Source organism: Vipera ursinii, assembly GCF_947247035.1.
Source record: "Vipera ursinii genome assembly, chromosome: 2".
In the NCBI taxonomy this organism is placed as follows: domain Eukaryota; kingdom Metazoa; phylum Chordata; class Lepidosauria; order Squamata; family Viperidae; genus Vipera; species Vipera ursinii.
The window spans coordinates 140,367,951-140,944,666 of NC_139513.1; the positions used below are offsets into that span (position 1 = coordinate 140,367,951).

At 40.0% G+C, this 576,716-nt stretch overlaps 1 protein-coding gene across 1 annotated transcript; it reads right to left on the minus strand.

The window, feature by feature from the left end:
* Positions 1-33,819: 33,819 nt before the first annotated feature.
* CA10 (carbonic anhydrase 10) lies at positions 33,820-422,220 on the minus strand (the record flags this gene model as incomplete). Its single annotated transcript, XM_083353641.1, has 9 exons — positions 33,820-33,842; positions 36,098-36,272; positions 39,697-39,851; positions 57,090-57,162; positions 61,769-61,864; positions 117,784-117,969; positions 257,124-257,266; positions 348,846-348,920; positions 422,160-422,220. The coding sequence occupies 9 exons, from the start codon at positions 422,218-422,220 to the stop codon at positions 33,820-33,822; spliced, it is 987 nt and encodes a 328-aa protein (XP_083209767.1).
* Between the last annotated feature and the right edge of the window lie 154,496 nt (positions 422,221-576,716).

A 576,716-nucleotide genomic window follows, 5' to 3' on the forward strand; every position in this document is an offset into this window, starting at 1 on the left:
TAAGACTTAGTTTCAGTCCCCTTTTCTTCCTTTTTTTTGGGCTCTGTTTTCTTTATACAGTTTACCTGGAGATTAGTTTGAGATTCTTTCTTCGTAGTGCTCAAAAATATTTCTGCAGTCAGCAATTGACTGGTACAAAGTAATAAATGTTGCATATTGCTATGCAGGTTCGCATCCCACCAGGCTCAAGGTTGACTCAGCCTTCCATCCTTCCGAGGTAGGTAAAATGAGGACCCAGATTGTTGGGGACAATTAATCTGACTTTGTAATAATGCCGCTTGGGGTGTGTATGAAAGCCCTAATAAGCAGGCATATACATAGAATGAAGGCTACTGCTAAGCTTGTAAGCCGCCCTGAGTCTTCGGAGAAGGGCGGGATATAAATGGAATTAAAATAAAATAAATAAAAATAAAATAAAATAATCCAAAGCTCAACATCCTTATAAGTAGGCATTATAAGTAGGCATTATAAGTAGGCATAAGTAGGGCCTTCTCTGTGGGTGCCCCGGCACTATGGAACCAACTGCCGGTTGAGCTCCGGATGGCATCGGACCTCCGATCCTTCCGTCGCGGGTTGAAGACCCACTTGTTCGAGTTAGCTGGTCTGGCCTGAAGGGGAATATGGGTTTTTTAATTGGTTTTATTATTTTACTATTGCTGTATTTTAATTGGGCATGGTTTAATTCTCTTCTAATTTTTGTATACCTATTTATATATGCCCTGTGAACCGCCCTGAGTCCCTAGGGAGAAGGGCGGTATAGAAATCCAATAAATGAAATGAATGAATGAATGAATACATATGTACTACATCTCAACAGATAATATTAGCATGCACTTCTTCTTCAGATCCTGTTAATTGTGGCACAAGATGCCTCACTATTTTTATAGGACACATCTTCATGACATCATCTTTAAATCCCATTTAAAGGATACTGCCAAAAGTTAGGTAAGGAAACAAACATACAAAGCTTCTCTTTCTCCATCACTGATACTCAGAAAAGCAGAAAACAGCAAACAATGTTACCATTCTTTGCTAATCTCCGTTCTTTCTTGACACCATTTCTAAAGTTCTTTTATTGTGATTCATCTCTTCTTCTTCTTATAGGCCTCCTATTTGATTTTTAATTTTTCGTTATGATTTTTGCATAGCCACACTAATTTTGGGTATTTTCTTTCTTTATTCTTTTCTTATTGGAATTGCTTGTAATTGTGCTTTTAGCACCTCTTGTTCTGAGTTTGTTAAAATCCGTTTTCCTAAACATTAGTATAGCTTTAGTCGCCATTGAAACTCAAAACTTCCAGCATTATATAATCAATTTTCTTCAAACCTATTACTATTTCCACTGTCTGCTACCTTTGGGCTTGGATCAAGTCAAGAATAACTGATCCCTGTGCCTTCCTTTGTCAGCTGAAGGAAATAAATGTCAGTAAGACAGTAAAAAGGATCCTGCATGGTATAACATAGAACATAGAATAAAAGAGTTGGAAACGATCTCAGAGGTCTTCTAGTCCAATCCCTGCTTGAATGGGAGACATTATACCATTTCAGACAAAGGGTTGTCCAGTCTCTTCTTAAAAGCCTCCAATGATGGAGCACCCACAACTCCTGAAGGCAAGAAGGTTAATTGCTCTCACCATTACAAAATTTCTCCTTAGTTCTAGATTGCTTCTCTCCTTGATTAATTTCTATCCATTGTTTCTTGTCTTGTCTTTTGTTCTTTTGGAAAATAGTTTGACCCCCTCATCTTTGTAGGAGCCCCTCAAATATCGGAAAACTGCTATCATGTTATCCATACTCCTTCTTTTCATTAGACTAAAAGGTAAACATAAAGGTTCCCCCGCACATGCGTGCTAGTCGTTTCCAACTCTAGGGGCTGGTGCTCATCTCTGTTTCAAAGCCGAAGAGCCAGCGCTTGTCCGAGGACGTCTCTGTGGTCATGTGGCCGGCATGACTAGATGCCAAAGGCGCACGGAACACTGTTACCTTCCCACCGTAGTGGTCCCTATTTTTCTACTTTTATTTTTACGTGCTTTCGAACTGCTAGGTTAGCAGAAGCTGGGATGAGTAACAGGCACTCACTCTGTTATGCGGCACTCTGGATTCGACCCGCCAAACTGCCAACCATCTGATCGACAAGCTCAGCATCCTAACCCACTGAGCCACTGCGTCCCTTTTCATTAGACTAGACATACCCAATTTCTGTAATCGTTCTTTGTATGTTTTATCTTCCAATCCTCTAATCATTTTTGTATTTCTTCTCTGCACTCTTTCAACATCTTTTTTATATTGTGGTGACCAGAACTGGATGCAGTATTCCAAGTGTGGTTCTTCTAAAGGTTTGTAGCCAAAAACCTTCCTTTGCCATTGCAATATTTTATGCCACTTGAAGGAATTGTAGTTTACTTTTGGGAAGCTTCATCCAGCACTTCTTTTTTAATTAGGTGATTAATAGTAGATACCAAAATGATATTGCTTTTATTCCATTTATATATTGTAACTCTGAGGCTCTTGATAGTGGCACCAAATTAATTCCTTTCTATTTCTGCCTTGATGTGAATATTTTCAATAACAAAGCAATTTTCTTCATCTTTTTCTGCCATTTCGGTAGAACAAATTTTGAACAGGTTGGATCCTTAAGTTTCTGCATTCCAATGACAAGAACTGCTCTGTAGGATCTTAATTATACAAATTAAATCATATATGTAATAAGAGATCAAGCTTATTTTTAATACTCTATGCATTAGTAAATAAGCAACAATACTCTGAAGTATATGAGTTTCTTCTGATGCTTCCCCAAAGATTCAGTAGGATAGTTTCTCTGTCATATTACTCTTGAGAATAAGATGCAGAAGTTTCCCCCCCCCCCCTTGAACTTCTTACCTCTGGGTTTTTATCCATAGTCTGTGAAGGATTTATTTTAAAGCTCTTTTAATCAAGTTTGCCATGCTTTGTCCAAACAGGTTTTTCTCAATCCTGGTGATGCATAGTCTAATCTGTGCCAAGAGTTCATCAGGTAATGCAGCTTATATTCCTAGGAACCAAACATTTTTCACTAATATAATTTCTATAGCTAGTAATTATTTCCTCTCCAAGTCTTGCTTTTTCCAGTCTTCAGCCTTGGACAGGAAGGATGGTGGAGGCTACCACCTGAATTTTTCCAGAATTCTGATATCTAAGGGGACAAGGCTGCACTGTAATCTTTCCTAGCAATATTAATTGTCCTCAAATTATTTATTTATTTATTTATTTATTTATTTATTTATTTATTTATTTATTTATTTATTTATTTAATTTGTATACCGCCCTTCTCCCGAAGGACTCAGGGCGGTGAACAGGGCAATACATATTAAAAGACAGAATACAAAAATTAAAAAAGATTAAACAAGGTGCCCACAAATAAGTTAAAATGCATTAAAAGCAGGTTAAAACACATTACGTAATAAAACCCAACCCCATCCCATCAGGCCAGGCCAGCTTGTTCGAAAAGGTAAGTTTTTAGATCGCGCCAGAAGGAGCGGAGGTCAGGCGCCGTCCGGAGCTCGACCGGAAGATGGTTCCATAAATCCGGCATGCCCACAGAGAACACCCTCCCCCTGGGGGTCACCAGTCGGCATTCTTTGACCGGTGGCACCCTGAGGAGGCCCTCTCTGTGGGAGCGTACTGGGCGGAGGGAAGTCGACGCCGGCCGCAGGTGCTCCCCAAGGTATTCTGGACCCATGCCATGTAGGGCTTTGTAGGTCATTACCAACACCTTGAATCTCACCTGGAAGACAACTGGAAGCCAATGCAGCTCACGGAGCAGAGGTGTAACATGGGAGTGTCGGGAAACTCCCAACACAACTCTCGCGGCTGTATTCTGTACCAGTTGGAGCCTCCGAGTAATGGGTAAGTGGGGAAGTGGGAAGTGGGAAGAAATACAGGTAGTCCTCAACTTACAACAGTTCATTTAGTGACTGCTCAAAGTGGCAACGGCACTGAAAAAAGTCACATGACCATTTTCTGCCTTTACGGCCATTGCAGCATCCCCATAGTCATGTGACCAAAAATTCAGACTTTTGTCAACTGACTCATATGGCTGGTTGGGGAATTCAGGGTGGGTGAGTGGGTGAGTATTGAAGCCCATGCAACTTAAAAGTTGCCAAGGTTGAGAAACACTGAAATAAAGAAATACATTTTGTTGGACACTAGGTTCTTTGCTTCAATGACGAGACGAGGCGAGTGAGTTCAGCAAAGATCATTGTTTATTGCTTGCAGGATCTGAACTGAGAAACAGGGCTGCGAATTCAGCAATTTATACCCTGGCCTCTAGGTGGCAGCCAATAGGTTTAAAGCAACCTATTGCTGCCCTAGAGGCAGCCAATGGTGGTGCTGGAGACGGGTTGTCTGAGGAGCTGGGAGCTGTTAGCCAGCTTCCCTGCTTAAGCAACCTTCCAGCGATTAACCCACATGGTGTTCCCTTAACAAGACAAAGCCCAATACATTACACTTTTTGTACTGCTGATTTTTCTGAGTCTACTTTCACTTCTGCAAAACCACCCAGAAGAGAACGGCCTGCCAAAGAGGGATGAACTTGTAGCAGTGTAGCATTTTCTATTCAGTAGCAGGAGGCAGGGATAGTAGAAGAATCATCCTGAGCGGGAGGATAAACAATCTGCTTCTTGCCTTCCATAAAGTCTTCTCATTTTCCCTTTGGGGACTGATATTTCTTACTTTCTATTGCTGGGAAAAATTGAGCTGCCAGCAAATGCTTTCAACAAAGGGAAGGCAGCCATACAGTGATACTACCACACAACGTAAATGTGCTTCTAAGTTATGAACGCAGATGTGTTCATTATAAAAAAAAGGCTCCTAAGAGTGATACGAGGCTGGGAAAAGATGCAAGCTTTCTTTTGTGTCGTTTTGCTAGGATTCTAGTTTGTGAAAGTGCGGTATAATAGAATAATCAGCCAAACATTGGAAACTAAGGTGACAGGGGGAAGTAACAAGGAGAGGCAGCTAAGTGACTACAGTGTAAAGCTGCAAACCAATGCATTCACCAATGTGCAATCATTTTAAAAGAACCTTAAAAAGCATCTGGAGCCTGTGATCAGGTTTGAACTTCCTTTGGTGTTTTTACATTGCTTGTCCAGCTTCTGAAACTATGATAAAGTCCATGCAACTTAACTCAGAGTTCTCGAAATTTCAGAGGCTACTTTATTGCATGCTCCATCACTGGAGATTTTTAAGAAGAGATTGGGGTAAGTAATCTCCCCAGAGTAGAGTTAACCTAACCAAAAATGGGAGAGAAGGGGAGAGGAAGGCTTTCTGCCAGCGCATACTACACTGTGCACTATTTGCAAAAAGATGTGGGGGGAATTGTTCTAGTCTTAACAAATGCTAGGTTTTTGAAAGATACTGTACCTTTAACCCAAAGATGCTTTTCACGAGGCAACAGGTTCCGAGAGGTTTCCACACCCATTTGAACCACTCAGGTGACCATGAGGACACAGGTAAGCTTCCAGTTAGCTTTAACGACTCACTAAAAGAATGCAAATGAGTAGGAGTAGTCTGCAGGAGGATAAATCTTTCCATTTCCCACCATGCAGTCAGAGCTGAAGAAGCTTCTTGGATGAGAAGCAAAACATCTTCAAGGAAAAACAAGGAAGTTCAGTTGCATCGTGAAAAAGCATCTTTGGGATAACTATGACCTGGGTGACTGAGAATCTCCATAGACCAGGCATATCAAACTAGCGATGTCACATGATGTTGCGTGACGTATTGCAACTTTTTCCCCATTGCTGGGGAAAAAGACTGCACCTTTAAGGAGACTGTTCATTCAATAGCTTGCTGTTGTTTAACATCTCTAGTGTACTTCTTCATTTTTTAAATAACATTTTATTAAGTTGCAAAGTAAAATACAAATACAAAGGAAAGAGTAGGACACAGTGGGTAGGAAAAAGGGAGAAGAAAGGGAGGGAAATGAAGGGAAAAGAAAAGTGTTTGACTTCTGACTTCCCCTCTTGCAGTAGAATAAAGCATTAACTTCGAGCCTCAACTTTTTACTTTTTCACAATAGTACAAACTAGCCATTTCTGTAACAACAAATCAATCTAATCTAGTGTATTTGTTCATGACTTGCTTTTAGTTTGCTCTTCCTTAATAAAAAAAGCTGTGAGGAGTTCATAATTAGAAGTACAATGTTCTTTTTTCTTAAGGTAAAGGTAAAGGTTCCCCTGCACATGCGTGCTAGTCATTTCCGACTCTAGGGGCCGGTGCTCATCTCTGTTTCAAAGCCGAAGAGCCAGCACTTGTCCGAGGATGTCTCCATGGTCATGTGGCCGGCATGACTAGATGCCAAAGGCGCACGGAACGCTGTTACCTTCCCACCGTAGGGGTCCCTATTTTTCTACTTGCATTTTTAGGTGCTTTCGAACTGCTAGGTTGGCAGAAGCTGGGACAAGTAACAGGCACTCACTCTGTTATGCGGCACTTGGGATTCGACCCGCCAAACTGCCGACCTTCTGATCTACAAGCTCAGCGTCCTAACCCACTGAATCACCGTGTCCCTTTTTTCTTATTGGATGCTTTCTCGTGGGAGAGGGCTTGATGCAAGGGTTTGTAAGAATAAATTCTATAAGAGCAGAAAGAGATGCCCCTTGGAAAATTCCTTGGGGAGAACAGTTCTTGAGTCGAAGTCCTGGGTTAGAACAAAAGCCACCCAATGCAGTGGAAACTGAGCTTTACTTGTGCATCAGAAATTGTTCCTGGGGAACAATGATGTTAGGTGTTAGGAGATAAGTTTAATGGTGTTAGGTGATAAGTTAAAGTCTGATATTTTTGTCACATTTATAGAGAGTAGATATTGTTTCTATAGCCACAAGATGAACCATGTGTTCATTTTGAAGAATCAGGTTGCTAAAGAACCCACTTGCTATGGTATCCACAGCAAACTTCAAAGGCCATTGATTGGCTCTGTGGTTTCAGGTGAATCACTTCTTTCAAATTTGTTTGCATCTTAGAAAGAACTGGAGTTAAACTACTACAGTACTCACTTTGGTTCCCTAATGGAAGATTTTAGCTATTATAGATAGATGAAAAATAAATAAACAAACAAACAAACAAACAAACAAACAAATAAATAAATAAATAAAGGAGGGAGGGAGGGAGGGAGGGAGGGAGGAAGGAAGGAAGGAAGGAAGGAAGGAAGGAAGGTTTTCAAAGTGCAGGAATGCTAGTAGGAAAAAGAAATACATACCATGAGATCCTCAGGGGTGATAAGTTTCCTTAATTGTTTTCTATCAATTATCTTGCAAAAAATAGCTCTCTCCAACTTCCCCTTGACCATATATTTATTCTAAGTTCATCTTCTTAGCTCCAGGCATCTCAGTTTTTATGTGATACTTTACATCATCCCTAGATAGTAGCTAAGAAAACCTGGACTACTTCCCAAACCTTAAAATGAATTTTAAAATATCTTTAAATATCCATATTTGCCTTTTACCTAAAAGTAAAAGATGGCAAATTAAATGAAGATTTAATGTCCTGATTTTGTACTTAAAAGAGAGAGAAAGAAAGAGAGAGACTGCACAGTAAGTAGGAATGATCCTGCTTTTCCAATAGCTCTTGCATTTTTAATTATGCTTTTATTTGTTGGTATCTTTCTAAAGGAGTAGACCAAAGAACAGAAAATAAACCTTAAGTACTTCAGCTTCCTTCTAAAACCTCTATTATTCTTGGGACTTCCAAGAAAAAAAAATGTTTACCTGAAGACAGCTTTGCTAAAAACAGAGCCTATAACCATGGTGGAATTTATTCAGATTGACAAATTTTAACCATGATGAAATGAAGAGCCAGTGAACTGACTGGAAAAAGAGAGGACTTGGGATCTCCAAAAGTGAGCCAGACAGTTGCTACTTGCAGGGAGATTTCAAGACAATGGTCTCCAGTGGGTTTAAAGCTCTGGGAGATAATGGAATAACCATCTTGCTGAAATCTTGGTCAGCACCCTTCAAAAAGGACATGGAGCTTGCATAATTCATTTTCTAATAAACTTTGGATATTGCTTGTTAACTGCAATTTTCAACTATTATTGGATTCAGATTGACAAATTTTAAGCACTGTGAATTTCCTTCAGTTCTTAGTGAAAGATCTTTTCAATAGAAGTTTAAGGACTTAAAAAAATCTTTTGAAATAAACAGCAAAAGGGTAATTAGAACTTTGATTTTGAAAGTTTCAAACAGACTAAGGGTTGAGATTGATTTGAAATAACATTGGAATTAATCATAAGAATCCTCTCCCATGGGAAAATGATTTTGTTTTCGTTTTTTTTAAAAGATAGTATTAGACTTTGAAGGTTAGACTGTAGAAGGAACTAGAAGAAACTAAAAATTACAACTACAGAACACTTAAATTTGAGTTACCAATACAGAATTAAACAAAATATTTCAACATTGGACATATTGAAGGATATTTTTGAAAAAATAACAGTGGAAATTAATTTGAAGAGTGTCTGCCTTTTTAGATTGTTTTTAAAAGATGTTATGGAAGAGGAACATATTTTACATGACAAGATTGAGACCGATTTAAAAGTGGATTTCAAAATGACAGGGTACAAAGATGATACGAAAAAAGATGCTACACTGGATATACACAAGAAACTTGTGGATGTCTTATTAAATAAAAGTGGCATGCAAATAATAAACCAAGAGAGTCACCATGATAGTTTCATATATATTGAATTTACAAAGGAGTTTTGTTAAAACTTTGAAGAATTTTGTGAGAAGGGACAAAGTATATGAAGTTGGCTTATTTGATCAAGGTCAGAATAAATATGTTGTTATCTCTAGTAAACCTGTATAGACTTTTTCTGACATCAGGACTGAAATGACAAGGCTTTATGGATTTGTTTGTAGACAAGAGATGGGATATATGAAGAACACATCATTTGTTGTATTTTAAGAGAAGGTAGTAAGTTACTAAAATTGTTTATACTTGTGATGAAGGGGGAAGTCATTTCCTTATATATTTCTCCTCTTTTTCTTTATCATATTCTTTTACTTTTAGATTGTATTTTTAACTGTAATTGTGATGCCCCCCAGCATATAATTTGTGTAAATACTATTGTTGTTCTCTGACCTCATCTAGTGGCTGGGCCCAAATACCAATCTTTATTGTTTGGAAGCTGAGCCGGCCCTTTAAGGGTCATCTATCCATCAACCCTCATTCCAAAAACCAGTGCATCCTGGGAAACCAGACTCCATTTCCTTTAGCATTTGGAGGAAACAGAAGCACCAGGAAGGATCCAGCCTAATCTGTGACACACATTCAACAGGACAAAAATCCACATTCCATACACACAACATTGTTGGTGAGATTTAGATTTATCTGTATTTGTTAATTTTATTTTGTATTTGGGTTTCTACTGTATGTGTTTCTAGTTTTCCCAATTTCACCACCCTGTTCCTTTAATACAGATCTACTGAAACAGTCTGGTTTATTGGAGGATAAGTGGGTCTAGCTGCACATCAACCTGCACATAGGGTAACATATAGAAAGGACAGAACAGTAATTGTTAGTAAAATTACTATAGACCTCTGTTATTCTCTCTCTCTCTCTTCTCAAGTTATGTTACCTGGTAATGAGCAAATTGCAGCAGGTCAAAGATGGGGAAGATGGTTTCACTTATGAAATGATTCATGAAAATCTAGCTGCTAAGATTAAGGGCTGTGAGAAGTTATTAACAAGATTGTCTGACAGCATGTCATTTTACAAAACAAATGGGTTGTCTGCACCTCTAGTTTTACTACTGAATCCTTTCTGCAGTTTTATAGGAAGCTGTCTATATTGATTATAGTCTCATGCTCTAGATTTTGAGGGTGAGGCCTGTGAGGCTGTATGGAATACGCTTCTGAGTTTTGCAAAAACTAGCAATTGAAGAGTTATTGGGCTTGCGTAGCCAATTATGAATGTGAACATCCTATTGTTTATCATTAAAATGAAGAGACGTGGTTGCTGGAGTCACAGTTTCAATTTCAGAATGAATTTCAGATATCATCAAAAGCATAAATATATCTGACAAGTCTCAAATTATGATGGTCATATAAGTGTAACAATGCTTGTTAGTGCTGGGTTCCAGTTCTGAACAGACTCTTTGAAGAGATGGTCTAACTTGCCTTTTCAGAAATGAATCTCCCCTGCATGCTAAAATTTCTGGATCCAATTTTTAATGGCATACTGCAAATGGGAAAGCCATGTCATTTGGGTCAAAATGATTTTAATCATGTGATTCTAGGGAGTTTATATGGAAGAGATCCCATAAGATAATTGGCCAAAAACAGTTGCAAGAAATATTTAAATTATCTGGATACCAGTATGTATAAACAACTCTATAGCATTTTCTTAACTAATTAAAAAGTCTTCTGAAAGAATTCTATTTTAATTTGCATGTGAATGTCTAATCAGGTCAAAGCAAGTCTAATCACTAGTGGTAAACTATTCCACAAGCAGAAGAGTATAATGAAAATTCATCTTCTTCTTTCCGTGCCTCTAGATAGTGAAGAATTACTATTTACAATATTGATGTAAAATGATATGATGAAGAGTTCTTCTCACCTTTGTCTTCAAAGCACTTCAAATCACTGTTCACTTCTTTTGCAGGAACTTGGATGGGAGTGAAATCTTCTGAACAGACTCTCTCAGGAAACCCTGTACCATTTCAGACGAATGGTTGTCCAGTCTCTTCTTAAAAACTTCCAGTGTTGGAGCATTCACAACTTCTGGAGGCAGGCTGTTCCCCTGATTAAATTGTTCTCACTGTCAGGAAGTTTCTCCTTAATTCTAGGTTGCTTCTCTCCTTGATTAGTTTCTATCTATTGCTTCTTGTCCTGCCTTCAGGTGCTTTGGAGAATAGCTTGACTCCCTCTTCCTTGTGGCAGCCCCTGAGATATTGGAACACTGCTATCATGTTCCCCCCTCATTCTTCTCTTCATTAAACTAGACATACCCAATTCCAGCAACTGTTCCTTATATGTTTTAGCCTCCAGTCCCCCAGTCATCTTTGTTGCTCTTCTCTGTACTTTTTCTAGAGTCTCAACGTCTTTTTTACGTCATGGTGACCAAAACTGGATGCAGTATTCCAAGTGTGGCCTTACCAAGGTGTTGTAAAGTGGTATTAATACTTCATGTGATCTTGATTCTATCCCTCTGTTAATGCAGCCTAGCACTTTGTTGGCTTTTTTGGCAGCTGCAGCACACTGCTGGCTCATATTTAAGTGATTGTCCACTAGGAGTCTGAGTGTGACACCTTCACAGTAATAGTAACTGTGAGGGGGTCACACTCAGAGTCCTAGTGGACAATCACTGAGCAAGATACCACCTATACTGTCCCTTTGCATTTGGTTTTTCTTGCCTAAATGTAGAACCTTACTTTTTTCACCTTTGAATTTCATTTTTCACCTTTGAATTTCATTTTTATAAATCAAATGGCAATCAGAAAGGACTGTTGACATTTAGGGAATGTTTTGTGAAACATTTGAATGAGTGATTGCTAAGATCCAGAGACAAAATTCCAAAATATGGGATGAAAAAGCAATGCTAGATTGATAAAATCGGAAAGGTTGGCAGGAAAGAATCAAAGGTGTATTTTGGGAGGGAAATGTTACCATTCCTTCTTTTGTTTCCAGTCTCTTTTGGGAGATGTGATTTCACTGCCTCCTCACCATCTCATGACTACTGACTGCAGGGGGCAGTAGGATGTTATTAGAGAGCTGAGGGTTTATTCTCTCCCTTCTTTGTCAATCATTCTGTTTTCTTCTTGTATAAAGAAGGTGCTAATCTCAGGTTATTTCCCGAGCAAATTCTTTTGAACTCTCCCAATAGGATGAATTAGCAAGTGCTAGGCTTTGCATACCATATAATAATGTATTTCTTATAAGTAAACTTTTTTCTTTGAGTGTTTCACTAACACATACACACAAACATAATTTATAATATTATTCACTGTAATTTATAAAGTATATAATTTATAATATAAGGACAAGACAAGAAGTAACGGATGGAAAGAGAGACAGAGAACCAACCTAGAACTAAGGAGAAATTTCCTGTCAGTGAGAACAATTAATCAGTGGAACAGCTTGCCTCCAGAAGTTGTGGGTGCTCCATCATGGGAGGTTTTAAAGAAGAGATTGGGCAAGCCATTTGTCTGAAATGGTATAGGTCTCCTGCTTGAGCAGGGGGTTGGACTAGAAGACCTCCAAGATCTCTTCCAACTCCATTATTCTGTATTTTGTGTTCTAATTTGCTTTACTATTTGTTGCTGATGTCACATTCTCAATGCTTTACCTCCAATTTCCCTGACAAACTTGCTCAGTCCTATGGTGGAGAAGGGATGTAACCTTAGCCTGAAAAGATAATTCCTGTCTAAAGAAATTGAACTCAGAAGGCCTGGAGTGAGGAAAAGGTCTTCAAAAAAGATCACAGTTGCATTGTAGGAACTGTGTTCAAATCTCGTTCTAGTAGTTTATTTTATTTTATTTTCCCACCTTTATTGTTTTTATAAACAAATCAAAGTGGTGAGCATATCCACCAATATTCCTTCCTCCTCTTATTTTCCGAACAACAATCATCCTGGTAGTTTGGGCTAAATTACATCCAAGAAAACAGAATTCTGAATGAAGTAGCGTTCCTGATTCCCGAATGAAATGGAGCTCCCTTTTCTGAATCATGCTCCAGAAGTGGAAATAAGTTGAAACAAACTACTCTTGACCAATCTGGAGCAAGGGTTATTTTAGCATTCTTGAATCCCTCCCTTGAATAGTTTTTTCAAAGTCCTAATTATTGGTATTTTATATCTATTGCTGTAAAATTACATTATTGTTTTATTTCAATTCAATTCCATTTTTTGCAGTCAAAGACTGGTACAGATGTTGATTTTATTTTTAATTACCATTTTTTATATTTTCAATTAACATATTTCTGTATTTTCAAATTGGAGCCACTTAAGCATCACTAAATTTGATTGAAGTGAGTAGAATACTAATTCCACAAACAAATGAGTTAATGATGTTTTAATGACCAACCATTCATATATAGATATGAAACTTCACAATTCTTATACAATTTTACCATTCAGTGACTGCCTGTTTAAGAACTAGGGATAAAGCAATGTGTCAGACTCAAAAATCATAACAAATACCTATCAGTTCCAGCTACACGCATGATAATCTATATTTTGATAATGTTTGTAAGTCACCCAGAGTTGCCTCTAGATGAAATGATCAGCACACCAATCAATCTATCAATCAAATCTGTTTCTCAGTCTTATGGGTTGGCCAATGAAAGAGCTTCATTAATTGAGAACTGGGGACTTTTAAACATGTGGGGCAAGAAACTGATGGTCCTGTAGTAATTGCAAACCAGTATTGTCAATTTTGAGGGATGTTGTGATTGTAATTCATCAACATTCTGGTTAGCTATGTTCTTTAACCCTCTATGTTCTTTATCCCTCCGTCACTTGAGAGATTCTATTCCCAAGATTTCATCTTCCACCCAACATCCTGGGACTGGAGAAACTGATAATGTCCACTTGCCTGAGGATATATCTCTCAAGTGATTCAGCCTGTTTGCACCGGTTCAGTAGAACTGGTAGCTAATTTTTTGTTGCTCAGACCCAGAATGCACTTCCAAAAGCAGCATCCACACAGAGAACCGGTTGTTCACATATTTGAATCCCACCACTGCCTACATCTCACCATCAGCCCACTGCTACGGAAATGGCATCTTCCATATTATGCTGGCACGCAATGTTTCATGCAGACAGATCGGGTAAGCAGGGGAAGTGGCTTGAGATAGGCAATTGCGGGTCAACAATCTGTTTTGCTCCGCCTGTTTTGGCGGGGCTGTTCTTGATTTGATCACTGAGCTCTGCACCTGTTCTTTAAACCACTGTGGGTTGTGAGTGAAACTAAAGCCCCTGGTTTCTTTATGCTTTGTTTTGTTTTAGTGGGTAGGGGGACCAACCAAAAGAATAGTCACCACCTTGTCCCTTGCCTCCTTGTCTTGTATATACTTGTGCTGTGCTGTGGAGGAGATTGTCAGGAAGATTGTGTTTGGAATGTAGTGTGGATAGGGGAACTTCCTCCATGTTTACCTCTGCTCCAGTTGTGAGGGAACTGGAACATGAACTTCTGAAGCCACTTTATTTGCTTATTTTTGAAGGGTATAGGGTCAGACATACATAACAAAAACCCTTTCTCAAACTCCAGCTCTTCAACATTTACCTGGTGACTGTGTCTCAGCTGCAAAAATCTGCATGATCAGAGTTTCCAAAACTCTGACGCTTTATTGCCACCTAGTAACTGATAGGTCAACCAATTTACTAGTTGTTAATTGCATTATTTGAGAAACGTTCTAGAGTAAAACAAGCCTCCTCATCATGCACCAACTTACTTATGCAGTTGTAGTAGTTGGTCAGCACAAATCCAGGTTACCACTGTATTGCAGGCTGGATGTGTGTGTATGTGTTGGTTTTAATTCTTTACGTTCTCTGGATGATTCCTCAATTTCTGCATTTAGGTGCCTGAGAAAAGTATCTTCCATGCAGTCACTCTTGTTCACTGATTCAGTGTGGGGTCACATTACCACATGGGTTGGAGGGGATCAAGCAATTTTCAGTCTTTGCATAAGTTTTCTGTTTAGTTGTCTCTTTTGAAAGTGGTCATTGTGTTTCCAAACTCTTTATGCTTACAGAAAGGAAGTGTTTGCTCTAGCAATCTGAAAACAGCAACTACTCATTGAATAAAACACTGGCTTTAATTAAATTTTGCATGATTAACATTGGTCCAAAAATATATCACTGAGATTCCAAGTGCCTGCTCTGTGGAGTAGCTCTCAGGTTGCATGAACCTGGAACCAGAAGTTTAGTATTAACTGAACTATAATGAGCCATTAAAAGCAAGCTTCTCCCAGAAAAATCTTTTACTAATTATGCTATTAGAAAAACTGAAGTGCATTCTCAGCTATGGATTTATGTGCATTTTCAAGGATAAATCATCTTTCTCATTCTTTTTACAGGAAAGAAAATAAATGCATGCAAGGCAATTTCTTGACATTTTTGTCAATATGCATGTTTGAGGGTGACAGCATGAAAAATCGCTGTAACACCTTAAAAACCGAAAATCCTCAGGGCTTGGAGAAACCACAAAACAAGGAGACAGTGGCATCTGTGTCACAGGCGCTCTGATATCTAAATTCCTCTCTCTGTTGTGTAAAGAGCAGGGATTGCAGCACATATTGTTCTCTTCAACCATTACCAGTCAGAGTAATTATCACATAATGAAAAGTGTTTGAATAAATTGGGATGTGGGAATGTGAATGTGAAGAAAACTGGAGGGGGAAACACACACCCCCCAGCTTCTCTCTAGTACTAGATTCCCTGCAAACTAACGAGCATTTGTGTGAGAGCAAGCTGTAACACAAGTTTCAGGAAAACCTGAGGTCAGCTGGATAGGAAATTGGCATAATGGTGTAAAGTGTAATATAATAATTTAATGAGGTTATTACCAGCCTGCTCTTTTCCTTTCCTCCCCCCCCTTTTTGGCACCTGTTATATGCAAAGTCATGGCAGAAAACGTTATCTGCACACTCATTAATTGGGATCCAGATCTGCATATAGAAGAAGCTTCTTGTTAGAGATAGGCATGAATATTATTTGTGGCCAGCAAATTGAATGTTAACTGTCAGTGATTCCTTTAAGTAGAATTTTATTTAAGTCAGTCTTCCAGGACAATATTTCTGGGGCTTTTGTTTGGTCTACATTTTGCAACACTAGTGGTGACCATTTTCAAATCTGCGTGGGGATGATTTGCTGTTTTAATTCTTATTCTTTAAAAGGAGAATTTTATTGGGAACCCCCCATTTTGAACAAAAAGGAAAACTTCCATTCATTTCTTCTTCAGCCAATTATCTGTCCGTCCTTACTTTTTAAAATCTCTTTCTCTGGTAAACAGCATAGTAAAAGGAACTGATTATTATTCTACTGATTTTGCTTTTAATATTGTTACTGGCTTTGGGAATTAATGAAAAGGTGTACTGTAATACCCATGATTGATAAACAAGGAAATATATGATTTTTACATCTCTTGACCTACACAGGTCTAGATCCAATTGGTAAACAGAACTCACTGACAACCTTGTCATCCATTAAGCTTCCCCCATTTCCTTTTCTTCTCTAGAACAATATATCGTATCTTTCATATACAAAATCTTCAATGTTAACTTTCGCAGGTCACTAAAAGTTCCTCTATGTAACTGGATTTATCCTTCAGGGTTACAAACTGTTTCACAGTTACTGAGCTGCGCTGCAATTACTTTAATATAATTTTAACCATCACCTTTTCCTGTCTTTTTTTGTACTTTTTGCCTTTGTATTTCACTAGCTTTGTGAGATACCTTTTACCTTATCCTTCTGCTTCTGAGAACTTGGTTTGGAGGTTTTCAAGGTAATATTATGGCACACCGATTCATTTCTTGCCCGAAGTTTTCTCCTGTTGTATCTCCCCCTCCACCTCCAATATATTGGGTTGACTTCTATATTCTTCAGATAATTCTGCTACAGATTATGCGTGATGAAGACTTGTATACTTAGAAAATTCCATGTTGGTGAAGTTTCCCTAGCCATCATGGCTATTGAATTTTGGGAGCCATTAGGCCATGCTGACTGAAATTATCTATTGTATATATTACTGATTATGTCCATGGGTGTGTCCATGTGTGCAAGAAAACACCAGCAGGGTTATTGTCACAGCATTGCAAGGAAACATTCTCCTCTATGTTCACATGTGCATTGTCAATGGATATACAAAAGGAACAAGGCTTAGATAATGATGAACTGACCACATTTTGCTGGGATGTTGTTGGCAACCACAGCAGCACTATTCATTTATATGAATGATGAACCATGGCTTAGAGCCTGAATAATTGAGGGATTCTCCATCTGCCATAGTATCTGCCTGGCCAATCTGATCTGATCTGGCAGGATTGGTACATTTTGATTCCTTTGATGAAAGAATATCAACTACTAGGATCTTAGAAGCACACCTTCTCTGTAGCAGGGCCTGCCCTGTGCAATGAATTTCCCCCTGAGATTCGAATGCATTCCTCTACTGGGGTTTGAAGGACCCTGAAGAGCTGGTTCTTCATGTGATTGAAACTTTTTCTTTTTTCTTTGACCCCACATGGGTTTGTTATCTCTGCAATTTTTGTTTCATGTTGTTTTCTTGTTTTGAAATGTTTTTAACAATCTCCCAAGAACCCAGAGTTATTGGGAGTTGGGTGGCAAATAAATTTTGGAACTGTAAAAAAATAATAATAATCCAATGGGTACTGAGCATGCTCAGTGGCAAAGGGATACTGAATGACAACATGGAAGAAATGTGAGGATAAGACAATTATAGAGGAATGAAATAGAATATTCTTGGCAAGAAAATTCTACTATTCTACTACAACCTCCAGTTGCATTCTCAATTCTTGTTTTGCTTATCATGTACTGTAAGTGTTCCTTATATATGCAAGACAATTCACATTACATACAGCTTTAATGAGTCTTAAGTAGGACCTTAGTTGCCCTTAGGGAATATTCACCGAATTGTGTAAAACAAAGATATTAAGGGCAAAATAAAAAACCTGGTAAAGTTCTACCAACAATTGCAACACTATAATATATCTGTACTATTACAAATGCCAGAATAAATTACATAATTATATTTTTTTAAAAAAAACTTTATTGTTGATTATATAATTCTGTGTAAAATGTTGATTATATATGTTGTTGTTGTTGTTGTTAGCTGCGAAGTCGTGTCCGACCCATCGCGACCCTATGGACAACATTCCTCCAGGCCTTCCTGTCCTCTACCATCTTCTGGAGTCCATTTAAGCTCACGCCTACTGCTTCAGTGACTACATCCAGCCACCTCATTCTCTGTCGTCCCCTTCAGTGTCAAATATAACTGAGGAGAAATTGAATCTATTTTTAGATAATACAGCACTTCCAAAAATTCAAGCTGATCAAGCTGTCTATCTAGATATTTCACTATTTCTTAATTATTTCTCCAAGAAATTATACATACAATTAAATCCATGGATTCACGGAAAGCTCCCAGTTTACAGGTTTATTCAAATGAATGGCATAAGGCAGATTCTGAATTATTGTCCCCATACAATTGAAGGTCTACACTGTATATTGATGCCTTTTTATATATACTTTTTTCTAGTTTACTTTAGTAAGGATAATACAAGTGTGATTTTAAAGTCTGGAAAAGATACTGCTATGGAAGTATCTTCAATGTTCTTGTTAAATGTTGATGGAATAATATTGACTTGATCTATCGATTACAGACAATGTTGCCTTTGAACATTCAATCTGCTAATTTATTTTTTAAAAAAGCATGAGAAAAAGGCCTTTATCTCCAGGCAAATATTTTGACTTCAGTTTCCCTATGGATTATGAGTAAGCAAGTTAAAAAAGAAAGAATCCTGCAATGGGCATGGTTAGTACATGGTCTATCACAATAAGAAAAACGTATGGATTTTTTGAGCCTGGGGGGGTAGGTAGAGATGTACAAAATGATTATTCTTTAATTTTTAAAAGACGGTTTAGCCTCTTGTAATCTTGAATCACCTATTCAGGTTTGCTTTCTGTTTATAAATTGTTTCCCTGTTGATAGTACAGAAAGATTGGTTGGAATTAATCAACGCAGTCAAGGTTTAATGTATTTGAATATCAAAAAGAATGTTGTCTTAAATGTAAACATATAGTTATTCCTATTTCTCTCTCTCTCTCTCTCTCTCTCTCTCTCTCTCTCTCTGTCTTACTTTTTTCTCTGCTTTTGGAATAATATTATAAAATGATGTTAAAATATATCAAATATATTTTCCATTTTTATATCTAATGTATATCTTATGCCATGTTTGGTGCACTGGTCAAGGTGGGGGTGTCAAAGGGGGCCAGTTGCGCCCCTTTTTGGACCGAGATGCCCTATGCACGGTCACCCATGCCCTTGTCACTTCTCGCCTGGATTACTGCAATGCTTTATACATGGGGTTGCCCTTGAAGTGCACCCGGAGGCTTCAGCTGGTGCAAAATGCGGCCGTGCGGGGCTTATGGGAGTATCTCAATACTCCCATGTTACACCTCTCCTGCGTGAGCTGCATTGGCTTCTGGTTGCCCTCCGGGTGCAATTCAAGGTGCTGGTAATTACCTTTAAAGCCCTACATGGCTTAGGCCCAGGGTACTTGCGAGACCACCTGCTACCAATGTCAACCTCCCATCGCCCGGTTTGCTCCCACAGAGTCGGCCTCCTCAGGGTTCTGTCGGCCAGGCAATGCCGGCTGCGACCCCCAGGGGGAGAGCCTTCTCTGTGGGCGCGCCGACCCTCTGGAATGAACTGCCTCCGGAGCTGCGGATGGCCCCTGACCTTCGATTCTTCCGCTGTGACCTGAAGACATGGTTGTTCCAACAAGCGGGCCTGGACTGACCATCGTTTTTAATTTGGTTTTTATTGTGTTAAATTGTCCCGTATTTCTTATATTCATTATTTAATTCTTTTTTAATTTTTGTATTTTATGTCTCTTAATTTTTATTGTTGTGAGCCGCCCTGAGTCCTTAGGGAGAAGGGCGGCATATAAATTTAATAAAAACAAAAAACAAAAACAACCCTGCAGGCCTACGGGCCACACACGTCATTCAGAAGCCATACCCACCCCATTGCCGGCAATGGCAAAACAGTCCCAATACGTCTTGCGATGTCACGTGATGTCGTGAGCTTGACATGTCTGGGTTAAGGCATCAGGCTAGAAAGGTCGTGAGTTTTATTCTTGCATTGGCACAAAGCCAGCTGGGTGACCTTGGGCCAGTCACACACTGTCAGTCCTAGAAATGAGGTAATGGCAAATCATTTCTGAAAAAAAAATGCCAAGAAAATGGTAGACTTTTGTCCAGGCAGGAGTCAAATTTGATTCAAGGGCACATTCACACCTACACATATTTCTCATGCCAAATATGCCAAAGACAAAGGAAAAACAAAGGAAAGGGAAGAGAGAATTAATTTAAGACAGAGCATTGGAGGAAGGATAAGCTTTGGAAAATGCTAATTTGACTGTATGTATCAAAGAACAACACAAAAAGCTAAAATATGCTTCCCTCCCCCCAAGGCAAATTATTATTGATACCAAGTTCCTTGAAATGATAATTAAAAAAAACTATACTGTGATTCAGCAAGATTCAAAAAATCTTGCTGAAGCATCGTTATGAGCCATGGTGGTGCAGTGGTTAGAATGCAGTACTGCAGGCTACTTCTGCTGACTCCTGGCTGCCAGCAGTTCGGCAGTTTGATTCTCACCGGCTCAAGGTTGACTCAGCTTCCATCCTTCCAAGGTCAGTAAAGTGAGGAGCCAGATTGTTGGGGGCAATAGGCTGACTCTGTACATAGCTTAGAGAGGGCTGTAAAGCACTGTGAAGTGGTGTATAACTCTACAGCACTTGGAAAAGAAGAAACAGGGGTGACATGATGGCAGTATTGCAGCATTTGAGGGGCTGCCACAAAGAAGAGGGGGGTCAAACTATTCTCCAAAGCACCAGAGGGCAGGACAAGAAACAATGGTGGGAAACTGACCAAAGAGAGAAGCAACCTGGAATTAAGGAGAAAGTTCCTAACAGTGAGGACAATTAACCAGTGGAATAGCTTGCCTTCAGAAATTGTGGGTGCTCCATCACTGGAAGTTTTAAAGAAGAAACAAGGCCACGAGTGTCAAACTTGCCACATCATGTGATGTGTCGCAACGTATTGTGACTCTTTGCATTGCCGGCAATGAGTTGGGTGCGGCTTCGGTATGATGAAACTGGCCCGTGGGCTGGCAGTTACTTGTCTAAAATAGTATAGACTCTCCTGCTCTAGCAGGGGGCTGGACTAGAAGACCTCTAAGGTCCCTTCCTATTCTATTCTATTCTATTCTATTCTATTCTATTCTATTCTATTCTATTCTATTCTATTCTATTCTATTCTATTCCATTCCATTCCATTCCATTCCATTCATAAGTGCTTTTGCTATTGCTAAGTGCTATTCTATTTCACATACTAAAGTATATTTCCAGAGTAATCCCTCTTGGCCAATGACCGTTTGTGATGTCAGTGTGAGGTGGGGTCAGGTCTAGCAGAACAAATCGCCTTCTGAAGAAGATGAACAGACCTACTTGTGAAGCAGGACCCTGAAGCACCGAACCCCACTACCAGCAGAGAAAGAACACATGCAGTCCTTGCTGTTCCCACCCTTGATACAGAGAATTCTAATATTGAAACTGGAGGCGCACCCCCCCCCCCTCCGCCTTCATTCCAGTCCTTGGGAACGCTGGCAGTTCTGCCTGGAAAGCCAGACACTAGCCAGGTGAAAATGTCCACTTGCAGGGAAAGAACCCTGATGGAAGCAGAAGCTTAGTAGAATCAGGTCCCACCAATCTCAGCATTCCCTAGGCCTGGCTGGGAAGTGAAAAGGGCTTCCCTTTGCATATTTAAGACATTCTGCTAGAACAAAAGCCTAACTTCAGACTGATTGTGACAATTACAATACACTCCTCCTTGGATTTTACCTTTGTACTAGGGCCTAGTTGGCTGGGGTTTTGACTCTCACTCAGTGCTACTGCCTGATCCTTTATAAGACAGATGAAAAGCTGAAGCCTGATTTATGGCTTTTTGAGCAAGTACATCTGTAGTTAGAATGCCTGACTTATGGCTGCTCTGTTACTTCCTGCTGGAGCGTGCTTAGGCTGTAAAAGGTGTTGGGGTACAGCTATATCTTTTGTAAAAAACAAAACCCAGCTTATACTATAAAAGAATTGGATTTGGATTTCAGTGCTTCTGTGATGATGAGTACATCCACATCATAATCAATCAACCACTAAGACAACCATTAAGATGAATCAATCTGTCTGGTTTCTGATTCATTTTAATGTTTTTCTGTATCTGTGTTTATGGCTCTCCTTCTCTTTCCTCTTTATATTTGCTTTTGATATTTGGGAAAAAATACACGAATGATGTCTTTTTCACATTTTATTTCAATTAATAAACAAAATCATGCTTAGCCTCCCTTAATCCTGCTCATTCACATGGTAGCTATAAAAATCCACGTGCAATTAATTAAAATACATCAAACTATTTTTTTTTTTTTGCTAACAGATACAAAAGAACTTCACCTCAGAATTTGCTATGAGTGGATTTGGGTTTTTCACTCTCTGACAAGAGGGGATGCTGGTATGAATAGCAATAGCACTTAGACTTATATATCACTTCACAGTGCTTTACAGCCTTCTCTAAGCGGTTTATAGCCTATTGCACACAACAATCTGGGTCCTCATTTTACTGACCTCAGAAGGATGGAAGGCTGAGTCAACCCTGAACTGGTGAGAATTGAACTACTGAACTGCAGGCAGCTGGCAGTCAACAGAAGTCGCCTGCAGTACTGCATTCTAACCACTGCGCCACCAGGGCTCATGAATGAATGAAACCCAGTTGGTATCTGTCCTTCTCTAATATTCCCAATTTAATTACCATTCTGCATTTTAGATGCTTTCCCTTTCCAGCTTTGCAATACTATGTCCTTTCCAACTCTGTTATTCTGCTAACCAAATTTCTTCAATGTCATGTTTTGCTGTTATTTAAAGTATTGATAAGCATCTATAGGCAACAATATTCACATGAAGAATGCTGCATGGCATTCATCAAGTTTCCTGCCTGTTGCAGCTTGAAAAGGATTATTGAAAGGTTGCAATAATTTAAAAACTGTAAAGAGACTGTTGGAATTGGCTGCCACAAATTTGGCTACCTCTCCTGATGCCTCCTTAATTCTTCTACCGTACTTCACTCTTCCATTGTTGGAAGACTTGAAGGGTCAAGCTGGAGTCAGATCACTCCAGAGAAGGTCATTCTGCTAGAGCAGGGGTGTCAAACTGCTGGCCTCGGGCCGGATGAGTCATGCCTAAACCGCGCCCACCCCAGCTCCGGCAATGGGGAAAAAGTCATGCGATGTGCCGAGTTTGACATCCCTGTGCTAGAGAGAAGAGAGTTACTATATATATGTCTGCATAAATTCAGCAGCATACTTCTTCATTTTAATTTGTTTGAAAATGTATAAGGAAATTAAGTGATCTTTTGTGACTTTGTTTCTTCTCAGATTGAGAACTGCGTGGACAGACCCTTTGATGAAAGAAATACGTAACGTCAGTCTCCACCTTCTACCACCTACTATCACAGATACTTTTGCTATTTATACACATACAAGACCTCCAAAAAATGATCTGACAAATTATTTGGCATAGCCTTCTCAATTTCTGAATAAAGAGCAATGGGTTTTTAAAACTCTGCTAACTGGGAATGTTTACACAGAAAAATAGTTACCGTACAGCCACCTGCTCTGTCTTTCATATAATTATTAGCAAGAGAATCATGAAGTCTTTGCATTGGTGAACTTAGAGATTGGGTGCCAGAGGAAAAGAATTCAGTTGCTAAGATTTCTGAAAATGAAGCCCTTTTCCCTTTCAATAAACGAATGAAAGATGATGCTGTAATCCTTTCTCCCCCCCCCCTTGCATACAGCTTGAAACTATGCAATCACTTTGGAGAATCCACATACTGTATGTTCTAATCCTAAAATGAAGAAATATGGTTAACTATGGGTCTTAATTCATTTATTTATTGATTTGATTTTTAGCCCATCTTTTATTACTTTATAAGTAACTCAAAGTAGCGAACATCCATAATACTCTTTCCTTCTCCTATTTTCCCCACAAAGAGGGAGAGAGAGAGAGAGAGAGAGAGAGAGAGAGAGAGAGAGAGAGAGAGAGAGAGAGAGAGAGAGAGAGAGAGAGAGAGAGAGAGAGAGAGAGATGCAGAACCTGACTTTGCCCCTCGGGTAGCCTTTTGAGAAATCCATAAAAGCAGCCTTAGAGACTTTCCAGAAGCAATTTTTAATTTTACTTTATTTTTTAAAAAGTATCTGGTCCCTGATAAAAAAAGTAATCATATGAATATTATCTATTGCATTTAAAAGTAAAGTAAATGAAATCTAATGTAATTTTGAAACTTAACATTAAGAAAACCAAGATCATGGCATCTGGCCCTCTCAATTCCTGGCAAATAGATGGGGAAGAAATGGAGGTAGTGACAGATTTTATTTTCCTGGGCTCCAAGATCACTGCAGATGGGGACTGTAGCCAAGAAATTAAAAGACGCTTGCTCCTGGGGAGGAAAGCCATGGCAAATCTAGACAGCACACTAAAAAGCAGAGACATCACCCTGTCAACAAAAGTGCGTATAGTCAAGGCTATGGTCTTTCCAGTTGCAATGTATGGTAGTGAAAGTTGGACCATAAGAAAGGCTGAGCGCCAAAGAATTGAGGCCTTTGAACTGTGGTGCTGGAGAAGACTCCTGCGAGTCCCTTGGACTGCAAGGCGATCAAACCGGTCAGTCCTAGAGGAGATCAATCCTGACTGCTCTTTAGAAGGCCAGATCCTGAAGCTAAAACTCAAGTACTTTGGCCACCTAATGAGAAGGAAGGACTCCCTGGAGAAGAGCCTAATGCTGGGGAAGATCGAGGGCAATAGAAGAAGGGGACGACAGAGAATGAGGTGGCTGGATGGAGTCACTGAAGCAGTAGGCGTGAGCTTAAATGGACTCCAGAAGATGGTAGAGGACAGGAAGGCCTGGAGGAATGTTGTCCATAGGGTCGCGATGGGTCGGACACGACTTCGCAGCTAACAACAAAAATGTAATTTTAGTCCATTTAAATCCACAAACTAGGTTTTGCTATGTCACTCAGATGTCAAGCATGGTCCTCAGTTGAGAAAAAATTGTGTAATTATGGTATTAAACACAGCAGTTTACAATATGAAAAGTATGTCCAATAGTATGAAGTTTATCTCTGTTAGCCAGACTTACCTGAAATGGAAAATATTATATAAACATCAAGCCATATCAATATGCTTCTAAATCTTATTTATAGCCACCCCATTAGTATAGCTCTATGATACACAAAGAATTAAAATCATTCTAGATTAGGCTAAACAGACACAGTCCATGTATTATGTCCTACAAGGAGACATAATCCATCTCGGCTCTCTGCTACTGGCCTAGACTGGAAATAAACAAGAAAGTTGGCAGACTCTTAACAGGCATAGCAGGAGAACTTGCTTTTGAAGTTGTGTTGGCCTGATCCAGTTTTGGTATTTTCTATGACCCTTAAAAACAGTAGTGGCAGCAAAGCAACTGAGCTGGGCCTTTAATGTTAGGATTCTGCAAAGCACTATCCAAGCTCTTGTCTGTAAGAGATCTGGCTTGCTTGCTTCCATAAAGTACAACTATAAATGTCCTTGTGTTATGCTTGACTCCTGCTGGCTCCAAGAACATGTCCATACAGTTTTGGGAGAGCCACAGCAACTTAAAGCAGCAGGCTGGAAATAGTCACGGTGGAATGGATTGCCCATAAAATGATATAAGATCCTGTTAGTAGACTGCTATTTATTAATTTAAAATTAGTAAAAATAATTTTATTTAATTTTAACAATTTTCCCCAAGCACATCACAAAACATTATTTGGGGGTGGGGGGGTGGGGTGGGGTGGAAGACTTTGCTAGGTTTGGCTGCATTACTTTTTCAGAATCTCCAAAGTAATTCACCAAGGAGCCTTGGTGGAGCAGTGGGCTAATGCCTCCTTAAGTAACACCAGCTGCCTGCAATTAGTGCAGGTTGGCATCCCACCAGGCTCAAGGTTGACTCAGCCTTCCATCCTTCCGAGGTAGGTAAAATGAGGACCCAGATTGTTGGGGGCAGTTAAGCTGACTTTGTAATAATGCCGCTTGGGGGTGTGTGTGAAAGCCCTAATAAGCAGGCTTATACATAGAATGAAGGCTACTGCTAAGCTTGTAAGCCGCCCTGAGTCTTTGGAGAAGGGCGGGATATAAATGGAATTAAAATAAATAAAAAAAATAAATTCCCCCAAAGGATCATTAGCCAATGATAGATGAATCAGATCCTTTAATTAGGATCCTTTTCCTGTCCTGTTCTCTAAGCAGACCAAGTAATGCTGAAGATACCTGAGGGCCTCTTTCTCAGAAATTCCTCAGTTTCTTCCAAATCAAAATATGTGTCAGACGATGACAGTGAATGCCTTATGAAACCTCAAAACGTCTCTTCACTCTTTTTGTTTTTGCTAGTGCTGCTTCTCTGAGCCAGTTTTCTTTTCTTTTTTTCTTTTGGTCCAAACTGGATTTTTTCCCCCTCATGTATTTTAACTTCCAATGGGATTGATAGTAAGAGCCTTGGTGGAGCAGTGGGCTAATGCCTCCTTAAGTAACACCAGCTGCCTACAATTAGTGCAGGTTTGAGTCCCACCAGGCTCAAGGTTGACTCAGCCTTCCATCCTTCCGAGGTAGGTAAAATGAGGACCCAGATTGTTGGGGGCAATAAGCTGACTTTGTTGGGGGGGGGGGGCGAAAGCCCTAATAAGCAGGCATATACATAGAATGAAGGCTATTGCTAAGCACATTGATTTGTGCTTTAGATTGTAAACCGCCCTGAGTCTTCGGAGAAGGGCGGGATATAAATGGGATTTTTAAAAAAATTTAAAAAATTTGGTGATAGAGATCAAGAAAGATCAAGAAATACCAATATAACCATGTTGGTTGCCTTTAGTCCTTTAAAAAATAGTGAAGGCAAATTAGACAGTTAAGGTGATGGATCAGATCTGTGATACAAAGATGAAGTAGTGAGCATTCTACTACATCCAAGCACTAGAGTTTTAGTGGATTAAGACTCCAAGAAAAAATAGGCTCTCTCTGAAGTACAGAGAACCAAAACAATATTAGAAATGCTTCCCCTCAGGGCCCCTTTAAGTTTTGATGGATTGCTGTTTAACTATCAGAGAGGAGTAGAATTATAGATATGGCCACCCCCAACACAGCAGTTTCTTAAGAACAGAACAAGGAGGAAGGTTGACTTTTCAGAGAGTTAAAAAAAAAGGTTATGCAGATAGCCTTGTGCAAGTCCAAGAAGTTACAGTATCTGAAAGTTATCATGTCCTCTGAGAATTATGCACGATATAATTTATATGAAGAAGTCTCAGATCTGGGCAGTTTATGATCTTTTATATTGAAAATAACCTTCCAGACTTGGATTCTTTTTTTTCTTTACTCCTATTTCAATATGACAGGGGATAATAAAGACCCAGTAGGCCACAAAATATTATGCTTAGATTGCTTTTAGCTTGGATGGTCACAAGCTCTGTAACCCAGTGGGGGAACCACTTTCAGTGCATTGTAAAGCAACTTTCCCTTTTTCAAAATGGCCTTTCAAAATGGCTCTCATAATCAAAACAGTCCCTTTTGTGTGGGGGGGAGGGGCAAAATAAAGAGGCTGCGTTGAAAGAGAATTTTGTATTTGTGAAAGCACGAACCGTTGCCCTTTTTCTTGGCCATGTTTCTCTGTATGTCAAATGAGGGGTGAATTAACCCAGAAGAAAAAATGGCTGGCTCATTTGAACACTTCCTCGAGTGTAGATGGAAGAATGGCATTTGGATGAAATGTCATCAAGTTTCATTATAACTTTTGACACAAGTTCTCACAGGCAAAGCAGATAAATGTTTAATGACTGGAGCCCTTGGTCTGGGGAAATGTTGGCATCCCAAGTCTGAAAATGTTTATTAGTCATTATTGTCACATTTCAAATTAAAACTAAAAGAAAGCAGAGAGCTGAAGTTGGACTCTCTGGGTGAAGTAAGATTGTATTCTTAAATGAGAAGCAGTGAAGAAATGTTTGGAGTGGAGGGAGGAAAGAGCAGTACATTAATATCTCTAGCTTTGTCAGTATGCTGCAAGCTTTTATCTTTCCTTTTGCTCCTGTGTCTTTTGGTCTTTATCTCTTTTCACACATGCACTTTCCCATTGCGCCACTTTCTCTCCTAATTATTTAATATTTTGATTGAGTGCTGATTAGTAATATTAGCAAACTTTGCTTGTCAACAAGCCTGGAAGTGAACAGACTTTCGGATTTAGTTCAGCTACCTTGGCATTTGTATTGTAAACAAACAGTTGGTCTCATGCATATATAAAAACCACTTAAAAAGAGCTGGAATCTTAGGATGTGAAAGCCAAGATCTGGAGCTGTCAGAGTCAGGATAGGCAACATAGAGCTTTTCAAACTTGTCAGCTTTAAGATGCGTGGACTTCCATTCCCAGAATTCTCCACCCAACGTACTTTTTGGGGAATTCTGGGAGTTGAAGTCCACACATTTTAAAATTGACAAATTTGTAAAACACTACTCTAGAGCCAATGAATGTTGTGACAACATTTACATTTGCCATGTAAAAAGGCAACTTAGACATCTTTAATTCTAATGCTTATCTGGTTGAGTGGAAGTCACAGCAATGAATCTAAGTAAGCCATGTAATAAACCATTTTTGAGCATGTTTTAAAATTACAAGGGAAAGGCTGAGACATGTTTTGCTTAGAGTCAATATTTTTATCACAAAGAAAGTAACAATAGAGTCAGAGAAGCAGGGTATGTGTCAGCACGTCAGAACTGAACTACATACAGTATGTGGTTGTCGGGCAGAGAATGAGAAATAAGAATAAGCTGAGGATCACAGTTTCAGTCTTAGGGATATACTGCAGAGAGAGGTTGTTGGTTCCTGGTATAACTCTTGATAATATATATTCTAAGATTTAATGTCAGCCACATGTTGCTCCTTGTCATACTTTCTCTCTCTAATCTATTGGATTGGATAATCAAGGGACAAAATAGAAATAATAATAATAATAATAATAATAATAATAATAATAATAATAATAATAATGATGATGATGATGATGATGATGATGATGATAATAATATTGGTGATGGTTTGAATATATGAAAATGTTTAAAGGTTTTGAAATATTCCGTAATACCTCTTCTTGTTACAAGAACAAGAAGACAAATGGAAATGTATGTCCATTGGCCAGCAAATATTTTTGTTTTTTGATTTTTAACTATAATATAGAATAGATTTGGAAGGGGCCTTGGAGGTATTCTAGTCCAGCTCCCTGCTCAAGCAGGATAACCTATACCATTTCAGACAACTGACCATCCAGTCTCTTTTTAAAAACCTTCAGTGAAGGAGGGCCCACGATTTCTGAAGGCAAGCTATTCCACTGGTTAATTGTCCTCACTGTTAGGAAGTTTCTTTTTAGTTCCAGGTTGATTCTCTCTTTGGTCAATTTCCAACCATTGTTTCTTGTCCTGCCCTCTGGTGCTTTGGGGAATAATTTGACCCCCTCTTCTTTGTGGCAGCCCCTCAAATACTGGAATACTGCTATCATGTCACTCCTGTTTCTTCTTTTTTCTAGACTAGCCAAACCCAAGTCCTGCAGCTATTCTTCATATGTTTTAGTCTTCAGGCCCTTGATCATTTTCGTTGCTCTTCTCTGAACGTTTTCCAAAGTCTCAACATCTTTTTTGTAGTATGGTGACCAAAATTGTTTGCAGTATTCCAGGTGTGGTCTTCCTAGGGTTTTATAAACAGAGGCATAAAATCAAGATCACGTGAAGTATTAGTACCACTTTATAAAACCCTAGGAAGACCACACCTGGAATACTGCAACCAAGTGATCGTCCACTAGGACTCCAAGATCCCTCTCATAGTTGCTGTTTTTGAGTCAGGTGTCACCTAATCTGTTCTGCTTACATGTTAACTTTGCTTTTCTCCACAGTAAAATTCATTTTGTTGGTTAGGGCCCATTGTTCGTCAAGATCTTTTTGGATCCTGAGCTTGTCTTCTGGGGTGTTGGCTATCCTGCCAGTTTAGTGTCATCTGCAAATTTGATGAGTTCCCCTTCTATTCCCTCATCTAAGTCATTTATGAAGATATTAAAGAATACTGGGCCTAAGACAGAACCTTGTGGTACCCCACTCTTACTTCTTTCCATTGAGGACTACTCGCTGAGTAGTTTGTCAGCCAGCTACAGATTCATCTGATGGTGATGTCTATCCCACCTTTTTCTAGCTTACTAAGCAGCAGGTTGTGGTCTACATTGTCAAATGCCTTACTGAAATCTAAGTATATGTCCACAGCATTTTGCTGGTCTACTAATTTAGTCACTTTATCAAAGAATGAAATAAGATTGGTTTGGCATGATCTGTTTTTAACAAACCCGAGCTGGCTACTAGTTACAACTATGTTTGCTTCTAGTTGTTTGCAGATTTGTTTTTTGATTATCTTTTCTAGGATCTTCCCAGGTATTAATGTTAAACTGATTGGTCTGTAGTTTCCTGGGTCTGTTTTTTTTTTACTTTCTTGAAGATGGGAACCACATCAGCCCTTTTCCAATCCTCAGGTACTTCCCCGGTACTCCAGGATTTTTGAAAGTTATATGAACACGTGAATTCCAGATCTGTGAAAAATGTTCTAATTCTTACTCTTGATGACTGCTAGATATTTCTTAAAAAGTAATTTATATGATCAACAGTCTCATTTTGGTTGCATCTATTATTCAGAAAACACTATACAAATCGGTGTAATATTTCTTTCCTATTTATCCAATACAGAGAACATGATCTTCTGTGATGAAAAACTCAGTTATTTCATTTGTAACCAGACCTTTAATATTTCTGCTGAATCCAGTAATCCAAGATGAAAGGAAAAGAGAGGCATGTGTCTGTGTAGAAAATTAGATTTGATCTATGGGAGGAATAGGAACTATTTTTTTTGGAAAACAGTTCAAGAGGTTCTAGTTGAATAAAGGTAAAAGTTTCCCCTGTCCAATTGTGTCTGACATTAGGGGGCAGTGCTCATCTCTAGCCAAGCCAGTGTTGTGCGAAGACATTTGTGTGATCATGTGGCTAGCCAAAGCACGCGGAGTACTGTTACCTTCCCACTGAAGTGGTACCTACTTATCTACTTGCATTTGAATGCTTTAGAACTGCTTGGTGGGCAGGAGCTGGAGAAAGTAACAAGAGATCACCCTGTGGTGCAGCACTTGGGTCTTAAACCCAGACTGTCAGTTTTCCAGCTGACAAGCTCAGTGTCTTTAACCACTGAACCATCATGCTCCCTTCTACTTGAATACATTTTGTCAGAACCCACATCAATAGGTTCCCCTATCCTTTCTCCCCCCTCCTCCAATTCCTTCTCTTTCCCTTTCATCCTGTCCCAAATCTCACTCTCTCCTTATCCTGGGTTCTGCCATACTCCTAGGGGGGAGGGGGAGTGCTTGAGGGTTATTGCCTTGATTATCACTACAATGTAAAGCTTTGCTTTCCTGCATTATTCTTCTGTGAACTTTCCCATCCCTTAATGTCAGCTAGGAAAGGGAGGGGAAGAATGGAATGCAACCTCCAGCAACTGGTTTATCTCTGTGCTCCCAGGAGAATGTGCAAAGAGCCACCAAAACATCGCAGCTACAACTGGAGATGGCCTGATGTTATCTCCCTTTTCCCACGAAGAACTTAACACCTGGGGATGGGGCCATTTGAACTGACCAGATGTCAAATGTCAAATATTGGGGTGGAGTTTTGCTTGGGACACTTTTACCTATCGATTTGAGTGGGAAACCCTCAGATACTGTATAGTATGCCTGCTATCAACTTCTCCTAATAAAAGATCCTTTTGGAAGAAACTGTTTCCACGAGTTCTACGAGGTTTTGAAGCGGGCCCTGACACATTTACTCCAAACTTCAATATAGTAAATGATAATTAAATATGAAACAAAATTAAAACAAAAACATCAAAGAAATCTGCTTTTGGCTTGGTGAAATCTTGTTTATATCCATTCAGAAAAGCAGGTATTTCCTCATCAGATATATTGGTTACATTGTTTTGCTTCAACAATACAAGTAGATGAGACAAAGACAATTGTCTTTTCCAGATGTCCACTTTACCTGACCATAAATAAAATTATGTGTGATCCAGATGCCTTCTTTAAGGAAACATTTCTCTTTCAGCAATATCACTTACTTTTCCAGTAACAAAATCTGTGTATTGTTATGGAGATATACTTACCCAGATATTTTATGGGGAGATGGAAGAAAATGTGTTTTTTAATGTGTCTGTTAAAAATTGCAGCAGCCTAATTTTGCTGCAAATAGATGTCACAAACATAAAAGTCCCATTCAAACCTTCTTCCAATTTTCCATTTGGTATATATATGTGCCTGCAATGGACATCTTCAGGTTCTCCTGAACACAGAGAGAAGCCTCCATACAGCAGCAAACTTGCATTAGGAACTCCAACTGTGCAAAGGGGTGTAGTCTTATCCAAGGAAATAAATAAATAATTTAGACCAGCCCAGTCATTAAGTCTGGGTGGTTCAACTGGCACTGTAAACTTTCATTCTGAAAAGTCAGGGATTTAAAGGAAGGCCACTGCATCTGAGGACCTTCAGATTTATGTACAGATGTAGGTATGCATATATGTATGTAATTCCTGCCTTTATTATTTTTACAAATAATTCCAAGGCAGTGAACACACACACGTTGTGAGGTGGATTGGACTGAAAGAGAGTGACGGCCCAAGGCCACTCAGCTGGCTTTCACGGCTAAAGTGGGACTTGGACTCATGGTCTCATGCTTTCTAACCTGATGCCTTACCAAACAGTGTAAGTTTCAAGAAGAAAGTATCAAAGGTTACAAGTTATTTCTGTATGATTGACTCGGCTTTCCCATTCTGGGAATTTGAGCTATATATGAGTAGGGAAATCTACCCAAACCTGTGTTGATGTTGATAGGAGGCAAAAGTCTAAGAAATGTATGGGATGACTTCCTGTATTTCTGTGGTCCAATGAAAATCAATTTTTGTTTTAGACGCCAGAGATGTTTTCCAAATAAATGCTTACCAAGGTACTTTAAAATGATGTGTGTGTGCTTCTGCTATTTAAATCTTAATTTGTGATTATTCCTATAGTAACCTTTAACTACATATTGACATATAAATAATAAACATTTAAAAATACAATTCTGATAATTGGTGCCGGCAGAATTCAAGATCCTTTTCATTATTTTTTCTTTTTTGAGAGAGAGAAGAAATAAAATAAACCGAAGTAAGTGTAGCAAATTAATTTGTTAAACACATTTATTGAATTGTTAACAATAACCAAACACAGTGTATGACCTTTGTAAAACAAGAAACAGAAAAATGGATTAATTCCAGTCTTGGCAGTTCCTACTACAGGTATGTGATGGGGGAAAATATTTCAATTTCCTTTATATTCTTCAGTGATCTATTTACAATACTTATCTTGGCATCTGTCCATTATTAAGCAAATGGAAAGATTATGATCCAGAAATAACTCTCCCTTACTATCTCCCTAGTTCTGCGTTGCCAGTAACCAATAATGAGGGGGATATGACAGCTTTCCAAGGATTACTTGGCACACAGAACACAAATCCACTTGGATGGCAGCAGCAAACCACCTTTTTAATGGAGTTATGATGGGAAAGCGAAGAAGGGAGAAGGGGAACAGAGGAAGAATTCATATATATACAAAGTCTGAACAGTCTTTTTCATTGTGGGCGATAGTAGTTTCAGGAAAACAGTATCAAAATTGTAATCATGGTAATGGCAGATATTGTCTTTTTTCCCCTTATGACTGATCCATATGAATACATTTCATTGAGCTGAATTTCCAACTTGGCATCCTTTTCTTTTGACTGTGGCTCCATGAAGTACAAAGACCGAGGACTGAATGGGGTTGGGGCATTCTGTAGTATATCAATTCACAGTAGTAGCATTCCATTGAGGTTAAAACTTCTTCCCATTTGTGTCTTAATTACTTCAGGAGCCATTCATTTACTGAAAGGGGGGAAAAACAAACAAACAATAACCATGGAAAAAATTCCACAATGACACCCTCCCTCCTCTATTTTTTTCTTTCTACAACCACAAATTTAAAGATCACTCAAATAACTGAAAGATAGATTGTGGGACCAGTTACTTAGGATAAACCAAATAAATAATGTGTAAATAAATAAATAAATCTTAAATGGAGAATATTAAACAATTTCTAGTGCTTTTTCCAGCATTTGAAATGTCTCTCTGTGGATGGGAGAGTGGGGACAATGAGATAATGAGGTTATTAGAGATTCTGATTTTCTGCTGGTAGGAGAAATCAAGCCTTGGCTTGAAATCAAGGTTTGGAGCCAGAACTTGCCAGAAGTGGATATATTTAAAAAAGAAAAAAGAAAAAAGAAGTTAAACATTGGTTCTTTAAGAGGGGAGAAAGTTTTCAGGTTTAGTGAACGAGAATGGATATTTCATAATTGTTCACAATATCTCAAAATGTGTCACTTGCTTTACATTCAATCAGATTATTAATCCATCTAACTCAAATGATGATGAATCTATGATACATGTGTCACAGGTGACACAATATGGCATTTTGGGTGACATATCAGTATTTACATGCAAGCAGTCAAATTAGGTATTTTTTTTTAATTTTTGACATGCCAAGCCCAAAAGATTTGCCATCATTGATTTAACTTGATATTGGTTAAACTAGTGTAAGCCGCCTGGGAAAGCCAAGGGAAATCATCAAAACAATTTAAAAATCTAAAGTTAGAATATTTCGGACATGTGATGCGACACCCAGAAAAATACGGCATACTCCATTTAATCCTCCAGGAAAGATTGAAGGCAAATGAGGTCCAGGCAGAAGAAGAACATCATGGCGTCAAAATCTAAGGGGCTGGTTTGGACAAAATTCAGCAGCACTTTTTTGTGTGGCTGCTGATAAAAATAGGATCACCAGCATGATCGCCAATGTCCGATAGCGGATATGGCACAACAACAGGAAGAAGAGTGTCTGGACAGTGGCTAAATCTGGGATTTTCTACATGAAAAGCATGGCCTCTTCTACTGAGCTGCAGCCCCTTGTAAGCACTTCTTGTTAGGAAAGTGGCTTCCCTGAAAACAGATGTATTCATGTTTGTCTTCCCATACACCACGCTGTATACTTTTGCAAGATATAATCATTATTATTTTATCCTAATAAGCCTTTCTTGATGCATGTATCATGGACTTAGCTCCTGCTGGGTATGGGAGCTCAGGTCTAACACTCCTGGAAGATACCGTACAGGGAAGACTGTTTAATCTAGAACAGTGTTTTTCAAACTTGGCAACTTTAAGAAGTGTGGACTTCAACTCCCAGAATTCCCCAGCCGGCATGGAGAATTCTGGGACCTGAAGTCCTACACATCTTAAAGAAACCAGATTTGAAAAACACTGAAAGGTCATCAGGGAAGGTAGTGTTATTGGCATTCCAAAATAAAACAGAAGCAGTTGTTCCAGAATGAATTGTGCTTCAAATTTCCTGGCTTCCAGTGTTTTTCTTTTAAACAGTAATCTCTTACTAAAAAAGCAAAACCAAACAAAACTACACCTTCTTTCTCCTCCTTGATCACCAAATAAGTTATGCAAACCTGGGAAAGGTAACAATTAAAGGTGTGAACTCTTGCTTGCATTTGTTCTTTAACCTTAAAACCAGCCACCCTGGGTTTTGTTGCCTATAAATGATTCCACTGTTTTGAAACAGAATCAATCTGGTTATCTCAGTGCATGTTATGCAGTATCCTTCAGCAGGGTAATTGTCTCTATGGTGTCTTTAGATTTTTCATGCATATTTATTTTCAGCTCCAAACTCTGGTTCAGCTCCTTTCCTTCATACTCAGTAGCCAGAACTCCAGCTATCACTATGTCAGACATGTATTTTGCCCCTTCTGTAAGCCTTATTTTTCTGAATGTTCATAGAAGCCTCCTTAGAAGACTGAAAGAGCTGTCTTTTGTAATGGCAAAACATATATTTTGTACATAAAAAAATCTGTATTTTAATCCTAGCATTTCCACTTACTCACCAGAAAGCAGATGACTGAAAGATCCTTCTCTGAGTCTCTGAAGACAGATTATCAAAGTAGAAAATATTGGGCCTGACAAAGAAACAATTTAACCTGGAATACGGAAGATCAAACCTTCCTAATCTGACACTGTAAAACAAAGGGGATTCCAAAACAGAAAACATTACCTTGAAATGAATGTAATGTTTGGAGCATTACCTCTATACTGTAGTTTCTGTGCTCTATTGTTCGGGCAATCTTTCCCTTGTAAACTAAAGTTGATGTTTGTTCGGATACATCGATTGTTGAGAGGCTGCACTGGTCTGAAGTTATCACTCATACTCAGAAAAATCTGTGAAGGCTGATTCTGGCTTAGTAACCGTAATGAATGCATCTGCATAAATATAAAAAGTGAAGACAGATATAAATCTTAATATCTGAGAGGAAAACATGGGTTGCTAATTTGGGTAATGTTTAATAGCTTTTTGTTGACTAGGACTGCATGATGATGTTATAAAGGTTTTGGTTATTTGACAAGAGACGATAGGGATATTTGTTTAAATAGAAAAGATAAGAGGGAGGGTTCAGACTGGGTTTATTAGATATTTGCAATACAGGTAGTCTTTGACTTACAACGGTTTATTTAGTGACTGTTCAAAGTTACAACAGCAGTGAAAAAAGTGACTTATGACCATTTTTCACACTTATGACTGTTGCAGCATCCCTGTGATCACATGATCTAAAGTCAGATGCTTGGCAACTGACTCATATGTATGAGGGTGGCAGTGTCCCTGGGTCATGTGATCACCTTTTGCGACCTTCTGACAAGTAAAGCCAATGGGGAAACCAGATTCACGTAACAATTCTGTTACTAACCACACAACTGCAGTGATTCACTTAACAACTGTGGCAATAAAAAGAGACAGGATCAAAAAAAGGAAAGGAGGAAAGTTGTCGTGCAGGAATACAAGCTAATTTGAGAGATAATCCATATGGACCGCCATTTCCATCTTGCCATGTTTGCTCCCTAGAGACTGAAATGGACGTTCTGAAACTTGAGCTGGCCACGAACAAGGTGTGTATATCGGAGGTGGTGTATGCAATGAAATTTCATTTTGATGTATGCCGACTGGTGCACATTCAAAGTGATAATAAAGTTGTTTATTATTATTATTGATCATTGCACAGTCAGCCAGATGTCCAGACTGGATTTGGCATTTTTGTCTACCTATCGAGTCCTTACCAAGGACCTAGGATAGGCAGATGTGGATGTTTGAGGGTATTACAGATATCATCACAGGATGGAAGCAGTAAGGCCACCTTTTGCAATTGACTAATGGCGAATTTGTCAATGCCAATGGTGTTCAAGTGGTGCTCCAGTTCTTTTGGGATTGCACCCAAGGCTATTATTATTATTATTGTTATTATTATTATTATTAAAAGAAAGGTCGTAAAATGGGGGCAAAACTCACTTAACAAATGTCTGATTTGGCAACAGAAATTTTGGGCTCAATTGTCATACGTTGAGGACTACCTGTAATTACGTTATTTCTGATAACTCTTAATGGACTTTTGCTGATTAAGATGGTTTGATGAGGCTTTAGAAATTGTTGTACAGCAGAGGGGGGATGTCTTAAGCCATGAAAGGATGGTTGGTTTTGTTTTAAAAGGTGATGATAAAATATTAATGTTGATTATTTGCTAGAGATGAAGGGAGAGATTTCTTCTTTTTTTACTTTCTCTGCCCTTTTTAGATTTAATTTTTTAAATTAAAAAAAAATAATTTATTTTTTTTCTTTTATGTGTTTGGTACAGTGTAGACTACAGTAGTTTCATATGCATCATATAATCTTTAAAAAAATTATTCAGAAAAAAGAGCAAAGCACCAAGCTAATTATAATCTGGGACAATTGGTGAAGAGGAGTTTGGCCAATTATTGTGAGGGTGGCAGTAAATCAACACTGTAAGAACAGTCCAGAGCTATTCAGTATCTCTTGAGAGTGAATTCTGCAGCCTTTGAATGTTATGGGAATGGTAGATGGCTTACTTTGTACAGCTTCCCCCCCCAGTTTCTGGAGATATGAGTAAAGGGCACAGAGTTCCAGCAGAAACTGTTTATCAGTATCATTCTGAAGTTGTTTAAGATAAACTCTCCTTGGAGCTGAGAGTTCATTCGCATAGTTTTCTTTCCACCTATGGAAGTGATCTGCTACTGTCTTTTTCAGAATGTATTTTTTAAAAATACCCCAGTCTGTGCTTGTTATGTATCCTGATGCAGGCAGCCGCATAGCAACAGCCACCAGGGGGCGTTGGCCTGGACGGTTTTGGCGGGAAACCTAGTTTCGGTGGGAAACCTACGGCCAACCCCATTGGCTGGTTGCCTACCTGGCTAGATATTTAAGGAGGCCAGGTAGCCCTTGTTTTTCAGTACGTTCCCCCCCAATAAAGAGCTGAACACATACTCCGGCTGGCGTCTCTTCCTTGCGTCGGACCCACTACATTACAGTGCTATGGCCTTATTTTCTTGTGGTCTCTCATAAAAAATTTAAACAGGTCTGATCTTGCTTAGCTTGTCCAGATCAATGAAGGAAAGGTAAATGTCGTCACGAGCTGAACTATTTTATGGTAAATGGAATTATTTTCAATACGCTTTACCTCAGAATTAGTGAATATAGGATTGCAACTCAAATCAATATAAGGCATAGTAGTATTATTTCAGTGTAATTCATTAGTAGGAAGGGACAAAATAGTGACTCATTTCCCTTGTTTTCAGATATAATGACCTTGAATACATGATAAAAGACTCATTTTTATAAAAGGAAGAGTGAAGCTGCTGGTGGAATACTGTTGCACTTGAATTAGAGGAGAGATGGAGAAGCTCTTCTCCTAAGTAGGACTGTAATTTTTAAGGCTGAGATAAACTGAAATGGTTTGTCTCATTTTATAGGCAGTGGTGGGAGAAGTTGAAATAATCTCACTATGATGGAAAAGCAAGTATTTTCCTTCTGCCAACTTTTCAAAGTTCCATTTGTAACCTTTTTTTTTCTTTTCACATTCTTTTCTTACTACTAAATATAATAATTGTGTTCAAACTGCCAATACTTCTTTTGCCTCTTAGAAGGCTTTTGACTTCATTGTAGCAGTTTGAAAAGGTATTTAAAAGAAAAACAAAAAACATTAGTACTTAAGTGGGGAACCTTTCACTGCACATTTAGCCCTCTAAGGCTAACATTTTGCCTTCTCCTTGAAAATGGTTAAACCCTTTACATCAGGGGTGTCAAACTCAATTTCATTGAGGGCCGCATCCGCATTGCGGTTGCCTTCAGGGGGGCGGGTGGGTGTGGCCTGGGTGGGCGTGGCTAAAGTGTGTATGGCCTACTGGGTGGGTGTGGCCAGCTCTACATCTTTCACATCAAGGGTGCCTATGGGACCCTGGGCAGGAGTGGGACAGATCTGAGGGTCTCTGGCAGGAGGAGGGTCTCTGGGCCAGGGCCAAGGCAGTGGGGACCATTCCCTCACTGTTTCCAGGATGGCTTCGCAGGCCGCATGAAACCACTTCGCGGACCGGATCTGGCCCCAGGGCCTTGTGTTTGACATGTCTGCTCTATATCCATTCTTTCCCTTCATATTACGTGAAGAAAAGTGATAATAACCTTTGAAAATGGGAAGATTCTTTTTAACTTTTCTATTGGAGGCTGCTTAATTTAGTGTGGTTTTCCAGAAAAATAAATACACATTTCTGAAGGCACAGCAATTATAAGAAGAATTCATTATTTCCAAAGGTAATGTATCATAGCCAATAAAGATATTCATTTTACCTGCATTCTTGATATGTAGACAGGTTTGTTCATTAGTATCCAACTTGCTGTTTCATAGCAAGGTGGAATTGTCATGGACCCATCATATGTAATGAAACTAGAGGTTTCAGGATAAAGTTCTTCAATATTAAGTCCCTGCAGTAAGTATGCATCATCTAGGGAATAAATTATGGTAAAATAATGAGAACAGAGCATTCATATTTGATTCATATCATCAACTATCAGAGTTTAACTGGTAATTAAATGGACCTAAATCAGGAAAATGTTTGAATTGCTATTCTGCCAACATTTATATATTGGAATAGGTTAAGCTGTCTCTATGAGTGGGCAATCTGCAGCTGCAAATCCTGGTTTGTTTCCCACATCCCAGAGAGCTCTTCTACACATGACCAAAAAATGATATTGTGATTTCCTTGCCATTTCAAGGTGTGCCATGCAGTGAGATGCAGTGGACCATAGTTTACAAAACAAGAAAAGTCCAAAGTCCTTTCCTAAAACTTGGGGGGGGGGGGAGAAATCCCGGTATGGTCCAGTTGCATAATGAGCTTAGTACAGTACTTTATGGTCTGTATTGTATGTTCTACACTGGTTCCTAGTTCAGTTCCAAGTACAATTTAAAGTGCATCAAGGGTACCGTTTCCATTTGTATACAGATCCCACCATTTTTGCCAGCATTGTAGGAAGAGGATTCCTTGGCCATCCTTAGGGAGGCACAGCAGGCGTTAGCTTGAGCAGACTCTAACAGGGCAGCTTGAAGCTGGAAACTGCTGAAGCATGTTGATGCTAGGCCTTCCCTCTAGCATTTGCTTATGTCTCCCTCAATGTATTTCGGTTCAGCTGTAGTTCCCATCAAGAGACATGCTGGGCTAGAAACCAGGAGACTGTGAGTTCTAGTTCTGCCTGGGACACAAAGCCAACTTGGGCCAGTCCCTCTCTGACAGCCCAAGGAAGGATGCAAGAAGAAACCACTTATGAAAACAATGCCAAGAAGAGTTCAGGGACCTATCCAGGCAGTCACCAGGAGTCAACATTGTCACAAAGGCACACATTAAAAGAAAAAGAAAAAAAGTTCACATTGATCCATGTTTCTATCAGCATGACCTCTTTGAGGGAGTTAGAGTTTTATCTAGACAGCATCAGCTTTGAGAAGATGCTGTAAACTAAATCAAATGCCCAAACAAACCCTGGGATTATTTTAATTTCCAATGCAAGGTATAATTTGGGATTGAGTTTACACTGTAATTCAGTTGCATTTTGCAGTAATTGCATGTAACATCCTACTTTGGAAATGGATACTATCCTCTGGCAGGAGGGGAGATGGAGGGCTTAATTAACCATTATAATTTTTGACCATTCTGTCTTGGAAAGGTCAAGACTGTTGAGGTTTAATTAACCTTGCATTCCAGAAAAAGAAGGTTCTACATTGTTAAGGTTAATGTATGATAATAAAGCTACTCAGTGAAGCCCAATGCCCTTCGTGCACACAGTGGGGTGTGTGCATAGAAATCACTGAGCATTCCCTTGGCTCAGGCCAATGGGAAAATATGCTTTTAAAGGAACGACTGGGTTTCCAGCTCCTCCTCTTTAAACCAGACATTTCCTTCCTTGCTAATTAATGAGCCATCCCCTTTGTAGAAGATGTCAGGATGCAAATGTTATGTACTCAGTTTGTAATTAGAAAGAGATTGAATTCTTAAAAATCTGCTGGCCCATTTCAAAGAGCTTTGCAGCCTATTCTTGCGGCACTGTGCATCACACCAATCTTAAGAAGACAGGTTTTTTTTTTCTCTCCTAGAGATCTTATTCACATCTCTTCATGACATTGGCTTTAAGATGCCTTGCTACCCATTCTTGAAAGAGGTATTTTGATGACACAAAGGATCACTCCCTGGCCATTTGGGCTTGGGTAGGTGAGCGATCTGAAAGCAGGCACACAGTATGATGTCTGACTGGTACTTGGTAAAAGTCTGTTTGGGCATTACACACACTCCTTATCTACATGGGCCTATGGTCTGGGGTGACATTGTAAGATATAGGGGGGGGGAAGTGTCCCAACTAATAGGCAGCACATGTGATAGAATGATGTTGGATTGATAAAGTGTGAGAGAGATGTACAAGTGTGCAAGAAAGCTGAGTGAGAAGGTAAGCAATTGACTGACACAGGTGAGTGAGAACAAGTGAAGAGAGATAATGTGTGGATGATCTGAATGGTGGACAGGGGCTTCCCAGTAAGCAGGAAGACAATGAGGGGTCACTCACACTACAAATTTAGATCTGATATCTAGCTAAAAGTATGGGTATAGTCATTTGTTAAACAGTTGCATTGCTCTCGGCCTTCTCAGAAGGGAAGACTTGCTCTGTACATAGCATAAGCAGTATATTATGTACAAAAAAAATCAAATCGGAATGAAAGTTCTGCTAAAAAAACAAAGAAATTACAGGAAAGGGGGTGGGGAGTAATTACATTAGCAATAATCAGGTTAGCTCCTATCTGCATTCCCTCTAATTTTATTCTCATTCTTTAGTAGGACTTTCATTCTAACATGATTTTTTTACAATATATTCTACCCATGCTATATAGCAGGGGTCTTCAAACTTGGCCCTTTAATGACTTATGGATGTCAACTCCCAGAATTCCTCAGCCAGGCATGCTGGCTGAGGAATTCTGGAAGTTGAAGTCCACAAGTCATAAAAGGGCCAAGTTTGAAGACCCCTGCTATATAGAAAGGATTTTGTTTGTCAAAAGGATCTCTGTCATGTCGCTTTTCCTTCATGATGTACTCTATTGTAATGTAGTGTTTATATACAGGCAGCCATAACAAGATGTATGGAAATCAGAAGGCGTAACAATTTTGCATTATTATGCTGTTGCGGGAAAAGTCTTTGGGCCTCCTCAAACCTGTTGCTAATCATCTTCCAGAATGCCAGTAGTATTCTGATTTTGCAATAATCCTTAAGACTAAAAGCTAATAAATAAGAGGACAAGAAAATGTGATCAGAAGGAATGACATGAGGATCTTTCTGCCTTTAATCTAATATAATAAACATTTACTAATATTCATATGTTTATCACACACAGCTTAAAACAGGCTATGCTTTCTTTATGTCTAGCAAGTACAGCTTGCTTCACCACATACAACCACTACTTGGTTATGAGAACAGAAGAGATTACTTAATTTTTCTGAGGAAAGGCAGGACAGGTTAGAACAGGTTAAAAGAATGAACATTTCTTATATTGCTTAAGAGCAGCATTGTGGGAGGCAGACGGAAGGCTCACCCAGGAGCTAAATTTATGTGATAATCTAAGAACAAGACCCAATCAGGGCCAAACATATAATGGACTGATCCCAAATGCAACAGGAAATCTTCATACACTTCCTTGTCCTGAAGAGCCAATTGCCATCCTGAACAAAGTAAGAAACACTAATTTACCATTCTGCTCAGCCACAAACAGTGAGACAGTGGGCGGTAGTGCCTAACATACATGTACATGTAACATACATGTACATGTACATGTAACATACATGTACATGTAACATACATGTACATGTAACATAAACTCATCCTGCAGTTTCCTTCAGGGTAAACAGTGTGATACAAAGTGTAAAAGAAAGTAAGAAATAGGAAGCCAAGGAAATTAAAGATAGGAAATAAGAGAAGGAAATATACTGTAGCTAAATCTCCATTCATTACCTTCCCATATCTTTCAAACCCTGTAAATGTTTGTGATGAAGTAGTGACTCTTACAGTCACTATCTTTTATGCCATGGTGTCACTAGATAGCTCATAGACATAGGCTTCTGCTCCCCATCATGGCCTTGCTTGTCTGAAGCTCTTTAGTAAAGTTGAAGGTGCAGGGCCATTTATCAACTTCAGTTGCACTCCTACTACATGTGGTGGGTATTTCTGCCAATACTAAGGATAATACTGGCCTACTTTACCTAATATTTTGAAGAAAAGTAAAAGCTCTTCAAATTTTCACTATTGGCCATATGGAGGAACGAGAGTAGGAATCCATGGTTCAGTGTGATAGTCAGATTATTCAGTGCTAGGAGGTTTAATGTCACACAATTCAGTCCCTGCATTGGGAAGTGCTCCATAGGTGCTGAAAGCCTTTTTATCCCAACAGAGATCTGGCAGCCCGGAATGGGGCACTTGAGAAATGGAGCACTCTTTTCTGTGCAGTCACACAGGGTGCTTCAAAACACAGGGAATCCCTGCATTTTGAATAGCCCCACCAGAGCACAATCCACAACGCCAAATCCTAACCCCACACCACAGCCCAGGGCACCCACAATGCCAAATCCTAACCCCCTCCCCAGGGCAACCACATTCCTTCACTAACCTCCTTTCCAGCTCCATTCTCCGTGTGCAGGGCAACCAAAGAAGTTTGTGGGACTAAAAAAAAGATCTTCTTGCGAAAAAAAAAAAGATCTTGCAAAGTTGGTGGAGCAGCCTTGGTGGAGCAGTGGGCTAATGCCTCCTTAAGTAACACCAGCTGCCTGCAATTAGTGTAGGTTCGAGTCCCACCAGGCTCAAGGTTGACTCAGCCTTCCATCCTTCCGAGGTAGGTAAAATGAGGACCCAGATTGTTGGGGGCAATAAGCTGACTTTGTAAAAATGCCGCTTGGGGGGGGGGATAAAGCCCTAATAAGCAGGCATATACATAGAATGAAGGCTATTGCTAAGCACATTGACTTGTGCTTTAAATTGTAAGCCGCCCTGAGTCTTCGGAGAAGGGCGGGATATAAATGGGATTAAAAAAAAAAGTTGGAAGGCCTGATTGAACCTTTCTTTTACAGGTAGACCCATAGGCTTCTTTTGTTGCCTTGCACACAGTGGTGGAGAACGGAGATGGAAAGGAGGTTACTGAAGCTTTGGGGAAGTGAGGGGATACAGGGAAGGGTCTGCTCTGGCCACTGCTGCCTCACTCCGCCAGCATCACGGCTCCGTGTGCTGGGAAACAAAAGAGGGATTTTTTGGGGGGGAAAAAGGTCAATCAATCAATTCCAACTTCCCGCCCCCCCCCAAAAAAAATCTCATGAAGTTGGAATTGATTGATTGACCTCCCCCCCCAAACAAAACAAAACTTCTTTGGTTTCCCTGCACATGGTGGCAATGGATCGTGAAGGAGAAACGGCATGGGGCTGGAAGGCAAGTAAGGAAAGAAATGCAATTCCTGGGGGGAGCGAGGGCATCTCGGTGGGGGTGTGTGTGCCAAACTCTCCATCTACACAGGGAAGGGGTATCCGGCATGAGTGCTGATGGCAGGATGCCTGCCTGCTTCGCCACCCTGCCTCCCCGAGCCTCTGGCACTCCACCTGCCACTTTGGTGGCTCTGTAGGCAGAGCTACCAAGTTCTCTTCTCTGACAGAGAAGAGAATTTGTAGGTGAAGGGAGAACCTGTCCCATTTGTTCCGCAGCTGCCTTTGGCTGAGTGGCGTTGCGCTCGCCAATGGCGTGGCCATGAGGCCTGGTGGATTCCCCCCATCTGACCCATGCAAGGCCGTAGCCAGGCCTACTGTATGTTAACTCTAACCCCCACTGCTCACCAACCCTAATGGGAGATGGGAAGCCCTGGGGGGGGAAATGGAAAAACTTGGGTGGGGGAAAAAATGGTTGTTCTTGTTTGTTTCCAAACTGTTTTGGAATACCGATACCGTGGGTCAGATCCCCCTCTCCCATCGGCTTTGCCTCATCACAGAGGCAGGCCATCTGTGCAGGCTCTTAAGTAGGCTTACTTTCAGGGGGAGGGCTCATATTAGGCCCACCCCTGAAAATCAGCTGGGGCTTACTTCCTGGGGCGGGTTTACTTTTGGGGAAACATGGTATCTGCATGTGGTGACTCTGATGTATCCCCTGGTCAAAAAGGTCCAGTTCCTGAAAACCTCAGAGAATTAGGTTTTCCATTCTGAGGTGACTCAAGGATGGCTGAAAGTGTGTTGACGTATTATTGCTTGTCATGACAATTCACAGAGAGGGAAACGAGAGGAGCAGTTGCAATGTAGAGGCTCCTTTTCTCCCTCAAAAAGTGTGGTGAATTCCCCACTTGTCCAGGGCAGGGGAAGCTCTTTTTGAGACAGATCTTGGCACCCTGGCAGTGTCATTTTGAAGGTGAGACCGATGCAGAGGAATGGTGCTGTGTCATTATGATGGATTAGGGAAAACTTAGAGAACAGCACAATTTTTTCCAGACAACAGTCACAGTACCAAACTGTTACAGATTAAGTGAATTAGGTACCTGTTATGTAGATTAGTACTGCATTCATTAGAAAGTAATTCACCTTTTATGACCCTCGTCTTTTCTCGTCATCTCAAATGATTCCACCACTTCCCAGCTCTGCCCTGAAACTTTTCCCCCAGAGCTAAATTTAAACAAGCCACCAATATTAAAAAGGCTCTAAAACAAACACCTGAGAACTCAATTGGGGTGTATCAGCAGGAAAATTTCTTCCATTGATCACTGGGTCTTTGTTCACCTCTGCCTAATGCCGGCTAGTATTGACCATTCCTCCTGTTCTGCTGCTCGGCAACAATATTGTTTTATCTTACAGACCAATTCACAGTTTACTAAAGCTGCCACTACTTTACAGATGCTAAAGATTGCTCCTGTCTCCCTTCCCTCTCTTGTCTTTGCAGGTAGTTTTGGATCTGAAGGGAAGAAGTCTTGGCTCAGATCTCGGTGACTTGCAACTCCCATTTTTGAGCAACTCACCCTGCTCATTCTTGAGCCTGACATGATGTCGAAAACTTTTTCAGGCAAAATGATTGATGGGACATTTATTTCATTTTGAAGGAATGACAATATTAACGTTTCTGCACTAATGAGGAGACTGAAAAATGACAAGGGAAAAATGGGCAGGCAAACCATGCCAAAGGTGGCATATCTCCCACTGTTCAGGATGCATGGTGACAGCAGTAAGTTCCTGGCCTGAAGACTCAGCATGATACTTTTATTTCCAAGCTTAATAAGTGAGTAAAACCATTTCTGTAGCACTGCAGAGTGCTGGAACTAACCAAATGCATTTCAACTGTCTTGGCAACTCAGATCAGTAAAGGCAGATTTATACTACAGTTTTTGATGGGTTTCTGTTTCATCCTAGTTCCTTCTCTCTTTCCGTTTCCTACCTGTTCATTATTTATGAAGCACAGAGAGTGATGCTCAGCATCAAAGTGTTTAGTTAAATTTTAAAGGGTAAGTTCTCCTGGCTGCCTCCCATTGAGGTCTTTAGTGAAGCTACTTAAAATGGAGGCAGCAACCACTTAACAAATGAAACTATAAACAGGGATTCTGGGAACACAGTCATGCAAAGATGTGACTGGTCCATCTCCTCGTCCATAAGACTGTACTTTAGTATAAAGAGTTGCAGTCAGTAAAGCAATTAAGTCCGATCTTAGAAATTAGGAGAGAGAAAAAAATCTCATAGGTAGTTTTGATGTTTAGGAAGTCTTCCCCTAGAACAGGGGTGTCAAACTCAATTTCATTGAGGGCCGCATCAGCATTGCGGTTGCCCTCAGGGGGCCGGGTGGGTGTGGCCTGAGTGGGCATGGCCCACTGGGTGGGCGTGTCTAGAGTGCGTATGGCCTACTGGGTGGGCGTGGCCAGCTCTACATTGTTCGCATCAAGGGTGCCTATGGGGCCTCGGGCAGGAGTGGGACAGATCTGAGGGTCTCTGGCAGAAGGAGGGTCTCTGGGCCAGGGCCAAGGCAGTGGGGGCCATTCCCTCACTGTTTCCAGGATGGCTTCGCGGGCCACATGAAACCACTTTGCGGGCCGGATCCGGCCCCCGGGCCTTGTGTTTGACATGTCTGCCCTAGAATGCAGGAAAGCATTTTCTTTTGGGTCAGATCACTGCTTTAAAAGCTCTTATTTCTCTCAACTAACCGGTAGCAGCTTCGCAAAATCTTAGGGATTTTCTTCTCCTGCCCTGTTGTTTTAGTTTTAAATTAGAAATATAGGAAACTCAATTGGCCTTTTAAATGTAAAGCATTTATCTATGATATTATTTTTATGTATTATTTTTTAAAAAGATATTTCATTGAGGTACTTTAGCATTTTTATTTGTGATTATTTTTGGCAATTGTTAAAAATAATATTGCACTTTAAACATGCTACAATTAAAATATCCTAAAGGGCATTACATATTGAAGTGTAATGTTATATATGCATTATATAGATGTGTCAATGATATGATTACTGTATCTTATAATCATAATGCAATATACTTTAGAAGAAAAAAGTGAATAAGATTTTTTTAAAAAAAGAAAACCCCTACAGTATGTTAAAGCACCTAAAATAAAAACATAAAGAGGACAAAAACCACATAAAACATAAAAAGGGAGAGAAAACAATTTTTTAAAAATCCTGGAAAACAATAAAAAATGACAACATGCACACATCTTGCATATTGCAGTAATGAAAACTCTGAGTGGCAAAACACCTGGCTTTCCCAATTTTCTTTTCACTTTTGAGAGTTGGTTTACAAGTTACAATCAGTAACTGTTTTTATTGGACTAACCACACAGAAAGCACTGATAACACATTAGGATCATTTTGCAATTATCTATATTGTTCATATTTACCTTTTCCTCTCCTATAATTGCACTATTACATTTGCCAAGTCATTAGTGTTGTGATTCAGGGTCAGCCTGTGGGTTCGGCAGTTGGGTCGGACGACTCAGAGGAGGAGGAGGGGGGTGTTGAAGAGCTTGCTGATGATGGCCTTGAGGCTCCGCAGAGCCCTCAGCCAGGCCCCTCCCACCTGGTCACGATGGAGACCCAGCTGTGTGAGCCTGACAGCGTGGATGAAGATGACCCACAGCTGGCCCTGTTCAAGGACGCCCGACGCAGGAGGCAGTCAATCAGGAGTAAACAGAGGAAGGCAATGGCGCATCTCGGAAGGAGGCAGAGAGAGGCCACGCCCTGAACTGTATTTAAGGGGAATGTGTGGGAGGGCTGGTTTGCTGAAGGCAACTGCTTGGATAGTTCCTGTTTCATAGCTCCTGTTTCATGGTTGGTGTCTTGTCTTGCTCTGTTTTATGTTAATAAATTTGGCAGGCTTTATTCCAGCCTCTTGCCGTTTGTAAAGGGGTTGTCCCTGCTTTTGTTGTAGGGCCGGTAGCAGGCTGGTACAGAACAATTAGATGGGATTTGCACAGAAACTTATTGTCTATCAAAATAATACACACTAATTCTTCCTCTGTTTTCACAATTCCTATATCCTTCTTGATGGCCCATGTTTCTATAAAAAACAGCAAGCACCATCTTGCATTAAGTCATCAACTCTTTATTTTGGGCACTACCTATAACTGGTATCGGAAAGATTTATTTCCTTCAGTGGGTACATGCATTACGGTATATGTATTAAGTATTATGGACTAATTATGGTCAATGACCAGTAAGGGGGAAAAAATCCAATTACAGAAACAATAACCGAATACTACAAAGACAGTGTGACTTGTAAAAGCTAAACTCAAAAAAACAAACAGGGGAAAATTGAATAAAGTACAGTAAAGGATATAAACATAAAACAGAAATGCAATAGCAATGCAATAAAATAAAAGAAAACCACTGCTGTGCAATCTTAGGGAAATTGCGGTAGGAAATAGGAGAGCAAGTAGGAAACGGACTGCTCTCCCTTATACAAGACTGGGGATTTTTTAGGAGGGGGCTAAAGGAATGGCTGCCAGTAAATTGATATAGAAAAGGTAGTGGAAAAAGGCACACAATAAAGTGTCTGCTTTTTTCTGACAAGTGGGACAACCTCTCTCTCCAAATGGGATCCTGCTGTATCTCCCATATAGTTCTACTCAGACAAAAGCATTCAGACAAGCCAAAAAATGGTTCTACAGCCTGCTGGGCAAACAAGGTTGGATAAGTAAAGGTAAAGGTTCCCCCGCACATGCGTGCTAGTCGTTTCCAACTCTAGGGGCCGGTGCTCATCTCTGTTTCAAAGCCGAAGAGCCAGCGCTTGTCCGAGGACATCTCCATGGTCATGTGGCCGGCATGACTAGACGCCAAAGGCACACGGAACGCTGTTACCTTCCCACCGTAGTGGTCCCTATTTTTCTACTTGCATTTTTTACGTGCTTTCGAACTGCTAGGTTGGCAGAAGCTGGGACGAGTAACAGGCGCTCACTCTGTTACGCGGCACTCGGGATTCGACCCGCCAAACTGCCAACCTTCTGATCGACAAGCTCAGCGTCCTAACCCACTGACCTACCGCATCCCTTTGGATAAGTAGTTTATAGCTATAATAAAAGGTTTCTAGTTCAGATCTCCTGAAAGTTAGCATCCATATCTGTCTGGGGTGTGATGTCAAAGACACTTGAAGGATTGTGCTTAAGCTATCTCTAAAGCAAAGCGTAAGTAGAAAGGCTGCAAATAATTTGCAGTAATGCAAATTAGTAAAGATTTTTTTAGAAAACAAGGTAATAAGATAATTGCATTTGAAGTTGAACTTTGGCCTTCTTTGATTTATATCACCACCCATCTCACTCTGATGTATGGTGTATGACATCCTGGCATCCAAAGATAAAAGAGTAACCTCGCTTAAAAAGAAACCCATCAAGAGCAGCAGAGCTTATCTAACCTCTTGACACGAATACTTGAGGAAGCAGTCAGGTCTTTATCTTCTGCAGGCCTCCAGCCCTTAGTTCACTTCCCTTGGTCAATGCCAAGAGCAACGAGGCCATTGCTAGAGGTAGAATAGATTATACACAGGCAGTACAACCATCACTAACCTCACCACAATTCTCTTGCCATTTGGAATGGTTTCCTTTAGTGTAGTCTAAGGGTTTTCAACTTTGGCAATTTTAAGACTTGTGGACTTCAACTCCCAGAATTCCCCAGCCAGCATAGCTTTATAGATTCATAGATGGCTGGGGAATTTTGAAAGTTGGGAGAGAAAGTCCACAGGTCTTAAAGTTGTCAAGGTTGGACACCCTGGAGTAGTTGGTGGTTATTACTGTTCAGTCTATCAGTAAGACTAATTATAATTATACTCAGTACATTTTCCTCCCAAAAGGAAGGATATGACTTCCAAGAGTCATAACATCAGAGCTTAAAAACTACTGGAATGGAGGGTTCATATTTTCAAAGCAAATATTCAGAATATGGAAATGCTCATACGAGGTGCAACTATGTCACAATCTGGTGACGAACATGAAATTTAAGACAGCTGAAACTGCAGATGCAATAACCAACATTATTTAGGAAACTGTTGGGAAATGCAAACTGGGTGATTGCAACTCTTCCTGTATATACAGTAGATTGGGATAATCAAAAATGTCAGTCTAGGAGGCAGAGAAAGCACTATAGGCTTCAAGACTCCTACCTTCACAGCCTGTCATATTGTTCTGAACAAGATAGCTCATATTACAAAAAGAGGGGAGGGGGAAATAGTTCTTCAGATACTTCCTAGAAACAAAACAACTTTTTTTAGGCAGACATTAATCAATTACATCATCATCAATGACACATCAAATCACAACATTCTACTCCCTTCCAACACAAAAAGGTCCATTCTTCCCGTGTAATAATAATATAGTATTATATAAGGGACAGAGAGGAAGCAGATAGCACGTGAGCAAGATAATGTTTTGCTGTATCTCATCTTATTTGCTCTTTGTCAGAATAAGAGAGACAGCATTTTGCTTTAGAGATTCCATGACAGGTTTTTCGGTTTTGGTTCACCGTGGGTTTTTTTTCCTTTACAGAGTTTTTACATCATTTTAATTCCATACATTCCATTTTAGTGTTTTAAGTAAAGGCATTAGCATGTGGATGGGAATCATGAACAAAAAAAAAACACAAGGGAGGATTGTAAGACCAAAATTAAAACAAGGAAATGGTGGAGGAAGTTTTGACTTGCAGAGAAAGATGCAGAGCTTAAAATAGACAACCTGCTACAGTGCAGCAAATAGATGAGTGAGTTGCTCTCCTGTTTAATTAAATCATAATGAATTATGCAGAGGTTTGTAACCTACTGTTCCCTGTCAACAAAGTAGCAAAGGATTCCAGTCTTCTCGCACAATGATATAGTCATGTACTGTAGAAGCCTTATTAATCATTACTAATGTGCAGTGCAGTGGTTAATGTGTTAGATTAGGGCTCAAGAAATCTAGGCTCAAGTCCATCCTCAGCTACAGAAACCCCATGGGTTATAATCTCTCTCTGTTCATGCTATCTATATATAAAAAAGGATCTTACTTAAGCTGCCTTGAATTCCTGGCATCAAATGTGGAGTATAAATCTAATAGAAAAATAAATAAACTTAATTGAATTTTTTTAAAAAGAAATCCACTCTTCTGAATTGTAGTGACAATGATGATGGAAAATGAAATCCCCTGTTGGAATTAACCAACTTGAGACAGCTTGGTGGCAAGTAAACTAACTAAATCAAAACATGCACATCTCCCTAAGAATACAAATGGTGGTCCCTTCAGAAAAAGAAGCTGGTCTAATTTGCAATTGGCAAGATACATATAAGGATGCATCAGTTTCTGTAATGATATGCAGGAATAACCTGGGGAAACCGGAAGGAGACCTGCAGACTGGACAACCAGCATGTAAGAGATGTCTCAGCCCTTAGAAGGTGGGAAGATGTGGCACATTTTTCAGAAGGGACTCTTCTGAAATATTTTCAGTCTTGCAAGTTTGGGGAGTTGAAATCCATAGTTGCCAGGTACCCTTGGTGTAGTCAGTGGTCATTACTATTTGGTAATAACCACTGATCTTATTACCTTGCAATGTACAGCTAATATTTCTGACTGCCATATGGCTTGTTGGCCATATCTTATGTATGCCTAAAGACCAGCATCCCAAAATTGCTCTACTTCCTGGATACCTCCAGAAGGGAAGAGGAAATGATGCTGGCCTCAGAAATCCTGGTGCCAAACACTTAAGGAAGATTTTAAGATTATTAATGTCCCTTGGGATGATGCCAAAGATGCTGCAAATGACTGAAACTGCTAGAAGTCACTTGCTGCCCAATGTGCTTTGCACAGGACCTAATGATGATGATGATGATTCCTGATGGTATTTCTGGCCTGGACTGCCTTGCAGAGCTAATGGACAGAAACATCTGGCAGCAAGATAACAGCTTCAGAGAGAGCTTTCAGGAATTTGGTCTCAGGACCAAGGCCTCAGAATTGTAGCAAGTTTGCAAGGACCACAGAGCAGTTTAAAGGTAAAGGTAAAGGTTCCCCCGCACATGTGTGCTAGTCATTTCCGACTCTAGGGGCCGGTGCTCATCTCCGTTTCAAAGCCGAAGAGCCAGTGCTTGTCCGAGGACGTCTCCGTGGTCATGTGGCCGGCATGACTAGACGCCAAAGGCGCACGGAACGCTGTTACCTTCCCACCGTAGTGGTCCCTATTTTTCTACTTGCATTTTTAGGTGCTTTCGAACTGCTAGGTTGGCAGAAGCTGGGACGAGTAACAGGTGCTCACTCTGTTACGCGGCACTCGGGATTTGACCCACCAAACTGCCGACCTTCAGATCGACAACCTCAGTGTCCTAACCCACTAAGCCACCGCGTCCCTATACAGAGCAGTTTACATTCGTTTAATTAGACAGGTTCATGTACAGACAAAAACATCCTTGATAGCCAGCTGTTATCAGGACTCCAGGGGGTGCCTTTGTCACCCTTCTTCATTGCATCTCTAGTTAATAACTTACTGCAAGTCACTTAGTACCATGAATATATCTTCTCAATGTGTCCTATAGTTCACAATTCATCTTCCTTATAAATGTAACAGTGCTGGGCTCCAAGCACAATGCCCAATGGCAGATTGCGCTGTTGATTTGAACCACTTCTGCCTTAGGAGAATTTCTGAGTTTGTGAGCATTTGTAATATACATAGTTTATTGGTTTTATATAGCTTCCTGTAGACTTTAGTGGAACAGGACAGGAAAGAATTGCATGGAAGTTCAGAAAGGATGAGAATCATATTTACCTATTGTATATTCTTAAATAAGTCATAAAGTTGCCACCTATAATATTCCTCATGTATCTTCTCTTGTCATTTCTATGCACAGTCTTCCATATATAATGGCACAATTCAGCTTATTCCATTATCAAAATAAAGATTTTAAAAACTGGAGACACGTGTGTGTGTGCATATGTGTGTGTGTGTTTGGACAAATCCAGTACTTCTGGTAAGAAATATGTTCTAGCCAAGTTCTACATCATTCTATAATATTTCTAAGGTTCTGCATGAAAATTGTATACCTCTCTTAGTAAATATTTTAAATGTGCTTTATCTCCAAATGTCCATTTCTGAACATTTGTTTTTGAAGTACAAGGTTTAAAATATATTTGAGCTACTAATTTTGAGCTTAAAAGTTGATGAATCGGACATTAATGCAGAAGGTACAGATAAGATCAATTTACATGCCTAAAATAATGTAGTAATTTAGTTCACATCAATGCATATCCAATTAAACTTTTTTACTTTAAGCCAAAATATCTGGATCACTGTGTGAGATTCCTCCCCGGAATGATAAACTTCGATTCATAAAGTTAAAAGATATATGGAAATACAAGAAATTCTATTACACAGTAATTAGAACCATTGAATTTACTGAAACTAGAATATGCATTCATATTTATATCAAGGCTGTAAACTAAAGACTGTAAATTAAAGACACATACAGAAGAATACTTGGGTTTGGGTTTTTTCTAGAAACGCAACTCAGGTGCTTAAACAAGATGTTTATGTTTATGTTTATTGGACTTATATACCGCCCTTCTCCCGTAGGACTCAGGGCGGTTCACAAGGTATTTAAAATAACAATACAAATTACAAAAGTTAAGAACAATTAAAATAATTAAATTTAGTCCTTGAATAAAATAAAACCCCTGTTAAACTCCAATTAAAACCCAATTAAAATAAAATTACAATTAAAATTCTCAGTCCTGGCCGGAAAGCTCAAAGAGGCAGGTCTTCAGGTCCCGGCGGAATGAACGAAGGTCAGGGGCAGTCCTGAGCTCTACGGGCAGCTGGTTCCAAAGGGCAGGCGCATAGATAGTAATTAGTCTCTCAATTCTTCAGTTTTAAAAAGTCAAATATAAAACTAAAAATTCTTTAAAACTGTTGATGGAGTTCCAATGACTTGTAGTTATTTCAATACCTTGATATAATTGCGAATACCTTTGTGCATGTCTGTATGTGTCCAGGGAATTGTTTGAATTGCAATCTTTATTTAAACAATGAAAACTCAATTTAAAAATGCATCTTGAAATTCCACAACGCTGTCTGACTTTTAGAATTTTCTGATTCATACTCTTGTGAATGTGATGCTTTTAGAACTGTTCTTCAATTAGTGTACAACTCTTATTGTATCACCCGATTTATTCTAAAAGCAAGTAAGTAAATGATAGTTGTTGATTTTCTCAGAGCTGAAGCTAAGCAATAGCTGTATAAATGAGGTTCCTAAGTATGAGTTTTTGAAAGACAGCTGCTTAAGAGCAATATAGAATTCCTCTTGATACATGAAGCAAAACTAAATTTCCCCTGCAATGAAGCTATAATCTATCATCCATGACAGCTGCAGAATTATTTTCCGCAACTCTTTTTGCATTGCTTTTTTTTTTGCCTTGAAAATGCTTACACAGGTAGTCCTCAACTTACGACCACAATTTGAACCAGAACTCCAAGGTATTGTGGTCATGTGATTGGGTGTGTCGATCATTAAACAAATCACACAGTCATTAAGTAGATGGCCACTATCCTTTGTAGTTTTATACATTTGTGCATTTTATGCATTCTTTTAAATTAGATGGAAGATGAGATTTATATTTCTTCTATACGCCTCTGATACACAGAAAAGTGATCCTAAGAGCTTTTCTGTACCATGGTCTTATGCTATTTGACTCCTGTTCATAAACCAGCCAAAACCAAAGCTGGCTTAAAAAATTAATTTCCACATTCCCTACTTGATCATGAAGATGTGTTCTGTCCAGATTGGTGGATTCACCTGCTGCTTTACTCCCCCCACCCCGCACTCCCACCCCCTCGCACTTTTAGGAAAGCAAGCTCCAATTTCACTTTTCCCTCAATGAATTTGTTTAAAAAATAGGTTCTGCTAGTCAACTTGGTAACTTCCCTGCCTCCCTTGGTAAGCTTTTTTGTGTAATAAACATTTCCAGGGAAGATGACAATATTTTTCTTTTTGGTAATCTGTACTATTTCTCTAAGTAGCCCTTTCACAAAAAATCTTGTGATTTGGTCACTAAATTTCAACAATTTAATTTAGGGGAGCTCTTAAACAGAATGTGGGAGCCCATGCTTGATTTAAACCCCCGCTATTTCCCTTTTCCGATGGCATACCTTTTTTCTTATTTTGCTTCTAACTACCGTCTATTTCTTCTACCAGGAAAAGAATAAATCCCTTGTTCATAATGATTAGATTTGTGCTATTTAACCATGGACTGACTTTACATGCTTTTATTAAATCCTGACATTAAACTCCACAGCATCAGCTAGCAGGTAATCTGTCAGTTGTGTGTTGTATAAAGATACAACTCTTTTTGCCCTTCTGGGTAAGCTCAGTAAGATAAGCCCCAGCATCACAGCCAGAGGTAAAATAGGTTCCCCCCCCACCATATCATGGTCAATAGTGTCCAACTTGAACTAAGGATAAGCTAAACTACAAACAATGGCTGAAGAAGGAATGGGCTCAATTGCAGCATCCTACAAACTTGATATGAAAAAATGGCACAAAGAAAAACAACAGCCATAAATAGCCAATTTGGGTATTATGATGAACTATAGCTAGCAAATCCCAGTAGAAGAAGGAATTAATGCAGCTAATGGAACATGGAATGCAGGAGTCCATGGTCCTGACTTACAAAGGATAATAGTGACATTTACATCTCAGGAAATGTCAGTGGTTGCATTTGGCATCTCAGTCTACATGAACTATATACAGTAATACAGAATGGTTGAAAACACTCAGAGCAATTATGAGTTTGCCACAAGTTATAGCCTAAATAAGAACTGAGTAAATGGATTACTTGTGTTTTATGTATCTTAGAGATTTTTAAAAATACCTCAGTGATTATTTTTCCATTATGGCACATTTTAGTACGCTTTAATCATGTTTTAACTATTACTGCTTCCAAAAGCTTTGACGGAAAATCCTTATAAATATTCAGATATTTAAGAAAAATATGCGTTTCATTAATTCCACTCCACCAGCACCAAACAATTGGAAATGCTTGAATTTCTCGTTAAAAACTTGTGATAAATTGCCTCGTAGAATAAAGCACATATAGCAATTTTGAGTTGCTTTTATCAACTTTTGCTTTTGAAATTCATCTCAATCTGAGATGTCCATAATGAAAGATTGACCCATTATCCACTGACGTGGAGTCGAAAAGAAACTTACTTTTATAGGTTATTCTTGTTATGGTGTCTCTGTTAAGCATACGATTTAAAAATGGATTTGATGATTCAGATACCTGCGGTGGAAAGAATTGATTGTCAAAACAAAAGTAATAATCACAAACTTCTTATTTTTTTTGGAAAGTATCTATTTATCTGGAGGGGGTGGGGACAGGAGCAAGAGCATCAAGGGACAAGTACAGAATTAGTAAAAATGTGGATGTACTGCAGTCAGATGAAATGACTAATGGCGGTTCAGTTTTCTATTAGTGCAGTGTAATGGAAAACAGAAGGGAAAGAGAGCTGTAATCCGAATCCTCTGAGCACAAATTGCATCAGCTTCTTGCCATCCTAGTTTTTGTTTTTAAATGGAAAACCTAGTAATGTTGGAAAACAGGCATAATCTGACATGGTTAAGCAGGAGATTAAAAAAAAATCCTTTCAATTCATTCAGGCAAGACTGATCGTGAACCACCACAGCTCTTGGCTTCAATTTTCTGGGGAAAAGAGAAAGAGTGGGCCTGTATAGATTCATTAAAAGGCTCTCATTTAGGCAAAAATCCAGAGCAAAACCTGGTCTGCTCTGGTGACCACCACAGCTTGAGGTAACATTTTCTACCTCAAATCACAGCATGCTGCATTCTCATCTATGCTGCAGTTATAGTGGGATGCAAAACCATTTGTAGCTGGAGCATTCAGTAAGGAGAAGGAGGTCCGGGCATCAACCTGCACTCCAGTCAAGAGCAGCAAATTCTTCCACATCCAATATGCAGGAAAGATCAACATGGCCTTAAAATACTACTCAAGAAAGGTAATTAAGCCCTGGTCGTTTTTGCGTTGAGCTTAGGTATGAATCTGATGGGAATCTGCTTTTTTGTGGTTTCTTCTGCAAAATTTTGAAATACTTCATCCTTTGCTCTCCGCTTTCATTTAGAAGAAGGCTTGGTTACATTTATACATGGCAAGGGATGGCTCAAGGCAAAACAGTGTGAAGGTTACAGATTGCAATCTGACTACGAATTAATTAGCCTGCACTTGCCAGGTTAACTCTTGGAGTTGGACTACATGACAACAAAATACAAGATGTAGTCTGCAATTAATTCAGAACAAAAATGCACCAAGGAAGTCTTCAGAATGCAATTCCCACTTACATTGTCTTTTTTCTATTCTTCCCCCCCCTCTTTATTTTTATTATCTGAAGAGCAGGATACAGGGGGAGGATTTGGAATAAACTCTCAAGCATTCTACAGTATGAAAAGACCTTTTTTATTAGACTAGTTTCACTTGTAAACCAGGGGAACTTAATTATTGTGATACAAAGTTTTTGTAATTCAAAGAAACATCCTCCTGAGATATTCAAGAAAAAGGGCAAATACAGATTTGGTTTTTTTTTGTGTGTTCTGCCTATTCTGAGCATATCAGATCATCCCTTGGACATATACCCGTGTTCCCCTGAAAATAAGACTGGTCCTTATATTAATTTTTGCTCCAAAAGATGCATTAGGGCTTATTTTCCGATTAGGTCTTATTTTTCGGGGAAATACGGTACTAAATGTGTCCATCTGGCTGACAATCTTAACTGGGGCTTATTTTTTGGGTAGGGCTTATATTACGAGCGTCCTGAATAATCATGCTAGGGCTTATTTTCCAGTTGGGTATTATTTTCGGGAAAACATGGTGATACCGGTTGAAGAAAAGATTGTGTTCTGCATTTTTAACCCCATACTATCAGTTAAACATTGTAATCCAGGTTGGAGCATGGAGACATGTGTGCCACCCTTGCTATCCCCAGCCGCTGAATGTGGTTCAGTGGTTATAGCAAACAGTGATCGCCCTGTGCAATGAGGATTTATGATCATACAAAATGCAACAACTACCTTCAGCCAAGTGCACTATCTTCTTCCTACCATGCCTGTCATTTTGGGAAGTCAAAGGCCTGTTTATCCTTCTATTCTCTCCCCAGTTACATGTTGTTGTTTTTTTTAAATCAGCTAACTGATGTGAAAGCCGAACTACCTTTTAGTTCCATTACTGTATTAGGTTTGAAATTTTAACAGCCTCTAATAGATAACAATGGTAGCAGCTCAGGGGCGAATCAGCTTAGATTTTCCTCTATCTGTCAGTTTTGCAATGTATCTCTCCCTATGTCTCTCCTTTGTCTGGTTTTAGCAGTACCATTCTAAGATTCCACACCAGAAGCAAAATGGCCAGTTAGTGAAAAATGCAGTTGGAGAGAAAGGATTAAGCTCTTCGCATGCAACAAGTTGTTCAGATACATGTCTGCTACAAAAAGAATAGGGTTGTACAAATTTTTGAAGGGCATGACACTTGAATGGAAATTTGCACAAAAAGCCTGTTTGAAGCATCTCCTGGACTGGAGTGGAGAAGCTGTGTCATTTGACCCAGCAGTGGTGGCCTCTGTGTGTCTACCACATGTGTATAGAAGCGATAATATAGATCAGCCCCAACTCTTCTTCATTGGGATGGAGTGACAGGCCTCCTTGAAGGAGATTGTTCTGAGATGCACCCCTATTAAATAATATAACAGGTGACATATTGCCACCTGCATGACCATGATTTTGAAAATATGAGGTAGCCCTCTATATGCTGGGCAACCTACATTAGTGGCCAAAATTGTGGAAACATTTTGGGAAAAGTGTATTTTTGAGGTTTGATGGCTAATAACACCACTTTTTTTGGAGCAAGTACCATAAAATTATATATCAATGGAAAGATAATTGAATCAAGAATGTAATGCAATATAGTTTGTTCAATTATCTGTACTGTATTCTATGAAAAGTTATAGCCAAATAACCAGAAAAAGGAAGCACAACTTGCTTAGGTTGATATCAGGTAGTTTTCCTTCATCTGATTGAGCTTGAGTGTTTAGAGAGCCAATCAGGTGTCATCTTCTTTTGGCAATGAGCCAATCAGATCACAGTAGGATTCAGTTATTGATGTCATGTATTGAAGCTGAGAGGAGGACCTTTGTCAAGTGTGTTATGTGATCGCTATCAACTTGGTTGGGTTTTTTTCCTGTCCTTTCATTTAGTGAGCTTGCAAAAGGTAATAAAATTAAAGTAATGGTGCAAAGAGTTGACTGGTTGCCCAGAAAGCTATGTAAAATAGTATTATTAAGTAAACAAGGCTACAGTTATAAAGAAATTAGAAGAAAAATTGGTGGAAACTTAGCCAAAGGTGGCATTTCTACATGGGGCTGCCCTTGAAGACCACTCGGAGGCTTCAACTGGTGCAGAATGCGGCCGCGCGAGTTGTAATGGGGGTCTCCCGATACTCCCATGTAACACCTCTACTCCGCGAGCTGCATTGGCTTCCGGTTGCCCTCTGGGTGAAATTCAAGGTGCTGGTTATCACCTATAAAGCCCTACATGGCCTGGGTCCGGGGTATTTGAGGGAACACCTGCTGCCGGCATCAAATGCCCTTCGCCCAGTGCGCTCCCACAGGGAGGGTCTGCTCAGGGTCCCGCCGGTAAGAGATTGCCGGCGGGTGACACCCAGGGATAGGGCCTTCTCAGTGGGGGCGCCTGCCCTCTGGAACCAGCTGCCGGTGGAGCTGAGGACTGCTCCCGACCTCCAATCATTCCGCCGGGGCCTGAAGACCTGGCTCTTTGAGCTCTTGGGCCCAGGCTGAGGAGACATTCATTTTAATTGGGGTTTTTAATAGTACAGGGTCGATTTAATATTTTTTAAATTGGGTTTTAACTTTATATGGTTGATTTTAACTCCCTGTAAACCGCCCTGAGTCCTCAGGGAAAGGGCGGTATATAAATGCAATAAATAAATAAATAAATTTCTACTGTACACTTTTCCCAAAGGGTTTCCACAATTTTGGCCACTACTGTAGTCTGAGGACTGCTAATATTGGACTCCATCAATTTTTCAGGCTGAAGTTCTGCTTCTGCTTCTCCCTTCATGTCTCTGACTATCCTGACTATCCCCGACTATTTCTCTAGTGCAAAGTGAACAGTACTCCAAATCTACAACTCTTGTTTTTCAGAGCTCATCCAAGGATACAGAAAGGTAGATGCATAAGGAAATGCTTTCCAAATATTATGTCTGCCTTTTCTCTCAATGTATGTAAATCATTTAGTAGAATGGCCAGTGGTTAGCAAACTGGGGAGTAATATCCCTCTCCTTTGTGCAAAAACCAAACTAGGTACAATTTATTCTAGAAGTATGTATGGAGGGAGGGAAAGCAAAAGCATGAGAATGGGATAAGAAAAAAGGCTCTAAAAAGAACTGCGGTGTTTTCTGAGCATCTGCCGAAGAGTTTTTTTTATTAATAACACAATTACAGTAATATAAAATATTACTGTATTATTTGCAGGAAGACAGAAATGGATTTGTATAATGTTTGTCTCTCCCTCCAAAGTGGTATAATTGCTTTGCATCCTAAAGTATGACTGTGTTATCCCCCCAAAACTGGCAGTTTTAAAATGTAGACTGTCTTCAAAGTTGTCTTCCCCATCCTGTAAATAGTCCTCAGAATTACAATTTGTTTGCTGGATGGGGATTTTGGAAGTGGTAATATCAACACATTTGGAGTACCAGGTAGAAAACGGCTGTAGTTAGAATGACTGGACTTACGCACCAATGCTCTTAATTTCTTAAAATCACCCAGCAGAACGTAATTAAACATTTATGAAATTTTACTATACTTACTTTCATAAATATAGAAACTACCACCAAGCCATTGGGACTTTTTGCAGCTTCTGTGACATTTGTATATAACTCGTGGTTATAGTGGATTAGTTGAACCTAAGGACAGAGGGGAAAATGAAGAGTAAATAGTGGAGAATCAAACCCTCTCTTCACTTATAAAGCAACAAACACCCCCTTTATAATGGAAGATCTGTTTGCAATATGATTTCCATCAAGTTTGTACATTTTGTGGTAAATAATAATAATAATAATAATAATAATAATAATAATAATAATAATAATAATAATAATAAAATAATTTTTTGCTGCCCACATAATTTTTATAATCACTGTGGTCATCTGGCTTGTATAGGAGTGCATCAGTTATTCCTTTTCTCACTTGTCAGTGAGTGGACTGAACACATTAAGATGCTGAATTCACTACAGAGGTTAGGGGTCCTTTGCCACAAAAGCACTCCTATAATTCAGCCATATGTCTTTCCTTTCTCATAACTTTTTTCTCTAGCATCCCAAACTCTGCACAGGGATAGTTGGAGGTGGATCCTTGCACGCATGTGAGAGAAAGGAAATGGCAATGCCAGCCGTACTGTAGGTATTTTCAATCGCACACTGTGAAGGTTCACACAAGGTAACTCATGAGAAAACCTCCAAATCCATATTCAAAACTCCTCTGGGTATATGAACCTGAGTGTCACAATATTATGTGCCAAAGTAATCCACTAGGTGCTATGATATATATTCTTTAATTTCTCAGGCCCCATAGGCAGTCCTCTACTTACAAACGTTTGAGTTACAAACTTCCGCTGGTACCAACAAACCTGTCCACAACTCCAACCTAGAAGGTGCCAGAAGGCTGGAAAAGGTTAGTTTATGGCATACTGCAAATGTATACTTGGCAGCACTGTCACACATTGGAAGGATGATTTACATCATATTGGACATTACCCAGTCCTGTCTGTTTCCTGATCTCATTATGTTTACTTTGCAATGTTTACCCTTTGTGTAGTGACTGTGAATTACAGTATGTTTGGGATTAGACATGTATCATTTACATAAGGTAAGAGCTGTACTGTGCATATTTTTTAAACTTAGTTGGATTTACAATGAAATGGATTCATGATCAGCCTCTTGGAATATACGTAATCTGATAATAAGTAGAGGACTATCTATACTAGGGCTTTCCAACCTTTTCACCCATTGTACCACCTTTAGGATATGGCAACATCCGAGTACCACCAGTCGCCTAGCAAGGTGTCAAAAACTTGATGACAAAAAAAGGAAAAAAAGTGATGAAGTACAGGTAGTCCTTGACTTTCAACAGTTCACTTAGTGACTGTTCGAAGTTACAATGGCACTGAAAAAAGTGCCCCCAAGCCATATTGTTGTGAGCATTTCTGTTGAGGATTGGCAGTGGGGATGGAGTGGGGGGTGTTTGGTTTTTATTCCCTCCCCATCTGCTGGGTGGTTGCAGCAGGTTTTGGTCACTTCACATGACCCTGGGACACTGTGACCATCATAAATATGAATCAGTTGCCAAGCATCTGAATGTAAATCACAAGACCCTCGGGATGATGCAACATTCCAGCTGATTGGCGCTTCTTCTCGGCTCAGCAGACGTGCCGGGCTCAGCGCCAAGTTTCAGCTGGAGCCTAGTGCTGATCCTGGCGCTTCCACTGAGCCCTGACAGCTCCGAAGAAGCGCCAATCAGCTGGAAAGCGATGCTGATCCTGGCGCTTCCGCTGAGCCCTGACAGCCCTGCAGCTCCAGCCATCTCTCGCTCAGGCTTGTGCGGTACTGCTGCCACCAGTTCAGCTCATTCCTCTCCCCCGCTACCACTTTTCTAGGATGGTCGCGTACTACCTGCCAGGTGCCAATGTACCACAGGTGGTACCCGTACCACTGGTTGAAAAGCCCTGATCTATACAAATTATAATCTGTTCCATATACTCTCCAAAGCAAGACCTGAATAAATGTCCAAATGATATTTTGACTCTGGGTTTGCAAGTGTTGCAAGCTTTATTCAAATTCAGCTATTATTAGGGGATCCATGATTAACTGATTATATTTTGTCTACACACATACTGTATCCTTCCTTCCTTCCTTCCTTCCTTCCTTCCTTCCTTCCTTCCTTCCTCACTCACATTTGTGATCCCCTTACCAAAAAAACCCTATCTGTGCATAAACCTGTATTTGTATCACTCCCTTCCAAATATCCTAATTAAGACTTGCCTTCCCACCTTGCAATTTTATAACACTGGTAAGTTTTGCTCTGGAAGATAATGTTGCTGTTCTAATAATGAAAAAAAATTACAGAAGCTGTTCTATCCTGTGTTCCTGGATATTGTTGGAAATATTTCTCTCTCCTCTTCTGCAGTAATGGTTTTAAATCTAGGCTATGCAAATTAAATTCTCATGATAACCACTGCATTTCAGACAATTTTTTTTAAAAAAATATATGCTGCTAAAAGTGTGGATGATGTAGGAGAAAAATACCAATCTTCTTGCAGGAATTATAATCCATTTATTCTCGCTGTTAGCATTTCTCACACGGCCTCTGCCTTATATTTCTTTAACAACATATTTTTAGATTTTTAAAACCATTGCTTATTTTGTAGATGAAGTTCCTCACCGTTAGCTCCTTTAGGGAAAGGATTTAGTCCAGCATAATAATATCCTCAAAATGGGCACAGGAATGGGGTTCTATTGAAAAATCTCATGGATTATCTGTCCATTAAATAAAATAGGAATAATGCTAGTTTTTATTCTTTCTGGAGTTCAAAGTCAGGAAGGGAGGGAGGGGGCTTCAGATCTCTTTCAAACCAAAGGTTCTTGCTTTTTCATTAGCTGGGACTGTGGGTTTTCTATGAGCTCAGACCCAGCTTCCTTTGTCTGGTTCAGGAGTCATTTTTCCTTTGTTTCTTAACAACTTCTTTTCTTCTTATCTACCACCCGCAAGGAATCTTTTGGACAAGATTCCTCAATCCCAGCTAACGAGAAAGCAAGAACCTTTGGGTTGAAAGAGATCTGAAGCCCATTTACTCCTTGAGTCTCCGCCCTCCCCTTTGGATCCAATTTACCTCAGAAATAGGCATTTTATTTGCGTGGTACTTACTAAGCTGTTCTATCCAAGAACCTTCCTTACTTCCCTTCTCCCTCCCTCCCTCCCTCCCTGACTCTGAACTCTAGAAAGAATAAAGGAATCTTTTGGACAACATTCCTGGCTTTGACTCGTCACTGCTTACATGCCTGCTTCATATTTAGGTTATGGCAACCTCAGCTTAGTTTCACATACCTTAATCACTGTGCTATGTAAGGTTGTTTGAAATTTGTCTGAAATGGTAAAGGGTTTCCTGCCTGAGCAGGGGGTTGGACTAGATGACCTCTAAGGTCCCTTCCAACTTTATTATTATTATTATTATTATTATTATTATTATTATTATTATTATTATTATTATTATTATTATTATTATTATTATTATTATTTTGACATTCAATCTGATTGTCCCCTTTCAGAAAGTACAAGAAAGAGATAACTCTGGAGTCATTGGTGTTCTCTGAGCTTAGTTATTTGCTAGCAGACATTTTGTTACATGGCTAGGTAACATCTTTAGTGCTAGAAAGCAGCAGGGTTTGCTCTCTGTTTATATATAGTAGCTTGCCTGTCAATGTTGGTGGGGATGTTATTTTACATCAGCATACGACAAACATGACACAAAGTAAATTTATACACTAGTAAGAGATTGAGACATTAAAAGCACTCAGAAACTCCTCTGAATTCTATTTGTTTTATTTTCACATTTATATAGCCGCCATCTCACAATTAGGCTACTAAATGGTGGAGATTTCAAGTCCTCTACTATGTTTGTTTGTAGCTACTGAGTCTAGAGCTAAATCTCCCAAGATGAAATGGCAAGGAAATGTGTGTGAGTCACTCATCCCCTATACTTTTGTGTACAAAATCCATTTGAGTGGCCATTTCCCCTGCAAAAAGAAAGGGAAGGTGCAAGTTTAATATTTCAGCAAGAGTGAAACATAGCTCTCACTTGCTTTCAAGAATTCAGTGCCGAAGGCTATCTACAATGTTTGTAAAAGGAAGACATAAAATTAGGAAGGTGTTATCTCCTACTGGCCTTGAACTACAACAGGGAAGTCTGTTTCTTCAAGATGTTTGCATAAGTACAGATAAATGTGCAAAAGAGACACAGCCGTACAGCAGAACCTACGTTGTTTAGGTTCTTAAGTGGAACCATGAAAACAGCAAGGATGTTTTTTCCTTGATTTTGATGTACAAAGTCACACAGGTACACATCTTATTAGTCATGGACATCACTGTGTTTTTCATATAATAACCCTAAGAAATAATTTTCACTAATAAAACAATCATGGGGAATAGGAGGGATGCAGAAATGGATCTGAAAAATGTAGTCTGTCCACTGTTGACAGATTCACTATCAAAAGATCTGGTCAACTTCACATCTAAGCACCTGAACCAGCTGTTTTGCATGAGCATATTTTTACTATGACATAAAACAGCAGATTGGTCACAGACCAGGCAATCTTGAGAGATGCATTTTAGCTGCTTGGAAAGCAAAATGCCTCGCTACTGATTCCTCAGCTGGAGAAATACGTTGGAATAAGGAAAACTGACTTAAATAGGAAGAGCAAAATGGCTGTCATGATAACATCTTCAATTTGCTTTATTTTTCTTCTCTCAGTATTTAAGCAATTACTTAAATCTTTTTACTTTTTGCCACAGTGAACCTAAAGCCAACAACTACAACAACAAAACCCTAAAAGTCCTCTACTGTGTGTGACGCATGATGGAACGAAAACTTATAACTGTCCAAAATTATAATCACTTGCCTTCTCCTTTCTGAGCTTTCATACAAATTTCTCATTGCTGTCTCTCTTAAAACTAGATATCCTTGCTGAACTGATAATCAATTAACCAAAGCAGTGAGTCTAGGTTACATTTCTTTTAAACCAGAGTTCCCCAATGTTTCTGGCTTTGCAGACCAGCAGGAAGTGGAGAGGGAATGATTCCGTGTGAGTTGGCCGGTAAGTGGATGCAGTTCCATTTGTCCGAGCAGTGTGCATGTGCACCTGCTGCTCACACAAATGGAGTGCACATACATGCGCTCGCCTGCTGCTTGCCCACTGCTTGTGTGAGTGAGGACGTGCATGTGTGTCTTTGCCGGCCATATCCGCTGCCCAGTTGCAATCCTCTTACAGCTCACTATTGGGCCGTGGCCCACAGGTTGGGGACCCCTGTTTTAAACAGTTTCTTGTTGAATTAAGGGATTTATTATCGATGGGAGAGAAATAAAAAAGAGGAAAAGATGCATTATGGAAGCATATAAAAAGACAAATGCATTGCATTGGGCAAAGTTGTTTGTGAATATGAATATATTAGCAAGCTCATATCCAAAAATACCTATATTGGGGAATATGTACAAAATCATAAAAACATTTTTATCAAGTGTCAGTTTTTTTCTTTAACCTAGGAAAATAATGCTGTATCTCAAAGCTGGTGTCATCCATTTGTGTTGGACCTTAATACCCATAATTTTCAACCATCTAGCACAGTACAGTGAAAGCTGAGGTCAAACATAACTGAAAAACACCACTTTGGAGCAGGATGGTTTGGTGAAATAATTCTTTTCTGGAAAAAAATGTACATATATTTTGCAATGCATTTTGATACCAACACATTTCAAAGCTCTCCTGATTTATTTTGAGGCAATTGACTCAGTTGATTAAGTCCATAAAGCCAGTTTCTTAAACAGCCAGTTATATTGTGAGAATATTTGTGTCCTTCATAAATTCACTGTTTAAAGCTGCAATCTTTATTACTTGATTTAGCTTGTTCGAGAAGGGATAAAATTCTTCGGATTACAAAGTTACAGTAAATGTGCTAATTTGTTCTGATTTTTTTAAAAAAATAGTATTTTGGTATTTGAAATTGGGAGACTGGCCCATTTTGGTGGCAGTTAACGCAATAAGCTTCATATATTCTGCAGAATAAAGATTTTTTTTTCTCGGCTTATGTCCTGTTCTGTTTGGTGCTGCTGCTATTATCAGCTTTTGAGTTGGGGAGGTTTTTTTTCTATCCCCTTACCATTTCAGATTGCACCTGGGCCTCGGAAATGGGAAACAGATTCAGTTGGTTGTCTCCCAAGTCCAAATATTACCCTATCAAATAAAATGCCATCTTTTCCCAATTCCAAATGAAGTTTAAATAAAGAAATTTCTAGATCTATATGATGGATAAGTTGTTCTCAGATCTTTTCTCACCTTTTTTTTAACAGTTTAAAACAACTTGAACTAAAGCCGACACAAAGAGTGCTTGTATGAGGATACAAGAAGACATTATATACACAGATACACAATGACTGATCCAAAGATACACATGGGTAACAATTATTATTAATATTTTACCTAAAACCAAAAACACAGTATAAGGTTTGGGGGCATATGAGAAAGAATGATTATCCTGCTTAGCTTATGCCATATTGTGTAGCTGCCACAATCTGCTTTAAAATGAAAGCAAGCAAACACAAATGAATCCACAAACCTCTTAGATCTCATAAACACACTGCCTCTGGTGCAAAATAGGAATTAAAATAGGATGCAAAATAGATGGCAGAAATACAGACTATTCATCTGCATATAGAGGCTCCCTCTGAAGACAGCCAGAGGCAAAAGAATTTTTAAAAATGATTATATCCCAAAGTCAAACACATTAAATTTCTCCATCTGAAACTCAGAAGTCTCACAATTTTGACTGGACAATCTTAAAAGATCCCTAACATTTCTCAGCACTCATTCACTTCCTTCTGAATGTGACTTACTCCACATAAAATCTGGCAAATTGCGATGAACCTGTTCCTATTTAACATTTCAACACATAAGCATTGACTGGCCAGAAAAACCAAACCAAGTTAAGCAAAAATACTAGCAAAAAAATCCTGCCCAATCCAGAACACACCAGGTAGAAGGCACGAAACAAATGGCAAAAATTGCACTTGCTAGTATAATAAACAAGTATTTAAAAAAAATTGCTTGTCCTAAATGCAACCAAGAAGAAAAATGACTCTGTAAAGCCAGGAAATTCCTAGTGAAGTGTGGAGAGGCTCAAAGAGCAAAGGAGCAAGCTTAAATAGGAAATGTGAATTGTCCCCAAGTCAATGAAATAAAATCTGTTTCTGTATATGTATGTATGTATATGTATGTGTGTATGTATGTATGTGTGTGTATATATATGTGTGTGTGTGTGTGTGTATGTATATGTGTGTGTGTGTGTGTGTGTGTTTGTATAGGTGGGTGGGTGTGAGGGTATGTGTATAATATCTACAGACAAATGATGATGAATACCTCATGCCCCCTTAGCTCTAGATTTAAATATCTTTTATAAACTATTTGTTCTGTTTGGAAGATTCATTTTATAAGATTAATTTGGTAGAAAGCAAATGAGCCTCTTTTGTTTCCATTAAAGGGGTTTTTTGAGTGGGGGAGAGTTGGGGTTTTTTTTTAAGGAAGGTTAGTATTAAGTTTAATTACTCTTATTTTGACTGGAGGGCAGGGGTGGGAAAGAGACCCAAAACATTTGCTTGTCAATTCTTACAAGCTGAAATGTTTAAAACCTGGCAGTTAAACAAGCCAAAGTTAATTCATCAACTGTACACCATATTATAGTTTTTTTGTTTATTCCCACAAAGCTATTTAGGTCTGATTGAAATTATAAACTGAATTTGGGGATAAGAGTTATTTTCTAGAGCTAGAGATAAGAAATATCTTTCAAAGAAGTATGACATGACAGCTGTGTGATAGATTTTTGTATCACAGACCTAGAGGTGTCCTGATGGAGGACAAAAAAATCAAGATGGTGAATATACCCACATGATTGTGGTTCTTCTCTTTTTAAAGGTTCATTGCATGTAAAAAAAGATGTGTTTTTGAAGGTGTGGTTGCATTCACCATCTTGGATTCATTGATTCTCCTGTGGATACTTTTGCCTAGAACTTTGTCCAGTTACTGTAACTGGTGTAAAAAGAATGTGTAGGTTTTTCAAGCACTGAAAAATATACAAACAAAATCACCAGCAAACCCCCAAAACACATTTTCCACAAATTAGATTTCTTGTCTCTGAACTGTACAGTTTAGTGAATAATTTTATCCTCTATCATAGAGGGATATCCTCTATCATGGCTCAGTGGTAAAGCCACATCAGATCACAGCAATGTATTATTTCTTGACAAAAATATAAATTACTTACATGTTTAAAAATTGATCAAGCAGATTGCATAATCAAAGACACTTATCTCTTCCTCATACACACATGCATGCACAGATACATTAAGTTGGCAAAAAAGCATTATTTTTTATTCATTAGTATCAGCAGTTCTACGGATGTTTGCTAATTAACCTATATATCTGTCATTTGTTCATTTTTAATGATTAAATTTCCAGCAGTTATTTCCTCTTAGAATAAATTGGTGAAATAAATTTTGTATGATGACTGACTAGATTGCTTAGTGCCTAGAGAAAAGAGGGAACACCAATTTTAATCTCCACCTGAAAATCCATAGAGGTTTGACTTTTGTCTTAGCCAAAATCTCAAAGAAAGCTATTTATATATCCACAGAGCTAGTTCACACATACAAGTAAATGTGTATAAGAAGGTAGGATTTACTCTAATGATTTTTCTTCCCATCTCCCATATTCAGCCAATTAAGACTGGTGTAGGTGACAAATGCAACACAACTCATTAGAATACAGACAGGAAATTGTAGCAGATGGAGTATTAATTAAAATATTAACAGCCTTTATTTCTTCCACCTGCTCTCCAGCTACCTATCTTAAGTGGCAATTGAAAGTGCAGAAAAATTTAATGTAGTTTACTACAATTCGGATGGTGACATAATTTAGAACTTTACCAGCTCTTTAAAATATGCAGTGGTTACCATTTTGATATTGTAGTCGGTCTTGATATGAGTAGAACTAAATTATCTCATGAGACATACCTTATAGAAGAGAATATATGTAGCTCAGGGTTGAAGAATATATGTAGCTCTTGGTTGTTTGCCTGCAGTTGTCTCATTACCCAAAACATAAGTGAAAGTGAGTGTGGGATTTTTATATACAGTAGTTTGCCCTGCCAATGTTGGTGTGTATGTGTATTTTTTTTCTCCTTGGTAATTCCTTGATTAGGCATTGTTTTCTGCTTGATTGTTGGCCCAATATTAATCTTTGCTTATCTAGATGTTGGCTACTGAGGAGAGGGTATTCTGGTCTTTTTGTTCCCTTCTTAGCTTTTTAATTGACTCTTTTGAATCATTTAGCTCTGTTATGTTTATTGATAACTGATTTGTCTAAGTGACAAGCTTTCAAGAATTCCCTAGTATTTTTGGATCTAGCTTGGTGAAAGATGCTTACGGTTTCTCAGCTGAAACTATGGTTGAGTCTGTCCATGCATTCCCTATCATGGAAAGGGAATTGCATGGACAGACTTTGGACAGACAGAAAGGGAATTACCAGATATCCAAGCCAGCTTCTGAAGGAACCATGGCACCTGTGACCATATTGCAAACCAGGAAAAAAAGACCCAATGGATTGCATTAGGTCACTCAGTAATGATGATCATAAGCCAAATATGGAAAAGGAAGGACATCAGCCTGACAAACAAATGAAAGTTAGTTCATTCTATTGTGTTTCCTGGAGCTATCTATGGTTATGAAAGTTAGACCTTTAAAAAGCAAGACAGGAATCAACTGTGGTGCTGGAAAAGACTCCTGCATGTTCCATGGACAGCAAAGAACTGGAGCGCATGACACCAGACATGTCGCTAGAAGGCAAAATCAGAAAACTGTGTTTCACTTACTTTGGCCATGTCATGTAATTCACTGGAGAAAGCAATTATGTTTGGAAGAATTAGCGGTAAAAGGAAACCAGACCATCAAAGAATACAGTGACTGGACACTTTCAAAGTTGACACCAGCCAGAGCATAGAAATAGTGCAAGATCAGATGTGGAAAGATCTGGCCCATAGAATCACCAAGAATTGAACTTGACTGAACGGATAACATCATCATCATCATCATCATCCATGCATTGTGAGATTAATGAGTTTTCATTGTGAATTCTGACTACTAGTGGTGTTCATGAATACATTATGCTAGTCTTCAGCCATGATTGGTCATTTATTTGTATGGCTGAGGATGGAATATATAATCCTTGTGCCTCTTATTTTCCCTACAATGACTACTCTGTGAGTAGTGGTCTGAGAGGGAATGACTAATTGGCTCAAAATAAAGCTTACTGTTATGTATTGAGATAAGTTGTTTGTAAACTGTGTGCAACAGTTAGCCATTATGGTTAAACTCCAGACAGCATGTCTCTGGAGTTGTTACTTTGCATTTTAAGGTGGGAAGTTACCGTATGATCTCATTGGCTGCCAACTAGCGGCAGACCGGATAAATAGAAACTGAGCAGCGTTTGGGGTGCTTCTGTTGTTAAAGAATAAACGTGTTGCTGTTTTACCGTTCTGCCTCGTCAATGTCTCTCCGAACTGAGAACTTAACACTTACCATACTCAGTCCCTTCAAGATCAGGGATCCTTTATAGGATTGCAGACACCTAAAATTCCAAAAAAAAATGTAGCTTTCCCTTTGCATGTACATGCATTCTGTTCACCTATTCGTAACTTCTGGTGTATTGCTGATACATGCATTTAGTATGTGTATGTAACAGATGGCTGTTTTTTTTTAAAAAGTACATCTGTTAGGTGGTGGTAAAGCTGGAAATAAAATTTAAAAAATTCTGCTTTGATCCCATGATCCCACAGATGTTTCTTTTCTCTCCTGCAGTTTCCAGATGCCTTAGGAAATCTTTGTCTATCTCAGTATGAATCCTCTTAGACCAGACATGTCAAACACAAGGCCCGGGGGCCGGATCCGGCCCGCGAAGTGGTTTCATGTGGCCCGCGAAGCCATCCTGGAAACAGGGAGGGAACGGCCCCCACTGCCTTGGCCCTGGCCCAGAGACCCTCCTTCTGCCAGAGACCCTCAGATCTGTCCCACTCCAGCCCAGGCCCCCATAGGCACCCTTGATGCGAACAATGTAGAGCTGGCCACGCCCACCCAGTAGGCCATACGCACTCTAGCCACGCCCACCCAGTAGGCCACGCCCACCCTGGCCACACCCACCCGGCCCCTTGAGGGCAACCGCAATACTGATGCGGCCCTCAATGAAATTGAGTTTGACACCCCTGTCTTAGACCAATCCAACAAATATTGGCAACATGGCAGTTTTTTAAGAGATGAAAAGGAACAAAGTTAGTCTTAGGGGACCTAGGTTCCTAATTTTAATATGTAGCTCAACACAGCCAGAAATAATATTTAAGATATATATTTTTGCCTTCTTTCAACCTTGAAGATGAAAAAGAGAAACATACCAGGAAATTTAAAGCATAAAGCAATCAGATAGTTTGCAATTCATTTTCTGTCCCAGCATTTCAATTTAATATGTTGATCTATATGAGCCAGCAGTGTGCTGCAGCTGTCAAAAAAGCCAACACAGTGTTAGGCTGCATTAACAGAGGGATAGAATCAAGATCACGTGAAGTATTAATACCACTTTACAATGCCTTGGTAAGGCCACACTTGAATACTACATCCAGTTTTGATCACCATGATGTGAAAAAGATGTTGAGACTCTAGAAAGAGTGCAAAGAAGAACAACAAAGATGATTAGAGGTCTGGAGGCTAAAACATATGAGGAACGGTTGCTGGAATTGGGTATGTCTAGTTTCACAAAGAGAAGGATGAGGTGGGACATGATAGCAGTGTTCTAATATCTCAGGGGCTGCCACAAGGAAGAGGGAGTCAAGCTATTCTCCAAAGCACCCGAAGGCCGGACAAGAAGCAACGGATAGAAACTATCAAGGAGAGAAGCAACCTAGAACTAAGGACAAACTTCCTGACAGTTAGAACAATTAATCAGTGGAACACCTCTGCCTCCAGAAGAGGTGAATGTTCCAACACTGGAAGTTTTTAAGAAGAGACCAGACAGCCATTTGTCTAAAATGGTATAGGGCAGTGATGGTGAAACTTTTAGAGGCTGAGTGCCCAAACTGCAACTCAAAACCCACTTATGTATCATCGGGTGCTGAGTGGGCGTGGCCAATTGGGTGGGTGTGGCCAATTGGGTGGGCATGGCCCATTGGGTGGGCGTGGCTGCAGTGGTAACGGCGGACTGGGTGGGACTAAAATGTTCAATCAATCAATTCCAACTTTGTGAGAACTTATTTTTCCCCGCGAGAAGTTGAAATTGATTGATCGATTGAACCTTTTTTTTTTGCACATGGCAGCGGAGGCCTAAAGAGAAAAGGTTTTATAAAACCCAGCTGAAGCCCTAGCACTGGGGTGATGGCGCGCGTGCCCACACAGAGGACTCTGCATCCACCTGTGGCACCTGTAGCATAGATTTGCCACCACGGGTATAGGGTTTCCTGCCTGAGCAGAGGGTTGGACTAGATGACTCCAAGGTCCCTTCCAACTTTAATAACAATAATAATAGCAACAACAACAACAATGCCAACAATGGATAAAAGTAAGCACACTGAATCTGTGAGGCATCCGATTTTCACCAAGATGAATAATGATAATGAGGTTTCAAAACTACTGGAAATAAACACACAGGGTGATATTAGCATAATGTTTAGGGCACTGGGCTCAAGGGAGAGCTTGTTTGAAGAAGCATAGCGCGACTGAAAGTAGCCCTCAGCATTCTGACACGAATGTTTTATTTAAGTGCTGAAATCCTGTAGGATATTATTATTCGGTTTCAAACACAAAGCAAGAAAAAAATTCTGATTTCTTTTCTTTTCTCCCATAAGTGGGAGACTTAAAGACCATGATCACCAATAAGAGAGTGAACAGTTTATGCCCACAGGGCAAAAAACAACAAGCGTAGCTCTAAATGAGCAGCTTGGTGAGCGATTAAATAATAATTGAAAAACAGCAGCTTTTCCAGGTGCAGCCTGCTCATGTTGTTTTATGTAAATGACCCAAATGTAAAGAGTGATTTTGTGGACTGGCAGAATAGCAATAATTTTAACAAGTTAAAAAAATAATGGGCATGGACGTCAACATTAAAAACCCACTTCCTATCAAACTGTTGGGGACACGGTAGCTCAGTGGGTTAGAACGCTGAGCTTGTCGATCAGAAGGTCCGGCAGTTTGGCGGGTCAAATCCCGAGTGCCGTGTAACAGAGTGAGCGCCTGTTACTTGTCCCAGCTTCTGCCAACCTAGCAGTTCGAAAGCACGTAAAAAATCCAAGTAGAAAAATTAGGGACCACTACGGTGGGAAGGTAACAGAGTTCCATGCGCCTTTGGCATCTAGTCATGCTGGCCACATGACCACGGAGACGTCCTCGGACAAGCGCTGGCTCTTCAGCTTTGAAACAGAGATGAGCACCGGCCCCTAGAGTTGGAAACGACTAGCATGCATGTGCGGGGGAACCTTTACCTTTACCTTTACTTATCCAATCTTGTTTGCCCAGCAGGCTGTAGAACCATTTTTTGCCTTGTCTGAATGCTTTTGTCTGAGTAGAACTATATGGGAGATACAGCAGGATCCCCCCCTAGAGTTGGAAACGACTAGCACGTATGTGCAGGGGAGCCTTTACCTTTTATCAAGCTGTTGCATACTGAGAGACAGAACATATACACAGAAATGGATGGAAGTAAACAGCCTCTAAAACCTGACACTAAAACAGCATTCCCCCCGTGCCCCAAATTAATTTGGACCACCAAAAATTGTAGAAATTATGTATCAGCCTCTGGGTGATGAGGAGACCTTGGCAGAAGAGACTCAGAGTCCAGCTTCAATGATGTTAATGGAGGTGATAGTAAAAGGCTTAACAAACCAATTAAGAAAGCAAAAACAAAAACTGGTAGCTTTCCCTCAGAAAAGGCCGTTGCTGATTCATTCTGAACTCTCCCTTTTGGAGAAAATGTCATCTCTCTTTGAATGTAGAAAAGCCTTGATAGTTGGATTTTTCACATCATTCTTAACCTAAGTGCACACCAAAGAGAGCAGGTGTTCCTCCAAGGGATTCAGAGGGTCTGCTGGGGACCTGGCTAATGTGGGAAGCAGTCACCCAGCTGAAAGACTTTTCAACCTGGTGTGCTGTGGTTTCTGAAAAAAACTATTGTCCTCAAAAGGCATTTTACCTGCAAGAAAAAATTTACTGGCACCAATAGCAGCTTCTCTCCCGTGAGAAATCTCAGTTTGAAGACATGTGATTTTTACAGAGATAAAAAATATATGCAATGGGGGGGGGATTAAATTGATTGCCAATTACAATCCAAAGCTACTTCCACATGCTCTTTAAGGAAGGACTACAAAAATCTGGATGACCACTGAATGACATCAAAGAGGGAGAAAACGCTAGCTCTTCATTGTCCTCTAATGGTTATCTGGATTTTTACAGCCCAAATAAAGTAGCCTTATTCTGTGGTGTACAACTCGCTTAGGCCTAAGCTGATGATTATATGACTATCTATTTCCACCTGATCCATCCCAAAGGGGTACCTTCTGAAGATCCTATTAACCGTAAACAATCTACTTTACTTTTTCTGTGGCAAGGCCTATATTATGCAGCGAAGCACTGCTTATTATAATTTAGAACGGGGCTCACAATAAATATTTTTACCAGAAATTTTAGAGATTTCTGCATTTTATAATATTGAATTTTATAATTATTTTTCTATATTTTCATAAGCAACCAGAATGGGCCAATATATATATAGATATGCCAAATAAGTACAAGGTCCTCACCTACCAACCACTTGTTCAGCGACCATTCAAAATTACAGTAGTGCTGAAAAAGGAAATTTACAACTGGTCATTGAAGTTGCAGAGTGCCCAGAGTCAGGTGATTGTGATTTTGTTCTTGGAAACTGACACACATTTACGACAGTTGCACTATTCTGCAGTCACATGACTGCCATTTGTGGCCTTCACTGCTGACTTCCAACAAGCAAAATCAACAAGGACGCTGGCTAGAAATTGCAAGTCATGGTCATGTGACATTGTGCTTAACAAACCATGGTGATTCACTCAATGACTGCAGCTGGGATTGACATCAGTTGCAACAGTCATGTGATATTTAACTTTATGACTGCACTAATTAGTAACAGTGTTGCTGATCCCAATTGTAATCAGTAAGTGAGGACTATTTGTAAAATGAATAAATTATTGTCACTTTGTGGTTCTGATATTCTATTATAACTGTAGTTCAAAAAGACAACATTCAGTGATAAAGACTTGACTCCTGTAATAGATAGTTAGATTCTAGAGAGGTGTGATTCAATCATAATTCAACTGCATCTTCAAATCAAATTGGATTTTCAAATTAAATCAGCAAATACAATGCTTTTCAATTGAGCTGAATTTCTGCACGTGCAAAGAAACTATTTTTTTCCAGATTAAGTCAAATATTCAAATCTAATCAATTTGATGTTGTTTGAATTTCTACGTTGAACTAAATCACATTTCCAACCTGAATTACATCATAGATGAAAATCAAATAAATGATCTGAATCAAATTGTGCCTTATTCATGCATGCTTGGTACTGTCATCCTATTCAACAAGAACAGACAACATTTTTGCAGCTGTGGACCACGATATTTTTAATGGGATCTTTGGAGGTTGACATGATATGACTGGAGAAGTTGGAGATGAAATTGTTTGTTCTTTATGTGTGAAAGTGAGAATTGGTGGTTGTTGAATCAACTTACTCAAAATAATTACACTATGGCTAACCAAATACTTAATCTGCTTTTAAAATTGTTTCTTTTTTTTTAAGAAACAAAACAAAACAAAAGGCACTAAAATCTTGGTGGTCTCTAAGATCCATACAAATGAGGCTGGGAACTGCATGTGATCCATGAGCTATCCATCATTGGTATAAACAGAAGCCAAGAGGGATAGATGAATCTTATATTGGGAATCAATCAATGCGTAAAAAATGAAAATGAAAGTCTTTATCATTTTCTTTTTAGCAACACTCAGAGGGGAAAAAGCTAACATCTTTTAATTATTGATGTAGAACTTATGGCTGGAATCAGTCAACATCTCTGGAAAGTTTGAACTTCATCAAATTAATTACATAGTCCAATACACTTGTAGTTTCAACAAAATTACAAAATATTTAAGGGATGCTTAGAGATATTTTAGGTAATTACTCTAATAGCATTCCACAAATATTAGAAATACATTGTGCACGCTCCAGTGAAATTAATATTAATGCTTCAAGTAAATATATTAGGAATCTTTTAAAGGGTTATTAAAACTTATGTGACCCAGGAAGTACACTCCAAGTGATAACAGTTCACAAGTGTCATTAAGATTTGTATTTCTGGACTTAGAAATGGAACTCATAATAATAGCTGTCTTGCTTAGAAATTGTATGATTCGCTTTAATTCCAGAATCAAATTAGATGAACAGAAACGTTATAACTCTGAATATGACTCAGTATTTGATTGAGTTCCCTTTAGTTTTTCCCAGCATGGAAGCTTCACCACTGGAAAATGAAAAATTAAAAGATAACTGGAAGAAGGCTTCTAAGGTAGAACTTGATCAAACTCTCTGTGTTCTTGGAGGGTAAATTCAAGTTATCTTCTGGCCCCCAGTAAACCATTTCAGGGGTAAAATTTGCAGCTTTACTTATCAGAAAATATATTCAGAAACATCAATTCAATGTACAGATCATTTGTGTTGGGGTGATAAATTCTAGCTCTTTTAATTTTTAAAGTACTAGAATTCTTAACATTTATGTTTTAATATTTATTGTTGGCATCTGCAATCATACACAATTGCATAATGATATACATTATCTGTGAAGATTGCCTGCTATTACTGTGGTCAACTTTGAACTTCTAAAAGAGAGAATGGTTTATTTTTACTTTCTTCTCCATCATCATTTTCTTCCATCATGTTCTTTAGCTTCAAGGCAAGTACTTCTAATTATTATATTCCTCCCTGGGGATGGGAGTGGAGTGTGGCCTAAGAATGTTTTGAATGAATGAGTGTTTTGAATGAGTGGATGCCCTAATGTTTATGCAGTTTACACAGCCATTAATTCAGGTAATTGTGAATTGCTGACAGAGAAGAAAGGACCAGAAATTGTGCTGTTTCTGCTTTTACAAATGATGACAAGCCTTGTTGATTTTATGGCCTTCCCACCAACCACTCAAATTCTGTGAGGGATCTGTGGTGGAAATGAGATCCAATAACAAATAACCTGAAGATCAACTTCAATTAGCACTTCACATGATCTGGATTCTATCCCCGATTAATAGAGGGATAGAATCAAGATCACGTGAAGTGTTAATATCACATTACAATGCTTTGGTAAGGCCACACTTGGAATACTGCATCCAGGTTTGGTCACCACAATGTAAAAAAGATGTTGAGACTCTAGAAAGAGTACAGAGAAGAGCAACAAAGATGATTAGGGGACTGGAGGCTAAAACATATAAGGAAAGGCTGCTGGAATTGGGCATGTCTAGTCTAATGAAGAGAAGGACGAAGGGGGATATGATAGCAGTGTTCCAATATCTCAGGGGCTGCCACAAAGAAGAGGGAGTCAAGCTATTTTCCAAAGCACCTGAAGGCAGGACAAGAAGCAATGGATGGAAACTAATCAAGGAGAGAAGCAACCTAGAACTAAGGAGAAACTTCCTGACCATTAGAACAACTACCCAGTGTAACAACCTGCCTCTAGAAGCAGTGAATACTCCAATACTGGAAGGTTTTAAGAAGAGGCTGGACAGCCATTTTGTCTGAAATGGTATAGGGTTTCCTGCCTGAGCAGGGGGCTGGACTAGATAACCTCCAAAGTCCCTTCCAATGTTGTTGTTGTTGTTGATAATAATGATGATGATGATGATGATGATGATTTAAGAAGACATGAATATTCATATCTCCTTGAAGTTGATTTGCGGGTTATTCATATACCAGTATATAGGCAAACTGTGATTTGCTCCAGTGATGGATATATTCTGAAGTTTCCAAGTGCACTACTGGCAAAAAGCTGGAAGAAATTGGAAGGAATTATATTCTTTGTTTTCTTTTTCTTTTTTTATTTTCTGGATGAACAAGAATCTCTCCCATTGCTTATAAGCAGAACGGCACTGTAATATTCAGAGAAATGCAAAACATAAGGATAATATTCTTTTTTTGTTATTAATTCAAGATTAATTAAGCTGATTCATACTAAAATGCAAACCATCAACACTTTATCCTACTCTTAGTTTCTGGCCTTCTTCTTTTATATTGCATAATAGTGGCTGATGGATTTTCATAAGCACAATTTAAAGGGCATTCTAATTATAATTACATGAAATTGAGTCTCCTTGAAATCAAAGGCAGTTACCTCTAACAGGTTCAGATTAAGCTGTGATTTTCCTTGTAAAATGTTGCTGTACAATCTGTCTTCGGTGCCCCATTTTTCTTTTGGCAATGCAAACACATTAAAGACCTGTACTTTGCTGAAACAGAGTGACAAAGTGTAAGTGTTTTTTTTTAAATATAGATTTTCCCCAAGGGCCCCTTTATCACTTCTGAAAATATTTTACAGGGTCTTGTAACCCTTGAAAGAGCAGTTTCTCAGCCAAGGTGAAGGAGCATTCTAAAAATTGCCTTCCCTTTCCTTCAACCTAACACTTTAGATCAGGGGTCTTCAAACTTGGCCCTTTTATGACTTGTGGACTTCAACTCCCAGAATTCCTCAGCCAGCTTGGCTGAAGAATTCTGGGAGTTGAAGTCCACAAGTCATAAAAGGGCCAAGTTTGAAGACCCCTGCTTTAGATGAAGTTCTCTTAGCAGGAATTTAGTGCCAAGCCTGCGTTTTCTTACATATTAAACCTCTGCAGAGAGAGATAATTTCAATATCGCCATATGCCTTTTTCTAGCCCAACTCATTCTTAAAAGTATTCCAACATAGCCCCCCAAAATTCAACCCATGAACTCCAAAAATTTCCCTCAACTGATCTCTAAACACCCTAACCCTTCAACCTAAAACACAGGTTATCAGTTGTATTAACACTAAACTAGGTTTGGTTTTGCTTCTTTTTAAGAGCATCAGATATCTTGAGGGATGGTTGCTGTAAATTCAATAATTTGGGAAGAAAAGTAAATTTCCTTTGCTCGTCCTAAAATATTTTAAACACTAATTCATAGCCTTATATTGTGATCATTATCACAGGGCTTTCTTGAAAAGAAATGCACTGCCTTTTCAAAGCACACAGTTTTACTCATTTTATACTGTAGAACGTTATCCAAGAAGCTAGTTATAAAATGCTTTCCAATCAAAGCTTTATTGATTTTTTTGAGGAAATGGATGTATTATTAATCTGAATGGCTTTAGTAAAAGATAAAATAGCGATACCTGAATATATAACTTGCTGGGGCAATAAACCAGCGATCCCTCTGAAAAGAATACAACTTTTTACAAATTTCATTTTGTGTGTGCCACATAATTTAAGAAAAATAAGATAAACTTTTAGGGATTACTGCATTGCAGTTTCCAAGTACTCTATTGCATTTGCCTCCCTTCTTTGAAGATGATCTGGAAATGACAATTAGTCAAAAACATGGAGATTTGAACATTCATTTAGCTGGTGATATATTTACTGCCCCAGTTGATTTATTCCAGACTGAATTTTAAGCACTGGTACAAATCTACTGTCTTTCATTATTTGTAACATGCAGAAGCAGAATTTTGGGCAAACGATCTTCTAGTTCTCAGGTATGGGAAGTGGCCTTGTGAGTGACTGTCTTGTTTTAGTACTTTTAGTGCCCAGCAAAATCCTTTTTGTTTTCATTTTTTTAATGGAGTCTTAATTTTCTGCCCCAGTGCTGCCATGTGATCTACTAATCAATTTGCTATCTGGTATTTTAATCTCCCCTGTTTACTAGCTAGCAACTAATTACTATAATCTATTTTAATACCCATACCCACAGGGAGAGAAACTGTAAGGTAATCCCTGCTGACCTGAAATGTATAATGAAAACTGAATAAAAGAAGAGAGGGGGATCTCTCCAAGCTCTAGCCAGAGTTATTGAATGCTCGAATGGATCAGCCCAGGTTGGAGGGTGGAAACTGGTCTGTCCAAAGTCTACAGCAGGGGTGTCAAACTCAATTTCATTGAGGGCCTCATCTGCATTGCAGTTGCCCTCAGGGGGCCGGGTGGTGTGGCCTACTGGGTGGGCGTGGCTAGAGTGCGTATGGCCTACTGGGTGGGGATGGCCAGCTCTACATTGTTCGCATCAAGGGTGCCTACGGGGGCCTGGGCAGGAGTGGGACAGATCTGAGGGTCTCTGGCAGGAGGAGGGTCTCTGGGCCAGGGCCAAGGCAGTGGGGCCATTCCCTCACTGTTTCCAGGATGGCTTCATGGGCCACATGAAACCACTTCGTGGGCTGGATCTGGCCCCGGGCCTTGTGTTTGACATGTCTGGTCTACAGGAACACCATCTCCATGGCCAGAAGCTCTGTCTGATAATCTGTCATTTTTGGATGTTTGCTGCTAAGCCTAAAGGGCCAGGAAGTGTGGAGATGCTGTTAATATAATGCCCAGCATATTGCTCAACATCTTCTCTTCCAAATTTAGAGTTCCTGGCTTGGGGGATTTCAATGTTCAGACTGAGATTTCTCAGGCTGTCACATCTATGACAATTATGGACTTACCTGGTTGGTCTCTGGCTAACACATGTAACAGGGCACCTGTTAGATTTGATATTTAGCTAGAGCCAAAACAGGAACAGCTCTCTGTGATTCCACTGTCATGGACAGATCACTTTTAGTTCAATTGTGGACTGTGTCTACTATAAATGGAGGATGACTTAAAATAGTCTGATCCAGGCACTTAATTTATTTTTTTGTCAACTTGAAGATAGAACATGATAAATAGTACAATCAGACTACTTTTCAATATTCCTAGGTTCTATCTCATCCATGGTGCTGTTTAACATCTACTGTATATAAGGCTGCTGGGAGTGTCATCCAGAACTTTAGAGTAAGAGACCAAGAATATTCTGATCTGCTTTCTCCCCCCCCCCCCGAATATTGTTTTTCTCTAGTTTTGAAAAAAAAATCCTAAGGAGAGTAAATTATTAAGTAGCAAATAAAGAAAGTAGAAATTCAGAAATTTCAATGTCCTTTCCTTGGCAATTTTACAGAAAACATATAATAAATACTCTGACTTCCTAAAAATTATGCCCATGAGAAATAGTAATGGTTGAGTTAACTGACATATTCTCTCATGGCATAATAGGGAAGCATTATTCTCATGTTTGGCTACAATTAATTCATTCTTCATTAAAATAAATGATCAAATCCTCCTGATGAAATTTATATAAACTACTTACTGGTGGGCAGAATCCTTACAGTGATACACATATTGCTAGATGTTCAGTTGGAGGCTGTAGCAAGGAGTGCATTCACACAATTATGGCTAGTTCTCTCATTCACACCCTTTCTCAGTTGATTGAAATTAACAACAGGGACCTTATATACAATCCCTTTACTAATCCAGCAGGTTCGATGGGCTCAAAAAATGTTTTAAAATGTCTGTTGAACAAGTTATAGGAAACACAATACCTGTACTGAAAGATCTGCACTGATTGTGGATTTCCTATCAGGGACAATTGAAAGTGCCAGTGTTTACCAATAAAACCCTAAACATCTTTGAAGATGATTATTTAAGAGATCACATCTCTCACTTCAATCTGGCCCCTGGTCAGCGAATCAGTTTCAGGCCTGATAAATGGATCTGAACCTGTCTTATGGTCTCTGGTTTTCATATCTCTGGAGGGCTCGGGACAGGGGACATTCCTCTGTCCTAGTCCTATTAGACTTCTCAGCGGCTTTCGATACCATCGACCATGGTATCTTGCTGCGGCGTCTCAGGGGATTGGGAGTGGGAGGCACGGTTTTGCAGTGGTTCTCCTCCTATCTCCTGGGACGTTCACAGTCGGTGTTGACAGGGGGGCAGAGGTCGACCCCTAGGGCTCTTGTTTGTGGAGTTCCTCAGGGGTCGGTCCTCTCGCCTCTCCTGTTCAACATCTATATGAAACCGCTGGGTGAGATCATTCGTGGCTTTGGAGTTGGGTATCATCAGTACGCTGATGAAACCCAGCTTTTTATTTCGACCCCAAACCACCCCAGTGATGCCCTCAACGTGATGTCCCGTTGCCTGGAGGCGGTTCGGGTCTGGATGGGGAGGAACAGACTTCAACTCAACCCCGACAAGACTGAGTGGCTTTGCATAGCTGCATCCCGGGTTAATTCGGATATTCCATCTCTCTCTATGGGGGGTGAATTATTAGCCCCCGAAGATAGGGCTCGCAACTTGGGAGTCCTCCTAGATTCACGGCTCACTCTGGAAGATCACATAGTGGCTGTGACTAGGGGGGCTTTCGCCCAGGTTCGCCTGGTGCGCCAGTTGCGGCCCTATCTAGGCCGGGATGACTTATGCACGGTCACTCACGCGCTCGTGACCTCTCATCTGGACTACTGCAACGCTCTCTACATGGGGCTGCCCTTGAGGACCACCCGGAGGCTCCAACTGGTACAGAATGCAGCCGCGAGAGTTGTGTTGGGAGTCTCCCGATACTCCCATGTTACACCTCTGCTCCGTGAGCTGCATTGGTTGCCAGTTGTCTTCTGGGTGAGATTCAAGGTACTAGTAATGGTGTTTAAGGCCCTACATGGCAGGGGTCCGAAGTACCTTAGGGAACACCTGCTGCCGGCATCAACTTCCCTTCGCCCTGTGCGTTCCCACAGAGAGGGCCTCCTCAGGGTGCCACCGGTCAGAGAATGTCGATTGGTGGCCCCCAGGGGGAGATCCTTCTCTGTGGGCGCCCCGGAGCTATGGAATCAATTACCGGTTGAGCTCCAGATGGCGCCCGATCTTCGCTCCTTTCGTCGCGATCTAAAAACATTCTTATTCGAACAAGCCGGCCTGGCCTGATGGGGGATTGGTGGGGTTTTTTATTGTTGTTTTATTGGGGTTTTAATATTGTATTTACTGTTTTTAGTGGGCATATATTTAATCCTTTTTTAACTTTTGTAACTTTGTATTTTTATTCTTGCCCTGTTCACCGCCCTGAGTCCTTCGGGAGAAGGGCGGTATATAAATATTATTAAATAAATAAAATAAATAAATATGAATTTCACAAATATCTCAGTATATGGATATTCCTGGACTATCCCATATAATTGTCAAATATTTTTGAATCCTACTCTGATGCTACTTTGTTAGAACTGGTGGTCTTGGTCCTTACTCCTGCAAGCAATTTGCTTTTGTCAATGCCTTTTGTCCTTATGGTTCTTTAGTTGCTGGCAGGGCAAATTTGGGCCTTGGAAGCCAAACACAACAAAAATAAAGTGTAATGATGGATTCAAGAAATTACTTAAAAAATATTGTGATACTTGAAGGTTTTTGCCTGTGGAGGTAACGTACTATTTAATTAAAGACATATCATCCCTTAAGCAAGTGAAAGCAATCCTTTGGTGGCTGCAAACAATTCAGGGAAATTCATTTTTAAAAAAATGCAAACAGGGAATGGAAGAAGAAAATCCCCTCCAAACTTTTTTAATTTTCTGCTGGCAAGTTTAAAATTCTGATCCCTAAAGAGAATTTCAGTCTGTGACAGTCTGCTATTGAATATTTCAAATAAACAGAGCAGTTGGTAGCTGAACAAATAAATGAACTAAAATAGCAAATTATCCAACTGGTTTAATTTAGCTAGCATTTAAAGGAACACTGCATCTAGCAGGGGCAGCCTATATGTTTACCCAGTGTAAATATCAAATGATTACTCATAATAGTTACATATTATGTCTGAGAACAGAGACATTATACCCCTGAATGCTGCTTTCTGAAGAACATAAGCAGGCAGGAGGTTTTGAACCCATTCCCTGCTTCCCAGTTAGACTTTTAATCTAACTTTAAAAATCATAAGACCATCAAAATGGTATGGTACCTGGCATGAGATCACAATTCTCAAGAATTATACCAGAGGTCTTCAAACTTGGTCCTTTTATGACTTGTGGACTTCAACTCCCAGAATTCCTCAGCCAGGCACGCTGGCTGAGGAATTCTGGGAATTTAAATCCACAACTCATAAAAAGGACCAAGTTTGAAGACCCCTGAACTATACTGTGCTTCCATAGCTTCTTTTCCTTTCCTATTATTTCACATGTATGCTTTGGAAGAGCATGGGGAAAAAGGCTCATGAAGTGGGTAACATCAACCGGTGAGGAAATGGTTCATCATCTCCCCACCACTCTCTTTTGTTCCTTACTGCTCTTCAAGAAAAATCATTATGTATGTCTCTCTTTATTTACATGCAACTTTAGGTCTGCTGCCCCTTTATTTTGATTATTTATAGGTTCTCTTTCAGTGATTCAGAATCCTTCATGTTTCCTTATGTAGAAGATCCAAATGCATTAATAAAACCATAATAACTAATAATATCAGGTCCTCAAGTTCCTTTTCATGAAAAAAGCCAGCGATAGTTTTTGAAGGGTTGGAGATTTTTCCAAAATGATTTAAAAAGATATTCCATCTCAGGGAAATTTGGAAGCTTCAAAGTTATACTGTATGTCAGGAGGGAAGGAGGAGGAGGAGGAGGAGGAGGAGGAGGAGGAGGAGGATGTTCACAAGAGAAACAGGGATTTCATACCTCTTCCTTCCTCATCTCCAGTAAAAATACTTGTATAGACTATGTATATAGAGATGAATCAATTAATTGGAATTGTATTCATTGGCATAGGTTTTTTTTCTATTCAGAGTTTTCCAGAAAATCTAAATTCTAGGCGGATCTCTGTGTGATGGTGGGGTTGGGGAGTGAGGGGATGCCTCTGCTTGCCTTCTATCTTCTCTTTCAATATTATCTGAACAGTAATTCTAGAATAATTTACTTCACAGAGCATCATCATCATTATCTTTATTTATGGTATTTTTTTCATTATCATTGTAGAATTTCTATTAATGATTCTTCAAGTTTTCACTTTAGGGAGGCTTGTATGTGTCAGTCTTCTGAGATACTTTAAGGTCAAGAAACAGACAAAGCAGGGGTTCCAGGAATTCTCTTTATTGTAATAAGATAGAACAACAGAACCTGACCATGTTTCTCTTTGTCCCATCTTATACTTAACAGAATCAAGGTAGGGTTATTTTGAGCTTCTTCATCGTGCTTCCCTCTTTTTCAGACGGTGTAATCTTTTCCTTCCCAATTTTCAAGTCCACTCTAAATTCCTTTATAATACGAGGCATTCTTTGAATGCATGCAGTGACTTCTTGATATGTAAAATTGGTTTTGCTCAACTCTGTAAATATGTACCGTTTTCCCCTGAAAATAAGCCCCTCCTGTAAACTAAGACCTACCCTGATTTTTTGGGGGGGGGCACTAATATAAGCCCTATCCAAAAATAAGCCCTAGTTAGGACCCTGCCCACTCTATCCCACCTCGCTGCTGCAATGGGGTAGGAGGCTGCGTGGCACATCGTGCCGCTGCCACAACAAGGGGAGACAGGTGGGGGAGGGGGTGGAGCTGCCCCACACGCCCCTCACTTGCTTACCGATACTTCAGCCCCCCACTACAAGGCCATTCCTTGTTCAGCGACCTTTCACTCCCCTCCCAAGCCAGATCGCCATGCTACGGTGGATGGGATGGGTGGGGTAGGCCCGGTCCCCCTCCGCTGTTTTGGGGGAGTGATGGCGAATGGCTCCCCTGCTGCTGTGTGCCGGTGGAGGGGCTTTCTTTAAGCTTTGCCCTGCAGATCACCTGCCCAGGCATAGCAGCTGCTACCTCTTTGCCGTCCACCAACTCTCCTAGCCACCTGCCTCCACTAGGCGAGGCAGGTATCACGAAAAATATAAGTCACCCACAAAATTAAGACCTAAAGCCTCTTTTGGAGGCAAAAAATAATATAAGACAGTGTCTTACTTTTGGGGAAACATGGTACTACTTTCCCCCTTAAACTGTGCCCTGCTATTTTTGTTAACAATTGTTGGACTTAATCTAAACTGGGTTTGGATGATCTTACTGTCTTGACTTTTTCAAGGCATGCTATGACTGCAAGAAAAAAAATCACTGTAGCATTTACAATATCATTGATTTCTTTTACAATATTTACAATCCTCCCCAGTCCAAATGGACACTGAATGGGATACAAATAGACAAAACCAAGATATTTTAAAAAATAGTATCATGATCAGAGAGCAAGACTCGGAGATTCAGTTTCAAGTCTTCAAGCTTTGCTTTTAAATCTCAAAGGTGTTTTTTTCAAAAGGCAACTGGATTTTTTTCCCTTGAGGATGAAGACATTTTGCTTCTCATCTAAGAAACAGTCCAGTTGCCTTTTGAAAAAAAAGCACAACTATGACCTGGGTGACTTCGCTTTAAAAACTCACAGGATGACTCAGAGGAGAGATGTCAAACTCACATGACGTATCAGAACTATGCAATGGCGTAGGCGCAGTTTCCTTGTGATGCATCCGGCCTGTGAGCTGGCAGTTTGACACCCCTGACTTAGAGCAATTAATTTTTCAGCCTGGCCAACCTCACAGGATTGTTATAGGATTAAATAGGGAGAGATCCCCATATACACAACAATGCCAATAATATGTCAGCCCTTTGAGATCATGTCAAGAAACAGATGTCACAAGACATACCGATGCTTACTTTATTGCTATAGCACTAACAATAGAACCTTGGTAGTGTGACAGTAATTTTCCTCCGTTTCTTTTATATATAAGACAAGCCTGATCAATTCTGAGCTTTTTCCCTCACCATACCTGTTTTCCTTGCCAGAGTGCATGTTTTTTTTCTACTAGCTGCCACATATCTGGTTCAAGGCTATCTTAGCATTCCTCTACACCTTAAATATAATAACAATAAAAAAAGGAAACCTCATACAAGAAAATGTTTCTGGCCAAGCTTTGAAGATTATGAACCCAGAAGTCCAAAATCAAAATTCTCCAAAAGTTTCTTGACTCATAAGTAGAAACAACTTGATACTCATTTCAAATCTTGCACCTAAGCTAAAGCAATCTCACATAATTTACGATAAATTTGCAAAAAAAAGAAAGAAAGAAAGAAAGGAAAGAAAGAAAGAAAGAAAGAAAGAAAGAAAGAAAGAAAGAAAGAAAGAAAGAAAGAAAGAAAGAAAGAAAGATATGGACTACTGCCTTGAAGGATTACTAAATTTATGCACCGAGAACTCTTTGAGAGCTCAGGAACATTTTGCCTAAATGCTATAATCATTGGCTTGTTCAGAATTCTAATTTCAAGGTGCTGCACGATGCTTCCTCCTGGCTTCTGTCGAATTAAATCAGCTTCTAATTCCTGGCCATGTCAGCCTTTAACTGTTGTCTTTTTCCCAGAGACAACTGAGAGATACATGAGCCAAGTCAAGGTAGCAAGTCTTAAAATCTCCCTGGAGACACTTCTGAATCTCATTTCTCTTGATTAAGATTTTTACTATGAAGATTTGCTTTGATGTGCGGTATTAAGCTCTGAAATGCTAGGCTATGATTCTTCCAGATCCCTTTTTGTGGTCCTTAGGAAGTCCTCCAAACTTGTCACTGCATTGTAATTTTAATGTGATGGAAGGAGAAAGTTAGTACAGTATATACATTGAGAACTAGCATAGAAATATATCTAATTACTTAAGGTATAGGTCACAGGTCTGCAACCTGCGGCTCCAGAGCCGCATGCGGCTCTTTCAGCCGTCTCCTGCGGCTCCCAGTCCTCTGCTATGTGCAGTCCAAAAAAAAAAAGTGGGACTAAAAAAGTTCAACCAATCAATTCAAATATGCAGGGTAGGTGCATATCTCACTTTGGCTCCACTCTTCAGTCAAACCCTGTTCTGCGCATGCGCGCATGTATGCGCATGTGCACACATTTTTTTGCGGCTCCCAGTTTTTTCTTTTTTGAGGGAACCGGTTCCGAGTGGCTCTTTCACTGTTTCAGGTTGCTGATCCCTGGTATAGGTAAATGGGCAAGTTATGTAAAGGTTATGGTCGTCAGATTTATCTAACGCCCCCAACAGTAAGGTGTCCCCCCAGGAGCCCCCCAGGGATGTCAATGGACCCCTGGGGTGGGGCCAGAATTTCAGGCAGATGAGCTGGGCAATTATGCCGCCCGCTGCCTCCCGAAACAGCTGCAGGGGTGCCGGGACATCCCCGCCCCGCCGCCTGGGCCGTTGGCAACCGTTATAAACGGGGACAGCACCTCCGCCCTGCCTCTACCGCTTGTCAAACTGCCGGGCAAGGGCGGCGCCTCCACGGATCAGCTGTGCGGCGGAGGCCCCGGCGGCAAGGATGGCAGCGGCTGCGGCGATGACTTTCAAGCCCCCAGGCTGGTCGTTGATCCAGGGAGCCTGGCAACGGCGGTGGCGGTGGCGGCGGGGCGTCTGCAGGCCCGCCCCTGGCCATCCAGGAGGGGCCGGAGGCTCTGCTCTGCCCCGGCCCCCTGACCGGCTCCCGGGTGACGGCGGCGTCTCCGGGCTATCAGCGGAGACGCCGCGGACCAGCTGGACCAGCTGGGTGGCGGAGGCGGAGGCATCTTCAGTGGCGCCAGAGGTGAGAGACCCGCCCCTGGACCACGACAGCCATCGCAGCCATCCAGGAGGGGCCGGAGGCTCTGCTCTGCCCCGGCCCCCTGACCGGCTCCCGGGGACGGCGGCGTCTCCGGGCTATCGACGGAGACGCCGCGGACCAGCTGGACCAGCTGGGGTGGCGGAGGCGGCGGCATCTTCGGCGGCGGCGGCGGCGAGAGGCCCGCCCCTGGACCACGACAGCCCTGGTCCACGACAGCCGTCGCAGCCATCCAGGAGGGGCCGGAGGCTCTGCTCTGCCCCTGACCGGCTCCCGGGTGGCGGCGGCATCTTCGGCGGTGAGAGCCCAGCGAGCCCTGGTCTGCGGTCTCCTCCGATGCCGATCACCGGGCAAGGGCGGCGTCTCCGCAGATCAGCTGTGCGGCGGAGGCGCCGGCAACGAAACCAACAGCAGCAGCAGCGGGCAGCGGCGGCGTCTCCGAGGATCAGAGGAGGCGCCGCGGATCAGCTGGGCGGTGGAAGAGGCGGCAGCGAAGACGACGGCGGCCGGGACTGCTTCTCCAGGCCTAGTCGTTCGCCACCCAGGGGCATTGACAGCGGCGGTAGCACTGACGGCGTGGCATCTCCGGCCCACCCCCTGTACCGCTACGGCCGTTGCAACAATCCTGAGCGGGGCCGGAGCTGCTGTTTTTGCCTCGGCTGCCTAATCTGCTCCCGGATAGCGGCGGCGTCTCCGAGTGATCAAGGAGACGCTGCAGACCAGCTTTACAACGGTAGCGGCAGCAACGAAGACACGGGCGGTGAGGCAGCTGCTCTGGGCCCCGGTCGACCGTCCTCCGAGGGGCCTTGACAGAGGCCCTGACAGAGACGCTAGCAACAGCGGTGCGGCGTCTCGACCACCGTGGGCTGCTCCTGGACGGCGGTGCCTCCGAAAGATTCACACCAAAGGAGACGCTGGGCAATGGAGGCGACGGCAACGTGGGCCACGGCAGCAGCGAAAGCTTCTCCAGGCCCCGGCCGACCACCCTCACCAGGATCCCTCGACGCCGGCAAAAATGGACACGGCGTAGCGTCTCCGGCCTGCACTCTGAGCCGTTTCCAGCCGCCCCGAATGGGTGCCAACGACTCCTCTATGCCCTGTATGACGGAAGCGGCGGCAACGAAGGCGAAGACGGCGGTGACAGCCTCTCTGGGCCTTAGACCGTTTTTGCCCAGGGGCCTCAGACAGCGGCGGTAGCGGCGGCGAGGCATCTGCGGCCTACACCCCGAGCCACCTCCTCGAGACACCTTGATCGGAGACGGCAACAGCAGGGGCATGACACCAGGGACTCCCATACCTCTGGGAGGCCACGCTCCGGACGGTCCCCAACCAATAGGGGCCATGGAGCTGCGGCCGGGAACAACGCCCAGAGGATCAGGGAGGGAACTGTTTGGGCGGCTGAACCACCAGAGCTGACGCCAATTAATGGATCCCTCCATCCTGCCTTCTGCCCACTCTCAACCATCCTTGCCCATTCTCTCCCCACAGGACATAACGGGCCTGGGTGCTAGCCACGGTGGCAGAGTGGCTGGGCCTTACACCTGCAACCCCATAGAGGTGAGAGCTCTATGGGGTATGCTTCACCCAGAGTACGTTCTGGACCACCTCCGGAAGCAGAGACACAACCCATCGTGAGAGGATGAGGAGTGGCCTGCTTCTGGGGGTTCGCCCGGCCAAGTGGCAGTGGCAGGGCGACGATCCAGAAATGCACCTACCTGACTCGACCCTCCTGCAAATTCACCATCCAGGGGACAGCCTTCCCGGAACCACCTGTGACTATGCTCGTTCAATACTCTAGCACAGTACTGCACGCCCTCAGGGGTTCCCCACTCTCCTGGGTGCGACCCGCCTGCATCACATCCAATCTTGATGACGGGCCCAACCACTGGGCCTCTGAGAGATGGCCGGGCAGGGTCAGGGGCCTCCAGCATAAGCCCAACAAGAGGCCCCTGATTAAGTTCTTAGTTAAGTTTTTTGTGGGGTTAGGGAGGGGGGAGGGAGAAGACTATGGTTGCGCGGGAAAGGCACGCCTTCCAGCCACCATAACGCATGCCAGGCCCACGGCCGTTCGCGACGGCGTACAACGAGGACCAGTCGCCGATAACACCCAGTGGCGTACTGACAAACGTCCCATCCCTAGGATGGTGGGGAATGGCAGAAGGTGCACAGACAGAGGGCCGTATCGTCACCGGGAGTGTCATCTCCGCTCTGTACAAGCGGTGAGACGCTCCGACCCTCTGTTCTCCCCCGGAGGACCCGGGAGCAAAGGTGCGCACCCTCCCATGCTAAGGCTGGTCTACCTGAATGCAAGGTCCGTAGCTAACAAAGCTCACCTCATTCGTGACCTAGTGGAGAGTGAGCATGCGGACCTGGCCTGCATCACGGAAACCTGGCTGGGCCCAAAGGGGGGTGTTCCTCTGGTTGACCTCTGCCCGCCAGGTTTCCAGGTACTGCACCAGCCCCGGGCTCATGGGAGGGGTGGGGGAGTGGCAGTTATCATCAGGGAATCCCTTAGCCCGCGAGAGACCACCGTCCCTCAGATGGTCGGGTGTGAGTCTCTCCTACTGAGATACGGCCCAGGGGCGCAGTTGGGCCTGCTGCTGGCGTACCTACCACCTAATCGTGCAGCGGCGGCCCTACCCGAGCTACTCGATGTCCTCTCAGGGTTGGTGGTTGAATTCCCAAGACTCATGGTCTTGGGCGACTTTAATCTACCGTCCCTGGGAGGATCGTCCGAACTGGCTCGGGAGTTCATGGCTTCCATGGCGGCCATGGACCTGTTGCAAATAATTTCTGGGCCGACTCATGAGAGAGGCCACAACCCAGACTTGGTGTTCTTGTCTGGACGGTGGCGTGATGATATCGGTGGGGGTGCCACAACTGTTACGCCCCTGTCATGGACCGATCACCACCTCCTGCGGCTAGACTTCCCCCTTGCCACCCCCCACCGTGGGTGCACGGTGCCAGTCAGATGGTACCGCCCTAGGCGCCTAATGGACCCTGATAAGTTCCAGGCAGCGCTTAGGGACACGCATGCACCCCCTGCTCACAGCTCGGCGGATGCCTTAGTGGAAGCCTGGGAAAAGGCAGCCACGGAGGCTCTGGACCGAGTTGTACCCTTGCGGCCTCTGACCCGGCGCAGATCCCAGCGAGCCCCATGGTTCACCGAGGAGCTCCGGGAGATGAAGCGTCGGAGACGGGGCCTAGAGAGCCGTTGGAGATCCAGTCGATCCGAATCCGACCGATTGCGACTAAGAATCCTCACCAGGTCTTATCTCGCTGCGATAAGGGTGGCAAAATCCAACTACTTTTCCACCCTCATCGCGTCCGCAGATAATTGCCCGGCTGCCTTGTTCAGGGTGACTCGCTCCCTATTAAACCAAGAGGTGAGGGAGGAACCCTTGCAGGGTCGAGCCGAGGAATTTGGTCAATATCTGCTGGATAAAATTGCTCGGATTCGAACTGGCCTGGACTCCAACTGGGCTGAGATGGAAGAACAAGACATGGACAGTCTTGTCGACGTCATCTGGGAAGCATTTGATCCTGTAACTCCTAAGGAAGTGGACAGGATTATGAGAAGGTTGAGCTCCTCCACATGCTTACTGGACCCGTGCCCTTCCTGGCTGGCCTATGCAGCTCGAGAGGGGACACGAGGCTGGTTCCTAGCGGTCATCTCTGCTTCTCTGAGTGAGGGTCACTTCCCCACCGCCTTGAAGGAGGCGGTGGTGAGACCTCTCCTCAAGAAGCCCACCTTGGACCCATCCTCTTTGAATAACTTTCGTCCAGTCTCCAATCTTCGCTTCCTTGCGAAGGTTGTTGAGAGCGTGGTGGCGCACCAACTTCCTCAGATCCTGGATGAAGCGGTTTATCTAGACCCGTACCAATCGGGTTTCAGGCCGGGCTACAGCACGGAGACGGCATTGGTCGCTCTGATGAATGATCTCTGGAGAGCCCGGGACAGGGGCCATTCCTCTGTCCTAGTCTTATTAGACCTCTCGGCGGCTTTCGATACCATCGACCATGGTATCTTGCTGCGACGCCTCAGGGGACTGGGAGTGGGAGGCACGGTTCTGCGTTGGTTCTCCTCCTTTCTCCAGGGTCGCTCGCAGTCGGTGCTGACAGGGGGACAGAGGTCGACCCTGAGGCCTCTCGCTTGCGGAGTCCCTCAGGGGTCGGTCCTCTCGCCTCTCCTGTTCAACATCTACATGAAACCGCTGGGTGAGATCATTCGCAGTTTTGGAGTAGGGTACCATCAGTATGCTGATGACACCCAGCTTTTTATCTCAACTCCAAACAATATCAGTGATGCCCTAGACGTGATGTCCCGCTGCCTGAAAGCGGTCCGGGAATGGATGGGGAGAAACAGGCTTCAACTGAACCCGGACAAGACTGAATGGCTGTACGTACCGGCAAGCCAGGATATTCAGAACGTCCCACTGCTTAACATTGGGGACAAGTTACTTCCCCCTGTTGATAGGGCCCGCAACCTGGGTGTCCTCCTAGACTCGCAGCTCTCCCTGGAAGACCACATAGGAGCTGTGACCAAGGGGGCCTTCTCCCGCCTAGACTATTGTAACGCTCTCTACATGGGGCTGCCCTTGAGATCCACTCGGAAGCTTCAACTGGTGCAAAGTGCGGCGGCACGGACACTCTTGGGAGCCTCCCGATACTCCCATATCACACCTCTCCTCCGTGCGCTGCACTGGCTTCCGGTTGCCTTCCGTGTGAAGTTCAAGGTGCTAACAATGACATACAAAGCCCTACATGGCATGGGTCCGGACTACCTACGGGAGCACCTTCTGCCAATGTCAGCACCCCACCGTCCTGTGCGCTCCCACAGAGAGGGCCTCCTCAGGGTGCCACCGCTCAAGGAATGTCGGCTGGTGGCCCCCAGGGGGAGGGCATTCTCAGTGGGTGCGCCAGCCCTCTGGAACAGCTTACCAACCGAAATCCGGATGGCCCCTGACCTCCGTACCTTCCGTCGCGACTTAAAAACTTTCCTGTTCCAGCAGTCCGGCCTGGCATGATAGCGTTAATTGGGGTCCCAGTTTGTTTTCATTAGTGTTTCTTATTATTTTTATTGTTCAATCTGTATACATTCCTTCCTCTGTACACCGCCCCGAGTCCCTCGGGAGAAGGGTGGTTTATAAAAACTAATAAATAAATAAATAAATAAAAGTCATCCAGCTTATCCTAAACCTAACTCTAGAAGGGCATTCTGGAAATGTGCTCCAATATATCCAGGAAGGGCCACAACAATTCAATTCATAAATCAGAATCTTCTCACTCTATTACATTAGCAAACTTGTAACCAGGGAGAGATTACACAGATGTATGAACTAGTATTTTTAAGGGGAAAAGCTGGGGCTGCAATATGCATTGACAACGTCCAATAGATAATGATAGTTTCAGTGGTGGGATTCACACGGTTCACACCACTTCGGCAGAACCGGTAGCTAATTTTTTGTTGCCCAGGCCCAGAATGGACTTCCGGAAGCAGCATCCACACAGAGAACTGGTTGTTCACATATTTGAATCCAACCACTGGATAGTTTGCATGGGAAGGAGTTGAATATTCACCAGCCACACTGTCTTTCTGATTTAATTTCTTTCAGGAAATCAGATAAATAAAATGAATTGCAAACTTGTTCCTGGATCTTTAGCAAAGTCATTGGGATTACTATTCAGATCAGATTCAGTAGTACTGAAAATAATAATAATAATAATAATAATAATAATAATAATAATAATAATAATAATAATAATAATAATAATAAAGTTTCAGACATTGAGCATGTACAGTTATTCCTAAAATCAATTTAACTTTTTTTCAATTTTCCATGCAAATATGAAACATTGGAGCTGTTTTAAGAATTAACTAATCAGTTATTTACAGATAATTTTCCAGCTCATGTGGAAGCACTTCTGAATCATTTTGCAAGTGTGCAAAGCATAAAATTTACAACATCCACAGCATGAAGACCTAAACTTCAGTAATTTGAAATAAACAATGTTTTAATAGTATTATTTAATCCGAATGAAAATATAGTCTACTGCCTACCTTTGAAACAAATGTTACTAATAAATCTACAATTATCTTAGTAGTGTTGCTCTGCACGATTGTGTCTCAAGAGTTTTACACTTCAATCATCACCCCTAACAGAACAGGTTGATAATCTGCACCTTGCCATTATTCTAAACATATATTTCTGCTCTATACTTCTCTCAAAGCTATGATGTTGCTTCTTGGCAACTGATTTTTTTTCAGGCTTGAAAAATCTAATCACAAAGATGTTTACATGGAGAAACAAGCAAAACATATCTCACCAATTTGCTGCAACTGAAACTACAAGACTTTTTCAATTTCATTTGCTCTCCCATAAAAGGAACATTTAGTTTTTCAACATGAAATATTAATGTTTCCCTGAAAGATACTAATTTGTATTTTTATGTCTCAAATAAGATACTAATTTGGCTCTTTCCTTACACGCTATGAATAGACCTGAATGTACATGACACGATTTCGCTTAGCTGTCTGCAGGCGCTCAGACACCATGTAACTGTCTTTGTATAATGAAATCTATAGACAAAATCTAATTTTTCTTCTCAAGCAGCTTGGCGACAAAAGTAGCACTGCATATAAGACCTTAGGCTCTTATCCTGTTATTGGATTTGTAAAACCAAGGTTAAAAAGAAGAAATATACCTGTACTCTACCCAAACAAGAAACACGAACAAGAAAATAGTCAGTGACATAGCAAAGAATCTGTTCTATAGTTAAAAAGACTTAGAACTTCTTCTTTTTTAAATAGTGCTTAGATCACCCAGCAAACCAATGATCTGCTATATAAATGGTGAAAGGGATGCGACTTCAAAAAAAAAAAGGCAACAAAATATAAAACCTAGTGAACTGGAACAAGCTCTTTCCAGGGCATTTGCCACAATGACAAATCTTCATGTAAAATGAAAGCAGACAATCTGGATCAAGCAGAGTTATTATACTCCTTTTCTTTTTAAGAAAAACATGCTTGACATATTAAGAATTCTCACTGCATACAATATGGACCAACACAATATTTTGTTCAAAGCAATGGTTCAATTAATTATTTAATCAACAGGCATCCTTGGGTGAGATAAGTATGTGTCAGTGGTGGAAATTGACAAAACAATCTTTGCAACATGAAGAGGTAAGTCCTGCCCCTTTTGTACTCTCATTGACATGCAAAAGAGGTAGAGCTTGTCTTATGGGACTTGCTTTGCTGTTTGATGAAACCACTAGATTCTAGAGCAGACATGTCAAACACAAGGCCCGGGGGCCAGATCCGGCCCGCAAAGTGGTTTCATGCGGCCCCAGAAGCCATCCTGGAAACAGTGAGGGAACGGCTCCCACTGCCTTGGCCCTGGCCCGGAGACCCTCCTTCTGCCAGAGACCTTCACATCTGTCCCACTCCTGCCCAGGCCCTCATAGGCACCCTTGATGTGAACGATGTAGAGCTGGCCATGCCCACCCAGTAGGCCATACGCACTGTAGCCACGCCCACCCAGTAGGCCACGCCCACCCAGGCCACACCCACCCGGCCCCCCGAGGGCAACCGCAATGCTGATGTGGCCCTCAATAAAATTGAGTTTGACACCCCTGTTCTAGAGACTCCTTTGTTGGATTCTCTCATATTGCAACACTGCAAAATATGGCTTATAAACTATATTGGGCCATGCATTAAACCAGGGGTGTCAAACTCGCAATGTCACGTGACGTGTCATGACATAGCGCGACTTTTTTTCCATTGCCGGCCATGGGGTAGGCACGGTTTTGGCATGACGCCTCCAGCCCGCGGGCTGGCAGTTTGACACCACTGCATTAAACTAAACCAAAAGCAAGCGACCTCCCCATCCACATTATGGTTGAGATTAAACCATAGCAAGAAGTAAAATTAAACCAGTTTAAAGAAATAAGAAGTCAAAGGGTCCAGGGGAACCATTAATTCCCTCTTCGTAAGCTTTGTTTATATTTCTGTCTCTCATATTGATTTCTCTCTCCTGTTTCAAATCTTCTCCCAATCCATTATGTCACTACAGCTATTCTAAAACTAGTTTAAACTTCACCTTCCAACAACTTTAATTCTGCCTAATCACTTTTATGACTACAACTGATATCAGTATTTAACTGATCTTGGCTGATCCCTTCTGCCCCCAAACTTAAGCAGAGTTGAACCTAAGTAGGAAGCCTCATGGCTGTATTTTTTTTTTACTTAAAAAAAGGTCACAATGGCAAATCACTTCTTCATTATTGCCACCAAGACTACATAGATATGTTCACAAATTCCTGGTAACTTCATGATTTGAGGGCATCTTTATTTTTTAAGCATTTTTGCATTACCTGCAAATTGATCCCTGATTTTACCTTCAGGTTATTAATTTTGGAAGGTTTGGAAGTTTGATGTCACCTGAAGTACATTCCTTCAAATTGCTAAGAAGAATTTCAGTTATTCACTTGCTTAACTGCTTCAGGCAATTGGAAATCACTTTATGTACAGAGATATCCTGCAATGTAACACATGTAATAATCTATCAACCACTCAAAAATTCTGGCTGAGTTTTCCCCCCCAAGTTTCTGTTTTATATAATTCTGTGTTCTATCTTGCTGATTCAAAAGATGTTCAACAATTTTATCATATGCAGTACAAACTTCATTTGATTCCATATTATTCCATATATCACCACATGCTAATATAGGTAGTCCTTAACTTATGTTCATTCAAAGTTATGAGCTGTCTAAAAAGGGGGAATTATGACCTGTGTCTAAAGTTCTGATGGTCAGCCCATCACAGTCATGTGGCCGCATTACGGGTACTCAGCAAAAGCCGTGTGATGGTTTTGCTACACAATACTGAACAATGGGTTTGCTTAACAGCCATGGCACTTGATAATGATAATGATGATGATAACTTTATTGTCACTTTGAATGTACACCAATCGGCATACATCAAAATGAAATTTCGTTGCATACAGCTCTCAAAGGGTCACCACCTCCGATATATACTTCTTGTTCGTGGCCCACTCAAATTTCACATTGTCCATTTTAGTCTCTAGGGAGTGAACGATGGCACACAGGACAGATGGAAATGGGGCTCCATGTGGATTAGCCCTCAAATTCGCTTGTATTCTGACAACCTCGCCTTCTTTCCTTTTTCTGATCCTGACTCTTCCACCTTTTCCTTAAAGAGGCCTTGCTTCTTTTCGCCCCTGGAGCACGCTGCTGCCGCCGCCACCAACTCCTCCAAAAGCCTCTCTCTCTTCCTCTGGGCCTGCTGACAGCCTCATCCAGTTCCTTCGCTCCATAAACTCCAGGTCCTCTCCTCCTCTGTCTCCTCTGGAAACAGCCCTGATTTGCAATACAATCCATCACTGGGCAGATCTTGCTGCTGGTAGAACAAATTGCAGCAGCAAGTCAGATCTTGCTGCTGGTAGAACAAATTCAAATAGTGCCAACAACTTTTAACGGTCTCACCAACAGTTCCAAAACAACTAGAAACTTGCCATGCCAGCAAAGATTGTTGGTCGTATGTCGTATGTTACCTTAGTTCCACCATGTTGCTCAAACACATTAAAATCTTCCTGACCATGTGGCCTATAGCCCTTACTATCCCTCCCAAAACTATTTGCCTTCAAGAGCCAATGCAGCCGCAGCCATTCCAGGCGCTGCCATCTTAGATCTTAATGACTATCACAAAAAACATCATAAAATCAGGTTGGTCATGTTTTATGATCATCATGACATGCCATAAGAGGCAGTCTCCTATTAGGTATGAAGAATCAGGACCACAAGTTAAGTTCTAGTTAAGCTGATTTATTGCTCATGCCCATACACAAGAATCTAGTCAACTAACAGTCAGTACTAAATGGAATTGAAGAGGGACTTGGGCCACTTGTGGGAATGTAATGACTCCAGGCTGATTCCTCTCTTGACTCCACTCCCAGGCTCTACCTCTCCTTCTCCTACAGCTCCGTTACAATTTTAACTTGAGACTACCTGTAATCAGGTTAGGATTGCTGCCTAAAATGGTATATATATCAAACACCATACAAATCAGCTGATTTTGCTATTTCTTGGATTAGACTATTCTCATTTACAGCTCTTCTTAAATGAGGATATTTTCAGAAAGGGAAAAAAATCTGCTCTAGAAGGCCTATTATGATTTTAAATGTGCAATTAAGATTTAATCAATTGCTCACATTAATCGATCAGCGTACAACTTACATAAAAATGTGCTTATATTTATTATACATAAATTCATTATGCACAGAGATGATCTAAATCGATAAAAATATGTATCATTGCTTGATGCTGAGGCAAGACATCAAATGAAAGCCATAGATGATAATAATTTAGGAATCAATTATTTAAGAACGGGTTTCTCATAATTTATTGTCATAATATCCTACTATACTGACTTCTCAAATGTTAAAAATGCAGTTTAATTATACATACTGGAAAAAATAACATTATCTTTAGAAATCTTTTTGGAGAAAGCAGGAGTGATGCATTGGAAATTATTGTCTGCATAGTATGAATCAACCAGGATCCTTCTGTGGCTGAGGGGGATGTGGCCAAAAGGAGACAGTTTGCCACTGTCTTTACCTGACATGTTTTTGAAATAAGTCTGCAACATGTCACCATCTTGGAAACTCCATCATAATCTTTTCTACGATTAGTATAAAACATAAAGCAGTTCTTTGTCAACACATATGGAATGAGACTGTCAACCTAGAAACTCCACACTGGAGAAGAGAGAGGGAAGACTGTACAGACTGTGAACACATTGATTCTTCTCAAAAGTTTTGCTCAAAACCCTATGCAGACGAATAAATCCATATGTAAAAAAAGAAATGCCAGATGGACAGAAACGTTTTTAAAAAAGCAGACACACAAAAATCAGCTAATAAAATAGTGGACAGAATTAAAGAATATAAGAAGGAGGTCTACTTTTGCTTTATTGTTGTGTAGATCATGCCAAAATGTGGAATATATTAAAGGAATGGATGCATGGATGGGTAAGCTGAACATCTGATTACTTTTATGAAGACTGTTTATGATGAACAAAATGCTACTGCAAAACTGCATTCTGCAAACAAACCCTGCTATCTTGAGAAAGATAGGTTTGCAATAGGGAAAGGAGTGAGATAAAGATCCCCCCCCATCTGCTTCACTTTTACAAAGAATATATTATAAAAAAAAGGGAAGCCTGGAAGAGATGACAGCTAAAATCAAATCAGGAAGTTTAAAAACTCAGCATAAGATATGTAGATTGTTAGCTGAAAGTGAAGAAGAGAAGAGCTAATTATAAAAATAGAAATGAGTATGAAAAATCTGGGTTATGTTAAATATCAAATAGACAAAGATAATGTCAAGTATTTTAGTGAACTTACAAGTGAGGGGAGAGAAATGAAAGTGAATGTTTTGCTTTTTTGGGCTCAAGAAAGTATGCTAGAAAACTAAAGAGATCTACTCAAGAGATCTATTCTCTATTCAAAATATGACAGAATTATAAAAACCAAAGAGCATAACGATGCTTTTATGACAAAATGATCAGATGACCTATAAATGGTTGTGAAAATGGGACATTGAGAAAGAAGATGGTTGCCTTTGAATTAGTAGTCTGAAAAAGGTTATTAAAAGAATCGTGCAGTATGAGGAATCAATCAATTGGTTCTGGCTCATATAAAGAATAATTACTCCCTTGAGGTAAAGATTAGCGGGCAAATATCCACATTCCTTAGACAGCTTATATGAGTGATATATTATTTATTTCTTTATTTACTAGTGTTTATATGCCAGTCAAGCAGGGCACTGAGTGATGAACTAGAAAAAGCTATTATGATTATTTATTTATGGAATTTCTCACCAATACAGTGATTCTGGGTGGCTTACAATGTAATAAAAAGTTGAAAAGTGCTAAAAAAAACCCAATTAAAATTAGAAAATAGAATAAAAAAGTTTAAAGTACAAAACCAAGATTATGGGCAGCCTTCTCTACTCCCTCAGCCACTCCCAATGTAGTGGTCTGCTGTTGGGACCCCAAGCCAAGCAGCAGAGCCAAGTTTTTAGGCCTTTCTGAAAGGCCATGAGTGTGAAGGCAGACTTCACTTTTGACAGGAGACTATACCAGAGGGCACGGGCTACCGCAGAACAAGGTTCTTCTCCTGGACCCTGCCAGTATTCTTTGGCTGACCTAAGGATCCAAACTAGGTCCCTTCCACTGGAATGAGTGGGCCAGGTTAATCCCATTGGGGTGAGATGGTTAGCAAGGTCAGGAGAAATAGAAAAGGAAAGCAGCAATTAAGGTGGGATGAATTGGATCGTGTCCTTGAAGGAGTTAAAAGTTACCAACGAAGAAAAATTGAGATGGTGGGCATTTGTTCATACAGTCACCAGAGGTCAGGCCTGACTCAGTAGCACCTAACTAACTTAATGTTCCATAAAACTACCTAAAATTGGCAATCCTGCTTGCTTGGCTAACCCCACTTGCTTCCTAAAATATCACCAATATATTTTGATTTGGTATTTAGTAAATTGCCACGTTGATCTTTGTGCTGAAGCTGAAGATTAGTCTGCAATCCTCTGAAGTTTTACTAAACTGCTCTTACATGAGACATATGTTCCTTCTTTTGACTCTTTCCTCTGAGGCGTAATGTTCTGTTAAATTTACCGCACTTCAGTGCTTATTATCTTTGTGCTGACATGCTTAAAATTGACCTGTGCTATTTTCCAGTAAAAATCACTAGCGTGTATTGCACATACTGTACCTGTAGAGTTTTACAGACAGGAATTTCAGCTGAAAGAATGCTAGAATTCAGTTATTCACGTTTCATGAATGAAAAATGCAAACTACCCATAGGGAATAAAACAGACACCAATATATATTTTTTGTCTTGATTATGGTAATTAGCTTTAATTACTGCATGGATATGTATGCAGTTAGAAGCCCATCTCTAAGCATTAAGCAAGAGGCTATTTACATATGAATTTCTTGATAAACTTAAGTACTTTTCTTCCATCTCCCTTCATAAAAGCCTTGTGACGGTTTTTATTTGAAAATCCACAATAGCACACTTCTAACGCTGTCATGCCTGTAGAATTTTTTATACCACTTATCTCTCCAGGAAGAGACTAGACTAATTTGATAAATCAAAGCATTTGGGCAGATGATTATAAATGGCATATGCCAAATCATAGCTAACCTGAGTCAGTATCCCAGTTTTTATATAGCAATAGGTGGATACTCAGGAATAGTGCCAGTAATCTGTTTTGGAGGGTCATGTAAATCCATCCTCTTACTCCCAAATAAATTATCAAAACCATCATTCATCATTTGCCCTGGGATAAGCCAATATTAATTGATATACATTCTTTTTTTTTGGCAAAATAGGTCTCTGTTTGAAGGTATTATACTCCGTATGAGTAACCTGGAGAAACTGGACTTCCATGCAGTCTGTTCCTGAATCCCCTATTTGCAGCCAAATCACATACAGCACACTTAATTGGGGTAGAAGGATGGAGAACTTACTAAATATATCAGAATTCCAGGAGACAGTCTACTTTGTTTTGAAAACATGCCTTACTTTAAGTTTTCTCTAAACTGTGGATAGAACACATGAATATAATGTCAGATGCCTGTGCCCTGTTCTTTCTATGTACTAATTGTGCTCAGTACAGAAGCCTCAACAGGATGAAGAATATGGACCCAGCAATCTCTAGCAAGATCAGGGAAGAAAGACAAAGCTATACACAGAGGCTCTTTTTCATTTTTTGTTTATGATTCGATTTGGCCATGGTTATGATTCAATCTGATTTGTGATACTTATTCTGATATTTACCACCGTATGTATGTCCTGTAGTGGTGGCACAGTGTTAGAATTCAGTATTGAAGGCTAATTCTGCCAACTGCCGGCAGTTCAATCCTCATCGGCTAAAGGTTGACTCAGCCTTCCATTCTTGCGAGGTTGGTAAAATGAGGACTCAGATTGTTGGGGGCCATAGGCTGACTCTGTAAACTGCTTAGAGAGGGCTGTAAAGCACTATGAAGCAGTATGTAAGTCTAAGTGCTACTGCTATTGCTGCAGGGTTAGTTTTAGCTCTGTTAATGGCAGTAGCTGAATGCATTCCAAATGATAATGTTATTTCTTTGGCATTGTCTATCAAGCACGTGGCATGTCATTTGAGAAGATGGAGGATAAGAGAAAGTTATGGACCTGCAACAAGCAAGAACTTACTGATAAATACCAATGACTGGAAGATTGCAGCTTGTATTCATTTTTTATGCATTCTGTCAACTGTGTGATTACCGGTATTTTACATATGAGTATCTCCCACATGGGATACCCTATAAATGAAACCATCCATATAAAAGAGTTTGAATATCACAATCTTTAGCAGTTCACTGCTAAAGCTTACAACTCATAATCATCATTCTTTAAGAGATCATTGGTGTATTTATATGCATTCTAATGCTGTGTCATAACTCAAGCAGGAAAGTTCTAGAGCTTGAGATTTGGAGTGGATGCTCCATTCACCCATAGTATCCAACAAAACTACTTATTTATTTATTTGTAAAAGATTTGTATGGCCATCTGTCAGAGCACAAGTCCGGAATCTCACAGCAACTATAAAAAAACCACAGAACTGTAAAGCAGAAAATAAAAATCATCCTCCCAGAAGGCCTCAATAGTGAAGCTTCTGCTAACCAATATAATTCTGATGACTCCATAGTGTCATCTTGATAGAGGAGCAGAATCTCCACAGGGAGATGATGCCTTCATATTGTAGAACAGTGATTCTTACCTTGGCAGCCTGAGAACATTGGCTGGGAAATTCTGGGAACTGAGGTCCATATATCTTCAGGTTGCCAAGAATGAAAAACACTGCTCCAGTGTTCCCTCCAAGGCACTATTCTGAAATTCCAGAGAAGATGGGCAGATTGTGTGAATTCACACATGAAGAACTATAGCTGCAGAAATGTAATCTCTCTATTTACACATATGGACTCTTTAGCTGAAGGCTGAAGGATCTAAACAGTGCATCCCGCCAGGTTTGGTGTTGAGGAGGTAAAATTTGGTAATCACTGATGATCTGGTCATGTCTCCAGAAGGGAAAGATGATGACCAACAAGAATGCTGTTTTCCAGATAGGAAAAGGGGTAAATATGTATGGATAATAGTTGAAGGAGAATGCAGACAATCAGGAAAGTACCAGTGGTAAGTTTCAAGGTGCAGCCACAAAGATAAAGAGCTCTAAACATCTTTCAAAAATGTCCTTTGTATAACAGGTATACAAATTTTTCAAAGTATAAGAAGAATCTAAAATCTGGGGGAAGAGGGCAGATAGAGGCTGGAATGCTGTAAGCTATTTATCAGCAAAGCTTTATGTCTTGATGACAGGCAGGCAACTAGTTTGACTGAGATGACTACTCTAGGGTGTGATGGATAGGATTTTACAGGTTTGAAATTCTATACATCTGGTCTCCAGTTATTGGTCTGTGACAATGGTAAAAAGGTCCTGCTGGGATGGGGGTTGGATCAGTTCTGAAAAATCTACCCAGTAATCTGAGCTTTCTTGTAACCAAACTATTTTGTTAAATGTAAGGTAAAGGTAAAGGTTCCCCTGCTAGTCGTTTCCAACTCTAGGGGCCGGTGCTCATCTCCGTTTCAAAGCCGAAGAGCCAGCGTTTGTCCGAGGACGTCTCTGTGGTCATGTGGCTGGCATGACTAGACGCCAAAGGCGCACGGAACGCTGTTACCTTCCCACCGTAGTGGTCCCTATTTTTCTACTTGCATTTTTATGTGCTTTCGAACTGCTAGGTTGGCAGAAGCTGGGATGAGTAACAGGCACTCACTCTGTTACGTGGCATTCGGGAGTCGACCCGCCAAACTGCCGACCATCTGATCAACAAGCTCAGCGTCCTAACCCACTGAGCCACTGCGTCCCTTGTTAAATGTAGTTATGCCCATATCTTTTCTTCAAAACATTCATTATGTTCTCTAAAATTACAAATTCTATAGCAATAACTGTAGTTGTGATCTCTAATTACATCCACGTAAAATGAAATATGGTATTGTTTTACTGCAGATTCTTGTTTTTTTCTAGGCTAATACTGGTTTTCTAATTATTGTCAATTATTGGTTATTTTATAAAATTCATTCAAATGTTTTTTTCTCTCTCTCACTTTTAAAAAGAAAAATGCACAGATCTGTCCACTTATCACAATATTAAAAGCTGGTACATCAGTGTCAGGAGTCCAAGACATGAATAATGCCATTAAAAAACCACTCCTCACTTTATTATATCAGCTACTGAACTTTGGAATGTAAGGAAAACAATCACCATCAATTATAATAACATCCTTTGACAAGGCTGCAATTATTATTTTTTCTTTTTTTAAAAAGTGTAAGTTTTGTTCTATGATGGCAAAAGAAATGGCAGGCATTAATTGACTTATCACCAGGCAGTGATAAATGGAACTGAATGTAAAGTAGTTATTCATCTTTAGTTGAATAAACTGTTTTGTTGCTACAATCTCTCCTATGTTATGGAAGGAATAACAATAGGATATTCCAGGAACCTTTTATAAATATTTGCAATAGGATGTGTTATAGAGTAATACATCATGATGCAGCATTTACATAAAAGAAATGTCAATCTAAAGTTCTACAAAATATATTTATACTGAGAAATATGAAAAGTGAAATATAAAGTATAAAAAGTGAAAAAGTGGGACTGAGTCTTAACATCAGGAAAATAAAGATAATGACAACAGCTGCAGATGGATGTGAGATGTTTATAATTAACAAGGACAAAATTGAATTAGTTCGAGAATGTAACTTCCTTGGATCAAAAATTGTTCACGATGGCAGTTTTACTCCTGCAATCGAACAGAGGATAACCTTACAATGGTTAACATGAAAAAGATCTGGAAAAACAAAGATACTGATATAAATACAAAAAGCAGACAAGTTAGAGCAACAGTCTTCCCTAAAATGATTTATGGATGTGAGAACTGGACACTAAGAATGGCTGATCGAAGAAGAATTGATGCCTTTGAACTGTGATGCTGGCATAAATTATGGCATATACCATGGACAGCCAGAACAACTAATAGAAAGTGCTGAATTGTATAAAGCTAGAAACATCACTACAAACCAAAATCACAAGATTACATCTGATTTATTTTGGCCATGTCATATGTGCAAATTCATTGGGGAAGTCAATATGTGCAAATTCATTGGGGAAGTCAATGACCCTAGGAAAGGTTAGTGCAGGGGTGTGAAACTGCCGGCCCATGGGCCAGACGCGTCATCAGGAAACCGCGCCCACCCCATTGCCGGCAATGGAGAAAAAGCTCCGATACATCGCGTGACATCACGTGATGTCACAAGTTTGACATGTTTGGTTTAGGGGAACAAGAAGAAAGGGCAAGCAAAGAAGACACTGGCTTGGTAACATCAAAACTGATTCAAAGATGAACAACTTAAAGAAGCTGTTGTGCTGTTACATCAGCTATAAAAGTATTATGCAGTGCACACTTGGTTAATTTTCCTCTAGGGCTTATATTGTGCTTCCATCATGTGGTCGTTTTGAGAACTACAATATGATCTGTTCAGTCAATCCCTCCCATTTTGTGATGTATTTCCTCCTTCTTATTAATCTTGAATATTAATTAATTAAATATCAATTAATTAATTAAATATCAATATTAATTAAATATCACTTCCTGGACACCATTACATGTGGTCTGCTCTCATGGTAAGACCATTACTGTCTTTGACCTTGAAATACCATCCATTTCATCATCTGCCACATCCTGTTGTCTGCTGTAAACCTCCTGCATGCAATAAAGATCTTCGTGGATGAGAAAAGGTATTTTGTGAGTTCAGCTATCTGGTAAAGACTGTCAGCGGTGATTATATCTACTTATACAGGCCAGGCACAGGGGTCTCAGCAAGGGGATATATCACTATACAACAGTTGGAGTCAGAATAGCTCTGCTTGACAGGGTAGTATGGAGAGCACTTGCCTATAAAGTTGCCAAAAGTCAGACGTAAGTGAATGGTTAAAACAGGGGTGTCAAACTCAATTTCATTGAGGGCCACATCAGCATTATGGTTGTCCTTGGGGGGTCGGGTGGGCGTGGCCGGGTGGGCGTGGCCAGCTCAATGCTGCTCACTCAGCACAGCTGACTCTTTGCTTCCATATTTGCTAACTTAATGTTTTGTTGCATCATACCAGCAAAGTTTTGATTTTAATTTACTTTTCATGAATAAAATACTGTCCGGATTTATACAGACTGGGAAGTGATGGATTATTTAAAACATGAAGTACCAAATGAGCTGTTACATACCGATACTCAGGGTTAAACTCAAACTCCAGACCTAACCGGGGAATCCCTAAACGCGGCAGCCGTTGACAGTTGACAGCTGTCAAAAGGCTGCCGGACGAAGTCACGCATGCGCACGAGCCAGCAGGCAGCTGTTGACAGTGACAGCTGTCAAAAGGGCTGCCGGGAGCATTTACGCATGTGCCAGGACCGATCCAGCTGACAACCAGCGAGCTGTCAGAACGCCGGTTCCCAAACAGGTCCACCAGCCAGCCGGCCAGTCAGCTGGTGGATTCCCCAACTAGCCGCGCAAGCGCAGCCACCCAGAAGCTGTCAAGCTGCCGGTAGGTCATTGTTCGTCGCCCTAGCGGCGGGAGAATATGGTTCCCTGATTGGTTAAAATGATTGACAGTTCTCTATATAAAGAGGGTTTTCTCCGCTTGTCAGCTGTCCGGAGCTGAAGCTAAATAAACGTCTGAAACCCAGCCTGCTGCCTCCCTCTCATCATTCTCCGAACAATCTACCTGGCGATGAGGGTGGGATCCCGGTACAACAGAGCTAGTCACTGAGATAAGTCACGACCAGAAGGAGTTCCAATGCCTCCAGCCACTCAAGTCACTGCTGAAGTCGCTGGCTGAGGGCAAAGGAACCCTTCTATAGCTCGAATGGTACCGCGGACCCAGACCATGGCCAACCTTGGACACATCAGGGAGTTCGATGTCCGGCACCCCCGAGGGATGGGAGTCGCACTGGGGGCAGGTCGAGGGGTACCTCGTAGTGAACAAGATCACGGAAGACCACCACAAGGCCATGGCACAAGTCTGCCTCAGTGGGCCGGCTGTCTATGACATTGCTGTAGGACTCTGCAGCCCGGACCCGGTCGCCACAATTCCATATGCTGAGCTGTCCGAACGCCTCAGCAAGCACTTTATGCCCAGATGGTCAGAATTGTACTGGCGGCTCCACTTCACTCGCCAACGCCAGCAACCGGGCAAAGCATCCACCGCATTCATCACGGGGGTTCGCCACGCCGCCCACAGATGCCAATTTCCAGACCTGGAGGATCGCATCAGAGACCAAATCATCGCCGGACTACAGAATGAACGGCTTCAGCGGAAATTGGTGGCTAAGCCCACGATGGATCTCGCAGAACTCACTCTGGAGATCATGGCGTATGAGGACAGTCATCGCGAAGACTCCTCTACGTTCGGAGGCAGCCCCAGCGGTTCAGTCCATCAGGTCTGGGAGCCCGACAACGAATCCCCTGAGGCCAACGGCGGTGTGGACGCAATCATTCCCCGTTCCAACAGAATGGCCGCTGGCCGTGAGGGGAACCGCAGAACGACCAAGCCAGGGGGCACCAGCCAAAAAGCCATCCCTTCAGGGCCAAGGGCCACGTGCGCCAGCTGTGGCGGAGCCCACGCCAGAGCCACCTGCCGTTTCAGAAACGTCAAGTGCCACGGATGTGGGAAGACCGGGCATATCCGCTCCGTGTGCCGCAGCCAAAACCGGGAGACCCTCCACGAACTTGAGGAAATTTCATCAGGTAGGACCAAGTTTCCCTTCCCACCCCAAAAAACCTCTCAGCCCTCCGTATTATCCATCCTCGCCAAACAGAAGCCCCTTGCAATCCATCACTTACAACCCAAAATCAAAATCTGGGTCAAGGTCCAGGGGGTCCCATGTGAGATGGAAGTGGACTCAGGGTCCTCCGTCTCCATAATGTCCTGGGACACTCTCCAGAAAATCAGCTCTAAAGGCAAACGCCGCATTTCCCTACAGCCTTCTCGAATCTTACTCGCTGATTTTCAGGGCGCTCCCATAAGATTAAAGGGGCAGGCCAAGTTGAAAATAGAATTTAAACAGTTTCAGGGATACCTTTCGGCTCAGATCACCGAAGGACCCAGGGCCAGCCTCATCGGCCTCGACTGGTTCGAGGCCCTGGGCATCCGCCTAGAAGGAACTAACCGCATCCAGTCTCAAACCCTAGAAAACGTCTGCCAGATGTTCGCTGATGTTTTCGATGGGACACTAGGCAGGTACACAGGCCCCCCTGTAGACCTCAAGCTCAAACCGGAGGTCGGTCCTATCAGAATTAAACCCAGGAGAGTCCCCTTTGCCTTAAAACAAAAGATAGAAACTGAATTAGACCGCCTAGTGGCCTTAGGGGTCCTGGAACCCACTGACGGGGGAACCTGGGAAACGCCAATCGTAACATCTGTCAAGCCCAATGGGGCCGTGAGGATCTGCATGGATTATAAGGCCACCCTCAACCGCGCATTGAACCCCCACGCATACCCAGTCCCCGCAGTCAAGGATGTCCTGTCCGAAATTGGCTCCGGCTCCATTTTCGCAAAACTCGATTTGGCGCATGCGTTCCTCCAGCTACCTGTCACTAAAGAAACAGCTGACGCCCAAACCATCGTCATACACCGCGGGGCCTTCAAGGTAACCCGCCTCCAATTCGGAATTTCAGTGGCTCCTGGCATTTTCCAGGAAGTCATGGAGAGAACCCTGAAAGGGATTCCGGGGGTTTGCCCCTACTTCAATGACGTCCTCATTGCAGGGGAAACCGAGAGCACATTAGCAGCCAGACTGCAAGAAGTACTAACCAGATTCCGCAGAGCAGGCTTAAAACTTAAACGCGAAAAGTGCTCCATAGGAGTTCCATCCACGGAATTCCTGGGCTACAAAATTGACGCTCAGGGGATCCACCCCACAAACTCCAAAATCCTAGCCATCAGGGCCGCCCCGACCCCTAAAAACAAGACAGAGATCCAGGCTTTCCTGGGACTCTTGAATTTCTATCATGCCTTCCTACCCAGGAAGGCAACCATAGCAGAACCTCTCCATAGGTTACTTGACAAAGGGGCAGCATGGCAGTGGACGGCAGTCCACGACAATAGTTTCAAAACTCTCAAACTGATGCTGTCCAGCAACGCAACCATTTCCCACTACCAAGAGAATAAACCCCTCTGCATAGCCTGCGACGCGTCCCCATATGGGATCGGAGCAGTCCTTAGCCACCTACTAAGCGATGGAACACAGGCGCTGGTCGCCTATTATTCCAGGACCCTCTCCAAACCCGAAAGGAACTACGCCCAGATTGACAAGGAGGCTCTGGCAATCGTGGCGGGCATCAAAAAATTCCACGATTACCTTTATGGCCGCCCCTTCATAATATTCACTGACCATAAGCCATTGCTAGGGCTATTCACCTGGGACCGTCAAACTCCCCAAATTCTGTCCCCCAGAATGCTGCGATGGACAACGTTCCTCTCGGCTTATTCCTATCAATTAATTTACAAACCAGGGTGACAAATGTGCCACGCTGACGGCCTCAGCAGGCTGCCCCTACCCCTCGTAGACCCAGCCCCAGCCCCAGCAGGTAACATCTTAGCCATCCAGGAGCTCCTGGAATGCCCGCTGACAGAGAATGACATCGCTGCCACAACCACCAGAGACAAAACCCTCAGCAGGGTACTAGCGTGGGTACACTCTGGGTGGCAATCCATCTGCCCTGGCACTGAATTCCAGCCATATTTCACTAGACGTAATGAACTAACCTCGCACCTGGGTTGCATACTCTGGGGCTGCAGAGTGATAGTACCACCCATACACAAACTCAGAATCCTGCACACGTTGCACGAGGGGCACCCTGGCATCGTAAAGATGAAAGCCCTGGCCCGTAGTTATGTTTGGTGGCCAGCAATCGATAAAGACATTGAAACACACGTAGCTGGCTGCTATTTATGCCAGCAGTCCCGACCAGTTCAACCCCAAGCCCCCATTCACAAATGGGAAACCACCCGAAATCCCTGGTCCCGGGTCCACATTGACTTCGCTGGCCCCTTCCAGGGGTAGGTTTTCCTCATCGCAGTAGCCAGTTATTCCAAGTGGTTGGAGGTTCTCCCGGTTGCCAGCACAACAACAGCCACCACCATTCGGGCTCTCAGGGGAATCTTCGCAACACACGGCCTCCCCGATGTTTTAATCTCCGACAACGGCCCTCAATTTACCTCTCATGAATTTCAGATCTTCATGAGGAACAACTGTATTAGGCATGCCACGTCGGCCCCCTTCCACCCTTCGTCCAACGGCCTTGCAGAGGTTATGGTGAGGGCCACCAAAGATGCCCTCTGGAAGATTATCGCGGGAGATTGGCACCGGTGCCTGGCACAGTTCCTCCTGGCTCACCATGCTACACCCTGCTCCACCACCGGGAAATCTGCGGAACTGCGATGGGGCCACCAACTGGTGACAAGGCTGGACAGACTTCACCCCGACAGACCAGCGGCCGAAATAGTCACTAACGCCCCTCCAAGGACATTCACCCATGGACAAAATGTCTGAACTAGGGACTATGGGGGAAAGGATAAATGGATACAAGGAGTCATCCTGGATCAAACTGGCCCCAAACTGGACTTGTCCTCCGCAGACATGCAGACCAGCTCCGGTCTAGGTCACTTCCAAACCTTCCCCTGCGCCCACCCCCCAAGGATCCCGAACCGTTCAACAGCAACGCCCCAAGCGAACCGCAATCGCCCCAGGACATACAACCCCCACCTTTGCCACCCCCAGAAGTAACACCGTCGGTACTGTGCACCGAAGAGGAGGGGATCCTCCTCCGCCGCTCCAGCAGGACCAGACGGCCCCCCGCCTACCTCACGGACTTTGAATGGGCAGGAAGCACGGCGACATCCAACAGCCCCGTTAAAAATGTTTGTTCTGACACTTCAGTTAAAAGTATTGTTAAGGGTCTCAAATCAGGAGGGGGGGAAAGGGGTGTTACATACCGATACTCAGGGTTAACCTCAAACTCCAGACCTAACTGGGGAATCCCTAAACGCGGCAGCCGTTGACAGTTGACAGCTGTCAAAAGGGCTGCCGTGAGCATTTACGCATGCGCCAGGACCGATCTAGCTGACAACCGGCGAGCTGTCAGAACGCCGGTTCCTAAACAGGTCCACCAGCCAGCCGGCCAGTCAGCTGGCGGATTCCTCAACTAGCCGCACAAGCGCAGCCACCCGGGAGCTGTCAAGCTGCCAGTAGGTCATTGGTCGCTGCCCTAGCGGTGGGAGAATACGGTTCCCTGATTGGTTAAAATGATTGACAGTTCTCTATATAAAGAGGGTTTTCTCCGCTTGTCAGCTGTCCGGAGCTGAAGCTAAATAAACATCTGAAACCCAGCCTGCCGCCTCCCTCTCATCATTCTCCGAACAATCTATGAGCAATTAGCTGCATGTAGACCATCAGACTACTTCATAAATCATGGTTCAAAAATCCGAATGATTAAAGACTAAGAAATATCATTATGTCTAAACTCATTATACAGATCCTTCCTCTAGCGTCCCACAATAAACCTTAAAAGTGGGCCTTTAATTCTAAGTTAAGGTGGTGACTTTGTCAATTGCAGATATTCCTCGACATACACCATTTCATTTTGTGACTGTTCAAAGTTGCAATGGCACTGAAAAACTTATGAATGTTTTTCACACTTATGACCATCACAGTATCCCCATACCCATATGATCAAAATTCAGATAGGTGGCAACCGCCTCATATTTAGGAGAGTTGCAGTGTCCCAGGGTCACTAATCACCTTTTGCAGCCTTCTGACAGGCAAACTCAATGGGGAAGCCAGATTCACTTAACAACTGTGTTACTAATTTAACCATCATTGTTAAATTGTGGAAAAAAAGATCGTAAAATGGGGCAAAACTCACTTAACAATGGTCTCATTTAGCAACAGAAATTTTGGGCTCAATTGTGGACATAAGTCAAAGACTACCTATATTGGCAAAATAACTTCAGTTTTACACAGAAAAAAACCCAGATGCATAAAACAAGGTCATGTTTGGACTATCTCATGGGTTCTTCAACCATCACAGAAGTCTCTATACTGGGATCTACTCTTCAAATCTATGCAAGTTACCTCTTGCAGGATCCGGGCCGGGCCGGGCCGGCTGGGCGCCTCTGCTCACCCACTTTCTCTCCCTCGGCAGCGCCCGGCCCAGGAGCCTACACGCCAGAGCAGCCTGGCAGAGGAGCCGGAGTGGCTCCGCTGCTGGGGGCGCACCTCAGCCGGGGCATCGCAGGATCCAGACTGGGCCGGCCGGGCACCTCCACTCACCCACTTTCTCGCCCTCGGCAGTGCCTGGCCCAGGAGCCCGCGCACCAGAGCAGCCCGGCAGAGGAGCCGGAGTGGCTCCACTCCTGGGGGCACGCCTCGGCCGGGGTGTTGCAGGATCCGGGCCGGGCCAGCCAGGCACCTCTGCTCACCCATGACACGCCTACCAGGGGCTCCTGCCGGTCCATACTCCAGCAGGCAGAGCTTAGCATCACGCCGCATCCCGTCTATGCCCAGCACCGCCGCGGGATAGGAAATGATACCATGGAGTGGCCGCCGGGTCAACTCCAGCCTGACCCGCCACCGCAGGCCAAGCTGCCAGGCCGACTGCTGGTCTTCTTCCAGTACCTGCATGTGCAGCTGGCCGGCAGCATGCCCTGGGGCTTCACCCCACGGGGCAGGCTGGAGCACGTCGAGCCCCTCTTCATCTCCAAGGTGAGTCTGCGGTGCAGTCTCCCCAGGGAGCGCAGGCTGCACGGCTCTGTGCACCGGGAGGTCAGGAGCCAGCTGCGGCTGTTTCTCTGGCCGCCTCGAGTCCGCTTTCCTGCTGGGCACCTCTCCCCCTCACCGGCTGGGGGTTGCTCGCCTGCCCCCCGGCGTCCCGCCTCGTTCCCTCCTGCCTCATGCTCGGGCACAACTTCTGGGCTAGTTGACGCTCTGCAGCTCTGAGAAGACCCCCAGCACTCCGCAGCGAGTGAGAAGGGGCGGTGGAGCAGGGCAAGGGGAGACCTGCCGGGCAGGGAAGAGGCAGGCCCAGGGAACCCAGAGACTGTCCGCCCCCAGCCGCACAGCAAGTAGAAAAAGGTCCCACTCACCTTTCCAGTCTCTTCCTCCGCTGACTCCACGTGCAGTCCAAAGAAGCAAGTTTGTGGGCAGTCCCACAAACCAAAGAAGTTCAATCAATAAATGCAAACTTCAAGAGGGTTTTTTTGTGTGTGAGCAGTTTGAATTGATTGATTGAATTTTCTTAGTCCCACTTTTTTGGGGGGGAACTGGGAGGAGGCTGCCTGGGAGCTGCAGGAGATGGCTCTAGCCAATGAGCTGTCGAGGGGCTAATGAGCTGCACACAAGCCTAGCCAGGCTTTAAGATCAGTAGGCATGGCCATTTCCTTGCTCCAGCAACAATCAAAGATATGTTTGGAAGCCCTAATCAGATAGGACTTTCTTGGTCTCAGCTGTTCTAGCAACAAACAAACATATTTTTATTTAGATATCAGTCTGGTACTTTCTGCTAATTGTGTTTGGGCTATATCTTTTAATTGATGTACTGTATTTTAATATTTTAGTTGTGCGTTGACACTTTAAATTGCAACACGCTATGCATTCTACTGAATTATAAAATGTGCCTAACCATTGTTAAGTAGAATAACAATTATCGAGCAATTCCTTTGATTTTCCAACAATATCTGATATGTAAAACCATCTTTCTAAAGGTTCTGGAAATACACTCAGTTTAATTGTCTAGACCTTGGTTGCATTTATACACTGCATCAAGTTATGGCTATTGCTTTGGCACAGTGCATTATGGAAACCTAGCTACTATGGTTTTAAAACATATTTTTTTAACTTAGCATGTTGTGCAAATTCAGCCATGTGGTTTATTCAATAAATTGTGGTTAAATAAATAATGGTTAACCATGAGATCAGTTTCAGTGTGTGCTCTTGTTATTATGACCTTCTGTTTCCTGTTTTTAAAATTCTTCCTGTTGATCCAAATAAAACATTTACCTTCCCCTGGCAATTTGTTTTATCGCCTCTCCCTCAGATTTATTCCATCTTATGCCCTGATTCTTTTTTCTTTTTAAAGACATGCTGTTTATTTCTCATAGTTTCTGGATATCATTTGAAACTCAAGACAGGAGTGCTCTCCCGTCTTCAAGCTTTGATTTCATATTCATTAAATGACCTGGACAAGTTACAACTGCATCCAAAATGGAAAATTTCATTTTGAGTACAAAATCCGATTCCTTTCTCTGTGGCTTGGACAAGAAATATTCCTACTTCATTTCATCTCATTTTATTTGTGAAGTAACGCTAGAAAATCTATAGGGAAACCTATCAAATGCATGAGCACTGCAAGATTTCTTTTAATAGGTTCCTGGACTTTCTGAAAGCTGCCTAAAATTGCAAAAGTCCTACCTTTGGCTCCCTGCTTCAGTGATTTTCAAATGTTGACTCTCAGAAAATATTTCTAAAAAAGTTGTTTATCAAATAACTCCTAGAATCTGTGATATACTAAATGCAAAGATTTAATTTATGTTCTGTATTCTGCAGAATTGATACATGGTCCTCAGCCAATGAAGAGGAACAGTAATGCCTAACGTAAGCCTATAAGTATATACTGTATTTTATTTTATTTATGAAATTGCAAGGAATGTATTAGTAGTGGAAGAAAAAGCAGTCTTAAAAGCTTCCCTGCCAAACCACTGTTATTTAATTTCTTACTGAACAACTTTTCATAAATATTCTGGTTAGTCTCATTTTGAAAACAGCTATGATATTGCAACAAAGCTACCATTCTATCTCTGTATTATTGTTTCACAGAGTTCAAAACAGATCACACCCTCCAGTAATGCAAATTCATTCCCCTAAATCCAAGCTAATTTTATGCAAAGTAAAGTACACAGATTAAGCAAATGAACTCAGCTACGCTTGGCATAGTCCAGCTGCAGAATGTTCGTTTTCTAACAGCAGAGTTAAGGATTTGCCTTTCGTGAAGTGCAGGATTGCAAACTGTTTATGAAAGCAATAATATAAACAAGTCCCCTCTCATGGGCATCCTTATAGTTTAGCTCCCTTCCCCACCCCCCACCCCCTGAACTTTAAATGCATTGACATACCTCCCCAGAAAAAGCTTGTCCATTCAACAAATGTTCTGATCCCTGGCTGTCTTCACTGCCGAAGTGTAACCGTATTTCTTCTAGTCGGTGACTGTATGTCATGGGCCCTCCGGAGATGTTCACCAAATGTTCTTTATCCAGGCGTAGAGAAACATGCCTCCCTGTATTATACATTGTTCCACTGACCTAAACAAAACAGAATACAAAGGATGATACAAAGCATTTTTTTAAAAAAAAGTTGGAAAGAAATTAACCATCTTTTAAAGCAGTGTTTCTTAGCCTTGGCAACTTAAAGACGTGTGGACTTCAACTCTCAGAATAATTCTGGAAGTTGAAGTCCACACATCTTAAAGTTTTCAAGGTTGAGAAACATTATTTTAAGGGAATCTTTTTTCTGCTTGGAACATCAAATTATTTTAATATACACATATTTCATGTAACATTTGCAAGATACCTATGCACATTAGCTAGGAGTGTATGGAGAACACAATAAATAAGACGTACTTGCTTCTAAATAAGAATGAGAAAGCATTCCTTAGCTCAGAATGAAATAATTGCTTCATTAACAAATTTTGGGCCCCAGAAAGGAGTATTTGCATGAAAATATAAATTATTTACATTATATTTAAACTTTTTTTAAAAAAAACCAACTAATTTATTCTTTCTAAAAACGTCATATAACTTGGAAGACATAAGGATCCCAAAAATAGGAAATAGCACTAATTTTTGGACCTTTAACATTTCTGGATGAAAAATTTTATAACTATGATTGTTTCAACATGACTAATTGGATTGTTTTTGTCCAAGATGTATTGACCATATAGTATTACCCAGGGCTTTTTTTCTCATAGAACGCTCAGAACGGTGTTCCGACACCTTTTTTTTTAAGCTCCCTCTATTGGCTTTCAAAAGCCTATTGCAGGGGGTAGGCAATCTTGGCTCTTTTTTATGACTCATGGACTTCAACTCCCAGAAATCCTGAGCCAGCCACACTGAGGGGAAAGCGAGAGGTTTCCAAGCTGAGCCATGCTGGCTCAGGAATTCTGGGAGTTGAAGTCCTTGAGTCATAAAAGAGCCAAGGTTGCCTACCCTGCACTAGAGGAGGACATTAAAATTATTTACAAGGTTACTTCTTTAGGAATTAAACTTTTAGAATCTAAAACAGCTAATTCAAAAAAGCCAACAGGAAAGAACCTCACATTTTTCATCTGCTTCTGTCTTTTGGAAGGTAAAATTAGATAACAAAATAATCTATTTCCTATGTTAACATCTCTGCAATGAAATCAATAAACATAACAGGAAAGAAATGAGAAACATTTTTCTCAATGTAATATGTCTAATTTAGCTGATGCTAGAAAAAAATAGTATCTTTTGTACATACTCTATTACAACTAAACCACTTTAAATTAAACAATTCTTAAGAATGAAATATTCTTAATTTGGACTTTACTTTTACTGTTTGGACTGTTGTGTGTTTTGAAAAATAGATTATTTAGAATCTAGTTACGTTGCACTTCAGTCTTTAAATAATTAACCTAGTATATACATAACAATATATCATGTTTTCCATGGTGAGCTTAACATCAATAACAACATTTATTAAAAAGGCTAAAATAATTTCTGGTGGTATTAGCTGTACATTAAAATTTTGTTTAGTCACAATCTTTCACTTTTCACATTCTGGACAAGCAGTGGTCATGTATCCTAGCAAAAGATGTTACATATGTGCATAAGCGTAGTCAGTAGTATATGCCATTTTAAAAATATCAAACATGCAAATAAAGAAAAATAAGTCCAAAATATCTGTATTATATCCAGAAATGCCAACTTTGCAACCAATATTTCTCATCCATAACTATGGCACCCTAAGGATACCTGCATACATGCAGATGCTTCTCTGGGATCAGTAACCCAGCAGGGATTGCTTTTTCCTTCCAGTAACAGATTGCTGGGAAATACCAAACATGGCCTTGAGAATTCCAATGTTTGTTACAAATTTTTCTGGATGTGGTTGGAAAGAGGTCTAGAAATGCCAGCACAAATACATCACACTTGCTGAATGTGCACATGCAACTAATTACAATCTTCAGTTATATGTGATATATCTAAAATGAGATGGGCTATCCCAACTGCAACTTGCAAACCATTCCGTTTTGTGGCAAAACAATCCAGGACAAGCTGATCAGCAGAGCTTAGAGAGGACTTATTAACACAATTTTTGGGAAGGAAACAGAAGGACAGTTTAACATCTTCCAGTTGATGTTATGTTATGTAACATCTTCTTGGAGTTGAAGTCCATGAGTCATAAAACAGCCAAGGTTGCCTAAGCCTGGCCTATTGGCTTGCTGCTGAGCATGCCTGTTAGGCATATGGTGTTAGCCTACAATGTTGGGTTGAAAATATATTAACCATAATGCTATGTCTTTAAGAAGTTAATTGGCCAATGGGTGTGTAAGTGTTCTCATGGCCATAAGAGGAAGCTAGGAATGTAGCTTCTCTCTCTCTCTGAATTCACTGATCTCTACTATTACTGTTTTTGCTCTGCTGTTGGTTTACTACTGTTGTAACCTGAACTGTGTATTGACCTCTGGACCGGTAAGAAGACTTTGTAGCTTGGACTGTTGCTATTGTTTATGACCTGGACTGTTTATTTTTGACTGTGCATTTTTGTCTTTACACCACCTCAAAGTAAAATACTTTTTGCTTTTAGAACTCAGTGTACTCCTGTGTGTGACTTTTACTGCTCTCAGTACCCTTCCTTGTCTGTGCAACTCTTTGGTAGCACAAGGAGACCTCTGCACAACAAATTCCTTAACACTGGTTATGGGCCCAGACCTATACTGAGAGTAAGTACACACAGTTTTCCTAGCTGAGTTTGTGTTAGACCCAGAAGGCACAGGCAAGTTGTCTGCAGTGAAGGCAGGAAGTTTGCACCACTCCCTGCTGCCCAACTACACCATCTCAACTAGGTAAGTAAGATATTATTTGCAAATAGGATGGCAAGAAACAGTTTAGGCTGCATTTACATCAGGGCTTTTCAACCTTTTCAGAAATTGTACCACTTTTAGAACATGACAATATTCAAGCACCACCAGTGCTTAACAAGGTGTCAAAAACTTGATGACTAAAAAAAGGGGGTTATTTTGGGTTTCATCAGTTAGATTCATTTATTGTTATAGAAATGGCTAGTTTATAATATTATAGAAAAGCAAAAAGTTGAGGTTCAATGTTAATGCTTCCTTCTACTCCTGTAACAGAGGAAGTCAGAAGTCAGTGCCTTTTCTTTTTCCCTTCTCCCCCTCACTTTTCCCTTTTTCTCTCACCCTTTGCTTGCAAAAGCCCTCCCACTCACTCACACTTTGCTCACAAAAGCCTCAGGTCACTCTCACTCACTCCTCCATCTCTTTCAAAGGCACCTCTCCAGTCTCTTCCCCACTCACTCCATCTCTTTCAAAGGCCTCTTGCTCACCCGCTCACTTACTGCCCCATCGCTTCCAAATGCCATTTTCTCATTCACTCTCTCACTTACTGCCCCATCGCTTCCAAACGCTTCCATATGCCACTTGCTTGCTCATTCACTTACTGCATTTGGAAGCGACAGGGCAGTAAGTGAATGAGGGCCGGTGCTGGAGGCCATCAGCTGTTTGGTGTTGGAGACCACTGCCATGAGGAACACAGCTCTGGGTCAGGGTTCGGAGCAGCTCTGGGTGGGGGCTCAGCACGGGCTGCGGTGTGGCAACTATGAGGAGGGGAATCTGCACGGCGGCTGTGGTGAGGGGAATCCTCATGGAATGTGGCTCCAAGCCACAGGTGCGTGGGTGCAAAGGACGAGTGGTGACACCGTAGGAAGACAGTGGCATCGCTCCCAGTGACAGCACCTCTGAGTTCCAGCACCTTTTTTTTAAAAAAAAGCACAGGTATTACCTTAAGACATTATGACCCCTATCACTGAATGATAGCTCCTGCCATGAAGGAGAGTAGGGTTTAGGTCAGAATACATAACCTGTGAATGATCACAGTCTCTGAATTTTGTAGTAAGGTCACTGAATGGCATTCCACTAGAACAGTTGACTAAGTTGCAGTATAAAAACCCAGTATGCTCATCAAAGTCATACTAGCAAAATAGAAGTCCAGTAGTAAGTAAAAGACATTTTACTTTTTATTAGTTTCATTTCAAAAGAAGATGATGTTGATGGTGGACAGTCAAAGTAACAAGACAATACACACACACACACACACACACACACACACAAACACAACTTTATGCATACTGCCCTAAAGCAGTTTGTGAGCTGTAGGACTTCCTGGATTCTTGCCAAAATAGCAGGTGGAAACCATAGCCAGAGGAGGCCTTGCCCAGATTGAACTGGTGTTCCAGTTACCTCAAACAAGATATTCAGGCAACAGGAACTCTGATCTTCACCTGGTTAGGACTATTCTACACGGCGTTCTTTTAGAGATGATGCTAAAATGCAGAGGCAAGATTGCTGACAGGGCAACCCCATCACTGTAGAATAACATGGATTTTGAATTGGCTCTATTGGTTATTTTTAGGCTTCAGACTAATTCAAATACTGATTGTTATCTTCAAAGCCATTTATGGCCTAGTACTACAGGTAAATACTACAGGTAAGTTCTACCACACAACAGGCAGTATCTTATCTGAATCCACTACTTACCTGGTAGAGATTTCTCCAGAGTTTCCCTCCCTGTGAGATACATGGACTGTAGATCAGGCAACAGGCCTAGTCAAAATGGCAACTAGGTGGCTTTCAGGTTATGCTGTAAAGCTAGACCCCAAACATCTGCCTTCAAATCCCCACAGAATGGCATTGCGTTGAGTTTAAGCCAAATGTCTACCATTCTTGAAAACTGTCTCATAAAGCTACTCACTTCTGTGACTTAAGGCTTAGAAGTAGATAATGGCCACACATGCATGCACACATGCATTCTCTCCCCCACAAACCACTTACTAAAAAGCTTGTTAATAAATTACTCGAAATCACATTTTTCAGCACTTCTCTGGGAAAAAAACTTAGGCTGAATAGATACAGAACATTAGATTAAGATAATTTATATTAATCAGAGGAAAGTCTACCAACAGTATGCTTTGCTAGGCTTTAATTTACAAGGAACGCCTTGCCAATTACATATTATACTTTATAGTTCACTGGCATCATAATAATTAGAGCTGCTGCAGTGTAATTTGATCAGTAATAAGTAATTCCTGTGCTTAAAGGTCTTATTTTGTTGCTTATTTCCTTGTAAAATATGTTATGCTATAGACATTTTGTAGGAGAAGTTAAGAACAGCCATAAAGAATTCTGCTTCATTAGTCTGACAGAGGGGTTTTATGATCTCTTTTTGATTTCAAATCAGAATGAAGAAAGTTTCTGTTTCTCACATAAAGTCATTTATTAATAACCAAAGGAAACAAAATACCTTCACAATAAGCAGAACAATTTTTCATTTGCCCTCTGCTTTACTGTCTTGATGCTAATGCATACAGTAAATAAAAATCAGATTAACTTCAAACATTATTTAAGGTTTGCTTTACTCTGTTGATAGCGGTATTCAGGGTCTTGAGAAAGGCTCTCTTTGTGTGTGTGTGTGTGTGTACAAATACACTTGCACATAAGAGAAGGATGGCAGCTAACTATTACAGACTGGTTTAATCCAGTGATAAGAGAACTTTTTAAATGAACCTTTATTATAATGAAGGAAACATGTTACATGCTAAAGATATTATACGATAACAAAGTTTATGCACAAGTCTAAATGTGTGATTTTGCACTGCTCAGTGAATGATTTTTTGTTACACTTTTTTTCTTGTTTTAACGAAGTATAAAAGATATGTAGAAACAATTCTGAACTGTCCCCTTTCATCAAGAGATCAATAGGGTACCCTTTGCTCCTGCTCAGAAATAAAGAGCTTTTAAACACCTTCCCTGACTCAGTGTGTCTTTTGGCTATTGCACACCAGATTCAATGGATCAGACAGGCTTTCTGGCCAACACTGTATACAGGAATGAGAAGCTACGTGCCCCATACTGGATATGTTACTGCTTTCAAAAAGAAACAAGGAATAAAAGAACTGGTTGGAAAGTCATTTTGCTGATTTGCTTTTTTGAAATGACACATGTTCCTGAATATTCTGTTTGGCACTGAGTATATTTGCAAATAATGAAAATCCATTTTCGGACTCTGCTGGATGCAAATCTGAAATTAGAGGAACCCTGTTTGCTCTCTTGAAGGTAAAATAGTCAGATTTATTTCTAACATAAATATGATAATTCTTCACAGATAACAAAGGGGAGTGAGCCACAGGGCTAGCTACACTTCAGGGAATTTAACAAGAAAAATTCTAAAGAAATCACATAGGATCTCCTCTGGGAGTCCTTTGCCATTTTAACAGCAGCTGATTCCATGTGCCTATTTTGTCTGCCCTCAAGAGCTGAAATCAATGTCTCAGAATCCAAATCAACCAGAGACAGCCAACCAGAGACAGCGACGACCCTTAACCATCCCACGCAAACCCCCTCTCCCCACCAGCAGTTCACCTTCCAATGGCCCTGACCTAATGTAATCTCCCTGTCACAAGACCCATCACAAGCCTCTCACTGATGACTCACACCTGACCCATCACCTGACCATCACGTGACACAACCACACCTGAAGTTATAAACAGACGAACACTGACACTGACATCCCCTACGCTCCACTGAACATGTTGCCTAGCCTGGTAATGAAGTGTTCGGAAAGCAACCCACAAGCTTGAAGAACGAACCTTCACCCTCATCAGCGTCTCACTATTGCTTTGATCTTCCTTGGCATGGAGTGTCTGGAAGACATGTCAATAAACTGTATTAAAAATTCATTTTTTTTCTGGCTCTGCTTTGGACCCTTGTACCTGGCAGTAACTTTAGTCTCATAGTTCAGGCAATGTATTCCAGCCACTTCCACTACTCTATGCTGAATTCAGTCATAGTCATAATGAAAACATTTCAGTGTAAACTTGTAGAGGATCTTTTTGGCCAAGACTCACAGAAACAATGCATTGTGCAGAGGCTTTATAATACCCAACACTGGTGGTTCCCCTTCTTTTGTCTGGTCTATCAATGTCTGGCTTTCAAGCAAAATGTAACCAAGTATTTGAAGCTGAATAATACAATTTTTAATTTTTTTAAAATTTTAATTCCATTTATATCCCGCCCTTCTCCGATGACTCAGGGCGGCTTGCAAACATCTCAAGAGTAAAAAAAAATATATTAATATCTGTTCATAGAAAAATTAAAGTACAGCAGTCCTTTGCTCTCCCTTCTCCACCCCTCGCCAGGAAAAGTAAAAAAGATGAAGTGAGGGCAGTGAATATGATGAGATGACAACTCCCTTCTCTTTTGAGGGGGATTTCTGGCCAATCAAAGAGAAGGTGGAGGGGCTAGAAGAGCAGTTGTTAGATGCCAGACTATCACATTAAAATGGTATTTATGGGTATGTGTTTAAGTGTGCGTGTAATAAATTTGACACTTGTATGGAAGGTTCTTTCTTTCTTTCTTTCTTTCTTTATTATTATTTAAATTTATATACCGCCCTATTCCCGTAGGACTCAGGGCGGTTTACAGGGACAATTAAAATACATAGTATACAAAATTAAAATCAATTAAAACTATTAATTAAATTACAATCCCTGAAGTTAAACTAAAACCCAATTAAATTAAATTAAATTAAAACCCCTCAGTCTGGGCCAAACAGCTCAAAGAACCAGGTTTTCAAGTCCTGGCGAAATGAGCGGAGGTCGGGGGCAGTCCTGAGTTCCGTGGGAAGTTGGTTCCAAAGGGCCGGTGCACCCACAGAGAACGCCCTTCCCCTGGGAATAATCCGCCGGCATTCCTTAACCGGCGGTACCCTGAGAAGGCCCTCCCTGTGGGAGCGCACAGGACGATGGATAGTTGATGACGGCAGCAGGTGTTCCCTTAAATCAGGGGTCAGCAACCTGAAACAGTGAAAGAGCCACTCGGAACCGGTTCCCTCACAAAAGGAAAAACTGGGAGCCGCAAAAAATGTGTGCGCATGCGCGTACATGCGCACATGCGCAGAACAGGGTTTGACTGAAGAGTGGAGCCAAGGCGAGATATGCACCTACGCTGCATATTTGAATTGATTGGTTGAACTTTTTTAGTCCCACTTTTTTGTTTTTTGGACTGCACATGGCAGAGGACTGGGAGCCGCAGGAGACGGCTGAAATAGCCACATGCGGCTCCGGAGCCGCGGGTTGCAGACCTGTGCCTTAGATAATGCGGACCCAAGCCATTTAGGGCTTTCTTTTATCTATGTTCCCACTGTTTCAAGTAGATAGAGCAGTGGTCTCCAACCTTTGCGGCTTGGTGGCCCACCTGGGGGGACAGGGGAACCAGGCTGTGCAAGGGGTGGGCTGGCCCGTGTGCATGTAGCTCCATTCACACGAGAGACAAGAGAAGCCTTTGGAGCATGGTTTCATGCTCCTTCAGGCTTCTCCGCACCAACATTTTTTATAAAGTAAGGGAAGGCCTGAAGCAGTGCGAGATCACTCCCCCAAAACTTTTTGTCCATTTGCAAAAGCTTTTGGTGTGGAGAAGCTTTTGGGGGCATGGTCTCATGCTCCTTCAGATTCACCGAGGTTGCCCGATGCTCCAAAAGTGGATTGGGTGTCCTGCACAGGCATCTTTGGTGAGTAAATGAAGCTGAGCAGGGTGTGCTCATCCCACTCAGCCTCTGCTCTCAGTGCTCTGCTTTTGAAGCATAGGAAGCAGGTGGCTTGGCGGCCCAGCTGGGGGGAGAGAGGGGAACCAGGGTGGGTGAGTGGAGGCTTGGCATGCATGCACATGCTGCTCCACTCATGCAAAAGAGAAGCCTTTGGGGCACTGCTTATGCAAATTCCACTGCTCACATGCACTGGTCTACCTCTTGCCCAGCCTGATACCGAATAGGCCACGGCCTGGGGGTTGTGGACCCCTAAGATAGGAAAAGTTAAACTATAGTTATTCTCTCACTTAATTGGTTATGTCTGGCTATGGTAATGCATTTTAATGGAGCTGTTTTTTAGATTACTGGAAATTAATTCCAGGCAATTAAAATGCTACCTTGCAACTACTGATGGTGGAATTTCAAAAGAATTTGTCTATTTTGGAATAGGAAAGCAAGCCGCACAGAAAAGTCAGGTGCTTGATATCTTTTTTTCTGCTTATGATTCTAATCTCGGACCAATTTAAAGGTCTCACACACACTAGTACTGGCACAGCCTATCCTTTACATTGGTACAGCCTTGAGCTAAGTAAGAACTGAAATCCAGAGAGTTCAAAAATGCTTTATTATTTTTGTCCCAGTAACTGCTCCTACATAATATTTATATTTTAATCTACAATTTCTATCACAACAGAACCAATTAATGTCATTCAGTAGCTCACTTTTTTTTTAAAAAAGGCACATTTTTCAGATTATATTTCCCCAGCATGTAATATGGATCAGTGCATGTACTAAATTGATTATAGCTATATAAATATATGTAGGCCGAGAAATTCCCCATGTTAAACTGTTCCAGAGGTAGAAAAACCTTCAATAATTAATTTGCATACCTGTCCAAATCATTACAGTCGAATCTCAGGATGACTAAAGAAATGCTCCAAAATGCCTTTAGAAAAGAACAGATTAATTTCTCATCAAAGTCAATAACCATGCTAGCTCATCTCTTGCATGGTTTTGCATAGTAAGTCAGCATTGATTGCAACAAATTCTAAGCATTAGATGAGATCATTTGTAATGTATAATAATATGTTCTCTTCATTTATAAAGCTGAGGTTGGTATCTTATTTGACCCTACAGGCAGACAGATAAATTACCTACTGTAAATACCCTCAGAAAACTAATTCTGAGGCAGGCAGGCAAGCTCACAGATAGAACATCTGATAAACTATGTTAGAAATGTGTGAATTAAGATGATTTGGGTCTGTTTTACTGTCCATATGATTCAGGCATGGTTCACAACTCTCTGGAGTTTCTATAATGAAACTCCACATTCTCTAAAATGTCAGACTTTGGAATTAAGCCTTATTTTTCAATATATATTTGATAAATAAAATTTTCTGTTTCTGAATAAAGAAAGTTTAAGAGTGTAATGTATTGGCCATAGCTGCTTTAAATCACTTGCTTAATGTCTGATCACTTGCTTTATGTCTGACCTAGATTTTTGTTATGTAAAGTTACTGGTAATGAAAGCCAGACTTGCTGTTTCCAGGCTGATAATTAGGTTTTGGGGTGGGAAGCTGTTACTTTAAACCTATTGGTCGCCGCCTAGACCAGAGGTCAGCAACCTGAAACATTGAAAGAGCCACTCAGAACTGGTTGCCTCACAAAAGGAAAAACTGGGAGCCGCAAAAAATGTGTGCACATGTGCATACATGTGCAGAACAGGGTTTGACTGAAGAGTGGAGCCAAGGCGAGATATGCACCTACCCTGCATATTTGAATTGATTGGTTGAACTTTTTTAGTCCCACTTTTTTTTTTTGGACTGCACATGCCAGAGGACTGGGAGCCACAAGAGACGGCTGAAAGAGCTGCATGCGGCTCCGGAGCCGCGGTTTGCAGACCTGTGGCCTAGACACTAACCGTATAAATTGCTGTGCAGCAGCCATTAGGGCTGCTTCTGTTCTGAGTTAATACACTTGTTTGTTGTTTCAACACTTCTTCTTGCTTAATGTCTAAAGAACTGAAGATATAACAAACAGTACTGGGCATTTAATGCCATTCTCTACTAAAGTACAGGAATTTTTTTGCTGGAATATTTATAAATCTGTTCCAGCTCTATATCCCTAGTATGCATGCCTAGATGACAATTCCATTAAAAATCAAATATATTGGCAGATCCTGGTAGACAAAATGCAAAGCTTATTCATTTCAGACGCTGTTTCTAGCAGCAGGTAGCTATGTGCATCAAGGAAGTAGATCTTGAAAACAGCACCTTTCCTTTCCTGATATGCCCTCCTGCTCTAAACCTGGTTTCCTGGACTATGGGTACTGCAATGTAATAGTACATATGTCAGGAGACACTGCCGACACATAGATAAACTTTAGTTTAGCAGAGGGGAAGAGAATCAAAATTTAGGATTGTGAGCATGCTATGTTTCATGCTGTTAAGTAATAAAGAATTAAGTGTTATTTCCCCTGGGATTCATGTTAAGAACCCTCCAAGAAAGAACCGAAAACATGCATTTTATAAATATCAGTGAATTACATTCTTTAGCTTTTTTTTTGAAGGAAGACACTCCAAATCCTTGTGTTCTCCCCTTATTAGCTTTCAGAATTAATTTTTAAGTGGGATAAACAGCATGAGCATAGCATTAAAATGTGGCACACCACACCAGATTTCAATCGAAGAGCACAACCCAAACAAAGGTCCTTTCTTTTGGATCTACCATTAAGCCCAAAGATTTGGAATCTGGTTGAATTAGTTTAACTGTTCCAACATAAATGTTTACTATACATGTCTGCTGGTACTACAACTTCCTGAAACAAGGGTAGTATCAATTATTAAACCTAAAAATGAACCTAGACAGAATAATTGCGCACAAGAATTCATATGTATTATTAAGGGATATTATTATGAGTGGTCATACAGACAGCCAGACATTTAGTTTGGATTTAACATTTTTGTCCACCCATTGAGTCCTTCCCAAGGACCTGGCATAGGCAGTTGTTTGATGTATTGTCACAGGATGTAAGCTGTTCCTAGTAAAGCTGCCTTTTGCAACTGACAGATAGTGATTTTGTCAATGCTGATGGTGTTCAAGTAGTGCTCCAGATGTTTTGGAATTGCACCCAAGTTGCTGCTCATTATTATTGTTATTATAGAATATATATAATAATCAGACAAAATACTGATTCCATCTACAGAATCAGTAAGCTAAATTCTTATAAAATTACATTTATTTTCAAGTACACTGCATGCTGTGCTGCAACAAATCCAGCAGAGAGCACTGTAAGAACATTTCATCCTTAAAATTAAATACATACTGTGTTTACTTCTTTGCACCAAGAAGGGATGAAATAAATAAATATCTGGGGTAAATGATCCTACCATAATCTGTGACTTCAAGATGCAAAGGTAGAAATTGCAGCAATCTCAAACAATTGTGAATTGCATCCCATGACTCCTTCCTACATCTACTCTCCAGTTTTTGAGTTTTCGGGGTGCAATCTCAGCAAATTACTTGAATACCTGAGGGTCATCTGATAAATTATATGTCTAGTGCAGATTGTTTTCTGCCAAAAATACAATTTTCTTTTTAAATACTGGGTTTGGCTTAAAAAGTGAATGGAGGAGGTATTGATAATGGGCCACTTATTGGATAAAAGCTGCCATATAATAGTTTCAAAGAAGAAACAGCAGCAGTACCAAAATAAGTGTCAATGTTTGATTTTTCAAAAGATTGAGAGTCAGAAAAAGACTGAAGAAAAAGGATCAATTTATTTTGATGGAGAGAAATGGAAGAATAAAAGTATCCTTTCATTTCAGTGAGATGGAAGGATTTGAAAGTAAAATGCTAATAAGGGGATGATAAACAATTCCCATGTAATGGATTTTAATTCCATAAATGTGATAGGACTCTACAAGAATCCTAATTGTACTCTGAAAGTTTAAAAAAAATGATTGTAAGTCTTCTCTGCTACTGCTAAACCCAATTGACACTGGGTTCCTATTAAACTATGAGATGCCTACAGAAAGTCTACGAAAAAAAATATTAAATACAATATGTCAGTTTCTATTATCAGAATAAGAGGCTTCATTGATGCATATACCATTCTGTGATGGGGGCAGGGGGGAGAGAAAAAGAAAGAATCTGATTCCTAATGGGGTACGATGTCATGGTTCCAATTAATGAGACAGTTCAAACAAAACTCAGGCATTTTGTACTACCCACAAGATACTTATGTTGCACAATCAGATTGTGTTGCAGGACCCAGATTGTTGGGGGCAATAAGCTGACTTTGTAATAATGCCGCTTGGGGGCCCCCGAAAGCCCTAATAAGCAGGCATATACATAGAATGAAGGCTATTGCTAAGCACATTGGTTTGTGCTTAAATTGTAAGCCGCCCTGAGTCTTCGGAGAAGGGCGGGATATAAATGGGATTAAAATAAAAAAATAAATTAAACATAAAATCACCCCGCCCCCTGAGTGGGATTTATATTCCATATGCTGTCTTTCAGGAACAATATAGTAGTCCTCAACTTATAACAGTTCATTTTTCAAATGACCATTGCAGCATCCCCATGAACATATGATCAAAATTCAGATGCTTGGCAGCTGGTTCATATTTATGGTGGTCGTAGTGTCCTGGGGTCATGTGATCACCTTTTGTGACCTTCCAACAAAGTCAATGGGGAAGCCAGATTTTACTAACTTAACAACTGCAATGTGACAAACTCACTTAACAAATGTTTCACTTAGCAACATAAATTTTGGGCTCAATTGTGGTTGTAATTTGAAAACTACCTGTATACTACTAATGTCTTGGTAGTCAAATGGCATTCTGCTGTCTCTTGTGTCATAACATTGAGAAAATACACTATTGGTAACCGAGTCTCTAGACAAATAACTACTCTTTCTTCCCTCCCTCCCTAGTTTCAGCTTCAGGAATCCCCAGCTAGAAAAAATTAAATATTGGACACTGCAGAATATTCAAAATATTTTGTTGTACACTAGCCTGGATAGATGGATAGATAACCTTTATTGTTATTTTTTTTTACTGTGGGCACAACGGCACACATCAAATTTGAAATTTAGTTGCTCTCAAAGTGAACACATACATGACACACACCTAAACATCTTATATACAACATATGTTTAGACCCACACCCCTACATATACATAACAAATAAATATTAAACACTGTCCATCTTGAATATATAACGGAAGGAGGAAGCTTGAGAGTTCACAAGGTTAATGCTGTATGGAATGAAACTATGGCTGAATCTGGATGTTCTGCTACGGATACCACAAAGCCTCCTCCCAGAAGGTAACAAGGAAAACAGGTCGTGAAGAGGATGTGTAGTGTCCCAGATAATCTTACGGACCCTGCTCAAGCAACGCTTCTCTGCTATGTCCTGGATGGGAGGGAGGGAACTGCCAATGATCTTTTCGGCCATCCTCACCACTCTCTGCACCGCCTTCCTGTCTGAAGCAGTGATGCTTCCAAACCAGACTGTGATGTTGTATGACAGGATGCTCTCAATCATCCCCCTGTAGAAAATGGTCAGGACAGGGGAAGGAAGATGTGCTTTTCTCATGCGATGTAGAAAATGCAGACGCTGCTGTGACCGCTTCACCAGTTTCTCACTGTTGAGTGACCAAGCCAGCTTACTTGTTAGCTGCACACCCAGGAATTTGATGATGGTAACTGTCTCCACAGGTGAATCATTAATGCCCAGAGAAGTGTGGCTGTGCCTGCCTTTTCTGAAATTGACAATGATCTCTTTGGTTTTTCCGGTGTTTAAAAGTAGGCTGTTTTCCTTACACCAGTTCACCAACTCCTCAACCTCCTTGCGGTAAGCTTCCACATCATTGTCATCATTAAGCTTCCACCATTACTATTAGCTAGACAGTGCTATTTATTAGTCAATAACAAAGAAAAACAAGAAGATAGTGGTTACAAATAAGTTATTCTGGAATTCAAAGCAGGTACTGCCAGGCAAATTCAACTATGTGATTGTGTCATCTGCATTCCTTCCCAAATTACATTTGGCTCTTACTAACTAATTCCTGTATAGTAAATACAGATCAACAATATAATTCATGAATGGTATATTATACAGACAGCACATTTTTAAGAACTTTACAGATTCTGGCTTGTAGAAATTTTATGTGATGCCAGTTTAGAAGGCACAATGTTGTTTTTGATTTTGCTGAAAAAGAATCATAGTAGCTACCCACTGTGGGTGACCAAATGATTGCATCCATGTCCATTTGGGAGATGCGGAACAGCATCTCCCAAAGATCTGGATGACCCCATCCTCCTTAGTCCTTTGTGGGGCTCTGAAAAGGCACGTAGGTAAGCACTTTTGATGACATGCCTTTTGTTTTGGAGCTTATTATTTAACTGTGGTGGCATGGGTTTATATTGCTAGGATGGTTTTAATTTTTGCCTGCCACCCAAAATCACTGCTGAGATGGGTGGCTCTATAAATTGAATACATACATACATACATACTTGCATCCAAAAATCTGATCAATCTATTAGATCAGACATGTCAAACTTGTGACATCACGTGACATCGCACAACGTATCAGAGCTTCTTCCCCATTGCCGGCAATGGGGTGGGTGCTGTTTCATCATGATTTGTCTGGCCTGTGGGCCAGCAGTTTGACACCCTTGTATTAGATAGAGGTGAAGAGGGAAACAACTATCACTTGTTCTATGTTGCAATCATAGGATAGCACACTTAAAGAGTAACAGTAATATTTTTCTCCAGATTATCTTCCCACAATCACAACACCTGCATTCACTGTCTTTCTTATGTCATATCGTAACAATAAGTATATCCCATTCATCAAAAATTATGCTGGCTGTGGAATCTGGGAGTTGTAGTCTTCATATATCTGGAAGGCACTAGGTTGGGGAAGGCTATAAAATAGTCTCAATGGAAATTCTTAACATGGGGGGGCTGGTGTAAAAAGAAGTATTTGAGAACCAAGCTCCTTTTAAATTTAGTCAGGCAGTGCAGCTTGTTGGAATAATGAATTGGTGGAATAGCGTATCACCAGTTAAGGTTTTGAAGTTTAAGTTTAAATAAATTTAAATAAACCTGTAGTTTATATGTTGGGATTAAGGACAAGTCCACATATTACAGTAATCTAACCAGTAGGTTACCTGAACATGGTTTTACCATGCCCCAAATGTCTTTAATCTTAGATTAAAGTTGCTAAAATAACACATATTGGTAAAAGATACCACAATGAGCATTCTAGAATCAAATCACAATGTATTCAGTATAAGATTGTAGTTATGATGCATAGGTTGGCTGTGAAATATGCAAGAAATGGAAGGGACTATAGGCTTGCTTCCTTCTGTCCTTATTTCACTTTTAAATAATCTAAAATATCCTACATTCTAAAGCTGACCAAACTGGGCAGCTTAAGCAGTAATGATAAACCTAGACAAATTTACATCAATTGACAACAAATGTCTGTGGTCGTAAACTGAAGCCTAGGTATTAAGAAAATATAATATATATTAACTCTGGATGGTCTTATCAAAAATAAGGCCCTAATCATCCTACTGGCAGCAGTTCAACGTGGACTAGATTAGTCTTGGCCCCATCTCAGCAGAGCAGTTCTCAAATTCTTATTTATTATTTTATTTATTAGATTTTTATTCTACCCTTATTACTTTATAAGTAACCCAAGGGGGCAAACATACCTAATCCTCCTTCCTCCTCTTATTTGTCCCACAAGAACCCTGTGAGGTGGGTTGGGCAGAGAAAGAGCAACTAGCGGCCCAGGCGTAGGCAACCTTGGCTCTTTTATGACTCATGGACTTCAACTCCCAGAATTCCTGAGCCAGCATGGTTCAGCTTGGAAACCTCTCCCTTTTCCCTCAGCGTGGCTGGCTCAGGAATTCTGGGAGTTGAAGTCCACAAGTCATAAAAGAGCCAAGGTTGCCTACCCCTGATATTAGCCCAAGGTCACCTGGCTTTCCTGTTTGATGCAGGAGTAAAACTCACAGTTTTGTGGTTTCTAGGCCAGCACCTTAATCACTACACCAAACTGGTTTTTCCAGACTCATCAAATGTGAAATAGATGTCTCTCTCTCTCTCTCTCTCTCTCTCTCTCTCTCTCTCTGTGTGTGTGTGTGTGTGTGTGTGTATGCGTATGTGAGACTATGTGTGTGAGAGACGCGTATGCGAGACGTGTGTGTGTGAGAGAGAGACTGATATTAAAAAAATATGTGAAGAGATAAATCTGCATTTTAAATAACTTGAAATTTGACCTCAATAAACCCAACTCTGGATTAAAGCCATCTTTTTTCCCCAGTGCTTTAGAGCAGTCATCTTATGATCCCATAAATACTTCCCATTCTCCACAGCATAACAGCAGCAGGATTATTTGGCCTTTTTTCAACTCTTGCTCTTTCCACCCTTATGCCCTCCATTCCTTTAGTTGGGTAAACTTACACTAACAAAAAAAGTAGGATAAAATAAATACGTTCTCCCCCCTTTACTGCTCGTGCTTTTTAATAAATGCAGAGCTCAACAGCAGTCTACCTTTTAAATGAGACTGAGAAGAATGTCTAAATTTCAAAGTTCCTTTTTTTTAAATGCCATTTCAAAAACACCAGAGCTGGCGGAAACAGAACCTTGGAGAGCACTTTCATGCTTAGCTTGCTGAAAGGGGAGCTTAAACTCCCATAAAACACCCTTTGAAAAAAATGCAAATTAGTTTTCTAAGGAGATACACACACACACACACACACACACACACACACAGTATATATATGTCAAGTGCAAAGGATATAATGTGACCTGATTTTATTCATAATTCCTTTGGGAGAGAAGGTATCTGACAGGCATATACACTTTCCCACTACCCAAAATAAGTATATGTTGCCCTCTTTTACATTATTTGTGCTGTACCCATCCTGGAAAGTCCAACATATTTCCAAGCAGTTCTGAATGGAGGATTTTGTGAGTGATAGAACCTGGATTTTTTTTTGGTGGGGGGGGGAGCTGCTAACAGAGCTACATCATTCCTGTTGGAACAATGCCTCTGCTTCATGATTTTTCTGAATTTAGAAAGGACATTAAGCTGATATTTGAGGAGCCACAAAGCTAGGTCAGTAAACTTGAAAGTCCACAGCTCTTTGGTAGCATGATACAAAACATGGATTTTGCACCAATTTGAGGTTTATTGGGGAATTCTGGGAGTTGAAGTCCACAGGTCTTAAAATTGCCAAGTTTACATGTCCCTGGTTTAAATCAACACATGTCTTCAGAATTGAACCATACATGATATATGTGATGTTCACCTGGCATCACCCCCAGAACACTAAAAACACCAAAGTGTTTTGTGTTTTGGCTTTGTCCCCTATTATTAATAGTTTATCTTTTTGTTTGCTGACTTCCCTAAAATTCCTCTCATCTCCTTGAAGGATTAGCTAAAGCCCATGTTAACTTTCCAGTAGGCTGAAGCTATTCAGTGAGTTAACTGAATTGCCTATTTACTTTCCACCTTCCTCTATCACAACTAGTTTCTCATTTATAATAGAGACATTTATAATAGAGACAGATATCTCCAGCACTGCCTTAAAGCAGTTATGTTGAAACCTATTGGAGAAGGCAGCCTGCTGTTATTTTGCACAGATCATTCCAGAAAAACTCACCTCAGAAGATTGTAATTATATTATTGGGAATAAAGCATCAAGCAATAATGGTGGCTTTTGCAACCTGACATTGTCATCAAAGGGAACACTGAAAGTTCACACCAATCACCAGAACTTTCTTTCAATCTGCAACATCGAAATTCACAAAATTGAATCATCGACACATTTTATGGTTCTTGTTTCCATCCCTATTTGATTTCATCTCTTCCTATATTCTCCAGTCTCCAGACTGCAGAGCAGAGGTACTATCACAGAAACTGGAAAGTATGACAACTCTTTAGAACTCCCTGTAGCTACTAAACTATCAGAGGCTGTCTTAGGACCTGTCTCCATGTAGAAGGCATTCATAAGTTACAACACCAAGATCAATTTGGTTACACAAATTATAATTAGCATTTTTTGAGACTACATTCTGTATAATTTCTGATTGCAGGATGTAATACATAGGTAAGGTAAAGGTTCCCCCGCACATGCGTGCTAGTCATTTCCAACTCTAGGGGCCGGTGCTCATCTCCGTTTCAAAGCCGAAGAGCCAGCGCTTGTCCGAGGACGTCTCCATGGTCCTGTGGCCGGCATGACTAGACGCCAAAGGCGCACGGAACGCTGTTACCTTCCCACCGTAGTGGTCCCTATTTTTCTACTTGCATTTTTACGTGCTTTTGAACTGCTAGGTTGGCAGAAGCTGGGACGAGTAACAGGGGCTCACTCTGCTATGCGGCACTCGGGATTCGACCCGCCAAACTGCCGACCTTCTGATCGACAAGCTCAGCATCCTAACCCACTGAGCCACTGCGTCCCTTACATGTTGTTGTTGTTGTTGTTGTTGTTGTTAGTTGCGAAGTATGTACATACTTAAGGATAACTCCAGATCAGTTGTAGGAACTGTGAGGAAAGTCAGCATAACACTCAGATGGTTAATATGAAATACATACACCATTAAGGGAAGGAACATAAGCTAAGAATAAAACAAGCTTGCTAATATTAAACTGAGTAGGATGAAGGTGCCCTAGTAGTAGATAACATACTAGTGTTTTTGAACTGAAGTGATAAGCCACCAAGAATAAAACTTTGGAAGTTATAGACAAATGTCTACGTAAGTTCACACAGTTAACATTAGAGTTGTTGTTAGTTGCAAAGTTATGTCCGATCCATCGTGACCCCATGGACAACATTCCTCCAGGCCTTCCTGTCCTCTACCATCTTCTGGAGTCCATCTAGGCTCAAGCATACTGCTTCAGTGACTCCATCCAGCCACCTCATTCTCTGTCGTCCCCTTCTTCTATTGCCCTCAATCTTTCCCAGCATTAGGCTCTTCTCCAGTGAGTCCTTCCTTCTCTATAGGTGGCCAAAGTATTTTGAGTTTCAACTTCAGGATCTGGCCTTCTAAAGAGCAGTCAGGGTTGATCTCTAGGACTGACCGGTTTGATCGCCTTGTAGTCCAAGGGACTCACAGCAGTCTTCTCCAGCACCACAGTTCAAAGGCCTCAATTCTTTGGCGCTCAGCCTTTCTTATGGTCCAACTTTCACTGCCATACATTGCAACTGGGAAGACCATAGCCTTGACTATATGCACTTTTGTTGGCAGGGTGATGTCTGCTTTTTAGTATGCTGTCTAGATTTGCCACGGCTTTCTTCCCCAGGAGCAAGCGTCTTTTAATTTCTTGGCTGCAGTCCCTATCTGTGGTGATTTTGGAGCCCAGGAAAATAAAATCTGTCACTACCTCCATTTCTACCCCATTTATTTTCCAGGAATTGAGAGGGCCGGATGCCATGATCTTGGTTTTCTTAATGTTAACTTTCAAGCCAACTTTTGCACTCTCCTTCATCCGCAACAAGAGGCTCTTTAGTTCCTCTTCCATGTATGAAGTTTACTATATAATAAGCTGGTTCATTGGATGGCCAGTCCTTCAAGAAAATGTCTCAAATTAGAGTCAGTTAAAAATGGAATAATTCAGTTGATGGAGAATATATACAAACAGTGTAAAGTATCTTTTTAATATACCATAGGGACAAATGGCAAGATTAAAAAAAACACCCTGAAAAATCAACTGCAATTTGAGTACCAAAACTTTGAATTTGACTCTGAAATTTCTTTGTAAATGAAGAAATCTGGCCAAGCAGCCTTTCAATTAAATCAAGAACAGGGAAGCCACCATAGATGTAAGATGAAGAACCTGGATGTTCTAATCAGAAATGAATCCTGACATTGAGAAAATTAGCAGTACATTGAATGCAGAGCTAGAGGAGAGAAGTAAATCAAGATTTCTGCAACTAGGAAACAATTACTGTATACTGATTATGAAAAATCTAGATTCTCTGGATAAGCCTGGCTAATAGTAGAGTCACTAGGAACATTTAGAGGAGGATCTCTACCAATTAAGAGGACAGATCATGACTAACCTCACTGCAGAACCATGGACATTCTAAATTTAATTAAATGGCACACAGTTTTGTTTTGTTTTTGACTGATGTCCTGGGTGAAAACCTGAGCAACTCTGGTATGAAACCACTACTGTGAATTACTTGAGACATTCTATTGAGCACATAATTATTTACTCTAACTAGCTGCAAAAAAGAGAATATTGTGCATTATACACTAGCCAAGATTAGACTATTAAAACCAAAAGTTTTGGAGTTTTTGCCTTTCTCCTATTTGTTGATCTAGTACTGCCTTAGCAGTTTAAACCATTCATTTGGGAATGGGCTGGATGAAAAACATAATAGACCTTGCATACCATGATGAGTTCAAGGAATATAAAATGAGAGCTATGCTCTTTTTTGCTCCAAAGTCCACGGACAGTATATAACTATGATGAGTTTAAGGAAAGTGATATGAAAACTGTACTCCTCCTTGCTCAACTATCCTAGAAACGTAAGTAGCATCTTTTCCAGTTTCATAGATCTATTTATAGCGGCAATTTTTTGAAATGAAACAAATGAAAAAAAACCAGTAATTAGCAATAGCACTTAGACTTATATGTCACATATATTTACAGCACTCTCTGCGTGGTTTACAATGTTATTGTCCCCAACAATCTGGGTCTTCATTTTACCAACCTGGATGGAAGGCTCAGTCAACCTTAAGCTGGTCAGGATTGAACTCCTGGCTGTGAGCAGAGTTTGTCTGCAATGCTTCATTCTAACCACTGTGGCACCACAGCTCCTGCAATAAATGTAATGTTTTTTTCTGCCAAAAATAATCTATCTTCTCCTGAGAAATGTTTTATCCATACCAAGCTAATTCTGCTTGGTCCTCAGATCTGATCCCCATTACTTTAGCCATGCTTGGCCATTACAAAAACTAATGAATACCAGGGCAAGCCTGTGATGTCATTTAAAACAAAAGTAACCATGTTTATAGTAGTTTACAAATCATCAGGATAGACATCTTTGTAAATAACCTATAATACATATCAGGCTGTATGCAGATCTGAACCTCTACATACATCTGAACATACAAAATCTATCCCAGCACAGATATCGATGCTACACAAACATTCATCTACCTTTTAGATGACATGACAGATATAACACTCCTGGGGCATGAGTAAGCACAAGTAGGCATTTTCCAGCAGATCTGTAAACTGCTCTAAACATGGCTACTTGTCTTTTAAGTGACATCACAGGCACTTGGTAGAAGGAATACTTCCATGGCATTACTATTTTCCATAAAGCCCAAATAAAGAAGTTCCTCACTACTAAGAGTAGTATTACTTTTATAATATCCATTCTTGCAGGGTGGTTTTTGTGATTTAAAACTTTCCTCCCTGTCCTTTACTGTATTCCAACAGAACTCTTCAAATCATACATGACAGCCCTTAATAAAATTCTACACAATAAAAAACCTACAATGGATACATTTATTTTGAATGGACTATGTGGGAGGTGAAAAGGAACTTACTTTTTTCCCTTGACTACAGAGTCTCCTTATATTACTTTTCTTATTTTACTTAAGCGTACACAAGCTCATAATGGTACTTGTTCTTTCTCTTCCATTCCAAATATTTCTGAAATCTCTATGATTTCTTACATGAAAGCATTTAATGCTTATGTTGAAAGCATTTGAAAATTCCAAGCCTACTTAATAAATTCAATTACCTTCTATAAAATATTGCTATATTGATCTTTGTGCTTCTGTTTTTTTCAATAAGCAGGGATGCTACAGAAATGTTTGCTATAAAAGTCTTGGAAAGTAGGACATAAACTGCCGCAGTAAGCTCCTAACTTATGAAGTTAGTTTACAGCATGGTGTAATCTATTGTTCTTTTATGGTTGTTGTTATTTATTCAAAGAGAATCTGGGGAATACTCTGCAATATCCTTTGACTATCTTTGCCGTTTTTTTGCAAGTGATGCTGTTTCACCAAGGAACATTCTCCTAGAAATGAGAATATGGCAATGTTTTACTGACATGAAAATGCTGGCTACTGTAAGCATAGAAACAATGCCCTTCTATAAAAAAAACAACCCCAGATACTTACTTCTTAGATAAGCAATTTTTTACAGATTAGGGCTGGAAGAAAGTGGCACAGATCCTTCTTCAGCTTACCAGCTATTCTCCGGACGAATTCACAAGCAAAGCCACCTGACCTATACCTTGTATCCATCAGGAAGCAACATAAAAGATAATGAAAACTGAGCAAATCCTCATCTCAGTAATAATATATAACACTGCAATAGGAGTTTTGATGTGTAGCTATTTGTTCCGGCTTTCTTCTATATTGTCTTCTTCCAAATACTGGGGAATTTCAAGCCAATTGCTACACATGATGAAAATGTGGATGTGATAGAATTGACAAGGATAAGTTCTTCTTTTTGCTTCACCAACTTATCTAAAATCAATTTTATAAGGTACATCAGGCTGGAAGATCCCACTATTTGTACTTCTTCTTTTCATAAGTGTCCAAAAGGGGTCTCTGAACTCTCATCTTATTAAAATTGGCTCAGAAGATGTGAAAAATTCCCAACAATTTTTGAGCAGAAAATAGGGGTGAAGGACTGAAAAGCATAATGTCCAGCTGCCAACCTGTCCCTATATTGGAAAATAGCCACTTCTCTTACTCTCAAATGAAAATCCCTTTTGACCCATAAGAAATAACAACAATAATAATAAACAAAATCACCATTAGTCAATTGCAAAAGACAGCTTTACATGGAACAGTTTACATCTTGTGACACAATCTTTAATACTATCAAACAACATCTGCCTATCCCACATCCTTGGGAAGGGCTCGACAGGTGGATAAAAATGCCAAATCCAGTCTAAATATGTGGCTGACTATGCGACGAACCATAATAATTACCATCAATAATAGGTGCTTTCCATGCAATCCCAAAACAACTGGAGCACCACTTGAACACCGATGGTATTGACAAAATCACCATCAGTCAATTGCAAAAGGCAACTTTACTTGAAACATCCTGCAATGATACATTTAACATCATCGAAGAACAACATCTGCCTATCCCACATCTTTGGGAAGGGCTCGACAGGTGGATAAAAATGCCAAATCCAGTCTAAATATGTGGCTGACAATGCGACGAACCATAATAATTACCATCAATAATAGGTGCTTTCCGTACAATCCCAAAACAACTGGAGCACCACTTGAACACCGATGGTATTGACAAAATCACCATCAGTCAATTGCAAAAGGCAACTTTACTTGAAACATCCTGCAATGATACATTTAACATCATCGAAGACGATGGGGGGGGGCGAAAGCCCTAATAAGCAGGCATATACATAGAATGAAGGCTATTGCTAAGCACATTGATTTGTGCTTAGAGTGTAAGCCGCCCTGAGTCTTTGGAGAAGGGCGGGATATCAATGGGATTAAAATAATAATAATAATAATAATAAAAACCATCTGCCTATCCCACATCCTTGGGAAGGACTCGACAGGTGGATAAAAATGCCAAATCCAACCTAAACATCTGCCTGATTGTGCAGCAAATATAATAATAAAATGAGACTGAAGGAACAATTTAGGATCTATGTCAAAATATGTTTAAGTATTTACAAAGTTAACGGTTTAACATACATGTACAAAAGTCTTCAGCAGCTATTATTACTGCTCTTCCTATTTCTTCAACGAATGTAAGAACCTAATGAACTATAATGTTGCATGGGCCGAAGTATAAACAGTTGAACTTCAGACTGTTCAACTTGGTAGCCTGGAGCAAATGAATTATATGTTTTCCTTTATTCGCTATATGAAAGTTGAAAAGAATTGGATTTCCTTCACATAATTGTTTGCTTTGTACTATAAGTGCTATATGCCTGATTATGGAGATAGAGAACTCTTCATGTGCTATGTATTTCTCCAGACATATAAGAGATTTATGTGTTTTTGTTATAAATGCTCCATACACCATCTGTTCATAATTTTTCCCCAGAAGTTCTTCAAAAGAAAACAGAAAGCTTATATATCTGGCCTATTCTTTGGTTCAATCTTGTTTTAAAAAGAAGGTATTTCTGGAATGATAAAAAGTGTATGTACTTTACAACAGTCCATGAAACTGTCAACATTGAACATAAATCATAAAGAAATAAGAGCATTCAATTATGAAGATGGATACTTTTCTCACCATAGCCATTCATATACATCAGGAGAAATATCTGTGTATCAGTAGCAACCTGAATTTTAAAATGAGATTGGATGGCCATACCTAATCTGGACTTCCAGAGACATGGAGATCTAAGCAGGCATTGGTTTGATCTCTAACCTTGTTCCTCTTTTCAAAATACTTCAATCGGAGTAAGAGTTTGGTGTTGTTGTTGTTTTGTTATTACTTTACGAAGTTTGAAGTTTTGAGAAGTGCTCTGCCTCATCAAATGAAGATGAAAAAAGCCAAGGAAGAAATTCCCAGCCTCTGGTCTATAGATGTGTTAGTTTTGACCATCAAATCTCAGGATGAAACTATTCTTGCTGCTGAAATTCTTGATATTCAAACTCAAATGCCTCCTGCAGCTTCTGAAGTAATTCAATTTGGGGCTGAGAGTCCTCTCAAGGAAGAATTGACTCTTCAAGTGATGGAAGAATTGTCGTCAGTGTTCAGTCTAATCTAGGTCCATCATGTCAAATTATATACTGAAATAGCTAATGTTTGCAAAGACATTGGCATACTGGATAAGAATATTATCACTCTGGATTGCAACATGAATTAGTATTACAAAAAGGCATGAAATCCATGGAGGCACATCTCAGCAAGTTTCAACAGGAGGTGGAAGATGTGAAAACAATAAACTCTCATTCCCAGGAACCCAGGCTGAAGGTGGCAGAATTTACAATTCAAAAGCTAATAAAGGACAAGGATGTGCACAAAGAAGTCTTGATTAAACTATAAGGAGAGCTGACATTTTAAAATATGTAACCTCCCTGCAGATATTGAAGGTTTAAATATGTTTCTGATTTTTTGGGGGGGGAAGAATGTTTATGAGAGAGATAATCCTTGTCCTCAGATGTGGGTTTAGAAATTGATGATGTGGTCAGAGTTTGATTCAGGTTACATGATTACCAAGAGTATTTATAGATTATTATTAAAATTTTGCAGGATTATAATCTGTGGTTTTGAGAAAGATATGTGAGATCACTTCACTGAAATTCAAGGATTGTAAGATTTATTTTCCATGATCTCCCACCTGCTATTTCTTCTTGTTTCCTGCTATTTTTGTTTATTCATCTCTGGCCAGATGAAGTGCTTTCTGTATCCTGACACAGTGTTGGCATTTTTGCTTGTGCAATGGCTGATTATGGCCATTTTGGAATCACCTACTTATTTTCCTATGCAAAGGAGCTATTATTGGTTTTGTTTGGTCAGCGTTGCTCTTTGATGGCTATTGTTTTAAATGTACCTAATGTGAATTGTTATTAATTGGAGGGGGGTGAGGTGGTGATTTTGCTCTCTATGGAAGTCATACTTTTTGTTAGTTTTTGTTCATTTAATTACTTTTTATTTCTGATTTATATTTTTTAAGTTTCACTTCTTTAGTCAATGGTGGTATCATTTGTCAATGATTCTTCACAACCATATATTATTTATTCATATCTTGCCATACCACCACTCATTACTTTTTATTTCTTTCAATTTCTCTGTATTTTTAATTTTTAATTTTTCTATACAAGAGATGGTTGGGGAAGGATTAAGGATGTTGAATTGGAATGTGAAAGAGATACGAAAATAGATAACTGTACAAAGTTATTTGAAGGTATAAAATTGGAATATCAGAGATGATAAACATGTCTTTTGCTTGAAATTGGATAGCTGGGTATTTTGTATATTAAAGTTATTAGCATTATGCTAGAGTTAGGTTGCGTTTTAGGAAAAAGGTTAACAAAGCAATGCAAGAAAATATTGATCTTTATGGACATTTTATTGTTATTTATCTGAGGATATTTGATATTGACTTAGTTTTTGTTATGATTATATAAAAATGATCCTGATTTATTTCATAGGCAAAATGCATGAATTAGTTTATGATTAATTTTAATGAGATTAGATTATTTTTTCATTTCCTCTTCATTATTGAAATATGCTTTAGATTCTTTTATTCATCCTATTGTTATATCTGATCAGACTGTTATTAATTCAATTTAAAACCTTTAAGTCAGCCTATGCAATGTGGTATTTTCAATACATCCTTGTACAAGATGAGACCTTTTAATATATGTTAGACAATTAACTTTAATTTTTTTTGAAACTCACTATAATTTAGCCATGGATATTTATAAGGCCTGTAATGTTGTAATTTATATTTCTAAGAGACTGGTAAATTATCTATATTATTTTATGAGATGTCTATAAAGTTGATTCTAAAACCAGGCAAAGATCCTGAATTCTGTATTATAGGCCTATTTTATTAATTAATGTAGACATTAAAATTTTAACTTCTTTATTGGCTAGGGCCTAGGCAATTGCAGTAAGTTTTACTATGTATGATTCATCTTTCCCAATAGGAATTTATTAAAAATTCTTAAGTATCAGATAATTTACATTTATGAATTGATATATTGGATATAGGTAAAAACAGAATGGACTCTGCTGTACTAATATTTTTAGATTCACAGTCTTTGACTTAGTTTGTACAAGTAGTCCTCGACTTACGACCACGATTGAACCCAACATTTATGCTGCTAAGTGAGACATTTGTTAAGTGAAGTTTGCTCCATTTTACGACCTTTCTTTCCTCAGTTGTTAAGTGAAACCCTGCAATTGATAAGTTAATAACCTGATTGTTAAGCAAATTTGGCTTCCCCGCTGACTTTGCTTGTCAGAAGGCCGCAAAAAGTGATCCCATGACTTTGGGACATAGCAATGGTCATAAATATGAACCAGTTGCCAAGCATCTGAATTTTACTCACGTGACCATGGGGATGCTGCAAAGGTTGTAACTGTGAAAAAGAGTAATAAGTCGCTTTTTTTAGTGGTGTTGTAATTTTGAACAGTCACTAAATGAACTGTTGTAAGTTGAGGGCTACCTGTATTACATGTTTAAGGCAACTGATAATTAAAAATGGCCTTACAAGGGATTTTGTTCATTGGATTGAAATTGATTGCAACCCTGCCCTATTGTTATAACAAACTGTATGATTTCAGACTTCTTGAGTTACAATGAGGCACTTGGCAGAGGTGCCAACTTCTGCCCTTCTATTTAACTTGATCCTTGTATCTCTAGCTATTGTTTTTTTATTAAAGAGTTTTACAAAAACAAGATTTTACAATATATCCCTAAATCCCCCCCACCCCAAACCCACCCACTTCCCCCCCCCCACTTCCCAGAGCTTAATACAGGATTATAGTTATAATAATCATATTCTAAATAAAAATTATGCATAATATACAATTAACCAAATTCATATGTGCTTTAACTCCCCTTTAACATAACTACATACAAAGTACCAATAACAATATCCCTCTAAAATCTACTCATAAGCTAAATGGAACTTTTTAGTCCCATATTTATTCTGAATATAATCTATCCATCTCCTCCAAACTGAAATATATCTTTCCTGTGAATGATCTTTCAAGTAAGCAGAAATCTTAGACATTTCTGCAAGATTCGAAACTTTAAACACCCATTCTTCTATAGTAGGCAAACTATCCTTCTTCCAATATTGTCCCACCAGTAACCGTGCTGCCGTTATCATATTCAACATCAAATTGGTTTCTTTAACATCACAATCTACAACAATACCCAATAAAAACAATTGCGGAGAAAACTTTATCTTTCTCTTAAAAATCTTTTGAATGTTCCACCAAATTTTAATCCAAAAAGCTTTTATATTTCTACAAGTCCACCACATATGAAAATAGGTGGCTTCTAAACTACCACATCTCCAACATTTAGACTGTAAATTAGGATACATGTTAGACAACTTCTTGGGATCCAGATGCCATCTATAAAACATTTTATAAAAATTTTCTCTTAAGTTTTGAGCCTGAGTAAATTTAACATTTTTCTAGCTATTGTTGTAAGGCAGTCTTTGGACATTAATTCATCAATTCAGTTTGTATGCCAGTGATATTTTCCTAATTTTGGATGAATGTTCTATTCTACTTCTCTGCCTAATTGTATAAAGATAGTACAGAATTTCACTCTGGCTAGCTAGATGATTAACTGGGACAAATCTTGTTTACCTTTCTTAGACTCTAATACAGTCACACAATTAAGTTAAAATTGGATTCTATGACTTTCACTGATTATATTAAATACTTGGGACTGTATAATCCCCAAAACGTTTCTCAATATGTGGAAATAAATAGGTTGAAACATTTAGAGAAAAAAAATGAATTGGATGTAAATAAATGGGTTAAACTGCCCTTATCTTTGTGGGGCAAAATTAATGTTATTAAAATGAATGTTTCTTGCGTGATTTATGACCTTAGTGGCATCCCAATGTTAATGCCAAATATTTCTTCAGATAGATGAGTTACCTAGAAATGTATTGCGATAGTATTACAGCAGATTTTTGATTAGCTCACTTGAGACTACTATTTGCAGTAGTAGGGGCTTTCATTTATATTTGATTTGCAAAAATATCATTGGGCTAATATTTTATCAGCAATAAGTATACTGAATGAAAATTTCATGGAATATCTATCATCTTCACCAACTTTGTTAGAAAATTATTATTTATTTGCCTTGTGGTTATGGCAACTCCTTGGAACAATATATAGTAAAAAAGATGCTTTTTTTCCCAGGAGTGTGGGCTGCAATAGATTTTTGGGCCATATTGGGGCACAGATTGGATTTTTATAATGAGACTCAGATATATTTAACCCTTTGGAAAAATTCTACTTTAAAAAAGTTGGTAAAACATTTTATTGGAAAGTATGGGTGGAAGCCAGGGTAGTAACTTTAAATCAATGATGAAATAATTATGATTTTAAGAACTGAATTTGGTCTTCTTAGGTTGCAACAATGGTAGTATTTTTAATTTAAGCATGTTTAAATTGGGGCTTTCCTATTAGTTGGAATCCATGACAGATGTTTAAACCCGTAAAATATCTTCATCGAAAATTTAAGAATATTTTTAAAATGGTAACTACTGGGATATTTCAAACATGGGCCAAAGAACTGGAACCTGTGACACAGTAATATCACATGAATGCATCATGTTCTTAAAAAATGTTAAAATAGTACTGGCAGATTTGAGATAATAATAATAATAATAATAATAATAATAATAATAATAATAATAATAATAATAATAATAATAATAATAAGTTGGAAGGGACCTTAGAGGTCATCTAGTCCAACCCCCTGCTCAGGCAGGAAAATCAGGCAAATGGCTGTCCAGTCTCTTCTTAAAAACTTCCAGTGTTGGAGCATTCACCACTTCTGGAGGCAGGTTGTTCCACTGGTTAATTGTTCTAACTGTCAGGAAGTTTCTCCTTAGTTCTAGGTTGCTTCTCTCCTTGACTAGTTTCCATCCATTGCTTCTTGTCCTGCTTTCAGGTGCTTTGGAGAATAGCTTGACTCCCTCTTCTCTGTGGCAGCTCCTGACATATTGGAACACTGCTATCATGTCACCCCTCACTCTTCTCTTCGTTAAACTACACATACCCAATTCCAGCAACCGTTCCCTATATGTTTTAGCCTCCAGTCCCCCAATCATCTTTGTTGCTCTTCTCTGTACCCTTTCTAGAGTCTCAACATCTTTTTTACATCGTGGTGACCAAAACTGGATGCAGTATTCCAGGTGTGGCCTTACCAAAGCATTGTAAAGTGGTATTAGTACTTCACTTGATCTTGATTCTATCCCTCTGTTAATGCAGCCTAGCATTGTGTTGGCTTTTTTGGCAGCTGCAGCACACTGCTGGCTCATATTGAAGTAATTGTCTACTAGGACTCCGATATCCCTCTCACAGTTACTACTGTTGAGCAAGGTGCCACCTATACTATACCTGTGCATTTGATTTTTCCTGCCTAAATGTAGAACCTTACTTTTTTCACCATTGAATTTCATTTTGTTAGATAGCGCCCAGTGTTCGAGTCTGTCCAGATCCTCCTGTATTTTAAGCCTATCTTCTGGAGTATTGGCTATTCCTGACAGCTTGGTGTTGTCTGCAAATTTGATGAGTTCCCCATCTATCCCCTCATCCAAATCGTTAATGAAGATGTTGAAGAGCACTGGGCCCAGAACAGAGCCCTGGGGCACCCCACTACACACTTCCTTCCATGTAGATGCAGTTCCATTGAGGACCACACACTGAGTACGGCCTGTCAGCCAGCTACGAATCCATCTGGTGGTGATGCTATCTAACCCACATTTTTCTATCTTATCAAGTAGTAGGTTGTGATCTACTTTATCAAATGCCTTATTGAAGTCTAAGTAAATTATATCTACAGCATTCCTCTGGTCCACTAATTTTGTCACTTGGTCAAAGAATGTAATAAGATTTGTCTGGCATGATCTGTTTTTGACAAACCCATGTTGACTTTTAGTGATGACTTTGTTTGCATCAAGGTGTTTGCTGATTTGTTGTTTGATTATCTTTTCCAGAATCTTCCCAGGTATTGAGGTCAGGCTGATAGGTCTGTAGTTTCCTGGATCTATTTTTTTCCCTTTTTTAAAGATGGGAACTACATCAGCTCTCTTCCAGTCCTCTGGTAGTTCCCCAGTGCTCCAGGATCTTTGAAAAATATAGTTCAGTGGTTCTGAGATCACGTCTGCCTGTTCCTTGAGAACCTTGGGGTGTAATCCATCTGGTCCTGGTGATTTGAACTCGTCTAGGCTGGACAGGTGTTCACTTACCATTTTTTTGCCTATCTTAACTTGCGTTTCTATTCTGTTTTTTTGGGTAGGTTGGACTGTTTTTTCCCTTTGTGTAAAGACAGATGCAAAAAACGAGTTAAATAGTTCTGCTTTCTCCCTATTGCTTGTCACCTTCTTGCCACTTTCCCCCACTAATGGACCAGATGAAAGCTGAATAATCAAATATATATTTAGATTGTATTGGACTCCTCAAAGAATATACTTGAAAGGAGGGACATCAGATTTTCTTTGTGGGAGATGCAAAACATTTGAAGGTTCATTGACCTGTATGATATAATTCAACATTCAACATTTTTCTGGAATAGTAGTTTAACGTTTGTAAGTAAATTTATGGAGCAACATGATAAAGATGTTAACATAGTATTTTATTATATCCCAAAGCTATCTGTGAGGAATTATGGTTGTACTGTGCATGAGCAAATAATATTAAGATATGAGAAAAGTGATATTATTCCAGATGAAAGACTGGCTTTGGAAATATATAAACTTGTCTATTCTAAAAAAAGAGTAACATTCTCCACTAATCAAAGGATGGAGGATTATGTTCCTTGGCACAGATTTTATGATATTGTACAATAATACTTTTATCTTTTTATACTATACTATACTATATTATTCTATGGTATCTTTATTAATCCAGCAGCTATCTTTAAGTTTGTTATACAGAACAAGCTAGATATTGTTTGTTTGCTTGCTTGTTTTTACTTGTTTTTTTCTTTTTTTGTTATGTTTAAGGATTATTTAATTTAACTTTGTTTAATTTAATTTTGCTTATGTTTTGTAATCTTCTAAAATAATGTATAAAAATGCTTGGCTACAGCTTAATAGTAAGACATCTCTTTTCTCTGTAGAAGATAAGAAATTTTTATTCCTTGAAACTCCCTTATTTTCATTTTCTCATAGGATCTGTCTATATGTATATGTGAACCCACCACTCGTTCAGCACGATATTTCAACTTTTTGAACAGTGCTATGTGGCTATATTTCATATCTTTTTAAAAATATTTGCTTGGTTATACTATTTTCCCCAGTTGGTAGGATAACAATGAAAGCCTTGGAAAATATATTCAAATGCCTGGTTGCATCTATATATTTTCCAAATCAGAATCATGCAGGCAATTGTTTTTCCTGTTACATTCTATGGAAGCAAAACTATTATGTATCTGAACTTTGGTGTTGGAAGAGACCAGTGCTTTTTTTGTAACAGAAAAAGGTGCTGGAACTCACACATGTCGTACAACCCGCCTTGCCTACCCTACAAGGTTCCGTCCAAAAAAGGTGCCGGAACTCCGTTCTGAGCGTTCTATGACAAAAAAAAGCCCTGGAAGAGACTCTTGAAGATACCATGGGTAACCAAGAATAGAAACAACTAGATCATGGGACAAATCAATCCAGAGTTCTCACTCAAAGCACAAGTGACCAGGCTCAAATTATCATATTTTAGACACTTTTTCAAAGACCTTGCTCTCTGAAAAAATCTATAATACTGGAAAAAGTGGAAGAAAAAAGAAAAAGAGGACAACCAGCAGCAAGGTGGTTAGTCTCAACTATAGTGACCAAAGGTGCACTGTTGGAAGATCTGAGAGACTTCTTTGGGGACAGATACTCCTAGAGAAAATCTAGTTATGCGGTTGCTTAGAGATGACACCATTCTGAGGGCACATGACCAAGCAATCATTTATTTAAGCATCTCCAGACACTGGCATTGACAAATCAACCATCAACAGACATTAACAACATCTATAGACTGTGAAAAAGAGACAATCAACCAATCCAAAAGGGAACAAAAAGACCGAAGCACCTCTCCACCAGCAATCAGCACCCAGATCAGCATAGATTAACTCCAAGGTTAACATCAGACAACGATCAAGTAAACAATACCCCCTATGAAGAAACTGTCAAAGAGCCAATAGTAAACAGCCCAATCAAAGAATCTCTAAGACCACCCCAACCAACACTTGGCAAGGCAAGCCACGCCACCAAAACATAAAATGACAGCAAACCACACTCCTTACTAGCACTAATGATGTTACCTAGTTTGGGTGGTGAAATGTATGCAAGAAAACAAGCAAGCTCAGAGAGCACCAAGGGCCCCTCACTTCAACCCTGAGCTACAAATATTCTCCTTTATTGGCATCTCCAGATAGTTAGCACTTAAAAAATGTCTCCTATTCACCATTGATTTGCATCTCAGGAGAAACTACTCCAATGGAATGAAGAATCCTTACTGTATGAAGCTGAAGCTGGAAGAGAGTTATCAACCCTCCCCTCCTATTATTAGGTGTTTTGTTTTGTAGACTATTCCTTTAAAGAAATAAGACATGAAACAATGGACTTTATCATAATGTGTAGTAAAAAAAATCCTCCTGATAGGTTTTATTTTCCTCTATTCAGGTATGTCTGCCCTTAATTTCACTCAAATTTGACACCATCTCCTCCACTTGCCACTCATAAAAATACAACCAAATATAAACAATATTTTCAAAAGCTACAGGGCAGATTTTGTATGCAAAGTTTCAGTCTATGTAAAAGCTGCAGTCATGGAAAATAATTCAAAATAGGACACCTGCAGTTTACTGATAGCCTTGATTTACATCTCTTCAGCTTCCTTTGTCTGGGCATGATATGTGACATTTCATTTGGTACCCTGCACAGTCTAAAATATTTCAACACTCGCCTAGAAAAAAAAATATATATCTGACTCACTGACAAGTTGCTTCTAACAAATCACACCTGAGAGAAAGCTACACACCTGGCCTATAAAACATGTGCTGAAGGAATGTGTAAAATCAGATCTTTCTATCAGAAGGGGACGGGAAAGAATTAGCAATTAATTAAGAAGCTTCATTTAAAAAAAAATATTGGCTTTGATTTTTTTTTTACCGGAGTCTCCTTAGGATTTTGCAGTTGCTATGTCGGGGATAGTCTGAGCTGTAAATAGTATACAAACTTATAGCTCTTTGCAGTTCTTTCACATGCCATAAAGTTTTAAAAGGCCATTAATGACTGCCTGGCATTGAAGATGAAGAATGATAAATAACAATTTACCCTCCAGTTTGTTTGTCAATGGTTTTCAAAATGGAATACTGGAGAAATTTTTAAATGTGTTGAAAGTGGATCAGGCATGACTTAGCAACAACATAAACAAAGGAGGATTACAGTAGATTCCCTAAAGACTTGACAACTGTTCTTGAACTAAGGACTTTCTCCCCATTTGGGATAATTTACAAAAAGTAGCAGTGCTACTTCCCCCCCACCCCCGAAAGGAAATTCTTAAAACATCTTTAACTTACTGCATGCCTTTGCAACTGCACACTTTTTAAAAGAGACCAATATGGAAATGTACAAAGAAAAAATGATTTATATTTTACAAAATAGTTTGAGAGCAGCTGAAACTGAGGGCTGTTTTGAGTTTTTTCTTGTTGCTTCTTTTGTCACTTGTACTAGCTCAGATGCAGAGTAGCTGCTTCCTAAACTGAAGTGAAACCAGAATAAAGGGACCCTGAGTAGCATAATACTTGATTAGAGATTGCACTTCTCATGAGAGCTCTGGTTTCCTTTCAAGATGGGTGCTGATCATTGTGCTTTCTAGCTGGCTTAAGTGGATAGATTCTGCAACTCTTTTTTATATACAAATATATCATTTGTTCACCTTTCAGAATTTAGTACCCTACTAGACAACCAGTTTGGTCTTCTTTTCAGAGATATTTCCTTACCAAATATAGAAATAGAATGGCCAAAAGTGGCATTGAATTTCTTTGTGGGAATCTGGCAGAGAGCATCAGAAATCTGCCCTCCCTCTTACCTTCCCTTCCCACCAGACAGGTAAATGGCTGCTTTTGGATTTGGGAAGATAACAAAGGTTTGTGAGACTGGCTGGGAAACTGTCACAGAATATTGAAAATAATATCGCGTGACCATAGTACCAGCCCAACAGCAGCCAATAGCACTGAAGCAGTAGAACTTCATTCTCTTGGGAGTCATGGAACTCAGATTCTGAATGCATTCGGTATATTAGCCCATTTGAGGAGGTACCTCGGTTTAAAAATTGTTGCCCTATGATGCAATTTTTCACCCAATTAAAAGTCATGACAATCAGAATTCTATTAGTGTGTAGATATTTCAATCCACATGGAGGATCAGGTGAATTCTCTCTTGAATACAAAATTTTTAAAATTACTCCTGTATCTGTAATTACTTCTTCTCCTTCCCAAAAACCTATTCATTTTTGTTTCTTGTAAAATTAATACAATCCAGCCTTGTATAAAGAGGATCTGTCATGCAGTTTAACCTGCAGACAAATAGAATTCATGCTGCCTGACTGTAAAGAAGATATTTACAAACAAAGCCCCCGGGCTTGTTGCCGTGAAAAGTAAAAATGTTTTAGCTTCTTCAGAGTAACAACTGTGAGAAAGCTTTGATGATTCTGTGAGTATCACACACAGTGGCAGTAAATAGTAAGAAATCAACCTTCTTGAAATTTTAAAGACAATCAAAACAAAGAGCATGACAAAAGAACACACAATTTCACCAAATTCCAATGGAGTTTATATTCCAGGTGGACACTGGTACGTTTCTGAAAGACAAACAAAAATGGTTTGGGGTTCCAAGTCAGTAAGTCTTGTTCAAGCAACAGAATGAAATCTTAAACTTGGAAGATAAACAGACTGAGTTGGATCCAAACCAACTTCCTCCACTGAGGAAGTGAACTATTACAGCAATTTAAATGGTCTAGTGGTTAAACCACTTGGCTGGTTGACTTGGCTGGTTTGGCAGTTCAAGACCCAAGTACTGCATGAAGGAGTAAGCTCCCAGCTCCTGCAAACCTAGCAGTTCGAAAACATGCAAATGCAAGTATATAAATAGGTTCCACTTCATTAGGAAGATACTGTAACAGCATTCCATGCACCTCAGCATATCGTCATGCCGGTCACATGATCATGAAAGCGTCTTTGGACAAGGCTGGCTACCTCGGCTATGAAGCAGAGATGAGCACTGCCCCTAGAGTCGGACATGACTGGACACGGGAAATCTTTATCTTGTAAAACTCTTCCCCCCACCTCCCCGATGTTAAATTGGTATATATAGATGGTATATATATCATCTTGTAATATTTAAAACAAAATGGATTTCTTTCAGCATGAAATGCTGCAGATTCTAGCAAAATGGGAGTCACTGGTGACCAGCACTTTCAGCGTTCTCCTTCTCTCTCTCTCAGTATAAAACAAATACAATTTTGTCTGAATTATTAAAAATAATTCATATCATTGTGGAACACACTGTCTCTATGGTCGAGAACTACACAGAAATTATTTTAATTATTTAATTAATTATTTTAAATAGTCAAGCAGCAAATCAAGCTATAAACTATAGGCTACTGCTAAGCTTGTAAGCTGCCCTGAGTCTTCGGAGAAGGGCGGGATATAAATGGAATTAAAATAAAAAATAAAATAAAAATAAATAAACAACATCAAGAATTAAGACACTATCAAGGAGAAAACAAAACTTCCACCAACACTGAAAGGGGAGCTACTACATAAAAACAAAGAGCAAATCCCACTCCTTTCTGAAGATGTTACCTAGCTGGGTAATGAAATGTCTGCAAGAAAACAACCAACCTTAGGGAGCACGTGCACAGAAATTATTTTCATGGTACTGAACGTTGATTGTGCCTTGGCAGAATTATCAATGAAATTGGGAGACATTTCTGAAGACCGTATTTAATTCTAATCAAATCTCTGATCAAGACCATAGCTTAATTTAAAAAAAAACAACTCTAAGTGCTAATACTTAGTATAAATCTAGTGTAAAACTGCTTCATACTCCCTCCCTTTAGACAACTCAAAAAGCAAAATAAAACCGAACACAACTCTCAGAATAGCATAGGGCCCAGTTTAAGAGAAGGTAGAAATGGAGGTTTCTTAAATGAGTAATTCCTCAACATGGAAATGAATTAATGGAGAAGTCATAGAATGTGGCCCCATATACTGTACTAATTTATCAGAGGTAAGGGAAAAATAATTTTACAGCAATTAACTTCACAAGAGAACACAAGCAAGTCTATATTGGAAATTTGCATAGAGGAACAGCCTGTAATGGTTTTGAAGGTAAGGTCACTGAACTTCATGCATGGAATTATTCAGTGATTGGATTCCACATTTGCAGCTCTCTTCATCCACATGGATCAAATTTTTAAAATCTTCCCAAATGTGGGAGAAGACTTTTGGGTGATCCTATTTTCAAAATGGTGGGAAATAGAGTAGTTACAAACCAATTACTTTGCTGAGTTTTATCAGGAAATTATAATCTAGGGCAGCAGCCCCCAACTTTTCGGGCACCAGGAACCGGTTCTGTGGAGCGAGGTTTTCCCACAGACTGGAGGGGGCATGGTTTCACGTACTGCCTGCATCCCGCAGATGGGGCTTTGTTTGTTTGCATGGCCTAGTTTCTGGACCAAAGGTGTCTGGAGTGGGGAACCCTGATCTAAGGGATACATGTTAAACCCACAGCCTACAGGCCGCATGTGGCCCTAGACTGCTAGTAATTCAGCCCCGTAAGATAATAAAAATATTTAAAAAATAAAGGAAGTTTGTTATGCATATACATTAACTATATTTTATATTTACAGTCCAAAACAATTCCTCTTCATTCAATGCAGCGCAGGCAAGCCAAAAGGTTGGACCACTATGACCTAGCAGATCCTAGAACGCTGCTTGATATTAAACCATTTTATTGAGATATATACATGGTTAGCCCCAAATGTGAAAGATTTGGGAGGGTACCTTGTTTGATAAACATGCACCGACGAAAATGTACGAAAATGGATAAAGGACTTCTCAATAAAGCCATCTTACAGAAATAATCACCATGGAATGAGGTATGAAATAGGACTATATCTTGCATTCACCTGCTATTTAATTGTTATATAAGCTCTTTTGTTGATATAGAACTGCTATTTCATCAACACAGCAGCTGTTGGTCTCCTATAAGTGGATGATTTTTAATCTTCTCCCTCGGAATGAGAAACACCGAATTTCCCTAGCAAAAAGGAACTTCTTACCATCTGTCCCAGAAAAAATATAAATACATATTTTGGGATTGTTTTATATTTTTTTGACCACATGGAAAGCACATATCAATTATAATGCCAAACATGTTGTGAAAAGGGCTGCTGCCATTCAAAAGTATTTTGATTTGAAGGTGGTTATTATATCCCTGCAGCTCCGAAAGTCAGTAATAGCATGGTTTTTATATAGCACTCAAATTTTTGTAGAAATGATTATAGCCCCTTAAAGGAAGACAGATCAAAAAAGAGCCTTGGTGGAGCAGTGGGCTAATGCCTCCTTAAGTAACACCAGCTACCTGCAATTAGTGCAGGTTCGAGTCCCACCAGGCTCAAGGTTGACTCAGCCTTCCATCCTTCCGAGGTAGGTAAAATGAGGACCCAGATTGTTGGGGGCAATAAGCTGACTTTGTAATAATGCCGCTTGGGGGGGGGAAGCCCTAATAAGCAGGCATATACATAGAATGAAGGCTACTGCTAAGCTTGTAAGCCGCCCTGAATCTTTGGAGAAGGGCGGGATATAAATGGAATTAAAATAAATAAAATAAAATAAAATAAAATCCTTCAGTCAGTTTTGGCTATACCTATTGGTGAGTTAAAATGCTGCACTGAACATAGAGTTGGTTTAGTCTGGACACGGTCCTAGTTCTTTTCTTCAGGTTTGGTTAAGTTTTCATTTGTTATTTCTCACTCGTTTAAATTTGGCTCTTGTTCATAAGTCTAGATGGGAGAACATTCTGTTAACATAAATTTTATCTCTTGAATTCTTTTTGGAATTTGTCTTCTCTGTCCAAAAGAGACAAAGAACTTAATTGAAAAAGAGAAGTAGGATTCTAAATTACAAACACATTGAGTATCATCCTTAAACATTCTGCATTAATGGATGTGATGAACAGCTTTAATTGTACAATAAATTGTATGTACAATCTATGTACAATATATTGTTCTGACACCAGTTCTTCAAACTCTCCAGATTTGATGTTTGACATTCTATGGTCCTAAAAAAATAGGTATATAAAAATATTGTACAAGCACTGTTTATTCCCCCAAAATATCAGTGGAGCTCAAATTGTGGAATATCCTTTATATTTGTTAACAAACAGTGATTAAATTTTGCATGGCTGCTAATTCCACAGGGCAACAATTACTTTAGTTTTTATTCTACTATTTATCTATTTTGCATCATCAGGATCAGAAGGGTATCAGTATGTAACATCTACTATTGGAATTTTATAGTAAGATATGGATTGTTGAGAATTGTTCCTTTTACATTTTAATTTTTTTGTAATCATTTAATTTAATTTAATTTAATAATTTAATTTGTATACCGCCCTTCTCCCGAAGGACTCAGGGCGGTGAACAGGGCAATACATAATAAAAAACAGAATACAAAAATTAAAAAGCCATTAAACCATTATGCCCATAAAATTAATACTTATTAAAATTAAAACTATTTATAAAAACCCAACCCCATCCCATCAGACCAGGCCAGCTTGTTCGAAAAAGAAGGTTTTGAGATCGCGCCGGAAGGAGCGAAGGTCGGGGGCCATAATGAATAATATGATTATATGGTTATCCTTTTATATGTTATGTATTTTGGTGTTTATTTTGTTTCCTTATTATTGTTCTGCTGCTAAGTTCCATAATAACAGTAAACAAAAATGACACTGCCCAATTTTTAAAGTAAATTGGATGTTTCTCTAATAGTTCCAATCCACTAAATAAGACCTAGCATTCACTAAGATAAACCATTAAAAATAACCATACAAGAAAAATCTTTAAATCTCATTTTTAAAAAAGTAACTTTCAATAAATCATTCCAAGTGGGACACCATGCCCCTTCCCAATTTTCAACACAAGTATAATAATATTGGTCTGTTGGAAGATCTTTAAGTGAACAAGAAACTACATTACAAAAAGGTGGTTGAAAGGATGAAGAGAAAAATGGTAAATTCTTTATTGGATGTGGTATCTGAATATCACAATGCCATGAAAGTACATGATAGAATATTTTTGAAGCTTGAGGACATGGATTAATTTTTGGTAACTTTCTCTCTTTTGCCCCACATGAGTATTAGACTGTAACTCATGACTTTTCCAGAAAAACAGTGTGACATAAATAAGAAAAGCAAATCCAAAATAGTACTTTTAAGCAATTAGAACAGCTGAAGCGTGCATTTTGCCCAGGTATGCATACCTGCAGATTTGCTTCCCTTAGTAAGTTTGAATTGGAAAGCAAAATGGCTGATTGCATCACATACAGCATCAGAAATCTGAGTAAAAAGTGCTCACGCACGAGTGATTAACATCCCCAACATGTTCTGCAGTGTATTTGCATACTACTAGCAGCAAGCTAATTAATGTATAGTTCATCTTTTTGCAATTGTCACTGTGCTCTGAAACTGAGCAAGTTCAGTTGGCATTTGGCCATTTCAGTCCCTGCTGCTAACAGAGACTCCAAAATATTAAGGCGAAGGCAGAACACGGAGCTCTTGGCAATGTTCATTATCTAGAGACTCCTTGAAAAAATACGCCTGACTCAACTGATCAGCAGGTCATGTGCAATTTTTATGGGCATGCTTGGTGGCGCTAATGGTGGACTTCCAAAGTAACTATGACCCATCATGAACTGGATCCTTCATTCTAAATCAGCTGTGCTTTAAATAACATCTTTTGAAAGACTGCCATAGAATCTAATTCAAGAATTAGTTGCTCCTATGGAATGAAAACAAAAGATCAAAACCCAACCAAAACAAAACAAAAAAACCCCAGCCAGAAGTAATCCTTGACTTACCACCATTCGTTTAAAAACCGTTCAAAGTTGCAACGGCACTGAAAAATGTGCAACCAGTTCTCACCATCGTCACAGCATCCCGATGGTCATTTGGTCACAAAATAGGGTGCCTGGCAACTGGCGTGAATTTATGAAGACTGCAACATCCCGGGGTCATCTGATTGCCATTTCTGACCTTCCCAGCCAGCTTCCTACAAACAGTCAGTGAGGAAAGCCAAATTTGTTCAATGGCCACATGATTCACTTAACAATTGAAGTGGTTCACTTAACAACTGTGGCAAAAAAAATATATTCAAAAAATGAGTGACTCACTTAATAACTACCTTGCTTAGCAATGGAAATCCTACTTCCAATTATTATTATTATTATTACATTTATATCCCGCCCTTCTCCGAAGACTCAGGGCGGCTTTACAAGCTTAGCAGTAGCCTTCATTCTATGTATATGCCTGCTTGTTATGGCTTTCACACACACCCCAAGCGGCATTATTACAAAGTCAGCTTATTGCCCCCAACAATCTGGGTCCTCATTTTACCTACCTCGGAAGGATGGAAGGCTGAGTCAACCTTGAGCCTGGTGGGATGCGAACCTGCACTAATTGCAGGCAGCTGGTGTTACTTAAGGAGGCATTAGCCCTCTGCTCCACCAAGGCTCTTTGGCAATGTTCATTGTGGTCATAAGTCAAGGATTAGCTGTAATGGCAAATTTACTTATTATAATTATCCATGATGTATCTGGGCATTCATCCACCATGCATCAAGAAGACTTTTTTTTTTCTGCTGCTGCTGCTGGTCTGGTTCTTCTGAGTACATTTATTGTAATAAAGTCTGAAGTGGGGAGCTTATTCTACTTTGTTATACTTTCGGCACCACTGAGAACTGTGATCCTGCTCTCTCCTCAGTCCTTTCCAACTCTGCATGTGGTACTGGAAAGGAAAACATCTAGACAGGGTTCTAGATTCACCCTGATTCTATTCGGTTCAAATCTGAGGGTATCAGTTCCAATAAAGGAGAATATTTGTAGCTCAGGGTTGCAATGAGGGGCCCTTGGTGCTCTCTGAGCTTGCTTGTTTTCTTCCAGATGTTTCATTACCCAAACTAGGTAACATCAACAGTGATATTCATCAGGTATCAGTTCCGTATACAGTAAGTGAAGTTGTATTAAGATTTTAAACGTTACTTCCAGTTTAGGTCTACTTTCATTTATGCAATTTGAATCATCTTGAACCCAGCTATGAAGGTTTTGTTGAGGCTAGCTTAAAACCATTTTTAAGTAAAAGGCATCCACTTCCTTGGCTTCTAAAATCCTGAAAAGGAGGTTAATTAAGCTAGCAATTTCAGCTGAATTAGGCTTTTGAAAAGAAAATTGATTAATTTGTTTCCTGACTTGAACAAATTGCCAAAATAATTAAAACACGATTAAGCTTATTTTGAAAGACTTTTAGCTTTTAGAAGCGCATGACTGTGCATGCAATCTGCTAAAAGAACTGGGAGGTGACAGAATTTCTGGCATATTGCATGTCTTTCAGTTTTCACAGCTGTTAGCCCAACCCTCCTCCTTTGTTACTGAACACTCTGTCAACATATATCTTTTGCTCATTTTTGCCCTTCCAATATCCTGTAGTTATATTGTATTTTTTTTAAAGTGTCATGACTGTAATCACAAAATGGATCACACTGAGGCTATGATTAGTCATTAAATGCTGGGGATGGCTCTCCTCTCTGAATTTGTTTTCACTTACATAAAAAAGGAAGAACAGCAACAGAATAAATGGAACAAATGTTAAGAGAAGGACTAGCAGAGCCAGGGGGAGGAGTTAAAAGAGGAATCAGGCTAGAATCATTACGTAGCCACAAAGTCCAACCTCCCTTGATTGCCATAACTGTTATCTAACTATAACTAGGTGCTGACTGTTAGTTGAGAAGATTCCTGCATAACCATGATTAGCAATAAATCAACTAAATTGAACCTTCACATGTGGACCTGGTCTTTTGTGCCTGACACAAACAGAAGAAACAAATGTTTGTGCATATGCGGCTGTATGAGGAGAAAAAAAGGAAGGGAGGGAAAAAAGGATGCAACTCATGGAAGGGACAAGGAGAGAAACTGAACATATATTTTTTCAGTCTCCATATATCTCAGTCAGAGGCACAGGAGAGAAGACAACCTCTCACCAAAGATCTACGCCAAAGATATACCATTAAAAAGGAGTTGTCTGCCTCCTCCATTTATTATCAAGAGCAACAAGTATATTCTCCAACAGAAATGAATGAAATATATTATTCTGTCCACATGGGGGGAAAAAACCCTATACCCTGCACACTTCACGATAGAAATATATATGGTGGGCCCTATATGTGCTTCTTTGGTAAGTTTAGAGTGCAAGTAGCTAGACAAAGCTGTTGGCTACCACACAGTTCCTTTGCACTATACATCACATTTATCTGGATATATATTACTGTGCAGGGACAACTCTGCAGATGATAAAAAGCAAATAAAAAGTCAAGCTTGACTAAGCATAAAGTACTCTAGGACAAAGAGGATCAACACTTAAATAGAATCAAATGCTACAGCGGTGGTAGTGGCAGCATATGGCCAGTGCTGGCTGAGGATCAATAGAATTTACTTTAGTCCTATCCTGACCCATTTTAAATAGAGTACTGTAATGATTATCTTCTGATGGTGTTTAGAATTAATATCAAGGACAAAACCACCAGGCCAAATTATATCCCATTTCCTTTGTACAAACAAATTACTTTCTGAACAAAAATATTCATGGCTTTACTGTCAATCTAGATAAAAAAAGAAAAGCTATTACTATACCTTGTAGATATCCCAGACCTTTTTTGATTCCTATATTAAAAATCACAAAGTTCTCCCTTCCTGTCTCTAGTGATAATATTTCTGCAAGTGTAAAATCTGCTTTCCTCTACTTGCAAAAGACCTTTTTTGATTCCCATATTAAAAGTTTAACACTTCTGCCTTTTCCTCAATTAGCAATTGTAAGGTCACATTCCTACATTCCATTTCTGCCTCTGGTGATAAAACTCTTTCTTTATTTACAACCACATTCCTGTCTCTGATTCACATTTGTATACAACAAAGACTTGTTTCATGCCCATGCCTCAAGATATGGCCCTGTCTCCTGCAATTATCTCTGCCTCAAGATATGCCTTCTTGACTGATGACAACCCTTGTATTCTCTGTTAGCATTTGTAATATGATAAGCTATGCTTTATTGTTTCCTGTGATGACCTTTGCTCTCTTCATTAGCAGATGTATACAATGAGTTATGTTTTCCCTTTGACCTTCCATATTTCCATATGTTGCTCCCTCATGTGTACTTTCCCCCTCCCAAATGAAACAGCCTAATAAAAGGAGGGTGTACGAAGCTGTTCGGGGGGCAAAACATCCACCCCGGGCACTCTGTGCTCTCTCACCTTGAGCAAACTTGTGTTGGTGCCTCAGTTTGTCCTGGGACTCTGCTCTGAACCATCGCAGTTCCCAAGTGTGACCGTTGGAACGTCCGGCACACTGGGTCGGTGGCAAAGGGCAAGATCCTTCCATATTCAAGGTGTTCACCCTTGCAAGGGTCCCTGAGGCCAGAACCCTGATCAACCGCTCAGCGCAACAACTGGGGGCTCGTCCGTTGGATCGCGGCTTCAACTCCACAGTACGACTCCTGTCCAGGGGTGTACTGCCTGCATTCCTGTTCTCACGCACCTCGGAGAAGGCTTTTACTCGTGAGTAAATGGGCTCCTCACTTTTCAAAGTTTCATCAGGTCATAGGGACGAACTTTTTAATATAATGCAGAAGGCTAATTTTGTTCAAAAACACAATGGCACCATGGTCCATCCTGCAGGAAAGAGACTTTTAACCAAACTTTTACAATATATTAACAAAAATTGTCTGGCTTATCCGGAATCAGGCACTTTGTCTGTTATAACCTGGGAAAAGCTAGGTAAATATCTTCACAATCATCCCAGGGTGCCTGCTGACATTTTGTCTGCATGGCAAGCAGTGATGGCAGCATTAAAACTCTTGCCATCTCCTTTAGATCTGACATCTTCTACCTCTAAACCTCTTGATCACTCTTCTGATCTTCTGCCTTCATCCGTGCCGCCCCCACCCTATGAAAAATCAGAGAAACTTCCTCCTATTGCTGTGCATGTCCCCCCCCTCTGCTCTGCCTCCGGAGAATCTTCCTTCTACTCTTTGCCCTGCTGTGCCTGTCTCTCCCTCTGACAAAGAGGAAAAAGCCTCTGAGCTTGTTGCCATTTCTAACCCCCCCTCCCCCCTTCCCTCCTCCTCCTTCTCCAAATCTCTCTTCTCACTCAAGAGGCACCTTTTGTTCACTTTATGCTTGTAGCTCATGCCTCCGGGACATTTCTTTTCTTCTTAATGCTTCTAACTCCTCTGAACTTTTCACTGAATCTCTTTTTCATTAAGACTTTTCAGTTTCTCCGCCTCCCCCTCCTTATGAGGAAGATTTGTCATCTTGTTATCCTGTTAATTTTTTGCCGCCACCAGCAGCCGGAGGTTAACCAATCCACCCTTGCATCATGAATTCATCAACTATGTGCAAGGATTTTTAATAAGTATAGGTAAGCTAACATGGTTTTGACTCTATCACAATATCTTGTTTGGGAATCTGAATATAAATAAAAAAGAAATAGAGAAAAAATTCTTGCTGGATTACCTCAAGGAGTAAATAGGGATCAATTATTTGGCACGGGACAATTCATTACTAATGACCAACAGGCTCAAAGCCCAAGGGAGGCTTTTAATTTGAAGGGGCTTTAGCAGCTTTCCACAAGATATCCTCACGGAAAAGCTAAAATGTCTTTTGCAAAGGTTTATCAAGATCCCAATCAGGCTTATTCAGACTTTGTGGATAGATTGCAGGAAGAAAATACAAGGCAAATAGACAATGAATATGCCCAAAATGAACTCCTGTTAAAATTGGCTTATGTGGGGCTTGAAAGAGCCTCTTGGGGCGAGCTGTTCTCAGTAAAGTCCAGGGGCGCGCCTGTTGATTTCAACTGCCTGGACATGTCTGAGATCTAGCTTCCCATAGCAGGCTCCGAGCCAAGCTAAATTGTTGTTAAATAAATGTTGTTTTATATGTGTGTTTTGTTCTGTTTTAAATAAATGTTTTTTTAATAGTATGTGTGTATATATGTCTGTCTGTGTTGTTCTGTGTTATTTCCAAGACTTGGAAGAGGGTCAAAATCCTCTCTGATAACACCAAACAAAAAGGCCTTATTTAACAATGTATGGTTTGTCTGGAGAAAGTATGAAATGAAATTTTTGTATGTGAAATTGTTTATGCAAGCAGTCAGAATGGAAGTGAATGAGTTAATTTGCTGATATGTAAATGTGAGTGTGTTAGCCCTCAAAACTGCAGATTTTATTGTTGTAAAAGCCATGGATGATGTGTGAGAGTAAATGCATGTAAAGGAGAGCAAACTATTTTTATTTTTTATTTTTTTGGTGGTGAGATTTTTGTAAAGTTTCTTTTACTCCCCCCCAACCCTGCTGTGTTACTTTAAGAGTGAGAAAGGGAGAGACAGCCAGAAGGAGGGGGGGTGGCTGGTCCTTTTAACCATTTTTTTTCTCTGCTTAGAATTCCAGTCTGAGAAAGGGGGGGTGGATGTGAAACTTGGTGCCCACTCTTGCAGTTTCAGCTTGCAATTTTTTTTACTCGAAAGAGGAGACATTCTTTGTTGGAGAAGTTTTTGGAATTCTTTGAGTTTTAGTTAAACATCACCCAAAAGAAATTTTTGAATTCTTTGAGTTTTAGTTCAACATCACCCAAAAGTAATTACTCTGATCTTTTTGTGGAGTTGTTTTTTGTTTTTGTTTTTTTTTTGTTTTTGCTGTTTTTGTGTCTGTGTGCAGGACACATTGATAGAAGGTGATATCTGGGAGAATTTCCCTCCCTTAATCAGCACTAGCCTGTGGATTTTATACCTTACAACAGGCTCTGAGATTGTTAATTATTTTAAACATGCCTGGACTATTTACTGCTGCTATTGTTCAATGTGCTAACCAATTGAAAATTTTGGAGTGGATTCATTTATCCCACACGCCCAAAGTTTCTATTTTAACCAGAGAACTCTTTTTGTGCCTATGTCTTTGCAAATTTGGGAATCATTTTTTCAAACCTCCAGTGAATTGCAATTTTCCTTAGCTGATTGGCATGGCAAGGTTTCTTGCCACCCACCACCCGATTATCGTTTGCAATGCAAATTGTTCGCACTAACCAAGCAAACAACACCCCAGCGGTCAGCTCAAAAAGCTGAACTGGCTGCTTCAATTTTGGCTTGTCAACTTTTTTCCTTTCAACCTTTGAATCTTATTGTGGATAGCTTTTATGTTTATCACACAATTCAAGTGATTTATGGATCTTATTTATCCCCCTCCATTCAACCAGATTTGTTACAACTTTTTTTTTTAACCTTGCAAAATTTGCTTTTTGAACACCAACATCCTATTTTTGTTGCTCACATTCGTAGTCATCAGCCTTTTCCAGGTTTTTTGCAAGAGGGAAACAATGTTGCAGATCAGGCTGCCTCCGGACCTTCAGCCTGTTCCTTTCAACCCCTCACCCCCTGGGAAAGTCATTCATATTTTCATCAAAATTCCAAAGCTTTGCAGAAGCAGTTTATTTGCATGTTTCAATTGATACTTTTTCAGGATTCATCATAGCCACCCCCCAAAGGGGTGAAGCCACTAAACATGTAATTAATCATTGTATTCGGACCTTTGTGGTGCTGGGATGTCCAAAAGAACTCAAACCAGATAATGGCCCTGCCTACAGCAGTCAAGCCATGGCAAAATTTTGTCATCATTGGCAAATAACACACAAATTCAGAATTCCATATAATAGCCAAGGCCAAGCCTTGGTGGAAAGAGCTAACCAAACCTTGAAACATGCTTTAGATCGCTATAAAAATCAGAACAGGGGAAAACAAAACCCCAACCTCCCAGCAATGCAAGAAAGTCTTAATCTTTGCCTCTATACTCTAAACTTTTCCAACTTGACTGGCCATCCATTAACCACAGCTGCAGAGCAGCATTTTTTATCTCCAGTTGCAGATCAGCCTAAACCCAAAGCGTGGTATCGCCAACTTCCAGACCTAACTTGGAAAGGCCCTGCAGACCTTCTCACTTGGGGAAGAGGCTACGCAGCTGCTCAACTGCCAGACAAAGTGCTGTGGATCCCTGGTCGCTATGTTCATCCGTATCATGCCTCCACAAACACAACTGCAGAACCCATTAAAGATGACAGCATGGTTTGTGACTTTTTTCAGCTTTAACACCACTGACTGATGCCACTAAAACACAATTCCATCTGAAAGCTAACCCCAGACGTCAAAGTCTTGCCGCCTCTCACACCTTTGACATTGCTTCCAGTCAAAAATGACTCTTTTCACACTGTTTTTGCCCATCGCATGGACCCAGAAGGAACAACCTGTTGTTAACAACGAGTCTACCATCATCATCTATGTGAACTCTGTAGCTCATGTTCCTGTCCAAACTTGAAATGGTTTCAACTTTCAGGAATTATTTGGCTCCTGGTTTCCCAAAGTACCTGGTTTACAAGCTATTGTAGCTTTTATTAGTATGATTGTATTAGGATGTATTATTTTACCTTGTGTCTTGCCTATTTTTATCAGAAGTATTACTAACAGTATTTCTTTGACTGTGCTTGACTCCATGGCAGAATTAAACAAACGATTGAAAGACAGAGAAAGGGAACGCTCCCAGCATCATACTTGGTATCAAGGAATGTTTAACTTCTCTCCCTGGCTGACCACCCTTTTCTCAGCTATAGCTGGTCCTTTAATTTTATTATTACTTGCATGTGCAATTGGCCCATGTGTTATGGGTAAACTTTTAAATTTTCTACAACGAAGGCTGAGCAGCATTAGCGATGACATTCTGTTGATGAAACACACTGTTGACAGTGAATACAAACACCCTCTTTTAGAATTCACTTCTGACCCAGAGACTGATGCACCCTCACACCAACACTCTTTGAAAGGAACACTGGCGCAGGCACAGGAGGTATCGGAGGATTTCTCTTTTTCCAGCGTAAGTATCCTAGAAGAGAAAGTTCTGGACATTGAGGGGCCTTCTCAGTAATTGGCTTTAAAAAACAGAAAAGGAAGAGTTGTAGATATCCCAGACCTTTTTTGATTCCTATATTAAAAATCACAAAGTTCTCCCTTCCTGTCTCTAGTGATAATATTTCTGCAAGTGTAAAATCTGCTTTCCTCTACTTGCAAAAGACCTTTTTTGATTCCCATATTAAAAGTTTAACACTTCTGCCTTTTCCTCAATTAGCAATTGTAAGGTCACATTCCTACATTCCATTTCTGCCTCTGGTGATAAAACTCTTTCTTTATTTACAACCACACTCCTGTCTCTGATTCACATTTGTATACAACAAAGACTTGTTTCATGCCCATGCCTCAAGATATGGCCCTGTCTCCTGCAATTATCTCTGCCTCAAGATATGCCTTCTTGACTGATGACAACCCTTGTATTCTCTGTTAGCATTTGTAATATGATAAGCTATGCTTTATTGTTTCCTGTGATGACCTTTGCTCTCTTCATTAGCAGATGTATACAATGAGTTATGTTTTCCCTTTGACCTTCCATATTTCCATATGTTGCTCCCTCATGTGTACTTTCCCCCTCCCAAATGAAACAGCCTAATAAAAGGAGGGTGTACGAAGCTGTTCGGGGGGCAAAACATCCACCCCGGGCACTCTGTGCTCTCTCACCTTGAGCAAACTTGTGTTGGTGCCTCAGTTTGTCCTGGGACTCTGCTCTGAACCATCGCAGTTCCCAAGTGTGACCGTTGGAACGTCCAGCACACTGGGTCGGTGGCAAAGGGCAAGATCCTTCCATATTCAAGGTGTTCACCCTTGCGAGGGTCCCTCTAAATTCTCACCCCTGTTACGGGGCTCTAAGAGTTGAGGCCAGAACCCTGATCAACCCCTCAGCGCAACAATACCTAATAAACATTGCCTAACCATTAACATTGGATGCTTTTTGCTGATGTGCAGCATAAACATTGGAATCTGGAATATACTCTGCATTCTCCTGGTTTCTCCTGATAAATGGGCTCTGTGGTCCACCTTGATGGCAACTCAAGAACAAAAGAAATTAAGAAAGAACATTTGGGTCTTATTTAACAGGTCAAAAAAAGGATCAGTAAATTACATATGGAAATTCTCAGTCATCTAGGTCATGGTTGTCCCAATGGTGCTTTTTCAAAATGCAATTGGGCTTTGTTTTTCCTTGAAGACATTTCATTTCTCTTCCAAGAATTGAGAAGCTGCTTGCATGAGAGGCTTCTTGGATGAGAAGCGAAACATCTTTAAGGAAGAACAACGTCCAGTTGCCTTTTGAAAAAGCACCTTTGGGATGATTAGTAAATTACATTTGTTGCTTTATAAGTACATAATCATTTATGTATTAAAATCCATGGAAAGATTCAAAGACACAGAGTTCATTGGGAATTTCCTATATTTCCTTTCTTCAATTCCACTAGCATTCAGAGTTTTAAGCTGACTGTGATTCCATGGTTAGGAAAGGAATATTTCATGCGCTTTACACCTGTGGAAGCATGCAACGTAGCAGTCTTGAAGAAGAGGGGCTAGGAATGGTTAATTCTTGCAGGCTAGACTTCTAGGGAACATGAGTATCTGCTGCCTTGAATTTCCCATGCATAGAAGACAGGACAGAAATTTAATAAACTTAAGCCTTCCTCATATTGCCTACATGAAGTGAAATGATTTGGTTTTGAAAGAAAGGAATATTTCTGCAGAATGAATCAACCCTCTGCCTCCACGAAGAAAAGAAATGTAAATGCACAAGCAGCAGTCTGGAATTTATTTATTTATTTTTTACTTCCTCCCTCAACTCCATTAATTTCTACTAGCTCCCCTCCTGAATGTCACCGCCTCTTCCTTTTTTTTCCTTCTGTTGCTAAACTTTTTTAGTTACACTTCTTAGCTTTTCTCCTTTTGCAACCATTTCTACCTCATTCATCTTCTCCGAAATGTCTTTTCCTTTTTCTTTCCTCTTTCCTTTTTTTCTTACAAACTCAACAGCCACTCAAAGCGAAGAACAAATCAAAAGGATTAGGTTAGCAAGTGCAAAGGCATCTATTCTCCTGCCCAGTTTTGTGGCTTTAGGACATTTTTAGATAGCAGCTCAGGGACTATGTCAGTCATCAGTGAAATCACCTTGCCACTTTGGAGCTGCCTTTTTCTTTTAAGGTCGCTTCACTTCTATCTTTCATTTCAGCTTGGATTAGTATTTGGCAATCCTCAGCTTCCACACATCCTCAAACAGACTTTCTTGCAGAGGATCAGGGGAGCATGCCACATGTTACTTTCACTAAACCTTCACTGTGGCAAGTCATAGAAAGTTAGTGTTAGCGTCAGTCCCAATGGTGATCCTCATATAATCAGAAGATCAGAGGGGTCAACCTGGATCGCAACTGGTAGAGCTGAGGATTCATAGAAGAGTGTTGTACAACCCCACTGAGCAGGTGTGCATCTCTTTTGTAGTGATACATTAAGATGACTGTTCAACTTTGGAAACCATTTGCTATACACTGCCTGTCTCATGTAAATATTTTAGAACATTTATGCACTAACATGCTATTGACTCAGAGGATGTTCTGTTAATTCCTATATTGGACTTTCCTATTTACTCTATGAACTCCATTCATCTGAAATAAAGGGGTATATTTAGAAAGAATGAGCAGTTGTTATTTTACAGCTGAAGAAAAGCATTCACCTTCTCCACAGAGAAATTTATACAGTATTCAGACAACTGGCAGAAGTGCAGGAGAATAATCTTTAAAGTAGGATTAGAAACATATCCGTTGTTTTGATTTTGCCTTGAGCCTTCTAATTTCTTGTGCGCGAATAATGTTTGATATACCTTTTGTTAATAAAAGCCTATGGTTTTTTCCATGTTTGTTCTGCATCATCTTGGTGTGGCAGATTTTGTGGCAAAAGCAAAGAAAATTCCTTAAAGTCAAAATCAAGGTGCCTTCCCTTCCCTTCCCCTCCCTTCTCTCTATTTTAATATTAAAAGTTGCTCAATCTGACAGAAAAGAATATTGTAAAAAGAAAATTGTACAAATAGTGAATATCTAGATAAAAAATGAAATTTGGTTGATAGTTAAATACAGCATATTTTATTCCAGATGGTACAGTGAACATGGACAATAACCCTGTCCACTGCCTATTAACTGATAAATATGCCTTATTATTATTTATTTGTAGATGACAGATTGTTAAAAGAAAAAGGGCACCCTCATTATGATGTCTCAGAGTGGCATAATGACAGTAGAGAATATTGAAAAACTTATTTATCACTCTTCCAGTATACAAAGATAAAAAAAGTAGGGAGGAAGAAAAATGAACACTAGTGGCCAGATAATTAAGAAATGTATTATAGCGTGAGTTTTTATCTGTCATTCTTTACAAGATATCACTAAAGGAGAAAAGTTTCACACAAGAAATTATTTAATTGTTTTACTACTGTTTGCCAAAATTATCATCATATATGATTCCAAGTAGTAGGGCTGTTTGTAAAATGATATACAAATGATAATTAAAATGGGAATGGTATATTGGTTACATACTCTCTAGGCAACAAATTACATAGCAAGCAACAAAATCCTACTAAATAGTGCAGAAAGGTTCAGGTGCAGATAGAAGAAATGAAAAGAAAAAAGAAAAGAGAAAAGAAAAGAAAAGAAAAAAAGAAAAAAGGCCAACAGAAACATGTTTGTCTAACTAACTACTTTGAAACAATTTTCTTAAATAAAAAGTAAACATGGAATTAATGGAAGGAGTAGTTTGATCATTTTGGCTGCAGTTATTAGCAATGTATAAGATCATTGCTACAAGCAAATTGCTAATTATGATCAAATCCACCACAAATTGACTGATAGCTGTCAATTATGCTTCAGACTATAAAAATATCAGCAGAAAAAAAACATGGATCCCTCTAAATATACAAGGATTTCACAATACTGCTAGATATGTCAGAATGAGGACTAGTATAATAATAGGAAGAGCAAATTGCTTCTACTGCATAGAATCAAAGCCAGTAGGAAAACATTTTGCCAAGAAATAATTACAATGGTAAAGACATTTCTTGTTCAACTGCAGCCCTAATGTGATTTGTTTTAAATGGGTGAGCAAGCTATCAGACCAAAGGGGTTATATATTATTGGTTCATATCCACATGCAAGTTTTATAGACTGGGGAATTTGGAAAAGTGAATGAGGTCAAAAGTGCACAGAGTTCCAAGCTGCCGGGACTGTGTGCTGACAAAACATGCAACTAATGTGATGGAAGGAGGGAGAGAGGGGACGCCTGAGCTACAGATTCCCTGGCACGCATGTACCTGGCAGTGACCCTGGAAATGCAAGCTAAGCAATGCCTCCAACATTGCTCGTAATATTGGAAAAAGACCATTGCTTGTAGTCTGAGAGGAACAAGAAGATGGGAGAAAATGAAGCGGAAAGAATTAAAATGGCTTTAACAGCTAATTTTCCCATTAATGTTAACGTTGACGTCTGCTCTTTTCCTTGCCAAAAAGCAAGCACAGAGTAGCAAACTAGAGTTGGGGAGCTGTCATCTTTCCTCATAGAGAGCCAGTTTGGTTGAATAGCTAAGGTACCAGATTAGAAACCAAGAGATTGTGAGTTCTAGTCCTGCCTTAGGCATGAATGTCAGCTGGATGACTTTGGGCTAGTCCTTCTCTTAGCCCAACAAAGCTCAAAGGGTTGTGGTTGTTGGGAAAATAGGAGGAGGAAGGAGTACTGACAACATCTGCTGCCTTGAGTTAGCTATATTCAGTGTAAAAAAAATGTAAAATAAGTAAGTAATCATCACTGTGTTTCCTGTATGGGGCAGGTCCTCTATGACATTCAGGGACACCCTGCCAAGCATGAAGAGCAAATTGAACCAACAGAAACTCTTATCTAGACTAGGACCACAATGATATGCAGTGTGTTAAAATACCATGGCTGTTCACATTAAGGGCCAGTCCAGATTGCATGTCCCATGCTTACTCCTGATCAGGAAAAAAGAACAGATGTTGCTCTGTGCAACTTGTTAAAAATAGCATGGACTTTAAATCTAATCTTTGAGGTAATCATCGCTGAGCAAAATCTGCGGATTTCAGTGCAGCCGTTCACAGCCCACACAACCGTATTTCTCAGAGGCACATTTGCTTGGGTTTATAGTTTGTTTGCCCCATTTCCACATTGATCCAGTTTCCATTTTAAACCCATATGAAAATTCACATAGAAATGTGCATTGAAAGCTGCAAGCATACTGTAAAAACATATTCTCCCAAGCTACACCACCAAACCTGCAATAGGTTCTCATCCAGATTGTTTTCAGGAAATTCAGATCCAATCCTGTTGTTCCCCAATAATCCTCCAAGCACCCTCTTATTTCTGCCTTAATTAGTGAAGAGAGAACTGTGGTGTAGAAAGTGAAATATTCTTTTGCTTTGAAATCCTTCTGAATTATTTTAAAGCTTGGATGGAATTCCTATGTCTTTACCTCATATTTTCAAGAGGAGACTAGACAGCCATTTGTCCAGAATGGTATAAGGTCTCCTGATTGAGCAGGGATTGGACTAGAAGACCTCTAAAGTTCCTTCCAACCCTGTTATTCTATGTTCTAGGTACCACTGAAGGACTGCTTGTGGCCTTTCAACTTTGTTTTTATGTTACTCAGATATCACCACCAACATTTGTCAGAAAAAAGTCAATCCTTTCCAGAGGCTTTTTTAAAAAATTTCAGAGCAAACCAGGTTTGGGAAGCATCAGTCAGCATCCGCTCCCTCTGATATTTTGCCCCACACAGAAGAGGTCCCCAACCTTTTGGGCACCAGGGACTGGTTCCGTGGAGAAAGGTTTTTCAGCGGACTGGAGGGGGCGTGGTTTCATGTACTGCCTGTGTCTCACAGATGGAGCTTTCCTTGTTTGTGCAGCCCAGTTGCTAGCATGCTGCGGCCCGGTACCGGTCCATGGATCAGGGGTTGGGGACCCCTGCTATACAGTACTTCCTGCAACCCCCCCCCAAAAAAAAACTGCCAAATTTGGCCTTGCCCAACACTGTCCACCTTGGAGGCTCATTTAGACACCATTTTAAGGTGCCATTACATTTAAAAAGATTATTTTGCTTCTGTGAGTCAACAATGTCAGACTAGGTGGTGCTTTTATAATGGTACAATAAATGAGTAACTCATGGATGAAGATGAATACATGTGTTCCAGGATAATGTTTCTGGATTCAATCTGGGTTGGTCATCAGGCCAGAGGCTTAGTTTTCCAGGCTTTCAGCCTCAGGCTGGAGCCCAAATTCAGGGAACTTCTCTCTGGCCTCTCTAGGTCCCTGCAGGGTTGGTCCCAGTGACCGACTCAAATTGGATCATTCTGGTGAGAGACAAGTTCCCCTGATGATGGGCTCTGCCATGAGTCCGAAAGCTCAGAAGGCTAAACCTCTGGTCCCGGTGACTGACCCAGATTGGATCCTGCAAATGAATAACTGTCAAGTGTAGATCTGAGCCCCTAAACACATACAAAGTTTGTAACAATGTATGCCACATTTTTTCCTTAGGAACAGTCCTAAAATGACATATGTATTAGCTTCTCTGCATCAAAACTGTAAGCAAAAAACACTGATAGAAAACGGTGGCGTAAAACATTGCTTTATAAAATCAGGACAACAGCAAAAATGCAGCTGGTTCAATTTGTGCTTAAAAAAGCAAAACAAAATCACAGCTATCTTAGGATTTATTTGCCTCTCCTTTCCCCCTCCCTCTCTGTGTGAGTGTGTCTTTGTGCATGTTTCCATCCATGCATACCTCCTATCATTATTGACTAGGCAGTCTTTGTGTCTGGTGAATGCAAGATTAACTCGTGAACAGATTGGCTTTTATTAACAAGGCTGAGATGCACATTGTTAAATGTGCACATACAAACATCTCCATTCAGCATTTCCGCTAAACGGATAGCCTTGTGCATACAAGCTCATTAAGATGCAAGAGCAATGAACAATTAAAGCTTCATCAGAATAATCACTTGGACATTAGTCGACCCAGATCTGCAATGTAGCATTACAGAGCTCAGAGCAGTTACAATGGGACAGCTTGTGCAGTTTTTAATAATAATAATAATAATAATAATAATAATAATAATAATAATAATAATAATAAATAAAAGGAGAGAGAAGGATTTAACAAGGATTTATCTGTAGTTTTCAATCTCATAGACTCTGTTCTGTGGTAAATCTGATGCTGGCTGGAGAAAAGAGGGCATCACATGATGATTCTAACAGGGATCACGCACTCCTCTAATGATATTGCTTCCTCAAACCAGCAAAGTTAAATGAGGCAGAAAATCTACCTTAAAAAACACATAGTGAAAGGAAATGTAGAATAAAATATGAAGTAGCCAAGCTTTGCCTCTAGCTTAAATCCGAGTCACAATTCAAATGTTTTTGGGATGTTGTTGCTGTTTTAAACATTGTACGGTTGTATACATCTATATTTACATCAGGCAATTGACATCCAAATTAATCCATTCATTTAACAGCAGCATTTATAATAATAGAGTTGTTAGTAAAGGTAAAGATAAAGGTTCCCCTGCACATGCGTGCTAGTCGTTTCCAACTCTAGGGGCCGGTGCTCATCTCCGTTTCAAAGCCGAAGAGCCAGTGCTTGTCCGAGGACGTCTCCGTGGTCATGTGGCTGGCATGACTAGATGCCAAAGGCGCACGGAATGCTGTTACCTTCCCACCGTAGTGGTCCCTATTTTTCTACTTGCATTTTTTACCTGCTTTCAAACTGCTAGGTGGGCAGAAACTGGGACGAGTAACAGGCGCTCACTCTGTTACGCGGCACTCGGGATTCGACCCGCCAAACTGCCAACCTTCTGATCGACAAGCTCAGCATCCTAACCCACTGAGCCACCGCGTCCCTATATAGAGTTCTTATAAACTACAAATTGCCCTTTTGTTAATTGTGGTGTTATGTTTAATATTGGACTGGATGAAGGTGGACAAGCTGAAATTTAAACCAGGCAAAGATATGGTAACTGAATCTAGTCACTGAGGTTCATTGGAACGAGTAGATGAAACCATTATTGAAAGGATTAAGAGATAATTTTGATCCTCCCATTCAATAAATGCCTATGTTGTACATTAAAAAACTTCAATAGTCAATGAGGTTTTACTAATAATATTTAGAAAAGACCTAGAGTGTTCCATTATTAATAGAAGATATTTAGGATGTGGAAAATGAAAATATTGGCTATTGTTCTTCTATGCAAGGTTTAGGACCAGATGAACTAAATCAGGCCTCATGGAAAAAGTATTGAACCAAAGTCCTTGCTATGCTCAGTTTTGCAATATGAAGGAACTTTTTGTAATCTAAACTGCGACTGTACTTTACTTAATATTATTTTGTTAAGCTTCCTTGTTTTAAATATATTTTTTATTTATTTTATTTTATTTATTTTAATTCCATTTATATCCCGCCCTTCTCCGAAGACTCAGGGCGGCTTACAAGCTTAGCAGTAGCCTTCATTCTATGTATATGCTTGCTTGTTAGGGCTTTCACACACACACACCCCCAAGCGGCATTATTACAAAGTCAGCTTAATTGCCCCCAACAATCTGGGTCCTCATTTTACCTACCTCGGAAGGATGGAAGGCTGAGTCAACCTTGAGCCTGGTGGGACGCGAACTAATTGCAGGCAGCTGGTGTTACTTAAGGAGGCATTAGCCCAGTGCTCCACCAAGGCTTATTTAGAACATAAGGGCTGGAACTGTGAGAAATGGAGAACTGAAAGTAGTTGATGGGTGCGAGTTCAGACGTACATGGGTATGAGGAAAGTTATGGTCAACAGAAATTATGCAGAAAGTGCAAGGTTGCTGACCCTCTGGCTGCAGTCTTAGGATGAGAAAAAGTATAAAAGGTTGGGACTGGACCTCATTGATTTGCCACTGGCCTATAGCTGTCCTTATTGGAACTGCTATGTCATTGGACCTCATTGAAATGGGTTTTTAACGTAAGTGATGTTTATGTGTGTGTTCCAAATTATTGCTGAAATAAACCTCTGAATCTTAAAGTCAGAATTATTGTTTTGTGTTGCTGTCTCTTGTCTTTTTCATTGGGTTTTTCCATGACAAGGAAAAACAATACCTTTTTTTTAATGTGCTACCTCCCGCAAAAATTCATGTAGTATTTTCAGTTTTTTCTCAGTTGTCTCATTACTCATTTTTCTTTGTCAAAATTTGATGCTAAGTGTTCTGCTGAATTTCCATCTGTTTGAGAAATACACAGTATATTATATTTTTAGATGTCATCCATTACAAAGGTGGTGGGTGGTCATATTGACTTATTGGATGTGATCTACACTAGAATGGTTGCTGTTAACTTTCCAGTCTGTCCAACATCTCTCTCCCCAGATATTTAGCATTTTTTTCTCACTCATTTATTCTTATTCATCTCTCTGACTCTTCTTTCTTTCTTTTTCTTCTCTGCCTCTCTCTCCTTTTTGCAAACTTTATATTTCTCTAAGCCTTCTGTTGAATGAATGCTAATATTCTGGCAAAATACACATAAGCATTCGGAGGTTGTGTTTATTATAAGTAATGTTAACATTCATTGTCTTTATACAACATAATCTGCAGTTCCTGATGGCCAAATTTTACTCTAACAAGGAAGGGAATATACAGATTTAACACGGGACAGATTCATGGCAATGAATGATGGATTCCTAATGTCCTCACATCCAACATCATCTCCTGAAGGAAAAACAATAACCATAGCATTATCTGGTGCTCTTCCTATACCCATTAGCCAATCATTCCAAATGTATAAATTCTGCTTTGAATTGTCCAAAGTAGCTTACAAAATTAAGAATATTCTGCAATATTAAAATCTAGATTTCACTTTCAAGCGGGCTTGAAAAGTAACCCATTCGGAAGCACACTGAATAGTCAGTAAGACAATAGATACAATATTCAATTAGGTAGAGATCTATTCATCAGTCTGAATGAGAGACCATCAGGGTAGAATAAACATTAAGACTGAAAGTTGCAGCCATTTCTCTGGGAGTAGGCCTCACTGAACTCAATGGATCTTGTTGCTGAGTATACTTGCACAGGATGATACTTTTAAAGTAATCTGGGATTTAACCAATTTGCATTCAGTAAGTTATATTTCTAGGAAATATATGAAGGATTACTTATCAATAGTATGGACATGTTTTTATATAATGCCTCATATTTTGGTTTTAAAAGACATTAAATACATTTCTGCAAGAAGATGAAACCAAATTTTGCGTTTAGCAAAACTAAATCCTGCACCTCTAAAAAGTATACAAATCAAACCATTGGCATATTTCTATTCTGCATAATTTATTCTACCTGTGAGTGGAATAAATTATTAAACTCAAAAAGATACTGAAATCCATTCTGACTACATAACATGTTATTTATTCTTTAACCAAGATTTGTAAATACTTTAAGGCCTATGAGGGTATGGGAACTTTCTTCTCCTTTTAAGGTTTTCCAAAAATTGAATTCCACTCACAGCATTACAGTCTGTTTTTTTTAAAAGCCTTTGAAATGGTGAATATGTAATGCCTATTTAGGAGAGAGGGAGGCAACATATAACTTCCGTAACTTATTGGATAGTAACTCCCATTATTTCTCTACAGTGTAGTGCCATCTGGGACTGATGAAAATTAGATGGTAACAATAATTGAAATACTACATACCGGTGTGTTAAGTTTTTATAGCAATTTTATTCTATATAGCAAAAGACTTGAAAAAACTGAAACTTGAAAAAATTAACTGCACTACTAAACAGCTTTAGCTTTAACCCTTACGACAGTGTTGGAACATATGTTTTGTATACATAATGTCCCAGGTTCAATCCTTGACATTTTTAGAAAGAGCTTTACTTGAAACTGGGTGGCACAGATAAAATAAGTAATGTGGAATTGGTATCAAGCAACTTTATATTGACTATTTTGGATCCTCTATTTAAAAAAAAATAGATTTTAACTGTCTTTGGGACTGTGGTGTTTTCATTAATAGCTGCTTGTTCTTTCAGGAAAAAAGACAGGCAGATACTTCTAAACATATATAATTAAGCACCCAAGATATAGACCATAAAGTTCCTTTTTCATCAGGCTGACCTGGACTGACGACAGGGTTTTTTAAAATGTTTTTAATTTTTAATTGTTTAGTTTAACTTATATATTGGGGTTGTTTATTTAATTTCTTTTAACTTTTGTATCGTTGTTTTTTATTGTTGTTAGCCGCCCTGAGTTCTTCGGGAGATAGGGCGGCATATAAGTCCCATAAATAAATAAATAAATAAATAAATAAATAAATAAATAAATAAATAAATAAATAAATAAATAAATAAATAAATAAATAAATAAATAAATAGTCTTTGAGTCACACTCAATATCTGATGACTTCATGGATACATCCATGCAATTTTCTAAGTGGTTTAACACTATCTTCTTCTGGGATGTTCCCAGTCTTGCCTGTAACCCTGACATTACATAGAGATCACCCATTCAAGTACTAAGACAATGATAATGCTTAGAACAGGGGTCTTCAAACTTGGCCCTTTTTATGACTTGTGGACTTTAACTCCCAGAATTCCTCAGCCAGCCATGTTTGAAGACCCCTCTCTTAGAACCATGAGCACAACTCCTCAATGATGACATTAAGGTGACATCTTTCTCAGAATCTAATTTTAAAAAAGGGTCAGGTGATGGTAGATCTTTTCTGGATGATTTTCTTCTTCATGGTGTAAGGGCCATGGACTAAAGAGCCTGGGGATGACAAGTGACACTTGGTCCATAAGGCTATACGCTTAAGACATGTTTGAGAAGCCCATTTCTCTGGCTGTCTCGCAGTTTTGTTTCAGCAAATTGTCATGTCTCTGCAAAACAGAACATCGGAAACATCTGTCAGATTGAGTACCAGAGGGAAGGCCTTTCCAGCCAAAGCAGCTGCCTAGCCATCTGAATGAGATCCTGAAGTGTCCACCTCATAGCAGCTGGCAAGAGAGGAAATTCCAGGATCATAAAGGCAAAACTCCCAATGGCTGCTGCCCAGACTGATGAGGGCTGACACAGCCTTTCTTGCAGAGAACAGCTGCCAAAGGCTAATAGGCAGTGCTGAATTTTACATGAGCCTGTCAATAGAGTTACACAAAGCTACACAGTCTCTTGATATGGCTCTGAGACTAAAACAGAAGCTTGCCGCCTCATTATTTGGGGCAAAGAAACCCTTTCATCTATCTAAAAAGCTCTGCTTTTGCTTAACAGTATTTTGCTTCAGCTTTCTGAATACTACCTGTAACTTGAGGGGTTGGCACCTATGCAAACTTACAGGCTGTGCAGCTTTAATGGAGGAGTATTGTGTTTACTTCAAGGACCGGTCAGCTCTCATATCTCCAATGCTGCATGTGTGAATAATTTAAAGGCATCCCATTGAGATTGTTTCAACAAATATACAATAAATGTAGTAGGTTCTGTCTACAAGAATTCATGCCAGAAAACATCTGTTAGATTGCAGACAGTCATTAAGTTCTCCTGGTTTAAAGTTTGTGAAAAGATTCCTGTGTGTGTGTGTGTGTGTGTGTGTGTGTGTGAGAGAGAGAGAGAGAGAGAGAGAGAGAGAGAGAGAGAGAGAGAGAGAGAGAGAGAGAGAGAGAGAGAGAGAGACAGACAGACAGACAGACAGACAGACAGACGGGGGGGAGGGAGGGAGGAAGGGAGGTTCTACCCTTGTCGAATTCTGTTTAGGGAAGAAACACTGCTTTTATGCTTATAACAACTGAGTAGAACATTCAGTGTTACTGATTGATAGATACTTATGAGAGTCCCAAGATTGGTTTGAATCAATGTCTACCACCATCACCATTACAAGAAGGAGCTTTGCCTCTTTCTTTGCAAACCTTCCCTGTCCTTCTGCCCAGTAAAGATGGGAGACAGAAAGTTCTTGCTTTCATTTTAGAGCAGACCTTCTTGGTTTTGCAGACAGGCAGCGGCAGCTTCAGCAGTTTTGGTGGTGGTGGTGGTGGTGAGAATGGTTTCACGCGTGCAACCTAAACCCCACAAATGAAACTTTGCACATTCACCTGCTGCTTCAGGGGCTCGATTCCCAACAGGCTGCAGCCTGGTAGTGGGCTGTGTTTCAGGTGTTAGGGAACCCTGTTTTAGAGGACTTGAGGTTAAGATACTGTCTGAATGCCAAACTACAGTTAAGGTTTATGACAAGAAGCCACCTTTCAACTCTAGTGGATTGTTCAGATTGATCACCATTTATGGTCTGGGTTGTGAAAGCTTGGGAATACTAGATTTCGCTTTTCAACACCAAGCTGCTGTTTAAATGTTCTGCCTCAAAACTGTCAACTAAAACTAACAACAGTATATCAGAAATAATAAAGAAGCATTAAACAAAGAATAGGTTCCTGTGTCAGAATCTTAATTGTTATAGCTGTTGCATATAAGAAGTAGACAAGTAAAGAAAGAGTTACTCTTTAAGATACCACAAGCCTTTGTATTTGTACTGCTGTAAGAACTAGTGAGGGTAACACCTTGATGTCTAAAAGCTCTCCAAAAGATCTGAAAGTTCAGAACTTCAGATATTTAAATTCTATTACAATCCAACCAGTGTCTAAAAATAGAGGCAACAATCCATTTTAAAAGGCAGTCAATTTTAGTAGCTGTGTTATAAGCATGTGAATAAAAAAAACTGAGCCCGTGTAAGAATGTGACAAGGCACTTCTATTAATCAGTTGTACATCAACTGATTTTCTTGATTTTTTTTTAAAAAGAACTCCAAGAAATATGAATATATTTTCACTTGAGCTGAATAAAGACAAAAGGTTCTAGACACTCCTAAGCAAAATGCTATGCAAAACTATTGCAAGTTACTAATCAGGCGGCATCTCTTTTACATCCTATGCTTGTTAACTGTCAGTCTCACGTAACCCTTATAATCATGAGAGACAGCGCGGCTCTTTGCTAATCAACCAAGGGCAGCAGGATGTCTGCTTTGAAGGAAAGATCATTGGGGTGAACTAGACTGAGTCATTCTTTCTGTCTGACAGGTATTGTGAACCAAGAAGTGCCTGGGAAAGTAGGGTTTCCATTCACATTTTCTTAGCCCCATCCCCAGCTGACCTTTCATGGACCCTCTCTGTAGCCCACGGGTGGGCAATGAATTTTCCTAATGGGCCACCTAAGAAACTGGGACTGTTGTGGAGGGCTGAAGCAATGTAACCTGTTTGGACTCTGTCCCCTCAACTCTTCAGTCTGTTCCAGGTGAGGGGCAAGCGCTGCTTTCTCTCCTTGCCCTCCTGCAACTGCCAGCCGACTGAAGGAACGTACAGCGACTCAGCTTCTTCTCCTGCCCCTGTGGCATGCATTCTTACCTTTGATTTCTAATTTCTGATTCATGCAGGCTAGACCAGGAGTAGGCAACCTCGGCTCTTTTATGACTCATGGACTTCAACTCCCAGAATTCCTGAGCCAGCTTGGCTGGCTCAGGAATTCTGGGAGTTGAAGTCCATGAGTCATAAAAGAGCCGAGGTTGCCTACCCCTGGGCTAGACAGAGACAGCCAAAGGGCCGGATGTGGCCTGGGGGCCATAAAATGCCCAGGTCTGCTATACCATATATTCTGTAGATTAGTGCTTTTTTAAAAAAAATAATAATAATTAATGAGAAAAAAGTCACTTATGAGAAACAAAGGGTTCTCAGTATTTTTTATTATAATCAAATGACAGCCACGAGTATGTTGCTATGAACACATATCTATGCTTAGATCTTAATCAGAGACTATGAATTGAACCTCATTCCTGACATGTTGAAGGCTGGCGGTGGGTGGTACAACACTGAAGGGCACCCGTTATGAATAATCATTTATCTGGAAACATTTCCTTCATATGTCAATTACTCCTACGACTGGTCAAAAGCTGTCCCCTATTGAATGTCTTCTTCGCACAGGTGTCTGGTACAAACCACAATGACAAAAACAAAACAAAAAAAAATAAAATAAAAAGTGCATTATGATATCAATGACATAAACCCTGAGCTTCTGTACTTGTTTCCTGAGCTTACATGCAAGTTTTTTTAAGTCGTGTAGTTTACTTTGCAACATTGTGAACACTCATTTTGCTATTTTCCCTTCCCCATGCAGATTCCTATGGTTTTGTCTTCAGTAATAGAGCAATGTTATCTACGCCTCTGCAAAGTGCCACACATGCCAAATGTCCTTAAGGAGAACACCTTTCCTTCATAAGGTCTACAGTTGTCACACTGATGATAATTCCCCCCTTCATTTATTTTATATCAGTAACCTCATTTCAGATTCTGGATGTTCCAAATGCATTATGGAAAAAAAAAACCATTGTTCTAGTGTGTTCCTTCATTCTACTAAGTTTTCTTTACTTAGTGGAATGAAGTATACTATACCCCTTTATATTCTGAAATTTCTGATTTTAGTGAAATAGAACTTTTTAAAGTTGGTCAGACAGAAATTATGGGACATGTGGTAGTTTTTTAACTACTGTTTGTTGAAAAAGTCATCAAGGCCCAATGACTTCATACTGCTATGTTATAACCTACATTTTATAGATCAAGTGGTTGGCTTTATATATGGTAAATCAAACAAATTAAATACAGTAGAATCTACAGTGGGAATCCACCCACTACCAATAATAAATACAAAAGAGTAGAAGGAGAAAAACAAGTACAATGGCAGAACATAACAACCTACAAAAGTTCTAAGATGAAAATTAACTTCATATATTTCTGGCACCTCTGAATATATTTTTAAATAAACCAAGCACAAAAATTATTCAACATATTTCTCTATAATAATATTAATGAAGATACAAGAGATGAAAATAAACAAACTTGGGGAATTACAGATGTGCAAAACTTGGTAGAAAGTTAGTGGGTAATATAGTGTCTGTTTCATGTACTGAAAAAAAACAACAACATAAAAATGGCTATATATAATCCTGTCTCTAGGGACGCGGTGGCTCAGTGGGTTAGGACACTGAGCTTGTCGATCAGAAGGTCAGCAGTTTGGCGGGTTGAATCCTGAGTGCCGTGTAACAGAGTGAGCGCCTGTTACTCGTCCCAGCTTCTGCCAACCTAGCAGTTCAAAAGCACGTAAAAATGCAAGTAGAAAAATAGGGACCACTACGGTGGGAAGGTAACAGCATTCTGTGCGCCTTTGGCGTCTAGTCATGCCGGCCACATGACTACAGAGACGTCCTCGGACAAGCGCTGGCTCTTCGGCTTTGAAACGGAGATGAGCACCGGCCCCTAGAGTCGGAAACGACTAGCACGCATGTGCAGGGGAACCTTTACCTTTACCTTTATAATCCTGTCTACTTTGCTACACAGAAGAGACAGCTGAATTATGTCTGGAGAAACATTAAAGTAAATTGAGTGCAGTGGGAATGGGACACTTAACAAATGTGAATGATAAAACAAGAATACTTAGGGTTAAGATTGAATGGTTGCTGAATGAATGTACATAGGAAATGATGCTGTGTGATCAGTATGAAAGAAGTGCACTGAGGTGGTTTGGTCATATACAGTCGAGAATGAGTGAAGGTTAAATTGCAAAGCAAATGCATGAAGGAAGAGTTAATGGGGTTGAGAGGCTAGGGAACAACTGAGGAAACTGTAGTTGGACAAAATGATGAGATCTCAAATCTCAACTGATGCAAAGTTTAAAGAACAAAAGACAATGTGTAAAACAAAGAAAGGACCTGAGGGAAGCAAGGAAGGTTTAAAAGGATAAAAAAATAAAGCAAAGCATAGTGCAGGCACACACATACATATATCAGAAAACTCCCAACCAAGATTCAGCCCATCTTTACTACTATTATTCAGAGGATGTCTAGATAACCTTATAAAACATACAAAATGCTTTGCTTTTAGAGAACAGATGGAGCAAACAAAAAAATTCACCTTATAATGATCATAAAAGCCTTTGTAGATGAATACTGAAAACCCAAGCAGAGAGATAGCATATGTTGCTTTAACAAATAAAAGAGCTCAGATCTTAGAATTAGATTGAATGGACACCTTTTCTTCATCTTTGCTATCTACTTTAACAACCCTACAGTATATCATCAGAATTTCAAACTCCCAGCTTTGCTGAACTAAAAGAAAACCACTAGGAATTAAAGATAAAACTGGAGCTGGACTCGTGAATCCAATAAGATAAACTAAGCTTTCTGAACATTTTATATGGCTGTCTGTCTCACAAAACATGACTATGGGTGGCTTACAACAATCCCCCCCATGAACAAATATTAAAAAAAAGATTATTAAAAAGCTAGGAGAAAACATTAATCTGGGTTTCTGCCCAGTATTATGACGATCCACATTCACCTACTGTAGGAATGTATATATTGATAAAATGTTCGACACAATAATATTTTATCATTCCAGACAGAATATAGCATTATCTATTATCTGTTCATGCCTCTCTACTAATCATGATAAATGAATTCTTAGAGAAGTAATTAGATTAGAAGGGATAAGAGATAGTATAAAAGGGAATTAATATTTAAACCATTTCGGGTATCAAAAAAAAAAGAAAGCTCAAATTTCCTTTTCAGTAGTTCAGATACCCCTAAAAACGGTTACTTTGGTACAGAAATATGTTACTGGTTTCATTACATTTGTACTATGTTACTGTTATCTATATAATCTCTTCTATATTATCTTACTTTAACTTGCAGTGTTTAGTGAAAAGATAATAATAACAACAACAACAACAACAACAACAACAACAATAACAACAATAACAATCCCTTAATTAAATAAGAAAATGTTTCTAAGTATCATTTAGACCAAGGGTCCCCAATCCCTGGTCTGTGGACCAGTACCGGTCCGTAGCATGCCAGCAACTGGTCCGCACAAACAAGCAAAGCCCCATCTGCAGGATGCAGGTAGCACACAAAACTACGCCCCTTCCGGTACGCGGAAAAACCTCTCTCCACGGAACCGGTCCCTGGTGCCAAAAAGGTTGTGGACCTCTGATTTCGAGACAGTATTTAGTGTGTCTAAGACCTTGAGAGACACACATTTCAGAGAACACACATGCACACACATATTTTGGTAATGTATTTCAGATACTCTATTTTAGGTTATTAAGCTAAAAGCTAGCTAATGTCAATACCCATGAGGCACTTTTGAGTATTTTCAAATAACCTCACTGTTTTTCAGGCTTGTGTGGGTGCCTGACAAAAGGCAGCAGCTTTAATAATCAGGAGAGAAGTGTTAAGCTTGCACTCTTACAAGTTTCAAAGCAAGTTTCAGTCCTAATATTCTTGCATCACAGAAATACATGTGGAATACTAGAGTTCTTTTGTAAACATTTAGATTTCTGCCTAGAGGTACCACCTTGAAGTACAGTTGGCCTTGACTTATAAACATTCATTTATTGACTGCTTAAAGTTACAATGGCACTGCAAAAAAGTGACTTAAGATCTTTATTACATTTACGACTGTTGCAGAATCCCCATGGTCACATGATTAAAATTTGGACACTTGGCAACTGGTGTGTATTTATGATTGTTGCAGTGTGATCATATTTTGTGACCTGACAATCAAAGTCAATGGGGAAGCCAGATTCACTTAAAAAAACATGTTACTAACTTAACAATTGCAGAGATTCACTTAATAACAGTGGCAAGAAAGGTCATAAAGTGGGGCACAACTCCCTTAACTGTTAGCAATGGAAATTTTGGGTTCAGTTGTGGTCATACGTTAAGGACTAACTACCTGCATTTTCCTTTAACATTAGATTCACAAATATGTTGTAATGACTTCTATGAGGTGTACTTTCACTACACTGCAGCCTTAGTTGAAAAATTATGAAATCTATAAGTAACACTTTTTAGAATGGCAAAAAGTATGCATATATACAGGATAATACAGCTGAAAATAGATAGAAAGTGTGCGTGTTTTTTGGCTTTGGATGACAACATCCTTTCATAAGATGATGCCACCATTGTTTTTCCTGTACTGGCTGTGGGGTGCAAGTAAGGCATTCCAGGAAATGTCAGAGCATCCTGAGCTTCTCATTCTCCTAGTAACTGGCTGTTCGTTAGAAAAGTTAGGGCTAAAAAGGGTGAGAGGGCTAAAAACATAAGTGGGGATATTTATTAACTAACATCAAGTTGGCAAAAGTTCAATACAGCATAGGTAGTAGAAGTTTAACTTATCCCTGTTTTTTGCAGCCAATGGATTGTTCTTTCTGTTTTCTAATATATTTTTAACTTCAAAAACTTTTCTTGAATTCTAGACTTACGAATAGTGGGAAGCTATGATATCCCCCCAAATGCCCTTATTTTCATTTCTAATACAGAAGGGATTATTTAACAGTTAAGAAGACTTTGAACCAGAGGAAGTGAAATTTCATCAACAATCCACCAGACTTTAAAACTCCTGACCATGTTCCAACAAATGGTTAACTCCTCTTAAGTACATTGATTAAATTGCAACCTGTTCATTAGTATGATAGCCTGATTAAAGCAAATGAAGCAGCAACTAATTTGTGTAATGTGATTTGATTATTTAGTACGGCCTACAAAAGTTTTAGATTCAAGTACAGGGATGCTGGAGGAATTTCACATTTGTAATTTTAATTTATTCCTGACCTTCCTGATCAAAGAACATTAAAGATAGGTCACACAAACAAATCTAGAATAGTAAAAATCTACTAAAATCACTTGAAAATCCTGTTATTTCTTCCAGAGAAGCCGGCAAAAATGACTTAGACAAGAATCACACTGATTTTCCATGATAAGCATTCTTCAAGGCAAATTCTTTATACACAGAAGTTTGTACCTAGAAACTGAATGTTTAAAAGTTAAGAAAAGGGGGTTAAATAGAATTATTTGATTTTATGCTGATCTAAAAAAAGGGAGAGTATTCCTTAAAATTTAAACAACCAAGGCAATTGAGAACCTTCTAAGTAATTTTCAAGGAGACTATAAGTTATAGTACAATCAAGAACTACGAGGCTGTCCAGTTTGCGCGTGCAGTGCTAGCGGACATGTGGGAACAGCCCTCTCCCTGCTGTCCAATCTTTCTTCCTTGGAGGACCCTGAAAAGGGTCGAAAGTCACCCTGGAGTGGTGACCACCATGAGGAGGCCCTCCTTGTGATCACGGAAGGGTGGCAGCCCTCTGTTTGATCTGGAGCAGCTCCTCTGGCCCAAAGAAGAAGAGATCGGGCATTAAGATGGCCGATCATTAAGACATTCCCTGCCAAAAGCCAAAAGCACCATCAAGCACAACGAAGCAATCTGGAGGATTTGGGTGAGACCTTACCTTTCTTATTCCCCTAACTACTTTCCTGTGGGACTTTTTTGAAAATCTTCTCCTCCTCTTTTGAAAGATCGGTGACTGCTTACTTGGGGAACAAAAAATTTAAAGCCTTAAAAGAAACCAAATGACTAAGCTAAAAAATTAAGCAACCTTATTTGTACTTTTGGAATTCCTGGGCTATTAAAAAACTTTTATTTCTGCGGGGACCTACTACCCTATTTTCTGCTTAAGCTGTGAAAGAAGAGGAAAAGAAAAAAAAATGGATTAATTGGATAAAAGCCTCATATCAGTCTGGAAAAAGATTTTACATCTTATTTTATATGCTATTGATGACATCTTGTGGAGAAACCTGGTATAGCAAGTAAACCTTTTCTTTATTGTGAGAGCTGGCTGAAACACAGATTTATCCTTGACACTATCTTTAAAGCTAAGAATTGGGAACACCTGGCACCGAAAACAATCTCTAGGAATAGTGGAGGTGGACACTCACTGACTCTTATTAAAATAGCCTCCACAAAAGACCTACCTGTAAACATCAAAGAAATGGAGGATTGTATTCTACCACTGAACTATAAACTGATATTTGAAACAATTCTGGCACTGACTGAGGAAATGAAAGCCAGACTGCAAGATAAATCTGACAGCTTAAATCTACCAAATGAAACTTTGACTTTAAATGATGAATTGAAAATCCAACAAGAAATAGAAGAGGAAATTAACATTAAAATAGGAGACCCTAAAGAACAACAAATTGAGAACCTTGATGCCCAAATCTCGATTTTAACTATAAAACCTACAATTAAAAAAACAATAGAAGCCAAAGAAAGCAACACTAAGACGGAAGATACCCAAGGATCTCAAATACAGTAGGTTGAGAACCTAGCCAACCAAATAATAACTATAACACCGGTCATCACCTCTTACCTTAGCCAGATGGAATTGGAAGAAGACCAGACTGAACTAATGACAATTGTTGTTGTTGTTGTTAGTTGCGAAGTCATGTCCGACCCATCGTGACCCTATGGACAATGTTCCTCCAGGCCTTCCTGTCCTCTACCATGTTCTGGAGTCCATTTAAGCTCACGCCTACTGCTTAAGTGACTCCATCCAGCCACCACATTCTCTGTCATCCCCTTCTTCTATTGCCCTCAATCTTTCCCAGCATTAGGCTCTTCTCCAGTGAGTCCTTCCTTCTCATTAGGTGGCCAAAGTATTTGAGTTTTAGCTTCAGGATCTGGCCTTCTAAAGAGCAGTCAGGGTTGATCTCCTCTAGGACTGACCGGTTTGATTGCTTTGCAGTCCAAGGGACTCGCAGGAGTCTTCTCCAGCACCATAGTTCAAAGGCTTCAATTCTTTGGCGCTCAGCCTTTCTTATGGTCCAGCTTTCACTGCCATACATTGCAACTGGGAAGACCATAGCCTTGACTATACGCACTTTTGTTGACAGGGTGATGTCTCTGCTTTTTAGTGTGCTGTCTAGATTTGCCATGGCTTTCCTCCCAAGGAGCAAGCGTCTTTTAATTTCTTGGCTACAGTCCCCATCTGCAGTGATCTTGGAACCCAGGAAAATAATATCTGTCACTACCTCCATTACTTCCCCATCTATTTGCCAGGAATTGAGAGGGCCAGATCTTGGTTTTCTTACTGTTTAGTTTCAACCCAAGTTTTGCACTCTCCTTCTTCACTCGCAACAAGAGGCTCTTTAGTTCTTCACTTTCTGCCATTACAGTGGTATCATCTGCATATCTTAGGTTGTTGATGTTTCTTCCGGCAATCTTAATTCCAAATTTTGATTCATCTAGCCCTGCCTTTCTCATGATGTACTCTGCATATAAGTTAAATAGGCAAGGCGACAGTATACAGCCTTGCCGGACTCCTTTCCCAATTTTGAACCAATCAGTGGTTCCGTGTCCAGTTCTCACTGTTGCTTCTTGGCCCGCATATAGGTTTCTCAAGAGACAAATAAGATGGTCTGGTATGCCCATCTCTTTAAGGACTTGCCACAGTTTGTTATGATCCACACAATCAAAGGCTTTAGCATAGTCAATGAAGCAGAAGTAGATGTTTTTCTGGAACTCTCTAGCTTTCTCCATGATCCAGCGTATGTTAGCAATTTGATCTCTAGTTCCTCTGCCTCTTCAAAATCCTGCCTGTACTTCTGGTAGTTCTCGATCCACATACTGCTGGAGTCTAGCCTGTAGAATTTTAAGCATAACTTTACTAGCATGAGAAATGAGTGCAATGGTGTGACAGTTTGAACATTCTTTGGAATTGGAATGTAAACTGATCTTTTCCAATCCTGTGGCCACTGTTGAGTTTTCCAAATTTGATGGCAAATTGAGTGTAGCACTTTTACTGCATCGTCTTTTAAGATTTTGAATAGCTCAGCTGGAATACTGTCACCTCCACTAGCTTTGTTGTTGCTCAGCTTTTCTAAGGCCCATTTCACTTCACATTCTAGGATGTCTGGCTCGAGGTCAGTGACCACCTCGTTGTGATTATCAGGGACGTTAAGCTCATTCTTGTATACTTCTTCTGTGTAATTTTTCCACCTCTTCTTAATCTCTTCTGCCTCTGTTAGGTCCCTGCCATTTTGGTCCTTTATCATGCCCATATTTGCATGAAACGTTCCTTTCATCTCTCCAATTTTTCTGAAAAGATCTCTGGTCCTCCCTATTCTATTGTTTTCTTCTTTTTCTTTGCATTGTTCATTTAAGAAGACATTCTTATCTCTTCTAGCTATTCTTTGGAATTCTGCATTTAATTGGGTGTATCTTTCTTTTTCTCCCTTGCCTTTCGCTTCCCTCCTTTCCTCAGCTATTTGCAAAGCTTCCTCAGACAGCCATTTTGCTTTCTTGCATTTCTTTTTCTTTGGGATGGTTTTGGTTGCTACCTGTTGTACAATGTTGCAAACCTCTGTCCATAGTTCTTCAGGCACTCTATCTATCAGATCTAATTCCTTAAATCTATTTGTCACCTCTACTGTATATTCAACAGGGATATGATTTAATTCATACCTGACTGGCCTAGTGCTTTTCCCTACTTTCTTTAATTTAAGCCTAAACTTTGCAACAAGAAGCTCATGGTCTGAGCCACAGTCAGCTCCTGGTCTTGTTTTTACTGACTGTATAGAGCTTCTCCATCTTTGGCTGCAAACATATAGTCAATCTGATTTCTGTGTTGACCGTCTGGTGATGTCCATGTGTAGAGCCATCTCTTGGGTTGTTGGAAAAGAGTGTTTGCTATGACCATCATATTCTCTTGACAAAATTCTATCAGCCTGTGCCCTGCTTCATTTTGAACTCCAAGGCCAAACTTGTCTGTTATTCCAGTTATCTTTTGGCTTCCTACTTTAGCATTCCAATCCCCCATGACGATAAGGACATCATTTTTGGGTGTTAATTCTATAAGGTGCTGTAGGGATTCATAGAACTGGTCAGTTTCATCCTCTTCAGCACCGGTAGTTGGGGCATAGACTTGCACTACTGTGATATTGAATGGTTTGCCTTGGATTCGAACTGAGATCATTCTGTCATTTTGAGGATTGTATCCCAGTATTGCTTTTCCTACTTTTTTATTGACTATGAAGGCTACTCCATTTCTTCTGAGGGATTCTTGCCCGCAGTAGTATACCTGATGGTCATCTGAATTAAATTCACCCATTCCTGTCCATTTTAGTTTGCTGATACCTAAGATGTCGATGTTCAGTCTTTTCATCTCTTGTTTGACCATGTCCAGCTTTCCTTGATTCATGGATCTTACATTCCAGGTTCCTATGGAGTAAAAATCTTTACAGCATCGGACTTTCCTTTCACCACCAGACATATCCACAGCTGAGCGTCCTTTTGGGTTTGGCCCAGTCGCTTCATTCTTTCTGGCGCAACTAGTACTAGCCCTGTGTTCTTCCCCAGTAGCATATTGGACGCCTTCCGACCTGAGGGGCTCATCTTCCAGCGTCATATCGTTTTGCCTTTTGGTACTGTCCATAGGATTTTCATGGCAAAGATACTGGAGTGGGTTGCCATTTCCTTCTCCAGTGGATCACGTTTTGTCAGAACTCTTTGCTATGACCTTTCTGTCTTGGGTGGCCCTGCACGGCATAGCTCATAGCTTCACTGAATTACCCAAGCCCCTTTGCCACGACAAGGCAGTAATCCATGAAGGGGAATGACAATTATACCATACCAAACATTGAGATCTATTAAAGCAAAATCTTAATGATTACAAAGGGGACATTTTCTTTGCAAAATTGACAGTTGGATGGTCTCCCTGGATTCAAACAATGTGTGTAGGAAGAAAAGGAGACACATTTGAGAATCTAAAGGCACCGATATGGAAGCCTGATTGGCACAAAAAGAAGGCGAGAGTTAGATTTAAAAAATTGGATTTGTCTTCTGTTGGGACTTGTAATGATAGAGCTTAAAATTTCTTTTAATGGGCTAAGGGGAATCTTTAAAAGATATAAACTGATTCTATACTTAGGTTTTAGATTTTTAAAGGAAAGCAAATTAGCTATCAGAACATAACTTTGAATTATATTATAGAATTTGGAATTATATAATAAAAACATTATTTTAATAATTGATGAACTATTAAGATGATAAATAGAATATATTTTTTGTAATGATAGAGCTTAAAATTTCTCTTAATGGGCTAAGGGGAACCTTTAAAAGATATAAACTGATTTTATATTTAACTTCTAGAGTTCTAAGGGAAAGGAAAGTTAGCTATTAGAATTGATTTATATTATAGAATCTGGAAAGATACAACAAAAGATATTTTTCAATAATTGGTGAACTATTAAGATGATAAACAGAACTGTATAAAATAAGAATGCACTGAAATGAACAATGAATGTATTTTAGACAGGATAATTACTATATAATGAAATGGGGGAAATGTGGATTACCCGAAAATAAAGTTTTCTTCTATATATTACAGGCTACTTTGAAATATTCTATTGCAATTAGGTAAAATTCAAAAACAGGACATGGATGTGTATAAATGAAAATATATTGAAAATTGTTCTAATTGATTGTGTCACAATTAGAAATATATTAATTTGATTAATTTGATCATGTTATCATAACTAAGGGAATTGGAGAGGGAATTCTTGTTGATGTAACCACCATATTGCTTCATAAATACCTGGATGTAAAATTAAAAAATAATAATAAAACTTGTATTAAAAAAAGAACTACGAGGCTGACTAGGTATGTCAGTGAAGCTAAGTTACTATAACTTAGCTACTGTTTAAGCAAATTAGAATTATCTGTGGAAAAGGTGCTGGAGTAAGAAAATTGTCCTAAGTAGATCAACTTCTTTAAATTAGCTAGTCATCTGTGACAAATGTATTAATAGAAAATTTTTGTTTTAAAATTAATCTTAGTATAAAGAGAGTTCCCCCTTTATCGTGGCAAACTTTAATCTTTTCAACAATTATATTTTTGAGAATACAAAACCCCAGACCTGTATTGGAAATGAATATATCTAGGACGATTTGGAGAATAGTCAATAAAGTGATTGATTCCAGGCAATAAATATATAAAATATTTAGAGAACAATGGAAGATTAAACATCAGCTCATATGTCAGCATCCGGGTTTTTATTTATGTAGATAACATTTTTCAGCTGTTCGGAATGTTTAAGTGCTATTATTGATGATACTGAAGTATCTGGTTTTGTCTATCAGGATCCAAATTTTGCTTCAGAATTTTTAAAGCACTTTAAATATTTTTCTCTGCTTCTGAACATTTGAAAAACTGTATTATTATTTGAGTGTGTTTAATCTGATTGCTGCAAAGGCTCAGCCCTCTTTCCATCATTAACAAAAAACTAACATATCCCAGAGTTAATATTCACTACTGCACCAATTTAAATAAGAATCCATTACAATTGAAAATTTAATTGTAAATGTAAATTGAAATGCAAATCAATGAAACTGATTCCTAGATAATGATATACAGGATTGCAGCAACAGTACACTGTGTGAGAAGATCAAACAAGCTTATTCCTCTGTATTAAGGCTTTTCAAGAATTAACAAGGATTGAAAGTTTTAAGGCTTAGGCCCCAGTGTTCCACAGACATGTAAACTTGCCAATAATTACAATATAGGCACATCACAACTTGCCACACAAAGAACGTGTGTAACATATTCAAAAGTTATTGTCAGGACCTACATCACCCACATCTTAAGAAAGCAGGACTCTTGTAGACAGTTTCTTCCAAGCAGGAACTTTTACTAAGAAATAGGAGATAGCAGGCATAGACAGGATCTGAGGGATTCCCTTACAGATCAATATTTTTAAAGTGTCCCCAAGCAAACCCCACAGTTCATCCGGGCAGTTCCTGACTGGCCAATCTCCAGGTGGCAAGTCCATCATGGGAAAGGAAAGATAACTTCGATCCGGTTCCGTTTGCAGCACGATCATTCCACAGCTCTTCACACTTCCTTTGGAGAAATAAACCAGATCCCGGAAGTTTGTGTCTCTTCCCCCCACCCCTTTTCCTAGTTGCCTGGTAAGGGAGAAAAAGTTCAGAGAGATGCATAGTATAGAAAACAATTTGTTACATTGTAATGGATAGCAGACACAAAGGCGAATAAACAAAAGGTTACATTTAATGGAGGAAGTGAAAGCAATAAAACCCGCATGCCTATCCCCTATCCCCCTTGGGAATCTGGCAGAATCCAGGGGAAGGTGAGATTTGGTTTTAGCTCAAAGGAGATAGTTAGAAATGGAATATAAATGGATTCTGGCAGTTATCTACAATAAACGCTTTGATACCCCATTGGTCTCACATTATTCAAACCATTACTTTCAAATAAATTCCTTAATCTTTAGTTAGAACTTCTCAGGTAAAATGTAAGTAATGCATGCATTCCGAAACATGCCCAAATTATTAACCTCACATAAGGCATCTATTTGTTTGAAAAGCAGCAATTTTATGCTAAATGGGTTAGAAGGCCTCTCCCAAGTAACAACCTTAGTGCCTTCAGATTTCCAACTGATTCTTTATGATAAATATTGCCTGACTGTTACTATAATTGCTACATCTATTTTAACAATTTATAAAATATTATGCCTTCTTGACATTAATTTATCATGATTATTTTCATAATGATTTAAAATGTTTATTGGCACACTGGATTTTAGAAAGTGCAGAGTAATTTAATTTTCACTTTCATGCATGGAAAAATCACTGTAGGCATTCTAATGATGAAAGAGCAGCTATGCTAATATAAGAGAAAAAGGAATGCAAAAATGATTTATGTTACTTTCTTCTTCTATTTGCAGTTCATTAAGTCACTGTCTTCTTGTAATGACCAAGTGAAAATTAAAGTACTTCAGTGAAGAACTTTAGGTTCAGCATCATTAGAAGGAGAGAAATGTATTCTTTGATGAACTTGACTGGAGAAATCTATAGAGCACAATTTAATCAGACAACCCATTGATCTTTGATGCTGGAAGGCAGGCTTAAGATTGAACAAATCTTTTAAGTGCATATTTCTGTCTTTTAAAAGTAGCACACAATTCATGAATGATTTATTTTTAATATGTTTCACTTTTATAAGGTCCCAAATAGAAGTTGTTTGCATGCCCACATAAATGATATAAAAATATTCTGACTCATTCATCGCCTTGTGGTCCCTAATTTTAACAGATGTGCACAAGCAGCTCTCTACCAGATCACATCCTCAAAACTCAATAATAAGTCCTTTTCTTCAGCAGCCATACTAGCCAGTTCCAGATAAACCTGTGAAGACTGTGGTAAATTTAACACACCTATTTTGAGTAAAAACAGATGCCAAGTTCAAAAATAACCATACAGCAAGCTGAAACATTCAGTGCTGCTCCTTCTGAGAAGGTACCTGAATCACCATCATGTCCCTTGAAGCTTTGGAATACACACACACACACACACACACACACACACACACACACAAACACATTTATACACACACATATATACATGCAAGGCCCAAATACGGTAAATTTTCATTTTTCCAGTATTGGGCATAGATAATTCTCGCTGCTGTTAATACATGTAATATTAAATAACCGCTCTCCTTGTCACAGTTAGGACCTATCATTCCTACCTAGCAAGAACAATTCTGGTTTAAATTTTATTTGTTCTTTAATCATCTACTCCAACCATAAATGTGTCTTAAACCAAAATCTTTTAGTTTTAGGACATGTCCACCAGATAAGGTAGTAAGTACCACGTCTTTGACTACATTTCCAACAAACATTTGAGGTGTTTTTAAACATTTTCGCTAATCTCACTGGTGTATGTGCCATCTATAGAACATTTTACACAAATTTTCTTTATATGATACAGCTTTAGTTAGTCTAATATTTCTGTCCCATTACTTTTCCCATTCTTCAAGCTCTATAGAATGTCCGACATTTTTTGCCCAAGTTATCATTGTTTCTTTGAAGCAGTGCTTTAAAGCACTCTCTGGGTGGTTAACAATCTAAAAGCATTATTTACATATTGCCTCCAATAATCTGGACCCTCATTTTACCGACCTTGGAAGGATGGAAGGCTGAGGCAACCTTGAGCCCACCAGGGTCAAACTCCAAGCTGTGGGCAGAGTTTGCCTACAATACTGCACTTTAACTACTGTGCCATCAAGGGTCCTTGAGAAAGTTGTGAATGGGACAAGTATCTCTACTTTTGAAGTAGTGAAATTTAAAAGTTGAAATAGTTTTGTTTTGTTCATAGGCTACAGTTGGAAAATACTGATAGTTTTATTTCATGACGATAATACAAGAACAGAACATTAAATTTACAGGCTTATGAGAATATCACTTTTCGAGGTTGAAGTAGAATAAGGAAAACTAATCTATTCTTTACTTCCTCCAACACAAAGAATATAATGGAAGGAAAAACAGATCAAGACTTTTCTTTTCACACGTACACAAATGATGTTCCTGATAGCAATACAAGAAAATATCTGCTATTCATTTTCACTATCTGACTTGTGGGAACTCTCATCTCGACCCATATACAGTACTTGTTCAAGACTGAATTAAAAGGATCTTGGGCAGATTCTATGCCATACGAAATATAGAAAAAATCAATATTATATCAACTCAAGTGGGAAAAATGCAAGGCTTACTTTATAAAAATAGTTTTGAGGGGAGAGGATTTATTAGATTGCATCTTCTGCTATGCATGGAGAGGTTTGTTTATGAGTTCTGCCAGGAGATATTCAGCAAGGAAAGACGTGAGCCTCAGAGTGTTTTTCCAGACAATGCATGGGTGAGTTAAATATTTATAAATAAACATTCCTTCAGTAGTTTGAATATTTTAGAATGAGCATCTTAACATTCCTTACTCTTAGCAAAGAAATTATTGCGTGAGGAGGCTGCTGTCTGAGCAAACCTCTCCATACTTGCCTATTGCAGGCACTTCTACACAATACTTTCAGCACTCCAATAGAAGAGAATATCTGTAGTTCAGGGTTGAACTATGGAGTCTTTGGTGATCTCTGAGCTTGGCTGTTTGCTTGTAGATGTTTCATCACCCAGATAGGTAACATCACCAATGTTAGTGAATGTAGAGTTTGCTCCCTGTTTATATACTGTAACTTGCCCCACCAGTGTTGGTTGGGGTGTGTATTTATTCTCAGTAGTTCCTTGATCAGGATATTGGGATATACACGGAGTAGCATTGAAGATGTTAACCAGTTGGATGATGAAATGTCTGCAAGCAAGCAACCAAGCTCAGAGAGCAGCAAAAGACTCCACTTTCTGCCCACCTTTACTGTATGTCCTTGAAAATATAGGGATGGTGGTGCAGGAGGAGAAAAAGGAAATGCATCACAAATGGACATTCTCTTTTATTGGTTACTATTGGCTGGTTACTTATAGGACAAAATATGTTTGAACTAAGGGGAATGTGGCTTATAGGTTGTTCAGTCCTGCAATGAGAAAAAAAAATGCTTCTGTTTAATTTAGTTCCTTTGAAGTATTCAGAGCATGAAATACTCTGGGGTACATGAAAAACCTGCAGAGTAAACCAAAACCTTTAAGTCCTATGAAGGGAACTATAAGATTGAACTAACACCATTTACTGCAGCTTAATACAAATGTGTTCATAATTAGCTGGAAAAAAATCAGAACTAGATGACGCAAAGTCTTCATTCTCTTTATGAGAAGCTAAGGAAAATATCAGCCTGGATTTTTCTTTTCTTTCTCTTTTTGTATTTCAGCTTATTTTGTGTGTTGTAAAAATCACACAAAAAGGACTATAAAAATAAATACAAAGAGAATAAATCAGCAACCTTTTACGCTGGACCTGAGCTAGCATTCCGTTGTGAGTTTTGTGTACTTTCTAAAGCCAAAAGGGGATAAAAAGGGGTATAAAACCTAAGATCTAAAACCAATTGCATGCTTCTCTGAAGTTACCAAAATTCAGTAATTTCACATCATCAAACATTTGTTATTCCACGTCTCTAATTATTTAAACCAGAATCCCATTTAATTAAATCTTTGGGGGGGGGGCAAATTATTCCTAATATATGTTATTTTTGACATTCTAATATTAATTAAAGCAAACAGCGGGGATCATTTCCAATAAAGATAATAAGTAAAAGGAGGCATGACATTTTCCCATCCACTGTTCTTCCTTTGTAACTTCTATTGGTCCTGAATGATGAGGGGAGTGAGAGAGTGACAAATTACAAAATGTGATGGCATCATGCAAAGGCTTCAATTTACCTATTTTTCATACACTGAGGTGAAAATACTTGCGGTTTTCACATGTACATCACTCCACATGTAATGATATGTGGAAGCACGATAAGGGGTGGTGGTGGTGGAGGGAAGAGCCTCGGCTTCTGAATTCATTCTTCTGAATGGACCCTCCCTATTTTCTTGGCCCATAGGACCAGATGGGCCTGGGTGCAAGCCACGGTGGCAGACTGGCTTGGCCTTACACCTGCAGCCCCATAGAGGTGGGAGCTCTATGGGGTATGCTTCACCCAGAGTGCGTTCTGGACTATCCCCGGGAACAGAGTCACAACCCATCGTGAGAGGATGGGGAGTGGCCTGCTTCTGGGGTTCACCCAGCTAAGTGGCAGTGGCTGGGTGATGGTCCAGATACTCACCTACCCTGACTCGACCCTCCTACTAACCACCATCTATGGGACTGCCTTCCCTGAATCCTCCTTGACTCTATGCACCTGCGCTACTCCAGCACGGACCTGTTCGCCCTCAGAGGTTCCCCCCTCTCCTGGGTGCGACCCGCCTTCACTACCACCTCCAATCTTGATGAAGGGCCTGACCATTGGGCCTCTGAGAGATGGCCGGGCAGGGTCAGGGGCCTCCAGCATAAATCCAACAAGAGGCCCCTGGTTAACTTTTTAGTAAAATTTTTTGTGGGGTTAGGGAGGGGGGTGGGAGTGGGCTGTGGTTGTTCGACGAAGGGGGGCCGTCCAACAACCATTGATTAGGCCAGGCCTGGGATCGATCGCGAAGGGGAGGAGCGGGGTTCGGCCGCCGTCGAAGCCCGGAAGCGAGCCGAGGGACTACCAATTCCCAGGACATTGGGGAACGGCAGAAGGTGTGCAAACAGAGGGCCGTATCGACACCGGGAGGGTCATCTCCGCTATCTGCAAGCGGTGAGACGCTCCGACCCTCTGTCTCTTCCCTGAGGACCCGGGAGCGAGGATGTGCAGCCTCCTGAGCTCAGGCTGGTCTACCTGAATGCCAGGTCCATTGCTAATAAGGCTCCCCTTGTTCGAGATCTAGTTGAGGGTGAGCACGCGGACCTGGCTTGCATCACAGAGACTTGGCTGGGCCCAGAGGGCGGTGTTCCTCTGGTTGACCTTTGCCCACCTGGTGTCCGGGTGCTACACCAGCCCCCGGCCTCAGGGTAGGGGAGGAGGAGTGGCAGTAATTATCAGGGAGACCCTAAGCCCGCGGGAGACCACCGTTCCTCAGATAGTCAGGTGTGAGTCACTCTTTTTGAGATATGGTCCTGGGGCGCAGTTGGGCCTGCTGCTGGCGTACCTTCCTCCTAATCGCGCAGCGGCAGCCCTGCCTAAGCTGCTCGATGTCCTCTCGGGGTTGGTGGTTGAATTCCCCAAACTTATAGTTTTGGGCGACTTCAATCTACCATCCCTAGGAGGATCGTCTGAGCTAGCTCGGGAGTTCATGGCTTCCATGACGGCCATGGACCTGACGCAAATAATTCTTGGACAGACTCATGAGGGAGGCCACACCCCTGACTTGGTTTTCTTATCTGGACGGTGGCTTGATGATCTTGGTGGGGGCTCTCCAACCGTTATGCCCCTGTCATGGACCGATCATCACCTCCTGCGGCTGGACTTCCGCTTTGCCACCCCCTGCCGTGGGTGTATGGAGCCAACCAGATGGTACTGCCCCAGGCGCTTAATGGACCCTGAAAGGTTCCAGGCAGTGCTTGTGAACGCACCTGCACCCCCTGCTCACAACTCGGCGGATGCCTTAGTGGAAGCCTGGGAAAGGGCAGCCACGGAGGCACTTGACCGAGTTGTACCCTTGCGGCCCTTGACCCGGCGCAGATCCCAGCGAGCCCCATGGTTCTCTGCGGAGCTCCGGGAGATGAAGCATCAGAGACGGGGCCTAGAGAGCCGTTGGAGGTCCAGTCAATCCGAATCCGACCGGTTGCGACTAAGAACCCACACTAGGTCTTATCTCGCAGTGATAAGGGCGGCGAGAGCCAATTACTTCTCCGCCCTCATTGCGTCCGCAGATAATCGCCCGGCTGCCCTGTTTAGAGTGACCCGCTCCCTTCTCAATCAGGAGGTGAGGGAGGAGCCCTTACAGGGTCGAGCTGAGGAATTTGGTCAATATCTGTTGGATAAAATCGCTCGGATTCGAACCGGCCTGGACTCCAACTGGGCAGAGTCTGACGAGCAGGACACGGGCGGTCTTGTTGACGTCATCTGGGAGGAGTTTGATCCTGTGACTCCAAAGGAAGTGGACAGGATTATGAGGAGGTTGAGCTCCTCCACATGCTTATTGGACCCGTGCCCTTCCTGGCTGGTTTATGCAGCTTGAGAGGGGACACGAGGCTGGTTCCAAGCGGTCATATCTGCTTCTTTGAGTGAGGGTCACTTCCCCGCCTCCTTGAAGGAGGCGGTGGTGAGACCGCTCCTCAAGAAGCCCACTTGGACCCAGCTACATTGAATAACTTTCGTCCGGTCTCCAACCTTCGCTTTCTTGCAAAGGTTGTTGAGAGTGTGGTGGCTCATCAGCTTCCTCAGGTACTGGATGAAGCGGATTATCTAGACCCGTGCCAATCGGGTTTCAGGCCCGGCTACAGCACGGAGACGGCATTGGTCGCTCTGGTGAATGATCTCTGGAGGGCCCGGGACAAGGGATATTCCTCTGTCCTAGTCTTATTAGACCTCTCGGCGGCTTTCGATACCATCGACCATGGTATCCTGCTGCAGCGCCTCAGGGGACTGGGAGTGGGAGGCACAGTTCTTCGGTGGTTCTCCTCCTTTCTCCTGGGACGCTCGCAGTCGGTGTTGGCAGGGGGACAAAGGTTGACCCCAAGGTCTCTCGTTTGCGGAGTTCCTCAGGGGTCAGTCCTCTCGCGTCTCCTGTTCAACATCTACATGAAACCGCTGGGTGAGATCATTCGTGGTTTTGGAGTAGGTTACCATCAGTATGCTGATGACACCCAGCTTTTCATCTCGCCTCCAAACCACATCAGTGATGCCCTCGACGTGATGTCCCGTTGCCTGGAAGCGGTCCGGGAATGGATGGGGAGGAACAGGCTTCAACTCAACCCGGACAAGACTGAATGGCTGTACATACCGGCATGCCAGGATGTTCAGAGTATTCCATCCCTTAATATTGGGGGTGAGTTATTGCCCCCATAGATAGGGCCCGCAACCTGGGTGTCCTCCTAGATTCACAGCTCTCCTTAGAAGATCACATGGGAGCTGTGACCAGGGGGGCTTTAACTCGGGTTCGCCTGGTGCGCCAGCTACGACCCTATCTGGACCTGGATGCCTTGCGTACAGTCACCCATGCACTTGTGACCTCTCGTCTTGACTACTGCAACGCTCTTTACATGGGGCTGCCCTTGAGAGCCACTCAGAAGCTTCAGCTGGTACAGAGTGCAGCTGCACGAACACTTTTGGGAGCTTCCCGATACTCCCATATTACAACTCTCCTCCGTGAGCTGCACTGGCTTCCAGTTGCCTTCCGAGTGAAATTCAAGGTGCTAATGATGACATACAAAGCCCTACATGGCATGGGTCTGGATTACCTACGGGAGCACTTACTGCCAGCGTCAACACCCCTCCGTCCTGTGCGCTCCCACAGAGAGGGCCTCCTCAGGGTGCCACCGGTCAGAGAATGCCGGCTAGTGGCCCCCAGGGGGAGAGCATTCTCGGTGGGTGCGCCAACCCTTTGGAACTGCTTGCCAGCCGAAATCCGGATGGCCCCCGACTTTCGTACCTTCCGGCGTGACTTAAAAACCTACCTATTCCAGCAAGCCGGCCTGGCCTGATAGATTTTGGGGTTTCATTTGTTTTACTATTGCTTTACTGTATACTTACCTTGCTCTGTACACCGCCCCGAGTCCTTCGGGAGAAGGGCGGTATATAAAACAAACAAACAAACAAACAAATAAATAAATAAAAGCAGGGGGGGAAAATATACTTTTAGACTTGCTAGATTCTGTTAATGTAGCGAAAGTCAATGATCGATTGACATAGAATGGAGTTGCTTGTTACCATTTTATCCCAGAATTTTTTTCCCCTACTTCTCAGGATAGCCAACAACCCTAGAATTTCCTAGGAAATTCAAGTATTAATTATTAATTATCTGTTTTGGTGAGTCTTTCTTTTTGAAAGATCAGCCAAGCGTGTTGTCCAGTTTGTCATCTAGTCACTCTGCTCTGAGATGCTTATGAAAAATGAGTTGCAGGTTGCCTTTCAGAAAAGTATCCTAACAGAAAGGCCTGTCCTGTGCACAGCGTGGAAAAAGCAGCATTTTAGTGCAGAGCTTTCTGAGTGATTTTTTTTTACTTAATAAGAACACACAGAAAATGTTTATGCTTGCAACATCTCATAAAAGGCTGAGGCTTTCCATACAACTTCTAATTTCCAGAATGGTTTGTGTGAATGTCCCAGGAGCCCTTTTGCAGAACATCCTGCTTCTGTTTTGTGACACACAAACATCCATAAGGCAGCTTTTGAAAATGCAAATTCCTCCAATCTCAGATGTCTTTTAAATTGCAGTGACTGCTCTCTGAATGTAACTTTCAATAATGTACCTTTGGTCAGGTTTCCCTCCCCCACTTGCAACTTTTAATTGGCAAGAAAAATGTTACTCAATTTTAGTTGATGTTGCTATTTACCCCATCACTAAGTCTGGTGGAAGCACAATGTCAAACTCATTCCTTTAAAAAAAATAATGTAGGGATAAACTCAGCAGTGTTTTGGTTTTTTTAACCAAGGAGCTAAGATTGCTTCAAAGAAAAAAATATGCAGAAATACATGTTTTTTGGACAGAGGTTCTTGGTAGGGAAGGAAATTTGAGATAAGACGCTCTGTAGTTAGAAAAAAATGTATTTCTAAAGCTAGACTTCATCAGTATGCATATTAATAATCGATAAGGAACACTACATGCTGCATACCAATCTCATTCAATTTGATATGATATGTCTGATTAAAACTAGGGCACAAACTTTTTCAGGCTTCCTTATAAGGCTGAACAAAAACAACATTTCTTGTGGTTTTTAATTACTTCAGCAAATTAACTCATTAAAGTGAAGGCAACCTTTAGTTTAGTTTAGTTTTAGTTTAGTTTTATTTAATTTGTATACCGCCCTTCTCCCTAGGGACTCAGGGCGGTTCACAGGGTATATATAAATTACGATACAAAAGTTAAAATAAGATTAAACCAATGCCCAAATAAAAAACAATAATACAATAATAAAAACAACAATTTTAAAAGCCCATATTCCCCCATCAGGCCAGACCAGCTAATTCGAATAAGTGGGTCTTCAGGCCGTGACGGAAGGTTCGGAGGTCTGATGTCATCCGGAGCTCCACCGGCAGTTGATTCCATAGTGCCGGAGCGCCCACAGAGAAGGCCCTCCCCCTGGGGGCCACCAGTCGGCATTCCCTTACCGGAGGCACCCTGAGGAGGCCCTCTCTGTGGGAACGCACAGGGCGGAGGGGAGTTGACGCCGGCAGCAGCACTTTAAAGTAGTGATATCTTTTGGCAGGGGGCTTCTGGGCATCTTGCCAATTTCAAGTCAATGCAGCTATAGTTTTATACTCTAATTCTCCACTAGATGTCAGTAGCTATTCATTTTCCAATTTTTAAAGTGGAGGATTATTTTATTTTGATTTCATCAATACTCTTTCAGATGTAAAATTTTTAAATTTTTCATGGTTTTCAGATTTATCCAGACTGTATTATTAACCTCATTTCATTATATTTCTGTTCCCCATAAAAATTAATTCGCCACTTTCGTCTATGGGAGGGTGGGGGTGTAGTCCGGGAATCAAATACAAAATAGGAGAGAAAACTGAATCTCTCACCCAGTTCCAAGCACGCTGTTTACCGTTGTTCTGGTTAGTGCCCTTGGACTTCAGCTGCCAGTAGCTTAGGCTGATCACCTTTCTCCTGTTGGGTTGGAGGACTTCCCCTGCATCGAGCAGGGGATCATTGACCGCCATCATTCCACGATCATTGGGGTGCCCCTCCTTCTTTGTCGCCTCTCCGAGGCAACTTTAGACCCATTTTAGGGTCCCCAGGCAGGGCAAAATCAGCCAAGGGGTGCAGAGCTCTGTGATCTCGCGGCTGCGTCGCTACAATACAAAACTGGAAGTCCCAGAAAACAGGTCTTGAAGAGGATGTGCAGTGTCCCAGACAATCCTGCAGACCCTGCTCAAGCAACATTTATATACTATGTCCTGGATGGAAGGAAGTGAAGTGCCAATAATCGTTTCTGCCATCCTCACCACTCTCTGCACCGCCTACCTGTCTGAAGCAGTGATGCTTCCAAACCAGACTGTAATGTAATGTGACAGGATACTCTCGATCATCCCTCTACAGAAAGTGATAAGGACAGGGGAAGGAAAATGTACTTTTCTCATGTGAAGCAGAACATGCAGGCGCTGCTGTGCCCGCTTCACCAGTGTCTCGCTGTTGAGTGACCAAGCCACTTACTCGTTAGCTGCACACTCAGGAATTTGATGCTGGTAACCATCTCCACAGGTGAATCATTAATGCACAGAGGAGTGTGGCTGTGCCTGCCTTTTCTGAAATAAACAATGATCTCTTTAGTTTTTCCAATGTTTAAAAGTAGGCTGTTTTTATTATACCAGTTCACAAACCCTCTACCTCCTTGAGATAAGCACCCTCTTTGTCATCTTGAATAAGGCTCACTACTGTTGTTTCATCTGCACACTTCACAGTATGGTTGGTGGCAAACCTTGCACAACAGTCATGGTTCAACAGAGTGCACAACAGCGGACTTAGGATGCAACCTTGAAGAGAACCTGTGCTCACGAAAATGGTGTTAGAAATATTAGTCCCAACTTGCACATACTGGGGCCTGTCAATAAGAAAATCAAGAATCCAGTTGCACAAAGGAGTATTAAAGCCTAAAAGGCCCAGTTTGTCTACTAGATGCTGAGGAAGAATTGTATTAAATGCTGAACTGAAGTTGACAAAGAACAAATGTACATGGGTATTTCTTTTCTCTAAGTGTTCCAAGCTCAGATGGGGAACAGAAGAAATAGCATCCTCTGTAGAGCGATTTGGATGGTAAGCAAACTGAAACAAGTCAAATGCTGGAGGGAGGCTAGATACAATAATGTCCTTTATCAACCTCTCAAAACATTTCATAATGATGGATGTTAAGTGCAACCAGATGGTAATCATTGAGACATGTAATTGTAGACTTTTTTTGGCACTGGCAAAATAATGGCCATCTTAAAACACGATGGGGCCACTGCCTGCTGCAATGAAAGACTGAAAATATCTGTAAGAACAGAAGCCAGCTGATCTGCACATTCCCTAAGAACACGCCCAGGAATGTTATCTGGGCCTGCTGCCTTCCGAATGTTAACATTCTGCAATGTCCTCCGGACAGGCAGAAATATACATGCAAGAACTCAGCTCCACTCCCCTTATCATACACTTCCCTGTTCTGTGAGCTGAAAACCAACAAAACAGAAAGGAATCTATCATTTTTCATCCATTAACCCGTGCCTTTGATCATGTATCTCAGAATAAAATGAATTCTTGACATGAATCCGACACTTAGAGGATATTTAATTTCTATGCAACCCATTTCACAATCGTGTGCCTTAAAATACATGAGATGACGATCTAAAGATTGAATTTGATAACAGAGATTTAGTCACAGGACTTTTTTTTTTACATACCAGTTGCCAAGCGTCCGAATTTTGATCACCTGACCATGGGAATGCTGCAAATGTTGTAAGTCTGAAAAATGGTCATAAATCACTTTTTTTCATTGTCGTTGTAACTTCAAAAAGTCCCTAAACACATGATTGTAAGTTGAAGACTACCTGTACACAGAAACTCAAAGGCTTGGGATGAAATCCAGCTCAATTAAAATTGCAAGGAATTTTGCCCAAAAATGCTAAATGTCTGGAGTTGGCAGCTATTTTAAGACAGCATCTCCAATAAACAAAAAACAAAAAAGCAGGGGGGCAAGTGCTCATGGAATTATCTGCCTGGTGATAGAGCCTTTCCAGGTGTAGTAAATCCTTGATTTAGTAGACTTGAGATAAAAAACAAACACATTTTTCATTCAAATTTCACCACCATTTGACGGACTGCTTGTCTGTTAAATGAAGTTTTTGACTGAAAAGGATGGCACTTACATCAAATGCATCATTTACAAATGGTGTAAATGGATGCAAGTGATTAAATTCAGATTTAGGATTTTTTTTTTAATTTCATGGATACTTCCTCCACCAAGAGGTCCATTAAATTAAGGTTTATTTTAGAGTACTGTTGGACCACAACCCTCCAGAACTAAACATGCAAAAGATATCCACCTGAATCTAATGCTCTTTTACTCTGAAATTGTTTCATCCAAGCAAAGACAAGCACAGCAAAAGTGTGCTTAAATGAATGATGTTCTCTGGCATCTGCCATTCTAAATACATACCTTTAAAAATCATGGGAAAAACAGTACAAATTGGAATGGTGCATAGGAAGTAATTGGCAGCCAGTCAGAGTTCAATATAAGATTAAGTGGCTATCTAAATGTTTTAGAGAAAGAAAGAAAAAGAGATAGATAGATAGATAGATAGATAGACAGACAGACAGACAGATAGATGTAGATAGCACGTCAGATGATGTTCTGCATGAATAAATCTGGAAAGCACCATAGAAAAAGCCATATGTGTTAGTTTAGTAACATTATTAAAATGTTCCTTTTCAAAATGAGGGGAATGGTGTCAGAATCCATTTATATCACATTTCATAAATGTATAGGTAGAACAATGTGCTTATTCTGGGGATTCTGCCATCTCTCCGAAGGGGGGGGGGAGAGGATAGACTTAAGGTGATCTTCAAACAACAGGGAACATTTGAACTGGGGGAGGGAGGGGGAGAGACAGATCTGGATTGCATCTTCATTTACAATTGAAAAGGAAAGCAATAACCATAAAACCAAGGAGAGTTCCCTTTCCCATGGAAGGGCCTGACACCTAAGCAAATGATGAGAGCCTGACCAAATGGATGAGGGGAGGGGCTGAAATGGGAATGCTTAATATAGGATTGAAATGTAACTTTGTTAGATTCCGTCTTGTATTGCCACAATCAATTCCATCCTAGTAAACATTTTCCTTTTGGACTAAACTTGCATCCAAGAGTTCTTATTTCCTAAGATGTGGATTGAGGTGGGTCCTGACAAATGGAATAAAATAAAAGATGCAGCATTCAGTCCAAAGTTAAAATGATCCCCATGTACATTATCTCTACTATCAGGAGTCAGACTATCTATCCATCTTGAGGACTGGTCCCATTTAGAAATGGAAATAAATCTCTTTTGGTTCTATGTTATGTGGATGTTAGCATGAGAAAGAAAACGCACGTGAAAAGAAAACAGGAGGCTCTTATAAAGAATATGTGCATGACAAATATATTTCTTTTATACTGAGTAGGTAAAAAGCTATAAAAATCATATGCCTATAAATAACATTAAACAAGATGTAGGAGCAGGAAATGTATAGATCATGTCCTTTAATATCCACAGGTATATGAATTTGTTTTCAATGTATTTTGTGAAAGTTGCATGTCTGTGTGTGCATAAACATTTGTATGTAATTAATAGATGTATATAGTGTACATACATATATACGTTTTGTGTGTATGTGTGTGTGTGTGTGTAGTGATAACCTAAATTGATGCCTTTCCCTTAAAACTAAATAATTACAAAAGGTATGCAATAGCCTGTGAAGCCGATGAAGGCTTTTTACAGTGTAGACTGAAAATAACCCACCAGCACATGCTGTGTCAGGCATCTTTAAATAGCAAAGGCTTTGGGCCAAGATCAAACGTATAATTTGATACAACCTCTCTTGGGTGGTGATCATCCCAGACTCTCAAAAGAAGGGCTCAACTATCTTTTCAGAGTTGCTTTCCATGACACTGCCACCATCCTGTTTGTCACAGTAAAAAAATGACAAGCTGCTGCAGTCTAGCTGTGGTTCCTTTTTTTTTTCTCCTCCACTTTTTTTTTTTAACTTGAGAGGAAGATTCTCTCCGGACATAAATATTTATTTGCTTTCTCTGCACATATCCAGTGCATATTGCATTGTGATCATTCACAGGCAGATAAACAAAATTGTTCTGTGTTGCATAATAACAAAAGAGACCCATTTTTATAGGTCTTATATGTTAGGTAATCAGCTTCAGAGATAACCAAAGATTAACTTTTAAATGGATGCTGTTCAGAAAGATTCTCAGTCTTAAATCAGCTTTCCTGCATTAAACCTTTATCTTTAATCCTCAGCTGCAAGTAATTTTATATTTAGATAAAATTGAAAAATCTCCTAAACCACAAATATTTAACATAATCAGATGACAATATCTACAATCTCCCTCCCCACCACCACTTTTTTTTTTGGCTTGGTTGAGACTTTTTTAGGGAGAAAAGAAGCAATTATTTGGAGCCTTTTTTGTATTTGATTGTTTTCAGGTAACTGTCATGGTTCCGACAGATGAAACTTCGAGGCATGCAAAAACATCCAATGTTAGCAGTGTTGACAGTAATAGAATGAGATGAAAGGAACATCATCAGTAGAAATAATTAATAACTGACAGGATTACATTAAATACACCCCCCCATTGCATGCTCTTACTTACTGCACTTTAAAAATAGATCTATAGTAATGGAGGCAGCTCCCTAATGTGCATCATATTCTGTGAAGCATTTCAGCTAAATCAGCCAATGTGCTATAGTGGAATCTGCTCTCCATACTCTTAGAACATATACTGTATAGCCAGGAAACTTTATACTATTCTGGACAATTGGTTGTCCAGTCTATTTTTTGAAAACCTCGAGCAATGGAGCACCCACAACTCCAGGAGGCAAGCTATTCCATTGATTAATTGTGCTGACTGTCAAAAAAAATTCTACTTACTTCCAGGTTGGCTCTCTCTTTAACAAGCTACCACCTTGTTACATGATTTGTATGTTTTGCAATCTGAGGCTATACATCCAAAAGATCAGTATATAGATGTTAAAGACCTCACGATGGAAGCTTATTAGGAGAAAACACATCTGTGGAATCTTCCTATAGTGTCCTTGCATGATCTAGCAAGTGAGGTTAGAGCAGAGGTCTCCAACCTTTTTGATTTGGTGGCCTGGAAAGGGAAACAGGCACTGCTACATGCACACAAATGAGCCGTGTGTGAGCGCATGTGCACATGCAAATGGCCACATGCGACTACATGCACACATGCAAATGGGGCTGCATGGGCGCTAGCGCTGGCAGGATGCTATGGGCAGCACTAGTGCTGGTGGGACACTCTGGGGTGAGGCAGTACTAGTGCCGGTGGGATGCTTGGGGCAGCGCTAGCACTGGTGGGATGCTTGGGGTGTGTGTGAGTGCACACACGTATGCATGGGTGCGTATGCACTGGCCATCCCTTCATGTGGCCCGATGGCCAAGCGGCCCAGTGGCCCGGTAGTGGGCTGCGGCCCACAGGTTGGGGATCCCTGGGTTAGAGGAAACCCAGGCATTGCATGATTACAAGAAAGAGATGACAAGTTAATTGCACAAAGTCTTGAATGCATAATTCTAAAATAACCGCCATTATGTCCCAATGATTTTTGTGTTCTTCAAAATGTTATCAGTCAGCAGTGAGCAGATGAAGAATGGAGCAGAATGAAGAATGGAGCAGATGCAGAATGGAGGAATTGATTTTTCTTTGCAACTTGTACAAACCTGAAAAAGTCACTGAGTCAAGGCTGAAATATTACTCCTATACTGTAGTTTTGCGGTCTTGTGTGTAGGCTGCAAGTGAGCAGCGTGATTTTGAGAGACAGTGGTAAAACCCACAAAGTTCCAACTACTCAAAACGTCTTGGCCCAGAATCTCTAATAACTTTCTAGAGAATCTCCTATCTCTAGAAATTACACGTTTGGCCCATTTGGTCATAATATTATAGGTATATATAAAAGTATATAAATTTAATAAATAAATAAATAATATTCAGGATGATAATATGGTTGGAAACAATTGTTGTGAAGAATTCTGGTACTGTAGTGTAAATTCACTCCAAGATATATACCTCAGGATCCTGTAGCAGAAATGCAATAGAAAGTTTGACAACCAACACATTAGAATGATGCAAATATGCTTGGCATGTTGAGTTTACCTTTAAAGTCACACCATCAATTTAAACTCACAGTTCCATTAAAAAGACAATTAAAAGACAATTAGAATCATTCCAAGTGTCAGTATCATTGCTGAGGTTCCCCGATGATGAGTTTATTCTAATTGCATTTAAATTACAATTCCATTAAATTGTGCATTATTCATACATGCTGCTATGCCAAGAGATCAAGACAAAATAAATGTAGGAAACCACAGAGAAACTGTAAAACAGTTGCAATTATATTGCTGGAGGTTATTAAATATCACCTAGTCCATATTGCTATGGGGTATTAAAATGAAACTACAAAACAGAAAACAAGCTAGCACAAACAATATTATATTACTGATACTCCTGTGCAATCCATTGCAGCACTAATTAAAGATCAGCTGAGAACTATTTTCAAATGGAAATATTGAAGATGTCCCTGGTCTGCTAAAATTCAGAGTGGTTATATCATTGATTGTAGCAGAATTCATTTGTTTTATTTAAAACATTTATATCGCTGTCCATCTTATAACCAACTCTGGGCAGCTCCTAAGCCAGATTTTATTCTTTGGTTTTAATTTAAGAGACCACATATCCACATAGCCTTATTTTAAATGTTGAGATGCCATCACTTTTTATTTAATGAAACAATAAGTATATTGTATGTAAGCACCACTGAATCCAGTCTCTGGCTCCCCGGGAACAACAGAATTGCTGTAAAAAACAACAACCCCAAAAAACAACTCACAAAACTGTGTGCACCTGCAACCTTGACTATGGGCTATATAACAAAGAATTCCTGACACCATGCAGTACAGTATTTTCATTCAAGGTAGGAATATGTATGCAGAAATCCTCAGGTAGACAGGATTAAACTCATGGAAGCTTTTTCAAATATAGAATGACAAAGGTTCAATTTACTTCTTGCTTCATAGAAATTGCAGTTTGTTTATTTCCTGAATTTATTCCTGTTCAATATTACATGCTAACTTCATTTAACCTATCAATTACACATTGTTCTTTCACATTAGTTGCCACTGCAGGAAAACCCAGGGTGGTCTTGAAATAAAATCTAACTCCAATAGTTAAAAGAGAAAAATATTGAAGGCAATCTTAACACTGACAATACACTGAGGGCCTGTATCGCCTTACTATATATACATGACAAAGACACCACAAAACCAGTTCAAGATGAAAACACTGCTTCCTGTCCTCTATTTTTTTTTTTTTTGCTTTCTCTCATTTTAAAATAGTCCACCAAAGAGTATTGGCTAAAATTAATTAATTTATATAGCTGCTGGAAACTTTGCCACAAAATATCCCATTCCAGCTTAGCTCAGTGAAAACTGCGGGCAAAGCAGTGTCCCCAATAGACAACATAAAGCAGGCTGCAGCAAATGAGTGTGTTTGTCTATGAATTTGTGTGGGAGTGTGTATATATGTGTATATTTATCCTATTTATCTGCCTACCTATCTCAAGATCATGATGTACTCACTGTTGGATGGTGGGGGTGCTTTTGATAAGAAAATATTTACACATTTTGGGGATGGTATGTTGAGTTAAATAAGCAGCAACAACAACAAAGCAAAAAAGAGTGCCGTAGTATGATAAACTTAATCTCTGGCTATATCCCAGGATGTAAACATGAGCGAATCTAAGCACCAAGGAAATAGACTCTGTGGATATGGGCAGGTTCAGGTCCAAGTTTTCCTGTTTTTGCTTTACTTATCACAATGGTGACTTGACACAATTTCAGTGCTTTCAATCAGATCTTTAATATAAGTGGGAGCATGAGCTCACAGCTGCCTTCCACCTTGTTTTCATACAAGAACAAGATCAATAATTGTTCTGTCAGGAGAAACAAATTATTTTATAATACTTATGTGACCTTTTCTCTGGTGCTTTCTAAACTGAGGAACTGAATTACAATGGAATATAAGCAAAGACATTGAGAATTATGTTGCAAATAATGTTGGGCCTTGAAGGAGATCTGGGTGAGGTAAAATGAGCCTAGCATAAATCTCCAAGGTAGAGATGGTCACCGGTAAAAATGGGACACCATATTAACATTGGATGCAGCAGTTTCTCTGGACAGGCAAAGCCCGCCTGGGTGGAAGTTCACAACTCAGAAGACCTTATGGACTCATGGCTCTTGAACAGCAGGTGGAAGATGTGGCCAGGAAGATGCACCAGTTATGATCTATCCGAACCAATAGTTCATACATTTAATCTTTGCTCAAACGGGCTAAGTAAGTCACTCTACTCAGGAAGCCGCCTTTGGAGATGACCCAAAAGCTGCAGTTAGTATAAAAGACAGCAAGATTACTAGTGAAATAACTTTACCAATCCAGAATAATACCTAGATTAAAGTAGGCTTCCAACCCAACTCAGTGAACTGATTGTTATCTTGAAAACCTTATATAGTGTAGCACCATGATAACTCAGGCAATGCAATGCCTTAAGAGAATTTGCCTGCATTGTCCAGTTTTCTAGGGGGACCAGCTGAGAGAGCCCATTCCTAGTAAGATATGGGAGAAAAACATGGCATTACAGTCCTCATTTTGTGAAATTCTCTGCTTTGAGAAGATAGATGGCGCCCACATCCATGCAGCACTTCATACTACTTTTCTTTATACTTTTCGCCTCTGTGGTTTTGAGGATGTCATCAGTTCCACCCAGCCATAGTTTTCTCAATCTTCCTGTTTCTCTTGGTCCAATAACTTTTCCTTCCTGTATTTGTTTTGCAATTTGATGTTTATCAGGTCTGTTTATGTGACCAAATCATCTCTATGTACTTTAATCATTCACTTTTGTAATCAGCCCACATTCATTCTTGACCTAGTCTCTTCTTGTTTTACCACTCACAATTCTTATGAATCCAACTCTTATAACATTCAACTTCATTTTGTTTCTCTTGAAATAATCAGCTCTCCATACGATCGGAAGCACTTGTCCTTTACAAGTCGCCCTCTGTTTTATGATGGTAATGGGGGCCATCATAATTCTCATCGCTAAGTGTCACGGTTGTGAAGTGTGATGGTATGTGATCACACTGCAGGTTATTAAGTGAGGATGTTACATGGACACCATTTGAGACCTCCTGCCGGCTTCCCCATTGACTTTACTTGTTGGAAGTTGGCAAAGAAGGTCACAAACGGTGATCACGTGACCACAGGACACTGCAACAGCTGGAATTCTAAGGACCATTCATAAATGTACTCATTTTATTGCTTTTCCAAGTTTGAACAGTCACTGAACTAGTGGTCTTTAACTGAGGACCAGCTATACGCACACAGTTTTTCTTCTTTCCATTCCTTACATCAGACAACATGCAACCCACTACTTATCTTCTTAAAATGTTTCCACTCATTTCCCATTTTAGCAAACATTCTACCAAGATACACAAATTTATCTATTTGCTCTTGTTTTTTTTGCCATTTATACTTAACTAGCAATTATTCATTCCATTTTCCTAGTTAAATAACGTCTTTAGTACAGTACATTAGTCTTCAATACTTTAGATCCAAACTCCTCACCGTATCTTATATCTATTTATCCCCTACAAATAAGCTGGGTTCTCAGACAAAGTAAATCTAAACATAAACATATCCAACTGATATATTCTTTTCCACACGTTTGTAGGAATAGACGTAAACCACATATTAAAAAAAATAAGCAGATACTACATAGTCACAATTCTCATTCATTTTTTGCATTTCTCAATGGCCTAATCATTTTTTCTGCACTCTCTTTTCTCATTTAAATAATAATAAATAATAATAAACCTTTATTGTCAAAGTACAACATGTGTACATTGAGATTAGCTGAGCCTCCCCCCGTGTAATTCATGTCATCCAATGATCATTTTTCTCCTGGACTACATTCATTCAGAATGTTGTACAACTTATCCAAATCTCTTTGCTGTTTCTTTTACCATTGTTCTCTGCAAAATAACATGCAACTATCACTGATTTATGAAGTGTGGCTTCCATATGCACTCAGAACAGTTTAGTTGCTACAAATTCTTGTTGTATGACATAGCTTTAGCCCTTTTAATCATACGTACAACCACTGAATCATATCATTTATTCTAGTTTTATTCCAAACTGTAGTCAGTTATATGCCATGGGGATTATTACCTGGGTCAGTCCATGCATAATGATTTCTGCCATTTATTCTGCCATTAAGACTTTTACATAATGCTTTTAAATAAGAGAATGTGTGGACTAGGTTATCAAGCTTAATTGTACCTGCTAATAGTAAGTTTTGGCACATTTTAACTTGCATACACATTCTAGATAATATGCAAGCAAAACTCAATTTTATCCAAAGCATGCTCCTGCTCATCTATGCAGCTTGTATTCTGAATAATGTTGTTCACATGCCATCACTAGAATATGCCGCATATTTAATTACTAGTAGTTGGGAATTTTTACAATTATGCTCTTATAATAATTGATAATCGAACAGCACACAAGTTTAATAAATCATTATTTTCATAAAAATAATTAACTGTGTACATACAAGATATAGGGACGTGGTGGCTCAGTGGGTTAGGACACTGAGCTTATCGATCAGAAGGTCGGCAGTTTGGCAGGTCGAATCCCGAGTGCCGCGTAGCAGAGTGAGCGCTTGTTACTCGTCCCAGCTTCTGCCCACCTAGCAGTTCGAAAGCACTTAAAAATGCAAGTAGAAAAATAGGGACCAATACAGTGGGAAGGTAACAGCGCTCCGTGCCATCTAGTCATGCCGGCCACATGACCACGGAGACGTCCTCGGACAAGCGCTGGCTCTTTGGCTTTGAAACCGAGATGAGCACCGGCCCCTAGAGTTGGAAACGACTAGCACGCATGTGCTGGGAAACCTTTACCTTTACCTTTATAGAAGATATTAAATACACAAGCAAACTACGTTCCTTTTACAAATAACCCACTTGGTGTCATCGTTTGCAAGTCCATTGTCCATTCAATGCAAGAGCTAAGCCTGCCTTTGTGACTTAGAGGAGGCAAAAGCAAATGTACATTGACAGATGAACTCTCAATCTCCAAACTGCTCCTAATCACAGAACTAGAGACAAAACGGAATAGCAATAAAACACTAACCCTGGTGGGATTATTATATTTAACCATCTATTATCACCAAGCTTTACATTAATATATCCAATGCCATATAAAATAAGGAATGGAGCAAAATCTGATCTAGTGGTTAAGGCACCAGGCTAGAAATCAGGAGACTGTGAGTTCTAGTCCCAATTTAGGCATGAAGCCAGCTGGGTCACTTTGGGGCAGTCACTGCCTCCCAACCCTAGGAAGAAGGCAAAGGCAAACCACTTCCAAACCCTTGCCAAGAAAACTGCACTGAGGACATATTTAATCACTATTTTAGACTATTTTTAAAAAAATCACCAATTGTGGAATTTAATAAATTGAAACCATTGGGAAATTTACTTTTTCCGTTGGAGAATAACTTATTGTCATAAAGGGCTACATTTGGAAACCAGTCCCTAGTGCCAAAAAGGTTGGGGCCCACTAGTATAGTCTATTTCTATTACTATTTATGCTATGCAATTTTCTCTAAACTATATATTACTATTATTATACCATATATTATTGCTTGTACTTCTACGGCATATGATACTATTTCTTCTGCCAGTATACATTCTGCTATTGCTACTATACCTCAAGTATTATTAATATATAATAGTGTTTTACTCTTACAGACCATGGTCTTCTTCAAATCATCTTTCTCTGGGGTTTCTTCTATTGTTATTTTCTTATTTATTAATGGACAGCAGGTAAGGCACTGGCACCCTCCCAATGTTGTGCTTGGCTTGGCTTTGCTGGGCCTCTCCTTTTTCTTCCAGACCCTAGTCTCTGTGAAGAAAATGCCTTCTTTTACTTGGCTGCTTTCTTTATTGTTGTTGTTGTTGTTGCTGCTGCTGCTGAGCTCCCAAAACACACTCTTGTCTCTTCCTCTACCTGTCTCAAGATAAGCAATTCTGCTGTGCTGGTGATATGGAAAAGTCTCAAATAGGAGCAAAGAAAGACAGCATTTTCCCTGCAGCTTGGTCTTCCATAGGGACCACCTAACTTGTGATGGTTTCTGCCCATTTTGTAAGAAAATGTGGCAGAATGGGTGAGATTTGGGTTCCTTCTAATAAATTCATTGAAGCCTTGGAGGCATGACTTCTCTGTCATGGTGCCCACCCTTAAAAGTCTGTATGTTTCACACTCTGGTGATGTACTCTAAAGCATTGGAAGCTTGATATTCCCCCCAGGCTGTGGGACAAGATGGTAGGTGGGGGCCCTGTAAGACTTGGTTGGGTATAATTTTGTTCTGCTTCATGTAGTCTTTCTGGATGCATATTATTCTTTTTTATTGTTCTGGTCATTGCTTTTTATTATGTAAAGTCCCCAGAGTTATTTGGAGTCCAGCATTGTTTTTTTACATATGTAAACATATAAACAAATAAATAAAAGTTTATTGAATTTCCACCTAAGTTTTTATGAGAGACACGGGGTTCAATTTAATAATGTGGGCATTATAATTCTTAGTTATTTGCTTTCCCCCTGCTCTCCTGCCTTGGGTATACAGGCATTCTGCTACTATAACTGTTATGTATTGGGCTTGTGGTGTTACACCACGTGCGTTGCTGGAGGAGCTAACGGCTCTCCAGCAACCCAGACAGGCCGTCTCCGGTCCTGCAATTGGTCAGCCCCAGGCGGCAAGCATGGGTTCAAACCTATTGGCTGCCGCCTAGGGGCTAGACTATATATTGTGGCTGGTTGCGGCCCAAGCTTCAGTACAGTTCCAGCAAGAATAAAAGTATGAGTTATTCTGTACTCAGCCTCGTGTCATCATTCATGCTCTTCAGAGCCCACGACTTAACAGTAACATCAACAGTTTCTTCCCTCACCCTCCTCCAATTATAAGGACAATCCATAAGGTTCCTCAGTGCATTCCCTGTAAGTGGTACAGCACAGAACTGTTATTCAAGACTTATTTGTAACCTTTTCTGTGGTTCTCCATTCTCAAAATCATGATCACCGTTCTGTTGGATATTGACAATCCATCCATTGTAGGATTGAATCTCAATCCCAACTATTGCTGCCAGCAGCATTAATTAATTAGTTAATTAATGGTATCCTGTGTATAGATACTACTCCATATTCACCTGATCATGAGCAAAAAGAATCAGAAGCTTTCACACAACACATCTGGCATTGGCCTCCCAATATCATCAACTAACAGACTGAAGAAACCTTGTCCACAAAGCAATAGAGCAGGTCAGAAAGCCACAGCTGGCTCTTTCCCAAATCCACACCGAATTCTGTGTCATCCATCCTAAGCCACAGTGCTTGATGGCCTGAGAAACCCTTGCAAAAAAGAAGTATCCAGATGTCTGTCGAAACCAAAGCAAAACAAAACAAGAAATCAAGTAATCCACCAAAATGATTAAGCGAAGCAGGTGTAAGATGCAGAAGGCAAGACAAGATATATAATGTTTTGTGTTCTGCATATGTTCTTCTCCTCCCTCCCCTTCCCAGAAGCATTCTTTCCCACCCCCACCCCCTCTCTCTCTCCTTGTCAACATTAATCTGCACAGATGGCAAAACATTCTAATCTCTGCTATGGGCTGAAGAGGGGAAATTTTTTTAATGAAATGGGAATTTCAAGGTTTATACAGAAAGCATTAGAGATGCTATTAATTTTGTTTTCTGAGGCCCAAAGTGCATTAGCTCTTATTTGGCAGACTCTGTATTGTAAGGACTATTATTAGTGGCATAGAAGGAGGGTCAGCTATTGCCCAGTTTTGTGGCACTAAACTTTGGCCTTAGTGTCAGGGAGGAACGAGAAATCTAACGCCTTGATTTGAGTTTGAATGATTCCAAAATCCCACTGTATAAAAATAATTCTATGTTGTTGTTTTTTAATCCCATTTATATCCCGCCCTTCTCCGAAGACTCAAGGCGGCTTACAATCTAAAGCACAAATCAATGTTAACAGGTAGTATTCAGGCACATTAGTATAACATTAGCTGCACAAGCCAAGGGGATTTTGTCCGTAGTATTAACCTCAAATGGAATCATCCCTCACCTTCACCTGGAACCAAACTTTGCGTTGGTGTCCAAGATCTGACTTTCTTGCTCATACAGCAACAATAAGAAAAAAGACTCTGAAAAATACAGTATATAGCAGCCATTTCCAAGCTCTCAACTCCCTACACCTTGGCAGTGAATGCAGATACAACCAAGCCATGTGGAGAACTGGTACAATTATTCTACTTCTCAAAATCTTACCGTCTTGTGGGTGAGATGGGCGCCCAACAAATTTAATTAAAATAAAATAAAGAAATCTCTTTAAATCCCTATTTAACAATAGGGAAGCTGAACCATGCATGTCCCAGGAGTTACACAATGTAAATGGACCACAAAACTATCACTTGCAGATACTAATTTTCAGCTTTGTGCAAAAATTTCCAATTTATTTACCGCTTATAATATATGGAGTTATTAACAGTACTTATAGGTTGTCCCCTTCCTCACAAGAACTCTGGGCAGTGTAGTGTGGTATAATTGAGTGGGATGACTAGGTGCACTATACCTATAAAGAGGAGGTCACTAACTGAAAAAAAACCCAGTCTCTTGTTCTAAGCTACTTCAGCCTCCACTGCAGGGTGGAATCTCTGCAGCATGGAATCCTCCTTGATGTTCATAGTGAACACGCAGAATTACACTTAGTAAGGAGATATATGCTGGTGTCAAATCATACAAGGCTACATGGGGGGTGAGGGTAACCAACACTCTGAATTGGGCTTAGAAGCCTGCTGGTAACTGTGTAGTAAACAGAACATTGGTGTTATCTTACAGGGTCTAGGACAACTTGCTCTGGCCAGCTCAGTGCAGCTGGTTAACTTCTGCCACCTCACCACCACCAAGTCATCTCTGTCAATTCACAGCCACCAAGTCACCACAACTCCACACAGCCAACTTGCCACGGGTATAACTTGCCGCAGCCAGCAGGAGGGTGGGTGAGCAGAGTGCAGAGCATGTTGAGGAGGCAGTGGTGGCCAGAGGCTTCTCATTTTCAAACCCTGTTTCTGCCTCTGCCACGGTGGACTCTGAGCCTGCTGCATCGGCATCGGCAGTGGCTCTGAACCTGGCACAGATTGGCATCCAGAATGATAGCTCCAAGCCTGGCATGGAGGCCTCAGAGGGTGTGAAAACAGGAAGACCCTGGCTGCTGTCGCCTCCCTGCTATTCACCCTGACTGCCAATGTCAATGCTGTCCCCGTCTTCTTCTGCTCAAAGCCTGGCACAGAGGTGGTGGCAGTGGGGAATGGGAAAATGGGAAACACTTGGCTTCTGCCATCTCCCCACCACCTGCCCTGACACACTCTGGTGACTATGAGTTGGCAGAGACCACCTGGCAGTGGCAAGCTGGTGGCAATGAACTGGCCATGCCGAGCTGACTGTGAGTGTCCCATTCTGATCCTATATTAATGGATCTTCTTGACTAGTACCATGGCCATTGTCTGCTACAGTTCACTTGCAATCATCCAAGTGTCAGGTGGTCAGATGTCAGGATGTGAATTTAGACACCATGACCCAGGTAGGGCTACAACTGAAACATCAGTTGAAACTAAGTGAAGGCACCTCTGTCCATAGCTTCTAACTGCTAATCTAGTAATAGTTGTGAGTTCAAAAGGACCCCCACGTCAGGGACCAGCTCTTCTTAAGAAGCATGATCCCATCAAATGCTACTACTGGAGCGGATGTTAACCAATGACCCTGATAACTACCTTGGCTCCAACTTTTCAGAAGCTTTTACAAATGTCTACCAAGCTTTTCCACAAGATGTTGCACAATCTGCTTTTTTAGACTTGTGCTGGCTGAGCACATGCCATTACAGGTATTCTGAACTTGATATCCCTTCTAATGTATAGATTACAATTCTCAACATGAGAACTAATCATGACAGGAGCGGAACTATGTCATCCTATGTTTAATTGCCACCCTATATATGTTCCCTATGAAAATACTGTAGAGAGGTGGATTCCTCAGTTAAGCTGGACACTTATTTTCTGGTGTTTATTTTATGTGATCTGTTCTGTGTAATATAAAGATATTAAAATATGCATCATATGGTCACTGACTGATTCAATGACAGCTCAAGTCCAGCAGGTATTCGAAAATGGGCTTCCATTACTATTCTCTGCTCCATTAAGCACAGTGCATTTTAGCTATGTTGCTATTATTAGTCAAAAATCACTCATGCTTGCTACTGTACATCATTAACAACCAATTTCAGTGCATAGCCATTGGTACACAATAGCAGACTATTTTGACTGGTATGGCAAGCATGTCAGCAGCCGTTTTTCATCGACAGTAGGTGGCAGGACTATTTAAAACCAATCCTTCAGCTCTACATTATCACATGAGAGTGATATGGATTCTTTTATATACTAACACTTCCTTGTTGTGAGAACACAAAGGGAAAAACTTTTTCCTGACACATTAGCTTTCCAGTTGCAAGATGTTTTTCATGTTGTATATAGAACACAGAAAAAACACACACAGACTGCTAGAGAAAAGTTCCCCTGAATATGGGTTCCAGCATGAGTCTGAAAGCTCGGAAGAATAAACCTCAGATTCCGGTGACCGGCCCAGATTGGATCAGGCAACATTATCCCGGGCCCCGTAATATTCGCCTTTATTCATGACAGAAAACACTATTCTTTTTCATTTTTCCTCAGGATTGTACAGGTCAGTGGAATTCTTTATTGCAGGGGTGTCAAACTCAATTTCATTGAGGGCTGCATCAGCATTGTGGTTGCCCTCAGGGGACTGGGTGGGTAGGGCCAGGGTGGGTGTGGCCTACTGGGTGGGCATGGCCTACTGGGTGGGCGTGGCTAGAGTGCGTATGGCCTACTGGGTGGACATAGCCAGCTCTACATCGTTCGCATCAAGGGTGCCTATGGGGGCCTGGGCAGGAGTGGGACAGATCTGAGGGTCTCTGGCAGAAGGAGGGTCTCTGGGCCAGGGCCAAGGCAGTGGGGGCCGTTCCCTCACTGTTTCCAGGATGGCTTCGCGGGCCACATGAAACCTGGATCTGGCCCCCGGGCCTTGTGTTTGACATGTCTGCTTTATTGCAATACACAGGTGCACACAATACATAATATGAATAAATAATACAAAACAGCTATAATATATGACTTTATTGGAATTCTTTCCCTTTCTCCCTCTCTTAGTGTCATCCTGATTAGGTTAACCGTTATTTGATTGTCTTAGTGATGATAATAACAGGTTGTTGGTGTAGCTGATTAAAACTGTTAACTTTCACCTTTATTTATGAATCCATTTATATCTATTCTGGAGAGATATTAATGGGGAGCTGTTATTAACACAGCTGATTCTTGGAATATTTAGATAATGATTAAATTGCACCGAACTGTTGCCATGGCACAGTTTTACAACAGCAAGCACCATTTCCCTACCAATTTGCCCACAAGTACGATGTGAAACAGTAATTCAGGAACTTCATTTTCATTGAAGATCAGGGGAAATGAATATAAGCTGGGTCAAGAGGGATAGCCTGCAGGAATAAAAGAATGGAGTAATTACAGTTTCAATATTACTGCCCCTTGCTTTTATCCAAGGAAACGCTGGCATAGGGTTATGCAGAGAGATAACAAAGGAAGCCACAGGAGAAATTTTCAGGACAGAGTGAGTATTAAAACTCTGGCCAATACAAACTCAATGAAGAGAAATCTACACTGCTGACAGAAAACAGCAAAGCAATATAGTAAATGGTATTTTATGTTGAGGAAGCATTTCTTCAGAGTAAGCAGACTCCTTCCCGTGTATTATTTCAATAATCCTTGAAACGAATGATAAAATAAAGGAACTGTTGTGTGTTTCTCTTAACTTTTTGCCCTCTACTTGAAAATTGCTGGAGAAGTCTGAAGGGGACCCTTGAAATGGTTTCTTTTGTGAATGCATGACATTCTATCTGTCTGTGCATCTGTCTGCCTCTCCTTTCACTGGGTATATACTGTGTATATAACGCTAAACATTTGTGTGAATCTTTAGTGCTATCAAGATCAAAAGTAGTGTCTCATCACTCCAAATCATGAAACCTTTAAGCCATATCACTAAGAAAACAAAAGGGACGCAGTGGCTCAGTGGGTTAGGACACTGAACCTGTTGATCAGAAGGTCGGCAGTTTGGCGGGTCGAATCCCAAATGCTGCGTTACAGAGTGAGCGCCTGTTACTCATCCCAGCTTCTGCCAACCTAGCAGTTCGAAAGCACGTAAAAATGCAAGTAGAAAAATAGGGACCCCTATGGTGGGAAGGTAACAGCGTTCCGTGTGCCTTTGGCGTCTAGTCATGCCAGCCACATGACCACGGAGACATCCTCGGACAAGCGCTGGCTCTTTGGCTTTGAAACGGAGATGAGCACCGGCCCCTAGAGTTGGAAATGACTAGCACGCATGTGCCGGGGAACCTTTACCTTTTTTTTTTTTTACTAAGAAAACAGTCTCTAAATGAGGTAGGCAAACGCTGCTTTAAGGATCGTGAGGAGGTCTCTTCAGGTTTTGGATATGATCCATAAATTCCCTCACCTCACAGAAGTGACTCATATGTTTTTCATCCCACAATTTCCAGTTCCAACCTATCTGGAGGGCATCAAGTTAGAGAAGGTTAGAAGAATACTGTGAAATAATACTGGAAATATTATTCCCATTATTATGATTTGTGTATGTGTGCGTGTGTGCGTGTGTGTGTGTGTGTGTGTGTGTGTGTGTGTGTAGACTAAGACAGACTGGCTTTCCTATTACCTCCTAGAGAGTTCAAGTTGAGGTGAAATGTTCATTGGGGAGCTCCTGAATCCAAGATTAGTGCTGGAGCTAATTCACTGTAGTAGTTTTATAGAATTTTTTTCTGTGTGTTTATTACAAATAAGCTTTATGGTACTATTGAAGCTTAAGGTTTCAAATGTTCACTGTGATACACCTCCATGAGTTCAGAGTGATAGCTAACCCCTTAACTTGCAAGTTCTCTAATATTGTAATAGTGAGCCTACTGCATTCAAGCAAAAAAAATCGCAAGAAAGCAAATGTTTAAACCTACTTTAAGCATTGATGCCATATAACAGGCCATTGTACAATTCTTTTTATTTTAATGATAGACAGGAAATTAGAAATGGAACAGGTAACTCTTGGAGTTGGCATAGTGGTAAACTGTAGTTAGTTAGCCATATTTTGTTGCAGTAATAGGCAAGGTTTGAAAGATCAAGGACTGCCACCCAGTTCTAGTTTCGTGAGCTTCTGGATTTTCATGGTTGATTGAATAACTTTGTTCACACAAGATACTAGGCCAGTGGTGGTGAACCTATGGCACACGTGCCAGAGGCGGCACTCAGAGCCCTCTCTGTGGGCATGTGTGCCGTTGCCCCAGCCCTGCCTCCCCCCGCAGCCCCCTCATCAGCAGCCCCCATGTGGAGCATCACAGCCAAGGTCATGGCAGCCAGCCAGCGGGGACAAGACTCCGCCACTGTGTCATGTCACGTGCAGATGATGCTGTGGCAGAAGGCATGACCACCATGGTACTGCTGGGCCACCTGGGCGATCTGTTGCGGTGAGCTGTAGGTTGCCCTGAGGGCGGGTGGGGGTCAGGGGCGGGGCAGGGTGGGGCGGTGCGATGCGATTTTTGGGCACTTTCTAAAAGGTTCGCCATCACTGTACTAGGCTATATGGCATGGCTTATACCACTATGGCTAGGTTCACAGAAGAAGCTACATTCCCCCCCCAAAAAGCTTAGTTTGGGATGTGTGAGTTCAAAAAATGGAGTGGAAAGAGTTAAGAGAGAACATGCTCCCAAGAAACCTGACAAATATTCCTTGACTTATGACTATTCATTTAATTTGATTGTTCAAAATTATCACAGTGCTCAAAAAATGACCTATGACTAGTCCTCACACTTACAACTGTCCCACAGCCATGTGATCAAAATTTGGGCACTTGGCAAACAGCATGTATTTACAAAGATTGTTGTGTCCCAGGGTCGTGTGATTGCCATTTGCTACCTTCACTGGGGGGGGGGTGCTTCTGGTAAGCAAAAATCAATGAAGGAAGCTGGATATGACTAACAGCCATGTGATTCACTTAACAATTATGGCAAAAAGGTTTTAAAATTGTGCATGACATACTTAATGACCCCAACATTTACTGATGGAAGTGTTAGTGCCAATTTTGGTCACAGATTGAGGAATAAATTAAGGAATAAATTAAATAAATTTAACATTCTCCCATTCTCCCTGATCCAGTATCCCCAAACAATATTCTTTGCTAATCCCTCCAAGTATATATCAAAGTAGCAGAAGGGGGAATAGGAAAACTACACATAAATATACATTTGGCAAATATTAATATGCATTAAAACCTTTGATGACTATCTGTTGGTGAAATGCAGTACAATTGACTATGATATTCACTGCCAATTAAACCTTGTGATGTAAAACACTCCTGTGCAAAAGCCTTAACACACGTCATTAAAGGAGTTATCTGGACTATGGCAGATCTTTCTGGTTGCAACATCAGGCCACTTTTTATGGGTTTAGAAAGAATAGAGAACTTGTGCAGAGAAGTATGCAGTGACCATAGAATCTGCAATCTATGTAAACTAGGAGCTTCATAGATGATGCTTTTGGTAACTACATGGATCCTTAGTTGGCTCAGCCATTCCACTTCACCGGATGCTTTTGCATCTAACAAGACTTCTAATCCAGAGGCTGCATTCTGCCCTCTGTTAAGATCTTTAGATGCCATCATATGTTGTCAGGGATTATATTCAACTGGGATAAATTGGAAATGTAAGCAAAGACCAGGTACTTATTATCATATCTGGTGGAATATGTCCCAAAGCAAAAAGGTTTTGGCTTAAGATACATTTATGGTTAGAGAAGATGATTAAAAAACAAATAGAATTTAAACCAGAATTGTTTCTCTTAGGAATGATAGGCCCTAACTATGCTAAGGAGAGCGGATACTTAATGTTACATGTATTGACAGCAGCGAGAATTATGAATGCCCAATAATGGAAAAATGAAGTCACCGACTGAAGAAGTATTAATTAAGAAAATATTGGACTGTGCAGAAATGGATAGATTAACTTTAGAGATTAAAGAGAAAGAGCATTTAGTTTATTATAGAACTTGGAATAAATTTTATCAATGGCTAGATAAATGAGTTAGAGAGAAAGGAATGTGATATGCAACTTTGAATTTGAGTAAGAATGATATTATACATTGAAAATTTAGTACTATTTCTGATAACTTATTATACCTATCAGTGTTATTGTTAGCCTTATTATCTTTATTTATGTATATTTACCCAGACAACATGCTGTTTGCCAAATATTGAATGTTATTTGGGGAAACCCCAACCCTCACCTCCAACCTTTCCTCTACGCTATCCCAAATCCCCATTCCCCTACTCTCTTTTTTAACCCTAAAAAAACTAATAAAAAAATTTCAAAAAAAAATAATGAGAATGGCGCATCGGCACTCATGGATGGATGCCAGAATCTGAATTCTCCTCCCCTTGACACATCTTATCCTACAGAATCTCCCTCCCTTAATTACACGTCATGAATCACATTCACCAATGAAGCACACTATCTCTTATCTTCTCAAAACCTCCGGGTTGAATTCCTCCCATGCTTAAATGATTCAAAGCCAAACAGTTAAAGCAAAAGGCTGCCTCTTATATTGTCAGTGCAAAAACATGTCAATGTTTGCAGCATTGACAGTTACATTGTTTGAGCAACAATCAATAACTCTGGATGCGCACTCTCAAGGTTCAGTTCAAAATAAAATTTAAAAATAGAATAAAAGCAGGTAGAAGTAATCCTTTGGCATAACTGTTGATTTCACATATATATTCTGTTTGTCAAGAGACTGAATTATAGTTTTCAGACTGCATTTTAAAGAAGCCCATCCAAGTTAGAAATACAGTATTTATTTTAAGTACCTTTTTTGCATTTGATAAAAGATTCAGTCCCTGGCAATTATATGTATATGCAAGAATCCATACGCTGTAGCTCAGAGACAATGCAAAACTATTCATCTAGCTGTCTAAAACAACAAATTATTTTTGGACAAAGCTCTCATTGAAATCAGCAAAGCAACCCAGAGTCTGATTTCAATATAATTTGTCAATTTTTGTCAATGTAAAAGTCACACCTCTTTTTTTGCTAAAGAAATAAATAACTGTAATTGCTTATACATTCAGGTGACATTCAGGAAAACAATCCAGGAGAAATATAAGCCTATTAAACAGTTCCCACAATTAACCGAATTGTAAATACAAACACCTGTCTGAAAAATTGCATCACTGTAATGCAAACAACTGTCCATTCTCTTCATTGACAGGGGGTTGTGATGGATGAAACTAGGCAGATAAAATAGAATAATGGAAAGACTATTTCAGTATACCTCTGAATTACTGTCCACCATAATCTCCTGGAAATTCTCTAGAGGCAAAAGACAAGAGGTAGAAAGCTGAAAGCAAAAGTAGCCACAATGGCACTTGTGGGTGTGTCATCGACTTGTAAGGCAGGATTACCTTCTCATTCAGAGCTAAGCACTCACTTTTCTTCTTCTAATGTTTTGTTTGATCTAGTGGTTACGGCACCAGCTAGAAAGAAAAGACCATGAGTTCAAGGTCTGCCTTAGCCATGACAGTCAGTGGGGTGACCTTGGGCCAGTCACTCTCTTTTAGCCCTCACAGAATTGTTGTTGTGGGTAAAATAGGAGGAGGAAGGCATATTGGATATGTTCACTGCTTTAGGTTATTTATAAAAATAATAAATGCAGAAGATAGATAGATAGATAGATAGATAGATAGATAGATAGATAGATAGATAGATAGATGTATGTTTCTGGAATTTTCTCTGTGATACTAACAAAGCAAGAATTTACATATATAAATGTGAATATATATATATACACCGTATTTTCTGGTGTATAAGACGACCCCCTACATTTCCTGTTAAATTATAGGGTTTGGGCTACACTCGCCGTATAAGACTACCCCTCTTCCAACGCACACCAAATAAAAATTTAAAAACATCAGATTTGATTTTAATATGGTAATTTTAATTCAAATGCTTATGACATGCAGGTGCTTAGTAGGAAAACTGTCACTTACAAATATAAGGCTGTTTGTCATCAAACATGTAAACATAAAACAGTGCAAGTGGATTAAATAATAATAATAATAATAATAATAATAAGAAGAAGAAGAAGAAGAAGAAGAAGAAGGAAGAAGAAGAAGAAGAAGAAGAAGAAGAAGAAGAAGAAGAAGAAGAAGAAGAAGAAGAAGAAGAAGAAGAAGTAGTAGTAGTAGTTGGAGGGGACCTTGGAGGTCATCTAGTCCAACCCCCTGCTAAGGCAGGAAACCCTATACCATTTCAGACAAATGGCTGTCCAGTCTCTTCTTAAAAACTTCCAGTGTTGGAGCATTCACCACTTCTGAGGCAGGTTGTTCCACTGGTTAATTGTTCTAACTGTCAGGAAATTTCTCCTTAGTTCTAGGTTGCTTCTCTCCTTGATTAGTTGCCATCCATTACTTCTTGTCCTGCTTTCAGGTGCTTTGGAGAATAGCTTGACTCCCTCTTCTTTGTGGCAGCCCCTGATTCCAGCAACCATTCCCTATTTTCCTAATTCACCTTTTCACTTTTCCTAATTCACTCTAAAGCTTTCCCTGCGCAGAGCCTTAAGTAACACAAGCTGCCTGCAATTAGTGCAGGTTCGCATCCCACCAGGCTCAAGGTTGACTCAGCTTTCCATCCTTCCAAGGTAGGTAAAATGAGGGCCCAGATTGTTGGGGGCAATAAGCTGACTTTGTAATAATGCTGCTTGGGGTGTGTGTGTAAGCCCTAATAAACAGGCATATATAGAGAGAATGAAGGCTATTGCTAAGCACATTGTGCTTTAAATTGTAAGCCACCCTGAGTCTTGGGAGGGCAGGATATAAATGGGATTTTTTTAAAAAAAAGACCAAATGGGAGATCCGCTCCAGGTTTTCCAGCCAGCCCGCCCAGTTCCTGAGTCAAATTTTTTCCTTAGAGCTAAGCCGCTGCTCTGGCTGCTGCCTTCCCCACCTGCCTTTCAAGTTGGGATATACTACAGCTGCTCTTCAACTTTAGAAGAAAAGACACCCAGACCCCAGCCTGTAAAAAATCACAGACTGCAGCTTCTTCTCCAATTGGTCCCGCTTTCCCTGCGCAGACTAAATGGGAGATCTGCTCCAGGTTTTCCAGCCAGCCCTGTCCCTAAATTTTCAGCACCCGGCATATAAGATGACCCCTGACTTTTGAGAAGATTTTCATGGGTTAAAAAGTAGTCTTATACGCAGGAAACTATGGTATGTGTGTAGAACAGACCATGAAGTTTCCAAAGATACGTTCAGATATTTTTTCCCATCTACTTCTAACCTGTACCTCCAAAATTAAAGCAGAGGCACTAAATAAATTTTCAAGACTAAGAATATATTTTATTTGTAAACAATGGCAAATATAACAATTTCTAAATTCCAGGAGATATAGTTCACAGCACCAGTATATATGTTTCCATTTTAAAGATGAAAGGGAAAGTTTGAGGGTTTTGGATAAGGAAATTTTTGTTATTGTTTTTGGAGCATGACTTAATTGCAGCAAACAACGCCAACAATTGCATTTATGATAAAATCATGCAGTTGGTTCTGAATCTAAGTAATTAAAATAAATGACTGATAGATAATTATAAATCATATATAATCCTGTATAAAATGTCTGGCTTACACACACACACACACACACACACACACACACACACACATTGTCTGTCTGTCTGTCTGTCTATCTATCTATCTATCTATCTATCTATCTATCTATCTATCTATCTATCTATCTATCTTCACCAGAATCTAGATTTCAGTTTTTATATAAGAGAAATATAAATTTGGAAGCAATAAGAAGTAACTTTGGGAATGGTTTTACCATTTATGTAAGGAAAAGGCTGGATAAAATGGATTATGTCATAGCAGAGCCGTATAGTGATCTAAGAATTGGATAAGAATCTGAACAAGTCAAACCCCTTCTTAATTAAAAAAAAAAGTAAGTCCAGTACTCACAACCAGTCCAGTCTTTTTTGCACTATGAATCTCTACAACTCCCAATACCCTTCCTATGACAGGCACTTTGAAGTGAAATTGACAAGGAAATGCTACAGGGAATAGTGCTGGCAGAGAAAGAACTTGATAGGAGCAGAATTGCAAGCAGAAGATAAAAGAACAATAGCTGCAAAGGAACCTCTGTATCAATTTGAAGAAAAGTCTCTATCCCCTTCATTCAAAGCAATTTACACTAGAACTTTCTCTAGACACAGGAGACTCCATTTCCATTAGAATTTAAAACTCTGTAGACTATCCCTTTATTTCCAATAAAATACAGTAAAACGCTTCTAGAAGGTCCAAGAGCAAGACAATGATAGCTTCACACAGTTTGTGAAGGAATGCGCACAGTGGTGTTAATCTGATCTATTTTACGGCCAGCTTTGTGAGATAGATATTTATATTAAAAAAACAGGGATGCGTTGTTTAGAGGGGGTTTTTTTACTCATTTGGGAATGTGAACAAGTTAGCCTGAATGTTTTCTTTCTTTTGCTTGATCTCCACAGTCATTCCAGGACACTGCAAATCAAAACTGTTCTTTGAGAAAGTTGATGAAGATTCTCAGCCAGCCAGATTGAGTCATCTGGAAGTTGAATCGTGGTAACTGGACTTGTTTTCTTTTGGGTTTGAAATGTTCCCCTGCTCATCCAAGTAGCTTCTTTGGTCTGAGCAAGTTGGTTAGGGGGACCCCTTCTATGTCCTCCAGGTTGGATTCATTTTTCACCCAATCTGAATAGCCTCATTAGATGAGTGAACTTTGAGAACACAGGGAAAGTCTTCTGAGGCTTGGATTCTACAGGAGGGGTGTCAAACTCTCAATGTCACGTGACATGTCGCGACGCATTGTGACTTTTTTCCCATTGCCGGCAATGGGGTGGGCGCAGTTTTGGCATGATGCAGCTGGCCCATGAGCCGGCAGTTTGACACTCCTGTTCTACAGGTTCATCTGGAGCAGCTTCTTCAGAGTCAGAAGGAAAGATCTTGTCTTGTAGCAAGGGCTCAGCACCTGCAGTGTCATTGCAGGTGGAAGTCATATGAGTTATGGGTTATAGTTATGGTTCAGGAATCCACAGAGGTCCACAGACTAGTCTAGAGTCATAGCCATAAAAGATCAGAGGCAGTGTTAGAAAGGTAGGCAACCAACAATGCACAGATCTGAGATAACAGGCTGAGGTAACAGCAGTTAAACAAGAGTGGTTCAGTGAGTTGGATAAGCCCATCCGAGTGATGAAACCTATAGTTTGAGAACAGATCAAAGATGCAGGAATGCAGATCTGATGTTGAAGAGTTGCTTCCAATGCTGAGCAAAGTCTGAAGACTGCCCCTAAGTTCATCCCAGCAGCAGGCATGGCTCACACAGAAACATTGCCATCCTTACTTCCTAAGTGTTCCTGTTCTGGTTGCTTTTGCTCTAACCTTCAAAGTAACTACTGCATATGGGCCTAGGCACCCAGCTAGGATCTGGCCCCACATTTTCTGAGCCTGCCCTTACCTGCTTTTATTCATTTTCTCCCTGGTCTGTTTCATGTGATTGATTGATTGATTGATTGATAGTCCCAAGGCTTATAGTTTCATGGTTCAGGCCTTGATCAGGTCAGAGTAGAACATTACCAAAAAGAAGATGCTGTGGAATTTAGAATTACCCTGTCACAGCTGAACTGAATCCTGGCAATTCCCCAAATATGGGTCTCAGACATAGTTCTATTAGGGTATGCCTAAAAATATCATAAATACCTCCCAGAAGCTCAGAACAGTGAAGCCTAGGACAGAAACCTAAATTTATATTCATTGAATTAATAGCTAGCAATTAATAGCAATAGCACTTAGACTTATATACTGCTTCATCATGCTTTACAGCATTCTCTAAACAGTTTACAGAGCAGCCTATTGCCCCCAACAATCTGAGTCCTCATTTTACCAACCTTGGAAGGATGGAAGGCTGAGTCAACCTTGAGCCAGTTAGGATCAAACTCCTGGCAGTGAGCTGAATTGGCCTGCAATACTACATTCTAACCACTGCACCACCCCAGCTTCTTTTACAGTTCAGTTATTAAAATTACCGAGCTGTAAAAGAAAATACTATATAAAAAGAATTAAGCCCTTAACTGTATACACTGCATGCATATAATATTTAGGTTACAAAAATAAGGAAAACCATTAGATGGGAGCCAAGAAATGCAGAAAACTAACAATATATTTAATGGTGTATGTATGGCTTAATATACTGACTTTTTTTTTCATTTGCAAGATGCCCTCTCTCAAAGAATGCAGACACACACATATCTTCCTTCCAGTAGAATCAAAAGTGAAGAGAAGATGGGGCAAAGAAAGGAGGGAAATGAAAATGGGTCCTGGGGGAGGATTGCAATAGCAGGGCTGGGAAGGAAAAATGAATGCAGGGAATTAAAAGGAATAAAGATAAGGGATGGAGAACAGGTTACTACATATTGTGCAAATGGTTAAATTTACCAAGCAACCTCTCTCAAGGAATGAGTAATCATCAGGGTAATTTTAAAATAGCTAGATAAAATAGGTAGACAGGTAGGTAGGTAGATAGAAAGATAGATAGAAGAGATAGAGATAGAGAGATATGATAGATAGACAGACCAACAGGCAGCAGGTATAGATATCTTCACTCTTCAGCAGTGATGTTTTCAACAATGCATTGCATAATTGTATATTTTACAGCAAATGTAAGAATGATCCTCCCCTCACCATTATTTTTTGGGTGTGTGTGTGTCATATCTTACCTTGTATGTATGATATTTAACAAAATATGGTTTTCATGCTTCCCAGTTTTACTCTGCTGGCTTTCATCACTGGTGAAAGCTCTTTATTGCCATATATATTCCCCACCCCTCACTATGAACACTTTTCTGTATATGGGCAAACACTGAAATGTGTATAGAACAGCAAAACACTGCAAGGGTCTGAAAGTTCTGGCCGTCTGCAAGCACAAATGTAACAAAGGCCATTTTTCCAGTTAAGAGCACGACATTCAATTCCCATTGCTCACAGCATCAGCAGAGGAGCAACTCTTAATACATCAGAGTGCCATTCAAGAGATACAGCTTTTTTGTTCTCCAGATCATTAAAGCACATAACACCACTCATAAACATGGGAGCTGTATCCTTCAGTTAAATGCGCAATCATGACCAACATACTGTACTTAAGGAAGAAAAAAGAAATATGAAAAAAACATCTGGAAACCATAGAATTAAGGAAATCTCTGCACATATGAATTATAAACTATATTTTATAGAGAGAAAGATCAGCCCACTGTTTGGAGGCTGGTAGGCTTCCCCAAACATAGTAGCTGAATAACCTACAGATGAGCTATAATTTTATCACCAACGTATGTCTTCCAGATTGATTGAAATAAGAGATAATTAATAAAGTTTGTCATAGTAGGAATACATGTGATGGGTTCTGGGTTGGAAAAAGGATTTTCTGGCTGTGGTTTTACTTTTCATGCTTAGCATTGAAGTCTTGTTAATTATGACATAAATATTAGCAATATTAAATTTGGTGGGGTTTATTTCTGAAGGTTGGTGGAACCAGGCTCTGAATATTTTCCACTATTAAATTATCATTCATGGGTTACCTTTAAGCCTGACCGAGAGAATTTTTTTTCAAACTGTAACTGGGAAATATAAGTAATATATATCCAGTTGTTGTTGTTATTAGCTGCGAAGCCGTGTCCGACCCATCGCAACCTCATGGACAATGTTCCTCCAGGCCTTCCTGTCCTCTACCATCTTTTGGAGTCCATTTAAGCTCACGCCAACTGCTTCAGTGACTCCATCCAGCCACCTCATTCTCTGTCATCCCCTTTTTCTATTGCCTTCAATCTTTCCCAGCATTAGACTCTTCTTCAGTGAGTCCTTCCTTCTCATTAGGTGGCCAAAGTATTTTGAGTTTCAGCTTCAGGATCTGGCCTTCTAAAGAGCAGTCAGGGTTGATCTCCTCTAGGACTGACCGGTTTGATGGCCTTGCAGTCCAAGGGACTCGCAGGAGTCTTCTCCAACATTATAGTTCAAAGGCCTCAATTCTTTGGCGCTCAGCCTTTCTTATGGTTCAACTTTCACTGCCATACATTGCAACTGGGAAGACCATAGCCTTGACTATACACACTTTTGTTGACAGGGTGATGTCTCTGCTTTTTAGTGTGCTGTCTAGATTTGCCATTACTTTCCTCCCCAGGAGCAAGCGTCTTTTAATTTCTTGGCTACAGTCCCCATCTACAGTGATCTTGGAGCCCAGGAAAATAAAATCTGTCACTATCTCCATTTCTTTCCCATCTATTTGCCAGGAATTAAGAGGGCTGGATGCCATGATCTTGGTTTTCTTAATGTTAAGTTTCAAGCGAACTTTTGCACTCTCCTTCTTCACCCGCAACAAGAGGCTCTTTAGTTCTTCTTCATTTTCTGCCATTAGAGTGGTATCATTTGCATATCTTAGGTTGTTAATATTTCTCCCGGCAATCTTAATTCCAACTTTTGATTCATCTAGCCCTGCCTTTCTCATGATGTGCTCTGCATATAAGTTAAATAGGCAGGGCGACAGTATACAGCCTTGCCGGACTCCTTTCCCAATTTTGAACCAATCAGTGGTTCTGTGTCCAGTTTTCACTGTTGCTTCTTGACCCGCATATAGGTTTCTCAAGAGAGAAATAAGATGGTCTGGTACTCCAGTTAGAGAACTGAATAGAGATGGCCTGAAAAAGAAAGTTAATGACATCAACTTAGCTTGCATAGACAGAAAGGGATGAGAAAGAAATACAAGATTGTCTTTACAGCACAAGAGGGAGAAGAGACAGAATTTCTACCAGGCTTTCAAGATTCTGTTATTATATTCTAACACAATAAGGTAGAGTTCCAGTACTTCATGTGGTATATGTTTCCTGGTCTACTTCAATCAGCTGACAGGTCTATAGTTTATGATTGCTGCCTTAGCAGGAGATAGATCTAGTTAGTTTGGCTGATTTCAGATCCTAAGTTAAGGTGGTCCTCATTAATACTTGGATGAGGGACTGCTTGGCAACTTCAGGATAAAAAGGATAGTGACCAATCACACCCATTAGATTGCAAAGAAAATTGTAGTCACCAGGATTCAAGCTCCAGGATAACCAATTTTTTTGCTTACATTTGCCATAAACCTTGATGGCCCAGTGGTTAGAAAGCAGCAGGTTAACTCTGCCGACTGCCATCAGTTTGATCTTGACCAGCTTGAGGTTGACTCAGCCTTCCATTCTTCCAAGGTCGATAAAATGGGGACCCAGATTGTTGGGGGCAATAGGCAAATAATGCTTACATTGCAAACAACCCAGAGAGTGCTGTAAAGTGAAGTGCTATGGGGCGGTACATAAGTCTAAATGCTATTGCTATTATGTCACCTACTCAAAATTGTGAAAATTTCTGGTTGGTAGTTGAAGAAAATAGAAGAATCTTAAAACATAATGCCATAGTATGAGGAGCTGCTAAGTTTAAAAAAAACAAAACCCCGGTTTCTCTCATTAACAACTGATATTCTGTCTTCTTTACCATCTAATTCCTAGAGAAGATTAGCTAACAAGAGAAAGAGAATGGAGATAAATGGTGAGGGCTGGAACCTCAAAGATTTTCTTTTCCTGCCATATTCCTTGCTTCTCTATTTTCTTTACCTGTTCAAGGAAAATCTTCAAAGTTTTGTACAGAGATGAGCTGCTTTTCAAGTGATAAAAGGACAAGTAGTCTGACCATGTTTCAAAATGATTTAGGAGATGGCTTCAGATCTGACATCTCTGATATTCATTAAAGAGGCTATGCATATTTTTTTCAGCCTCCAGATGAATATGAAAAAAGGATGCTGTTTCTTTAAGAATCTCATTCATAAATCAATCCCCTTTGAAGCAACAGGATCCTTTTTCAGGCATGCCCAGGAGGGTGCAAAAACAAATTCATAGCCGTTTTCATTGGTAATAAAGAGAATCTGTGCTCATGCAAGGTTCAAAATTCTTATGTTTAGTAATTTTCAAGGTATACACAGCCTTTATAACAAAAAACTGGAAGATTACAGTAGATTAGTTCTAAGAGAGCATTAGCCACATGGAAACAAGCACTATAAACAGCTTCAACTAGGTAAGGGGTGTCAAACTGCCGGCCCACAGACCGGATGCGTCATGCCAAAAGCGCGCCCATCCCATTGCCAGCAATGACAAAAAAGTCACAATACGTTGTGACACATCACGCGACATTGCGAGATTGACACCCTTGAACTAGGTGGTTGCAATGACTGCAGCCTCCTCGCTGGCATGGAAAAGAGGTCCCCCAAACCCATGTGAATGAATGCAGGTATAAATTCACCCAGTGATGCTCTGGGCTCTTTAGGAAAAGGGCAAAACACAAATGCAGTAAATAAAATTCTGAGGCACATCCTATTTTTAAAATGGGGGGTTACTGTGCATCATTAGTTATGAATTGTTGTTCTAAATGTCCAGAATTCAAGCACAAAATATTAACTAGACATTTTTGTGCAATATTGTGGCTTGAGCAGAAGCAGTGCTCTCTGGCACAAGATGTGAATTCTTCCAACCATTTTGATACGCTGTCGAGCACAGGTTTGGAGACTCTTGTCTTCATTCAGAATGAAATTTACGGAATGCAAAAAAATGCAGGAGGGAGGGAAGAATGGAAAGTTCTTTGGCAAGTCAACTTCAACTCATATAACACTTGAAAGTTATATATGCAATCTCCTGGTAATTTGAACTCTCAAATTTCCAGGCTGCACAATTTTGTAAAACAATTATCCATGTGTTCACAACTGTCACTGTGTTGAAGGGACAAGGTTTGGGAAGTACCACTAATGGAAGAAAAGCTGAAATAAGCAGGGATAAGCAATAGGAATTTGGGGACAGTTCTGCATTAACAACCTGCCCCTGATGAGGAGACAATAGCATGAATTTCTTTGAAATAAAATTTGAAATGAATTCAGGACAAATGTTAATTGTACGTACAGTACACTAAAGCTTTACAATTGTGCAAATTAGGTCTTTCTCTTTCTGGCTTCCCAATTCTCTCTCCTGGGCATGGATCCTTTTCACTAGGTCAAGGGACGACCTTTTCCCAAAGTTCTGATCAGCTTCTCATTCAAAAACACATTTGATTCCAATTCTTCCTCTAACCATTTATTTCCTACCATTTAAATCTTATGGGTATTAACTTGCAATATGCCCAGCAAAAGATTAATCAGGCAGCATAACAATATGGATCTGAAATTCCATTTGGAAGGTGTTTTTTTTTAAAAAAAAATAAGATTTAGAATTGTTCATTAGATCCTTCAAAGGCAAGAAAGAAAGCAGAATAGAAATGTTCAATTTAATGCATGACATCAGGGATTGTCACTTGGAGTCAAAGACAAAAGACTTATATGATTATTCCATTGATAGTTTATCAAATGAAGTAGCTGTCTTAGAATTTTTTTTAAAAAAATATGGAAAATGAAACGTGATTTAACTTCAATGAGTCAGCTTGGTACTCTAATATAAATTCACCTTAACTTATCAAGGGCTGATATTACATGCATATTACTGTATACAAATTTCATAGTTGATCATATGGCCCCTTAAAATTGCACATGATATTAATTTTGTTGGAAAGCCTATAATTAAATTATTATATGTCACCATCTCAGGAAGCAAGGCCCATTTCTGTTATTCATTTTTACTGTTTTCTGAGGTAACGGTAAAACTTAAACACCTCTTTAATAATTAATGCTAGTGCAGCTTTAGCATTCATTTTCCTTAGAATACATAAGAAATTAAGTCAGTGTTTGATGTAAGCAACGAGATCCATTCTACCAGAATACCAAAATACATCTCTGAATCAATCACATCAAGCATAGGAAACAGTACTGGTTGAAAAATTAATAACAAAGAATCCCAAAGAATTCCTTAACCAAATATTTTACTTATAACTTCAAAATAATTCCTTATATATTATTCCTACCTTTTCAAATGTTTTTTCTGAAGTGACATATTGAAGCCTCTCTGGATACTTAAAATGTTGCATCTTCCCTCAGTATTAAAAAAATCTATGTTTATTTACTCAAAACAAGAATCCTGTCGCCATCTCCTTCTGCTCCTTACTTTTATATAGCTTGTTTTTCTTTAATTATTATTATTTATTTACTGTGCTTTGTGGATCATGATATGTTTAAATATTTTTTTCACCCTTCCCCCAATTTATCTTTGGCTTGATTGTTCCAACAGTGCATCATTAAACATCTTGACAATTAGCTTACCCAAGAAGGGAAAGGTCACGTGATTAACAGGACAGTTTAAATTACCCTCTGTTTGTTAGTTGCTCTACCCTGCTTCAAATTGACACTCTTAAAAGTCAGATTTGTTACTTTACTCACTTGCAAATGAATTGGATTTACCACTTGGCCAAGCATGAAATTATCTTTTCAATACTAATTCAATAAGCGTTGAAGAAGTTGGAAGCAATTATACCATCTATAAGAAGGCCAGGTTTTTAAATGACATTTTACATTTTAAGACACTAAACACAGCGCAATTGTCCATGCATAGCATGCAATGACAAGGGACCTGATGGCTAAGTTATCTTCAGTCAACCACCAGAGAATTTGGGTTATAAAACTTATTGATCGGGGTAACAACAACATTCTGAAAAGCTAATGAAACAGACATGCATCTTGCAATATATGGCTGTGAAATACAGTCACTTTTCATCATCTCTTTCATATTTTTGTTACCATTACCAGGCCAGGGTCAAGACAGATAGTTGAGTAGATAGTATTACAATTTGCTTCAATATCTACTACCACCCATTTGCCCATTCCAAGACATCCTGACACCCCCTCCCCCACAAAAAACCATTAAAATCCCAGGCTTCCACTAATATTCCTATGTCTAGATGCCACCATGATAAAAGAATGCAAGAGTTAACTGGTAGGTGTGCTGCAATTTCTCAAAAAAGAAAATAGTTGAAAGCTTTTGGTACTATTGTTCATCCTTACATCAATCTCTCACCACTGGTAGACATGTCTGTAGGTATATGTGTCTATATACATTTACGCATTGCAATTCTACAGTGAAAAATGGAAAAATTGAATTTGTAAACATGTCTTTTTGATCTTAAGAAAGAAGTCTATCCAATTCTGCTATGAAGACCAAGGACTTTTAAGCTCATATAGTGGTATCTTAGATCATAGCTGTATCTGTAAATGTGCTGTAAAATTAAGGCTGATATTGTTTCCTATCAGCAACTTCCTACCAAGTCATCTCTGGATTGTTAAAAGTCAAGTATGAAAATATAAGAACCATCATGCTTCTAGTTGGAATTAACCATAAAAAAGGGCAGAATGTCCCAGTGTCATGGTAGTTTCTACTGAGTGTCTACAACAGCCATGTCAAACTCGTGACATCACATGACATCGCATGATGTATCACGACTTTTTCCCCATTGCCGGCAATGGGGTGGGCACGGTTTTAGTATGATGCATCTGGCCCACGGGCCGGCAGTTTGACATGCCTGGTCTACAACCTCAACATACTTTTCATGACTGAGGAGGATTTTTAATTCATATATTCAGGGCTACAGAACCTCATTAGCCTTTCTTTAAGATAATGCATTCTAAAAATGCTAAAGTATGAACCACAACCTCACAGATCCTCTCCCCCCCTTTGTCTTCAACATGGCTACTAGCTTTTGATCCACCTTTTATTAATGTCTATTATAAGTAAAAATATTTTCTATGATTAGTAATTTCTGCACAATGTTAACATCCAAACTTAAGCAATCTATGCATAACGAAAAGAGATAATTTTCAAACTTAGGATGAATAACTTATAAGAATGATTTAGCACATCATACTAGAACTAACAGCATTTTAGACTTTGGTCATAATACTAAATTGTATTTTAATTAACAAATGACAACAAAGGATAGCCACACACACACCCGTCCACTTCAAAGCCAGTCTACCTTCTCCCTTGGAATTCCAAATTATATTACGCAACCATAATACATAAGCACATGAATGGATAATTTCCTTTTACATAATTTAGTGCACGTATAAATGATAACCAACATTTTATGATGTGCGGCTGAAAGAAACCAATTACACCTCATGAAACTAAGTAGCTCTTTTGTCTAATGAAGGGCCTGTGTAGTATAAACATTTGTCTCATCTTCAAATGCTTCAGCACAATTGAAAATAAATCAGCTACAAAAAGAAGGAGCTTTTGCTGATACCAAGATGATAAAGGCATGACTTGTACTAAGTTCCCCACTTCCCCTGGATAAATGCAGGATGGAGTAGGATGCCATTAGCACAAAAGTGGATTTTCTGCAAACTCCAGACATTTTAAAATTAGAACAAGGGCCTCAAACTTGGCAATACTCTGCCATTAATGAATTATGCCCCCCTCCCATGTATAACAATAAATAATACATGAACAGATAAAACCGTTGTAGCTGGCAGATGATTTTGACAGATGGCTAAATCCATAGGTTTAGGCAACTCTAAAACTAGCTCCAGGCTTGGCTCCCTACTTTGCCTATGTGAACCTGCTACAAACTAGCCCAGGCAAAGTAGGAGTCAGTTTTGACAATGCTCCTATCTGGCCTGTGTGAACCTGTATCAAAAGTTTTATGACTCCTTTTAAGTACCTCTGAATCCTAGAGAGAGTGCAACCCAGAGTTTGAGAATCCTTGAATTAGGAATTAGCCTTGGTGGAGCAGTGGGCTAATGCCTCCTTAAGTAACACCAGCTGCCTGCAATTAGTGCAGGTTCGAGTCCCACCAGGCTCAAGGTTGACTCAGCCTTCCATCCTTCCGAGGTAGGTAAAATGAGGACCCAGATTGTTGGGGCTGACTTTGTAATAATGCCGCTTGGGGGGGAGGGGGGCAAAAGCCCTAATAAGATGGCATATACGTAGAATGAAGGCTATTGCTAAGCACATTGATTTGTGCTTTAGATTGTAAGCCGCCCTGAGTCTTTGGAGAAGGGCAGGATATAAATGGGATTTTTAAAAAAAAATCCTTTGAAAAGAATTTATCATTCATCAGGCCATCAGATAACAATTTATTCCTTGGTTTGTTTTTTTTTTTTTGTTATTACATTGTTATTAAAACATCACCAATTTCCTGTTCTGACTATTTCTGTGGTTAGAAATGATTTTTTGTTACGAAATTACTAGACTCTTTGAAGGCTTTTGAATTTTTGAAGTCTTTATCTTTGAGTTGCATTTCATTTTTTCCCCCAATATTCTTATCGCATAGTATTGTCCTCTATCTGCCCAAAGTGTTTTTTTTTCCCTGGGCAAATCAGCACCGAGAAACAAGAGAAAGAAAAAGCCACACTATACAATGAATGAAGAGTGATACATAAAACAAGAAAGAGAAAGGCTGAAAGCAAAAATGGAAATTATGTGGACATGTTGAAGGAAAATACAAAAGAAAGTGAAAATTACACACTGGAAGATCTTGTTGCTCATTTTCCTTTTTCCAACATTTTTTTTAAATTTTAAATTCATCCCCCAAATAAAACTGAATAAAATCTGCACTGTTTGAATTCAGCAAATACAGCCATGCAACTGCCATGAGATTCTGCCAGTCAGGTAGGTATTAAAAGATGAGAAATCTGTCAAGAGCAAGAAATACTGAGCAACACATATTACTGAATAAAATGGAGAAATTCAAAGCCAGACTTTTAAGAACTAAGCACTCAAAACCCATTCCTTGAATGGTTAATCTCTCAGTTCAGCAGTTGCCCTGGGAATGGTAGGTGTAGGGGAAAAGTCTTACTGCAGACAATAGCAATATTCTTTTCTTTCTCAATGGAGAAAAGGTAGGAGGCTTCAAGATGGAATATTGGACAAGAACTGGCTGTGTCAAAGCAACATGCAGACTGTCATACTTAGTAACCAAGAGTTAAATTCAAGATTTTACAAGATGCTAGGGAAAGAGGGGGACTCAAGGCGCCGAATTTGAAATTGTACTACGATGCGGTTGCCTTGACCTGGGTTAGTGATTGGCTTAATTTAACTAACAAGAGAATACTTCATCTTGAGGGATGGGATTTGGTATATGGATGGCATGCATACTTGCTTTATGATAAGAAGGTAGACAGGGCTTTTAAATCCCATATTCTTAGAAGTGCTTTATTGCGTGTCTGGAAAAAGTATTATTATAAGTTAAATTATAAAATACCGATTTGGGGAATTCCTGGACACGCGATAGAGGGCATATCTATGGGAGTGAGTATGGATATGGTTTCTTATAAGGAACTACTTAGATTGCAAGGGAATGATTGGCAACTTAAACCAGTAGAGGAGTTAAGACAAGAAAACATAAGTTACTCTTGGTTTCAATATACCCAATTGAAAGCTAGGTGGAAGTCAGATCAAAAGGTTGGCATCACAACTACAGATCAAAATTTAGTAAAGCAAATTAGAGATTCAAATTGTGCACATATAAAGAGGATATATAATGCTTTAATTGAATTGGATTCAGAAACGGAACTGGTTAAAGACTGCATGATAAAGTGGGCACAAAATATTCAGGAACCAATTTCGTTGGATACCTGGGAGATAATTTGGGTCAGAAATGTTAAATTTACCCAGGCTCAAAATTTAAGAGAAAAATTTTATAAAATGTTTTATAGATGGCATCTGGATCCCAAGAAGTTGTCCAACATGTATCCTAATTTACACTCTAAATGTTGGAGGTGTGGTAGTTTAGAAGCTACCTATTTTCACATGTGGTGGACTTGTAGAAATATAAAAGCTTTTTGGATTAAAATTTGGTGGAACATTCAAAAGATTTTTAAGAGAAAGATAAAGTTTTCCCCGCAATTGTTTTTATTGGGCATTGTTGTAGATTGTGATGTTAAAGAAACTAACTTGATGTTGAACATGATAACGGCAGCACGGTTATTGGTGGGACAATATTGGAAGAAGGATAGTTTGCCCACTGTAGAAGAATGGGTGTTTAAAGTTTCGAATCTTGCAGAAATGTCTAAGATTTCTGCTTATTTAAAGGATCATTCACAGGAAAGATATATTTCAGTTTGGAGGAGATGGATAAATTATATTTAAAACAAATATGGGACTAAAAAGTTCCATTTAGCTTATGAGTAGATTTTAGTGGGATATTGTTATTGGTACGTTGTTTGTAGTTATGTTAAAAGAGAGTTAAAGCGCATTATGAATGTGGTTAATTGTATATTATGCATAATTTTTATTTAGAATATGATTATTGTAACTATAATCCTGTATTTAGCTCTGGGAAGTGGGGGGGGAAGTGGGTGGGTTTGGGGTGGGAGGGATTTGGGGATATATTGTAAAATTTTGTTTTTGTAAAACTTTTTAATAAAAAAAGCAACATGCAGACTGTCATACTTAGTTGGCCACGGTGGACTTTTTTTTCCACGTCAGGACAAAGTGAGCAATGACTGGAATTGCAGCGGTAAGAAAAAGAAGCAAGTGAAACCTCAAAACAACTGAGTGTAGAAGTGTTGTTTATCTTTCAAATATCTGGTATGAAGTTACAGTTATTCCTTTGGGAAAAAATATGGTCTTCAAGCAATGTTTCAAGATGATGATGATGATGATGATCAAACATTTAAATTATCTATAGCTGCCCACTCCTGGGCAATTGTTGGGGGCAATAATGCCGCTTGGGGTCCCCCGAAAGCCCTAATAAGCAGGCTTATACATAGAATGAAGGCTATTGCTAAGCACATTGATTTGTGCTTTAGATTGTAAGCCGCCCTGAGTCTTCGGAGAAGGGCGGGATATAAATGGGATTAAAAAATAAAAAAATAAAAACAAAGATTAGTATAGACAACCTGAAACAAAATAGTCATAACAGCAGCAGGAATCACAACAGGGACCATCTTGTGTCTAGAAAATGCCTAAATCTTATTTTAGGCTTTTTTTTCTTTAAAGCTAAACTTTACCAACATTAACATGGTTCAGATGAATCTAAGTGACTTCTTAATATTTCAAGAAAATTCGTATTGACAATTGATTAAAAAACCCTACTTGCCTCCCTGTTTCTAGCTGCTATTCTAAATTATTATGGATATATTGCCAAAACAAAACAAAACAGCAACACAAAAACGTAAAACAGAGATGGATAACACGTAGCATAAGAGATTTTCTAAGAATTGCTAGCTTCATCAGGAAGGTTCCATATTCATATTCTATAGAAACAAAGAAAATAAAAAGTGGTAAAGTTAAAGTACTTAATACTGATTCCATTATATTGCACAACATACTAGATTTAAAAGAAAAAAATGCTTTGTACCAGGAGGTGGCAAAATTAGTTGGCAAACTTTTTCCTGCAATCACAGACTTAGTATAAAGTTTATAGGCAGAAGCTATGTGCACACTGTGTCTCTCCACATGCTCAGAATCACCTGTTTGCTTTCGATTCCAATGTGTTGTACACCCCTAGTGAAAATCTGACAGGTAACATCGTATTTGACAGGAATTTCTGACACATCAGTGACAAATTTCAGAAGGCTGGCTGCCATCTAGTTTTATGCTTCAACCCCTTAGGGGAAAAAATGTAAATGCTCAACTGTTCAACCTGGGAATTATACTGAAGACAGGTAAGCCTTGTTTTAGGAAACATATTTTCTCTTGCTACAGTGCTTCACCCAGAAATTGCATGAAAGAAAAGGTTCAACCCAAAATACAACCTCTCTAACTTCCTTAACTATTGATTAAAAGCAACATGAATATCAAGTAATTACAAATGCAGAAGTGGGAAGGCTTCTTCCCAAATTTTGTTTTAACAATATTTATTTATTTAGAAAATTTATATGGCCACCCAACTCACTCACGATGACTCTGAGAAATAAAACCCCCAATACAAACCCCCATTAAGTCCCGTCTCCCTGGTGACAACAATCAAACCAATCACTTATGGGCTCCATATCACCCTGGGGTCTCCAGGCCACTGGCAAAACCAGCCAATAGAAGTTGTAAAAGCAGCAGCAACAATTCTTGTATTGTTTAAGGTGTTATGTTTGGAGGCAATGTAAGATAATGATTGACATTTGCGCTGTGGTTGCCGGTGATGTGACAGTTCAAAGAAACAGTTCAAACTAAGTGACTTCCAAATAACAGCTTGAATTAAAAAGTTGTTATCAATAACATGTATCCCAATTATGGCAGATAAAATGAAAATACAAGTGACTCATTTGTTTCTGTATTTGTTAAACATTTGGACATTTGTATCAAGCACGTTAACGTTCCAAACATTTCACATAAAAGCTTCAGATGATTAAGTCGTCTAAAAATCAATCATCAGCTTTCAGATGACACTGATGTGTTATTGCCATTCATTGCTCCTGCACCATTTCTAGCACTTAATTTTATATTTCTGCAGGCTTGAAATATAGCTTGTGCCAGAATCTGTCCTTTTAGTAATCACCAAAGCAAAGCTTGGCAGTTGTCATAAATTATACTCTCAAAGGGGGAAAAGAATCACCAGTAATACTCTGAAATGATTGAACTGCATAGAATCGAAACTAGCTATCAGAGAATCCATGCTACAATCTCTCCCTCATTCCCCCCCCCTACTTTTAGGACAGGAGATTTCAAGTGTTGGAATTATTGGGTGCCAACATATGCTGGATAAACCAATTATTAATGAAAGTGTTTTAAAATGATTCTAGAATTGTGTGTTGTGGGAAGGTGTTTTCAAATAAGAGCTGAAAAGGATACAACTGAATAATTTTCATTTACCCAGACAAGATTATGAAGTTTAAATAATAGCCTACGGCCAATGCGAACTCATTTATTTCATTCCCAAACTTCAACACCAGGTAGAATAGATTTTTGTGGTAGCCAAAAAGAGGCCATTTTAATAAAACTAGGGCTGTCTTTCACACAAAAAGGCTCAACTATTATTATGAGAAAATATTTCAACAACATATGAGTGATTATATAGATTTGTTCCTTGGGTCTTATTTGAATATTTTCTGTCAAGATTCTTTTCTGCCTGTATGAATGGGGAGCAGTGATAGATGTATATTTTAAGATTTGAATTTTGTTCCCAGTTTGGTTTTGTTATTGTATTGTTTACTGAAGTCCTTATTGTGTACAGTGTTCTAAGTATGCTTTTATTTATTGTTTTAACCTGCTCCTGGAGTTGTTTGGGTTTCATTGTAAGCAGCAAAACTAAACAATGCTAGAATACTGATTGAATATTTTAGGAGTAGGACTGGAGAGCCAGATATGGAGCAGGAAATGAAAATGGAGGCCATAGATCCAGGCCATTTATAGTTTAATGTGTGCCTAGTCACATCCATTTCTTTTGAACTTTATTCAAGGCAATGCTTCAGAGGGCATGGTGACTCTTTTAGGAAGCAGATTCACATATTTGCCATTTACTTATTTATCAAATTTATATACTGCTTATCATACTTCCATGCTCTAGACATGCTGATCGGGAAGATAAGAAGACCTGACAGGCAGGCTTTACAAATCATGATTTTACTCAGAAAAAGCCCACAATTCTCTTCACTAGCTATCCAGAATTGCCTTATAGGAGAGATAGGTGGCATAAAAATTTAACTAACTAGCTAAAGTTTACAATGCTCAGGATTGAGAGATCAGATGATCCTAAAATAGTTCCCTCAAGGCAAAACATTTTTTTAAAAAAACATGTACATAAGGGATATTTTAATAATGTAAAAAAAGAAGAAAAATGTAATTAGTGATAAGGGCTATAACGTAAGCTTCATTCAAAATTGACTAAGCATTTAGAAAATTTCTTGGGAAGAATTCAGAAAAAGCATCTTTGTTTTTCAAGTATCGTCTTCTGGGCTGTAAAAAAGGCAAAACAATGTTAATGAAAACACAGCTTTTTTAATATTTTAAGCAACCATGATTAAAAATGACATGGAAATTCATCGAATTTCTTAATCAGAGAAACCCACTCTAATGGTGAATGCACATTCAGTCTATCCCAGCCAGCATAGGAAACTCTCACAAAAGAATATTTTAAAATGATTATGACTTTTATAGTAAAAATACAAATGTACGTGGTATGTTGCTAAAATAGCAATAATGTTACATCTAAAAGGTTTTATGGACTTTTGGAGGTGATGAAGTCCAAAACTTGGGGGTTGCTACAGAGAAGGACAGGTTTCACATCCATGTCCCCCTTATTTCAGGAGACAGGCTTTCCGAAGATTTCCTCACTAAAAAGGTAGATTTTTTTTTCCTGGTAAGGTGAGCAGTCTCATATTATATGTTCCAAGTTCCTTTAAATGCATATCAGCAGCAAGGAGAAAGGTAAGAACCAATCTTTAAAAACAATATTAAAAGTTAAAAAGGCTGTTTAATTTTACTTAAGGCTTTCTCCAATATGCTCAATGCTTCTACAATATCAGTGGCTGTGAAAACATTGGGACCCCAAAAAATATGTAGCAACATTTCGCAGTTCAGCCTATTGGGGTACAAATATTTCTTTTGCAAGATCCTTTGTAAGAGTTTTAAAGGTATCATTACCTTTAAAAGGTGATTAGGGTTAATAATCCCACTATATGCCCATGTTTTCGAAGCTAACAAACAAACGAATAAAAACCCACACCACACAATCAGCTTAATCCCAACAAGGTTTACTTTTCAGATTTACCTTTCTGTCCAATAAGGCCCAATTATGTTTGATTGCCTTCAGTGCTGGAAAAAATAATCTAATTCCTGCTATAGTATCAACAGCTTGCCAAGACACTAAATAGGTCTCCAATTTGAGGCCATAACAGCATGTAGTCAATTGCCATTCCAAAACATAATTGAAATTAACAAAAGAGCCAATGAAATTATTTAAAATCAGGAAAATTAAAAGCATCATAATCATAAGAGAAACACAATTTTAAGAGAGAGCTCTTAAAATTCTATCAATCTTGTTGCTAAATTCATTTTGATGACATTCATTGTTTCCCACAAATTTAGGATTATTTTAATCTCTCTCTTAATATCGTCTTTCAACTGGTCTTTCAGCTAATACATTTTGAAATGTTCACTAAACCTGGGGCACTCATGTTCCCTCATTCCCAGGCCAATATACAAAAGCTATTTTTCCATACAGTGCTTGGAAATTTCTTGCCAATTGGCATGATTGACAAATTACAATTAATGCTATAGCCACAATATTTTCCCTACATTGTACTCCTGCTACAAATTTAAGTAAAGATTATTGATTGTGAAAATTCAAAGCATCATCTGCATATAATATCATCCTCTGTTCAAATATAGCTAAGCTAATTCTTTTAATTTCACAAGTTTGTTTTATTAGATACATGAAGAATTCCAATTGCAAACTAAAAATTAGTAGAGATAGAAGATATCTTGGTGATTCCCTTGTTGCATTTTAATTACTGGTGAAAAAATCTCATTACTAATTATATAAAGGATTAAGATAATATAATCCAAGAATCAATTCTGTAAGAAATATCAACTTCTGTAAAACTTGAACCAGATATGTAATTTGATCTATATCAAAAGCTTTTTTACATCCAACAAAGCTACTACTACCGATTCATATTTATCAGCATACAAAGTTATTATCTCAACCAAAATCTTACATAATCTGAAGGTTGACACCTTTCAGACTGAGTAATATGAATTAATACAGGCAATGCCTTCTGTAATCTTCTTACCAATGTACTTGTTAAAATCTTAGCATCAATATTAAACAAAGATATTGGATGATAACTTGTATACTGGGTAGGATCCTTAACAGCCTCCAAAAGCAGTGTTATAAGTTTTGTTTTCATAATGCATTTAAAATAACAAAAACTGGAACTATTTTGTACTTCAAAATTCATGCCCATTCTATACAGTAATTATTCAGTCTGGTAAGGATTTCATCATGTCAGTGATACATAGATTTTCTGTAACATTAGAGATGTAGTCGAATTTCCTGATTAAACATTTGGAATTTATTAAAGATTTATTACATTTTAAAAAGCATCTACATGCCCTTGATATCCACAGATATAGAATATTATTTTTATAAAATTGAAAACCTGGAAGTTAACTTTACTGAAATTAGTGTAATTTGTTCCCAGAAAACATCTTATCAAAAGTATTATTTTGCTTTATTACCAATGTTTCAAAGGAAAAGCCAAAAGTTTCCCCTATATTTTTTCTTTCGAGATTTCAACCAACATATTTATTTCATTATTGGGCCAATTGCAGCTTAGCATGATATGCTTCCTGAGTTTGTTTCCTGTAAAGCTGTCCCTGGATAATGGTGTGGGAATGACCTTGGGAAATAGGGTGAAGAGATGTTATCTAGGGAAGGGTCAGATAAGAGGGAGCATAGTCCAGAGCTGCATAGTGTATAGAGCAAGAGGCTTGCGTGGGACTCCCCCACCAAAGTCATTGGACTGTAAAGGTGACGGTGGGAGATTTGTACTTTCAAACTTACAACATTCTGTTAATATAGCTTTACAATAAAGTAGCAATAGCTTACTTGGCTGTGTTTCTTGTGTGCTACCTGCTAAGGCTGACAATGTGCTGCTTTACTTCTAGTTCAAGTTTTCAATGTTGTGATTCATGCACTGTTTTCTGCCAGGAAGCATATTGTATTAGTCTATTATGAATAAATGCTGAACTATCTCCAACTTAGTTGAACCTCTATTTATTTGAAAATAAATAATCTGTTAGCAAGATAATACCTTTCACTAATTGGAGATCTTTTATTTGTGTCCCAACTCAATGAGTTTAATATACATACACAATCAGAAACTAAAATTGAACTAATATTGCATTTTTCACCTAATTTAATCATTCAGTATAATATGAGAGGCCATTTGGTGCACTGGTTAAGGAGCTGGCATAGAAAGTAGAGGATGATGAAGTTTAATAATTTTGTAAAATATCAGATTTATCTTTCAACCATTAAAATCAATTCACACTATTAGACGATCACATGTTTAATGACTAAAATTATATAGTGGCTTTCAGAGTGTAAAATCAAGTATAAATCAGGTGTTTTCATTAAAATACTCTGCTAGCTTATTCTGAAGTTCTATTTATATAAACCTGCTCATTTTCCTTTGCACAGGTTCAGAAAATATATTTTTGTATTCTCATTCAGAAGAATATATTTTTAATATATTTTTTGAAAAAACAAATTTTTGGGACTCTTGAAATACTTGATTTTCCTGTATAAATAAAATTCCATTTTCCTAAAAAGTAGAAATATCTCAAACAACATGGTACTAGGTCTCATAGACCCAATATATGCATTCAAATTAATAAGGCTCTTATTTTGTCTTCATATGGTTATGTTTCATTCTGAGTGGGAAATTCAAGCAATAAATATGTAAATTGACTTTTATTTATGTTATTACACAGCATCCAGAAGCCCCACCTAGTTTAAAACTGGAAATGGAGCTTGTTAGCTGACACTGAAAATCCCATTCCCAACACATACAAAATGATGTTATAGATACTTTATATTTATATTTATTAAACTTATATACCACCCTTCTCCCATAGGACTCGGGGCAGTTCACAAGGTTTTTTTAAAAACAATACAACAAATTACAAAAATTAAAAACAATTAAAATGATTACATTAACCTTGAATAAATAAAATCCCAATTAGAATCCAATTAAAACCCCAATTAATACTCTCAGTCCAAGCCTGAAAGCTCAAAGAGCCAGGTCTTCAGGTCCCTGCGGAATGAGCGATGGTCAGGGGCAGTCCTAAGCTCTACAGGCAGCTGGTTCCAAAGGGCAGGCGCACCCACAGAGAAGGCCCTCCCCTTGGGTATTGTCCAACGGCAATCTTTTACCGGCGGTACCCTGAGAAGACCCTCCCTGTGGGAGCGCACAGGACGAAGGGAGCTTGATGCCGGCAGCAGGTGCTTCCTCAGATATCCCAGACCCAAGCCATTTAGGGCTTTATAGGTCATCACCAGCACCTTGAATTTTTAGCTGGTGGATTTATCAGTTTTCTGTGGTTTTCTGCTACTTGAGGAAACAGCTTGCTGTTTTGATTTAATTGAATCTACTGCTTGATTAGTAATTCAGGTTATTTAAAAGCTCAAGATATGTCACATACATAATTACTCTTGGAGTAGGCAGCCTTGCTCTCTTCTATGTCATTTAGCGGTTGTCTCAAGTTTTTGCAGCCTAAACATTATATGTCCACATGCTCCTTTAAAACAGTCATTTAGTGGGAATGCTCCCCAAATACATTTAAAAATTCCAGAAATGTCTGACAAACCAGTACTTTTTTTTACCATAATCATATAAAGAGCCTGGTTACTACACATGAAATTAAATGAATATTACTTTCATTTAACATTAATGAGAAAGGAAAACTGCACTAGATAAGTCCCTACTTAAAGATGGCGACTACCTGTACACTTAGACATCCTTGCCTGTTATGAGGCAAAACTGAAATCGGGTCAGCCGTAGAAGAGCTGGGGTAGAGCAAAAACCCTAACGTGTCCTGAAATTCCCTGCAGGTATGTTTAGAAAAACTATCCTTATGTTTTGTAGATGAATTAAAGATGAAGGGACCAAGGGTCTCTAACTGCTCATAAGTCATGAGACTGTCGAACCAATGAAGGAAGCAGCAAAAGCATCTTCTTTAATATCCAAGCACATTTTAACAATGTAGGCTCCTGGCAGTTTGAACTTCAACATACAAGCTCTTGCAAATAGGTACCAAGTTTGCTTATATAGCCTTAGCATATAGCAGTCCTTTTCAGGGAGCAGCTGGTTCTCTTTAGCTTTAAGACAACAGCAGCAGCAGCAACAACAACAAACCTCACAAGCCACTTTGGAGCTAGAGGCCAACATTATTTATTGTCTGATGGGCACAGGTCTTCACTTGTTGCTTAATAAAACATGTTGTTTGCTCCAATGTTGCCTAGTTGCTGTAAATACCTAGGCAGGTTGGAGAAAGTGGTATTAGGTTTCACCGCTTTGTGAAGCACAGATGAATGTGCTGGGTAAAGTAACGAGCATTTGTCTAAAAATGGGCCTTTCGCAGATGTTTTACAAATGAATATCATAAAATTAAAAACAAAGCATTATTGTGAGAGAACTGCAACGTGTTACTTTCCTCCCATTTCTTCTGCATCTGCATGTAAACTCATTAAAAATTTGAAGCTGCTGTTTCTGATCCTGGAATCCAATTAGGACTGCCAGCAGCACACAGAATTGGAGAGCCACTTCATAATAAGAGAATGCAGCAGAGTAAATAATGAAGGAGAGATCATTTAGAAAGTGTGCATATTGAGAGCAGGAGGGAGGGGGGATAGTGCTTCCTCCTGAGGCCCTCCATATGTTGTGGGACTTTACATTCTGTCAGACTGCATAACCCACAGCCAGAGGGATAGAAAGGTCCAGCCATAACTGAAAGGTTACAGTACTCCATTCCCCCCTTCATATTCATTTTCATGCAAGGTGGGTTCTGAAAATACTGTCTCTTTCTGGATCCTAAAACCAGAACATTTTATTTTGCATTTCTCCCTTTATTTTGCAAGACTTCATCTCTGCTACTTAATTTGGATGGAGCCTCAATGGCATCTGAAAATCACAACAAAATGAAGTGATCAAGCCTAAACAATAGTCAATGGCGTGTTTGTAGGACGTCTTGAGGGAGATTCAGCCAGATCAGTCATATATAACTTTTGAATCATCAGGCTGAAAGCGGCCTACTTTGTATCAGGGGCTTTCTGGGAAACATTTCCATCTCCAGTATGTACCGTACCTGTTCATATTACCTTTGGTATACAGGTGGTTTGGAATTAGAAATATTCATTGGATTCACTTGAATCTTGAGCTAAATCAAGATTCAACTTGAGTTCAAGCTACTTCAGACTGAATCTGTGGCTGCCACAAACTGGGATTAGCTGAGCTGCTTTAAAAAAATAGCAGAGGAATGTTAACTATGTGTGAGGTCTGAAACACCTTCCATATCATACTGAGGTGTCCTCTGCTCTATTCTTTTTAAATTGCACCTCCCTCTTAATTTCCTTTATGTCTCTTATTAATTCAGGAGACAAAAATCCCTGAACTCTAAATGCCAATTAAATTAAGATAAGAAATCCTACTCACTCCATACTTTTCAGTTTCATTTCAGCGAGTTCCTAAAGGCGGATGGTTGGAGAGCAATCCGCGTCAATACTAGACTTCAGTACTTTGGTTTGCTTCTCCTTTTCTGAACATGGGAAATCCCAGGATAGGAAATGGAAGGAGAAAAACTGAATTGCTAATAGTCAGCTTGCAGTTGTTTGGTATGGGTCATTATGGGGCCTGAAATTACAGGGCAAAAGCAGACAATCACTTTAATCTACAAACCTCCAGCCTTTGGGTGATTGATAACAACAAAAAAGCATAACTATGCTGCCTTCATTGCAGATCCCTCTTCTATAACACAATTGAGGCCAGCAAATGGTATTGCCTTTACTATATTAATGTAGAAGTCAAGGGAACTGATTGGTGTATTCCCCCAGCTTCATTTACATTGACAACTTTTCTGATCTTAACTTTCAGCCATAGGCAAAATCCCATTTAAAAGACATAAAAAGGTCCCAATCTAGAAACAAACCAAACTTAAGATTTAACATAACAGACAGAGTCCTTTTCTCTTAAAAAAAAGACAAATTCTAATACTCAATCCACCCCAAACACCAACTATTTCATAAATAACTATCCCAAATAGGAACATATTCCATTCAAATAAATATTTCACATCTCAGCTTAAAACTAGTCATAAACATAAAATAATCCTAACAATTTAACATAAAATGACTAAAACTTAAACTAACAGAGGTAGTTTCTCGTTTGAAAGAAAAAAAATCACACAATAAGATACTAAGTATTTAGATACTCAACAATTAGAATAGAAAAAATTAAACAGCAAATAAGAAAATCTAACATGTCACATTTCTCCAGTCAAAATATCATAAATCCAAAAAGAACCACACAGAGTAACACATTCCATTTTAACCAGGATCATAACCAGTCAAATTTATCTTCCCTTTAAAAATAAAAATAAAAACACAGATGAGTCAGTGATCCATTCCACTAGTATTGATCCTTATTACAATTTTCTTCCATACTTTAAACAGTCTCATTTGTAAATCAAAAAATAAAATTATTCCCATTATTCTCTAGTTATTTTTTAATTTCTGTTCTTAATTTTTAAGAATTAAAATTGTTAATTTTTAAGAATTTATATATTTTTTCTTTGCATCTAATGGCAGGTTCCTTATCTAAGGCTTCATTCATATCATTTTCAAGTGGAATTTGCTGTGTATCTTGTTCTATGATAGACATGATTTATATTTCAAATAACTTAACTACTAAGATTTCTTAAGTAGAGATAATACCGAACACTTTTTTGGGTCATTATCCTGTGAGTTTTGGTTTAGAAAAAGAAAATATGATTCTTTTAGATGGAGACTAAAGAAAATATTGCTACAGAAAGAAATAATACAGGAGAATTCTAAACAGAAATTAAAAGAAATTTTTAAAAATGATTTAGGTAAAAGTACTGATTTAAAAGGGGTGGCGCGGTAGCTCAGTGGTTAAGATGCTAGGCTGTCAATTGGAAAGCCAACAGCCCAGGTTCCAGACCTGTGCACCATGCGATGGGGTGAGCTCCCATCCACTCCCCAACTCCTGCCAACCTAGTCCAAAAGCATGCAAATGTAAGTAGATAAATAGGTACCATTTTAGTGGGATGGTAACAACTGGCCACATGACCGCAGAAATGTCTTTGGACAGGGCTGGCTCAATAACCTTGAAATCGAGATGAGCACCGTCCTGTATACTTGGCAACCACTAGCAGAGTAAAATTCCCAGGGACTCCTTTACAGTTTACCTTTTACTGATTTAGAAATGATTTGAGATATAAGTAAGGCCTTTATTAAAGTTTGTTCTACATAACCTAATAGTGAACTTAAAAAGAACAGTCAAGAGAAACACCAGCAATTGTAAATGAGATAGAGAAAATAAGAATTAAATTTCTAGAGAATTATTTCTCAATTAAGCTTTTTTAAAACAATTATCTAAGTTAATAAGAAATGAAAATAAAAATGTATTATGTAAAGTAAAAAAATGACTTTACAAATAAGTCAAGGAAGTAGCTATCATCTAAATTAAAAACGAAATGGAACAGAAAATGATATAGAAATTATAAGAGGGATATATAGTATTAATGGACATGCAATTTACAAAAAGCATTTCATCAATATTATTCAATTTCTAACAGTTATGAAAAATCCATGCAAGATTATTTCAGTAAAATTACTTTATGCACAGAGTTGGAAAGATCCAATACCACTCACTATGGAAGAATGGTAGGTGAAATTGGAAGATTTTGCTGAAATAGATAAATTAACTTCTTTGATTACAGAAAAGACATTATCTACATTTATTGTAAAAATGGAAATGAACTTGTGACTTACAGGTTTGATAATGAGATAGAATACATTACAGAAAGAAGATAATATAATGTAACTTTAGAGAAAGAGATTAAAACATGTTCATATTTATCAACTGCTGTGAAGAATATTGGAAGCCACTTCTTCATATTTTCTTTCTTTCTTTTCTATTTTTTGAACTTTTTTCCTGTTTTCACTTTTCCTTTTCTCCTGATTTCTCCCCCCGCCCTTAATTTCTGCTAGTTTCTGTTAGCTTTTATCTTCTTGTTTAACTCTAGTTAGTTCTTGACTTCCAAACACAATTGAGCTCAACATTTCTGCATTTGACAATCTTTTTTGCCACAACTGTTAAGCGAATCAATGGGTTATTAAGTGAATCATGCAATTGTTAAGCAAACCTGGCTTCCCCCATTGACTTGTTGGAAGATGAGTGGGAAGGTTACAAATGGTGAACACAAAACCCCAGGAAGCTGCAACCGTCACGGATACATTCCAGTTGCCAAGCTCCTGAATTTTGATCATGTGACCATGGGGATAACTGCAACAGTTGTCAATGTGAAAAACAGCCATAAGTTCCTCTCTTTTTTTTTTTACTGCTGTTGTAATTTTGAATGGTGATTAAATGAATGGTTGTAAGTCAAGGACTGCCTATATACTAAAATATTATTCCAATTTATACAAAGGAAGTGACATATCTGCAGGGAAAATAGATGAACAGTGAGGATTACAGTGAGGATTACAGAAGAACAGAGACAGATTATGAATGAATCTGTAACAATGAGGCTAGGATTAAACTACAAAGGATACCTGGACCAGATGGATTATCATATTTTTTTATTATAAATGTTTTGAGCATGAACTTTTACAACCTTTACAAAAGAGGATGAACTCTGTCCCACTAGGAAGAAAGATGCTAGAGAGTTGGAAACTTGGCCAATATTGCATTAATACCGAAAAAAGGTCACAATTTGACTTTTACATGAAACTGTAGGCCAACATCATTATTAAATAGATACACCTTGTTTATAATGATTCTAGTTGATTGACTGGAAATAATTTTGCAAGAATTTATTAATGAGAATCAATGTGAATTTTTATTTAAAGGAACATTAAAGCACAATGTTAGAAATGTATGGACATTTTGGAATATTCAGAGCAATTTAATGAAAAACAAAGCCACGTTAATTTTCTTAGATGCAGAGAAGGTCTTTGAAAATCATAAAACTGGGCTTTCCTGTACAAGGTTTTGGAAAATAGGAATTCTGGAGAGATACAAAGGGAAACTATATGTTATTTCAAAATAACTATGTTAAGATATGGAATGAAGTAAAGGTATATATTTTGAAATGAAACAATTTAAAACTGTCGTTCAGGAGAGAATTTCTGTGATGAAAATGAATGTCTTGTCTAGAATGATGTTTTTGTTACAGACAATATTGATTTTGATAACCGAAGCACCATTTAAATACTGGCAGAAGGTTATATCTAAATATTAGTTTGTATTCCTTTTTATCTTCCTTTTTAAAATCATTAATAACAATTACACACACACACACACACACACACACAAATTTTCAATTGAAGGACAGCACAAATATGAAATGAATATCAAGAAAGAAAGAAAGAAAGAAAGAAAGAAAGAAAGAAAGAAAGAAAGAGAAAGAAAGAAAGAAAGAAAAGGAAGAAAGAAAGAAAGAAAGAAAGAAAGAAAGAAAGAAAGAAAGAAAGAAGAAAGTTTTAAAATGTATCTGTTATTTTGACAGTTAAAAGTACAACCACAGCCTTACCTTTCTACCCCCTGTGTTTATCCGAAGTGGGGTAAGGAAGGGGTCAAAGATCATATGGCTGGTTTCTATATTGACCGGTGATTGCCGTTTTCCAACGGAGCAAAGATTCCAAGCTGAATTCACCAAACCCCAAAAGGAAGGAACTATAATACAGAAAAGAAAGGAATAAATTCATTTTGGGGATGAAAATTAAGAAAAAGAGTATTGCTATTGTACTCCACTTGAATTAGTAACCCTTGTTGCCAAAAGAGGTGCAGTTTATTTCTGGGACAAAGAAGATAGCAGAAACAAGGAGATCCCATTCTGAAGCACCAGAAAGAGGTCCTTATCGCCTATGTTAATGATCCAGATATCGGACTGAGATTCCCTTGCCGAGCAGAGCTAAGTACTTCCTATGCAGCATGGCTCTTAGCAAGCTCAATGGTATAAAAAGAGACAGAAACATGTATCTTTCAGTTCACACCAAGACAGATACCCAGAAGTTCTGTACTTCCGTGCTCTGTACTCTGGCGATTCTAGTCTTCTTTGAAAATAAGAACCTTGTACATCAGCTCTACAATAGCTGACTTCACTCGTTGTGCTCTTTGTTGATATGTATAGTTCTGTCTTTGGACAGGCATATATGATGACAAAACAGGCCTTACGTTCACAATTCAATCACAAGAGACAGAATTACTTTAGCAAATGTTTTCAAGATAGCCACAAAGAACACATTCTGTCAAACTAGCCAGCAATGTTGTCACTTGACAATAGCTCTAATAGGAGCCTTTTGAAAAGCAGGGGCAAGCAGCAGTCTTTTCCTGATACTTTAATATGACTGAGCTCTATGAGATCCATATCCCACAAACCAATTCATTTGCTCAGGGCTAGTTCTAACACCAATCATGCTCAGAAAATTAATTTCCACTTCACTTCCTTTCACTTGTGCTAACTTGCTGAGCCTTCCCTCTCCACTGCCCCCCCCCCCAATGACAGAAGCAGCCGGTGAGCATAGTAATTATCACCATGCTTGGTGAAGCAGCAGAACTATGACAAAGGTGGACATGTCATCAGGCCTAAAACCATCAGTTTTTGACTTAAGAGAGATCATGATCTCAGGGGAAGCTGAGCGGTAAGACAATGAGTATGGGGAATGACCATATAATTGTGTCATTCCAGAACTATTTGAAGGCACTAAAGTTCCTCCAAAGGCAGAGATATTATTGCCATAACTCAGGTTCAATAACTCCACTTTCAGATCAAAGAGATTTAAATAGCTTCCTAATTTTACTGCTTATCTTCTAATGGTGTTAGGAGCCTCCCTGAGAAGGGCAGGTTCTGCTCGCTGAGTTGGGCGTACATAAATAAACATAGACATTTTTAGTTCCCTAAGAAGGTAGACAAGATGAGGTTCAGAGGTGCACTGCTAATCATAGGGATCAGGTGGCATGTAAATCATCAGACTGCCTAAAAGTTAAGTGGATTACTAGTTTCGCTCAAAAGAAAAAGCCCCTGCCCCAAATATTAGTATTGCCAGCACTGTGTTGTATTCTTGACATTTTCTCTTCAGAATGAAAGATCAGCAGTTATGTGTACTGTTATATTTTTCAAATGCGTAATATTCCCTGATATTTGCTTAATCATTTTCACTTGGTTGAAGGCAAATTCACTTAGATTCAAGATGTGACAAAGCTATAAATTGTAAGAGTTGTTTTAACAAGACATAGCCAGTCCTTGATTGGCATTCTAACTTACCATGCTGAGAGAACAAGCAAGAGGGAAAGAATAGGAAGTGCCCATAAAAAACCAAACATATCTTCACAACAGTTATTAGCCATTTCCAAGTTGCTGATTTATAGCATCTTATGGAGCCAACCATCTAGAAAGTAAGTCTTCATTATTAATATAGTGCCACAGTGATGTTTGGATTGCTCAATAAGATGCTATAAATCAACTGTGTAGAAATGGCTGATAACAACAACAAAACATTTTTTTAGGTTAAAATTTTCAGAATTTACAAATGCAAAGGCCAAACCAGCAGTGCTGCCCATATAATGCCACATAACAGCTACAATATATAGCCAAGTCTCAAGATATATGGAATTAATGACCAGAAGCAATTGGACTTTTAGACAAACAGCTGTATTAGTTGTGAATGAGTTGGCTATACCAGCAGTCCTCAACCTTTGTAGCCCGGCTTGGGAAGCGGGGAGAGGGGAACCAAGCTGCTTAAGTGGCGGGCTGGCATGCATACGCAGGTGTAGCCCCAATCGCATGAGCGGTAGGGTGGTGTGCAAGTGAGGCATGGTTCAAAATAGGCCATGGCCCAGTAGTTGCACCCCCGGGGGTTGGGGACCCTTGGCCTATAGAGTACTTTCATGCTTTGAATTAGAGGTACTGTAGCCCTAGACCAGGGGTAGGCAACCTTGGCTCTTTTATGACTCGTGGACTTCAACTCCCAGAATTCCTGAGCCAGCTTAGAAACCATTCCCTTTCTCCTCAGCATGGCTGGCTCAGGAATTCTGGGAGTTGAAGTCCACGAGTCATAAAAGAGCCAAGGTTGCCTACCCCTGCCCTAGACTTACAACCATCGCTTTAGTGAACATTCAATTTTACAAGGGCACTGGAAAAAGTCAGTTATGACCATTTTTCACACTTACAACTGTCTCAACATCCACTTGGTCCCACGATTAAAATTCAGTCTGGCAACCGACTCACATTTACGACGGTTGCAGTGTCCCAGGGTTATGTGATCCCCTTTTGCGACCTTCTGACAAGCAGAGTCCATGGGGTAGCCGGATTCACTTAAGAACCATGTTACTAACTTAGCAACTGCAGTGATTCACTTAACAACTGTAGCAAGAAAGATCATAAAATGGGGCAAACTCACTTGACAGCCATCTTGCTTGGCAAAAGAAATTTTTGGGCTCAATTGTGGTCTTAAGTCGAGGACTACTTATACCACATGCTCCCTTAATCGCATGCCAATTGATTTAACCCGGCAAGGAAAGTACTGAAAACTCTTATTTTTGAAGCACTTTTTAAAATAGCGAACTGAAGCAACAGGTTAAAAAACAAAGAAACGAAGAAAAGTCCAGGAACCTTTCAAAAGAGATGTGCATAAGCTAAGCTATTTTTTTGTTTCTCTCTCTGTGTGTATGTTTCTTGCCTAGGTACACCAATAGCAGACATCATTCTTTTCAAGAGTAACTCAACGGGACAGCCAGGAAACAAATTCTCTGCCTTAAGAACCCTTTGTTCATATACAGTGGGGTACGGAGAAGTCATTTAGGGTTATGCCAACACTCAGCGGAGAGAATACTTGCTTCTTTGTTGTGGCTGCTATTTTATCAGTTCAAAAAGTTGTCAGACAGATTAACAAACAGATTGTATTCAAGGATGCTTTGCACTGATTCCCCCCCCCCCCAACTTTGGCATATAATCCAGGTTTAGCACAAGGCTCTACAAGAAACAATGGCCTTTTCCAGATCATGAGAATTTCTGTTTCATAAGGCTTTACACAATGCACGCTAAAGTAAGTCAGAATGCTTCCAATCTCCTTTCCTTTTTTCCAGTCCAAAGCATGATTTACAAAACTAAAATTGGCATATTTATCTTTTCGCAGACCATGAGGGTTCCGGAAAACGCCAATTAACTAATCAGAGCAGAGTAAAAAAAGTTAAATGATCGATAATGCACTGGACCATCTCCAAAGTATTTTAAAGCTCCTTGGACAAGACACTAAGTTCCTACTTGTGGGGTGGAGGGCAGCTTGATTACAATTGATTTTATATGAGAAGGGTTAAATTGAATTTAGCAGGGGGAGAAAGGCCTCCAAGGAATTAGATTACCTGTTAATAAGAGGATAAATTAATCCATGTTATAACAGAGGCTTTATGTTGTGGATTTGAAAACGTTTTTTTTTCCTTCTGTTGCACTATTTTCTCATTAGGGAAAGTAGAGAAAGTACACACATTTCATTAGAAATGGGATGACTATTGTATCATGAATAATGGAAGGTGAGGGCTTTTCCTGATGGGATCAAGACCTCAATATAGTGATCAACGTTTATATTCACTATACACACAGCCAACCTTCAATATTCTTGTGAGGTTAAACAAAGTATTCTTAGATAATAAAGCAAGTAAAAATTAGGTTATGCATCCACTAGCATGTGAAATCCAGTGCTAACAGCTATATTCTGTGGTAAATCTGGTTCTGAGGGAACACTGGATCCTTGTCAGATTATTGGGTAGATGAAAGTAACCCAACCTACTAAGTATTGCTTGCATTTCTTCCCACAATCCTAATGAGGACAATGATCTACATTATTTATTCTCATTTTACACGTCCTCCCAGACAATGCAATGCAATCTTTAATAAAAACTAAACAACTAGAATATAACCCTTAAAGCAAAGTTCATTTCAAAAGCATTCTAAAAAGAGGTAGCTCTTATAACTGATTATCTGGACCTGTACCAATCGGGCTTCAGGCCTGGACACACCACGGAGACGGCATTGGTCGCACTGGTGAATGATCTCTGGAGGGCTAGGGACAGGGGTTGCTCCTCTGTCCTGGTCCTATTAGATCTCTCAGCGGCTTTTGATACCATCGACCATGGTATCCTGCTGCGGCGTCTCAGGGGGTTGGGAGTGGGAGGCACCGTTCTACGGTGGTTCTCCTCCTACCTCCGGGGCCGCTCGCAGTCGGTGTTGACAGGAGGGCAGAGATCCGCCCCGAGGTCTCTCATTTGTGGAGTTCCTCAGGGGTCGGTTCTCTCACCTCTCCTGTTCAACATCTACATGAAGCCGCTGGGCGAGATCATTCGTGGTTTTGGGGTGGGGTATCACCAGTATGCTGATGATACCCAACTTTTTCTTTCCACCCCGAACCAACCCAGTGATGCCCTCTCCGTGATGTCCCGGTGCCTGGAGGCGGTTCAGGTCTGGATGGGGAAAAACAGGCTTCGTCTCAATCCCGCCAAGACTGAGTGGCTGTGCATATCGGTGTCTCGGGTTAACCATGTTATTCCACCTCTAATGATGGGGGGTGAGGTGTTACCCCCCCGTTGATAGGGCTCGCAACTTGGGCGTCCTCCTGGATTCACGGCTCAATTTTGAAGATCACATAGGAGCCGTGACCAGGGGGGCTTTTGCACAGGTTCGCCTGGTGCGCCAGTTGCATCCCTATCTGGACCGAGACGCCCTACGCACAGTCACTCATGCGCTTGTGACCTCCCGTTTGGACTACTGTAACGCTCTCTACATGGGGCTGCCCTTGAAGACCACTCGGAGGCTTCAATTGGTGCAGAATGCGGCCGCGCGAGTTGTAATGGGGGTTTCCCAATACTCCCATGTAACACCTCTACTCCGCGAGCTGCATTGGCTTCCGGTTGCCCTCCGGGTGAAATTCAAGGTGCTGGTTATCACCTATAAACCCTACATGGCCTGGGTCCGGGATATTTGAGGGAACACCTGCTGCCGGCATCAAACGCCCTTCGCCCAGTGCGCTCCCAAAGGGTGGGTCTGCTCAGGGTTCCGCCGGTGAGAGATTGCCGGCGGTTGACACCCAGGGATAGGGCCTTCTCAGTGGGAGCGCCTGCCCTCTGGAACCAGCTGCCGGTGGAGCTGAGGACTGCCCCCGACCTCCGATCATTCCGCCGGGGCCTGAAGACCTGGCTCTTCGAGCTCTCGGGCCCAGGCTGAGGAGACAATTTTAACTGGGGTTTTTAAGTGTACAGGGTGAATTTAATTTTTTTTAACTGGCTTTTAACTTTTGTATGTTTTGATTTTTAATTCCCTGTAAACCGCCCTGAGTCCTCAGGGAAAGGGCGGTATACAAATGTAATAAAATAAAATAAATAAAATAAATAACAGCTGTAACTCAGTAAGAGTATGGGGTGAATACGCATGGCTTCAGTTGTCATTTAAAATATGGCAGAGGAAAGGCTAGTTGTAATTCCCAAGTCTGAGTTCCATAATCAGGATTCTCCTAGATCAGGAATCTTCAAACCTGGCCCTTTTGTGACTTGTGGACTTCAACTCCCAGAATTCCTCAGCCAGGCATGCTGGCTGAGGAATTCTGGGAGTTGAAGTCCACAAGTCACAAAAGGGCCAAGTTTGAAGACTCCTGTCCTAGATCAATCAGAGCAGGGCAGGGAGACTTTTGATGTTTTGAAAAATAGAGACTTTGAAGACTTGGTTAGACAATGTGACCCAAAATGCTTTGGCTCAGTGGGCTTACTGGTCCAATTATGTCCAAATGTCTTTCTTACCTGCAGAGTAACTTTGGCATAAAAGAAGCCACATTCTGTATCCTGAAGCCATTGCTAAACCTTGTTTTCCAGAATCTCCTTAAGCTGAGATGGACTCATCTCAGATCCTCTAGTGATGGTTCAAAACAAACAGGGATTTGAATATATACTAGTATATTTTTAATACATGGTGTACTTTTTGTTATTCCTTTACTGCATTTGGAAGACTGCTAGAAGACTTTCTGCCTGCTTGTTTTTTTAAAAAAAATACCCGCACTCACGTATTTTTTTCCATTCACTTTTCACGATGTTCCAAATGGTGAGTAAACAAAGTTATCCCCAAATCTATTTTGTTGTCTTTTGTCATTACCGCAATCTGAGGAATTAATGATTTTTTTTTGAGACAGCTAAAACAGCATGCATCCAATTTGGATTTAGCACAAACACAAGTAGCAATAAAGAGTGGGCTTTGAAAGTCAATTAAATGATAAGTGTCATTAATAAAAGAAATTGGTTCAAAGTGCATTACAGGGACTGAAACATATTGACTAACAGAACAAAAAAGAGAACTTAAACAGCCAACTTTTATTTTCCCTGCCCCAAGTAAATTAAGAATACTTTCTGCTCACCTTAAGAACACTTTGAAATAGATACAGGTAATCCTCAACTTATAACCAGTAACTCAGCGACCATTCAAAATTACAATAGATTTTCCCTTCCTCCCCCCACCAGAAAGTATTTATGACCAACATTCAAAGTTCTTATGGCTGGTCCACCCCACGATCATATAATCACATTTGGGCACTCAGCAACTGATCCAAAATTAGAGCCATTTGCAGCATCCTATAATTGTGTGACTGTAATTTAGGGTTTTTTTTTGTGGAAAACAATGTTTACTTCTATTTTCCAGAAAAAAACACCCATTGAAGATAATGGATTTATTTAACAACTGTGGATTTGCTTAAATAACCACTATAAAAGTATATGATGACCTACTTAATGACCAGCACAACTTACAGGTATACTTTCAAGCTAGGTTACGGGGTTAAGAGGACTACCTGTGTACTAGTAGAAGAAGACCACAAATATTTCCAAGCAAAATTTTCACATATTAATTTTTCAATCCAAAGTATGTTTTTAAAGACTGAATAACATTAAGAACACTGAAGGGAAAGGAAAAAGAAGGAATGGGATGATCTGATCATTGACCATGCTACTTATGGTGCTGAAAAATATAGCCCAAAATATACGATGGGTTGCCTGTCCTTGAGTTTCGGCATGCCTTGTTGTTTTTGTAAAATATTTTTCATTAAAGAAATATTTTACAAAGTAAAAATAATACAAATTTAAGGAAAAAGAAAGAAAAGTAAAACAAAAGTGATAAGTACCTAGAAAAGAAATAAAAAAGAAAAAAAGATATAAAGGAATAGCTTTTGATCTTTACAGCATAAATGCATTTATATTTTATCCTCCATCCCTCAAGTTACATCACAACTGCCTTCTTTCCATATTCTACCCTTTCCAATCATTAAACCCATAAATCACAAGTTCATTTTTTCCTGTTTTCAGCAAAAAGTCCATAAAGCGTTTCTAGTCATTAACAAATGCAGTTATTGCCTTTTCGGCATTTTGTTTTACCAGTGAAAAGAACTGGTTATAGAGAAGATTAAAAAAAAGAACCCTCATGAAGATCTTTACTTCAAGTTCTACAGTCTGTACATTCTCAGAAAGAAAGCAGTAACTGTCAAGTTGCCCAGAGTTGCTTGATAGTATGATGGGGAACATACAAATTCAATAAACAAACAAACGAAAGAATGAATGAACGAACAAATATTTCCCTTCCCTTCCCAGTACAGTACTGCAAATGTGACTGTGGCTATCAGATTCATGCCTAGCAACCATGCACATATGTATTACTATGTCTCCTTCTTCTTCCCTCTCTATTGCAATTGATCTGAAATACAACTATGGTCCACATCGACCAGTGGAGGTAAGGTGCAAAGTCCTAACTTGGGATATGGCAAGAAGTCCCAGGCTCAATCCCTGCCTCTCTTGATAGGAAGGATGTGGAAATCCCTGCCAGAAATCCTCCAGAGCTTCTGCTGAGAATGCTGCCCTAATGGACCAATTCAACAGAAGAGAACTTCTCATTCTAGAAAGCTGCAACTGCTTTCTCTCACACTGTGGCAATAAATTAAAACTAAACTAAAACAGTGCTTTCTGGCAACTGATGCCATTTTAAAAAACACTTTGTGACAACTCATAAGGAGGATAGTAGTTCTTCTAAGATGAAAGACACAGGAAGGGACAACAACGGCCTGACTTGCCAAGTATTGGGATTCCAGCCTTCATTGGTTCCAATCAGCTATTATAGTTCCAATCTTACCAATGTGCCAACTTCATGTTTGGAGGGGGGGGGGAAGATAACTCAGAATATATCTCCTGATCACAGATTAGAACCTGCATAAATACTTTCAGACTTTTGACATTCACCTTGCATACTTACGTTTTTGTCACTTTAGAAAATTAAAGCCAGCATAAAATAACTATGATGAGAAAAAGGTACTCAAATCTAGCACGGTATCATCAAAGCAAACCTTATGGCCTGAGTTAAGAGAGATATGTAATCTATTTTACATTGTAGTTACAAAGGAGCAACATGAAAAAGAAAAAAAAGGAAAAATGCCTGGGAGTCTGTATAATAAGCAAAACAATTGTAAGCTGTTTAAAGTACTGGATGGATAAAAGGTACATTCACTTTTATTTTTAACAAGCAGTCATTTAAAAAGTTCTCTCTCTCTCTCTCTCTGTGTATGTGTATGTGTGTGTGTGTGTGTTTGTGTGTGTATCCCTCTCTCATTTGCACCTTTTCCAAGACCGCTGAGCGCTTGTGCAGTGCCGAGTTGTCTGTGTCTGTGTCTGTCTCTCTGCTGTAAACCATTTAGAGAGTGCTGTAAACCACTATGAGGCAATATATAAATCTAAGTGCTATTTATATTGATATTGATACTGATATGTATGTATGTATGTCCAAAATAAGATGTATATATCTACATATAGTATTGGAGAGGAGTTGAGAATACCATGGACAGCCAAGAAAATAAATGTTTCATTGAGCAAAATCAACCCAGATTTCTCACTCAGTGCATAAATGATCATGATCCAGCTCCAATTATCTTACCTCAGACACATTATGCAAAAACCGAAGTCTCTTGAGAAAGTTCTAATGTGGGGAAAGGTGGAAGGAAAGAGAAGAAGACCAACAGCAAAATGGTGGAGAGACTCAGATATAATAGCAATGAGTTTTAATAATATGTCAACGGATTGAGCTAGGTGTTTTTGTAAATGTCTTTTGCTCTTTGGCTGCAAATTAATAAAGCTAACGTATTATTATCTTTCTATTACTTTTCCTTCTGCTTATTATAGTTCACCAGTACAAATTATACATACACACATATGCATGCACACAGGGGTATTATGGCAACGTAGCTTTGAACAGACCTGTGATGTCAAGGGGTGGGGTTGGGAAGGGCAGAATCAAGTGGAGGAGAATGCAATGTGGAAATGATCTTTCCAGCTCACTTCAAAACCCCTCCAGGGAACACATGAGATCTACAGTATAATCTCTCCAGTCCTGCAATATTCTGTCTCTGATTCTAAGGGATGCTATTGTGATGTTTATCTCTTTTAAAATTATATTTGCTTACTGTTTCTTCTGATAACAGCCCCAAAAGCAATATACAGAATGTTGTCGTAGATTAAGTATTTAGATAGAGATAAATCTTTCAAAACATGAGAGCTGTTCAACAATGGAAATATTTAGGAGTTCATTGAATCCTTCCTTGGAGGTTTTCAAGATCAAGATATATTAAGTTATGAATAACAGTTCAGGTTTACGGACTATTTGGCTTATCTAAATCTGGTCTGCAGCATGAAACCCACCATCTCTTGCTACACCGGAGAACTGCCATTTAATATGTTTCAATAAAATACAAAGTCATTTTATTGCAAAGATACAATTTTTAAGCAATTGAAAAGCATTCACCAACCTGGAGCCCTCTGGCTATTTTGATTTCAATCCTCTGAATCCCTGGGATGGATGGCCATAGTGGACAGGGATGATAAAATCCAGGAAGAGTGGAGAGCAGTCTACATAATTTGGCAGAATCACTTTGTGTGAGCTGGGCAGCTATATAAATCTGTTCAATCAATCAATCAATCAATCAATCAATCAATCAGGCTGAAATACACCAGGTATGTTACTGAAACTCTATTCTGCAAATTATAACAGAATTTGGGGCTCAAGTATGGTTGTAGATTAAGGACTACTTGTGTTTATATCTTTCAAAATCTTTGTGATACTACATATAACTTTGATACACACAAGCTGCGGAGATCACATGCTTATCTAAAGGTATTATCATCAGTATTTCCTTTTAGATGAATTAAATAAAATTAATGAATGCAACACTTTCATAATCTACACACAGCTCTTTTTTTTTTTTTTTGCTTTCTGTAGTTTTAATTTCCAATTTCAGTGAATTAGCCTGAGATTTTATATTAGTTTCCAGGAAATGTATGCCAGGAATAATTGCTGTGTAAACACAGTTCATTTGGCTTTTATCATATCAGTGGACTTTTCAAGCGGCAAATATAAAAATCAACACCATGAATAAGCTCAAGCAGACTTTGCATCAATTCTCTCCTAGCTTTCTCACATTTCAAACTCTGAATACATTTAGAGCTAGTTCTTTAGAGCCTAGAGAGACTAGTGTGCAATATCATATATTCAAAAGAAATTTTCCTGCTTACCCAGCTCCAGAACTATATTTGGAAACCTCAACACAGCTGCCTTTAATCAGCAGGTATTCCCCACATGTCACATCTCCCCGATACATTGGGGAAAATATGGAAAAGTGTGCAATAAACAGCCAGGAAGAGGAGCCTCCAGAAAGAGGCAGCTCCATTGCATTCTTCAGACCACTTCTAGCATTCATCACTTTTAACGTTGCCCCCACAAAAGTCAATGGACTCTTCTCACCCAGTTTAAATGACTACATTCAACTAAGTCCTCGAATTAAGACCACAGTTGCTAAGTGTGAAATTGGTTAAGTGAGTTTTGCCCCATTTTACTACTTTTCTCACCACATTTGTTGTGTGAAATTAAGTTGTTAAATTAGTAACCCCATTATTAAATGAAACTGGCTTTTGACTTTGCTTGTCAGAAAGTGACCCCCGGGCACTGCAACCATCATAAATATGAACCAGTTATCAAGCATCCATATGATGTAAATCATATGGCCATGGGGATGTTGCAGTGGTTATGAGTGCGAAAATGGTCATAAGTCACTTTTTTCAGTGCCGTTGTAACTTCAAACAGTCATTAAATGAACTGTTGTAAGCAGAGGACTACCTATGTCTTGTCAACCTTCTCAGGGGGAAACCCCCCCTCCCCTCCTTCAGCGGTCCCTATTCTGTAGTATTTTCTCTGTGAACAGAGGATTGACAAATTTGGTATCGTGTGCCATTTATGCTATATGGAGAGAGACCCTGGCAAGGAATTGCATTTCAATGCCAGATGCCATCATAGGTATTTTGGGATATTTTGTTCAAAATAGGGTAAAATGCCCAGGCTTTGAAATGAGGAAAAGTGATGGCAAGACTTAAAACAACTTAGCCCTTCTGCCATCAGAGCAATTATATATTAGCACAGCTTCATCTCAACTGGTACCTCAAATGCATGAATACTAACACAACACAATGGCACTGCATACATTGCAGATAGTCCTCGACTTACCATCACAAATACAGCCCAAGATTTCCACTGCTAAGCAAGACACCTGTTGTTAAATAAAAGCCCCTGTTGACTTTGCATGTCAGAAAGTGGCAAAAGGTGATCATGTGCCGGTTGCCAAACATCTGAATTTTGATAAGGTGACTTTGGAGATGCTGCAACAATCGTAAGTGTGAAAACGGCCGTAAGTCATTTTTTGTCAGTGCCTTTATAACTTCAAACGCTTCCTGAAACAAAGGGTGAGGACTACCGATGCAACTTCTTTGAGATACTTTTTCAGGCCTGATTCTTCAAACAGCAGTCTGCATTACCAAAACTCCACTCACCCTTGATATGATTGCAGCACTGTCATATTTCTTAATAAATATTATATGGGGCAAATTTGGCATCAGTAGAGTATCGTTAAATGTCTACACTTGAGGGCTTCAGAAAAAGAAAGGCATAAAACGTAACCCAGCTCCTTTGTAATAGATAGGGAAAGCTTCAAACGGTAAAGCAGGTGAAAGAAGATTTGCATTCAATTAAATTGACTGTATGCTTCTAATGACTTCATGGCTGGTGGAACAGTTTGGCCATTTTAATTATAACCATGCCTCAAAGGGCCATATTTTATAGCCCTGTGTTTAATATATCCCTGTGCATAAATTAGTCCTATGTACCAGTACTACATCTCAGCCTTTCTTTCTGCTTTCTTTGCAAAAGCAACAATAAACCTCTCCAGGTAAAACCACCATGTTGGAACAATTCTTGTTGTTTTGTGTAGAAGGAACTGCAGAGTATCAGCTTTGCTTCCTTTGAGAATCAGCAAATCATATGGTTCTACCCCCAGATTTTTGCCTGGCTTAAAGAGTGACATCTGCAAGCTGGTATATACTTACTGTGATGAATGTTTAACAGTTCAGTATGTTTATTGTCTTATTGTAGTATACTAGTTCTTTTGGGAATCATTCAAGTTCTTTAAAAGCTTGATCTTGATATTGAAAAGAAAAGGGGATGTTATTTGTCCGATCTTCTGAATATTTGGCCATTATATACTTCAGGGGTATCCAAACTGAGCAACCTTAAGACTTATGGACTTCAACTCCAAGAATTCCTTAGCCAGCCATGCTGATATTAAATATTTTGTAAGCTGCTGCAGAAACATCCTAATCAGGACAATTTTCTTAAACCAGCTCAGAATCCAGCTGGTACCAGCACAGGACAGGAACAGCTAAAGAGTATAATATATGGATATGTCCTCAGTGAGGCTTTAGCCATCACAGTTTTAGCTTTTAAAAGTACAGTCATACAATATATAAATAGTGACAATTTTTAATAACCAAATTTATAGGTAGTCCATCATGTTTTATATACTTTCATTGCTAACATTCCCATTCCTGAAACTTTATAAATTTGAGCATATCTATTGCCATTAATTTCCTAGTCCCATAATCATGTTAATTTTATAATATGAAAAGTGTTCGTCATATTTTAGACCTCTGAAGAAAGGAACAATTCTACTAATGTTTTATTCTTTAAAAATGGGGAAGCAGCTCTGTATAATTTTTCCAGAAAATATAGATTACCAATTTTCTCGGAGTGATTTTAGCTGCTGCTGCATTGTGTTGTGCTTGTTAATAACAACCATGGTAATTATTATCTTCATTATTAAGCTTTCTGCATCTTTTTTTGCTGGTTCAACGTGAAAATGGCTGTCAGCTCAAAATTGCATCTTTGTGTAGGTGTTTCATCATGTTTGAGATATGGAGATAAAAAGACCAGCCTTGCAGTTTGTGGGGGAAAAAAAATTCAACTACATTCGTAGTGTAACTACTATTAATCATTCATGTAACTCTACAAGGTGCAAAGCATTTCACAACTGTGAAAAAGAAACATAAATGGGAGGGAAGGAAAGGGAGATATACTTAAGCCCATAACCCCATTTAGACTTTATTTATAGATTTAAAGCCAAATTTTAATTGGAGAGAAACAGAGTATTACTGTGGGGAAATGCCAGGAGGAGAAGTATCAAGATCTTTCTCCCATTGATTGATATTGTCCTATCCCAATATCACCTACTCAATAACAATACCCCCAGGAAACAAACAAACAAAACCTCTGACCTATGTCCTGAATGGTGAACTGTTTTTTTTCTCCCCACAACTTATGCAAAATGTACTGTATTCCTACATCGTTTTTTTCAATATAGGCAATAAAACCATCTTGAAATATCTGTGTATCATCTGTGTCTTATCGCCACTATTATTTTTCACCTACATTAATGGAATAAGTAAAAAAAAGCTAACGCCAGGAATGAAAATAATATTAACCAACTGCTCTTTGCAGATGATCAGGCATTGATAACAAGTGCAGCTAAAGAACTGCAACAACATCTCATGTGCAGGAACCAGGAATGTAAGACAAATAACATGTGAATTAGTTAAGTAAAAACAGAAGTAACGGTAATCCAAAAAGAAAAGTACACCCTAAACTTAGTAATAGAGGGGAAAAGCATAAAACAAGCATCAGAGTTCAAATATTTAGGAACAACATTTATCGAAGATGGAAAAAGGGACAAAGAAATTAAAATACAATGCAAAAAGCCAAATTACTAGAAGGGATAAAATCAGGAATGAGATTATAGAGGAAAGAATTGGAACAGAATCAATATTAAAGTACATACACACAGCAAATAAAGGGGTTTATCCATCTGGAGAGAATGTCTAGGGCAGACATGTCAAACACAAGGCCCGGGGGCCGGATCCGGCCCGCGAAGTGGTTTCATGCAGCCCACAAAGCCATCCTGGAAACAGTGAGGGAACGGCCCCGACTGCCTTGACCCTCAGATCTGTCCCACTCCTGCCCAGGCCCCCATAGGCACCCTTGATGCGAATGATGTAGAGCTGGCCATGCCCACCCAGTAGGCCACAAGCACCCTGGCCACACCCACCCAGTAGGCCACGCCCACCCTGGCCATACCCACCCGGCCCCCTGAGGGCAACAATGCTGATGCGGCCCTCAATGAAATTGAGTTTGACACCCCTGGTCTAGGGATTCCATAAGAAATAAGGTGAGGAGGAGGAGGAGGAGGAAGAGGAGGATGAAAAGAAGGAGGATGAAAAGGAGGAGGAGGAGGAGGAGAATCTATATCTTGTAAATTTCCTTGCTTTGAAAAATCTTTTCTACATCAACAAAGCTGTCAAGAATCTGATGGGGAATTGTGGAAGATGTTGATACATTTGCTAGCATCTTGCCATTGTCACCGGCAAAGTGAGAAGGTGCTATAAAATACACCCAGGACGCATCTATCATTGTGAGCTGAAAAGTTACACAATACGATGTGTAAAAAAAAGCAGAATATGGAATCTTCACATTACAAGGAACAGAAGATGCTAATAGCTGCTTCAAGGCAAGGTCAATTTTAATCACAGGAAAGCAGATGAAAAGAGTTAAAGGGCATTGGCTTGATGTTACAACTACAATATACTTCAGCTTCACTGCAGTGCACTTTGAAAGCCACTTAACACTTTAAAAAACACCAGAGAGCCTATTAAAATCTAAACACATCACATTTAATTTGGCTCAGACTACTAAATGACAGGCTATCTTGTGAAACTTAGTGATTTTAGTGAGATTTAAAATTTAATTTTACAAAACAGAGGGGACTCCAGATGTACTCTAAGGACATTGTGGATTCCAATGCTGCCATTCCCGGGGTTCATAAGAGTTTCACTCCTTGATTCTTTAAATAACCTTTTAAGTTTCCCACAATTATAATATTACAAGTAGAGAGCAAAATAAGTGAAAAATGCAGGACTCAGCATTCTACAGTGGAAACTTCCAAGAGTCTTACCTTACTAATCCTGCTGTGTTTGAAAAACTTAAAAAAGTCTCTGTAGAATGTCCTTTTCACACTACCATTTAATTATGCAAAAATTGGTGGCTACAATTTTAAAGCATTTTTTTCAATTAAGAGAAAATATATGTAACAATGCCAATTAGCAACCTTTGGCCTTTGCTGATCTACTTATTTTTGTTTACACAAATGATGATAGGTAACAAAAGAAAACACATTCTTTCACTAGACTGACTGAAGCAGTCCTAATTTCACTTCATAAACTGTGCTTCTCATGGGGAAGGAGAAATGTTGAACACAAAACATTTGCCCAGTTTTGTGTAGTTAGATAATCTACATATCAATGCAATTAGAATTAATATGAACTGGACTAGATACTAGAAGTGACTAGTAAGAAAATAATTATGGCTTTCCATGAAAAAAAAAGGTTTCAGATGTCACACAACTTAAGACAATATGTCATGGCCCCATCATATCCTGGTTCAGAGAAGGAGGAGGAGTTGGAAACGGGACTGTCTGATGGGGATAGCATGTCTCTTCTGCAATGTTTGGCGAGCCATGGACTAAGGACAATGCTATCCCAGGCCCCTCAGGCATTGGGGGAGACGGTCGACTGGATGGGAAGTTGCCTGCCCTTACATACACAGGGGAAGATCAGCTGCAGACAGGCATTAGTGATGAGAGGCAGATCCCCTCTGATGAGGAACAGCTGCCTCCCCCACTTGATCCAAGGGTATGGAGAGTGGATCAGAGGCAAACTCAAAGGAGGTATGTGATGCTACTTGGGAGAAGGTTGCCCTGGCCCTCCTCACAAGGAACACCTGGCTTGGATTGACCTAAGTAGAGGCCAGGGTCTTGGTCGGGAACAACTTTGGTATGCACTTCCCCAGCCTTTGAAAAACTCTGCATTGACTCATGTTACTACTGCCTGTGCTTTTGCCTTGTGCCTTTGCCTCATGGACTTGCCTTGCCCTATAGATCTTGAATCTTGTGTAGGACTTATGGCCCTTGTCCTGTGAACTTGCAACTTGTTTTTTGAATTTCCTTTCTACCTTTGCGAATCAGTTTGTGGTACTGTGGGTGGCCTTCTTCAGGAAAATTTGGGTTGAAGCTTTACTGGCCATTATAGGCTCATTTGTGTGGAATTAGCAGAGCAATAAAGTTCTCTATCGAAGCCTGCCTCTGCCTAGATGACCTGGGTCGTAACACAATACCTATTTTATCAGTTGTGTATGAACACCAAGGACAACTTTGGCACATAGTCACTTATAGGCTTCTCTTTCACTATCAGTATAGAACTGCATAGGTGTGCTAGAACCAGCTCATGAGACCCAGTTGTTAATTTTATGGGATTTGGAACTGGTTGAGAGCACAGCTGAGCCACAACACCTCACACAGTAGTTGTGTACCTGGTACTACAACACAGTGGCAGCAATGGAGTTGGCAGAGCTACTTCTTAAACATTTACTAGCACATCGCTGAGAACATAGAATATGGGATTTGCTGTATCTTTGATTTGATTAACCCCTTAGTGATGTTCATATTTCATTCAAATGGCCTGTATTCTCAGAACACTTCAGGTATTGCCAGTGTTTTTGTGTGTCTAATTAAATAATGAATCAATAAACACGATGGTGTACGTTAAAATGCATCTGAAAGAAATACAATTATCAGGAATAGAACTACTGAATATAATAAGATGTATTTCAAAGTAATAAAGAGAAAGGATTACATTATGAAAACTGACAAGTAGACAGCTGTAATCATAATCATAGTTATGTTAGAGGTTACTGCCTTTAGTAAATCTGCCTCGCATTTCTCCTTTCACCATCTCTCCCACTGCAACCAGATTCAATATATACATTTATGTCTATAACTCCATGCCTTAGATGAAGTAGACTATTCTCAAAGTACTTAAAGCTACTCCTGTCAAAATCATCCAAGGCAGAGAATGTACGCAGTGATCTACACATATACTATGCTGATACATTACAACACTGCAGATTCTTAGGAAGAATCGAGTGTATATGAAGGTCAACACCAGCTAAAAAACTGGAATCTGTGATTTCACATTATTATGTATATAAATAATGATTTAAAATTGGGATTATTCTGTACCATTTGTTATTTGTTAATTATTATTTATAAAATAAAAACTTTGCAAGGCAATTCAAAGATAAAATCTTATTTTTCTAGCAAGAAAAGAAACTTTTTACTTCTCAAAAGCTTCTAGTATGTGGTTCAGCTATTCAAAATTAGTGTATTTTCAGAGGGTATATAGCCCCAAATTCCATAGCACAGTTTAGATATATCTTAATACATTTAATGTAGTCCCCAACTCCTCTGATAATGAGCATTGATTTAATTGACTGATAAATTTATTAATTATACTGTTTATCTATGAGGCACCCAGGCTGATGTATAATAAAATATATTAAAATTGTATTGTTATAAAAAGAGCGAAGCAACAGAGCAGAAAATATACTCAGTTTAGTGCAACAAGGGAAGAGGACTAAGCAGTGCTTTTTTTGTAAAAGAAAAAGGTGCCGGAACTCACACATGTCATACAACCCGCCTTGCCTACCCTACAAGGTTCCATCCAAAAAAGGTGCCGGAACTCCGTTCTGAGCGTTCTATGAGGAAAAAAAGCCCTGGGACTAAGACTGAAGGTGTTCCTTGGTAGGAAGAGTTAGTAAATTACTCAGAAATGCTCTCAAATCCTTTGCTGAGATCAGATTATTATATTCATATGCTGAGATACAGAATTTTTTTGCCTGCACAGAACTTTTTTCTCAGGTCTTGACCAAGAATGCTGTGAACAATGTCAGCATATTAAGAGCCAATTTCATTTCTTTCATTCAATATCTTCTTGAATAGCTTGTTTGCAGGACAAAAATATGTAGCTCAGGGAAACTGGAAACATGATTTCTGCTTGCTCACTTGAAAGGTGGATCTCAGTTTACTTTCCTCTTTCCTGTTAAAATTACCCTGGTGTTGATTTTTTTCCTCTTTGGACTCTTTTAGGAACAGCATGATAATAAGTAACCAAACAGTTAAGGAATAGATTTTTATTGTGTCTATTATTCATATCTAATATTGATAATCCTTGCATTCAAGAAAACCTTTTTAAAGGAATTATTTCATTATTAATTCCATATTTGTAGGGAATAGCTGCAGGTTGTTGATTTCAGATTCTCATTTCATAAGGATTCAGAGCTTTGTTTTGCATACAATCATAAAAGGAGACACATACATACATACCCGGGCTTGTTAATTAGGTCGCAAATGTTTCGTCTCGTTTCGAGGGGACATCTTCAGCGCGGTTTGAATTGTGCTTGGTTTGTTTGGAATGTTGCCTTTGGTTTTCCAGTTGAGGTAGCTCTCTTGCTCTCAGTGGATGGTAGGCGGAGACGATGTCAATGTGTCTGTTCACTGATTTGGTTGGTGGAGAACCAGGCCTTGAGGAATTCTCTTTCTCTCCTTGACTTTGCTTGGGTTATAACTGTGGTCCTGGTTAGATCAAACTTGTGTCCTCATGGACGGACATGTGTCTTTTGATAGCCAGGGAGTGCTCATGCAGTCTGGTAGATAGCTTTTTTCCTGTTTGGCCCACATACTGTAATTCTTTTCACAGTTGTTGCACTGGACTTAGTATATGATCTTTGATTTGTTTCTGTTTCCTCTTTAGGTTCTGATAAGGTCCATTTGAGTGTTGAGGCTGCTTTATGGGCTACTGTGAGGTTGTGTTGATGCAGTAGTCTTGCTGTCATCTCTGAAATGTTTCGTATGTAAGGAATTGTGATTCGTTTGGTTGTTGCTGTTCCTGTTGTAGTTGTATTGTTTGGGGTGTTTGTGTTGTTTGTGTGTAGGGATCTCCAGATGAAGACTCATGGATATCCATTTCTCTCAAACACTCTGTATAAGTGTCTCTGTTCTGCTAAGTTGGCTTCTATGGTGTTGCAATGGGATTCTGTTCTTCTGAAAAGTGTTCTGACACAGCTTTGTTTATGGCATTTGGGGTGGTTGCTGTGGAAGTTCAGGATTTGGTCTCTCTGTGTTGTTTTTCTGTATATGGATGTTAGAAGTTGGACATTGGTGGTTCTGGTTACAAGGACCTCCAGGAATGGCAGTTTAGTGTTGTTCTTGGATTCTATCGTGAATTGGATGTCTGTGAAGACGTTGTTCACTTTTTGGCAGGTTTGGTCGATTTGGTTGTGTTTGATTATCACAAGGGTGCCATCCACGTAACGTTCCAATAGTTTGGGGTTTATTTGTGGGAGGATGATTTTTTCGATTCTTTGCATGATGACTTCTGTGACCAGGCCAGATATGGGGGATCCCATAGGTGATCCTTTCAGTTGTTCATACAACTCACCGTCATTTTTTCTTTATATACAAGTTTTATTGATTTTTTTAATATTTACATATACATGTATTTGTGAAGCAGTACAGTGATTGGGTAGTCAAAGTAACAAATAACAAGTTGTTTATAAATAGTTCAGGTTGCATCAACAAGGATTCCCTCTCTGATTCCCTTAGTTATCACATAGTCAAAATAATCAAGTTAATACATTTCTAGTTGTGACCTAGTCAATTAACAGAATTTTCAATATATTTTCACTAATATATATCAATATCCTGTTTTAAGTTTTATCTAATTGTAATAAAATACTCTAGAGTAGCCTATAATATACAAAACAAAGCTTAATTTTTGGGTAACCCACAATTCCCTATTTCAATAAAGAATAATTCTCTTGTCTACAAAACTTACATTGTTCATTACAAAACATTCTTATATTTTACCAGTAAAGTCTAGTTTTCATCTTAACAAATCACCAATTATTAGAAAAATATTTTTATCTTAACCGTTCAACAATTATTAAAATACTATCTTTTGTTATAAAATTATGGATTCTATTGTATAGTTCAAAAGTATCTTCTAGAAGGTTTTGTTTTCCTTTAAAGATCTAAAACCTAAATATAAAATCAGTATGTATGTGTGTGTGTGTGTATACATACATACATACACACACACACACACACACATATACATATATACATACATACACACACACACACACACACACACACATATATATATATTTGTGTAAATTATATATATACACATAAAAGGTAAAGGTAAAGGTTCCCCAGCACATGCGTGCTAGTCGTTTCCAACTCTAGGGGCCGGTGCTCATCTCCGTTTCGAAGCCGAAGAGCCAGTGCTTGTCCGAGGACATCTCCGTGGTCATGTGGCCGGCATGACTAGACGCCAAAGGTGCACGGAACGCTGTTACCTTCCCACCGGAGTGGTCCCTATTTTTCTACTTGCATTTTTTACATGCTTTCGAACTGCTAGGTTGGCAGAAGCTGGGACGAGTAACAGGCGCTCACTCTGCTACACAGCACTCGGGATTCGACCCGCCAAACTGCCGACCTTCTGATCGACAAGCTCAGCGTCCTAACCCACTGAGCCACTGTGTTCCTTATCTACACACACACACACACACACACACACACACACACACACACACACACATATATATACGTAGATCATTCGGGTTTTTTCCCTCGTAGAATTGGAGGTATCAGGGCAACGTTAAATATAAAGATTCCCCTTAGTCCATCAAAAGAGATTTTTTAAGTTCTGTCCTTACATATCCCAAAAAAGAGACAAGTCTAATTTTTTTAAATCTAACTCTTGCCTTCCTTTTGTGTCAATCAGGCTTCCAACTTAGTGCCTTTAAATTCTTAAATGTGTCTCCCTTTCTTTCTCCACCTCTTATTTGAATCCGAGGAGACCATCCAAATGACAGTTTTGCAAAGCAGGTGTCCCCTTTATAGTCATTGAAATATTGCTTTAATAGCTCAGTTTTTTTATATTTGATGTAATATAATTGTCATTAATTCAGTCTGGTCTTTTTCTTCATCCATTTCCATCTGGCTTAGGTAGAAAGTAGTAGCTGATGTTGTTGTCATTTGATTAGCTGAAGGCCTTTGATATCTTCGCTCTTAATGTTGCTTTCAGCGGGTATTGTTGCTTTTTGAGTTGTAAGTTTTGTAGCTGAGGTTAGAGTTTGGACTTCAAGGTACTCTGTAGGCTGCATTTGTTGCTCTTTGAAGTCTCCTATTTTGATGTTAGTTTCCACTTCTTCTATTTGTTTTTGGATTGTCAGTTCATCATTTAAGGTCAAAGTTTGATTTGGTGGCTTTGAGTTGTCAGGTTTATCATGCTCAGTTATTGCCAAGATTGTGTCCAATATCAGTTTGTAATTAAGTGGTGGGATATTTTATTTATTTATTTATTGGGACTTATATGCCACCCTATCTCCCGAAGGACTCAGGGCGGCTAACAACAATAAAATACAAATAGGATACAAATATTAAGAAGAAATTAAACTATACCTAGCCCCAACTAAAACCAATAAAATGTTAAAACCATATTAAAACCCCTTATCACCAGTCCAGGATGGATATAGTCATCCATTTCGTTGATATTTACAGCTAAGTCTTCCATGGAGGCTATTTTAATAGGAGTCAATAATTTTCCACCTCCAATGTTCCTAAAAGTTGTTTTCAGTGTCAGGTGTTCCCACACGTATCTTTGAAGATAGTGTCAAGGTCAGCTCTGTTATTCAGTCAGCTCTCACAATAGGCAAAAGGTTTACTTGATATTCCACGTTTAGCCACAAGATGTCATCAACAGCATGTAGAATAAGTTGTAAAGTTCTTTTTTTTCCAAGTGAATATAAAGTTTTTGTATAATTAGTCCATTCTTTTTTCCTTAATTCACATCTTAAACAGAAAATAGGGTAGTAGATCCCCACCAAAAATAGGAGCTTTTTAATAAATAGAAAAAAAGATTGTTTAATTTCTTTGCTTAATCAGTTAGTTTTTTCTTCGACGCTTTAAGGCTTAAAATGTTATTACCCAAGTATACAAATGCTGTTTTTTTCAAAAAAGGAGGAGGAAATTTTCAGAAAAGTCCCATAGGAAGGCAAATAGGGGGATAAGAAAGGTAAAGTTTCACCCAGGTCCTCCAGATTGCTTTGTTGTGCTAGATGGTGCTTTTGGCTTTCAGCAGGGAACAGCTTAATGATCAGCCATCTTGATGGCCAATCTCTTCTTCGGGCCAAAGGAGCTGCTCTGGATTAAAAGGGAGGGCTGCCACCCTTCCACAATCACAGGGAGGGCCTCCTTGTGGTGGTTGCCCCTCCAGGGTGACTTTCGACCCTTTTCAGGGTCCTCCAAGGAATAAGGATCGGATGGCAGGGAGAGAGCTCTTCCTGCATGTCCAAAAGCGCCGTGTGCGCAAACCAAAAGCCAATTCACCGTCAAATTTGAAGTAGGTGGTTAGGCAGAGTTGAAGGAGTCCGCATGTGTTTTCTGTTGTCAGTGGTCCTCGTGGTGGATGTGTCTTGTCTAGAAGTTCCCTGATTAGGTTGACTGCTAGTTTCAGATCTATTGATGTGAATAATGCAGTAACATCAAATTATATCATAGTTTCATCCTCATCGATGTGAAAGAGTTTGAGTTTGTTCAGGAATTGCGTGGCGTTGTTTATGGAGTATTGGGAATAGCCGATGAGGTGTTTTTAGGCATTTCCACATTTCTTTTGTGAAGTTATAAGTGGGTGTGCCAGGGAGTGAGATGATCGGTCCGAGTGGGGTGTTTTCTTTGTGCACTTTCAGAAGACCATAGAACTGCATTATTTTTGAATTGGTTGCTTTCATTCTCTGGTATTTCTCTTTGGTGATTTGGTTTGTTTCTGTAGCTTTTTAGGGTTCTGTTGATCTTGTTGGTCAGTTTCGTCATTGGGTCTGTGTTGCTGTGCCTGTAGGTGTTTGTGTCCTTTAGGAGTTGTTTGTCTTTTTGTATGTAGTCAGCCTTGTCTAGTATGACTGTCATTCAGCCTTTGTCAGCTGATAGCATGACCATGTTTTTTGTCAGTTTTGAGGGAATTCATTGCCTATAGTTCCTGTTTTGTAAAGATGCTGGAGTTTCATTTGTGTCTCAGCATCAGAATGATGGTCCAACGTATTTTTTGTTGGGCTTCTTCACTAAGGTCTATAGATTTTAAGGCGCTTTCTAGGCTTGCTAGGAATTCTGTGTTTGGCACATCTTTGTGGTTGAAATTGAGTTCTTTTGTCAGGACTCATTGTTCTTCATCTTTGAGTTGGCTGTTGGATAGGTTCTTGATCCAGGTTTGTTCGCTGTTGCAGGGGTTGTTGGCCGTGAATCTGGATAGTTTTCTTTGAAGGGCAGTATGTTTCTTTTCCTCTGTGTTTGTTATTCTGCATTCGATTGCTGTGTTTAAATTTCGCATGGTGTTGCTGCATATGAGCTTTGGTTTGGTGAGACATTTTGTGTATTTGTTGAGGCAGTTGTGAGCATCTGTTATCATCATGATATTTCACTATTGTGTGTTTGTGTGTCTATCTGTCTATACGTGTGTGCATGCATGCTGTTAATTTGTTTTTATTATTGTGTCACTATCACATTAATGGCCTCATAAAATGAATGAATAAACGTTCTTTTAAATACATGTAGTCCTCGAATGTTCTTTTAAATACAGGTAGACTTCCAACAATTTATTCAGTGACCAGAGTTACAATGGCACTGAAAAAATGACTTATGATCGTTTTTCACACCTACAACCATTGCAGTATCTCCATGATCACATGATCAAAATTCAGACACTTGGCAATTGACTCATATTTATTACGGTCACAGAGTCCTGGGATCATGTGATCCCCTTTTGCAACCTTCTGATAAGCAAAGTCAATGGGAAATCCAGATTCACTTAACAAGCATGTAACTAACTTAGCAACAGCAGCGATTCCCTTAACAAGTGGAGCAAGAAAGGTCGTAAAATGAGGCAAAACTCACTTAACAAATGTCTCACTTAACAGAAATTTTGAGGTCAGTTATGGTTGTAAGTCAAGGACTATCTGTAGTATTGTTCCATTCCTCATGCTTTTTTTTTCAGTTTCACTGAATTTTTAATATTTCCCAATATTCTGGAAAACAGATGCCTAGAATTATTAAATGTAAATAAATAAGCATTTCAAGAAAAGAGACACATTCTGGAAATATAAGATTCACTCTACTGCCTTTGAAACATTCTGATCTTTTTGAAGAGACTGTAAATTTCATGGAGGACTCATACAGGAAGCTATGAAAGCATCATTGAAAAAAAAAAGAGGTCTATTTGCCTTTGGGTAAAACATTTTGCTGAGACAGTAATTACAGTATCTTGCCTAATACACAGTTTGATTATGATTTTAGTGCGTTTAACATATTGCTGCCCTTTCACTATTAATGAAAGAGTAAACATAAAATCAATGAAAGAGTGACCATATAAGACCAAACATGATGGATTTAATTCAGGTAAAATGCTGACAAGCTGAAAATGTTTTATAAGAATTTTTCCTCCTGAAGGAGCTTGACAGTTTAGATATGAATATATTTTGCTGCCTTTTTGAACGTCTCTAATTTGACACTGACTTTTTAAAAATTGACTAAATGAGTAACATATATTTGTCTGCTTAATGTTTTGTGGAATGTGTACTAGACTGAGGTTATAAAAAAGAAAAATATTATAATTTAAAAAAAAACATTAAAAAATCCAATTTAAAAAAAGGAGGAATTAGGAAAACTGTCCATATAATTTAAATCCTTAAGCTTATTATATCTGGACTACACAGAGACATATTGCGTGATCTTATCATTTTACAGCATAAAAGACTTTTCAAAATTCAATAACATACTCATATCCTGAATCCATTCTTTAATATTGGGGGGGGGGAGAGAGATAAGGTTCTTTCCCTTTATGTAGGATTACCTGCTTTCTCATGTCCCAGGCATGATGGAGCCAAAACTCTTCAATTAATGTTTGAATATTATTTTTGGAACATGGGGGAAGAAATGAAGTTGAATACAAGTTAGCTGCAAAGATGTCTGAACTTGTAATTAGGGTTATACCACAAATTGTGTTCCACACTTCCTCAAAGATAAGAAGGTCAATGAGCAGCACTACAGTCCTGACTACCTCAGACAGCTACCGTTTGCAGTTATGGTGATGAAAAAGTACTTTTGGGACATTTACAGCCTGCAGTGCCTCTCCGTGTTTCTTTCTTAGTCACGTGTTCATCAATGACAGTATGCATTGTCCTGTGCTTGACCCTGTTATCTTTCCTTCCTCTCCCTGCCCTATGAAAAGATTACCTAAACAAGCAACTCTTCCTTACCTGCTTTCTTCCGCAGTGCAGTATATCCCTGAATAGTACTATCTGCAAATTAATAAGCTCAGTTGGGTGTTGCTACGTGACACTGACAAGACCATAATCAATTTCACAGTGATGGCTTGTTTTGCCACCCTAAGGCTTAGTGCGCTAGGCAGATAGTCAGTACTAGCACATTCCTTTTGATATGTATTCCCCATTGTGTGCCTACCTATTTACTCTCTTGTAATCCCTTTCTCTCCAATGAATGGAACTACAAATATCTATACTGTTCTTGCTAATTATTCCAGTTCTGAGGTACACATTCCAAAGGACAAGAGAGCTTGAGTAAAAAGAGCTTAAGATTTGCCTTTTTACCTGGCTTCATTGTGAATTGAATTCCAGAAAACTGACCTGCCACATGGGCTCACATAGTTTTTTGGGCTGTATCTTTCTGATGCTGTGAAGCAAAGAAAAGCTGAAGTAAAATTGTAAGCACAGGAGTTTTCATTTAGGAACCATTTTGCTTAATTACTGCCAAGTCCAGGTGTGATCAGTAAACAAAGACTATTTGTATTACATTTCACTTCCTTTTGGAAGAGATATCAGTAAAAACTGTAAGTCTCTCTTTGTAATCTTTATCTAAAAGAGCATTGCATTCCTTTAGAGTAGATAATAGTTCTACCTGCTTCATACCAGATTCTTAAGAGATAGATAAGGTAAAGGTAAAGGTTCCCCCGCACATGCGTGCTAGTCGTTTCCAACTCTAGGGGCCGGTGCTCATCTCCGTTTCAAAGCCGAAGAACCAGTGCTTGTCTGAGGACGTCTCTGTGGTCATGTGGACAGCATGACTAGACGCCAAAGGCGCACGGAACGCTGTTACCTTCCCACCGTAGTGGTCCCTATTTTTCTACTTGCATTTTTAAGTGCTTTTGAACTGCTAGGTTGGCAGAAGCAGGGATGAGTAACAGGTGTTCACTCTGTTATGCGGCACTCGGGATTCGACCCACCAAACTGCTGACCTTCTGATCGACAAGCTCAGCATCCTAACCCACTGAGCCACCGCGTCCCTTAAGAGATAGATAGCTGTACCTAAAAAATGTCTTTCAGCCTCCATCTCATTACTCTGAATCTTTCTCCAGCTATAGTTCCTCTTTTACATGTAAAATGGAAGTCTACCCTTAGCTGGAAGGGGAAGAGACATCTTCATCTAGTAAGTTTTGCATTCTAGAGAAAATTATGAACATAATAATTTCAATTATATATTAAATTAAAATTACCCACATATACTCTATTCTCCAATTATATTAAATTTAATTTTAAATGTAAAATTAAATTAAATTTAAATTAATGTTATCTTAAACAGATATTGGGCATTTATCCTGACTCTTCTTACTACTTGAGGAAATAGGGCATGGAATTTGTCTGGTCAGAAATGTAGCTCATGAATACATTAAGATTTGTGTAACATAAATAGATATAGGTTGTAATAGTTGGATAATAAAATAACACTGTATAAAAAAGAAGCCCATTATTGGTTTTTTAAAATGTGGTTTATTTCATATCCTCTCTTTCCTATGCGTTTCTGTCCCTGTAAACTATCCTTGATTCCTCCATACATCTCTATTCATTGCCTTTTATTTTGAAATTTCTTACCAATTTTGTTTTGAAAAAATTAACAATTCCACATAACCTTGACTTTCTTAGTCCATCCCTTATTTTCAGTTCCTTTCATCTTCTTTGATATTTTTGTTCTTTGATTTCATCATAATTTATTCTCTTTATTTGACCAAATTACCTCAACATACTCTTTTCTTTTGTTGTATTCAATTCGCATTCATCTCTGAGCCCACTGCTTGGTTTACCTTCTTAATTTCCTCTTTTCAAATTGCATTCAATGTACTTTTGTTTCTCCTAACCTACTCAGTTTTCCTTTTCATGTAACAAGGTGAGTAGTATCATGCTGCTCCACAGGCCATTTTCACTACTTTTGAGAAATCAGACATATCACATACTAGCAATCAATACTTTTCGACCAGCATTTGCACATTTTTGCATTTTTCATCAGTTTTCCATTGTTAATAAACATGCTAACAAATACATAAACTGATTGATTGCACCACTTTCTCTACCAAACATGACCAACTCGATCTTTGATTTTCAGATCCATACTTGTTATTGCACAATTAACATTCACTACAAATGATCCAGATTCTCAAACAGTAACATCTTATCTGCATACAACAGACACATATACTCACTTTTCCAGTTAATACATTACTAACATCGCTAAAAATATTTTTATTTCATTTATGCTTAAATACTGAACCAACAATTAGACATCACACATTACTTACTGTTCAATATTCGATATCAAGCATTCCATTCATTTCATTTCCAGCAGGACTACCAGATTCTATAACAGCTTTGTTCCTTATGCCATCCATCTGGTAAACAGATTTGTTTTTCTCACCATGTACATGTACACATCTGAACTAGACTGTGTTGTTTCTCTGTCATAGAATACATATACTGTAGGTATGTGGGTATATGCATTTTTCTGCCATATTTATGTAGTGTATATTGGATGTGGTGACCCTTTGAGAGCTGTATGCAACAAAATTTCATTTTAATGCATGCCAATTAGTGTATATTTAAAGTGATGAATCTATTCTATTCTATTCTATTCTATTCTATTCTATTCTATTCTATTCTATTCTATTCTATTCTATTCTATTCTATTCTATTCTCTCTTATCCTCATTTTTGCAGTATTCTTTTTATGTACATTTTTTCACATCCACAGCCTTTATACCCTATTATGACAACAAGCATTCTTTTTCATACTTTAGTATAACTCGACACATTCCTGTCTTTTTTCTGTTCCATGCAACTGTTTTTACATTTCAATTCATTCTATAGGGAAATAAATCTATCTGCTAATACTTTTTTATTTATTCTGTCTGTCTGTCTGTCTGTCTGTCTGTCTGTCTGACTGTCTGTCTGTCTGTCTGTCTGTCTGTCTGTCTGTCTGTCTGTCTGTCTGTCTATCTATCTATCTATCTATCTATCTATCTATCTATCTATCTATCTATCTATCTAATCTACCTAATCTATCTCCTATGGATCATATTAATTCAGGATACTGACCAACATTTTCTAACACTCATATCTGGTTCTTCACTTACTGCTATTCCCCACTGACTGGAATTTAATATATAGCTAATATTCACCTATGGGTTCTTACTTTCATACCACCGTCATGGAACTATTGTAACTTGCACCAATTCATCCTTTTTGATGTACATTTTTGGCTTTCTATTCATAAGAAAGGCTAAACATTTACTTCCTTGTATTTATAAACTTCATTCCACAAGATCAGACAACTTTCACTCAGTTCCATTAAATCTTTTTTGTTTCTTTTAGGTATGTTATGCATATTTTGCTCCCTTTTTAATTCATGCTCTTTACCATTTATTCCACTTACACTGCAAGTCATGGCACTGTAATGCCACCCTGGTTCTTTTCAATTAAGTACCGTAGATTCCGGCGTATAAGACTACTTTTTAACCCATGAAAATCTTCTCAAAAGTCAGGGGTCGTCTTATACGCCGGGTGCTGAAAATTTAGGGACAGGGCTGGCTGGAAAACCTGGAGCAGATCTTCCATTTAGTCTGCGCAGGGAAAGCGGGACCAATTGGAGTAGAAGCTGCAGTCTGTGCTTTTTTACAGGCTGGGGTCTGGGCTTCTTTCCTTCTAAAGTTGAAGAGCAGCTGTAGGCAGGTTGGGAATGCAAGAGCAATTTGAAAGGCAGGTGGGGAATGCATAGCAGAGCAGCAGCTTAGCTCTAAGGACACATTTGACTCAGGAACTGGGCGGGCTGGCTGGAAAACCTGGAGTGTATCTCCCATTTGGTCTTTTTTTTAATCCCATTTATATCCCACCCTTCTCCGAAGACTCAGGGCGGCTTACAATTTAAAGCACAAATCAATGTGCTTAGCAATAGCCTTCATTCTATGTATATGCCTGCCTATTAGAGCTTTCACCCCCCCCACACACAAGCAGCATTATTACAAAGTCAGTTTATTGCTCCCAACAATCTGAGTCCTCATTTTACCTACCTCGGAAGGACGGAAGGCTGACTCAACCTTGAGCCTGGTGGGATGAGAACCTGCACTAATTGCAGGCAGCTGGGGTTACTTAAGGCTCTGCGCAGGGAAAGCTTTAGAGTGAATTAGGAAAAGTGGAAAAGTGAATTAGGAAAATAGGAAAAGGGTTGCTGGAATTGGGTATGTGTAGTTTAATGAAGAGAAGGGTGAGGGGTGACATGATAGCAGTGATCCAATATCTCAGGGGCTGCCACAAAGAAGAGGGAGCCAAGCTATTCTCCAAAGCACCTGAAAGCAGGACAAGAAGCAATGGATGGAAACTAGTCAAGGAGAGAAGCAACCTAGAACTAAGGAGAAACTTCCTGACAGTTAGAACAATTAACCAGTGGAACAACCTGCCTCCAGAAGTGGTGAATGCTCCAACACTGGAAGTTTTTAAGAAGAGACTGGACAGCCATTTGTCTGAAATGGTATAGGGTTTCCTGCCTTAGCAGGGGTTGGACTAGATGACCTCCAAGGTCCCTTCCAAATTCTTCTTCTTCTTCTTCTTCTTCTTCTTCTTCTTCTTCTTCTTCTTCTTCTTCTTCTTCTTCTTCTTCTTCTTCTTATTATTATTATTATTATTATTATTATTATTATTATTATTATTATGTTTAATCCACTTGCACTGTTTTATGTTTACATGTTTGATGACAAACAGCCTTATGTTTATAAGTGACAGTTTTCCTACTAAGTACCTGCATGTCATAAGCATTTGAATTAAAATTACCATATTAAAATCAAATCTGATGTTTTTTTAATTTTTATTTGGTGTGTGTTGGAAGAGGGGTAGTCTTATACGGCGAGTATAGCCCAAACCCTATAATTTAACAGGAAATGTAGGGGGTCGTCTTATACGCCCAGTCGTCTTATACGCCAGAAAATACGGTAGTATAGTAAAATAATTGCTAAACACTCAAAGGCTAAATGAAGTATGTTAATGTTGGCATACTTTCTAAAACAAAAAGGATGGGAACTAATAAAATCTACTGAATTGCTGACAAAAATCAAGAGAGACAATGTGTGATGCCCAAGTCATACGGCCATATAGATTTACCACCAAATCTATCTTAAAATGATTTATAATACTTTTCTAATAGCTCTCAGCCATTGTAAAAACTACACAGGATTTAATTAAAGATTGAAAGTATATCACGTTTTACGAATACCTGTGTAAGTATTCCATTTGGAATAGTTCTGACACGCAGAGGGAAGTGTACATATTCTCCAGCCTTGTTCTCTAGGATCATTTGTAGGCAAAGTTAATGTCGTCCTCCTGAGAATTGCTCATTGACGCCTGCTGTTTCAATTCTCCATCAAAGTCTTTAAAATCCTGACAGCAAGCCATGCATCAATTGCCTGACTCTGCAGACTTGCCATTTGCCTCTCAGGGGGAATTGACAGCAGTAATATAGAAATGTTAGTTCATCACTTCATCTTGTTCAAAGTTAACTTTAGCAACTCCAGGAAAGGGAAAGTTCATGTAAACAGCAGAAAGGTTCTGCAAAACAGTATCAGACTGCTGTGGCTTGTTTTGGTGCACTTTTGGGCTTTAGCATTGGTCTCTCTGCTTCACCACATCTGAAACTTTTAACATCTGAAGGCAAAATGTCATTTCCTGGGCTGTGCTGTCAGACGATCAGGCAGCTAAGCCCTTTTTCTTATGGTTGGGTGCCAGCAATAATGGCTTTACTTCATTCCAGGTCAGGTTTGGCTGTGCCTCGTTCCAATTTGATTCTGCTTTTGTGTATAAAAGGTTCACTAGCACGTCCAGCATATGTAATCAACTGGTTCGTGTGCGTTGGGTCTGGAGGGCAAGATCGCTATCAACAGAACTTAGATGTAGATTTCTGTGTGTCTGTGTGTATACACACATCTACATCTACAACTAAAACTCCAAATATTGGGTTTATTTATCCACTTGTTCCGATACAGGCGAGGACAATAGGGGGTTTGAATTTTGAATATGAACAAGTATTGCAGTAGAGGGGAGAGTGAGTGAGCACATTCTGTTCAGGCTTAGGTTCAATGAAGATTGTCAAAGTAAGTTTCAAGTTCTATTGTGGGTGAAGAAAAAGCAAAGAAAAAAATCAGTTCTGGTTTTTGGTTTACGTTTGGGTATCACACACTATAGATCTGATTATACGTCCCCCAAAACTGATTCAAAAATAGGCATGTCTAGTGATGGGGAGTCAAACTGCCAGCCCGCAGGCCAGATGCGTCATGCGGAAGCCACGCCCACCCCATTGCTGGCAATGACAAAACCGTTCCGATATGTTGGCCGATGTCACGTGACGTCGCGAGTTTGACATGTCTGGTCTAATGTGACACACACTTTTTCCACTGTTTTCTTGAAATAGAAATCCAAGGTATGATGAGTGCATCTGGTGCTCCAAAACAACTTCAAACCTTTCAGGGCTATTAAAATATTAAATATAAAAAGATTTGCAAGATTTTACAGGGGGATTGGGAAGCAAAGATTATATATCTTAAATCATACCAGAAGATAAGCTGGTGAAATCAAATATAAGAAATACATTTTTACATTTTTTTAAGTTATTGATTTTATCATAAACATTTAAGCAGATACACAGAAAGGAGTGGGCTAGAAAGACTTTAAATCCTTGTTGAATAAAACTATTTATTGGTAGTGAACTTACATAAATGGATCATGGAATAAAATTGTTGGGGTTTTAATATTTATATAGGTTATATTATTATGAAAGAATATTGTTGCGCATGGTTTTTATGGGAAGGAAAGGGAAAGGGGAAAGGGAAAGAGCAAGACCTTGTGTGCCAAAGCAGGCCTTAATATTTTATATATCAACATTTTCTGCAGCAATGAAATCAGTACTTTTGGTCACAAAGTTCAGAAATAGCACATTTCTAATTCTGCTTATTCACAACTGAATATGATACAGGAAAATGAGCTGCAGGCATTAGCATGCAGTTTGTTCACAAAACCCAGAAATTCTCTGAATTCTCCTAGTTTATCTTATTCTAATGCTGTATGCTTTAAAATCTTGTTGTTATGACCACTGCTATTACTTGAGCATGAAAAAAAGATAGCAACATGCGTTATGCATGTTTTCAGTGTGCTCACATCCTGAATTATTGAGTTGAAACCATGGGCACCTACAGGAGAAAGCGACATCACTTCTTATCATGAGATCACTACACAAATGGAGAAATGACACAAATTTGTGTCAGTTGCATAATGTGTCATGGCATCACATGACATCACATTGACATCATTGTAGCTTTTGCTAGATGCCTCTGAGTGTACTTCTTTGCTGAAATTTTCACAGGCAACCAGAGATAATAGTCTCTCTTCTCTTCTCTTCTCTTCTCTTCTCTTCTCTTCTCTTCTCTTCTCTTCTCTTCTCTTCTCTTCTCTTCTCTTCTCTTCTCTTCTCTTCTCCTCTCCTCTCCTCTCCTCTCCTCTCCTCTCCTCCCTCCCTCCCTCCCTCCCTCTCTCTCTCTCTCTCTTAACAAACAGAATAGACCTGGAAGGGACCTTGGAGGTCTTCTAGTCCAGCCCCCTGCTTTCTTTCTTTTGATTTTGGCCAACTCCACTGATAAAGAGTAGAATAAATAGTTACTAACAGATTATCCTGGTGCAATGAAGTCCCTCAGGCCATGAAGCTTAATATATGATTGAGGAATGTTATGAATGAGCCAAGAACTTCTGAGAATTATGGAAATTTAAGTCTAATAAATCAGGAAGGCACTAAATAGGGGAAGAACATAGTGTATATAGTGCACATGGATAGAACTCTAGGCATCTTTAAAAATTATTTTATTTTACTTTTATTTTATGGTAATATAAAATGACTAGAGATCAATTAAAAATGCAAAACAATATATATTATACAAAGAAGAAAAATCAAAATAAAATGCATGGATGTGATTTTCTAAAATAGTGGACATGTTGATTCAATTTTTAAACAATAAATCAACCTTGCCCATATGGGATCATATTGATATATATTTTTGTCATTTCATCAATAAGAATCAAAGGCCAAAAGTGATACATACGTTTAGCCTAAAATTAGTAGCTGTCATCCATGATTCAGTCTAGAGTAGTACTTTGTTACTGTAAAGCAAAACTGCATTTTTTTGTTCTGACTATAAGCTTGATAAATCCAATATTCTCCATAACTCTATAAATTCCAAATTTTTTATATGTAATTCAGTAGCCCATTACCATTTTACACCTCACTTCACAAACTCATGTGAATAATGATTTGAATATCAGTCCCAAACAAGACCATTCCAGAGCAAGCTCAAATCATATGGTTAAAAATCCCTTTAAATACATTTTATTTTAAGCTCATGAATTAAGATGGTATACTGCACCACTGAGTTATTAAGATAAAATATTGCTGTGTGTAAAAAAGTAAAATATATAAAACATTAAAAATATAAAATATTAAGCATCTTAATTATGCCTTCTTCTGAAATGATAAAATCATTTGAATGATTTTGAATTATCTGAAATGATAAAAATTGGACACTGCTTTTCTTTCGGAAACTCTGTATAGTTTAATGTACAATGAACACCAATTTTCCCCCACAGAACTTATAAAATATAATCTACATTTCCTTGTTGTCAGTCAAGATTCACCAGAAGATACTATCTCTGAACCTTCATTACATATGACCTTCAGACAGAACAAAATGCATCTTATATTTGTTACTTAGGGTAAAATTGTTCCCTCTTGAGATAAAAAATGATGAGGAAGACAGTAATAAAATTATTTGATCCAAATGGAATAGGGAATGCTGTGCTGCATGTACCAAAATAAGATTTTTTTGAGACAAATCTAAAGGTGAAAGGGGAGTGAGCTTCTCTGTTGGTAGGTTATTTACTCATCAACCCAAATATCTTTACTGAGAAGTTACTTCTTAATCTACTTTGAGAGGTTGAGAATTCAAATGTAACAAGTGGAAGAAATTATTGTTAACCCTACATGCAAATATCAGAATCTGCATCTGTCTGAATCAAGTAGATGATAAAAACAATTAACTTTCTACAGCGATACAGTAACTAAAATTGAATTGCTTAATAGGAGTAAAGAAAAAGCAAATCCTGAAATGTGTTACGTTCTCCTAATAATTCATAATTTATTTGGCTTTAATCAGAGAACATGCAATGAAGCATCATATTTGGACTGCTAGAAAAATTGAACTCATATTTCCTATCTTTATTCAAAAAAATGGAATAAAAACTGTTATTATTTGGAATCATTTCAAGCTTGAAACAGCCCATCCACCCCTTTGAGGGTAATTTAACTATTCTGACTATGAAATGCTCTGTTTTGGTCATTTTGACTTTGAAACACCTCCTTAATATTTGAGGTAGCCTATGTAACAGAGTAAGCGCCTGTTACATGTCCCAGCTTCTGCCAACCTAGCAGTTCGAAAGGACGTAAAAATGCAAGTAGAAAAATAGGGACCACTACGGTGGGAAGGTAACAGCGTTCCATGCGCCTTTGGCATCTAGTCCTGCCGGCCACATGACCACAGAGACATCCTCAGACAAACGTTGGCTCTTCGGCTTTGAAACGGAGATGAGCACCGGCCCCTAGAGTCGGAAACGACTAGCACGCATGTGCGGGGGAACCTTTACCTTTACTTTTTTATGTAATACTTAAAATGAGTGTGTTACATTTATTTGAAATTCACGACAATTCAAATCTGAATTTTGATCACGTGACCATGGGGATGCTGCAACAGTCGTAAGTGCAAAAAACAGTTTTATTTTTATTTAATTTTAATTCCATTTATATCCCGCCCTTCTCCAAAGACTCAGGGCGGCTTACAAGCTTAGCAGTTATAACTCATTTTTCCAATGGCATTGTAACATTGAACGGTCACTAAATAAACTATTGTTAGTCGAGAAGTATCTGTATAAACAGACAGACAGGTGGACAAAATGTGTTGGAAGCTGGCAAAAGGGATAGGCAGAAAAATGCTCAGTTTCTTATTCAGGATTGCAGCTAGAGGAGAATAATTCATGATTTATTATGCCAACCCTCCTCCATCAATATACTCACTTATTTACTGATGTCAAGCTAGTGCTTAAATACTGGACTCCTTATTTCAACTGTACTTTCCCAGCATCCAATTTCTATTCCCCATCTTTGCTCTGTTTCCTTTGCCGCCTGCATTTTCTGCTCACAATGGCTGACCATTGCATTTCTGGCTACACTGTCAATAATTTTTCTATTGTGCGTTATTGTCCTTAGCTTGCAAAAAAAAGTGTTAGCAGCAATGATTGTCATCCTATACAGTTCACAAATTCCATTTATTTTGGAGCTAAATCAGTCTTTGCTGCAGCAAGTTGAGAACCATATTAGAAAAAGTAGGCAGGGCCTAGTCTCAGTTTGAGAGGGGAAACAACTGCAAAGCTTAAGACTTTCTTCTGCCCTTTAATAGCCCTAAAAGGTAAAGGTAAAGGTAAAGGTTCCCCCGCACATGCGTGCTAGTCGTTTCCGACTCTAGGGGCCGGTGCTCATCTCCGTTTCATAGCCGAAGAGCCAGCGCTTGTCCGGTGACGTCTCCGTGGTCATGTGGCCGGCATGAGTAGATGCCAAAGGCGCACGGAGCGCTGTTACCTTCCCACCGTAGTGGTCCCTATTTTTCTACTTGCATTTTTACATGCTTTCGAACTGCTAGGTGGGCAGCAGCTGGGACGAGTAACAGGCGCTCACTCTGCTACGCGGCACTCGGGATTCGACCCGCCAAACTGCCGACCTTCCGATCGACAAGTTCAGCGTCCTAACCCACTGAGCCACCTTTAATAGCCCTAAAACCCACAAAATGAAAAAAGGACCCCAGAATTAGCTTTACCCAAATGGTAGGAATTTAGAGGATATAGTAGAAATGCATGTGGGCTTGAGCTGAGTATTTTCCACCCCTTACTGCCATTTACTCTCATTGCCCATCAAAAGGCTTATTCAGCTTTAGAAATGGGGTAGAAAACAAATCTTCTTCCTTTCCCCAGTATCTGAGTCAGTGATCAGATTTGGTTCATATCCCTCTTCTAGGCCCTACCACTATAGGACCAAACATCTTGAATGAGTTTGATATGACAACTTATTGAATTACAGCAATCTCAAGAGCTAGTTAATTATCATGGATCCAGGATTTCCTCTCAAATTAAACTGGATCACATTCTTTAGTCCTAGGTCAGATTGACTGTCTAAAGCTGCAGATCTCTGGTGAAGTTTTACCTGAAGAGAAAGACTAATAAATAAAAATTCTGTTTTCAGTTCAACGGCCAAGTTCAAATGAAATATGAGAAAGTCGAATGGTAAATCAGATAGTTCAGCACCTCAATCATGACAGCCTTGAGTTTGCCACTGGGAGACAGAGTTAGGGCAAGGTGAACCAGGAAAAGTTATGTTTGAAGGAATTTGGCAACACGGGATGCCAATTTGTGTTCACTGCTCTGTTCTCTAGAATCTTCAAATGGTATCACTAGTTTTTTTTTCCCCCATTACTCCTGTGCCTGTGCGTAGGACCTGAGGAGATTGCTAGCCACGTCTCATTTTTGAGTCAGACAAAGGTTGGTGTGAAAAGTGATCAATTGTGGTTTGATTACAGAAACAAAAAGCCGAAGTCTGGATGGAGCAGAAAAGTTCTTGTATATTATTTTTGGTTTTCAGAGGTAATGACGCTTTTTAGAAATGAGTTCTCTGCATTGGATTGATCTGATTCATCGTCTGAGAATTTCTCAGCTGAAACCCCAGTCATAAGAGGAAGAGTTCAAGTTGCAACTGCCCTGCACATCAGCAACGAAGGTGTCATTATCTGAGTAATGTGGCGTGGGATTGCTGCAGTCCCCATACTGTATATCCAGCATATCATGCAAAGAGGCTCTAAATAAAACAGTCAATGGCAATCCAAGAACTTGACAATATGTTTCTATGAATCTACTGCATCAACTTGGCTTCGGCCAATTACGGATTGTTATCTGTATTGGAACCTACAATTTTAGAAAAGCCTTAAATGGATTTTCATTTGAAGCATTGATCTCGATTATAAAATAAAGACATAGCCACATGCACTATCAGCAAAGCATTCCACAAAATGGCAAAAGCCGCATGGTGGCAGAATTAACGACAAGACTCACATAAAATAAAGCATTAACATTTTCAAAGCTCCTTTGCAAAGATTAGAATAAGTATTTAAATTGATGCTAGTTCTGGTCAATTATGCCCAACTAAGTTTTATTTCTGTCTGATTAAGATTCTCTATAGGTAGCTGGTAAACACACTATACTGAAAGGTTAGTGGCCTCAGTAGAGTGTTTCCTTACTGTTGTTTTCTTCTCCCAGCATCCCCCTCAGGTCAAAGCAATCCTGTTCCTGTAATTAAGATAATGTTCTGTACCAGCCTGCTACCGGCCCTGCAGCAAAAGCAGGGACAACCCCTTTACAAACGGCAAGAGGCTGGAATAAAGCCTGTCAAATTTATTACCACAAAAACAAACGGAACAAGGCAAACCAAGAAACAGGAGCTTTAAGAAACATGAACTATCCAAGCGGTTGCCTTCAGCAAACCAGCCCTCCCACACATTCCCCTTATATAGAGTTCAGGGCGTGGCTTCTCTCTGCCTCCTTCCGAGGAGCCCCATTGCCTTCCTCTGTTTACTCCTAATTGACTGCCTCCTGCGTCGGGCGTCCTTGAACAGGGCCAGCTGTGGGTCATCTTCATCCACACTGTCAGGCTCACACAGCTGGGTCTCCATGGTGAACAAGTGGGAGGGGCCTGGCCGAGGGCTCTCATCAGCAAGATCTTCAACCCCCTCAGCAAGGTCTTCAACACCCCCCTCCTCCTCTGAGTCATCTGACCCAACTGCCGAACCCACAGGCTGACCCTGAATCACAACAGATAACAAAATTGTTGCAAGCAGATAAAAGATCAGAATGAGCCTAGGCAGCTTACAGTTCTTTGGCATGTGAGATGTGCAGAGGAATTAAAAATCAGGCTTCACCATCTTCATGAAGCTGATGAAGAGGAACCATGTATTGTCAGCCCCCCTTCCTGTTTTACTGCCCAGACGGTGCCTCCTAGCTTCCTCTTTGCTGCAAGCATTCCTTAGCTTGGTCCACCTGCTGCTTTGGTGCCACAATGGCATTGCTTTTTGCTTTCCATAGTTTTGTGCTGTGACCTGCTCCATTCAGCCCATGCCTGCAAGCTGCAGCTCCCTGCACGCTACCCCAAACAAAGAACTAAAACAAGATGAGCTCTCAAACTTAAAAGAAAGAGAAAAAGAAACTGAAACCTATAGGCAATCCCTACTCACCTGGATCACTCAGTGTTCTTATCACCCATTTTACTCCTTTTCTCAATCAATCTCTGGCTAAAAAAAATAAAAAAAATCCCCAAACAAACCAACCAACAAATACCCAATGTCAGACAGCTGTCTTGCATGACAAATGTGTTTCATCCAAGAGAAAACTCATCTGCTGGGCTAACCCAAATCATCTACCACCATAGCACTTCTGCTAGGGGCAACTAGGGGAGGGGGCAGTGGATGGGGAAATCAAAAAAGCGAAGGCAGTGGTTCTGACCACATGATCAAAGACTTGCCCAATTTTTTTAATGTGGGTTGTACATGTGATGCATTTAAAAAAAGAGCAGGGCTTCAATCACATGGTCACAACTGCTACCTTGACTTTTTTTGATTCCCATCCCATAAACACCCTTGTCTTTATCCTTTGAAGTTCCCTCTGTTTAACGTGGAGAAGGAAGAGGAGATGAAGGTACAGCAAATAAAAGCCTCTTGTCGGTCCAGCCAACTTTTACTTTTCACAGAGAGACGAGACAGAGGTAAATTAGTAACAGTACTTCTTATCCTTCTTTCTTTTGTATTGTCAGAAATCTGCAGAGATGCACTGTCTGCTGGGTCAAACCTCTCACTACCATGATCTACTTGGTTTTGCTATAGCCTTGGTGCCTTCTTTTGACTAGTGCTACAATGCTTTCTGAAATTTCCTGGGTGCAAAATGAAACACTTGCCCCAGATGAAAGAATTGTTTCATTAGCTGATTTTACCCTTGTCTCAACTCTAAATAACTGTCAGGACCCACCCCAATCCACATCTTAGGAAAGCAAAAACTCTTGGAGTCAGTTCTAGTCCAAAAGGAATTTTTACTAGGACATGCTTGGTTGTGGAAATACAAGACAGGACTTGATATTGTTTTACAGATTGAAACTTTATAAAGAGTTCCCGGTTCAACCCCCCTTGCCTCAACCCCATTTGGTCAGCCCCCCATCATTTTACTTTGTGTCATCCCTTTTGTGGGAAAAAGGGAACTTCGAATCTTTATGGTTATTGCCTTCTTCCTTTACAGATTCAAATGGAGACACAGGCCAGATGCCTTCTTCCCTAACCCTCCCCTTTGTTCCCCCAGTTCAAAAGGTTTCCCTTGGTCTTTGAAATAACCTAAGGCAGGCTGAATCCACATGCGCTCCTCCTTCCTCCGGAGATGGCAGAATCCAGGGGGGCGGGATAATGTTTTAAACATACATTTATGAATGTGATATAAATGGATTCTGACAATAACATTGCATTTCTTGATCACAACAGAGTTGACAACATGCCTGTTTGTAACAGATGGACCCGCTTTCACAAATTGGCATTGCCTAAATGTGTTGGATTTCAGCCCCCAAACCTTCCAGTCTACTCCATATCCCATCCTTTGGGTCTAACTGGCTTTTGAAAGAGGGCGGACCTGATTTTTTTTAAAAAAAATAGATACGACCTTCAAAATTTGATGAAGTTTAAAGGAGGATATAAGGACAAGTGTCTGGGTCTAGATCCAAAAAAGTGAATAGGGGATTCCTGCTACCTAACTAAAGCTAAGGTATTTGAAGTAATTCTCTTTGCTGCTGATTGTTGGTAGGAAACTAATGACATAGGCTATGAAAGTATTGTACAATAATCTAACCTACTGTATCTATAACAGTAAAAATCCATCGTCATCACCAAGAGGCCACCAAAATTTCAGCCCTCTCTCTACATTGATATCATTACATTTCTATTCTGTCTCTGGTAATCCTCAGTCAACAGGCAAAGAAAGTTGCAAACCCAAAGGATCACCTATCTTTAACTGAAATACTGATTGACTATATTTCTCTTATCCTAGTTTATTTTTTAAAACTGAACTATCACAATCTGGAAAACACTGTCAAACACTACATTTTGTTCGTGGATTTTAATCTTTAAGCCTAATTAAAAAGAATTGCATCATTATCTGACTTTAATGGAACAAGTTTATTGTCTTCTCAGTTTGTGAACTCTATTTTGCAGATCTATCTATGACACTGAAAATTAGCCCATCATTGTGCAGTCCAGACTACCATATACCCATTACACAGTTCCATTAAGAAATGAAAACTTACATAAAATAATTTGTCACATCTAATCCAACAATCAATCTATTGTTTTCTTTTATTACTTTTGTGACACGATAGGACACCGAATGTCCTCTATACTAGTAATATAAGAGCATATCCTTTAGTACTCCATAGACAATGTTGTAGCTTGGTTTGTCAAATATGTACAAAGATGAACTACCTTAAATGTTCCTTCTTCCACCAATACAAACTTCTCAAAGCTAAGTCAGCAATCAGCATAATGACAGAAAGGTTATTCTACAATATTTCAAATATTTGTCTTACTTGTAAATTGTATATTTCCACTTATATTATGGAATTAGGCTAACAATATATACCCAATTCTCTCCCCACCTCTTTCTATCCCACACCTCTCTCTCACACACACATCTATCTACACACACACACACACACACAAGTATCAAAAATTAAAATTAACATAATTAGTAAAATATATTAAAAAATCAGTTTATAATGCTAATAAATAAGTATACTTTATACTTTATGCTTATATATTATAAAAGTATAATGTCCATAAATAAATAAATAAATACACATGTTGAAAATTAACAAAATATAAGGTGGCAATTTTAATAAATACATTTTTAGGTGGGGAAAGCTTCTTAAAACAAACCAGTGAGGGAATTGCAGACAAAATGCCCTAAAGAAGGGGCTGCTCTCTCTAATCACAACAGAAATATGCCTTGGCAGTCTCTTTAATCTGCCAAGTGCCCTTGTTGCATTTATCTCATCTTCAGACTACAACTGAGACAAGACTAAGTTGTCCTGAATTTTTTCGATGTTAAGGAGAATAATCCTCTAGAAGCCAGAAGCAAGATGGATAATTTCTTTTTTTATTGAAAAGTTTTACAATACATTTTAAGCATAAACTCCTTCCCTCCCCCCAACTTCCCCTCCCTCCCCTCCCCCCCAACTTTCCCTCCCTCCCCCTCCCCCCCCCGACTTCCCAGAGCTGAATACAGGGTATTGCCTCTAACAAACTTAAGCTAAAATATGCTAACCATCTATAAATACACTTTAAATCCTATCACACTTTAACTCCACTTGAACATAACTAAATAATAATACATCTTATAATTCTAATACTCATTCATATGCTAAATGAAATTTTTAGTACCATATTTATTCTGAATATAATCGATCCATCTTCTCCATTCCAAAATATATCTCTGTTGCGATTGTTCTTTCAAATATGCTGAAATTTTTGCCATTTCTGCCAAGTTTGAAACTTTTAAAGTCCACTCTTCTATAGTAGATAGTTCCTAAGATGGATAATTTCTAAAGTATGTTGCTGAAAATCCCCACAGAGAATAACCCAGAGACCTATAAAGAGGAGCAAGCCAGCAGCTATTGGCCCCTTTAGGTGGAGGCAGGCTGATGCACCTCCCTTTCCTTGTATTTTGGGTATTCTTCTCTACTGAAAAATCCCCCTATTTTTCCCAATGAAGAGTTTAACTGAATTTCTAGCTAGTGCTGTACCTGACAGGTAAAGAGGTAATGTGGAAGAGCCAAATTTCTCAAAATTCAACAGCCCCCCAGGGATTTGGTTTTTAGCATTACTATAGTAATTTTCTAATTACAATACTTTTGCAGGTCTGCAAAATTTTGAAAGAACATTAAACCTGTATTTACAATAATCTTACTGATGCACTACCTGGTGGATTGTGATCTGCATATGTTGCCAGCCTGTAAGAAAGGCAGATCTCCTACTTTCCTGAACAGGACACCACCTCCTACACAATGTTCAGATGGCTGTGTGAAACTTCTGGGTTTTGTTTATTTTATTTATATTGGGTTAAGTTTATTTTAAAACCCAAAGCCTATCTACCTTCCCAAGGCTTATCCCATCTCATTGTCCAGACTGGTATTTAGTTTTATCCATCTTTATTATTTTTATAAATAATTCAAGGTGCTGAACGTATCTAATACTCCTTCCTCCTCTTATTTCCCCCACCAAAACAATGGCACAATGGTTAGAATGCAGTATGGCAGGCTGACTCTGCTCACTTCCAGGAGTTCGATCCTAACCGGTTCAAGGTTGACTCAGCCTTCCATCCTCCCGTGGTTGGTAAACTGAGGGCCCAGATTGTTGGGGTAAATATGCTGGCTCTGTAAACTGCTTAGAGAGGGCTGTAGCACACTATGAGGCAGTATATAAGTCTCAGTACTATTGCTATTGCTAATTCTGGGAGGTGGATTGAAATGAGAGACAGTGACTGGCCCAAGGTCACCCAGCTGACTTTCATACCTAGACAGGACTGGAACTCATAGTCTCCTGGTTTCCAGCCTAGTGTCTTTACCATCAGACCAAATTGGTCCAGTAGATGATTTCATGCAGAATGGTGTGATTTAGAAAGTGGGAGGGTTTAAACAATTTGTTGCCTAACATAACCTGCACACTAGAACTCAGGGCTCCACCGTTTGGTGGATAGTCAGAACAAACAGATAGGGAAGAGCAACTTTTATGTTAGTTTAGTTTTCTGCTGACTCTAGGATAGCATATAACTTGGCAGTGTGGACAGTCTAAATAAGAAAAAGGCAGTATCAGTCTTAGAGTCAATCTACATTACTTTGTTTTTCCCTCCTGTATAGAAAGCAGATTTCCTTCCACTCCAATATATCTAAAATGGAATTAACTTTTATAACTCAGCAGGGTAAATACAAAGCTTTTAAGTGGAGGGGAAAAAAACCTTTAAAGTTTTGTCATAAACTATCACAATAGTAGAGGCAGTGACTTTGTGTCTGGCTTTATGAAAGGCAATTCAGCACTCAAAACAATTCAGTCTTTCGTTTCCCTGTGAAACACCATGGAAAATTGTTTGCACTTAAGCTGTGTGCTGTGAATGGGAAATAACCCGTGTTTCTTAAAAATAGCATTAACTATAAAAAAATGCACAATGTTTTAGAGTGTAGGGAATGCAGAATGAAGCAAAAACCATGGATAAGCACTAAATTCATATTCATGTGAAGGTCATTTTTATTTAATAAATAAAATAAAATAAAATCAAGATCACGTGAAGTATTAATACCACTTTATAATGCCTTGGTAAGGCCACATTTGGAATACTGCATCCAGTTTTGGTCACCATGATGTAAAAAAGATGTTGAGACTCTGGAAAGAGTACAGAGAACAGCAACAAAGATGATTAGGTGACCGGAGGCTAAAACATATAAGGAACGGTTGCTGGAATTGGGTATGTCTAGTTTAACGAAGAGAAAGACTAGGGGTGACATGATAGCAGTGTTCCAATATCTCAGGGGCAGCCACAAAGAAGACGTAGTCAAGCTATTCTCCAAAGAGCCCGAAGGCAGGACAAGAAGCAATGGATGGAAACTAATCAAGGACAGAAGCAACCTAGAACTAAGGAGAAAGATCCTGTACAATTCCCAAGGGAATTCTAACATGGCTGCTGATCTTCCTTTTCAGAGAACCCATGATCAGGTTATGTCTTCATTCTATAGCTTGTTCCCTTTTTTAGACAAGATGTGATTCATTTGGTTTTTCAATGTTTGCTTTGCTAGGTTGAAATAGACTGATTCACTATGCAATATTAAAAAGCGGACAAAACATTAGTCACTAGTTGTAGCGCTTGTTTTACTCCTCTTATTACCCTTTTAGAAGAATGAATACTTTTCTCCAACTATAAAGAGTAAAAGAAGCAGGGAAAAAATAGTGCTGTTTTATTACTGTAAATAAATTATTCATTTTTTTTGCTCCTTCACAAAACCCAACTTTTCTTCCTTAAATCTGAGCTAACTACAGCTGGGTTTCCCAGACTATCAGCCTATTTTAAAAAATGACATTGAGCTATGTAGAAAATTATCACTCCCTCTTTTCACTCACATCTTACTTTACAGTGCAGTGACAGCTCTTTGTTTTGTCTTGTGCAAAAAAGTTGAGTCAAATACACCATATTTATTTTTCCAGACTATTACATTCTTTTTACATCATTTCCTTCTAAAGTCTCACCAATCTGAAATTACTAGGTAGGGAGGTGGAAAGCACTGCCCTATTTGTAAATGCATATTTATCTTAAGTATCTGTTTGTAAATGAAAGTTCATCTTAAATATCTATTTGTAAATGCAAGTTTATCTTAAATATCTCAAAAGTGAATTTGAAAATGTCTTTGATTCAACATAGTATATCAACGATCTGTGTATTTTTTTCTTTCAGCTATTTTTCCAGTTCATTTTAAAAAACTAAACCTGGGATTTGGATTCCTGAGTTAGAGAACTGATGATGAGATTCTTATTTAGAAAATTTCAAAAAACAGTTATTGCTGAGCTATACGCTGTGAAAACAAATATATTCTCTAAATATTGGTAATGGGCAAAATCTTATGGAATGCACGGGCTTCTTGATTCAGCCCAGATCCAGAGCCCTTCCAGAAATTGTCACCAAACTGTTTTAATAAGAGAGAGGAGGAAAGGGGAATGAAGATCAATCAAAGACGAGGCTACCTTCAATTGATATCTTTCTCCTAGAGTGTCTGTTCACAATGTCAAAACATACTGTACTTTAGAAACAAGCATTTTCAAATATTACCCTCTCCGCCCAATGAGCTGTTCCCATTTAAAAAAAAGAAAATGTTATTATTTCTTGTTGTGATAATGAAAACCAACAGATATTTGGAAATTAACCTGCTGTGCTCTCACATAAAACAAGCCTGTTTCATAGCAATACAGAAATAAAAATGCAAATGCACACCAGCCCTGGCCCCTACATTAACATAAAAATAAAGCAGTTGCAATCATAAAAAATATGTATTAAAAGAGGCATTAAAATTAGCTTTAGCTTTTAGCTAAAAGCCAATAATCAATACTAAATTATAACATTTTATCTCAAAAAGTCTGGGAAAAGACATGCAATGACTGTAATCAGGAGTGTAATGCTACTGTATGAAGGAGAAAGCCATCAGGAACAACTGGCAGTATAATCATAGCTGGATTACCAAATAAACTGAAAGTTCTGCTACTTATCAAATGTTGAGTAAAATAAAGTGGCAATATTCCAACACTGCTGTGGAGGTTAATTCTCCAATAAAATGATCCTTCCATTTTCCTGGTCATAAAAATAGTCATGGCATTATTTTTATTTCTCCATCATTCACATCCATACACATTCCCATACACCTCTGTTCCCATGATAAGGATAAGGAAATGATCTCAGGATAGAGATTTTGACAACATGAGGATTAATTTCTGCAGAACAAGGAGTATACTTCTGAAGAGAGAACTGCATCAATTTTTCCTTAACCTTCCTGCAATTCATTGTTCTCATTTGAAATTGTTCTTGCATGCATTGGAATCACATTTTGTCCCTTGTATCCCTTCCCAAAATAGGAATTCTTTGGAATACAAATAAAAATCTCCATCTTCCACACTCACTAAATGCAGATTTTGCCTGGCTTTATAGATGAATCTTGCTAGAAATAATAACTTCTCTGTGTGAATTATCAATTACTGGAAGGTAGGAATGGGTTTCAAATGGAACCTGGAATATGGCTTAGACTAGAGACTATTTTACTCTTAATGCCAATTTATATGAGTACATCTCTGAATGAATATATTGAAGTACTCACATTTAGGAATACATAATTTGAAACTATCACATAGTTCTTTTTCACTTGATAACTTCGTTTCATAAAAAAGAGCTACCTGTAGACATATGGAGTATTGAGTAGTGTTTTACACGAACGAGAGAGAGAGAAAGAAAGAGAGTGTGTGTTCTGTACCAGCCTACTACTGGCCCTGCAGAAAAGGCAGGGACAACCCCTTTTACAAAACGGCAAGAGGCTGGAACTAAGCCTGCCAAATTTATTAACATAAAACAGAGCAAACAGAGCAAAGTGAGCAAACATGAACCATGAAACAGGAGCTATTCAAACGGTTGCCTTCAGCAAACCAGCCCTCCCACACATTCCCCTTTTAAACAGTTCAGGGTGTGGCTTCTCTCTGCCTCCTTCTGAGGTGCCTTCCTCTGTTTACTCCTGATTGACTGCCTCCTGCGTCGGGCGTCCTTGAACAGGGTCAGCTGTGGGTCATCTTCATCCACGCTGTCAGGCTCACACAGCTGGGTCTGCGTCGTGACCAGATGGGAGGGGCCTGGCTGAGGGCTCTGCGGAGCCTCAATACTATCCTCAGCAAGGTCTCCAACACCCCCCTCCTCTGAATCGTCTGACCCAACTGCCGAACCCACAGGCTGACCCTGAATCACAACAGAGAGAGAGAGAGAGAGAGAGAGAGAGAGAGAGAGAGAGAGAGAGAGAGAGAGAGAGAGAGAGAGAGAGAGAGAGAGATTCTAATTTTGTGCCTGGTGAACATTTACTAGGAATCAATTGGAATTATTTCTGGATGGGTATATTACATGACTTTCTCAACAAAAGTTAAAAAGATACCCATTTAGATTAGTAAAAAGAAGAGGTTATTTTCTCTTATTATATAAGTATGTTGTTATCAAGAGAAACAACCTGGAATTTTGGCATGATATACCTCAATTATTATGCTCTGATTAGTTTTGAGTACAGAAAGCAGCATAAACAGAGAATTAGCAAATGATGACACATGAAAACACTAATGGATATGAAATACTGATGTGTGGAACCACTGGCTGAAGATAGGAATTTCACTGGCAATATTTTTATTATGTTTTGGTCAAACTCTTTCATGAAATTCTTTCAAGCTCTAAATCTCATTATTACTGATAAATGAAACAATTAATTAAATTATGTATGAAGTACTATACTACTAATTAAATATTTTATTTCTTGCCATAGAAATCCATCTGTTGTTTAAATGGCAATTGTTGTTTTTCCTTCTGAACATCAGAAGGATCAATGACCTCATCATGATAACCTTTGTTTTTTAATCACCTATTTAATACAATCATCATCTTACATCATGCATTTTTAGAACAATAAAACTGTCATTAACTATCAAATGTCAGGCAATTAATATATTCTATATAAAATGCATTATTTACATATTTAAAAATAACAGACCCAAGCTTTCATACAAGTCTATTGATAAAACTCAGGTTTTATATAATGTGGTGTAGTATATTTGGTAAGCAAAATTTTCCAAGTTCCCTGTGTTCTCATAATCTATCCCACAGAATTTCTGGGTGCAAGATATACTGGTCAGGCACACTGAACTTTTGTGTTAAGCTTTCACTTTGTAAACATAGGTTATAAGATTCCGGTTTCAAGATGGCGGACGTGCTTGTCCGAGCTCCGTGAGCTCCGTGAGTCCCAGTTTGGAGGTGTCCTTTTGGAGCCCCTCAGGAGCCTTCGGGCTGCCTGGGATGTGGATTGGGGGACGAGGCAGCTAACCTGCGAGCTTTTTCATCTGTCTGCCTTCGTTTGCCTTCTGCCTTCTGCCGCTTGCCGCTTGCCGCTTGTCTTTTTTTTTTTTTTTTTTTTTTTTTTCGGGCCGCCTCTCAGCTGTTCGTCGCCGCCTCCGGCGTTCCCTGCTGTTCTTGCTGTTCTCTGCTGTTCCCTGCTGTGCCGGACCGGTTGGGCTGCTTGCTGCTCTCAGACGGGTTCTGGTCGGCGAGGAGGACGAGGAGGACACTTGCGGGTGCGTTTGGGGTGGCGGTGATGGCGGCGGCGGCGTGGGCGCTGGCGGCGGCAGTTTCTCGGGCTGCGCTCGGTGCGGCGCTCGGTGGCGGCGTTTTTTGCTTCCCCGGGCCGTTTCGGGCCGCCCTTAACATCTTCGGGCTGCCTCTGGTTGCCGAGAGAGACGCCTGTGGGTCCGACTTGGCGGCGGCGATGGCGGCGATGGCGGCGACGGCGTGGGCGTTGGCGTTGCCACTGGTAGCGACGTCTCCTGGGGCCGCATTCGACGGCAGAGATGGCCTGCATCCGGCGACGACGGCGGCAGCAGTGGACTTGGGCCGTTCTCAACGACCAGCACTAAGCGGTGGCATTCCTGGGGCCTCTTGGCCCGAATGGCAACACTTGACCTGTTTTTGGGCCACCTCGGCGGCATCAGTGTTTTCTGGCCTATTTGGGCCGCTTGTGGAGGCCAGTGACTGGCTGCGATGTTTCTCGGGCTCTCGGCCCCTCCCGCCGGCGGTGGTGCTTTCATCTCACCCCAGACTGCATCAGGCTGCTTTTAGTGACGCTATCGTCCTCGGGCCGTTTTGGCGGCGGAGAGGGCGACTGAGAGTTATCCTAGCAGCGATGATGCTTCCTGTGCTGCCTCGGACCGCTTGTGTTGGCAACGGCGTCTTTGGACCGCTTCAATGGAGCAACAGGCGGTCTTTATACCACCTTTGGACCGCTCTAACGGCAGTGACGCTTTTAGACCATTTCGCCCATTTTGGCCCGTCTACTCTTCTGCCTGAATATATAATTTTGTCTGCCTCCCCCTCTCCCCTTTGGATTTGGTCGGTCCTGGGTATCAGCCATGGTGGGAGAGTGGCTGACTTTTACATCTGCAGCCCCATAGAGGTGGGAGCTCTATGGGGCATGCCTACCCAGAGTATATCTTTGACCATCCCCAGGTACAGAGTTGCAACTTGCCGTGAGAGGGCGGGGGTGACCTGTTTACTGGGGCACCCAGCTAAGTGGCAGTGCAGCTGGGTGTGGATCCAGATATTTTCTTTTCCGGCCTTCGACCCTCCTATGGACTTGATCATCTCCAGGACTACCTATTCTGGACTTGCTGGACTAACATGCGACAATATACTAGCACGGACTTGCTCGCCCTCAGGGGTGCCCCCCTCGCCTGGGTGCGACCCGCCTCTTTAAATTCTAACCTCGATGAAGGGCCCGAGTTCTGGGTCTCTGAGAGATGGCTGGGTAGGGGTAGGGGCCGTCAACATAAATGTAACAAGAGGCCCCTGATTTTGTTTTTATCAAAATTTTTTACGGGGTTGGGGAGGGGGGTGGGTGATAGGGGTTGTTTGGTTTTGGGGGGCGGCCAATCAACCATAGTTCAGGCCAGACTTGGGTCTGACCGCGCGGGGGGAGAACGAGGGGTCGTTGTCTCCGGGGCTCATGAGCGGGTCGTGGGATTACCAATTCCCACGACGGGGAATGGCAGCAGGCGGATAGACAGGGGGCCATATCGTTACCGGGAGCGCCGTCTCCGCTATTTGCAAGCGGTGGGGCGCTCCGACCCTCTGCTTCTTTCCCGAGGTTCCGGGAGCGAGGATGTGCAGCCTCCTGAGCTCCGGCTGGTGTACCTGAATGCCAGGTCCGTGGTCAACAAAGCTCCCCTTATTAGGGATTTAGTTGAGGGTGAGCATGCGGACCTGGCTTGCATCACGGAGACTTGGTTGGGGCCAGAGGGTGGGGTCCCTTTGGTTGATCTTTGCCCACCAGGCTTCCGGGTGCTACACCAGCCTCGAGCTCAGGGTAGGGGTGGGGGAGTGGCGGTGATCGTTAGGGAGACCTTATGTCCGCGGGAGACCACCGTTCCTCAGATAGTCGGGTGTGAGTCTCTCTTTATGAGATTTGGCTCTGGGGCGCAGTTGGGCTTGCTGCTCGTGTACATTTCGCCTAGTCGCGTAGCGGCAGCCCTGCCCGAGCTGCTCGATGTCCTCTCAGGGTTGGTGGTTGAGTTCCCCAAACTTATAGTTTTGGGAGACGTCAACCTACCATCCCTGGGAGGTTCATCTGAGCTTGCTCGGGAGTTCATGGCTTCCATGACGGCCATGGACCTGACGCAGGTAATTTCTGAGCCAACTCATGAGGGAGGCCACACCCTTGACCTGATTTTCTTATCTGGACGGTGGTTGGATGATCTTGGTGGGGGCTCTCCACTTACTATGCCCCTGTCATGGACCGATCATCACCTCCTGCGGCTGGTCTTCCATTTTGCCACCCCTCGCCGTGGAGGTACGGAGCCAACTAGATGGTACCGCCCCAGACGCCTAATGGATCCTGAGAGATTCCAAGCGGCGCTGGGGTCTCCACCTGCCTCCATTGCTCACAGCTCGGCGGATGCCTTAGTGGAAGCCTGGGAAAGGGCAGCCACTGAGGCACTCGACCGGGTTGTACCCTTGCGGCCCCTGACCCGGCGCAGATCCCAGCGAGCTCCATGGTTCTCCGCGGAGCTCCGGGAGATGAAGCGGCGGAAACGGGGCCTAGAGAGCTGCTGGAGGTCCAGCCGATCTGAACCCGACCGATTGCGGTTAAGAACCTATATTAGGTCTTATCTCGCTGCGATGAGGGAGGCGAGGTGTAATTACTTCTCTACCCTCATCGCGTCCGCAGACAATCGCCCGGCCGCCTTGTTTAGGGTGACTCGCTCCCTTCTTAATCAGGAGGTGAGGGAGGATCCCTTGCAGGGTCGTGCCGAGGAGTTTGGTCAACATCTGTTGGATAAAATCGCTCGGATTCGGACCGGTTTGGACTCCAGCTGGGCAGAGTCTGACGATCAGGACACGGGCGGTCTTGTCAATGTTATCTGGGAGGAGTTCGATTCTGTGACCCCTGATGAAGTGGACAGGATTATGGGGAAGCTGAGTTCCACCACATGCTTATTGGACCCGTGCCCTTCTTGGCTGGTTTACGCAGCTAGGGAGAGGACACGAGGCTGGCTCCAGGCGGTTATATCTGCTTCTTTGAGTGAGGGTTATTTCCCCACCGTCTTGAAGGAGGCGGTGGTGAGACCTCTCCTCAAGAAGCCTGCCTTGGACCCAGCTGTATTGAACAACTTCCGTCCAGTCTCCAACCTTCGCTTTCTTGCGAAGGTTGTTGAGAGTGTGGTGGCGCATCAGCTCCCTCTGGTCCTGGATGAAGCGGATTATCTGGACCCTTACCAATCGGGTTTCAGGCCCGGGCACAGCACGGAGACGGCATTGGTCGCTCTGGTGAATGATCTCTGGAGGGCTCGGGATAGGGGGTATTCCTCTGTCCTAGTCCTATTAGACCTCTCGGCGGCTTTTGATACCATCGACCATGGTATCCTGCTGCAGCGTCTCAGGGGATTGGGAGTGGGAGGCACGGTTTTTCAGTGGTTCTCCTCCTATCTCCTGGGACGCTCGCAGTCGGTGTTGGCAGGGGGGCAGAGGTCGACCCCTAGGACTCTCGCTTGTGGAGTTCCTCAGGGGTCGGTCCTCTCGCCTCTCCTGTTCAACATCTATATGAAGCCGCTGGGTGAGATCATTCGTGGTTTTGGAGTTGGGTATCATCAATATGCTGATGATACCCAACTTTTTATTTCGACCCCAAACCACCCCAGTGATGCCCTCGCTGTGATGTCCCGTTGCCTGGAGGCGGTTCGGGTCTGGATGGGGAGGAACAGACTTCAACTCAACCCTGACAAGACTGAGTGGCTGTACATTCCGGCTTCCCGAGACACCTGGGATGTTCCACCTCTTTCTATGGGGGGTGAGCTTTTACCCCCTGTGGATAGGGCTCGCAACTTGGGAGTCCTCCTAGATTCACGACTCACTTTGGAGGATCACATAGTGGCCGTGACTAGGGGGGCTTTTGCCCAGGTTCGCCTGGTGCGCCAGTTGCGGCCCTATCTGGATCGGGAGGCCTTGTGTACGGTCACTCATGCGCTCGTGACCTCTCGCCTAGACTACTGTAACGCTCTCTACATGGGACTTCCCTTGAAGACTACTCGGAGGCTCCAACTGGTACAGAATGCGGCCGCGAGAGTTGTCTTGGGAGTTTCCCGGTACTCCCATGTTACACCTTTGCTCCGTGAGCTGCATTGGTTGCCAGTTGTCTTCCGGGTAAGGTTCAAGGTTTTGGTTATGATCTTTAAGTCCCTACATGGCATGGGTCCGCGATACCTCGAGGACCACCTGCTGCCGGCGTCGACTCCCCTCCGCCCTGTGCGCGCCCACAGAGAGGGCCTCCTCAGGGTGCCTCCTGTCAAGGAATGTCGACTGGTGGCCCCCAGGGGGAGGGCCTTCTCTGTGGGTGCTCCGGCGTTATGGAATCAACTGCCGGTCGAGCTCCGGATGGCATCAGACCTCCGATCCTTCCGTCGCGGGTTGAAGACCCATTTATTTGAACTAGCGGGTCTGGCCTGATGGGGGTACTTGGGTTTTTTATTGGTTTGTTTTAGTATTCTGGTTTTAACTTGGGCATTAATTTAATTATTTTTTAATGTTTGTATTGGTGTTTATATTTATGCCCTGTGAACCGCCCTGAGTCCCTTTGGGAGAAGGGCGGTATAAAAATCTCAATAAATTAAATTAAATTAAATTAAATATACAGTATGTGTATAAGAAAAGGATGTCAAACCAATAGCTATTCTTCTACAGTTGATAATCTGACTTTAATCCACAATGTGCTGAAGTTTCTGCAGACAGGCAGCAAAATATGACTTTCATTTCCATATGTTTGTTTTTATTTTAAACTTCTCCATGGTTAATTTTTCTAACGTCAACAATCAGCATAAACTTGCACGAAGTCCACTTAAAACATTCAAATGAGCATTTTGGCTAGGACTACTTTGCCCTTGGTTTGGAATAAAGTATTTTTTTTTTCATTTTTTTTTTACAAATTTTGATTCATGATGTAGTTTATTGCTCCATCTTAACTAGCACTGTCAATACTGATTCTCTAGGAAATCCTCTGGCACAAGTGCATACTATAATTAGAGAAAAGTACTCTAGTGTTAATGACATTATGTCATGCTCTCTTGCTTGTTTCTATCTCTACTTTTTCTTTGCTAATTACTTGAATCAAAGCCTACTACTTTTCAAATCTCTCCCCAAAAAATCAATGGGACTTCACTATTTAATCTGATGAAATGATTATTTTATTGGTCTTCCATGAACCAGTCTTAAGAAGAATTCTCTGCTAGGTACTGTGCCTTCCTGCTTTATTATCAGTCCATTGCTATATAACAGCATATGACATACAGAACTTGATGATACTATTTTCCCCAATTACTTCTGTCAGTCTCCATACTTGTATTTTATTCTTAAACATCTGTAGTATTTTTATGGCATTTTTCTGAAGTAGAAGACAGTAAAGCAGAATGATGAGGCAAAGGAAGCAATGAAAGTGAGGTGAGTGAGGTGAACATTGAAACAAAAAAGGAGCATCATTTTAATCACAATGGAACTTAAAAACCACACATCTTGTGTTGAAAAAGAGATTTTGACAGAGAATCTAAAGTCAGAGTGCTTCAACATCAGATTGTTCTAATACACTTGATGACAGATTATCAGGATAGCAATGTGGAAAGAGCAGTATTTGCTGTTTTGTCTGTCATTTTTCCTTAAAATAAATCTCCTTTTAAGAACAACTAAAGGGAATATATTGAGTTTAGCTCATCTTTTCCCCAACAGACAAAGGCAAAGGATTGGGAGATCACTGGATTCTTTGGATATAAACTTTTTTCCTCCTATTTCTCCTAACCAACTCCTGCTTTTCTGAGGCATTCTAAATGTGTTTTTATTGTGTTTATCTTTCCCCTCCAAGGAATCTAGCTTCCAAAGTTTGTCTGTCATTTCTAGAGAGAAGTAATTCTGCAATAGGAAGAGAAATTTCTTTAGCCTCTAAATGAAGCTGATTGCAATTAACATATGCATTAAAATTACATCACACTTTATTTCTACTGGCAGGGCGTCAAGTTAACTACACGGTCCTAATTTCTACTAATTTATATAAATAATTATGTACTATTCTTATAATGAGTTTATTTTGTTTTATTGGCATGCATAATGAAGAAAAGAGTATGGGCTCCCACTCTGGAACCAACTTATTAAAAAAAAAACCTAACATTCAGATTAATAGTTCTATAGTTCCCTTTTCGTATTCATGACACACTAATGAGACTATTTGTCAATAAAAAGGTAAATCCTCTTTTTCTTCAATGTGTTTAAAGAAAATATTGATACGTGACAATCAAAACTCCCACACAATTAAGCCAAATTTCACAAATGTAGGATAAATGCCTTAATCATAGTGGCCACTTAAAATAAGACAATACAAGGACTTCCGGTGGCTCCGCGGCGACGGAGGGAGCCTTCCCGGGCTGCCCGCGGCTCAGCTGTTGTTTTTTCGCCCGAAACAGCGCCGATCAGCTGTTCGGGCGAATCCGAAGCCCCCTCCTCGGGAGAAGAGGAGGGGGCGAGCTCCCAGGTAGGGGTAGAGTTCTCCAGGGCCGCCTGAGCTTATGGCTTGGGCGGCTGAAGGATTGAACTCCCCCGTAGCCTGGGCTGCTCCCAGCTGGCCGTCGCCTCTGCTCCTGACTTCTTGGAGCAGAGCCAGCCGTCTGCGACCACCCCTGCCTGAAGGAATGACTATGATTTAAAGGAGCAGGCAGAGCGATACAAGAGGAAATGGTAAAGAGGATTACTATGTTTTACTCTCCAGCTTGATGGACTTTTTTGGATTACAAATCTGAAGTGAAAGTGCGTCATATTTGGTAAAAGATGGCGGCTAAACCACCCCCTAAAACTCTTCGGAGTGCTGGAACTTCTCCCGTGCAACAATCATTATTGCAGGCGCTGCATCCTCCTGATGTATTGACATCAAAGGACTTACAAGATGCTCTTGAAAAACATACCCAGGTAATTTTGGAATCAATTAATATTAGATTTGCACAGATGGAGGAGAAATTGGAGAAATTGGAGGAGAGAATGGAGGAGAGGATGGAACAGAAGCTCAAAGCGATGAGGGTAGACATCTTGACTTCAGTGTTTAAAGTGGCTCGGTGTGTGGAAGAATTGGAGGAAAAGCTAGAAGACTTGACTCAAAAGAATGCTATATTAGAAGCAAAAGTATTGGAGAATGAAAATAAAATGGAAAGGGAACTGTGTCTTGCTCAATATTTCCAGATGCAGTTTGCCATTAGAATTAGAGGCTTAAAGGAGAATACTAAGGAAGATCTAAAGCAGCTGGTTTCTGAGGCTTTTGAAATAGTGTTGAAACAGCCAGCATCTGAAATAAAAGGAGGCATGGACAAAGTGTTTCGTGTGAATTCATGGATTGCCAGACAGAGAAAGTTGCCTAGAGATGTGGTGGTATATTTTGCAAAAAGGGAAACTAGAGATGAAGTTATACAAGCTGTTTATGATACTAAAGTTATGATTGCTAATCAAGAAGTTTTGGTCTTAAAAGAAATTCCTCCAAAGATTCTAAGGAGAAGGAAGGATTTTACATTTCTTGTGCAAGAGCTCAAGCAGCGAGATATAAGGTTCAGATGGGAGATCCCAGTGGGGTTGATGGTGACGCATGAAGGTAAAAAGTACCGTTTGGTTACTGTGATGCAAGCGCGTGATTTCTACAATAATGTTTTAAATGCAACGCCATTAACACTTTTGGAAGCTGGAAAGGGATCTGGAGAAGGAGTGCATCAAGAGGCCGAAGATGGTCAGATAGAAGACAACGGTGTTGGAGGAGATCAAGATACAACCTCGTCGGATGAATCTATAAAACAGAGGGTGACGCGTGCTGCTGCAAAACGATCTAAGAAGAGAAAGTAGCAGGAATTGCAGAAGTCTATGGAACTTTCACGATATAGTCAAGTAGTCAAGTAGGGGAGGGGGGAAAAGATTTGGGTGTAGACGCAATATATTTTTATATTTGGTGGTTCTGTGGAAAGGGTGAGCTTTTTTGGATTGTGGTACTGGAAGAGGAACGGCCGATTACAGAAGAGTGGACTTTAAAGTTTTTTGATTTGGGATCCTTGGTTAATTTGGAAAATTATTTGTAAGAATGTTATATCATGGAATGGATAAAATGGATGGAGTTTATTTAGGATAAGTATAGGGTTGAGAAGGGGTTTTTTTTTTCTTCTTTTTCCTTTTTTTTGTCTTTAATATATATTTAATACTATTAAGGTTTGTTCCATTCTATATAAGTTAGAGAGTGTCCTTTTCTTATTCTAGTTTTTTTTATACATATATTTAATATTGTTAAGGTTTGTTTTATCCTATATAAGCTAGAGAGTGATGGATTTTAGAATTTATAGTTGTTAGTATATGGTTGCTTAGGTTTGCTTTTTATATATATATATATATACCTTGTATTCAGCTCTGGGAAGTAGGGGGGGAGGGGGGAGGGAGGGGGGGAGGAGGGAGGGGGGAGGAGGGGAGGTAGGGGGGGGAGGAGGGAGGGGGAAGGGGTTTTTTTAAAGGAAAATTGTATTTTAAAACTTTTCAATAAAAAAAAATAAGACAATACATTATCCTTGTGGTTCCTGTGCCAAAATCATTCAATCTTAGCTAAAGGTCTAGTGTTAAGGCTCCAGGCTACAAAATGGCAGACCTTGAATTCTAATCCCACTTTAGGCAAGAAAGCCAGCTGGATAAATTTGGGCTTCTCTCTCTCTCTCTCTCTCTCTCTCTCTCTCTCTCTCTCTCTCTCTCTCTCTCCCTCTCCCTCTCCCTCTCCCTCTCTCCCTCCTTCTCCCTCTCCAACTCATCTCACATGGTTGTTGTAGGCAAAATAAAAGAAGAAAAGAATATCTCTGGCTTTATGTACATAAAAAACAATAAAGGAGAGAAAAAAAAATCCATTTCCTCAAAATAATGAGCAGAGAAAATGTCACTTCAGCCTGCCAAGTGGGGAGAGAATTTACACTGAGCAGGCAATGCCTTCTATTGCAAGAAGCAACTTTTTCAACTGACTTTGTGCATCATGAAATCCTGTTCTTCACTCCTGCTTCATTTTGACTTTGGTGTGTTCCTGACCAAGTCTCTTGGTATTTTCCAAGTTACTGTGTAACATCGAATTCTGGATTTGTCTACCATCTTCTCAGCCTCTAGTAAGCCATCTTGCTCATGCACTCTCTTTTAGCCTGCTTCCATCATTCTTTTTCTCTTCTCCCCTCACCTGTCTGTTGCTGTCTCTCCAGACAAGTCTTCTGCCATTTACAAGCCACACTATAAACATATTGCTCCACTCCTTTTACAGTGTATTCTCACTTAGCACCTCTGCAGGCTTTGCCCCAAGCATTTTTATCATGCCCACACGATTGTTAACAGGATATTAGAGGATACTGAAGGTACCAGGCAAAAAAGGAAACAAAAAGTGTAAACCTGCTTTGGGTTTTGATGAGAATTGTGGTTTACAAAATGATAGAAAACACTATAAGATTTAAAATATTAAAGGAGCTCTTTGAAGAATGGGGCCAGAAATTATCAGCCAGAATATCAACAGTATCAGTAACAATGTCTGCTTCTATGGATAGACTACGTTGAAAAGATGTTAAAAGAAGGAGTAACAGATTGGAAAGAAATCTTGCTTGATGCAGAAATAGTAGATTCAGAAATATTGAATAAAAATAAAAGTGTGAATTACAAGACAGAAGGCATCCAAAGTGGAAATACAAGTGACAAGTCAAGAGAATGACCTGGATATAAAAGAACCTCTAGTACTAGAAAATGAAGTCAGGTCAGCACTGTAGTTATCACCAATAGAAGATTATCAGAAGGCTACAGGAATTAATGAAATATGTAAGACATGGCAATATCTAAAAAGAATCTGTAAAGATTGTAACCAAACTCTGCCTATAAATCTGGAAAAATGACACCACAGTGTCCAACATACTGCAACAGGTTAGTTGACATTCCAATACCAAACGACTTAATAGATTGTGCAAACTATCACATAATTTCCTTAATTTCACATACTAGGAAAAAAAATTGGGCTCATCAAATGCAGTTTAGAGCCCTATGTGGAAAAGGAAATGCCAAAAATTCAAATTAATTTTAGAAAACACTGAGGAATAAGTGATTTTATTGATGCATGCTGGATAACTGAGAAAGCCAAAAATATTCAAGGACCGAATACAATATTCATTAGCTTCAAAAATTCTTCATTTGTATCAATCATGTCAATCAGTATAATGTCCTTAGGAAAATGGGAATCCGAGAACTTCTTGTTGTCCTCATGAAATACAAAAAGATAAGAAGCCATAGTTTGGATATGGCAAAACAGACTGACTCTAGGTTGACAAGGGAGAGATATAAAATTATATACTTCCTCTTATTTATTCAACTTATACGACCGTATTTTCCGGCGTATAAGACGACTCGGCATATAAGACAACCCCCGACTTTTGAGAAGATTTTCAAGATTTTTCGTCTTATACACCGGAAAATACTTACATGCCAGTTGCCAAGTGTCTGACACAAGCCCGATTCAGCCCCGTCTGATGCAGATCGTGCAAAGCCTCCCTTTTAAAGCCCAAAGGGGCTTTTCCTTCCACCCACCCATTTGAGAGCACATTTGCAGATGGAGCAGCTGCGCGTCTGGAGCCAAGCCCCGCCCAGGAGGCAGTCAGCCAGGTGGGCTCAGAAGACGCGCTGGAAAGCTGGGCTTGGGGCAGCCATGCCGAGGCTGGCTGGTGAGGGCCGCTGCGTGGTCTGCATGCGAGAGGGGCGCCAGGCCCGCCGGAAGTCCCCGGAAGTTCCTGGAACGGCCTGGCGGCAGGCAGGCGCTCCCTCCTCGACCTGCCGGGGAGCGTCTCCCAAAGCGCAGCATCTGGCAGCCGGGAGTCCATCGGCCTGGTCGCTGGCGAGCTGCCCCGCGGCTGGGGCCAGGGCCCAGGAACTGGTAGCCGGGTGTGGGTGGGGGGAAGGAAAGCCGGGCTCGGGCTTCTGCGGCTGGTTGCAAGGCCGGATGCGGGCGTCTGCTGGATTGCCGGTGAGTGGTCTCGAGGCCCTGCTGAATGTCAGACCTGCTGGGCCCGACATGCCGCCCCCTCTACCCAGGGTCCTCCTGCAGGGGTAGAAGACAACTGCCGGGAGAGTTAGCAGGTAGCAGGGCACGCTCTGCTTATGCTCAGATACCGCTTGGGTGAGGGGGAGGGGCTTCCTGCCGCTCCCAGGGTCTGGCATTTGCGAGGGGAAGGGGCTTAGAGGCTCTTGGGGGTGGGAAGGGAGAGTCACGTTGGAGGGGGGACTGGACTAAGGAGGCTTGAAGTTGCTTTGCACGAACGGGGATGCTCGATTGATTTATGTACTATTTTCCGGCATATAAGACGACTGGGCATATAAGACGACCCCCCCAACTTTTGAGAAGATTTTCATGGGTTAAAAAGTAGTCTTATATGCCGGAAAATATGGTATATGCTGAAAAAATATTAAAATGAGTGTGATTTTAAAATTGGAGAAACATCAATAAAACTGCTGATGACACTTCTCTGATACCTGAAAATTCAAATGATCTGGAGGCTCTAGTAATGAAAACTAAGAAGGACAGTGCAAAAGTGGGACTATGATTGAATATAAAGAAGACCAAACTGATAACAGCAGGTATATTAACAAGGCAGAACTGATAATGAAGACACTAAAAGCAATAGATAGCTTCTGCATTTTAGAATCAATGATCAACAATAAAGGAACCAACAGTCAAGAAACATGAAATAAACTAAAACTTGGTAGGGTAGCCAAAAAGGCCTTGGAAAAGATCTTGAGATGTGATGAAGTCTATATTGTGGAGGCTGAATTATGAGCAGTGACGTAGTGCTGAACTTTGGCCATTGAAGAGCTTTAATTGTAACATAATTTCTCTGAATTGCTTGACTACCACAATTACTATCTCAACAAGAATGACATATCAAGTAACTTATTTAGATGACTTACTTAAGAATGAATTTACCTAAGGCTTTCTTTAAGCATCATTAACCACACAAGTGCCTCAAACTGGTTTTAGACAGATCAGAAGAAATAAGATTACGGTATATAACTGCTAAGTTAAATTTTTCTAAATATGTGATTGAAATATAGGATCCACATTTCTACGATTTAAGGGTGGAGTGATACACAAAGTTGGATTTGAACAAGTAGGAATCTTTTGAACTTTGGTCTTGAAGACTTTCGGTTTTCCGTTGTGACGAGACGGGATGCAGGAAGGCAGAGCTCTGCCTTCTGCGCCTAATTTCGCCCTGCTAGGGGCCCTGAAAAGGGCCTAAAGTCGCCCCAAACAGGCAATGAAGAAGGAGGGGTGCCTAGTCAATCATGGAGAGATGGCAGTCTCTCAGCTCGATCCAAGGAAAGTCCTCTAAACTCGCAGGGGAACGACCGGCCACACCTCTGTGGTCGGCCATTAGCTGCTGACAACTGAAGAACAAAAGCTTCAATTAGAACATCATAAACAGCTTGTTTGGACTGGGTGAGAATATTGATCCTTTTTTACTATTTTATAACCAAATTACCTGGAAAAGGCTCCCAAGAAGCTTAAAACCTCCAGATGTGAATGGAAGCGGTGTTTTAATTTTTTTATGGGGGACAGAAATACACAATGATGAAATGAAAGTAATACAAAGCTACAGTCTTGATAAATCTGAGAACTGAGATATTTGTTAAGATTTTCTCTTTGGGGAAAAAAATATTGAGGTGAAATATAAGAAACATAAGAAATCAACCCTTTGTTTCAAGAGTGGAAAATGGACCCTGAATGACATCTATTGGTGGATTTGAGTACTTGGTGCTTGGTGACTTTCAGCTTAAGGGAGAACAGCTGGCAATAAATATTTTGGCATATTTATTATTCTGACCTTCATGGACTTTTAATCTCAAGAGCCAGTGGGAGAGAAAGAAAAAAATGAGAAATAACTTGATCTCTACAGAAATAGAGCATAACAATGATGAAAACTGTAAACTTGAATGCATTTGGGTCAATATAAAGGGGGGGAATGACATTGCCATAGGTGTATACTATAGGCCGCCCAACCAAGCAGAGGTAATAGATGAACCTTTTGCTAGTCAGCTAACTAAGGTATGTAGGAAGCACATCACAATAGTAATGGGGGACTTTAATTACCCTGATATCAACTGGGAGACAAACTCTGCACCAAGTGGAAGATCAAACAGATTCCTGACAAACCTAGCAGACAACTCTCTCTCCCAAAAAGTAAAGAAGGAAACTAGGGGATTAGCCATATTGGATTTAATTCTCACTAACAGAGATGAAATGATAGAAAGTGTCGAAACCACAGGAACCTTGGGGAGAAGTGATCGTGCAATATTGGAATTCAACATTCTGGAAGCACAAGCAATAGAACACAGCCAAACTAGAGTCTTGCACTTTAAAAGAGCTAATTTCAATAAACTTAGAGAGACCTTGGGAAGAATTCCATGGATGAGAATCCTAAAGGGGAAAACAACTCAAGAAGCTTGGGAAGTTTTGAATAGTGAGATAATAAAGGCACAGTTTAGCACAATACCAACAAAGAAGAAAAATAACAGCTCTCAAAAGAAACCAGCATGGCTGCATAAAGAACTCTCTGATAAATTGAAAGATAAAAAGGACAAGTATAAGAAGTGGAAAGAGGGGCACATAACTAAGGCAGAATATCAGCAAATAGCCTGTGCCTGCAAAGATGAAGTGAGGAAAGCTAAGGCTCAAAATGAACTAAGGCTTGCGACCAAAGTCAAAAATAACAAAAAAAGCTTCTTTCAACATATAAAAAACAAGAAAAAGGTGAAGGAAATGATTGGTCCATTAGTGGGGGAAAGTGGCAAGAAGGTGACAAGCAACAGGGAGAAAGCAGAACTATTTAACTCGTTTTTTGCATCTGCCTTTACACAAAGGGGAAAAACAGTCCAACCTACCAAAACCAGTGCCATAAAAAACAGAATAGAAAAGCAAGTTAAGATAGGCAAGAAAATGGTAAGTAAGCACCTGTCCAGCCTAGATGACTTCAAATCACCAGGACCAGATGGATTACATCCCAAAGTTATCAAGGAACTGGCAGACATGATCTCAGAACCACTGAACTATATTTTTCAAAGATCCTGGAGCACTGGGGAACTACCAGAGGACTGGAAGAGAGCTGATGTAGTTCCCATCTTCAAAAAAGGGAAAAAAATAGAATTAGGAAACCACAGACCTATCAGCCTGACCTCAATACCTGGGAAGATTCTGGAAAAGATAATCAAACAATAAATCAACGAACACCTTGATGCAAACAAAGGTATTGCTAAAAGTCAACATGGGTTTGTCAAAAACAGATCATGCCAGACAAATCTTATTGCATTCTTTGACCAAGTGACAAAATTAGTGGACCAGAGGAATGCTGTAGATATAATTTACTTGGACTTCAGTAAGGCATTTGATAAAGTAGATCACAACCTACTACTTGATAAGATAGAAAAATGTGGGTTAGATAGCATCACCACCAGATGGATTCGTAGCTGGCTGAAAGGTTGTACTCAGCGTGTGGTCCTCAATGGAACTGCATCTACGTGGAAGGAAGTGTGTAGTGGGGTGCCCCAGGGCTCTGTTCTGGGCCCAGTGCTCTTCAACAACTTCATCAATGATTTGGATGAGGGGATAGATGGGGAACTCATCAAATTTGCAGACAACACCAAGCTGGCAGGAACAGCCAATACTCCAGAAGATAGGCTTAAAATACAGGAGGATCTGGACAGACTCGAACACTGGGCGCTATCTAACAAAATGAAATTCAATGGTGAAAAAGTAAGGTTCTACATTTAGGCAGGAAAAATCAAATGCACAGGTATAGCATAGGTGGTACTTTGTTCAATAGTAGTAACTGTGAGAGGGATCTCGGAGTCCTAGTAGACAATCACTTCAATATGAGCAGCAGTGTGCTGCAGCTGCCAAAAAAGCCAACACAGTGCTAGGCTGCATTAACAGAGGGATAGAATCAAGATCACGTGAAGTACTAATACCACTTTACAATGCCTTGGTAAGGCCACACCTAGAATACTGCATCTAGTTTTGGTCACCACGATGTAAAAAAGATGTTGAGACTCTAGAAAGAGTACAGAGAAGAGCAACAAAGATGATTAGGGGACTGGAGGCTAAAACATATAGGGAACGGTTGCTGGAATTGGGTATGTATAGTTTAATGAAGAGAAGGGTGAGGGGTGACATGATAGCAGTGTTCCAATATCTCAGTGGCTGTCACAAAGAAGAGGGAGTCAAGCTATTCTCCAAAGCACCTGAAAGCAGGACAAGAAGCAATGGATGGAAACTAGTCAAGGAGAGAAGCAACCTAGAACTAAGGAGAAACTTCCTGACAGTTAGAACAATTAACCAGTGGAACAACCTGCCTCCAGAAGTGGTGAATGCTCCAACACTGGAAGTTTTTAAGAAGAGACTGGACAGCCATTTGTCTGAAATGGTATAGTGTTTCCTGCCTGAGCAGGGGGTTGAACTAGATGACCGCCAAGGTCCCTTTCTTCTTCTTCTTCTTCTTCTTCTTCTTCTTCTTCTTCTTCTTCTTCTTCTTCTTCTTCTTCTTCTTCTTCTTCTTCTTACTACTACTACTACTACTACTACTACTACTACTACTACTACTTTTGAATATGTCTGGCTGCAGGGAAGTTGAACATTTTGAACACTGGGAACATTGTATGTTACAACCTTGCCTGACTGATAATTTTCAGGATACTTGAGACAAAGGATTACTATGAAATATTGCTATTAGGACTGGATCATAAAGGCTACATATAAAGATCAGAAAACAAGAGGAAATTTTGTTCCACTCTTACTGAGACTGGTGATCTGAGACTGGTGACTAGTGGATTTCTAGGAATGATGTCATAAGAAAAAACAAATACCTTTCGAAAGGAAATACTCTCTGTGCTACAACAAATTCATCAAACAATTCTTGCACACAAAGAGGGCATAAAAGGAAACCATAATGAAACTAAAAATAACCTAGAAGATATAAAGGACCAAATCTCCACACTGAAGCTACAACTGGAAAGCTCCCAGATGACTACAAAGTATGAACAAATAAACCAGAAATCAGAGGGTGAAGCCGAAGAAATGGACCAAGAGATGGAGGATATAGGAGAAGGGAAATATGGACTGCCATACACAAATAAAATACTGCAAGACCTACCGTACCTATAACAATGAAAATACCCTTTCTTCCTGATGACAAGGAAGAAGATCCTAGAAAATGGAACATAAAGCAGAATATGTCTAGGGAATATGGATGGGTGGGATTCCTCCCCCAAAATACTCTTATCTAAATTGTCTTTCTCATGCCAAGCAGCTTTCACAAAAATAGAAAAAAAATTCTTGGGCAATTTAATTGCCTTGGCCTGGAAAGCTGCTTGGCAAAGAAAGAAAATGAGAGTTAGGCTTAAAAAAATAGAAGATTTGATCTATCAGAGGGGGCACTATCTGTTTAATATACCTGTTTGAATATGATTAAAAGAACAGATGACCCCTAGGTATAACTAGATTTTTATAATGGAAGATATGATTTAGAATTAAAATAGCATTTTTTTCTTCTTTTGATAGGGGAAATTTGAAAATAAGAGGAGGATAGGTATGAATATTTTTTAGCTATATAAATGTAATTAATATTGAGAAAATCATAACTGACAAGGATACTTTAAATACTGATGGAAAAACAATATTGTTGGGGGCAATAAGCTGACTTTGTAATAATGCCGCTTGGGGTGGGGCCGAAAGCCCTAATAAGCAGCCATATACATAGAATGAAGGCTATTGCTAAGCACATTGATTTGTGCTTTAGATTGTAAGCCGCCCTGAGTCTTCGGAGAAGGGCGGGATATAAATGGGATTTAAAAAAATCAAACTTTAATAAGAGCACAAAAAACAGGATATTGACATGAATTGGTATTGTTATTTCTATAATATTAGTAAAATATTATGAAGATGTCTATATCTAATTCTGTATACATCAATAGTACTAAGAATTGTAATTGTTTAATGAGGGAAAAAGGGAAAAATATGGGGGAGAAAGGAAGATCAAAGAAAAAATACTGGATTGTGCAGTACTGAATAGATTTATATTGAAGAAATTAATGTTAAATATGTGAACCCAGACAAAATGTTGTTTACTAAGCTCTAAAGATTGTAATTTTTTAAAAGTAATAAAATATATATAAAAAAGAAAAAAATCATACTTCATGATTTTTGTTTTTATTGTTTTGGCTGCTCCTTACATTAGGAATTAATTCTCAGAATGAATCTATGTAATCTACTTCCATTTTTTAAAAGTGCTTTTGTCACTTTTTTTTCCTGGAACTCTTGGGAACTCCTCTTTAATTTCTATATTTGATTGTAACTAAGTCAAGCTTCATGCAACTCATCTGTATATCACTGTCTAATGATTTCTTTGCGATAAGTTCCTTGGAGTAAGAGCTTGGAATAACATATGGCTTCAAAGACTAGAATGAATTTTTATTTAGCTCCTGTACCAAATGTTCTTGGCCATAGATTTGCCTCACAACATGGCCTATGGCTTTCACATGGATCAGAAGTTAAGGCATCTCTTCTCTCACTTCTTTCAATTTTGCAAGAGATCCCATAAAAAAAATCTAAAAGAAACTGCTCAGAGGCCAAGCATGGAAAAGCTTATAACCCATATATTCCTAGTTATTTCCTCTCTCCTTGGAGTCCTCAGTGCCTTTTGATCATTCTTACACATATCTGCCATAAATAATTTCTAGATGTCACCAAAGGTTTTCTCGAGATTATCTTGGGCTCTGAACATCAATTAGTCCAGACATGTCAAACACAAGGCCCGGGGGCCAGATCCGGCCCGTGAAGTGGTTTCATGCGGCCCGTGAAACCATCCTAGAAACAGGGAGGGAACGGCCCCCGCTGCCTTGGCCCTGGCCCAGAGACCCTCCTTCTGCTAGAGACCCTCAGATCTGTCCCACTCCTGCCCAGGCCCCCATAGGCACCCTTGATGAGAACCATGTAGAGCTGGCCACGCCCACCCAGTAGGCCATACGCACTCCGGCCACGCCCACCCAGTAGGCCACGCCCACCCTGGCCACGCCCACCCAGCCCCCAGAGGGCAACCGCCATGCTGATGCGGCCCTCAATGAAATTGAGTTTGACACCCCTGAATTAGTCCATGAAAAGAGTCTTACCTAGCTTTGTGGCTTGGCACCCAAGAGAAAGCCCAGTTTTAATGCCCTATGGAAGGCAATCAGAGTTGAGGCCATCTGAATCTCAGAAAGTATAGTGTTCCATTAAGGAGAATCAGGGATTTAAAAAGAAAAAAAGAAAAACTTCCTAGGTCCAAGCAGAGGGAATTGTTTAAGCTTTGGACATGTCCACCTCGACAGAAGATAGTATAATGTCCTGTGGGAATGTCCTTGGGAGACAGGAAGAAGAGCTGCAGACTCACAATCAGTATGTAAAAGAATTCTCAGACCATGGAAGGAGGGGAAGAATTTCAGTAGGAAGCCTTCTTCATTTACTGAAGAGTAAAAAAGAAGGAGAGGAGAAACACTTTCAGTCTTGCAAGAGTCTCTCAATGTACACTTGCAATAAAGACAGAGTTAGTATTCATGATTATGCTTCTTGTAGAGATCATCTTGAAAGGTTACAGATAAGCAGCCCAACAAATTACCCAGTTCTCTGCCATGAATTGTTTTATAGTGACAACAGTGCATTTTCTAGAAAGTGATCTATTTAGAGAAACCTGAAACCCGAGAAATTCCGGGCCATAGATTAGAACAGATTACAAGATGCTAAATCTGTCAAGTTGGATTCATAGTTCCCACCCTGCTAATGAGGTTCTACAGGGGGCTTTTTTGTTACTTTGTTACTACTGTTACTAGTTACAGTACGTCAGACATGTCAAACACAAGGCCCGGGGGCCGGATCCGGCCCACGAAGTGGTTTCATGCGGCCCGCGAAGCCATCCTGGAAACAGTGAGGGAATGGCCCCCACTGCCTTTGCCCTGGCCCAGAGACCCTCCTCCTGCCAGAGACCCTCAGATCTGTCCCACTCCTGCCCAGGCCTCCATAGGCACCCTTGATGCGAACGATGTAGAGCTGGCCACGCCCACCCAGTAGGCCATATGCACTCTAGCCACACCCACCCAGTAGGCCACGCCCACCCTGGCCATACCCACCCGGCCCCCTGAGGGCAACCACAATGCTGATGCGGCCCTCAGTGAAATTGAGTTTGACACCCCTGCAGTACGTAGTAACTATAAATTCAGTTTCTCCTGTTTGCTTTTTTATATTCCATTTCTGAACTGACTGCTAAATGTTTTATCTGTTTCATGTAATTCCTTATTGTTCATTTGGTTTATGACTCTAATAAATAAACAGACAGATTCTTTAGTATGCTTATGGGAAAAAGAATTTATGGTTGTTTGTATGGAAAAGGAACCCAATTGTGTAACAATACTGACTTCAAAGGCACATAAAGTTAATCTGAAAGTAAAACATTTTGAGGAGTCAAACATGGAGATCCATCTAGCTAAGTTCAAAACACAAAGAACTCAAGCATGATTGTTTCTGTACATTATATTTGTATTAAATTACAGAGTAATTTTCTTTATTAAAGAATATTTCACAAATCTAAGGAAACATTTGAATTAAATCCACATTTTCAAATAGAACAAATCCAATTTCATAAAAACCCTGAAAAGATTGAATTTCCCACTTTAGAATATTTTGTCATAGAATTTAAACCTCTCCAGAAGGCTGAATCCACGTTATGCAAACATACATAAGTAGGCTTATTATTAGAAGTATGTGGAAATGTCATGCCCACACAGCATATTTCACAACATAGTTTTCAGATGTCTCTGCCAGTATTTCTGTTTGCTTCTTAACTTTTAAAAATGTAGTAATAATATCAGTGCATTATCCATTTATTTTATCCAAAGCAAAATGCCTAGTCTCACCGTGTCCTCTTGACTATGGATTCACCCTTTTCCTCAGCAGATGAGGTGTCGTCATATTTAATGTAAAATAAATTAATCTGGCAAAGAAGTCCAGGTTTTAATTTACACAGATATTACTGAATTCTACCTCAAGGCTGTTGTCACACTCACGTATCAAATCAGATATTGGAAGACGATGAAATAATAACCTCAGCTGTCAAGCTGAGCAGTACAAGGAAGAAAATGAGTAGGTAAAACATGGGAAAAACATGCTGGAAAAAGTTTAAGATGGTAGGAATCAAAATGGCATCGAAGTCCACACTCAACTGTGAAGCGGACAACAACTGCTCGTGAAAAAAAATGAAAGAAAATTATTTATTCTATTTTAAGAAAATATTTTTTATCGTGAAGGTTTGGGATAAGCTGATTGGATGGTGATTCTTTTAATAAGTGCTCAAAAGAATTGTGTATTAAAGCTCAGATCCCACCTCTGTGGCAGTTCCAACTTTCTCAAAATCCCAAATTTCCTGCAGATTATATTAGCTATCTCTTGAGCAAATCCGGGGTTAGCACAGTCAGACTGCTAATTTTATATATTGCATTTTCAAATTTGGTTTTATTGCTTCTGACAAGTCAACATGCAGAAGTTTTTTCCATGCACCCCAAGAAATGCTTCCATTTAGACATAGTAGCTAATAAAAGTTAAATTGCAAAATTATAAATAGGTAGTCCATGACTTACTACAAAGATTGAGCCCAAAACTTCTATTGCTAAGCAAGACGGTTAAGCTGCCTCATTTTACGACCTTTCTTGCCAAAGTTCTTATGTGAATCACTGCAGTTGTTAAGTTAGTAACATGGTTGTTAAGTGTATCTGGCTTCCCCATGGTCTTTGCTTTCTCGGAAGGTCACTAAAGGTGATCACATGACCCCTGGGACACTGCAGCCGTCATAAATATGAGTCAGTTGCCAAGCATCTGAATTTTGACAGGTGACCAAGGGAATTCTGCAATGGTCTTAAGTGTGGGAAATGATCATAAGTCTTTTTTCAGTGCCGTTGCAACTTGAAATGGTCACTAAATGAATTGTTGTAAGTCAAGGACTACCTGTATGGCTCCCTTCCCTAGGACCTGGATCTGTGAATTATGATATGGTATAAATTCAGCATGCTCATCAAACACAGCTACCTTGCAATTTTTCAAATATTCCAAAAAGGTTAAAGTACTTTCTTTTAACAACAGGAACCCAAACACTTTCTTTTCAGACAGAGATTTTGAGCATCTTTCTTCAATTTAGTGAGATGATTAATTATTCATGACTTAAAAGCCAGTCTACCATTGGATAAATTCTTTGATTTGCGTCCCTCTTGGTAGAAGCTTATAAAATATTTCTTTAGAAGACTGACATCAACACTGAGTCCCTAGGGAGAAGGGCGGTATACAAATCAAATAAAACATAAACATAAAACATAAAACTTGTAACCATCTGATTCCTTGGGGAATTTTCATGAACAATTCCTTTAATTCTGATCCCAGGGGTACTTTAGCTTTGTTTTGGAAATCTATTTCCAATATACCCACATTCTAAACTTTTTAAAATCTTTCTTCTAAAGGCCTTACTTCAGAATGGTATTTGGAATAAAGATATCTATGGCGAGGCGCTATTTCAGGCTAAAAATGCCTGAGTATGCTATGGTTTGTAGTTATAGGCCTGCACCTGCATATTATTTCTATGTCCAAGACCAACACAAAGAAGCAATTTATAAACCTGTCTAACAATTTACCAAACCATCATCAACAGATATACTAAGAATGGAAAAAAATATCTTTGTCTTCAGCATAGCAATGCATAATGATCCTATGCCAACAGAAGGCCACAGCTACATTAAATCATAAAATCTTTATTTATTTATTTATTTATTTATTTATTTATTTATTTTTTTTATTTTATTTTATTTTATTTTATTTTATTTTTATACTGCCCTTCTCCCGAAGGACTCAGGGCGGTGTACAGGGCAATAAATATAAAAACAGAATACAAAAGTTAAAAAACGATTAAATATTATGCCCAAGTTTAAAACAGTAATTAAGAACATATAAAACCCCAACCCCAACCATTATCCCCAGATTCTTTCAAAAAATTGCTCATTGCTCTAGTTGTAATCCTAACTGAAGGCTTTATTGTGAAATCCCAGTATATGTTGTACAGTTGCTTCACAATCCTTTTAAAATATGTCATGACACATCCAGCATCCAGTCTAGAGAAGTGACTGGCAGGTCAGCCATCTATCCATTCCTCACCTGTTGTTTGCCCACTTAATTCCTTCTCAGGAAATGCACCAAACATCCCGTGGAGAGAGAGACATATGTGGTGATTTGGGATGTGAAATTGTTGATTGAGTGGTACTTAACTATTTCCCCATCCTGTCATTTCTCCAGTCCTCTTAGAATCCATTGAAGGCAAATTCACTGTTTAAAAATCCATTAGAATGTACACTGTGGTTTAGGGTTACAGACACAATTCTCGTATTCTGTTTCCCTTCTCCTTTAGTGTATTTGAAAAAAGATTTGAGGCATCCATTTTCAAACTAATCAAGTTATCCACCTGCAGACATTTCTCCTTGGCTTGCTTCTAGTAACTCCATTGCTATAAATCTACATCATTTCAAGATTAAAAAAAACCCCAATAATTACTCTTTCTAAAAAATTCAATCCATTATCAAAGTAATGAGAAACATGTCTTGGGGCTTCTTCCTATGTAATATAATTAAGTCATAATGCCACGTATTGATTTATTTCTTTATGTTCATTGAGAAACAACTTTTATCATCCATAACACAATTTTTCCATCTTCTTGCATCATAAAAAATAATTCATTTTTTTCCATCTAAGTATCTCTCGTTTTCTTCTTTCCAGATATAATATCAAAATTCTTTCTTAGCAATATCTCCTTCATTATGTTCATACCTCATACCCCAGATAATTAACATTGCCAATAGTACATCTTATCGATTTAGAAAGCCAAAGAATGTTTCAATAATGTATTTCCATAACACAGAGGCTCTTAACCTTTTGAGCACCAGGGACTGGTTCCATGGAGAGAGGCTTACTGTGGACCACATGGGGCATGGCGTTTTGCACTGCCTGCATCCCACACATGCATGGATGGGACTTTGCTTGTTTGCGCAGCCCAGTTTCTAGAGCACTGTGAACCGGTCTGTGGCACAGGGTTTAGGGACCCCTGCCATAACAGGTACAATTTAAAAATACCATACCCTAAAAGGAGTCAATATATTATAACTGGTAAAATGTTGGACTCTGACACTCAATTGATGAATGAATCCACCCTAACAAATTGTGATTCCAGCTGTTTGAAAAAAGGATAGGTTGAAAAACAACAATATAAAATATGGAATTGTATGTAACCTAGATATATATAGGTCTAAAATTTCTTAGATAATGCCAGACCCTTTGTGTTCTTTATATCTGAATGTCCTGATCAAAACTATTACTGTACTCCAATGAAAAAAGGGTGATCTACATGCAATTCTACCACCACACACTCTTTCCATAAGACCAGACAACTCTGAGCATAGCCATTTCTTAAAAAAGAAAAGAAAGAAATTGGTGGGGGGGGAGTGGCAGCACAGCCCGGACATGGATAGGGAACAGAGAAAAAGAGTTTTAGTTTGGCAAGATTCTGTGTGTTATGTGTAAGATTTTTTTTAAAGAACTCTGGCTGAACTGTTCCATTTCATTCTTGGGCTTAGCATGATAGTAAGACTTTATCAGTTTGTATTCAGAAATCCCACAATACTTCAATCAAACAGGATTGAGCTAGAAGGGACCTTGGAGGTCTTCTAGTCCAATGCCCTGCTCAAGCAGGAGACCGCTATACCATTTCAGACAGACGGCTGTCCAGTCTTTTCTTAAAAACCTCCAGTGATGAAGCACCCAGAACCTCTGAAGGTGAGCTTCAGCCTGCTCACTTTGATTACTTTTTCAATTCTACAGTATGTATCCACCAACTTTTCGTTACTGGCACATGATAATTTTTACAGGTCTGCCAGTGAATCATTTTGGTGACTATGTTATATTGTTGATTATAATCAGTTTGTGCAATCTTCTTGCATGAGCTAAGTAAATGATTTGATGTTTCTTCTGCTGCTTTGCACAATCTCCACTTCGAATCATCTGATGATCTTTTTCAGTTATTGTCTTGATTATATTAGTTCACATAATAGTAAAAATCAAACCTTCCGTTTCTTTTTTTGATGTTCCAGTTGTACTTCACTGCCAGGTTTTATGTTTATCCATTTTTCGTTTGATCTCTTGCAGAAATTGATGACCATGTAATACTTTTCCTTGCCAGTGTTCTGGTTATGTTTTTTATTTTATTTTACTATTTTATTTTATAAATTTTAATACAGAAATAATTTTATTATTTCTATAGTCACATTTTGTTTCCTGTACAGTCAGCAAGTTCCAATGTTAAACTTGCATCAGTGTCAAACTTGCATCTTTTATGTAATCAGCCAACACACACTTTTGTTTCTTCAACAGTTTGTTTGACTTGAAGTAAACCTCTGCCTCCATTTCTGCAAAAAAGGTATAATCTATTACTATTATTACTATTTTAATTTGTATGGCCAGTCATCTCATCTTAGCTAAGCCTTTCTGGGTGGCTCACAACAAATATGCACAACAATCCAATAAAAATAAGCTAAAATGCCAATATGCAAATATATAAACATCAATAATAATTTTAAAATGAAAATAAAAATGATCAGTGGCAGTATGCATCCTCACACAAGCCCCACACTGCCGTTGTAAAAGATCCGCACCATTGCCAGACCTCCAGGCATGATGGCAGAGCCATCCTAAAGGAAATTTGGAGCCAATTTAAGTTCTCTGTGGCTGGGTCCTGCCAGATGACACTTTTTTGTACATGGTACCTGTAGCACGCCTCTCTGGCTGGTTCTGATGAGAGAGGGACTGCAAGGACAGGCAGTCCCTCAAATAATAGTAAATATTATTACAGGTAATAGGAGATTCTTTAAAAAAGTTTATCTTCATAGACCAGAAGGGTTAATAAAGGCTGATATAAAACATCCAGTTTCATAACATGTACAGAGAAATAAAGAACAGAGCACCAAGCAACAACAGAATTTATTATTTTTAATCTAGTAAAAAATCCTGCCTATGTCTTTTATTATTTCTTCAAAAATGGAAGCATATGCTTCTTTGCTGAATACTCCAACTCCCTTCAGTTTTCAAAACATGTATCAGAGCCCGAAGGAGAGATAATGAACCTGGATGACTTCTACCAAATATTGCTTTGCTTTTAAATGGCTATTTTTTTTCTATGCCCAAACAAGAAAAGGGGCTGGACTAATTTATCTTATTTAGTTATTTACTTATTTATTAAACTTATATGTAGTCCCTCTCACTGATAAAGTGACCCCGAGTAACCTTTATGTACGAGACATTGACAAAAAGCCATTTCTAATTTATGAGGATGAGGATTTTGCATTTAAGTCTGCAATCATACAGGCTACATTTATAAGACACAGTTTTACAAGAAATGCAAAAGATAACTTGGGTCAAATAAAAAACCCCACTAAATTCACTGAAATTAGAGTGATGAATTGAATTCAGAGCGATGAGTTGTTTGGATTATACAGTATCTCTGAGTATATAACTACTTTAAAAGGAAACGTAAATGTATGCAAACAAACTTGTTTGATATTCCATACAGAACAGAAAAAATAGATTTCAAAGCATAAAGCATTTCAATTTACACAAAAGAGCAATCCTAACCGCTGAGATTAATTTTCAAAATTTTCTAGGATTAAATTGACAGCATGAGGAGAAGATGCTTCTCTTCTTCCATCTTTTTATTCTCTCCCCAGGCATACACATTTGGTTTCAATTTGTGAGGAAATTATCTATGTGTGTGCTCATGTATCTGAGTAGTCAAATTCTGAGAATTTCTGTCAGAAAAAAAGGGCTTTAGTTTCAATGGATCCAAGATTTCCAGCCTGTCCCACTTCAAGGTTGAGTCATGGAAATTATATGGATGATAAGTCCATAACAGCTGAGCTTTTTTCAGATTTAATTGAGTCCTGCACTGCATTTAGGGAATATTATATTGTATCCATTAGCATCCATCATTGTTATATTAATATATACAAACATATTCTTAGCTTGCCCTTCCATTTTATATTCTTCAATTCCTTGCATTTTAAGACACGTGAATATTTATGAATTCTCCCCTAACAAAAGCATGAATGAATATTTGTCCTTCCCTTCTATTCAAAAACTATTAACTCTTGCTTCTAGGAAACTCCAGATACTTGCAGATTGGTGCTACATATATTTACTTTATGGGATTTACTTCCAAGGAAGTGAACTTGCTTTATATAGTCTCATAAACACAGAGTATAACAAGTTGAATGCCTTTGTTCATCCTAGCCAAGCATTTTGAAATATGTTTCTGGTTTGTATGAAATTTCTTAATTAATTGTCAATGTTCATTTTATTTAAAACCAAATGTCATACTGACATGTTCAGTAAGTTTATTAAAGTTCACAACAACATCATCCAGCAACAAATCTGTATTTTAAACCAAAGCTTTAAATCATTCTGATTTAAACTTTAAATCATTTTGATTTAGGCTTTAAATCATTTTGATTTAAACCAAATCATAATGATTTACAGAATTTACCAAGTCCAGCTGATATCTATGGATAAATAAATGTATTGACTACATTTGTCTTTGGCTTAAACTGTTGATCACAGCCAGACTCTCCACTCAGTTTTGGCTTCACTGCCTACCAATGCCACTATAATACTGAAAGTTACTTGAAATGAAAACTCTCCATGGGGGAGGGGGTCTATTTCCACTATTACTTTCTTTTAATTTATATCCCAGTTAACCAATTTAAAGAGTACATTAAAAATCCTGGAGACTAGACTTCCCTGAAGAATTCACTTCAGCAGGCAGGAGGGATGCAGACATGTAATGTTCTTTGGGGTGCTTTGTGTTTAGTCCAGCTAAATTAAAAATGAACACAGAATAAAGAGATGATGTGCAGTGTCCATTTTTTTTAAAAAAAGTTAAGCCTTACTGTGACAACTATCAATAATTTCCCCCCTACCTCACTTATTTTACAAACACCCTTTTAGGGAAATCTCTGTGATTAACATCAGGGAGTTACAGTACTTTTGAAGGCCTACTAAAGCAAAAAGATAAGAGTACATTTGCTGGGTTCTGCACAATGCCTCTCATGAGCTTACCACGTTGATTGTTGACATGCATGTAATCGTATAATTAATTCTAGAAGAATTAAAATGTCAGGAAGAGACTCCAATCTGCATGCTCTAACACAGTTTTTTTCAACCTTGGCAACTTTTAAGATTTGTGGACTTCAACTCTCAGAATCCCCCAGTCAGCATGTCTGGCTGTGGAGTTCTGGGAGTTGAAATCCACGTATCTTTAACTTGCCAGAGTTGAGAAAGACTATGCTAACATGTAAGAGACGTCATCAGTCAACTGGGGCTCTGCACAGGATTAAAACCTGCTCTATGTTAGTGCCAGCCTATGTTTTGAGCTCACACAACCAGATTATAATAATATAGCTTCTGCTGACATGAAAAAACAAATTTCCTGATAATTTCCATGAAAAATGACCAAGTCCAAACACTAACACTTGAGGAAATACATTTGGAATGTACCAGCAGAATTCCACTAATTCCTCATTATTAGAAATTTGGATTCCTGAGGTCAGGAGCCTATAAGTGCTTAATGGTATTCTAGAGAAACATTGTTTTGAAAAAGAATTTTTAATGGGATTTATATGCTGAATTTACTTTGCTCATTATACATAAATGAAGAACATTAGATCAGTAAGTCTTGTTTTGGATTAACATAATTAAGAGAATATATTATTACAAAATTCAATAAATATACCATAAGAATTTCACAAATATGCCTACACATATAACAAACATTCATGCTGAACCATTAAGTTAATTCTCCTTTAGTTCTGTTCAATCTACTACAGGGGTGGGCAATTAATTTTTCTAAGGGGCCACATGAAAAACTGGGACTATTGTGGAAGGCTGTTGCTTCTGCCCCTAGCCCCTGCCCCCCCCATCACCCTGCCCTGCCCCCACTTCCCTGCCCCATAACTGCTGATGCCGTGGGCTAGAAAGGGACAAAGTGCCGGATGTGACCCATGGGTTGTAAAATGCCCAGGTCTGGTCTACTGGCTTCTCTTTAATTTCCTCTTTTGCAAAGATTGCAGAAAGGCCAATTAGCCTGGAAAGAATAGAAGTGGGTATATGTATCTGTTCCAGAATTTTTATCTGTTCCAGAAAGAAGTAAAGTTGCTATACTTTCATTCTGTCTCCAGACTTCCCTAAAACATTGTTGGAAGCTTTTGATAAAAGTGATCCCCTAATATGCAGCATTGTACCGTATGATCATCTGACTGATGCTTATTCAGACGAGTGCAGGAAAATGTACTGAAAAATCACATAAGAGGCTCCATACTAAACAAGAGGGGAAAAGGCTTTTTATAAAGACCTTATTTGTTTTTCTTTATTTGCTCTGAGAAAATTATTTGCTGACCACACACTGTCAGTTGCCTGGTCTCACCCACATTCTGTTGCAAATCCTTTTGGCTTCCTGAAACAAGGTAGAAAAAATGTCCTTTTTCCTGTGTGTAAATAATCTCATAAGTCCAGAATTCAGGATTCAACCTAGCTTCATTCTCCAGAATGAATATTTCCCCACAGAAAAGCTACCAACTATGTTTTAGGTTTCAGTAGCTTATAGCTTTCACTGTATAACAATTTCTACCCGTTAACAAAGAACAACAAAAAAGAAAAATCAGAGAGCACATACCCTAATTTGTATGTAATTCAGCTGCTGGTTGGAAAAAAAGGAAATAAATATATCTACAAGGTTAACAAAATTATGCAGGAGCAAGGGAACAGTTTACCGAAAGAATTGTAATACTGAATATTGTTGCACTCAGTGGATCCAAAGACCACAAGAACAGGCAAAGGCCCATTTAGGCCAGCAATCTCTTCCCATTGTGATCACTTAAATATATTTGCAGACCTCATAAGCAACAATGTTCCCTGATACTTCTGATTTAGAAGCAATGTATAGCTGTGTCTCATCCCTGTGGATGCCCTCACCCTTGGTTATTTCATTTTATTTTAAAACTGTCCAAGTTTGTGGCCTTCATCTTTAACTGTACAACTTTGCTGGAAGTGTTTTGAGAGGGGGAAGAAAAAAATTCACATCCATTTTCCTCTCTTATCACAGGAATCTTCAGCTCTTCTGGGCTAGCGGGAACATTTATAATTTTTGGAACATGTTGAAGGGTTCTGGAACAAAGGGAAATTGTTTAGTATAACTTGCTTTCTTGCTTTTTGTAATCAGCTTTTGCACCAGGGAAATTTCATGCAAGTGTGGGAAACATGTACATGTATGGGATATACTAAAGGAGGGAATAAAGGAGTGTAAAGGGATGATTGATGTCTTTCTTATGATGTAATGGCTCTATTGTCTGATTTTCATTGGCTAACAAAGTTTATAAAGCAATGTTACCAACTTTCTAATGCGTGGCACTTCTGGATGTAACTCTGCCAGCGTTTCAGATTGTTGGTCACCCAGCTGCTTAATTTGATCAAATAAAGTGCTGCTTGATCAAGAAGTCTCCGCTTGGGTTATCTGATTAGATTGATATGGTATCTCAAGTTCAAGTAAGGGACTGGGACCTTACAATGTTGTACAGCATTTTGTAGAAAAGCTAGTGGTGAGCTTAGTCAGTAACAAAATGAAAACAAAGCACTGATCAGAATACTATGTACCCTAGCCTGCCACCCCATTTCAGGATGCTTGGTGTTTGTTTGTTACTTTTATGGGGAGTGGACACACTTCTGAACTTAGGACTGGAGTGCCGTTATCCATTGGTTCTAGAAGGGAGTTTGTTTATTTATTTAGCAAATTTGCTTGTCTCCCATCTTGCTGCCAGGCGACTGGGTAGATTACAATATTAAAATAATTAAAAAACCATATAGATCAGGGGTCTCTAACCTGTGGTCTGTGGCCCAACAGGGCTGGGGGAATGCAAGCACTAGAGGCCCTGCTGGCATTTGCAGATGCACATGGGTACTAGCATCACCACCGTGTGCCAGTTTGCACACACAGACACATGCACATTTCCCTGCTCCTCCCTTTCCCTCTGGGCCACCAACCTGGAAAGGTTGGGGAGCTCTGATATAAAGACAGACAGACAGATACATACATGCATGCATGCATACATACATACACACATACTTTTTTTTTTCTTTTTACGACCCTGTAGTCCTTTATTCAGAGTGGAGTCAGGGCAACTGAGGGGAGCTGAGCATTTACTGGCCAGATGCCCTTCCTGATGCCTACGCAGAGTTAGCAGCAGATATTTTCTCTTTACGCCCTGACAGAGAAATACTGCATTTGTTGTTGACTACAATTGAACCCTTAACCTTCCAAGTGGGAGGTGTGTGTCTTCACATCTAGGCCACTGCGGTGCCCACATAAATACATAGATACTGTGATTAAAGCTAAAAGATGGGAAGGGAGGGACCAGAATGTACGGAGGGGGGGGAGAGGTAGCATCTGCTATTGCTTCATCAACCACCTCCAGAGTGACACTCTCACATTGGGGGCCCAAGCCAATTGGCAGAACTAGGTCTTTATTGAGCATATTTGGGGCCCCGAGGTATTCCTAAAACAAGAAAAAATTAAAAATATATTAAAGTCTAACATTTTTCCAGATGTTCATTTTAATTACATTTTTAAAAAATGTAAAATATCAGATGATCAGGAAACCAGGCAGGCACCATTGCAGCCATGGGCACTATTGCAATCCTTGTTATTCATACTGAATAGTCAGAATCTATCGTATTAGTCCCCCTCCCCCTTACCTTTTTTTTCTATTTGTAAGCCCCCCAAGTATTTTTTCTCACAGGACAACTATTCCATCCGCTTATTAAATCTGGTTGTAGTTTTCTGACCCTGAAGCTTTTAACAATATTCTCTGCAGGATGATGAAAGCTGTACACATTATTCTTAGTTGTGCCAGAGACTGGTATAAAGGCATTACAATATTGGCAGTTTTATTTTCAATTCCTTTCTTAATGATCCTCAACAGTGAATTTGACTTTTTCATGGCAGCTGCACAATAAAGAGCTGTTTTCACTTGGAAACCATCACCCTCCTAAAATCTCTTTCCTGGTCAATTTCTATTAGCTCAGCCTCATAATCCAGCAAGGTATATATGAAATTAGATCTGCTTCGTCTCCGTGTACATGACTTAAATTTTGCTTCTGCCGGAGTGATGTCAATATTTTAATACCATGTCTCCAGTTGTTGGAGCCTTTTATTTGGACTATTTAGCCTAAGTAATTTGCTGTTTTGTTAGCAACCCAGACCATCTCAGTGTACATTCACAAAACCAGTTAAAAATAATTGGTCCCAGTGCTTGAAGGACTGTTTACTTTGCATTACTGCAAGAACTGAATATTTATTCTTACTGCTGGTTTTCTCTTCTTTAACCCGCTGTCAATTCAGAAAGGTCTTGTTTATTTATTTCATGGCTGCTATGGTTTGCTCACAAGTCTTTAATGAGTAACTTTGTCAAAAGGCTTTTTGAAATCTAAGTAATCAGTGTCTACCAGGTCACCTTTATAAGTGTTGACACCTCAGAGAACTCGGAACATTTACTGAAGCAAGACTTGAAACCACTGATATAGCATCAGCACATCTTGCCTGTCAGTGGGTAGATAAATTCACTTTTTATATTGCTATTTCCTTGGTGAAACAGTTCTATAATTTCTAGTATTCTGCTCTTAAATCCATTTTGGGAATCACAACAACCAATTTTTAAAAGATGCCACAGATTTTTCTTAGCTGAATTCCTAGCATTGTGACTTTGAAAATTTCCAAAACATTTTGAAGTGACTGGAATATGATGACATTCCCATTCAACTTTTAACAATTCTTTAATTTAAGGGTAGTTCTCTTTGAAAACTCAAAGATTTGTGTTGTACGTCCTTCACAGTTTTCTGCCTGTACACATGGATGTGTTGCGGTGTTTACCATTCCAATTACTTCAGCAAAATTCATGCTTTACATAATACCCCGAATGTACATGTATTTAATTCTTTTTTTCAATTATATAACAACCCATATCACATAAGCAACTCTTGGGACACATGGTTAAAAATATATGTGCAATGATACAAAATGAAAATTAAAAAATAAGGACATACAACAAGAATAAAACAAAGAAGTGGTAGTCATCAACAATAGTTAACAGTATCTCATAGGTTCACTCAACCTCCTGATTCTCATGCCTGAGAGAACATCTACTCCATAAGGGCTTTCTGAAAAGCCAGCAGGATGTGGGCAATCTAATCTGGAGGGGGGAGGAGAAGTGCTCCAGAAGGCAAGCGTAGTGACAGCAAAAACCGGGTTGTTGGATCCTGCCAGTTGACACCCTTTAATTTACAGGACTTGGATTGTACTCTTGTCAGGGCTGATGTGGACACAAGCAATCTGAGAAAGACAATCCCTCCTGATCCCATGCCATGTAGAGCTTTATATGGGACAACCAACATCCTGAATTGCCATTGCATCTTGTCAAGCAATAGTGTAATGTGGGCCAATCTAGCCATACCTATAATGGCTTGTGTTGCCATATTATGGACTAGCTGCAGCTTTCAGATATTCTTCAAGGGCAGCCCCATGTAAAGTGCATTGCAGGATTCTAAGTGGGAATATGCATAAGGCTATCTGATTCAGGAAGGGGTGCACAACAAAAGTTGTACAAAAGCTCTCCTGGTCATGGCCACTACTTGCTCCTTGAGCAGCTTCTGTGAGTCCAGGAACAATTATAATTGTTAGAAAGTGAAATAGAGAAAAATAATTTAATATTTGGCTGGCATTTTCCTCATTTTTTCCCCTTGGATGACTTTCAGACCCTGTGGCTCTGAACTGTGTGTGCAATACAAGATTAATGTTATAAAATGGCAAATCACAGCACTGGAGGAGAGATTACTCTTCCCAATATCCATCTTATGCAAAAGTCAAAATTATGATATGAGATATCACAGCATAAAAACACTGATCTGAGATAATTAATTCCAATAAAATCCCTATCCTCTATGCCAAATGATGGCAGATGCCCTGACTGAAATTCATTTTCAGAATATTAGGATACAAAAGCTTGCTGGGACAATTGAGATGAGACAGCTGAATCAAAGTAAGGAGTGTTGAGTCATCCAGAAACTCCATGTGAGCAGTGAATACACAAAAGTAAGCAACAGAAGGCAAAGCTGCATGTCTTACTCAGCAGCCTACAAATTCCAGAGAAAACAAAACTTTGTTGTCCAATGGAGATGTAAGGATCACATGAGAGAAACGAAAGTCAGTGAACCAAGAATGCTAATAAATCAATTCTACAAAAACATGAAGCCAAGGAGAGTTTGTGGATTAAAGACAACAAGTAGAATACTGTATACAAGAGAAGTCAAGTTAGAATAATGGTCATGCTCCAGGCAAATGCTGATATATCTTGCAAAACAGTTTTAGGTCTTAGATTTCAATGTGGGCACACAAAGCAAAGTGAAATGAATATTAGAATAGAATAGAGCTGGAGATCTTCTACTCCAGCCCCCCCGCTCAAGCAGGAGAATCTATACCATCTCAGACAAGTGACTGTCCAATCTCTTCTTAAAAACCTCCAACGATGGAGTGCCCACGATCTCTGAATGCAAGTGTTCTGTACCAGCCTACTACCGGCCCTGCAGAAAAGGCAGGGACCCCTTTACAAAACGGCAAGAGGCTGGAACTAAGCCTGCCAAATTTATTAACATAAAACAGAGCAAACAGAGCAAACACAAACCATGAAACAGGAGCTATTCAAACGGTTGCCTTCAGCAAACCACCCCTCCCACACATTCCCCTTTTAAACAGTTCAGGGCATGGCTTCTCTCTGCCTCCTTCCGAGGTGCCCCATTGCCTTCCTCTGTTTACTCCTGATTGACTGCCTCCTGCATCGGGCGTCCTTGAACAGGGCCAGCTGTGGGTCATCTTCATCCATGCTGTCAGGCTCACACAGCTGGGTCTGCATCGTGACCAGATGGGAGGGGCCTGGCTGAGGGCTCTGTGGAGCCTCAAGGCTATCCTCAGCAAGCTCTCCAACACCCCCTCCTCCTCCTCTGAATCGTCCAACCCAACTGCTGAACCGACAGGCTGACCCTGAATCACAACAAACTGTTCCAGTGCTTAATTGTCCTCACTGTTAAGAAGTTTCTCCTTAATTCCAGGTTGCTTCTCTCTTTAGTCAGTTTCCAACCATTGTTTCTTGTCTTGCCCTCTGCTGCTTTGGGGAATAATTTGACCCCTTTCTTCTTAGTGTCAGCCTCTCAAATACTGGAATAATGCTATCATGCCACCCCTATTTCTTCTTTTCTTTAGACTAGCCAAACCCAGGTCCTGCAGCCATTCTTCATGTGTTTTAGTCTCCAGGCCTTTGATCATCTTAGTCATCTTACTGTCTTCAGCAACTGTCTCATTTTCTAATAGAGTCTTTTCAAGTTCCCAACCACTAGCTCCATCCAAGCTTAGCTGGTGCTCTTTATGATTCTGACTCCTGGAAAGAGAGAATACAGTACTCTCTTCCAGGATGCTAACTAGCCATGCAATATGGAATTTGGAGTTGCAGAGACCAAAAATACCACAGGGAGTAGTTCGGCTTCATGTTCTACTGAGAAACAAGAAGTAAACCAGGTTCTTCACTGTCATCCCCTAACATCTCCCCATCCCTTGAAGACATAGCAAGTATAGATATAACATTTTAGATAAGTTTTAAAATATGCTCTCTCTGTATGTTTCAAAGAAAATATTTAATTTAATTTTATTTAGCTTAAAAATAAAACAAATGAATCTCAATAACACAATAAAACAAATTCAAACAATAAATGAAAAGAATTTGGTACAACACCTGGAAATAGAAATAATCTTTAAATCCATAATGGTGAGGAATATCATAACAATTACACTCCATGGTGAAGGAACTATCTTATCAATCATCAAAGCTTTCCAAAAAGTTGAGGTCTTAGACTTAGATTCTCTGAAAGCTTCCAAAGGTTGGTACTATCTAGTCTTGAGTAGAAATCCTGCTCTCCAATTTTAGAAATTATGCTAATCAGCTGATAGCACAAGTAGCATGCTATTAATACATGTATAGTTGAATGTAATCTACCCTTTCTGTGTCACTGAAAGTGAAGTATAAAAAAAACAGCATTATTTTGCCAAAGCTTTGGTGGCATTTCTAAAAACATTAACTAGCAAATATTCCAAAGGTAGAATTGCTCGGGTTAAGAACCACAGGGCAGCAATCAGAGCTTTTGAACAAAGATTTCTTGACAGTAAATCATTTGCTTTTAAGACAGTTTCTTATGTACATAAAAGCTCTCTGAAAAATGCAGAAGAGAACAAAATGTTGTTTTTCCCCAGCAGCGTAGACACAGAGGCCCCCAGCCTTCATTGGACAGTGGACACAACTGGAATTTTCAGAAGATGTTGTGGGCATTCTTGAAGTACAGTTCCTTGGCAAGGGTGACCAGCCTCAAAATTGCTGTGGCCCATCAGAGACCCAGAAAGAATCTTGGAAACAATAGTGGATTGGGTGCTTTATTTCCCACAAGCCAGTTTTCCATTTGTTTTTAATTACATATACGAAGGTAGGGATAGGCAACCTGACAGATCCCACAAGAGCTTTCCATGAAGAAACTGGGATCTTCAGGCAACATATTGGGGACCTCAATTTTACTGGAACCGGGAAGAGAAAAATCATGGACAGTCACAGGTGAAGTCAATGTGTTAAGATAACATGCTTCTCTTCTGAGGAATCAATGAGCAAATCCACTATTTGCAAGACAAGGAGAAGCTGTGGTGTACATATATGTAAGCATCTTAAGAAGTAGTTGTTTTAATATATACAAACGTTTTTGAGTATTTTGTTAACAAGGCAGCCACTCTTTCAGGAATCAGGGCTATTAGGAATCAGCACAGCTGGCTTTCCTGAGCAGCAGAAAAGAGTTTATTGGACAGAAAAGTTTTCTATCTTCTCATAATTTTCAGTAAAACAACAAGCCCAGGAAACTATTTTCTTGATAATATACATTTTTTCCCCTCTGTGGCAGGAATGGTTTCCTTATTAGGACCTACAAGCTTTAAAAATCACACTACTGTGAGTCTGTTCTCCCATAAAATGAAAAAAGTAAATAACATGGGGGGGGGAATCTTTGAATGCAGCACTTTTCATCATGCAATATATCTTCAAATTATCCCCTAGCATTATACTAAGATTTAACAGAAATGCTTTAAAGTAAAAGGGAAGATTATCAGTTATTAGAAGATTACAAGATGGGTTTTTTTGTCCCACGTTCAGTACTATTTCCCAGTTAAAGCAAAGATGGGTAATGTATCATGCATTGGGTTAGCGATGACATTCTTGCCAACACATATATACCGAGTTACATACCAGACACATATTTTCTTGTGTAACATACACTTATCTTTGAAAGCAACTAAATTACAGTTAAGAGGTTCAATGGCATCTCCTGTTGTATCAATAATAAAGACTTTTTTGCACATTTTAATAAATTTTCCCATACAATATTTCCATTCAACAGTTGTTTTACAAATGGTCACTGTTAATTATCGTAATCTATATCTTCTGCATTTCATTTTCTTTTGATTGTCCTATTGTCTCCACACACAAAAACACACACAGACAAATGCATCCTTGCAATTCTGAATAAAATTTCATCTGAATAAGAGGATTGTGATCAACAAAAAAATATATTTAAGGAGCTGCAAACTATTTGTGTTCCTTTCTTCACTCAATTTACACCAATAGAATATTTTCTTATTCAACTTTTTTCAGAAAACCCATGACCACTGAATATGGGAAGATATTAATCTAGTCTGCTATGTTTACGTGAAAGTGAAAATCAGATTAACCTTTCCCACTCAAGTCATGATAATCTTCTTAACTCTTATAAATTATTTTTCCCAGGCAAGTCATGCATAAACTTACGTATTTCAAATGATTGGATCATTTCTGTTAACTGATCTGAACCTTTGATGATGATGTAAGATGAATTAGGACACTTACTATATAGCCTGCTTTATCTAGTATAATCCATAATCGAGTTCATTAATTTACTTATAGGAGATACATAAGACCACACCAAAGGATTTTTAAAATACTAAAACTAGCTCAAGATTTTTGAGAAGTTCTCATATAATAGTCATATTCAGTATGTTTGCTTTCTGCTCTAAATTGTGAGTGTGTGTGTGGGAGGGGAAGCAGGATTATATCTCAAACTCTAAATGAATGGCATTTACTTTAGAAAGCATATTTGGGTCAAATATAAGCTTCTCATAGAGAGGCAAATAGGCCAAACGTTGATGATGTGTAGAAATCTCAAACCTGACTATGAGACTGGTAACAAATAATAAACCTCATATAAATTCTAGTGGTCAAGGATGGCAGGTTAAGTTATCCGGATGGTCTTGGGGCTGAAAAATGGGGGCCCAAATCAGGCTCAATGTCACAAAGACATTAAGAAGCTTCATGCTTAATTCAGGTAAGCAACCCTTGCCTTTTAGCTGCAAACATATAAAATGGCAGGAACATTAAGTAATGGAGGAAGGGGTTGTTGTACATTTCTGCTATTACTTTTGTGTAGCGTGGGCTGGTGAGGCGGCATGAGTCAACAAGGATGAATTTGCAGTTGGAGACCCAACAGGAGCAAATAGGACCCAAGAGAGAGATCAAGTGAAGAAACTGGCACATGGAAATAATTGCAGGTTTTGGAGACCAGAACAGGCATCAGTGAAAATAGTTTGACAGTGGTGCTGAAATCCAAGGGGCTCAAAAAAGGATTGTGTATTTCCTTCTTCTCATTCTCCTCCCTAGGACAGAATTGTCCCTAGAATTGAAAGCACAGGAAGAAGCTGCATGAATGAGGGAATGAAAAATTAATATTCCTTTGAAATTGTCTGTATAGCACTGTGTATGTATAGCTTGTTAAACTAAGGCCACTGAATATATTAAATATCATTATAAATGCAAAATGTATGGACTTGTAAGTAAAATTCCTGTCCCTTTGCCCCACCTTCTGAGAAGGGGTTAAACATAAAGACTATGGCAAAGCAGTCTACTGCATATTTGCCAGAGGGGGAAATTGAACTATGGAAAAAGAAAACAAAATAACATTAACATTAAGTTCAGTAAATACATCTTCCCCCACCATGTATGGAAGAAACATTAGGTTTGTATTTAAATAGAAGCTCTCCAGCATTATTATGGGGGTCAGTATGCTGACTCTGTAAACTGCTTGGAGAGGCTGTAAAGCACTATGAAGCGCTATATAAATCTAAGTTCTATTGTAAATCCTATTCTAATTCCAAAATGAATCTTGTAATGCTAGGCCAATCTATACAACTGTGAAGGAAATCAGGCAACAATTGCATGTTATGAAGAGCCCTCCAAGGTGCACATATTCTAGCATACAATTAAAGCAAATCTATTAATTAGAGACTGAGACTGAATGCCATTCATCATCCATAATGGTTATATTCTTATTTTGTCACATAATTCCAGCTGCCAAAGCAGCAGAATTTATTCTGCCAGCCTTTTTTTAAGCCATGTTTCCCAGTTAGTCTCTCAAGGATTTCCCAGTTAGTCTCTCAAGGAAGTGGATAATGTTATTGGATCACTTGAGTTACAACCTGCCTGCTGGAATTTTCTGTCCATCTCTCTGGCTTGGGTCAAAAAAGTTTCCAATTATCCTATCCCAGAATGGGTATTTTGCAGCCTGTAGGCCGCATCTGGCCCTGTTTGGCCAGCGGCAGCAGCAAAAGGACAGTGGTGGTGGAGGGGGCAGCAATGGTGGCAGGGGCAGGGGCAGTGTGTGTGTGTGAGAGAGAGCCTGCCATAACAGACCCAGTTTTCATGTGGCTCCTTGGGAAAATCAATTGTACAGCCTTGCCCCATCCTGTCAATAATTTCTGAAATTAACCTCTCTCTGCAGCAGATGAGAGATAAGGAGCTGTCTGGGGAGCTGACCAGTTCCAACAAATACAGGAAATCAGAAGTCAATCATTTTTCCCCTTTTCTGTACCTTTGTCTTCACTCTTTTCTTTCTTCTTTCATTCTTTGTTTTCTTCCTTCTACATATTAGTTCCTGTTAAATTTTATTTTGTATTAAAATTATAATGAAAATTTATATATAAAAATAAGTTGCCAAAGTTGGGAAACACTGCTCTGGATATACAATTTAATAATAATAATAATAATAATAATAATAATAATAATAATAATAATAATAATAATAACAACAACAACAACAACAACAACAATAATAACAACAATAACAATGACGATGATGATGATGATGATGATGACATTTTGAGAACAAACCACAGCCAAACTCTAAAACCCCAGCTACAAGTAATTTCTATTATTTCAAATATATATTTCCTGGGGGGTTGCGGGTTGCGCGTGCACGTGTAGTTCATATTTACTCAAACTGGTGGAGAACATTCAGGAACACTTAGAAGAAACAGATTGTCTAGATCTGTTCCCCTTCCAGTTTGGACCTATCTTTTTCACAGAAATGGTCTTGGTCACCCCAATGGATAAACTGCACTGGGAGAGAAAATGAGAGAGTGGTAGTCTCAGATGTCTCAATAGACTTGCTGGTATTGACAGTAGCATCCTTTTACAGTTCCTGAAGGAGATGTAAATTAGATACCTGCTTTGTGTGGTTCTTAACTCTTTGGGTGTTAGCCAGCTTGGGTGACAACATGGGAGACATGATGGAACTTTGCAGAAGCCCTAGAACAGAAGCCCAAGAAGGAAGAGAAAGACCTCAAAGTCAGGAGATCTCACCAGTTCCAGTTGTAGAAAGAAGAAAATGAAGAAGAAGGAGGTTTAAGGGCTGAGGGCAAAAATGCTCATTACTGCAAGGCAAAGAGAACTATTGATTAAATATATTTCAGCGGCCATCTCCCAAGATCATCCAGAAACCAGGCCAAGTGTCTTTTAATTCTGAAGAGTAGGAGGAAAAAGCCCAAAGTGTAAACTCTTGGGCAGAGATACAGTATATACAGCCTCTAACTGTTTTGTACTGCAATGGACAATCCACTATTGTTGAAAATTCATTTTAGCTTGCAGTAAAGATTTTAATCAAATTTGTGATTCCTTGGTCAGGTTTTTCTGTGTGGTAAATTTAGGGCTAAGTAAATGGAAATCTGTGGTTTACTGTTGAGCCCAGATATGAAGCCTGATCTCATGCACTGGGAGGAGTTTAGAGAATAGTTTTATATGTGCTCTTTGTAATTACTCAGCACTCTTGAAAAATAGTTGTGGATTTTTGTGTTTGTTTCTCCTTGTCAAATTCAAGTGTTCATTGCAGTTTGAAAGTTATTCAGTTCTGAGAAATCACCTGTGTGGTTTTGTGTGCTGCCTACATCCCGCGGATAGTGCTTTGCTTGTTTGTGCGGCCCGACTGCTGGCACGTTGCAGCCTGGTACTGGTCCATGGACTGGGAGTTGGGGACCCCTGTCCTAGGTTCAAACCAGAGTACCAACATTTTTTTTAAAAAAATGATGAGGTAGCAGAGAAAAATAAGGTTTTCAGGTTATTCAAATGATATGAGCCTAAGGACATTTACAGAGTGGTTCCCTGCTTTATAAAACAATTAAATCACCTAGTCCAGCATCAAAGAAACTTCAGTCTTGTTAGATATCATGGTTCATAAAGCAAACTTCTAGTTTTGATTCATATAAACAGTTAGGAGACTGGCATGAATATCTCTTGGCTGTTAGGATCAAAACATGAGCAGAAGGCTTCAATATTTGGTCTAAAGAAGAGTCTGAGATTCAGACCTGAGGCCCGAGTCACAAATAGATTTTTGAAGAGTTGGACAGTAACTCCACTGTCCTTTTAAAAATTCCTAGCCAATTCTAAGTTTTGATATATAAAAGGGAGAAATAATTGGATAAATGGGAAGTGATCATACAAAATGCAATTTAAACATATTTTTATCTTGGAAGTTATATCCTGTTTGTACCATTTTTTCTGAATCTCACTCAAAGATTAAGTGTGGCCTTCAGCCCAAAAACGGTTACCCAACCCTTTCTGTTTATAGGCTACTCTCCTGGAGCAAATACAGTATGTGTATAACAAGTGTTTTTTTAAGCCCCTTCTCACAAGTGATCAGGCAAGAATTCTCAAGGGGTCAGTGAGCATTTATCATTACTGATCCTTCCATATATCGTATTAAGACCTACACTAGACATGTACAAAAGAGCATATACTCATCACATGTCCTTAACTACATGGAACTATTTCCTTGTTTTTGTAATATTTACCTCAGTGCACTTATTTCCAAAATATCTAATTCCAAGCAAACTATTAGTTAATTGTATAAGAAAGGAGAAGCCATAGATATTTATTATCAAATTTATATAACCACCCTTCTCATATGTGTATCTCTGAGAAGCATACACAGTTTAAATAAGACAATTAAAACAACTAAAAAGCATAAATAACACTTAAACCATGGAATACATTCAAAGTCTTAAGTACAATATAATAATTTTGTGGGGTCCCTATTTACATGGAATCCCCAAGTTTGCTGACAAAACCAGGTTTAAAGAGATTTCAAGAGGGTCAATGGGGTTAGGGCCTATCTCAATTTAATGGTGGCAGTGGTGGCAATAGAGTGATTATAAGCCTGAGTTAACAGGAGGAAAATAAAATAATTCAAGCTTTTGACTTGGAATAATCAGAATAGTTTAAGTACAAAAACCAAGAACCAGTTCCTCCTCATAGTGATCAAGTATGTTTCCAATATTTCTTTCCTTTAATTACTCCTTTCTATCTCCTTGGTTATACCTTTCTGAGAATTCCCAGAAGATTTAAAAACCATCTTATAGATATAAGAGTTCCACAGATTTCAATGTAAGTTGAATATAGGGCCAGATTCTTTTTTCTCTCGGACTTAAGAAACACAATTTGAAAATCAATAAAGTTAAAAAAAACCCACAAGGTTTTCTATATATGTTACTATGATGCTTCATCAAAAGCAGGCATGTCAAACTCACAACGTCACGTGATGTCACACGACATATTGGGACTTTTCCCCCATTGCTGGCAATGGGGTGGGCGTGGTTTCAGCATGGTTTCCGGCCTGCAGGCTGGCAGTTTGACATGCCTGAACTAAAGTGAGAGGTATAGAATTGATCCTAATATTGAGCTATGTTCTGATTTTTTGTTGTATCTAAATTTCTGAAATTCTTGAACATAAAAGCCAACACTACATGTTATGATGTACATCAGAATAAAATAGCAACAATTCACATAATGACTGAATAATAAACATAGCACTTACCTGGAACAAAGCTTCCCTGGACCACCTCCTTATAAGCCCACCAGCCTTCATGGATTTTTGGTGAATTCTGCTGAGCTAAAGAAAGAAAAACAAACCAATAAAAACAGAGCAATAATATTTTTTTATTATTTTCATGATACAACAGCTCTTAGTCTTCTATATAACATTGTCTACACAATACAAAATAGGTCAAAAAAAGTTTTGTATAGCTTCTAGAAGAGTTAATGGAGGCCATGCTCTAATTCTTAAATTGGATAGCAAGTCTTGTTTGTATCAATGAGGCTTATGTACAAAGAGAATCTCAAAAGTAGTCTTCAAAGACCTATTTTCCTTTGATTTAACAGCTCTCAATGGACTACTGAAAGCTATTACCAAAGTGCAAGAAGATACAAATTCATGATGTATTGACAAAAGCAAATACTAAACTGCCCAACACAAACACGCAGACAAACCAAGAGTGGAAGATAATTAATCAATGGAAATGGTACCCCAAATTTTTGGTCTTCAATCAATAAATAATGAGAATGCACAATAAAACATTAGATGTTCATTTTAAAGAACATAAACTTCTGAATCTAAACCAAGCATTTATCAAAATTGGATAGATTTACATACTGACTTTATCTTTAAAGAAACTGCAATCTTGTATTAGAAGAAATGTTCTATTCCTCAAATCAATATTATTGACTTGTATAGGATTCAAAATTTCAACACTCCCCACCCCAAAAATCCCGAGATTATTGCAACCAATATATCATATATATCTATCTATGAATGTTCCTATGCTGGGTCCTTAATATTCTCCAAGTTTGGGTTTCCTGTTGAAACATGCTATTACCAGACTAAATAACATCATTGCTGCTCTATCTCCAAAGTCAGGGGAAAAAATAAACTAGCAATTCAATTCTCAGCTATGTGTATTTACCACTATTATTCTTATGCTTTGTTGATATGGAACTTTGGATGGATTCAAGAAATTGAAAAGCTGTCTGATTGGCACGGTTCTCATTGAGTGTTCTGGAATGCTCGTTAAAAATACAAGACACAAATTAAATACATAAAGTAAATACAGTATTAGCTCTTGAACCTGGCTGGTGAGCTATAAATGCTGATATCATGAGCAGAACGTGACAAAAACATCATAGTGAAATGAATGCTGCCATTTTGTTATTGTAATGTTAACTAATGACCATGGTGGTGCAGTGGTTAGAATGCAGTACTGCAGGCTACTTCTGCTGTTTGCCAGCTGCCAGCTTTTCAGCAGTTCAATTCTCACTGGCTCAAGGTTGACTTAGACTTCCATCCTTCCCAGGTTGGTAAAATGAGGACTCAGATTGTTGGGGGCAACATGCTGACTCTGTAAACTGCTTAGAGAGAGCTGTAAAGCACTGTGAAGCAGTATGTAAGTCAAAGTGCTATTGCTATTGCTGTTCATGCAGTTAAGTACCATCAGCCTTCTCGCACAGCCAGTACAGGCAGTCCTTGATTGACAACCATTTTTTAAAGACTGTTTGAAGTTACAATGGCACTGAGGAAAGTGACTTATAACCGGTTCCCACACTTATGACAGTTGCAGCATCCCCATAGTCATATGATCAAATTCAGGTACTTGGCAATTGGCATATATTTAGGACAGTTGCAATATCCTGGGATCATGTGATTGCCATTTGCGACCTTCTGACAAGCAAAGTCGATGGGAGAAAGCTGGATTTGCTTAACAATTGTATTAACAACTACTTAACAATCATGGCAAAAAAGATTATAAAATGGGGCATGACACACTTAACAACTGCCCAGCTTAGGAACATAACTTCTGGTTCTGATTGTGATTGTAAGTCAAGGACTACCTGAAATGTCACATAAGTGCAATGTTAAAGAAAGCTCATAGCACTGCAATGAATGACACATTCAAAATTTGGAAATGTTACTAACTGCTAAAGAAAAGAATTATGAAAGAATCACTCTTTGACTTGTGTGTCAGGCATTTGTCTTAGATCATACTATAGGTAAGAACACAGATTTATCTGAGACTTCTGGTCCTGCGCGGTAGCGACTAGTCATGGCCACAACCCTGCGGCCAACTTTCATCCTACCTTGAGACCGTAATGGGTCCAAGCTGCCCCGGAGAGGCGGCAAAGAAACATGGGTGCCCCGGCAACTCTGGAATGACAGTGGTCATTCCATTCGTCTTGGGGAAAGCCTTCTAAACTGACAGGAGAAAGGCTGTATTTCATCGATCAGCCCAAGCTACTTGCAACCGGAATCCAAAAATACTAAACAGCACTACAGTAAACAGCATGCTTGAAAATGGGTGAGGAATCTGATTTTCCCTCTTCTATTCTACACTTAATTTCCTAGAAAAGATCCCACAGAAGCAAAATACCTCCAAAAGTGAAGGAGGGGACGAAACAAATAAGTGGACCTAAAACTGAAAATAGGGACTCAAAGATGGAACTTAACAAAGCAAGAAAACATGATTTAATCCTAGTGGGAGAAAATTTACAAGAAATGGAAAAAACAATTTATCCTTTAAGACTACAAAATAAATCTGAGGACAAAAAACCAGATTGGATAAAATGGAATGTAGAGATGTTGAAAACATCAGAGATAAAGGAAGTGATAAGAGAAGCAAAGAAGGGAGAAAGAGAAAAATATTTTCAAGAAACATGGAAAGGCAAAAGCCTCACACAAAGACACTTCATTTGATTTACCTCTTATACCTACAGCAACAGTCATGAATATATGGAAAAACTTTTTGATTCAGCAAAACACATTGATCAAGAAAGATACTGGTCAAAGGAAAAAGATCAAAGTGAAAATTAAGAAAATAGATGATGGTATCTACCAGAGAGAATATTTAAAAACGAAACATTTGTTTGAATATGGTTAAAGAAATAGAAAAGATTTTGAATACATATGTCATTCTAAGAGAGATGAATTCCTTAAATAATACTGTATGCTTTTCCCCCCCTTTTTATTTTATTTCTTGATATAAGTAATATATATTAAATGTGTCTGAATTTAGGGAAATTATAATGTATAAAAAAGAAAAAAATGTTTTGAATAAGAGTTAAAGGATTAGATGACTAGGCAGATTAAACAGAATATTTAAAGATTAAATATATTTTTAATCATGGTTAAAAAGAATAAGAAATTTTGGGAATGAATATATATTAGCTTAGGAGGAATATATATTTTACCGCAAGTAGTATTTTACTTTTTATGTTTCTTTACTTTTGCTCTCTTTTCCTTTTCTTTACTGTTTTTACCTATTCTTTAAGAAATGTAAAAGTGTTGTGATGGTTTATATGGGAAAAATGGATTTAAATCTTAAAGTGTAATTAACTGTTGATAAAATCTTAACAGGGCAAGAATACTTTGAACTTTATGGTAGAAACAAATCTTAATAAGGACTGTAACAGGATGTAAGATGAGGCAACCAGAATGATTAGATAGAAAAGAAATATTATATTGTTGTGATCATTATTTCTAGGAATATTGGAGGGAGAATCATATACATAACTGTTATTTATCAAAATAATAAGAAATGTATTATTTCAAGGTTTGTAAAGAAGACATTTGGGGGAAAGGGGGAAATCAACTAAATGTACCATGTGGATTATGGATTATAGAAACCAATTGTTAATGATTTTTCCTTACAAATGTAAACCCAGCAAACACACTGTTTACCACCTATTAAGTGATTTATGTTTTTAAAAAATCAATAAAATATATGGGGGGAAAAAGAACATGGATTTATCTGTTCTGTCCAGAACTGTCTGGAATGTTTTTTTCCTATATTTTCAAATAAATGTTAAAAATCAACCTTTCCCCCAATCTTTCTGCAAATTGGCTCCGTAGTAGCAATCAGCGAAAAATCTAGTTGATTTTTAGAAGGTGGAAAAGAAATACAGAGAATTCTGTTCTCATCTATTACTTGCCTATTCTGTTCTCATCTATTACTTTTACAACCCAGATATGGTGGCCGTTATTATCTTACTGACCCTTGAATCTTTGGAGTGAAAAACAAAGGGACACATACTTAGTTCTCAGTGTCTCTTATAAGTGTTGTTTTGAAATTTGGTCAGTTGCAACATAGCCAAGTTTGAGTGTCCCATGAACATCTCTAATTGTTACTATTGTTATTCAGAGTTAAAACCAGGATTGTAAACCAGTGATGTTCTGAAAACCTCCATCCTGTTTAAAAAAAGAAAAACTGGGAGATCATGTCATTAGGTTTCTCAAAAAGGGAGAGAAATTCTCTAGCAATGTTTGTACTAACTTGGGCATAGGATAATTTGGACAATATCACAATTTTTATATATGTTCTTTAAAATATGTTTCTTTCAATTTTTTATTAATTACATGGGGCAAAATTTCCCATCCTTCTTCTTAAACCTTCCTAAAAACAGATACACACAGAAGCAAATCAAATTATAAAATAAGTAAAACTTTTACTCTGCAATATATGTAACTTTTGATAGGGAACACCTAAAGAATATAAAACATTTCACCTTTTTCTTTTATATAACACGAAGGTCATTTACTGAACAAAATAGCTGCTTGCAAGGGTATTTTTGCTGAACAAGAGAAGTAAGATTATCAAGTTTTGTGCTAAATGATGCATGACATTGAACTCCATTAGAAAAAAGGTAATCCTGTCAGTGCCATTATACTTATAAAATCCTTATGAGGTCAACAAGCATCAAGTTGACGGTAGAAAAAAACCCCAAACAGACAGTAAACAGGCAGAAAAACATTACATACTGAATCCTAAATGACACTAGCCTGGCAATATGAGATACACATGCATTTACTAAAAAGTATACATAAATCTTATAGTTAAGTCAGATGGATTGGGACACATGCTCTCAATTAGTGTGCCAGAGATCTAAGTCACTTAAAATACCGTATGATGGAGGAAAAATAAAATGTACTGTCAGGCCTTGTCTTGAATTACAGACTATGGCAAGAGAACTAGAGCGCAAGGTACCTGCGTGTGGTATTGAAAAGCAAATGAGAAAGCAGATCCCAGGGTACATCATTGTCTTTAAGAAAACTGCACATGAAAAGCATGACAGATACAAATTTGCACTGCGCCAATGTTTTAAAATGAATTCTGATACACCAAGCAGGATTTGACAACATTTCATTTTTCAGACAGACAATGAAGGGGTTGGGGTGCCATGTGAGATAAAAGGTTTGTCCCGCCATACATTTCCTCTTCCCATTTGAGTAGTGTTTGTAAATTGTGCAAAGAAAGTACCCTAATCCACAAAACTGGATTAGCAACTGACAGCTCGAAAACAAAGCGCTGTGAAATTAAAATGAAGCTGCCACACAAATGTTTCTTGTTCAGCCTCCAGTGTGGCCCACACAGCACAGCAGGGCTGTGCTCTTCAATCTCTTGCCCATTTGACAACATGGCACAATGCCTGCCTGCATTCCAAGGAAATCTGACCTTACAATTGGGCTGCTGGTGCCAATTGCCAAGAATGGCTTTAAAAATAGACAGCTCAAATTGTACTGCCCATATCATAATTCACTTTCATGCCAGCAGAAAATGCAGCTATGACCAAATTGTACACAGGCATCACATTTGAATAAGCAAAGCAAGCACGTCCAACTGCATTATACAAATAGCAATTCCACTATAACTGCTTGGAGAAATATACCCGTCCCACAGGGTTGCATCAAACTGATGACTACATTGTAGAATGAAGTCTTTAATGAGCTCTGCCACACACTTTAACGATTTCCCCACTTTGTCCTCACCATCCATGAATTGCAAACACATTTAGCATCCAGCTGAGCTCACAGAGAAAAGCTTTAGCCAGACTCTGCTCAACCCCAGTTAAACACTAGCTGAAGCTATCAACTAACCAGCATGATTTCTCTGCCCCAAATTCATCAGTCATTGAATTTGCCTCTCCTTTCCCCCAAACTTGCAATAACTCCATGAAGAAAAAAAAACACCCCTCAACACATTCAATTCACGTTGGAGCTATTCTAGCAATGTGGTACAGTGTTCCACAAATTCCAAAAAGCTGGCAAAGCTCCATTTGAGGGCTTTCTCAGGTAACAGTCTGTTCAGAAAGAAACGAAGGGCAGCATATGTGAACAGCATGCAAGTTTCACCTATAGCAGAAGATAGACATGTAAGGACACTGATTCTCTATGAGGGTTAAGGAAGGAAGTAATAAGATTCTGCATAACATTACTAGTGCTTTTTAATCAACATGGTATGATGGTGTACCACAGCACACACATAAAGTAAAATCATTTCATGACTCAATAACTACAAGTAGATTATTTATTTGTTTGTTTGTTTAAAATTTTATGCTACTTACTATGCTGGGATCTCAGTGGGTAAAGGAGGGGGTAAAGTAGTGGGAGATAGGGGGCAGCAGGCTGGTGGATTGCACTACCCTAGACATTGGCAGTAGACATCTGAAGGGAAAGAGGGAAAAGAATCAACCATTCCATTTTTATTATGGTCATACACCAGCAAAGAGGGAAAAGAAAGTGCTGGAAGAAATGGCAGACCAAGCAGAAAAAGCTTGGTATGCTGGGAAGGAATGAAGGGAGGCTAGAATAGAAAAATGACATGGATCTACTTCACCTCTTCATCTATCTAGGTTTTGTTTGTTCTGAAACTTCAAACTACTAAAGCAATCTAGATTTTATTTCTGCTGAAGTGTGACTAACTGAAAAGAGTTTGGCAGAACCTGTGGAATGTGATAGTTTCTTTTAGGTTTGAAACAACAACAACGTTGTGCACTCCTAGTAAAGGGAACCATTAATGGACTGTCAACACTGCTGCAATTCCAAAACCTCTCTTCTAATCAAGGAAATCTCAGGCATGGCGAGAGCTTATCTAAATTCCCTGACCAAGGAAATGTTGACATCCTCAATCATGGACCTCAACATTTCATGGCAACCGTAGACATGCTGCAACTAGTACCTGGCTAACTGAAGTCAGTAAGGGATACGTTAGATTTTACATTTTTGGATGGCATGAGTGATTTGAAAAAAGAAAGTGGTCTGTGTGACTCTAATATTATGGACATATTATTCCTCAGTAAGTTTCCTGAATAGAACAAATTAAAAATAAATGACTCCAAAAATGCTGAAACGGTCTAACAAAAAAAAAATCCCCCAAACATTCAGTGGAAAATCACCTGCTTTCACTAGCTAGTTATGCCTAGAGTACCAGCTGCAAACCTTCCTCAGCCAGTCATATTTGGTAAGAGTTATCTATGTTGCAGTACAGTCCGGTCCCATAGATGGCTGCAGTATAGCATCTGAGTGGCTGTCTTTGAAAAGTACTTAGAAGTTGCAGCTGGTACAAAATGAAGCAGTTCAGCTGCTAACCAGTGAAAGGAGCAGGTAGTATGATACCATTCTATGATACTAAAAGATCTATATTGATTTCCAGTTGCTTATCCAGAATAATTTAAAGAATTACTACTAGTAACAATGTAAAGAGTTGCTATCAGTTACTATCATGGCCTGAACAATTTAGGAACTGAGTACCTGAGGAAATACTGCTCCAATTACGAATGTCCAACTACTAAGAGGGACTATTTTGAAGAAACTCCTGTTTCCAGTGGTTCATTTTCATTGTATTTCCCTCCGTTATATAACTCATTTCCTCAACAGTTGCATTTGGCCCAAACTCTCTGTGTGCATTTTTCTTAAAAAAAAACACAACCCAGTAAATATTTCCCTTTTTCAGAAAACTTTTAAATATCAATTAACTTTAGTAATAATTTTAATCTTTTTGTAGATTTAGTATGGTTTTACATTTTGTAAGTTGTTTTAAGTATTTGGTAGAATAGAAGGGTGAGATTTAATCAAGAAACAATGAATATTATATAATCCTATAATACTTTTAAAACATATCACCTATGTTTTCACATTTTCTGGAACTTTCCATTTACTTATTTTATTACCTCAGCATGAGACAGTAGCATACTGCAGTTGCCAAATGAACCAATGAAGTCTTGGGTTGCATCAACAGAGGTATGATATCAAGAAAATGGAAATTCATAGTTCATTTTTATGCTGCACTAGTCTTACCACACCTATTTAGCCTAAAAAAAGCTGGATAAGGGAAGACATGATAGCAATCTTTCCATTCCTGAAAGGCTATCCCAGGAAAGAGGATATGGGTTTATACTCTATAGTGCCAAAGGTTAGGATAAGATTTATGAGACTGCTAGTCTGTGACCAATAAAGATTGATTGATTGAAGATTGATTGATTAGGACAAGAATCAAGAAATGGAAATGAAGAGAACCAAACTCAAAACAAGGAGGAATTATCTGACCATGAGAACTATTAAACAATAGGATAGCCTGCATCATGGAATTGGGCAGCCATTTGTCTGGGATAGGATTGCCATTCCTACCCTGGGCAGATCTCTCCAATGACCCTTCCAATCCTGCAAGTCTATGCATATGTGATATTTTAATTGTGGAATATTAATATAACAGAGATGTGAAAGTCTGCACTGCAGTATGGAGAGAAAAAAATGGAAGTTTGTAATATAATTAAGAGAGAAGCAAGATGATTTAGAGGTAGAGTGAATTTGGGAAATGAGAATGAATTAAAAAAAATTAAGGCTTCATATACCATTAACAGGATAAGAAAAAACAAATGAGGGCAAAAGGGCTTTGGAAAAAAATGAAACATTCAGTCTTGCATATATTAAACTGAGTTATGATAAAACATTCAAGCAGTCATATCAGAAAAGCCCTTAGAGATATGGATTTTGCATGGCTGAACTAAGGCAGAGATGGAGAAGAGTAATGAAACATAATAGAGTTCCAAAAGACACTAGAAATTATGGGATTACTCAGGGACAAAAGACTAGAATAGTTAATATCCAATGATACATCCTTGGGGGAAAGCAGCAGGAGACTCTCCTAATGGAGACACAGAGAGAGCAATCAGACAGAGGATACAAAGATGACACTAAATGAATCGCAGCACCCAACTAGCCTCTTTCATAACTGGCCAAGACACAACCATATCAGTAACATCTCCCTGTTTCAAAAAGACTAATGTTGTGCAACATACTTGGTCTAAGGAAGAAGTCACAAAAGAGCCACACTGCTAAATTAAAAATAATTCAGGTCACAAAGGACTCCCTGGTGCATCCATCAGCTTTTTGGCAAATAGTGTGGCAAAAGCAGCAGCAGCACTGGAGCTGGTGGCATGGATAAAGCCTGGTGGCTTTGGAGGCACTTGGCAATGTGCCTTTTGCGGGGGCAAAAGTGGTGAGTTTACTGACATTTTTAAAAAAAATGCCAGCAAGCAATACAAAGCTGCTTGGTGGGTCACACGTAGTGCAGGCCTGGTCTCTGGAAATGCCCCATCATTTCAGTTCAGAATCCCAAGTAATTCTAAAACATATTCTGGGTTTGTTAAGTTAATCTTCCTAAATGAACTACAGGCAGTTCTCTACTTATGACCACAATTAAGCCCAAAATTTCCATTGCTAAGCAAGGCAGTTGTTAAGTGAGTTTTGCCCAGTGGTGGGATTCAAATATGTGAACAACCAGTTCCCTGTGTGGATGCCGCTTCCGGAAGTCCATTCTGGGCCTGGGCAACAAAAAATTAGCTACAGGTTCTGCCGAACTGGCGCGAACTGGCTGAATCCCACCACTGGTTTTGCCCCATTTTATGACTTTTCTTGCCACAGTTGTTAAGTGAATCACTACAGTTGTTAAGCAAGTAACATGGTTGTTAAGTAAATCTGGCTTACACGTTGACTTTTCTTGTCCGAAGAGCGCAAAAGGTGATCATATGACCCTGGGACATCATAAATACAGTAAATGCCAGTTGCCAAATGTCCAAATTTTGATCACATGACCATGCGGATGCTGCAACGGTTGTTAGTGTGAAAAATGGTCATATATCACTTTTTTCAGTGCTATTGAATGGTCACTAAATGAGTGGTTGTAAGCTGAGGACTACCTGTACTGAAGTATGATCTGAGATAGTGGCAAAAGCGTCTGGACTGATACAAAGGTGGCTGGATGATTTATTTACTTCAGGGGTGTCAAACTCAATTTCATTGAGGGCCGCATCAGCATTGCGGTTGCCCTCAAGGGGGCGGGTGGGTGTGGCCTGGGTGGGTGTGGCCTACTGGGTAGGCATGGCTAGAGTGCATATGGCCTACTGGGTGGGCATGGCCAGCTCTACATCGTTCGCATCAAGGGTGCCTATGGGGGCCTGGGCAGCAGAGGGACAAATCTGAGGGTCTCTGGCAGAAGGAGGGTCTCTGGGCCAGGGCCAAGGCAGTGGGGGCCGTTCCCTCACTGTTTCCAGGATGGCTTCGCGGGCCGCATGAAACCACTTTTGACATGTCTGATTTACTTCAAAGAACTGCTATGAGGAAAAAAGGATAATAATGTAAGGATCTTTGAGACAGGGTAGGATAAGAATTTAACGCAAATGTTTCTTAAGCTAAAGCGAGATAGCTAGCAGCTTCCTGATTCATCTGAATGCCATATGCTAAACAAACAAACAAACAAACAAACAACCACTGAATATAGTCCTCAGAGATCAGGGAAAGAGGTGGACTTTAATAATTTAATAATAATAGTAATAATTTATTTCCTGCCTGACTCCCAGAAACTCTGGGCAGTTTGCATTGTGAAGATATTTAAAAACAAAGAACAATACAAAACCCACAAAAACAGCACAAGGTTGAAGAACAATCATGACAAAGGAAACAAACCCACTGGGGAAGAGAAAGGAAGAAATATTGGGCAATTGGCCATCTTCTCTGAAGACCTGGGCAAAGAGCCAGGTCTTTAAGGCCTCTCAAAATACTAGTGTAGGGTGGGGGCTGTTTGAATTTCAGGGGGGGTGACCTCATTTCAGAGGGAAGACACTGCCACAGAGGTCCTACGGGTGGCATTGTTTAACCCAGGAGTGTCCTAACGTGGCAATTTTTAAGACCTGTGGACTTCAATTCCCAGAATTCCCCAGCCTGCATGGCTGGCTGAGGAATTCTGAGAGTTGAAGTGCACAACTCTTAAAGTTGTCAAGGTTGAACACACCTAGATTAATTGACTGTACCTGGAGTGACTCAATCTGCCAGATCAAACTGTTCAAGCAGTTACTATGGGGGATAGGAGGTCCCTCAAGTAACCAGGCCCTAGGCCGTGTAGGTCATGTCATGAAAAGGAAGGAATGCCATATTCTTGCCATAGCTACTCTATCAGTTTTAACATATCAATTTAGAATTGTATGTGTTGCTTCCCATCATGCAATAATTTACATTTAAATAAAACAGAAACAGAACATTAAACACTTTTTTATGGTTTACAAACGGTACCACATCAAGTTTGATGCTAAACTACTGTTCCTTTAACAGTACAATCTAAAATAGGGATTTGAGTCACCTACTTCTATTATGATCCTTCAACCAACAGATATAGGACTGTAACCCAATAAATTCATCCCTTGGCCATCCTTGGATTTTCCTTTGGGTGAACAGCATTTCAAGTGAAGCAACAAGATTATGTTTACCATTGTGGTGTCTCACTTTTGCCCAAGTAAACTCCTCCTCATTTGCATGTTCCACCTTCTTTCCATTTACCTTCTTTCCCAAAGCATCTCACACAATCTATGTGACATTCTAAGCCCACCCTGTCTGACAGTAGTGCAATTCACCTCCTGAAAATGAAGTAAAGTCATCTGTTAGCTTTGCTCCATTGACAGTGCAACTTTTGTTGAAGCAAGATACACCGTGGGAGATTTTATTGACAAAATCACAATACAGTAAAGGTTGTTCTGAAGAACCAGCAGCCTCAAAAAAAAAAAAACAAATGCATGGGTTGCAAAGGACAGATTTTGCTTATATAGGTAATCCTTGCTTAACAACCAATTGCTTAGTGACCATTCAAAGTTACAACAGCCCCCACCCCCCAAAAGCTACTTATGACCCAGTTCCACAGTCCTGGTGGTGACATCTTTTCCTTGGCCACATGACCTTACAGCAGGCTGCAATGTTTCACGGTCATGTGATTGTGATTTACAACATTTTGTGCTGATTTCCAGCCTCTTCAGCTGGTTTCTGGCAAAACCACCCACAGGAATGAGTGGATTCACTTAATAACCATCACACTTATTTAATGACCCTAACAACTACTGCAAAAAAGTCATAAAATCAGGTCGGTCACAAGTCAGTCTCAGCTTATCACTGTCTTGACTTACAAAGGAAATACCGACTCCATTAGGGTCAATAATCGAAGATTACTTGTAAATGGGAAACAAAACTGGACTTTTAAAAAATTTGTCATATCTATCATATGATAGATATGGTTAAAATGGCATAAAATCCTACTATTTTTCTAGCTTGCCCATTTTTTCTTACACATGTGTGCATAAGCCTACCATATTTCACATCTGTTCTTCACAAACTGTACCTCAGATCCACAGACATCAGGTCTAGATATTTATACACAGCTAGGAGTACTTGCCCCTTCATGGATTACTGCCTTGTCATGGCGAAGGGGCTTGTGTAATTCAATGAAGCTATGAGCTATGCCATGCAGGGCCACCCAAGATGGAGAGGTCATAGCAGAGAGTTCTGACAAAACGTGATCCACTGGAGAAGGAAATGGCAACCCACTACAATATCTTTGCCATGAAAACCCTATGGACAGTACCAAAAGGCAAAACGATATGATGCTGGAAGATGAGCCCCTCAGGTCAGAAGGTGTCCAATATCCTACTGGGGAAGAGCAGAGGGCTAGTACTAGTAGCGCCAGAAAGAATGAAGCGACTTGGCCAAAGCCGAAAGGACGCTCAGCAGTGGATGTATCTGGTGGTGAAAGGAAAGTCCGATGCTGTAAAGATTTTTTCTCCATAGAAACCTGGAACGTAAGATCCATGAATCAAGGAAAGCTGGACGTGATCAAACAAGAGATGACAAGACTGAACATCAACATCAACATTCTCTGAGGGCGTTCTCTGTGGGTGCGCCAGACCTTTGGAACCGCTTGCCGGTTGAGCTCCGAACGGCCCCCGACCTCCGCTCCTTTCGGCGCGATCTCAAAACTTTTCTTTTTGAACAAGCTGGCCTGGTCTGATGGGTTGGGGCTGGGTTTTATAATCGGTTTTAACTTTTAATATGTATTAATTTATTACGGGCATTGTAGTTTAATTACCTTTTAATTTTTGTATCCGGGTTTTTATTATGTACTGCCCTGTTCACCGCCCTGAGTCCTTCGGGAGAAGGGCGGTATACAAATTAAATTATTAAATTAAATTAAATTAAATCTTAAGAATCAGCAAACTAAAATGGACAGAAATGGGTGAATTTTAATTCAGATGACCATCAGGTATACTACTGCGGGCAAGAATCCCTCAGAAGAAATGGAGTAGCCTTCATAATCAATAAAAGAGTAGGAAAAGCAATACTGGGATACAATCCTCAAAATGACAGAATGATCTCAGTTCAAATCCAAGGCAAACCATTCAATATCACAGTAGTCCAAGTCTATGCCCCAACCACCGGTGCTGAAGAGGATGAAATTGACCGGTTCTATGAAGCCCTACAGCACCTTATACAACTAACACCAAAAAATAATGTCCTTATCATCATGGGGGATTGGAATGCTAAAGTAGGAAGCCAAAAGATAACCGGAATAACAGGCAAGTTTGGCCTTGGAGTACAAAATGAGGCAGGGCACAGGCTGATAAAATTTTGTCAAGAGAATATGATGGTCATAGCAAACACTTTTTTCCAACAACCCAAGAGATGGCTCTACACATGGACATCACCAGATGGTCAACACAGAAATCAGATTGACTATATGCTCTGCAGCCAAAGATGGAGAAGCTCTATACAGTCAGTAAAAACAAGACCAGGAGCTGACTGTGGCTCAGACCATGAGCTTCTCATTACAAAGTTTAGGCTTAAACTGAAGAAAGTAGGGAAAAGCGCTAGGCCACTCAGGTATGAATTAAATCATATCCCTGTTCAATATACAGTAGAGGTGACAAATAGATTTAAGGAATTAGATCTGATAGACAGAATGCCTGAAGAACTATGGACAGAGGTTCGCAACACTGTACAAGAGGTAGCAACTAAAACCATCCCAAAGAAAAAAAAATGCAAGAAAGCAAAATGGCTGTCTGAGAAAGCTTTGCAAACAACTGAGGAAAGATACACCCAACTGAATGCAGAATTCCACAGAATAGCTAGAAGAGATAAGAATGCCTTCTTAAATGAACAGTGCAAAGAAATAGAAGAAAACAATAGAATAGGGAGGACCAGAGATCTCTTCAAGAAAATTGGTGAGATGAAGGGAACGTTTAATGCAAAAATGGGCATGATAAAGGACCAAAATGGCAGGGACCTAACAGAGGCAGAAGAAATTAAAAAGAGGTGGCAAAATTACACAGAAGAACTATACAAGAATGAGCTTAATGTCCCTGATAATCACAATGAGGTGGTCACTGACCTCGAGCCAGACATCCTAGAATGTGAAGTGAAGTGGGCCTTAGAAAAACTGAGCAACAACAAAGCTAGTGGAGGTGACAGTATTCCAGCTGAGGCAGTGTGAACCATTGAACTCATTTCACATGCTAGTAAAGTTATGCTTAAAATCCTACAAGCTAGACTCCAGCAGTATGTGGATCGAGAACTACCAGAAGTACAGGCAGGATTTCGAAGAGGCAGAGGAAGTAGAGATCAAATTGCCAACATACAGTGGATCGTGGAGAAAGCTAGCTAGTTCCAGAAAAACATCTACTTCTGCTTCATTGACTATGCTAAAGCCTTTGATTGTGTGGATCACAACAAAGTGTGGCAAGTTCTTAAAGAGATGGGAGTACCAGACCATCTTATTTGTCTCTTGAGAAACCTATATGCGGGTCAAGAAGCAACAGTGAGAACTGGACACAGAACCACTGATTGGTTCAAAATTGGGAAAGGAGTCCAGTAAGGCTGTATACTGTTGCCCTGCCTGTTTAACTTATATGCAGAGCACATCATGAGAAAGGCAGGGCTAGATGAATCAAAAGTTGGAATTAAGATTGCTGGGAGAAATATCAACAACCTAAGATATGCAGATGATGCCACTCTAATGGCAGAAAATGAAGAACTAAAGAGCCTCTTGTTGCGGGTGAAGAAGGAGAGTGCAAAGGTTGGGTTGAAACTGAACATTAAGAAAACCAAGATCATGGCATCCGGCCCTCTCAATTCCTGCAAATAGATGGGGAAGAAATGGAGGTATTGACAGATTTTATTTTCCTGGGCTCCAAGATCACCGCAGTTGGGGACTGCAGCCAAGAAATTAAAAGACGCTTGCTCTTGGGGAGGAAAGCTATGGCAATCTAGACAGCACAGTAAAAAGCAGAGACATCACCCTGTCAACAAAAGTGCGTATAGTCAAGGCTATGGTCTTCCCAACTGCAATGTATGGCAGTGAAAGGTGGACCATAAGAAAGGCTGAACACCAAAGAACTGAGGCCTTTGAACTATGGTGCTGGAGAAGACTCCTGCGAGTCCCTTGGACTGCAAGGTGATCAAACCAGTCAGTCCTAGAGGAGACCAACCCTGACTGCTCTTTAGAAGGCCAGATCCTGAAGTTGAAACTCAAATACTTTGGCCACCTAATGAGAAGGAAGGACTCACTGGAGAAGAGCCTAATGCTGGGAAAGATTGAGGGCAATAGAAGAAGGAGACGACAGAGAATGAGGTGTCTGGATGGAGTCACTGAAGCAGTAGGCGTGAGCTTAAATGGACTCCAGAAGATGGTGGAGGACAGGAAGGCCTTGGTGAGCATTGTCCATGGGGTTGCGATGGGTTGGACACGACTTCGCAGCTAACAACAACAAGGAGTACTTGTTCAATATTTATCTGCAAGGTGCCACAACTTTCTGATGACATAGGATCACAACAGTTCAGTGATGTATTTACAGTGCTTCAAATTATTGGTTGAAAATTAGAGAGCTATACTGGATTTGTGATTCTTTAATGGACCATATTAGGAAAGAGAGAGATATTGATTGTATGCATGTCAAGGAAACCCATATTTAGGCAGGAGATGGGTGAATATGATTTCAGCTTTATGTTATATAAATATGTCATTTTTGATTAATTCTTCCATTTGTATATTATTTTGTTCTAAGGATAGCTTTTTTAAAAAGAAAGAGCAGTGTTTATATGTTTTTGGACATGTATAGTTTTTGCAATAATTTCCCCAATATAATAGAAAAAATATTAAACACTCTTTCCATTCAGCATTGCACCTCTGTAGTTTTTTCAGCAGCAATATAGAAAATAATAAAAAGGGCATGTTAATTTTTTCAATTGAAATTCTTGGTGGTCTCTTGTCCAATTAGAAGCTGGATCTGAATTTGCTTTTGTGGATCAGCTATCTAGTTGCTACCATCTGACAGCATTGCCAAGTCTAGGAGAAATATGTATGTGAATTTTGATTCATGTATTGACTGAAAAATGCAAAATTTGATTTATTTGCCTTCAGATGTGATCTAAAGGATTTTCACAAAGCTACGGAAAGGATGGCTTTCATAGAAACCTCTTCTATTCTATTACTGCCACCACACCGGTTTCTTAATCTGACTTCCATAGGGTTCTTGAATGCTATATGTTTCTAATTATAAGTTTCTAGCAGAAAAAGATATTCCCGAGACAAAGTAACATTTTTCTGATGCACAATTTACATCTTTTCTTTGTAAACAAAACCCTTGCTTTAAAGAAAAGCAAGCCTTTATCTCTTTAATAAAAACATAATGTATTATTTAGAATAAAAGCAAATCAAATATAAGAAAAGAAGCAGGGGATAAGGAAAGATAAGAATCGTCTGCCTTCAGTAACTGTGATTCATCTGGTTATTTCCTCTGAGATTCTAAAGTGTTGCCATACATCACAACAATATAATTAGTTTTGCTCCCTTAAAAATGTCTTCGCATGAAAAAAAAAGTATTATTTTGTTAGGCAATACTTTTCAGGTTTTCTTAAAAGCTCAACAACAGTCAACTCTCGATAGCCAGGCTATACAGGTAGTCCTCAACTTACAATCACAACTGAGACCACCATTTCTGTCACTAAGCGATGCAGTGGTAAAGCACACTTCCATGAGTGCGTTGCTTAGCAATGACAATCCTGGTAGTCCCAGTTACCATCATAACTCCAGGTGCAAGCGTCATTAAGCGGGAAGTAAAAGGAGTCCCATGTAAGGTGTGAGGAGTGCAAAGGGCTTGGGGAGGCTCTGGGAGGCCTGACGCCAGCTGGGTGTGAGTTGGAGAGGTGTTGTAATGTGGCACAAGTTCAAGGAGGCCAGAGAAAGAGGGTGCAGGGTATGCAACCACAGGGAGGTTGAGGAGTTCCTTGGTGCAGTGCGGCTATGAGATGGCAAGATGTCCCTGAGCCACTGTGTAGCGCGAAGCTGCAGTTGTCCTGGAAGCCTCAACTTGCCTCATAAGCATGGTGCAAAGTCCGAACCACATGGCTCAAAGTTGCTGTACCCCAGAAAGCCACAACAACTGGTAGAAAGCCGCAAGACCCCAAGAACTTTAAAGGACCTTCTTTTTTTCTTTTTTGACATGCAGTGGCACTGGGGCTGCAAGAAACCCCTCTAAGCATGAAGCCCAGCCCAAGCTTGGCCCAGCAACATGGTGCAAAAGGGTTTCTTGCCTTCCCAGTAAGCCACAGCAGCCCCAAACCAGTCCCGGATGCAGATACTCTTGCCACCTTGCATTCCAAGGCTCCTGCCAACCTCTAAGCACTGCCATCCCAGCTGACCTTTGCCAACTTCATGCTCCCATCACTGATGAGGTGTGCCTGACCTGGCCCTTCATGAGGCAGCTGTTGGCCAGGAGGCCATCTTCCCCAGGACTCTCTCAGGCATGACCAGGGAAGTAAGTGCAACCAGGAGCTCCTTGCAAAGGGCCAGGCCAGGCATGCTTGTCAGCAGCAGGAGCAAAAAGACAGCAAAGGTCAGCTAGGGCACGGGTGTCAAACTCGATCACGTCACATGACTTATCGTGGTGCAGTGACGTATCGCTCTTTTTACCTTTGCAGAGCCTGGGTGGGCGTGGTCTGCACATGATGCATCCGGGCTGCCAGTTTGACAGCTAGGGCATCAGAGGCTGTGGATTGCAGAAGGCTAAAAAGGCACAGATGGGGGGAGATAGGTATTTAGAGGCAGTGCTTTTTTTGTAAGAAAAAAGGTGCCAGAACTCGCATCTTGCTAATCTTTTATTTAAAAAATTATATATTCAGTTCTTAGCAGGACCGGTGGTTGAGAAGTAATTAGTAATTTATTTTCATTTTTAAATTTGGGACTTTTACACTAAAAAATTAAAAAAGATTTTCAATTCACCAACAATTTTTTAAAATAAAGAAATTATTTACCTTTTGCACTTAGTCAATCACTGTACACACACCATACATGTCAGTTGTGTAACAAATCATAACGGTCGCTGTCCGCAATAAGCACTCAGCGCGCGACCACATGACCAATCACAAGCTGTGCAATGCCACAAGCTGAGTTTGTGGCATTGCACATTGTTTACTTTTAAAAGTAAAATTTACTTTTAAAACTTGGAAAATCCATCAAAAAAAGGTGCCGGAACTCCATTTCGGTGCATTCTATGACAAAAAAAGCACTGTGTAGAGGGACTTGAAGTGCCCTTGCAGTTGTAAATGTGGGCCAGCTGCCAAGCAGCTGAATTTTGATCATGTGACTGGGGGCCCCCCTGCAATATCTGTAACTTTGAATAATTGCTGAACAATGAGTTGTATGTCGAGAACTACCTGTAATATTTATCGGCAAAATGAATTCTTGCATTGGGAGGTGCACCTACATGCTGCAGAGGAGGGCTCACACCAGGGCTGAATGACAATGCAATAAAATACTTAGTAAAATAAGTTGTAGTATTTCAGTAATTTCATCCATACAATTTCTCACGCAATTTCAAATGAAAAACCCTAAACTCTCCTGAAAGCTCATCAAGTCCAGTGCAACAATCCTATCATTTAATTTTTAAATTGTAATTTGAAGGCTTGTGAATATCATCTGGGGATGTCCTGGGCACCTTCTTCCGATCCCTAATTTTCATAATGGAACAGACTTTATATAGCAACATTCACCGCTTGAAGAGTCTGTTGGATAAAAGCTACAATAGAACCCTTCTTCCTGACTTGATTTTCTGTGCGCTTGGTATTTTTTTTAATATGAAAATTAAAAACTTGATCATGTGGGCTCCATCTTTCTATATAATTCCCTCTAGCAGTGCACTTTCTACCAAGCCCAAATCAATTAAATGGTGTAATTTCAATCAGATACCAATGCCTTGAACATCTGATCTCTATCTTTCTAAGTATTACATTCTAATTCTGGGAAAAGTTTAACAAATTAGCTTACACTTAAGTTCCTCCATCTTGTCCTCCACAGGTGTTAGGACCTCTAACAAGCAACTGGTAACTTGAGTAATAGGAAAAGCCAGAAAAGCTAATTGGAATAGAGCTTGGGGCTTTTTCTCACTCTTCAACAAGAGAGAAGGAAAGATGTCTCCCCTGTAGGCAGAGAGTTAGAAAGGATAAGTTAAGGGAAAATAGTTGACAATGTCTACTGGAGAGGAAAAGGACCTCACTGACTGGGACCAAAAAGAGAGATGTGCTCGGGGACAGCAGAGGTGGTAAAGAAATGTGCAGAGCCAATTCAAGAACTACAGTATATGCTACAATAGGTCCTTAATATGTGTTGCACCTTTAAGGCTGCCCGGCCTAGAAAGAAGAACTTTAAAGGAAAATCAAGAAAGGGAGTGGAGGTGTGAGTTGCTGCTAGTTGCAGTGAAAATCTCCCTACAGCCATGAGAAGCTATTTTAACGGTTTGCATTTCTGTAAGAGGAGGATTGAGCATCATGAGTAAATGTGTTACTTTCCCAAACGAAAGCTATCTTTACAGAATTTCCCCTGCTGTATATACATATTCTGGGTGACACTTCATTTAACGTAATTTGCAAATATCTAGGGAGAGTTCCCATAGGACTCTCAAGGAAGCTTAGTTGCCAAATTTGAAACTGGCATCTGCATTAAATAGAGGAGCTATATATCTGTCTAAGCCAGGGGTAGGCAACCTTGGCTCTTTTATGACTCATGGACTTCAACTCCCAGAATTCCTGAGTCAGCTATGCTGGCTCAGGAATTCTGGAAGTTGAAGTCCACGAGTCATAAAAGAGCCAAGGTTGCCTACCCCTGGTGTAAGCAAACTACATGGAAATTCAAAGCAAATCTTTTTGACTTATTTCATGAAAGCCACTTCAAGGGTGTTCTGCAGTGTGCTATACTAGTATTTTTCTTTTTCACATGGAAGAAAGCAAGTAGATATATTGGCAAAAAGGAGGTCACTATTGTTCTCCTTAATGTTCTTCTCCATGTGGGGGACACCCACCTTTTTAGTAAAACATATGTATCTATGGATCCTCACCCTTACCAAAGAAAAAAGAAAAAAAAGCCTTATGAGGCATTTCTCATAAAATGCCACCCAAAAGCATGCATTTCAAAATACCCAATAGATATTTAGAGCATCCCATTTTGTTGTAAGCCCCCTCTCCCCACTTGCAGCCTTATTTTGGAAACGGAGCCAGCTGTTTCATATCTCGATCTTGTTTAGGGAAAGGAGCTCCCATCATTAGACAACATCTAACCCTGCTCTGAAAGGCAAGGTTTTTTTTTTCCCCTTTGGTGCCAGGAAGGAAAGGCTGTAAATTGAGAACTCAATTCTGCTATTCTCAGTTCTCCCAGGGATTCAGATGATTAGCCCTAAACAGATTCTGTATCTCTTTACTACAGTATATAATATGAAGCTGACTGTGCCTATCTAAACATGGTTACAGACCTCCTTACTTTCAAGAACACTGTTCATCCCTCCCCTATTTCCACATCATCTCTGGCTTGTGAGATACTACTGGTCCACTTGTCAAGGGGTCCCACGGAGCAGGGAATGACACAGAAAGAAGTGGTCCACACCTCTGCTAAACCAAGAAGTTAAGATACCAGGCTACGAACCTGTAGGCCATAACTTCTAGTCTCACCTTAAGCAAAAAGCTAGCTGGGTGTCCTTGAGACAGTCATATTCTCTCAAACCTAAGAAGCAGTCAACTGCAAACCACTTCTTAAATCTTGCCAAGTGAACTTCAGGAACTGGTCCAGGCAGTCATCAGGAGTCAAGACTGATTTGAATGAGTTGAACTGTTTACTAATTCTACATGTGATGTTATGTGAGGTTGACCTTGAGAGATAAAAGGTAGAGAGGTTGTCTAAACCTCCAAGGTAAACTAGACAGAGCTAATTCTTCTTTATTGTAAGGCTACATTAACGGAATCTTGCAATTTTGAGGGTACAAACTTCCTGCCACCACTTTTAACCCCTTAATGAAGTCTGTCAAGATGCTTCTGAATCTTGAGTCTACCCTCCAAAGTGTTAGCAGTTTGCCCCAACTTGGTGTCCCCTGCAGATATGTTAAGTATTCCTTCTATTCCCTCATCTAAATCATTTCTGAAGTTGTTGAAGAGCACTGGCCCCCAAACAACACCTTAAAGAAAACCACAGCATGCTTCCCTACATTTAGATGCAGTTCCATTGAGGACTACAGGCTGAGTGTAGTTGGTCGGCCAACTACTGAGAAGACTTTTTCCCTGTCATCCAAGCTCAATGACTGGTTTTAGGAAGTCCTGTTTCTCCCTCACAGGACTGCTGTGAAGCCACTTTCCTGTTATCCTTGGCAAAGAAGAAGCAATAATTGATCCAGTCACATATTCCTTTTCTTCCCTAGCTAGATTTCTTCTCAACAATGTTTTAAATGTTAGATCAGGAATCAAAATAGCAAAACTGCCTTCTTTGTTGTAACGTAGACACCAAAAAAATATTGTTGAGCCAATATTTATGAGCTGATTTAGATATTCACTTCGGAGGTAAAACATTCTCATCTCACTATAATGTTAATTCTGTTTATTCCCCCATCCCACACTAATTTCTAAAATGAAATGGGAGAGTAATTAACAGAAAAATTTTGGGGGACTGAAGAAGCATTATTTCTTGGTAACTTGAGCTATTATCACTCAGAGGCGCTTCCACAAGATTTCGCTTTATAAAATCATGTCAGTGTGACCTTCCGCTTTAATAAAGACAGCACAAATACTCTGCAGACATTCTTTAGGAAAAAATATTCAGTACATTACTGCTGTCTGAACTGGAATCATGACACATGGCTGAGTAACATTCCATACTTTATGAACCACCACATTTCATATCACATGCAGTTGTAATGGGTTATACACATTATACTTCTCTGAAGAGTGTATAGATACGATGACCTGCAAAAACCCCAATGTTACATACCAGATTTGTCATGTTGCATTTCCTTTCAATCTGATTAGTTGTACCACTTTTGGTTTAAAGAGTTTTTATTCTGCATATAGCCCTTTTTGGGGAGGAAACCTTTCAGATTTGTAAGTTTGGAATAATTATTTTATTTATTTATTTATTTTATTGGATTTATATACCACCCTTTCCTGAAGGACTCAGGGCGGTTTACAGGGTGTTTAAAACAAAGATCGATACAAAAGTTAAAAACAATTTAAAAAGATTAAATCAAATCCCTAAAAAATAAAAACCCCAATTAAAATTCTCAGCCTGGGCCAGAGAGCTCGAAGAGCCAGGTCTTCAGGTCCCGGCGAAATGAACAAAGGTCGGGGGCAGTCCTAAGCTCCGTGGGCAGCTGGTTCCAGAGGGCAGGCGCACCCACAGAGAAGGCCCTCCCCCTGGGTGTTATCCGCCGGCAATCAGGGAAGATGATTTGAAAAGTAAAAGATGATTTGGATGCACATAAGCACATATGTCACACTGGTTTCAACCATCGTAATATTGATTTAAATCATCCATGCATGCGCTGAATCATCTTTCCCCTCTTGAAGCTGGATCCTTGCATGATCCCAGTAACAAGTCCTTGTAGGGAATTGTCCAGCCAAAAGTTTGCCATCAGAGGCATTTAACTAGGCTGGCATTTGGAGCACAATTTTCCTGTTTGATGCTAATAAGGTCAATAAATAATTTATAAGATAATAATTAACATAAATTAATTTCTTTCCTGGAAAAGAAGATAACTAATTGATAAATGATTTTGGTTTTATATGATCTTCTATTTCAACTGACGCAGATCAATGTTGCCTTTCATATCAAGAATAACAAAAAAGGCTTGGAAGACAAATTGGATTCTGGCAGTCACTGTTTTTGTTTTCTAGGAAGCAAATAAAATTGCCCTCATTGCCACAAAATCAATTATCCTCATTTTGCTGATGACTTTCCTATTAACTAATCTTGCATCATTAAGAAAATCTGGCATATGATAAACTGTTACACTGCCATTTGCAAGGAAGAACACACCTGTTTTTTTATGCTATGAGAAATGTAAAGTCCCTCTTTGCAAATGTTGTCCATCTGTAAATAGCGAGGAAAGGATACTGCCATTAGCCTTCTTCCAGTTCCCAAACTTTGCATCTATACATTGATTTTCCTTTTCGACTTTCTTAGTAATATACAAATGCTGGAAAAGGGGGAGCCAGTAGTGGAAAGAAATGTCAGACCTATATCAAGTATCGACAAATCCTTTCCCTTCATAAAAGAATTTCTGACATGATCTCCAGATGACCGGCTGTTAGAAAAATGAGTGTTCTTTTTATGTTCACTGGAGGCATAAGAATTGGAGTTGATAAAATCTTTACAATATTTGGAAATTGTTCTCTTCTTTAATATTAATGGGATATGCTATTAGACTATGTAATAACATTGTACCACATAGAATCAACCTTGTTAACTCTCAAGAATCTTTTTTCTGCTATGTATTCAAACTGGACTGTGATTAATATATGTGTGTGTGTGTGTGTGTACACATATAGCATCTACATATGAATGTGCATGCACGTGTATGGTTATTTTATTTTGAGAGTAGGCATCAGAATTTCATTTTTAATGTGTGCCAATAAAGGTTATCTTAACTTATCTCTCTTATCTCTTATATGCAAAGCAATTCTATTTCAGTAATGTGGCTTGGACTACCCAATGGCAATATGATTCACTTTACTAATAATGCAAAGAAGCCACCAACTAGAAGTATTCAAAAGAGTCCTGGTGGCACAACATTAAGAAAACCAAGATCGTGGCATCCGGCCCTCTCAATTCCTGGCAAATAGATGGGGAAGAAATGGAGGTAGGGACAGATTTTATTTTCCTGGGCTCCAAGATCACCACAGTTGGGGACTGCAGCCAAGAAATTAAAAGACACTTGCTCCTGGGGAGGAAAGCTATGGTAAATCTAGACAGCACACTAAAAAGCAGAGACATCACCCTGCCAAAAAAAGTGCATATAGTCAAGGCTATGGTCTTCCTAGTTGCAATGTATGGCTGTGAAAGTTGGACTATAAAAAAGGCTGAGCGCCAAAGAATTGAGGCCTTTGAACTGTGGTGCTGGAGAAGACTCCTGCGAGTCCCTTGGACTGCAAGGCGATCAAACCGGTCAGTCCTAGAGGAGATCAACCCTGACTGTTCTTTAGAAGGCCAGATCCTGAAGTTGAAACTCAAATACTTTGGCCACCTAATGAGAAGGAAGGACTCACTGGAGAAGAGCCTAATGCTGGGAAAGATTGAGGGCAATAGAAGAAGGGGACGACAGAGAATGAGGTGGCTGGATGGAGTCACTGAAGCAGTAGGCATGAGCTTAAATGGACTCCAGAAGATGGTAGAGGACAGAAAGACCTGGAGGAATATTATGGGATCACAACTTCACAACTAACAACAACAACAATTTCAACCAAACTGTCCAGAGTCTGGAGTTTGATCCTCATGGGCTCAAAGTTGACTCAGTCTTCTATCCTTCCAAGCATCGGTAAAATGAGCAGCCATATTGTTGTGGGAAATATTCAAATAACCCTTGTAAACAGCCCAAAGAGTGCAATAAATTACTATGGAGTGGCATATAAGTCTAATACTATTGCTATTCAGGTGGCCTCAAACCACTTTAGAAAGAGCCTTGTCTCGGCCCTCTCCCCTAATAATGACCATGGTCTGGATGTCCACAGTAACCATCAATCTCAGCAGTTGACTGCTTTGGTGCCCAATATGTGATTGCCTTCTCAAAGCACCAACTATGGAGGAAAAGGTTGAGCGGGGCTCAGCTATGAGGTGAAACAACAAGGATATGCATTTAGATAAGGGGACTGTGTTGCTTCACAAGTAACTCTGAATGGTGAGGGTTAGGCTTTGCCCACGTTGGAAAACGCCCAAAGCAGTGCAAGCTGTGTTGCTGCTTCTCTAAACATTTCTATTTTTAGAGTGGAAAATCTTCTTTTCTGCAATCTACTGAGCTAAATAGGGAAGAGAGGAAGGAAGGGAAGGCTATAGAAAGCAATGTTAAAAGCCACCTGTTGCCTGCTCTTTTATCTGCTCCTGAGAACAAAAGCAAACAAGCTCTTCTAACCTTTTATGTTCAGAAACAGCCCATTATATATTGAACTTAAAAAGCAGCACATGGATCTGGGTAGAGGAACCATCTCTTTTTATTGCATTGAGTGCATTCACTCTGACGTTTTCAGAAATGGCTGGCCTTTACCTTTAAGACTCTAATTTCCTAGCATGGCCTTTTGGCGGTGGAAGTGAGATCTAAGAACCTGTTCCAGATACAAACATTGATTAAGTTGAAATATACTGAGACTACCTCATAGCAAGGTGTGATAATATTACCCTTTTCCTTTACATCCTTATCTCATGAAAAAATGCATATGTTACATATCTGATTTACCATGCTTAGAAACTGCCATGCTTAAAAATTGCTTATGCAAGCTTTTATGGCATGTATAAAAAAATAATAAATATATGCATATGATTATGCAATTATTTTGTCTGTATTATGGAAACTATTCCCCATTGCCTTCTTCAGGGACATGTTTTCAGTTTCCCAAGTTATTTACAGCCCTGGAACTCCCTGGTGGAACTCTAACCACATGTTAACTAGGTCCAACCCTACTTAATCTCCAAGGCCAGAACTCTTTTGTTGCTGCCCCCAAAGTCTCTCATAGGTTGATTCCTACTAACTACACAAGACGCCATTATACTGGATCATATGTTTCCAAAAGATAAAAAAAAATGAAGAACTTACTTTCATTCTTCTCATCTCAACATGTTCTAAAATCTATTGGATGTAAGCTTGTAAGCCGCCCTGAGTCTTCAGAGAAGGGCGGGATATAAATGGAATTAAAATTAAAATAAAATAAAAATAAATGTATCATCTCCATTTTTCAAATTGTTCTTTTCATGGGGTAGAGTAAGATGATGAATCACTTTGTGTTGTATTTACTATCTTTATTTTGTTGCTGTTATATACATCAGAGAGTTAAAGCTGAAATAACCAAAGGATGTTCCCTTTGCTAATTACTGTAGTGTTGTTTCCAGGAAATCTAGGAAGTTCTGTGCCAGAGACAGACAAACAGATATAGCATAGCTAAGTAGATTAAATTCTTCCTGCATATAGATAGACAGATAGGCAGGCAGGATTTTGTCAATTAGAACGTTATAGACCCGTGGTGGCGAATGTGTGGCACGCAGAGCCCTCTCTGTGGGCACACAAGCCATCACCCCAGTCCTAGCCCTTCAGCTGGGTTTTATAAAACCTTTTCGCTTTAGGCCTCCATTGCCGTGTGCAAAAAACCCCCAAAAGGTTAATCAATCAATCAATTTCAACTTCTCACTGAAAAAAAAAAGATCTCGCAAAGTTAGAATTGATTGATTGAACTTTTTAGTCCCACCCAGTCTGCCGTTACCACCGCAGCCACACCCACCTAATGGGCCACGCCCACCCATTTGGCCATACCCACCCAATTGTGCACACCCACCTGGCACCCGCCGATACATAAGTGGGTTTTGGGTTGCAGTTTGGCTACTCGGTCTCCAAAAGGTTCGCCATCACTGTTATAGACATTGGGAATATGCAGATGCAAACTAAATTAGAAATTATCCACATAACTACCCAGATATTTTCCAACAAAATCAAATGCAAACTGTTGAAGTCTGTTCTATTAATCTTCATCAGTTTATTATCTGATAGAATAAGGGTACAACAATTACAAAGATTGCGTCAGATCAAGGTTTATATATGATTCTGAAAGCATGGTAAGCCAAAAATAAATGGTATAATAATGTAAATTTTCCATGGTTTTTAATATCTTCCTGAGCCATATTCATTAAATATTAAATTAAATCTATCCTCCTCTCAATTTTGATTTTCTTTCATATAAAATATTGTGTATCTTTTTTGTGAAAGTTGGCCTAATTTACCCAATGCCAATTACCATCTTTAGAGAACATCAGCATTTAGACCGGAGTGCACATCTGCATCATCTTTTGTTTATACAGCTGATAGCGATAACTAGTTAAAACTTTATGCGATATTAATTACTAAAATGGCAAATTGAATGAAGAGATTAGTTGAGACAACTAGGCACAAAAAATACTTGTGAAAGTGACTTTAGGCCACGGGTCAGCAACCCGTCTCCTGCGGCTCCCAGCTGCCCGGTGCATGCGCACCTCTTCGAATGGGCAGTGGTGCGCGCGCACCTCTCCAAATAGAGAGTGGCACCGCCCGTTCCGAGAGGTGCGCGCTCACCTTTCCGAAGGGCGGAGGTGCGCGCACACCTCTCCAAGCCGCCACCGTCCCGTCCGGAGACCTGCCGCATTCGTCAAACATTGACGAACACGGCAGCTGTGCAAACAGGATGGCGGCGGTTTGGAGAGTGCACGCGCACCTCTCCCAAGCCGCCGCCGTCCGGAGACCTGCCGACATTTGGGGAGGTTTGGGGAGGTGCGCACCTACAGTCGGTCGGAGAGGTGCGCGCGCACCTCTCGGAATGGGTAGCGGCGCCGCTTCTTGCGAAAGCTGCCGCAGCCCGTCTACAAAGCTGCCATTTTCGGCAGCTTTGAAGATGGGCCGCGGCAGCTTTCCCAAGAAGCGGGGCCGCTCACCGTTCGTGCGGAGGTACGGAGACATGCCGACATTTGGGGAGGTTTGGGGAGGTGCGCACCTACAGTCGGTCGGAGAGGTGCACGCGCACCTCTCGGAATGGGTAGCGGCGCCGCTTCTTGCGAAAGCTGCCGCAGCCCATCTACAAAGCTGCCATTTTCGGCAGCTTTGAAGATGGGCCGCGGCAGCTTTCCCAAGAAGCGGGGCCGCTCACCGTTCGTGCGGAGGTACGGAGACATGCCGACGTTTGGGGAGGTTTGGGGAGGTGCGCGCGCACCTACGGTCGTTCGGAGAGGTGCGCGCGCACCTCTCGGAATAGGTAGCGGCGCCGCTTCTTGCGAAAGCTGCCATGGCACGTTTGCAGGCTGCCGAAAGCGGCAGCTTTGCATACGGGCCGTCACCGTCGCGCAACCGGGAACCGGTTCCATCACACATAAAAAGCAACCGCGCGCGTCCGCGCATGCGCAAGAAAAACCCATTTTGCGCATGCACAAAACATTTTTTGTGCATGTGCGTGCATGGACGCACGCACGCGGCTCCCACTTTTTTTATGTGTGATGGAACCGGTTCCCAGTGGCTCTTTTCCTTTTTCGGGTTGCCGACCCCTGCTTTAGGCCATCATTTTCTCTCAGCCCTAGGGAGATGATTGGGCTAAATCACTTCCAAAACTCTTGCTAAGAAAATTGCAGGAATAGTCCAGGCAATTGCCAAGAGTCAACAGTGACTTTGTAGGAAGCCCCCCCCCCTGCTCAGATTAAAATATTAAAAAGAGGCCGGAAAGAATATTTCCCCCGAATGAGAAAAAAATCTTAACGAAGGGAGAAAGCAGCTCCAGGAAAACAGCTTCAAACTAAGAAACCTGAAAAGGCTAGCCTTCAGGAATGCAGATTTTCTAATCCATTCAGGAAGATTTGGCCAATCTATTCATGAACAAAACACCTCAAGCCACACAAGGCTGGAGTTGATGGGATTAAGAATTTACACCCCTCCCACCCAATTTTGACAGACAGGACATGACCTTTAAGACTTAACAGGATTTCCCCACCACCATTAGAATAGCTCACTACATTGCACAACCTCCTGGAGCATCTCAATCAGAACCCTATAAAGATCCATCCACTCACTCAGCCATTTTGTCAGCTGTCCCAGAACTGCATGCTGTTGCTGATTCTGCTCATCAATAAACAGAAACCTTCTTTCCTAAGCAGCCTCCATTTTATTTCCAACATCTTAGCCTCCAATGTCTTACTCCCGGCTTGGAACTGGATCTGGTTTTTTTTCCCACAACTTGAAGGCAATTCCCCCCCCCCAATAAGGTTGTTCATCAATCTTATTTGGATCCATTGTTCTCTTGATTATCATTCTAGGAACTGCTGCCTTTACAGTACCATCTTGCATGGAGGGAGGGGGAACAGGAAACAATGGAGATAGAGTCCACAGACTAGGAAAAAAACATTAACTCCACCCATCATTGTCTATATATGAACTACGGTATGATTTCTCCTGTCCAACACTGGCTATCGCTCATCATTCTTTCCTAATGTATCAAGGGCCTTGATTCTAAAATAACAGCAATCCCGATTTAAAGACTGTCTATATAAATGTGACTTTTAACAGATACAGCTCTCATAAGTATTAGCAGCAGCCTCAATTTTCTATCTTCTCTGCCCATTGGTTAAAAAAATAAAAGAGTTCTTTTTCATCTTTTGGCAAAACGTATCCATCACAATTGCCCCAAAACACAATCAACAGGGCAATTTACTTGTCAGAAGATCCACTCTTGCCACAAAGATGGCTGAAGAAGGAATAGAGCTTTCACTTTCATTTTGTTCGCTACATGCATATTGTCTAACTATTAAATTAACCTCAGCTTTATGTAATGAGCCAGTTTCACATTTGGATTAAGAAGCTGACTTTTATTTCAGTTTCCAGTTGACAAAAGGGTGAGGCAGAGAGGTCCTCTCTTCCAAAGAGCCATGTACACTTCTTTCTTTAAAATATTTAAATATTCTTTTAAATATTTCTTCTGTTCAGTTGTTCTTTACTGGAGATCTAATGACCACATAATCTAAAAATGCTGGGTTCTTTCCGGTAATCCTTAAGGATTAAACTTTAAAACAGTTTTGGTTTTACTTGACAGAAATCTGTGTGAGCCAATACAAGAATAACATTGTGGAAAGATTTGTCAAAAGCTAATAGTTTGCCACCCAATATAACTAAACCCTAGCTCTCAATTAAATAAGCACCGCCAATTTTGTCCACCTTATCATTCATGGGGAAAAAACAAAAAAATCCAAGCATTTAAAAACTCTTTACAGGGCTTGACTAAAGGTCCTATTTCAGACATAACTTCAGAACATGTACAAGAGTGGATTGAGGATTGAGTTTAGATGCAAATCCAAAACCTGAAAACTGGGTCATTAAAAAAGGGGCAGTGCTAATGCAGCTATTTTCTCTGCCAGCCACAGAATGTCACAATGTCGTTCAGCTTCTTATTGCAGGGATTCTCAGACATGACTTTAATGGAGCAGCAAAGATAGCTGGCTGACAGCAATGCCTGTCATTGTACTTCGCAGCAGATTTAACCAGAAATGGTTTTCCCAAACTCACTGAAATTCTTCAGAAGCAATCCATCCTATTCATCTCTCCATCAGGAGAAGCCTGTTCTTAATCTTCTTCCTCCCATATTCCCAAAAGAGATTGGAGTAAAGCTTTTTCAGAAGATTTTGATTAAAGATTTTTATATGTTTCTTACATCAAAAACTGAGCTGGATTTATTGATAGACCTCTGGGTGATTTACTGATCAAATTTTTTCCCCCTTAACTTTCTGAATTTAACACTGCAATAAATTTAGCACCACCATCACCAACTCAAAGCAGAAATAAAGAAAAACTCAGCATGGAAGGGTTTCTTTGGAAGGGCTGAGTTCTCTACAGATCTCATTCTTATAGACCTGAGAAGGACATAGATGTGAGGATTCATCTCAAAGTTACTTTTTCATCACTGTCGTAACTGCAAATGGTCATTGAGTCCTTCGGGAAAGGGTGGTATATAAATTTAATAAAAATTAAAATTAATTAATTAAAATTACATGAGGCAGCCGCTGAACAAGGATTACTTGAATGTTCACAAATTTCCACATATTTATTGATGAATGCAAATGAGAGATCAACATGAAAGAAAGCATTTAAGTAAAAAAATACAGCATAAGCAAAGTAAACCAAAGTACTGAAGGCATGGTGATGCATAATTTAAAGTGGCAAAAAACCTGGCGGGAAAAATTCTACATTAATGAAATAATAATAAATGATGCTTGGAAATTCTTCTGGCAGTTTCTAAGATTCTGTGTTTACCCCAAGCTAAAGGTTAAAGATAGAAGCCTGTATAGAGGTAGTCCTTGACTTACAAGTTCATTTAGTGACTGTTGGAAGTTATAATGGCATTGAAAAAAGTGACTTATGACCACTTTTCACACTTATGGCCATTTCAGCATCCCCATGGTCACATGTTCAAAATTCAGACGCTTGGAAACTGACTCATATTTATGACACTTGCAGTGTCCTGAGGTCATGTGATCACCTTTTGTAACCTTCTAACAAGCAAGGGAGTTGGATTAACTTAACAACTGCAGTGATTCACTAACAACTGTGGCAAGAAAGGTCATAAAATGGGGCGAAATTCACTTAACAACTGTCTCACTTAGCAATAAGAATTTTGGGCTCAATTGTGGTGGTAAGTCGAGGACTAGCTGTGCTTCTTCCTTCACTGACCTTGCTCATGTGCCTGGGGCTTGACAAACTATAAGTGTTCTTATCCTAAAACTAAGTTTAAAGTTTGACCCATATATATTACATTTTCTTTTCCTTTCCTTTATTTCTGTCTTTCACAGTGTAAGGCCTGAAGGCACTATTGTGTTAATTGATTTTTGCAAGCTATTATGAATGCTTTTCTTTGGTTGAAGGGCTAGATAATGCTTAAAATAAATACTGGGAAATTACAACATCCAGTGATGAGGTGTTTGTATTGATGAGCTATCACTGTTTGAAAACCACATACAGTATTTTTGACACCACATCAACTCCAACGTACTGGAGGCCATTTAGAGTTTCAACTTTTAATCACCAATTGTAATCAGAAGTCTAGAAATCATTTATACATGCTTCTTATTATACATGCTTCTTAAATTGGTTTTCCTGAAAATGAATCAATCAAGCAAACGAATTTAAAGCATGTTCAGAAATAATTTGAATACTGACTTATGATATTGTAGATTTATTGTGGTGGAAATGGGACTAAGACTTTAATACTGGGAATTTATGCCCCAAATAAGGAGAAAACATAGTTTTATAAAGGACCTATGAAGAGATTAATAGGTTTCTCTTATGAAAATTGGGTTTTGATGGGGAATTGGAATGGAGTGACTGCCTCATTATTGGATTGAACTTCTGATAAAAATATTAAAATCAATCAAGGCAAATTACCAACAATTTTATTTGATTCAATGGACAATTTAGGGCTGGCTGATACATGGAAACTGAATGCAAATATAACACTAAAGCTGATTTTTAAAAGAAAAAAGAACATTACCAAATTGTTTGATTAAATTACTTTACAATATTCTTCCTTCCTCCTATATCAAACAAAAATAAATCCTAATTCAAACATTGACCAGCATCATCTATCATGGGTCCACTGCTATGGATACATGGAGATTTCTTCTTTGGACAGCCTCTATGTTTGAAAAAAAAATCTACAATTCTTACATGTCTTTGACATATTCTGAATACTGGGGATACAGCCACTAAGATTATATGTATTTTTAATATATAATGATCCACCCAAATCATATTGACACTTCTAATTTCAGGTCAATATGTGGCTCATATTGACATGTAGGTCATAAGACAAACTCCTACCATATGAATTTTGAATTGCATCTCCAACAGCAAGGTAATTGCAACCAAATTTTATTCTTCTTGAAGATATTCAGAATAAAGAAATTTGGTTTTGGTTGTTGACCTCATTTTAAGATGAATCCAAACTAATTTCACATTTTTAAAGCACTCTTCTACTGATTTAGAAGAACAGGAGAATCCAATTCATTACTTCGAAGATGATGTAAATGATTAATAATTTTTTTTCATCCAACATGATCTGCCTAAAACTTTGGAGATTCAGAAGCAGCAATGCCATTAGGAGAAAGAATAAGTACTTCAGCTGATAAACTTCCAAGAAGCAGACTGAGGTAAATCATTTTATTATTATTTTACAAGTTTTAAAAACAGCTTCATTAGAACAGAGGAATATAATTAAGAAATGTCCCGTTTATATAAAAAAATGGTTAGCCTGCTTTTTTAAAACTATGGTCCATATTGAACAATTAAAATTATTTTTCAGAAACATTTACTTTTTAAATGATGAATCTTTTTTTCTTCTAGAAATGGCCACGTGAAGATGATGGGGGGTGAGGTGTTACCCCCCCCCCCGTCAATAGGGCTCGCAACTTGGGCATCCTCTTGGATTCACGGCTCAGCTTTGAAGACCATATAGGAGCCGTGACCAGGGGGGCTTTTGCCCAGGTTTGCCTGGTGCGCCAGCTGCGGCCCTATGTGGACTGAGATGCCCTACGCACAGTCACCCATGCGCTCGTGACCTCCCGGCTAGACTACTGCAACGCTCTCTACATGGGGCTGCCCTTGAGGACCACTCGGAGGCTTCAACTGGTGCAGAATGCAGCCGCGCGAGTTGTGATGGGAGTTTCCCGATACTCCCATGTAACACCTCTTCTCCGTGAGCTGCATTGGCTTCCGGTTGCCCTCCGGGTGAGATTCAAGGTGCTGGTAATGACCTATAAAGCCCTAAATGGCTTGGGTCTGGATTATCTAAGGGAACACCTGCTGCCGGCATCAACTTCCCATCGTCCTGTTCGCTCCCACAGGGAGGGCCTTCTCAGGGTACTGCCGGTTAAGGAATGCCGGCGGGTTATTCCCAGGGGAAGAGCATTCTCTGTGGGCGTGCCAGCCCTATGGAACCAACTTCCCATGGAACTTAGGACTGCCCCCGACCTTCGTTCATTTCGCCGGGACCTGAAAACCTGGCTCTTCGAGCTGTCTGGCCCAGACTGAGGGGTTTTAATTTTAATTGGGTTTTAGTTTTACATTTCGGGGACTTGAATTAATTAATTGTTTTAACTGATTTTAATTTTTGTATGTTATGCTTTTAATTTTCCCTGTAAACCGCCCTGAGTCCTATGGGAATAGGGCGGTATATAAATTTAATAAAATAAATAAATAAATAAATCCTAAAACCAATCTGCTTCTATAATAATTTCCAATTTTGCCTGACCCTTTTGTAAGTAGACCTCAGAAAAAAAAAATCCCACCACTCATGCCTCCCAATTTATTATTTTGTTTGTCGCTGTGGTGCTGTTCTTTTATTTTAGGAAAATGTGTTTGCCATGGCAGAAACCATCCCATTTCTAACTGCCAGTCTAACAATACCCCTAACTAACAAAAGATTTGCTTTTGCTGTATTGTACAATCCAGTTGGTTTGGAATTTGCCCTCCCCTCTGTATTTCAGGACAAACTATTTTTTTTAAAGGTGATGAGTACTGTCCAAATCAACAAAAAATATGTTGAGACTGAATTTACTTTGGTGGTATTAAGAAGCATTCACTTTTTAAATCATCCATATTAAGAATATTGGGGGGAAAGTTTAATTTGGACATTTTTTTCAGTAGTGCAAAATGTTCTCTCATGAAATTTTCAACCATAAAATGGCCATTCCAATTATTCCATAATTAATTCATCCCCAAAACTATATACTTCTCTTTAAACATAACATAATGACAAAATCTGTTTCACTCACTTCTCCATTTAGCAACAGAGTGTTTTCTTTATTAACTGTAACCGCTTTACTAAGTCCATGTCAATAATTATTGCCATGTAATGTCACCTTTCTGCAAATAATATTCTTTCCTGTCTTTAATGCTATAATCAAATTTAAGAAGAGGAAGATCTATAGGTGAAACTCGAAAAATTAGAATATCGTGCAAAAGTTCATTTATTTCAGAAATGAAACTTAAAAGGGGAAACTAATATATGAAATAGACTCATTACATGCAAAGCAAGATAACTGAAGCTGTGCTTTGTCATAATTGTGATGATTATGGCTTACAGTTCATGAAAACCCCAAATCCACAATCTCAGAAAATTAGAATATTACATGCAATCAATAAAACAAGGAGTGTACATAGAACAATATCGGACCTCTGAAAAGTATAAGCATGCATATGTACTCAGTACTTGGTTTGGGCCCCTTTTGCAGCAATTACTGCCTCAATGCGGCGTGGCATGGAAGCTATCAGCCTGTGGCACTGCTGAGGTGTTATGGAAGACCAGGACGCTTCAATAGTGGCCTTCAGCTCTTCTGCATTGTTCGGTCTCATGTCTCTCATCATTCTCTTGGCAATGCCCCATAGATTCAGGTCAGGCGGGTTTGCTGGCCAATCAAGCACAGTAATCCCACGGTCATTCAATCAGGTTTTGGTGCTTTTGGCAGTGTGGGCAGGTGCCAAGTCCTGCTGGAAAATGAAGTCAGCATCCCCATAAAGCTCGTCTGCAGAAGGAAGCATGAAGTGCTCCAAAAACTCCTGGTAGATGGCTGCGTTGACCCTGGACTTAATGAAGCACAGTGGACCAACACCAGCAGATGACATGGCTCCCCAAATCAACACAGACTGTGGAAACTTCACACTGGACTTCAAGCATCTTGCAGTGTGTGCCTCTCCATTCTTCCTCCAGACTCTGGATCCTTGGTTTCCAAATGAGATGCAAAAGTTGCTCTCATCAGAAAAGAGGACTTTGGACCACTAAGCAACAGACCAGGTCTGTTTTTCTTTAGCCCAGGTAAGACACTTTTGACGTTGTTTGTTGTTCAGGAGCGGCTTGACAAGAGGAATACATTTGAAGCCCATGTCCAGGATCCACCTGCGTGTGGTGGCTCTTGATGCACTGACTCCAGCCTCAGTCCACTCCTTGTGAAAGTCCCCAACACTTTTGAATGGCCTTTTCCTGACAATCCTCTCCAGGCTGCGGTCATCCCTGCTGCTTGTGCACCTTTTTCTTCCACACTTTTCCCTTCCACATAACTTTCTATTAATGTGCTTTGATACAGCACTTTGGGAACATCCAACTTCTTTTGCAATTACCTTTTGAGGCTTTCCCTCCTTATGGAGGGTGTCAATGATGGTTTTCTGCACAACTGTCAGGTCAGCAGTCTTCCCCATGATTGTGATTCCTACTGAACCAGACTGAGAGACCATTTAAAGGCTCAGGAACCCTTTGCAGGTGTTATGGCTTAATTAGCTGATTAGAGTGGGACACTTTGAGCCTAGAATATTGCACCTTTTCACAATATTCTAATTTTCTGAGATTGTGGATTTGGGGTTTTCATGAGCTGTACGCCATAATCATCACACTTATGACAAATCACGGCTTGAACTATCTTGCTTTGCATGTAATGAGTCTATCTGATATATTAGTTTCCCCTTTTAAGTTGCATTACTGAAATAAATGAACTTTTGCACGATATTCTAATTTTTCGAGTTTCACCTGTAGGTCAAAAATAAAATTACTCAATTTGTAATATTCAGAAGTGTTAAAACCCAAACATTTCCTTCCATCCATAGTATTTCTCTGGCTCAGATCTGAATTTCTTCATCCCTGTTACAGAACTCTCACTGGCCCAGCAGTAATAACTGCAGTAGCAAATGGGTTCATTTGAAGGCTTGAAAAGTTTCTTTTCCTCTTCCCTGGAAGATCCAGTGGCTAGGACAGGGGTAGGCAACCTTGGCTCTTTTATGACTGCATAGCTGACTCAGGAATTCTGGGAGTTGAAGTCCATGAGTCATAAAAGAGCCAAGGTTGCCTACCCCTGGCTTAGACAGATATATAGCTCCTCTATTTAATGCAGATGCCAGTCTCAAATTTGACAACTAAGCTTCCTTGAGAGTCCTATGGGAACTCTCCCTAGATATTTGCAAATTACGTTAAATAAAGTGTAATGAAGTGTCACCCAGAATATGTATATACAGCAGGGGGCATTGATGGATAAATTCCCTTCCCTTGGAAATTCTGTAAAGATAGCTTTCGTTTGGGAAAGTAACACATTTACTCATGATGCTCAATCCTCCTCTTACAGAAATGCAAACCGTTAAAATAGCTTCTCATGGCTGTAGGGAGATTTTCACTGCAACTAGCAGCAACTCACACCTCCACTCCCTTTCTTGATTTTCCTTTAAAGTTCTTCTTTCTAGGCCGGGCAGCCTTAAAGGTGCAACACATATTAAGGACCTATTGTAGCATATAGTTCTTGAATTGGCTGTGCACATTTCTTTACCACCTCTGGCTCAGGAACTCTGGGAGTTGAAGTCCACGAGTCATAAAAGAGCCAAGGTTGCCTACTCCTTGGCTAGAACATGAGCATGAATTTTTAGAGCTGATTTTATGCAGAATGATATTCATCCTGGATCCAGAAAGCAGCAATGATTTAAAGGCTTCTTCAATAGGCCGGATAAATGACACTACTGTAATAATAAAGCATGGGAAATAATTTTGAATAATAAATAATACAAATTTATTATCTCTGGCTCAGTAATATTCTAATTACGTAATCAGTAATAGATGGTCAAATTAAATTTTGATTCTTGTTTCTAGCAGAATATTCATGGCCAATGCAGCATGCTCACAAAACAAATTATATAGCATGAGCAAAGCACATTTCTCACCTTGACTTGGTTGAAAACAAAAATATTTTATACCTGAAAATCTCTTTGTTTCAATTAGTCCACTGAGGGGGAAAAATGTAAAGTAGTTAAGAACTTCACCAGTGGGCTTATTATTATTTATGTTTATCTGTATGTTTTCTAAATTTTCAACAGAAAAATATGAATAATGAATTCTGCTATCATTATTCCAATATGGCTAATAAACCGATGAACAATCTACAGCTTTTATTTGAAACTTTCAAATGGTGTCATGAATGGCATGCTAAGACAAAAAGAAAAGTCAAAGAAGCAATGCTTCTGATTCTCAAAATCAGAGGATCAAAATCAGATCCTTCTCAGATCTTCTATTACACACCTTCAATACTGTACTTAATGAAAAACAAATCTCATTGTGGATCAATATTTTAGGGCACCCACTGTTTTCATTATTATGGATTTCACACTGGATCAGAGAGGACTACAGGTTTTATTATTGATACTCGTATTTCAGTAGGACCATTTGCTGATCTAAGCTGGATCCAAGTGATTGTAGAACAATGCATTATGCAAATTCAAAACAGCACCATATTACTCAATTGATATAAGATAATGCCCTTGGACAGCAAAGATGACTAACAAGCAAGTACTGGAACACTTAACATGTCACTGGAAGTCAAAATCAGAAAGCTCTGTCTCATTTATTTTGGCCATGTCATGAGGGGAAATTTACTGGAGAAAGCAATTATGTTTGGAAGAGTTAGTAGTAAAAGGAAGGCAGGCTACCAAAGAACATAGTGACTGGACACCAACAAAGCTGACACCAGCCGGAACATAGAAAATCTCAATGAAACAGTGCAACATCAGAAGATGCAGGGGAAACCTGGCCCATAGAATTGCCAAGAGTTGGGCAGGACTGAATGGATATCATCATCATCATCATCATCATCATCAGATGACATTGGTTCTAAATACTCTTTTTATAGAAGTTCTTATTGGACTAATAAGTAATGATACTTCCACTGTCTTGATAGACCTTAATAAGACATTTTATGTATTATCTGTAGATGGTTCTGATGCTTTTCTATACAACAGACATGTCAAACACAAGGCCCGGGGGCCAGATCCGGCCCGCGAAGTGGTTTCATGCGGCCTGCGAAGCCACCCTGGAAACAGTGAGGGAACGGCCCCCACTGCCTTGGCCCTGGCCCAGAGACCCTCCTCCTGCCAGAGACCCCCAGTTCTGTCCCACTCCTGCCCAGGCCCCCATAGGCACCCTTGATGCGAAGGATGCAGAGCTGGCCACGCCCACCCAGTAGGCCATACGCACTCTGGCCACGCCCACCCAGTAGGCCACGCCCACCCTGGCCATACCCACCCGGACCCCTGAGGGCAACCGCAATGCTGATGTGGCCCTCAATGAAATTGAGTTTGACACCCCTGCTGTACAAGATACCATGGCAGATTTGCAAACTGTTAAGTACAGGTAGTCCTTGACTTATGACCACAAATGAGCCCAGAATTTATGTTTCTAAGTGAGAAATTTGTTAAGTGAGTTTTGCCCCATTTTACGACTTTTCTTGCCTCATTTGTTACTTGAATCACTGCGGTTGTTAAATTAGTAACATGGTTGTTAAGCAAATCTGGCACCCCGCCCATTGACCCAGGGACTCTGCAACCATTATAAATATGAACCAGTTGTCAAGCACCTGAATGTAAATCACATAAATATGGGGATGCTGCTACAGTCATAAGTGTGAAAAATGGTCATAAGTCACTTTTTTCAGTGCTGTTGTAACTTCAAAAGGTCACTAAATGAACTGCTGCAAGTTGAGAATTACCTGTATAACACTATTGTTCCCATATGGCCCATCTTAAGCAGTCCAATGCAGTGCTAGCTACAGATAGTTGCTTATAAAACAGCAGTTTTCATAATGGCATGGCACTAACAAAAGAAGCAATGGGTTATGCACTATAGCTCATTCCGATCCATATGGTACTAGCTGACTATATAATCAGATCCTTCTGTGATAAAGGTGACATTACAACAGTGTACATTAAAAAGGAATAGATTATTTATAAGAGTTTGTTAATTAATGTTAATAATTAGGAATAACAATTCTGCATTAAGTCTGGAAATATTTGTATCATGTAAGTTACATTTCAATGCCCAGATATTAGACCTTCAAAATGGAGAAAAGCATGCAAGAGAAATCCAGACTGTTTGGAAAGCAATCACAATGGAAATACTAATGGAATAATCTCAATAACAGAAAAACTCCTAGAAGTCAAGGCCTCTGAGGTTAGATATTCCAGAGCATTTTGTTTCATACATAACAAGGTTATTTTATTATATTCAAAAGCTTTACTGCCAAGAATATCACATTTAGCCACATCATTATTATGTGGAACTCCCTGGAGCAAAGCTAATTTCCGGACAAATGCTTAAGGGAGATTTGCCATTGCTACTAATTTTAATATATGCCCTCTGGAGTAGATCTGCATGGCTTTCACTTTGCTTAGAAGAGCAGAAAATATCTGGTTCTTCACTCAGGTTTTTGACAAGAAAGAGTGAGACCTCTCACTTGCCATCTTTCATTTTTCTCTTTTGTTTCATTGATTTGATTGTAATTTTTGCTTCATTATTGTGGCTGCTCAGTTGTTAAGAGCTAGGCAGCAAAGACGATTAATGTATTATTAAAACTGCTGCTATAAAATAAATATTAAATCAAGGGAGACAGTAAGATTGTAAAGCAATAAAATAAAAGGAAAAGGAAAAACGAAAAACAGTAACAAAAAACCCAGCAGTGGATAAGCAGGCTAACTCATAATCCAAATCTAAAAACAATAGCAATAAAAGGGGTATGTACCATAGTGAATTAAAATATTAAGGTATGTTTGTTTTTGAGTATCAAAAACCCAAGAACTGACTTTAGATGGATGGGCCTAGGGAAGCAATATATTATCATGGCAAATCTCAGGCTTCGATCATTACTTACATAAAGTCATCAAGAGAATACTGATAGTCCATACTTACTGACTACAACTGGGACCATCACTCTATTGCTAAGTGATCCAGTTGTAAAGTTAAACATCATGTGAACATGCCCAACTTACAATGTCAGTTCTGGCTGCAGTCATGCAACAAATTACCTACGTTCATTAAGCATGACATCAAATGACCATAGCTTGCAATTTCCTGGTGGCTTCCCCATTGACTTTGCTTGTCAGAAACCAAATGGGAAAATTGCAAATGGTGTTCATGGGATGCTACAGCCATCATAAATGCGCACCATGTGGCCAAACACCCAAACTGTGGTCACATGCTCATGGGGACACTGCAATGGTCACTGGTTTGAGAAACAATCATATATCACCTGTTTTAGTGTCATTGGAACTACTTGCTGAATGAACAGTCAACAAACGAGGACTGCCTGTATGGACCAAAAAGACTGGATGCCTGATTTCAGAGATCTATCTTTTCATAATAATTTATGAATTATATATTTATCCATAATCCCTTTTAGGGAATAGCCATTGGCCTGTTTCACTGTTCCAAAGGCAAGTTCTTTTCAATAACCCAACTGAATCATAATGATAATATGAGCTCTTAGTATCTGTAAACCGCCAATGGCCCATCAGGACTGCATAAATAAATATATGCAAGATATGGAAGAATTGAACGGCTGATGAAGAATTCTGATGGTAGCACAGGACATTAATCCCAGTTATACCAAAGTTCCATACCTATATAACAGTCATGGTTGCCTGCATATACTGTAGCTATAGAGGGTTTTCTGGGTCAAGACTGAAGCACTTCTAAAAATAGTAGATTCCAAGAATATGCAGAAAAGTCCCAGGATCACTCTCCATTTCTAGTCATATCCAAAATTGGAGCTAGGATATTTTGGGGGGCGGGGGGAAGGAGAAAATACACTATAAGAAAAGAAAGTAACTATGGACTCCATGAATACTTCTAATTCTGGGTGGCACAACCTCCAAGGCCTATTCCACTTAGATTATGCTATATAATGCAGAGATATATTCATCATTGCATCAATATTCATCACTCATATCTTAAATTTCTGCTTAGTACAAGAGAAAAGGCTGTGTGGCAGTACATGCGGAAGAATGTCCTAAATCTTTTCTTCTGCATGTCTTACTAAGCCACTCTTTGCCAACTCACACAACTTTCAGGTTTATAAATTTCAACAACCCGAACACTGCAGCTAGCACAACCATTGCCAGAATTGTGAGAGTAGGCTCACACATCTGGAAGTTGACAAGCTTGGAAGTTGTCAACTGAAGCTGACTGAGCAAACTTATATTTGTCTAACATAAAGTCAGTGGTAGCGTACAAATAAAAAAGCCGAGAGCAGGATACAATAGTTACAAGAAATTTTACAGTTCAGCTAACTTATGATACTCCCAACTAAGTGCAAGAAAGACTACAAAACAGAATTAAAAGAAGGCAAAGAAAGATGGAAAACATATACAGCACAGTAGTAAAAAGGCTAACTGAGATTAGAAAATGGTTTATAGTCCATCAGCTCAGTCTGCAGTACTGTTTTATTCTCAAATATTACAGCTCCACAATATCTGGACTTCTGCAATTAAATTTAATGAAGCAAAACTAAAAAATCCTGACCATGCCTTTTTCTCTTAAAAATCAGGGATAAAGGATTATGTAGACTAGCACTAAATGCATTGTGTGTTTAATGCCATATATGTTTGAATTAGTTTAATTGACAAATCAATTAAGGTAGGGGGAATATAAAAACTACACAGGGATACTTTGTAGTAATCGTGATCACTACAGCACCATGAACCGCTGCGGTAAAGTAGAACATATGACATCAATCACTCCAGGTTGTGGATCCAGCTGGCTTTCAAATAATATTTGGTGAGTTTCCTACCTGGAACATTATTCTATTGGGAGCCTAACTGAACTTTGGAATATGAAGGCAACAAAGGTCCTGAGCAGTTTCTCCATGTACACTGATATTGGGTGGGGTGGGGAGAGGGATTGCTTCGCCAAGGAGCTCTGGGAGATGATTAGTCATGTAGAGCAGTCATACAGAGCAGGGATCTCCAATCTGGGCAACTTTAAGACTTGTGAACTTCAATTCCCAGAATTCCTCAGCCAGCCAAGCTGGCTGAGAAGTTCTGGGAACTGAAGTTCACAAGTCTTAAAGTTGCCCAGTTTGGAGACCTTTGATGTAGAGCAGGGTGTCAAACTGCTGGCCCATGGGGTGCATGCGTCATGCCGAAACTGCGCCCACCCCATTGCCGGCAATGGGAAAAAAGTCGTGATACATCATGACACATAACATGACGTTGCGAGTTTGACACCCCAATATAGAGCAACCCTGGTAAAAACAGAGTGAATCTGACTGGACACAGGTACTTTCCCAAATTCAGGCCTCCATTACAGCAGTCAGAATGGCAAAGGAGAGGTACTTCTCTGCCCTTATGGCACCTATGGAGTGCCATGCAGCCTTGCTTTTCAATGCCACTTGGATCCTTTTAAGGAAGAGTGGAAGAAGCATTACAAGGCTGCTGTGAGTTACTACCAGGATACTTTATAGGTAAACTCACTTGCATTTGCTCAGCATCTTTCATAAAACTCTGAGAAAAAGTGGATTATTTGGGCCATTGGAATAGAAATCACATTAATCTTTGTCATTGATGAACTTTACATTGTAACTATATTTCCTCCCTTCCTTATTCAAATTTGAAAATACAGAGGTAATCAGGACCCTAATACAGTAATATAAAAGAAAGTTAACACATCCTGCCATAATCCCAATCCAGACTATGAATTCCATGGCTGCAGTTTGTATTGCTAGAAAAAATGATCTTTACTGACAATGCTGGCACCACAGTATGAATTAGCTGAGGTTATGGAAAGGGGTTTAATTTAATTTTCTTCACCTGTTTAATTTAATTTTCTTCACCTGTAACTCAGTCCCGATTGCATTTCTTACACGTGTTGTTCATAACAAAGAAACAGATGTAGGTCTGTATTATACCTGTATACGTATCATACTCTTCCCTTTTGCGGTAAGCAGCAACATATAGCAAATGACTAAGAAATTATCAGCCAAATAAATTAATAGTGTGACATAAGAAGAAAAAGAAACTTAGCTAAAATTAGTTTATAACAACATAATTCATATTTCTCCATGCCTTTTAATCCTAGCACACTAAGTTTGTTTATTGTCCCTACTTATAGAAGTAATCCTCAATTTACAACTGTTTGTTCGGTGACCATTTGAAGTTACAATGGCACTGCAAAAAGTGACTTATGACCGTTTCTCACATGCCCATCGCAACAAAGTCAATGGAGAAGCCAGATTCACTTAACAACCATGTTACTAACTTAAAAACTGCAGTGATTCACTTAACAATTGTGGCAAAAAAGGTTGTAAAATGGGGCAAAATTCACTTAACAAATATCTCAGTTAGCAACAGAAATTTTGGGGTCATTTATGGTTGTAAGTCAAGGACTACGTGTACCCTTCTTCTACTTTTTTTCTTTCCTTCTATGCATGTTTGTTTGTACATAAGATCCTGAATCGGATCTTTCTCACATTCAGAACCTGTCATTGTTCTTGCCCAGGTGGCAATAGCTGGAGGAGAGATCCAGTTCCTTCCTGTTTATCTGTCTGAGCATCTTAACAATTGATTTAACTCTAAGCAAGTATGATTGCAGGCAATTCTTATTATTAGGTATTAGAAGTTGAGTTCCCACTGAAACAAACTGGGTAGTGTTTATAAAAACACACCCATTATTCCAAAATATGTAAACAGCTTTTTGCCTTCACTCATTTCAAATCTACCGCCTACCCCCCAACCAGCCTCTAGAACTCCTCAGAAAAAGAGCAATGCCTCGTGGGCTGCTATCCCCAGGCACTTGCCATTTAAGGACCATTAAAACTAAAATGCATTTCATCCATCTGCTGCAATTGTCCAGGAGCCATCAGTAATAGTGCTGAAGTTTCTAATGGGCTTTTTGATTCGATAAACCAGGTGGCATTCGGATGAAATTGGCAAGACTAAAATCTGAATCTCCAGAGGCATTCAAACTCAAGCAAATTAAGCTGTCAGCAAAGAAAGAAGACACACTAAACTGATCTTCAGCAATAAAGATTTGAACAGGGTTTTTTAATGGATTTACACCAGAAATTCCTTGTTTACATTTATTTACGGTAAACTACTGAATCTTTCATGAAGACAGCAACTAAAAAAATAGAAGATGGGATATTTTCAACACTTATTTTGGCTCTCCTCATCCATATATGTATAGTGTGCATTCGGATACATTAGATATTTCAACAGCTCCCAAAGAATTACAAAGGGGAAAAGGCCTTTGTTTCAAAAGGACAATGAAATCAGTACAATATCATGTAATTGTGTAAACAAGTAACCAGGACAATCTGTGTGAGGAGTTATGAAATGCAAATAGAAATTATTTCTCAATAGTTTGTGCTGCGTGTTATGTGATAACAAGCACAAATGTAGATTTGGAACAGTTTAGAAGAGCTGCAAAACCAGAAGTTCAAATCTCTTCTGATATGATTATTACTGGAGTGCTTCAGATCTTACTTCTTAGACTATATAGACATCCTGCACCTGCCCTGGTATCTCTCTCTCTTTTATACTATTTGGATTACAAAAAGTGCAAGCCATAACAGAACATCAAATATTGAATAACATGGTTGGAAGGGACCTTGGGAGGTGTTCCATTCCAACCTTTGCTCAAGCAGGAGCCCTTATTATCATTTTGGACAAATAATTATCCAATCTTTCTTGAAAACCTCCAGTGATGGAGCAACCTACAACCCACAACTTCTGTAGGCAAGCTTTTCCATTGATTAATTGTCCTCATGGTCAGGAAACCTTAATTCTAGGTTATATCTCTTTTTACTAATCTTCCACCCATTACTCCTTGTTTCTGCCCTCAGATGCTTTGGAGAATAGTTTGATGCCCGCTTCCCGATGATAGCCTTCAAATATTAGAAGAATACTATCATGTCATGCCTAATCCTTTTCTTTGTTAGACTAGACATACCTAGTTCTTGAAACAGTTCACTATATGGGTTAACCTTCAGATGCCTTATTATATTTGTTGCTCTTCTCTGAACTCTTTCTAGAGCCTCAATCTTTTTTTACATTGTGGTAACCAGAATTGATCAGATAATCAGATAATAAGCTATCACTAGTTTAAAAGCTTTGATCTCTTTATCTAATGAAAGAATGAAAAGTTCATTGTTCAACTGATATTACAGGACACCTAATGCTGAGCCATTAAAAAACACACATTTCATTTCATATTATATCCTGGAACCTCTCAAGTCAATATGAAACTTCCTGGTTCAATGATATCAAAAGAAATTATCCAAAATTATAGATTTATTATTTATGCAAATACAACATTTCAGCACCTGCCATTCAAATCTGTGACTGTGTTATGTGAGTAAACTGTGATGGAATGATTTATAAAAGATAGATTCTCTCCCTTAAAAGGGTATTGTGTTAAATATACTCCACAATCAAATGAGTTGAAGACTAAAACACCTTCTTTTACACTGTTATTACTTAGTCTGCTCCCCTTCCATTTCTGCCACTTTGTTTAGAGTAACTTAAGGTAAAACACACAAACTCTTGAGAAAAATAGCTCAATACATATTGAAGGAACTTTTATAATTAGTGTACAGGTAGTTCTCAACTTACAATATTTGTACTTTGAAGTTACAATGGCACTGAAAAAAGTGACTTACAATCAATCCTCAGACTTACAACTTTTGCAGCATCCCCACAACTGCATGATCAAAATTAAGGTGCTTGGTAACTGGCATGTAATTATGACAATTGTAGCAGTCTCTGTCTCTGTCTCTGTCTCTGTCTCTGTCTCTCTCTCTCTCTCTCTCTCTCTCTCTCTCTCTGTGTGTGTGTGTGTGTGTGTGTGTGTGTGTGTGTGATGTGATCACTACGTGCACCTCCAGCCATGTCAAGCAAAGCCAATAGGGAAAGCCAGGTTCATTTAACAACCATATAATTCACTTAACAACTGCAATGGTTCACTTAACAACTGCAATGATTTACTTAACAATCATGGAAGGGGAAAAATCGTAAAATCAGGCACAACTCATTTAACAACGCTTTGCTTAGCAGTGAAAATTCTGGTCCCAATTATGATTGTTAAGTTGATAACTACTGTAATGGCCAGAAGAAATAACCTTGAAGAACAGGAAGGAAAGCTACATCCAAGCAATGGCCAGATTAAAGAAATCTGAGCCCAGGGCAGACCTGTATCCTGACTGAGTATCTCACACAAGGTATTCCCTACTTCTAAGGAGGGTGAAGGGAGGGAGGGAAGGAGGGAGGGGGGAAAGTGCATTCAGATTTGCAAGAATCTGTTTCCGTAACCTTATAATAAAAGTAGCATTAGTTTGTCAATTTTGATTTGCTAATTCAGTCTATCTTGGGGGGCTGATAATTACATCTGCCTGCAGAATAACTGTAAATGCATCAGAACAGCAGCACGCTGGAGGAGCTTCTCTAACTCTCTGGCAATATCTGTTTTCAATTTGTTTGTTTATTATGACATCTGTGTCATAATAATCTGTAAGTTCCCAAAGGCTCTGAGAAGCTTATATCCAGCCTTAAGAAAGGTTAAAAACAATAACCACAAAGCACATAATAAATAGCAAATCTAAAATGTGGATACAAAAGGCTGCATTTATTTAACTTGGTCTGTATAGAGGTGAATACATAACGTACAATTTTTCCAAATGTTGTCTGGCTCTCTTTATGTTCCTGTTATGACAGGTGTGAACCAGCAGATTGTGAATGTCTCAGCAAGTAATTAGAAAGAGCAGCTATGGGAGGAGTCAGACAGCCTATTACGGACCTGATCCCAGCAAAGCCCTCAACCTAAGGATACCTTGGGAACTCAGGAGAGTCAAGAAGAAACACTTTGCTTGGTTTCTCGAGAAGCAAAAGGGTAAATGCCCTCACTGAGCAACATCTTTAAGTGTACTCTTCTAGAGCAGCTGTCAGAAGCTGCTTTGTGGCTGGAACAACTGCGCCAACCTCAGATCCACACACTTGTGTCCTTGATTCCTACTTTGCATCCTGACAAACTGGCCGAGAATGTTCTAAAGCTACTTATATATCTTATCCCTCTTACTATAGGGCCCCTTTATGTCCACGCTTTGTCTATTCTTTTAACCGTGTTCAAACAAGTATTTAATTAGATAGTACAATCTTACGATAGGGCCTCTTTATATCCAAACTTTACATTTTTAACCATATTCAAACAAGTGTTTAGTCATATAGCATGACTAAATTTAAATCTCTTAAATCTAATACTAATCTTCTTCTTTTGCCAGGTCACTTTCCAAATCAGTAGGTTTAGCTTGCCAGGTTGTATTTTTGTAGATATTGTTGGGGATAAAAAAAAGACAAAATAAGTAGAATATTCATTTTTTGTCTCCCACGCTTTAAATACTCTCCTGACAACTCTTTAATCAATTTTATTAAATCTTCTTTTTTGTCCTCAAGTTTGTTTTGTTTGTTTTGAAGTCCTGGAAGGTAAAACATCTATTTTATTTCCTTTGTTGTAGCAAAGGTTTGTGGATTTTCTTTTGTTTGTATTGAGTTGTAGTTCTCTTCATTTGTAGCTTCCATATTTAAGTCATTTTCCTCTTATTTGTATTCTGTTGTCTGAGTTATTTGTTCATTCTTTATCATAATTTTTTGAGCATTGCATTCTTTGAGTTTAGGTTAGAGATATGTTCATTTATGTTATCAAAGTTGTTTTTAATCTCATCTTGATTTAAGACAATTGTCATTTGAATCTGTCACAGCATTGTATATATTTTCTCCTGGAATGTATTTGCTTTGTCTTGAGACTCCCTGTATATATTTCTGAAGTATGTGTGCATGCATGCACATATGGATTCTCTGTGTGATTGCTTATGTTTATTTATTTATATTTCCTACTTTATTTATTTATATTTCCTACTTATATTTATATTTCCCATCTTCCACCCTGTTTACTATATGCCAGTAAACAGTAAACAAACCAAACAGTCTCAGCCTAAATTAACACAGTTCCTGTCATAAATATATTACATCAATTTTATGGCTAATATATCAGGGAAAAGACTGGTACTTATATACCCAAACAGTAACTGTTAGTGGTGTCAATAGCCCTGGATAATTCCACAGCATGGAAAAGTAGAAACAAGACAAAGGCATGAAGAAAAACCAAACAGGGATTAAAAGGGTGTCTAACCTGGCAACTGTAAGACTTGTGGACTTCAATTTCCAGAATTCCCAGCCAACCATGTCTGGTTGATTGACCAGTACTCACCTACCAGTATAGGTAGGTACTGATCAATCAACCAGTTAGGGCTGGCTGGGGAATTCCGAGAATTGAAGTCTTAAAGTTGCTAAGGTTGGACATTCTAGAATTATAGGCTAAAAAAAAGAAACAATGGGCTTCATGTGCATATCTCATTCTGTTCTGGAACAGCTGATCTGCACTAGAAGAATGAAATTAATGCTTTCTTTTTCTAAGCATCAAGATTTGGTATCAACCCCTCAAAAAGAACTGTATCTATTATCATGGCCTTATCTTTATTCTGGATGATAGAGACAAGTTCCTGTGTCATTAACCCCACAGTTGTTTAAAACAACCCTAGTCCAGAATGGATGGATGGACAGATGGATAACTGAACCCAGGCATTGCTCACTCCTGAAAAGGTTTCCTTTCCTGGAACACAGAACCAATCAGAGAGGAAAACTGACCAAGCTGCTGAAGGAGGAAATGAGCAGAAAGATCCCAAACAAATAGGTTCAATTTGTGCCAGACAATTATTTTAATAAAGACTGCCAAACCTGGACCAAAGTAAATATTTAGAAATAGCCCAGCCTGCAGATAGAAGTCCCTAGTGTACTGGTTCTGCTAATCCAGTGGATTATAAAAAGTTACGCAGAATTAGGCCGTTAGTTCCCTCAGATGAGTACTGAGATCACTGATGAACAAGGCAAAGCACGACCTTTCCCAACCTTATTGTTCCTCGATTCATTTGCAGACTTCTCCTTGGGATTTGCGTTCAACTTCACTCGTTAATCAGGGACGATCTGGTTGTCTGCTTTATTGATTAAACTTATTAGAACCATTGATCAAAGCACCGGTGCATGCATACTAAAAGACTGGAAAACGTGAGAGAGAAACTAGTTAAGTTTAAAAAAAAGGCTATGTTTTACTGCAGTAGTGCAGTACTACTTGCAAGATTATCACCTACGCACTTGGTATGTGTATGTGTGTGGGGCAACATTCTTTACACCATTACATTCCCAGCCACCTCCAAAGATAAATTGTATGGAACTTCCAGATATAGATGGACAGACAGGTACCAGCCAATCAACCAGACATCATAATAGTAGAGAAGGACCAGAAGATATTGGTGGTGATGAATGTAGAGGTTCCAAATGACAGCAATAACAGGAAGGAGTATGAGAAACTGAAGAAATACCAGGGCCTGAAGGAGGAATTAAAGAGGATGTGGAAAGCCAAGGCCAACATGGTCCCAGTGGAGCATTCGAGGCTGTGACTCCTAAGTTGGGAGAACAGTTCCAACAGAGCCCAGAAACAAAGTCAGGGCTTTCTTTCTGGAAGATGCAGTGCTAGGACCAGCTTAACATACTACACAGAATCCTCAAACTCTGAGTTCTTTAGAAGAGGACCTAAGAGTGAGAAAGACATGGACCAACCATAGGAGTGAGAAGGAAGTGGGGTTTTTTCATTTTTTTTAATGAAAACATTACTTTTCCTAAAGCTCTGGAAAAATAAAACTGTCTCCCTCAAGACACACAGTAAAACTTGCACATGCTTGTATTACAAATTACTTATTGCAGCTTTCTAATAACCATCCTGTTTCTTCTTATACTTGGAAAAATTCCCAGATTTTGCTTCAATTCTCCCTGTCTTTACCTCAGAATAACACAGCTGAAACCCAAATAGTCTTAGAATGGACCATTAAATTCCCCGATGAATCTACTGTTGTAGGCTACACAACACAGAGATGATCTGGATTTGAATGTATTAGACAGCTGTCATTTTACCAGAAGGGATACTCTATTGGAGCAACTGGCAAATATACATAAAGAAAAAGAGAGTTTATTCTTCCAAGAAATAGATAGCTCTGTGATTTGTTCCAGTAGTATATCTCACTAAAATTTATTAAAATGTTATTGCGTTATGGATTCAAGGTAAACTCTTAGATGTCCCTGCTCCTGAGCTTAGATAGAAATGAAAACATATTCTATTGCTGTATAGCAATAGAAGCACTGTATTTGTTAAGAATGATTTATGAAAACCACACATAAATTTCATGCTAGGTTTGAGCTTGTTTACAGAATTACTGAATTCTACCCTGTTGATCAAACCAAAACCAAAGTGACATCATTGCATAACCTTCTCAGTGGGGGCGCCTGCCCTCTGGAACCAGCTGCCGGTAGAGCTGAGGACTGCTCCCGACCTCCGATCATTCCGCCGGGGCCTGAAGACCTGGCTCTTTGAGCTCTCGGGCCCAGGCTGAGGAGAAAATTTTAACTGGGGTTTTAATCTACAGGGTGAATTTAATGCTTTTTTAATTGGTTTTAACTTTTGTATGTTTCGATTTTAATTCCCTGTAAACCGCCCTGAGTCCTCAGGGAAAGGGCGGTATACAAATGCAAATATATTATTATATATATATATATTTAATTCTATACAAGAGAAAGACTTGCAGCATTAATGGATAAGCAAATCTATACAGGATTGGAGATAGGAATAATTTATGATAAGCATTTCTGGGATCAGTGACCTGATTTTAAAAAAATATCATCTGAATGTGATCTGCCTTATTTTCCAGCTTCTTTCTTTTTTGTTTCTTTCTTTCTTTCTTTCTTTCTTTCTTTCTTTCTTTCTTTCTTTCTTTCTTTCTTTCTTTCTTTCTTTCTTTCTTTCTTTCTTTGTCTATGCAGAGAGGTGCTACCTGTGGCAGTATAATTAGGAGCTCATATAACTAGGGTCTTATCTAATTAGGAACATTTTATTTGTTATTTTATTTTTACTATCAGGGATAGAAGGAACTGCTTGTAGGAGCCTTGGTGGAGCAGTGGGCTAAAGCCTCCTTAAGTAACATTAGCTGCCTGCAATTAGTGCAGGTTCGCATCCCACCAGGCTCAAGGTTGACTCAGCCTTCCATCCTTCCGAGGTAGGTAAAATGAGGACCCAGATTGTTGGGGGCAATAAGCTGACTTTGTAATAATGCCGCTTGGGGGGGGGGCGCGAAAGCCCTAATAAGCAGGCATATACATAGAATGAAGGCTATTGCTAAGCACATTGGTTTGTGCTTAAATTGTAAGCCGCCCTGAGTCTTCGGAGAAGGGCGGGATATAAATGGGATTAAAATAAATAAATAAATAAATAAATAAATAAATAAATAAATAAATAAATAAATAAATAAATAAAATAATTTACTTCATGAGCCAAAATAATTTGCACAGTTTTGAACTGGTATAATGCAAAGAAAAGAGCAGAATTGGTAAATGCATACCGTAATTACAAAAAGCAGAGAAACAGATTTTCTGATTTAATCAAAGAGGAATCAGGGTGTATTAAGTCAGGGAGGAAAATCTAGAAAGCATAGCGTTCAATGAGTAAAAAGCTTTTATTATATTGAATGTGTCCTAAACAGATTTCTTGTTCTTTGATGCACACTTAAAGGGAAGAGAAGGTTTATTAAACAAAACTAATAGAATTTAAAATCCAGCCCACCTTGAATTCCTTCTACCCTTACCTACCACCAATTTCTTTTGATAGTAGTTCAGATTCTTGTAGAGAGCTTAAGCTTGCAATAAATCTTTATACCCATTTGAACTGCCTGAATCTCCTGATTTCCCCTGTGCTTGACTGTCACTTTTGTAAACCCAAAGTAGGAAAACTATCAAGGTCACTCTCTTGGCTTGTTATTTGTAGATCCTTTTTGATTATTAAGACATCAGCTGGGGTTGTTGTTGTTTTTTGTATGTGCAAGGTAACATCTTTTTCCATGTCATTTTTGTAAAAGGTAAAGGTAAAGTTCCCCCACACATGCGTGCTAGTCATTTCCGACTCTAGGGGCCGGTGCTCATCTCCGTTTCAAAGCCGAAGAGCCAGAGCTTGTCCGAGGACGTCTCCGTGGTCATGTGGCCGGCATGACTAGACGCCAAAGGCACACGGAACACTGTTACCTTCCCACCGTAGTGGTCCCTATTTTTCTACTTGCATTTTTTACGTGCTTTCGAACTGCTAGGTTGGCAGAAGCTGGGACGAGTAACAGGCGCTCACTCTGTTACGCGGCACTCGGGATTCAACCCACCAAACTGCCAACCTTCTGATCGACAGGCTCAGCGTCCTAACCCACTGAGCCACCCCTGTCATTCTTGTAGCCTGTCATAAAATCCATTTTCAAATTAGTCTCAGTCTTCATCACAGAGAACATATTCCTCTTCCATAACATCTTTTAAACATTGTCAATCTAAAGAAGCAGACACTATTAAAATTAATTTCTGGGTCCACTGTTCAAAACTATCCTTCAGTATATCCAATGTTAAAATATTATGCTTCGTTTTCTAATTGTGAGTCAAGTTTGAGTGTTCTTCTTTAATTGTAATATTTTCTTCTCTCTAGCATCCAATTTTTAAAATATTACTTTTTTTAAGTATTCAAAACAAAAACATTTTACCAGAGGAAAGATTGTTTATAACTAATTCCAAAATCCTATTCCAATTTTATGTGGAACCTTACTCTATTTATAACTTTCTAGAGTCACAGTTTTAATCATCTTTTTGCAGTTTATTCAAAACAAATTAAGTTTTTAAACTTGTAATTAAAACATTATTTTGTTAAGGATTGAAGGAAACTCATATTATGCTGTAAAATGGATCCAAAGATTCCTAATAGCTGAAAAGTAAACAGATCCCAAGAACAATATCAAGCTCTCTGTCCAGAAGAGTGCAGTGCTAGGAACAGCTAAGATCCTGCGCAGAACTCTCAAATTCGAAGGCCACTATCAGAGGACACAGCGATTTCAGAAAGACATATATCACCCATTGGATAAGAAAGGATTTTACACACACACACACACACACAAACACACACACACACACAAACACACACACACCTCCCCTTTCACCATAACTACCTGCTGGAGGTTAGCAAAAGAGACATGAACTTTGCAAACATATGCATAGTTTGTCTATGGAGATTCTCAGTCATCCAGACCATGGTTGTCCCAAAGATACTTTTTCAAAAGGTAACTGGACTTGGTTTTTCCTTGAAGATATTTCTCTTTTCATCCAGAAGCTTCTTCACTTCAAGGAAAAACAAAGTCCAGTTGCCTTTTGAAAAAAAACACCTTTCTTCTCCAAATGACACTGATATTACTTATTTTCAAGTAAACAATTTCCGCTTACTTCTAATATACACAGTAGCCTGAGTGTAACAAAGCTTCTAGGTTTCTATCAAAGTCTATGCCTAAAAAGGCATATGAACAGAAACCCTTAACTTTGAAAGTAAAAACCGATGAATGTCCATTTGGGCAACTCACCCAGCCATCAAGAACGGGGGCAGCATTTTTGACAAAGCAAGATTCCTGGAATGTGTCTCTTCAAAATATGAACTGGTAGGAGCCATAGACCATCATTGGTACTGTCTTCATTATAAATAATTTGAAGGCACTAGGAATATTTATTTATTTATTACATTTATATACCGCCCTTTCCCGAAGGACTCAGGGCGGTTTACAGGGTGATTACAAAAACCAAGATACAAAAGTTAAAAACAAATTTAAAAAAATTATATTTGTCCCTGCATAAATAAAACCCCAGTTAAAATAAGATTAATCCTCAGCCTGGGCCAGAGAGCTCGAAGAGCCAGGTCTTCAGGTCCCGGCGGAATGAACGGAGGTCGGGGGCAGTCCTCAGCTCCACTGGCAGCTGGTTCCAAAGAGCAGGCGCCCCCACTGAGAAGGCCCTATCCCTGGGTGTCGTCCGCCGGCAATCTCTTACCGGTGGCACCCTGAGAAGACCCTCCCTGTGGGAGCGCACTGGACGAATGGAACTGGATGCCGGCAGCAGGTGTTCCCTCAGATATCCCAGACCCAAGCCATTTAGGGCTTTATAGGTCATCACCAGCACCTTGAGATTGGGAGATACAAAAAATATTTGAAGCATGCCCTTTGGAGTTGATAGAGAGGTACTGAAAACCCCGAGAATTATATCTGACTTTCAAATGATGCATTTTCAAGAAAGGTTAAAAAAAAGCAAGTGTTGATCTAGCAAGGAGACTTCCATTTCCCCACACACACACTTTAGTTTGATTAATAGAGTCAAATGCTGACTTATATAATTTCTGCTTTTAAATCACAAAAATTTATAGGGCCAGATTCACTGCTCTGAGTGCTTGCAAGCAAAACAATTGGCAAGAGATTGGGAGATACAAAAAATATTTGAAGCATGCCCTTTGGAGTTGGTAGAGAGGTACTGAAAACCCCGAGAATTATATCTGACTTTCAAATGATGCATTTTCAAGAAAGGTTTAAAAAAAAAAGCAAGTGTTGATCTAGCAAGGAGACTTCCATTTCCCCACACACACACTTTAGTTTGATTAATAGAGTCAAATGCTGACTTAAAATCAATAAAGACTGAGTCCAGAGAGGAAGTGGAAGAACTACAATATTTCTCTATTAAATGTTGAAGCATTAGACATTGGTCAATAGAAGAATGACCTTCCCAGAAGACAGCCTGTTCTTCTGCCAGGAAGCTGTCCTGCTCTAACCAAATCTCAGTTTCCAATATATATCTCTAGCATACAGTTTGTCAATGGTATTTAAGCAAGCTAATGAGTTCTTAATTTAGTGGATCAGGCTTGCTCTTTTTAAAGTCACTATAAACTCAATTTTCCAACTCTAGGAATGTAACCATATTTATCTACAAATGTAAAAGTCCTAACCCAAAATAAGCCCATCAAACTGAATTATTCTTAATTAAGTCAGAAGGAACCAAGACATTGCTGGGACCATCTCTAGTCTTAACTGGGCATTAAGTCTTTAATCTCTGCAATCATTATTAGCAGTTAACTGGCAAATGCTCTGTGAAATACCATTTAGTTGTGTTTTGTTTTGATTTTCACATTCTTCTCTATACACATTTTCTAAAATCCCTTTCCTAATTTAGAAGTGGAATAATGCTGTTCATTTAGAATAGGCCGTTTTTAGGATAATCCACATGTCAAATAAGAGTCATCTATCAGAGAGAGATTGGCAGAGCCAGATGGAGGAGTCAAGTGGGGAATTAGTTTGGAGTCATTAGTAGGTGTAAAAGGGCAAAGTCTGACCTTCCCTTGAACGCCACTGAACTTTATCTACTCTGGCCCAGATGCAGGCGTCCAGCCTGGGAAGTTTCCTATGTAATATGCATGAGCAATGAAGTGGCTAATTGAATTCTTCACATCTGGATCTGGTTGTTTACGCCTGATGGAATCCCTGGGTCTTACAGTTTTCACTGAATAAGCTCATACAACTTTCATGATGGCATGTTTAATGCATTTACGTAAGAATATATTTATGCTACTGCTTCTGCTGTGAAAGATCATGCAACACCAAAATACTTTTGTTAGCATTCTGGACTTTATAATTAGCAAACTATGGTTTAGAATAATTGCTATTACAATAGTAAAAAAAAATAAATATTCACATTGTGCTCTCCTCAGATAATGAAACTGTTGTTATAATCCTCAAAAATCAGAATGCCAAAGAGGAATGCAGAGCATCGTTACCTTGTGACTGGAGAAGTATTGTCAGGGAATTGTGCAGATGAATTGTCCAAATGAAGTCAGAGATGCTGACACGAATTTGTTGTTTTATATAAATAAACATATTTTACATCTATATTTACAGCAAACCAGATAATCAGGCTAACAGGACCATCATGAGGTAAATCACAGAGCACACAGGGCACAACAGAAGAAAAAGGTGGGGAAATAATGAAATTCCCTCTCCACAACCATCACAACCAATCATAGCGCAGATTGCCTCACACAGGAGCCAACATTCTCCAACCAATCAACCACAACTGTGTGTTCTGGCTCACTGCACGACCCCATTGCTTCAGCTACTAAATTTAACGTGGCCAATGTCATCTACAAAATCAGCTGTAACAATTGCAACCACTTCTATGTGGGACAAACATCACATCAGTTAAAAACCAGGATCCATGAACACCAGCTAGCAGTCAAATGCCACAATTCCAAATCCCTAATTGCTACCCACACTGACACCAAACAACACCAGTTCAATTGGAGCAACACTAAAATCATCAGCCACAGTACCACCTGTTATGCTCAAGAGTTCATCAAAGCCTGGCACTCCACAAGCAATTCCGTCAACAGACACATTGACCTACAACCAGCATATGAACCCCTCAGAATCCAAATGAATCGAACAGCCATCCAGAGACAGTACCAACCCTCAAGCCCCTGTTCCCCCCCACCAGCAGTTCACCTTCCAATGACCCTGACCTGATATAATCTCCCCATCACAAGACCCATTACCAGCCTCCCACTGATGACTCACTCCTGACCCACTAACTCACATCCTCCAACAACCCTTACCAGAAGTATCTGGCCCATCACAAGACCCTCACTTGACACTCCCACACCTGCAGCCCTTGTATAAGTAGAACACTGACACAGACATCCACTAAACACCGCTGAAGCTGTTACCTAGCCTGGTAACGAAACGTTCGCAAACCAACCCTCAAGCTCGGAAAATGAACCTTCACCCTCATTTGTTAAGTGAATTTTGCCCCATTTTATGACCTTTCTTGACACAGTTTGTAAGTGAATCACTGCAGTTAAGTTAGCGACACGGTTGTTAAGTGAATCTGGCTTCCCCACTGACATTGCTTGTAAGAAGGTGGCAAAAGGTGATCACATGACTTTGGGACACTGCAACTGTCGTAAATATGAGTCAGTTGCCAAGCGTCTGAATTTTGATCACATGACCATGGGGATGCAGCAATGGTCATTAAGTGTGAAAAACAGCCTTAAGTCATTTTTTTAGTGCTGTTGTAACTTTGAACGGTCACTAAATGAACTGTTGTAAATCGAGGACTACCTGTGCAGAATTTTACAATTCTCCGTTAAACTTCTATTCCTTTCTGCCCACTGCTTAAGCCTGAATTTATCTTTTTGAATCTTCTCTCTAGTTCATTTAATATCACCTGCAGATTTTATAAATGTCCCCTCAATGCTCTTGCCTAAGTTATTGATAAAAATGTTGAATAGCACAGCACCTAGAATAGAACTCTGTGGCACTCCACTCAATACTTCCCTCCAAGCCGAAGCAGAATCATTAAGGAATCTTCTTTGGGTGTAGTAATTCAACCCACCCTTGGTCCATCTAACAGTAGGCCTCCATCACCTTGCTATTGATCTAGTGTCAACAGAGTCTGAGCTTTCTGGCTACATATACTAGGCTACTTGATCAATTTTCCCTAGTGGGTCTTCAATCATATCCTCCAATGTTTTGTGGATTTCACATAGCTTTGTTTTAGTTATAGCGTTATTATCATTTACTGGTGGCCATACACAAACATCAGTTGGTTGTGCTCTCAGATCTATAACCACTAGGGAATGTTCCTCTTGAGTAAATCTGTCATCATTAGCTGCTGTCTTGCTTCTTGTATTATATTCAACTGCTGGCTCATCATTCTCTCACAACCTTTTGTTGGACTGTAATGCCTTCCTTGTTTATTTATGAAGACCCTGACCTTTTCCCATATAGATCCACTGTTTTATTATTCAATGAGTCAAACACCACTTGTTTCTCTGTTTTTTATTGGTACTAAAGTATTAAGTGCTTCTACAGTACAAGCATCTCCTGCCAACAACTCTAATACCTCCAGTTTGTATAAAATATCTTTTTGCTTAATTTGAGGGGGGAATTTAAAGGACAGAATCAAATGTTGCTTTACTAGATCTATATACTACTAAACTCTCCTGATGGTGTGTAACCTTTAACTAGCTGAAATGATGCATCCCAAGGTACCGTACCAAAAATGGGTTAACTTACAGAATGTGTCCAAAATCTGGGTCCCATGGAATTGAAATTTGGCAAATTTATTTAAATATTTTATGATGTAAAAATTATGGCATACAGTAATACAAACTATCATAAAATATTTTCTGTGATCAACTGCTGAGGTTTGACTGTGCTAGGAAGTTCAACATTGGCTACTTTCAAGGCAGATACATACAGTACATTTAAAAAAAAATCCAGGGAAGGCAGTACTTTAGAAGCTCGGTCATTGTTGAAGGCATCAAGGAATTTGATAAGGAAATTTGTTTCATCAAATTACTCAATGCATTTAGATTTGAAAATTTTGTCCTGGTACTCATCATTTGTTTGGTACTCAATGCACGTTAGAACTTGTCAGTGTTGGCTGCCTTGTGACTCACTACATTATTCTTTATGGGAAAATTTTGTTTGGTACTCATCGTTTTTGGTACTCATTGCATCTCCCAGAACCAATTAACAATGAGTACCAAGGTACGAAAAACAAACAAACCTAGGAAACCAATCAGACAGACCAATCAGCCTAACATCAATACCTGGGGAGATACTGGAAAAGATAATAAAAAAACAGATCTCTGAACATCTAGAAACAAATAAAGTTATAACCAAAAGCCAGCCTGTGTTTGTTAAAAACAGATAATGCCAAACCAATCTTATTTCATTCTTTGATAAAGTGACTAAATTAGTAGACCAGTGAAATGCTGTGGACATAATATATAGACTTCAGCAAGGTATTCAACAAAGTAGACCACAACCTACTTTGCTAGAAAAATGTGAGATAAACAGCATCACCACCAGATGGATTTGTAACTGGCTGACAAACCATACTCAACGAGTTGCCCTTAATGGTACTACAGATACATGGAGGGAAGTAAGCAGTGGGATGCCACAGGGTTCCATCTTAAGTCCAGTACTCTTCAATATCTTCTTAAATTACTTAGATGAGGGTATAGAAAGGGAATTCATCAAATTTAGATAACACTAAACTGGCAGGATTAGCCAACACCCCAGAAGACAAGCTCAGGATCCAAAAATATCTTGACACACTTGAACAATGGGCCCTACAACAACATAAAATTTAATGTGGAGAAAAGCAAGGTTTTAAGCTTAGGCAGGAAAAACCAAAGGTACAAGTACAGATTAGGTGAAACCTGGCTCAAAAACAGTAACTGTGTGTGTGACAGTGTGCAGCAGCAGCCAGAAAAGTTAATACAATCCTTGGTTGTATAAACAGAGGCATAGAATCAAAATCACATGGAGTATTAGTACCGTTTTATAAAGCCTTAGTAAGGCCACAGCTTACATCCAGTTTTGGTCACATTACAAAAGAGATGTTGAGACTTTGAAAAAAGTGCAAGAGCAACTAAGATGATTAAACCCCTGGAGTCTAAAACATATGAAGAACGGTTGCAGGATTTGAGTTTGGCTAGTCTAGAGAAAGGAAGGACTATGGAGAACATGATAGCAGTATTCTGGTATTTGAGAAATTGCCACAAAGAGGAAGGGGTCAGTTTATTTACCAAAGCGCCTGTAGGCAGGACAGGAAATAATGGATGGAAACTAATCAAGGAGGGAAGCAACCTGGAACTAAGGAGAAACTTCCTAACAGTAAGGACAATTAACCAGTGGAACAGCTTGCCTTCAGAGATTGTGGGTGCTTTATCACTGGAGGTTTTTAAGAAGAGACTGAAATGGTATAGGGCAGAGGTCTCCAACCTTTTGGGCACCAGGGACCAGTTCCATGGAGAGAGGTTTTTCCACAGACTGGAGGGCATGTGGTTTTGGGTGCTACTTGCATCTCGCGGATGGGGCTTTGCTTGTTTATGTGGCCCAGTGTTGCTGGCATGCTGCGGCCTGGTACTGGTCCACGAACCAGGGGTTTGAGACCCCTGGTATAGGGTCTCCTGCTTGAGCAGGGGGTTGAACTAGAAGACCTCCAAGATCCCTTCTAGCTCTGATTGATTGAAATGATGACCAAAGGGATCATGGGTAACCTAGTATATAATCAGACTGCATTTTTATAGGCTTATGGTATAGTTCAATTCTACGTATTCTATTGGTTGGCTATTTTCATGCTTTGTTCTAAACTATTATGAAACATTGTTGATTGTGCTCTAAGGCCCTCCACAAGAGTCAGCTGATGGCAGAAACAAAACTCTCTCCTAGCTACCTGGGTTAGCTGAAGAGAAAAACTGAAAATACCCACTTATGAAGATATGTGTGAGTTCAGCCTGAACTGCTTTCTAAAGCTAAGCTATTTATATGTCATGTCCAAAGTAGCTATGAAATGCTTCCATGAATCATATCAGCAGAACAGATGGATTATGGAAATGTGATAATATTTTACCTTGTGCATCTTGGCCATCTTTAGACTATGGCACTTTAAAGAGGAGAGCTGGGACCAAAAGCTTAGTGGATTAGTCACAAGAGAACTTTAATCTCTGCATTCTCTATTTTAATCATGCCATGACCAACCAACATAATTGAAAATAATATTGCAATAAAATAAAACCTGCTCATATATAACCCAAACTAAAGAGATCACAATTGCCTTTATTCAGTTTTGACTTTCAGTAAGAATCTGATGATCTTTCTCCCATCTTATCTTTGAAGATCCCATTTCTTTGCTACTTCAAATTCCTTCTTCTTTTTTAGTATCAGGAAATCCTTCATGTTGACTATAACTGAAGTGTTCATGGTGTCTCAAATTCAGTTTATATTCAATTAAATTGAATTAACACTTGACAGGTGTTTTACTTGGGCAAACTTGTCTAACCCCTTTTTGGAGGGGGTATTAAAATATAAATGTGTATTTATGATATAGAGAAACTAGTTATTATTTAAGTTATAAAGTGAAATTTCCCTTGAATTGGGCTTGAGTTCCGATGACTTCATGAATCCACTCATATAGTTCCTCATGGAAACTGTGCAGAAATGTTTTGCCATTGCCTTATTTTCTTTCAGAATCATTTTTAGACTTCAAAATCTAGCTTCCAGCCCTGATATATGTTAGAAATTCCCCATCCAAATACTAAATGGGACTAGTCTATCTTAGTTTCTTTTTTAAAATATATTTATCAGCCAAGGGTAGCTAGGTATTACCACCTATCAGGGCTTTGTAAGACAGCACCAAAAGAGTTAATTGACAGATCTGATTATCAAAGGATCAACTAAAAAAACTAGTTTGAGCTTGGCAACTTGAAATGTCTACTATGCAGAGACCCTGCTCCAGTATAACAATACCACTAGACTGCAGTTTATCAATGATGAATTCAGAGTGAATAAATACCTATCACCAGTGTAAATCAGAACCATCCCTACATGGGTCTGAATTATTTCATTATTTTTTTGTTGTTGTTAGCTGTGAAGTCGTGTCCGACCCATCGCGACCCCATGGACAACGTTCCTCCAGGCCTTCCTGTCCTCTACCATCTTCATTTCAATTTTTTACTGAAATCCTAATCCTTTATTAAGTCTCTTTAACATCTCCATAAATGAATTAGATGAGGGGAGAGAAAGGGAGCTCATCAAAGTTGCAGACAATACCAAACAATATCACTTTAGAAGATGGTCTCAAGAGGTAGAAGGATCTTGACAGACTGAAACACTTAGCCTTAACAAAATGCAATTCAATGACGAGAAAAGTAAGGTTTTACACTTTGGCAAGAAAAACCAAATGCACAGGTACATAACAGGTGGTACTTGGCTCAACAGCAGTTAACTGTGAAAGGTATCTAGGATTCCTAGGGCACAACCACTTAAATATTGAGCTAGCAGTATGCTACAGCTGCCAAAAAGCCAATGCAGTACTAGGCTGCACAACAGAGGGACAATAAATGTTAGTAGTACTTTATACTACTTTGGTACAGTCACACTTGGAATACTGCATCCAGTTTTAGTCACCATGATACAAAAAAGATGTTGAGATTCTAGAAAGAGTGCAGATAAGAACAACAAAGATGATTATGGGGCTGGAGGCCAAAACATAGGATGAATGGTTGCAGGAACTGACGTTGGACAGCTATTTCTCCAGGATGGGGGTTGGACTAGAAGACCTCGAAGATTTCTTCCAACTCTCATTATTCTGTATTCTATTCTCAGTGATAATTCAAAACCATCACTCGCTAGTTAACATAAATGCACATGTGAATCACACTAAACATAATTTGCTCAGGGAGGCATAATATTCCCTCCAAATAATTTTAACTTCAAAACCATCCTATGCATTATCTGGCCCAGGACTTGCTTCACTATCTTTACAGCTGTTTACATGTTTGAGTAAGTCTCCTTAATTCCACTGTATCACTACTACTCTGCTTTTCCAATAGATATATAGATAACATGTGCAATGAAATGTAGTTTATTCATTTAGTCCACCAATACACACAGCTAATACAGTTTCAACTTTTCAGCAGAATTTCAACTTTCAGAGCTGCTGGGAAGTGCTCCATGCTGTAGGTTTTGCAAGGGCAGCACCAAGAAAGGAGCTGGAGCCCTGATTGGTTTGCATTGTATTTGAACTGCATTTGGGGTCCTCATTGGATCTCCATTGCTTTTCAGCAGAATTTCAACTTTCAGAGCTGCTGGGAAGTGCTCCATGCTGTAGGTTTTGCAAGGGCAGCACCAAGAAAGGAGCTGGAGCCCTGATTGGTTTGCATTGTATTTGAACTGCATTTGGGGTCCTCATTGGATCTCCATTGCTTTTCAGCAGAATTTCAACTTTCAGAGCTGCTGGGAAGTGCTCCATGCTGTAAGTTTTGCAAGGGCAGCACCAAGAAAGGAGCTGGAGCCCTGATTGGTTTGCATTGTATTTGAACTGCATTTGGGGTCCTCATTGGATCTCCATTGCTTTTCAGCAGAATTTCAACTTTCAGAGCTGGTGGGAAGTGCTCCATGCTGTAGGTTTTGCAAGGGCAGCACCAAGAAAGGAGCTGGAGCCCTGATTGGTTTGCATTGTATTTGAACTGCATTTGGGGTCCTCATTGGATCTCCATTGCTTTTCAGCAGAATTTCAACTTTCAGAGCTGGTGGGAAGTGCTCCATGCTGTAGGTTTTGCAAGGGCAGCACCAAGAAAGGAGCTGGAGCCCTGATTGGTTTGCATTGTATTTAAACTGCATTTGGGGTCCTCATTGGATCTCCATTGCTTTTCAGCAGAATTTCAACTTTCAGAGCTGCTGGGAAGTGCTCCATGCTGTATGTTTTGCAAGGGCAGCACCAAAAAAGGAGCGGCCTACAACTCAAGAAATTGCCAATCGTTTTTCAACCGTTTTTCACAAGCTCTGTTAAATATGGATTGGAAGAGTATTACCTGTTCTCTGAACTTCCAAGACCAGATTGTTTTATGTTTTCCAAATGGATCATTACAAATTATCAGCAATCTCTTCCACCCATCTTCACATTAAGAGATTCTCACATGGCTCACCTATTTCTACACATTAAATAGAACTATTGCTAATTTTTAAAATACAACTGGAATAAATTTCCACAACAAAATGGGCAGATTTCTTTGCCATCATAATACACTATATATGTTACAGAATGTTATTGTTTCAAAACTTTGGAGATAATTTCCCCTTTCCTCTGGTGAGTAGACATATATTGCACTTTGGGTATTTTTCTCCATTGTGAATACTGCACATTGTGAATACTGCACAGTGAGATAAGTATTTTAATCCATATTTCAAGAAAGCAAAAATTCCCAAGGTGACTTGCATAAAATATAAATATAAAACGCCATAAAATGCCATAATTTAAGATAATAGAAATATTTCAGTGCTCAACCAAGCAATCCATAAAATTAATCAAACCCTTTACAAATTGCACAAGCAATAAAATTGTCATTAATAATACAAAACTACCTTGATTTTTTAAATGTAAAACAATTTGAAGTAAATGGGTCTTCAAAGCCTATGAAAAAGCAAAAAAAAAATTAAAAAAAGAAAAAAAAGTGGAGGTAATTTCATTTAACTTATTTCCTTCTGGAGGAAATCCAGTGAATGGAACCCTCTGCCAATTTTCTACTGCTATCTACCAATCTATTCAAGAAGTGGGCACTTTGACACTTAAAACGTGGCAGATGCATGGGAATGCAACCAATTGTCAGCTGCCTCCTTGTGCTTGCTTGTGCTTCGTTGGTGACAGTCTGCCATGAACTCTGGGGAGGGGAAATGGGAGGGGAAATGCTTGGGGGAAAACAGAGGTGGATGCTTGTGTCTCCCTGAGACGCTGCTTCGGGATCACCCAGCTGGGAGACGAAGGCAGCTTGCATAAACCAACCTACGATTGAACTGTCTCTTCTGAAAACATCTTGCCTGAACCTGATTGGTCATTGGGGAAGGGTGTGTCAGCAACGGGAGGCTGTTAAGAGAAGGAAAAGTTGATGTGGGTACATAATTTTCCGTTCCAGCTATGCTTGACTACAGTTCCAGCAACGCTTGACTTTTAATAAAACTATACCTTTCCCAATGAACGGAGCCAAGGATCATTTTTACTTAAGCGCTTTAAGTTGTGGTGGGCCTGACACCAATTTTCCAAGTCAGAAGAGCTTTTTAGGCCAGTACCTGCACTTTGAACTGGATTCAAGATTGTGTAGGTGGCAACTAATCCAATTAGTACTGAATAAGTGCTGTTCAACAAGCACACAGGTTAAGGGCAGGAACTGCCATGGTGAGAAGCACTCTTGTGTTAAGCATAATGAACCTTTCCTGCCCCTGAAGATAAGTTTTATCTTTCCCACACAAGTTTGCCTAAGAAAGAACCCCGGTCAGGATCCCACATTTGATTGCATGTTTTATGAAAAGGTATTACATTCCAGGGAAAGATTTAAGACTTTGCCTTAAAAGCCCTCATTTTGTACCCCCTAGGCATACAATGACATTCTCTGCTTGCCACTGTTGACCTCCTAGATCAGGGGTCTTCAAGCCATTCATCAGGCAATAAAGAATGAGAAGGGAGTGCCAGGGATCTGACAATGAATGAATATGCACAGAACAAAGGTAACCACAAAGCAAATAAAACACAGGATATGATAAGCTTTAACATATACTGTACTGTAGGTTCTCAGTTCTTGATACAAAGTCATCATCCTACATGCCTATGCTATCTATTTTGATGATGGATTTCATTCACGCAGTAGTTTTCAGCTTGCACCAGTAATACTATAATTTTGAATTCCTAATTTTATTTGTTAATAGTTTACTTATTAAATAACTAAAGCCACCCAGACTCACCTTGCAAGGGAGATGGGTGACACTGAAATTTAATAAATAAATTTGTTAATAGTTGCAGAATATCTTGAATTAAACTAATCTCTTTATTTCATTTTACCAAAACAAACAATACAAACATGTATTTACTTCATAGTTGAATAAGGGAACTTTACTAACAAGAAAACAGCATCCTTTTCTATAGTTCAGATAAGACATTGTTAAAGTAATTTTATCTTGAATATTAGAATTATACTTTATCAAACCATGTTATTAAAACAAAGCTAAGACATAGTTACAAGCATCAGATTTTATCTGCCTATAAGACACCAGCCTTTTGCCTTAGGTTTGTCTGATAAAAATAATTACAATACTGTAATTATGATATACTGTTTGCACATTATAATTAAGCTATTCTTTTGTGCCTTATTTCCCAAAGCTAAAAACATGGAGCTTTCAATGGATTATTTCACTCCCTCATTTACTCACTCATTCACACACATATTCATTTGTGTGTGTATGTACACACACACACACACAATTTCCCTAAAACAAGACCTGATCTTATTTTATTTTTTTGCCTCCAAAAGAGGCACTAGGTCTTATTTTGGGGGAATGTCTTACCTGCTTACCTCAGGACCACCACAGCCAGGCCTCACACTCCCTGACACCTGTTACACCGCCACCCAACTTCTTCTGCGGCCACTTGCAGTAGGAAGCCATGTGGCACATTGTGCTGGTGCGGCCACTTGCAGCAGGATGCCATGTGCTGTGTTGTGTTATGGCACGCGTGAGTGGCGACACCAGTGCAACACAATCTTATGCCACAAGGAAAGGAGAGGGAAGGAGAGGAGGCAGGAAGGAAAGAACAGAATGAGGGTAATTGCTTACTTCAGGGCATCCTAAGGGGATAATTAAGATGCAGGGTTTGGGTTTTGTTTGATCATTTGTTTTGTGGTTTTAAAGTTACTGGTTTTATTGTTATTGTGAGCCATGGAGAGTTGTTGAAGATGGGCAGCCATATAACTATTTTAAATAAATAAATAGGCTAGCTATTGATCTCTCTGGATAGCCAGATATCACTGGATATCCTAGCTTTGGGGGAAAAAATATCAAGTATATGAAAGAAACTAAGTGTTTAATGGCAACACAGTTCTGATCAGGTCAAATTCAAATAATAAATCAAATCTAGGCTGCAATTCTATACTGATTTGGTCATGTTGCACTGAATGCGGTGATACAGTTCTGCAATGGCATCCCTAACCATGTGTTACAAGATATTTTGAACTGGAACAAAGAACTCATAAGGTAGCTTAGATGTGACAACAGAGGGGACAAGCTAATAAACATCTTACATGGAAGCAAACACCATTGAAATTGATGAAATGTGACAAAAACCAGTGTGTTGATTCTATAGAATAAGTTTCTTATTGCAGTGCAAAAGTAGTCCTCCTTACAATATGGCTCCAAAAAATTACTTATGACCAGTTTTCACACAATGATCATAGGGGTCATGTGATCACCATTTGTAATCTTCCCAGCTGGCTTCTGACAAAGTCAATGGGGGAAGCCAGATTCGCTTAACAGCTACATGATCCACTTAACAATTGCAGTAATTCCATTCAACAACGGTGGCAAAAAGGTCGCAAAATGAGGCACTTAACAACTGTCTTGCTTAGCAGCAATTGTGGTTGTTAAGTCAAGAACTATGTATTTCAAAACTGCAATGGAAGCATTGGACTGACTGAGATCCAAGTTCATCCTTAGTCATAGAAGTTCCTCAGGTAATTTTAGGCCAGTCACTATGCATCATGGCAGGGGCCGTTGGGAGGAAAAGTGAAGAAGGAAGAAAATATATTTTATGTGGGGGGAAACATGTATGTGAGCACGTGTATGGCTTCATACCTCATAACAGACATTGAGCCTAAAAAGGTTGCCTCTCCCATCCCCAGTTAAGAACTATGTAAATGAAGTTGGTGAGGTCACTGATCTGAATACTCTTCTCTTCTTCTCCTTCTACCATTGCCAGAAGAACTGGAAGCATTGGATTTAACTTGATCACAATTGGTTATTTGGGCTTAAACTATGCTTTAAGCAAGTCATATTCAAACCAAGCTCCTAATCCTATACTACCTGGGACTTTATGGTGGAGTAAAGTGAACATTATTATAAATTAGTCAAGAAGCACACGTTGACTTTTGAAACTCGGATACCAGACTGTTACAAATGGCGTACTGCTTGCAAGAAAACAACCAAGCTCAGAGAACACCAAGAACCTCACAAAAAGTTTACTACCTAAATGTCACCTATGGGTAACTTGGCTGTGATAACTCAGAGAAATTGTGTTCCATTTATAACCGGCTATTCTTTTTCTCCTTTATTTACAACAAACTTGGGGATCCAGCTCTACTCAGACTTGGTGTTCACTTAGTTTGATAATAAGGATTAAAAAAACAAAACAAAAATCCTTCAGTAGAGATATTTGCTCTGTAAGATGTAAAATGCTAGAACAAATGCGTACATGTTAACATCATGTCTCTGAAGCAAAGTAATCCAGATGTGCTTCACAAATATTAAGAAGTAATAGAGATTACCCAGAAGAAGTTAAATTTTCAAGGGCTTGTTAATCCTCTTTTAAATCCATCAATTTTCATAGAATTTCATTACACTTGACTGGCTTACAAGACATTTCCTACCCCATTACAAAAGCAAATAATATGCCATACATGAATCAGGAACTGTTGTATCATTACATGGGTTTTTCCCCCCAAAATGAAACAATACAAATGCTTAAAGAATGACTCAAGTCCTGGCATATTCATGCTAGCTATTGGCAGCATTTAAGAAGACGTGTTAATGTTTTCCATTGCACCTGATCATCTGTTTTTTTAACACCATGAAAAATTACTCAGGGCTGGTGCAAAACAAATGCCTGTACAAATGTGTCAGCCATTATGTGAACAGAAGCATCCTGCCTATAGTTGGGAATGTTGCTACTAATGAATGTGCTATGACATTACACGGAAGAAGGACCTGGGCCAAGTAACAACATAACATATCCCACACACCTTTTCTCACTATCACAACTATCTGAAGTACTCAGGGATCAGTAATCAGATGGAGTCTGATCATTTTTTTACAGTTTCCTAGGCAATACATTTATTTCACGATGTTATCCTATAGCATCCTAGTCTCCTCTGAGGTTGCAACTGATTTCCCAGAAATGAGGTTTTTCTACAGGGTTTCAAAACACACAACTCATCATCTCAGCCTCATCTTCCCGATTTTCATTATTCCATTCTGATGATCATTTAGTCCCAAAGTGAGGCAAATTACTACTTTTTAGAACTTGAAATTAAAAAAACAGCTATCTAGCATTCAAATAGCTGAAAATTGTAAATTAGCTTGTAAGCTAACAAGCTCTGAGGACAATACAAGCATCACACACACACACACATTTTTACAAGCTTCCAGGACAACGCACAAGCATCTCACACATACACACAGAGGGAGAGGGAGGGAGAGGGAGAGAGAGAGAGAGATTATTTCTCATTCAAAGCAATTTATCTGCAGCATAACTAAGCATTTAAAGGAAGCAAATAAGCCATGCTAAATAACGAGGGAATACCAAATAATAATATTGTAATTACTTTGGTCCACCATATAGGAAACATTTCACAAATCTTCTGGGTTCAGGTGATTTGGCTACAGTTATTTTGTACCCCAAATTTCCACAAGAGTTTGTCAACTGAAACAGGCACAAAGAGTTTAATAACAACTGGCAATGTTGTGTTTGACACACTTTATGGAATGAAAATTGTATTGTCCAAGATAAAAGGCTTCTTGAAATGAAAGCTATTATTGCAACCAGATTGTTCAGATCTATTCTTAGACTCTCTTAAAATGTATTCTTGCTATAGATATTAATACTACACAGAAAATGAAAAGAAACAGTAGGAAATCTAGACTGCTGTATTCATTTCATCTGTTAACGATAACAGGGCTTCATCTGCTCCTTCTCATGTGTTAATCTATCTATGCACATACTGAGATAAAGAACATAAATTCTTGCACTATTATTGAATAAGATCCATGCAGAGAGAGAAACAAATAACAACAAAAGGCAGTTAGTAGTATTATTTGTTTTGTTTCTATCATTCAGAGGAACAAAAATATCACTTTGACTTCAATTTATTTCCCTGTTTAAACATGTGAATGGACTGTTTCCTCATTCTTAGCTGAGAACATTATTCAAATATGCTTCTCAAATCCCCCTGCTAAATCTCCCCCCCTATGAATTCTGAAACAAATGATTTGATTAACTCATGAGTATTGAAGATCCTAAGAAACCTATTTAGATGTCTGAATACTTTACTCATTCCCTGTGCCCCAAACTGCATAGAAAATACAAGTTTTATAGCAATACTTTAAAAAAAAGGTAAAAGAGTAGGTAGACTTCATAAGCTGTGGTTAATTCAGCATCTTCTATTAGGGAACAAAGTGTTTTATTGATTTCCTTAGAAATAAAATTTACTGATTCAAGACATGTATACAATTATCCTGTATGGTTTGCTAAGAGGGAAAAAAAGTCTGAGTAGAACAGGGGGGAGGTGACAATTTGCACCTAAATTGGCTGGAATCGAGCACTCAGAAATACTTAAAGCTCTTTGGCAAATGAATAGGAACAGAATGAGATCCACTATATTCTCCCCGCGCCGCCCCCCCAATAGAATCAACTAATGTTTTCACATCCTGGAAAAGATAATGCATTCTTAGAGAGATATCCTAAAATATTCCTCTGCTGTTGGCTCCTGAAAGTCACAAGAACCCATCCCATTTTCTGCTTCTCTTCTGCAGCTCTTCACATCTGGGATCTCCTTATTCCCACCAAGGTAGACGGCATTCTTTACAGAGGAAGGTTAGCCAGCTGATCCTTGGCTTGAAAAAACTCATCAGCATGGCATCAGCTCTGATGTAAGCCCTCCAGGTGGAGCTCCTGGGTGCATGTAACTTCAAACCGCAAGTAGTGCCCACTGGGCATCCCAGAATTCCCATCTGCAGTGGACAATGTTAGGATTGGGGCGGAACTCCTACAAGTACGGACTCTGCAAAATCTAAAATTTCAGGCTTGCTCAGTCCAGTGAGTGGGAGGGGGCCCTTCAATGGGCAAGCTGCAAATGCAAGCAAGCCTAGCACACCCTAAAGTGGCTGGAGAAGCAGCTTTGCTACTTCTTGCAACCCAGTGCTTGCCCTAGCTAGCAGATATCAGTGGAATTCCAGGGAATGCCAGCTGCAGTATCAATATCCCTGCCACTTAAGGTAACAGCAGTGGAATACAGTGGAGAAGGCTTTCTGGGTTGCCACAGAAGAAACAGACTAGGAAAGCTAAGGCTATGAGAAAGAAGCAAAGAAGGTAACCTGCTACATCTTGTTCTTCATGCAGTCCCTCTTGCAACTTCTGACATCCAACCATTCTTGTGCCACTACAGCACTAATGAGGACAAGCTTTACACACTGGGAGATGCTGCAAGTCAACGGTGGACAAAGTGGGTTAAATGAAGATAGTTAAGAGGGACGGGAAACAGGGGAAGGCTGCTATCTGAGGTTCCCCATGGGCAGCAGAGACCTGTCTTCTGTCCCTCTCACCTACTGCAGAACTTGTGCCTGAGAAATGAAATTGCTGGTGAGGAATGTGGGAGCTGGAAAGCAGTTTCCAGAGGTGTGAGGAGGAGGAGGAGGAGGAGGAGGAGGAGGAGGAGGAGGAGGAGGATGAAGAAGAAACAGAAGCATCAACTGTTTGGAAGATGTACTTCTGTCCTTCCACTGGAAGAGTTAAAGAGGGACATTGATGCTCTGATGCAATAAAGAGACAACACTGCAGGAGTGGTTCATGAGGCGCCTCCGATGACATCACTCAAAGGAGCAGTGGAGCCCTACAGGGGCAGAAGAAGACAAGCACTTCTGTTCAGATAAGGAAATAGCCAAAGTGATGGAAGCTGAAAGGCTGTCAGAGCACAGAGGATAGCTTGCTCTAAAACGGATGGCAGGTCTGCAATTAAATGTTAATGCTGCCAGCACAATGAGAAAAGGACTTTCAGCTGAAGTCAAGAACCTCAGGCTGGATGCTTGTAGGGGGCAGGAAGAGGACTTAGGTTTTGGATGGGTTGGCACAGATATCCTCCCGATTCCCCCAATCTTTCCCTTTTGATCCCTATGGCCAAGCTTATTTGCCTCTCTCTCTCTCTCTCTCTTGCTAGCCATCCGTTTTTAAAATGCCTGCCGATAAGGAAAGGAAGTAGCAACCAGGATTTTCTTTTTTTGCGGGGGAGGGGGAAAGGGAAGTGCCTCAAACTCCAAAGGTATCAGCTGCATCCCTTCCTCCTTGCTGTCTGACTGCAACATAATTATTCCAGCAAGAGCGACATGACAAATTAACGAAGCAGCCAAGGCTTTTGAACTAGAAGGGTGCGCTTTCCCCCAAAATAAATTGCTGTAATCCTTAATGCCTGACACCAAGCTAGACATCCTCTGTTAATTGGACAGGATCCCTTTTGACAAGTGGAGTCACCTGTCTTCAGCCAAACGACAAGGGGGGAAATATCAGAAAGCAAGGAGCACCAGATCAGAATTTCCAGCTAAGGCAGGAGGAGTGGAGCTCTCTGGAGTAAAACACCCATGGGGGGGGGGGGATAGGTACAACACCTCCAATTTCTAAACCACTGCTTTGGCAAGCTCCAAAACCTCTTACAAAACAAAATGAACTAGAAGTTAGACAACTTTAAGGAAACACAGCACTCATTTATTGCCCCCAGGTCATCCTCCAAATAAAATAGGAAACCGTAGTTTGAAGGGGGGAAAACATTTAATTGATGACAGCTGCATTAGAGTTTTCCAAACAACCGGGAATGGGAAAAGGCAACCTGGGGGTGGTGGTGGCTGAGGCCATTCACACACACTTTGGAAATTAAACCGCCACGGTCCCTTTTGAACACATCCACTTTTTTTGCCCTCACAGCTAAATAGGAAAAAGAAGAGAGGCAAACCAAAGATGGCAAGGCAAGCATTTCTCTTCCAGTTTGCTCTGTTTTGCTGCGTACCTGAAATGCAGACAATGAAATTGGCTTGCAGAAGAAAAAGCACCTCCCAAACAATTTCCATCCTCCGATTCTCATGCCAAGTGCATCCCTCGGTGAAAAAACACAGCAAAGATCAATATTGCAGCTTGAACAATCCCGGAAAATCTCCTTTTGGACTCGCAGCCTCTATTCCCCAGATGTGCTGACACATGTCCGAGCTCTCTTGTCGCTGTGCAGCTCAAGCCAGATCCTTTTTCTTCCTTTGCCGTCCGCCAATGACTAAAGAGGCAACAGCCAGCACCAGCTTCTTCTTCTTCTTCTTCTTCCTTCAGGAAAGCAAGCAATATCCACCAGGTCTCCCAACAAGACATAGACAAAAAAAAACAAGGGACCGGCAGTTCCCAGCTCCGGAAAGTCTCGATTCTCCGGGACCCGAACGCCAAGTTGTCCCCAAACTCTCTGCACACCTCAGCGAGGCATCGCCCCCGCCAGCCGCGCCGTCCCGACGTTCTTTTTTTTCTTCAAGCTCGCTATAAAACGATCACAAAGAGATTAAGACACATTGCATCGGCCGTCAGGTTTCTTGCACCGCGTTTCACCTACACCTACAGAGGAGACGACGAAATACCCCAACCCGGGTCTCCTGTCCAAAAAACACACACACACACACACACACACACACACACACACACAAAACCCAGCTCAGGCTCCCGCTAATTCCCAGCAACGGAAAGGAGATTTTTCCGCAATGCAACTGCAGGGGTCGTTCTTCCCTCGCCTACCGCGCGGATCGCTCGCTCTTCCCTCCCTCCTACCGTTGCTTTCCAAGCTAACGGGGAGAACTCATCGTGGAAGCAAATAAATTAAAATAAATAAATAAATAAGAAGCGTGCCAAGCGTCTCCTATTTTTTTTTCCTCTCTCTCTCTCTCTCTCTCTTCAGTCGCCCCCAATCTTTTCAAAATTAGACAGGGTGGCTTTGGAAGAGATGGGAACGAAGATAATCTACATCGCGGTCGAACACACGCGCAGAGAGATCGCGTGCCTCTTCCGCCAGCTAAAAGTACACTGCCCGGGGGCTCCTGCCTCAGACCATTTTCCCGTAGGGTTATTTCTGCCACCAGGAAAATATGCCAAGCTTTCCTTACTTCCTCCTTGCCGAGTATTCGCATGCAAAATAATAATAATTGCAAAAATAGATACTTTGCGCTATGCCGGGCTAACTAACGAAATAGTTCTCTCTTCCATCTAGGGCCAGAAAGAAAGAAGCAAAGCGCGAGGTCCTAAACAGATCTATTTTAAACAAGCTCCGTTCTTTACGGGGTGGGGGTGGGGGTGGTGGGAGGGGGACCCGCTCCCAGGTAAGCCTTCTTCCGGCCAGACTGCCACGGCGGGAAAAGGGGCCAAACGTTAGCGGAGCCTCGGCTTAGATCGTACTTGAGTTTCCCGCAAGGAAACGGTTCCATACTCACGTTTTCCTCCCCGACGCCTCTTTCTCTTCCACCTCCTCCGGCAGGGAGACGGCCCCCCCCCCCCGCGGTCGATCTGTCCGCAGTCCCGGAAAGAGCGCGAGCGAGGTCAGGCTGCTGGGCTCCTGCTCAGCCCTGGGGGGGGGGGGTGGAAAAGCGCGCTTTGAGGCCAGGTCCTCCTTAGGACCGATCTGCCGGCCTCCCCGCCAAGCGCGCCCCCCACCCACCCACCCCTTTAAGGGCAGCCAGTCGCACCGGGCTCCGGGACGCCCGAGCCAGCCCGCCACGCTCCGGCAGCGCCACGCGCAGTCCGGCGGGGCAAAAGGCGGCGAGGCAGCGCGCGCAGGCCAGCCAGCGAGCGTTCCGCGACGGGAGGCGGCGCGTTCGGCGGCCAGTCGGCAGCCGGAGCTGCAACCCAGGTTGGAATCCGGGGCTCCGCCGCCGCCGAAGAGCCGCGCAGTCTGGGCATGCCTACTGGCTGGCCCCCTGCAAGGCTCTAGCTGCAAACGACGCCGGACGTCTTCCTGCCCGATGCGAACTTTCATTCCTCGGCATTGATACGTTATGAGCTTTTTTTTTTTCCTCCTTAAAAAAATAATAAAAAAAAAATCATTAGCGGTAACAAACATTCCCCAAAGTTGCGCCAGAACTAGGAAAGCCTACCGTACTTGCATGAAAATGGGGGGCGGGAGGAAATGGGCGGGTGTGAGTCCGAGCGAAGGAGAGTAGTGGCGCGAACCGTGATACCGATTCCCACGTGCGCAGGGCCTGCCCTCCTCGACATGCTTGGCAAGACTTAAGTTTGGGACAGAGAGGTCCGCGTTTGCCCTGCACAGGGACTTCCTTGCGGGTGCGTGGTCGGCTTTGGTAGCTTGGGCTTTCCCGCACCGAGAAGAACGCCAACTACAAATGGACAGGTGGCGCCGAGGATGAGGGCTGCTCGCTTGGGGGTGAAAAGGTCCAAAGTACCGGGGGTGGGGAGACATATTAAAGCGGAATTTGGCCCTCCTAGTTCTCCAAGCTTTTGCGCATTTTTTTTTTGCACCATCGTAATGTATGCTTACTCAGAACTTTGTTCGGCAGGATTTACTCCCAAGCAAGTGTGGGGAGGGTGGCAGGCCGTCTGAAGAGAGAGCCGCGTGTCTTCAATGAAGGGTGTGATACATACGTTTGCTTGAGTTAAATTGAGTCGAAAGAGCTACATTTTGAAGTCCCCCCCCCCAATCCAGCTTAAAAAGAAAGTAAGGGCAGATTTCCCGGGCGAGGTGTGTTTCTTCCTAGCAAACAGAATTGGTAGATTTTTGTTTTACTGAATGGGCGGGGGGGGGGAGGAATTTACAAAGATGTCCGAGATATTTTTAATTGGATACATCCATAACTTTGGAGGTTTGCTGCATTCCAAAAAAGGTGTGAAAGCGGTACGCTGCTTCCTCCCCTTTCAAAATTAGTTGCCCGGTGAGGTTTCTAAAACGTCTTTTCTTGCCCTGCCATTTGCCAAACTGGAGAAGCGATGGACGCAGGTTTCGTTATTTTTTTTACCAATGTTTTCAACGGTATTTTAATTGGACCCTGCTATAAATTCATCTTGGTTTCAGTTATGCCGGGTCTATGGTTGCAGCAATAAATTAATTGCCTATTTGGTGTGTGTGTGTGTGAAATATCTGTTAATTAAAAATATACATATGCAAAATCAAATTTCATCTTTATATATAGATTGTAAAACTTTCAGGTCAGTCACTAAAAGACTTTGATTTAGTGAAAGAAACAAGAGATCTAAGGGACACATTTCATGAAAATGTCAGGTTTTTCTGAAGTTCCTAATCACATTACACCCCTGCACCTTAAAGGTCATGGGGAAGAATGGTAACTGGAATCTGAATTAGGAATCTGCATCCATTTTCAATATTTGAGCACACAGTCCTTTCAAATTTATCATCTTTTGCTGTTTCATTAAATGTGTACATCAGCCTTCTCTGTTCCAGTGTCTGATTAATTAGAGCTTCTAATTGAAGAATTCTGAGGTCGCAAAGGGGTTATAGACCCAATCTGTGGTGGTGGTGGTGGTGGGCAATAGATAGGGCTGTAGACTAGCCATACCCAATAAAAAGCAACATCGGAGTAACACTCGTTTCTCTAGTGAATTATTAAATCCCAGCTAGAGAGACATGAGAAACCAATGCTGAGTTAATGTTACTTCAGCACCACGGACAGCAGCATGTCTGATGGCATGCAGCTTCTTCTCTGCATGCCATACTAGTAATCAGCATTTGGGTGTCTGTTTGCATAAGGCTGAGTTACTATCATTAGTCCTTCAGAACATCCTTTTAGATTTCATGCAGGTGTCATTTCCATGGACTCTAAGACAGAGGAAGAGCATCAACTCAACAGTGCAGAAAATAACATAGTCTTCTTTTGCTACAGTTGATAATAGGTCACCATCTTCCAAAGAGCCTACTGCCCATCTGAATTTGAAGCTGAAAGACCTTGACCACTGACACCTTTCGAAGAATGGAAAATGCTCCATCCAACCAAATAATACCTAGTCAGCAGACCTCACAAAGCATTTAATTGAATTGTTGCCTCACCCTCATTGCATTAAAGAGCTAGTTTGGTGTAGTGATTAAGGCTAGACACTACAAATTCTAGTCCCACCTTCAGCACAAAGTCAGCTGAATGACTTTGGGCCAGTTCCTCTCTCTCTCTCTCTCAGTCCTAGGAAGATTTTCTCTCTCAAGAAAACTACAGAGATTCATCCAGGCAGATTCAAAGCCCCCCTCCAACCCTCCCCACTGTTGCCATATAGTCCCAAAGCCATAGGATACTCCCTAAGCGTACCAGACAGATTATGCTACTAAATAAATAGATTATTGACTACCATTCCCTGGCTTCAAATATTGTCGAAATAGACCTTGATGAATAAATGAAATATTTATAATTTGGTTTATTTACAACTTTGGTTAGTGTAATTTGGTTTACAGGTGTTTTTTGTTCTATAACTGCTACTCGGAAGGAACTGAATGGAGTTTCTTTTTCTAGTTTATTCAATAGTAAGTGATTATTAATTTCTAACAAATTGTTGTTTCGCTTTAATTATTAGATGGGTCCTAGATGAGCCTGAAGCAGGGATGTCAAACTCACAACATCACATGACGTGTCGCAACGTATCACAACTTTTTCCCCATTGCTGGCAGTGGGGTGGGCACGGTTTCGGCATGACGCAGCCACCCTGCAGGATGGCAGTTTGACACCCCTGGCCAAGATCAACCATTTACTTTCACTTGTGTCTGTTTGGAATGAGAATGAATGGATAGATGAGATAAGATGTGCCCTCCGGCACTAACATCAGGGAACCTGACCTGTCTTTAGGGACCCTCTTGCATGTGTGTTCATACACAAAGATTTGTTGTACTCATATAAACACAAATTTGTTGCAATGCAAACCCAGTAAGCAGAGATCTTTTTGCTGCAAATAAGTAAACACACAAGAGGATTGAGCTATGTGGAAGCAAATCTCAGATTGTCAGTACGGTTGAGTAACCACTGTTATTAAAAAATAATACAAGTTATCTTGCCTTTGTTCCAAGGATTGAGTTGAAACCACTTGAAACAAGTCCTGAACTTGGTGTTCTTAAGAAATGATGGATCTGATTATCTTAAAAAAAATCTCTTTTTTGTTATTCTAAGCTATGCTCCCCCCCCCCCATCCACAGCCTGGTTAAATTTTCTTTCATTTATATCAGGGATTTTCAATGGGTGATAAAAGGGGGGGGGCAGTCACAAGAACTTAGGTGGGAAATAACATTTTTTTTAAAAAAATAAATCTTTGCCCAAGCAAAATGGAAGTACTGTCAAAACCTATCTGTGATTTTGTTTTTCATTTTGCTTGTGTAAGCCATCTGCAGGTTTATGCAGACAAAGCAGGAATAAGTTTTGACAGGGTTCTTCTTTGTGTCCATGCAAACCCATGGTGATTGCAATGCCGCAAAATGTTAGAACCCTTTTGAGATACATTGATTATTTAATTATTGAAAGTAAGTTGCATATTCATTTCTTGCCCACTGGAATCCCAGTGGAATCACTAGTTTGATTTGATGAGCATGCATGCAATTCTTTTTATCATTTGAGGAAATGTGATAAGCAAAACACATAATCACACACTTAACACAATAGAAATAAATGCTGATCCCTTCTGTCTATTCCAACAGGTACAAGTATATTATTTACAGAAATAGGAAGGGGTAACTATCAGACGCTACAGATCCATGGGCTGCTAAATAAGTAGACTGCCAGCCCAAGCCAACACATTATTGAAATAGACCTTGCTGAATAAATAGAATATGAATTTATCTGATGTACATTATTTGGCGCAGAGGTTCTTGTAGTCTGGAAATGATGGAGAGCATCTTTTCTGGCAGGGGCTAAGCAGGAAAAGAAGGAAGGAGCCACCTTCTGCCATAATCCAGGTCTCTGGGTTTTGAAAGAACTCAGAAATGGGGGGCAATGGAGGCAAAGTCTCTTCACCTCCCTTTTATGGGCCCTGATACTTGCCCTTCTACTCTATTTCTGTGACTTGTTTTCACTGTAAAGCCTATCTGCATTTTCTTTTTTTTTATTGAAAAGTTTTACAATATATTTTTGAATACAAATAAACCCCTCCTCCCCCTCCCCTCTCCCCAACCCCCCTCAACCCTCCCCTCCCCTCCCCCCTCCCCAACTTCCCAGAGCTGAATACAGGGTATAATAATACAAACAAGCGTAAACTAAAATATGCTAACAACAATAATAAAACATCAAATTCTATCACACTTTAACTCTCCATAGTCAAAATATTAATAAAATAACTAGTAACTAATTATACGTCATAAAAATCCGCTACTTATTCAAATGCTAAATGATACTTTTTAGTCCCATATATATTCTGAATATATTCAATCCATCTTCTCCATTCCACAATGTATCTCTGTTGCAATTAGTCTTTCAAATATGCTGAAATCTTTGCCATTTCCGCCAAATTAGATACTTTCAAAGTCCACTCTTCTATAGTCAGCAGTTCTTCCTTCTTCCAATATTGTGGATGGGACACGAGGCTGGCTCCAGGCAGTGATTACTGTTTCTTTGAGCGAGGGTAGCTTTCCCGCCGCCTTGAAGGAGGCGGTGGTGAGACCCCTCCTCAAGAAGCCTGCCTTGGACCCAGCAATATTAAACAACTTTCGTCCGGTCTCCAACCTTCGCTTTCTGGTGAAGGTTGTTGAGAGCGTGGTGGCGCAACAGCTCCCTTTGTTCTTGGATGAACCTTATTATCTAGACCCGTACCAATTGGGTTTCAGGCCTGGGTACAGCACGGAGACGGCATTGGTCGCGCTGGTGAATGATCTCTGGCGGGCTCGGGACAGGGGCTGCTCCTCTGTCCTAGTCCTTTTAGACCTCTCAGCGGCTTTTGATACCATCGACCATGGTATCCTGCTGCGACGTCTCAGGGGGTTAGGAGTGGGAGGCACAGTTCTCCAGTGGTTCTCCTCCTACCTTCTGGGACGTTCGCAGTCGGTGTTGGCAGGGGGGCAGAGATCGACCTTGAGACCTCTCATTTGTGGAGTTCCTCAGGGATCGGTTCTCTCGCCTCTCCTGTTCAACATCTACATGAAGCCGCTGGGTGAGATCATTCGTGGTTTTGGAGTTGGGTATCATCAATATGCTGATGATACCCAGCTTTTTATTTCGACCCCAAACCACCCCAGTGATGCCCTCGACGTGATGTCCCGCTGCCTGGAGGCGGTCCGGGTCTGGATGGGGAGGAACAGGCTTCGACTCAACCCTGACAAGACTGAGTGGCTGTTCGTGCCGGCATCCCGGGAAATTCCGATTATTCCATCTCTGGCCATGGGGGGTGAGCTATTACCCCCTGTAGATAGGGCTCGCAACATGGGGGTCCTTCTAGATTCACAGCTCTCTTTGGAAGAGCATATTGGAGCTGTGACTAGGGGGGGGCTTTTCCCAGGTTCGCCTGGTGCGTCAGTTGCGACCCTATCTAGACCGGGATGCCTTGCGTACAGTCACTCATGTGCTCGTGACTTCTCGTCTAGACTACTGTAATGCTCTCTACATGGGGCTGCCCTTGAGGTCCACTCGGAGACTTCAACTGGTGCAGAATGCAGCCGCGCGAGTTGTCTTGGGGGTTTCCCTATACTCCCATGTTACACCTTTGCTCCGTGAGCTGCATTGGCTACCGGTTGCTCTCCGGGTGATGTTCAAGGTGTTAGTGATGACTTACAAAGCCCTACATGGCATGGGTCCGGATTACCTACGGCAACACCTGCGGCCGGCATCAACTTCCCTCCGTCCAGTGCGCTCCCACAGAGAGGGCCTCCTCAGGGTGCCTCCGATCAAAGAATGCCGATTGGTGGCCCCCAGGGGGAGAGCATTCTCTGTGGGTGTGCCAGACCTCTGGAACCGCTTGCCAGTCGAGCTCCGGATGGCCCCCGACCTTCGCTCCTTCCGGCGCAATCTCAAAACCTTCTTTTTTGAACAAGCTGGCCTGGTCTGATGGGATGGGGTTGGGTTTTTTATAAATTAGTTTTAACTTTTAATATGTATTAATTATTACGGGCATAGTTGTTTAATCACTTTTTAATTTTTGTATCCTGTTTTTTATTATGTATTGCCCTGTTCACCGCCCTGAGTCCTTCGGGAGAAGGGCGGTATACAAATTAAATTAATAAATTAAATTAAATTGTGCTAATAAAATTGTGCCGTAATTAAATTCAACATCGACTTTGTATCTATAACAGTAGTATCTGTAATAATACCCAGTAAAAACAATTGCGGAAAAAACTTTATCTTTTTCTTAAATATCTTTTGCATATTCCACCAAATTTTAATCCAAAAAGTTTTAACCTTTTTACAAGTCCACCATATATGAAAATATGTTGCATCCTCACAGCCACACCTCCAACATTTGGGCTGGCAGTTCGGATACATACTTGCTAATTTTTTAGGTTCTAAGTGCCACCTATAAAACATTTTATAAAAATTCTCTCTTAAATTTTGGGCCTGTGTAAATTTTACATTTCTAACCCAAATCTTTTCCCAAATGTCCATTGTTATAACTTCTTGAAAATTCTGGGCCCACTTTATCATACAATCTTTAACAAGTTCCATTTCTGAATCAATTTCTATCAATGCATTATATATCCTTTTTATATGTGCTTGACCTTGATCTCTAATTTGTTTTACCAAATTTTCATCAATCATCGAGAAACCAACTTTCTGGTCCTCTTTCCATCTTGCCTGTAATTGCCCATACTGGAACCAAGTTTGTACAATCTTTTCTTCTTTTAAAATATTATATGGCTTTAATTGCCATACATCCTTTCTAAACTTAAGATTTCCTTATATGTAGTCTCATCATGTTTAAATCCCACATTTATATTTTCTATTGCCCAAATTGGTATCTTGTAGTTTAACTGATGTCTGTACTTTTTCCAAACTCGCAACAGAGCATACCTTAAAATATGTATCTTAAACACATTATCCACCTTCTTATCATACAATAAATATGCATGCCAACCAAATAACAAATCATGACCCTCAAGATTTAATAATCTCCCTTGTGTTAAATTAAACCAGTCACTTATCGCTGACAAAGCAGCAGCCTCATAATATAATTTAAAATTAGGCATTTTAAGACCGCCTCTTTCACACGTATCTTGCATTATCTTAAATTTAACTCGTGGCTTTTTCCCTGCCCAAACAAATTTATTAATTCCTTTTTGCCATTCCTCCAAATTTAAATCCTTTTTAAGTATAGGTATCATTTGAAATAAAAATAAAAATTTTGGCAAAACATTCATTTTCACTGCTGCAATTCTTCCCAATAAAGATAATTGTAATTTTTTCCAACTATCTAATTCTTTTTGTATTTTTCCCCATAACATTTCATAATTATTTTTATATAACTTCATAGGCTGACAGATATATCCCCAAATATTTAATCTTTTTAACTATTTCAAATCCCGTTAGCTCTTCTAAAACAGCCTTTTGTAATACAGTCATATTTTTAGACAATATTTTGGTTTTTTGTATGTTTATCTTAAATCCAGAAACTTTCCCATATAACATTATTATCTCCATCAATTCTACAACTGAATAATCCGGCTGAGTTACTGTAATAACCAGGTCGTCCACAAATGCCCTCAGTCTATAATCCTGATCTCTTATTTGGATTCCCCTGATTTTATTCGAATCTCGTATTTTAAACAGTAATATTTCCAATGTTAAAACAAATAATAAAGGTGACAGCGGACACCCCTGCCTTGTACCCTTTTCAATATTACATGGTTCCGTCAAACTGTTATTTACTATTATACGGGCTGTTTGCTTTTGATATATTGCCCTAATAGGTTGTAAAAATTTTCCCCAAATTCCATTTTCTCTAATACTTTCATCAAAAATTGCCAATCCAATTGATCAAAGGCTTTTTCAGCATCCAAAAAAATCAGTGCTGCGGGGATCTGATTATTTCTTTCCAAAAATTCCAATAGATCTACAATGTGTCTCACGTTATTCTTCATTTGTCTACCACTTATAAATCCAGTTTGATCACTATGAATCACTTGGTGCATTACCTTCATTAATCTGTTAGCTAAGATTTTTGCAAATATCTTATAATCAGTATTTAAAAGCGATATTGGTCTGTAGTTTTTAGCTTGGGTGGCATCCTGATCTTAGGGATCAACAAAATAAAAGCAGTTTTCCACGATGGAGGCACCCCTCCTCCCAATTGAATTGTCTTAAACAGTTCCCTTAAAGGTACCACCATTTCTAACTGTAAATTTTTATAGTAAACGGCAGTCAAACCGTCAGTTCCTGGCGCTTTACCCACTTTTAATTGTTTAATTGCTAAAAAAAATTCTTCATCAGTTATCAATTGGTTCATCCCTTCCTTTTGTTCTTGCGTAAGAACAGGAATATTGACTTTTATCAAATATGCATCTATATCTACATCTCTAATCTTATCTCTAGCATACAACTTAGAATAAAAATCAACAAAAGTCTTTTTAATAAGATTCTGCTGATACACTACTTTACCCTTATGTTCTATTCTATCTATATTACAAGCTCTTTGCTTCTTCCTTAACAAGTAAGCTAACCATCTACCTGGTTTATTAACATTGCAAAAAGTATTATGTTTAGCATACCGTAAGTTAGTTGCCACTTGATCTGCCATTAAGGTATCAAACTGACCCCTTAATAAAGTAATTACCTCTTTGATCTTCCCATCAGATGGATTCAAAATTAAAGCCTTTTCTTTTTCCTTAATTTCATCCTCTAATTCTTTCCTCTTAAATTCCAGTTTACGTCTATGTTTATTATTCAAATATATTAATACACCTCTCATATAAGATTTACTTGCATCCCAAACCATCTCAATAGAAGTACCTTTATGCATATTAATTTTAAAAAATTCTTTCATCTGTTTTTTATACTCTTCCACATTTTCCTGGTATCTAAACAAATTTTCATTTAAACGCCAAGACCGTCTATCTCCATTATCTTTTTCTATCTCTAACCATACTGGACTATGATCAGATATAGTTCTTGGACAAATCTTGATCTTCTTAATCCTAGGAAAAAAATCATTAGTAATTAATACAAAGTCGATCCTGGAGAAAGATTGATGCCTATCGGAGAAAAAAGTGAAGTTTTTTTCTTGCAAGTTCCTTTCTCTCCAAACATCTCTTAATTCCAAGTCATCCTTCATCTCAAAAAAAGATTTAGGCAATCTAGCATGACTTGGGGTGCTTTTAAAAAGACCTCCCTTGTCCATTTGTACATCCAAAACGCCATTCCAATCTCCCATAAAAATACAAGATTTATAATCCCACTGAATAATCTTGCTGTGTAGTAAATTGTAAAAATCTCCTTGCTGTTGATTAGGAGCGTATAATCCAACCAAAAGCGTTTTCTTGCCTTCTATTAGTAATTCAATTATAACATATCTTCCTTGTTTATCTGCTTCAATTAAAGTCGCTGTTAAGGTATTCTTAACATAAATAACAACTCCATCTTTCTTATCAATCGCAGAAGCAATAAACTGTGTGCCCAACCTAAAGTTTACCAAGTACTTTTGATCAGATGCTCGAATATGTGTTTCCTGTAAGCAAATAATATCATTTTTAAATTGCTTTAAGTATTGAAATGCTTTCTTTCTCTTATGTGGTGAATTTAGACCATTAACATTCCAGGTTAGAAGCTTTGTTGCCATATTTTGTGACCTGAAGCTTTTGGAGCGCCTCTTCCCAAATCACCTGCACTCTCTTTGACCGCGCTCCTCCCACTGTTTCACTGTAAGTAAGTTTTTGAGGTGCCGTCATAACTCTCTGCTGTTCTTGCTCTTGTCTCATTCGTCTAGCTGCAGCACGTGTCATTCTTTGGTCTCTGACCTCCTCCGTTGATACTGAAATCTGATCCACTCCTATAACTTTCTGGAATTCTCCATCTTTCAGCTGCGTAACTCCTTCAGCACCTTGTGTACTCTCACTTTGTGGTTGACGCTCTCCTTCACCATTCTTCCTTTTAGATTCCAGAAGTGGTATAGGAACTGCCTTTAAAATGTTAGCATAGAAATCACGTGCCTGTAACACTGTGAGAAGACGATATCTCGTGCCTGCATACATCACCACCATACCTACTGGGATCTCCCATCTGAACTGGATATCCCGTCTTCTTAGTTCTTCTGCCAGAAAAGCAAATTCTTTCCTTCTCCTTAAAATTCTTGGAGGGATCTCTTTTAAAATTAAAACTTCTTGCTCTGCAATTTGCTGTTGTAAAAGGCTTGAATAACCTCATTTCTAATTGCTCTCTTTGTAAAATAAACCACCACATCTCTAGGTAGTTTCCTTTGTCTTGCAATCCAGGAATTGACATGAAATATTTTATCTATATCCACCATAATATTTTCTGCTGAGCGCCCCAAAACCTCTTCAAGGGCTTCTGAAACCACTTTTTTCAAATTTTCCTTAGGATCCTCTTTCAAACCTCTGATTATCACAGCAAATTCCATCTCGTGGTACTGCACCAATGTTAAATCATCATCAATCTTATCCATCACAGTGTCAGCATCCGTCATTTTGGCATCTAATCTCACATTATTTTGGCTAAGTTCTTCCACTCTCTCATCCAAACGTTCGATACAAACAGCCATGCCTTGAAATGCTAATAAGATGTCTGCCCTCACTTCTGTATTCTTCTCCTCAATGAGCTCAGCTAATTGCTGGGTTAATTGCTGGTACTGCTTTTTCAAAGCCTCTTGCAAAACATCCTGCAAGTCTTTTATTGTCAAAGCTGGTGCAGGTGCAGGTGCCGGGGGGGGCATTAAAGCCTGTAAGGAAGATTGCTGAACTGGCGAAGCCCCCGCGCTTCTAGGAACTTTAGATGATTTGGCAGCCATTTTTGCCCACTCAATTCTGTTGCACACTTTCACTTTTAAAAGTCTCCACAAAATCTACTGAGTTAAAGTTCATATACTTGCTTTAACAACATTCTCCTGTACAGCTCTGCCAGCATCCAAGTAATCCAAGGTTCACTCTCGCTGGCAGGGATGGTTGCTGCGTCCTGCTCTGCTCCAAAGCCCCGGAGCACAGACGTCCCAAAGTCCGGAGCAAACTCAGGCTGCGAGGGGGGGCTCAATCCTTCAACCACCAGAGTTTGAACTCTGGTGGTCTGGGAGAGCTCTACCCCTGCCTGGGCGCTCACCCCCTCCTCTTCTCCTGAGGAGTGGGCTTCCGAGCCGCCAAAACAGCTGATCGTCGCTGTTTTTGGTGGTTCTACGGAAACAACGTGGCTGACAGCCGAAATGGCTGCCAGCAATGGAGCCTTGCCACCCGGAAGCCTCCCTATCTGCATTTTCTTGATAGCTCTTGATTCACATACATGAATAAAGTCTTTGTAGATTTATTCAGGCATATGTATCTACACCTACATCTCTGACGCTTGGATCCGATTCATCATTTGGATCTTTCTGACATGTCCCATATATTTAAAAGGGACTAAAGTCTGACTGCAACCATATCTACTGTCAAGCCCCATGGGCTCGACAATCTGAGGGAAGCCAGGGGAGCACCACGTGGACCATCCACGCAAGACGGGCAGAAGCCAGTCCACACCCGCACCAACGGCAGCGGAGCAGCCGGGAGCCGCCACGGGTGGCCGCACAGGACTCACGGCCGCGGTCTCATGGGGCGGCTGCTCCAAACGTTCGTACGGCAGCCACGCCAACGGAGTCACCAGCGGCCATGCCAACTGAGACACCGGGAGAACCTGTGGGCGTGCGGGAAGACAGTCGCCACCTTCTCCGAGACGTCTCTGCTGCCTGCACATCGGTGGCGGCGCCGGGCGGTCTACACCCATGCCTGGACAATGGGGGCTGCCAGGGGGCTGAAGCGCGGGGTGCTAGGATGGTGGAGGGGAGCACGTCTGGGGGTCCAGGGTACGGGGCAGGGGGGTTTTGGGCGTAAACCTACCTGCGTGCGGTGTGGTCCTTGGAGCCAGGGCGTGGGGCACGCTGTGGGGAGATGGGTAAAGGGGCAGGGTTTTACGCGGACTCAGGCGGATGCTGGTCTGCGCAGGGGAAGGGTGGGGTCTAATGGTCCAATTAAGAACAGAGTGTAAAAGTCGCGTTGGTGGTGAATAACTCCCAATGCTGACTTTGTATTTGCATGGACTTCTCAAAGTAAAGGAAACTCCTGCAGTCAACCGTGCCACGTTGTCGTTATTCTTGCTGCTGCTTCTAGCGTGGACGGAGTTGACAGTAAGTCAGCGTTGGGAGTTACTCACCCCCAGCGCGCCTTTTACACTCTGTTCTTAATTGGCAGACCGTTGGCAGACCCTTGCCGACCATGGCAGGACATAGGCATGGACTTCATCGTGGACCTGCCAGAGAGTCGGGGGTACACTGTGATATGGACCGTGATTGACCTTTTCTCTAAACAGGCCCATTTTATCCCGTTGAAAAGTCTGCCATCGGCTCGGCGCCTGGCATGGTTATTTATAATGCACGTTTACCGCCTACACGAAGCACCTAGGCGCGTTATCTCGGACCGGGGGGTGCAATTCACTGCCAGGTTTTGGCGGGAGTTCCTCCGGTTCGTTGGATCATCCCAGGGATTGAGTTCTGGGTATCATCCCTGCACAAACGGTGCCGCTGAACGAGCCAACGCCGCGGTAGAACAGTATTTGCGCAATTATGTATCTTACCAGCAGACGGACTGGGCAGACCTGCTGGCATTCGTGGAGGTCGCCCACAAGAACGCCGTACACAGTAGCACCGGCTTCCCGCCGTACACAGTGGTGTCAGGCTACGATTTCACCCCCATCCCCGAATGCGACCAGGAGACGACTTCCCCCTGCCAACCCAGGGAATGGATGCTACAAATCAGGAAGGCATGGGTAGCAACCAAAGAGGCACTGGAAAAACGGGCCCGCATCTCCAAGGCTCAGGCGGACAAGAAGCGCAAACCGTTCTACACCCCAGGGGTTGGAGACTGGGTGCATTTGTCTACGAAATATCTGCGGCTGGAAATACCCAGCAAGAAATTGGGCCCTAAATTCATAGGCCCCTTCCAGGTTACCCACGTTATCAATCCGGTAACAGTACGGCTTAGACTGCCCAAGTTCCTTGGCAGGGTGCACCCCGTATTCCACGGGAGTCTTTTGAAACCAGCACCCGTTCCTGTCGGGGTGGTGGCAGCGGGCCCAGGTCCTGTGGACGGTGGACGTTACAAAGTACAAGACATCCTGGATTCCAGGGTGCAGAGGGGGAGGTTACAGTACCTAGTGTTATGGAAGGGGTATCCGGCCACAGAGGCATCATATGTGGCGGAGCCGGACGTTCAAGCACCACAGTTAGTCAGGGCATTCCACCGTAGACACCCGGGCAAACCCAAGGGAGGGGGTCGAGAGGAACCCGCCGCTCTCCTTGGCGCCTGTTTAACCTCTCTGTCTTGCCTTCCAGGAGGAGCCTTGGTAGGAGGGGCCGACTGTCAAGCCCCATGGGCTCGACAATCTGAGGGAAGCCGGGGGAGCACCATGTGGACCATCCACGCAAGACAGGCGGAAGCCAGTCCACGCCCACACCACCGGCAGCGGAGCAGCCAGGAGCCGCCACGGGTGGCCGCACAGGACTCACGGCCACGGTCTCGTGGTGCGGCTGCTCCGAATGTTCGTATGGTGGCCATGCCAACGGAGTCGCTGGCGTCCATGCGGGAAGACAGTCGCCACCTTCTCCGAGACGTCTCTGCTGCCTGCACATCGGTGGCGGCGCCGGGCGGTCTACACCCACGCCTGGACAACGGGGGCTGCCGGAGGGCTGCGGTGCGGGGTGCTAGGATGGTGGAGGGGAGCACGTCTGGGGGTCCAGGGTACGGGGCAGGGGGATTTTGGGCGTATACCTACCTGCGTGCGGTGTGGTCCTTGGAGCCAGGGGGTGGGGCATGGTGTGGGGAGATGGGTAAAGGGGCGGGGTTTTACGCGGACTCAGGCGGATGCTGGTCTGCGCGGGGGAAGAGTGGGGTCTAATGGTCCAATTAAGAACAGTGTAAAAGGTGTGTTGGGGGTGAGTAACTCCCAACGCTGACTTTGTATTCACATGGACTTCTCGAAGTAAAGGAAACTCCTGCAGTCAACCGTGCCACGTTGTCGTTATTCTTGCTGCTGCTTCTAGCGTGGACGTAGTTGACATCTACAGTCCCTCAAGTGACTGGATTCTTCAGTGGAGAATTTGTTGTGATTTTTCCACGAGTTCTGTCACAAGAGTTAAAAAAAAGTATGACATGCCTATAAAATTTGAAACTGGCCCCAGTGTGGATGAAACTAAGATGCAGTCTACAAACACTCTTGCCATACCTCTTCTATTCCCTGCCTTTACAAAAGGTTATCAGAAGATACTTCAATAAATGGAAAAACAGGTAAGTCAATCATTCAAAAATAGTAATTATTACAGTCAGTCTTATTCACTATTAATTTAGCCAAACTAGTAATTTTAATTACCAGATTAATTAATTTACTTCATCTCAGAATCAATTGAGACGTAACTGGCAATAATCTATAATAATTTTGCATCAATAGGGGCATACACCTTTTGTTTGGTATCTGCAGGTAGCAAACAAGCTCTCTAAACAATCGTGCACCAGCCATGGCCATATCATTCTGTGACACAAACATATAATATAATTTCTGACATTTCTGAATAAAGTGAGGAGCAGTAAAAATCTTGTCCCCATATTCTTTTATAATACTTGATATCTTCTTGCTCTCCAACTCGGGCAAAACCTCTAGGAATGGGGTGCAATGATGGGTGTAATAGGAGACTTGTGAGTTCTAGTCCCGCCTTTCATACACCCACCCAGGTGGCTGGGTGACTCTCAGCCCAAACCATTTCACAAGGTGGTTGTTGTGGGGGATGGGGGGAAAGGAGGAGGAAGAAGTATTAGGTCTGTTTACCACCTTGAGTTATTTAGAAAACCAGATTGGTTAGAGTGCTGACTTAAAAACCAGGAGTCTGTGAGTTCTAGTCTTGCCTTAGGCATGAAAAACTAACTGGGTGATTTTGGGCCAGTCACTCTTTCTCAGCTTGACCTTCCCCACAGGGTTGTTGTTGTGGGGAAAATTGGAGAAGGAAGGAGTATTAGGTATGTTCACTGCCTAGAATTAGTGATAAAGCAATAAAGGCAGGATAAAAAAATAACAATAAATAAATTAAAAATGCAGATACATGGAGGTACCAGTGAGAGTTGGTCTCATTTGTATTTTACCTTGGCCTGTGCTTGCCAAAAACTCTTCTTAGATCATTCTAAAGTCTGGAACAGTTCAATAGGATTCCATCAGACAACTACATTACCAGGAGAGCTGCTTAGATATTAATGTTTTTGTACTCAGGCGGTGCATTTAATTGTGCTCACTGTAAAGGAGCTGTTATTTTAATGGCTGTATTGCAAATGCAGAATACAAATTTTTGTATTGTGCTGCTTGTAGAAATGTTTAGGGTTTGTGTGTATGAGAGAGAGATGTGTATGAGAATGCATGTTGTCAGCCATCTTGAAAGCTCTTAAGGGAAAATTGATGTGCATATTTTTAAGAATAAATAATACATAATAAATGAATGCATAAATATATACGGGATCATTTGCACTGGAATTATACATGATTGTACAATAACTGAATGCAAGGATGAGGATATCAGAACATCAATATTCTGACTGGATTCACACATGCTAAAAACCATATTTGTTTAATCATCTTTGGTTGAGTAAGTCACAGCTGGGTCTCAGTCACACTCCCAGCCATGAATCCTAGGTTACAAATCACTGTGTTTGCTCACACAATACGCTAAGGCAGTATCCAGCAACCCCATTATGGCTCAGTAAGATGAATGCTTTCTGTCTGTAGCTGAAGAAATCAATACCTACCATTCAGAACTATGTCCAGTTCAGTTTTTTTTATTCACTTCCCAACAGCCATTAACAAGAAACTTAAGCCTGAATGTACATTTTAAGGTGCCATCGTGCTAAAATTAACTTTGCCAAGCAATGGCATTTGCCTTCATGATGGGAACGTAGGACTTCCCCGAAGCATGATTGCATGTCCTGCTCTCACCTTCCACTGTAGAGGAAAAATTTTCTTCCTTCAGCTGTTCCATGCTTTGGGTCTGCTGCTCGCAAGTCCTGATTTCACCAATTATGGTCAATGGTTGCTTGCTGCCGGAATGGGATAGCTCACCGCACCCAACTCTCTGCTGCCAACTCACCACGATCAACTTGCCACGGGAAATTTGCCAGTGGACAACTCACCACAGGACAATTTTAACAACCCAATTTAACTATTTAAAACAATTTAATTTTTGTCATTCACGTTTCACGTTGTCTCTCTTTTCACCTCCTTTCTAGGCTGTAATGATTCTATTCCACCATTTCTTTGAGGTTAGCGTAACTCTTGTCCCACAGCAAGTTGGCCATGGCGAATTGTCATAGACCCCCTTGCTGCAAACCTTGAGAGGCAGGAAGGAGCCTTTAATTCGGTAGTGATGTACCCTCACCTATTTGTTACTACTATTATTTGCAGGAAGGGAAGGGCAGCTTTCAGGACATAAAAAGATAAATAGAAAAGCAATTTAACATTTTAAAATTACGTGCATTAAAATTCTAAAAGTATGCGGAAAACCAGAAACAAGGAGTCAGATGAGGTCTTCATACCCCATCAACCATCTCCAGCGGTGAGCACTTCCATGTGGCCCCAAGCCAACTGGCCAAACTAAGTTTTAATACTTTCCAGAAGGCCGAAAGGTGGGTGCAGTTCTCACCTCTGGTGGTAGAGTGTTCCATAGGGCTGGGATCCACAGTGGAAAAGGCTCTTCACCTTGACCTCACTTGCTGAAATTCCTTAGCAGACAGGATCCATAGCAGGCCTCTTCCACTGGCTTAAGTGGGGCAGGCTAGTTTCATTAGAATGAGACTCCTCCTCAAATACCCTGGAACTATGCCATATAGGGCTTTAAAGGTAACAATCAACAGCTTAAATTGGACCCAAATTGATAATTACTCCTCGTGCAACAATGGTGTTATATGTGCCTCCTTAGCCCCCTCCCCAAAACTGTGTGTACCACTGCATTCTGCACCAGCTGTAGCTTTTGAATACTCTTCAAGGGTATTCTCTTGAAGCGCATTGCAGTAATCCAATTGAGAGATGACTAGGACACGACTGACTGTGCACAGGGTCTTATGACCCAGATACAGACGCAACTGACACACAACACCAAGTTGTGTAAAGGCCCTCCTAGCCACAACTGCCACTTGCTCTTTGATCAGGAGTTGCAAATTCAGGACAACCACCAGTTTTTCACAAAGTCTGTCCCGGGCATCTCCAATGGACCTGCTTCATGCTTAGTCTCAGACCGAGAACACATCTAAGCAATTTTATCCATCAGGGGTTTGATTAATTCCTCTGCATAACCCTTAAGTAATTGTCCAAGCCTTCCTTCTCAAGGTAGGACCAAGTGACTTTGAACAGGGCTGTTAAGTGACACTGCAGATGCAACAGGGGCAGAGAAATAGTGACATTTCACTGCTCTTAATTCGGATAGTGTAGGCTTTAAAAGCAGCTCTGACCCATGTCTGATTGGATTTATTCTTTTCCTCCAGTGGCCCTCTAGCTATCTTTTGGCACTTCTCAGGACCCTCAGCTACTTGGTAGACTACGGGGGAGTTTCGGGAGTGATGGGCCACAGGAGGATGCATAGATCCAATCCTGTCCGGGACCTTAGCCGCTTTCTGATTCCAGGTTGTGGCCAAAACCTCCACAGAGCCACACAGCAGAACCCTCATCCCATAGCTCCTTCTGGAACCCAAGCAGATCCATTAGTCACCAAGGGTGGATTACTTGAATAGGTCCTGCCTCCTTGCAAGAGGGGGACAGCACTGGAGAATCTCATGCCACCACCTTAACAGAGAAGGAAATATTCTTATCCCTCGTTATACTAAATCAACCCCACTAGCCCAGTAAAATAACGTGATTCTAACACATAATTTGTTACAATTTGGTCTGACTAGGAAGAAAGGTTCACTTCTTCGAAAATTACAAGGAATTGTACTCCATCGTATCACTTAATCAAAATTTGGAAATTAAATTCCACCCTGGTTAGACCAGCAGAGTCTACTGGCTTCAACAAGAAGGATCACTCTCAAGCCAATTAGAGTAAGCTTGGGTACACTATGTTGGCTTAATCTTTTATATACTATTAAAATATTAAATGATACCCAATAAAATAGCATACGTCATTCCAATTTCAGAATGTGAAGTCGCTCTCTCTATACATTTCAAAATATATCACTAAAACTTACAACCTTAACCCTAACCCCTTATTAATAACTGATTATAAAATGTAATTAAGACAATAAAACTAGATTATTATTTTTTTTAAAAAAATCCCATTTTGAAAATTTGGCATGCAGCTGCTCAGTGGGTTAGGATGCTGAGCTTGTCGATCAGAAGGTTGGCAGTTTGGTGGGTCGAATCCCAAGTGCCGTGTAACAGAGTGAGCGCCTGTTACTCGTCCCAGCTTCTGCCAACCTAGCAGTTCAAAAGCACATAAAAATGCAAGTAGAAAAATAGGGACCACTACGGTGGGAAGGTAACAGAGTTCCGAGGCGCCTTTGGAGTCTAGTCATGCTGGCCACATGACCACGGAGACGTCTTCGGACAAGCGCTGGCTCTTCGGCTTTGAAACAGAGATGAGCACCGGCCCCTAGATTCGGAAGCGACTAGCACGCATGTGCGGGGGAACCTTTACCTTTACCTTTAATCTTCCTTAGGGTTTTTTTTCTTAAAGGTGGAAATTATATATGAAGTAGAATTCTTCAATCGTTTATCTGCTTTTGTTACAGCAAGGTTATAGGACACTTTAATAAACAACGTAGAGAACCACTTTGATACAGCAGTTAAAGGCTCCAGGCTGGAAGTTCTGCTGTAGGTATGAAAGCAGGCAATGGTGGGATTCAAATATGTGAACAACTGGTTTTCTGTGTGGATGCCGCTTCCAGAAGTCCGTTCTGGGCCTGGGCCACAAAAAATTAGCTACCGGTTCTGCCAAAGTGGTGCAAACTGGATGAATCCCAGCATTGAAAGCAGGGGTCGACCGCTGCCTCTAAGCCCAGGGAGAAGAAACATGACAAACCACTTCCAAAAATGTTGCCAAGAAAACTGCATGGATTCACCCAGGCATTCACCAGGAATTAAAATTGACTGGAAGGCACAAATGAATAGTATTGAAAGGGAAAAGTAATAGAAGGAAAACAATCTGTTTTCCTTAAAAAAAATCAGCTGTGCTCTTAAAGACCAGATTTTGAAAAGCTTAGCAAGATCAAACCTGAATCAGAGTCCATCGGAAGCAGCAGGTTTGTAGATTAGACTGAATAAAACAAAGCAAGTAACTTCTGTGTTGTTGGTGAGAAAATGCAATCAAAAGAGTGAAACTAAGCTTGAGGGCCCCTTCATGGATTACTGCCTTGTTGTGGCAAAGGGGCTTGCATAATTCAATGAAGCTATGAGCTATGCCATGCAGGGCCACCCAAGACGGAAAGGTCATAGCAGAGAGTTCTGACAAAACGTGATCCACTGGAGAAGGAAATGGCAACCCACTCCAGTAACTTTGCCATGAAAACCCTATGGACAGTACCAAAAGGTAAAACAATATGACGCTGGAAGATGAGCCCCTCAGGTTGGAAGGTGTCCAATATGCTACTGGGGAAGAGCAGAGGGCTAGTACTAATAGCGCCAGAAAGAATGAAGCGACTGGGGCAAAGCCGAAAGGACGCTCAGCTGTGGATATGTATGGTGGTGAAAGGAAAGTCCGATGCTGTAAAGATTTTTTCTCCATAGGAACCTGGAATGTAAGATCCATGAATCAAGGAAAGCTGACGTGGTCAAACAAGAGATCACAAGACTAAACATTGACATCTTAGGTATCAGCGAACTAAAATGGACAGGAATGGGTGAATTTAATTCAGATGACCATCAGGTATACTACTGTGGGCAAGAATCCCTCAGAAGAAATGGAGTAGCCTTCATAGTCAATAAAAAAATAGGAAAAGCAATACTGGGATACAATCCTCAAAATGACAGAATGATCTCAGTTCCAATCCAAGGCAAACCATTCAATATCACAGTAGTCCAAGTCTATGCCCCAACCACCGGTGCTGAAGAGGATGAAATTGACCAGTTCTATGAATCCCTACAGCACCTTATAGAACTAACACCCAAAAATGATGTCCTTATCATCATGGGGGATTGGAATGCTAAAGTAGGAAGCCAAAAGATAACTGGAATAACAGGCAAGTTTGGCCTTGGAGTACAAAATGAAGCAGGGCACAGGCTGATAGAATTTTGTCAAGAGAATATGATGGTCATAACAAACACTCTTTTCTAACAACCCAAGAGACGGCTCTATACATGGACATCACCAGACGGTCAACACAGAAATCAGATTGACTATGTGCTCTGCAGCCAAAGATGGAGAAGCTCTATACAGTCAGTAAAAACAAGACCAGGAGCTGACTGTGGCTCAGACCATGAGCTTCTCATTGCAAAGTTTAGGCTTAAACTGAAGAAAGTAGGGAAAAGCGCTAGGCCACTCAGGTATGAATTAAATCATATCCCTGTTCAATATACAGTAGAGGTGACAAATAGATTTAAGGAATTAGATCTGATAGACAGAGTGCCTGAAGAACTATGGACAGAGGTTCACAACATTGTACAAGAGGTAGCAACCAAAACCATCCCAAAGAAAAAGAAATGCAAGAAAGCAAAATGGCTGTCTGAGGAAGCTTTGCAAATAGCTGAGGAAAGGAGGGAAGCGAAAGGCAAGGGAGAAAAAGAAAGATACACCCAATTGAATGCAGAATTCCACAGAATAGCTAGAAGAGATAAGAATGCCTTCTTAAATGAACTGTGCAAAGAAATAGAAGAAAACAATAGAACAGGGAAGACCAGAGATCTTTTCAAGAAAATTGGAGAGATGAAGGGAACGTTTAATGCAAAAATGGGCATGATAAAGGACCAAAATGGCAGGGACCTAACAGAGGCAGAAGAGATTAAGAAGAGGTGGCAAAATTACACAGAAGAACTATACAAGAATGAGCTTAACGTCCTTGATAATCACAATGAGGTGGTCACTGACCTCAAGCCAGACATCCTAGAATGTGAAGTGAAGTGGGCCTTAGAAAAGCTGAGCAACAACAAAGCTAGTGGAGGTGACAGTATTCCAGCTGAGCTATTCAAAATCTTAAAAGACGATGCAGTAAAAGTGCTACATTCAATTTGCCAGCAAATTTGGAAAACTCAACAGTGGCCACAGGATTGGAAAAGATCAGTTTACATTCCAATTCCAAAGAAAGGCAGTGCCAAAGAATGTTCAAACTATCACACCATTGCACTCTTTTCTCATGCTAGTAAAGTTCTGCTTAAAATCCTACAAGCTAGACTCCAGCAGTATGTTGATCGAGAACTACCAGAAGTACAGGCAGGATTTCAAAGAGGCAGAGGAACTAGAGATCGAATTGCCAACATATGCTGGATCATGGAGAAAGCTAGAGAGTTCCAGAAAAACATCTACTTTTGCTTCATTGACTATGCTAAAGCCTTTGATTGTGTGGATCACAACAAAGTGTGGCAAGTTCTTAAAGAGATGGACATACCAGACCATCTTATTTGTCTCTTGAGAAACCTATATGTGGGCCAAGAAGGAACAGTGAGAACTGGACATGGAGCCACTGATTGGTTCAAAATTGGGAAAGGAGTCTGGCAAGGCTGTATACTGTCACCCTGCCTATTTAGGTTATATGCAGAGCACATCATGAGAAAGGCAGGGCTAGATGAATCAAAAGTTGGAATTAAGATTGCCGAAGAAATATCAACAACCTAAGATATGCAGATGATACCACTCTAATGGCAGAAAGTGAAGAAGAACTAAAGAGCCGCTTGTAGCGGGTAAAGAAGGAGTGTGCAAAACGTGGGTTGAAACTTAACATTAAGAAAACCAAGATCATGGCATCCAGCCCTCTCAATTCCTGGCAAATAGATGGGGAAGAAATGGAGGTAGTGACAGATTTTATTTTCCTGGGCTCCAACATCACTGTAGATGGGGACTGTAGTCAAGAAATTAAAAGGCGCTTGCTCCTGGGGAGGAAAGCCATGGCAAATCTAGACAGCACAGTAAAAAGCAGAGACATCACCCTGTCAACAAAAGTGCGTATAGTCAAGGCTATGGTCTTCCCAGTTGCAATGTATGGCAGTGAAAGCTGGACCATAAAAAAGGCTGAGCGCCAAAGAATTGAGGCCTTTGAACTATGGTGTTGGAGAAGACTCCTGCAAGTCCCTTGGACTGCAAGGCGATCAAACCGGTCAGTCCTACAGGAGATCAACCCTGACTGCTCTTTAGAAGGCCAGATCCTGAAGCTAAAATTCAAATACTTTGGCCACCTAATGAGAAGGAAGGACTCACTGGAGAAGAGCCTAATGCTGGGAAATATTGAGGGCAAGAGAAGAACAGGACGACAGAGAATGAGGTGGCTTGATGGAATCACTGAAGCAGTAGGCGTGAGCTTAAATGGACTCCAGAAGATGGTAGAGGACAGGAAGGCCTGGAGGAACGTTGTCCACAGGGTCGCGATGGGTCGGACATGACTTTGCAGCTAACAACAACAAGCTTGAGGGAGATTTTCCTACTGCCTGGTTGAAAGTGATGGATATCATATTGCAACCCACTATACCTCAGTACTCGACTGCTTCAAAACCCAACGAATTTGGTATCTGATGCATTTTGATGTGAAAATGTTGTCTCAGTACTCGGCTTTTGTTTAGTACTGGACACACTGCTATAGGATGAGGCGGAAAACTGTGGGGAACAGACAGGAACTCAGCCATCCTGGGAAGGTGGCTGCAAAAGGAGGGGGATGGCCACAGAGGGAGGTCAGGAAGTTGACCATGATGAGAAAGTTGCTGACATAGTAAAAAGGACAGACAGAAAGTTCTTTCTGGCTGAAACAAAGATTTACAAGGTAAGTCACATGGTTTGCTTGGGATTCGTTGTTTTTAGTACTCTTCACACCTCCCAGAACCAATTAATACCAAGTACCAAGGCATCACTGTAGATTCCTTCTGTTAGTGAGGCTGGTGGTTGGACAGTATCTTTAAATGGAAATCTCTAGTGTACTAATTATTTCCTCCAAAGTATGAAATCTTGACTAGCTACAGACATGGTGCTAAAGTACTTTTTTCCCAGTGGTTTTGACCTAAATGTCCTAGGTCCCCAAGAATTAGAAAACTCCAATATTGGTTATAATGGTTTCTACTCTGACATGCCCACTTGCATGCATTTCCTTTTAATTCTTAGTATAGCTCCCAGTGACTTATTCTTAGCAGAAATAGAATTTTTTTTGTAATATATTATTGTGACATTATATAGTACATGTTAAGTATCATTGTGTGAAGACAAGAAGCACTCCATAAGTACTAATAATTATAATCACTGCTGTTTCATCTCTGCTTCTGTAAAATTTCCTCTGGTGTTACAGAACGTGTTATGCTTTCTGAGAACATTCTCACTGTTTGTATAAATAGTCCAAACCTCCCGTGAAAGGGAATTGATAAGAAATTTAACATAATTACCACAGAGAGATTCTAAAGAGCCAGTGCTTTTTTTCTAAAAAAAAAAGGTGCTGGAACTCTCATCTTGGCAGGTGCAGGAAGCGAGGGGCCCCGCGCTGCTGAGGTCATGGGTGCAAGGGGTGTTGACGGCGGGCTCCCCCCTGGGGCCGGAGCCGGCATGGCTGGTGCTGTGGGAGCAGCAGGGCCCGCTCTATATGGCGGGGCTGCGTGGGACAGGCAGCGGAGGCGGTGTGGGCCAGGCAATGCAGGGTGGCCACTTAGGCGCGCAGGGCAAGGCGACGGTGGCACAGGTCCAGCACCAGGTAGGCCACCAGCCTGGCTGACACGGGTGAGCACAAGGAAGGCATGCACATGGACTCCGCAGAACCCACCTCCCACTCCTTGTCCTCTCTTACTTACCTAGTTGAGATGGTGTAGTTGGGCAGCAGGGAGGGATGCAAACTTTCAGGACAGTGGTGGTACTTGGTACGCTGCATGTACAAGCCTGGTCTAGAATTTATTTTGGAGCATTCAACTATCTAGAGCAGGTATGTCAAACTCATTTTGTTTGAGGCAACTTCTTATAAAAGAAATGCCATTAATTTGTTTTAATAAAATAATTTAAATCAATTTTTCACTTGATTTCAAATTTAATGAATTATATTGGTTGACAATGATATATATATATATATATATATATATATATATATATATATATATATATATATATATATATATATATATATATATATATATCTGCAGCCAACTCTGCAGCCATCAAACGCATCCTGATAAGAACTGAACTGGCCCTAATCAGAAATGAACTCCACACAAAAAGATTCCTCCTGGACCGAATCAACAGAGACCTCCTCACACTTCACCTCAAACTCAGCAACAAGATCCACCCCACACTTTGGGACAAATTCAAACAAATCGCTGTCTGGAGAGCTGAAACAGAGACTGCCTACAAAACAGACACACACACCAATAAACTCCGAAGACTAAAGGAACGCCAGAAACAAACCCCTCCTCTCTCACAGCAACACATGAAACAAACTGTGCACAACATCTCAGATAGGATTCTCACCAAAGCCGAAACCAATGTCCTGTCTAAAGGATTTAATTTTGCAGTCGCTCCCAAACACATTCCCACAGAAACCATTATATGCTGAGTCGAATCCAGCCTGACCAAAATTAACCCTGATGACGCCAACAAAATCAGACTCGAAGTGACCAACATCCTCTGCACCAGCAAACCACCCAAAAGCAACTTACCCAAAGAGGAACAGACAGCACTACTTAACCTAAAAAATGACACCAGCATAATCATTCTGCCAGCAGACAAAGGCAACGCCACGGTGGTAATGAACTCATCTGACTACCATACCAAATTATCCAACCTACTCCGAGACTCCACATACAAACTCCTCAAGACAGATCCCACCACCTACCTGGAAAAAACCACAAAATCCAAAATAAAAGCCACCCCCATCAGTGAAGAGAGCCAGAAAACAATCATTCCCAGAGAAAAATCATCCAGATGTCCTAAGCTCTATGGTCTGCCCAAGATACACAAAGAAGGAACCCCACTCAGACCCATAGTCAGCTCCATAGGCTCACCTCTACAAAATCTAGCCAAATTTCTTGCCAAACAACTACAGCCTTACGCAAATTCCATCACCTCACACGTACAAGATTCATTCCATTTCATAGAGATCATAAGTAAACTAAACTTACAGCCCTGTGACCTACTTGTGAGCTTCGATGTTGTATCCCTCTTCACCCAAGTGCCAATCAATGAAGCCTTGACAGCTATCCGAAATAAATACAACCCCCCAAAACACATCCTAGATCTGACCAACCACTGCCTATCTAACACATACTTCATCTACAATGGACAAAGATACAAACAAATGGAAGGAGCACCCATGGGATCACCCCTTTCACCTGTCATCGCAAACCTCTACATGGAACACTTTGAAACCCTCGCTCTAGAAAAATCCAACCACAAACCCAAACTCTGGCTCAGATACGTAGATGACACCTTCGTAATCTGGCCACACGGCAAAGAAAAACTGGATGACTTCCTCACACACCTCAATAGCCTACACCCCAAAATACAATTCACCATGGAAACAGAAGCTAACAATCAACTTCCCTTCCTTGATGTCTTAGTCTACAAGAAATCCAACGGCTCCCTAGGACACACTATCTACCATAAAAAAACACACACAAACCGCTATCTGAATGCACTCTCACACCACCACCCAGCACAGATCAACTCCGTAGCCAAGACACTCATCTCCAGAACAAAACACCTAGCTGACGAACAACACCAAAAAACCGAACTACACACTCTCACTAATGTACTAACAGCCAATGGATTCCAAAGAAACACGATTACCAACTTAATCCGAAGAGAGACACCCAGAAAAACCCAAGACAGAGAACAAGAAAATGGCAAAGCCCTCCTCCCATACTTAAAAGGGACCACAGACAGAATCAGCAAGGTCCTCCAAAAACACAACATCAAAACAGCATTCTACACAGACAGAAAAATATCCACCATCCTAAGAAACCCCAAGGACATAATTGGCTTAGAAAACCAAGGAGTATACGAAATCCCATGCTCCATCTGTCCCACCACATACATCGGACAGACCAACAGAACAATAAGTGCACGCATTGAAGAGCACAAAAACTCACTCAGAAAAGGAGAACAAACTTCATCCCTGGTCCAACACTTTGAAGCCACGGGACATGAAATTGATTTTAAAAAAACCAAAACTATTGCCAAAATTGAACATTTTAACAACAGAATAATCAGAGAAGCCATTGAGATAGAAAAACGCCCCCACAGCATAAACAAACGAGATGATACCTCTTGCCTACCAACCATTTGGAAACCCGCCTTGATTGACAGATGAGTCCCAACCACCAAGAATGATAGACCCAAACTCATGATAACACATGACATCACCACCACACAACCATTCAAAAAGCAAATCCGAACCCACAATGATAACGAGGCACAACCACAAAACAGAAACCTAACCACAGCTGCAACATCAGCCACTTTAAACCCCTCCAAACCACACAATAAGCAAACTGACACCCACTATAAAAACATGGCACCACCACAAACACGAAGCCGAACAAAAGCAGCACAACTCACCAGCTCAGGTCTAAGGCTGGCAGCTGAGACCAGCCCATCCACTCAAAACACACCCCCACCCAATCAGAACACACACACCATTCAAAACACACTCCCACCCAATCAGAACACACTTACTCCCCCACCCAATCAGAGCAACCTCCACCCACAGAACACACCCCCTCTGGCAGTTTAAAAAAGAGGAACAAACAGCCACATGCTTCTCCCAGAAGAAGGAAGCAGAAGCCTCCAACCTGATGATGACGGATGGGATTCTGTCGAAACGTCGCCCCTACACCTTTAGTTCTACGCGGGGAAAAACCCGAATAACCAAAGATCCACATACATACATATATATATATATATATATATATATATATATATATATATATATATATATATATGTGTGTGTGTGTGTGTGTGTGTGTGTGTGTGTGTGTGTGTGTGTGTGTGTGTGTCATATATTAACTCTTAGATTACTTTGCTAGGCCCCAAACATGGGGCAAATCTTTATTTCCTGTTTTCAGCCTTATCTCAAAGGCCATCGAACAGGCTGTAGTCACACCGGACAGTTCATATATTTGTGTAAATTACTAACAAAGAATTTAGGGAGGCTGATATGCATTTCAGACTCATTAGTCTTCATCAGTCAGTCATACCCTTCTTTAATTTAAAGTGGTTTAGTTGTAATAGATGGTTAGATTCAAAATAGTTTTCAAGAGTATGTAGAAAAGATACTATTTTTTTCTAACATCAGCTAAATTAGACATATTACATTGAGAAAAATGTTTCTCATTTCTTTCCTGTTACCTTGATATTATGGCAGAGATGTTAACATAGGAAATAGATTATTTTGTTATCTAATTTTACCTTCCAAAAGACAGAAGCAGATGAAAAATGTGAGGTTCTTTCCTGTTGGCTTTTTTGAATTAGCTGTTTTAGATTCTAAAAGTTTAGTTCCTAAAGAAGTAACCTTGTAAATAATTTTAATGTTCTCCTCTAGTGCAGGGTAGGCAACCTTGGCTCTTTTATGACTCAAGGACTTCAACACCCAGAATTCCTGAGCCAGCATGGCTCAGCTTGGAAACCTCTCCCTTTCCCTTCAGCATGGCTGGCTCAGGATTTCTGGGAGTTGAAGTCCATGAGTCATAAAAAAAGGGCCAAGATTGCCTAGCCCTGCAATAGGCTTTCAGAAGGAGTTTTTTTTCCTTTTTTCTTTTTGCAAAAAAAAGGTGCTGGAACACCGTTCTAAGTGTTTTATGAGAAAAAAAGCCCTGTAAAGATCCATCAATGCAATGGAAGTTAAGACAATTCTTTTTATTTATTGATGTCGGCATCAAAACTTAGTCCTTCCATTTTTTTCTTCCTTGTAATGTATATCCATGTATTATGCTTAAAAATATTTTTTTTGTTTTTTTAAAAAAATGTTTTTAAAAATGAAGATACTAAATAATTGGTCTAGTAATTGGGAGTCAGTACCTTTTCCTGGAGATATTAACACAGAAATGCATTGTCACTCACTGCTGCCAGCATCAAGCTCCCTGCGCCCTGTGCGTTCCCACAGAGAGGGCCTCCTCAGGGTGCCACCGATCAGAGAATGTCGATTGGTGGCCCCCAGGGGGAGATCCTTCTCTGTGGGCGCTCCGGAGCTGTGGAATCAGCTACCGGTAGAGCTCCGGATGGCGCCCGACCTTCGCTCCTTTCGTCGCGATCTCAAGACATTTTTGTTTGTACAAGCTGGCCTAGCCTGATGGGGATCGGTGGGGTTGTTTTATCTTTGGTCTTTTAATTTTATCTCGGGGTTTTTTAGAATTGTACCTCTATTGTTTTTAATTAGGGCAATTGTTTAATCTCCTTTTAATGTTTGTATTTGCTATTTTATTCTGCCCTGTGAACCGCCCTGAGTCCTCAGGGAGAAGGGCGGTATATAAATGTTATTAAATTAAATTAAATTAAATTAAATTATTTTTGTTACTCAAAATACTAATAAAGAGGCTACAGATATTACATGTATATTTGTGTGTGTGTGTGTTTGTAAAAGAGCATTTAACCTTTTAGAAAAAAAGGAGCCTTAAACTTTCTGAAAGTGACAAATGAAATGGATACGAATATTTAACTGCTTATTACTTGTGTTTTATGAGAAGCTTGGGCCTCTGGGCAAATTTTGGGGTATTTAGGTTCAGGAGCCAGGGTTAAGTCCAAAATGAATACGTGTTTCCAGGATCCAATGTGGGTCGGTCACCGGGACCATGAGGGTTTTGTCTTCTGAGCTTTCAGACTTGTGTGGGAGCCCATCTTCCAACACAAATCCGAAAGCTCAGAAGACAAAACCCCCTGGTTCCAGCAAGCGACCCAGATTGGATCTTGTGACATTATCCTATATTCACCCTTCATTCATGAATATGCTTTATTTCATTCCGCCTCTAAACAAGAATCTGAACTCATTTCCTCATTCTAAAAGAAGGGTTAAGAACTTTCATGATATCTGAAACTCCCATTTCTATATAAAATTCAGAAAAGGTAGCCATCTCATTCTGGGTCTAATTTAGAAGAAAGGAAGGGAGAGATGGTAGACATGAACATGTAGACATGTGTGACTTCCTCTAATAGCTTTGCTGTGTTTCAGGAAAAAGATAAGACTGTAGTCCATGACTGTAATTGAGCTCCACAGTTACAGTCATAAATTATGAAGGTTAAGTCAACACATGACTGGGCCTGATTTTTTGACCTTTTTTGTGGTGGTTGTAAAGCAAACATGATTATAAAGCAAAAGCAGCAGTTATAAATGAATACTGTGGTTGTTAAGTGAACCCGTTGTTCAGCTTGGGGTGGCGTTTGTTGGAAACTGAAAGAAAACACCAGTTTCTGACAAAATCATTGTAAATCACAGTTTCATGACTATGAGGCACTACCTTCAGCCGTAAACGCAGAACCAGTTGCCAAGCCTCAAAATCCAGTCACATGACTGTGGGGGAGGCAACATCAGATTTTCGAAACTGAGTCATAAGTAGCTTTTTGGGGAGGTCCTTAAGTTGGGAGCTCCCTGTGCAATAGCCAGCATTCACTGTCAACCTGACTAAAGTTTTACTACTTATCCTCTGTGCCACAGGTAGGCCAAATATACTACCCAAATTACACACAGTGCCAAACCCAATTCTCTTTGGAGTCCACTCTCCCATCAACTGTTGGGAGTAACCAGTGCTTTTTTTGTAAAAGAAAAGAGTGCCGGAACTCACACATGTCATACAACCCGCCTTGCCTACCCTACAAGGTTCCATCCAAAAAAGGTGCCGGAACTCTGTTCTGAGCGTTCTATGAGGAAAAAAGCCCTGGGAGTAACAATTGCCAAAATCAACAGTAAACCCAGGGTCCCACATTGGGATGGAAAAAACAACAACATAAATTTAAAGTAGCTGAGAAAATATATCAGTACTCTCCAAATTTTGGGAAAACCAGAAACTCATGATTCTATCCATACTCTTCCTATATTCCTGTATACTTTGTATGATTATCCTATCTAGAGTGACCCTCATTACTGAAAAAAGAAAATTAAGTAGTATGCCTGCCAAATTTTAGATCAGAAGATGCATTTCCTCCTGTTGTGATCTAGGACTGATGAGGTCTTTCTTTTCAGTGTTTACAAAGGTCTCATTTGGTACTGTAAATCATGTGAAGGTCCATCAATATGAGACTCTAAACATGCAACTCTTTTGCATGTTCCAAAGTCAAAATGATTCTGCTCCATTAGAATGACATTATGGCCGAATCTGTTATAGGAACCAGCAGGATTTCAAAAAGATTTGACAATTTTCCATTATCCAGGTTCAATACATTTTTGGATTATGATCTAAACAAAGCTAGCCATATTTAGATCTCCTTGAAATTATTGTGAAAAGGTAGTCTTCTTCAACTTAAGCCTGACTAACTTCAGCGAGAATCAGATACAACTGAGTCTGGGTGAAGGTTTGATGGCCCTAGTTTACCTTATGAACTCTATTTTTAATATTTCTAATATTTCTATATTCTCATCTTCATTTTCTGTTTTTTCCCCATTTATTTGCATACCAATTTTATATGACAGCAATGGAAGTTTCTGATCCTGCAGATGATGTTAGCTGTCAACACCCTATGAGTTCTAGCCAAAAGGGGAAATAGTCATTAATGAAGGAAGCTATTGTCTGCAGAAATGTGGATTCCCATTTTTGCTAAAAAAAACAACAACCAAAAAAACAAGCATTTTCAGTGAGCATTCAAAAGGCCATATTATCTGTTGTTGCATATTTGCTCAGCCACCACAATGCAAGAACATTCACTGAGTCTCCAAATTGCCCTTGAATTTTTTGGAAGTGATTTGAAGGGAGCTGATTCTATTCAACTCCTCAATTTGATTCAAAAGTTAAATTTGATTGAATTTCTCTTTAATCAAGTCATCGTTTTAAGGCTTTACGCAGCCCTCATGGATACTTCTAAGGAAAGAGATAAGAAGGAATCCTGTTGACTCAAAGTGTACCTTGCTTCTTAATTTTTTTTTACTATAATCACTCAGTTTGTATAGCTTTCAAATGCCTTGAAGGGATCATAAAACCTTGCTCTTCTCTCATCATTGCACCACTTAGAAAATGGGAAGGTGCAAATGGCCACAACCCTGAAACATTCTTATCAGTATGAGGAACCAAAGGGGCTTGAAAGATGAAAGGTTTGATAACCAAAATATAAAGATGTCACTGTCAACTTTCTCAAAATGTACACATTTGTAGTAAATGTCATATAAACTTGCAGCTAAGTGATGGATCACAGCTACTGTGTTTCCCAAGTACTCCCCAGATAGAAGTCGTAACGCCTTTGTAAATGCTGCCTTTCATCCTATGACTATGAAATTATTAGCATTGTGATTCCATCCTAGGGTGTTAAGAGCCTTTCTAGTTTTATGCTGGTCCAGTCCACCAGCTGCTCTGATAGTTAGAGGCACATACCACGGTCCTGACAGAGTAAAGTCACAATTGGGAAGATACAAAGATGTAGCTGGATTCAAAGATGTAGTTGGGTGGCTAGAGGAAGGGATAATCTGTGCTTGTGTGCCATCTTACATCTTTCTACATACTTATAGTTCCACAAAGACATGTCAATAACCTGTCAAAAGTGAGAATGCTGATTCAGAGCAGTGCCAACGCCATTCAGAATATGATCTTTAAAAAGGATGCTACTTGGTCTACTTTACAGACACTTGAGCTGAAAGGAGGCCCAAGGTTTGTCTACCTCGGTGTTTTTCAATTTCAGCAATGTTAAGATGTTCACGCTAACTGGGAAATTCTCTGTGGGCGCACCGGATTTATGGAACCATCTTCCGGTTGAGCTCCGGATGGCACCCGACCTTCGCTCCTTCCGGCGCGATCTAAAGACCTACCTGTTTGAACAAGCCGGCCTGGCCTGATGGGTGATGGGTTTGGGTTTTACTGCTTTTTATGTATTTTAACTTATTGTTATAGTTTTTGGGCATCGTGTTTAATCTCTTTTAATTTTTGTATTCTTGTCTTTTAACATGTATTGCCCTGTTCACCGCCCTGAGTCCTTCGGGAGAAGGGCGGTATACAAATAAAATTATTATTATTATTATTATTATTATTATTATTATTATTATTATTATTATTATTATTATTATTATTATTATAAATTCTGGCAGCAACATCTTAAAGGTGCTTATCTTGAGAAACACTGGTCTACTGTACCTTATTTCCAAATAAAGTATCAGAATTAAGTTGATATGTCATGGGGATATTGATAAAGTTTATTAACCATGGCACAGTTCAGCAGAGTTTACATTTACAATAATATAATTTCAATACACAACTGGAATTTATGTGCCACCCAGAATCTCTAGGAATTGGGCTGAATAATAATAATAATAATAATAATAATAATAATAATAATAATAATAATAATAATAATGATAATAATACAGAAAACAAAGTTAGTATCAATATCTATTAGTACAATCTCAAAACATCTGGAGCACCATTTGAACACCATCGTGTTGACAAAATCACTATCAATTAGAAAAATCAGCTTTACTTGGAACAGCTTACCTCCTGCGATGATATCTTTTACACTAGGGGTCCCCAACCCCCGGCCCATGGACTGGCACTGGGCCGCAGCATGCCAGCAACTGGGCCATACAAACAAACAAAGCCCCATCTGTGGGATGCAGGCAGCATACAAAACCATGCCCCCTCCAGTCTGCAGAAAAACCTCTCTCCACATAACTGGTCCCTGGTGCCCAAAAGGTTGGGGACCTCTGTTTTACACCATCAATCAACACAACATCTGCCTATCCCAGATCCTTGGAAGGACTCAAAAGGTGGATAAATAACCCCAGTCCAAACATTTGGCTAACTGTGCAATGAACCATAGTGATTTCTACTGAGGGAAGTCAGCTCCCCAGAAAAGGAAATATTAAAAGGGCAGGAAAATATATTTCCTAAAAAAAAATTGAAGAACCAGGAATGCATGCCCAGTTTGCTTAATAGCCCTAGCTCTCCCTCCCCCAAGTTCTATAGGTGTGCAAATGTAAGCAAGCCATCAAGAAGGTTGGAGCTAGAAGCTTAGGAATACAAAGACAGACATACCCCAGCCACAGGGAAGCAGGAGCTGGGACATACCCACAACCATCAAGAATACCAGAAGGGTACACCTGTACTCAGGTCAAGATACGTAACACAGGAAATAGCCTCAAACAGGAACAGGAAATAACTCCAAACAACAGAGTCCAGGGGGTATAAAAACCCCACTACCCATATGTGCTCAGTCCTTTTCTCCTGGATCCATCTTTCTGTCTGGCTTTCCTCTACAATAAAATGTAACCTCCTTTCTAAAGCAGCTGCCATGTTGTTTATCCCCAGCTTGGATGGAACCATGATGAAAACTTTTCTTCTTATACTATTGATAAAAATGCCAAATCCAATGTAAACATTTGACTGATTTTGCGACCAACCATAATAATAATGGTCTGGGACTTTACAAACAAAGAAACCCCTGCCGTGTAACACCCCAGACTTAACAGTTGTTGATAAGCAAGACAAAAAAGTCTGTGTAGTGGACAATGCAGAAGAGAAGAGAAAGAATGGAGAAAATCACAAATGCAAAGACCTGCAAAGAGAAGTAAAATGGCTGTGGCAAAAGAAAGCAAAGAGATACCAATACATCCAGCTGACTGTGCCACCACCATAATTTTGCAAATGTATTACATACATTTTGGCCCAAGTATTCCATTCCTTCCAGGGAAGGTCTGGAAGATATTTTGTGAAGGCCATGTCATTTATAACCTATGGAGACTTTAATTTTCAAGGCAATACCTTAATTGTGGGAACTCCATAGCTTTAAATGTATTCATCTTTTGCTTGATTATAACTTAAGTCTAATACAGTTACTGTTACAAATTTTAATCTGGCTATTTTACAATGATTAAGCAAACTATGGCTTAGCTTATCTGATTCAGCACATTGATTCACACAACATTGGTTCCATTGTCAAGGACCCCGTCCTATTTTGACCAGGTGCAAACAGGTACAACAGGTACAAACCAGGTACAACAGCCTGTACAGAAGCTAATGTTCATGGTAGGTGCCTAGAGTGGAAAAGATAGGAGAATAGAAAAGTGGAATTAACCAGGTGCTTCCTGACATATTTGGCTCCCTTAAAATTAATCAGATTTATAGCAGTATTTGATAGCTGCTTCTGCTTTGTTCCCTGTTCCTTAAGCTATGTGACTAATAGGTATTTCATACTTCTTTCCACGTCAGATACAAATGTATCTTTTGAAAAGTGTGGATTTCTTGCAAGTTATTTATGTATTTATTTATTTATTTTTTTGCAAATGTTGCAAATTTATCCCACCTATATACAGGGTATGGAAGCATTCTTAATTGAAACCACTGAAACCTAGATGAAATTATTTGATACAATTTGGATAGGGTTTTGTTACTGAAGGAGGAGATATGTTGTACAACCAATTGGCACCCTTCTCCAGATGCTGAGATTGCAGTAGTTACAATGAATATCCTTTTTTATTACAGTCTTACCTGTTAGGCTCAAAAAATCAGGTGCACATGTGAAGGTCCATTTAAACTGATTTATGCCTATCCCCAGGAATATTCTCAACTAACAGCACCTACTAGGAGTAGATAAATCTCAGCAGAATTCAGGAGGGTTGGACATAGCTCACTTGTGTTTATGTACAGATTCTAGGCTAAGCCCTCTTTTAACTCCACCTCCCCTGCCACTCCTTCCTCTACATTATCTGGAGAAAGCAGAATTTGTTTCAGTCTTCCATGCTTCTGTAACCTCCAAAAATGCAGCCCACATGCAGATACTATTGAAGACCACACAGAAGCTTATTTGGTCAAAAATGAAGCAACAATACTTTTTCTGGCAAGCACAGAACACAGCAGACAGCATCCATTGTCTATACGTTCTGTTGGCTTTCTATCTGATTCTAGCTAAATTCAAGTTGTTACTTTGAGAGTTTAATTAAATGTTCACATCAGACAACCTCATGCTTTTATGAGGTGAGTTCTCAAGAATACTATAAATCAATTGCAGATCAGCCTTGGGCAAAATCCAAAGTGTTCTGGCTATAAAATCCTTAAATCTATTGCTGAAACAATTTCTGAAGCAACTTACCAGTTTTTGTGTTTCTGGTTCTTTCCTGGATTCCTTAAAGCAGTGTCCCCAACCTTTCCAGCTCTATGAACCAGTACCAGTAGTAGCGGCGGCAGTGGTGGTGGTGGTGGTGCAGTGGTGATAGAGGGAAGGGAATGGTTTCACACACACACGCCACTTGCAGAAATGGAGCTTTGCACTCTTGCATGCTCACCTGCCACTTGTGCGGACCAGTTCCCAACGGGCTGTGCACCAGCAGTGGTCCATGGACTGAGGGCTGGGGACCCCTGCCTTAAACAATTCCAGAAATCCTTGTTTCTGAGCAGTGCTTTTAAAAAAATACATTTATATCCCATTTTAGTCTAGAATTCAGTGCCTATATGACTGCAAATTCCTGCTTTTTGATCTCAGTTTTGGCTTAATTTTTCTTCCATCATAGAAGCCTTTTGAATAAATGGGTCTTATTCCTAAGTGCAGACATATATCCTTGCAGCAAAGTGCATCAGAGGAATTTTGCTGGCCACATTCCTAGTAAGGCACTACCCTAGCCACAGTACTACGGAATGGGAAAGCAAGGGGGGTTGGACACACTTGGTATTGTTTACAGCACCCTTTGCAAAATCACATACACAGAGGACATTTTTTACAAAAGAGCAAATTGTTTTATGAAAATGAAGCCCCCTGCCTGGTTCAACTCAATGCTATCATCATTAATACAATGCCAAAGCTTTCAATAAGCTGACAGTGTGTATGGTTTCTATTTATATGCCAACCCAATTCCACAAACTACTGCAAGCTGCTCCATTGGCAAACCTCACAATAATTATCTGTTTGAAAGCCTTTATCTCAGAGTGAGTCTTGCAACAACAATATAATCCTTGGTATATGATCAACACATACTCTTCTTGCTCTCTGCTGTTCAGGGCCTAGAGACCATTAAGAGTAGGGCAAACTCTGTATTGGGGTAAAATTTACCATTCTCAGCTAAGATAAACTATGTTCCACACCACGAAATGTCTACTTCTGCAGTATAGGTATTTGAATAGCCATTATTCAAATGTGAATCTATTTGCTTGCTGGGGATCACATATTATATTCTATGAAGGGCAGAAATCTAGAGCCACCCAGAGGGATTATGGAGTTTGGAGTTAATAGACCCCTACAAGAACTCATGCCAGTGACCCCGATGGCCTGGTCATATATGATAATGCATAGGTCAGGGGTCAGCAACCTGAAACAGTGAAAGAGCCACTCAGAACCGGTTCCCTCACAAAAGGAAAAACTGGGAGCCACAAAAAAATGTGTGCGCCTGCGCGAACATGTGTGCATGTGCAGAACAGGGTTTGACTGAAGAGTGGAGCCAAGGCAAGATATGCACCTACCCTGCATATTTGAATTGATTGGTTGAACTTTTTTAGTCCCACTTTTTTTTTTGGACTGCACATGGCAGAAGACTGGGAGCCACAGGAGATGGCTGAAAGAGCCGCATGCGGCTCCGGACCTGCGGGTTGCAGACCTGTGGCATAGGTGATTTGGCTGTGCAATTTGCAACTAGCTTATGATCAGGGAGGAACTTTAAAAAGGAAAAAAATCTTGGGTTTTTAAAGTTCAACTAGATTGCACCATTATTTCACTCTGTTGGTTTTTGCAGATCAGTTGTTTGTACTTTAACACTTCTCAATTCATCTTAAAATGCATCCAAAGATGATTTGGGCTGTTTTGATTACTTGCAAATCCACATGGATATCCTGGCTCTTTCCTCACTTGCACCTAACCAAGATACAAATATGCTATGGTAACTTCTTCATGAAATTATCTTTTCCTCAACAACCCATGCTGAAATGGCTTAAACTCGTATCAGGCTATTCTGGTAGTACTGTTTTCCTCTCTAAGCAGCCAACAATCCGTTAGTTTTGCACTGGATACCATTTAATAATGTTGCACTGTCCATTTCATTGCTGTTACAATCACATGTCTCCTGGGAAGTGGACCAATTTGTTCAATATATTGGGTTCTTAGCTCAACTGCCTTAATTATAAACTTAGCAGTTCTGCTTAGGATATATACCTTACAGCCCAGGAGAAAATAAAACAATCTGTGATTCAGATCCAAGTGGGTTGTTCTTTCCAATAGGGATGATAAGTATCTAAGCCTAAGGGAGGCATATAATTGGCAGTCAAGCATGACCAATATATTTGATGGTTGGGACACCACCTATGCATGTCCTCTTGTGATCTGGCAAGTGGTGGAAGAGCCCATATTTGGCTGTGGAATCCAACAACTCAAATCTTGCTCTAGAATAGACCTATCTTAAAAACTGTGTCAAACTCATAGACAGTTATCCCAAGGATGCTTTTTCATGAAGCAACTTGACTTTCTTGTTTTTCTTTGAAGACATTTTGCTTCTCATCCAAGAAACTTCTTCAGCTGACTTGGATAAGAACTGAAACATCTTCAAAGAAAAACAAGAAAGTCCAGTTGCTTCATGAAAAAGCATCCTTGGGATATCTCTGATCTGGATGACTGAGAATCTCCATAGACAACTCATAGACAGGGGTTTTTTTCCCCCCAAATTGGAAATTGGTTTTACTCATAGCCAATGGAAGATGACTAAACCTCTGGGTTTTTGCATGATGCAGATTTAGTGTTTTCCAGAAGTGCATGAAACCTTTGTTCAAAAACAAAACAAATGCCATAACGTGGCAGAAAGATAGATGATGTGTATGTTGTCCATACAGTATCTGTAATCTCTTCTTCAGGTTGTTAGTTATTCAGGCTGATTCAGGTGTCCAGCCTGGGGTTTGGTTCAGAGATCTAGCAGATGAAGAGACTTTCTCTCTTCTTTAGTCTGCTATCTTTGGAATGGGACAACTCATCATGGCCAACTTGCCACAGCCAACTCCCTGCTGTAGTCAGTTCACCAGTTCATGTGAAGCATTAATACCACTTTACAACGCCTTGGTAAGGCCACACCTGGAATACTGCATCCAGTTTTGGTCACCACGATGTAAAAAAGATGTTGAGACTCTAGAAAGAGTACAGAGACAAGCAACAAAGATGATTAGAGGACTGGAGGTTAAAACATACAAGGAACGGTTGCTGGAATTGGGTATGTGTAATGAAGAGAAGGGTGAGGGGTGACATGATAGCAGCATTCCAATATCTCAGGGGCTGCCACAAAGAAGAGGGAGTCAAGCTATTCTCCAAAGCACCTGAAGGCAGGACAAGATGCAATGGATGGAAACTAATCAAGGAGAGAAGCAACCTAGAACTAAGGAGAAACTTCCTGACAGTTAGAACAATTAAACAGTGGAACAACCTGCCTCCAGAAGTAGTGAATGCTCCAACACTGGAAGTTTTTAAGAAGAGACTGGACAGCCATTTGTCTGAAATGGTATAGGGTTTCCTGCCTGAGGAGGGGGTTGGACTAGATGACCTCCAAAGTCCCTTCCAACTTATTATTATTATTATTATTATTATTATTATTATTATTATTATTATTATTATTATTATTATTATTATTATTATTATTTTCAATTCACTATGGGACAATTCAATAATTTTATTTAATTATTTAAAATAGTATTTCATGTTGCCCCTCCTTTTGCATCCTTTCCTTAATGATTCTATTTCACCATTTTTTCAATATTATATAATTTTTGTCCCACAGCAAGTTGGCCAAAGCAAGTTGGCCACAGCAAGTTGGCCACAGCAAGTTGGCTGTGGCGAGTTGACCGTGGTGAGTTGACCGCATTGAGTTGGTTGTGGTGAGAGGTGTCATAGACCCACTATCTTTCCCGAACTTGACCTTCAGACTGGGCCAAATGACAAGAAAAGAGCAAGTGAGTTCTGACAGGTAGCTGAACCTGGAGGTCTATCCATCTGTCAAAACCATGGGTTGCTGGCTGTTGGCACTGAGAAATAAGGAGAGCACTCTGAAGATACTGCCCTTGATTACAAGGCAGAACAGAATCTGCTGCAGCTGTATTACTAAAGTCTCTGCTAGTTTATTTTTCCATTACTTCCACAGACTAGAATATCTTATCAGTGGCGTAGCGTGGGGGGTGCAGGGGGGGCCGGCCGCACCGGGCACAACATCTGGGGGGGCGCCCAGTAAGCTCGCCGGAGGAGGACGATTCCGCTTCGCCGAGGGTCGGTGGTAGTGGGGGGACGGCAGCCGGTCAAGCCCGGCAACGCGTCCGATCCCGCCGCCGGCACGGCACCTCTCCGTCCGCCGACGCCCCGTTGGGATCAGGCCAAGGCGCGTTGGGACGGGGCAAAGAGAAGAGCAGCGCCGCTGCCGCCCTTTCCGTGCCAGATTCGCACCCGGGGCCAAAAAAAAATAAATAAACAAAGGCGCCAAGGAGGGCCCGCTCAGCGGCGCTTCGGAAGGCCCGAGTGGGCTCTGCCGCTTCGTCTCCACGATCGCGCGCAAAGCCAAGCTGGGGATGGAGGCAGCCGGCAAAGGCTCGGCTTACGAGCCTTGCGGAAGATCAGCCACCCACTCGTGGGAGGGGCGGAGCGGGACGCCGCAGTGTCCACGTGGCTCCGCGCCGTGGTTAATCCCCGCTGCACTTGCGGCTGCCATGGCGGGGGGAAAAGGAATGGCGGGTTAAGCTTGCGAGGGACGAGTTACTCGCCTTTTTTTTATTTCCCTCCACCCCACCCCACCCCGCTCGCTTCTTTTTCCCCAGGGAATCTGAAGCTACTTTGCGCACATCAAAAGCCTTGAGTATTTGCGGCTGAACTCTGAAAATCGCTGACCCGAAGGCAGCCCTCTCAAAGCACCAATCCAAACGGAAGCAGGGGGGGGCAGAGATTCATTCGCCCCGACCCACCTTTATTCAGGGAGGCGTGCATCACACGCCAATTTTTTTTATTTAGGGTTTTGATGAACACACGACAAGGGGAGCAATAGTCGTCCCTGGCATTCCTTTAAGCCAGTGGTGTAGCGTGGGGGGGTGCAGGGGGGGCCGGGCGCAACATCTGGAGGGGCGCATTAGATGCATTTTACTTTAATTACATCAGTATTTTCATAACAAACAATACATGTGCTTAGGGGGTAAGGGTTTCTTTAACTAATCTAGAGGAAGAGACTCGAGTGCTAAAATCCACGGGTTAGGGGGCGCAAATTACTTGCCTTGCCCCGGGTGCTGACAACCCACGCTACGCCACTGTATCTTATACTATCACAGGGGGAAGATAACATTTCAATTAAGATGTTGAGAAGAACCCAAGATCTATGAATATGTTTGTATTGATGTTTGCAAGTCCAGAGGTTGCAGAGAAGCGGACGCCAATCAGTGTTTACACTTGCTAACCAATAGATAAGTGTCAAGAACTGGCAGCCAATCAATGCCTGCTTACTGTTCTTTCAAGCTAGTCACTAATTGAGTGCCGGGTTTTATTTCCACATATTTTACCTGCTCTGCGATTTTAAAATCCTCTCCCTTTTACACAAATGGTAAAAGGAAATAGATAGCTAATGTTTTCTCTCTCTTCTGTGTGTCTGTGCTGTTATTTGTGAACACTTGTCTGTTGTTTTGCAGTAAAAGCCCAGTCAGGGGAAAAGCTGTGTAAGGAGAGGTAGATTGTTGTTGTTTTTTTAAAAAGTAAAAAAAATAATTTAAAAAAATGCATTAAAAGTTCTCAAAACCTTCCCCTTCATACTGGCAGTGAATGTTTCTTGCTTACCAAATTGCTCACACTCACACTAGCATATTGGCATGTCTGGAGTTGTGTTTTTTTTTTCCCCTACCAAGCCAGCATATTGCTGGAACTGGATCCCAGGAAGTGAAAGGAGGAGTAAGCCAAAAATCTCCTCCAATAGAACAAACTGTTCCTTCAAACACAACAAGACAGTATGCTGCAACTTTCTGAAGAACTCTTTTGGTGCCGTGAAATACCGTCCAACAATAAAGTGCCATTAGCCCCAAATGCCTACAACTCCAAGCCCAGTGATCAGAGGCAGCCCCATTTCACTTACTCACCGGGAGTCTCTATTTTTGTGGGGGTAAATCTTTAAATGCCCCTTGAGGCCTGTTCCTATACTTTTATGTTTCTTTGTTTGCTTGTTTGAATTTATTACATTTCTATGCTGCCTGTCTCCCCTCCAAGGTGACACTGATTGTGTTAGCTCATATCCTGATTTATTTTTTCTTCCGTTCAATCAAATCTGATTCTTGAAGACTTGGCCCAAGGACACCCAGCTGGCTTTGTGCCTACGGCGGAACTAGAACTTGAATTAGAATCCTCTAATTTCTAGTTTCATTCCTTAACCACACCACCAAAACAGGCTTTCTGGTCCAATATTTCACGGAGCTCTCTATCTTTCAGAAACCCTTTTACATGGTTCCATATATATTTTTGCAACTGAGACTCATTGAAAGGAAGGACAATTTCCCCACCTGTCTTTTCCACTGTCCCACTGACAACCTGGAGTTTCTGCCCACCCAGAACTCCCCCAAATCAGTGTGTTTTCCCCACTGAATCCTAAGCTCAGCAGCCTTGTCTCCATTCTTCCGTCTTTGCCTGATGTGCTGAACAGATGCAGTTGCTGCAAAACCTAATAAATTATCCTCCTAGCTTAACCCTACTCTTGATTAGAAGAGCTAGCCAAAGGAACATTTCCACTGATAAATTGTTTTTTTTTTGTTTTTTTGTGGTTTTTTGGGAAAGCACTGACTTAAGAAAAGAACTCTTACCTTGGTATACACCATGAAAGTGATCTCTTTCTCTCTCTCTCTCTCCCCACCCCCATTAATTTTTAGAAAACATAACCAGAATTCACTGATGGAGGAACGAGAAATAGTCCAACACAGTTTGAACTATCCCTTCTATACCTTGGGTTTGTAGAATCCCTTTGCAAGAAGAAGTGAAGGGAGCATCATCAAATAGAGCTTCTGATGGGAAAACTCTCACTTTGGAACAATCTCCTCCATTTTCCCCCTTCTGTTACCTTTCTCAGAAATGTCCTTCCTTTTCCAACTGGCTTTAGGAGCAGGTTGTTTCCTAATTTAATTGGAAGCAACTGACTCAGAGCTGAAGCATTTTCTTTCACTCCCAGTATATATATGTGATATACACTGTCAACTCTCAAGTTTCCTCTTTCCGCTATGTATTCAAAAGGGACAGTGATGCTGTCTAACCCCCATTTTTCTCTCTTATCAAGTAGTAGGTTGTGATCTACTTTATCATATGCCTTACTGAAGTCCAAGTAAATTATACCCACAACATTCCTCTGCGTTCCTCAAATAATGCAATCTATAGCAACTATAGTAACAATGTAAGAAATATCTAATGACATTTATTTCTTCCATTTACAAATGCTAGAAATGATTTTGAAGAGAACAAAAATAAATAACGATTATATCTCATTTCTGATCTAGTAGGATGTTGAGTCTTATGTAGAGAAACAATTTTTGTTCAAAAACCAAATAGCAAAATTATAAGCTGCCATTTCATCTGAAATGATGAAAACTGAATCCTAATATTTTTAAAGCCTTGGTAACTTTTAAAATATACACCCTGTGTCCGCAAATATTGAAATACATTATCTGGGGAGAGATTCAGCCAAACATCAGTGGAATAAAATGCTATCTAAATCTGGGTAGGAGAAACATGTCTTTAAGCTGATTGCTGCATTTCATCCAATGGGATTTTTCCAGAACTCAGCCAATCACAGAAGGCAGGGAATCCCATCAGCACTCTCCTACCCACCCTCTTCTTCCCTTCTACACACATCTCCATTCTATTTCTTACTTACTTTCCAACTTTTTTCTCTCTTTTTCCTTACCTTCCATTTAAAACTGAGTAATTATTATTTACATCTCCAATAGTTTAAGCAAAGGGTGGTTGATAGTAAAGGGTTAAACAAAATTTTAAAAGCTAATATATTACATCTATTTCATCAGTTTTTTTTAAAAAATGGCTACAACTGCACAAACAGATTCTGGGAACACTACAGGCAAAAATATTTTTGTCTTTGCTGAGCAAAAACAACTTAGCAAACTCCTATTACTCATCTTCTCATTCCCCCATTGCATCAAAACAAAATTCTATGGTACAACTTCTCCTCCTGAGGGGAGAAAACCTAAACTACAGTAAGTTTCAATTTCCCCTTCATATTCTCATCATGGCGGGGTGGTAGCATCAGGGTCCCTAGAAGAATGCTGGGAGTGATTGCCAAAAGTATAGTTAGTCCTCAAATTATGGCCATAATTGGGAACAGCAAAGCAGTTCTTAAGCGAATCACACACAATGTCGTGAACTTTTCCCCATGGTTGTTTAGTGAATTACTGCAGTGAAACACTTGGTCATGAAGCAAATCTAGCTTCCCTCATTAACTTTGCTTGTTGGAAGCCAGCTGGGAAGGTCACAAATGGTGAACACGTGATCGCTGGATTCTACAACTGTTCTAAATGCCCACTGGTTACCAAATGCCCAAATTTTGATCACATGATTACGGGGAATGCTATTTTATACATTTAGTATGAGGACCGGTCATCAAGGGCCAATAGTAAGTGCAAGGGCCTGTCACTTTTTTTTCCAGTGCCATTATAATTTTGAACAGTCACTAAATGAATGGTTGAAGGTTGAGGAACTAGCTCTATAATCCCAGTAAGGTCACTCAAGGTATGAAGGTCATCCCAGATGCCCAACTAAAGATGCCCATGTAGGAGCTTATACTGGGTAGCTACCATATAAGGCTGGATGATCTTTTTAGTGACAGTGGAAAAGGCATCATTTCAAACTATATAGACAGTGATAAACCACTATCTTCTTTAAAAAAAAACAAGAAATGGATACACGGTGTAAAGTGGCTGGCAATACAGGCCCAGATGATGGTCCCCTCAGGTTGGACAGTGCTCAACATACTACAGAGAGCTGAGGATCTTTCAGAGCAACTAATGATGTTTATGAAATGGCCAGATTAAAGCCTTCAGGACATCAGTTATTGATGTTGCCATGCAGGGAAAAAATTCCAAAGCTACAAAGCTAGAATTGTAATGAGAACATGGAAAGTAAGAAGCAACAGTATGGGAAAGCTCAACAGAGTGATGTGCCAAAGTTGGAAACAATAAGGAGGAAAACAGACTCAATTGTATGGGCTAAAAGCAGAAATGAAGCAGAATGATTTCTCAGTTTCTGCCCATCCAATGATTTCTTCATGGCTACCCATTTTCCCCAAACCAAAACATTACCAAATGGGTTACACAGAATTCAGACTGGCTGTATTGTTGATACAAGGAGGTAGAAGTGCTTAGTTCTAATAGCAAACCATCTATTGCTGCTTGGTAGAGAGCCCCGGTGTAGAGAGATGGATGGCATACAAATTTAATAAATAAAAATTTTAAAAATCAGTTGACCTTGAACTTATGAACTGAAAGCAGACAGGTTAGAGGTACTAGAAGGAAAAAGTGAAAACATACAAACAGTCAAGACACAGGTGAAATGCAGAGCTGGGTGCAATTAAAACTGAATATGCATATTTCAGTTCAATGGAGCAATTAAACTAATTGATGCATACTTTTTTTTTGCTCTTTGTCCCTCCTCCATTTTTGTCTACCCAACTGTAAACCTTACTGCATTTAATAATCGCATGCTATCAGCCTGTCCCAACTGATAATGCAGGGAAGGAGTGTTTCAGATCCCATCAATTGAAGAATTTCAACTGGTAGGGTCCAGGAAGAGACCCTTCTCTGCTGTTGCCCCCACCCTTCAGAAACTCTCCCCCAAGAGGAGAGGCACCACCCTAGCCCAGTGGTGGGATTCAAATGTGTGAACAAGTGGTTCTCTGTGTGTATGCCATTTCCGGAAGTCCATTCTGGGCCTGGGCAACAAAAAATTAGCTACCGGTTCTGCCTAACTGGTGCAAACCATCTGAATCCCACCACTGCCCTAGCCATCCTGAAAGAAGTAAAAACATGGCTCTGTGGCCTTGCTTGGGGAGCACAGAGTAGCAGGCAGTCATGTGGCTGACTAGCACCTTTTAATTGACTTTTACACTGATTTTGAATTCATCCTCCCTGTGTGAGGGAGATGGGTGGTTTCTAAATGTGATAGATAAAATAAAAATAACAAAAAATAGTGTGTTCCGTGTTCTCAAATCCCAACATCCAGAAGAAAAGATCAGAAGGTCTGTAGTCCTTTTAAAACCAGCTGTAATTTATACCTTGCATGAGGTCAAATGAAGCAAGTCTCTGGAGGTTAATTTGGCCTCCAATTTGATGTTATTCCTGTCTAAAGCTTCTCCTTCCAACACGGCAGGAGAATCTGCATTGCAACACTGGCACGGTTGAATTACAGAGCACATCAAAAAACTGATAAGGATGAGACACTTTGCTAACATCTGAAAAACTGAGATAGATGCCTAATCTTATGTATCCTGAAGCCTGGGTGTTGTTTTTCTCCTAAGCATGAAATAACGTAAGTATATCACTGCCAGGATCTTTCCATCTTATTTGCTTCTGCCAGTCTTAAGGTAAAGTGCGCTGTCTTTTTTACTGAAAGTTGCTTAGGGACTGATATCAAAATTAAAATCAAATTCTAAGAGCAAAGATTTTGCTGGTTAACATTAAGGGGGAAGTGAGATTAAGTCAGCCCCCTTGTAAAAAGCAAAAGAAACAAAAGAAAAGCTTAAGAAAAAATATATTTCATTTTCTCTGGTATCTGTCAAGGGCCGCTGCAAACAATTTTAACATCATGAGAGAAAAAAGACCATAGAAGAAAGGATGGGATTGCATAAACAACTTAGCGAAGATCTGGAAACAAAGAAAAGGCAGATGTTAGAAATAGAAAGGAGGACAAGAATTGTTGAGGTAATGTCAGAAAGCATTAAGCTTAGAATAAGTCGAAGTTGGTGAAATATGTTAGGAACAACCAAAAGATTCACATATTTTCAGGGAGAAAAAGAGGAAAGAAAGAGCATTGTGGAAACTCGCAAAATGCTAAGAGGTTATCAAAGAGAAGGCACAGCTATTAAACTCCTATTTTGGTTCATTTTACAAGAAAGCATATGTACCACCAGAAATTTGTAAATAGCAGGATGAAGGGCAAACCTATGAATGAATCAAATATGGTGATAAAATGCCTCTTAATGTGAATGAGTTTAATCTTTTCAAGAAGAAAGGACTTTCTAGATGCTAAAGGAACAACCGATGGTCTGGCTGAATCATAATGTGTTATCTTTGATGAATTCAGGAAAATAGGTGAAAGACATCTAGAACAGGACAAGAGAGACTTCAGAAAACCACAAGCCAGTCAGATTGACATCAGTACCTGCGAAGATTCTAGAGCAGTTCATAAAGTGAAAGATCTTTAAGTAACTTGAAAGTAAAGCAATGATTACTTGAAGTTGGCATGGATTCTCAAAAATGTATCTTGTCAAGCTGAGTACTAGCTTCCTGAATAGGTTGTGAGAACCCTGTAGATATAAAATATCGTAATTCTAAGAAAGCCTTCACAAAGTATTCCATGCCAGAGCTCTCCAACCTTGGCAACTTTAAGATGTGGACTTTAACTCCCAGAATTCCTCAGCCAGCCATGCACGAGTTTTAAAGTTGCCAAGGTTGGAGAACTCTGTTCTATGTCATTCTAATTAGCAAGCTAGTTAACTGTGGGTTCAGTGGCATGACAAGTACATGGATATACAATATTTAAATAGCTTAGAATTATATTTTCAACAACTGTCAAATCATTGTTCTTCATCAAATGTTCCTCATTGACTGTTCAACAACTCTTCTTTATCCAACTAGAATGAGGTACTGAGTGTGGGGGAGGTGTCAGAAGTTCCACTACTGGTTCCTATATTCTCCAACGTGTTTACTCATTACTTAGAAGAAAAATTGTACAGAACGGTGATCAAACTTGTTTTAAATGAAAATGACTAAAATTGGCTGGAAAAAGGTAATATCTTAAAGGAGAGAAATAGAATTCAAAATGATCTTGATAGATTAGAGAAATCTGAAAAAATACAACAAAACAATAAAATGAAATTAACAGAAACAAGTAAAATATTACATACTTAGACAATAGAAATCAACTAGAAGTCAAACCTAACAAAAAGAAGTTGAAAACCTGGAAATGTTTAAGCTTGGCAAGAGAAGAATGGGAGAATATCTATACTCAAAAGGATTCTGAGACAGAAATAGATCAAGATTTCATTTGACTGTCTTCTCCCAATTTCCTTATTTACTTATTAAAAACGTATGTGTCATTCTTCATGCTGAGTTTTCCCAGGGAACCTTAATAGAATGCTACCTAGCTCAGTTATTATAATTAGAGGACCAAGACCTCTGGCGATTATCTTAAGCAATAGGTAGGAACATATAATAAAAGATTCTGCTACGAATGCTGTTAGCCACTAAGAGTTTAAAAGGTTAATAACAATCTTTGATTGTGAGTGACATAAACCAGATTTTCTTGTCTATTGTCTATTTTTTCTACCGTGTAGTTAACTTTTCCTTTTCTGATTAATTCAAACATGCCACTGGATCATTTAGTAATATTTTATCCAGATTCCAAAGTGAGTTAAATAAGCTTGTTTTAATCTACCCATCAAATTACTACCTGGATCTTGATTTCCAAACTCCTGGAACAGAAGCCTTGAAATTTCCTTTTAATCTACCCATTTAATTACTACCTGGATCTTAATTTCCAAACTCCAGGAACAGAAGCCTTGAAATTTCCTTTTTCAGTTTCTAGGATGCTGTACAATCTGGCTTGTATCCCTTCCCTTGTCAGATTTCAGTTCTGTTTGTTCAGAATTAACAAAAATGCCCATTCTGACTGGGAATTAAGCAGAAATATAATACATCTGCAAGCATCCTAGCTAATTTCCTTTCTATCAAGGAAAAAATTGGACAGATCTTCCTTGTCTGATGGATTAATACCAGTTATGTGAATACATGTAAGCAAAGACATTTATAATCAGATCTGATAGGGCAGACATGTTAAACACAAGGCCCAGGGACCAGATCCAGCCCACGAAGTGGTTTCATGTGGCCCGCGAAGCCATCCTGGAAACAGTGAGGGAACGGCCCCCACTGCCTTGGCCCTGGCCCAGAGACCCTCCTTCTGCCAGAGACCCTCAGATCTGTCCCACTCCTGCCCAGGCCCCCATAGGCACCCTTGATGTGAACGATGTAGAGCTGGCCATGCCCACCAGTAGGCCATACGCACTCTAGCCATGCCCACCCAGTAGGACACACCTACCCTGGCCATACCCACCCGGCCCCTTGAGGGCAACCGCAATGCTGATGCGGCCATCAATGAAATTGAGTTTGACACCCCTGTGATAGGGCATCTTTCCCATCTAGTTTATTAATTTCAAGATTAAGAATCTCCTTTCATAGGTTGAAGGCCACAACTATTGCCTCATTGCAATCTGCACTTCAATGGTCTTGTTTTTATTTTTAATACCTCTCCAATAGAATCCCCTTCATAAGTCATTAATTTTAAAAAGGCCAGCTTTACATTTGGGGGTGAATGGAGTAAATTTAGCTCAGTGATCAAATGTTTCCCTAAATGCAAAACATGTTGGCCTGACAGCCTAGCTATTTCTGTTGCTATCAGCTGCTTTTCTCAATTTTGTTGTTGTTAGCTGCAAAGTCATGTCCGACCCATCGCGACCCTATGGACAATGTTCCTCCAGGCCTTCCTGTTCTCTACCATCTTCTGGAGTCCATTTAAGCTCACACCTATTGCTTCAGTGACTCCATCCAGCCACCTCCTTCTCTGTCGTCTCCTTCTTCTCTTGCCCTCAACCTTTCCCAGCATTAGGCTCTTCTCCAGTGAGTCCTTCCTTCTCATTAGGTAGCCAAAGTATTTGAGTTTTAGCTTCAGGATCTGGCCTTCTAAAGAGCAGTCAGGGTTGATCTCCTCTAGGACTGACCGGTTTGATCGCCTTTCAGTCCAAGGGACTCGCATGAGTCTTCTCCAGCACCATAGTTCAAAGGCTTCAATTCTTTGGCGCTCAGCCTTTCTTATGGTCCAGCTTTCACTACCATACATTGCAACTGGGAAGACCATAGCCTTGACTATACGCACTTTTGTTCACAGGGTGATGTCTCTGCTTTTTAGTGTGCTGTTTAGATTTGCCATGGCTTTCCTCCCAAGGAGCAAGCGTCTTTTAATTTCTTGACTACAGTCCCCATCTGAAGTGATCTTGGAGCCCAGGAAAATAAAATCTGTCACTACCTCCATTTTTTCCCCATCTATTTGCCAGGAATTGAGAGGGCCGGATGCCATGATCTTCGTTTTCTTAATGTTAAATTTCAACCCAAGTTTTGCACTCTCTTCTCAATTATTGTTTAGTAATCTTCCCATCCAGCAATATTTTTGCAAGAATTCTGTAGACAACTTGATAACCCTTTTCAAATGCAAAATGAGATATGTCGATGCTGGTTTAATGCATATTCACCTATGCATATTTTGAGAGAAAATAAGGCATTTTGACTTTACTACCAGTGACCTCATACCCATCATGATTTCATCGTTCCAATGGGATGAAATATGTCATTGGTATCAGTCACATCTTTACATGGACACAACATTTTTATCATTCCATTATTTGAGTAGTGGCATCACAATGGCATCATGTCAGCATGGCTTGTACTGGAATTCTCTTTTTTCCTCAGATGTTTTTTAACAATTACAAACTTCTACACTTTCTTTAACTACAATCATTTATTACAGCCAAGTGTATAAATTGTTTAAGTTCATAACCAGTTCATGACCAGATTTTAGTAGTAATAGGAATTTATTCACATGCACACACACACACAGAAAACTGAACAAAAGTGTAATTATGCCTGAAAAGAATATATATATATATATATATATATATATATATATATATATATATATATATATATATATATATATATATATATATATATATATATGTAGATCTAGAGTCTCGGGTTTCTTCCCGCGTTCCTTTCATCTTCAGAAAGTTGTGGCGACGTTTCGACGAAATCCCATCCGTCATCATCAGGCCGGAGTGTTCCTCCTGCTGCTTCCAGGAGCAATGCTTTAAATATATATGCTTTAAATTAGAACAAAAATGTTGCATGTTTTCTGCATGCAAATTTTAGTGTAGATTTCTTTAAAAATAAACTCAAATATTTACAATGAGAAACTGAGAAATAATAATATAGTCATAAAAATGAAAAGCTGAGAAAAATAAATGAGACCTGACATATTCAATAAAACCTATTCTGAATCTAGGCAAACCTTGATTAATCTTAACTATTGCTTATGGGTTTTAGGCAACTTTGCCCTACAGTTTTTTTTAATTAGTTTGTTTCAGCAAATGTTAATTGCAACTAAATTTAGTTTAGTGTTTGAGTATTACATCCAAACATTTACCATTTGAGAAGACTAGACATGATAGCAAAAATTCTTGATACTATTGTTGTTGTTGTTAGCTGTGAAGTCGTAACTGACCGATTGCGACCCCATGGACAACGTTCCTCCAGGCCTTTCTGTCCTCTACCATCTTCTGGAGTCCATTTAAACTCACGCCTACTGCTTCAGTGACTCCATCCAGCCACCTCAGTCGTCCCCTTCTTCTATCTCTCCCAGCATTAGGCTCTTCTCCAGTGAGTCCTTCCTTCTCATTAGGTGGCCAAAGTATTTGAGTTTCAACTTCAGGATCTGGCCTTCTAAAGAGCAGTCAGGGTTGATCTCCTCTAGGACTGACCGGTTTGAACACCTCATTGCTTTTCTTTGTTCACTTCTGCTAGTCTGCCTCCTGGTTCGAGCGTCCCTGAACAGAGCCAGCTGTGGATCGTCTTCTTCCAATCTTTCAGGCTCACACAGCTGGGTCTGAGGAGGAACAAGATGGGAGGTGCCTGGCTGAGAGCTCTGTGGTGCATCAGAACTTTCCTCTGCAACCAAAGGCTCTCCAAACCCCTCCTCCTCCTCCTCTTCAGAATTGTCCAACTCAGCTGCCGAAACCACAGGCTGACGCTGAATCACAACACCCAAGTGCTGCTGTGTGGTGGGGGTGAGCTCCTATCATTACCTCCAACTCCTTGATGGGGACATGAAATGATCCCCACAGGCATCCCAAGGGCAATAGTCAGGGCTTTTTTTCTCATTGAATGCTCAGAACGGAGTTCCGGCACCTTTTTTGGATGAAACCTTGTAGGGTAGGCAAGGCGGGTTGTCTAACATGTGTGAGTTCCGGCACCTTTTTCTTTTACAAAAAAAGCACTGGTGATAGTGATGCTACCGACTAATCCTCCAACCTGGAGGTGCCTTAAACAGTGCCTCTGACATGAACAGGATGGGACCCCAAACTATGTTTGGTGCATGACAATTTCTACAATATCTGACTTTTCATTCATACTTCACCATAAGAGATTATTTTAATATAATATGTAGCTTTTCTCTATATATTTAATCATTGCACATCTATTCCAAATGAGTCTCTGGATAAAATTTTGGATCCCAGGATAAACATGGATCTTATTACACTCAGTACATGACTAGCATATATGCACATCTTGAAGGATGGATTTTATTATATCCTAAAAAAGAAAAAAAAAGAAGTGACAGAGCCTTGGTGGAGCAGTGGGCTAATGCCTCCTTAAGTAACACCAGCTGCCTGCAATTAGTGCAGGTTCGCATCCCACCAGGCTCAAGGTTGACTCAGCCTTCTATCCTTCCGAGGTAGGTAAAATGAGGACCCAGATTGTTGGGGGCAATTAAGCTGACTTTGTAATAATGCCGCTTGGGGGGGCCAAAAGCCCTAATAAGCAGGCATATACATAGAATGAAGGCTACTGCTAAGCTTGTAAGCCGCCCTGAGTCTTCGGAGAAGGGTGGGATATAAATGGAATTAAAATAAAAAAATAATAATTATTATGGTTCATTACACAGGCAGGCAGATGTTCAAACTGGATGTGGCATTTTTGTCTGCTTATCGAGTTCTTCCCAAGGACCTATTATAGGCAGATATTGATGCTTGAGGGTGTTACAGATATCATCACAGGATGTAAACTGTTCCAAGTAAAGCTGCCTTTACAATTGACTGATGGTGAATTTGTCAATGCTGATAGTGTTCAAATGATGCTCCAATAGTTTTGGGATTGCCCCCAAGGAGCCTATTCCTCCTCCTCCTCTTCCTCCTCCTCCTCCTCCTCCTCCTCCTCCTCCTCCTCCTCCTCCTCCTCCTCCTTCCTTTTGCATCTCTAACCAAATTAGTTCCAACAAAAGAAATGTGAAGTAGCCTCCAGTTACTTTAACATAAGGACTTATTCTGTATTGTCAACAGACTTTGACCTAGCTCTTTATCTTTCCCCTAAGCTCTCTACCTCGGCTTCACTGTTTCATAACTGCTTTAATGTGACTGCCATCTTCCATATGGTAGCAATACTGGAATAATTTTAAGAGAGCTGAATAAAAGAAAGTGAACTATAGATTGAGAGAAGATTGACCTTATTGTAACAAGCATTAACATGTGAATGTAGCATGTGAATGAAACAATGCATAACAATGTCATGTTCAAATGGGCATAGACCAACAGTACAGAAAAGAAAATAGATAGATAAGGTTAACACTGCATATCAATCCATGAATCAAAATTTATACTACTCCCATTGGCACGATAATGTGGGATTTCTTAAGGATGGTCCAGTGTTTTCTCAGTCTACCTTTTACCATCAAATATTTATGCTGTGCCTAGCCTCAGGACATGCAGGAATGTTGTTGTTGTTAGCTGCGAAGTCATGTCCGACTCATCGCGACCCTATGGACAACGTTCCTCCAGGCCTTCCTGTCGTCTACCATCTTCTGGAGTCCATTTAAGCTCACGCCTACTGCTTTAGTGACTCCATCCAGCCACCTCATTCTCTGTCGTGCAGGAATAGGGAATGACATATTCTGCAAGATATAAGATTTTGATCTCCAGATCGGGAGAACAAATACCATAAGAAATGTTTAAATATGCTCCAAATAACACATTATAGGAAAAGAAAGAAGAAACTTGCACTTAATGTCAAAATGCAGAACATGATTATAGATGGCCAGAAAAATATTAACATCAAAGAAAAGGCTAAAGCAGTACTTCCCAAACCTGAGTAAATTACTCTAGATTGGGTAAAAGTTATTTTCTCTGGGTAACGATAGACAAACCAGTTACCCAACCATAATAGGGACATTTAAATATCAGCTTTCTGTTTAAGCAGTTTTGGATAATGAAGGAAAAAGTTTGAGGAGCACTTGCTAAATGAAAAGTGTGTTACCTACAATGGGTGAAATAGCCTTCCTATCACTGCATGTGTGTGTTATCAACTGAATATATAAATGCTGAATATGTGCATCATTAGACGAATAGGAATATCAGCACATTTTAGCACAATGCAAAAGCATCTTTATTCATTAGTACGGTAATTCAGAACATGCAGATTTTTTTAATGCAGAATACAAGGTTACCTTTCATCAGTTTAAAAGCTAAGTGCCTATGAAATGCTGTGCCCAGGACTTCTTTTGTCTTTCTACATATTCACAAATGGGGAAGATGTGGAAATCAATGAAAAGAAAATAGGTCAGACCTTGAGATGAATTCATTACTTGGGAAATTCATTGCCTAAATACCCTTTCACCTACATGTTGTTGGAAGATTTGTATTGATCCTTTAAAATGATTTTTTTAAAATCCTTAATACAATGCTCATAATTTTTAATGTTGTTTTCAGCATATCCTCCCAATAGTTAAAAAAAGTTCTGAGCAGGGAACTCCAAGTTGATAAAAGATTGTAATTGCCTGAATTCTAAATTCTTGTGAGGTGTGCAAAAATACACAAAGTAGAGAACGAGATCTATAGCATACACACTTATAGGGAAATTAATGTACTTATTTTTTTTCATGTACACTGTCGGCCTGGTGTATTAGTCAGGGTCCCAATGTTAGGATCTGGATTCAAATTTCCATCTGAGAGAGAAATGTTCAATGCATTATCTTGAACCTCTCACAACCTTCCAAATCTGAACTACCACGTAAAGTTCTTGAGAACATAAGAGTTTTATCTTCCAAGACAACTCAAAACCCTTGGTCAAACTTGGCCTAATTTCAAATGCTCAGGACAATCCAAGGCTCTAACTAGAGCAATTTGACCCTGCCACTGCAATTTGGATGGAGATGGGAGGAAAGAGGAGAGGGGGGGAAAGGAAGAAATGAAGAATGAGGAAGAAAGGAGATGAAACTGAAAAGTGGGCATCAAGAGATAAAGGGATGGCTATTAGCTCTTCCATTAATAGCCTGCAATTGTATGCCATGGTATCCTAGGCAAATATAGACCACAATAGATGAACCACTCTTTCTACTCCTTTGATTAGAGGTGAGACGGATGGAATAAATTTGACAAAATAGACCACCAAGTAGGCATTTGATAAAGTAGACCACAATCTACTGCTTGGTAAGCTAGAAAAGGGTGGAATAGACAACATCACCACCAGATGGATTTGTAGCTGGCTGAAAAACTGTACTCAATGAGTAGTCCTCAATGGTACTACATCTACACGGAGAGAAGTAAGCAGTGGGGTATCACAAAGCTTCGTTTTAGGCCCAGTACTCTTCAATATCTTCATCAATGATTTAGATGAGGGAATAGAAGGGGAACTCATTAAATTTGCAGATGACACTAAACCAGCAGGAATAGCCAAGACCTCAGAAGACAAACTCAGGATCCAAAAAGATCTTTACAAACTGGAACAATGGGCTCTATCCAACAAAATGAGTTTCAATGTGGAGAAAAGCAAAGTTTTACATTTAGGCAGGAAAAATCAAAGATATAAGTACAGATTAGGTGAGACCTGGCTCAAAAACAGTAACTGAGAGAGGGACCTTGGAGTCCTAGTGGATGATCCCTTGACTATGAGCCAGAAGTGTGCAGCAGCAGCCAAAAAAGCTAATACAATCCTGCGTTGCATAAACAGAGGCATAGAATCAAGACCACGTGAAGTATTAGTACTGCTTTATAAAACCCTAGTGAGACCACACCTGGAATACTGCAACCAATTTTGGTCACCACACTACAAAAAAGATGTGGAGACGTTGGAAAAAGTTCAGAGAAGAGCAACTAAGATGATCCAAGGCCTGGAGACTAAAACATATGAAGAATGACTGCAGAACTTGGGTTTGGCTAGTCTAAAGAAAAGAAGAAATAGGGGCGACATGATAGCAGTATTCCAGTATTTGAGGGGCTGCCACAAAGAAGAGGGGTCAAATTATTCTCCAAAGCACCAGAGGGCAGGACAAGAAACAATGGTTGGAAACTGATCAAAGAGAGAAGCAACCTGGAATTAAAGTGAAAGTTAGTAACAGTGAGGACAATTAACCAGTGGAACAGCTTGCCTTCAGAAATCGTGGATGCTCCATCCCTGGAGGTTTTTAAGAAGGGACTGGACAGTCACTTATCTGAGATGGTATAGGTTCTCCTGTTTGAGAAAGAGGCTAGACTAGAAGACCTCCAAGGTCCCTTCCAGCTCTATTCTATTCTATTCTATTCTATTCTATTCTATTCTATTCTATTCTATTCTATTCTATTCTATTCTATTCTATTCTATTCCATTCCATTCCATTCCATTCCATTCTATTTAATGATTTAATGGATACTGCCTTCGCAATTGTTTATTAGACAATGAAAAGTATCTGCTGTATGCATTAGAAGTATGTAATTTTTTTCAGGATGGTAGACCATTACAATATATAGCCAGGATTCAAAGGAGAATGAAACTCTGAATTGGAAGAAAAAGCAGAAGATAAATCTTCAGGTTGTCAGTGAACTATTTTTGACTGATGTATGTCATTTTTATCACATTAAGATAACCAATAACTTGCTGGATTGAAAGCAGGTGCTTAGTGGCATCTATTATTCCTGGAAGAAGTGGACTGCTTTAGTATAGTTTGCAATATTGTTCTTCAGAATATATACTTCTAAAGCAGAACTTTCCAACCAATATCTCTGTCCCCAAGATTAGCTGCATATATTCCCCTTAAATGTCTTACATTGACTCCATCATCTGTTTAGCATTAGCATAATGACCTTACTATTTTTTGTTTTGGAGACAACCCCCTTCCAGATTTCAAGACGACACAGATTCCTGTAAGCCTAATCAAGCTGGCCAATGATTAGAAGCAATGAGATGTGTCCTACAACCATAAAATAAATCTGAGGCCAAAGACTGGAGGCAGCCACAAACCTCTAGCTGCCAACTCCAAAGCCTTGCAAACGTGGCCTCCATGTCATCATTCTCAGTGGGGCAGGAGGAAAAACTAGAAAGTATGTGGGGATTAATCATATCCACTGTGTTTAATTTAAATGGTAATTATTCTTTTTTTTCATTCTATTCTCACTCTTTTTTCTTTTTTTACTCTTATCTCTCTTAGGAAGGACATGCCACTAAAAAGCCAAAAACTACTGTGGGACACAGACCCCCATACCCTCAAATTTTGACTTCAAAGCACACCACTTTCTGTGTTTTTCTCTCTTTGGGATTTTTGGAAAAATGGAGTCTGCACAGTGAACACAGAGAGATACGTTCATGCATTTATTTGGTTCTTTGACCACTATACTACCTGCTAAAGCTGAGGAGGGACATATTTTCAAGTTAATTCTTGGAGTGAATCCTTCTGAAAGCTCAAAGTGATGAAGAACAGCCAAGACTGAGATGTCTTTTCTCTATACATTGAGATTCTTAATGTGTCTTGGACAACCGAGAGAGCTGTTTGTCACAACACACAATGAGCTAGATATAGACAGCCCACATTCTGGAGAGCACTTTAAAGTGCTTGCTTTAGCTGGCTCATCTACGAATTAAAGGCAACACAAGGCAACACGAGTTCAAACAAGTACATATGCACTGTTTTCAGTGTGGCTGAATTGAATGATACAGGACTCCATAATGTGTTTTGGAATGGTAAAGAAAAAAAAATTCCACATCTCTGAACCTCAGTCAAAAACTTTGATGGGTGAAACATCTCAGTCCTTGTTTCCTGGGGCCTTGTTACTATGGAATTTGCTTAAAAGGCATGCAAAAAGCAGATTAGCCTCCCCCCATTTTTTTTCATTAGAAAACATTCTGAAGAAAGAACCAAGATTAGTTTTGAATATCTCTGTGTGTATGTATATATGTGTGTGCATATACATACATGCATACCTACATCTCTGTCTCTGATTCTCTTTCTATCTGCACAAGGGGAAAATCTGTGACATATAAAATTAAAGTAAAAAACAGAAACACCGGCGAGGGGGTCAATTACACGAAAATAGTGGCTGCACCTGGATAAACAAAGCCTCATACCTTTTTACATGAGTGTGATATATGTCAAAAATGGCCAGATCTTTGATTAGCTGGTCATGGTTACCAATTTGACTTGGTTAGCCCATACCCACTGATACCCTTGCTGGAAAATCAAATAACAACATAGCAAAGTTGGTATTGTGGAAGTGAAATTATGTATCAGCTGTACGTATGAAGAATATTTCTTCGTTGGGAAAATTGTGATATAACCTGACCGTCTGTTTTGTTTGAATGTTTTCATTTTGTGCCAGTTATTTCTAGTTCATCTTGTTCTTTTTTCTGTATTCTTTCTTAATGTACTTGACTGTTTATTATTATTATTATTTATAGATCAGATAGCAACAAAATATTTTTTTAAAAGAATAAATAAAGAGAGAGATTGACGAAAACTTTGTATCCTGCAAATATTCTAATTTAATGCTATCAGTTATTGCTGTTTCTGACCAAGGTCTAGGCAAAGACTTCTAAAATGTAATCAGACTGAACTTTCTTAAGCTAAAGCTGAAAGCATCTGAAGCTTCCCAAAGTATAAGAAAGGGTTTAATGGCAAACAGAGAGCTGAATGGGATTTCTGTCCCCCCCAAGAAAAATAAGCTTTAATATTTTTTGATAAAGCAAATACCATTTCAAAAAAGAAGGTCTCTTTTGAATGTATGTGAAGCTGTATTGCTAAAGAACAATTCAGCTTGAGAGAAGTAGCACCTGCTTTCAGAGGATGTGCTCAAAAGGACTGACTCCACTTAACCAGGTGTGTCAAAGAGCAAACCAGGTGGATGATCCTGGGCTAATGGCGGGATCCAACTTTGTACTCATAAGAGTCCTGAGAACTGGGATTTTCTGCAATTTAATGGAACAATCCATATAGAACTTTACATCATGTTCTAAATACAGATAGTCCTTGACTTATAACCACAATTAAGCCCAAAATTTCTGTTGCAAAGTGAGACATTTGTTAAGTGAGCTTTGCCCCATTTTAGAACTTTCTTCACCCAATTGTTAAGTGAAACACTCCAGTTGTCAAGTTGTTAAGGTTTTAACAACATGGTTGTTAAGTAAATCTGGCTTCCCCATTGACCTTGCTTATCAGAAGGTTGCAAAAGGTGATCACATGAACCTGGGACACTGCAACCGTCATAAATATGAATCAGCTGCCAATCATTTGAATTTTGATCATATGATCATGGGGGTGCCACAACAGTTGTAAGTGTGAAAAATGGTCATGTCACTTTTTTCACTGCTCTTGTAACTTCCAACAGTCACAGGCAATCTTGGCTCTTTTGTGACTCGTGGACTTCAACTCCCAGAATTCCTGAGCCAGCCATGCTGGCTCAGGAATTCTGGGAGTTGAAGTCCACGAGTCATAAAAGAGCTGAAGTTGCCTACCCCTGGCATACACACACACACACACACACACACACACAAATGGGTTAGAAGCAAGGCAAACAAAACTAAGAGGAGACCCTTAAGACTTCAGGTCTTGCAGTAGAAGAGGAAAAACCAAAACCAGTATGGCTTCTATCTCTGTTCCAGAAACAGTGTAATACTGTACTCTGATCTCTGAACTCTTTTGAAGCATGATGGTCACATTCTAAAGGGCAGTGATTCATTGAAGACCATCATATCTCCATCTGAACAGGCACTCTGCTACATAGCGTAAGCATCAAGGGAATGGGCCTCTCTGTGCATTTCAGAAACAGATTTACAAAATTAAAAGTGCCATTTTCTTCTCTGAAAAATATGAAGTGCATATCCAAAAATGAGATTCAGAGAACTTCAGCCAAATTGAGTTTGACTGCTGTAATAGAATACAGTCTTCTTGCAAGCCAACTCTTTGTAAGGGAAGTTATTATAAGAAAAGAGCCAAGTGAATTTAAATCTACTTAGGAGTAATACTGGCAAGGACATGGTTTATAGCACAGATGGGCAACCCCAGGCCCCAAGTAGATACCCCTGTCCCTTTTTTTTCCAGTCTCTGCAGCAGCCTTTAATTGCAAGGCTTAATTTCAGTGATTGCTGAAAATTGGCAGTCCAATTTTCCTAAGAAGGTGCCTTGTAGCTGTGCAGTTAGTAAGTGTCACTGAATCCAGCAAGTCTTGGAAGAGATATAAAGGATTATGCTGCAGTGTATATCCTCTTTGTGGCTTAAGTGGAATACAATATGGTACACTGCTTGAGCAGGGTAAGATAGCTTTAACAATCCTAAATTTCAAAGGCCAGCTCAGAATATAATAGAGTCACTGCTGTGCATTCCTATACATATTTACTCAGAGGTTACACTGAGTTCAGTGGGGCATAGTCCCAGAGAAAATGGGAACACAATTGCTGACTTCTCTGATGTCAAACCATGTGTGAAACCCAGTGAGCAGAAATTGTTTTCCTTTCTGAATTGGCTTGCAATCTGCTGATTTACATTTCAATCTTCTTAAACAGATTTATTCTGAAATTAAAAACTTATATGCTGTAGATAGACCTCATTTAGAGATCACAACTGGGACCGGCAACCAACTCACTTCAAGTTTCTTTTGCTTTATAGACCTATGAAGGTCAGAAATGCAAGAAATGGTCGTAAAGTTACTTTTTCACCACTGTTGTAATGGTGTAACTGTAACCGTCACTAAATGAGGATTACCAGTCATTTCAACGGGATTTCTGTTCTAGAAAATGTATTGAAGACCAGACTCTTGGAGGGCCATACTATGGTGCTTGGGGAGATTCCTGCTTGCCGGAACTCCTACTGTTCTGCTCTTGTTGCGGCAACAAAACATGTAGGAGGATCATGGACAGAATCTGGATTCATGTCCCATCTCAGAGAGAAGAAATCATAAGTAGCCAGGAGACGATGGCATTTCCCCCCCCCCTTCCTTCTTTTTTCCACTGTGAGCCTGGCAAAGTCTGGGATTTGCCAGATTCTCCTTGCCTTCAATGTTTTTGGTTATTCAAGCACTGAGTTTGCATTGCGCACCGTTGTTGCCTTGTTTTACTTTGTGGGGTCAGCCCTCTGTGTAATGCATCAAGGGCCATTGGTGCCCCTTTGTTATTAATGATTGTTACCTCCCTTCTGGATCTTTGCATGTCTTTCATTCAACAAAAATAGAAGGATATAAAACCAGGGTCTCTTAACTCATTCATGCTCTGCAATTCCCAAATACGTGTTTTTAACACCTGTTGGAATGATCCCTGCAGGCTATTACTAAAAATACATCAGCTCATGACCCGTCTGTGCAATATTGCAAAATGGAAACACAGGTGTTTCATTGCTTAAAGGGCCTTTTTGTATTACAATCTGGTCCTTCAGCAGGATCCATTTATACGTTCAGGTGCTTATGATAACATTTGCATTAATTGAGATATATATTTGGAAGCCTGTTCTTTAAAAATGAACCTTATACAAAACTTACCTCGTTTTTAATTCCTTACTCAATGTATCCTGAACAAGGCGTAATTTTTATTGTTGTAAAACAGGCATTGGTTACTATCCAAATTGGCAAAAAACCCTAAACCTAAATGAAATGAAACTGTGTCATGTACAAATGTGTCTAATCACACTTTGGCCAAGTAAAGTATTATTTTATTCTGCTCTACTCAACTTGCATCATGACAGCACAAATACACGTTGTATCATTGACCTCCCTTAATTTTCTACTACAGCCCTTAACAGCAATATTTGTAATTTATAGGAATGGATTTCCTTTTCCTCATTATTTTTGGTCAATTCAGTGTTGATATAATGACATTCCTACAGTAAAAGCTTCCTGTTTTCCTGTTTGGAAAAGTTTTCGGTTTCTTCCTCCCCATTTCTTAGATGTTTATGCTGCCTACATCAAGCTAGCATTGGATACAAATTGAGTATTACCAGACTTAGATATACAGGCTGACATTGGTAGAGTCACAATCTCTGTACCTAATTTAGTTTAGAGAATTTTTGTGAAAATAACTTGGGCATTGACTTGAGGAAAGATGAGATATAAAGGAATAATAAATGTATAGCCCAGCCTGCCTCATTTCAGTGCCTGGTCTTCTGATTTGTCTTTGATGTTAAAATTCTAGATATATCTCTTTTGGGAGTGACATCTGATACGTCTCCCCCCTCCCCAATATTTTAAGACTGCAATATTCAACTGCATTCCTGATAGAAAGAATGGATATACATGGTTTGCTGATCACTTTGATAAGAGATCTTTCATATAAGCCTTGATTTCTGTTCTCATTCATCAAATTTTGAAGACCGAATCATTTTCATAAGAGCCTCCCTTGTAAAGAAAATAATTTTAAAAATCTAAAATACTATGATTGTTTTCTTATTGGTTCTACTCTTTAGTCTAGTATCCATGGCAACTTGATATGACATGATGAACATAAAAACTGCTGTTATTAACTTGTAACTTTTTCTCTTCTTTAGTGAATACCAAAATAGCAATAGCACTTAGACTTATATACTGCTTCATAGCGCTTTACAGCACTCTCCAAGCAGCTTACAGAATCAACCTATTGCCCCCAACAATCTGGGTTCTCATTTTACCAACCTTGGAAAGATGGGAGGCTGAGTCAACCTTGAGGTCTGTCAGGATTGAACTCCTGGCTATGAGCAGAGTTAGCCTGCAATACCGGATTGTAACTACTGTGCCACCACAGCTCTTATAAAACCAGAGTTACTGATTCTAAGTCCCAGTTATGAAAGCCTGGGCATTCCTTTTCTGCCTGTTTATACATTTAATGGATTTGTACACCACTTCTTGTCCATATACACTAATTATTTACAGACATTAGAAATAAGTAGAATACTACTGTATTCTGTCAAACTGGTTGAAACTGGCTTCCCAAAGTGAAGCCTTGCAATCTCTAGCGACTACTTCCTTGGTATACCTTCTCCCAAGGCCCATAGCATTTAAATAGGCCTAGAAATTATTTATTTTATTTATTTATTTTATTAGATTTATATACCGCCCTTTCCCAAAGGACTCAGGGCGGTTTACAGGGCATTTTAAAATCACATCAATACAAAATACAAAAGTTAAAAGACTATTAAAAAGATTAAATTATCCCTGAAAATAAAACCCCAGTTAAAATTCTCAGCCTGGGTCAGAGAGCTCAAAGAGCCAAGTCTTCAGGTCCCGGCGGAATGAACGCAGGTCAGGGGCAGTCCTGAGCTCCACGGGCAACTGGTTTCAGAGGGCAGGCACATCCACAGAGAAGGCCCTCCCCCTGGGTGTTATCCGCCGGCAATCTTTTATGGTAGAAGAGCTGGTCTGATAATTCATTCGGATGAGCTTTCCATGATTTTCACTGCTCTTTCTTCCTGTTTGGCAGCTTTGGAGGGTGGTGAACTTTTATTGGTGCATTCATGACATGTCTTCATTGCCTCAATCCAGTCAGAATTTTGAGATATGATCAAATGGCTGCCAATTGCTCATAAGCAGGAGTGGGAACTTAACCCATCACTGGAAGGCAAACTGTTGAAGTACATTTCTTTTCCGCCAAAATCTCTAATCTTCCACATTAAACTCTACTGCTGTTTGTCTTATTGTGGGTAAATAGACACAAGTGATATCCATGTGGGGACTCAATTCTCAGCGGTCATGATAGCCTTCCAGTTCTCACGTTGATTCTTGGAGCTTGTCTTTCTCTGCCCTATCACATAACATGTTGAAAGTTTACCTCTAAAATTTAAGTTCAGACGTGACAAGATGAAATCACCAAGGCTGCTGATTTGGAGGGTGCGGGGCATACATGTGATCATGGCCATGTACAGTAAATATCTTATAGATAACCTTCAAGAATGCATTTTAAGAGCAAAACAACTAATGTTAATAGGTAGAATTTAAGAGCAGGTCATTCTGCTGGCAAAGTACTCTCCAACTTGGGGTCATACTATTCATCCACCAAATATGTGGTATTTCTATTAGCGGTTATCAAATTAGTATTCAATTACTGTGTAAATTGTTGGGTTTGGGAAGTGGTAGATGATTGATCACCTGCTATTCCCTTACTGCTTTTTTTTGGTCTGTTCTCTTTTTAAGGAAATAAAGGAAGAAAGGAATTTGATTCTTCGATCCCCTGCTATATTCTTTCTCTCTGCTCATTTTGGACTATCATGGTGGATATTGTTTTTATGCACATAATCAAATTCCCAACCATCTAAGAGCACTACCGTTGTCCAAATGAAATAATCACTTCTTCATAATAACAGAGAAGAGTGTAACTAGTTGTACCACCTGTTCAGACTTCTGCTTACCTTCTTAGACTTGTAGAGTGTCAGCTCAGGGCACTTCTAAACTGGGTCCATTTAGTTGCTTCTGAGGGCTACCAACCATAGTACGATAACTTTGAATCTCTCTAAAATATTTCCTCCCATGCTTGTCTGTTCCTGCAAGACTGAACACATTGTGTGCTGTTTGACATATAGCTTCTTTAGGAGTCTTGATCATTCTTAAAATAGAAGCTGTGGTGCCTTCATTGAATGGGCAAGCCACAGGATTTGTCACTTGCAAGCCCAACAAACCCTTCAGGTCAGCTTCTGCCATTGTCAAAAATGGATCTGTGGCTTCACTTTTGCAAATGGATTCTATGTGCCCCAAATGAATTTCTTAGCTTTGCCCAGAAAAGAGAAAGATTATATTGCATTCAGTTCTCCAGATCCACGTGTTCTCTATATCCAGTGCCTAAATAAAGAGATGTGCAACATTTTATAAAATTATTTTCCCTTGGTAGTCATGGATATTATTTGCACGGTGATCATGTTTGAAATAATTTAAGTGGGCATGCATCTCTATATCTCTATCTCTGTCTCTGTCTCTACCTTTATCTCTATCTCTCTATCATCTCTATCTCTCTGTCCTCTCTATCCCTATCCCTATCTCTATCTTTATCTCTCACATACACATACACTAACACACAAAATTATTATTTTTATTGGCATGAAGCAGTCTTTTTGAGAGTGAAATCAATTTCTAGGGAAGAAATGGCAAATTGAAGATGGCATTGAAAAGCTAATGAGACAGAATGAAACTGGCTCTTCATAATTCCTCTCAGACAAGGAGCTGAGATCACCCACAAGTGCTCCAGACAGCTGCTTCTCATAAGGAAACTGCAAGGGAGGTTACCATTCTGGGAGATGAGGGAATAGCCATCTTACTTAAACCTGGTTAGTGCCTTTTAAAGGACCCTAAGTTCACATACTTCCTTTCTTAATCACTTTTGGAAACTGCTTGTTAACTGCTTTTCACTTATTAGGAACCTTTGGATTAACATGTTTGATAGCACCAGATAAGCATCCTTAGTGAAATAAGTTTTAAGTTTTACTACCTCAAGAACTATATATGAATGAACCCACGTGTATGTAGCATATTCTGGGGAGAATAAAACAAACAATAGTTATTTATTATTTTATTTAGTGTATGGCAATGTTACATTAGCCAGGAGACTATAATGCTAATACAGAGGAATAGTTTGGCTACCTAAGACTGCTAGCCTGTTGAGTTCATGTTCATGCACTTTCCAAGCTAAGCCACCGGGAGCGACCTAGCTCCACACCAGAAAGAAAGATGGACGATATCCTGCAGCATCATCTGGGGCCTCCACCAAAGTCACCTTGCAAATGGGACGTTGCATCCAGGAAGGTCCTGACTGTCTGCACAAAGTGCCGGCTCGTCTTCCCACCAAAGTGGTACCTGTTTATCTACTCGCATATAAAATGCTTTCGAACTACTAGGTGGACAGAAGCTGAGGCAAGTGACAGGAACTCACCCTATCACACAGTGCTAGGACTCAAACTGCTGGAGCATAGCCCCTCTCCAACATCATTAAGTCACTGTGCCATTGCACCTCTTAACAAAATAGTAGTATTGTTAAGTCATTCCATTAGAGGTATTCAAAACTGTAGACACTATCCAAAGTTGTGATCCACAGTACATTTTTTCCTGCACAAAAACTTTAAAAAGCTTTTGCATTCAATAGGCAGTCTTCTGACTGCACATATATCTATGTTCAAGGACCCTCCCCAGAAATTCACTCTCAAAAAGACTGCTTCATGCTAATAATAAGAGACCCTCAAAGGTCCCTTCCAATTCTGTTATTCTGTATTCTATTGTTTTCATTTTGAAAATAATAGATATAATAAATGTAGGTAGAAAAACAATAAGAACAAGAAACTCAGCAATAACTGTGACACAGGAAAAAAAACCAAATCTGCTTGTATTCTGCCCTTAAGTGTATTTCAAAAATGAAAATAATTCTTATTCTGTATCAATGTAGCATTTCCCAAATTCTCTTGATTTCTTAGTTAGTTGATTTTTAAAGTACAATAAGTTCTCCATATTTTCCATATTTAATTGCTATAGATAACAGTAATAGGTTGATATAAATCTTCAAGTTCTGTAGATGAGTATATGCAGAGGTTCTGGTGATTCTTTTTAATTCATGTTTCTTATTGTATATTTCAAATGAGTGACTCATTTAAATCAGCGTTCTTCAAACTTTGCAACTTTAAGATATATGGACTTCAACGCTAGGGCTGGCTGAGGAATTCTGGGAATTGAAGTTCAGAAGTCTTAAAGTTGATAAGGTTGGACACTTGTGATATAAAGGAAAATCCCCCCACTTGAGTCTCTGCAGATATGCTCTGCAACTTCTACCAATCTCAGCTAATGTGTCAACAAGAACCCTCCTAAGGGAAAGCTTCTTTAAAAGCACATGGTGCAGGAAAGCCACCATGGGTAGCTAATGCAGTGAAGAGCCCTGGTGGCCCAATGGTTACAATGCAGTACTGCAGATAAACTCTGTCCACAGTCTGGAGTTCGATCCTGATGGGCTCAAGCTTGACTCAGACTTCCACCCTTCTGAGATTGGTAAAATGAGGACCCAGATTGTTGGAGGCAATATGCTGACATTGTAAACCACCCAGAAAGTGCTGCAAAGGACTATGGGGTAATATATATATCAGTCTAAGTGCTATTGTTATTGCTATTTAAAAAAACATGGATGGAAGATTACCTGAAATAACCACAATATATATGTAAGCCCTTGAATTTCATCTGGTAAGAAAGACAGGATATAAATTAAGTGGCACTAGACAGGAAATGGTACGAATGCAGGAAACTAACACTTTATCATCCTTGTGAGACAACAGCCCTCACAGCTGGGCATAAGACATTGAAGGGAACATTTTTAGAAAGCAAGCAAACATTTACACCCACTTTCCCCAATCAAGTACCTGCCAGATACGTTGAAATATTGCCTCCATGATTCCCAGCAAGCATGATTTTTAGGGCTTTAAGAGAACAGGATCAGGACTACAATCAATAGTTTAATGTGGAAGAAACAATAGAAGACGGGGAAAGCTGAAGAAATATATAAATCTGTCAGCTGCATCCAGATGGTTGTATCATGTACCATTTGCTTTAACCACCAGGTTTCATGCGGTTTCCCATGGACATTATTAGGAGTTTGAAAGTCACATGGTGTTAGATTTACAGCTATAATTCGACAGGTGTATAAATCTCACTGTTTTTTTGTCCTGGAAATCATTTATGTGTGCCGATACAGGGCATTATTTTTGCAGGTGAGCTGAAGTATGTTTTGTTCTTATTAAATTTTCTTGGAGCTAAAGGTCCTGCCTTTAAATGCATAGGAAAATCTAGTTACAAAATGTAATTACAAAAACTGGAATCTGGCCAGGACACCAGGGTTACCAGTTCCCCAGCAATATTAATAACACATGATATGCTGTTCATTAATTTACTTTGCGCTGTGCATAATAATAGACAAAAACATGTTTGTACTAGGTAAGATGGGTCAGACAGAAAGTGGGAGAAAGCCTAACCACATCCCATTTCTTGCTCAAAAGCAAATATTACTTAATTATTAAGAAAGATGGAGTGGTCAGCAGCATCTGGGTTTGTGAGTGTGTTTAAATAATTACCAACAGGAATGAAGTGTTGGATGGATATACTTGACATTTGTACCTTATGCAACTGAATTACATTTTCAAAATTGGTTGCATATTATGGAAGGGAAATAATGTTCTGATTTAATAATAGTAGTTAATCGTAGCAATTATTCTAACTTGGCAAAAAGGTGAAAAGAATGAAAAGCATCAACTGGTGCTTAAGTTTCTTTAATAAATTAGAGAAAAATGTCTACCCACATGGGCCCATGGGGATAGCTATCTATTTTCCTCTTCAATAATCCCAGGAAAGAAGAGAAAATTATTGCTATAATTTCTTACGACTGCTTCATAAAATTTACCTGAAAGAGCGGATTCTTAGATTGCACTTAAGTTTGCTGCTTCAAAATTATGGAATATATGCAGTGTTCTAATATGCATATTTACTGTATCCATGAGTTAAAAATCAGGTGAATTCTCTTTGATCTTTGGATCAAACTAATTTTTCATGAATCCCAGTTATAGGATTCTGGATTATCCTTCATCATTTAAGGCAGTGTATAGGAAGTCAGTTTGGTGTACTAGTTAAGGTTCCAGGGTAGAAGCCAGGAGACAGTGAGTTCTAACTCCACCTTAGGCATGGAAGCCAACTGAGTAACTTTGGGCCAGTTTCCCCCCTCTCTCTCAGCCCATGATGTCAGACTTGGGTAACAACAGATCAACATTTGATTCATCCTGCAAACAAATAGCAGATCTTGCACTTGCAGGAAAATGCTAGGAAGAAAAACAAATTATGTCTGTTAGATATTATATCAGAACTTTAAAAAAATGCTTTCTCCTGTGATTACTCACCCTTAAAAGGTTGGGGATGTATCTAAATTTTAAAAAAATGGGCCACCTTTCTGCATACTACTCATGATTTTTAAAATCTTCTGAAAGTGTTATTGAATCAACAGGAGTTTTTCAAGAGTTTCCTTCTTTAAATTCCTAGGAGTCTACCTCTGTGAAGCTCTTACCTGGAAAGTCAATACAATCCAGGTGGCCAGAAAGGCCCAACAGAGACTCCACTTCCTCAGGGTCTTGCGGAAGAACAGGGTAGAACAACAGCTAATGACCTTCTTTTACCGGTCTACTATAGAGAGCGTCCTCTCGCACTGTATTGTGGTTTGGTATGCTGGCCTGACAGCCGCGGATAGGAAAGTATTACAGAGGGTGGTGAGCACAGCACAAAACATTGTGGGCTGTCCCCTGACACCACTGGATGACATCGCCAAGGCTCGCTGCCTTGGAAGAGTGAGGAAAATTCTCAGGGACGACTCACACCCTGGCCGGTACCTCTTTACTCTCCTACCATCAGATAGGAGATACAGGAGTATAGCCAGCCGTACCAACAGGCTGAAGAACAGCTTCTATCCATGGGCTGTCAGGCTTTTGAACGGGAAATTATTTTATAATTTTATGTATGATTGACTTGTGAGGCCAGTGTGTTGTGCAATTAGTTCACATGGTGTAACAAGATGGTGGGTTTGTTGTCACTGTGAGTTGTGATGGTGGGGGGCACAAAGGGAGGCTCAGCCAATCTCAATGTATACATGGTTGTATTTTGACAATAAAGGTTCATTCACTTTGTCCTAGCAGTTGCATAGCAAAAAAGCTCTCAGAACCTCCTTAAACAAATAAACAAGCAAACAAACAATAAATAAATGTTTGATTTTTATTGTTCCCAAATAGCATTATTTTTTTTCCATTCATTGGGTTAGGAGAATCTAGACTTTGTACCATAAGCAGAATCTGGGATGAAGTCACCTATTTTGATGGGCAATATGGATTGAATATTCACTGAATTTTGGTACATGAAGGACATATGTAAGGGGGATATGTCAGATAGCAACTGAAGATGGCGGACGTGTCGGGCTGAGCTCCGTGAGCTCCGACTGTTGGGCGTCCCTTTTGGAGTCCCTCAGGGGTCTTTTGGGCCCGCTGGGTAGGGGATGTGGATTGCTAAATCCACGAAGTTGAATTTATGAGGCAAATAAGGAGGTAGCTTTGCTATTTGCCTGTTTCATCTGCGTGTTACCTTTTCCTTCGCCTGCTCGTCTCCCGCGGTGTTGCTGGGTTCGGCTTCTTCGGCCTGCCGGTTCCTGCTGCCCTGGTGTCTCCGGGCCTCTCCTGGGAGGCTGCGGTCGGCGGTGGGGGTGTTTCCAGCTGTTCTGGGCTGCCGTGGGCCGTCGGGTCGGCGCTGCTGTTCTGGACGGTTTTCGGCCGTTTTCGGCGGTGTTCTCGGCGTCTCTGGAGTTTTCGGCGTCCTCGGAGCCCCAGCTGATCGGCGCTTCCGTGAGAGGGGAGGAGAGCCTGTGCGAGATGCCTGCGGACCATTCTGGCGGCAGCGGCGGCGGCAATGGCGGCAGCGGAGACACTTTGTTGTTGGACCTGCCTGTGCTGTTTCTTCGGTGGCTGCAGCGTCTTCGGGCCGTTTGGCAGCGGAGAAGACGGCCGCTTGTTACTTTATTGATAAGGCTGCCCTTGGTGCTGGTTTTGAGCCGCTGCCGGCGATGGAGGTGGTTATGGCGACGGCGTCCTTGGGCTGCTCTGGGCGGTGGAGAGGACGACCATGGCGACAGCGACTCGTTGGGTTCCGGCTGCTTGAGATGATGGCGGCGACGGTGATGGCGATGGTGGCGTCTTCGAGGCCCACTGGCCTGTTTTACCGGCAGCGGCGATGTCTGTGGCAACGGCGGCGACATAGCGGACTACCAACTTATTTATTAACTTATTTATTAACTTATTTATTAATTTTCCATCTGCCTCCTTTTCTCCCCTTTGGACTGGGACGGACCTGGGTACAGGCCACAGTGGGAGAGTGGCTTGTTTTACATCGGCAGCCCCATAGAGGTGGGAGCTCTGTGGGTGCTGCCCCACCCAGGGTGGGCATTTTGGACCATCCCCGGGAGCAGACTTGCGGCCCGTTGTGAGAGGACGGGTTGTGGTCTGCCCCTGGGAGTATCCAACCGAGTGGCAGTAGGTTGGTGGATGGCCCAAATGTTCCACTCCTTACCTTCGAACCTCCTGTTGGATTTTTAATCATTGGACTGCCCTCCCTGGACTTGCTCGGACTGTATGCTTCGATATTCCGATACGGACTTGCTCGCCCTCAGGGGCGCCCCCCTCTCCTGGGTGCCTCCCGCCTTCTTCTCTATCCCCAGTCTCGATGAGGGGCCCAATTATTGGGACCCTGAGAGATGGCCGGGTAAGACCAGGGGCTCTCGATATAAATTTAATAAGAGGCCCCTGGTTAATTTTTTAGTCAAATTTTTTAGGGGGTTGGGGAGGGGGGTGGGGGGTAGTGGTTGTCTGGCTGTGGGGGTAGCCAAACAACTGGGTTGCAGGCCAGGCCTGGGTCTGACGGCGTTCGGGGAGAGCGGGGTGTGGTTACATCTGGGGCTCCGGAGCGGGTCGTGGGACTGCCGATTCCCACGACATTGGGGTATGGCAGCAGGCGTATGGACAGAGGGCCGTATCGTTACTGGGAGGGCCGTCTCCGCTGTTTACAAGCGGTGAGGCGCTCCGACCCTCTGGTTCTTCCCCGAGGTGCCGGGAGCGAGGATGTGCAGCCTCCTGAGCTCCGGCTGGTGTACCTGAATGCTAGGTCCGTGGTTAATAAAGCTCCCCTCGTTAGGGATTTAGTTGAGGGTGAGTATGCGGACCTGGCCTGCATCACGGAGACTTGGTTGGGCCCTGAGGGTGGGGTCCCTTTGGTTGACCTCTGCCCACCAGGCTTCCGGGTGCTACACCGGCCGCGAGCTCATGGCAGGGGTGGGGGAGTGGCGGTTACCATTAGGGAGACCTTATGTCCGCGGGAGACCACCGTTTCTCAGATAGTCGGGTGTGAGTCTCTCTTTATGAGATTTGGTCCTGGGGCGCAGTTGGGCTTGCTGCTGGTGTACATTTCGCCTAGTCGCACAGCGGCAGCCCTGCCCGAGCTGCTCGATATCCTCTCGGGTTTGGTGGTTGAGTTTCCCAAACTTATAGTTTTGGGAGACTTCAATCTACCATCCCTGGGAGGTTCATCTGAGCTAGCTCGGGAGTTCATGGCTTCCATGGCGGCCATGGACCTGACGCAATTAATTTCAGAGCCAACTCATGAGGGAGGCCACACCCTTGACCTGATTTTTTTATCTAGACGGTGGTTGGATGATCTAGGTGGGGGCTCTCCATTTATTATGCCCCTGTCATGGACCGATCATCATCTCCTGCGGCTGGTCTTCCGTTTTGCCACCCCCCGCCGTGGGGGTACGGAGCCAATTACATGGTACCGCCCCAGACGCTTAATGGATCCTGATAGATTCCAAGCAGCGCTGGGGTCCCCACCTGCCTCCACTGCTCACAGCTCGGCAGATGCCTTAGTGGAAGCCTGGGAAAGGGCAGCCACTGAGGCACTTGACCGGGTTGTACCCTTGCGGCCCCTGACCCGGCGCAGATCCCAGCGAGCTCCATGGTTTTCCGCGGAGCTCCGGGAGATGAAGCATCGGAAACGGGGCCTAGAGAGCTGCTGGAGGTCTAGCCGATCCGAACCCGACCGGTTGCGGTTAAGAACCTATATTAGGTCTTATCTCGCAGCGATGAGGGTGGCGAGGTGCAATTACTTCTCCACCCTCATCGCGTCCGCAGATAATCGCCCGGCCGCCTTGTTTAGGGTGACTCGCTCACTTCTTAATCAGGAGGTGAGGGAGGATCCCTTGCAGGGTCGTGCTGAGGAATTTAGTCAACATCTGTCGGATAAAATCGCTCGGATTCGGACCGGTTTGGACTCCAGCTGGGCAGAGTCAGGCGATCAGGACACGGGCGGTCTTGTCAATGTTATCTGGGAAGAGTTTGATTCTGTGACCCCTGATGAAGTGGACAGGATTATGGGGAGGCTGAGCTCCTCCACATGTTTGTTGGACCCGTGCCCTTCCTGGCTGGTTTATGCAGCTAGGGAGAGGACACGAGGCTGGCTCCAGGCGGTTATATCTGCTTCTTTGAGTGAGGGTTATTTCCCCACCGTCTTGAAGGAGGCGGTGGTGAGACCTCTCCTCAAGAAGCCTGCCATGGACCCAGCTGTTTTGAACAACTTTCGTCCAGTCTCCAACCTTCGCTTTCTTGCGAAGGTTGTCGAGAGTGTGGTGGCGCATCAGCTCCCTCTGGTCCTGGATGAAGCGGATTATCTGGACCCCTACCAATCGGGTTTCAGGCCCGGGTACAGCACGGAGACGGCATTGGTCGCTCTGGTGAATGATCTCTGGAGGGCTCGGGATAGGGGATATTCCTCTGTCCTAGTCCTATTAGACCTCTCGGCGGCTTTCGATACCATCGACCATGGTATCTTGCTGCGGCGTCTCAGGGGATTGGGAGTGGGAGGCACAGTTCTTCAGTGGTTCTCCTCCTATCTCCTGGGACGCACGCAGTCGGTGTTGGCAGGGGGGCAGAGATCGGCCCCTAGGTCTCTCGTTTGTGGAGTTCCTCAGGGGTCGGTTCTCTCGCCTCTCCTGTTCAACATCTATATGAAACCGCTGGGTGAGATCATTCGTGGTTTTGGAGTTGGGTATCATCAGTATGCCGATGATACCCAACTTTTCTTTTCGACCCCAAACCACCCCAGTGATGCCCTCGCTGTGATGTCCCGTTGCCTGGAGGCGGTTCGGGTCTGGATGGGGAGGAACAGACTTCAACTCAACCCTGACAAGACTGAGTGGCTGTACATTCCGGCATCCCGGGACATTCAAAATGTTCCATCTCTTTCTATGGGGGGTGAGCTCTTACCCCCCGTGGATAGGGCTCGCAACTTGGGAGTCCTCCTAGATTCACGGCTTACCCTGGAAGATCATATAGTGGCCGTGACTAGGGGGGCTTTCGCCCAGGTTCGCCTGGTGCGCCAGTTGCGGCCCTATCTGAACCGGGATGCCCTGTGTACGGTCACTCATGCGCTCGTGACCTCTCGCCTTGACTACTGTAATGCTCTCTACATGGGGCTTCCCTTGAAGACCACTCGGAGGCTCCAACTGGTACAGAATGCGGCCGCGAGAGTTGTCTTGGGAGTTTCCCGGTACTCCCATGTTACACCTTTGCTCCGCGAGCTGCATTGGTTACCAGTTGTCTTTCGGGTGAGGTTCAAGGTTTTGGTAACGATCTTTAAGTCCCTACATGGCATGGGTCCGGGATACCTCAGGGACCACCTGCTGCCGGCGTCAACTCCCCTCCGCCCTGTGCGTTCCCACAGAGAGGGCCTCCTCAGGGTGCCGCCAGTCAGGGAATGCCGACTGGTGACCCCCAGGGGGAGAGCCTTCTCTGTGGGCGCTCCGGCATTATGGAACCAACTGCCGGTGGAGCTCCGGATGGCACCAGACCTCCGAACTTTCCGTCGTGACCTGAAGACCCACCTATTCGAAATAGCTGGTCTGGCCTGACGGGGATGGGTTTTAATAGTTGTTTTAGACTTGTTCACTGTTTTTAACTGGGCATGGGTTTAATCTTTTTTTTTTAATTTTTGTATTGTCTTTTTTATATATGCCCTGTGAACCGCCCTGAGTCCCCACCAAGGAGATTGGCGGTATATAAATTAAATAAAACTAAACTAAAACTAATAATGCAGTTTGGGGCATTTTTGAAGTCTAATGAAGTTTTTTTGCTTGGAAGATTCCAGAGTTCTAATAGAATGGAAATACTGTATGATTGTTTTTTCAACGTGCTTGACAGTTTGAAGCAGATTAATTATTTTTGGCAATTAGGGATGCTTTCCATGTTACCTGCAGTGAATTATAAAATTCTGACTACTGCAGTCCACATTCAAGTTTTGATAGATAAGGGTAGGTTTCATCTACTTGCCATTAAAATGTTTATAGAGTATATGTAATAGCTATACTCATCTAAAGGGAACAGCTCTATATTCTTTCTGCTGATCAATCTTGCAATCCTCTTACATTAATTCTTGGAATGAAACAATTCTTGAGCAAAATGAATCAATGTCATTCATACTTTTCCAGGGACATTTTATACCACGGCAGGATACTAACTTTTTAAATCAAGGTTACAAAATCTACAGTCAGTCATTTCTTTTTCCTGTACCAAATTCCTTTCTTGGAATTGCACTTGTGCAACCTCATTTGAAAATATTAAGGCATAGATTTTTGCTGGTAAGACGTGCCTCGGTCCCCATGAGGGAAGCATGGCTTTAAAAATGTATGACTTTTAAGGCATTTTTCTGCTGTTGTCAGCTATGCCATTTGTATGAACTGCTGAGATGCTGGTAATTCACCAAAATTGCCTGCTAGGGGTGGTTTTAGAGATTGTTTCACTAGAGACAGCTGGAGACAGCATTCCTCTTCCCCCATTGTTAATTGTTGGCAGGCTTGTGACATCTTTTTCGTATCTATTGTGAATGAGATTAGAAGAATATGGGAGTTAAGCATTTAATCAGTCACAACTGTCAGGAACAGTTAGATCTGCCTCTGATATTCTCTTGCATCCCTGGGACTATCCCTTCCTCTACTGCCAAGTATTATTCATGGACAATTTCCTTCTCTGACTAGTCCTTTTCTTACTGACAAAGAGATGCTTTTGTTGTGAAACTGCAATTATACAATGCTAAAAGAAAATCCATGCCAATCTGTAGGTATCCGCCACATTCCAGTGGAATGTCAAGAAAGGAAATCAAGGAAGAAGCACAAGAGGAAGGAATTATCTCTTTTCAGAGAGAGACTACTCAGTTCTCAGTGGCTCCCATTAAATTCATTAGTCTAAATAAAAGAATTGCAGTCTACAATTCAGTTAGATATGAGCCCCCAGCATCGAGCTAGGGACCCATACAGAAATATGTGGCTTCAGGAGACCCAATTTCATCTCAAAACTTTAGAGGGCCACTTGCATCCTTCTAAAATTTGCAATTTTCATTGTACTTTGAAGGTGATATTAAATCAATATAATACTGATTAAGTTGAGTGAAATATGTAAAAAAATGGCTGGGCTATATCCACATAGAGATGGCTGTGACCCCGAAAACAGTTTATATGCCTGATATGGACCCTGAAGTCATTAGGTGTATATTAGTTGTAGACCACACAATGATAATAGTCCCATGGGTGCCTTTTCTTATCTCACATAAATGAATGGTTTCTGTTCACTGGCTGGTTCACCCATCAATATTAAGTTAAAAAGCAATTAGTTTGGTTCATGATTTGGTGTTACATATAAATCCACACACTGTAATTTGTACAATAATGCACCATTAAAATAACCCATGGCTTTGTGCAATATGAGAATCTGGCCACTGTCAATATATCATGGTCTTCGTGAATATGCCATTGAAGCATATTTCATAGAATCCTAGAATTGAATGGTTGGAAGGGACATGAAGATCATCTAAGCTACATCTCTGCCCAGTGCAAGAATATACTTCTACTGCATTCCTGACAGATAGATTTCTAGCCTCTGCCCAAACAACTCCATGGATGGGAGATGGAAAGTCTACCATCTCCTATATCAGTCTGTCCCATTGCTAATCATAGCATTCAAGATTGATGCATAATGCAGATTTTCTACATTTCTACACAAAGTGCAAGTAGCAGCTGTGGTCAAGAAGGCTTTTCATGAATTCATCTTGTGTACTGTTATGTCGATTCCTTCCTTCCTTCCTTCCTTCCTTCCTTCCTTCCTTCCTTCCTTCCTTCCTTCCTTCCTTCCTTCCCAGTATGTTCTAATTGGGGCTATCTTGAAGAACATTCAGAAGCTGTACTGATCCAGAATGCAGCAATGCAGGCAGTCATGTGCAATTCTCATTATATCCATGTGACCCCACTACTCTGTGAGCTACCACCTATAAAATCCTTCATGGCATAAGATCTGGCTATTGGATGGACTGCCTATATCCTATAGATTCTGCTCATCCTGCACAATCACAGAGAGTGGGATATACTCTAGGTTCCATCAATTAAACAGTGTTTTCTCTGTCACTGTGCTTGTCCTCTGGAACAGCATTCACCCTGAAATTCATATGGCTTTTACCCAGTGGTGGGATTCAGCCAGTTTGCACCAGTTCGGGAGAACTGGTAGTTAATTTTTTGTTGCCCAGGCCCAGAGTGGACTTCTGGAAGTGGCATCCACACAGAAAACCGGTTGTTCACATATTTGAATCCCACCACTGCTTTTAACCTGATATTGTTGTTATTATTGCTATATACACAGTTATGTTAAATCATGTCTGCCAATTCTTTGTGTTGGTCTTCATTCACACTGAGTTCTTCCCAAGAACCTAGGATGTCATAATGTATTAGTATAGGAGAGGGGTAGGCAACCTTGGCTCTTTTATCACTCATGGACTCCCAGAATTCCTGAGCCAGCATGGCTCAGCTTGCAAACCTCTCCCTTTCCCCTCAGCATGGCTGGCTCTGGAATTCTGGGAACTGAACTCCACGAGTCATAAAAGAGCCAAGGTTGCCTACCCCTGGTATAGGACATGGGCTGGTCCGAGCATTGTGGCCTTTTGTAACTGACAGATGGAAATTTTGTCAGTTCACAGATTTTCTAAGAGCTGTCCAAGGTTTTGGGGCATGGCACAGAGTAGCGATAACCAGTGGGACCACCACTGCTGGTTTATGCTATATAGTTATTTTTGTTGTTGTTGCTGTTATTATTAAGATTTTTATTTGTGAATATTATTTAGTTTTTATTATACACAGAGAAAGATAGCTACCTACCTACCTAGGTCTAGGTGGCAAAAATGCCTAATGTTTCTACTTCCTATTTTCCCCACAACAGCAACCCTGTGATGTGGCTTAGGACCAGTTTGTCTGTTTTCCAGAAGTCCTGGCTGTTCACTTGGGACTTGAGTTAAGATGGGTGCTGAGCCCCGCTAGTTTTCTGTTTCATTTTGGATCTGATTTTGTTTTTGTTTTCTGGATGTGCATGGCTTGCATTTTTACTCTTCCTCTGTTTTATTGTTTTTAGTGTTGTAAGCCACATGGAGTCAATGGGAGCTGAGTGGCCTTTAAATCTCATAAACAAATAATTCCTATTGCAATTTTTTCCCCTAACACTGAATCAAAATCAACTTCTTTGTCATTTAATCCCATTGTTTCTTGCCTGTTTTCCAGAATAACTTTGAATAATTTTGACCATTGTCTACACAGCCACCCTCAAATACTTGAAGATAGTTATTACATCATGCCTCTCCAAAGCCTTTTTTCTTCAGACCAAATATACCCAACATTTCCAACAAAGTTCTCTTAACATTTCTTTCCCCCAGCCCCTTTTCTTGATTTCTTTCCTCTGGACTTGCTCCAGTTTGTCAATGTCTTTCCTGTAATATGATGCCCAGAACTGAATGCAATATTCTAGGTGCGGTGTCAACAGTACAGAACAATGCACCAAAGAGAAACAATAATTCTCTTGAACTTTACACTGCATTCTGTCAATGTGACCTAGAATTTCATTTCATTTCATTTTTTTGCAGCTACATCACACTGATGAGTTATATCAAGTCTGTGATATTCAGGCCTTTTTTGCATGTACTAAAGTTTTGCCTGATTTTTTTAATGCAAATGCAGGACTTTGCATTTATTGCTGTTCCAAACTTGCTGGGCTTTGCTCAGTGTCCAAACTTGTGGGGTTCCTCCTGAATTTTAATAGTAATCTCTTTGCTATCCTACTGGTTTTTATATCATCTGCATGTCATATTTTCTAAGCCTTCTTCCAAATCATTTATAAGTAAATCGAACATCACAAGACCTAGAACAGGGGCTTGCAGTGTGCCATTTCCTCCACCTAGAGTCTAGACATACACTTGTTAGGTGCAATTGCTCCCTTAGTTCTATAGTTACCTAATGGTGGCACAGTCCCGTTTCCTAATATAATCTTCTCTGTTAGAATCCTATGGGAGATTTTGTCAAATGCTTTGCTGAAGTCAAGATACATTCACCACATTCCTATGGATAGCTACATTAGTCACTTCATCCAAAACGATCAGGCTGGTTTGCCATGATCCATTCTTTTTTTTTTTTACCTTCCATGATCCATTCTTGATAATCCTGCAATACTGGCTCCTACCAAGCCAAACATCATTCTCTTAAAGACTCATCAACTGACTACTGAGCAATCTGTTCCAGAATTTTGCTTTGAATGAAAGTCAGGCTAACTAATTTGTAGTTAATCAGTTTCTTTCTTTCTTTTTTTCATCCTCCTGAAAATAGGGAATACATTTTCGGTTGGTTTAGCGTGTTTATCAAACACAGTAATTTTGTAAGCCACAGTTTTGGGCTTAGTGAGAAAGGACAGATTGTCCCTGAGGCAATGTTCTTCCCTTCCAGATTTTATGAAGGATGAGGTGGGCTTTCCTCTTAACAGCGAGGGCTCTAGACCAACCTATCAAACCAACAAGATCATCTTGAAACACTCATGTACAAAGTTCAGTCTACTTCCTTACAGAGGTAATATTAGTAAAAGGGTAGAATAAATACAGTAGATGTGGAATAAATGGAGTAATGAAAATAAAGACAGAAAGTGGAAATTAACTGAATCTTTGTTGGCTTGTTCACTTTATTCATTCACTTATATGTCACTCCAATGACCAAATAAATGATATTATACTTCTCAATTTTAAAGACTTTGGGGGATTTGCTCAAAGAGCAAACATGGGGTAGCCTTAATCTTCCAGCCTGCATAAATCATTCTCTTTTTTAAAATAGGGATGTTTGTTCTCCATCAGAGATTTCTATAAGAGGAGTAAAAAAAGTCAAGATGGCAGTCATGGCCTAACATTCCTCCTCTTTCTTATATGTGATATATACAACACATAGTATACATACATACATACATATTGCATGCATATAACCCTAGCACTGATGATATTACCTAGTTTGGGTAATGAATCGTCTGCAAGAAAACAAGCAAGCTCAGAGAGCAACAAGGAACCCTCATTTCAACCCTGAGCTATAAATATTCTCCTTTATTGATACAACACATAAAAATGGGTGGGACTTTGATCACCTGGTCATCTTGATTTTTTTAACCTTCCCCCTCACAGACACTGCTGTTCTTCTATTATACATCATTCACTGGATTCAGCATGAGAATCCCTAATAAAATGACCTCTGAATAAAGATGTTGCAGTAGGTTAATCCAAGAGCTTGATAAGAAAACAAGAAGAAATAAAGACTTTCTACTAAGGCTTTAAAAGCAAGTGTGCAAACGATTAGACATCAATCTGCAGTCACGTCTCGCAATGCTTGCAGCATGCTGAAAGGCAGATTCAGTGAAGAAAATTAGAATAAAGGGATCTGAATGATGGAGAGATCTCTATGTAATGTCAAGAATAGATCTGGAGTAAAAATAGATGGAGAAAGAAAGAAGGCAGGGGATTTATAATCCCACTGAATAATCTTGCTGTGTAGTAAACTATAAAAGTCTGCTTGTTGTTGATTAGGAGCATATAATCCAACCAGAAGTGTTTTCTTGCCTTCTATTAACAGTTCAATTATAACATATCTTCCTTGTTTATCTACTTCAATTAGCTCTGCTGTCAAAGTATTCTTAACGTAAACAACCACTCCATTTTTCTTGTCCATTGCAGAGGCAATAAATTGTGTACCCAGTCTTGAATTTAATAAGTACTTTTGATCTGTAACTCTAATATGTGTTTCTTGTAAACAAATAACATCATTCTTAAATTGTTTTAAATATTGAAAAACTTTCTTTCTCTTCTGTGGTGAATTTAAACCATTAACATTCCAAGTTAGAAACTTTGTCGCCATCCTTCACGACCCGAAACTTTTGGAGCGCTTCTTCCAGGATCACCTGCACTTTCTTAGGTCGTGCCCCTCCCACAGCTTCACTATAAGTAAGTTTTGGAGGTGCCATGACTTTCTGCTGGTCTTGTTCTTGCTCTCGTCTCATTTGTCTCGAAGCAGCATGCGTCATCCTCTGGTCTCTGGCCTCCTCCGATGATACTGAAATTTGATCCACTCCTGTAGCTTTCTCATCTATCTGTGTTGTTCCTTCAGCACCTTGTAAATTCTCACTGCGTAGTTGAGGCTCTCCCTCACCATTCTTCTTTGTAGATTCCAAAAGTGGTATGGGGGTTGCTTTTAAAACATTACTGTAAAAATCACATGCCTGCAACACTGTAGTAAGACGATGTCTCATACCTTCATGCATCACCACCATACCCACTGGTATCTCCCATCTGAACTTAATATCACGGTCGCCTTAATTCTTGTGCCAAAAAAGCAAATTCCTTCCTTCTCCTTAGGATTCTTGGAGGGATCTCTTTTAAAACCAAGACTTCTTGCTCAGCAATTGCAAATTTAGTATTGTAAGAGGCTTGAATGACCTCATTTCTAATTGCTCTCTTTGTAAAATAAACCACCACATCTCTGGGTAATTTCCTTTGTCTTGCAATCCACGAATTAACACGGAAAATTTTGTCTATATCTTCCATAATTGCATCTGCTGGTCGCCCCAGCACCCCTTCCAAAGCCTCAGAAACTATTTTCTTCAAATTTTCTTTAGGATCCTCTTTTAAGCCTCTGATTCTCACAGCAAACTCCATCTCATGGTACTGTACCAAGGTCAAATCACTATCAATTTTCTCCACCACATTTTCAGTCTCTGTCATTTTTGCATCTAATCTGATATTATTTTGGCTGAGATCTTCCACTCTTTCGTCCAAGCGCTCAATACATATAGCCATGCCTTGAAATGCTTGTAAGATGTCTGCCCTTATTTCTGTTAACTTCTCATCCAGAAGCTCTGTAAGCTTTTCATCCATAATCTCAGCTAATTGTTGTGATTGCTTTTCCATAGCCTCTTGCAACACATTCTGCAGATCTTTAACTGTAAAAGTTGGTGCAGGTGCAGGTGCAGGGGGAGGGGGCAATAAAGCTTGTAACGAAGACTGCTGCACTGGAGAAGCCCCTGTGCTTCTAAGAACTTTAGAAGATTTAGCCGCCATTTTCACCCACTATTGCTTGCTACGCACTTTCATTTTCAAACTCCGCAAAGTCCATTGAGTTAAAGATCACAAATTCACTTTCACCTGGATCTCCTGTATCGATCTGCCTGCATCCAAGTTCTCAAAGGTTCTCTCTTGCTGGCAGGGATGGTTGCTGACGCCCTGCTCTGCTCCAAAAAGCCCGGAGCAGAGGTGTCCCGCAGTCCGGAGCAAACCCAGGCTTCGGGGGGCTCAATCCTTCAGCCGCCAAAACTTTTAGTTCTGGCAACCCCAGAGAGCTCTACCCCTACCTGGGCGCTCACCCCCTCCTCTTCTCCCGAGGAGGGGGCTTCCAAGCCACCAAAACAGCTGATCGGCACTGTTTTCGGCAGCTCTACGGAGCCGTGGGGCTGACAGCCTGAGAATGGCTGCCTACGGCGACGCCTTGCCACCCGGAAGTCCAAATTTAAGAGAGAACTTTTATAAAATGTTTTATAGGTGGTATTTAGATCCTAAAAAACTAGCAAGTATGTATGCGAACTGCCAGCCTAAATGTTGGAGGTGTGGTGGTGAAGATGCAACGTATTTTCATATATGGTGGACCTGTAAAAAGGTTAAAACATTTTGGATTAAAATTTGGTGGAATATGCAGAAGATATTTAAGAAAAGGATAAAGTTTTGTCCGCAATTGTTTTTACTGGGCATTACTACTGACACTACTGTTGTGGACACTAAGTTGATGTTGAATTTAATTACGGCAGCAAGACTTTTAGTAGGGCAATATTGGAAGAAGGAAGAACTGCCGACTATAAAAGAATGGACTTTAAAAGTTTCCAACCTGGTGGAAATGGCAAAGATCTCAGCGTACTTGAAAGACCATTCGCAACAGAGATATATTGTGGAGTGGAAAAAATGGATTGATTATATCCAGAATAAATATGGGACTAAAAAGTTTCACTTAGCATTTGAATAAGTATTGATGTGATATTTATATTGCTTGTAGTTATTTTATAAGAGTTAAAGTGCGATAGATTTAATAGTTATTGTTGTTTGCATATGGTAGATTATGATTGTTTTTACTGTTATACCTTGTATTTAGCTCTGGGAAGTCGGGGAGGGGGGAGGGGGAGGGAGGGAGGTGTTGGGGAGAGTTGGGAAGAGGGGAGGGGGTTGGGAGGGGTGTTGTTTTGTTTTGTTAAAAATAAAATGTACTGTAAAACTTTTCAATAAAAAAAGGAAGAAAGAAGGCGGGGGAAATCAGGTGTGAAACTAGAACAACTGCAGGAAGACTTGGAAGGAATTTAGAACTAAACTTGGAGAAGATATGAGGGAGTTGCTGAAGAAGGAAAACAGGAGCAAGCTATTTAGGGAAGATTGTTAAAAAGACTACACAATCCTGAGATAGAAGGAGGAAGGAGAAAAAGACTTAAAATAACTTCACCTTAATTTAATTTAATATAAGATGAGCCAGAGAGAAACTTGGAGAGGTTTTCAAAGTTCTGTTATTCTATCCTATTGCAGGAAAGAACATTCACAGAATCCCTATTGCACTAGTTCTGTGCCATGGCTTACCTCAGAGGGCTGGAGGTATGGAAAAGGATGCTTGGTGAAATTATGGATGAGAAAAAAAATACAAATAAAAATGAAAGAATGCTGCAGAAGTGAGGAGAGAATGATATTGTGCAATGTGCAGGGAGAGGAAAAAGTTGCAAGAATGTGGCAAAGGAGAATAATCAATACTGCAATCTAAAAATGCAGAACAAATTTGATGAAAGTTCAAAAGCAGGTATTTTGAAAATGGGTGAAAAGAACTAAAGAAGGGCCTCCAGTAAAGAAAATAAAAATGATCAAATTAATTACGTGGGCAACAATAGAACTGAAATAAATATGAAAAAATAGTGGTCTTATTACTTTTCTAGCTGTGATAGTTAAAGAAAGGAAATGTGAGGACTTCTTTCCCCCTCATTTGCTTGTTTTTCCCTCCAGTTTATCAAAGTTGCACTCCATGCTCATCCTCTTAAGGCGCAGAAAAGACTCAGAGTGTGAAGTTTAGCACTGAGAAATTTGTGCTTTCAGAGAGTTTCATAATAATTCAGCTTTGCAAGACGAAGGCCAACTTCTTGTAAAGTTCTACTTCTTGCAATGCTTATTGACAGTAAAGCTGGACCTGCAACAGCTTTCAAGAAATCACAGTAGCTACAATATTCATAAGTCAGGAGGGGCTAGACAAGTCATAGACTCTTATGGAAAACCAACAGAGCTGCATACATTTTACGCTTGTGTGAAGATCCAAAGGTTCCTAATATCAGCCCATAACATAATACAGAAGCACTCAAACCATATACAGAGGATCACATAACACTTATATTTTATCTAATGCAATACATGAGCCCTGAGACTTTTCGTAAATTCAGATAACAGTATGCCCTCTTACATGGTATCTACCGTTTTTTCTTTTTTTAAAATAAAAAAAGATTATTCCATGTTTACTATTGAAAGTATTAAATCACGTGATTTCCATTCCTTCCTATCAGCATTCTGAGGCACTGCATAGATTTAGAAGCTGAGATAACAACCTTTGTTTTTGCCCTCTGGGTTATATATATTAGAATTTTATAAATTCTAGTTTCTTTCTTGGTTTAAAAGATCAGATATGCTTTCCGATACCTAATGCCTTGAGGATCCACTATACATTAAACTAGCCTATATGTATTCAGTAAGTACCAAAAGGAGCATTATCTTTGGCACCCCTCTCACTGTTTGTGCCTTTGTGATGTACTGATCCTTTGTCACGGATACGATCCTGTTGTATATTTCATTTGTCAACAGCTTCATGCACTGTCTGTCTATGGCAGGTAATTCTTTCCTCGTAGTGCCTCTCTTTAACTGCGATGTTCAAAATAGCCTTACAACAGTGTTAACTCATTCATCACAGCTTCAAGGAAACAGACATCGTTGACGTGGAATAAAAATGAGCATTTAAAAAACGGGATAAGGAGAGAGAAAATATATAACTCTGATGACATTACAGCATCCTAAAGGGAAACCAAAAAGCACATTGCATTTTTCTTAAGTTTTTTGTAAACTATTCTTCCTCATTTTGCCCTGCAGTGAACATTGATCAGATGGATTTTAAAAAGTGGTGAAGTGCCAGAATTATACAGTTTTGCTGGCAGGGTCCTGGTTATTCATTCTCTCAATGGCCCATTACCTAGATATTGTTCTTCAGAGGGAAAGTAATATATTAAAGGCTTTCTTCCTTGCCCAAAGCTTTTCAACAATTGGTCTTTAAAGACTAGAGCAATTACAGTTTGCATAGGAAACAAAACCTGATTTAAGGCTGGCAGAAAGTTTGTTTGCCAGAGGCCTGCCTGGCTTTTTTTGAGCAATTGGAAAGATGTTTATTTCTGGTTTATTGCCTGCTGCTGCCTAGTTATCAGAGTTATATGGAAATTTCCATAAGTAATGGTGAGAAAAGAAATACAGAGCTCAATTTGCTTTATGTTAATTTGATGGTAACAAACTAAACACCACCTTGATTTAAGCTGGTGTGTACAGGGCAACAGTTCTCCAACCTGATGTCTGAGGAGCATCAAGTTGGGCAAGGCTAGCATAGATAATCAAATTAAAGAAACTTGTAGTAAAAGTGACACATGAACGGTAGATTAACAGAATAACAGAGTTGGAGGTGGCCTTGGAGGTCTTCTAGTCCAACCCCTGCTCAAACAGGAAACCCTACCATTTTGGAAAAATGGTGGTCCAATATTTTCTTAAAAGCTTCCAGTATTGGAGCACCCACAATTTCTGGAGGCAAGTCGTTCCACTAATCAATTGTTCTAGCTGTCAGGAAATTTCTCTTTAGTTCTAGGTTTGATTTATCCTTGATTAGTTTCCATCCATTGCTTCTTGTCCTGTCTTCAGGTACTTCGAGAAGAGGTTGATCCCATCTTCTTTGTGGCGCCCCTTAGATACCGGAATACTGCTATCATATCATCCCTAGTCCTTCTTTTCATTAAACTAGATATACCCAATTCCTGCAACCATTCTTTGTATATTTTAGCTTCCAGTCCCCTAATCATATTTGTTGCTCCTCTCCCCCCTTCTAGAGTTTCAACAACTTTTTTTATATCATAGTGATCAAAACTGGATGCAATATTCCAAGTGTGGTCTTATCAAGGCATTATAAAGTGGTGTTAACACTTCATGTTATGTTGATTCTATCATTCTGTTAATGAAGCCTAGGATTGCATTGGTTTTTTGGCAGCTGCAGCACACTGCTGGTTCATATTTATGTGATTGTCCACTAGGATTCCAAGATCCATTTTGCAGTTACTTCTATTAAGCCAGGTACCACCTATACTATACCTGTGCATTTGATTTTTCTTGCCTAAATGTAGAACCTTATTTTTCTTGCCACTGAATTTCATTTTCTTAGATAGGGGCCAGTGTTCAAGCCTGTCAAGATCCTTCTGTATCTTGACCCTATCTTCTTGAGTGTTATCTATTCCTGCCATCTTGGTGTCATCTGCAATTTTGATGAGTTCCCTTTCTATCCTATTATCTAAATCATTGATGAAAATATTGAAGAGTACTAGGCCTAAGACAGAGCCTTGGGGTACTCCACTACATACTTCCCTCCATGTAAATACAGTTCCATTAAAGACTATATGTTGAGTGCTGATGGTCAGCCAGTTACGAATCTATCTGTGGGTGATGCTGTCTAACCCACATTTTTCTACCCTATCAAATAGTAGGTTGTGGTCTATTTTGTCAAATGCCTTACTGAAATCCAAGTAAATTATATCCACAGGTCCATAATTTTGACACATTGTCAAAGAATGCAATAAGATTTGACTGGCATGATCTGTTTTTGACAAACCTATGTTGGCTTCTGGTTATGAATTCATTGCTTATCTTTTCCAGAATTTTTCAGGTATTGATGTCACAATGATGGGACTGTTGTTTCCTGGATCCATTTTTTTTCTTTTTTCAAGATGGGAAAAGACCTTTTCCAGTTATCTGATAGTTTCCCAGTGCTCCAGGATCTTTGAAAGATATGATTCAGTGGTTCTGAGATCATGTCTGCCAATTCCTTCAGAACTTTAGGATGTAATTCATTTGGTCCTGGTGATTTAAACTTGTCTAGTTTTGTCTTATCATTTTCTTGCTTATTTTGACTTGCATTCTGAAAGACAGATGCAAAAAATGAGCTACCAGTTGTGCTTTCTCTGTATTGCTCATCACCTTCTTGCTATTTTCTCCCATTAATGGACCAATTGTTTCCCCTGACTTTTTTTCTTGTTTTTTACGTGTTGAAAGAAGGTTGTTGTTGTTTTTTTGTTATTTTTTTATTTTTGTCACAAGCCTTACTTCATTTTGAGCCTTAGCTTTCCTGATTTCATCTTTGCAGCTTTGGGTTATTTGCTGACATTCTGCCTTAGTTATGTGTCCCTCTTTTCACTTTTTATACTTGTCTTTTTTATTTTTCAATTTATCAGAGAGTTCTTTGTGCAGCCATGCTGGTTTCTTTTGAGATGTCTTATTTTTCTTCTTCAGTGGAATTGTGCTAGACTGAGCTTTTCTAATCTCACTCTTCAAATGTTTCCAAGCTTCTTGTTTTCCTTTTGAGAATTCTCTTCCAAGGACTCCTTCTCAAGTTCATTGAAATCAGTTCTCTTAGCTTGACTTTGTTCTATTGCTTGAGTTTGCATAATGTTGAATTCCAATATTGCATGGTCACTCCCACCTAATGTTCCAGTAATTTCAATGCCTTCTATCAAATTCATTTGTGTTAGTGAGAATTAAGAACAGTATGGCTGGCTGTCAGGAATCTGTTTGATCTTCCATTAGGTGATGAATTTGACTTCTAGTTGATAGTTAAAATCCCCATTACTACTGTGGTGTGTTTTCTACATACATTTATTAACTGATTAGCAAAAAGTTCGTCTATTTCCTCTGTTTGGTTGGGTGGCCTATAGTATACATCTATGGCAATATCATTCTTTTTTCCTTTTATATTGACTCAAATGCATTCAAGATAGTTTTCATCATTGTTCTGTATTTCTGTAGAGATGTAGTTATTTCTTATATATAACACAATTCCACCTCCTCTTTTATTAGCACGGTTTCTTTTAAACAATTTAAATCCCTCTAGCTGTATATTCCATTCATGGGTTTCATCCCACCAACTTTCTGTAAAGGCAACAATATCATATCTGCCCTCATTTACTTGGATTTCTAGTTCACCCTGTTTATTTCTCATACTTTGTGCATTGGCATTTGAATGCTTTTTCAACTGTTTGTTTTCTACATAATCTTAATTAATAACAAGCTAAGTCACAACAATTGCTTGGCAACTGGTACAGATCTGACCAGGGTAGTTTGGGAAGAATTGCAGTATTTATTTTGACGAGTGATTTTTACCAGATTAAAACCTGGACATTTGATAAGGGGGAAAAACTTAAATAGATCATTTGCTGTTACTGTTATGCAATTGATTAATCCCCAGACTTTGAGGCCAGAGTTCATTAAATCATGATGCCAGAAGAAATCAGTTATGTCTCTGTGTCTAACCTCTTTCTCAGTGTAGGATTTTAAATTAAATAATTTATAATGCATTCAGACTGTGTTTGAATATATCCAGAAAGGAAGAATTACCACCTCCCTTGGTTCTATGGTCAAACTGTTCTTCATGTTAAAAATGTTCATAACATTTAGCTGAAGGTACTACCCACTAACTTGAAACGATTTCAATTAGTGACCTGGGATGATGGATAATATTCCTGTCATTGTGCTGAACTGGACACAGTATCTGAAGTGGGGTGTTGGCAATGCAGAGTAAAGTGGAACTATTTATGTCATATGAGTTATATAAAAACAATTCAGGTATCTATTTTAAAAAATAGAAACAGCTACTATCTGGTCAGGATAAGAGTTCAAAATCAGGATTGTGACACGTGGGAAGGAAGGGCTGAATCTTTCCCTTCCTCAGTAGTCTCAAAAGAAAAATATCCTTCCTGGCAAAACCTATACTTAGCTCTAGAAGGATAGATTCCACTGGCTCCAATATAATCCTCTTTCTCTGCACTAATAACATTTTGAGGGAAGCGAGCACGAAGAAGGAAGGAAGGAAGGAAGGAAGGAAGGAAGGAAGGAAGGAAGGAAGGAAGGAAGGAAGGAAGGCCTTTTAATAGTTCCTCATACATGGTATAGAAAATGTGAGGACCCTTGGGAGGATTATCCATGCTTGCCATTCAGTCAATCTCTATTCAAAATTTTACTTTTTAAAAAAGGTTCCTTCTGCCATACTGACCAGCCTATAAAACTTATCCTGCATTATATTTTACACCAGGAGTTTTAAAAATAATGAGCATAATTCTGAGTTTGATTGGCCAGATTTCTTGACTCATAATTGTGTGTGTGATGAGACCACTCCCTGCACACTGAAGACAACCAGGTATCAGATCTGAAGGACGGCTGACATATAGCTCAACATAATTTTTGCAACACAATACTGCATTTCTCGGGGGGGGGGTGGATTTGAAAATGCTAAAAATATTTCCAAGAAAAGTTAAAAATAACATTCTCATAACTCAGAGGACCTCTCCCTTTCTTTTTTCACCTTATTTCCTTAATAAGTGTGTTAATTTATATCCCATGATTTGGGAACCATAGACCCGAAACCCGGGAGATATTACATTCTACCATGGCAAATATGCTGATTTCTCACATATTTTCCACAGCCTGTAGATCTAACCAGGCTTAGGACATTACCAGATCAGTAGAAATTGCTTTTCTTCAAGATGTTTCAGTTGTTTCATCTCAGAAGCTGTTTTTCTCCCCTGCCTTGTTTCAGATAGGGTTTCAATTCCACACATCTCAGGTGGCCTAATAGCTGTTTTGTAGGTGACAGTTTTTTGATTTAAGAAGCAGTAGAGTTCACCTGGGTATCTTGCTCTCCTGTTCAATTTTGCACTTTGGGAAAGTTATCACCCCCCCCCCTTCTTCCATTATTTCAGTACAGATCGCAGTAATCTTACAATTGCATTACAATTTCAGTTATGTTTTAGCTTGCTGGAGGGAAAAAATATGGCAAGTTCTGGACCACGCTAAATTTAGCCACATAAACTATAATGCCTTAGTTTCAGTCTCAGTCTGGTAGCCAAGGGAATTGCTGATCCTAAGGATATTGATAGCAAATTTATTTATTAGTGATTTCCAAATCTTTTGGAGCTCCAATCTTATCAACTCCAGCCAACATGTCCACTAAAAGATATAAGGCACACTATACTTTAAAATATATGGAAAGATGTCCCCTTCCCAGACATTTGAATGAAGTAGTTAGATCAGGGGTGTCAAACTCAATTTCATTGAGGGCCGCATCAGCATTGCAGTTGCCCTCAGGGGGCCAGGTGGGTGTGGCCAGGGTAGGTGTGACCTACTGGGTGGGCGTGGCTAGAGTGCTCTACATCGTTCACATCAAGGGTGCCTATGGGGGCCTGGGCAGGAGTGGGACAGATCTGAGGGTCTCTGGCAGGAGATGGGACCGGGGCAAGTGCCAAGGCAGTGAGGGCCATTCCCTCACTGTTTCCAGGATGGCTTTCCAGGCCACATGAAACCACTTCGTGGGCCGGATCCGGCCCCCGGGCCTTGTGTTTGACATGTCTGAGTTAGATAAACTCTGCTATTGTCAGCATGCTTTTTTTGTGAATGGAGTTTTTGTTTCTTCTTGGGGTGCCTGGGAAACTAATCAAGGAGAGAAGCAACCTAGAACTAAAAAGAAATTTCCTGACAGTTAGAACAATTAACCAGTGGAACAGCCTGCCTCCAGAAGCTGTGAATGCTCCAACACTGGAAGTTTTTAAGAAGAGACTGGACAGCCATTTGTCTGAAATGGTATAGGCCAGGGGTAGACAACCTCGGCTCTTTTATGACTCATGGACTTCAACTCCCAGAATTCCTGAGCCAGCTATGCCTACCCCTGGTATAGGCCTTTCCTGCCCAAGCAGGGGGCTGGACTAGAAGACCTCCAAGCAGGGGGCTGGACTAGAAGACCTCCAAGGTCCCTTCCAATTGTGTTATTTTATAGAATAGAATAGAATAGAATAGAATAGAATAGAATAGAATAGAATAGAATAGAATAGAATAGAATAGAATAGAATAGAATAGAATAGAATAGAATAGAATAGAATAGAATAGAATTCTATCCTATCCTATCCTATCCTATCCTATCCTATCCTATCCTATCCTATCCTATTCTATTCTAGTGTCTCGGTGGGTTTTCTGTGTTTTAACCCTTGTTAGCTGCCACCTGTATGAGATAGGTACACATACACACACACACACACACACACACACACACACACGTATTTCGGTATTATCAAAACATGTATCTATCTTTTTTTATTTTAGGTGGATGGGTAATTACTTCTTTTAATTGAAGTTTTTGAAATGAAACATAAGAAATATGATCCCCTACAGGTAGAAATTTTAGGGACTTCAATAGTCACACATACCAAAAAAAAAAGTCACACAGCAAGGACATCCCTGAGATTTAATCCATTGAATCCAAAGCATGCTCAATTACTGCTTAAATGTGTGTCCCCCAACTTGCCACATGGCTGAATATGTTTTATTCCAGAGTGAGATAAATACTAATTGCCTTGCATTAATATCCTCACTGTCTATCAAATGTGTGTGTGGGGGGGGGAGGGCTGAAAATTTCCTGGAGAAATGTTGTTTGCCAGTAGAAGCATTACATTAGTGTGGTACTTAGTCTGATTCAATCTCTTTTTCTAGTGCCAGGAATGGCTTTGGAAGGGATCAAAAGACTGCTTAGCTTGATCCCTGCCCTTCCACTGACCTAACTGAGCAATCCCAATCACAGCCAGAGCAAAATGAAACATACAGAACTAAACCAAAATCTGAACACTGCATCCACTGGATGAAAGATTGAAAGAGTTCCAGGTGCAAAGGATACAATAGGTCTCCAAAGGCCATCCGTTCAAAGGTTCAAATCAATAATTCACAGGTAGATGAACAAGCCATTTTTCCAATGATCTGCTGTGGAGTATCATTCTTATTCTGTCCCTTCATTGTATAGCCATGTTTTGAATTGTTTTTGTTTTCTTTGTAACATAATCATACTTAGAACGGTCTTTAATTTAAGCCATAATGAACATTCTTTAATAGACAACAAAAGTACATGCTTTTATTTTGAAGACTTAAAACTATATCAATAATGCAATATGTTCTATTCACTTTTCAAGTCTGTCACAAATCAAGCACAGACACAGTGATCTTTTCTACTAACAATAATCTGTGCTAGCCAGTTTTGTACGATTATGTAGGTAATCTTGTAGGTATTGTTCCATAGGATTCCCCCATCCTCAAAAGGTCTTGACCCTCAGTGACTCTTCAAATTTCAGACCTGTCAAAGCCCAGAACTAACCCTATCCTGAGCAGTGTACTTTATCTGAGACTACAGTTGCCAAGTTGCAAATTACATAGGGTTTAATTGGGAGACATATTTTATATTCCAGATACGAAAGGCAACAGGATCAAAAGAAATACATTTGGACTCTTGAAAGGTGAAGATTCAGACAACCAGTGCTAAGCTTTGAAGTTTTTTTCTCTCTCTCTCTTCAGAAACAAAGATTAAAAACTAACACAAACTAATGTATAAATAAGGAAGGAAAAAGAAAAGGAAGGAAATCAAAGAGATAGTTAGACATGCAAGAAACAGAAAAATAGGAAGTAAAAAAGATAAGAAAAAGTGGTATCGTATCCTCCATTCAGGTAATGCCCCAGGTATGAACATTTATTTAGCGAGTTTTCACAAAAAAAATTAATTCAGAAAGGGTACTTACATTATAAATTCAAAATTGGTACCCAAAAGAGGTCTCTATAGCCATATGACTTGGATTAAGGCTCTGTTGCGGCAGCAGCCATATTTAACTCTGTGACTTGCCTGGGCCGTTCCGGCCTACAAGACACCAGAAGGAATTTTTTTTGTTGTTCCTGGTCACATGGCTAAACAAGAGCCAACCTGGGGCCGGTTTTTTTTTTTTTGCTTTTGCTGCAATCTGCTACTGCCTGGGCTGGAGTGATACCATAGAATTATTTCTGTAAGTATTTTAAAATATTTTTTTTGTTACTCTATAGGAGAACTGCTCTGCTTTTTAAGTACTGTACTTTGCAAACTATTGTGTTTGCAAACTATTGAGCTTTTATTATGGAGATTAGCATATATTACTGTAGTTTGTAGATTTTAAATTTAAATTGCCTCCAAAAGTTGTATGTGCCCCATCACTAGAAGCTTTTAAGGAGAGACTAGATAGGTATTTATCAAAAATACTCTCTGCAAATCCCTCCCACATCTCTCTCTGGGTGTCTGGCTGGAGACTTCGTATCTTATCTTATCTTATCTTGTCTTGTCTTGCCTTGCCTTGCCTTGCCTTGCCTTGCCTTGCCTTGCCTTGCCTTGCCTTGCCTCGCCTCGTCTCATCCCATCCCATCTCCTCTCCTCTCCTCTGATCATTATTTAGGTGGTAGAGATGGATGAGAAATTTGTCTATCAGATATTTTAGAAAGACATGCCAATTTTGGTTCCAGAATGCCTACATGTGCCAGAATGCACAGTTTTCAGAGATTAAAACAAAGTTTAGAACTAGAATGATGTCTATAAAATGCAAACACCAGGGCAAATATATTTCTTTGCTTTTTTGTGTTCTCATATCTGTATATTCTACCTAAGTTTTCATGATTCTTTGTCCTTTTTTGCATTTAATTTTTCTGCCTCCTTTGTTCTTTGCTTCTCAGATAACATATGAAGGGTTTGTGAGTCACATAGTTCCTAAGGCTAATGCACTGTGTGCAGTCATCTAAAGGATGAAGAACTGTAAGTTCAATTCCTGGTAGAGGGCTTGAAACCCATAGAGTAAGAGTCTCAATAAGGATGAAATTGATCACATGGAACCTCCTAGTGGTCAATGTCACCAAAGTTTAATCTGAATTATGTAAGGATAAGATTGCAATTTTGATGTTCCAGATCACAATCTCTGTTATCTCTAAAGCTATTACCTTCATTTCCTTTTAAACAGTGCACAGACTTATAAGAATGCTATTTTGATCCACAGTCCAACTACTTGCTTGGAACTGTTCTGTAACTGAAAGCTTATTCCTGACCTGGTAGATCTGATGACTGCATGAAACTAACTTGGGGTGAGCTTGGCAGATTTGGTGTCACTCATAGGTTGATGATACTAAACTATCTCTCCTTTCACTTTCATTCCAAGAAGCAACATAACACCTGAATTTGTAGCTGTCATCAATAATGGAGTAGTTGAAAGTAAAAAAATTGGAGCATGTCACAGATGAAATATTCAAAATGTCCTGGATGGATTGTACTCCAAGACTGAGACCAGAAATTTGGAGAGATTCTTGCATTCAGACCATTGAGTTTTGAGCAACAGTTAAAATAAGTATTTCAAGTGTGTGCACCAGCTTTTCCTGGAAATTTCATTTTGGACTACACAAATGTCCTTTGTCCTACATATGTCACATCTTGTTTTGGCTGCTCTGACATATTGCAAAGGAACTGTTGGTGGGAGAAGCATTTTAAAATTTCAATGACTTCTGAATACTGTAAGCTCAATTGTGAATTATATCTCCTGTGCTAGAAACTATGGTAGAAACATTACTGGAGGTTTCTAGAAGAAGAGATTGGACAGTCATTTGTCCAGAATGATATAGGGTTTCCTGCTTGAGCAAGGAGTTGGATTATTATTTATTATTTATTTTACTTATTTATTATTTTAATTCCATTTATATCCCGCCCTTCTCCGAAGACTCAGGGCGGCTTACAAGCTTAGCAGTAGCCTTCATTCTATGTATATGCCTGCTTATTAGGGCTTTCACACACACACCCAAGCGGCATTATTACAAAGTCAGCTTAATTGCCCCCAACAATCTGGGTCCTCATTTTACCTACCTCGGAAGGATGGAAGGCTGAGTCAACCTTGAGCCTGGTGGGACTCGAACCTGCACTAATTGCAGAAGGCTGGTGTTACTTAAGGAGGCATTAGCCAAGCAGTGGCATTAGCCAAGCAGTGGCGTAGCGTGGGGGTGCAGGGGGGCCCGGCCGCATCAGGCGCAACATCTGGGGGGGTGCTCGCACTCGCAGCTCTCTGCCCCTGCCTGGCTCACTCACTCTCTCTCACTGCAGTGCTGGCTGTGCGAATCCGATCCGAGCCGCCGGGTCGCCGCCCACTGTGGAGGGGGGGTGCCAGGCGTGCGGTGCGGTGCGGAGAGAGAGCGAGGGACTATCTGGGGGAGGGACAGTGCAGCGGCCGGGGCGCAAATTACTTGCCTTGCCCCGGGTGCTGACAACCCACGCTACGCCACTGCTTCCAAGGTCTCTTCCAACTCTGTTATTCTGTAAAGTTTTGCCCATTCACTCATTTCCTGGGCATTCTGATTTTGTCTTTTCACCTCTTTGAAGATATAGAATCAGTTTATTTGAAAGGGACAGTTCCCTGTATAAGCTGCTTGGGCTATAAGATTTTTGGAAATCCTTTTTGGGTTTTTTTGTCTCACCAATGACTGAAGAATATTTGGACAGAAACTAAGGGGGAATAGGTAGCAGAGTCAGTCCACTGTTTGTCCTCCCCCAACAAGCAATACAAATCTTAGAATATGTGAATTCAATGGCAGTGACCGTTCAGCACTTCATGAGCTACTGATCATAAGGGACAATCTGGTGAAGATAGAGAATTAATGTTATTACTATGCTTACTCTTTGTCTAAATGAGCCTTGATTTCAGATAATTTCTTTCTGCCTTGCTTCCAGTAATAGCACCCACAAGGGGAGTTAAGAGAGTAAAGAAGATGATCACGATCATGCATTCAAAGCCTTGTTCTTGTCTACACACATACAATGGAAAAGATAAATGTTTCCATGGTCCAGTTGTGTCTGACTCTAGGGGCCGGTGCCCATCTCTGTTTCTTAGCCAAGGGAGCCAGCGCTGTCTGAAGACACATTCGTGGTCATGTGTCCAGCATGACTATACACCGTGATGTCAACTCTACAATGAGCATAGCTGCAGCCATTTTTCCTTCCCATTCTCTGTTGTCACATAGAACAGAGGGAGGGGGATTGCCCAGGTGCTTCATTAGTCAAAATAATCTTCTGTACCGTGGCAACCAAGGTCATCTGCTGCTCCCATGACCAGGGACTGAGTTTTGCTTAAAAAGCCCACCAAATAAGTATATTGGAGAGCATAGTTGCTTGTGTGGTTTTGTGGGTGGGACATTTAACTTTGTAGTTTAGCAATTGTTACTTGTGTATTCAGACTTGGTTTCACTTTTGACCGTGGTGATAGTTTGTAACTAATAAACATGTTCTTTGAGGAATTTTCAAGCCTTGGAGTTCTGCTTTATTCGTCTGTTTGTCAGAACCATGACATGAGGCACATGGAACACTGTTACCTTCCCACTCAAGTGGTACCTATTTACCTACTGGCATTTGTATGCTTTTGAACTGCTAGATTGGCAGGAGCTGAGGCAAGGAACAGGGGCTCACCCCATCGCGTAGTGCTTGGGTCTCGAACTGGCACTGTCAGCTTTCCAACTGACAAGCTCAGTGTCTTTAATTGGAGGGAGGCTTTCAACCATGTAGTTACAATTATCACTTTGATGGTCCCCAACCCCAACTATGCATAAAACACATGATTTTTTATTTTATTTTTCTTGCCTAGGTTATACTGATGTTCTTTACTTGTTGGCTCTTGTCCATATACAGTAACCGGAAATTATTGTTTTAAATATATAAAAGGCAACAGGTGGTTTGATTTGGAGAATAGGTGCATGTCCTTAAGATGCTGTTTCTGTATTTCTAATAGAACTGTAATTCTACAGAGGCCCACTAAATGACTTATAAAAGAGGAAAATCTAGCTGGGTAACTATTTCTCAGAACTCTTAGCTAAAGGCCCTTTGAGCATAAAGAGAAACTAAAAAGAGAGGTTGGAAAATTAAGAATGCCATAAAGTTTGCATAAGCATCTAGAATCTTTTTAAGTGTGACAGAGCACAAGTTTAATAAATACAAACAAACTGTGAATTTTTATTTGGAACTCTATGCTTTCCCATTTCCTCTATCCCATCATCAAGAAATCTGTTTATAAAATGCATTGAATTGATTTACTAATTCCTAGAGCTGCTAAATTAATCTTCAAAATCAACATTTTTAATTATAGTACTTTATAATGTATTTAATTATATTGCTTTGTGTATCTTAATCAGAGAGGGAGAACCTGTGACAAGTGTTGTACAGAGTTGAAAATATATATTCCATTAGAGCCTTTACAAATAAGTAATAGCTGTTGTGAAACTAGCTCCTGTTTTTAAATACAATTTTTTTCTTTGCCCTTTGATATAATTTATAATGAGGAGGACTATTTTGGAAGAAAGATAAGCAGCATAAAAGTATTTATTTCATCACCCAGAATTTAAATCTGCAGCACTTCTGTTGACTTTGTGAAATGTATGTGACAGTAGCTTTTTCTTAGAATCAAATCATTACCTTTTCAGCTGACTTTTCAGAACAACCTAATTTTATGGATAAATTCCATTTCATTTCAGCTTCCATCCAGGTACAATTGAAAGGAAAAACCTCCAAAATTTCTATTTGTACTGGTATGATTCATCAGATGATGAATCATGACTGATTATCTGATTCATGACATTTGGGAACACAGGTATAAAGTACACAGCCCTTACCACCAAGTGTTGCCACTGATTTAAAAATATGGATTACTGACCAATCTGAACTATGGCATGAACAACAGTTCCACGCTTTCCTTTTTTTTTGTCACTAGTAGCGTTTCTTTCAGTTGTGCAGCTTTCTACTTTGTTGTTTAATTTTAAACCTTTATACAGAGATGTGTATATGGCCTGTTGCACTCCATGCTTTTCACGAGGACCATGAGGAGAGGGGGATGTATACAGTGATGGGATTCAGCCGGTTTGCACCAGTTCAGCAAAACTGGTAGCTAATTTTGTCACCCAGGCCCAGAATGGACTTCCAGAAGCGGCAGCCAAACAGAGAACCGGTTGTTCACATATTTGAATCCCACCACTGGATGTATACACTAAACAAACTTCAGGCTTCACAGAACCTGTGAGGAGTTAGATGTCCCTGCAAGCATCTCTGTGAGAGAGGATAGTGCTTCAGTGAAACCAGCGGCCAGGAGACAGGTTCTGGTAAGTGAAAATCTCTCCAGAAGAAAGAAAGATTGGGGATGACCATTTGCACCCTGGGTAGCTACTCCTTGTGAGGAGACCACAAACATTAAGTTTTGTGTGGACAATCCTGAGCTGAATGGCTTGCGAGATGAGACAATACCAATGCCCAAAACCATTGTGTAGACTCCCCCCCCCCCCCCCCCGTCTTTAACACTTTAGTCCTAATTAGCTCTCCATTGTTATAGTCAAACAGTCTGATTCACATTATTTTAATCTTATTTTATAAAGTCTACCAATTCCTTAATAATAAACAATCACTATTCCCCAAAAGCCCAGGCTATTTTTTCTAATTAATTTTGCTGTTTTCAAAAACAATTTAGATTAGAAATAACATTTTTTTTCCTAAAATTATTGTTCCACTAATCTGTTTAAACTTTCTTGAATCACAATCTTGTTAAGTATTTTGCTTTTAAATTAAAATATTTTGAGTTATTTCTTTATCTCTTCTTAATTCCAGAAAGAAGACAACCCACTGATATTTTGTCCCCCCCCCCACTATTCTGAGTATCTCTCTTGCATTGTAAATTAATTATATCCAAAGGTGGGTAAGAAAGCATATTCTTAATTCTTGGTAATAATAATAAAATTTGGGTTATTTCAGCAGGAATGAAAAAAAGAAACAGATTCTTTTGTATATAAATCCTCTAAAATTTATATTGACTGATGATCATGGCAGATATGCTGGGATGGAAGTTAATCTACAGTGAGCTGACATTAGAAATGTTTTCCCAAACTGAAGATAAAACAGTATTTTATAAAGGACATTTGGATAAATTATTGGACATTCTGTATGAAAATTGGTATCTGCTGGGAGATTGGAATGGTGTGATCTCTCCACAATTTCATAATACTTTCCTGTAGTTTACACAATACCTTGTCATTTTCTCTAGAGCTCTTCTTTCCATGTTTTAGTCTATAAACAAATCTTTAAAACCACACCATTCCAATTTAAGAAAAAAATCATTAACAGCTATTAGAAGCAACAAATTGAAAATATTAATTTTTAATCCCTTCAAACGATGTCCCACAAATTAATTTCTTATAATGTTATCTTCATCTCCCTATAATATCATAGCTTATTGCCTTCTTGAAAAATACAACAAAAGTCTCTTCTTGTAAAATCTTACCCACAAACAAATCTTTGAAAACCTCATTATTCAGTCCTAGTCAAGAAAAAGCCATTAAAAGTTGTTAAAAAAGAGTGGATCATATACAATTTAACTTGTATCAAATACACCCACTTTATAAAACCTTGGTTTCAGTTTTTTATTATTCCTTTTAGGTAATGCCCCCAAAGTTGGTTTCTTCTCTCGCTTTTTACACGAATTCCTTCATAGCTATAACTACATAGCTATGACTATAACTATAACATAGCTATAACATATTTCTTTTCTAAATCCAAAGTAAATTGTCCAAGGCACTTTTCTGAGTTAAGATCCACTTATTCAAGTCTATTTATTATTTCCGTGTCCCTTTTAACTATCTTTAACTATCTGGCTTCTGTTTCTGTAGCCCTTCAGAGGCTGTGGAGTCCATGGAGGGGAACTCCTTCAAAGGGCTGCAGAAACATTGCTCAGATCTTTGGCTCCTCCCCCACTTGGCAGACAGCCATTTCATTGGAAGGGAGGGGAGCTGAGATTCCCTGCCTACTGACATTCCCACTTGGCAGGCTACCCTTTCATTCTCATTGACTTTCTGTTGTAGTCAGCAGAGAAGATTGCAAATAGTGACAGTGGGTTCTTGGCAACTGGTCATAACTGCAAACAGATTGCCAAGCATCTAGATTGTGGTCATGTGACCATGGGAGGGAGGCGGCACAGCATTTTATGATATCTGGAAATGTTTTAAGGGCCATAAAACACTTTTTCTAAGACTGCCATAAGATTGAACAGTCATGAAATGATCAGTTGTAAGTCAAGGACCACTGGTATTGGAAAATTATCAAAGAGAATATAAAATTATTATGAGCAAATAATGTATGAAGGATATAGTCATTAAGTTTTCCAATTTTACAGTTATCAGAAAGATTCAAAATGGATAAAATGACTTATGATATGGAGCAAACTAAGAAAATTGAAATATAATTGTGCACCAAAGATGAATATGTAGTTGCTAAAATGTATAAATATTTGTTAAAATTTGAACAGAGGAAGAATGGGTTAAAGCACATTGGTTTGTGCTTAAATTGTAAGCCGCCCTGAGTCTTCGGAGAAGGGCGAGATATAAATGGGATTAAAATAAAAAATAAATAAAATAAAAAAATAAAGAATGTTCGATAAATGGGCTATGAATTCTGGTTATAATACACATATGAATCAATGGGAAAGTATTTTTGCTAAATTTGAAATTACCTAGAATGTATACAGGCATTTCAAATGTATGTTTAAAATGTGAACAGCATAAATGGACCCATTATTATGCTTGGTGGACATGTTGAAAAAAACACCACTAAACAGTTTTGGATTAAACATGTACAGTATATTGATACAGAGGATTAATGTTCAATTGAACCAAGAACTTTTCATTTTAGGACTAATGGATAAATAAGATCCAATTTGGGTTGGACATGGGTTTACTCTTCCAAGCTTTCAGACTCGTGCTGGAACCCATCTTCAGGGAATTTCATTGATTAGAAATTAGGAAAAAAGTCAAGGAACAGGTAGAAAAAGAAGCCAAGGAAGATTATTTCAGTATATGATTACCGCAAGCAAAATTAGATGGAATGAAGATGGAATGATTCATTATTATCCACCATGGAGAAATGCTTAGTGAAATTCACAGAACTTCCTCAAGTGGACAAATTAACTTCTTTTATTAAAGAAAAGTCCATAGCTACATTTGTTAGTGACTGGGAACCCCTTATGGACTTTTTGCATAAAAATGTATGGGGGAGGGAAGGAACTTGTATTTTATAGCTTTGATGATTAGATAGAATAGATTATAGAATTATGATGTAACTTTAGAGAGAAAGGTTAAAATATAATTGTACTTCTAACTACTGTGAAAAATATCAGAAGTCACTTCTTTATAATTTTATAGCTTTCTTTTTTATATCTTTCTCTTTTACTATTTTCTTCTTTTTTGTATTGCACTTTTAGCTTTTTCTTTTATTTCTCTCTTTTTGTGTTCTCTGTCCCATTTTACTTTGCATTAGGTCTTATTATTGCTTTAAAACTTTCAATAAAAATTATATAAAAAGAACAAGCTCTAAACCACTAATAAACACAGCCAATTAAACCTGAGGTGAGTTTTAGCCCCAAACAGATCAAGTCTTCTCCGTAACTAAACCAACTCGCCTCAGTCGATTAATTTCCTCTATGACAAATAAACTACTTAACTGAAGTTTAACTGCCTCTTCTGATGTCCATTATTGAGACAAAATCCTTGGAGAATTCCTAGGAAAAGCCCAATGCCTTTCTAGGCCTTTCATTTCGATGGCCATTTCACTTTTTACATTTAGATGTGTAAATACAGAAAATGGATTAATTCAATCACCAAATAGTTATTGAGCAAACGGGCAATGTCCTGAGTGGATGGGGAATGAAACAAGGATCTTGTTTGAAATAAATCATGGAGTTAACTCCAGGAGCAAAATTTGAAACAAAGACTGTCTCAGAAGAATATTGGTATACTTGTAGAAGTTTTGTGTGAACTAGATCATCATAGCTTGTTCAAGAAACCAGGGCATATTATGTTGTGTGAACCAATCACTATACTGTGCATTTAGTAAATGTGGCCTGGTTGCTGAATGCCTGAAGTTCAATCATGTGATCCAGGAGGAATGACCATCCTTACTTCCGCCATAAGGAGAAAGAGCAACAATCCTCTTTGCTTTCCTCAAATGGTCATCTGGATGTTTGCTGCCTATATCTGATAGCTCTAGGGTTAAGATTAAGAGCAAATGTTCTAGCAAAGTAAAGATTCATGCTTCACTTCTCACAAGAATTTCTTAATATGAAATTAGTTAGATTCCCAAAAGTAGACACAAGGTTCTCTTATTATAGAAATTTTGGATAAAACTGCCTTTTCATGGAGAACTATATCATCTCATCAGCTGCTAACCTAAGGGGAAGCCAAGACAAATTCCAAAGTAGCATTAATGACAACAATTCTGAAATTGGGCATTTGACCAAGTTGTCATTTCCTCACTATCATCAGTCTATTCTCAAAATGGTTGTCTAGCAGCTGCAGTTGCTGTTGGGGACAAAAAACTAAATTGGATTTAATTTGATTCAAATTGCACTGAGATTACATTAAATCATATACAGTTAGTATCATGATTCCAATGTATATAATAATTTAACCCATTGATCAGATAAAATATTCCAGTTTACCTTAGATTACACCCTTATACTTGAAGGTTATTCTCCTTTGCTTTAGTAAGTGTGTTCTTAGACCTAGCTTTAGGCTATCATATTCTCAGGTTTCTCCTTTGCCCTTTGTGGCAGGCACATTTGCAAAGCAAGAATTATTTAAATGTCTAGAAAGATATTAAATGCTAGTTAAATATAATAGAATCTTTAAAACTACCAAGGTAATATTCTCATGCTACTTATAATTAGTGGAATTAAGTTGGAATTGCACTGAGACCCTTTCTTATGCTTCTCTGGATTCAGTAATCTCTACTCTACCAGTCCTGTTTCCTCCCTTAACTGTCTTGTGCTCTCCTCTGTACTCCCATGGTCTGTTGGCCATTACAGTAAATCGTAGTTGTTGAGGAAAGGCCAGTGGCATTAGGAAGCTATCATTACAATTGCTGACAACTTCTCAAAGCAGTTTTACTTTGCTCCAAGTTTTGTGGAAAAGATTCAGCTATTTGATGCCCTGGTGCATTTATCATCTTCTGTTAACTGCAGCCCCCCCCCACTCCCCCATTTGTCAAATCTGGAGGAGATAAATGGGAGATGGAGTAGAGGGACAGTCCCATTTGTTATCTCCTGATGTCTACAAACCTGAGGGGACCTAATTAAAAAAGACTTCCTCAAGCTTTAAATCAGATTTGCTTTTAACAGACTACATTAAAGCAGAGGTCTCCAACCCTTTTGATTTGGCGGCCCGGAAAAGGAGACAGGCACCACTACATGTGCATGTGCAAATGGGCTGCAGGCGTGCATGTGCAAAAATGAGCCCAGTGCACATGTGCACAAATGGGCCGCATGTGAGCACATGCGCACATGCAAATGGCCACACATGAGCGCATGCATAAATGCAAATGGGGCTGCATGAGTGCTAGCGCTGGCAGGGTGCTATGAGCAGCATTAGTGCCAGTGAGACACAGGTGGGGCAGTACTAGCACTGGCGGGATGTTCAGGGCAGTGCTAGTGTCGGTGGGATGCTTGGTGGCAAGGCGGTGCTGGGTGCAATGCTCGGGGCGGCACTAGGGCCAGTGGGACGCTCAAGGGCAAGGTGACGCTAGTGCTCATGGGATTCTTGGAGTGGCACTAGCAGCAGTGGGATGCTCAGGGGCGTGGCAGTGCTAGTGCCGGTGGAATGAACTGGGTGGGGTGGTACTAGTGCTGCTGGATGCTCCGGGTGGCGCTAGCATGAGTGTGTGGAGGAGTGAGTGCAGGCGCGTGTGCATGTGCACTGGCCATCCCTTCACATGGTCCGGTGGCCAAGTGGTCATGGCCCAGTAGTGGGCTGTGGCCCACAGGTTGGAGACCCATGCATTAAAAGACAGAATCCCTAGTTACATTGTCTGCCTGAAATCTGAATTAAGATTAAATGTGTGGGTTCTTGTAATTCTCTTAGCTTTTCTCTTTTAAAACTGATCATGTGGCTGTGACACAATCATGTCTTGTTAGCTGGAATGAATGTGCCACATCACGTTTTATATATTCTGATCACATGGCAGTACAATATGATGACTAATAAACTATTGCTGGAGCCTCAAAACGATGGTTTGATTTTATTAAAATAGCTTGTTTTTGCCAGTTAAAAACATAACAAAGCAGTCTCCTCCTAATCACTATTAATGCCTCTGGCAGTCATGGCAATAGCATTAATCATGAATAGGCTCATTTGGAGTATATTTAATACAGTCTGAAATTGTCTAGTAATTTAAGACTCATCACTGGAATGCTTTTTGCAAGAACGATGTATGGCTTGGTACTTTGGAATCATTTCATGCATAAAGCTGGCATGAAGGTAGACTTTGAAAAGAGGAACAGATCAGTATGATGTAGTGTGACTCCCCTTATAGAGGAGCCCTTTCTAGATACCTTTCATTTTAAGCATTTATGACATTAATCACCAACATTTTATTAGTGTTATACCAATAAAATCACAATCACTATATAGAACTGACCAGTGTCATAAAACTGTCAAGATGTTGTGCAGTAGTTGGAATGCGGTACTGCAGGCTAACTCTGCCCACAACTAGGAGTTTGATCCTGATCAGCTCAAGGTTGATTCAGCCTTCCATCCTTCCAAGGTTGGTAAAATGAGAGCCCAGATTTATGTGGGCAATAGGCTGAGTCTCTAAACTGCTTAGAGAGTGCTATAAAGCACTATGAAGCGGTATATAAATCTGTGCTATTGCTTACTTTCTTACGGATCAAACATCTATTTGGCATGACACCTAATTGTACACATATTATATTATGGATTGAAACTTAATGTAGTCTAATGCTGTGGTGAAATTATCCAGTGATGAGGTAATCCAGGGCATGTGGGGTGCTGCTAATGTGAGTGAATTCTCTTTCTGCATGAAGACAGCTTTAATATTAACAAAATGGCATATATATATATATATATATATATATATATATATATATATATATATATATATATATATATATATATATATATATATATATATATATATAAAGGTAAAGGTAAAGGTTCCCCCGCACATGCGTGCTAGTCGTTTCCGACTCTAGGGGCCGGTGCTCATCTCCGTTTCATAGCCGAAGAGCCAGCGCTTGTCCGAGGACGTCTCCGTGGTCATGTGGCCGGCATGACTAGACACCAAAGGCGCACGGAACGCTGTTACCTTCCCACCGTAGTGGTCCCTATTTTTCTACTTGCATTTTTACGTGCTTTCGAACTGCTAGGTGGGCAGAAGCTGGGACGAGTAACAGGCGCTCACTCTGCTACGCGGCACTTGGGATTCGACCCGCCAAACTGCCGACCTTCCGATCGACAAGTTCAGTGTCCTAACCCACTGAGCCACCGCGTCCCTTCATATATATATATATATATATATATATATATATATATATATATATATATATATATATATATATATATATATATATATATATATACACACACACACACACACACACATACATACATACATATATATATATGAAGGAAGCTGAAGCCACCAGCCTGAGGATGACGGATGTGATTCCGTCGAAACGTTGCTCCTACACCTTCAATTCTACGCGGGGAAAAACCTGAATGACCAAAGATCCACATACAAACACCCGCGAAAACCTCAGAAAACACACACACACACACACACACACACACACATAACTAGACCCCCAGTTTGGAAGACAGTCCTCTAATTAGTTTTGTAAGAACACTGAATTTTCCTAAATAAAGCTAGAAATGACAACGGTCACATAAAAGCCACAAGGAAGTCTAGTTTCTGATAATGCCAGTATTGAAACAAGAGCTTCTCATTTAGAAGGATGAAGAGAAAGAAAAGAAAGAAAGAAAGAAAGAAAGAAAGAAAGAAAGAAAGAAAGAAAGAAAGAGGGGGGGAGGGAGGAAAGGGAGGAAGGAAGGAAGGGAGGAAGGAAGGAAGGAAAGCATACCCAGTGGGTAACATAGCAATAAGTAAAATAAGTAAATTTAAATGGATCAGAATGTTTAATGATTACATGATGTCATGTGCAAGCAACCACAGTTACTTGTAAATAGCAAGCAAGCAACTTTATTATTGTCTGCCTAAGTTACAAGAATCTCCTCAAACTGCTTTCATTACTCTGAGAATGACCAGATTGGACTACATGGATCCTGGAGAGATCAGGCTTATGTCTTTTGCAGCTGCATAAGGACTTTAAGCTAAGGCCTTGCTTGCCCCTTCCTTCTCATCTAGTTGGCAGTTTTCCAACACAGGATAAACTGTGTTTGGACATAAATTCATAAAAAGGAATAGAATGCCAATAGTATTCATAACAGATAACGTTTGGGACAGGTCCATGATTGCCACAGAGGCCATGAACATCTGAGATGACAGTCTTTAAAATAAGCAAATAATTGTCAGTTTAATCACAGCTGAGTCTAGAGTTTTATCAGAGAGTAGTCCTGACATTTTTCATGTCATCATATTTAATTAAAACCTATGTTTAAACAAATCAAAAATTGGGGCTGACATTTTCCATGCACATCTAGCTGAGCTCAATAATTCAACACTGAAAAAGGCACGGGGAGGGTAGGCTTTATGAAGCCATAGTCTTAGAAGTGGATGGAGTTTTTACTGTTTTATGGCCAAAGGAACACCTGTGGGAATAAGTCACAGGGAAGGTTGACTAAATAAATCAATATTTGAAGCAACAGGTGGCATGGGAGGGAGGAATTGGACAGCATAATATAAGTTTTTTTTAAGTGACACATATTGCTAAAGCATTTTGAAAGGAATTTCATTTTCAGCTTTTTATCTCTGACAACCTGACAGTCTGTCCAACTGACATACTGTTAAATTAATATGCAAAAAAAATCTGCTGGGAGCTGAAAGAAATAATTGCTATGCATCTAGTTGACCATGTTTAAAAGGAAGAAGGAAGGAGAACTTCCTTAAAAGTTTTGGGTCTACTCTATTTTTCAGGCAGTGGTTGGGAACCGCTTTAACATTTAACAATAAGAACTATTTACTGTATTTGTTTCATTTATTAGATTTTTATCCCTGGTTTATTACTTTATAAGAAACTCAAGGGGGTGAAGATACCCTATATTCCTTCCTCCTACTTTCCCCACACAGACAATCCTTTTTTAATGTGTATATATATTTTTCCAGCCTTTGATAAAATACATCCCATATTTGAAAATATTCTGAGTCTTCTTTTTCTTTAATTTTCAATGTCAATCTGTCCATTTCTGCACAGTCCAGTATTTTCTTGATTATCTCTTCTTCAGATGGTATTTCTTCATTTTTCCAGTGCTGGGCAAATACAATTCTTGTTGCTGTTGATACATGCAACATCAAATATATATTTTCTTTATCATATTTTTCTGATATTATACCTGATAAAAATAATTCTGGTTTAAAATCTACATGTTTTCTTAACATCTTTTCTAGCCAAAAATGTATTTTTGTCCAAAATGTTTTTGCTTTAGGGCACGTTCACCAAAGATGATAGTATGTCCCTGGTTTTTGCTTACATTTCCAACCGTTACTAGACATGTTTGTCAACATTTTTGCTAACCTCACACGTGTTAGATGCCATATATAAAACATTTTATATAAGTTTTCTTTATAAGCGGTTGCCATTGTCAATTTATAGCTTCTTTCCCATAATTTTTGCCATTTCTATAATTCTATATTGTGCCCAAACTTTTTTGGCCATATTATCCATGTTTCTTTCACTTGTTCATCTTCCATTTTTAGGTTTAATAAAAAACATATATACAGTTTCTTAATCAATTTGTCATCTGATGTAAACAATACCTGATCAAACATTATCTGGTCCTAATAGAAACCATGTATTTTAGCATCTTTCTCATATCTCAGTTGCATTTGCAATAAAGGTCATCATGATAAATCAATACCCTGATCTTCCAGCTCTTGTATAGATTTTAGTTTCCCTTCCATATTCAACAGACAATCCTGTGAGATGGGCTGTATTGAGAGATGGTTTACTGGCCCAAAAGTCACCCAGTCAGCATTCATGCTTAAGGTAGAACTAGACTACATAGTCTCTTGCTTTCTTGGCCAGTACCTTATCACATGGATTATTCAGGTTTAGCATGTAATATATATGCCATGTACAGAATGATAAAAGATGTAACATTATGTACAGGATGATAAAGGATGTGACATGACTATAAAACTTCTGCTTCTTACCAGCTGAAAGCTTTCCTGAGAGGAACATCAGCCATAGCAATTGAGGACATATCTTCATTCTATTGGCCACTCTTAATTTTAGAAAACATGAGTTTCCTAAAGAGAAAAATTCTGGTCTGGGGAAACAAATCGGTATTTCCCCCAACTACTATGTTGAATAGGATCTCATATACAGTATCCATTTAGTCCATATAGACTTGATCTGAGAACATCTAGAATTCCCAGCTGTTATGATGTTTGATTATGCTAGCTAGAGTTTTGAGCTGCAGACTCAACCCATCTGCAGAGCACGAGGATTTGCAAAGAGCAAGTGGTGGAATATGCATTACAACATCATGAGGTCAAACCCATAATTTACACACTCAGGTCAGATGTCAGGATTTAAATTAGTGTTTTTCAAACTTGGCAACTTTAAACTGTGTGGACCTCAACTTCTAGACTTCCCAGCCAGCACGCTGGCTTGGGAATTCTGGGAGTTTAAGTCCACACAGCTTAAAGTTGCCAAGTTTGAAACACATTGATTTAAATCCTAACATTATTGCATACATCTCATCATTTTAACATCTTGCCAGTTTGCTTTGAATGCCCATATATTAGAGGAAGGGTGAATTAGAGATTCTGCCCATGTAGACAAAATGTTATCAATGGCTCCACTTGCATTACACACCAATAGGGTGGCCAAATATTTAATGCCCTGCAGCAGTTTGTCATTCAAGCTGGTTCAGGTTCACAAGCTCATAGTTTAATAGTGATGCTGGAAAGAAGTTTCAAGAGAATGATTGGCTGGAGTTCTCTTTTGAACAAATCACTAAAATGCTGTTCATCTGATTTATAACATTGAACAGACAATAGGGTAAATTAAAGTTGGAAGAGAAATGATAAATAATAGGATTGTCAGACAGAGGGAGCAACAGCCAGCAGTGTGCTGCAGCTGCCAAAAAAGCCAACACAGTGCTAGGCTGCACTGTGGGATAGAATCAAGATGATGTGAAGTGTTAATACCAATTTACAATGTCTTGGTAAGGCCACACCTGAAATACTGCATCCAGTTTTGGTCACCACGATGTTAAAAAGATGTCGAGACTCTAGAAAGACTACAGAGAAGAGCAACAAAGATGATCAGGGGACTGGAGGCTAAAACATATAAGGAACGGTTGCTGGAATTGGGTATGTCTAGTTTAATGAAGACAAGGACGAGGTGTGACATGATAGCAGTGTTCCAATATCTCAGGGGCTGCCACAAAGAAGAGGGAGTCAAGCTATTCTCCAAAGCACCTGAAGGCAGGACAAGAAGCAATGGATGGAAACTAACCAAAGAGACAAGCAACCTAGAACTAAGGAGAAATTTCCTCACAGAACAATTAATCAGTGGAACAACCTGCCTCCAGAAGCTGTGAATTCTCCAACACTGGAAGTTTTTAAGACGATACTGGACAGCCATTTGTCTGAAATGGTATAGGGTTTTCTGCCTGAGCAGGGGGTTGGACTAGATGACCTCCAAGGTTCCTTCCAACTTTATTATTATTATTATTATTATTATTATTATTATTATTATTATTATTATTATTTTATTAATAAAACATGAAACTCAGTCAACTGAACACCCAAATTGGCTGTCACTAATGGTTGACACAGGTTGCTGCCAGCATCCTAGGTATCAACCAGGTATCTCCTTAAAATGTAAGATGTTCCGAGTAGCACAGTTTTTTGTGGCTTTGCTGCAGTTATTGCAGGAAGCTGCAATTTCTTGATGTGTTTTGCAAAGTTTTTGCACATAGTTCCCAGTGCCCTGATGACAATTGGTATCACTGTTACACGTTTCATCCATAATCGCGGAGTTTCGATGGCCAGGTTGCGGTATTTCGTAATTTTTTCCAGTTCTTTTTCTTCGACTCTGACATCTCCTGGTTCAGCGATATCAATCAACTGTACGCTTCGGTTCTCTATGACTGCGATATCTGGCGTGTTGTGTTCCAAATGGCGACCTGTCTGTATTCGGAAGTCCCACAATATCTTCACCCTCTCATTCTCGACAACTTTTTCCACCCTATGTTCCCACGACTTTTCGGACACAGACAAGTCGTATTTTTTACACAATGCCCAGTGGATTAGTTTAGCAAGTCATTCATGTCTAGCTTTGTAATCAGTTTGCGTGATTTGTTGCACTCACATATTAAATAATAATAATAATAATAATAATAATAATAATAATAATAATAATAATAATAATAATAATTTACTCAGGCTCAAAACTTAAGAGAAAACTTTTATAAAATGTTTTATAGATGGCATCTGGATCCCAAGAAGTTGTCCAACATGTATCCTAATTTACAGTCTAAATGTTGGAGATGTGGTAGTTTAGAAGCTACCTATTTTCACATGTGGTGGACTTGTAGAAATATAAAAGATTTTTGGATCAAAATTTGGTGGAACGTTCAAAAGATTTTTAAGAGAAAGATAAAGTTTTCTCCGCAATTGTTTTTATTGGGTATTGTTGTAGATTGTGATGTTAAAGAAATTAACTTGATGTTGAATATGATAACAGCAGCACGGTTACTGGTGGGACAATATTGGAAGAAGGATAGTTTACCTACTATAGAAGAATGGGTGTTTAAAGTTTCGAATCTTGCAGAAATGTCTAAGATTTCTGCTTATTTGAAAGATCATTCACAGGAAAGATATATTTCAGTTTGGAGGAGATGGATAAATTATATTCAGAACAAATATGGGACTAAAAAGTTCCATTTAGCTTATGAGTAGATTTTAGTGGGATATTGTTATTGGTACTTTGTTTATAGTTATGTTAAAGGGGAGTTAAAGCACATTATGAATTTGGTTAATTGTATATTATGCATAATTTTTATTTAGAATATGATTATTGTAACTATAATCCTGTATTTAGCTCTGGGAAGTGGGGGGGGAGTGGGTGGGTTTGGGGTGGGGGGGATTTGGGGATATATTGTAAAATTTTGTTTTTGTAAAACTCTTTAATAAAAAAAATAATTTTATAGTTTGTGAAAGTAGAGAGGGGAAGTTGAAGAAGGAAAAAGGATGTTGATGATTGTGATGATGATCCAGAAACACACACAAGAGTGGGGGAAGAAAAGAAATAGGGGGAAATGAAGGTGAAAATATCGCACTTTGAACTTTTGAGCATGTAAAATATGTGATGTATCAGTTTAAATGAGATCTTCTGATCACACTTCAATAGATCTGCAGTGGGGAATCTGTGATCCTCCCACTGTAGCTGAATTATGACTTCAGACTCTCACCATTGGTTATGTTACCTGTTATTTTTGGGCACTGCTGTTCAGCAATGTTTATAGGAGCCCCACTTAGAAAATATTCCATTCTTGTTCAGTATGTATCAGATAATGAGGGGGAAAATGGTGTACAGCCAGAGAGTACTTAGTTCAATATGCTAATGAGCCTGTCAAGATTTCATCTGTTCTTATATCAGTCGAGACTCTTTATTCTTCTTACCATTAAGCATGAGGGGTAAAGATCACACACATGCTGTAAAGGCAAGAAAACTGGAACATTTTGTGGCTGCTATTTCTCTCTGCTGACCAGAAAAGCAACACGATACAGGGAGTCCTAGGCTTATAACCACCACCAAGCCCCAAATTTCTGTTGCTAAGTAAGATAGTTGTTGAGTTTTGCCCCATTTTACGACCTTTCTGTTAAGTGAATCACTGCCATAGTTGTGTTGGTAGCAGGGTTGTTAAGTGAATCTGGCTTTCCCCCATGCACTTTGTGGGTTAGAGGTTCACAAAAAGTGATCACACGATTCCCAAGACGCTGCAATCATCCTAAATATGAGTCTGGAATTTTGATCACATGACCATGGGGATGCTGCGATGGTTGTAATTGTGAAAAATAGTCACAAGTCACTTTTTTCAGTGCCATTGTAACTTTGTTGTAACATTGAACTAAAAGAACTCTTGTAAGTTGAGAAGTACCTGTAGCCATGCCATCCCCATCAAATATGTACAATAGTCAACAAACCATGGATTCTTAGGAAAGCACTTTAAAATTATTTAGAGCCAGACAGACGTTTCTTTTCAGGGGACTGATCTGATCCATAGAAAATAGTTCTGGCCAGCAATATATTTTGTTTAATGAATTTAAGCCTCGTAATAAAAAGTGGTGGCGGCCTTACGCTTACAGTGCAAGCTTGCTCAAGCAAAGCTAAGCTAAGCTATTCCAAACATTATCAAAAGAAAGATGGCATGTTTCAGTAAGAATTACATTACCACAACTTTGAAAATGTGTCCCCCTGTCTCACAAATGAAACCTTTGGCAAACCTTTAAAAAAATGCATACAATCTTAGGTTAACAATTGAATGGGTAGCCAAGGACCTCCTGTCTGTTGCTGATACTGTCAGTTGGTGACAGTAACTGACAGGAACATTTAGAAACTAATCATAGAAGAACACAGGGTGGATTCAACATAATGTTTACCTGCTATTTGCCTTACCGTAATTTTCTAAATAAGCCATAATTAGCTGTGTTCACACAACACTCTAACTCGCAAACCCATTTTACATGCCATGGGGCCAAAATTGCTTAAACTATATGTTTCTTACCATGATTATGTGAATTCTTTCAAATCTCAGTTTTTTTAATTGTTGCAAGACTGACTTTTTAGGGAAAAATCTCCTTTAAGGTTTATTTAAATCAGGGTTTAATTAACGATAACTATATGTATAGTGCTAAGAACAACTGGACTGGATAACACATACTATACTGTAATCAAACTTTTTTAAGGTAAATATTTAAAAACTAAACTTTAAAAGAAAAAAAACCCACTGCACTGAATGAGATGAAATCCCGTGAGTTTCACAGGATCATAAGCTCTCCAAATATGTGCTTTAAAAAAGATATAAGCATTCCTAAATGTAATCGTTTCAAAAGGCACAATGAAGGGTGCACAGTTTTAATAGGAATTGTCAAAAAATCATTTTCACGCCATAGGAAAGAAGAAGAAAAAAATACAATAATAGAAGAAACTGAATCTTCCCATTCAAGCTGCTTAGGGATAAAAACTGCCATTATAGAATCCACTCGATTTCTATTCATAGCAAAAATGGTTATATAGTGCCACATCTTATACCTGAAATAATATAACTCTTTTCAGAAAATGTCTTGGTCCCAATCATCCAATGAATAAATGTGGACTTCAGCCTAGGTTTCTGCAGTCCTGCTCCTTAATGTCTGTGCCATACTATTGCTGCTATTGTCATTACTACATTTTAATGACCCTGATATCCCTTGCATCAGGGTGGAATTTGGGGTGAGTTAATGGAGCTGAGCATTTACTGGCCAGATGCCCTTCCTGATGCCTACATGGAGCTCACAGCAGATTATTCTCCCTTTGCGCCCAGAGAGAAAAATATCTGCCACCACCTAGGATAAAACTCACAGCCTCCTGATTGTGAAGCGAGAGCTCCACCTCTAGGCCACCATGCAGCTCATTGTCATTGCTACATACAAATGGTAAATTCTTTCTTGAAGTAAGAATAGTACTTATATCACATTGCATATTAATATGTATCAACCAGCTGGAAAATGAAACACCAAAAGATTTCAGATCAAGGAAACGTCTGCAAAGAATGGCGGAGAATCTCAGCAGCCACAGAATTCTAACTGATAGTTGTTAGTTTGCAAAGTAGTCAAGACTAGAAGCACAACCAGGAGTACTAATTCTATCTTTATTATAGAGTTACATTAACAGAATCTTGCAAGGCTGAAAGTATTTCTTCCCTCCTTTCCTTTGACTCTCTGGAAAGATTGGGAGGGTCTCATCTGAAATGATCCGTGATTTGTGAGTCAAAACATTCTTTAGATGCTAGTGGCTCTCCCTCCTATTTCTGTGGCTCTCCCTCCTATTTTTCATGGACATTCCCAGATACTATTACAATAGTTGAGGGAAGAAAGAAAGATCCAGAAGGTTTTCATGCCCCAAGAATGTGGGAAGGGAACACAAGAGGAAGGGAGTGGAGTCATCTATTAGACAACTTGGAAGAGTAGTTGGAATTCTGGATGGGTTGGCGCCCCAACTTTTTATTTCTTCTTGTTCTGCTACCATTGTTATTCCTGCTTCTTCCTCTAATCCTGTTATTTCAGAAAGTCCCTTTGACCTGGTAGTCTGTGGAAGATGAATTTTCCTGCTATTAGAAACAAATATAGGATTAGCAAGACTTTCCTGTGGTATGTTTATCCCTCCTTATCTTTCTCCTTTTTACCTTCCCCCTTTTTTCCTTGCATTCTAGACAGCCTGTCTCTTTCAGCTGTCTGTCAGCTGCTATGGAGTCTGGCAGTGGCATATGTAGAAAACAGTGTTATGAGCTGCCACCAGCAATCTCTGATTTCCATCAGGAGTTTATATTCTCATTCAGGCCCTCCTGAAAGAGCACACTAGGCTGTTTCACCCCTTTGAGGTTCTTATGCTTCCAATTTATTCCTGCAAGGAACGTCAAGTTTAATCTCTTTCGTGCCCATGGAAGGGAATGTTGGAAATTTCATGCTCTTTCTTTTTAATTATTAAAACAAATCTTCAAATGCCCTTCTATCTTATTCATAAGAATTAAAAATTGCCACTCTGCAGTCAATCTTGTTGAATGGCGATCCAGCTTGCTGTTGTCATAGTAACAGGAAAGAGGTCCCTATGTGGTTAAGAGTCATCTCCACTGTTGTCAAAAGCAAAGCTTCTTCTCCATGTGGATTCTTCAGAGCCAGAGAGGAATTGTTCACCCACTGCTGTTAGAATAAGGAAACTTTTCACTGAGTCTCTGTTTTACTTAGAGTGCTTCTCATTTCCATTTGGATAGCATGTTGGTTAGGCACTGCAAATAGAGTTGGAAGACCCAGGAAAGAGCGGCCATTTTGAGCCTAAGGTTTCATGATGAAGAAGGTTGAATGTTTAGCAATGCTGTTAGTCTTTTAGGGGTTTCAAAACCCTTCACTACAGAGATTCACAGTCTGATGCCATTACAGCTATTATTACTATTTATTAAATGTATATGCTGCCCATCTCACTGTCAAGTGACTCTAGGTGGCTTACATTATAGAAGCAAAAGCAAAAGCAAAAAACATTAAAACATAAAATATTAAAAATGAACAATATTGAGATGTTAGGAATCAGAATACAATGAGATGGAGGTGGGATCTTCTTCCTAGTCCACTAACCATCTCCAGTGTGCAATACCCTCATTGGGACCCCAGACAAATGGGCAGAGCCACATTTTGAGGCTCTTTTGGAAAGACCTTGAGGGGCACAATGGGAGCTATGGCAGCAAAGACCCTTCTCCTCCACCCCACCAGAAATCTTTGCTATAGGAATTCCAGCTACAGCCGTTGAAACAATTGCTATCATCCTGGTTTACCTGAGCTCCATATTGGAGAAGTTGCTTTCATATGCTGGACCTGACAGGTTTCTAGCAGTGGTAGGTCTGGAGGCAGTGTTGATTTTACCTGTATGGTTGGCCTTACCATCCTTATTTGCCTCTGTGTGCCAGCGTAGTGTCCCAGCCTCAAGGAAAATCTCAGCCCAGGCTGAGTTTGCAACAGCTTCCCAAGAGACAGAGGTACTCGTGTTTGCAGAAAGATCATTTTGCATTTTGTTTCCGAAGGGAAACGTACAGGCCTACATCCATTAAATGCTGCTTTTTTCTCTGAAATATTAACAATCTCAAGAATGAAATTGATTGAAAAGGCACATTTTAGTGAAATATCATTACGTATATGCCACTGAGGAGAGGGCTTTTCAGCTCCTGGAGGCGAAACTCAAGTCTGTATTATTTTGAGATGTTTGAGCTCCATGAGAATGGTTTGAGGGCTATTCTAACTTGGGAAATGATTGAACAAATGATTGTTCTGATTCTTTATAGGTAGAATGCTAATCTCAATAGGTTGCCTTATCCATGTAAAGAAATTGAAACAGCCTGACCCTTATATCACTGAAAGGTATCAGTAGATAGGACGAGGTCAACACCTATTGAGTCAAAATAAAGCCTAAGAGTAAGATTGACTCTTGGTGTCCCCACAGATATAGTCATGCAGCTTGCTGGTTTTACTACTGCCTTCTTCTAGCATCATCATCATCATCATCATCATCAATAACAACAACAACAACAATAATAATCATAATCATAATAATTGCATAGTCAGATTTGGATTTGGCATTTTTGTCTACCTATCGAGTCTTTAATAAGGATCAGGGATAAACCGATCTGGATGTTTGATGGTGTTACAGATATCGTTACAGGATGGAAGCTGTTCCTAGTAAGGCCGCCTTTTGCAATTGACTGGTGGTCAATTTGCCAATGCCAATGGTGTCCAAGTGGTGCTCCAGATGTTTTTGGGATTGCACCGAAGGCACCTATTACTATTGGAGCTACCCTTGCTTGCCTTTGCCACAGTCACTCTATTTCTATTTGTAGGTCTTTGTATTTTATTATCTTCTCCAGTTCTTTCTCTTCTATTCTTCTGTCTCCAGGCACTGCCACATCCACTATCTAGACTTTTTCGTCTTTCTTATCGACAATGGATAAGTCCGGGGTGTTATGTGACAGGTGTTTGTCTATTTGAATTCTAAAGTCCTAGAGCAATTTAACTTTTTTTATTTTTTATGACTTTCTCAATTTTATGGTCCCACCAGTTCTTGCTTGCAGCCAAATGATATTTCTTGCAGATCTTCCAATGCACCATTGTTACTACAATGTCATGCCACTGCTTGTAGTCAGTCTGTGTGATCTTCTTGCAGCAGCTTACCAGGTGGTCCACTGTTTCTTCAGCTTCTTTGCATAAGTGGCACTTACTGTCTGTTGCTGTCTTCTCAATTTTGACTTTGTATGCATTTGTCCTTAAGGCTTGGTCTTGTGCAGCCAGAATTAGTCCCTCAGTCTTTTTCTTCAATTTTCCTTCTCTTAGCCATTGCCAGGTCTTGTTATTATCTGCTTTCTCAGCATTTTTTTTTAATGTACTGGCCATATAGTGTTTTGTCTTCCCATGCCTCTATTCTGTTCTTCATTTGGTCTTTCCAGTAGTCAGTTAGTGTTCCTTAAGCACATCTTCATCATTGTCCTTCAGATATTCTTCCAAAGCCAGTTTTTTCTTCTTCAACCATTTGATGTACTTGCAGCATTCCACGCCCAACTATTTGCCTTGGTAGGGAGAGTCTGTCAATGTCACTTGTGGATGAAGGGCATGATTCATTGTTATTATTTTTCTGGTCTTCCTATCCATTGCTTTTTGTTCTGCATCATCATCATCACCAGCAGCATCTGTTGTTGTTGTTGTTGTTATCATCATCGTCGTCGTCGTCGTCGTCATCATCATCTAGCCCTGGGATTCCTTGAAAGTTTCTCATCCAAATACTAGCAATCCTGACCCTGCTTAGCTTCCAAACTCAGACAAAGTCAACTAGGGGCTGTCACTGCTGAAGTTTGTGACACTCCCACTTCCATTAAATGTTAAAGAAAAAGGAAAATCGTACACAGAATCTTTTCCTGGCAACAGTCTCAGGGCAATGGACTGACATAAGTGTTGACAGATTGAGAGAATGGAAAACATTGGCCTCTATAGGCTTCTGCTGCTTTTATCTAAATAGAGAAGCAGGGCTTGCTTTGCAATGGCAGACTGACCCATTTGACACTTCTCCCCTCACAAGCCCCATCAGTGGTAAAGAATAACTTTAGATTAGATTGGAGGAATGATTAGATTGGAGGAATGATGGAAAGGTATAGAAAAAAAATCTATCTAGAAAAAAATAAAAGCTGTTGATGGAGTAGATTGAGAACAGACACAGGGTTGATACATAGATTAAGACCAGACATTATTCCTCGGTCATGTGAAAACACAGATTTTCCCAGTGCTCTGTGACAAATTATGTGCAAATGTTTCCAGAGACTGAATGGAAATCTGCTTATAGAATTCAGCAGAGAAACCCAAGATTTTAATGGAAGTGGGACTGTTCCTCTGACCCCATCAATAGCCACAATGAGTTGAAACATCTTCTGAAACAACCCAATGATGAATGTATGAACATTGAAGGAAAAGGAAGGAAAATTGGGGAGGGAAGCAGAATGGAATGAGATGGTAATGTTACCCAGGAATGACCTTGGGAGACAGGAAGAAGAACTGCAGTCTAATGGTCTGATAAAACAGAATTTGAGTCCGAAAGAGGAAGGGTGGCAAAAACATCTCAGCTGGGATCCTCCCTAGTTTAAAGAAGGGTAAAAATGAGGGGCAGGAGGGCTATTTTCAGATTTGTACAACTCTATTAGTGTAACCTTAAAATAAAGGTAGAGCTAATATTTCTGGGGTATGCTTCTCATCTGGACTACCTAGCAAGGCTGACACATATAATAGTATGGCAGGAATCCATGACCATTTATAGATATTTAATCAGAACTTTCACACTTTCTTAACTTTTCTCTCTCAAAAAGGCACCAATATTGAAACTTCTAGTATGCACATTTTGAAAGACTGATGATTAAGTTAGTTTAGCCTAAACCCATTCATATTCAAGCAAGTTCACTATTATACAAATATAAACATTATTTATTGAAATTTCAAGAACTAGATTTGCAAACATTGTGAATATTTATTTCAGAGAGAGTGAGTAATAAATGTAAGTTGGGTTCTTTGAAAGCCTCAACAAAACATGGATATTGTTGACATTGCATACATGGAGTTTCAAGAAACTGTTTTAACAAAATTTATCATCAAAGACACTTGTGTAAACTGAGTATTCACAGGACTGAAGGAGAGATTCTTCTATGGATTGGTAACTATTGGACACCCAAAAAACCAAGAATATGAACATATGAACAATATTCACAGTGAAAAAACCTGACAAGCCGAATCCTCTAAGGATTTGTTTTCAGCTTACCGCTATTCAGCTTGCTCACAAATAATTTTAGATATTCAGGGCTTTTTTAAACCTCTGATAGCATTGAAAGGAACAATGATGCTGTATGCAGGGATGAAACATGGGCAACCATGGAAGCTGGGGGTCAGGGAGACAAGTGGTGTTCTACACACAATAATACAAATTATATATTTGCATCATCAAAAGAGGGGGACGTATATAGTTTGAGATTTGGATTGACAATGCCTGTTGTTTTTTTTCAGATGTACTGATTCGTGTGATATCCCTTCCCCTCATTATTATAGGTTGTTTTTTTTTTCAAATAAATAAATAAACCAGAATGTCTTGTTTCCTTGCCTCTCTATTTTGAACTAATGTTTTTGCAATTACCTTTTATACTTCTGCTTGTGAGTCTGCCTACATGACCTCTTGGCTGTGGTCAGCATTTGCTGCCATATTCTCTATTCCACCAACACAAATAGCATTCAGCCACCACTGGACTGTTCCATTCCATCCCATCCATCCTTAAGAAAACATGTGGAGCATGTGCTGGGTCTCAGTATTAAAATCATGTCTGCAGAGAACTGTGAGGAAATATACTATACGTTATGAAAAGCTTTTGAGCTACAGCCATCCAATGCTGGATTGTTCCAGCACACTTTCATTGGCTGTTTTCTAATTCATACATACATACAAACATTTGAAAGAAGGACTGAATAATACATACACTGGGTTTTGTTACAATGGTGATGCAATTGTTTCATCGCATTTACTGACCATGCTCCTGGGCACCACAGAGCTAAATGTCAGCTGAAGAGAAATGAATTGTTTATGCATGCCCTTTAACAGATATTGAAACTATCTGCTCATCCAACATTCAGAATGCATGCATTGGATTGTCTGAGTTGGGCTGTTTGAGAGTCTAGTTTAGCTGGAACAGCATTTAAGGAGAGTGGCATGAAGGCTAATTTCATTGATTATCTGTGTCCTGTAGTACAAGTTGAACAACAAATCTTTGGATGAATTTCACTGTATGTGAAAAGAATACAGATGCCTAATTACAACTGCAATTAAGCTGCCATTAGCTGCTATTTGGACAGCCCTCTGGCAAACTTCATTTAAAGCTTGAATTACTAGGACAGCTCAAACTTGACATCCAGTGTAATTTTTATCATAAAAACGAAATGAGACAACAAGCCAAAGGCATACCAGATGTTGCCCATGCATGGGAGGGGGTTATAATGGTTAAACAAAGCCTTATTATTTTCCATTTATCTTCAAAAGTCTCCTCTTTTGAGGAGCAAAGTCTTTCCTTTGCTCATACCTCTTCTTCTGCCACATTTTCTGCCTTTTAGCTGTTCCATGAAAAGCCAACCCAGATATTTTAAGTCTTGAAGAACAAATTCATATTAAAAAAGAATACAATATTTAACAATACAACGATGTTTAATAATTCATACATTATTAATTCTGGTTATCTTTGTTTCAGTATCTCCATTGCCCTTTGACTGTCCAGAAATCTCATATTCCCTAGCTCATTTTATTTCCTCCATCCGCTTGGAATCCCCTCATCACCATTACCATGATCTTACCTTTCTCTTCCTCTGCTTCACTTTTCAAATCTCCATTATTTCATGGATTTTGTTTGATAAAATCTCTTTGTGGTCTTATGTGGAAAATCAAGCCTTGGTATATTGTGTGATTTCCAAAACCTTGCTTTTTTTTCAGTCACTCTCTTGGCTCATTTATAGTTTATAGTTTATAGTTTATTTGATTTATATACCGCCCTTCTCCTTGGTGGGACTCAGGGCGGTTCACAGGGCATACATAAGAAACACTATACAAAAATTAAAAAGAATTAAATCCATGCCCAATTAAAAACAGAAGTACAGATTAAAAACAATTAAAAGCCGAATCCCACCATCAGGCCAGACCAGCTAATTCGAACAGATGGGTCTTCAGGCCCCGACGGAAAGTTCGAAGGTCTGGTGCCATCCGGAGCTCCACCGGCAATTGATTCCATAAAGCCGGAGCCCCCACAGAGAAGGCCCTCCCCCTGGGGGCCACCAGTCGACACTCCCTGACTGGCGGCACCCTGAGGAGGCCCTCTCTGTGGGAACGCACAGGGCGGAGGGGAGTCGATGCCGGCAGCAGGTGGTCCCTGAGGTAACCCGGACCCATGCCATGTAGGGCCTTAAAGATCGTAACCAACACCTTGAACCTCACCCGGAAGACAACTGGTAACCAATGCAGCTCGCGGAGCAAAGGTGTAACATGGGAGTACCGGGAAACTCCCAAGACAACTCTCGCGGCCGCATTCTGTACCAGTTGGAGCCTCCGAGTGGTCTTCAAGGGAAGCCCCATGTAGAGAGCATTACAGTAGTCAAGGCGAGAGGTCACGAGCGCATGAGTGACTGTACACAGGGCATCCCGGTTCAGATAGGGCCGCAACTGGCGCACCAGGCGAACCTGGGCGAAAGCCCCCCTAGTCACGGCCACTATATGCTCTTCCAAAGTAAGCCGTGAATCTAGAAGGACTCCCAAGTTGCGAGCCCTATCCACGGGGGGTAAGAGCTCACCCCCCATAGAAAGAGATGGAACATTTGGAATGTCCCGGGATGCCGGAATGCACAGCCACTCTGTCTTGTCAGGGTTGAGCTGAAGTCTGTTCCTCCCCATCCAGACCCGAACCGCCTCCAGGCAACGGGACATCACGGCGAGGGCATCACTGGGGTGGTTTGGGGTCGAAAAGAAAAGTTGGGTATCATCGGCATACTGATGATACCCAACTCCAAAACCACGAATGATCTCACCCAGCGGTTTCATATAGATGTTGAACAGGAGAGGCGAGAGAACCGACCCCTGAGGAACTCCACAAACGAGAGACCTAGGGGCCGATCTCTGCCCCCCTGCCAACACCGACTCCGAGCGTCCCAGGAGATAGGAGGAGAACCACTGAAGAACTGTGCCTCCCACTCCCAATCCCCTGAGACGCCGCAGCAAGATACCATGGTCGATGGTATCGAAAGCCGCTGAGAGGTCTAATAGGACTAGGACAGAGGAATGTCCCCTATCCCGCGCCCTCCAGAGATCATTCACCAGAGCGACCAATGCCGTCTCCGTGCTGTACCCGGGCCTGAAACCCGATTGGTAGGGGTCCAGATAATCCGCTTCATCCAGGACCAGAGGGAGCTGATGCACCACCACACTCTCAACAACCTTCGCAAGAAAGCGAAGGTTGGAGACTGGACGAAAGTTGTTCAAAACGGCTGGGTCCAGGGCAGGCTTCTTGAGGAGAGGTCTCACCACCGCCTCCTTCAAGACGGTGGGGAAATAACCCTCACTCAAAGAAGCAGATATAACCGCCTGGAGCCAGCCTCGTGTCCTCTCCCTAGCTGCATAAACCAGCCAGGAAGGGCACGGGTCCAACAAACATGTGGAGGAGCTCAGCCTCCCCATAATCCTGTCCACTTCATCAGGGGTCACAGAATCAAACTCTTCCCAGATAACATTGACAAGACCGCCCGTGTCCTGATCGCCTGACTCTGCCCAGCTGGAGTCCAAACCGGTCCGAATCCGAGCGATTTTATCCGACAGATGATGACTAAATTCCTCGGCACGACCTTGCAAGGGATCCTCCCTCACCTCCTGATTGAGAAGTGAGCGAGTCACCCTAAACAAGGCGGCCGGGCGATTATCTGCGGACGCGATGAGGGTGGAGAAGTAATTACACCTCGCCACCCTCATCGCTGCGAGATAAGACCTAATATAGGTTCTTAACCGCAACCGGTCGGATTCGGATCGGCTAGACCTCCAGCAGCTCTCTAGGCCCCGTTTCCGGCGCTTCATCTCCCGGAGCTCCGCGGAAAACCATGGAGCTCGCTGGGATCTGCGCCGGGTCAGGGGCCGCAAGGGTACAACCCGGTCAAGTGCCTCAGTGGCTGCCCTTCCCCAGGCTTCCACTAAGGCATCAGCCGAGCTGTGAGCAGTGGAGGCAGGTGGGGACCCCAGCGCCGCTTGGAATCTATCAGGATCCATTAAGCGTCTGGGGCGGTACCATCTAATTTACTGGAGAAAGCAATTATGTTCGGAAGAGTTAGTGGTAAAAGGAAACCAGGCCATCAAAGAAGACAGTGGCCAGACACCACCAAAATAGAAATAGTGCAAGATCAGAAAATGTGGGGGACTTCCGGTGGCAGCGCGGCGCCGGAGACAGCCGTTTCGGGCTGCCCGCTGATCAGCTGTGTTGTTTCCACCCGAAACAGCGCCGATCAGCTGTTCGGGTGGATTTGAAGCCCCCTCCCCAGGAGAAGAGGAGGGGGTGAGGCCCCAGGTAGGGGTTGAGTTCTCCGGGGCCGCCTGAGCTTAAAGCTTGGGCGGCTGAAGAATTGAACTCCCCCGTAGCCTGGGTTGCTCCCAGCTGTTCAGCGTCTCTGCTCCGGAATTCTTGGAGCAGAGCCAGGCGTTTGCGACCACCCCTGCCAGAAGGAAAGACCCTGGAATAAAAAGGAGCAGGCAGAGCGGTACAGGAGGACAAGGTGAAGAGGACTTTTATTTTTACTCTCTAGCTTAATGGACTTTTTAAACTTAAAGTGAAAGTGCGCAACAAGTGAAAATAAAAAGATGGTGGCTAAACCTCCCTCAAAAACTCTTCGGAGTGCTGGAACTTCCCCGGTGCAACAGACATCATTGCAAGCTTTGCTTCCTCCTGCTGCATTGACATCGAAAGATTTACAAGATGCTCTTGAAAAACAAGCTCAGGTAATCTTAGAAACACTGGGTGATAAGTTGGCAAAGGTGGAGGAGAAATTGGAGAAACTGGAGGAGAGGATAGAAGAGAGGATGGAAGAGAAATTTAGTGCGATGAGGGTAGACATTTTGTCTACAGTGGAAAGTGTGGCTGAATGTGTGCAAGGTTTGGATGAAAAAGTGGAAGATCTGACTCAAAAGAATGCTATATTAGAAGTAAAGGTATTGGAGAATGAAGATTTAAGAGACAAAATGGACAGAGAATTGAGTCTTGTTCAGTATCATCAGATGCAGTATGCTGTTAGAATCAGAGGCTTAAAAGAAAATATCAAAGAAGACCTAAAGCAGCTGATTTCTGAGGCTCTGGAAGCAGTATTGGGTCAGCCAGCATCTGAAATAAAGGGATGCATGGATAAAGTCTTTCGTGTAAACTCATGGATTGCTAGACAGAGAAAGCTACCTAGAGATGTGGTGGTTTATTTTGCAAAGAGAGAAACTAGAGATGAAGTTATTCAAGCCGCCTATGATACTAAAGTAGTGGTTGCTGACCAAGAAGTTTTGGTTTTAAAGGAAATTCCTCCAAAGATTTTAAGGAGAAGGAAGGACTTTGCATTTCTTGTGCAGGAACGTAAGCAACATGATATAAGGTTCAGATGGGAGATTCCAGTTGGATTGGTGGTGATGCATGAAGGTAAAAGATACCGTCTGGTTACTGTGACACAGGCGCGTGATTTCTACAATAATGTTTTAAAAGCAACCCCACTATCACTTCTGGAAGCTGCAAAGGGATCTGGAGAAGGAAAACCTCAAGAGGCCGAAGATGGACAGACAGAGGAGAATGGTGCTGGAGGGGATCAAACTATAACTTCGTTGGCTGATGCTGGAGAGCAGAGGGTGACGCGTGCTGCTTTAAAAAGAGCAAAACAAATAAAAGAACAAGACCAGCAGACGTTTATGGAACTTTCAAAGCGTACTTACAGCGAGGCAGTGGGAGGAGCGTGGCCCAAAGGAGACAGAGGGGCTATTAAAGATGTGCTCCAACAGCTTCGGGATGACAAGCATGGCGACTAAATTTCTAACCTGGAACGTTAATGGACTAAATTCGCCTCAGAAGAGAAAGAAAGTTTTTCAATATTTAAAACAATTTAAGATTGATGTTAGATGCTTGCAAGAAACGCATATTAGGGCTATGGACCAAAAGTTTTTATTGAACTCAAGGTTGGGCACGCAATTTGTCGCCTCTGCAATGAATAAGAAAAACAGAGTGATTGTCTATGTTAAAAGTGCTTTAACAGCGGACTTAATTGAAGCAGATAAGCATGGAAGATACGTTATGATAGATTTGTTGCTAGAAGGCAAAAAAATGCTTTTAGTTGGAATGTATGCTCCTAATCAACAACAACAACAGGCTGACTTTTTTAGTTTACTTCATACAAAGCTTACTCAGTTGGATTACAAATCGTTTATTTTTATGGGGGACTGGAATGGTGTTTTGGATGTACAGATGGATAAGGCTGGTTTTTTTAAGCGTGTTCCGTGTCATGCCAGATTGCCTAAATCTTTTTTTGAAATGAAGGATGATTTGGAACTGCGAGACATTTGGCGTGACACACACCCGCATGAAAAGGATTATACTTTTTTTTCTGATAGACATCAATCATTTTCCAGGATTGACTTTATTTTGTTGACTAACGATTTTTTTTCTAGGATTAAGAAGGTAAAGATCTGTGCAAGAGCTATTTCTGACCATATTCCAGTATGGTTAGAGATCAATAAGGATAATAGAGATAGGCGCTCGTGGCGCGTAAATGAGAACTTGTTTAGAAATCAGAAAAATGTGGAAGAATGTAAACAGCAGATGAAGGATTTTTTTGAAATTAATATGAATAAGGATACTTCTATGGACATGGTTTGGGATGCTAGCAAGGCCTATATGAGAGGGGTGTTGATATATATGAATAATAAACACAGACGTACTTTGGAAGCTAGAAGGAAAGAATTGGAGAATGAAATTAAGGAAAAAGAGAAGGCCTTGATTCTGAATCCATTGGATGTGAAGACTAAGGAGGTTATTAAGCTATTAAAAGGACAATTTGATAAACTAATGGCTGACCAGGTGGCAACCAATTTGCGGTTTGCCAGGCATAATACTTTTTGCAATGCTAATAAGCCAGGTAGATGGCTAGCTTACAGACTAAGGAAAAAGCAAAGGGCTTCTAATATAGACAAAATTGAACATAAGGGAAAGGTTGTGTTTCAACAGGATCTTATTAAGGAAGCCTTTGTGGATTTTTATTCTAAATTATATGCTAAGGAGAAGATTAATGAAAAAGACATTGATGTATATTTGGAGAATGCTAGCATCCCAGTTCTTACGCAAGTACAAAAAGAGGAGATTAATCAATTGATTACAGAAGAAGAAATTCTTACAGCAATTAAGGAGTTGAAGGTGGATAAAGCGCCAGGTACGGATGGTCTGACTGCGGCTTACTACAAAAATTTACAATTAGAGTTGATAAAACCGTTAAAGGAATTGTTCCAGATAATCCAGAGAGGGGGAAAGGTGCCTCCATCTTAGAGAACTGCTTTTATTTCTTTGATTCCGAAGGAAGACCAAGATGTTACTCAAGTAAAAAACTACAGACCGATATCACTTTTAAATACAGATTACAAGATATTTGCTAAGGTGTTGGCTAATAGATTGATGAGGGTTCTGCAACAGGTGATTCATGGGGATCAAACTGGGTTTATTAGTGGTAGGCAAATGAAAAATAACGTGAGGCATATAGTTGATGTGTTGGAATTCTTGGAAAGGAACAACCAGATCCCTGCGGCGCTAATTTTTTTAGATGCTGAAAAAGCCTTTGATCAATTGAACTGGCAATTTTTGATGAAAGTTCTAGATAAAATGAATTTTGGGGATAAATTTCTGCAACCAATTAGGGAATTATATCAAAAACAAACAGCCCGAATAATAGTTAATAATAGCTTGACAGAAGCATGTAATATTGAGAAGGGTACAAGGCAAGGGTGCCCGTTATCGCCTTTGTTATTTGTGTTAACATTGGAGATATTATTGGTAAAAATACGGAATTCGGAAAGAATTAAGGGTATACAAATTAGAGATCAGGATTATAGATTGAGAGCGTTCGCAGACGATCTGGTTGTTACAGTGACCCAGCCGGAGAGCTCTGTTGTGGACCTGATGGAGATAATAATGCAATATGGGAAGGTTTCTGGATTTAAAGTTAATGTACAAAAAACTAAAATTTTGGCTAAAAACATGACAGCATCGCAAAAGGCCCTTTTAGAAGGGTTAACTGGATTTGAGATTGTTAAAAGGGTCAAATATTTGGGGGTGCTTCTGTCGCCCTCTAATACAAAATTATATAAAAATAACTATGAAAAATTATGGGGAAAAATTCAAAAAGAAATGGAGAGTTGGGAAAAATTGCAATTGTCTTTGTTGGGGCGAATCGCAGCAGTGAAAATGAATGTCCTGCCTAAATTTTTATTTTTATTTCAAATGATACCGGTTCTTAAGAAAGATTCTAATCTGGAGGAATGGCAGCGAGGTATCAATAAATTTGTCTGGGCAGGGAAAGGGCCACGAGTTAAACTTAAGATTATGCAGGATACTCGTGAAAGAGGTGGTCTTAAAATGCCTAATCTTAAATTATATTATGAAGCTGCTGCGTTAGCAGGTATAAGTGATTGGATTAATTTGACACAAGAGAGATTATTAAATCTTGAGGGCCACGATTTGCTGTTTGGCTGGCATGCATATTTGTTGTATGATAAGAAGGTAGATAATGTGTTTAGAGTGCATATTTTAAGACAGGCATTGCTGAGAGTTTGGAAGAAGTATAGACATAAGTTAGACTGTAAGATACCTTTGTGGGCAATTCCAAAACACGCAATAGAAAATATAAATGTTGGTTTTAAACATGATGTGACTACGTATAAGGAGATTTTAAGCTTGGAAAGAAATGTCTGGTGTCTGAAACCATACAGCCTCTTGCGAGATGAGAAGATTGTTCAAACTTGGTTTCAATATATTCAGCTACGGGCCAGGTGGAAAGAAGACCAGAAAACTGGTTTTACAATGACTGATGAAAATCTGATAAAGCAAATTAGAAATCAGGGACCAGCACATATTAAACGGAGATATCTTGCATTGATAGAGATTGACTCAGAAACAGAGCTTGTTAAGGACTGTATGATAAAATGGGCCCAAAACATCCAAGAAGTTATTACAATGGACACATGGGAAAAGATTTGGGTGAGGAACGTAAAATTTACACAAGCTCAAAATTTAAGAGAGAACTTTTATAAAATGTTTTATAGATGGCATCTAGATCCTAAAAAGCTTGCAAGTATGTACCCAAATTATCAGCCAAAATGCTGGAGGTGTGGTGATGAAGATGCAACATATTTTCACATATGGTGGACTTGCAAAAAGGTTAAGGCGTTTTGGATAAAAATCTGGTGGAATATGCAGAAGATTTTCAAGCAAAGGATAAAGTTTTGTCCGCAACTTTTTTTGTTGGGAATAATTACAGATGCTACGGTTGTGGACACTAAGTTGATGTTGAATTTAATTACGGCAGCAAGACTCTTAATAGGTCAGTATTGGAAGAAGGAGGAACTGCCGACCATAGAAGAATGGACTTTAAAGGTTTCTGACCTGGCAGAGATGGCAAAGATTTCGGCTTATTTGAAAGATCACTCGCAAGAACGTTATATTATGGAATGGAGAAAATGGATTGAGTATATCCAGAACAAATATAGGACTAAAAAGTTTCATGTAGCATTTGAATGAGTCTTCCTTTTCTTTTTCTTTTTTCCCTTTTTTTTCTATATATATTTAATATTAATAGTGTTTGTATTATCCTATATGAGCCAGAGAGTGATAGATTTTAGAGTTTATGGTTGTTAGCATATGGATGTTTATGATTGTTTTTGTTTTTATACCTTGTACTTAGCTCTGGGAAGTCGGGGGGGAGGGGGAGAGGGGTAGGGAGGGAGGGAGAAGGGAGGGGGAGGGGGGACTGTTAAAGATAAAATGTATCTTAAAACTTTTCAATAAAAAAAAAAGATCAGAAAATGTGGAGAGACATGGTCCATAGAATCGAATGAATGGTTAACACCTATTATCACTGTTTCTTTTAAAGTTAATGAAGCTTCTTTGGACCATGAAACACTACAGGTAGTCCTTGACTTACAAGCGTTTAGTGACTGTTCAAAGTTAAAACAGCACTGAAAAACTTATGACCATTGCAGCATCCCCATGGTCATATGATCAAAATTTGGATGCTTGGCAACTGGTTCAGATTTATGATGGTTGCAGTGCCTTGGGGTCATGTGATCACCTTTTCCAACCTTTTGACAAGCAAAGTCAATGAGGAAGCCCAATTCATTTAACAATCATGTTAGTAACCGAACAACTGCAATGATTCACTTAACAATTGTGGCAAGAAAGCTCATAAAATGGGGCAAAACCCGCTCAATAAATGTCTCCCTTAACAACAGAAATTTTGGGCCCAATTGTGGTTGTAGGTTGGGGGCTACTTGTACCGTTGATAGCCTCCATCATGGGTTAGCTATGCCTTCAAGTACCATACACCTTCACAAGTTCACCCATAACTTAATTCCTTCTCTCTCCATTTTTTTAAAAAAGTTGTCTGAAATAATTAGATTTTGCAAGTTGCACTTTTTAAGTAATAATTTTATAATCATGCAAGATTTGGTGATTTCATGAGATTTCATGAGGCCATATTTAAAGCATTAGAAACAAACAAACAAAAAATAACCATTAGGTTCTATGGGGGCCATTTTTGAATGACACCTATGGCACCTTGCCTAAATACCAATAAACATTAGTTTTATCCTACAATGCCAATTGTCCTTTAACTTTCTGAAATCTGATGCTCTCTGTGAAGGATTGGACTACAGTTCCTACCCACCTGGAGGTCACTATGTTGAGAAGGTTTTCCCAAAGCAAGAGGTCTTGGTTGTTTGCTTTTTAAGGAACTGTTTTATTACAAAACCTCTTCTATAGCCTGAGACATAGTAAAGCAGCCACGCGAGTTGTGTTGGGGGTCTCCCGATACTCCCATGTTACACTTCTGCTCCGTGAGCTGCATTGGTTGCCAGTTGCCCTCCGGGTGAGATTCAAGGTGCTGGTGATGACCTATAAAGCCCTACATGGCATAGGTCTAGATTACCTATGGGAGCACCTGCGGCCGGCGTCAACTTCCCTTCGTCCAGTGCGCTCCCACAGAGAGGGCCTCCTCAGGGTGCCGTTGGTTAGAGAGTGTCGACTGGAAGCCCCCAGGGGGAGGGCGTTCTCTGTGGGCGCGCCAGACCTGTGGAACCGTTTACCGCTTGAGCTCCGGATGGCTCCCGACCTCCGCTCCTTCCGATGTGATCTAAAAACTTATTTATTCGAACAAGCCGGCCTGGTCTGATGGGTTTGATGGGTTTGGGGTTTTAATTATAGATTTTAACTAATTTATTGTATCGGGCACAATTGTTTAATTTGTTTTTAATTTTTGTATCTTGTATTTTTGGTATTTATTGCCCTGTACACCACCCTGAGTCCTTTAGGAGTAGGGCGGTATATAAATCAAATAAATATAAATATATAAAGAACAAGCACCTTCAGTTGTTATCTTATTTTGACTGATGGCTGAAGACAAGGAAGGGGACCAAGACTTAAATACAAAAAGAGGAGACCCTAGCTATTAAATTTCATATGCAGTATAGCAGCGTACACAATGTTACTGACAAGGAAACTCATTTTGACCCCTTTTTCTCCTTTGACCAAGCTGTTCTGCTGAAATAGCCCACAACCCAGATGGAGGGAGCTAAATGAGAATGGTGGCCAAGATCCACATTCATTCATAATTCTAAATGGAATTCTCCTAAAATTGTCATGAAGAAGAAAGAGCCAGGGGAGAAAGACAACGCTGAGATAAGTGTGGACTTTATGAATGGCATAATTTATCATTTGCCATAGCTTGCAATTTTTATTTCCGGGAGGCTTCTTGCATACCTGCACACCTCTTTTTCATCTTTACACATCAAGGTTTCTTTTGAAAGATAACTTGCATATTTATGAGCCATTTGGATTTAGAATATTGCTTTGCTTTTGGTGTGTATTCTAGTGTAATATACCACTAAATGTGCAGTGGTGCTGTATATTTTCTCAAGCACATTCAGTGAGAAGCCTATGTTGCAGGTTGTGGCTGTGGCTGTGTTTGTATAAATAAAAAGGATTCTGCAAGCAACAGCAGCAAATTTTAGAAAAAAAATAATCTCAGATCTAAAATTTCTTTCTCTTGCTTGCATCAAAATATTTGATTAATGTTCAAGAGACATTTTTTAAAAAACCAATTTTATTGATTTTCCAGTTTTACATCCAAATATTTAGAAAGCAGCGTGGTGATTGGGTAATCAATAGTTCAATAACAAAATCTTTTGTACATGTCTCAAGTTGCATCATCAAAAATTCCCCCTCTATTTCCCTTAACATTTACTATATCACATTCAAGCTAATACATTTCTAGTTATAGCACGTTCAATTAAGACATTTAGCAATACATTTATCCGTGTCCTGTTTTTAAATTTTATCTAATTTCAGTTTTCAATTACAGTATTCCAATTTAACCTTTAATATCCATAGTATTTAGATTTCGGGTAACCCCAATTTCCTTTATTTCACTACATAACAATTGTCATATCTAAAATACATATATTACTTACTTAAATACATTCTTATTTTATTTCACAAACATGTTCTATTTCTCATCCTAATAACTCATCACTTACTAATAAAATATCCTTTATTGTCTCAGTCCATCTTCTGTATTATAATTCAAAACTATGTTCTAATAGCTAATTTTCATTTGCCTTATAAATCTAAGTCCTAAATATTAAACCAACTGATACCTTTTAAAATCTCCCTTTAGCCCATTAAGTGAGATTTTAGGCTCTTCTATCATAAATCAAAAGATCCCATTTTTTAAATCTAACTCTGGGTTTCTTTTTGTGCCAAGTAGGCTTCCATACCAGTGCCTTTAAATCCTCAGATGGATCTCCCTTCATTCCTGTACATGTTACTTGAATCAAGGGAGACCATCTAGTTACCAATTTTCCAAAGGAACTGGCCCATTTGTAATCATTAAATTGTTGCCCTAGTACAGGGCTTTTCAACCTTTGCACCCATTGTACCACTTTTAGGATAAGGCAATGTCCAAGTACCACCAGTCACCCAGCAAGGTGTCAAATACTTGACCAAAAAAAAGGAAAAAATGATAAAGTACAGGTAGTTCTTGACTTACAACAATTTGCTTAGTGACTGAAGTTACAACGGCACTGAAAAAAGTGAGTTATGACCATTTTTCACACTTATGACTGTTGCAGCATCCCCAGGGTTATGTGATTTACATTCGGATGCTTGGCAACTGATTCATACTTATGGTGTTCTGTGTCCCAGGGTCATGTGATCAACTTTTGCAACTTTTTGACCAGCGAAGTCAATGGCTATTGGGGGTGGAATCGTGGCCAGCTCATCACTCAGGGCTTCAATTGAGCTGCGCTCTGACTTCGGGCGTTGTTCCTTGGGAATCCTCTCTCCCCACCCCAAAAAGCACAGGAATCTTGCACAGGAATTGTAGCCAAGGATCTCTCTCTCTCTCTCTCTCTCTCTCTCTCTCTCTCTCTCACACACACACACACACACACACACACACACACACACACACACACAGAGTTCATGCTTTTCCCCTTTGCAAAACAGGCTTCAATTGAGCTGCACTCTGACTTTCTAGTGCCGTTCCTTGGGAATCCTCTCTCCCCATCCCAAAAAGCACAGGAATCTTGCACAGGAATTGCAGCCGGGGATCTCTCTCTCTCTCTCTCTCTCTCTCTCTCTCTCTCTCTCTCTCTCTCTCTCTCTCTCTCTCTCTCTCACACACACACACACACACACACACACACACACACACACACAAACACAAACACACACACACACAGAGTTCTCACTTTTCCCCTTTGCAAAATGGACTTCAACTGAGCTGCGCTCTGACTTCGGGCACCTTGGGAATCCTCTCTCCCTACCCCATAAAGCACAGGAATCTTGCACAGGAATTGCAGCCAGGGATTTCACACACACACACACACACACACACACACACACACACACACACACGAACTTTCCCTGGCTTGCCCTGCACCTGGAGTTTCCTCATTTCTTCTCCCTCCCTTTCCTTCTTTCCTTCCCTGTTTGTGGAGCAGGTGGTGAAAAGGGCAGTCCTGAGTGCCAGCAAGACCAACTGGCCCAGCTCCTTGTGCACCCGGAGGGATTCTGGAAGGCACGGCTTCACCCTGTGGGTCAATCAGGTGGGTCCTGCGCAGGGGCTGCCGGTGTGCTATCCAATGCCTGGTCAGTACTGCACATTGCTGCCGAAGCCCAGGAATGGCAGGGCACAGAAGAGCATGCAGAGGACGGCTGCCATGCTGGTGAGCAGCATGAGGATTTCTCTCCCCCCCACTCTTTCCCTGGCTTGCCCCGCATCCGCAAAGTTGGTCAACTTATTTTTGGCCACTGAAGGCAGAGTAACCAACAAGCCCCTAGAAATAAAAAACAAATGCTTCTCTAGTAGTAAAAATGCAGCATTTTCACCAAAACACTGGAGCCCATCGGCGGAGGTCAGGGCTGGTGGTATGGGAGCATGAGGGGTATCGCAAGCTTGGGGGGGAGAGGAAAAGAAGATGGAAGAGGACGCAACAGAGAGAGAGAGAAGGGGGAAAAGAAGGAGGGGGCCTACCTGGCAAGGGAGTGGATGGCTCTGTCCCCTTGCTTCTGAAGTAAGAAGAGGGGGGGGAGGAGGACATGGATCCTGCATGAGAATAGTTCAATCTGGTTGCTACACAATGAGTCCCTGGGGAGGGCGGGGCCTCACTCTGCACCTGTGCTCTTCGCACGCCCTCGGTAGGGTTCCTGCAGGGCAGGCCACTGCCAAACATCTTGTTTTTCAGCAGCAAGTGCTGGGAAGGAGTGGAGGGGGGGAGACAGAGGGGGCGAGGTGGGGGGAGGAAGGCAATACTGCATACTACCAGCCAGGTGCTCGCGTACCACCAGTGGTACGCATACCACCGGTTGAAAAGTCCTGCCCTAGTAGTTCAAATCTCTGTGTTTGGTTTGGTATATTTGTCTTCAGTTCAATTTGGTCTTCTTCTTCCTCAGGTTTCATCTGGTTTAAGTAAAATGTTGTGATTGTTGTTTGGTTGTCCAGGTTTTCAGTATGCTGTACTTGTTGATCTTTAGCACCCTCCATCTTAGTATTGCTTTCTTCTGCTTCTGTTGCTTTTTGGATTGTAGGTTTTTTAGTTACAGTCAGGGTTTGGCTGTCAAAGTTCTCAGTAGTTTGTACATATTGTTCTTTAAAGTCCTCTGTCTTGATATTAATTTCTTCCTCTTCTGTTGCTTTTCGGATTGTAAGTTTTACAGTTGGAATCAGGGCTTCATTTTGTAAATTTAAGCTGGTACCTTTGTCTTTCAGTCTGGATTTCATTACCTCAGTGGCTTCAAGGATTTTTTCAAGTATGAGCTTATAATTAGCTGAAATTTGTTGGTCGTATTCCTCCATTTCAATGATGGTTACAGATAGTCCTTTAGTGGAGGCTATTTTTAATAAGAGTCAGTGAATGTTCACTTCCACTATTCCTAAGAGTTGTTTTCACTGCCAGCTGTTTCAGCTTCTTATCTCTTTTAGATAATATCAAGGACAAGTCTAGGCTGTAAGCAAGTCTCTCAGTCAAAAATATTCACTTGCTGTACCAGGCTTTGCCACAAGATGTCCCCGATAGGATGTAAAGTCTTTTCCAAACTCAAGTTAGGCTTTTACCTAGTTTAATTTTTTCCCCAACTTTTAACAAGTAGATAAGGTAATAGGTCCCCGTAGAAATAGGAACTTTTTGGGACCCCAAATATCTAAAAAGTGCAAGTCCAATTGTTTAGTTGTTTAGTTGTCCTTTTAATTATTTTTAATTGTCTTTTTAGTTGTTCTTTTCTTTTCAAGGCTTTATTAGACATACACCGCCATTTTAAAGGGAAAAAAAAGAAATTGCAAGAAGCTTTTACAGGAAAGTACTTGGGATACAAAGAAGGTAAGGTAAAGTCTCACCCAATTCCTCCACGGTGCTTTCGTTGTGCTTGGTGGTGATTTTGGCCTCGGCTGGTAACGGCTTAGTGATCGGCCATGTTAACAGCCAATCTTTTTTCCATCGGTCTGAGGAACTGCCCTGGATCAAATGGAAGGGCTGCCACCCTTCTGCAATCAATCAGGGGTCCTCCTCATGGATGTCGCCCCTCCAGGGCAACTTTTGACCCTTTTCAGGGTCTCCCAGCGGAAGAAAAACTGGACGGCGGAGAGACTGATCTCCCAGAACATCCACGGGCACCATGATTGCAAACCAGAAGCCAATGTTCAAGAGACATTTTGAAGAGTTTCATATTTACCTTGTGCAGTGGTGGGATTCAAACAGTGCTTTTTTTGTAAAAGAAAAAGGTGCCGGAACTCGCACATGTCATAACCTGCCTTGCCTATCCTACAAGGTTCCATCCAAAAAAGGTGCCGGAACTCCGTTCTGAGCGTTCTATGAGAAAAAAAGCCCTAGATTCAAATATGTGAACAACCCGTTCTCTGTGTGGATGCTGCTTCCGGAAGTCCATTCTGGGCCTGGGCAACAAAAATTTAGCTACTGGTTCTGCTGAAGTGGTGCGAATTGGCTGAATCTCATCACTGCCTTGTGCCCATAAAGAGATTTATAAGTAAATCGTATGCATTTACATGTAAATGTGATGCTTTTATTAAAAAAAATCTTTATATTGCCATTTTAGTTCAAGGGGATTAACAAAAAATCCTGAGATCTAACATGCACACAGATACACTGGCCAAGCACAACTATCTGTAGTGTGTGTGTGTGGGGGGGTGAATGCAAAGGGAGGAAAAATGATGAAACTAACGCACTGTGTTGTAGCTCTGCTCCTTTAGATATGCCTTATGTTGTCACATATACATACAAAAGGGATGGTCTTTGCATTGTGATAGCACAATGCAGCTTTCATTATTTTGATCCTAGGTGTTTCTGTGGCCACGTGCACACCCAACAGGCTGAATTCTGTATATTATCTTGTGCAAGGGCAAGAAGGGAGCATTCTGAAGGGACATGCATTGGAGCAGGTACCAGTCAAGACCTTCAAAAAATTCTACCTCCTCCTAACGAGATGGCAACAAATTGCTCTGAAAGTATGCATAAAGAATGTGACAACCTCTTCCACATCAACTTCCAAATCCAATGAACCTCCAAACCTGCCTGTAGCTTCAAGACAAACCACCCTGCTTCACTTTAAATGAGCTGTGGTGGTGCAGTGGTTAGAATGCAGTACTGCAGACAAACTGCCTGCAGTTTGGCAGTTTGATCCTCACCGGCTCAAGGTTGATTCAGCCTTCCCTCCTTCCGAGGTTGGTAAAATGAGAACCCAGATTGTCAGAGGCAGTAGGCTGACTCTGTACACCGCTTAGAGAGGGCTGTAAAGCGTTGTGAAGCAGAAATTGGGAAAAATCTCTTATGCTTCAGAGGAAACTGCAATACTTCTGAAGTAACCCACTTCACTTGGGTATTTGGACTTTCTGTGAAGCACACACAGATTTCTTCTTTTCATTTTCTTTGTAGTAGATGCTGAAGATGTTTCTTAATTAGCTTGATTCCCTACCAATCTAACACTCTTGATCCCAAAGAGTTTTAATGGGAAGTAAATTTTAACCCTCTGGTTTGCTTATAAGTAGGAAGGTATCTGACTCAGAAGGAAGTCTCAATGCAATCTCCTCAGCAGATTACAGTAGAGTATATTTTTCAGCTTAAAAACAGTATTCAAAGGCAAACATGTTAAACGTTTTAAGCCACTGGAATCATCTACATGTGAGTTGGTGACTATATAAATTTGTTTAATAAACAAATAAACAGATAAGCAAACTTTTCTGAGCTGCAGCTCCCTTCACGAAGTACATGAAGTGGCTAGATTGACGTAGGATTGATGTAAGATTGAAATTGGGGGTAGTTGGGAGAAGACAGAGAAGTGAATTAATTGCTGAGATAGAATAACATGATGTTTATGTGCCTAGTGTGTGGTTTCAACAGTGACATTAAGGAAATGGACTTGTTCTGTAGCTAGATCTAGGCTGAGGCTGTTAGAATGCAAGTTGCTGAAACTATGATGGAACTTGATGAGATTCATTTTCATGGTGCAGATGATAAAAATGTCATAAATGAATCTCAAATAAAGCAGAATCTCAAATAAAGCCTTCAAGGGGTGAGAATTAAGAAAATATTGTTCTAAGTCAGCCATGAAGATATAGATTGGCATATTGAGGAAGTTGTGCCATAATTGTGCCATTGAATTGCAGGTACAATTCAAGTTCTGAAAGTACAAAGTACAAAGTTACACATTCTGGTAGCAAGGTGTGCTGTTTTGGAGTCAACTATTACATTCTTTGTGGGCTGAAGTCCATGTTTGTTGGGAATGTTGTTATATAATACCTCAATATCCATGGTGGCTAAAGTTGTGCTGTTAGAGAGATTGCCTATGGAGTTCACTTTGGAGGTTTGTGGTATTTCTTACTTAGTTGGGAGTCTAGGACCATAACAGCTGAGCATAGAAATCTAAATTCCAGTTGTGATAGTTCCTATGCCTAAGACAATGGGACAGCCCATGTTGCCTGAATCGTGTATTTTCTGAAGTAAGTTGTAGATGCCCGATTACGGCTCCTGGGGTATTTTCTTGTGTATTTTTAGGGAATTCTTTCATCAGATTATGCAGTTCACTCTATATTTTGTGGTGGAATCTGAGGACAGAAGTTAATATAATGTGGTATTGGGGAATTTCTTTTTGGCTTTGGTGAGGTAATTCACTTTCTCACACTCAAATTTAGGAAATTTAATTCCTAAATTTCATGAACTACTGCTCATGAAAGTTTATGCCTTTTAATGAACCTTGTAAGTCAGGAAGGGTGCTACCAGATTCCTGTTTGTTTGTTTTTTGTTTTTGTTTTTTTGCCACTAACACAGTTCTCTACCTCCAATATCTACAGTAGACAATATAAATGAATAGCTGTTCCTTTGGGTAGAATAGTTCTTTCTTCCTGATGTTAGCTTTACTGCTGACCTGATGTTCTATCCTTGCCTTATCAGCTGTTGCTACAAAAAGGAATGCTCTCACAGCAGGATTTCCTGTCATGCAGATACGTATGTCCTCTGCCTGTCCTGTTCTGTATTCACTGTTACAGAATGGAGGAGAGGGGAGGAGGGGGGAGGAGAGGAGAGGAGAGGGGAGGGGAGGAGAGGACAGGAGAGGAGAGGAGAGGGAAGAGAAGAGAAGAGAAGAGAAGAGAAGAGAAGAGAAGAGAAGAGAAGAGAAGAGAAGAGAAGAGAAGAGAAGAGAAGAGAAGAGAAGAGAAGAGAATAATTATACTGCCAGACAAAAATATGACTCCCATTAATCCTGCAAATGTTCAAAACCGGTCTGAGGAAGGCTTATCAATGTCTGTGGAGATTCTCAGTCATACAGTTGCCTCTTGAAAAGCATCTTTCGGACAAGGCATATCAATGCTTAAATTCTAGACTGGAAGATCCTGGATAGCATGCAACATCAAGTCAGATTTACAGTTTCCTACATCTTGAGTTTACCTAAGCTCTCTGGAAGGCAATAGAAATGAATTTTGTACATGCACAGTGACTAGCGCACATTTTCCGTAATTATTACTTTGTTAGTTGAGACACTGGTATAACAAACCCGCAAAAAGGTGTGCCTTGCTTTTGTGGTCTTAAGAGACCTTGTGTGGGGGAGCTTTGGCAGTTATATTGTGCCCAAGAAGTGACATCCTGATAACATTTGAATGTCTACCTGCTGTTGAAGAGGACAGCTGTGAGGCCAGGTGAAAAATTGTCAGATTATGAATGAGCCTGTATGTCCAACCCTAGGGAGATGAAACCTGATGCAGTGTCCTTCCAGCAAGGATCCCCTGAGTGGGCAATAGTCCTTTTCTGCTTGTCCTCATCTTTTATTTTTGGATGCATGTCTAGTAATAAAGAGAGGATCTTTTCAGCAGAAAAGAGAGAGGTGTGAAAGAACTTCCAAAGTCATAGGTATCTCATCCTGACATTTCTTTAGGCAACAACAAACGTTTTACTCTTTCGACTCATTAATGCTGTTTGACTTCTCCTCCATTCTTTTGATGGGTTCACTTTTTGGCTTTGATGTCGGGACAGAGCTGTCTTCCTTTGAGGAATCATATATGATGGCCTGCAGGCTACTTCTGGGCAAGACGAAAGATAGGGATGGACAGAGCCAAAAGTGATGAGGACCAACCCTCCTCACTCTTTCTTCCTGCCACCCTCTCCTTTTGTTTTTGATCCTTTTCTCTCTGGTCTACTCTGTAGTTTGCATTTCCTTATTTGTGATAACAACTAACTACTTCTGAGGAGCTTTTGAAGCTAGCAGGCCACAGGTTGGCCTCCTTTACTTTGAAACCTTCCACCCCTCCTTGTTATTGAGTGCATGTTCTTTTTAGCTGCTGCTTTGTTGTTTATATGGTTTCATTGTTTAATTGTACTGCTTCAGTTTGCTGCCCTGAGGCACTTTGTGAGAAGGTGAAATACAGAAATCCGAATCTTAAGAGGGAGAAAAAGAGAAGCAGCCAGGTAAATAAATCGAGGCATGCAAGTCTCAACTGACAAAATTAAGAACGATGCCATCAGTTCATCGCTGGCCTACAGGTATTGCAAGGGCAATGTCTTTGGGAGACTGGTTCCAGGTTTTGTTTTCTTGTTTTGGCAGTTAATGCACTGAAATACTTGGCAGAAGGATTTTAGAACATCCATGAGGTTACTGTTGCAGAGCAAGGAATGGATCAAAAATGGAAATTCCCTGGCCATTACCTTTCACACTCACTGGGAAATCTATTACCTCCCTAAATATATGAATTTATGCCAGCCACATGACCACGGAGACATCCTCAGACAAGCGTTGGCTCTTTGGCTTTGAAACGGAGATGAGCACCGGCCCCTAGAGTTGGAAATGACTAGCACACATATGCGGGGGATCCTTTACCTTTTTACCTTAGTTAACCACCACTCATTCAGTAACCAATTGAAGTTACAACAGTGCATAACAAGTGATACTTATGACCGGATGTTAAAGTTCCAGTGGTTGCAGCACTTCCATAGTCATTGGATGCAATCTGGGCACTCAGTAAGTGGCTTGCATATCTGATTCAGTGCCCTGTGGTCACATAATTGTGATTTGTAAACCTTCCCTGCTGGTTTCCCACAAACCCTCAATGGGGAAGCCAGCAGGAAATCAGCAGTCACCATCATGTGAGGTCCTCACTTAATGATCCATGACACTCAGAACAGCTGTTGCTAGGCAGCATGGTTATGTGACATCAAACTTGGCTTACCAACAGAAATTCTAGACCCCATGTTTGTAGTTAAGCATGGACGACCTGTATTCCTTTTGAAAATTCACCATTGTCTTGCTTTTTGTTATTTGTCACTGTTTCTTTTGCCCTTTTATAATCTTTCTTTTCTATTTGTTCTCCTATGTTTCTGTAGTTTTTAAAAATTGTTTATAAAATATTTTAATAAAAATTATTCATAAAAAACCCATCGTGGAAATACATGCATAAACAGTATGTTGTGAGAAGGGATCCAATAAGTTCACTAGTCACCTTTACTGCAAATGCAACATTCTGTGCATTGGGTCTTCCATCAAGTCTGATTCTCTTATTATCCTAATGGTGCAAAATGGACTTTAATTGAGCCAGTCTGCATGCATGTCCTATTTTATCTTTTTCTCATCATATAGCATCTTAACAATGACCACACTTTAAATGAGAATTTTAGAAGGAGAGTCCTGGTCAATAAAACTTAGAAAACAATGCCTTAGGAAACATTGTTATAACAGGCAACTGTTATAACTGGTTTTATAAACAACAAAAACAAATGAAAAATAAAAATGTGTTATTTATTCTCCAGTAGCTAGTGTTGAAGTAGAGCTTCCTCATGATCTACTGTGGCATAAAACCCCTAGCAACTATGAATTTCTCTTATCTTCCTTTACAGCAGGACTGTTTAACCTCAACAACTTGAAAACTTGTAGACTTCAGTTCCCAGAATCCCCCCCAGCCAGTCATGGAATTCTGGGAATTGAAGTCCACAAGTCTTAAAAGTTGCCAAGGTTGGACACCCCTGCTTCACAGTGTCTAAATCACTGGTCATGCCTATATCGTAAGGTATTTGCCCTCAGTGTTTTTATTTATTGAGGGCAAAGAGAAAAACCACTAAAAGGTAGAAACAAAGGAAAATTAACAAATACTAAATAGAATAATTAATAGAACAGTCCCCAAATAAAATGCTCTAACAATGGGCAACCTGAGGCCTTCTAGGTATTTTAGACTTTCATTAATATCAACAGTTGATGGCAAGGGACCATAGAACCCCAACTCCTGAGAGGACTACCCCCACCAACAATTTTAATTGTGTGGCTTTATTTATTTCCCCTGCATTGAATTCTTTGTTAATACATTTCCCACAAAGGTAAACACTCTAAATTTAGTGCTATGAGTCAGAAGAAAATGATTTCTATTCACTCCGCTTCTTTGTCATCCATTTAAAACAAAACAAAACAAGAATTGGAATATTTTATTTCCCCTTTGCCTCAGTAGGCATCCTATGTGAAGGTGGTACACCCTTCTACAGCAGGGGTGTCAAACTTGCAACGTCACATGATGTGTTGTGACGTATCACAACTTTTTTTCCCCATTGCTGGCAATGGGGTGGGTGCAGTTTCAGCATGACACATCTGGCACACGGTCTGGTAGTTTGACACCCCTGTTCTACAGAGAGATGTTAAGGGGATTTTTTTTTGTTTTTCTGCTGAAAACCGGCATCCTTTAACTTTTTCTAGCCATTCCTTCAAGGCAGGATGCTTAGAAAATGGGACTAAGAAAGCCCCATTGGCAATGATAACAAGGGATATTTCCAAAAAAGTAGGTTGGGGAAAATACAGGAAGTCCTCAACTTATAACCACAGTTGAGCCCAACATCTCTGTTGCTAAGCAAGACATTTGTTTAAATGAATTTTGTCCCATTTTAGGGCCCTCCTTGCCACAGTTGTGAAGTGAATCTGGCTTCCCCATTGACTTTGCTTGTCAGAAGGTCACAAAAGGTGATTCACATGACCCTTGGGACACTGCATCCATCATAAATATGAACCAGTTGCCAAGCGCCCAAATTTTGATCACGTGACCATGCGGATATTGCAACAGTCATGTTAAAAATGGTCATAAGTCACCTTTTTTCAATGCTGTCAGAACTCTGAAGGGTCGTTTAGAACTGCTGTAAACCGAGGACTATCTGTATATGATTTTGGCATTCACATCTTCAGGAAGGGGTCAACCAGAGTGGGGTTGGGGGTTAAGTAAAGTAATCAAGGAGTGACTTTAAAAAAAAATCAGCTTTCATTTAAGTGGGATGTTTCAGCTTCTCTTATCTATTTGCTGATTTGTTTATTGGTTTATGCCCCACTTTTCTACTCTGCAGTGGATTGTTTGTTATTTATTTATATCTTTAAAAACACATTTTGAGATGTAGGGTCAGTGCTGCTTCCCTGGAGGATTTATACCTACAGGATCATCTTATTATAAATGCTTTTGCCTTCCAATGCTGCAGTGAAGTTTGGTTATCTTTGTTTTTCCTCTCTAGAAGCAAGCAATTACTGCAGTGTTGTTGCTATTTCCAGCAGCTCTGGTGCTCTGAAATCTTTCTTACCCTTTATTGCTATTATCTATCAATATAGCCGAGCACAGTTCTGCTGATTTTAATATAATTGAAGTAGATTAATTTTAATAAGTGAAATGTGAACATAACCATTAGATGGAATGGGAATAAAATTGTTGCCATCGCAAGATAGATTAAGGCTTCCTTTTAAAAATTAATTTTTAAAATGGTTAATTTTGATTTTCTACCTTTGTTTAAAAAGAGAGCAAGAGGAATCTGACTTGCTGTTTCAATTACTCAGCTAAGTGTAGTTTATGCAGAATGTAATGAAGCAATTAGTAGTAATACAAAAATGCAATGCAAAGCTAGAGAGGTACATTGAAGATGTGACGTGACAAAGGTTTTCTTTGATATTTTCCTCTGGGTCTTTCTGGGAGGAAAATAACTGTGGGACTGAATTCTCATAGCAGTGTGTGTGTGTTAAATGTTTGTTAAGCATTCAGAATACACTGAATATATATACAATGCTGCACTTCAATGGTTAGATGGACTAGACTGGACATTGATACTTGAACATAGATCTTTTTTACACTTATATTTTATTGGGTTCTACTAGTCTACTAATCTAATTTATATTGCAAGCCCACATATGATATGCCATACACTAAATAATAAATAAATGAGACCAGCAGTCTTGTCAAGGGCATCCCATACAGGTGAGGATGATGTCAAAACAGTGAGCATGAGTCACACAATCGTAGCACTCCCCATTTTGACATGTGTGGAAAATATGGGGCACCCAACTATGCCTGCCATTTTGACTTCTTTGATGCCAAGTCTGGTACTGCATCTTCTCCTTCTTAACATCTTCCAAATCGCATCTTATAATCTGGCACACCTGAAGGATATTAGCCTGGGACACTAATTAGCCTTTTTTAAAAACAAGAAAGAAAGAAAGAAAGAAACCAAAAGCCTTTCAGCAAAATCTTGCAAAGACTTGCAAAAATGTAGCTAGATGTGTGCTAACATTTCTCCAAGCCAAGATCTGCCAATTCTAGGTCAAGATTGTTTCCCTAGAGACAAGCTAAGCTTATAGAAATATCCACAGTATGGAAATGGTTTGCTGTGCTGCCTTCTTCTGAAGTGCTTTATTCCTCAGATTACCAACTAATGTTGATATTCCTGATTGCCTCCCATCCAAACACTAAGCAGGTCCAATCGGGTCAGCAAGTGTTGTTGTTGTTGTTGTTGTTAGCTGTGAAGTCGTGTCCCACCCATCGCGATCCTATGGACAATGTTCCTCCAGGCCTTCCTGTCCTCTACCATCTTCTGGAGTCCATTTAAGCTCACGCCTACTGCTTCAGTGACTCCATCCAGCCACCTCCTTCTCTGTCGTCCCATTCTTCTCTTGCCCTCAATCTTTCCCAGCATTAGGCTCTTCTCCAGTGAGTCCTTCCTTCTCATTAGGTGGCCAAAGTATTTGAGTTTTAGCTTCAGGATCTGACCTTCTAAAGAGCAGTCAGGGTTGATCTCCTCTAGGACTGACCGGTTTGATCACCTTGCAGTCCAAGGGACTCACAGGAGTCTTCTCCAGCACCATAGTTCAAAGGCCTCAATTCTTTGGCGCTCAGCCTTTCTTATGGTCCAGCTTTCACTGCCATACATTGCAACTGGGAAGACCATAGCCTTGACTATACGCACTTTTGTTGACAGGGTGATGTCTCTGCTTTTTAGTGTGCTGTCTAGGTTGGCCATGGCTTAGCTCCCCAGGAGCAAGCATCTTTTAATTTCTTGGCTGCAGTCCCCATCTGCGGTGATCTTGGAGCCCAGGAAAATAAAATCTGTCACTACCTCCATTTCTTCCCCATCTATTTGCCAGGAATTGAGAGGGCCAGATGCCATGATCTTGGTTTTCTTAATGTTAGGTTTCAACCCAAGTTTTGCACTCTCCTTCTTCAACCGCTACAAAAGGCTCTTTAGTTCTTCTGTCAGCAAGTGAGATGTTAGCAAATCTTCTGAGCTTGGACTAGCAAATAATTTTGAGTGGCTTCTAGGAACAGCCCTAAAGAGGTAAGTCTACAAGTTCACGAGTTTTCCTCAGCACATCCTGAAACCCAAACTAGGGAAGAATTAGAATTTTTCTCTTGAATATCCTCAAGAGTTCCTTGCTGGGTTTGTCATTCCACAGCACCAAGCTGTGCTGAGAACAGCACCAAAGACCTGTAGGAAGAGGAGGAGTTGGGGAACAATTCCCTTTCTAGCCTTTCAAGTCTGCTGCCAGCAGTTTGTACAAAGGAGATTGGGAAGGGGTGTCAGACCGATGACAACCCTGTTCCTTGTGCACCTAGGTCACTGCACTGCATGCAGGTGAAAAAGGGCTGATGCTTGTGGAGCAAGGCCGTAGTGCCGCTTTCCTCCTTCTGATGGAAATAGCAAGATCTTGCAGATGCTGCTGTCTATTATCCTGAAGTTTGGACAAAGAGCATATCCACAAACTACAGGTTAGGGATGAGGTGTGGCCACAGTCCTCCTGTTTATCTTGCTGCACTTGTTGCTTTAAAGGTGAGCAACTGAATGAGGAAAGTGTGCTCCATGAGGCATTGGAAGATCAGAAAGTTTTGTAGGGGTATTTCTGGGCCATAATGTAGGCTTTCGGTAGGATTGGAAATGTTTTCATTTGTCTTATTTTTGGAGGTGTCAGTAAATTTTTCAGTTAATTTGTGAAAAACTGCTCAGACTTTACTGGCACCATCCTTTCTTTGAACAGAGGATCCCCATGAGTAGAATATAATTTTGGACTCGAGTCTAGCTTCTGCTAGATCAATGGTCATCCATCAAGAAAAGGGATGACCAGAATTTCAAACAGTCCACCAAGATTGACTTATAATACCCAGGTATTTAGATGCCCCAAAGTCAGTCTTCTGGAAGCAAGTTATATGCTATTATTACTGGTATTTCACAGAGTAAAATCCCACAATACCATATTCAGTAAGAGTCGGCTTTTTAAAAAAAATATGTAAAATGCATGTAGGCAGCACCAAATTATCAGCATGTCTTGAAAAATAGATTTGGCATAGAATTCTTTGAAGTCTTATTCATTGAAGTGTTTTTTTAAAATGCATATTATCTTCACTCTGTAGCCTGTATTGGTTTAGTTGGTCAATCAGAAGCCAACCCCGCCAACCCCCTTTTTAAGGTCATCATTTACCTTCAACCCAACTTCAACGAGTCTTTCAGCATTTAGGAAGAACTTGCTTCTGCAGACAGCAGAATTCTAAGGGGACTGAACTTCAGCTGCATCTAGCTGGCTTGGGTTCCAGGGCCAATGTGGTACTGTACTCCAATAACATAGATTTAGCTGTAATTACAGCACTGTTAAATCCAGAGTCAACTCTAGATTTGAGTGCTGAAAGATTTTCCCCTAATATCATTGTGAACCTAGCTCTGGAAGAGAAACAACATTTGATATTCTAACAACCCCACAATGGCCCCAGAGAACCTTATATTGGGGTCTTTTGTGAAATTTAAGAGAGCAGTGCAATTACCTAATGTGGGAAGCTTAGACTGCAGACAACACCATTATATTTTGTTGATGTGCCACTATCCCAGGGTACTAATATCCCTTATTTCCTTGCATCTTATTTGTCATAATTTTCCATTCCTCAACATATCTTAAATGTATCATTTTTATGAAGCCCAAGTTCTGACTTTGGAAGAAAGTTGTCTCTTGTGCTCCCACTTCAAGGTTTTGGTTATGATCTTTAAGTCCCTACATGGCATGGGTCCGCGATACCTCGAGGACCACCTGCTGCCGGCGTCGACTCCCCTCCGCCCTGTGCGCGCACACAGAGAGGGCCTCCTCAGGGTGCCTCCTGTCAAGGAATGTCGACTGGTGGCCCCCAGGGGGAGGGCCTTCTCTGTGGGTGCTCCGGCGTTATGGAACCAACTGCCGGTCGAGCTCCGGATGGCATCAGACCTCCGATCCTTCCGTCACGGGTTGAAGACCCATTTATTTGAACTAGTGGGTCTGGCCTGATGGGGGTACTTGGGTTTTTTTATTGGTTTGTTTTATTATTCTGGTTTTAACTTGGGCATTAATTTAATTATTTTTTAATGTTTGTATTGGTGTTTATATTTATGCCCTGTGAACCGCCCTGAGTCCCTTTGGGAGAAGGGCGGTATAAAAATCTCAATAAACTAAACTAAACTAAACTAAACTTACCGGATTCCTGCATGGGAGTTCATGTCAAGGGTGGGAGGTAGGGGCTGTGGAACAACAGTCTTGCTTGACAATTTCTACAGAGTCCAATCTCACAATAAGCATAAAATCTTTGGGTGCAATAGACCAAGAGATTTCTAGATATGGGTAAATGCTGAAACCTGTAATCTGGTCTGCAGAGAGTTAGATAGCTTCTGCAAATAGCCCTGGTGCTTTCAAATTTTGCTGCTAAATTAGACTCGTCCTTTAGACATCAAGATTATTTTTGACAAAAAGCTACCTTGGTTGCTGCAAGAAATTTCTCATTCTCTTGAGATGTTGACCCTCCCATTTTATGACATCCTCAGGTCTGAGTTATTCACATATCTATTGCTTTCATAAACTGAGGACTGAGCACTTTTATTATTCTTATTACTGTCGGTTAGGGTTTTGTTTAGACCTTTTGGGCAATTGATTTCTTTTCCCATTTACTAGGCTATACATTTGCCATGCCTAGAGATATTTCTTTGTGAGTTCAAGTCACATCTTTCTTTTTGAGCATGCTAGGCCTATCTAAGAAACAAAATAGTAATCAGAACAGAAAAATATACATTGCCACATTAACAGAGCATCCAGCAGGATGCCTTATGCGTGTACCATAAATGAGGAAACATAATGCATGATAGTCGTTTTCAACTCTAGAGGCCGGTGCTCATCTCCGTTTCAAGGCCGAAGAGCCAGCGCTTGTCCGAGGACGTCTCCGTGGTCATGTGGCCAGCATGACTGGATGCCAAAGGCACACGGAACACTGTTACCTTCCCACCATAGTGGTCCCTATTTTTCTACTGGCATTTTTTATGTGCTTTCGAACTGTTAGGTTGGCAGAAGCTGGGATGAGTAACAGGAGCTCACTCTGTCACTCGGGATTCAACCTTCCAAACTGCCGATCATCTGATCGACAAGCTCAGCGTCCTAACCCACTGAGCCACCGCATCCCTTGAGGAAACATACTAACTAACATATGTCATGCTATTACCCACAGATTTTCTTAACATCAGTTCTGGGATGGGAAAATGAAGAATAGGTAGATATAACCAGTAGTGGGATCCAGCCAGTTCGCACCACTTTGGCAGAACCGGTAACTAATTTTTTGTTGCCCAGATCCAGAATGGACTTCTGGAAGTGGCATCCACACAGAGAACCGGTTGTTCACATATTTGAATCCCACTATGGATATAACTATAGGGACGCGGTGGCTCAGTGGGTTAAGACGCTGAGCTTGTCAATCAGAAGGTCGGCAGTTTGGCGGGTCGAATCCCGAGTGCCGTGTAACAGAGTGAGCGCCTGTTACTCGTCCCAGCTTCTGCCAACCTAGCAGTTCGAAAGCACGTAAAAATGCAAGTAGAAAAATAGGGACCACTACGGTGGGAAGGTAACAGCGTTCCGTGCGCCTTTGGCGTCTAGTCATGCCAGCCACATGACCACGGAGACGTCCTCGGACAAGCGCTGGCTCTTTGGCTTTGAAACGGAGATGAGCACCGGCCCCTAGAGTTGGAAACGACTAGCACGCATGTGCGGGGGAACCTTTACCTTTACCTTTATGGATATAACTACTGTTGATATTCTGTTTGCCATATTTCAATAACTTTTTTTTAAGCTCTGGTCAAACTTAAATTTCAGTTCATGACTTCTATAATCCTGTTACAACTAAATCAAAAGCAAGCACCAGAAAAATCAAGGGATTTTACTTCTGAAGTGGAATGCTCATATTTGTTCTGTATCATTAATATCCTACAAAGCTAAAGGGAAGTAAAATCCATAAAATATAGTTGACTTTCTCCTAAGTACACATTTGGTTTCCACAGAGAAAGTATAGTCCTATAATGATGAGATTAGATATGATGGAAGATCTTGTTTTCACATGGACAAAGGATGAGAAAAGTGGTTCTCCATCCCATCCCACCCCACCCCACTTCACCCCATTTTTAGCTCTCTCTCTCTCTTGTTTGTTGAATATTTGCTTCCTATTATCTTCAATAAAAATGGCTTTCAATACCCACTGTCAACTGTTCAGCTGGCAAACCCAGGAAAAGATATTCCTGGGACATTATTTTACCAAGAGTATAAACTTTACTGAATAAATCATATTGGCACATATGAAGTGAAAACAGCTCTGGGTTTCTCGTGCAAAAGCTAGCATAGTTAATTCCCCCCCTCCACTTTCCCTATGGGCCATCCACAGTCCATCAAGTCCACCAATCACTTCTGTTCATTTTGTCATGAGAACTGGCCAGCCATCCTATGACATCTGCTCAGTATGTCCTTGAGGTGAGAGCACTGTTTCACCGGAACAGGCAATGCTGGGATGCAATTCCCCCCCTTGCATTCCATCCCACCCCTCCCATTTCTTTGTCAAGCGAAGCGGAATATAGGTGAAAGATCAAGTCGATCTTGACACCCATCTTCTCTCATTCTCAGGGCATGATATAGGAATGAGGAGACCAGAATGTGACAGAATCAATATTTCTCTTAATCCACTGCAATATGTAACATGCCTTCCTTTCTCTGATTGCTTTTAGAGCTATGACAGTACAGTAGGCATGGCAGTGGAAATCTCCATAATAATGTAGGGAAAATTTCAATGGGCAGGCAACCTTGTCTGCTCAGAAATTGGGCATATTTGCATTTTCCAGTGGGTTTATTAGATACTCTTCAGAACGTCATCCAACTTATTATTTTTTCTTCTTCAGTATCCGTTTAATTTCAATGCCATCCACTAAAAGGAACTTCGCCATAAATCAGTTAAACCAGTAATCCCCAACTAGTGTCCTCTAGGCATGCTGTTTGAGTCTTCTGATAGTTTTAAGTCCTAGCATTTTGTATCTGGCGGGCACCCAGATTGGAAAAGGCTGGAATGAAGGTGAGCAGATGAATCTGTATCATTGCAATATAATCCTCAGCACGTCTGCTTAAAAATAAGCTCTCCTGGATTTAGTAAGATAAGGGATCCAAGATAATTGGGCCAAGATATTTTTTTTTTGCTTGTAGCCACAAAATAAAATTCAGAGGTCTGCCAGTAGAAGTAGTGATTACTGCTGGTATGTGAAGGGAGCAGGTTTTTGAGGTTAGGACAGATGTTGAGTGAGGAAAAATAGAGAACAATTTGGCTAATATTAAATTGGATTTCAATCCTGGTATTTTTCTGTCTCATTGAATTAGAGTCAGTAACCAATTAGTTCTTATAGATTTCTTAAAACTTTCCATCAAATTAAAACTTTCCAACAAATTAAAACTTTCTCATCAATCATGAGATCTTTCTGGAATGCTGGAGGATTACTGTTTGTCCCCTAAACCAAGGGTCCCCAACCCCAAGTCTGTAGACCAGTACCGGGCTGTGGCATGCCAGCAACTGGTCCGCACAAACAAGTAAAGCCCCATTCACAGGATGCTGGCAGCAGACAAAACCACACACCTTCTGGCCCATGGAAAAACCTCTCTCCATGGAATTGGTCCCTGGTGCCCAAAAGGTTGGGGATCTCTGCCCTTAAACTGTTGATCTAGTATTCCCTTGTCTTCCTTTTTAAATTGGCACTATATAACATCTACGTAAAAGTATTGGGAAGGCAATCTTTGAGCTTTTGAATGGTTCAGTGAAGACATCCAACAGTGAAGACATCAAAGACATCAAAGACATCAGCGTCAGCCTGTGGTTTCGGCAGCTGAATCGGACAATTCTGAGGAGGAGGAGGAGGAGGAGGAGGAGGAGGAGGAGGAGGAGGAGGAGGAGGAGGAGGAGGAGGAGAGGTTTGGAGAGACTTTGGTTGCAGATGCATTGCAGAGCTCTCAGCCAGGCCCCTCCCATCTTGTTCCTCCTCAGACCCAGCTGTGTGAGCTTGAAAGATTAGATGAAGATGATCCACAGCTGGCTTTGTTCAAGGACACTCGAAGCAGGAGGCAGACAAGCAGAAGTGAACAAAGAGAAGCAATGAGGCACCTTGGGAGGAGGCAAAGAGAAGCCATGCCCTGAGACTGTTGTTTAAAAGGGGAATGTGTAGGAGGTGCTGGTTGCTGAAGGCAACCGTTTGCAGAGCTTCTGATATAGTCTCGGTCTGTATTTGTTTTACTCTGTTTTGAACTGTTTTGTTTAGTTTTTGCGAATAAATTTGGTTGGCTTAATTCCAGCCTATTGAATATAACAAAGGGGTTGTCCCTGACATTTCTGCAGGGCCGGTTGTAGGCTGGAACAGAACACTACCTTGCTTTTCACTACTTACTTCAACTATGGTACTTGAGAAGACTCCTGCGAGTCCCTTGGACTGCAAGGCAATCAAACTGGTCAGTCCTAGAGGAGATCAACCCTGACTGCTCTTTAGAAGGCCAGATCCTGAAGTTGAAACTCAAATACTTTGGCCATCTAATGAGAAGGAAAGACTCACGGGAGAGTAGCCTAATGCTAGGAAAGATTGAGGGCAAGAGAAGAAGGGGATGACAGAGAATGAGGTGGATGGATAGAGTCACTGAAGCAGTAGGTGTGAGCTTAAATGGACTCCAGAAGATGGTAGAGGACAGGAAGGCCTGGAGGAACGTTGTCCATGGGGTTGCGATGGGTCGGACATGACTTTGCAGCTAACAACAACAGTTCAAGGAAGTAATTGGTAGCCTTGGACATAAATTACATACATTAATAAACAACATAAATGTAATTTCATAAGTAGTGGATGAGGGAGCACAATTTAAAATTAAGCTCAGGTAAATGGAAGTGTTATGGTTAAATAGGGGTTGAGGTACAACTTGTTTTGGATAAGGTTTCATACTCCCTGAAAGAGCAGGTGTGTGGTTGGGGCACAGTCCTTGATCTTTAAGTTCATTTGCAAATGATAGGTATAGTGGGTAGTATTTTTCCAGTTACTCCTGAAGCATAAGCTGTGATATATTTTTTGCAGTCAATTGGATTTGGTACTGGTTGACCACATCTTGCTTAGATTCCTTAATTATTCTTAATTATAGCAATGCATTCTATATCAGAATACAAGTAGTCCTCATTTAATGACTGCTTGTTCAGCCACCATTCAAACTTACAACAACTCTAAACGAGGAAACAAGCAAAGTCAATGAGGAAGCCAATAATCATGTGACCTTGTGCCTAACAACCATTTAGGCAATCAGGACTGCCATCATAAGTCAGCATGGCCATGCGAAGTTGCATTTTAAGAAGACTTCACTTAGCAACAGACTTGCTGGTCCCAATTACCATCATTAAGTGAGGACTACCTGTATCTTTTAAAACTGTTCCAGAAAGGCTTTAAACTATCAATCAGTGCAGCAATCTCTCCCCCCACTCCTTAATCACTTCTTTAAGAGTTGTGGTGGCAGAATGGTTAGAATGCAGGATTGCAGGCTAACTCATTGCCCACAGCCAGGAGTTCGATCTTGACCGGCTCAAGGTTGACTCAGCCTTCCATTCTTCCAAGGTCGATAAGGGGCAATATGCTGACTCTAGAGAGGGCTTAAGTGAAGCAGCATCTAAGTCTAAGTGCCGAGTGCTATTTAATGATGTAGCAACTGAGAACAACAACAACAACAACAAGCAAAAAGGAGGGTTCTGTAATGAAGTTAAAAAAGTAGTACCATTTTATTGCTATGTTGTGAGAAAAAAAACAGTGAAGTAATTAAATGTATAAAGGTTTCTTTCAGACACAGTTTCTTCGTCACAGGGAGTCAAAAAGTTAATGAGGCAGGGATGGAGGGACAGCAGCAAGGGAATTTGCCAGTGCTTAGTCCGCAGTCCAGGGTGAATTTTTGCAGGTTGTTGCTATACCTGCTCGCTCCAGGCAGGTTTTCATCAAGGAGAGATAAAACAAAAAAAATATCTATCTGCCCCAGTATATGATGAGTAATCTCTTGGTTGCCATGGATTCTTTCTTCCTCTTCCCAGAAGTATGAGTTGCTTTTGGGGTCTTGCAAACATCGGCT